Consider the following 487587-nt stretch of genomic DNA (forward strand, 5'->3'; position numbering starts at 1 on the left):
TATTGCTGAAACCTGGCTTGGTGAATTTTAAGCATTATTTTACTAGTGTGTGAGATGAGTGCAATTGTGCATTAGTTTGAACATTCTTTGGCATTGCCTTTCTTTGGGATTGGAATGAAAACTGACCTTTTCCAATCCTGCGGCCCCGGCTGAGTTTTCCAAATTTGCTGGCATATTGAGTGCAACACTTTCACAGCATCGTCTTTTAGGATTTGAAATAGCTCAACTGGAATTCCATCGCCTCCACTAGCTTTGTTCATAGTAATGCTTCATAAGGCCCATTTGACTTTGCATTCCAGGATCTCTGGCTCTAGGTGAGTGACACCATCATGTTTATATGGGTCATTAAGATCTTTTTTGTATAGTTCTTCTGTGTATTGTTGCCACCTCTTAATATCTTCTGCTTCTGTTAGGTCCATACCATTTCTGCCCTTTATTGTGCCCATCTTTGCATGAAATGAAATTAAGGCCTAAAGTAAAGGAAAAAATTGTATTTAAATTATCCAGGAAGATCTTTTGGCAAACTATAAATATTTTATTCCTTTTTAAATTTACTAAATGTTTATTCAGTGGTGTTTGTGGTGATTGTTTCATGTATTGTTGCAATCCAAATGAGACTTCCCTGGTGGTGCAGGGGTAAAGAACTTGCCAGCCAATGCAGGAGATGCAAATTCGATCCCTGGGTCGGTAATATCCCCTGTAAAAGGAAATGGCAACCCACTCTAGTATTCTTGCCTGGGAAATCCCATGGACAGAGAAGCCTGGAGGGCTACAGTCCATGGGGTCACAAAAGAGTCAGACATGACTTAGCAAACTAAATGGCAGCAGCCACATGAGATCTCGTAATTTTGGAGAATCATTAGATTCTTGGCAGTGGCACAGATTCTCCAATTCTTTACTTTCAGGCTTTGATGTAAGAGAGCTAGACCTAGTGTATCCCACAAGGCAAAGGGATGAGAAACTAAGTCATCACTGTGCACAGGTTAGTCCACATAATCCCACCAAGCTGAATTTAAATGCCCTTCAAAAGAGGGATGATTGAGACATAAAAACAAGTGATGTATTGATTGCACCATGTACTAAGTCAGCTTGAGGCCCCTCTTTCTTGAAGAAAATGGGCTGGCAATAGACATGAAAGAAAATTCTCTTTGCCCTCCTGATCTGCTAATGTGTCTACTTACCGCTTTCAGTCAAGCACTCTGATGTGCTATTTGTGCTGAGAAAGAGCTTTGTTATCCCTCAGAGTATAACAGAAATACCAGGTTATAATACCTGAGACATACTGGTCTGACTACAAACATTAATTTCATCTAATTTACACAATAAAATCTTCTTCAGGGAAGGTTGCAAACTTGCCATTCAAGCAACTGCATTTCATATGGAGCCAGAGCAAGTGATATTTCACTTATAGCAGTCACCTCAGGTCCTAATTAGGGCTACAGGCAGCTTAGAGCATCTTGATAGCCATGCAGCTTCATGTTCATAACTTTGGTTATATTTTGTCTCACCTGCCTGAAGTTCCATATTTTGTCCTTTGGGCGTTATCATGAGTTAGTATTTTCTTAGAAGTTTTCTGATCATATCCATTCTCATGAGAGTTAGGTGTGCCTTGTCTGTACTCGCAGAATATCTTGTTAATAATTATACAGTAGAGCTCTAATGGAATTGCTTTTCTTATCAACTTGCCCCACTGTAATTTTAGGGCTGGTTTCTACTCTGTTTTATTCATGTTTGTAACCCTATTGTCTAGCAAAATACCTTGCCCAGTGGGCACTCACTATGTATTTATTGAAAGGATGAAAACAGTTGAAGTTTATCCTTGGGGTTCCCTCATCTCCCTTCCTGTTTCCCCTTTTTTCTTTTGTGTTGCCCCACGCTGCCTCACCCAGTCTCACCATTTTTCCATCTTCAGTCATCCTCTTCTTGACCTGCTAATGGCTCTAATTGCAAGGTCCGTTTTGGGATTGGAAATATGTCATGGGCGGAGGAGCCTGGTAGGCTGCAGTCCATGCGGTCCCTAAGTGTCGGGCATGACTGAGCGACTTCATTTTCACTTTTCACTTTCATGCACTGGAGAAGGAAATGGCAACCCACTTCAGTGTTCTTGCCTGGAGAATCCCAGGGACGAGGGAGCCTGGTGGGCTGCAGTCTATGGGGTCGCACAGAGTCGGACATGACTGACGCGACTTAGCAGCAGCAGCATGTCATAAGCTACAAACCACTAGAGAGTGGGAAAAGTGTTGATCATTCATTCAGGTGTTGGATCATTCAGTAATTAGCACAGTAGTTAGCTTTTCACACATCAGGTATTTACAATTGTATTTTAAAGTGTTTTGTTTTAATCTACATATAAAAGTAATACATATTTGTTGTAGGGAATTTTTTAAAACATAGAATATTATTAATAGTAGAAGTCGTCCATCACCTATAGAAAAATGCCATTAATACTTTGGTACATTGATACATATACCAGTTCTTTCCTATGCATTTATACTCTTTCTTTTTGCAAAATTGAGATCATACTGTTTAGACTCTTTTTGTGCACTTTTTCCATTTACCTTTATATCATGGGCATTTTATCATGGCATTAAATATTCTTTTAAAGTGTCACTTATTTAATACTGTTTCTTATTTCTGGACATTCACATCCATCACTTGTGATGAAAAATGACATTCAAAATTTTCATCACAACAAATTTGTGATGAAAAATCTGTGTATAAATCTATACATTTTGAATTATTTCCTTAAAATAAATACCTAGAAGAATTATTTGATCACTCTCAACATTTTAAGATCTTGCCATACTTTTTATACAAAATTCTAGAAGCGTTATATCACTTTATCATTTATTTGCTTACTTAACAAATATTTATCAAGCCTTTACTAAGTGTTTGACACTGTGTAGGGCCAAGATTATAATGGAGAAAATGTACTCAAGGTCCTTGCTCTGATGCTCCTAGAGGGAGATGGATAACAAACAAGTAAATGAAAAAAGATAAAAGACAAGTTGTTAGTAGTGCTCTGAAGGGATCTCTGATAGAGTGGGGCCCTGCTATGACTTGAGTGGTGAGGGAAGGCTTTTCTTAGAGATTACATTTAATTTGAAAACCTGAAGGATTGAGAAGGCACCAGCCATGGAAGTCGGGGGAAGGGTTTGTTGGGGAGAATAGAATGGCAGGAAATGAAGTTGAGAAAGGTAAGTAGTGGGCGAAGGACCAAACCATGTTTCTCTGTTAGGTGATAGGGAGCTATTAAAACAAACCCATCATGACAGTGAAATTGTGGGTACCTGCAGGTCAATGCTTTAACACTTTTACTGCATTTTAACAAAAGTCTCCCAGAGATAATCTTCTTAACTTAAAAGAATGCTCCCACTGGTGGAATATTGGGCATCATAGTAGGTGAGCATTTCATTGTGTCTCAGATCACACTTTTTATAGGTTGGCCTACATTTCCCGTATCAGAGTTTATTCTCAGGTTATGTTCTCTTCTATCAGTGTTCAGGAATCTGCACAGGTATACTGCCAAACACAGCAGCTATGCATGGCTCATCTCTCCTCTTGAATTCAGGTTAATAAAAGTGATGACTTTCTTGGATACATTGTATATCTCCAGGGCAGTAGAATTAGTTAAGATAAATTTCTGAGTATTTAATTTCAATATATTTGCCAAATTTACAGTTTTGCTGCACATAGATAATGTATATTAGATTTTATGTATAAATATATCAGATAATCTATTATTATACAATAGTTATATATTGCATATAGTTGATGTAGTAAATAGATAACTTATAAGAGATAATGTATATTGGAAAATAAGAGTAATCTTTTGTATAGAGAATTAAGAAGGAATTAATTCTCTAAAAGTTTCATAGTTATATCTGAGATAGAGATTGAGATTCAACAACAGGAGTTGCTTCAAATTCTAAATCCTTGGCTTTAATTAGTTTGTTTTTATATTAGGAGTCAGGCTGTGTATTCAGCTTTCAGATTTAGTTTTAAGTATTATGCATTGATGTTTACTGAACATTTTCAGATTTATACATATTTATAAATGAAAAACTTATTTATTTTGGGGGGTCTGGATTTTATTTATTTATTACTCATCAAAAAGAAAATGATGGTTTATTAGAATTCAGACTTTCTAAAGACCATTCCAAAATCAAACAAGATTACAGTGAGGAAAGCATTCTTTCAGTCCTTTGTCTAAAAAATAGGTCTATACAATACTATTCAGTGTTCAGTTTGACAAAATATATTATTATAAGCAATGAAAACAAAACTGCTTTGCATAAAGTCAGTGAAATCAACAAATATTTGCTGACTCTCTGTAGTGTACCAGGACTTGAGTAGTCACTGTGAGGGCGAGAGAGAAGTATTGTGTGTAATCCTTGCCCCATAGGACCTTAGAGCCTAACAGGGAAACAGAACCCAAGGGTGTGGGGAAAGGACCTAGGACACTGACATGTATGGACCTCCTACTTTGTCCTAGGGTTGGTGCTAGGGGCTTCCATATGAATTACCTCATGACAACTGAGGTCAGTATCATCCCCCCAATTCTTTAGTATTCTCGTTCTTACTCTCCACCTATCATCCAGCCTTCAGGTCATCCTCAGTCCCAACCACCCTGGCTCACCTTGCACATCCAGTCATCTCTAAGGCCTGTTCCTGGACTCTTCCAATGGTCTCCTGACTGGTTTTATTGCCTCTGTTCTCTTCTTGTATTAGTCCACCCTCCTTCCATATTGTGGACACATGTGCTCTAAAATGCAAGTATGATTACATTAGTTATAAATGTTTGAGATGCAAGTAAGGACATGGTAATTGTAACCATGCTGTTGGAAGAGAGGAGAAGCAGTTTCAGAAAAAGGATTACTAGGCAGATAAATCAGGAGATATTTCTTGGAGAGGCTAAGCATTTGAGTTGATTAGAATATATGACGGAATTAGGGGTAAAAAGAAATAAGGTTGTAAGATGATAGTTTGGAGGCAAATTTTCAAAACTCTTTGTGTAAAGCTAAACAGGTTAAACTTTATAGACATTTGTATGTTATTGCAGTTTTTTAAAGGGAATGACATAATGAAGCAGTATTTAGGATGATTCTGGTGGCTCAGGTAGTAAAGAATCTGTTTGCAATGTGGGAGACCCAGGTTAGATCCTTGGGTAGAAAGATTCCCTAGAGAAGGGAATAGCCACTCACTTCAGTATTCCTGCTTGGAGAATTCCGTGGATAGAGGAGCCTAGTGACCGCTAGTCCCTGGGGTCACAAAAAGTTGAACACAACTGAGCAACTAACACTAAAATAAATTTTTCTAAAAAAAATCTAGCAGTAGATTAGGTGGATTAGAATTGGTAGAAACTGGAGCAGAACCCACTTAGGAAGGTGTTGCAGGAGTCAGATAGGATGAAAAGGGCCTTGAAAAGATGTGAATAAGATATTCAAGAAGACACACATTACTTGAACATGGTAGTGAGTTTTTGTGATGTGGAACACAACACCAACAACAAAAAACCCCAGACCACATGTTTCATAGATCATAGGGCTGAATCCGTGTGGTTTTGACAAGGCTATCATGTTTCTGGCAGTTTCAAAATTTCTTTCAAAGGGCCAGGTTTTTCCCCCCATTCCCACCCAAGCCTAACATGTATTGGGAGGATGTTACCAGAAATAGAAATGAAGCTGGGAAAGTCTAAGGGGCTAGTAGTACAGAGATGTAAGGGATAGTGAAAAACAAAAAAAAGATGAATTGTTTTCATTCCAAGGCTGGAATTCCTATAACAAGGAAAAAGAAGCAAGGAACTACCTGGAATGTGTGAGGACAGTGGGTGGCAGAGAAATGCGGGACTTTAAGCAGTGTTGACATGAATTATGAGTTTTTGCCTTGGTATTTGAGCAGTATAAGTAAAGGACTTGTCTTTTTTGAACTCCTTTTAGTTCTTGGATTGTGTTCCCTTGATGATACCATTCTAGGATAGAGTACCTGGGTCACAGTTACATAGGTTTTATATTTATCTAGTGAAACTCTGTGAAAAGAAGGAGAAGGAAAAAGAGAGCCAGAGAGAGAAGACAGTGAGGGTAGAGGAAGGAAGGAATGGAGGGACACTTTATTGTCTGATTTCATAAAGGAGTCCCTGAATATAAGCAAGAGAATTCCAGGAAAATATCTATTTTTGCTTCATTGGCTATGCTAAAGCCTTTGTGTGGGTCACAACAAACTGTGGAAGATTCTTCAAGAGATGGGAATACCAGACCACCTGACCTGCCTCCTGAGAAGTCTGTATGCAGATCAAGAAGCAACAGTTAGAATTGGGCATAGAACAACAGACTGGTTCCAAATAGAGAAAGGAGTATGTCAAAGCTGTATATTGTCACCCTGCTTATTTAATTTATATGCAGAGTACATCATGCAAAATACTGGGCTGGATGAAGCATGGGCTGGATGAAGCATAACCTGGAATCAAGATTGCCGGGAGAAATATCAATAACCTCAGATATGCGTATGACACCACCCTTATAGCAGAAAGCGAAGAGAAACTAAAGAGCCTCATGATGAAAGTGAAAGAGGAGAGTGAAAAACTGACTTAAAAACTTAAACACTGGCTTAAAACTGAACATTCAGAAAACGAAGATCATAGCATCCAGTCCCATCACTTCATGGCAAATAGATGAGAGACTTTATTTTGAGGGGCTCCCAAATCACTGCAGATGGTGACTGCAGCCATGAATTAAAAGACTCTTACTCCTTGGAAGAAAAGCTATGACCAACGTAGACAGCATAATAAAAAGCAGACACGTTACTTTGCCAACAAAGGTCCATCTAGTCAAAGCTATGGTTTTTCCAGTAGTCATGTATAGATGTGAGAGTTGGACCATAAAGAAAGTTGAGCGCCAAAGAATTGATGCTTTTGAACTGTGGTGTTGGAGAAGACTCTTGAGAGTCCCTTGGACTACAAGGAGATCCAACCAGTCCATCCTAAAGGAAATCAGTTCTGAATATTCATTGGAAGGACTGATGTTGAAGCTGAAACTCCAATACTTTGGCCACCTGATGTGAAGAACTGACTTATTTGAAAAGACCCTGATGTTGGGAAAGATTGAAGGTGGGAGGAGAAGGGGATGACAGAGGATGAGATGGTTGGATGGCATCACTGACTTGATGGACATGAGTTTGAGCAAGCTCCTGGAGTTGGTGAAGGACAGGGAAGCCTGGCATGTTGCAGTGCTTGGGGTTGCAAAGAGTTAGACACAACTGAACAATTGAACTGAACTAAATTGATGAGTGTAAACTGTGTACCTTGATTTCCAATTTGAAACCAGTAAACAGTTCATCTGAATTATATATTAATTTCTCTGAAATAAGTGACATTTCCACTCAGATATAAGGATCTGAGTGAGATTCAGTGAGAATTAAAAGCATTAGGAGAAATTTATTTGGCATTAAGAAATTCAACTGATCTTTTATTATAAAGGAAATGAACAATGACCAGTAAATCTCATTAAAGAAAGGAAGCATTTATTGTCTTAAAAATACTTCAGAGACTTCCCTGTTGGTCCAGTGGTTAGGACTCCACACTTCCAGTGTGGGGGCCCCGAGTTTGATCTCTGGTCAGGGAACTAAGACCTATAGGCTGCACTTCGCAGCCCATCACAAAATAAAAAACTCAAGTTTTAGGTTTAAAAATAAGTTTTTTTGTAGTAGAGGCCAAAACTTTTTTCCCACAAGGAGATTTCCTTCTTAAAAGCCAGTATTTTTATATAGGAGCATGATTCTTAGAATCAATAAAACATGTTTTTTCCTCAATGACAGACATAATTAGATATTGAAATTAATGTAATATATTGAGCTATACCCTGAGGAACTTTAAAATGGTCAAGGGTCAGGACTTCCTTGGTGGTCTAAGTTAAGACTTCATGCTTCCCCTGCAGGTGGCAAGGTCAGGGACCTAGGATCCTCCATGCCATGTCATATGGCAAACCTACCCCCTCCCCCCCAAAAAAAGTCAATAAAAATTAAATGAATTTCAGGAATGAATTAGTTTTTAGAAGCATGTATAACTACTACTGTTATGTAATATAGTTCTGAATGAATAAATTATAAGCATGCATGAATAAGCTAGAAGCTTACTGTTTCTTGATTTTCACATTTTAAAAAGTCAGGATATGGATTACAGAGTCATAGAATTTTAAAACAGAAAGGGACATTTGAGATGATCTTGATCAACCCCCTCATTTTCTCCCCCCCCCTCATTTTCTAGATGATTAAAACGTACTATTTAGATAGCAGAAAAGTAAAAAGCCTTTAAAAATTGTTCATTAGGACAACTACTCTGGCCTAACCATTCCTTCACTGGCAGAGAACAAAAGAGACAACATCAATGAATCTCTGGCATTTATAACATCCCTTCCTGCTGAGCTAGCAAAACCTTGAATCAGCAAGGCAGTCGTCTGTTTAAACTGGGTTTGCTTCTATGTTGTAATGGTGAATATAGACACACTAGGTGAGAAGTTGAGATGGCTAGAAAAGAATAATTCTTATCCTCATGAAATATGCCTCAAACACCTATTACCAGGTGGTTCTAGAGGGCCTTTTGTGCAATGTTTTAGTGGAACCATTGCTGTCAAATTAAATTGGGTAAGACTGACAGCAGAACAGGCTGGTGTGTCCCACTGACTCATCTATGCACATAATAAGATATATGCTACTCTCATGAAATTAAATGGGTGAAGACAGACAGTTTCATGAGCAAAGTGGCCTTCAAATATCTGCTAAGGCGTGACTTCCTCTTTCCCTAAGGCTGTCATTGGAATTAGTCAAGCACAATTGCAATTATTCATTTACATGTCTTTTTAGAATACTGAAAATAAATTCCTTGGGAGTAGGCAGATCCCATGGATGGAGGAGCCTGGTAGGCTGCAGTCCATGGGGTCGAGAAGAGTCGGACAAGACTGAGCAACTTCCCTTTCACTTTTCACTTTCATGCATTGAAGAAGGAAATGGCAACCCACTCCAGTGCTCTTGCCTGGAGAATCCCAGGGATGGGGGAGCCTGGTCGGCTGCCGTCTCTGGGCTCGCACAGAGTCAGACACGACTGAAGCGACTTAGCAGCAGCAGCAGCAGCAGGAATAGTCTTATTCGTCTTTGTATATGAAGCACTTAGCATGTGGCAGAATATTACACAAATCTTTTGGAACTGAATATGTTACACTATTATTTTTGGTTTTGTAGAGTCTCAGCATCTACATCTGGATGAGGATATTTGAAGCAAATTTTAAAACAATAATAATAATGACATAAACAATTAACAAGTGCCTTTAATGTCAATGCTTTGAAAGATACAAAGTTGAATATGACATGGATTCTCCTTCAGAGGGTCTCTTAAGATAGGGAAGTATATTAATGTGCTAGAGCTGTCATAGCAAAATCCCACAGACTAGGTGGCTTAAACAACAGAAAATTTATTTCCTTACAGTTCTGTAGGCTAGAAATGCAAGATCAAGGTGTTAGCAGGCCTGGTTTCTTCTGAGACCTCTCTCCTTGCTTGCAGATGGTGACCTTCTTCCTATGTCCTTACATGGTCTTTCTTCTGTGTGTGTTCATCTCTTCATGTGCCCAAATATTCTCTTCATATAAGGACACCAGTCAGATTAGAACCCACCCTAATGTCTTCATTCTAACTTAATCACCCTTTCAAAGTCCTATCTCTAAATACAGTTACATTCTGAGGTACTAGGGGGTTAGAGCTTCAACATATGAATTTGGAGGAGACTCAATTCAGCTCACAATGGGAAGAAAAAGATAACAAATAGTTTTAATATCAATCAGCTCGTATGAGAGAGATCTGGGAAGGCATCCTGAAGGAAGGAGACCCTGACAGGATGTAGACCCTGACAGCAAGTAGAATGTAAGTCAGAGTACCACTGACAAATTAGATAGGACAATCTCCTGTTATTGAATATGAAGTGACTTGGTGAGGGATGAGAAATCTAGTTAATAAATTTGGTCAATCTTTTCTGACCAATTTAATTAACTAATTAACAAATTTAACTAATTAATCTTTTCTGACCAATTTAATTTTCTGTGTTCTTTTGCAAACACAGTTGGTGTTTTAGCAATCTGACCCTAATTCTCCTTAATAAGTTCCATCATCCTTTTTAAGTTGATCATCTGCTTGACAGAGTTGAACTATGATGCTGATGGATCAGGTAGAGTTTTTCCTCCCCCAGTTTCATTGAGATGTTATTGACATATAGCATGTATAAGTAGGCAGAGTTTTTGTATTTAAATCCAAGAAACCTAATAAATCCAGTGGTACCCATTTTTAGAAACAAATCTGGTAAACCGTGTGTTACAAATAAAAGACTCAGAAGAGCATTTCTACCTTTACAGTAGAAATCTGAAGTGGAAGTTTTGAGACTTGAATTGGGAATAATCGAGACATTCTCTTGAAGTTGTTTTAGAAAAATCAATTTGATTTTTGAATATATTATTCAGTTCAGTTCAGTCACTCAGTTGTGTCTGACTTTTTGTGACCCCATGAACCGCAGCACGCCAGACCTCCCTGTCCATCACCAACTCCCAGAGTCTACCCAAACCCATGCCCATTGTGTCAGTGATGCCATCCAACCATCTCACCCTCTGTCGTCCCCTTCTCCTCCTGCCCTCAATCTTTCCCAGCATCAGGGTCCTTTCAAATGAGTCAGCTCTCTGCATCAGGTGGCCAAAGTATTGGAGTTTCAGCTTCAACATCAGTCCCTCCAATGAACACCCAGGACTGATCTTCTTTAGGATGGACTGATTGGCTCTCCTTGCAGTCCAAGGGACTCTCAAGAGTCTTCTCCAACACCACAGTTCAAAAGCACCAATACTTCGGCTCTCAGCTTTCTTTATAGTCCAACTCTCACATCCATACATGACTACTGGAAAAACCGTAGCCTTGACTAGATGGACCGTTGTTGGCAAAGTAATGTCTCTGCTTTTGAATATGCTATCTAGGTTGGTCATAACTTTTCTCCCACAGAGCAAGCGTCTTTTAATTTCATGGCTGCAATCACCATCTGCAGTGATTTTGGAGCCCCCCAAAATAAAGTCAGCTACTGTTTCCACTGTTTCCCCACCTATTTACCATGAAGTGATGGGACCAGATGCCATGATCTTCGTTTTCTGAATGTTGAGCTTTAAGCCAACTTTTCCACTCTCCTCTTTCACTTTCATCAAGAAGCTCTTTAGTTCTTCTTCACTTTCTGCCATAAGAGTAGTGTTATCTGCATATCTGAGGTTATTGATATTTCTCCCACCAATCTTGATTCCAGCTTGTGCTTCATCCAGCCCAACGTTTCTCATGATGTACTCTGCATATAAGTTAAATAAGCAGGGTGACAATATACAGCCTTGATGTACTTGTTTTCCTATTTGGAATATATTATCGGGAAAGCCATTATCTAACTGGGTGTGATGACCTTGCATGAAATACACTGACTTACATCTTTCAAGACAAAATATCCTCCATGAATATACAGGGCGGCAGTTCATTAGCACCAGTTTTGGAAGTAGACTCTCCTGGTTTGAGTCTTGTTTCTGCCAGCTCCTCTCTTCTGTTGTTTATCTTCAAGCAAATGGCTTATTGTTAAGTCTCAGTTTCCTTTGTTTTCTGTAAAATAGTGATTCGTACCTTATCTTTGTGGTCTCTGGCAAGATATTTAACCATTTGACAACTCACTCATCTGTGGAATAGAAATTATAGTAACAACTACTTTATAACATTGAAGATTAAATAGATTAAATAAAGGAATATATGTAAAGCACCTAATATAGTACCTGGCATGTAGTAGGCATTCAGTAGACATTAATCATCATTAGTATGACACTGGGTTAGCTGTGCTTAATAAACATTTGTTAAGTGACTGAATGACACTAATCCCAAGTAATAAAAAATTGATGATATTCTGTAACTATGTATACATCCAAAATTGTATGGTGAAGGACCGGTGGTAGGGAACAGTGACTTCTGCTAATAACGTGCTAGCAAAGGTCTAGTAATAACTTTCTGATGACTTCCTAAAATGTATGCTGTGGAACCCCCTTTTCCAGTAAGCAATGGTTACTTTTTGAGGGGAAAAATTCCTGGAGAAATCCGATAGCTCTGGGAGGTCATAAAACTCTTGCTTGGCACAGAATGAAGGGCCCATACCTTATTCTGAGCTGAAGTAGGTACAATGAAGTTTTTATTTCATATTTCTCTTTTGTCTTTGGTATTATAGAAGGGTCTACTGGTGCCCACCCAACACCCCTTCCCCCTTCTTCCTTGCCAGCTGAGTCCTGAGTTTGTTTTGATATCTACTCCTCACCTTCTTGACACAAGTAAATCCTGATTAGTCTAAGTCAATGATTGCAATTCACTCCCATCTACCCAAACACCCACACCAAGTCTGATTTAGAGAAGGAGCATGAGACATAATTCTGACCAACGAGGAATGATGGAAAACCTGCAATGCAGGCTTCTGGGAAAGATTTTCTTACTCTTAAAGAGGCATACAGAATGAAGCACCCTCTTTTTCTGCTGTATACTACCATTACCATATTGGAATATTTGGAATTATGTCAACCATCTTATAAACTAGCTATCAAAATGTAAACACGTTTTCTCCTTAGAATCAAGGAGATTAATCTATGGCAGATACTTAAGCATAGAAATGAAATGACTTTTTTGTCTTATGTAAAGTTTGTCATTATCTGGTGATTATAGTATAGATTTTTAGATTTTTGGTCCAGTATATTCAAATATGTTGAAAAATTTTAAAGATAAAAATATATAATGCTGCTTATTTTAAATCTATCACTTTATATTCTCATTTCCAGAAATATCCTTATTCAATCTATCTTTTTAAAAAAATAGCTTTATTGAGATGTAATTCACATACTATACAGTTGGCCAGTTTAAACTATAGAATTCAGTGGTTTTTAGTATATTCGCCCAATAATGAGTCCATCATCACAATGAATTTTAAAACATTTCATCACTTCAAAAGAAACCTCATAACCATTAGCAGTCATTCCAAATTTCTATCCAAATCCTGCAAACTTAGGCAACCACTAATTTACTTTCTGTTTCTATGTGTTTATTTAAATATTTAAAACTTCATTCTTTTTTCCTGACTGAGTAGTAATTCACGTATATCTTATTCATCCATGTATCTGTTGATGGCCATTTAGTTTGTTTCTGTTCCTTGGCTACTGTAAATACTACGGCTGTGAACAATGCGGTGCATCTACCTTTTTGAATTAGTGTTTTTGTTTTCTTTGAATGTATACCCAGGAGTGGAATTGCTGAATCATATGATAGTTCTATTTTTAGTTTTTTGAGGAACCTCCATATTGTTTTCCACAGAGGCTGCACCAATTTACACTCCCACCAGCAGTGTACAAGTATTCCCTTTTCTCCATATCCTCGCCAACTTTTGTTATTTGTGGTGTTTTTGATGATCACCATCCTGACGGGTATGAGGTGATTCCTCATGGTAGTTTTAATTTGCATTTATCTGATGATTATTGCTTTAAGATGGTTTATTACTAATACAGAGAAATATAGTTGATTTTTGTATCCTGAAATCTTCTGAATTGTTTTATTGGGTCTAGTAGCTCTTAGTAGATTCATTAGGATTTTCTATGTATGAGATAATATTGTCCTCAAATAGAGATAGTTTTGCTTTTTTACTTTCCAATCTGGATTGTTTTTCATTTACTTGGCTACATGCCATGTGTAGAACCTCCAGGACAATGTTGAATACAACTGGTGAAGGCGAACATATTTGCCTTGCTCTTAATCTTAGGGAAAAGGCATTTTGTTTTTCACTGTAAGTAAGATGTTAGCTGTGAGTTTTTCATAAGTGCCCTTTATCAGGGTGCCCTGATGGCTCAGACAGTAAAGCGTCAGCCTACAATGCAGGAGACCCGGGTCCAATCCCTGGGTCGGGAAGATCTCCTGGGGAAGGAAATGGCAACTCACTCAGGTATTCTTGCCTGGAAAATCCCATGGATGGAGGAACCTGGTAGGCTACAGTCCATGGGGTCACAAAGAGTTGGACATGACTGAGGAACTTTACTTTCTTTCTTTGGAAGAAATGAGACAAGAAGAAAGCAATGGAAAAAAAGATGTTGGTGTGTCTCACATTGAAGGTTTTGGGCCTTGCCTTTTGGACAAACCTGAAAGAGAGGGGATAAAGTGTGTTAGTCTCTCAGTCATGTCCGAACTCTTTGTGACCCCATGGACTGTAGCCTGCTAAGCTCTTCTGTCCATGGAATTCTCTAGGCAAGAATACTGGAGTGAGTAGCCATTCCCTTCTCCAGGAGATCTTCCCAACCCAGAGATTGAACCATTGTCTCCTGCACTGCAGGCAGATTCTTTACTGTCTGAGCTATGAGGTATATACCCATGACTATTTGAGACAGGCAAGAACAGGGCCTGACTGTGCCATGCTGCACACAGGCAGAATTAGGCTTAAAGATAGAAACTAAGTTAAGTTGTAGGAAAATAAAGTTATCTTTCTTGCTTACTGAAATTTTGAACTGACTCATAATCACTTTATTATTATTGATCAAATATATTTTTTATATAGGGTCTTGGAGAAGGAAATGGCAACCCACTCCAGTATTCTTGCCTGGAGAATCCCATGGACAGTGGAGCTGGGCCACAGTCCATGGGGTCGTAAAGAGTCGGACACGACTGAGCGACTTACACACTTTTTCACTCATAGCTAGAAATGAGCATATAAAATAAATACTTTCAAGTAATCTACTTTTTTCAGATGCCTGTCCTGTTCAATATGAATCAGTTGGGCATCTTAGTGAATAAAAATTTAAAATGCCAAAACATTTTTTGGAATTAGCATTGATTTGTTAGGGAGTCTCTTGTGGATTATAGCAGGGTATCTTTAATTGATTTGGAGTCCGAGAATAATACTGTTATGGAAAAGACAATCTCCTTTTACACAGAAATCAATAACATTTTAGTGTGTAAAGGCTGTTGGAATGCTGACTGAAGGTTTAAATTTTGAAACATTCCCTTTTACACATTCAGAGGAAACATGTATTCATCTGTATAAAGTTAAAAATTATACTTTCTTATTTGTAGGACCGTTGTGTAATCAGAAGCAGGATTTCATGCAAAATGTGGACACACATTATAATTTTCCTAGCAAGATAATTACTATACTGCATTTTAATGAAAGGAAAAACCCATCTGAGTTCTAGAATTTGGCACTAGAATTCAAAATAAGAAATACTTGAAATACTCTTTTTTTCCCCTACTTTTTCAAATATTTACTCATTTTAAGAAGCCTATATTATCATATCCACTTGAGTTCTTACTTCATTTCTCCTTCTTGAAAACTTAGAAGAGCACTGATATTATGTATTGCTCTTTACTTCAAACCAGTGGATCTTAATGCCGGATGCACATTAGAGGTCAACTGGGTTTGCTTTGGAAAACAAATATCAACACCTGGGCCTCAGGCATCCCTGTGACTGAAGGTTTGTCACTGGTATTCATTAGAAACTCCCCAGTGATTTTAATGTACAACCTGGGTTGAGACTTGCTTTCGATGATTACTTGAACTGGTGACTTTTATGGTATGCAAAGTATACCACAATAAAATTGTTTAAAATGATCATTACCAGCATGTATCAAGACTTTACCAAAATAAAGTGTCACACCCATATGAACATCAGGTGCCAGCAGTCCCGGTTTACCTAGGACTGAGAGGTTTCCCCACGTGTAGGACTTTTGGTGCTAAACCTGGGAGAATCCTGAGCATACTGGGAGAATTGGTCTCCCTATATTATGGAAGAGATGGCCTCCCTGGATGGAGGAGGGCCTTTTCCCCTCCCTAGTCCAGGTTATTTGAGGAGAGACAGAGACAGTGCTAGTTTCTTGCCCTCTGAGGAGACAGTCATTGTGGCTACTTTTCTATGACACACTCACTATCATCTTGTTTTCTGGCTTCAAACTCCACATCTCACTGACATTAGCCTCTTAAAGATGACAAACGACTTCTTTGTCTCCAAAGCCAACGTCTCATAGCGTCTACTGCTGATCCTTGCCGCCATTCTTCCTTGCTTCCTGAGGCATCGTGTCAGACTGCTCTTCCTGTTTTTCCTCAAACTGTTCCCATTTCCTTTGCTGGCTTCGTTTCTTCTTGTTTGTAACCTAGGTGTAAACATTTTCCCTGGTTCTGTTCCTGGCTCTCTCTCTCTCTTTTTTTAAATTTTGGCTGCGCTAGGTCTGCTTTGTGGCTTGTGGGCTGGGCTTCTCACTGTGGCGTGTAAGCTTAGTTGCCCCGTGGCATGTGGGGGTTTTAATTCCCCAACCAGGGATTGAACCCATGTCCCCTGCATTGGAAGATGGATTCTTAACCACTGGATCACCAAGGAAGTCCCCTTCACTCTCTTTTCTTGATTTCACCTGTTTCTTTCTGCATATATTCTCTGTTCTCAGTAGCTATTATCACAACCCATGATAACACCCATTTCCCCTCAATACCCTTTGCCTTGTTGGAGTAACAGTAGAGGTAGATCTGACTTGTAGAACCTTAGAAAATTTCATCATTTTCATGATGAATCCTGACATTACGGGGGCCAGGGTTGTGACGTGACATCTAAGATAGATTCACAGGAATTAACTTTGGGAAAGGTTAGTGTTTCCTGCTTCAATATACTGCAAACCCCATATTAGCTCTCTATTACAGTGTATCCCTAGCATTTAGCAAAGTGTCTGGCACATAATAGGTGCTAAAAAATAAAGAATAACACATTTCAATATCAACACATTTTCAATTGCTTCTCAGTTCAGCCTCTCACATTGTAAGTCATAAATCATGTGCCAAATGGGGTATAAGGGGATGGGAAGGACATGGTTGCAGATTAAGATGTTTTTCCTGAGTGTTTTCTTGAATTCTCTTGGAATATTATGACATGGCATCTGCCCATGAGCCCTGGAAACGTTCCTGGATGGTTCTAAATACTTTAGAGATGAAGCTATTGTCATTCTATTTCCCATCAAACCTCAAGATTCCATAAATCATAACAATACTATTTAACTGTACCCCAGTTCCCAAGAAAACACCTATGTATTATTCTGAGTAAAAAAGGAATGTAAGGAAGAGTCTGTAAGGTGCCTAGAAGAAAGGGGGTCAAAGGGGAAGAGTTGACAATCATGTTTCTCCCTCTGTCTGAGAAGATGGTGGACAAATCACCAGGGAGAACAATTACTGTTCCGTTCAAATGTCCCTCTGTGGGGTTAGGGAGTGCATGAGACTATCACAGCTATGACCTTGTTCAACTAATTCTCCTAGCCTTGATTCTGTGATGAGTAAGAAGGAGTCAGACACTCTAGCTACCTATGTACACTTTCCTACAGATATTAACTAAATAATGTGAGCCCTACAGTTGAGCTGATAGTGGTTTCTCATTTTAACAGTAAAATTCTGACCTTACATCAGTCCGTTTTTTTTGTTGTTGTTATTTTTAGCATGAGTTAGTTGCCTCAAACTGGAGACACTGACAAAATAGAATTTCTTTTGACCTGCAAAACTAGAGCTCGTACTGGGGAATGCAGCAGCTGAATCAAAAAGATGCTACCAAAAACAAAACAAAACGAAATGAAAAGGTACTACCTTGTGAATAGTAAGCCGACCCTGTACAGCACTTTCTGGTTCTTCTGTTTCTGACTCCAAAATCTCTATTTCACATCTCTAGCTCTAAATTCTCTTGAATTCTGGTCATCTGGGTATTCCATCTGGATATCCCAGCTCCATCTCAAAATTCATTTCTTTTTTTTTTCCTATTACAACACCATGATTTATTAAAGCACAGTATTCTGTACAACAAAGGGCCTTAACAATTGTCTATTCTCAGCCAAATTTCTCTATAAGTTAGTTTCTCTTAATAAAAAACATGTTATACTTTAAATTAGTAATTTAACTGATGAGGAAGTTACCATAATACCTATTTTAACATTGAACAAATCTAACGACCTATTGGACATTAATGTAAAATCCTGACATAGAATTTGATTTAAAACTTCTCAAAATAAATTCATTACAGCAAGTTCCCTGTGAAAATATGTAAGAATGAAAGCTAGCATAATAGCCGGTGCAGTCTTTACATTTTATTAACCATAGAAGATACTTTTTAACGAGTCTAATAGAGACATTAACTGTGCAAAAGCTGATGAGATTTACAGTCTTAAATACAAGCACCAACACAGAAAGGATATTGTGTCAGTTCAGTTCAGACGCTCAATCGTGTCCGACTCTTTGCGACCCCATGAATCGCAGCACGCCAGGCCCCCCTGTCCATCACCAACTCCCAGAGTTCACTCAGACTCACGTCCATCGAGTCAGTGATGCCATCCAGCCATCTCATCCTCTGTCGTCCCCTTCTCCTCCTGCCCCCAATCCCTCCCAGCATCAGAGTCTTTTCCAATGAGTCAACTCTTCACATGAGGTGGCCAAAGTACTGGAGTTTCAGCTTTAGCATCAGTTCTTCAAATGAACACCCAGGACTGATCTCCTTTAGAATGGACTGGTTGTATCTCCTTGCAGTCCAAGGAACTCACTCTCAAGAGTCTTCTCCAACACCATAGCTCAAAAGTATCAATTCTTTGGTGCTCAGCTTTCTTCACAGTCCAACTTTCATATCCATACAGGACTACAGGAAAAACCATAGCCTTGACTAGATGAACCATTTTTGGCAAAGTAATGTCTCTGCTTTTGAATACGCTATCTAGGTTGGTCATAACTTTCCTTCCAAGGAGTAAGCGTCTTTTAATTTCATGGCTGCAGTCATCACTATCTGCAGTGATTTTGGAGCCCCAAAAAATAAAGTCTGACACTGTTTCCCCATCTATTTCCCATGAAGTGATGGGACCAGATGCCATGATCTTAGTTTTCTGAATGGTGAGCTTTAAGCCAACTTTTTCACCCTCCTCTTTCACTTTCATCAAGAGGCTTTTTAGTTCCTCTTCACTTTCTGCCAGAAGGGTGGTGTCATCTGCATATCTAAAAGTCCACTAATTCTACACTTAAGAGGATCATTTCTTTATGTAAGCACAATCTCATTTATGAATTGCACATGATATGTAGTTTAGGATCCATCTACATTAGGCTTATAACTGTGTGCTGCTGCTGCTAAGTCGCTTCAGTTGTGTCCGACTCTGTGCGACCCCATGGACTGCAGCCTACCAGGTTCCTCCATCCATGGGATTTTCCAGGCAAGAGTACTGGAGTGGGGTGCCATTGCCTTCTCGTCAAAATTCATTTCTAAATGCAAATTAATCATCTCAAACTCCCAGTTCCACATTTCTGATTTGAATTTCTTCCTAGGATCTCTCTAGCTTCCATAGTACTTATTTGTTTTATCCACTGTCTGTCTTCCTCCACCAGAATGTGAGCTCCATGAGGGTAGGAACTGCTGTATGATTTGCTCACTGCTGTTTCCCCATTGCCAACAATAGTGCTTCATGTGTGGTAAATATTCAGTGGGTATTTGTTAAAGCAGTCTTTATCCCAAACTTGTTCCTGTCCTGGATTAATGCCATTATTGGTTTTGCCAGTGATGCCCATTAATGCCAGCTATGGTTTTGCAGTTTATCTGAACTCAAATCTTTGTAGTTGTTTTTAATTTTTCCCTATCCTTCTCTGATATCCACTTAAGTAAACAATTTCTCACAATGATGTTTCCAAATATATTTTAGGGTAATGTCATCCTTTCTATTCTCACTGCCACTGTTGTAAGTTAAATACTTGAAAACTCTTAACTGGGACTATAAAATAGAATATACTAAGTATCATGTTGTCTAGGCTTTTGTTACTTTAATCCTACATATCACTACCAGATCAACCTTACTTGGAGCTCAGCTCTCATTATGTCACTCCCATACTTAAAAAGGTTCGGTCCATGGGATTTTCCAGGCAAGAATTCTGGAGTGGATTGCCATTTCCTTCTCCAGGGGATCTTTCCAACCCAGGGATCAAACCTGGGTCTCCCACATTGTAGGCAGACGCTTTACTGTCTGAGCTACCAGGAAAGTCCTAAAAAGGCTCAATACTGTTTAAATACAGAATCCTCAGCCTGGCATTTGGAAGTGCCAAAATATGACCCCAATCTGTCGCTTCAGTTTTATCTCTCACTTTTCCTTTACAGATTCCTTGTGGTGTGAACAAACTGCGACACTTGTTCTTTGACTACTCCTTGAACTTTTTCCTCCTTTGTACTTTTCTCATACAGTATCTTCTTCAGGAATGTTCATTACCAACTATTTCTTGTGGTATTTGCTTTTGTGCTGCTCAGTAATATCCATATAGTACAATCTTTTGATTCATCAGTTTTGAAAACTGACTTACGGTGGTAGATGAGGACTTAGCTCTTTCACAGTCACATTTCACCTCTGTGCCAGCTGCCTCCTGTTTGTCCCTCCGCTTCCACCATCTACATGCTCTGTCCTGGGAATCTCAGCTGTATGGATCACATCTATGGCTGCCATACTCTCTGGCTTCTTGTTGGATTTGGGCAGTGGGGAGCAGATAGGAAGTGTGACAGAGGGAAGTGGGAGAGGCTAGGCTATTTTTTACCCCAACTTTCTCCCAGTGTCCCTCAAACAAAGGTCATTGTTCCTTTCAAAAGGGCCTCAAGACCTTCTTTTGGGTTTTGGCTGTCGTTCCCTTCCTCCCTTCTTTGAGCCTGTGCTGTGCTGCGCTTAGATGCTCAGTCATGTCCAACTGTTTGTGACGTCACAGACTGTAGCCCTCCAGGGTCCTCTGTCCATGGGGATCTTCAGGCAAGAATACTGGAGCCTAGGGGGTCCAATACTGTGATTCTCTTACATACTGCCCACGTCTTTGTAAAGGATCTCTTTGTAATCATACCCTCTTTGTTATCATCTACTCCCTGTTGGGATCTGACTGATAGCTATACTTTCCTTCTGTCCTCCCAATTTAGTTAATATTCAAAGTTTTAGTTAATCCAAAATTTGTTAAAAATAATATATGAAAAATACCATACTGCTTCCTAAGTATATTTTCTTTCTGGAACAGCCTTTTATTTTTTCACAAGTTAGCTAGTATTTCATTTTTCCTATTTCTTAGGCTTTTTAAAAAATTGCTAATTCTTTCTAAGAAGACAATTGACACATCAGATCAGATTAGATCAGTAGCTCAGTCGTGTCCGACTCTTTGCAACCCCATGAATCGCAGCACGCCAGGCCTCCCTGTCCATCACCAACTCCCAGAGTTGACTCAGACTCATGTCCATCAAGTCAGTAATGCCATCCAGCCATCTCATCCTCTGTCGTCCCCTTCTCCTCCTGCTCCCAATCCCTCCCAGCATCAGGGTCTTTTCCAATGAGTCAACTCTTCGCATGAGGTGGCCAAAGTACTGGAGTTTCAGCTTTAACATCAGTCCTTCCAAAGAAATCCCAGGGCTGATCTCCTTCAGAATGGACCGGTTGGATCTCCTTGCAGTCCAAGGGACTTGAAAGAGTCTTCTTCAACACCACAGTTCAAAAGCATCAATTCTTTGGCGCTCAGCCTTCTTCACAGTCCAATTCTCACATCCATACATGACCACAGGAAAAACCATAGCCTTGACTAGATGAACCTTTGTTGGCAAAGTAATGTCTCTGCTTTTGAATATGCTATCTAGGTTGGTCATAACTTTCCTTCCAGGGAGTAAGCATCTTTTAATTTCATGGCTGCACTCACCATCTGTAGTGATTTTGGAGCCCAGAAAAATCAAGTCTGACACTGTTTCCACTGTTTCCCCATCTATTTCCCATGAAGTGGTGGGACCAGATGCCATGATCTTTGTTTTCTGAATGTTGAGCTTTAAGCCAACTTTTTCACTCTCCACTTTCACTTTCATCAAGAGGCTTTTTAGTTCCTCTTCACTTTCTGCCAGAAGGGTGGTGTCATCTGCATAGGTACTATAAATTCTATTTCTTCCTGGATACCTCCTTCTTGGGCCCTACACTCTTTCTATTTAATCATGTTGAGAATTATCTAGTCTGGCTATCAATATCTCTAGAATCCTATGACTTCCATGATTTACTTTTTTGTTTTGCTGAAGCATATACTCTAGTACCTTCCTAAGAAATGGGAAGTGACCTTTTTGAGACTTGAATATCTATAAAAAGTCTTTGATAATTTAGTTGGGTATAGCTGTGTCTGGTCTTTCTATCTTTAAAGTCTATTGTTGCTTTTCTTCTGACAAAAACAGTTCAGGTATTCTGCAAGGAGGTGTTGGAAGATAAAGAGTGATGGCCTAACTGCACAGCTATAAGTGAGAAAATCTAGGGATCTTCAGCTTGTTGTGCAGACTTTCAACAGATTTCTATGTTCTCAGCTCCGTACCTGACTCTTGCCTTCCAGAGTACCTGATGCCACAAAGTCTTGAGTTCTTTCTGGCTCTGCCAGTATAATAAGCTTCTCTGCAGGCTCTTACGAGCAGTGCCTCTGTCCTCCTGGGTCCATTGCGGCTATTCCATCTGCTTTCTATCTTCTAAATGTTGATATCACTGGTCAGTTATTATCATCTCTCCCATTTTCTTTGTCCTTGTGGGCTTATAAATTTTATATTTCCTTTTCACATGAATGAAAGCAGATAAATACGTTTGTTCAGCTAGATTTGTTTAACTAGAAAGATAGCTCACTAAAGTGTTGCATTTAAAAATTGTTGAATTGACTTAAGATTCCTGAATACTTGCAGTTGCAACTTTGTCAGTTAACAGGAACTTATCACTAACTACTGATTTATTTAGTATAGTATTATTGATCTGATTATGTTCTTGGTCCTTAGATATCCATTTTGCTTTTTTCTCTACATCCTTTGTTTTTAAATAAAATTTTTATTTTAGAATAATTTTATATTTACAGAAAAGTTGTGAAGATTGTACAGAATGTTTTCGTATACCCCATATTCACTTTTCCTTTTTACAAATATCATTCCTTAATGTGTTACATTTGTTACAGTTAACAAACCAACATTGATATATCATTATTAGTTAAAGTCTATATTTTGAGTCTTTTAAGTTTTTCTGTTCCAGGATCCTGTCTAGGTTACCACATTAAATTTTTCATCATGTTTCCTTAGGGTCCTCTGGGCTGTGACAGTTTCTCACACTTTCCTTGCTTTTGATGACAATTTTGAGTAGTACTGATAACGTATTTTATAGAATGTTCCTTAACTGTGATTTCTTTGATGTTTTTGCTTAGACGAGGGGTTTTGGCCTCAGAGATAAAGTGCTATTTTCATTGCATTATATCAAGGGTACTACAACTTTGCAACATAGTTCTGATGTTAACCACCTGGAGTTAGCACAGACTCCAGATTAAGGGCACAGTCCCCAATAAGACTACCCGTGCTTCAGACACCAGTTGCAATTTTGAGGTTTCCTTTCCCACCTGCACTTCTGACCAAATGGCTATATAAATTCAAGGATCCCCACAAGCCCTGAAGCTTTGATAATTCACTAGAACAACTCACATGACTCAGGAAAGAGGTATACTTAAGATTACAGCTTTATTAGAAAGGATATGAATCAGGACCAGCCAAGTGAAGAGACACATAGGGTGTAGTTGGGGAGGATCTCAAACACTAAGCTTCCATGCTCTTTCCCCATGGAATCAGGGTGCATCACCCTCTTGGCACATCAATTTGCTCATCAACCAGGAAGCACTTCTGAGCTTTGGTGTCCAGAATTTTTACTGGGGTTTCATTGCATAGGTATGATTGATTGGATCATTGACAGTGTAATTGGATGCATTCTCCAGTATACTTCCCCTCCATGGAGGGGGGTCAGGCTGTGCTGATATCACTTGGCTCACCTGGTTGGTCTCTCTGGCATGGCCAGCTTCCATCCTAAGGTATCTTATTAGCATAAACTCAGGTATAGTTCAAGGGGCTCAGAAATAACAAAGATATTCCGATTACACAGAAAATTCCAAGGATTTAGAGTCTACTGCCCAGGCACCAGGGATAAAGGGCAGTCAGATTATTTATTATAACAGGCACATACCATCAACAATGACCTATCTCTGTTGATGTTGATCCTGATCACCTGACTGAGGTAGTGTTTTTCAAGTTTCTCTAAACTTTCTCTCCTTCCACTCTTTTCATATCTTCCTCTTTTATAGGAGAATAGCATTACTTACATTAAAAAAATCATTTTCTTTTCTTCCTGACTCCTTATTTTTATTTTAATTTTGGAAATATTACTAGTCAGTGCTCATTAGCATTTTGATTTTGGTGGACTACCAAAATCTGAAAACTCTAAATCAGAACCTGCCTATATTCTTGCACAGAAGATAAAAGGACAGAAGATAAAACAGAGCTTTAAGTAAAAATTGCAGTTGCAAAGACTCTGAGTGTTTCTTTTTTCGATAATACTCAGAATCCTTGAAGGGAGGGAATTATCTCATGTGAGATAGGGAAGTGCAGCTCAGGGACCTGTAGGATGAAGCTATAGACAAGAGCAAGAGAAAAATATGATTTTGACATCATATTTTTCTCTCAATTTTTATTTTGGAGATTTAATACTGGAATTCTTTGAAAGGCCTGGGATATCTTTTTCCCCCCTCACCAATGTTTTATTATAAAAAATTTGAACATAGAAAAATTGAAAGAATTTTGCAGTGAAATCTATTCATACCACCTAGATTTACTATTAACTTTTTTTTTTTTTAATCTTTTGAGCATGCTCTGTGGCGTGTGTGATCTTATTCTCCTACGAGGCATTGCAGATTTGAACCTGTGCCCCCTGCATTGGCAGTACAGAGTCTAAACCACTGGGTTGCCAGGGAAGTACCTGCTATTAACTTTTTACTCTGCTTGTTCTGTCACATATCCATCTATTCATCCCTCTATCTAAACCATCTAATTTTTGGATGCATTGTAAAGTTGCTTGCAGATATTAGTATGCTGCTGCTACTGCTGCTAAGTCGCTTCAGTCATGTCCGACTGTGTGCGACCCCATAGACGGAAGCCCACCAGGCTCCCCTGTCCCTGGGATTCTCCAGGCAAGAACACTGGAGTGGGTTGCCATTTCCTTCTCTAGTGCATGAAAGTGAAAAGTGAAAGTGAAGTCGCTCAGTCTTGTCCGACTCTTCTCGACCCCATGGACTGCAGCCTACCAGGCTCCTCCGCCCACGAGATTTTCCAGGCAAGAGGACTGGAGTGGGTTGCCATTGCCTTCTCCGCAGATATTAGTATACTTCTCCCTAAATACTTTGTCCATTATGTGTATTAATAGCTACAGTTCAGAACAATTTTTAAAATGTGAAATTTACTGTAATGAAACGTGCAAATGTTAAGTGTCTGTTCACTGAATTTTACACATATGCATGGGTAGCCCAAACCACTGTGACATATGGAACATTACCATCACTCCAGATGAGAAAGATCCTCATGCCCCTTCCCAAATAACCTCTGCCCTCACCTCCTCTGGAATCACTGTTCTAATTTTTTCTCCACCATGGATTATTTTTGCCTGTTTTAGAGTTTTATATAAACTGAGTCATCCAGTATATGCTCTCACGTGTAAGATTTCTTTCACTGGCATAATGTTTTTTAGATATCTATGTTGTTTCATGTCTGTTCTTTTTCACTACCTGTTATTTACAAATATAAAGCAATTTTAAAATCCATTCTGCTAATTTATGTGGGTTTCCCAGGTGATGCTAGTGGTAAAGAATCTGCCTGTCAATGCAGGAGATGCCAAAGACGTGGGTTTGATCCCTGGGTTGGGAAGATCCACTTGAGGAGGAAATGGCAACCCACTCCGGTAATATTGCTTGGGAGATTGCATGGACGGAGGAGCTTGGTGGGCTACTGTCCATGTAGTTGAAAAGAATCAGACATGACTGAGCACACTGTAGCTAGCTTCTATTTATGTACATCTGGGCTATTTCCAGTTTGGAGCTATTATGAATAAAGCTGTTACAAACACTTGCATTCAAATCTTTGTGGGAAATGTGTTTTCATTTATGCCTAGGAGTGGAATTGCTAAGTCATAGGATAGGTATATATTTAGATCTTCAAATGCCAGACTATTTTACAAAGTGGCGGTGGTTGTTCAGTCACTCAATTGTGTCTGACTCTTTGTGACCTCATGGACTGGCAGCACGCCAGGCTTCACTGTCCTTCACTGTCTCCCGGAGTTTGCTCAAATTCATGTCCAAAGTGGTCATACCATTTTAAATTCCAAGCAATACTGTGAGAAAGTTCCGGTTACCCCACGACCTTGTCAGTGTTTGGTTTTGTCATTCCTTTACATTTTAACCATTCTAGTGGGTGTGTTGTAATTATATACCATTGTAATTTTAATTTGCATTTCTTTGTTAACTAATAACGTTGGCTATCCATGTATCTTCACTTTTATGAAACATATTTTCAAATATTTATTCTATTTCTCAATTGGATTGTCTAGTTATTGTCAGTTGTGGATTTTTTCTTTTCTTTTCTTTTTTTACATTCTAGACCAGTGCTGTCCCATAAAATTTTCTGCATAGTGAAATATATTTATTGTGAAATGCAACTAGTGCAAATGAAGAAGTATATTTTAAATTATATTTAAATTGAAATAGCTACGTCGGCTACATATTGGACAAGTTCTAGATAACAACAGTTCTTATTAGATTCATATTTTGTAAGTATCTTTTCCTAATCTGTGGCTCGTGTATGCGTGCTCAGTTGCCTCCAACACTTTGAGACGCCATGGACTGTAGCCTGCCAGGCTCTTCTGTCCATGCAATTTTCAGGACAAGAATACTGGAGTGGGTTGCCATTTCCTACTTCAGGGACTCCTCCCAACCCAGGGATTGAACCCAAATTTCCTGTACCTCCTTCATTGGCAGGTGAATTCTTTACCACGGCACCGCCTTGGAAGCCCAATCTGTGGCTTGCCTATTCCTTTTCTTAATGGTATCTTTTGATGAACAGAAGTTTAAAATTTTGAACATTGCTTAATTCTTCAATTTTTTCTTTAATAGTTATTGTGTTGTATGACCCATCTAAAAACTTGATTACTCCAAAATCACAATTTTTATGTTTAGGTTTATCATCCACCTTGATGGTGTTTGATGGGAGTCAGGGTTATTTGACTGTCATTGTTGTAAAGACTTTCCTAATTGGATACTTTGGTGCTTTTTGTAAAACAAAAATCTGTGTAAGTGTGGATCTTTTATGTTCTTTCTTCTCTTTCATTACTCTATTTACTGAGTCTTGTGCTCTTAATAGAAGAAGGCAATGGCACTCGACTCCAGTACTCTTGCCTGGAAAATCCCATGGAGGAGCCTGGTAGGCTGCAGTCCATGGGGTCGCGAAGAGTCAGGCACGACTGAGCGACTTCACTTTCCCTTTTCATTTTCCTGCATTGGAGAAGGCAATGGCAACCCACTCCAGTGTTCTTGCCTGGAGAATCCCAGGGATGAGGGAGCCTGGTGGGCTGCCGTCTATGGGGTCGCACAGAGCTGAACACGACTGAAGCGACTTAGCAGCAGCAGCAGCAGTAAATGCCAGGAGACAGGGATCATTTGGGGTATCTTAGTTGGAAAAGAACTGATTAGTTTGACATATGACAATCTACCAAGAGAGATACCCATTAAGAAATCTTGCTCAGGGGAATTCCCTGGAGGTTCAGTGGTTAGTACCACTGCAGGGGGCACAGGTTCAGCCCTGGCTAGGGAACTAAGATCCACATGTCACATGACATGGCCAAAAAAAAGAAGAAATAGTATTCAATTAATTCTATAATCCAGAAGGAATTGATGAGAATGACTTAATAGAATTTTCTAGTTAGCAATACAGTATCACAAGCAAGTAGGTATAAACTACTAAGCACATTATTTTTTCTTCCACTATTCTGCTGTTTATCTACTACTGTCAGCTATGAAATGAGATACCCTACATCAGACCCTGAAAAAATAGTAAAGAGTTGTACTTCATAAAAATGTTAGAGAAAAACAGTCTCACATATATATGAGTTTTATCAACAAATGGTTTATCAGCACATGATATTACTTTTGTTATATCAATAAGCGATATCTACTAAAAATGGCATTCTCAGCAGCACAGGCCAGCATGTGCTTGCATGTGTGAGTGCCAAGTCACTTCAGCTGCGTCCACATCTTTGTGACCCCATGGACTGTAGCCCCCAGGCTTCTCTGTCCATGGGATTCTCCAGGCAAGAATACTGGAGTGAGTTGCTTTACTCTCCTCCAGGGCATCTTCCTGACTCAGGAATCAAACCCACATCTCCTGTATCTCCTGCATTGGCAGGCAGGTTCTTTACCACTTGGCCATCAGGGAAACCCTACCTGCCAACATGTTCCTCCACAGATAAAATAAGGTTAAATAGTAATGCTTGGATATGATTAGAAATGATCAAAAGAGAGTCACTGTGGCATTACTGTAATAAGGTTGTTGACTGAGTAATTGACAAAACTTCATCAGGTAATTAAGAGAGCTCTTTGTATTCTTAACAAGTCAAAACACCAGCTATTAAACAGTTTAGAGCAATTATGCACAAAATGATCATTTTCTGTGTGAAAACATTTTTATCTATTTGAAGACTAACAAAGACTGCAAAAGCCTATGATGGGAGAGATTAGTAATTACCGCTTCAATAGTGTTTGGATTGTTGAGTTATAGTTAGTGGATGGCCTCTAATAGGGTTGAGAATAAGTTCATTAGCCTGAATGGGTAGTCAGGAAAATCCTATTTTGTTTTTATTTTTAAGCTGCAGAAGAAATGCCATGGAAAATGGAAATAGTACTTGTAAGTTTGGTTGGTATGAACTGGAGCACTTCCTGCAGCTTAAGAGTTGTGTGGAAGGCTGAAGACAAAGATAGATACATTTCCTATTTTTAAGTTTGCCAGTTTATTTTAGGGCAAATTGATATTATAACCCTTAATGTTGGTATTTCTGCTCTACTGCTCTAAATCAGACTATAGATGTATTTTGAGAGATTATAGTGATTTGGTAGGAGTTCTTCACTCACATAAAAGGACTGAATAAATTTTGTGCCTGCAGTATTAATGACATATCATGTATAATATCTATGGTTCATAAATCCTAAATAGAAAAGGTCAAGAAATGAATTGACAAGATGGGGTACCACCATGCCAAGTAGACTAAGATATTATGTAAGCCACCTGATCAAAGAAGACATTCTAATATTGTGGTAGCAGCTTCAAACAGACAAACATCTACATGTCTCCTTTTTATTAGCTGAAGTGTAGGTTTGGTATTTTGACAGGGCTCTGCTTTGTCATTGTCCTTGGAATGTTCTCTGAAATACACAGGAAAATTCTCTTCTGAATACAGAGTGAAGTCAGGTTTTAGCCAAGTCTTATAGAAACTTATGTCTTCTCATCTCTAGTATAGAATTGAAGGGCAGGAAGGACTTTGCTGAAAAAATACAGGTTTGATGCTCGGAGCAAATGAAACAAAAAAGCAAAAGACTGAGAATACTAAGGCCTTGGGTGTAGCAAGTATTTGCCTGAGGAGAAAAATACTTTTTCTGAATTCTAATAGTGTGGCTTCTGTTTCAGGGTAGGAGCTTCTTTGAAGGTGTAGCATTAAAAAGAGATCTATTCAGTTATAATGTGAGCCCCTGACCTTTGCCCAAGGATTCAGTTCAATCATATAAATCAGAAATTCAAATGTCAAATCACCCATGATTTACCCAGCTTTGTATACTGGCATTTAGAGACCCACCCTGTCTCATTCTAGAGGTGAAGTTTTAGTCATTTGGAGGCATTATCAGAAGCCTATCCAGTCTAAGAACATACAGGTATTTCCCCCTCTTTTCCAAAGTTTGCTTTATGCCACTTTGTCTATATGAAGGACCTACGATAAGTACGTATTTTCACTAAATGAAATCTGAAGAGGATTTTTACTTTTATGGAAAAAAGGTGAAAAGTGAAAATAGCGTTCAGCATTTGTTTTACAGCGAGTGTCTATAGAGGCAGTGCCTCCTGAGCAGCAAGTTGGCACCTCAAGCTCCTTCCCCAGGAACTATATGCAGCATCTCAGCATCAGGTCACCATTTTTGTGTTGTTTGTTGGAGCCTTTGTTGTAACTCAGTTGCTAAGTTGTGTCCGATTCTTTGCAGCCCCATGGACTGCAGCATGCCAGGCTTCCCTAGCTTTCACTATCTCCCTGAGTTTGTTCAAATTCATGTCCATTGAGTCAGTAATGTTATCTAATCATCTCATCCTCTGCCGTCCCCTTCTCCTCCTGCCCTCAATCTTTCCCAGCATCAGGGTTTTTTCCAGTGACTCTTTATATCAGGTGCCCAAAGTATTGGAACCTCAGCTTCAGCATCAGTCTTTCTAATGAACACTCAGGACTGATCTCCTTTAGGATGGACTGGCTGGATCTCCTTGCTGACCAAGGCACTCTCTAGAGTCTTCTCCAACACCATAGTTCGAAAGCATTAATTCTTTGGCGCTCAGCCTTCTTTATGGTCCAACTCTCATATCTGTATATGACTACTGGAAAAACCATGGCTTTGACTATATGGACATTTGTTGGCAAAGTGATTTCTCTGCTTTTAATACACTGTCTGGGTTTGTCATAGCTTTCCTTCTAAGTCACTGTAGCTTTGAACTATTTCTGTGAGCATCAGTGCTGTATGTCAATTTATTAATATTTTATGCATCTATTAGTAAGATGTACCCTAAGGTGATTGCTTTTTTGCCTTACACCATTTCAGCTTTCATATGGTTTCATAGGAGCACTCTACTTTCAGATAGTGGAGGAAACCCTGTACATATATTGGTTTTGTGCAATTTTTAAACATAAGAATGAGGAGCTTCTTTGACAGAACTTCATGTGAGCTAAGGTACTGAAAGGCCAGCAAAGTCTTTGTTATGGGAAAATCCACAAACTTTGTAGACCAGGTTTCCTACAGAGAGCCTGGCTCACTGGGAAGTTATTCTCCTAAGCAGAATTACTCCATATATTTTAATGTGAACATTTGTATTAGATATAGATAAAAGCCAGTTTCATGCTTAGTCATGAGTAGAGAGATTCAGAAACAAATCACATTATGAGGCAAAGTAGAGTCAGTTAATGGGGCTGTCATTTAGACAAGTCCATAGATGGGGTGTGGAGAAGGCAATGGCACCCCACTCCAGTACTCTTGCCTGGAAAATCCCATAGACGGAGGAGCCTGGTAGGCTGCAGTCCATGGGGTCGCTAGAGTCAGACACGACTGAGCGACTTCACTTTCACTTTTCACTTTCATGCATTGGAGAAGGAAATGGCAACCCACTCCAGTGTGCTTGCCTGGAGAATCCCAGGGACGGGGAAGCGTGGTGGGCTGCCGTCTATGGGGTCGCACAGAGGCAGACATGAATGAAGCGACTTAGCAGTAGCAGCAGCATAGATGGGGTGAGGTTTTCATTTTCGTGAGGCCTTTGAACAGGATGAGAGATTCAGCTGGGGACAGTCACCTTAAACTGAAGGAAGTAGCACTAGTTTGGGGGCTTTATTTAGACTATTCAGCAGAGAATGGAAACAGTCCACAAGACTCTTCTCTTCTTTAGTGAGTTGAGCCAAGTTGTGCAACCCTGAGGAAGTACCTGAGGTTTATGGGCAGGAAATAAGGCAGGCTTCTTATTTGTTTGGGTATCTGAGCTTTCAATGAGTTCTTGGTCACCTAAGGAGGATATATATATATATTTTGAGAGAGAGTAATCTAGCAGGTACAGATACTCCCTTTCTTGAAAACAATACATACTATTACCGTATGCACAGGAGACATTCAAAATAATTCTCTTTGTTTTGATCAGTATTTGTTAAATTTTCTTAGGGTGGTAGAAACTTAATCTTGATAAGTAAGACCCCATCACAGACTCCATATATATAGTTTCTGTATCAGTTCAGTTCAGTTCAGTCACTCAGTCATGTCCAACTCTTTGAGACCCCATGAATCACAGCACGCCAGGCCTCCGTGTCCATCACCAACTCCTGGAGTTTACTCAAACTCATGTCCATTGAGTCAGTGATGCCATCCAGCCATCTCATCCTTTGTTGTCCCTTTCTCCTCCTGCCCCCAGTCCCTCCCAGCATCAGGGTCTTTTCCAATGAATCAACTCTTCACATGAGGTGACCAAAGTATTGGAGTTTCAGCTTTAGCATCAGTCCTTCCAAAGAACACCCAGGACTGATCTCCTTTAGAATGGACTGGTTGGATCTCCTTGCAGTCCAGGGGACTCTCAAGAGTCTTCTCCAACACCACAGTTCAAAAGCATCAGTTCTTTGGTGCTCAGCTTTCTTCACAGTCCAACTCTCACATCCATACATGACCACTGGAAAAACCATAGCCTTGACTAGACGAAACTTTGTTGCAAAGTAATGTCTCTGCTTTTGAATATGCTATCTAGGTTGGTCATAATTTTCCTCTCAAGGAGTAAGTGTCTTTTAATTTCATGGCTGCAATCACCATCTGCAGTGATTTTGGAGCCCCCCAAAATAAAGTCTGCCACTGTTTCCACTGTTTCCCCATCTATTTGCTATAGTGTCCAGACATGGTGATGTGAATGTAATTCTCGTGGTCTTTATCTATCCATACCAGCATCCACTGAAATGCCAGATACTTAACTATGCAGATTATTACCAAGTCTTACTATTTTTCTTTACCTTAAGCTGTCTCTCTCTTTTGTATTTCATTATGATTTTATTTGGGGCTTCCCAGGTAGTAAAGAATCTGCCTACCAATGCAGGAGCTGCAGGAGACATAGCAGAAGATCCCTGGGTCAGAAGTTACCCTGGAGTAGGAAATGGCAACTCACTCCAGTATTCCTGCCTGGGAAATCCAAAGGAAAGAGGACCTGGACAACTAAAGTCCAAGGGGTCGCAAAGAGTCGTCCACATCTGATCATGCATGTGTATTTTATTTTTAAAATATTCACAGAAAACTAGTCAATCTAATCACACTAGGACCACAGCCTTGTCTAACTCAATGAAACTAAGCCATGCCCGTGGGGCAACCCAAGATGGGTGGGTCATGGTGGAGAGATCTGACAGAATGTGGTTCACTGGAGAAGGGAATGGCAAACTACTTCAGTATTCTTGCCTTGAGAACCCCATGAACAGTATGAAAAGGCAAACTGATAGGATACTGAAAGATAAACTCCCCAGGTCAGTAGGTGCCCAATATGCTACTGCAGATCAGTGGAGAAATAACTCCAGAAAGAATGAAGGGATGGAGCCAAACAAAAAGAATACTCAGCTGAGGATGTGACTGGTGATAGAAGCAAGGTCTGATGCTGTAAAGAGCAATATTGCATAGGAACCTGGAATGTCAGGTCCATGAATCAAGGCAAATTGGAAGTGGTCAAACAAGAGATGGCAAGAGTGAATGTCGACATTCTAGGAATCAGCGAACTGAAATGGTCTGGAATGGGTGAATTTAACTCAGATGACCATTATATCTACTACTGCGGACAGGAATCCCTCAGAAGAAATGGAATGGCCATCATGGTCAACAAAAGAGTCCGAAATGCAGTACTTGGAGGCAATCTCAAAAACAACAGAATGATCTCTGTTCGTTTCCAAGGCAAACCGTTCAGTATCACAGTAATCCAAGTCTATGCCCCAACCAGTAACGCTGAAGAAGCTGAAGTTAAACGGTTCTATGAAGACCTACAAAACCTTTTAGAACTAACACCCAAAAAAGATGTCCTTTCCATTATAGGGGACTGGAATGCAAAAGTAGGAAGTCAAGAAACACCTGGAGTAACAGGCAAATTTGGCCTTGGAATATGGAATGAAGCAGGGCAAAGACTAATAGAGTTTTGCTGAGAAAATGCACTGGTCATAACAAGCACCCTCTTCCAACAACACAAGAGAAGACTCTATACATGGACATCACCAGATGGTCAACACCGAAATCAGATTGATTATATTCTTTGCAGCCAAAGATGGAGAAGCTCTATACAGTCAGCAAAAACAAGACCAGGAGCTTACTGGGGCTCAGACCATGGACTCCTTATTGCCAAATTCAGACTTAAATTGAAGAAAGTAGGGAAAACCACTAAACCATTCAGGTATGACCTAAATCAAATCCCTTATGATTATACAGTGGAATTGAGAAATGGATTTAAGAGCCTAGATCTGATAGATAGAGTGCCTGATGATCTATGGAATGAGACTCGTGACATTGTACAGGAGACAGGGATCAAGACCATCCTCATTGAAAAGAAATGCAAAAAAAGCAAAATGGCTGTCTGGGGAGGCCTTACAAATAGCTGTGAAAGGAAGAGAAGTGAAAAGCAAAGGAGAAAAGGAAAGATATAAGCATCTGAATGCAGAGTTCCAAAGAATAGCAAGGAGAGATAAGAAAGCCTTCTTCAGCGGTCAATGCAAAGAAATAGAGGAAGACAACAGAATGGGAAAGACTAGGGATCTCGTCAAGAAAATCAGAGATACCAAGGGAACATTTGATGCAAAGATGGGCTTGATAAAGGACAGAAATGGTATGGACCTAACAGAAGCAGAAGATATTAAGAAGAGATGGCAAGAATACACAGAAGAACTATACAAAAAAGATCTTCACGACCCAGATAATCACGATGGTGTGATCACTGACCTAGAGCCAGACATCCTGGAATGTGAAGTCAAGTGGGCCTTAGAAAGCACACTACAAACATAGCTAGTGGAGGTGATGGAATTCCAGTTGAGCTATTCCAAATCCTAAAGATGATGCTGTGAAAGTGCTGCACTCAATATGCCAGCAAATTTGGAAAACTCAGCAGTGCCACAGGACCACTGGAAAAGGTCCTGTGGAAACTGCTGGAAAAGGTCAGTTTTCATTCCAATCCCAAAGAAAGGCAATGCCAAAGAATGCTCAAACTACCGCACAATTGCACTCATCTCACACGCTAGTAAAGTAATGCTCAAAATTCTCCAAGCCAGACTTCAGCAATATGTGAACCGTGAACTTCCTGATGTTCAAGCTGGATTTAGAAAAGGCAGAGGAACCAGAGATCAAATTGCCAAAATCCGCTGGATCATGGAAAAAGCAAGAGAGTTCCAGAAAAGCATCTGTTTCTGCTTTATTGACTATGCCAAAGCCTTTGACTGTGTGGATCACAATAAACTGTGGAAAATTCTGAAAGTGATGGGAATACCAGACCACCTGACCTGCCTCTTGAGAAATCTGGATGCAGGTCAGGAAGCAACAGTTAGAACTGGACATGGAAAAACAGACTGGTTCCAAATAGGAAAAGGAGTTCGTCAAGGCTGTATATTGTCACCCTGTTTATTTAACTTATATGCAGAGTACATCATGAGAAACACTGGACTGGAGGAAGCACAAGCTGGAATCAAGATTGCCGGGAGAAATATCAATAATCTCAGATATGCAGATGACACCACCCTTATGGCAGAAAGTGAAGAGGAATTCAAAAGCCTCTTGATAAAAGTGAAAGTGGAAAAAGTTGGTTTAAAGCTCAACATTCAGAAAACGAAGATCATGGCATCTGGTCCCACCACTTCATGGGAAATAGATGCGGAAACAGTGGAAACAGTGTCAGACTTGATTTTTCTGGGCTCCAAAATCACTACAGATGGTGAGTGCAGCCATGAAATTAAAAGCCGCTTACTCCTTGGAAGGAAAGTTATGACCAACCTAGATAGCAAATTTAAAAGCAGAGACATTACTTTGCCAACAAAAGTTCATCTAGTCAAGGCTATGGTTTTCCCTGTGGTCATGTATGGATGTGAGAGTTGGACTGTGAAGAAGGCTGAGCACCGAAGATTTGATGCTTTTGGACTGTGGTGTTGAAGAAGACTCTTAAGAGTCCCTTGGACTGCAAGGAGATCCAACCAGTCCATTCTGAAGGAGATCAGCCCTGGGATTTCTTTGGAAGGAATGATGCTAAAGCTGAAACTCCAATACTTTGGCCACCTCATGTGAAGCGTTGACTCATTGGAAAAGACTCTGATGCTGGGAGGGATTGGGGGCAGGAGGAGAAGGGGACGACAGAGGGTGAGATGGTTGGATGGCATCACTGACTCTATGGACGGGAGTCTGAGTGAACTCTGGGAGTTGGTGATGGACAGGGAGGCCTGGCATGCTGCGATTCATGGGGTTGCAAAGAGTTTGACATGACTGAGCGACTGATCTGATCTGATCTGATAGTTGATTTACAACATTGTGTTTAATTCTGTGCAGCAAGCTGACTCTGTTACACACACACACACACACACACATTCTTTTTCATCATCTTTTCCATCATGGTTTGTCACAGGATATTGAATATAGTCCCCTGTGCTATACAGTAGGACCTTTTTGTTCATCCATCCTGTATACAATGGTTGGCATCTGCTAATCCCAAACTCCCAATCCCTCCCTCGTCCCCTCCCCCTTGGTAACCGCACTTCAGTATTTGTGAGTCTGTTTTTCTTTCACAGATATGTTCATTTGGGTCATATTTTAGAGTCCATATGTAAGTGATATAGTGTGATATTAATATTTGTCTTTCTCTTTCTGACTTACTTTGCTTACTATGGTAATCTCTAGGTCCATCCGTGGTGCTGCAAATGTCATTATTTCATTCTTTTTAGTGGCTGAGTAATATTCCTGTGTGCGTGTGTGTGTGTGTGTGTGTGTGTGTGTTTACCACATCTTCTTCCTTTTTTTTTTTTTTTACCACATTTTCTTTATCCTTTCATCTGTCAGTGGACATTTAGGTTATTTCCGTGTCTTGGCTACTGTGAATAGAGCGGCTGTATGTGTTGGCGTGCATGTGTCTTTCTGAATTATGATTTTGTCTGGGCATATGCCCAGGAGTGGGATTGCTGAATTATATGGCAACTCTGATTTTAGTTTTTTGAGGAACTTCCATACTGTTTTTCATAGTGGCTGTACTAGTTTACATTCCCACCAACAGAGCAGGAGGGGTCCCTTTTCTCCACACCCTCTCCAGCATATGTTATTTACAGACTTTTAAATGATGGCCATTCTGACTGATGTGAGGTGGTACCTCATTGCTGTTTTGATTTTCATTTCTCTAATAATTAACTATGATGGGCATCTTTTCATGTGCTTATTGGCCATCTGTATATCTTCTTTAGAGAAATGTCTGTTTAGTTGATCTTTAGGCCTGGAGGGCTACAGTCCATGGGGTCACAAGAGTCAGACATGACTGAGAGATTAAACCACCACCAAGGTCTCTTTACGGATCAGTTTTCTCTCAGCCACTCCTGTGGCTCTTTGTGGGGGCAAATACAACGAGGCTGCCTCAGACTGTTTGCCTAAACACAACACTCAGCCATTTTTATTGTGTAGTCCCTGCCACTACACTGAGTTCTATCTGGGAATGCGGCCATTGATTCTGTTCTTCTCATATCCCTCTAACTGATTTGAGGCTCTCTCTTTCCCCTTCCTCACTGGGGCTCAATCTTAGCTGAATGAGGAGAGGTAGTCAAAGTTTATGGGGTTCTTTCTTAGGGAAGGAAATTATCTGCAATAAGTGCAGATAATTTTAGCTTCAAATAAAAGAAATCCTAACCAACGGTGGTTTAAACAATTGATTATCTCATACAACAGGAGGTCTAGAGACACAGGCCAGGACTGGCATAGCAGCGTCACTGTGTAACCAGGAATTCATCTTCTTGCCATACTTACATTTTGTTACCCTTAGCGGTTAGCTTTTGTAACTGTGTTTGTCACCGTTGTGCTTGGCATGTTCACTCAACAACTGGCACACCTCAAGGTATCATAATACAATGCCATATGGTTTGTCCAAATGCAGAAGGGCTATATGAGCTACAAGAAATTATAGGGGGAAGTCCTCTATAAATATTATAAAATTTATCTCACCATAGTTACAAATCCACAGAAACCCACCCAAAGTAGGCCAAGGCAAGAAGAGAATTTGTTGGAAGATGTAAGTGTATCTTATGGACCTAAGGATAGGAAGTATAGCTGAACTTTACTATGGACTAGAAGCAGGAACCAGAAAACTGTTATGAACCAGTACAGCTGTCCTCCCTTCCTTCTCTGGACACATGATCTCTTATTATCTGCTTTGTTTTTCTTTCTTGGCATTGGCTTTTTCTATTTCTCTGTGTACAAACTAGAAAATGGTCACTTTAGTCATACCAGTTCAAATGCAAACTAAGATTGAGTAGCATCTCCTATGTTTTAAGTCCTCTGGGGAAAGAATATGATTGGTCCAGTTTTGATTGTATGTCAGTCTTTAATCCAATTTGTGACCATGGGGATGGGTCAAATGACTTAGCAGTTCTTAGGAGCTGAGCAAGAATACTCTTTTGAGAAGGGGCCATGGGTGAGTATGTGTCTGTATGGCAGTGGTTATTGAAGAAGAAATAATAGACAGATCTACTACTCTCTCGATATCCGTAATCTGAGGAATGTGTTAGTTATTCAGTCATGTCTGACTTTTTGTGACCCCATGGGCTGTAGCCCACCAGGCTCCTCTGTCCATGGAATTCTCCAGGCAAGAATTCTGGAGTGGGTTGCCATTCCCTTCTCCAGAGGATCTTCTTGACCCAGGGATCAAACCTCGGTCTCCTGCATTGCAGACAGATTCTTTACTGTCTGAGCCACCAGGGAAGCCCAATCTGAGGAAAAGATAAATCAAATTAACCATTCATTCATTCTATAGACATTGGTCTCAGTTTTCTTCCTCTTATGTTTCTTTCAAAGAGTGTCAGTAACATTTATGTAGTTTCCCAAATTAATGAATTCTATACCACCAATAAGCATCACAATAGCTAATATTCATTGAATATTGTACTATGTGATAGGCATTCTATGTACATTATTTTAAGTTCAATCTCAAAACAACTACAAATAAGTATTATCTATTTTGTAGATAAGCAAAGTGAAATTTGGAGATGTGAAGTCAAGCTTTCAACATCTCTTTTGGATTACTGCAGTAATCTGCCATCTCCCTGCCTCTGAACTGGCCTCTCCAATTCTTTTTTTGCCTGGCAGTCACAGTGGTATTTCTAAAACGCAACAGATTTGTTATGTTTGATCATGCTACTTTCCTGCTTAAAATCCTTATAAGATTCCCTCAAGATAAAGTCCAAATTCCTTCACAGGATGTATAAAACCTTTTATGATCTGGGCAGCCTTTACCTTACCAACCTCCAGCCTCATCTCTTTCAGTCCTGTACCTCACAGCCTATCCTCAAGCCACACAGATTATTTTCAGTTCGTAACAATTCATTTCTTTCCTCTGCACAACAACCCTGTAGTCATTATCCCGCAGACTCCTACACATTACCCATAGTCAGGATTCGACTTAGATGTTACGCTATTCAGAAGCCTTTTCTGATTGAATTTGGTACTCCTTCTTTATACTTTTGTATCACTCAGTGATTTTCTCTTATGCTTATCAAACCATGCTGTAATAGTGTGTTAACTTACTCTGTCTCTTGCATTGGATCATAAAGTCCTTGAGTGGAAAGATGCAGTATAGTTTAGTTTTGAAAACCCTAAGATTAGGGTAGTGCTTGGTATGTATTTGTTGCTCAATAAATATTTGTTAAATGAATGAATCTGAGAGAGGTCTGGAAGAACTTACAAAGTTACCTGGAGAGAAACAGATATTCAGCATTTCTTGTTTAGTAAATGGATTATTCTGACAGCTATTTCTCCTTAACTATATACTTTTGGCTTATAATTTATAAAAATTGAGCAGATACAAATTTAAAAATTGAGAAAATTAACCATAAAAACATATCACAAAATAATAAAATAAGAAAGTGATATAAAACAGTAACCTAGGAGTGTTAAACTTAATGTAAGATAAAGAAGACTGAATGAAGTAACAAAGTTTGAGACTGGGGAAGAAAAAGGAAGAATTGAATTTTTTTCAGCGCCTTCTAAATTGAATGGATTTTCCCCCCGGTAATATCTGATTTAATTCTTAGAATAATTCTTTGAGGTTGCTATGCTACAGTTGCATTAAAACTAAAGAAATTAAAGATCAGAGTAAAATAAACTGAATGATTATACAATAAACTTTCTACAGATAGAAAGCAAATGAAACAAAACTCAACCATAGAAAATACGGGGTATATGTGAGGATAAATCACCCTACACCCTAAATGATCCTTTTTTGGGGTCTCTGTATCAGCTTTCCAGCTTTCTTTCCTAAAGTGATTTCCTTCACTCTCATCTGCTTTGAATGTATGGATACATCCTTCCTTTTACCAGGATAAATTCCATCTCCTCTTTCAAGCTTTGTCTCACTCAAGTTGCTTCTTGAGTGAAATTTGTTTCATTAGATCTGGTTTTTGATTTAGCTAAACTTTTCGGAGCCTAGCAAAGCACTGATTTCTCTTTCAGAGAATTATAAGCACACAGCAGGAAAAACCAACACAAAAGAGACTATTACTATCGATCACTCAGGAGAAAAAAAATCCTTAATAGTGGCAGTGTTTAAGTGACTATATTCTGCGCTGTGAGAACACCTGGAGTCATTTTTAACTTCCACCACTCCCTACTTCTTAGTCGGGTCAGTTTTCTAAACTTTCTAAATCTCAGTTTTCTTATCTACGAAAAGAGAATCGTATTGAGTCTCCTACTTACTCCAGAACTTCTGTGAGGAGCAAATTAGAGTATATACGTGAAAATATTTCACAGACGTTTGGTAAAAGGCTACAAAATGTTTGTACCTGGCTACAGATGAGACCACGACAAGTTACGTTCCTGGGCTAAACAAACTCAGAGGCTAATCTCTAGGGAATGGAAGCGGAGCGTTGCTACGGGACGTCATCACCCCGCGCCAGACGCGACGGTTTCCGGATTGGGCTTCAGACAGTATTCCGCGCCATGGGGGTTTGGCGGCGTTTGCTGGTGTTTGGTGGAGTGTCGCTTCGGGGCTGCGGCGGGGTCCGTGTCCCACTTGGGGGAAGCCGACTAGTGATTTGTCGGCGCCAGGTCCGTGTTGCTGCAGGGCAGGTGGAGGCGGGCGGGTCGGAGATGCTGGGGCGCCAGGGCTGCAGGTTCCCTGCAGGTGTTCTGCAATTGCCTCTTGCCAAGAACTCACTTCAGTCCCTCTTGGGCCCCCTCCCCTGCTCAGTGAGACCCCAGTTGTCTGGATGTGCCCACTTTCCAGGCAGGCCCCCAGGAGGACCAGGGCGAGGCATAGAGGGATGTGAAATAGACGGTTAGAACATGGATGTGTGGCTTGCACATGCTTTCTTAGTGTTTATTTAGAAAATAGGTTAAAGAGAAGGAAAACACGTGGGGGATTTAGCTCCGTAAAGAGGGAGATTGTTTACTTGCTATTTTTTAACGCCTGGTAAATAAATTCCAACTTAAACAATGTGTCTCTGCAGTTTTTATCAACACCTATTTGTAAATAACACTAAAGACCTAACTAATGGAGATGAGCAGAATTAAAGTAGAAAAGAAAGCCCTGTTAGTCGCAAATACCTCATTGTTTAACCGCGTAATAATGGAGATAGCTTATTTTAAAACTGTTTTTTCTTCTTCTTCTCAAGTTCTCTGGCGCTGAGAGTGAGACCCTAAAACAAAGAAGATCACAAATCATGTCTCGAGGACTTCCAAAGCAGAAACCGATAGAAGGTGTTAAACAAGTTATAGTTGTGGCTTCTGGAAAGGGTGGAGTTGGAAAGTCTACTACAGCAGGTATTATAGGATATTCTCATTTTGAGTAGAACTTTAGGCCAACTGGCAAGTGCACAATATTAAAGTTGTAGTTTTGTTCTTGAAAAAGTGTTTGTGAAGTTTCTAATAGCTGGTTCCTTAGTATGAGGAGTTGGTAGAGACTGAGGGCTTAGATTTTGGAGTTAGGCAGAACTAGATATGTTGCCAGGTCTTTGACTCCTTGACCGAGGAAAAGGTAGTCAGGTTGCCCATCACATCTGCAGTTTGAAAGTGAAGTCGCTCAGTCGTGTCCGACTCTTTGCGACCCCATAGACTGTAGCCTACTAGGCTCCCCCGTCCATGGGATTTTCCAGGCAAAGTACTGGAGTGGATTGCCATTTCCTCCTCCAGGGGATCTTCCCAACCCGCGGCTCGAACCCCGGTCTCCCGCATGGTAGACACACGCTTTACCGTCTGAGCCACCAGAGAAGTTCTCTGATCTTCAGTTTACTTAACTGTAAAGTGACAATGATGATAATCTTTTTCATAGGGTGGTCATGCAAATTAAACAAGTTAACCACTTAGCCCCCTGTCTCCTACATAGTAAGTACTCAACATTTGATTGTTATTATTTTTAAAACATTTAGTAAGTTTAATATTAAATTTATTTCTGTTTTTTAATACTAAATTTATTTGTTTTATTTGCGTTCTTTTCTAATCTTTTTCAGTGTGCATTGAGCTAAGTAGTTGCAATGAGATTGTTTACATTATTGTGACCTATTTTCATTTAACCATAACAGTTTTCCAGCATTTATAAAGTCAAAATAGATCTAATATTTGAAAATCTTTTAATTATTTAAAACATTTAATCTTTAGATCTTTATATTAATATACTGGAACAGAGGATTTTTTTTTTGGTGGAGTTTTCAAATTGATTATAGATTTCATTGTGACTGAAATGCTGCTTTCGGAACCCATAAAAGAAGTCCCACTAGAAATGTAAGAGGTACCATCCAGGACTAATGAACAGGTATTCCCAATTTTTTTCAAAAGAAACTTTTTATTTCTAAAAAAACTTTCAGTATAATAATGTAAAAAGGTAGCTCCCCTCCTTCCAGTTCAACAGAGGCAACTTGTATTATTAATTTGAAGTCATAAATCTCTCAAGTTTTGTTGCATCACTTAAAATTTTCAGTCATTTTAATAGGAATGGCTTAATTCAGATCTTTTTCCAATCTATCCTTTTTGCAGTTGATTAAAAAAATAACTATCCTTATTGTATTTCATTTTGTTAGTTTTGACATAGTTCCTTACTATTAAGATCTTGTATATATCATGTATTTTTTTTTTCAGCTTTTGACTCATATTTCTGCATTTTTTCAAATTGAAGTGTAGCTGATGTACAGTATTATGTAAATTCCAGGTATACAGCATAGTTCACAATTTTTAAAGGTTATATTCCATTTATGGTTATTAAAAAATACTGGATCTAATCCCTGTGTTGTATAGTATATCCTTATAGCTTATTGATTTTATAATAGTAGTTTGAACCTCTTAATTCCCTACTCCATCTTGCACCTCCTCCCTAAGATCTGTAAAGTTTTTTTTCCTCAGATATTAATCTAAACTCGGGGCATATATGTACCTTAAAATCACTTAATTCCATTGAAACCAATGACATTTTGAAATAAAAAGGGCCAGGTACAGAGTTCTGTGACTTTCACTAGAGATCCTGTGTCTTGACTCAAAGCCATATTTGGTAATTCCTGGATACAGCAGTTCTGTAGTTGTATAACCAGCTATAGATCCAACTATATAGTGTTATTAGCTTAGTTTTTTCCCCCCATTTTGACCTGAATGTATTGTGGAAGAGTTTTTCAGATATTTTGAAGAAATTAAGATTTAACAAGAATTGTAGTTATGATAGATTCCTACTATTACTATTTGATAGATACCATATTATTATTTAAAATGGTTAGTGATTGTTCTTAATGAATTTATGCTGTATCCTACACACTCTTGCTTTCTTTCCTAGGGACGTACAATCTATCTGTTTGATATTTTGTTTGTAAAATTTGGAAGCTCTTAGTTTTCAGTTCTAGAATCCACCTCTACTTGTGTTTTGAAAATTAAGGTTTCAAAAAAAAAAATACCTGTTTTCAGTGGTGTGAATCCTTTTGCAAGCTCTGTGTTTACTTGGTTTGGTTAAAGATGGAAGGCATTTTCATGATAATAGCCATAAGTTCTTTGGGTTTTGTGCAATATAATTTGTCAAATCTGTAGGCTAGCACTTGTTTAAAGCAAATTTATTTATTGTTTTAGGTTCTAAGATCATCTAATGCTATGGGCTGTGGCAGCATTTAGACAGGAAAATATATGAGAAAATGTTGAGTGTGTGACATACGTGTGCTTTAGTAAGCATCCCTTCCTTGTTTTCATCTTTGTTAGCATCATACCATCTATCTCAAATAATTGATCTATACTTTTTCATAACTGCTCTCTCTGCTTTAGAAATAGATTATTTCTATGTAACTCTGTTGGCATTATATTTCTTTCCCTTATACATATTTATTCCAATTCCAAACTGTCTCAAAATATTTCCCATCTGAATATGTGCTAGAAATATTTTGGATTAGAATGAGGACCTTTGATTAATGCAAACATGCTCTTAGATTCTATTGTGTAAATGGAGAAAGACCCTCACATTGAAATGAATTACTCTGCCTCAAAGTTGGATTATGTTTAACCTACAGTATACCTGAAATTCAGAATTATTTTATAATTTATGATTTAATGATTAAATCAAACATTAAACATTAATAATGATTTAATAATGAATTATCAAGTGCCATTCCCTAGTCTGAGGACTTTACACTTAGAATTTGATTTGATTCTCACAACAGTTATGAAATAGGACCTCATTTTATTGAGGAGGAAACATACTTGGGGGTAAAAATACTCAAGATTGTAAAAGACAGAGTGGTGACCCTGGGGTTTGAACCAGGTCTGCCTTGAGAGTTTATGTTCTTAAATACTTCAAAAGAAACAGTATTGGCATCATCTGTAACATTGTCCGGTAAGGAATTATCATCCACAGTATGAGGGTCTGTTTATCAGTTTGGGAATATATTCTTTTTGGACCTCTTTCTCATCTCAGATGTAGCGTATCTCTCTTGCTGGGTTAACAGTGGTTTTGGGGCCTACTGCTTTCCCTGTTTATGTCTGAGATTCACTATTAATAGGCACTTTTGGGAAAATGTTTCATTGTCTTACCTTTTTCCCTTTTTCCCTTCCCTTTCCTCACTGGTCCAAGCTTTCAGTTATGTGGGTATTTGTGAGTTAGAGTGTTTGGAATTCCTGTATTACCTGCATTTATGTTTAAAAAACAGTAGGATCAGCTCCATTTTTATTTATTAAAAAGTAATTTTTCTGCAAAGTATTTTTTGAAAATAATTGAATGATATATACATTAATATGATTAAAACATTTAATGGATTATTTAAACACAGTTGTAACATATGATAAATGGATTATTTAAAGTTTTGAGGCAGGCATCTGTTGCTTATGCTGAAATGTTACTTTCCTTTTTGTCTTTTTTACTTTCTATAGTCTCTCCATGTCCTTGTTTATTTTTTTAATAAAGGATTTATATTAAAATTTTACTTGCTTTGGTTATTACATTGAAAATATTAAAAGGCAAAATAAATTCTGGTAGAAGGAAAGTTACTAAATTTAATTACTTCTTTGTTTCTTACAGTGAACCTTGCACTTGCTCTAGCAGCGAATGATTCGGTAGGTATTTATTAATAGAACTACTAATTTATTAACATTTTTAAGTCAATGATTTAGAGCATACTGATGTTTTTCATTTACTCTTATCAGGGGCTGTATATTGTAGCTCTAGTTATTTGCATGTCTTTAAGGGGCTAAAAAATCTGCCATAAGTACTGGTTACATTTAATAATGGTGATGAAAATGAAAGGGGATTGCTGGTCAAGGAATTCAGGTAGCCTCTAGAAGTTAGAGAAGGCAAGAAATGTTTTTTTGTCCTTAGAGCCTCCCAAAGGTATGTAATCGTGTCAGTACCTGAATTCTAGCTCATTGAAACCCATTTGAATTTCTGTGATAATTTTTTACAGTAAAAGTAGGAAACTGATACAGGAAGTCAGTTTTCTTAAGTCCTTAAATTTCCAAAAGTGTCTTTATTTTACCTTCATATTTGCTAGTTTGACTAGATGTAGAATTCCAGGTTCACGATAATTTGCTCTCTGAACCTTGAAAACAGCTTTCCATTTTCTTCTAGCATGCTAATAAGATGTCTGGTGATAGTTTGATTCATACTGCTTTGTAATAACCTGTGTTTTTCCCCTTGAGGCTTTTATGAGTTTCCTTTATGTCTTTTAAATTTAGAAATATCACAGATATGGTTGTTGGCATTACATTTTTTTTTACCTGTTTGGAAATTGGGCAAGCAGTACAAGGCTTGAGTCTTTTTCAGCTTAGGGAAAATTTCCTCATTGATTACTTTTTGTGATGTGCTTGTTCTTTCTCCAGAAATCTATTAGGTAGATATTGATTGTTTATGCTTGTTAATTTTTCTCTCATATTTTCCATCTCTTTGTCTTTTGCTCTGTGTTTTGGAAGATGTCTTATGCTATTTTTCACACCGCTATATTAGGTTGTGGTTGTTATTTAGCCCTTTTTATTTTTAATTTGGAAATTATATTTTTTCTAGTTTTTCAGCACTGTTTGCCTATTTTGCAGTTGCTTTTCCTGATCACTTAAAAAAATGGTTGTACCATTAGTTTGAGTCTCTCCGAGGATGCTAATTAGAATTAATAAAAAAGCTTCCTTTTAATGATCTCTATTTATTTAGCATGGTGGTTCTTATAATGTGGTCCTCTGACCAGCAGAATGAGCATCAAATACCTGGGAACTTGTTAAACACATAAAATCTTGAGCCCCAGATCTACTGCATCAGAAACCCTCAAGGAGGAATCCTACAGTCTGTGTTTTAACCAGCCCTCTAGGTGATTTTGATGCATGCTAAAGGTTGAGCCACGGAGAAGGCAATGGCACCCCACTCCAGTACTCTTGCCTGGAAAATCCCATGGATGGAGGAGCCTGGAAGGCTGCAGTCCGTGGGGTCGTTGAGGGTTGGACGTGACTGAGCGACTTCACTTTCACTTTTCCCTTTCATGCATTGGAGAAGGAAATGGCAAACCACTCCAGTGTTCTTGCCTGGAGAATCCCAGGGACTGGGGAGCCTGGTGGGCTGCCGTCTATGGGGTCGCATAGAGTCGAACACGGCTGAAGTGACTCAGCAGCAGCAAAGGTTGAGCCATGCATCTAGAATTTTTTAGAACTCTAAATTGCTAATGCATTCTTTTTTGTTTTCTTGTGTGATTATTTTTAATTTAGTTTTAAGCTTTTTTTGTTTGTTTGTTTGGTTTCAATGTGAATTTGGAATAGAAGAGAGATACTCGTGTATGGTTAGGCAACTTTATTGAAATAAAATCCAGTACTACTTTTTAAAGAATACTTTTTATTAAAGCACTTAGTTACCTTGAAGAAAGGACCCCATCTTTCTTAAATTAGGGAGGAAACAGGAAAAGTTCAGTGGATAGGAAGGTAAGTAAATTCATAGGTGTGGGGATCTTTTAATTTGGATATTATTTCAGCCAAAGCTTTGAGTCATAAGATAATGTGAAGTAACCATGTAATAAACGATCTAAGGATGAAAAAAATAGTTAAAAGGGATTGATTCCTTCATGTCAGATGTTGCTAGTTTTTAAAAAAATTTATTATTTATTTTCATTCATTTATTTTGGTTGTGCTGGGTGTTAGTTGCTGCTCACGGGCTTTCTCTAGTTACAGTGAGCACCACTCTTTGTGGTGCACAGGCATCTCGCTGCCTCTAGGCCCACGGGCTTCAGTAGCTGCAGCAGACAGGGTTACCAGTTGCGGCTCGAGGGCCCCAGAGCGTGGCAGGCTTCAGTAGTTGTGGTGCGTGGGCTTAGTTGCCCGACAGCCTGTGAAATTTTCCCAGACCAGGGATCAAAACATGTCCCCTGCATTGGAAAGTGGGTTTTTATCCAGCACACAACCAGAGAAGTCCTAGATGTTGCTAGTTTGGTGAGATGGTAGCTCCGAAATTTCTGTTTTTCTGTTTGCTTCACCCCACCCCCACCCCCACCCCCTCCTTCAGGCATGAGAGCAGCTTCGTCTTTAATGGTCTAGATGTATGACAGGGAAATTGGCCGCAAGAAAGGAAAAGCAATGTTTTTCTCTGGGCCACTTTTTCAGAAAGCATTTTAGTATCCTTAAGTGTCTTTAAAGACGTTGTAGAATCTTCCTTAGGCAGGGCTTCAGTATTCTGTTGAGTTTTTTTTTTTTTTTTTTTTCATTTCTTGATTTTTTTTCTTTAGCAATGTTAGTATAGAACTTAGAGAAAAGAAAGTCAGGAAATTTGAGCAGCGTGCTGTGGAACTCAAAGATAATCAGACATAATGCAGTATTTTATAGTTGGTTACTGTCTTGTCCTAGTTAATTAGTTTGCATGTATTTAAGAAAGATTCATTGTATATAGCTTGATTAACAGTGTTTTTGATTTGGGAGCAACAAGTTTGACTTAAACTGTGATCTGCCGGAGGACTAACTGCATATAGAAAAGAAGATAGATCATATATAAATATATGATTTATATATATCTGGCATAGTCTTATAATCTGTATTCCCCAACTTAAGATTTTAGTAATATTGCGTTTATTTCAAGGACATATTTGGTCTATAGGGAAAACTCAAGATTGCTCCGAGGCCTTCTCATTGCCTGAGCTGATATAGATGGCTTACGTCCAGGGACATTTACTGGGGAATGGTACTAGGGTATGTTGCTTTGGGGCTTAAAATCTCCAGGCGTGATGGTGTCTTTGGAGCTGATCTAGTGGTTCATTCCCATGGAGTCTTAATTCCATGGAGTTTGTGTTGTAAGAGGGGTCTCTGACCCGCTTACCCTTTAAGCCAGCTTTGCCCAAGACCTTGCTAACCGTTTTCTCCTTTCTTCTTTGGGTTGCCCTTTTTCAGCATGGCAGTAGGAAGATCTAATAAGGCTTGTTTGTTGGCTTAGAGGAAACAGGTCCAGGAAGTTATTCATTTTACTTACAATGTTGGTCTTAATAATCTCTAAACAGGGTTATATAAACCCCAGGGGATATGTAAGATAGTCATTGGAATGTGGAATTTTTCTTTATGTTGTATGAATTTTTATCTTTTAAAATTTATGTTTTTTGTATACACTTTATAATTTATAGTAAATTAGTATAGTGGCTCTAATAAAGTCAACAGATGTATTAACATGTATTGAGGTTGTATACCTGAACATTTTTCACCGAGTGGGGTACGTGGTCAAAAAAGTTTGGTTGTCACTGGCCAAGGCAAAAGAAAACTTCTGAGCTGGATCATATGCCAGTTCAAAAGAAGACTACTTTATAGCTGGAAATAAAAGCCTTACAGGAATAGGGTGTGAATTTTCCCTGCCTTTTCTTTGCCTTTTGTACTTTGCTTTGGGGAGGTGGCAGGTAGTGTTACAGGGCAGAATCTGGGATCCTGTCACGTGTACCATGCATTTAAATATTCACTCCTGTGGTATATTGGAGCTGGCTCGTGCTAGTTGTGAGAACTGTTAAATTTTTAAGAATTTTCCAGTTGATATCCTGTTGTTAGCTCAAAATAGGCCATGGTGGGAGTATTTAATTAATGAAAATAGACAAATACTGAAAATTAGACTTCCCAGCTCACCCTGGGCCATTGTTAAACATTTTCTGGCACAACACTGATTATACATATTACCAATCATATATTTTAGTCTTTCTTTTTTCTATCTTCTTAACCACTTTTATTATGGATCTCATTCTTCTACAGGGTAAATTTAGTGAACAGAGAAGCACTGAAACTGGAGAGGGGAAGGTAAAGGTCACCAGAAACCATTGATAAGCTCTGTGATATTCCTAAATCAGTTCACTTCAGTTCATTTTAGTTCAACAGACATTTAGTGAGCACCTCTAACACTCACTGTCAGACACAATGAGTATGGGTATATAAAGAAAAGTAAATATGCCTACTAAGACTGCATTAACAAAACTGTTTTGTGTGTGTATATATAATTACGTAAGTGTATATATGTCTCTTTGTGTATGTGTGTGTGTATTTTGGTGATGGTAATTGTTTCAGTTCAGTAATTGTTTCTTCTGTGAGTGGGACAAAGTGTGCTCAAAGCAACACTTAATAAGGTTTTATCGTAGTTTGTTTCAGAGTAGGCACGCTGTGCACTCTTAAAGGTTTTATAATCTAGTGAAGACAAGAGGAAGATAAATGTCTTAAAATGATGACCTGTGTTCAAGGTCAAATATAGTAGTGTTTCTGTCCAAGACAACTAGCTTTTATTTCAGAGAAAAGCCGTCTTTTTTTCATAGAGCATTTTTGTGAACATAATTATATTTGCCTTTCACAGAAACCTATAATGCAGTACAATTAGTATTTATCAGTTTTACAGTCTTTATTGATTTTGCCCTATCCTTGTCACATTTCATCAGCCAGCAAATGTCCTTGTCTCTGCAATATTTTTCCAGTATGTATCTTTCTCTTTTCATTGTTCCCACTCTAATTAAGCCTCATATTACTTTTTTTTGGCTCATTCATTCATGTATACCTCAAACAGTTACAGAGTGCCTACGCTTCCCCAAGAACTTTGCTACTTTGGAGAATATAGAAATGCATGAAATACAGCCCCTGCCTTTAAGGGCCTCGCAGACTAGGAGACTGCTGCAAGCACGTCTTACCTGCCCAAGCACAAATCCATTCAGTACATAATGCCAGATTATTCTTACTTGAGCACCATTGGAACTCCATTTCACCCTGCTCAGAGTCACTCCTGAATGCCTTTGGTGAGTTTCAAGATCTTCTATAATCTGGCTCCCATCCACCTTTCTGGGTTTATCTTCAGCTCTTCTAAACAGTCCCTGTGCTCTGGCAAATCTGGGTTACTTGCTGTTGCCAGTTTGGGCTTGCCTATATTAGGTTCTTAATAGCTTACAGTGTTTCTTCTATTTTCTACTGGAGTGTCTCTACATTTTCTTCAGCTTAATAGGTCCTCTCCTCCAGGCTGCGATGCATGGCTTGAGCTGGTTATATCGTGGCCCTAGAGTACTTCTCAAGGGCATTGAGTGATGACAGACATCCAGGGTATCCTCCTCTGCATGTGCACCGCAGACTGCATTCTGATGCACACTGAGGCACTGTGTGAGCTAGCCTGCCCTGAGAGGTACTTAGTGACGTGCTCCCTGAGCTCACTCCCAGTGAGGGTCTTTCTTCCATCTTGTGAAATCCAGTAGCACTATTTATTGTTACTATTATGTACCCATGTAACCATTCTGGTAATTTTATATAGCAAATAATAAAAATAACATTTATCGAACATTTGTTATATGTCAAGCACTGTTCCTCATTATATGTTTCTTAATTCATTTATTCTTCATAGCAACCATATGGGAATAGATACTGTTATGATCCCTGTTGTACATAAGAAGCAGAAGCAGCTGGAGGCTAAGTATTTTGCCCAAGCTCACCCAGGAAGTAAACGGCAGAGCCAGGTTTGAAGGCCAGCCTAGATCCTGTGCCCTTAGCCTATTTGTTATACTACTCCTATGATAGCTAGATTCTTATGATTCAGAACTGTGTTGTCTTCATTCTTGGCTATTGACTTAGGAAATAGACAACAAATGTTTGCTACATGGATGAATCAAGTGTATATAGATGGGTTTCATAGTATATAAGTGCAAAGTTTTGTTTTGCATTGTTTTTTGAGGAGTGGTGTGGGATGGGAGGGCTTGTGGCTTAGTGGGCTGCATTCTATTCTTTTCCTGATTCTTAAATGATAGTGTGCTCCGTCATTCTACTTGGCTCTCTTCTCACTTTATACTGTCCAGTAATCTCATTTCTTCCCACTACCCCAGTAACTACCCATGTGCCCTGGATTCTAAATGCATCAGCAGCCTAGATATCTCTCCTGGGTGCCAGACCTGGCTGCCTCACCTACTGTAGATGCCCACTTGAGTGCTTTACAAACATTCAGGCTCAACATGTATAAAACCAAACTCTTCTTTCTTGTAATTGTCTTTGTCCTGTGACAGTCATGTGGTTCCCTCCCACCTCCAAATCAGATACCTGTTCCTGCTGCTTCTACCACTCAAAGCTTTCTGGAGTATGTCTTCTCATTTCATTCCTTAATGCCATATCTTTTTCAGACCTTTATTATGGATCTTTCATGAGGTGATTTCAGCTGTTTATTTTCTCTGCTATGATGCTTTGAGGACAGGACTAGTACTTCCCATATTATTTGAGAGGTCTGTTTCCTTGTTTAATTTCCATGCTAGTTTAGGAACCTTTTTGGGCCAAGGATCTTGGCCTTATTCCCTTTTTTTAAATTCTCAGTCTCTAGTCCAGTGATGGTGTATAGAAGGCTCTTGGTAAATGTTGGTAATGACAATGGAACACGTTAAGTGAAGAGTGGTTGTGAATATATATACTAATATGTTTCACATATGTAGGTTCTAAGTGTTGGATAAGCTATCTATGATTTGTTGAATGCTAAATTATGCCCCTTTCCCCCTGAGCAAATGAAATTGAAATCTAAATGGGATAATGTGAAGTGCTTAGCACTGATACACAGTAAGCTTTAAATTACTTTTTAGTATTGTAGCTAAATAAAATTTTTTTGCAAGTAATGTCTCAAAAATTGATATGCATTTTACTTAATTGACTATTAACAAAATCTTATTTTAAGTTTTTACTTATTTTCCATTGCTACAATGAATCATTAAGTAGAATTTTAATTGGACTGAAAGATGGAAAAGGAAGCAGTATAATCTTCAAAGAGTTTGTGTTTCTTTGGTTATTTTTTTTCCATTGATGTTTATCTCAAAATATTTATTTTTTTCCCATGATTACATAATGTCTTCACACTTACTCTTTGCAGATGTACTTCTCTATTTCACAAAATTATTATGAGAGCCTCTTAAACATAATTAAGATTGTCTTAAGTCTTTGAAGTTCTGTGATTATGTTGGAAAAACTGGGAAGTTTTAGTTTGAGATTTAGGTTTTGGTTTTTGAAAAGTTCATTGATCTTGGAAACAGAACATGATATGTACTGCCACTTAAAACACGATGATTTTCTTCATTAATAGTTATGTGTATAGCAGTTAACAATCCAGCTTTTTGGTGGCAAATAGACCTGGGCTTGATTCTGGCTCTGCCTCTTGCAGCCTGTATAACTTTTGCCTGTACCTACCTCTTAAGGCTGTGAGTATTAAAGGAGATAATACATATATAGCACTCAGCACAGTGTCTGGCACATTGTTGTTGCCATGCAGTCGCCTCTGACTCTTTGCAACCCCATGGTCTGGCATATAGTAAATGCCAATAAGAGCATTAGCTGTTCTAGTATTCTAAATTCCAGCCTGGACACATTAACTATAATATTAGTTATAATGTGAATTTGGATTAAATATGAATGAAACTCTGTTTTTCACAGTTCATAGGAAATCCTGATGTATACTACTTAGCTCATATTGGGAATTATCTTCTCTTTAATGCCAGTCTTGTAAAGAAATTACAGTATATTAAAGCAACCTATTAATTTTTTTTTTAATCATTGCTTGGTAGTATATACAACATACACATTTCTTATAAAAATATTTTGTTTTGTTAATGGTTAGCCATTTTGGAGGAAGGGTGCACTATTCGTGTTCAAAGTATAGATATTTTAAAGCTGGAGAGGAAACTCAGACAAGAGATCTGGAAGGAACAATTGCAAAATCATTTTCCCTCCTTTTTGTTCTTCAATTCAAAAGTAATTCTTGGTAAGAAGAGTGTTTTTTTAAGTGAATTTGAACTCACACATTTTGACATTTACTGAGGAGAGACTCAAGATATATATGTAACTAGAGCAAAAATCTTAATTAAAACTAAGAATTTGTTTTAGGATAAGAAATGGATTTATTTTAGTAGTTATAAATAAATTTATAATGACTTTCTTACAAATATTTGATAATTGTGATCACTACACATATTCATACGTATTACATTCATAGGGGATTATCAGTTTATAATCAATGAAAAGAATGAATAGATTTCCAGTGAAGCACTTTTGTCTTGGACTTCCCTGGTAGCTCAGCTGGTAAAGAATCTACCTGCAATGCGGGATACCTGTTCGATCCCTGGATTGAGAAGATCCACTGGAGGAGGGCATGGCAACCCACTCTAGTATTGATGCCTGGAGAATCCCCATGGACAGAGGAGCCTGGTGGGCTGCACTGCATGGGGTCCCAAAGAGTTGGACACAACTGAGTGACTAAGCACAGCAGAGTACTTTTGTCTTATTCCTTCATATATAGGTTTGTTCATTCATTCTTTTATAAAAACATTTGTTGAGGGCCTGTCATCTCCTAGGTTCTATGCTTGACATGGGAATTCAGAGCTGAAAAAGCCCTACCGCTGTCCTCATCTTAGTTAATTTACAGCCTGAGTGCCTGTTTGGGAGATTGTTATTTCAGTTGGAGCCAGGATCTCTGTGTGACTAGATGATTTTTGACTTGTCTCTGGTCTACTTCTCTTCTCATTTGCCACAAATGCTCTTCCAAATATTTCCCATTTTCAATCTGTCTATCACATTCCACGTTTCTTCACCCTGAAAGGTTGTTGTTGAACCACGCAAAGACGTCAGGATCCTTAGCCTCTGGAGGAGAAGAATTCAATCCAGGGCCAGAGACGAGGCTTGATCGCTCAGAGCTTTTGTGTAATAAAGTTTTATTAAAGTATAAAGGAGATAGAGAAAGATTCTGACATAGACATCAGAAGAGGGTAGAAAGAGTACACACTTCCTAGTGTTAGCAGTGGAGTCACATACTCTCCAGTGAATCCAAAGAATGTCTGCTGCTAAGTCACTTCAGTTGTGTGCGACTCTCTGCGACCCCATAGATGGCAACCCACCAGGCTCCTCCGTCCCTGGGATTCTCCAGCCAAGAACACTGGAGTGGGTTGCCATGTCCTCCTCCAATACATGGAAGTGAAGAGTGAAAGTAAAGTCACTCAGTCATGTCTGACTCTCAGCAACCCCATGGACTGCAGCCCACCAGGCTCCTCTGCCCATGGGATTTTCCTCACCAGACCTGCTCCCATAATTTACATTTTAAGATAACAGAATTAGCCAGAAGGTTTAATCCAGAGACTGTCCTCAGGCAGGATACATTATTGTTAAATGATCTTAAGGAATGTAGAGGAAAAAAAAAGTTTGTCCTTTCTTCCTCCTTGAGAATTCCAGACCCCTCTCTCCTTGGGGACCCCTGGACTTCTTATCAACCTGCGTAGGAAATGACTCTCTCAACCCCTAGCATGTGATCTTGCCTCCTATTCAATTTGAAAAATGGACTTTTCCTTGGTAACTTGTTTACTGTCCTCTCCCTGTATCATTTGTATCTTCCTGTGATCATCATGATTACGTTCCTCTCCTTCCTCAGGGAAAGAGATTTCAGACCCGATACTTCTACCTGGACTCTTGATCCTCCATTTGCTGCCTTTTCTAAAAGGATTTGACTTATACATTCCTTTTGTTATCTTCAGTTTATCTTTACTCATTCTTTCCCCGTGGTCTAGAGAGCTCCTCATCTCACTCATACACATCGAAAAGTATGAATGTGTATTTGTTGGGTGAGTGAATGAATCAGCAGATCTTCGTTAGCCCCTGGGTCCCCTCAAGCTTCTGCCCCCTCCGACTTTCTGGTTACAGCCATACTTGAGAGAGTTGTCTACACTTGCTGTATCAGTTTACCCAATTCTCGTTTGCTTCTCGACTTCTGTAATTTGACTTATTACTATGCTGTTGAATTTCCTCTTGTAGTTATCAACTATCTGCCAAATATATATGCTCTGTCCAAATTGCTTGATTCTACTTGATACCCTGCTATATTTGATACTGCTGACCACAGTGGCTGACGTGTTAGAGAATCTTTATTTGTTTGGCTTTTTTATCACTCTATCTTGATTCTTCTCTTTCTCCAACCCTTTCGGTTTCCTCTCTAACTTTTCATATTGCTCCATTCCTATTTTTTAACATTTTTCTCCCTTATACTTAACATGCCTTCCCTTTGTCTTTATATACTGCTTCTTTGTCATCTGTCTCTTTTTAAAAATCCAGAGCTTTATTTTCAGTAGTTTGTTCAGCATCTCCATTTGGTGTTCTACAGATCTGTCAGATTTTAATCATTGGAATGGAACTCCGTAATTTTCTTCCTCTCCTGAACCTTCTGTTCCTGTATTCTTTGATAAATCACTTATATGCTACCATTACTCATGTCAGTTATCTATTGATGTGTAACAAACCACCCTAAGCTTGGTCATATAAAGCAACAACTATTTTATTTTGCTCACGGTTTCTATGGGACACAAATCTGGCTAAAGCATAGGTGGGATGGCTTGACTTTGTTCTACAACATTTGGGGCTTCACCAGGGAAGATTCAAATGGCTGGGGACAGAAATGATCTGGGACTCTTCATTCATATGCTTGGTCCTTAGACCGGGATGATTTGAAGGCTGAGCTTAGCTGGAATTGTTGATTGGAGTACCTTTACCTGGCTTTTCCATATCACATGGGCTTAATCGCAGCATGGCAGCCTCAGTGCAGTTGGACTTCTTATGTGACTGCTCAGAGCTTTGAGAGTTAATGCCCCACTGAATGAGGAGGAAGATGTATGGCCTTTTGTGATCTAGTCTTGGTCATCAGGCCGGGTTCTGGTTCTGAAGTACTCATGTGCTTCCCGGATTCAAGGGGGAGGAGGCATAGACCTCACTTCATAATGGGAGGGGTACTAGTAAATATGTGGCCATGTTTTAAAAATATCACACCACATCTATTGGTGTCCTAATTTAGAAACCTTGATATTATCTTGTCTTTAGTTTCTTCAATCCCACTCCACTTTTATATATCTGTTACTAAGTGCTGGCCTTTTTAAATTTGGAAGTATCTCCTTTTCTCCATTATCATGAACATATGTAAGACTTTTATTACCTTTCACTTAGGAGTTTTCATAACCTCTTCAGTTCAGTTCAGTTCAGTCACTCAGTTGTGTCCGACTCTTTGCGACCCCATGAATCCCAGTATGCCAGGCCTCCCTGTCCATCACCAACTCCCAGAGTTCACTCAAACTCATGTCCATCAAGTCGGTGATGCCATCCAGCCATCTCATCCTCTGTCGTCCCCTTCTCCTCCTGCCCCCAATCCCTCCCAGCATCAGAGTCTTTTCCAGTGAGTCAACTCTTAACATGAGGTGGCCAAAGTATTGGAGTTTCAGCTTTAGCATCATTCCTTCCAAAGAAATCCCAGGGCTGATCTCCTTCAGAATGGACTGGTTGGATCTCCTTGCAGTCCAGGGGACTCTCAAGAGTCTTCTCCAACACCACAGTTCAAAAGCATCAATTCTTTGGTGCTCAGCTTTCTTCACAGTCCAACTCTCACATCCATACATGACTACTGGAAAAACCATAGGCTTGACTAGACAGACCTTTGTTGGCAAAGTAGTGTTTCTGCTTTTGAATATGCTATCTAGGTTGGTCATAACTTTCCTTCTAAGGAGTAAGCGTCTTTTAATTTCATGGCTGCAGTCACCATCTGCAGTGATTTTGGAGACCCCAAAAATAAAGTCTGACACTGTTTCCACTGTTTCCCCATCTATTTCCCATGAAGTGATGGGACTGGATGCCATGATCTTTGTTTTCTGAATGTTGAGCTTTAAGCCAACTTTTTCACTCTCCTCTTTCACCTTCATCAAGAGGCTTTTGAGTTCCTCTTCACTTTCTGCTATAAGGGTGGTGTCATCTGCATATCTGAGGTTATTGATATTTCTCCCGGCAATCTTGATTCCAGCTTGTGCTTCTTCCAGTCCAGCGTTTCTCATGATGTACTCTGCATATAAGTTAAATAAGCAGGATGACAATATACAGCCTTGACGGACTCCTTTTCCTATTTGGAACCAGTCTGTTGTTCCATGTCCAGTTCTAACTATTGCTTCCTGACCTGCATATAGGTTTCTCAAGAGGCAGATCAGGTGGTCTGGTATTCCCATCTCTTTCACAATTTTCCACAGTTTATTGTGATCCACACAGTCAAAGGCTTTGGCATAGTCAATAAAGCAGAAATAGATGTTTTTCTGGAACTCTTTTGCTTTTTCCATGATCCAGCAGATGTTGGCAATTTGATCTCTGGTTCCTCTGCCTTTTCTAAAATCAGCTTGAACATCTGGAAGTTCACGGTTCATGTATTGCTGAAGCCTGGCTTGGAGGATTTTGAGCATTACTTTACTAGTGTGTGAGATGAGTGCAACTGTGTGGTAGTTTGAGCATTCTTTGGCATTGCCTTTCTTTGGGATTGGAATGAAAACTGACCTTTTCTAGTCCTGTGGCTAGTGCTGAATCTTCCAAATTTGCTGGCATATTGAGTTCAGCACTTTCACAGCATCATCTTTCAGGATTTGAAATAGCTCAACTGGAATTCCATCACCTCCACTGGCTTTGTTCGTAGTGATGCTTTGTAAGGCCCACTTGACTTCACATTCCAGGATGTCTGGCTCTAGGTGAGTGATAACCTCTTAATTAGTCTTTATTATCTCTCCCACTTGAATTAAATAGTGATTCCTTACATTGACTGTAGGATAGTTCTTACTACATACAGGTCTATGTCCAAATTGCTTAATTTAGCTCTTAAAGGTTGGTGGTGATGGTTTAGTCACTAAGTCGTGTCCGACTCTCACGATCCCATGGACTCTAGCCCGCCAGGCTCTCTGTCTGTGGGATTTCCCAGGCAAGAATACTGGAGTGGTTTGCCATTTCCCTCTCCAGGGGATCTTTCTGACCCAGGAATCAAACCCAGGTCTCTTGCACTGCAGGCAGTTTCTTAAAGGTTGTGTCTACCTAAATTTCCACTCTGTGATTGACTTTGCTTCAGCTTCTCCTTTGCATTAGCTGTCTTCTTTGTTTTGTTTGCCCAGTTCCTTTCATTCTTCAAGTCTCATGTTGGCAGTTTTCTTCCTCTTCTAAACCTCCTTCCTCTCTGAAGCCTTTTTAGTGGCTTCACATAATGTCAATATCACTTCTTTCTCATTGGTTCATATGGTTATCTCCTGCCATTAGAATGACCATAACTTTCACAAGGTCAGGGACTATATCTTAAATCATCTGCCATTATTGCCTGTCCTATTATATACTCAGTAAATGCTTGCTAGGCAACTGAAAACAAATTTTGCTTTGGTCAAATTCTCTAAATATTTGAATGAGTTACTGGACTTTCTAAAATGTCTATAAAATTACCAAGGAGTCATTTTTGTCTTGGGAGAGTTATGCTCAGAGAAGCTTTGAAGTTAGGGAGTTTACATTCTGTGTGTCAACATTTTATTTCAGTTAAATCATATACAACAAAACCAAAAACCTTATACTTGCAATATTATCATTGTGTGCCAGAATTTAGGGAAGTGAACAAGGATTAGATTTAAAAGAAGCTTTGATAAGATTAAAGCCTGTGAGAATAAAGTTGAAACCAGAACAGTATTGTTTTCGTTTGAAGCATTTGAAAGTTTCAGTTTTGGCCTTGAAAAAGTTCACGTTACAGATTTTGTTCCAGCCTATTTCTGTTTGGTCGGAAACATGTGATGCTTCGCTTTTGGCAGCTGCGCTGTGTGAAAGGGCTGGGGTCAGCACTGCTGTGCAGAAATGGGTCAATGAGCGTTCAGATGAAAGCGAAAAAAACTTTTAGAGTCTTTATTTATTGTTGGTGTAATAAGACAAAATAATTATAAGCTTGAACCTCTTACTGTCCTTACTTCCTCCTTCATCTCTCAAATGCCTTGCCAAATTAACCACATCAACGAATTTTACAGAAAATGGATTGCTGTTTTAAATAGTTCTTTAGCTATTATTCTTAAGAAGCTTCTTCAGAAAGTCTTTCTCTGTTGTCCTCCAAAAGGACATAAGTCTCCTTTGTATGTCTATAAAAGTCTGAAATGGCCATTTAAGAGAGCAGGCAGCATGTTCTGCTTGAGTGAGTGATAAAGTACAGTAACCACCTGATTTTCAGCTGAGCTGGAAGGAAGAACTCTATCCTGCTATTTCTTTAAAAGATGATTTTATCACTGTCAGGACAGATAACAAGCTAGGATTTTTTAAGAGCAATAAATGACAGGTTGGTTTATCACTTGTGGCTTTTAAACAATGTAACGTTCTTAAATTAAAGAGAGAAAGTACTCAGGTAATCTTGGGAAGCAGTTTCCATGCCCTGCGTGGGAATATGGTTGCTCTGTGTTTAGATTTTTCCTGAATAAGATAAGACACATATGGTTTCTCCAAACCCTGGAACAGCCTTGCTCTCAAATTTGTGCTGGAATGTTATCTGGAATGTGATGGGGCTCTTTGTCAGTCACCATGGAAACTGACCAAAGCTCTATCTAGTCCTATTCTTTGGGCTATTTGGGGTGACTTAAATAAAAGATGACCAGCAAATGTAATCCTATTCCCCACATATATATTTTCTTTAAAAGTTATTAAAGATACAGCTTACTAAGAGAGAAAAGGGTATCTGTATCCTATTTTTATTAGGCTATTTAAAACATTCTGTGCAGCTGAAGACTATTCTGGCCAAGGAACATTAATGAAAACGCTCATTTTGGATGGGCATAATTCCATTGGTTTGTGATTTTGTCTTTTGGCCTCTGTGCTTATATATGCAATAGAATAACAAATGCTGAATTTCCATTTACTGCTTAGTGATGGAGAGGGACTTGTCATAGATTTTAAGTCATGTGTATTATATTATATGGTTGCCAAGTGAAACGTGGTTTATGTTGTACAGAGATGGACGAGTTAAAGGCATCTGTGAGCAATTAAGATAATTAAGTATTCAGGTATTATAGACATCTAATAGTACATCTTCTGAAATGACCAGTTTGTAGCCAAAGTTAGGGAGGACTTTATATTTATGGTAATCCTTAGAAGTCTGAGCTTTGACAGTCTCTTTCCTCAGTGGGAGACTGGTGAGCAGAGGAGTATGATCTGAACAGAGACTATGGGGATTTGCCTGATGCTGACAGAAGAGCCTTTTAAAATTTTTATTTATTTTTTAAATTAATTTTTATTGGCTGTAGTTGCTTTGCAGCATTGTGTTCAAAGTCTTTTTTAAATAGTTAATTTTAGAAATTGAGGTGAAATTTACACTAATAGTGTTATGAGCCACACTGCCTGCATTATTCCATATTCAAAGGTTTATTCCGTTTTCAAGGTCAGACTCAGAAAAGGTAAAAATGGAAACTTGAATTGTTGAGGCTCCTCTTGGTTATTTCAAATAACATGATTTCCTTTAATGTTCAAAACAGTCTATCTATAGGAAATTAAAATACTCAATGCTTCTACAGATAGAGATACTTTGAATCATTCATTCAAGTACTTACTAAGTACTTATGTATTGAGTACTTTTCTGGGTCCTGGAGATATAATGATAAAAAAGTCCACAGTCCTGTTTTAAAGGAGTTTACAGTCTGGTGGAAGAGATACAATAAATAAATATATACTTTTAGGTAGTAGCAAGAGTTATGAAAGATAATAAAACAGTGTAAGGAAACAGAAAGTGATGGGAGGTGCTGTATTAGATTGGGTTGTCAGGAAGGGACTGTCTAAAGATGTCAGAGCAGAGACCTAAGTAAATTGAAAAACTGGGCCTGGGGAAGAGCAGAAGCCCTGACATGGACTCCACTCGGATTGTTTAAAGAATACCAGGAAGGTCAGTGTGTCTAGAGTGGACCAAGGGAGAGGGTGGCAGGGTCACGTCATGCAGCCTTATAAGCCATGGTGGAACTCTGAACTTTTTTTCTGAGTATGATGTCAGTTTTTAAACCAGGGCAGTGACATGATCTTATTTCCTTTTTAGAAGGATGCAGCTGCATTGTAGAGCATAGACTATAGGGGAGTAAGAATGGAAGCAGAGAGACTTGCTAGTAGCAGTTGCAGGAGTTGAGGCTAAAGATGATAGCTTGCACTGTCATCTGCCTTGGTGGTAGCTATGTGCTGTGCTTAGTCATTCAGTCGTGTCCGACTCTTTGCGACCTCACAGACTGCAGCCCGCCAGGCTCCTCTGTCCATGGGGATTCTCCAAGCAAGAATACTGGAGTGGTTTGCTATGCCCTCCTCCAGGGGATCTTCCAACCCAAGGATTGAACCCAGGTCTCCCTCATTGTAGGCTGATTCTTTACCATCTGAGCCACCAGGGAAACCCAAAAATATTGAAGTGGGCAGCCTATCCTTCTTTAGGGGATCTTCCCAACCCAGGAATCGAACCAGGGTCTCCTGAATTGCATGTGAATTCTTTACCAGCTGAGCTACCAGGTAAGCCCTTGGTGGTAGAGGTAGTGTTAATTAAGTACTTGGGTCCGAAACCCATCACTCAAACTATATCATCATCCCGAACTGAAACTTGGGATTTGGGAAAATGGTCTTATATCAAGTAGGACATTTTTAAGATTGTGATAATGGAATGCATGTATTTTAAGACTTATCCAAATTGCTAAAGCCGTAGAGAGTTAAAAAAAAAAGACATTGGTTTTAAATGTTCTAATTGGTATAGCACATTGGTTTTAAGCAGTTGTCTACTTGTTACTTTATTAGCCATTTCCCCATACTTTCTTTGGCTTAACATAGTGGAAAGCTTCGTTCTTTTGGAAGTTCTCTAAGGAATTAAAAAAAAATCATGTCAGGATGAATTGGGTACTGACTAGAATGGTTAATTTCCAAAAGTTACATAACATAGAAATTCTATCATGGTAGGGACAATTTGAAAATTAATAGATGCTGGTGATAATAGGATAGAGGGGGCTTGTTTATGAACAGAGTATTTTAGTGAGCAAATGCCAGCTGTGCATGACTAAAGGTGGCATTCATCCAGGCAAAGGATGTTTTGGGGGAAATTTGTGTACTTTTTTTTTTTTAACAGCAGAGAGACTTTTTTTTAGTTAGACTACTGGTCTCTTTACTTTTACAGAGGATTAAGTTTCAAAGGAAGGATCGGACCACTCTGGTGGGATGAGATGGTGGTGGAGGACATATTTGGAATCAGAGGGATGTTTGCAACAATACTGGGCTAGAATTTCCCTAAATACTATATTTCATAGGCATTTGACCAAATGTTCAAGGGCTAAATCTTCATATTACTTGTTTTCCTCCATTTAATGAGAATGATTGAGCTTAATTAGCTCCCAATTTTGTATTTACAGTGGTCACACCACAGAGCTTGTGAATACTTTGACAAACTTTTTCCCCCACATTATAGTAATAAATAATACCTGTTTTGAGCATCAGATCTTTTCAAAAGTAGTTTGGTAGTAGAAATTGTTCTTGTAATGGAGAAAAAAGGACTAAAGATTGTTATAAGTAGTCAAAAGAAAAAGGGAAATATAAGAGTCTGCAATACGTCTTTTTAAAACTCTTTTGACTGTGCCACACAGAGTCTTGTTAATAGTTCCCTGGCCAGGGATTGAACCCATGCTTCTTGCACTAGAAGTGCAGTCTTAACCACTGGACTGCCAGGGGAGTCCCTGAAATGTTGTCTTTTTACAAAAAGTATTTATTAATTTATTTTTTGGCCACTCCATGTAGCTTGCGGAATTTTAGTTCCCTGACCAGGAATCAAACCTATGGCCTATGCAGTGGAAGCTTGGAGTCCTAACACTGGACCTCCAGGGAATGCCCCTGAAATGTCGTTTTTAAAGGAGGAAATTAAAGTCAGGAAAGAAGAGACCTGCCTGGAAACAAGTCCTGTAATTGGAACTTGAGTAATCCACCTTTGACAGAATCCCCTGCAAAGCTGCTACTTATACGTATGGTCCTTGAATTAGGGCTCTGACATTTTCATATTTGCCATGGAAATGATTGTGATAATAAATGATGCTTTATTTTTATACTTGACTGGATAGAGAATATGGAAGCCAGATGTTGTTTTAAGTGTGTATCTTCTGAGACTGCGGGGACTGTAACATAGGCAATAGTAAACTGAAGGCAGCAGAGTGGGTGTTGCAGAAGCTGGTAGGGCAGGGGTGGGACAGATAACCTCTGGTTTTTCTTGGTAACTCTTGGTTTTGGTTCTGGCTAGGTTGACTGATTACATCACATGGTCTGTGGTTTTATGATTGATGTTGTGAAACTGGAGAACCCAAGGCATTCCTTTAAAGTGTGTTTAACTGTCTGCTTTATGTCAGACTCTATGGTAGGTATTTTGAAAAGAGTGGTGAATAAGACAGTTCAAGTTGTTTATTTACCTCTGTGCTAAGTACTGCAAAGGAGAAATCCTGTTGTTAGGGAAGCATGTAACAGGATGCTGATCCTAATCTGAGGGCTCAGGGAAGACTTCCCTGAGGGAGTAACAGCAGTTATATCTTCTTTCCAACAACCACCATTGCTCTCTTTCCCAGTACTCTGTTCTACTTTATTTTTTCCAGTTTCAGTTCAGTTCAGTTCAGTTCAGTCACTCAGTCATGTCCAACTCTTTGCAACCCCATAAATCGCAGCACACCAGGCCTCCCTGTCCATCACCAACTCCCGGAGTTCACTCAGACTCACGTCCATAGAGTCAGTGATGCCATCCAGCCATCCCATCCTCTGTCGTCCCCTTCTCCTCCTGCCCCCAATCCCTCCCAGCATCAGAGTCTTTTCCAATGAGTCAACTCTTCACATGAGGTGGCCAAAGTACTGCAGTTTCAGCTTTAGCATCATTCCTTCCAAAGAAATCCCAGGGCTGATCTCCTTCAGAATGGACTAGTTGGATCTCCTTGCAGTCCAAGGGATTCTTAAGAGTCTTCTCCAACACCACAGTTCAAAAGCATCAATTCTTCGGCACTCAGCTTTCTTCACAGTCCAACTCTCACATCCATACATGACCACAGAAAAAACCATAGCCTTAACTAGACGGACCTTTGTTGGCAAACTAATGTCTCTGCTTTTCAACATGCTGTCTAGGTTGGTCATAACTTTCCTTCCAAGGAGTAAGCGTCTTTTAATTTCATGGCTGCAATCATCATCTGCAGTGATTTTGGAACCCCAAAAAATAAAGTCTGACACTGTTTCCACTGTTTCCCCATCTATTTCCCATGAAGTGGTGGGACCAGATGCCATGATCTTCGTTTTCTGAATGTTGAGCTTTAAGCCAACTTTTTCACTCTCCACTTTCACCTTCATCAAGAGGCTTTTTAGTTCCTCTTCACTTTCTGCCATCAGGGTGGTGTCATCTGCATATCTGAGGTTATTGATACTTCTCCTGGCAATCTTGATTCCAGCTTGTGTTTCTTCCAGTCCAGTGTTTCTCATGATGTACTCTGCATGTAAGTTAAATAAGCAGGGTGACAATATACAGTCTTGACGTACTCCTTTTCCTATTTGGAACCAGTCTGTTGTTTTCCAGTTTAATAACTGTTATTGCCCCAAAATTCTTACTTTTCTTCTTCCTTCGTGTCTCCTTCTCCAACTCCCCTACCCCATCACCCCCATTAGAATGAAAACTCCTGGAGAGCAAGGACCTTTGTGCCAGAAAACCCTAAATTGAAAGGAACACGGAGAGGTAGACGAATGTAAAAAAGGCCAGTGAGGTGGCAGTCAGTATGAGAGGGAGAATAGCAGCCTTGGAGACCATGTCAAGGATTTTAGAAGTTTAGAATTTATCCTAAGGGCAGTGGGAAGCAATTATGAGCAGGGGATAGAAATGTCCAGATTTGCTTAAACATTCCTTCACTGTTGAATGAAGAATGGTAGAGATGTTAGAATGGGCCCAAGAGACCAATTTAGGCTATTATAGTAACCTAAGTAGCAGAACATGGGTGATGTCTTCGACTCAGATTTTAGCAGTGGAAATGGAAAAGAAAGTAAAATTGGTAGGTCTTGATGATGGATTGGATACAAGAGAGGAGATGAAGAAGTCAGGGGTGACCTCCATCCCAGACTTCTTTATTGTACAGGTGAGTTGATGTCAGATACATTTTCCTGATGCCTTTGAAAAATAACGTGCACATTTTCAAGTTTTATATATAGAAGAATTGTTCCTGATTGTGAAATATTAGCAAATGTGTTGAACTTTTCCAGTCAACTTTTGGTCAAGACAGAAGTGCACCTTTTAGTCTATACTCTTTTACCTACTAGTAAGTAATCTATATCTTTGCTTAAGGCTTGCTAATTGTTACAACTGACTGGGGTCCGAACATTTCTTTTTTTAATGGTTTTATTGAGATAACGATTCACGTACAGTTACATACAGTTAGATTCATATACAAATAGATACAGTTTATCTATTTTAAGTGTACAATTCACTGCCTCTTAATATATTCACAGAGTAGTATATCTATCAATTTTATAACGTTTTCATTACCCCAAAAGAAACCCTGTATGGCTTAGCCATTATTCTTCAATCTCCTGTACTCCGGCCTTAGGCAACCGTTAATTTACTTTCTGTTTCTATTGTTGTTATTCAGTTGCTAAGTTGTGTCTGACTCTTTGTGACCCCATGGACTGCAACAGGCCAGGCTTCCCTGTCCTTCACTATCTCCTAGAATTTGCTCAAATTATGTTCATTGAGTTGCTGATCCCATCCAACCATCTCTTCTTCTGTTGCCCCCTTTTCCTCCTGCCTTCAGTCTTTCCCAGCATCAGGATTTTTTCCAGTGAGTTAGCTCTTTCAGCGAAGAAGGCAATGGCACCCCACTCCAGTACTCTTGCCTGGAAAATCCCATGGACGGAGGAGCCTGGTAGGCTCCAGTCCATGGGGTCGCTAAGAGTCAGGAACGACTGAGTGACTTCACTTCACTTTTCACTTTCATGCGTTGGAGAAGGAAATGGCAACCCACTCCAGTATTCTTGCTTGGAGAATCCCAGGGACAGAGGAGCCTGGTGGGCTGCTGTCTATGGGGTCACACAGAGTCGGACACGACTGAAGCGACTTAGCAGCAGCAGCAGCAGCAGCAGCTCTTCCAGCTCACTTGATTTGTTCTTCTGCTTCAGATATTCTGCTATTGATTCCTTCTAGAGTATTTTTAATTTCAGTAATTGTGTTGTTTGTCTCTGTATGTTTATTCTTTAATTCTTCTGGGTCTTTGTTAATTGATTCTTGCATTTTCTCCATTTTGTTTTCAAGGTCTTTGATCATCTTTTCTATCGTTATTCTGAATTCTTTTTCAGGTAGTTTGCCTATTTCCTTTTCATTTATTTAGACTTCTGTGTTTCTAGTTTGTTCCTTCATTTGTGTAGTATTTCTATGCCTTTTCTTTCTTTCTTTTTTTTTTTTTTAAACTTATTGTGTTTGAGGTCTCCTTTTCCCAGGCTTAAGGGTTGAATTCTTTCTTCCTTTTGGTTTCTCCCCTCCTAAGGTTGATCCAGTGGTTTGTACAAGCTTTGTATAGGGTGAGATTTGTGCTGAGTTTTTGTTTATTTGTTTGTTTTTCATCTGATGGGCAAGGCTGAGTGAGGTAGTAATCCTGTCTGCTGATGATTGGGTTTGTATTTTTATTTTGTTTGTTGTTTAGATGAGATGCCCTGCACAGGGTGCTAGTACTGGTGGTTGGGTGATGCTGGGTCTTGTATTCAAGTGGTTTCCTTTGTGTGAGTTCTCAGTATTTGATACTCCCTAGGGTTAGTTCTGGAGAAGGCAATGGCACCCCACTCCAGTACTCTTACCTGGAAAATCCCATGGATGGAGGAGCCTGGTAGGTTGCAGTCCATGGGGTCGCTAGGAGTCGGACAGGACTGAACGACTTCACATTCACTTTTCACTTTCATGCATTGGAGAAGGAAATGACAACCCACTCCAGTGTTCTTGCCTGGAGAATGCCAGGGACGGGGGAGCCTGGTGGGCTGCCATCTATGGGGTCACACAGAGTCGGACACGACTGAAGCGACTTAGCAGCAGCAGCAGCAGCAGGGTTAGTTCTGTCGTAGTCTAGGGTCTTGGAGTCAATGTTCCTACTCCAAAGGCTCAGGGCTTGATCTCTGTTCAGGAATGAAGATTCCACAAGTGGTTTGTTATGGCATTTAAGTGAGATTAAAACAAATATCCAAAAATAAGAAACAAAAGATGAACCCCCGACAAATGGCAGTTACAAAATCAGGCAAATAATAATTAAAATAATGGACCATACACATATACATATACACCCATGAGCAGAGTCAAAACAGTCCAACAAAAATAAAGTACAATAGATTGACCCAGCGAACAAAGGAAATAAAAAATTATATTTACTGGTTAAGAGCAAAACTAAAGCACAAACTGGAAAACAAAACTAAAGCAAGGTACCAAGTGGGGAATAAAGCAATGAAAATAAAACTAACAAATATGTTGAGTGGAAAGGAAAGAAAAGAAAGAATAGATATGCAAAGTTAAATAGACGTAGATGAAGAAGATTTATATACATTAAAGATTAACTGCAAGGGGAAAAGGACAGTAGTAAAGGCAAGGAAAGGAATAAATGTAGGAAAAATATAATAGGTTAAAAAATTAAAAATTAAATTTAAAAAAAGAAGAAAAGGAAAACTCCACAGAACTGCAAAAGCCCAATGTAGAGGCAGAGGTTTATAACAACAATAAAAAATGTGACTGAGGAAAAAAAAAGCTCAAAAGCTTAATTAGATTTCATAGTGCCAATAAAATCAACAACTATAGCAGAGGGGGAAATAAAAGGAAAAAAAAATCCAAAAGAATCTACAGAACAGGTCAAAACATAATAAATGTTTTTCTTGAGTCACTGCTCTCAGAGTCCTTTCCCTCGCTGGGAGTCACAGTCCACCTCAGCTCTCTAGGAGGCCGTCCAACACTGTGCTGATCTCTGGACCTGCTGTGGAGGCAGCTCAGATTCTAATCTGGTCCTGCTTCTATGTGTTCTTGCTTCCAGTGTCCACAGCTCTCAGAACTAGTGCGTTTTCTTTTGTGGGAGCTCTCAATGACCTTTTATATATTCCATAGACACAGAGTCTGCTTAGTTGATTGTGTGGATTTAATCTGAAGTTTGTACAGCTGGTGGGAAGGTTTTGGGTCTTCTTCCTTAGCCACACTGGCCCTGGGTTTCAATTGTGGTTTTATTTCCACCTCTGCATGTGGTTTGCCCACTGGGATTTCCTCCTGAGGCTGCCCTGGAGGGCTTGGGTTTGCCCCTGTGAGGGCCAGGTGTGGAGGTGGTGCAGCTGCTTGGGTCACAGGGGTTTTGGCAGCTCCAGGTACTCAGGGGAGTTGGTGGCTAGGACAGCCGGAAATATAGTGCTCAAGAAGGCTATGGCAACCAGTATTGGCCAGTATGCTCCAGTATTCTTACCTGGAGAATCCCCCTCCCTGACAGAGAAGCCTGGCAGGCCACAGTCTACAGGGTTGCAGAGTCAGACACTACCAAAGTGACCCTGTGCGCACTGGCGTTAAGACTTTCCCTGTGTCAGCTCTGCCCCAGTGAGAGTTGGGCTGCGCAGCTGCTTGGCTTGCTGGGACCCTAACAGCACCAACTGTGCAGGGACACGGACTGCCTCCACTGTGGGAGTTATGGCCCTGTCAGAGTCTTCTTCCGAGTCTTGTAGCTGGTGATCAGAAGGCCTCTTTGGCCAGTCTTTCTCCGTAGCTCCACCGGTTCAGGCGCTTAGAGGGCTCCCTTGCCTGGGGTCCTTCTCTGTTGTTCGGCGCGTCAGGCACATCTGGGGCACCCTGGGTGGGGTCCTACTCTGTAGTTGGGCACATCAGTCTCTTAAAGGAGTACCCTGAATGGAGTTCTGCTCTTTAGTTCAGTGCATCAGGTGTTTGATGGGCCAGCCTTTCTATTATTTAGCTGCTGATGCTGGTGTGTGGGGAGAGAGAGGCTACGGTTATGGCCCCACCCGCTACGCATGACTCAGCAGTATCACCTTGCTTCCATGGTTACCTGGCTTTCCTCCACAGGCATTTCCCACCACAATCTCCTCTCTCACATCCGTTCGATCCATCTCTCCTCAGTCAACAGCAGCCCTCCCCCAGGATTGCTTCACAATCCCTAAACTTCAGCTCCCAGCTGTTGCACCTTCAAGGAGACTTACGTCTCCCTGTCCAGGGTATGTATGACTGCAGTAAGGACTGTCTGATTCTCATTCCATTTAGGCTGCCACAGATGAGTTGTTTCACTCACAGCCTTAAATGTTTCTCCTCTGACTCAGCTGCTGCTGCTCCTAAGTTGCTTCAGTCATGTCCGACTCTGTGCGACCCCATAGTCGGCAGCCCACCAGGCTCCTCCGTCCACAGGATTCTCTAGGCAAGAATACTATTGTTGGTTGCCGTTTCCTTCTCCGCCTCTGACTCAAACGATTGCCCCAAAATGGGGGTTGGACCCCTGCTTCAGTTCCTCCACCATCCAGTCCTACTAACGCTCCCTGTTTTTCCGTCTAGTTCCTTCACCCTACTGAGTTTTGTGTGGTTCTATATATTCTTTTCCTCTGGTCAGGTACTCCTTTCTGCTCTTAGCTGGAGTTCTGCATGCACTTCTGTGTCTGAAGATGTATTCCTGATGTATCCATGGAGAGAGTTGTACTCCACGTCCACCTACTCCTCTGACATCTTGTTCTCTGAATGTTGAGTTTTAAGCCAGCTTTTTCATTCTCCTCTTTTCATTGTTGTCAAAAGGCTCTTTAGTTCCTCTTCAATTTCTGCCATTAGAGTGGTATCATATCTGTATATCTGAGGTTGTTGATATTTCTCCCAGCAATCTTCATTCCAGCTTATGCTTCATCCAGCCCAGAATTTTACATGATGTACTCTGCATATAAGTTAAATAAACAGGGTGATGGTATACAGCCTTGTCTTACTCCTTTCCCAATTTGGAACTAGGCAGTTGTACCATGTCCAGTTCTAACTGTTGCTTCTTGACCTGCATACAGGTTTCTCAGGAGACAGGTAAGGTGGTCTGGTAAATTTTCCACAGTTTGTTGTGATCCACACAAAGGCTTTAGCATAGTCAATGCAGCAGAAGTAGATGTTTTTCTGGAATTCCCTTGCTTTCCCTATGATGCAACAAATGTTGACAATTTGATTTCTGGTTCTTCTTCCTTTTCTAAAGCCAGCTTGTGCATCTGGAAGTTTTCAGTTTATGTACTGCTGAAGACTAACTTGAAGGATTTTGAGCATTACCTTACTAGCATGCAACTTGAGTGCAGCTGTATGGTAATTTGAACATTCTTTGGCATTGCCCTTTTTTAGAATTGGAATGAAAACTGACCTTTTCCTGTGGCCACAGCTGAGTTTTCCAGATTTGCTGACATATTGAATGCAGCAGTTTAACAGCATCATCTTTTAGGATTTTAAACAGCTCAGCTGGTATTCCATCACCTGCACTAGCTTTGTTTGTAGTAATGTTTCCTAAGGCCCAGTTGACTTAACACTCTAGGATATCTGGCTCTAGGGGAGTGACCACACCATTGTGATTATTCAGGTCACAATGTGATTATATACCTTTTGTGTATAGTTCTTCTGCCTGTTCCTGCCACCTCTTCTTAATCTCTTCTGTTTCAGTTAGGTCCTTGCTGTTTCTGTCATTTATTGTGCCTCTCTTTACACAAAATGTTCCTTTGGTATCTCCAGTTTTCTTAAAGTGATCTCTAGTCTTTCCCATTCTATTGTTTTCCTTTACTTCTTTGCACTGTTCATTGAAGGAGGCCTTATCTCTCCTTGCTATTGTTTGGAACTGTGCATTCAGTTGGTTATATCTTTCCTTTTCTCCCCTGCTTTTCGCTTCTCTTCTTTCCTCAGCTATTGAGGAGTAAAGCTTCCTCAGACAACCATTTTACCTTCTTGCCTTTCTTTTTTTGCAGATGGTTTTGGTCACTACTTCCAGTACAATGATTCGAACCTCCATCCATAGTTCTTCAGACATTCTGTCTACCAGATCTAATCCCTTGAATCTAGTTGTCACTTCCACTGTATAATCATAAGGGATTTGATTTTAGGTCATACCTGAATGGTCTAGTGATTTTCCGTACTTTCTTCAATTTAAGCCTGAATTTTGCAATAAGGAACTGATGATCTGAGCCACAGTCAGTTCCAGGTCTTGTTTTTGCTGGCTGTATAGAGCTTCTCCATCTTTGGCTGCAAAGAACAGATTGATGAATATGATTTTGGTATTGACCATTTGTTGATGTCCCTGTGTAGAGTTGTCTCTTATGTTGTTGGAAAAGGGTATTTGCTATGACCACTGTGTTATCTTGGCAAAACTCTGTTAGCCTTTGCCCTGTTTCATTTTGTACTCCAAGACCAAACTTGCCTTTACTCCAGGTATCTCTTGATTTCCTGTTTTTGCATTCCAGTCACCTGTGATAAAAAGGACACCTTTTTTTGGGGGTGTTAGTTCTACAAGGTGTGGTAGATCTTCATAGAACCAGTCAGCTTCACCTCCTTTGGCATCAGTGTTGGGGAATGAACTTGGATTATGTAATATTGAATGGTTTGCCTTGGAAACCGACCAAGATCATTCTGTCTTTTTTGAGATTGCACTCGAGTACTGTATTTCAGACTCTTTTATTGACTATGAAGACTACTGTCTCATTTTCTGTCTCTATAGGTTTGCCTGTTTTGAACATTGCATTTAAGTAGAATCATTCAATACATGATCTTTTGTGACTGGCGTCTTTCACTTAGTGTAATATTTTCAAGGTTTATCCATGTCATAGCATGTTTCATTTCCTCATTTCTTTTTATTTCTGAATAATAATCCATTGTATGGTTATAACACATTTATCTGTTTTATCCAGTTGATGGATGTTTGGGTTGTTTCCACTCTTTGGCTATTAGGGATAATGCTATTGTGAATATTTGTGTGTAAGTTTTAGTATACACATATATTTTCAGTTCCCTTGAGGGTATACCGAGCAGTGGAATTGCTGGGTATACCATTTTACATTCCTACCAGCAGTATATGAAGGTTCCTGGTTTTCTACATCTTCAACAATGCTTTACTTATTTTCTCTTTTTGATTATAGTCATCCTCGTGGGTATGAAGTGGTTTCTCATAGTAGTTTTGAATTGAGTTTCCCAACAGTGTTTCTATTGGACTAAAATAATAAGATAGAGAAAGGACAGTTTACAGGCTGACATAGAATATGTTAATCATAAGAGAGTAGAAATGAATTGGCATATGCAAGTAAGTATTTTAATCATTTTTTAAGACTTTGCATTATCTTTGTGATTCTTATTTATCAATTGACAATGAAGACATTTTATTTTGTACCTTAAATTGAAAATAGTTTTGAGGTTCCAAAATGCTTTTCACAAATTCCCTGAATATTTTTGTTACAGTTTTTCTTTCCCTTTAAAATATAGTCTTCATCCCTTTTGGCTCCTAAAAGACATAGTTGAGAACATTTACTGATTTTGAACAAGTTCAGTTGAACAATCCAAGGACCATCTTGTACTAGTCACTCTTTTTACTGTGTTTACATGGGGGCTACCTTCACAAATCCTCCAATCTTGTGGGGGAGACAGATACACATTTATTTATATATAAGGAAGAATGTGACAAGTGTAGCAGTTGGTGGGTATAAATACAGTGTGTTACTATCAGAGTTATTAACTAGAAATTAATTCCAGTTTTTAACAGAGGCAGTAACTTGTAGACTAGGTAGAATTTTGGCTGGTAGAAAGCAGAATAGAAGAGAATTTTAGGTTGAAGGAACTATGTAAGCAAAGTCCTAGAAACACTAAGGTGTTTGGAATGAGAAGTAGTCTGTGTGATTATAGTTTCTGCTGTATTGGAACAAGACGGCTCATGGGGGATCCAGCTGAAAATAGCCTGGATGCATATGACATGTAAAGGACTCTGAATTTTGTCCTGTAATCAGTGGGATACTTTAGAGATAGATGGGGAGGCAAGGGAGGCATTTGTAATAAGAAGGGTGAGAACTGACTTATCAACTAAAATTCACTTAAAAGTAGGGGTTTATTATTTCACATGAAAGAAATCTAGAAGTTAAAGAGTTGGTTAAAAGAAACCCAGTTATATCAGGGCTCTAGGATGGCATTGCTGCATATTTCTTGTTTTAATCTTTATGGTCACAAGATGGCTCTCATTCAGTCACAAACAGGAGGTTAAAAGGGTAGGCTGTCTTGTTGTTAGAGAAGAAAACTTTGACTAGGCACTCCTAGCTTGACTGACCAAGATTGGATCTCATGACAGTGACTTAGCTGCAAAAGAAGCTGGGAAATGGGGAATCTGATTTTTTCCATCTTTATAGTAGTACTCTTGCCTGGAAAATCCCATGGATGGAAGAGCCTGGCAGGCTACATACAGCTCATGGGGTTGCTAGAGTTGGATATGACTGAGCAACTTCACTTTCACTTTTCACTTTCATACATTGGAGAAGGAAATGGCAACCCACTCCAGTGTTCTTGCCTGGAGAATCCCAGGGACGGGGGAGCCTGGTGGGCTGCCGTCTACGGGGTCACACAGAGTTGGACACGACTGAAGCGACCTAGCAGTAGCAGCAGCAGTGGGAGGTGAGCTCTGCTGATGAAAAGAACAGGTGAGAGTAGGAGTTCTCAGAGGCTAGAAATTAGTAGTGTTAGGAGATGCTAATACCCTCTAGTTTGTAGTAAAAAGGCAAAAGGACAGATTTAAAAGAAAAGTTAGAAGTAAAGGAGAAATTAAGATTGGCTCCTGGTTTGGTGATGAGTGAAGAGATGATAATGCTATTTACCAAAGTGTAAAATCTAAAATCTAAGATCTAAAATTAAGTTGGGTCCTTAACCTGTTAATACCACTTACAAGGTGATACCGTCCTAGGCCTAGGACCCTATTATTGTACCTTCTAATCACCAAGCTAATGGAACTTGGAGGAGACTGTTGGAGGTAGTTCAGTCTTTTTTTTTTTAATTGGTTTGATTTCTGTCATACATCAACATGAATTAGCCACAGGTATACATATGTCCTCTTCTCATTTTTAAGGACTACTTCTTGGACCAGTGTCAGCTCGCTGCATAAGAATCACCTGGGGAGCTTGTTAAATAAATCAGAATCTTTGGGAATTTGATTATTTTTAGATCTTCGATTTGACCATCAATTTTGTTAACAAGCTCCCCAGGTAATTCTGATGCACAGCTTGGTTTAGGTATATTTGGTAGGAAAAATGTGGTCTTTGGTTTTAGGCAAACCTGAATTTAAATCCCAATTCTTCACTTATTAACTGTGTGAACTTGGCCAAAGCACTTCGCTCACAGAGCTCAGGTCCCTCATCTGTGAAATGTGTAATAACAACAACATCACCAATAATAATAATAATAGCTACTTTACATAGCTTTTTGAAATACACAGTATTTATGTAGTGTGTCTAGCTTAATGACTGCCATATTGTAAGGATTCAGTAACTGGTTATTTTCATGTACCTTAATAAGTACTGGGTGTTTAATTTAGCAAAGAAACACATTTCTGTAAAGCTACAACAAAAAGAAAATAAAAAGCCAAATATAATAAATTGCTTTTCTTGTTACTTGGTATCCACTGTAATCAATAATTGATTTTTTTGGCCCAGCCAAACATATTCTAAGCTTGAGCATATAAGCTCTGTTTATTTTCCTAACTGCATTTTTGGCTGTGTCTGTTCTGTATAATCTATATAAATATATAGCCTAAAAATCAGTCAGTATACAGAATTACTAATCCCATTTCTGTGAAATACATTATTTAATATTCAGTAGAGGCTATTTTTCACAGTAATCTCTTATGAAACCTTAAACTAGGCAGGATTCTTGCTCTTATAAAACAAAAACCAGACAATTCTGATAAAAGTAGTAAGTGCATATTTAGGATCAGTTTGTTATTCTTGGGGCTTATGTAGTTGCCTGGGTTAATAATTGGAATGTTATTGTGATGACTGTCTTGTGATAAATAACTACTCATTGAGAGTGAATGCTCGTTGTTCCTGTTTCAGTGCGTAAGGAGGTCTTGGTGGAAGGGAGAAGATGCTTACATTGGCTATTTACTTTGTGCTAGGGAATTTGACTTAATTTGTCTTATAGGAAAGAGGCAGCCTGCTGTAGTGGGTTGTTCTTGTGGACTCTGAAGGCATGCTGTCTGGGTTCCTTTCTCAGCTCCTGTACTTACAGATGTGACTTTAGGTAAATTACTAATCTTTGTGTGCCTTGACATTATACTGTACACCTACCTCATGAAGTTGTTGTGAGGATTACATAAGCTAACATACCTAGAGTACTTGCGAAGTGCCTGGCTTATAGTTATATATAACTGTTGGCTATTATTAGTTTCACAAATTTCACAAATTTACGCTGTTCTGTGTAAAAATCCTGTAAGGTATGTATCTTCTTAATCTTTTTTTATAGGTAAGAAAACTGAGATTTGATGAGGTTAGTAATTTAGCCACAGTGCCGTCTATTTGGTGATGCAAATCCTAGATAGCTTCTTTCTGCATTCTACTATGCCTTTAATAATTTAGTTATTTTTAAAAAATTATAAAAATAATTAGTTATGTGATTCATATGGTAATAAGTAATATTGATTTCATTTATCAAAAAATATTTTTGCTAATTGGCAATAGAATGGATTAACTATTTTTGAACTTTGAGTAAGCTGTTAATATTTTGAAAAACATTTTTTATTGATCCTCCCTTAAAAATATTGCATCAAGGGATGTGGAGAAAAGGTAACCCTTGCACTTTGTTGGTGGGAATGTAAATTGGTGCAGCCACTATGGAAAACAGTATGGAGTTTCCTCAAAAAACTAAAAATAAAGTTGTCATATGATCCAGCAATTCTACTGCTGGATATATATTTGAAGAAAACAAAAACAATAATTTGAAAAAAAACACATGCACCCCAGTGTTCATAGTAACATTATTTACAAAAGCCAAGATATGGAAGCAACATAAGTATCCATTAATAGATTAATAGGTAGATGAACATACATTTACAACGGAATACTACTCAGCCACAAAAAATAATGAAATTTTGCCATTTGCAACAACATGGATGAATGTGGAGGGTGTTACGCTTAGTGAAATAAGTCATTCAGAGGAAGAAAATACTGTATATTATCCTCTATATGTAGAACCTAAAAAATACAACAAACTAGCAAATGTAACTAAAAAGAAACTGGCTCACAAATATAGAGAACAATTGTGGTTACCAATAGGGGAGAGTTAAGCGGGGAAAGCGATATAGGGGTAGGGAATTAAGTACAACTACTGTGTATGAGTACATCATGAGGAACGCTGGGCTGGAAGAAGCACAAGCTGGAATCAAGATTACTGGGAGAAATATCAATAATCTCAGATATGCAGAAGACACCACCCTTATGGCAGAAAGTGAAGAGGAACTAAAAAGCCTCTTGATGAAAGTGAAAGTGGAGAGTGAAAAAGTTGGCTTAAAGCTCAACATTCAGAAAACGAAGATCATGGCATCCGGTCCCACCACTTCATGGGAAATAGATGGGGAAACAGTGGAAACAGTGTCAGACTTTATTTTTTTGGGCTCCAAAATCACTGCAGATGGTGACTGCAGCCATGAAATTAAAAGACACTTACTCCTTGGAAGGAAAGTTATGACCAACCTAGATAGCATATTCAAAAGCAGAGACATTACTTTGCCAACAAAGGTCCGTCTAGTCAAGGCTATGGTTTTTCCTGTGGTCATGTATGGATGTGAGAGTTGGACTGTGAAGAAGGCTGAGCACCAAAGAATTAATGCTTTTGAACTGTGGTGTTGGAGAAGACTCTTGAGAATCCCTTGGACTGCAAGGAGATCCAACTAGTCCATTCTGAAGGAGATCAGCCCTGGGATTTCTTTGGAAGGAATGATGCTAAAGCTGAAACTCCAGTACTTTGGCCACCTCATGTGAAGAGTTGACTCATTGGAAAAGACTCTGATGCTGGGAGGGATTGGTGGCAGGAGGAGAAGGGGACGACAGAGGATGAGATGGCTGGATGGCATCACTGACTTGATGGACATGAGTCTGAGTGAACTCCGGGAGTTTGTGATGGACAGGGAGGCCTGGCGTGCTGCGATTCATGGGGTCGCAAGGAGTCGGACACGACTGAGCGACTGAACTGAACTGAACTATGTATGAAATAAATACGCTACAAGAATATATTGTGTAGCACAGGGAATATAGCCAGCATTTTTTAATGGCAGTTAATTTTGAGTGAACTCCGGGAGTTGGTGATGGACAGGGAGGCCTGGTGTGCTGCAATTCATGGGGTTGCAAAGAGTCAGACACGACTGAGCGACTGAACTGAAGTGAATGAAGTATAATCTTAAAAAGTTGTGAATCACTGTTATAACCTGAAACTTACATAATATTATAAATCAATTATGCTTCAATAAAAAATTAAATATTGTATCAAGATGTATTGAGATATTTTAAAGTATAGTGTAATTGCAATAGGTATTTAATTGAAATTAATTATATAAATACATCTTACTTGGGTTTAGATAATGATATTTTTATAACATCATTTTATACTTGATGATCATAATATTTCAGTTCAGTTCAGTTGCTCAGTTGTGTCCAACTCTGTGCGACCATAATAGTACCTTGAGGTTTTTGGACTTTATTTTTGTTTGTTTTGTAGTTATATAAATATTTGAATACAATACTGTTATTTACTTCATTTATAATATGGATGCATTTGTGATACATCTAAATCTAAATCCTGAATTATCTAACCCTAAATACATTTTATGGAATATATATACAGTTTTGCCTGCTAATAGATCGCCACTAATGTGTATGAATAATGTTGACTTGAGACCTTTGTGTCTACCTCTCTGTATCTTTTATAAGAATAATTGTGTACTGAATAAGAAACTTAATTTAAAATATTAAAATGAAAGATAGGCTGTGTTTTTTGTTTTTAATTAATTCTGTAACAGAGGGGGAAGTATGTTAAACTAGCCTCTAAAACCAGTCTTGCATTAGAAATGTTTCCTTACTTACTCTTCCTTCTTCTCTGTAAGCACACAGATACATTCACCACACTTACCAAACAATAAAATAAAAATATTGTTTTATAAGGTAATTTTCAGAAGGTAAAAAGCCCCAAACTGCTTTTCCCCTTTATAGTTTTAGGTAGAAAGCGTTGTACACAACTTGCTTTGATATTTCCCATTAGAAGCAATAGCGATTTTGCTTTGAATAGCTCTCAAGAAGCTATGTGTTTCCTCCTCAGCACTGTTTGGCCTACCTTATAAATTTCTTTTGGTAAAGTGCAGCGTGTTGCCAGAAATTTATTTTCTCTCTTTGGAATGGAATGGAAGTTGCTGAATTTGCTTATGGGTTAGAAAGAGAACAGTTACCTAAATTTTACATTCAATATATTTTCCCTTAGTTTCGTTTAGTTTATAACATATTGGTGGCAAAACTGTTCCACATCCTTTGAATTTCACGATCTGATTCTGTACAATAAGAAGTTATCCAGATCTTTATCACAGAACAGTCTTGTCTTTTTTTTCTTAATTATTCTCCCCTTCCTCCCTACCTTGGCTCTCACCGATTCCTTTTTTCTCTCTCATTTTTATTCTTCTCAGTGGTTTGTTTCCCTCATCTCATCTCTTTGAGGAATAAGGAGGGCTCTAAATCCTCGGTAGGGCAGTGTTGAAACAATTGGTGAAAGGAGAGCAGAGGACACATGAAGACGTGGGTTTTAAAACCATGCTTGGCTCCTGTGATTTTGAATCTGGAGGGTGGATCAGGTGCTGTGTTTACATCTGATTCCTGCATTGCTGCATTGCTTTTCTTTGCAAGAGCTGCTATCAGAATTGTAAATGCTCTTCCCTGCATTGCAGTTTAGTTAAGGACATTTTGAAGGAATTGATGTTGGTTTTCAGTGCTTTTGCTGCAGTACCTTATCTGATTTGGGAAAGAAGGTTCTTACTTGGTTAGGTTTGTAGTTCTGTAGGCTTAGATTCTGTCAAAAAAAGGGGCTGGTTGATGTCGCAGATAAGATGACCATTATTTTTAGAGGTTAGTATCTAGAAGTATCTTTTTCTGCATCTGTATTACCATGGTGATAGAAGGCGTCCTAATTTTTCTCTGATTTTGAAGACTCTGCTAAGAGCATCAATACTTTTTTTCTTTAATTATAAAGACCAAAGATGCAAGGTTTTTCTTAATCTTAGTGGTTTTATTCCTAATTTACTTTCTCTGATACTTGCTAGATGAAAAGGTGGAACTTAACGCAATTCCTTTTGTTAAAGATGATGTTGCCTGTCTCCATGGTATGTGTGTGTGTTCTGGAAAGGAACTCATACACACACACACACATACACACACACACACACACACACACTTCTGTGTTTTTTATGTTAAAAAAAAAAAAAGCCTTTTTCTGCTTAAAACCCTGGATTGAACCTAATCTTGATAGTGAACAGGTATAAAAATTGCCTTCTTTTTAATGAGCCCTTTCACACTATATTGTGGGTCTAGTTTTTAAAAATTTAGATAGTGTGCTTTTTTTTTTTTAAAGATAGTATACTCTTATTTTATATATATATATATGTGTGTGTGTGTGTGTGTGTGTGTATTTTACAGCAGCCCACTATAACCAGTCTTTGCACTAGATTTTCTTCTATGAAGTCCCATTTTTCTGGATTTGAGATCAGTAGAAAAATGCAGATAACATTGGATTTTCTTGGGGAAAAGTGGTGGTTAAGAATAGACTGCAAGGAAATGTATGACCCCTCGCCCCTTTTTTTAATACTAGATATTTTAAACTTTACCTACATTAATTAATTTTGAATTTTCTAACTTAAACTGTTAGTGTAGAGGTGTTAGGAGAGGGAATTTCATGAACTCATATAGAGTGTTAGATCTTAAGAGAGACCATAGGGATCATATAGTAACCAATCTTGATACTCTGTAGAGGAACACTGGAGGTTTATTCATTCATTCATCCACCCATTCACTCAATGAATATTTATTTTACTATTGCTATTTTAGGTGCTGGGGATATCCTTAGCATTATGGAGTTCACAATTAATAGATATTAGACATCATAAGTAAGTAAATAGCATATTGGAAAGTGATAAAAGTAGTCTAGGATAAGGGGGAGAGAAAAGTACTTGTGTGGGGGTGGGTTTGGTTTGCACTTCAAAATAGGGCAGGTCCCAATGAAAACATGATATTTGAGCAGAAACTTGAAGATGAGAGTGTAGCCTATGTGACTATCTGTGGGAAGATTGTGTCAGACAAAAGGGATAGCCAATTCAAAGGCTAATACACGGGGCCATGTCTAGCTTACCGTTCACTGAATAGTAAAAACATCACTTTGGCTTCTGGAGTAAAAGTGGACTGAAGTTAACAGGTAAGGAAAGTTGACAGGATTGGAAGGCAAGGATATGAGAAACTGGATAGATTCTGTGGGGTCTGGTGAGTCGTAGGGACTTTGGCTTTTCATGAATGAAATGTAGGAAGGGGTGTCAGTGAAGGTTTTGAGTAGACAGCATCTGACTTATGTTTCAACTCTGAATCATTCTGACTGCCCTGTTGAGAAGAGATGCTGGGGTAGGGTTACTGGATTTAGAAAATAAAAATATGCTCACTAAATTAAATTTGAATTTTAGATAAACAGTATTTTTTTTATCTACATTTGCCCCAAGCCTTGTGACTGTTTACCCATGTGGCAGAACGTAAACTCCTATTTTATAGTTAAAAAAAGAAAAAAAACGCTCTTCATTGTTACTGTCGTTTACTGTCGATGACTGTTACCCTGATCCTGCTGATCCCAAGGCATGGGCCCTTAGAGCAAATTTTCCTCTTTGCCTTTCCATACTATCCAAATTACTGTTTTTCACATTTTGGTCATCTTATCCCCGAGAGTGTTACAAATGCAGTTTGTTGGACTCCGCCCAGACCTACTGAATCACAGTTTCTTGAGATAGCACAGAGTAAATCCATGACTGCCTACTGTTCTAGATTCTATTTACAGTAGTGAATAAAACATACAAAATTCTTTGCCCGAATGAAATTGGTATTCTAGTGGGTGAGACAAATAAGATAAATAAGTAAATATATAGTAAGTTAAATATTTATATAGGTGCTAAGAAGAAAGAAAAAGCACGACGAGGAAAGGACATATGTTATGTAATGATGAGGGAGCTGTAGTTTTAAACAGCTTATGCCCAGTGAAGACCTCACCATATAGTGATGTTTGAATCGAGACTTGAAGAAAGTGACAGAACAAGGTAGATCCCTGGAGGTATGCATTCTTCACTGAAGAAATAACAACTACAAAAGTCCCGCTGCTGCTGCTGCTGCTAAGTCGCTTCAGTCATGTCCGACTCTGTGCAGCCCCTTAGACGGCAGCCCACCAGGCTTCCCCGCCCCTGGGCTTCTCCAGGCAAGAACACTGGAGTGGGTTGCCATTTTCTTCAGGCAGGTGCAAATCTGGTGTGTTAAATACACTGCCGGGGGCTGTGTGTCTGGAGTGGAGTGAAAGGGGAAAAATAGTAGGGGAAGAGATGAGAGGAAAAAAGAAGAAAGAGGAGTGGTTAGTGAGTGTTAGTAATTAGGCTTTATGGTATGTTGGAAAGAGACTTGGAAGCTAGACCCAGCTACGACATTATCTCTGGACCAGTTTCTTCTTTGCTAAAAAGCAGTCAGAAGATTAAGATGATCTCTTTTGGTGTTGTTTTTGTTTGTTTGTTTTGTTTTTAATCCTAAATAATCTTTAATTTGATACTCTTCCATTTCTAGCTTGTTTACAAACAGTTTATCATTTGAGATTCTTTTGTCCTTTTCATGAGCTCATCTCTACCCTCTGTCTAGCCATGTGAACGTTTTCCTTTATGTTGCCCTTGTTCCTCTTTCTTTCTTGATTGAACTTGAAGATTTAGACAGTCCTTTGATAAATATAGTAGGAAATTGTTCTCTTATCACTTTGTCCAACCATTACTACTTCTGACATTCAAAGTTATTTAATGTTAGCTAAGAATTAAAGGCGTGCTGCGATTCATGGGGTCGCAAAGAGTTGGACATGACTGAGTGACTGAACTGAACTGAACTGAAAGAATTAGGAACCTCTTCATGGATCACAGCCTTGTTGTGGGGAAGGGACTTGCGTAACTCAGTGAAGCTATGAGTAATGCCATGCAGGGCTACCAAAGGCAGGCAGTCATGGTGGAGAGTTCTAATAAAACGTGGTCCACTGGAAGAGGGAATGGCAAACCACTCCAGTATTCTTGCCTGGAGAAGCTCATGAACAGTATAAAAAGGCAAAAAGCTATGACACTGAAAGATGAGCACGCCCCCCCGCCCAAGTCAGAAGTATCCAATATGCTACTGGGGAAGGGTGAAGGGCAATTACTTATAGCTCCAGAAAGAATGAAGCAGCTTGGCCAAAGGGGGAATGACACTTAGTTGTGGATGTGTCTGGTGGTGAATGTAAAATCTGATACTGTACAGAAAGATATCGCATAAGAACCTGGAATATCAGGTCCATGAATCCAGGTAAGTTGGACTTGGTTGGTCAAGCAAGAGAAGGCAAGATTAAACATTGACGTCTTAGGGATCAGTGAACTAAAGTGGATGATAATGGGCGAATTTAATTCAGATGACCATTGTATCTACTTCTGTGGGCAAGAATTCCTTAGAAGAAATGGAGTAGCCCTCATAGTCAACAAAAGAGTCTGAAATGCAGCACTTGGGTGCAACCTCAAAAACAACAGCATGATCTCAGTTTGTTTCCAAGGCAAACCATTCAACATAACAGTAATCCATGTCTGTGCCCTAACCGCTAATGTCAAAGAAGCTGAAGTTGACCATTTCTATGAAGACCACCAACACCTTCTAGAAGTAACACTCAAAAAAGATGTCCTTTTCATCATAGGGTATTGCAGTACAAAAATAGAAAGTCAAGAGATACCTGGAGTAACAGACAAGTTTGGCCTTGGAGTACAAAATGAAGCAGGGCAAAGGCTAACAGAGTTTTGCCAAGAGAATGCACTGATCATGGCAAACTCTTTTCCAGCAACACAAGAGACTACTCTACACATGGACATCAACAAATGGTCAATACTAAAATCAGATTGATTATGTTCTTTGCAGCCAAAGATGGAGAAGCTCTATACAGTCAGCAAAAGCAAGACCTAGAGCTGACTGTGGCTCAGATCATCAGTTCCTTATTGCAAAATTCAGGCTTAAATTGAAAAAAGCAGGGAAAACCATTAGACAATTCAGATATGATCTAAATCAAATCCCTTATGATTATACAGTGGAAATGACAACTAGATTCAAGGGATTAGATCTGGTAGACAGAGTGCCTGAATAACTGTGGATGGAAGTTCGAATCATTGTACAGGAGGCAGTGACCAAAACCCTCCCCCCAAAAAGAAAGGCAAGAAGGTGAAATTGTTGTCTGAGGAGGTTTTACTCCTCAATAGCTGGGGAAAGAAGAGAAGTGGAAGGCAGGGGAGAAAGGGAAAGGTTACATTCAACTGAATGCAGAGTTCCAGAGAATAGCAAGGAGAGATAAGAAGGCCTTCTTCAATGAACAGTGCAAAGAAGTAGAGGAAAACAACAGAATGGGAAAGACTAGAGATCTCTTCAAGAAAATTGGAACAAGGGAACATTTCAAGGGAACATTTCGTCCAAGAATGGGCATGATAAAGTACAGAAACGGTAAGGAGCTAACAGAGGTAGAAGAGATTAAGAAGTGGCAAGAACATACAGAACTGTATACAAAAGGTCTTAATGACCTGGATAACCATGATGGTGTAGTCACTAACCTAGAGCCAGATATCCCAGAATGTGAAGTCAAGTGGGCCTTAGGGAGCATTACTACAAATAAAGCCAGGTGATGGAATTCCAGCTGAGCTATTTAAAATCCTAAAAGTCAATGTTGTTAAACTGCTGCACTCAATACGCCAGCAAATCTGGAAAATTTAGCAGTGGCCACAGGACTGGAAAAGATCAGTTTTCATTCCAATCCCAAGGAAGGGCAATGTCAAAGACTGTTCAAACTACCATACAGTTGCACTCATTTCCCATGCTAGTAAGGTTATACTCAAAATCCTTCAAGCTCGGCTTTAGCAGTACAGGAACTGAAAAATTCCGGATGTACAATCTGGGTTTAGGAAAGGCATAAGAACCAGAGATCAAATTGTCAGCATTTGTTGGATCATAGAGAAAGCAAGGGAATTCCAGAAAAACATCTACCTCTGCTTCATTGACTATGCTAAAGCTTTTGACTGTGTGGATCACAACAAACTGTGGAAAATTCTTCAAGTGTGGGAATACCAGACCGCCTTACCTGTCTCCTGAGAAACCCGTATGCAGGACAAGAAACAGCAGTTAGAATTGGACATGGACCAATTGACTGGTTCCAGATTGGGAAAGGAGTACATCAAAGCTGTATATTGTCACTGTATATTATTTAACTTCTATGCGGAATACTTCATATGAAGTGCTGGGCTGGATGAATCACAGGCTGGAATCAAGATTGCTGGAGAAATGTCAGCAACCTCAGGTATGCAGATATGATACCACTCTAATGGCAGAAAGGAAAGAGGAACTAAAGAGCCTTTTGATGAGGGTGAAAGAGAAGAGTGAAAAAGCTTTTGAAACTCAACATGAAAAATCCTAAGATCATGGCATCCATCGCTTCATGGCTTATAGATGGGAAAAAGTAGAAGCAGTGACAGATTTTGTTTTCTTCGGCTCCAACATCCCTGCAGTTGGTGACTGCAGCCATGAAATTAAAAGACACTTGCTCCTTGGAAGGAATGCTATGACAAACCTAGACAGCATATTAAAAAGCAGAGACATCGCTTTGCCAGCAAAGGTCCGTTTAGTCAAATCTGTGGTTTTTCCAGTAGTCATATATGGATGTGAGAGTTGAACCATAAAGAAGGCTGAGTGCTGAAGAATTGAAACTTTCAAATTGTGGTGCTGGAGAAGACTCTTGAGAATCCCTTAGACTGCAAGGAGATGACACCAGTCAATCCTAATGGAAAACAATTCTGAATATTCATTTGAAGGACTGCTGCTGAAGCTGAAGCTCCAGTATGTTGACTACCTAATGTGAAGAGTCAACTCATTAGAAGAGGCCCTGATGCTGGGAAGGATTGAAGGCAGAAAGAGAAGAGGGCGGCAGAGGATGAGATGACTAGATAGCATCACTGACTCAATGGACATGAATTTGAGCAGACTGTAGGAAATGGCAGAGGTCAGAGGAGCCTGGCATGCTGAAGTCTGTGGGGTCGCAAAGAGTTGGACATGACAGTGACTGAACAACAACAAGAACAAGATAAGAAGCATTTTTCTCTACTAAGAGATTTAAATTCTTTGAATGACAGCTTGACTTAAAGCTTAACAGAGAGAGGAAAAAGAGGCTTGACTAAGCTTCAAATTGAATAAATCCCCAATTCCAGTCCAAGGTTAAATGTAATATAATGTGTAGATAATCATGGGATTCTTAACTGGATATCTCTGTGGAAAGGACACTTTTGAGTAGGTCTTAATCTTAAATGACTGTTTACTTACAAATAATTGGGTAGACCACTCTAAGATGTTGTTTTGATGGGTTCTATTAGCAGATGTCATGGATAAAAAGATCATCATGAAGCTTTGCAATCTTCTTTAGTAATAATTCTGTTGGAAGAACAAAGCACTATCAAATTTATTGCTGGAGGCTTTGAAATCCAACACACAGAAAAAACAGGACTTGTAGGCGCTCAAATTGCAGCTTTCATGCAACGGTAATGAAACATTATAATCACTCTGAATAATTCTGCCGCCTTGTCTAGCTCTCACAGGGTATTGTGAATTATAAAGAAACAAATCCAAAAATCTAAGTAGTATCTTGGGGTTTGATGTGTTATGTTTTTGTTGTCTGCTAGAGTGAGAGTACTGCAGGAGAGTCACAGAAGGGGTATAATACTAGGTACCAACGTATTAGGTTAAGTTTATCATGGCAGTTCTACTTTACAATAGTTGTTGTTTAGCCACTAAGTCGTGTTCAATTCTTTTGTGACCCCATGGGCTGTCGTCCATCAGGCTCCTCTGTCCATTAGGTTTCCCAGGCAAGAATGCTGGAGTGAGTTGCCATTTCCTTCTCCAGGGGATCTTCCTGAACTAGGGAGCGAGCTCACGTCTCCTGCTTGGCAGGCAGATTCTTTACCGCTGAACCACCTGGAAAGCCCACCTTACAACAGTGCATTTACAGGTGGTTTTTTTTTTTTTTGCTAATAATCATTTTCTTTGTTGTGTATTTGATGAGGCTTTTGTAGTGATTATTCTTTTGGGCCTGGCTGTAATGAAAGAAACTTTAATTGGACCTTTCTTGACTAAATATAATTATTTTAGAAGGAGTGAGGTGGAAAGGCATTATAAAACTTAGTTGAACAATCAGTTGCATATATTTATTTGTAACCTTTACCTTGCTCATTTATTTTCCTACAGTGTGAAACTGTTGAAAGTTTAAATTGAAACTGTTCGTACACTTAAAATAGGAGCCTATTGAAAAATAATGGTGTAAATTTTGAAAAACAAAGTTTATTTTGCATCTTTTGAACATTATTGAATTCTAGACTTGAAGTTATGTTTCAGCTGATTTTTGTAGCTATGGTAATTTTATCAGGTTGGTAGCTGTGCCACAATCAAAGTACAATATACTTTAATTAATACAGGCTTTGGAGTTTCTATTTAATGGGCACTAATTTATTTGCATTTTATAAAATCAAAACAAGACATACTAAGTTCCAGTGAAACAGCCTAATACATGTGCTCCTTATTATTTTTAAAAACTATCCAATTAAAGATGAGGAAGTAAATCTTTACTGAGGTAGCTCCTCTGACACCGTAAGAGATGACTGTGTCCTGCCTGCTCTTGGCTTCACCAAAATTAGGTTGTTGGGCAGCTGAATAACTTTGTCATGAAAAAGTTTATTTTTAAAATCACTGTTGGCAAACTATGACCTGTGGACTAAATCCTGTCTGTTTTTGTAAATGAAGTTTTATAGTACACAGCCATGCTCATTTGTGTTCACATGTTGTCTGTAGTTGCTTTGCTGCTACAGTGGCAATGATCAGTACTGTCAGATCAAATGGTTCACAAGGCTTAAAATATTTTCTGTTATTTGGCCCTCTCGGGAGAATCTTGCTGACTCCTGTTTTTTAATCTAAGTCTTCTGTAGATAGGTCGTGTTCAAGTTACGGTGGAGTTTTATGTGGTTGGTATTTTTGTGTTTAATTTTCCATTCTGTTTCATTCTAAGGAAGAGTAGTGAAAAAAAAATCATTTGGAGTGTTAGTTTCTAGCTTCCTCATCAAAAGTAGGTATAAAACCACTTCACACGGTTGCTATGAGGAGTCAAGGAGAACTGTAAATAAAAGCCTTAAAGTGCCTGGCACCCAGCAGGAATTTAGGAGGTAGGGAGATATAATCAGGGAAAGTCTAGGTGTTTCTTTGGGTGATTTAGGATGGCATGTTTTTAGAGATTCTGATTTGTCCACAGAGCTGGCTGTGGAAGCCTAGTTTATACAGGTTCTTAATACAACACTGTTGATTAACTTTCCTCCATCCTTTCCTTCCTGCTTCCCTGTGCCCCTCTTTCTCTTTCCTCTCCTTCTACTAACCATTGTATATTGCAGGAAAAATGGGGTATGAGAGGATGGTCATGTACCAGGTCTTGACTGAGTACCTGGGATGGGCTGCCAAGTGAGGGTCCTTGGCCTTGTGCAGGAAAGAGTTCAAGAGCTAGCCATAGTAAAATGAAAGCAGGTTTATTTAGAGAGACACACTCTTTTGAGGGGCTTCTCTGGTGGCTCAGATGGCAAAGAATCTGCCTGCAATGCAGGAGATCCAGGTTCAATCCCTGGGTTGGGAAGATCCCCTGGAGAAGGGAATGGCTACCTACTCCCATGGAGAGTCCCATGGACAGAGGAGCCTGGTGGGCTACTGTCCATGGGATCGCAAAGAGTCTGACATGACTTATCTACTAATACACACACATACACACACTCACACTCTCTTTAGAAGGTAAGAGGTGACCCCAGGGCATGGAGTCTTTTTGAAAAGTGAGAGCAGAGCTTGGCTGTGGCAGGTGGTTAGTGGTTTGCATAATTTAGTTTTTATGGGTTTCTATGGTGGCTCAGAGTTAGAGAATCCGTCTGCCAATGCAGGAGACAGGGGTTTGATCCCTGGCTCAGGAAGGTCCCCTGGAGAAGGAAATGGCAACCCACTCCAGTATTCTTGCATGGAAAATCCCACTGACAGAGGAGCCTCATGGGCTGTAGTCCCTGTGGTTGCAAAGAGTTGGAGAGAATTTAGCAACTAAACAACAAAGAAGGAGTAGCAGGAATAGTCTAACCATCTTAGAGAAGGATTGGGGATTTTCAGGAGATGGGGCACCACCCTCTTTGGGGCCTTTTATAATTGGCTTCCAAACTGTCATGGCACCTGTGGGTGTATATTTAGCATATGAAAATGTATTACAGCGAGCATATAGTGTGGCTGAAGGTCTACTGGAAGCTGAATCTTCTTCCACCTTGAGCCTAGTAGGTTCTAACCCGTTTTGGTCTTGTCCTCTTGTTTTTCATGGTTGTGTCATTCTTTTAACGGTTATGTCCTGCCGTCTTCCTTCCTGTCTCAATACCTTGGCTTCTCTGTTTCCTTTTTGATACATGTAAGCATTAGTACTAAATTTAGTACTAAATTTAAATTAGTACTAAATTTAGTCAGTCAGTAGAGACTTGTAGAGGATTTTCTATTATTATTCTTAGTTCCATCATCTTGGAAGCAGAGGAAATTAACTTCTTGTGATCTCCCTCCCTACCCTCTTTATTCTTATGTGATAATGTGTACCAGCAGCTATCTAGGTGTGTATATATATATGCAAAATCCACTCCTACCACAGCAAATTTTAGAGCAGGTTTTCAGTTTTGTTTTAACCCATGATGCCAAGGGCTCACTTGTAGACAAGCATAGTTTTCTTCTAGAAGACAGGACAGATAGATGATAAATAGATTCTCCCTAACATTTTGAAGGAAACTTAATGATCTAGTGATGATAAAATTGAGCTTGCAATCTTCTATTGCAAGCACCCACTTCATTGTTTTCTTGTTTCTTGAAAACATAAACTTAGAAAACTAAGTTATTTTACTTGACAGGTATTTTTAGAAGATTAATTTGAAACCTGGGACCTAACCCTTTCAAGTTACTTTAAAACCAATCTTAATATAAATGAGAGCAAGGACAAAGAATCTTAGAATGTTTTTTGTTTTAATTGCCATTATTATTATTTTATGGTAGCATTTAGTTTTGTAGGTGTCATGGAAAAGATATGGAAAAGAGGTGATAGTTATAATATTAGCAGACCCATAGATAATAGTTAACAGTTATCTAGATTTGTTAGGTTTGAAAATCTTTTTATCCATAGTGAATTTACTCCTATTTTCAATTTAACTGGATTCTTTTGTTTGTGGTTTAAAAAGGAGTTAAATTGGGTCAGAATTTCTCATTGAATGTTCTACCTTTTTAAAGCTACTGACTGACCTGAATTTAGTACCAGTGCTTCAGTTCAGTTCAGTCGCTCAGTCGTGTCCAACTCTTTGCGACCCCATGAATCGCAGCGTGCCAGGCCTCCCTGTCCATCACCAACTCCTGGAGTTCACTCAGACTCATGTCCGTCGAGTCGGTGATGACATCCAGCCAGTGCTGACATACATCAAAAAGGTAACAGAGGAGAGAAAGGTATGAAGACCAGTAGGAAGAGAGGAAAGTGAGAGAGGGACAGAGGGAAGGAGGGAGGAGAGGGAAGGACGGAAGAAGGTTAATCAGAAATGTTACATTTGCCTTATGACCCAGCAATCCCACTGCTGGGCATACACACTGAGGAAACCAGAAGGGAAAGAGACACATGTACCCCAATGTTCATCGCAGCACTGTTTATAATAGCCAGGACATGGAAGCAACCTAGATGTCCATCAGCAGATGAATGGATAAGAAAGCTGTGGTACATATACACAATGGAGTATTACTCAGCCATGAAAAAGAATACATTTGAATCAGTTCTAATGAGGCGGATGAAACTGGAGCCTATTATACAGAGTGAAGTAAGCCAGAAAGAAAAACACCAATACAGTATACTAACGCATATATATGGAATTTAGAAAGATGGTAACAATAACCCTGTGTACGGGACAGCAAAAGAGACACTGATGTATAGAACAGTCTTATGGACTCTGTGGGAGAGGGAGAGGGTGGGAAGATTTGGGAGAATGGCATTGAAACATGTAAAATATCATGTATGAAACGAGATGCCAGTCCAGGTTCGATGCACGATACTGGATGCTTGGGGCTGGTGCACTGGGATGACCCAGAGGGATGGTATGGGGAGGGAGGAGGGAGGAGGGTTCAGGATGGGGAACACATGTATACCTGTGGTGGATTCATTTTGATATTTGGCAAAACTAATACAATTATGTAAAGTTTAAAAAAAAAAAAAAAAAGAACCTGGATAAACTAGGCTTCCACAGCCAGCTCTGTGGAGAAATCAGAATCTCTAAACACATGCCATCCTAAATCACCCAAAGAAACATCTAGACTTTTCCTGATTATATCTCTGTACCACTTGAATTCCTTCTGGGTCCTGGCACTCTGCTAAGGATTTTATTTACAGTTTTCACTGACTCCTCATAGTAACCGTATAAGGTGGTCTTCGGAGAAGGCAGTGGCACCCCACTCCAGTACTCTTGCCTGGAAAATCCCATGGACGGAGGAGCCTGGTAGGCTGCAGTCCACAGGGTCGCTAAGAGTCGGACACGACTGAGCAACTTCACTTTCACTTTTCACTTTCACGCATTGGAGAAGGAAATGGCAACCCACTACAGTGTTCTTGCCTGGAGAATCCCAGGGACAGGGGAGCCTGGTGGGCTGCCGTCTATGGGGTCGCACAGAGTCGGACACGACTGAAGTGACTTAGCAGCAGCAGCAGCAAGGTGGTCTTACACCTACTTTTGATGAGAAAGCTAGAAACTAACATTCAAAATGATTTTTTTAAGTATTAAACCTAGTTTTTATATATCACTATTCTATTAAAGGTAATGTATTCTTCCTCCTTTTTCATTTATTTTATGGCAAACTGAGAGATAGATAGTAATCTCGAGTCCCTTAGCTTCTGTGAGTCACAGAGGGATATTAAATAATTTCCTTACAACTGCCATTTTAGTCAAAGTTAGGGGCATAAATTTGAGTGTACCTTATTTTGTCAATTTATGGGAACCAGACAGGTTTAAAAAGTAATTTTGTGTCTGGAAATAGGTAGATAACAGAAAATGAGAGATTGTTTAGTGTTAAAAAGTTTTGAGAGTTTAAGGAATTTTATCTTGCCAGCATATAGGGAGAGAACTGAGTGAGTTGTATGTCCTGGGGAAACAGAACTCAAAAGCACGTGTTAGTATTAGCATTCTGTTTGCTTGTATATGAGAAAAACCAGTAACAAATTGATTTAATCTGTGAAAGGAGAAAGAGCAGGGAGGTGGTAGGGGGAGAAGAAAAAAAGACCTATTTAGAGATAGTGAATTTTGTTTGTCTTTCTTTGTTAATCTGCTGATTAACTGTCAGCTAGTGAAGAGACCAATTAGATATTCTGCTCTTGGGCAACTGCATAAATCATCAAAGAAAATGGTTTTGGTTGTTTATGAATTCTCTGGAAGACTTTGGGTGTTCTACTGTGACTTGCACATAAGAGGTTGCCTCTGTATTATGTCTGCCACTATCCTCATTAGCATTTCCATGCCAGATTTGCATCAGAATTCCTCACTTGCTTTAATTATGGTCTTGTTTCCATGATTTTCTCCCCTCATTTTGTATTCTTTGGTGTGTTAGATAGTCTTTCCAAAAGTTAATGCTCCATCTTCCTGGGGTTATGTTTGCTGTTGTAAACCATTATTTTAACATTGTGTGCATGTAATTTGTTAGTTCTCAGATAAAAAAATCTTAGTCTGTTTGTGACTGTATGGGAGATCTGAACCACAATGTTTAAAGTATGTGCAGTGGATTTCTTTGGTCAGTTATCTGAAAGAGATTAGTAAACCAACAAAAAATATTTACACCTAGGAGTTTATGTTCTTTTACCTTACTGTTGCTTTAAAAGTTTAGGTTGTGATTTTGAAATACTTTACAAATTAGCTTCTCTGTAGTTAGACTTACTGTTGCTGTGCACTTTCTCTTTGATGAAGAGTGGGGGAATCTTATGGTAAATTCTGTTTTCTTACAGTCAAAGGCTGTTGGTTTGTTAGATGTGGATGTGTATGGCCCTTCAATTCCAAAGATGATGAATCTGAAAGGCAATCCAGAATTATCACAGAGTAAGTAAAGAAGAGATAAAGAGTATGACAATATAGTTACACTTTTATTTAGTACCTGTGGGGTGTCAGGCATTGTGCCATATACCATGTATACCTTACACGCACTGCAATATAAGGTATGGAGCCAGACTGTCTGGGTTTGAATTCTGGCTCTGTCACTGATTAACAGTGTAGCTTTGAATGACTTGTTCAACCTCTTTGTGCCTCAGTGCCCCCATGTCTAAAATAGGGTTAAACAATTGTACTTACTGGATAGAATTGCTATATTTAATTGCTTAACTACAAAATTGCTGTAAGTGTAGTGCATATGAAGCCCAGTGCTTGGCACACTGTACATGGTCAAATTTAGCTCATCATCGTCTTCGTATATAAAATGTGTGGATGTATGGGGGTGTTTGAATAGAAAGTATCTAATATATTTGTTAGAAGAGCTGAAAATTATTTTCTCTAATCAGATTTTTGTTATATTTATTTTAAATTGTTTTTGAAAAAATTAATTTCTCTCCCGAGCCTTCACTGCCATCAATAATAGGACAGAGTAATTTTTTGAATAAATCTTTAATATTTATAGCTGTTGTTATTACATTTTCTTACAAAACTATTAAATATAAAGCTTTAAGAACAAGGAAATTCTATGCTCAAAAAGAGAAAAATTGAAACAACTGGTAACTTTCCTTGAAAAATAGTTTTGCATGAAGACACTTTATTAAAATTTATTTGTAACTATATTCTGAAAGAGATGGGAATACCAGACCACCTTACCTGCCTCTTGAGAAATCTGTATGCAGGTCAGGAAGCAACAGGTAGAACTGGACATGGAACAACAGACTGGTTCCAAACAGGAAAAGGAGTATGTCAAGGCTGTATATTGTCACCCTGCTTATTTAACTTATATACAGAGTACATCATGAGAAACACTGGACTGGAAGAAGCACAAGCTGGAATCAAGATTGCCGGGAGAAATATCAATAACCTCAGATATGCAGATGACACCACCCTTATGGCAGAAAGTGAAGACGAACTAAAAAGCCTCTTGATGAAGGTGAAAGAGGAGAGTGAGAAAGTTGGCTTAAAGCTCAACATTCAGAAAACGAAGATCATGGCATCTGGTCCCATCACTTCATGGGAAATAGATGGGGAAACAGTGGAAACAGTGTCAGACTTTATTTTTGGGGGCTCCAAAATCACTGCAGATGGTGACTGCCGCCATGAAATTAAAAGACGCTTACTCCTTGGAAGGAAAGTTATGACCAACCCAGATAGCATATTCAAAAGCAGAGACATTACTTTGCCAACAAAGGTTCGTCTAGTCAAGGCTATGGTTTTTCCTGTGGTCATGTATGGATGTGAGTGTTGGACTGTGAAGAAGGCTGAGTGCCAAAGAATTGATGCTTTTGAACTGTGGTGTTGGAGAAGAGTCTTGAGAGTCCCTTGGACTGCAAGGAGATCCAACCAGTCCATTCTGAAGGAGATCAGCCCTGGGATTTCTTTGAAAGGAATGATGCTAAAGCTGAAATTCCAGTACTTTGGCCACCTCATGCAAAGAGTTGACTCATTGGAAAAGACTCTGATGCTGGGAGGGATTGGTGGCAGGAGGAGAAGGGGACGACAGAGGATGAGATGGCTGGATGGCATCACTGACTCGATGGACATGAGTCTGGGTGAACTCCGGGAGTTGGTGATGGACAGGGAGGCCTGGCGTGCTGCGATTCATGGGGTTGCAAAGAGTCGGACACGACTGAGTGACTGAACTGAACTGAACTGATAGTAAGCGTATGAAATTGAATAATTTCTTTTATTTCTTATTGGACCTTTCATTTTCCATGAATCTAGGACAAAATGCCTGTATTTACTGAAGGGTTTTTATTGAATTTTCTGTGTACATAACAGAAGGTGTTATTTTTGTCATTGTGATTAAATGTTAGTAAGACATTATCTGCTATTTAAGGTGCCTTTGTTTGTGCTGATATGGGCTTCCCTCACGGAGAAGGCAATGGCACCCCACTCCAGTACTCTTGCCTGGAAAATCCCATGGACGGAGGAGCCTGGTAGGCTGGAGTCCATGGGGTTGCGAAGAGTCGGACACGACTGACCGACTTCACTTTCACTTTTCACTTTCATGCACTGGAGAAGGAAATGGCAACCCATTCCAGTGTTCTTGCCTGGAGAATCCCAGGGACAGCGGAGCCTGGTGGTCTGCTGTCTATGGGGTCGCACAGAGTTGGACACGACTGAAGTGACTTAGCAATAGCAGCAGCAGCGCTTCCCTCATACCTCAGTCGTTAGAGAATCTGCCTGCAATGCTGGAGACCCAGGTTCGATTCCTGGGTCAGAAAGGTCCCCTGGAGAAGGAAATGGCAACCCACTCCAATATTCTTGCCTGGAGAATCCCATGGACAGAGGAGCCTGGCGGGCTGCAGTCCATGGGGATCAAAAGTTGGACACAATTTAGCGACTAAACCACCACCAAGGTGGTTTTGTTCGTGCTGTAGTTGTTGAAATCAGTTACAGCGTTAAGTTCTGAATAACCGCTTATCAGATAATAAGGATTCTTCCTATTATTTTGAAGGAATTTAAGGCTCTAGTGATGATAAAAGGGACCCTAGCCGTCCTACATTTCAAGCACCCACTTAAGTTGTTTTCTTGTTTTGTGAAAATATAAACTTAAAAGAAAGCTAATTTATTCTAGTTTCTTTGTTCTTTGCCCTTTTAGTGGAATGCGTACTTAGTTTACAAATATGTGCCATGAGCCAAAATGTCAAACTTACACAAAGAAGTAATGGATTTGTGTACTTTAAATGATAGACTCTTTATGTCTGTCTCTTGATTAAAGTAGCATGAAAACTAGTGCGTGTAGCACATGAGTGATGGCAAAATGGAGCCCTTGGTGTCAGTTTTTCTTAGTCTGTTCAGTCTATGCCAGTATAAATACTTGAAGTGAACTTTAATTTCTTTTTTCTTGTTTTTCTGAAGCTGTACTCTTAAATTTGATGTTTGCAAATTGGCTGCCATTAAATAGACTTTCTGGTAAAAATGAGCTACTGGAAATCTTGGAAAGCCTAAAAAGAATATGTGTTGACAAGCAGATCTCAAGTCCCATAAGAAATAAACCAAACGATTGAGGCATTCACTTAGAAGAGTGTGGATTCTTGAAAGCCCATCTTATAAATTGGTTTTTGAATCTTAGATAAACCTGCTACCATTGTACTAATTGGCATCATTTTGACTTTTCTAAGTTTTTGTCATTTTAATTTATCCTGTATTACTGTTTATTAAAGAAAGCACAGTGCAGCATGAAATTATCTTATTAACGGTAAGAAAAAAGATTTGTTTTCCGTGGTTCAGATTTTGGGGAGATAGAACTGTGAGCAGAATCTTAGCTTTATAAACGTTTCCCCTGTTCTTGGACTTAGCTACACAACCATAGAGGGAGTGGGACTTCAGGATTGTATTTTTCTGTTCATTATTTAAGCAGACATATGGTAATGTAGTTTTGATCAATTTGTTAATTTTAAAACTCCATGTTAAAGTTGGCAGATTTATTCTCTTATATTTTTTATTTTTGAGGAGATTATAGAAAAACCATACTTTTTATACTTATGATATTTTAGTCTTGATCACCAAGGGAAATTTTACATTTGTTTCTAGAGAAGTGAGTTCAGTAATTGAGGAAAAATTTGTTTATAATAGTTTTGGATTTCTTAGGCTGAAAATGTTTCTATCAGCTTAAAATGACAATAGTGATTTTCTATGTTGGTTTGAAGTATGCAAAATTATGGTAATGGAAAGTCTAGCTGGTTTGTAGAGAGAGTATTGTACAAAAAACCTCACCAGGTTGACATTATAATGGCTGCAAATGACCAGTTGCTTTGGGAACCTAATGGAATTTAGAATAAAATCCATGTGTAGTTTGAGAAATTATCATCTTACCATGAGTTAACCTTTTTTTTAGTCTAAAGAACAAATACTAGTCATTTTTCTCTTTTTTAAGTTTGTAAATAACATAATATGCAGATTTCATATTAGAGTATAGCCAAACTATACTCCTAGAAATTATTGACTAGGAAGGTTTTCACTTGAAATTGTAAGAAAATATTACATGGTAGTTGCACACAGAAATGTGTTGTTAATTCACTGATGTAATACTCTTTTTTGTTGAGGATTTTCACTAAGCTTTCTCAACTAACTTTTATTGGTAGACATCTGCTTTCTTTCACAGTTTTATGATGATGAATTCACACTTTATCACAGTTGTGAATTTATCACTACTTAGTTTTACTAAAGAATGTCTTATAGTATATTTAGCTAATAAAGTAGGAAAATTTTTAAGGCCTGTGGAGAGAGGTTACTAAAATTGAAATGTCAAGTAATTTTATTGAGGATGACACAGTTCTTATTAATAATGATTAACTATGAGACTTTTTTTAAAAGTAGGATTCACTTTTTTTTGTTGGGGGATAGATTTTCTACTCATGTCACAATATTCTGCTCTCTCTGTCTTAATAAGCATTTTCCAAGTTTATGAAATGAATGTGTGTACAGAAGAGACAGAGAAAATGTGGAAAATCAGCTTGGCAAATGACTTTTTATAATAGCAGTCATCTCCAGTAAGAGCTATCAAGAAGTGACTAAATTTTCTTAAGGTAATTTAAGTGCATAAAGAATGAGAGTGAATCCTACTTATTTCTGAAATTACCTTTTTTCTTCCAAGGCAGAGAGTTAGGGGTGTTACTGAAGTTACTGACTTGAGTAATTAAATTTGGATGCAGTAGTTACAGTGAAAGTTTCTCATTTATAATTTACTTCTTCTGGTCATTGTCTTGTGGACTCTCGGGTTTAATCTGATGCTAGAGTTCCTCTGATTATCTTTGGAAAGGGTTCTGGGATGTATTGCATAATCAAGGTGTTATAGAAATGACTTTTTTCTTGCTGACTTCCTGGATTTTGTTTACAATCTGTTTTATACCTACAATATTAAATTGTTGTTGTTGTTTACTCACTGAATTGTGTCCAACTCTTTTGCAACCCCATGGGCTGTGTAGCCTACTAGGCTCCTCTGTCCTTGGGATTTCCCAGGCAAGAATACTGAAGCAAATTGCCATTTTCTTCTCCAAGGGATCTTCCCTACCCCGGGATGGAACCCACATCTCCTGCATTAGCAGGTGAATTCTTTACTGCTGAGCTACCAGGAAAGCCCAGAATATTAAGGCAAAGTGTAAATCAGGAGTTGAAGGAATCTTGAAATCTTATTAACTTAATCATGTTTATCTGTAAATCTTGTTTTGATTTACTCTGGCTTTCAGTTCAGTTCAGTTCAGTCGCTCAGTCCTGTCTGACTCTTTGTGACCCATGAATTGCAGCACGCCCGGCCTCCCTGTCCATCACCAACTCCCAGAGTTCACTGAGACTCACGTCCATCGAGTCAGTGATGCCATCCAGCCATCTCATCCTCTGTCGTCCCCTTCTCCTCCTGCCCCCAATCCCTCCCAGCATCAGGGTCTTTTCCAATGAGTCAACTGTTCGCATGAGGTAGCCAAAGTACTGGAGTTTCAGCTTTAGCATCATTCCTTCCAAAGAAATCCCAGGGCTGATCTCCTTCAGAATGGACTGGTTGGATCTTCTTGCAGTCCAAGGGACTCTCAAGACTCTTCTCCAACACCACAGTTCAAAAGCATCCATTCTTCGGTGCTCAGCTTTCTTCACAGTCCAACTCTCACATCCATACATGACCACTGGAAAAACCATAGCCTGGACTAGATGGACGTTTGTTGGCAAAGTAATGTCTCTGCTTTTCAATATACTATCTAGGTTGGTCATAACTTTCCTTCCAAGGAGTAAGCGTCTTTTAATTTCATGGCTGCAGTCACCATCTGCAGTGAGTTTGGAGCCCCCCCAAAAAAAGTCTGACATCGTTTCCACTGTTTCCCCATCTATTTCCCATGAAGTGATGGGACCAGATGCCATGATCTTCGTTTTCTGAATGTTGAGCTTTAAGCCAACTTTTTCACTCTCCTCTTTCACTTTCATCAAGAGGCTTTTGAGTTCCTCTTCACTTTCTGCCATAAGGGTGGTGTCATCTGCATATCTGAGGTTATTGATATTTCTCCCGGCAATCTTGATTCCAGCTTGTGCTTCTTCCAGCCCAGCGTTTCTCATGATGTACTCTGCATAGAAGTTAAATAAGCAGGGTGACAATATACAGCCTTGACGTACTCCTTTTCCTGTTTGGAACCAGTCTGTTGTTCCATGTCCAGTTCTACCTGTTGCTTCCTGACCTGCATACAGATTTCTCAAGAGGCAGGTCAGGTGGTCTGGTATTCCCATCTCTTTCAGAATTTCCCACAGTTTATTGTGATCCACACAGTCAAAGGCTTTGGCATAGTCAATAAAGCAGACATAGATGTTTTTCTGTAACTCTCTTGCTTTTTCCATGATCCAGTGGATGTTGGCAATTTGATCTCTGGTTCCTCTGCCTTTTCTAAAACCAGCTTGAACATCTGGAAGTTCACGGTTCATGTATTGCTGAAGCCTGGCTTGGAGAATTTTGAGCATTACTTTAGTAGCATGTGAGACGAGTTCAATTGTGTGGTAGTTTGAGCATTCTCTGGCATTGCCTTTCTTTGGGATTGGAATGAAAACTGACCTTTTCCAGTCCTGTGGCCACTGCTGAGTTTTCCAAATTTGCTGGCATATTGAGTTCAGCACTTTCACAGCATCATCTTTCAGGATTTGAAAGAGCTCCACTGGAATTCCATCACCTCCTCTAGCATTGTTCGTAGTGATGCTTTGTAAGGCCCACTTGACTTCACATTCCAGGATGTCTGGCTCTAGGTGAGTGATCACACCATCGTGATTATCTTGGTCGTGAAGGTCTTTTTTGTACAGTTGTTCTTTGTATTCTTGCCACCTCTTCTTAGTATCTTCTGCTTCTGTGAGGTCCATACCATTTCTGTCCTTTATCGAGCCCATCTTTGCATGAAATGTTCCCTTGGTATCTCTAATGTTCTTGAAGAGATCTCTAGTCTTTCCCATTCTATTGTTTACCTCTATTTCTTTGCATTGATCACTGAGGAAGGCTTTCTTATCTCTTCTTGCTATTCTTTGGAACTCTGCATTCAGATGTTTATATCTTTCCTTTTCTCCTTTGCTTTTCACTTCTCTTCACAGCTATTTGTAAGGCCTCCCCAGACAGCCATTTTGCTTTTTTGCATTTCTTTTCCATGGGGATGGTCTTGATCCCTGTCTCCTGTACAGTGTCAGGAACCTCAGATAAAGATATTTATCTTTAAAATATCTCAGAGATAAGATTTGTGTTCTTTAAAGAATCCTGTCACCTTACTTTATCAAGACAAAAGTCCACCCTTCACTTGGCTTATTGTTTCTTACACAGGTCATTGAATAGTCTGAACTAAATACTTTTTTTAGTATGGTAAAACCCTTTTCCTTTTTTCTTTGCCAGTTCTGAGCTGGAGAATAGGCAGCCTCTTTTTTGGAGTTCTACTTGTTCTGCTGCAAACCATCTTAGCCAAAGGCTGTAGCACATAAAGTCCATGAAGAATGCTTTATTTATCTAAAGAACAAACAAGTGTGTTTTAGTAGCTGTGTGTGCGCAGTCAGGCACTTGTTCATATCTGACTTTTTGTGATACTGTGGACTGTAGCCCTCCAGGTTCCTCTCTCCATGGATTTCTCCAGGCAAGAATACTGGTGGTGGTTTAGTAGCTAAGTTGTGTCTGACTCTTGTGACCCCTTGGACTGTAACGCTCTAGGCTCCTCTGTCCATGGGATTCTCCAGGCAAGAATACTGGAGTGTGTTGCAATTTCCCTTCTCTATGGTATCTTCCTGATCCAGAATCGATGCTGAGGCCACAGGCAGTTAAGGCAACTGGGAAGCCCCCATTGAGGCATGTGCACTCCTAAATAATATGATTCTTAGACTTCCCCAGTGGCTCAGACGGTAAAGCGTCTGCCTACAACATGGGAGAACTGGGTTCGATCCCTGGGTTGGGAAGATCTCCTGGAGAAGGAAATGGCAACCCACTCCAGTATTCTTGCCTGGAAAATCCCATGGACAGAGGAACCTGGTGGGCTACAATCCATGGGGTCGCAAAGATCGACACAACTGAGTGACATTTACTTTACTTTACTTACTCGTATCTATTTCACTGTGGAGAAGAGTGGTGCTCAGAAAGAATTAGGGCTGAAGTCAGGGGACTTGAAGGTATGGTTTTTCCAGTGGTCACGTATGGATGTGAGAGTTGGACTATAAAGAAAACTGAGTGCTGAAGAATTGATGCTTTTGAACTGTGGTGTTGGAGAAGACTCTTGAGAGTCCCTTGGGCTGCAAGGAGATCTAACCAGTCCATCCTAAATTAAATCAGTCCTGAATATTCATTGGAAGGACTGATGTTGAAGCTGAAACTCCAATACTTTGTCTACCTGATACGAAGAACTGAGTCATTTGAAAAGACCCTGATGCTGGGAAAGATTGAAGGCCGGAGGAGAAGGGGATGACAGAGGATGAGATGGTTGGATGGCATCACCAACTCAATGGACATGAGTTTGAGTAAACTACAGGAGTTGGTGATGGACAGGGAGGCCTGGCGTGCTGCAGTCCATGGGGTCCCAAAGAGTCAGACAGGACTGAGCGACTGAACTGAACTCAATATGAAAGAGAAGTTAATTACTACCCTTCCCTGGATCTGACTGCTGATAATTTATCAGACTAAAGACACATTCTGTGAATTCAGGACAATGGAGTGGGATGTTTACTGAAAACAGGACTGAGGTCTCAGAGTTCTGCACTGGCTCCCTAGTAATTTCTACCTCAGTTCATATTCTCTTTTCTAGTCTAACCCCAGATAGACTAGATGTTTTGTTTTTTGTTTTTCCCCTTATTTCCTAATCTTTGATCATTTTTAGTATTTCTCAACATTATCAGGACATTTTCAGTATCTTCTCTGAAATGAGAAAAATTAAAAGAAACTTACTATTATTAGGTATTGTGGAGGGATAGCTTGCAATTTTGTTTGTAATACTCTAGTTTTTATGTATGTTTTCTCTGAATTTTTGCTTTTTAGAACAGAACACATTATTCCTGATTCATAGTTACTTTAATAATTCAGTGAGTACTTTAGAAACCTTTAAGGAATATTTTAACAAAACATATGCTCCCCCCTCCTCCTTTTTTTTTCTTTTTGAGCTAACAGAAAGTAAAGCATTTAAGACGGAAAAAGAGTTTGGTGAAAGCAGAACGTAAAATGAGTTTTGAAGTGGAAGATAAGGGAAATAATTCATCCATGAATTGGGGATTCTAGGGCAGAAGGCAAGAGGCCATTAATAATGAAATTATACTAAGAGGCATGAAAAGTTTTGATGGTCTGGATTTGGAGGCTAGCAAGAGAGAAGAGAAATTAGACATGCTATCCCTGGTGGCTCAGCTGGTTAAGAATTCGTCTGCAATGTGGGAGACCTGGGTTTGATCCCTGGGTTGGGAAGATCCCTTGGAGAAGGGACTCACTTTAGTATTCTGGCCTGGAGAATTCCATGCACTGTGTAATTCATAGGGTTGCAAAAGCGTCGGACACGACAGACCGACTTTCACACACACACAAAAATAATGAAATGAGGCATCTTTTTCATTTTCTTTCTGCACTTCCACCCAGGATTTTGTCTATGTGGCATGCATCTATATAGGGTAATGCATTGAAATGCCATCTTGTTCTTTAAGATTGGATAGATTTTGTATACCCATGTTCATAGCGTATCCACAGTAGATAAAATGCAGAAGCTACCCACGTGTCCATCAGTGAATGAATTTAAATGTGGTATATACATACAATGTAGTATTAGTCAGCCTTAAAGAGATAATTCTGACATAACCTGAAACATGGATGAATCATGAGGATGTTATACTAAATGAAGTAAAACCAGTCATAAAAAGAGAAATAGTATATGATTCCCCTTACGTAAGGTACTTAGAGTAGTCAGTTTTATAAGCACAGAAAGTAGAATGGTAGTTGCCAGGAGCTGGGGGGAAAGGGAAATGGGGAATTATTGTTTGGTAGGTATAGAGTTTCAGTTTTTTAAGATGAAAAGAATTATGGAGAGGGATGGTAGTGATGGTTGGACAACATTATATTTAATATCACTCTTTTGTATACTTAATGATGGTAAATTTTATGTTATGAATGTTTTACCACCATTACAAAAGGGAAAAAACTGGGTATATTTTTTGACAGTATTAACTGTACTAGGCTTAACAGTATAGGGTTTCTTCAGTATGTCTATGGTCTCAACCCAGCGAATCAACTTGCTCTGTAAAAGAGCAATCATTACAGAACTGGGAGAAAATAGAATAGTGAGGTTTATTTGGGAGACTTTGTAAGCTTAGCTGTAAACTTTCTCTGTTGTTCAGTTTGGAAACTTCATTAGTATACAAGTTATGAATTATAGCCAAAAATTACATTTTTCTGTCACAAAAAGTGACAGAGCTTACTGTATTTTAAATTCTTACTGTTATGGCTACCTGTATTACCATTTGTAACATTATCAATGTTATAAACACCTCTGTGATTTGGTCCCTGCCTTCTTTTTACTTCTACTGCCTCAGTTCCAATAACCTTGTTCTGTTATTCAGCAAATACCAGTCTCAGTGGCCTGTGTTTCTCAAAAATGCCAGCACAGAAGTGCTGAGGACCCTCACATAGTATATTCTCTCTCCCTGAGACACCTTACATTTCTAGTGTCTTCCACCCCGCCTCCACAACTAATTTCTACTATCAAGTCTCAATTTTAATGATTCTTCTTCTATGACTCCTTCTCTCACTCCTTACTCTCCTTACTGCAATTGCAAGGGTAAGTTATCTGCTTAATTTTTTCAATCTCCTCTACCGGACAGTAGAATATCCACAAAGCTGAGGCTTTCTGGTTCAGTTTCACTTACACTTGGTTATATAATAGACGCTCAGTCAATCTTAGTTGAATAAAAGAAGTTTTCTGTTAGATTTCTTGTACATTAGATGCATACTTTATTTTCTACTTTGGGTATGTGAGTAACTTAATTTGCAATCATAATATATATATATATAATTTTTTTAATGAATAATGTAGACTGTTTTAAGGTATTTTCTTAGCCATTAGTCTTTGTGGTAGATGAATGATTCTTACACCACTTTTTTCCATTTTTCGGAAAAGAGAAAGGACCTATATGGTTAGTAATTTGACATTTGAGAATTATGTTACATGGAGTGAAATGGCCGTTCACATTGTTTCAGTGTGTAGGACACTGCCACTCTTGCCTCATGTTTTAACTTAAATGTTGAGTATGGCTCTGGTTAGCTATAAGAGGTGGAGGATTGTGGGGCCTGAATTTGGGCCATGATGAAAAGGACAGAGTTCACAGTCCCTGCTCTGAGACAGAACAGCCTGGGAAAAGAAGAGGAACTGGAACCTCAGCATGCATCATCTTACTTTTCCTCAGACTGCCTTCATTGCCAGGCTAAAATAGTGCATGGACAACGATTATTATGTGAATGTATTAGTATAAAGATGTTATTTGAGACTGTTTATTCTGGAACTTGTTATTTGTAATAGGTTTGGAGACATGGTGAGTGAGGAAGCAGTGACAGTAAGTTTTGATTTTATTCTGCTGTCACTGAGGTATATCAATTAAGGAAAGGAAAGCAGAAATAGCAGCTTGCAGTTTGATGGGCTTTGGGATCTCCCTTGCAATATTACAAACCACAGACTTTTCTTGGAAAAACTGGGTTCCCCAGAAAGCAGAGCCCTGCACACTAATAATTTATTAGAGAGTAAAACTGGACTGAGGAAGGAGAAAAGGAGGGAGAGCCAATATGAAAATGTGCTGTCAAAAATGACTAGAGATGTTTTTGATTGTCGTAACTGGGGGGAAATGTAGTGGGTAGACACCAGAGATGCTGCTAGATATCCTGCAATGCACATATCCTGTAATGCACAAAGCACAATAATAATAAATTATTGGTGGTGGTTTAGTCACTAAGTGTGTATGACTCTTGTGACCCCATGGACTATAGCCCACCAGGCTCTTCTGTCCATGGAATTCTCCAGGCAAGAATTACTGGAGTGGGTTGCCATTTCCTTCTCCAGGGGATGGGATTGAATCTGGGTCTCCTGCATTGCAGGCAAATTCTTTATCAACTGAGCCACTAGGGAAGTCAATAAATTATTATCTGGTCCGAAATGTCACTTCTGCTGGAGTTGAGAATTCCTGATTTAGATAATGTAACCCAAAAGAATTTCAGAGAGATTGCAGTACTGTATAGGGCTGAGAATAGAATTTTGGGGAAATAACCTAAGGTGATCAGAGAAAGACTGACAAGGAGTGACCAGAGAACCAAGAAGAAGGCAGGAAGAAATGGCATCCTGGAAGCCAAGGGGGAGCCTTAGGATGAAGTGGTCAACATTTTTTGGCTTCCCTGGTGGCTCAGAAGGTAAAGCATCTGCCTGCAATGTGGGAGACCTAGTTTCAATCCCTGGTCAGGAAGATCCCCCGGAGAAGGAAATGGCAACCCACTCCAGTACTTTTGCCTTGACAATCCCATGGACGGAGGAGCCTGGTAGGCTGCAGTCCATGGGTTGCAAGTCCATGGGGTTGCATGGGGTCAGCATTTTTAGAGAGGCTAATTTAGATAAGTATTAAAAATTATGTATTTTAAATTTGATAATATTTCTGTTTTCAGTTTATGAAACTACTGTTTTATAAATGTGCACAACTTGTGTTGTGCTTCTTGAAGAAATGTATTTTATAAAATATTTACATTTGGCCTCTGGGAAATCAATCATTTGGAAACTGAGCATGACTAAAATGGTACTATGCTGTGCTCCAGGGGAAAAAGATGAGTAAGATGTAAACTCTATTCTTGAGGCGCTTACAGTGGGAGAGACGGGAAATGTCAACATGCAATGTAACATATGAAGAGGTATGATCAGAGAACCATGGAGAGGACCTTCTAATCTTCCTGTGATGTAGTACATACAGCCAGCCCTGGATCCTGAGAAGGCTTGAAAGAGCAAAAGACTTGGGCATATTGAAAACAAATAATGGAAAGATTATGTTTATTTTTTAATTTCAGTGTTAAAAATGGCCATTGGGAGGATGGGTGATATGTTTTGCCATGAGCAGTATGTATGGGATGTTTCACTTATAAATCGCAATGTAGACACCACCTTCTGTCTCCACCCCAACACAGCCCTTTGTTTAGAATGTGCCTGAGGCTTGTCTCATTTCTGTGCCGTTTCTCTTTCCTCTCTACCCACTTCTGTTTCTTTGTAATTCCAAGCAGAGATAGGAAATGGTAGTTATAACTGAGGGCTGTGGGGAGTTGGGAATTTTTCTGGAGAATCTATAAGTTTATCCTAGAGTTGGCTTTTCCTCTTGTCTATCCGTTTCCTCCAAAATAAATGATAGTCATCTCCTTACATCCTAACCCTGGGTGTGACCAGAAGTGAAGTGAGATTTTTTCCTCACAAATTTGTGTTTTTTAATTTTTAATATTTAGATTATAAACTGTTTACTTATCTTCATATTCTTCTGAGTGTTGGTCACAAAGAGTGGGACATGACTGAGCGACTGAGCACAACGCACAGCACACACTATAGTAGTTCTCAAACCTTCTGGTCTGTGGGGCCTTTTATGCTCTTAAAAATGATTGAGGATCCCACACAGCTTTTGCTAATGTGTGTGCTCTGCTTAGTCGCTCAGTCACGTCTGATTCTTTGCAACCCCATGGCCTGTAGCCTGCCATGCTCTTCTGTCCATGGGGATTCTCCAGGCAAAAACATTCAAGTGGGTTGCCATGCCCTCCTCCAGGGGAATCTTCCCAACCCCCAGGGATCGAATCCAGGTCCCCTGCATTGCAGGCAGATTCTTTACCATCCGAGCCACCAGGGAAGCCCAAGAATACTGGAGTGGGTAGCCTATCCCTTCTCCAGGGTATCTTCCTGACCCAGCAATTAAACTGGGGTTTCCTGCATTGCAGGTAGATTCTTTACCAGCTGAGCTACACAGGAGGTTGTATTTACTGATACTTATCAAGTTAGAGTTAAGACTGAGAAATTAAAAAGAAAACTTTATTAATTCATTAAAAATAACATCAAGCTCATACTTATTAACATAAATAACATTTTAATGAAAAGTATTTTCTGAAATAAAACATCAGTGAGAAAAGTAGCATTGTTTTATACTTTTGTAAATCATTTATATGTCTGACCTGATAGAAAACTGCTTGACTTCCATAACTCGTTTTTCGTTCTGTCTGTTGCAATAGTTTGGCTGAAATATATGAGGAAATTCCAGTCTCACACAGACATGTAGTTAGAAAAAGAGAATGATATTTTAGTAGTTATTTCAAATAAGTGTCGGTTTTCTTTGATGCTACACCAAAATTTGACAAGTAATAGTTTCATTTTAAAGTTTATGTTATTGAAGTATAGTTGATTTATAATGTTGTGTTTCTACTGTACATCAAAGTGATTCAGATATATTTGTGTGTGTGTGTTGTGTGTATACATATACACTTTCCATTAGGGCTTCTCACAGGATATTGAATAGAGTTCCTTGTGCTCGACAGTGGGACCTTGCTGTTTATCAGTTCTATGTATGATAGTTTGTTAATCCCAAATTTCCATTCCTTCCCTCCCTACCCTTCTCCCCCTTGGCAACCACAGGTTTGTCATCTATGTGGTCTTTAAGTTTGTCTTTCAGGTAAAAATGGTGGTCCATGAAAAATATGGCCAGTTAGCTTACAGCTCAAACAAATATACAAGTGCTTTCCCTTGGCAATTGTAATTGTGTGCTGCAGAGATGCTTTATATGTATTTTCTGTGTTGTCACACAGAATTTTAAAAAGATGTGTACTCAAGGGTCAAGATTTAATAAGTAAATTTCACTACTTCACCCAGGGCTGGCCTTTATTTTTACTGCAGTCCATGGTGGGGGAGAGTCTGATGACTGCTAGTACATTTGGTGCAATTGCCTTGATTTGTGCTAAGGCATCATTAGTTTCTAGTACCCGTCATCGCTTTTGGACCATCAGTGCAAAAGTTGACTGAGTGGAAGGCCAAATGATATCTTAGTACTTTTATGAAAATAGTCTTCCCCTCGTGGATCATCTGAAAGGTTTTCTGGGATCTCTAGAGGACCAGAGAGTGTGCTTGGAGACCTACTTGTTTAGTAAGACATTCTTCAACCCGACGTCAGAATTCTTGGTTTCTGGTTTAGTAATGCTTGTTATGGATTTCAGGAAATTATTGACCTCATTTTTTTCTTCCTTTTTTAAAGTAATGTGGAAATGAGTGCTTTGCAAATGAATTAGTTTGTGTCAGAAGTCTGGAAATATTATTTAAATGTGGCTCTTTATAAAGAAGTCCTGTAGATTTGCACTGGGACTTTTCTCTCCATTTATTTTGTTTATACCTGGACTTGATAACCTATTTTTTAAAAATTTCTAATTAATTTTTCAAAAATATAATACTTGAATATGATCTTTATCAATGCAGACACTGCAGTCATGTTAGAATATAGGCTATAAGATACAAAAGATGTCCTCAAAGCTGCTTATAATCTGATTAATATACACTCAGAAATAGCAGTATAATATATTTTATGCTATTACATGATTGCTTTGGAGAATATAGGAGACTAGAGAGGGCAAGGAGAAGTAGAAAATGTCTTTGTGAATTTGATAGAATTAAACTGGACCTTAATGGAAACGGAAATGATAATGAGCCAAGAAGCCCAGAGAATACATCATACTTCACAGTGAAGCTTTTCCCCTCCCAAATAGCCATTCAGTTTCCCCTTGCATTCCTTCTTCCCTTTCTGTGGTTTGGGACACAGTTTTTCTTACACTTCTCAATTTTGGACCACTCTGAGGCCTATGATTTGTGCTGCTGTTAAGACAGTGTGCTGTGGTGGAAAGATATTAGGCTTTGGGATCTCACTAATGCAACCCCCATTTCTGATGTCACCATTTACTGCCCATGGGCAAGGTCTACAACTTTGAAGCCTGTATAAAAAATAAGTAAGAAAATAAATTTAAAGGTTCCTAGTAAATGCTCACTGCCTTTCACTGTTATTACAAGTAGTTGATAGTGACAGAGGATGCATCAATTAAGATGATAGCATCAATTGGTAAAGAATCTGCCTGCAATGCGGAAGATCCTGGTTCGATTCCTGGGTCAGGAAGACTTGCTGGAAAAGGGATAGGCTACTCACTGCAGTATTCTTGGGCTTCCCTGGTGGCTCAGCTGGTAAAGAATCTACCTGCAATGCGGGAGACTTGGGCTTGATCCCTGGGTTGGGAAGATCTCCTGGAGAAGGGAATGGCTACCCACTCCAGTATTCTGGCCAGGAGAATTCCATGCACTGTATGGTCCATGGGATTGCAAAGAGCCGGACACAACTGAGCAACTTTCATGCTGTGATGAAATTTATCTGTTAGACTGGGATAGCAAAAGGCTTATTACAAGGGAGGTAGTAATACAGAATTGTTACCGTGGATTTCACAGTCTGAGAGACTTGGAGTCAGATCTTGACTGCAGGCTATGCTATTACCTTCATTTACTTTGAGCAAGTTGACTTATATTCTCCAAGCCTTAGTTTATTTATATAATAAATGGGAATGGTTTTAGGAAAATAGTCAGCTTCGATTGTCATGGATATCTTGACATACATTGCCCAGTTCAAGAGGTCTAACCATGTAAAAGAGACTAAAATATTTACTGTCTGGTTCTTTACAAAAAAAGTTTGCCAGTTCCTGTTATATATAATTAAGTTATTTGGAATCAGTTTGATTCTTTGAGGATAACTTTTAAACTTAGAGTGGGTCCAGAACAGACTTCAGTCCAGGGCTAATTTACCCCAATACTACTGTGATGACTTCCAGAGGACTCTACCGTGTATTGGTAAATCTTTCCTCTCTGGCTGGTGGGAACATAGCAAATGTTCCCAGCCATATGTGATCTTGGGAAATTGTACAGTTTGCGGCTTCCTGCTGATTCTTTCCTTGGTCCCGGGGAATTTCCTCTTACTCATGTGCAGATGAATACTCAACAGCGACTCCTCGGGTCCCCTGTGCAGTTCTCTGCAGTGCTCTGTGTTGCTTCCTCCTCTCTGATATTCTGCCCCATAAATACTTGCTGCCTTTGCTTCACTTAACTCTTGATTATTTTTTTCTCTATTCACCATGTTACTGGGCTTTGTTTGAATTCCCCCTTTCTGTGCCACAGTCTGGAAAGTCCTTCAAGGGCACTGAACTGGGGCAGTCGTAGCCCTCATCTTCTGCTTTCCCTTCTTTCAAGGATTGTGGGCTTCCTTCCTGTTGTCCTGTGTCTGAAAATGTGTGGTTTTTCCATGTGTGTGTGTGTTGGTGGGGCGGGGTGCTGAGGCTGGGGGTATTTATAGGGTAAATACTGCTGTTAGTTTTTATTGCCAGAAGCAAAGATATGTTCATAGCTTTTCTTTTTCCTTCCTGTGTACTCTTCAGGAAGTCAGATGAGTCCACAATTTTACAATCAGCTTTTTTTTTTTTTTTTTTGTAGCAGTTAAGTTCCATAGCCATTTGTATTAATCTGGATTCTTTAGAGAAACAGAGCCAATAGGAGATACAGATAGATAGATGGATAATAGGGAATTGACTTATGTGGTTAAGAAGGCCAAGAAGTCCCAAGATGTGCAGTCAGCAAGCTGGAGACCCAGAAGAGCTGATGGTATAGTTTCAGTCCAAATCCACACATTTGAGAACTAGGAGAGCTGATGATGTGAATTCCAGTCTGAGTCTGGAGGCAGGAGAAGACTGATGTTCCAGCTTGAGGACTGGCAGAGAGAAGATATTCTCCCTAACTCTGCGTTTTTATTCTATTGAGGCCTTCAGTGGATTGGATGAGGCCCACCTACATTGCCCTCAGGGGCTTCCCTGATAGCTCAGCTGGTAAAGAATCTGCCTGCAGTGCAGGAGACCCCAGTTCGATTCCTGGGTTGGGAAAATCTGCTGGAGAAGGGATAGGCTACCCACTCCAATATTTTTGGGCTTCCCTTGTGGCTCAGCTAGTAAAGAATCCAGCTGCAATGCAGGAGACCTGGGTTTGATCCCTCGATCCCTGGGTTGGGAAGATCCCCCAGAGAAGGGAAAGGCTACCATCCAATATGCTGGCCTAGAGAATCCCACAGACTGTATGTATAGTGCATGGGGTTGCAAAGAGTTGGACACGACTAAACAACTTTCACTTCACTTCACCTAAACTGGGGAGGGTAATCTGCTTTATTCAGTCTGTTGATTCAAATATTAATCCCACCCAGAAGCACCCTCACAGGCACACCCAGAATAATGTTAAACCAAATATCTGTGTACCCTGCGATTCTGGCTAATTGCCATAAAATTATATATCACACCACAGTATCTCCCAGTTTGCCCTTCGTCTGATTTGTATAATCATTAATCTTTATAACATTAAATGCATTACCTTTGGCCCCATTTTCTCTCACTGTGGAGATTATTCCTGAGTTTCTAGAGTAATCTCAATCTCATTTCAAAGAAAAGCTGTGATAAACTTAGTGTATTAAGAAGCAGAGACAACACTTTGCAGACAAAGGTCCATATAGTCAAAGCTATGGTTTTTCCAGTAGTCATGTACAGATGTGAGAGCTGGACCATAAAGAAGGCTGAGAGCTGAAGAGTCAATACTTTCAATCTCTGGTGCTAAAGAATATTCTTGAGAGTCCCTTGGACAGCAGGGAGATCAAACCAATCAATCCTAAAGGAAATCAACCATGAATATTTATTGGAAGGACTGATGCAGAAGCTGAAGCTCCAATACTTTGGCCACCTGATGCGAAGAGCCAACTAATAATTGGAAAAGACCCTGATGCTGAGAAAGATTGGCAGGAGGAAAAGGGGGCGACAGAGGATGAGATGGATGGATGGCATCACTGACTCAATGGACATGAGTTTGAGCAAACTCCAGAAGAAAATGAAGGACAGGGAAGCCTGGCATGCTACAATCCATGGGATTGCAAAGAGTCAGACATGACTGAATGACTGAACAACAGCAAAATCAACATTTCAAGCAGCTGTTCCCTGGGATCACTTTTCACCAAAAACACAGAAGTGTGCTTTTCAAATTATTTGAAAGGGACTGTTTGTAAATCTGTAGAAGTGGTGTGGGAGGGAAAACCACAATAGGTAGGATAATAACTGTTGATAACAGTGGAAGTAGTAACTGTTGATAGTGGCTACTACTTCTAGGCCTGAAGAGGTTAGAGGAGGGAGCATGTTGAGCCTGGAAGGAGACTGTTCTTGTAGAGATGGCTGCTTTGGGAGAAGCATTGGCACTCGGTAGAGGTACCCAGCGGAGAAGGCAATGGCACCCCACTCCAGTACTCTTGCCTGGAAAATCCCATTGGCAGAGGAACCTGGTAGGCTGCAGTCCATGGGGGTCGAGAAGAGTCGTACACAACTGAGCGACTTCACTTTCACTTTTCACTTTCATGCATTGGAGAAGGAAATGGCAACCCACTCCAGTGTTCTTGCCTGGAGAATCCCAGGGACGGGGGAGCCTGGTGGGCTGCTGTCTATGGGGTCGCATAGAGTCGGACGTGACTGAAGCGACTTAGCAGCAGCAGCAGCAGCAGCAGCAGAGGTACCCAGCCAGCTTAAGATCATCCTACAGAGGGAAAGTCAGGAAATGAAATGCCATAACCACTCCCCGCTTCCTCTTTCTGCTCTGCTTTTGATGTGGTCTATGGAAAAACAAAGAAAAGCAATGCCAAAGAATGCTCAAACTACCACACAATTGCACTCATCTCACACGCTAGTAAAGTAATGCTCAAAATTCTCCAAGCCAGGCTTCAGCAATATGTGAACCATGAACTTTCAGATGTTCAAGCTGGTTTTAGAAAAGGCAGAGGAACCAGAGATCACATTGCCAACATCTGCTGTATCATTGAAAAAGCAGGAGAGTTCCAGAAAAATGTCTATTTCTGCTTTATTGACTATGCCAAAGCCTTTGACTGTGTGGATCACAATAAACTGTGGAAAATTCTGAAAGAGTCGGGAATACCAGACCACCTGACCTGCCTCTTGAGAAATCTGTATGCAGGTCAGGAAGCAACAGTTAGAACTGGATATGGAACAACAGACTGGTTCCAAATAGGAAAAGGAGTACGTCAAGGCTGTATATTGTCACCCAGTTTATTTAAGTTATATGCAGAGTACATCATGAGAAACACTGGGCTGGAAGAAGCACAAGCTGGAATCAAGATTGCCGGGAGAAATGTCAATAACCTCAGATATGCAGATGACACCACCCTTATGGCAGAAAGTGAAGAAGAACTAAAGAGCCTGTTGATGAGGGTGAAAAAGAGGAGAGTGAGTAAGCTGGCTTAAAATTCAACATTCAAAAAACTAAGATCAGGGAAGCTGATCCTATCACTTCATGGGAAATAGATGGGGAAACAGTAGGGAAACAGTGGAAACAGTGGCTGACTTTATTTTCTTGGGTGCCAAAATAACTGCAGATGGTGACTTCAGCCATGAAATTAAAAGACACTTGCTCCTTGGAAGAGAAGCTATGACCAACCTGAGACTGTGTTAAAAAGCAGAGACTTTACTTTGCCGACAAAGGTCCATTGAGTGAAGGCTATGGTTTTTCCAGTAGTCATGTATGGATGTGAGAGTTGGACTATAAAGAAAGCTGAGCACCAAAAAATTGATGCTTTTGAACTATGGTGTTGGAGAAGACTCTTGAGAGTCCCTTGGACTGCAAGGAGATCCAACCAGTCTATGCTAAAGGAAATCAGTCCTGAATAGTCATTGGAAGGACTGATGCTGAAGCTGAAGCTCCAATACTTTGGCTACCTGATGCAAAGAAGCAACTCATTGGAAAAGACTCGGATGCTGGGAAAGATTGAAGGCGGGACGACAGAGGATGAGATGGTTGGATGGCATCACTGACTTGATGGACATGAGTTTTAGCAAGCTCTGTAAGTTGGTGATGGGCAGGGAGGCCTGGCATGCTGCAGTCCATGGGGTTGCAAAGAGTCAGACAGGACTGAGTGACTGAAGTGAACTGAACTTTATGGTAAATAAGACTGTATAAGTAGCCAGCTGTGGAAATCAAGTAATCAATAATGGTAGACATGTAAGCTTCTATTTTAAAGAGTTGATTTCTGTCATAATTTTTGATTATCATTTGTAAAAGCAACAGCAATAAATTAAAATTTCTCTGTTGTGTTTCTCCTGCCAATAAAATGAATGTAGCATTGTGGCATTGAGCCAGATGAGAAAGATGAGGAAAGAAGGCAGAATCCAATCAGTCACTAATGATATTGGTTGAATCTGAGTATAGTATACAGACTGTTGTTGTTTGGTCACTAGGTCGTGTTGAACTCTTGCAACCCAGTGGACTATAACCCACCAGGTTCCTCTGTCCGTGGAATTCTCCAGGCGAGAATACTGGAGTGGGTTGCCATTCCGTTCTCCAAGGGATCTTCCCATGAGACACTATTGAACTTGTGTCTCCTGCATTGGCGGGTGGGTTCTTTACCAGCACACCACCATACAGACTGTTACCAAATCAAACAGGCAACTAAGTGATGTGTTGGGAGGTTGCTTAAAAAAATTGAAGAAGCATGATATATTGAGGTGTAAGAAAAACCATTGGCCTGAAAAGCCCTAGAACTATTAAAACAACAAAAACAACACGACAAAACTTAGCGTGCTTGCCAAGCAGAACTCTCCTGGAAGAAGACCCTAGGTTCTGTGACCCTGTTTGATGCTGACTGATAAACTGTACTCCTAAACCGTATCGTGGTAAATGTGCTGTCTTATGGAACAAATCACATCTATTAGTATTAACATTTTTGTGTTGTTTAAGAAAAAGTTTTAGAATCATTGTGGTACTATATATGTGTATTTGTTTTTAAAGGTGTTGGAAGCATTTAAGAGAATTAAACATATTAGAGAATCTCATGTTAGCTTTGTAATTTTAATTTGAAATGTTTCATTGATATTAAACATATGTTATGTATTAATTAGTATTTTTTTTGATCGTGGGTGAAAGGAAACACAACACAATGTTGGCTTAAACAAGGTAGTTTATTTCTCTTTCACATAAGAATTTGGATGCATCCATACAGGCCTGATAAGACAGTTTTATTCCACAAGGTGTTCAGGAACCAGGGTTTTGTTTTTTTTCCCCCCAGTTTGCTGCTACAGTACATTTAGGAAGATTTTAACTTGAAAGTATTAAAATAATTTGGTTAAGTTTCTAAAGTGTTAGAGCATTCAAGATACTTGGATTTGTTTCATTTATTATTTCTGTTTATTAAATTTACAAGAGTTACTTGGGTATTTAGAGTGATTTTGGTAGTTGGTAAGGCTACCCTGTCAGGCATTTGTAAGATTTGAGAGTGTCAGGTTTATTTGATTTCTAAATATAGTTTTAAATATTTTAGACAACTTAATTTACCTAACTGTATAATTGGAGATAATGAGGAGATAACATGCTGTGCACCTGGAGTTGAGACTGCTGACATTAGTTCTTTAAATGCTTTTGAGTGTACATTTTATATTGTCAAGGGGGAGTAAATAATTGCTTTAATATTTGCATATCTTTCATGAGACTGACAAGCTTAGCTCTTTGCTGTTAGGAGACTCAGTCAGTTGTGTCCAACTCTTTTGTGACTCATTGGACTATAGCCTGCCATGCTCCTCTGTCCGTGGGATTTCCCAGGCAGGTATACTGGAATGTGTTGCCATTTCCTTCTCCAGAGGATCTTCCCAACCCAGGGGTTGAACCCATGTCTCCTGCATTGGCAAGTGGATTCTTTACCACTGAGCAACTAGGGAAGGCCCTTGGTATATGGTAGATGCTCACTAATATGTTGAATGAGAGAGTGAATGGAAAGAAATCTCTTTAAGTGGTGAGTGTTCATTGATACCTTAAAATAAAACTCATTTTTACAGAAATGTAATTTATATTTAGTCTTTTGTGGGGTTGCAACTTTTATATAAGTTAATTGCCTGTAATTTTAAGTGGTAGAGAATGGAATTTTTAAGTGTTACTATTTTATAAATGCTTTAATGGTAGCCCATATCCAAAATAAAAAGCTATCTAACATTACAAAGTTTCATTACCTTTTTGAATAGTTTTCAGATTACTGTGGGGTCACAGACATTAGTGACTCTGCTTCCTATTAATTCTTTTTTTTTTTTTTTCTGTTTTCTTATCTATATACTCTGATATATGGACCGTTCATATAAGTTCCCAGATATCTAGTATAACTTAATGGGTAATGGTAAGGCTTTTATTGTATATGCAAAATGCTTATTGAAAGGAGTTGGCCTCTGAGTATTTGTAAATGTATTATTTCTTTTATTTCCTAGTTGTTAATGTTTTTATTGTAATTTATGTTTATTTACATTTCTTAGCTATACCTTTGGGCTTTCTTGGTGGCTCAAATGGTAAAGAATGCAAGGCAGGAGACCCTGGTTTGATCCCTGGGTTGGGAAGATCCCCTGTAGTAGGGAATGGCTACCCATTCCAGTATTCTTGCCTGGAGAATTCCATGGACAGAGGAGTTTGTCAGACTGTAGTCTATGGGATCTCAAAGAATCGAACACAACTGAAAGACTAACATTTTTAGCTTTATCTTTATTATGGCTTTTTTTTGTTGCTGTCATGTTAGGTCTGTTTTTTTTTTTTCCCCCCCGGTAGTCTTCTTAAGATGGTTTTTTCATTTTTATGCCTTGTATCTTTTCCTTTCCTCTTAACTTGAGTTTAATGTATTGTTTTAACCACACTGATGTAAAGAGTGTGCTGTAACCAGAGTGTTGTCTTTGGCTGTACATCTATTTATTTTCTCTATTGTATTTTGTATTCTTGTGTTTTTTAAATGTTGGCAGTCATAATTTTGTCTAACTTTTTTATGTTTTGTTGCTTCAAGTATACACATTAATATGTATTTTAGTTACTGTATGAAGCTCAGTTTTGTGTTAAGCCCTTGTCATATGGCTAAGATAGCATTTGTCCCAGTATGTCACTCCTGTTTTGCTAATTTGCTGCTAAATTCTCTTATTTTGCCTTGTGGGCATGTATTGCTAGTATGTTTCAAATTCCAGCTCCTGAATCCCCTGTACTTGGAGCTTGCTGTAGCTGCTCAAAAATGAATTTGAGATTTTTAAAAGCTTGGTGGGTTAATAAAACCAGTTTTATATGTCATATAAATTTGATAAGAAGGCTGGAAATGTCACCATATAAACAGAAAGATAGGGATTACAGAAATTTATATAAAAGATATATCAAAATAACCCAAAATAGTCAATTATAATTTTACAGCCATAACCCCAGTTAAGACTTTTCTGTTGGCTTAAAAGATGATACACATTAAGTAGAGAATAACTTGGTCTTTCAGAGTTAAATCATTTCAGGAAACTTGTTTGGACATCATCAAGCGATAGAAAGAAAACATGCTCCTATATTTGCTGCTCTTTAAACTGTGTGTTGTCTTCTGATCTCATGTATGTTGGCATGACCTTAATTAAACCTTCTGCTTCTTTGGAGATGTATGTGGTAAGAATATGAGACTTAGTATGAAACAAGCCTAGACTCAAATCCTTACTCGTTTTGTTGCTAGCTGTTTAACTTTGGGCAATTTAGTTTTCTGATGTTCGACTATGTTATAAGAAGTATGACATATAAATACTTCATGTGTCATATGAAGGCAACTTTTCAAGGCCACAGCTAGAAGTGGTTAATTTCTTATAATAAATTAGCTTTCCTGGGGCCTTCCCTAGTGGTCCAGTGGCTGGGACTCTATGGTCTCAAAGCAGGGGGCCTGGATTCAACCCCTGGTTGGGGGAACTAGATACCACATGCCACAGTGAAGTGTTTGCATGCTACAACTTATAAAGAAAATATTAATAATAAAAAAGTGATAATAATAATATTTTACTGTACTGAAAATGCCTGAGTGACGAAATATAGGGCGTGCAGGTTTACTTTACATCTGTTTACTTTTGACTGTTTACCTATTTACAGAAGTGTTTTGGCCATTATGTTAACATGTAGTTTTGAGTACCAGCTATACTGAGCAAGAAGAATATGGTATTGGTTGGAGAGGCAAGAAAGAGGCATGAAAAAGATAAATAATCATACAGGGTAACATTTAAAAAGAAATAAATTTATTTACTTGTAAGTGAAGGAAAATTGCTTCACAATATTGTGTTGTTGCTGCTGCTGCTAAGTCACCTCAGTCGTGTCCGACTCTGTGCGACCCCATAGACGGCAGCCCACCAGGCTCCCCGTCCCTGGTTGTGTTGGTTTCTGCCTAATGTTAACATGAATCAGCCGTAGGTATACCTATGTCCTCTTCTTGAACATCCCTCCCACCTCCCACCCCATCCCAGCCCTCTAGGTTGTTATAGAGCCCTGGTTTGAGTTCACTGAGTCATACAGCAAATTCCCACTGGCTATTTATTTTCCATATGGTAATGTATGTTTCCATGTTACTATCTCCATGCATCCCACCCATTTGTTAAGTGTTTGATGCTGGAGGAGATTAGAAGAGGGGATGGCTATGGAGAGCTGGTTTCGAGGCTGCCATGCAAGAAAGGCATTAGAGACTGGGGACAGCCTTCAACTTTCCTCAACTGTAAAATGGAAATAGTACTGCCTCATAGGATTGTTATAAGGAGTCAGTGAAATATGGTAAATATCTGTAAAGTATCTATACGGTGCTGTATGACACATAACTGCTATTTTTGTTATTCTTCTACACTGAATGTAAGTGGTTCCTTCTGTCATCTTAAAAAATTTTTCCTTCACAGATGCCTGACTACTCCATTAACTTGGAGATAACACATAGTTTTCAACTTAAATACTAACTTCTTATCTGGAACATAATGTTGAAAAAATTCTTATCCGTATCTGGTTGCAGCAATAAAAAATGTGGTCAGTTAGTGATCAGTTAGTGCTCAGTTAGTGATGCCAAAGCAGGTGTAAAGTAGGCTGGAGCTCAGGAATTGTGGTGTATGGGTTGTTGGAGTATGTGAAGCAAGTATTTATCATCCTTACCTGTAGTCCTGTTATCACCTGTTTTTTTCTAGTCCTCCTTTCACTTCTTCTTGTTAAACTCTGCAGTATAAATTGACAAGATTCAAATGTAGGATGCCAAGTTTGTCCCTGTATTTCTAGTTACTCAGTAAATATTTGCTAAGTAGTTAGGTGGTGCAGTGGTAAAGAATCTGCCTGCCAGTGCAGGAGATGCAAGAGACGTGGTTTCGATCCCTGGATTGGGAAGATCCCCTGGAGAAGGAAATGGCAACCTGCTCCAGTATTCTTGCCTGGAAAATGCCATGGACAGAGGAGCCTGATGGGCTGCAGTCCATGGGGAAGCAAGAGTTGGACACAACTGAGTGAGTGAGCATACACATACACACACGCACACACACACACACACTAAATGAAGAAAATCAGAAAATCATAGCTCTAGATTGGTAAGAATTTGAGATAGTAATCCTTCCTCCAAAATATCTCTTTATATATTATCTTATTTATATTATTCTAGAGAGCAGCTTCTATTTAAAATATATATATATATCCTCTATAAAACTTAAGTTCTCAAAGTGGTTTACTCATAGCAGATTCTTTTCCTAAGGGAAGCCACCCACATGAGAAAAGGAGAGTTTTAAATTGAGGGAAGGAATGGGTTGGAAAAGAAAGAGGCAGTGTTTTAATTGGGAAAAGGGTTAGATTTTGAGAAAGATTTGCTTGAATGGCTTTCAGTTCTTAGATGAGTGGATTCCTGGGATGGTATAGTAAGGCTCTAAGGTGGTACAAAAATGAAAAGTACTCTGGAGATAAGTGAAATTGTCATGTTGATTGATAGGTGTATTAGGTGCTCAGTGTGTCCCACCCTTTGCGACCCCATGGACTGTAGCCCACCAGGCTCCTCTGTCCATGGGATTTCCCAGGCAGGAACACTGGAGTGGATTGCCGTTTCCTTCTCCATGATTAATAGATATACAATAAAAGCACTGAAGAATTGTCTTTGTGTTCATACTTTTTGCTCCCTTCTCTGAATTCTAGATGTCTTTCCTTTCCACTTCTATTAATATTTACCGTGTTACTACTTTTGGGCTATCCAGGTTTTCACGTGAATTTTGACCCATTTTATTCTCACCTTTACTCATCTTCTCTCTAAATTCTTTTCTTTTAGGTAAGCTGGTAGGGTATTCAAAACCTTTCCTAGGTACTATTAATTGGTGGAACTACTTTGTCTCCCCAAACCACTTGAAGTTCTCCTGAAAGAACAATAGTGGATACAACTCCTTGCATCTTATTTCTCCTAAGAAAGGTTCTTTGTTTTAGAAAGAAAAGAAGGAATATGAAAGTGGATGGTGAGAAAGTGAAATTGTAAAATTTGCCTGTCAGTCCTTTCTTACTTTTTGAAGGTTCTTATACCTTTGAGTGTCTTCTCATTAATTTGTGGGTAAAGGCTTGTTTTTATAAAACTTTTATTATTTACTTGATTCTATGTTTAAATACTTCTTAAAATTCATAAGATGAGGTTCTATATTCTTGGCTGCATTCTGCATTTTAAAAATGAATTTAATACCTTTAATTATATGATATCAAGGTATAATTTTTTTCAAGACATATATTCCTGACCTTGGTGTTCAACTGTGTTTAAAATACTTTCTTTATTTTCAGAGCTAAGGGACAGAGTAGAAGGTACAGAGATTTTTCAGGCTTATTGCTAATACCAAGTAAATGGGAATGTCTACTATTTAGCTGATTTGCGAACAGTGGGATTGCTACAGAAAAAGATTTGATTCTAGATCAGAGTTATCCTTGGAACATTTAATGATGTCAACTTTAATAGAAAGGTTTAAAACAGCCCTTGTTATGCCCATTTCCTTTTACCTAGTTTTTAATCTTGACGTGGTCACAGTGTCTATTCTAGCTTGACAATTAGTTTATAATATAAAAGTAGTCTCTAAATCTGTTTGAAATCCACTGGTGACATATAATCCATTAATTAAATTCGCACCTGTTAGAAATGATGGGACTGTGTTGTAATAGAATGAGGAGGATACGACAGTGTGTCATTCATTCTGTGAGTGACATTGTGGCGATTGAGATAGTTTGACTTACAGTAAGACTCTTTTGTGCTTAAATGCATGAGCTCTTGTGAAGATATGAGCAAGTGGGAAATAATGATCTGTGTCATGGTATGTTCTGCTAATGATGGTCTCTTCAAAATGCTATTATTCACAGGACAGTGGATTCCAAAGTATCTATGCAAGCTTACAGTAGTACTGTGTTAGTTTTCCTATGAGGTTTATGTGGAGGAATGGCTGTACACATTTTCTTTAAATAAAAGTGTAGGGCGAAGAAACTAATTTGTACATGTAATCATGAGTTATTTTTCAGTCTTTCTCTGTTAATTTAAATGTATGGCTTCAGCCTATGCTGGCAATATATTTTGGTAGTTTTATTAATTAGACTAAAATGCTTTTAGGCAGCATCAGTTTTGTTTACTCCAGTTTACATGGGAGAAGATAGTGAAGGATGTGCCTTCTTCTTTAATGTATATGCAATCCATGTTTCTGTTTCAGTGTACATTTTTTACAGTTAAATTTTGAAAAAAACATTTAACATGGTGCTGAATCTGCTCACATTGCTGAGCTTTTGGTTTATAATTGATTATTCACTAAAGTACAAGAGATATTGAAAGTATACATTTTCACTGGACTAGGAACTAACATGCTAATACAGTAGATTAAAGATTGTTCCTTTATGGTGTTGCTGTTCAGTCACTCAGTCGTGTCTGACTCTGCGACCCCATGGACTGCAGCACCCCAGGCTTCCCGGTGTCCTTCACCATCTCCCAGAGCTTGCTCAAACTCTTGTTCATTGAGTTTACAGTGTTAGACATTTTAATTTTCAGTTTTGTGAAAAGATTTTGATTGACCCAATGTCTTAGTCTTCAGGTTACTGTTACAAAAATACCATATATTCGGTGGCTTAAATCACAGACATTTATTTCTGTCATCAAAGTACTAGCTAGGCCCCACCCTGCTTAGCTTCCAAGATCAGACGAGATCAGGCGTGTTCAGGGTAGTATGGCTGTAGACAGACATTTATTTCTCACAGTTCTTGAGTCTGGGAAGTCCACAAGCAAAGTGCCAACAGATTTGGGTCTGGTGAGGACCTGCCTCCTGACTCACAGATAACCATCTTTTCATTGTGTTCTCTCATGGTAGAAAGGGCAAGAGAACTCTATGGGGTCTCTTTTAGGTCACTCATCCCATTCATGAGAACTCCACTCTCATGACCTGATCACCTCACAGGACCTACCTCCTAGTACCATCAGATTGGGGGTTAGGTTTGCAACATAAATTTTGATGGTGGAGCGGGGGTCGGAAATCACAGACATTTATTTATTTTTTTACTTTACAATATTGTATTGGTTTTGACATACATGAACATGCATCTGCCACGAGTGTACACATGTTCCCCATCCTGAACCCCCTCCCACCTCCCTCCCCATACCATCCCTCTGGGTCATCCCAGTGCACCAGCCCCAAGCTTCCTGTATCCTGCATCGAACCTAGACTGGCGTTTCGTTTCTTATATGATATTATACATGTTTCAGTGCCATTCTCGCAAATCATCCCACCCTCTACCTCTCCCACAGAGTCCAAAAGACTGTTCTGTACATCTGTGTCTCTTTTGCTGTCTCGCATACAGGGTTGTTGTTACCATCTTTCTAAATTTCATATATATGCGTTAGTATACTGTATTGGTGTTTTTCTTTCTGGCTTACTTCACTCTGTATAATAGGCTCCAGTTTCATCCACCTCATTAGAACTGATTCAAATGTATTCTTTTTAACGGCTGAGTAATACTCCATTGTGTATATGTACCACAGCTTTCTTATCCATTCATCTGCTAATGGACACCTAGGTTGCTTCCATGTCCTGGTTATTATAAACAGTGCTGCGATGAACATTGGGGTACACGTGTCTCTTTCAATTCTGGTTTCCTCGGTGTGTATGCCCAGCAGTGGGATTGCTGGGTCGTATGGCAGTTCTATTTCCAGTTTTTTAAGGAATCTCCACACTGTTCTCCATAGTGGCTGTACTAGTTTGCATTCCCACCAACAGTGTAAGAGGGTTCCCTTTTCTCCACATCCTCTCCAGCATTTATTGCTTGTAGACTTTTGGATCGCAGCCATTCTGACTGGCGTGAAATGGTACCTCATTGTGGTTTTGATTTGCATTTCTCTGATAATGAGTGATGTTGAGCATCTTTTCATGTGTTTGTTTGCCATCTGTATGTCTTCTTTGGAGAAATGTCTATTTAGTTCTTTGGCCCATTTTTTGATTGGGTCATTTATTTTTCTGGAATTGAGCTGCAGGAGTTGCTTGTATATTTTTGAGATTAGTTGTTTGTCAGATGCTTCATTTGCTATTATTTTCTCCCATTCTGAAGGCTGTCTTTTCACCTTGCTTATAGTTTCTTTTGTTTTGCGGAAGCTTTTAAGTTTAATTCGATCCCATTTGTTTATTTTTGCTTTTATTTCCAATATTCTGGGAGGTGGGTCATAGAGGATCCTGCTGTGATGTAAATATGTCGGAGAGTGCTTTCCCTATTATCTCCTCTAAGAGTTTTATAGTTTCTGGTCTTATGCTTAGATCTTTAATCCATTTTGAGTTTATTTTTGTGTATGGTGTTAGAAAGACATTCAGTCCTGAACACCTAGTTTGAATTTCTAATTCCAGTTTGAACTTCACACCTATGTTTTGAGCAGAGTCAAACTACTCAATGGCACCCCACTCCAGTACTCTTGCCTGGAAAATCCCATGGATGGAGGAGCCTGGTAGGCTGCAGTCCATGGGGTCGCTAAGAGTCGGACACGACTGAATGACTTCACTTTCACTTTTCACTTTCATGCATTGGAGAAGGAAACGGCAACCCACTCCAGTGTTCTTGCCTGGAGAATCCCAGGGACGGGGGAGCCTGGTAGGCTGCCGTCTATGGGGTCACACAGAGTCAGACACAACTGAAGTGACTTAGCAGCAGCAGCAGCAGCAGCAAACTACTCAAACCATCTGTATTTCAAATGGAGGAGTAAAGGAATAGATGATACTCATATTCTCTTAATTTACTTTGGTATAATCTTTTTCCTATGAGATGAGACTGTTATTACTATTGCAGGTTTTAGCCAATGCACTAAAACAAGAAAAGGAAGTAAGTATTATTAATAGTGGAAAGGAAAAGATAGAATTGACATGGATTTGATGTAATATGTCTACCTTGAAAATTCAAAGATATGAATAGAAAACTATTTGAAAAATAGAGTTCTGCAAGATATTTTGGGGGGATATAAGATCATTAAATAAAAATCAGCAGCTTTCCACTTTTAGTTCTGTCAGGTAGGCAGACAGTGTTTAGAAAAACTCTTCCTGAAACATGTATATTATCATATATGAAACAGATTGCCAGTCCAGGTTCGATGCATGAGACAGGGTGCTCAGGGCTGGTGCACTGGGATGATCCAGAGGGATGGGATGGGGAAGGAGGTGGGTGGGGTGTTCAGGATGGGGAACACATGTAAACCCATGGCTGATTCATATCAATGTATGGCAAAAACCACTACAATATTGTAAAGTAATTAGCCTCCAACTAAAATAAATAAATAAACTTATCAAATTGCATGCTTAAAAAAAATAAAAAAAAATAAAATATGGAGGGTTCGAGAAAAAAAAAGAAAAAGAAAAACTCTTCCTGTAATGGCATACCTTAAAATATTATGTGGAATTTTAACAAAAAGTACTTTTCAATGCATACCTGAGGTAGTAGGAAAGGAAGAGAGTTTCTGAGAACTTAGAAATAATAAGAAAGTGTGAGCTAATTAGTATTGGTTAGCACTGGAAATGATGTCTACCCAGGTATTACCTGCTGATCCTTGGTAGCTTAGGACCTATATTTTTATAGATCTGTGTATGAGAGAATGGAGATGAAGTTTGGCACCTTAGGTGGTGGGGAGGGAAAGAAGTTTCAGTGGAGAATCACCAGGTATAAAGCTGGGATGTCTGAAGGATGACATCCTTAATGAATGACCAGTGAAAGAGCTCTTCCTTACACTGGTGGTTATAGGGATGTATACTGAACTTGTCTTTGGCTCTGGGTAGAATGCAAACCAAAGGAAGCGGGCAGTGGGGTGGGGGTGGGGGCGGGGCGTGGGCGAGTGGTTGGGGGAGACAGATAAAACAAAAGATTAGACACAACTAAAGAGGAAGTCAGTTAACTAGAATATAGATGAAAAGAAAATACTCAGAATGTAACCTATAGAGAAGACTGGGGGGGAAAAAAGAAATTTGAAGGGCATGGAACATAGCATGAAAAGGTCTGTCATAGGTCTAATAAGACCTTCTAGAAGGAGGTAATGGAGAAAATGTGACTGAGGCATTCTTTAAAGAGATAGATAATGTTTGAGAGGTTTCCAGATAGAACTAAAATTTAGGAAAACAATAGCGTATAATTTGGCCTGGGAGAGAGAGTCATTAGATTTTAAACATTCAGATGGGAAAAGGTAGCAGTATTGATTAACTTTATACTTTAAATATTTGTGTACATTACTGGATCATCATTTTAAGAACAGAACTGGACCGTGTGATTTCTATTTTAGAAGGGGGAAATGAGGGAAAGAATCACAATAAAAAAATAAGGCTACTCCTCAAAAAACTTAGGCAAAGAGAAAGTACAATACAGAATAGTTGATATGAATTCAAATGTACCAATAATATTAATATTATGCAACTCTCCAGTTGCAAGATTAATATTGTAAGACAGGATAAAACAAAACCTAAAACCATAATTACAACAAGAGTAAAATCTGGATAGGTTAAAGCTGTTTAGAAGAGTTGTTCCTTAAAACATAAAATTGTATATAGGCTAAAAGTTAAAGGATCGAAAATGATAAATCAGGCAAAATGAAAGTGGGTATAATATTAATAGACAAAATAGACTTTGAAGACTTTTAAAGCCAAAGTATTACTGAAAGTGAGGAATTGCTGCCTGTAAACAAGCTTCCTCTAATGGCTATCTATGGACTCTTCTTTTTGAATATAAGTGGAACATTTGGAAAAATTGACTGTGTGCTGGCCACTGAAACAAGTTTGAGTGAATTTCAAAGATTATACATTCAGACCACATTCTCTAATTGTCACACAATTAATTTAGAAGTTTATAACAAAATAGTAACTAAAAACATCTACACATTTGGAAATTAAGTTGATTAAGAACTTATGGTTGAAAGAAGAAATAATGAAAATGAAAACATGGGACAGTGCTAAAATAATATTTAGAGGTAAATAAATAGTCATGTTATATTTAAAAAGAAGAAATTGAAAATAAATCTGGTAACTCTTTAACTGAAGAAATTAGAATAATGCAGTCAACCCAAAGATAGTAGAAGGAATAAAGTGATTAAGAACAGAAATTAATGAACTTGAAAGCAAAGATACAGTGGAGAGGACCAACAGAACTGAAAAAAAATTAATAACTTAGACAAATTTCTGGTAATGTAGAATTAAAAAATAGATGTATAAAAAATTGGAAATAAAGAAGGGAATTGACAGATACAACCATTAGTTTTAATTATGAGAAAGTGTTTTAAACATTTTCTGAAATAGAAAATTCCTGAAAAAATATGTATCACCAAAACAGGTTAAGAAATAAATAGAATATCTAGATCATTCTATACTTATTTAAAAAAATGGAATCAGTAGTTAAAAATCTTATTGTGATGAAAATAGCAAGCCAACACTCAAAAAACTGGTAATTCCAATCTTTTTTTTTTTCATTTTTTTATTAATTTATTTTTTAATTGAAGGATAATTGCTTTACAGAATTTTGTTGTTTTCCAATCTTACACAAACTCACTCATGGAATAGAAAAGTATACAATACTTTACAACTTATGAGGCTTAACTGTGAGGCTAGTTAAACCTTAGAAGCTGGGATGAAAAGAGAAAAATTATGGAACAGTCTCCCTAATTAATGTATGTAAAAAGACTGAAGCAAATGTTAGCAAAACAAATTCAACATTATACAAAACAACTATATTTTGATTAAATTTGATTTAATACACAAAAGCACATTTGATTCAGTATTAGTAAAACTTTGTTAATGTAGCTTACTATTTTAGCAGATTAAAGCAGAAAAAGTATAATTCAGAAAGATGCTGAAAAAGCATTTTACAAAACCCAGAAACCATTTATGATCAAAACTCTTCTCGAACAAGGAATAAAATTATCGGAACTTTCTTTAACCTGATACAGTGTATCTCTTAAAAATATCTCTTGATTCAGTATTAGTAAAACTTTGTTAATGTAGCTTACTATTTTAGCAGATTAAAGCAGAAAAAGTATAATTCAGAAAGATGCTGAAAAAGCATTTTACAAAACCCAGAAACCATTTATGATCAAAACTCTTCTCGAACAAGGAATAAAATTATCAGAACTTTCTTTAACCTGATACAGTGTATCTCTTAAAAATACAGTGTATCTCTTAAAAAATATCTCTTAAAAATCATACTTACTGGTGAACTATTAAAAGCATTCCATTTAAAATTATGAGTAAGAGAAAGACGCTGGTATCACAGCTTTATTTAACATTATATAGGCACTCCTAACCTGCAAAATAAGTTCCAACACATACTAACGCAGGTGAATAGGGAATTAAATAAAAGAAGCAAACTGTCATTATTTGCAGAAAATATAATTAAGTAGAAATAAATTTAAATCTATAGAAAAATTATTAAAATGGACACAGAAATTTAGTAGGGTGATTAGATATAAGATTAATATATGAGAAAATTAAACTTCTATTTAGTACCAATAAAAAATTAGAAAGTTCAGTTTCAAAAAAGATACAAATAGCTTCAGAAATACAGGGTACCTGGGAACAAATCTAGCAAATATACAAATTTCATGTGGAAAATTTTTTTAAGTTTTATTGAAATAGAAAAATGGTAACAATGACCCTATATGCAGGACAGCAAGAGACACAGATGTAAAGAACAGACTTTTGGACTCTGTGGGAGAAGGCAAGGGTGGGATGATTTGAGAGAAAAGCATGAAACATGTATATTACCATATGTGAAATAGATGACCAGTCCAAGTTCAATGCATGGAACAGGGCAATCACAGCCAATTCATTGGGACAACCCAGAGGGATGGGATGGGGAGGGAGGTGGGAGGTGGGGCTTGGGACAGGGGGACACATGTACACCCATGGGTGATTCATGTCAATGTATGGCAAAAACTACCACAATATTGTAAAGTAATTAGCCTCCAATTAAAATAAATAATTTTTTTTAAATGTCAATAAATGGAAAACAAATGATGTTCATGGATAGGAAGACTAAATTTTATAAAAATCTCAGTCTTCCTAATAGTCTTGCAAATTCAGTCAAAACTCCACTTGTCAAAAGTGATGACCAAGTTGAATTTACGTATTATAAAGATGAGCAAAGGGTCTATGAACAGATAAGAGAGAATAATATGTGGCTTGCTGTGCCAGATAAGAGGACTTATTATAAAGCTGCACTATATGCCCTATTTGAGGATAGACAGACCTAAGGATAGACAGATAAACAACTAGAACTGAATAGATAGTCCAGAAACAGAATATACATATTTGGAAACCTGATTTATGACAAGGCTAGCATTGCAGATTATTGATGATGGGACAATTTATTATCCACACAAAAATAAAAAAGTGAATCCTCACACTACACACACAAATTAATTTTAGATGGTTTAATGACTTAGATGGCTCAGATGGTAAAGCATCTGCCTGCAGTGTGGGAGACCTGGGCTCAACCCTGGGTTGGGAAGGTTCCCCGGAGAAGGCAATGGCAATCCACTCCAGTACTCTTGCCTGGAAAATCCCATGGACGGAGGAGCCTGGTGGGATACAGTCCATGGGGTCGCAAAGCATCAGACACAGCTGAGCGACTTCACTTTAATTAATGACTTAGATGTGAAATTCAAAGCCATGGAGGTTTAGAAGATAATATGAGACTGTCTCAATGACTGTATTACTAAAGGCTTTCCTAAAGAAAACCCAAAAAGGTTAGAATATAAATGAAAAAAATCGATTAGTTTGATTACCTAAAAAGTAAGAACTTCTGCTATTCAGGAGACATTATAAAGGATTCAACAGAGCCTTGTTCAAGATGATGAACTCAAATACCTAGTGCATTTGATTAATGAATTTGATACTTGAGCAACTGGAAAATGGGAACAAACAGCTAATAAATACATAGAAAATGAAGGAAACGCATACACACGTTCCGCACAAAGATCTTATCAGTTCAGAGAGACAAAGGAAAAATAGTATTGTGTGCTATATTGCTCATCTGTTACTAACATTTACATGACTATGTAATAAAAATTGTGTGATATAATTGTGTTGGGAAGATGGGTGCATGAAAAGTGTGTCAGTGTTTGTGGAAAAGAGCTAAATAATAATGTCATAACTAAAAACTGTCAGACTTTTGGTTTGGTGGATTAGCTAATTGTATAGTATCAACATTAATTTTATAGTTGTGACTAATTGTACTATGGTTATATAAAATATTAACATTAGGGAAAGCTAGGTGAAGGGCATATGAGGACTTTGGCTATATTTGCGACTGTCTGTAAGTGTAGTATTAATTCATTATAAGAAGTTTAAAAAGTCAGTTAATTAGCCATCTGTATGTCTTCGGAGAAATGTCTGTTTAGGTGGGTGGGGTGAATTGAGAAAGTAGCACTGAAACAAATTCAGTTCAGTTCAGTTCAGTCGCTGTCATGTCCGACACTTTGCGACCCCATGAATTGCAGCACTCCAGGTCTACCTGTCAATCACCAATTCCTGGAGTTTACCCAAACTCATGTCCATCCAGTCGGTGACGTCATCCAACCATCTCTTCCTCCATCGTCCCCTTTTCCTCCTGCCCCCAATCCCTCCCAGCATCAGGGTCTTTTCCAATGAGTCAGCTCTTCGCATGAGGTGGCCAAAGTATTGGAGTTTCAGCTTCAGCATCCGTCCTTCCAATGAACACCCAGGACCGATCTCCTTTAGAATGGACTGGTTTGATCTCCTTGCAGTCCAAGGGACTCTCAAGAGTCTTCTCCAACACTACAGTTCAAAAGCATCAATTCTTTGGCACTCAGCCTTCTTCACAGGTGAACTCTCACATCCATACATAACCACTGGAAAAACCATAGCCTTAACTAGACGGACCTTTGTTGACAAAGTAATGTCTCTGCTTTTGAATATGCTATCTAGGTTGGTCATAACTTTCCTTCCAAGGAGTAAGCATCTTTTAATTTCATGGCTGCAATCACCATCTGCAGTGGTTTTGGAGCCCTCCAAAATAAAATCTGACACTGTTTCTCCATCTATTTCCCATGAAGTGATGGGACCAGATGCCATGATCTTAGTTTTCTAAATGATGAGCTTTAAGCCAACTTTTTCACTCTCCTCTTTCACATTCATCAAGAGGCTTTTTAGTTCCTCTTCACTTTCTGCCATAAGGGTGGTGTCATCTGCATATCTGAAGTTATTGATATTTCTCCCGGCAATCTTGATTCCAGCTTGTGCTTCTTCCAGTCCAGCGTTTTTCATGATGTACTCTGGATAGAAGTTAAATAAGCAGGGTGACAATATACAGCCTTGACATACTCCTTTTCCTATTTGGAACCAGTCTTTTGTTCCATGTCCAGTTCTGACTGTTGCTTCCTGACCCGCATATAGATTTCTCAAGAGGCAGGTCAGGTGGTCTGGTATTCCCATCTCTTTCAGAATTTTCCACAGTTTCTTGTGATCCACACAGTCAAAGGCTTTGGCATAGTCAATAAAGCAGACATAGATGTTTTTCTGGAAGTGTCCTGCTTTTTCGATGATCCAGTGGATGTTGGCAATTTGATCTCTGGTTCCTCTGCCTTTTCTAAAACCAGCTTGAACATCAGGAAGTTCATGGTTCATGTATTGCTGAAGCCTGGCTTGGAGAATTTTGAGCATTACTTTACTAGCGTGTGAGATGAGTGCAATTGTGCGGTAGTTTGAGCATTCTTTGGCATTACCTTTCTTTGGGATTGGAATGAAAACTGACCTTTTCCAGTCCTGTGGCCACTGCTAAGTTTTCCAAATTTGCTGGCATATTGAGTGCAGCACTTTCACATCATCATCTTTCAGGATTTGAAATAGCTCCACTGGAATTCCATCACGTCCACTAGATTTGTTCGTAGTGATGCTTTCTAAGGCCCACTTGACTTCACATTCCAGGATGTCTGGCTCTAGGTGAGTGATCACACCATCGTGATTACCTGGGTCATGAAGATCTTTTTTGTACAGATCTTCAAATCTGTACCATTTCTGTCCTTTATCAAGCTCATCTTTGCATGAAATGTTCCCTTGGTATCTCTAATGTTCTTGAAGAGATCTCTAGTGTTTCCCATTCTGTTGTTTTCCTCTATTTCTTTGCACTGATGGCTGAGGAAGGCTTTCTTATCTCTCCTTGCTATTCTTTGGAACTCTGCATTCAGATGCTTATTTCTTTCCTTTTCTCCTTTGCTTTTCGCTTCTCTTCTTTTCACAGCTATTTGTAAGGCCTCCCCAGACAGCCATTTTGCTTTTTTGCATTTCTTTTCCATAGGGATGGTCTTGCTCCCTGTCTTCTGTACAATGTCACTAACCTCAGTCCATAGTTCAGCAGGCAGTCTATCAGATCTAGTGCCTTAAATCTAATTCTCACTTCCACTGTATAATCATAAGGGATTTGATTTAGGTCATTCCTGAATGGTTTAGTGGTTTTCCCTACTTTCTTCAGTTTAAGTCTGAATTTGGCAATAAGGAGTTCATGATCTGAGCCATAGTCAGCTCCTGGTCTTGTGTTTGCTGACTGTATAGAGCTTCTCCATCTTTGGCTGCAAAGAATATAATCAATCTGATTTCGGTGTTGACCGTCTGGTAATGTCCATGTGTAGAGTCTTCTCTTGTGTTTTTGGAAGAGGGTGTTTGCTATGACCAGTGCGTTCTCTTGACAAAACTCTATTAGCCTTTGCCCTGCTTCATTCCATACTCCAAGGCCAAATTTGCCTGTTACTCCAGGTATTTCTTGACTTCCTACTCTTGCATTCCAATCCCCTGTAATGAAAAGGACATCTTTTTGGGGTGTTACTTCTAAAAGGTCTTGTAGGTCTTCATAGAACCATTCAACTTCAGCTTCTTCAACGTTACTGGTTGGGGCATAGGCTTGGATTACCATGATATTGAATGGTTTGCCTTGGAAACGAACAGAGATCATTCTGTCGTTTTGGGGATTGCTTCCAAGTACTGCATTTCGGACTCTTTTTGACTATGATGGCTACTCTGTTTCTTCCAAGGGATTCCTGTCCACAGAGGTAGATATAATGGTCATCTGAGTTAAATTCACCCATTCCAGTCCATCTTAGTTTGCTGATTCCTAGAATGTCAATGTTCACTCTTGCCATCTCCAGTTTGACCACTTCCAATTTGCCTTGATTCATGGACCTACCATTCCAGATTCCTATGCAATATTGCTCTTTACAGCATCGGACCTTGCTTCTATCACCAGTCACATCCATAGCTGGGTATTGTTTTTGCTTTGGCTCCATCCCTTCATTCTTTCTGGAGTTATTTCTCCACTGACCTCCAGTAGCATATTGGACCCTTACCGACCTGGGGAGTTCCTCTTTCAGTATCCTATCATTTTGCCTTTTCATACTATTCATGGGGTTCTCAAGGCAAGAATACTGAAGTGGTTTGCCATTCCCTTCTGCAGTAGACCACATTCTGTCAGACTTCTCCAGCATGACCCGTCCGTTTTGGGTGGCCTTACATGGCATGGCTTTGTTTCATTGAGTTGGACAAGGCTGTGGTCCATGTGATCAGATTGGCTAATTTTGTGTGATTATGGTTTCAGTGTGTCTGCCCTCTGATGCCCTCTTGCAACACCTACCATGTTATGTGGGTTTTTCTTACCTTAGACATGGGGTATCTCTTCACGGCTCCTCCAGCAAAGAGCAGCCGCTGTCAGTGGATGTTCAGTGTATGATGCAGAGAGTTCATACCTGGTGCTCTGTGACAGCCTAGAGCGGGTGGGGTGGGTTGGGAGATGGAAGGGAGGTTCAAGAGGGAGGGGACATACGGATACCTATGGCTGATTCATGCTGATATACGGCAGAAACCAACACATGTTGTAAAGCAATTAGCCTCCAATTAAAAATAAATAAATTAGAAAATAAGAAACAGCAACAACAAAAAAGTCAGTTAAGAGTTATTGGCTCTGGAGAGTAATAAAATAGGACAGGGTTGGGGATTATTGACATTTAGTAATAATTTTAATTATACTACTTGACTTTTTAATCATTATGCATATGTTATTGAAGAAAATAGAAAGTAGAACGAAGTCCAAAGCAGAATGAAGGAAAGTTGTTACTCTGAAATTTAACTTGGATGCTTTGGAAAGAACTGATGAAGTTATGTGGGAAAGAGTCGTATTACCAAATTAGCTATGAGGAAGATTGAGCTTGTTAGTTTAGTCAGAAGTTATAGAGGGAAACCATAAAGAAATATATGCATTCTTAAACATTTTAGTTTGGAACAGTAAAAAGCATTCTTATTCACCAGTCTTTTAATGAAGCGTCATAGTTTTTTCTTTGTGTGAAGTGAAAGTCTCTCAGTCGTGTCCAACTCCTTGCGACCCCATGGACTATACAGTTCATGGAATTCTCCAGGTCAGAATACTGGAGTGGATAGCCTTTCCCTTCTCCCGGGGATCTTCACAACCCAGAGATCGAACCCAGGTCTCCCATATTGCAGGCGGATTCTTTACCAGCTGAGCTGTCAGGGAAGCCCTTTTCTTATGTAGGTATCCAATGAATAGAGTTGAGTTCAGTAATGGATTTCTTGTATAAATCATGCCTATATGCTTTATACATTATTTTAAATTTAAACTTCTTTAAAGAGGAGAAAGAACTGAAGAATATATGATAAAATCTGAATGTGTAATCTTGCTAGATTTTTATGATTTTGTCCTAAACTTTTAGCCCTGTACTTGTCTAAGTTATCTAAGATAAGAGGGCTTTTTATATACTTTGTTATGGTGAAAATGTAGGATATGGTAGCGAAAATGACTGGAGGCATGACTGCACAGATAGTTTGATAAAAGAAACTATATTTTATAATAGTCTTTTGCCCCATGAAGTGTATTTTCTTTGTTTTGTCGTGAGCATAAGTAGTACATTGGTTTTTATCTTAAGATTAATACAATTTCTTGTCTCAGATTAGAGAGTCAAGTTGTTTTTTTTTTCTTTCTTTTATTGTGGTAAAAACCACATAACTTAAAGTTTACCCTGTTAACCATTTTTAAGTGTACGTTGTTCAGTCACTCAGTCGTGTCCGACTCTTTGTGATCCGATGGACTGTAGCACGCCAGGCTTCCCTGTCTGTCTTCATGTCCTGGAGCTTGCTCAAACTCATGTCCATTGAGTCGGTGATGCCATCTAGCCATCTCGTCCTCTGTCGTCCCCTTCTCCTCCTGCCTTCAGTCTTTTCTAGCATCAGGGTCTTTTCCAATGAGTCAGCTCCTTGCATCAAGTGGCCAAAGTATTGGAGCTTTAGCTTCAGCATCCGTCCTTCTAATAAATATTCAGGACTGATTTCCTTTAGGATGGACTGGTTGGATCTCCTTGCAGTCCAAGGGACTCTGAAGAGTCTTCTCCAACACCACAGTTAAGTGATATTTAATACATTTATAATATTGTTCAGCCATCAGCACCGACTATCTCCATAGTTCTTTTCATCTTGGAAAACTGAAACACTCTGCCCATTAAACAGTAGCTCTTTATTGCTACTTCCCCATGCTTTTGTCAACCATCATTCTACTTTCTGTCATTTTGACTTTCAGTATCTCATTTAAGAGGAATCATAGAGTAGTTCTCTTTTTTTTTTTTTTTTTGGTGGGTAACTTACTTTACTCAGCATAATGTTCTCATGGTTCATCCTTGTTGTAGCATATGTCAGAATTTTCTTCCTTTTTTGAGGCTGAATAATATTCCATTGTATAGCTATACCACATTTAGCTTATCCATTCATTCATTAATGGGCACTTGGTTTGTTTCCACATTTTAACTATTGTGAATACTGTTGCTATGAACACGAGTGTACAAAAATCTCTTCAGGACACTGAGGCCATGCTTTCAGTCCTTTTTGGGTATATAGTAAGAAGTAGAGTTGCTGGATTGTATGATAATTCTATTTTAGTTTTTTGAAGAAGTCATTATTTTCTGTAGTATTTCCGTTTTACATTCCTGTGAATAGTGTACAAGGATTCCCATTTGTCTATATTCTTGCCAATTTTTATTGCTTGTAGGTTTTTATTTTTTACATTTTTTTAAAATTTTATTTTATTTTTAAACTTTACAAATTATATTAGTTTTGCCAAATATCACAATGAATCCACTACAGGTATACCTGTGTTCTCCATCCTGAACCCTCCTCCCTCCTCCCTCCCCATACCCTCCCTCTGGGTCGTCCCAGTGCATCAGCCCCAAGCATCCAGTATCGTGCATTGAACCTGGACTGCCGACTTGTTTCATACATGATATTATACATGTTTCAATGCCATTCTCCCAAATCTCCCCATCCTCTCCCTCTCCCACAGAGTCCATAAGACTGATCTATACAGTCTATATATCTTTCTAAATTCCATATATATGCGTTAGTATACTGTATATAATAGCCAGGACATGGAAGCAACCTAGATGCTCATCAGCAGATGAATGGATAAGAAAGCTGTGGTACATATATACAATGGAGTATTACTCAGCCATTAAAAAGAATACATTTGAATCAGTTCTAATGAGATGGATGAAACTGGAGCCTATTATACAGAGTGAAGTAAGCCAGAAAGAAAAACACCAATACAGTATACTAACGCATATATATTTTTTACATTTCGATGGCAGCTATCCTAATACTGTGAGGTGATCTCTCATTGTAATTTTGATTCACATTTTAATAGCAATCAGGATGTTGAACATTTTTTCTTGTGCTTATTGGCCATTTATATATCTTCCTTGAAGAAATGTCTATTCACTTCCTTTGCCCATTTTTGAATTTTGTTGTTTTATTGAGTTTTAAGAATTTTCTCTATATTCTGAGTGTTAATCTCTATAGAATAAATGATTTACAAATATTTTCTCCCATTTTGTGGATTGCCTTTTCACCCTGTTGATATTGTCTCCTGATGCACAACATTTACAAACTTTCATGAACTCCAGTTTGTCTGTTGTTTCTTTTGTCGCTCTTGTTTGGTGTTGTATCCAAGAAAGACTCACCAAATCCAGTGGCATGAATCTCTTGCCCTGTGTGTTCTAAGAGATTTATAATTAATAGCTCTTCCATTTAGGGCTTTGATCCATTTTTTAGTTAATTTTTTATGTTAGGTAAAGGTCCAACTTCATTCTTTTGTGTTTGGATATCCAATTTTCCCAGCTTTCCCCCCATTGAATGATTTTGGCCTCTTTGTGAAAAAATCATTTGACTGTATAAGTGAGAGTATATTTCTGGGGTCTCTATTCTATTCCATTGGTTTATATGTCTGCATTTCTGCCAGTACCCCACTGGGTTTTGATTGCTGTAGCTGTGTAGTAAATTTTGAAATAAGGAAGTAAGAGTCTTCAAGCTGTGTTCTTCTTTTTCAAGATTGATTTTCATATTGGGGATCCCTTGAGATTCCATATGAATATTAGGATGGATTTATTTCTGCAAAAAATGTTAACAGCATTTTGATAAGGATTGCATTGAATCTGTAGGTGACTTTGGGTAGTATTGCCATCTTAATGTTAAGTCTTTCAGCTGATGAACATGGGATGTGTTTTTATTTTTGTCTTCTTTAAATTCTTTCAGCAATATTTTATAGTTTTAATTTTACAAGTCTTTTATCTCCTTGATTAATTCCAAAGTATTTATTCTTTTTGATGCTGTTATAAATAGGATTTTCATTATTTCCTTTTAAGATTGTTCATGTGTATAAGAAATAAACTGATTTTTTAATTTTAACTTTGTATCTTCTACTAGGTTTACTTATTAGCTCCAATAGTTTTCTTTCTGGAATCTTTAGGGTCTTATATATAAGATCATAATATCTGTGAAACGAGGAAACTTTACTTCCTCCTTTGCAGTTTGGATGCTATTTATTTCTTTGTCTTGCTTCATTGCTCTGGCTATAACTTTCAGTATTATGTTGAGTAGAAGTGGCAAAAGTGGGCCTCCTTGTCTTACTCCTGATCCTAGAGGAGAAACATTCAGTCTTTTATTATTGAGTACTATGTTGCTTTTGGTTTTTCACATTTGGCTTGTATTATGTTGAGATTTGAAGTAAGAAATTGAAAGACAAATTACTTATTGAGACTATTTTTTAGAACACTTGAAAATTATAGATGTGTTTCTGAAACTATATCCCACCTGTTTTTAGATGTTGAATCTATTGCATATGTTAGTTATATACTTGGTATGATGTTTTAACTGTTTCAAATTGAGATGTATTAATTTAAGAGTAGCAATATGAGTAGCTTTGTTATTTTTCAGTTGCTAAGTCTGTCTGACTCTTTGGGACCCCACGGACTGCAGCACACCAGGCTTCCCTGTCCTTCACTCTCTCTCAGAGTTTGCTCAGATTTATGTCCATTGAGTCAGTGATGCCATCCAACTATCTCATCCTGTCACCTCATTCTTCTGCCCTCAACGTTTCCCAACATCAGGGTATTTTCTAATGAGTCAGCTCTTCACATCAAGTGGCCAAAGTATTTATTGGTGCTTCATCTTCAGCATCAGTCCTTCCAGTGAATATTCAGAGTTGATTTCCTTTAAGATTGACTGGTTTGATCTTGCAGTCCAAAGGAGCCTCAAGAATCTTCTCCAGCACCACAGTTGAAAGTATCAATTCTTTGGTGCTCAGCGTTCTTTATGGTCCAACTCTTACATCCATTCATGACTACTGGAAAAACCATAGCTTTGACTATACGGACCTTTGTTGGCAAAGTGATGTCTCTGCTTTTTAATACACTGTCTAGGTTTGTCATAGCTTTTTTTCCAATACCTTAGTTAGATTTTTAATTTGACACTGCTTGATGATTATGTTTATGTATAGTGACTTTCTCTTCTAAAAAATGTTTTTTTCTCTTTCAGGCAACTTAATGCGGCCTCTTTTGAATTATGGTATTGCTTGGTGAGCATATTTTTTTTTTACTTTATGTTAGTTTTCAGAGTAATATTGATTACCCTATGTAATTTAGTTGTATTTTTGGTTTCCTTCTGCAGTATGTCCATGGGCTTCCTGGTTGAAGAGACTGCCCCCCTTGTTTGGAGAGGTCTTATGGTAATGTCTGCCATTGAGAAACTATTGAGGCAGGTAATAAAATTGCTTTAAGTAGAATTTTATTATGGGTACACTGTGGTAAATATTTGCTGGTGAAGGGTCATTAAGGTTTCCAGTCATGTTTGAGATGTTTTGCAAAAGAATCCAGTTGACAGACTGAATTTATAATGAGTTATGTGGCGCCAAGACCAAATTCCACCATCATGTGATTGAAACTTTCCCATTGCTTTTCAGTACTAATGTCTAATGCCTTATTTTATATTGTTCTGTTTCCCTTTTCAGACTCTGTTGAGTCTGTAGTACAATGAGGATATCTATTTTATAAGTAATCTGCCTTCTTTAGATTTATGGTTAATTTCATTGTGGCCAATATTGAGTTATAAGGGCATTGTAGAAATTCCTCAAATGTAGAAAAAAATATTTAAACCACCGTGTTTATGATTTAAAATTGCTTCAGAGGAAAATGAAATTTTATTTTACTCTGAGTACATATGGCTATATATTTATATATATAGTGTCTGTCCAATCAACTTTAATTTATCCTTAAGGAAGAGAACATTTGATTTGATAATCTAAAAATATCAGATGGGCTGTATGTTATTTATAGAAATAAATTTTATTTTTTTCTTAGTTGCTGTACATTTATAGTTAATTATTTTCTAGGTTATAAGTACTTCACATTTTCTCACTGACTCACAACAGTTACCCCTTATTTATTCACGTTTTACTTTAGGTCAGGCACCATGCCATAGGTTGACAGTTCTAATCATAGGTACTCCTATATTCATTTCCAGTTGTTAAAGTAAGTAGATATTTCTTGAACTCTGAAACTCTTCTTTTTCCCCTGTAACATCTTGTCTTATTTTTCTGCTGCTTGAGTTCTGATAAATTTGCTTTTTGATCTTTGTTCCCAGGATCTTTCTGTTTTCCCAGCACATTTAAGTCTCTTGGCTACATTTCTTTCTCTTTTACACTCAGATCCCATAGTTAGTTATTTCAGTTATACTCCTAACAACATTCTGTCCATCCCGTGATCTTGACCTTTATTTTCGTGGATTAAACCAGCCTTTTTTTTCTTTAAGGAAATTTTAAAACAATCTTTATTCAGTTTATAATTAGAGTCAATGAAAATTTGGAAACACAGAAGGAGGATTCTGATTTTAATATTGTTGACTGAAAAAAAAGTACAACCTATAAGTTGAAAATTATGTTTTGTTTGGTGGACAAACCGAGGACTTAATCCTTGGATGCAGTCTCTCGGATAACTCTAAGGGACTGCTTCAAAGTGGTTAAGGGAGGAACCAGGATATATGAATTTTTGCAGCAAAGTTTTCCAGGTAGTCAGAACATCAAAAGATTACTGTTAATTTGGGGAGAATGGATACATGTATTCATATGGCTTAGTTCCTTTGGTGTCCACCTGAAACTCTCACAACATTGTTAACTGGCTATACTCCAGTATAAAATACAAAAATTAAAAAAAAATTACTGTTACTAAAGAAAACCACATATCTCAAGGTAAGGAATTTAGTGCTTGTTTATGTACAGGAAGATGCAAGAGCTTGGGCTCACTGAAATCATTCCTCAGTTATCTGGGGCCTCAGCTATCTGGGACCAGTATCCTGTGCTTTCTCCTTCTAAGCTTGCTCTCAGGGTGCACCATCGGGGTGGCTGCAGCAGCTGACAGACCGCTAGATGACAGACATCCTGTTTCTATCCTAAGTTCCCTCAGGGCTAACTGTCAGGGAGGCTACAGGGCAGTGGCTTGATGGCTGCAAGTCCTTTGTTTACTAATATGGCAGGCAACATTTTTTCATCCTCATTATTGGTTTTCCCCCTCCTGTGTTAGGGTTAGAATTATCAACAGGAAATGATTCAGAATTCCTCCTAAGGCTTTGTGGATGGCCACAAGAAGGTGGAAATTCTTCCACTTTCCACAGTAATCAGACACTTAGAGATTCAAGTCAGTGAGAAGAGACACAGAAATACAGGCCAAAGGTTGGTGTTCTGAGGAGCATGCTCTGTGAAAGTATAATAGCTGGTTAGATGCTCTGTGGGCTTCCCCTGATGGCTCAGCAGGTGAAGAACCTGCGTGCAATCCAGGAGACACAGGACACGCAGGTTCGATCGCTGGTTGGAAAGATCCTCTCGAAAAGGAAATGGCAAACCACTCCAGCATTCTTACCTGAAAAATCCCATGGACAGAAGAGCCTGGAGGGCTACAGTCAGCAACAAATTTCCTTCGTTTCTGGATGTTCTATATAGCAGTGGATTGTGGAGGATACCTAGTTCATTGGCCAATTAAAAAAAAATTGAATATAACACATGTACAGAATATAACACGTATACATGATCTGATCTGATACATGTACATAAGGGTCCAGATAGATGGATTATCCCAAAGAGAAAATACCTTTGTACTCATCACCTAGGACAAAACAAGCAGAATACCAGTGTTTCAGATGCTCTTCTATCTCATCCCAGATACTAATTTGTGGGGAGATGATAAGTACTTGTGGTCAGTCTGCCATCTTAAGCTAAAATCTGTTTTTAAAGTTGTTTTTCCTTTCTTTCAATGTTTTACTGGGTTAAACTTACAGATATAGTAGGATGCACATATCTTATATATGGAGTTCAATGATTTTTGATAAACATATATAACTATGTAACCACACCCCAGTCAAGATAGAGAACATTTTTATCCCCCTCTAGAAAGTTTCCTTGGGCTCCCTTGCTGCTGCTGCTACGTCACTTCAGTTGTGTCTGACCCTGTGCGACCCCATAGACAGCAGCCCACCAGGCTCCCCCATCCCTGGGATTCTCCAGGCAAGAATACTGGAGTGGGTTGCCATTTCCTTCTCCAGTGCATGAAAGTGAAAAGTGTAAGTGAAGTCGCTCAGTCGTGTCCGACTCTTAGTGTCCCCATGGACTGCAGCCTACCAGGCCCCTCCATCCTTGGGATTTTCCAGGCAAGAGTACTGGAGTGGGGTGCCATTGCCTTCTCCGCTTAGGCCATCACTATTGTGACTTCTGTCACTCTAAGTGAGTTTTGTGTGTTCTTATATATTTCATATAAAGGGAACCTTGTAGTATAATTCCCTTTTGCATCTCATTTGTTTTTCTTAGCCTAATGCTTTTAAAATCATCCTTGTTGCATGTATCAGTAGCTGAGTCCTTTTTATTGCTGAGTAGTAATTCCTTTGCATGAATATAACCCAATTTATAACTTCTGATGATAGACAATTGTGTAGTCTCCAGTTTGGGGCTATTATGAATGATGCTGCTGTAAATACTTGTACAGGTATTCATAACGGTTCCAACTGTTTCACATCCTTTTTTTGTGTGTGTTATCATTCTCTTCACTGGTGGCTGTAAAAATGATGTCTTCCGATGGTTTCGGTTTGTGCTTCCCTGATGGTCAGTGATGTTAAGCCCCTTTTCATGTGCATGTTAGATATTGCTGTGTCTTCTTTCGTAAGTGTTATGTTCAAGTCCTTCACTTTTTTTTGGCTCATTTCTCTTCTTGTAATTGAGTATTCTGGCTATGAGTCCATTATCCGATACATATATTGGGAATATTTCTCCCAGTCTGTGGCTTGCCTTTTGATGAGCTGAAGTTGTAAATTTTCATGAAATCCAGTTTATCAAAAAATTATGTTTAATGCTTAGTGCTCTCTGTGTCCTCTGTAGGAAATCTTTGCCTGTCTACCCCAAGGTTGTAAAGATATTCCTGTATATTTCTTTTATCTTAAAACTTATGGGTCTGGCTTGTATATATTGAATTAATTTTCGTGTGTGAAGTGAGATAATGATCGAGGTTTATATTTTTCGTTGTTGTGTGATAACAGGAAATACATTTATTCTTTGTCCTTTGGTCCTGACACAAAGCTCCCCAAACCCTTGGAATTTCCTGAGTAGTAGATTTGTCCTTTGTCATTCATAAGGAGCCCCTTTTTCAGCACACTGGCTGGTTCATGCTAGGGAGATGACTTAGGGTGGAATCTCAAGATAGCCTCAGATGGGACTGGTCACCAGAAGACCAAGTATTTAGAGAGTTAGAATTTTCCACCTCACCTGCCTACCTCTGGGAAGGGGATATGGGGTGGACTGCAGATTAAACGCTATAAAACTCTTGAATAAGATTTGATGAGCTTCTGGGTTGTAAAACACATCCATGTGCTGGGTAGGTTGTGTACCCTAGCTCCATGGGGACAGAAGCTCCTGTGCTCAGAGCCCTTTTGAACCTTGCCCTGTGTACTTACCACGTCTTCATCTGCCCTTTCATCTGTATCCTATACCCTTTGTAATAAACTGGGAAATGTAAGTAAACATTTCTGTGAGCTCTGTGAGCTGCTCAAGTACAATATAGGCACACCTAAGGTATTTTAAGTTTGGTTCCAGACCAGTACAATGAAGAGAGTATCACAATAAAGCCATTACACAAACTTTTTGGTTTCCCAGTGCACAGAGTTTTGTTTCACTGTACTTTAGTCTGTTAAGTATACAGTAGCATTATGTCTAAAAGAAACATTGTACATACCTTAATTAAGAAACACTTTATTGCTGGAAAGCATTAACCATCATCTAAGTCTTCAGCAGTCCCTTGGACTGCAAGGAGATCCAACCAGTCCATTCTGAAGGAGATCAGCCCTGGGATTTCTTTGGAAGGAATGACGCTAAAGCTGAAACTCCAGTACTTTGGCCACCTCATGCGAAGAGTTGACTCATTGGAAAAGACTCTGATGCTGGGGGGGATTGGGGGCAGGAGGAGAAGGGGACGACAGAGGATGAGATGGCTGGATGGCATCACTGACTTGATGGATGTGAGTCTGAGTGAACTCCGGGAGTTGGTGATGGATGGGGAGGCCTGGTGTGCTGCGATTCATGGGGTTGCGAAGAGTCGGACACGACTGAGCAACTGAACTGAACTGAACTGAAGTCTTCAGCAAGTCATAATCTTTTTGCAATAGTGACATCAAAGGTCAGTGATCACAGATCACAGTGACAAATACAGTAATAATTAACAAGTTTGAAATATTGTAACGATTACCAAAATGTGATGCAGAGACACAAAGTGAGTAAATGCTCATGTGGAAAAATGGTCCTGAAAGACTTGCTTGATGCAGGTTTGCCACAAACCTTCAATTTGTAAAAAATGCAGTATCTGTGAAGCATGATAAAATGAGATATGTTTGTAATTGAACTTAAGGAGAGGGATCTTGAGAACCTCTGATTAATAGCCAGTTAGCCCCAAAGCACATGTAACAGCCTGGATTTGTGATTGGCATCTGAATTGGGTGCAGTCTTGTGGGACTAAGCCCTTAATATGGAATCTGATGCTATCTCCAGGTAGAGAGTGTCAGAGTTAATTGCTTGGTCATATTGGAAAATACACATTATCTAATTTTTCTAGCATTATTTGTTGAGAAGACTTCCCTTTCCCCATTGAATTGACTTGATACATTAGACAAAAATCAATTAAGCTTATGTATAGGGTCTATCTCTGGACACTGCTGTATTCCAGTAATAGTTGAATCCTTACAGTAAAACCATATTGTCTTAATGATTGTAGCTCTTTAGATGGCTTATTAATATCAGAAAGTTAGAGTCCTCCAACTTTGTTCTTTCTTAAGATTACTTTGACTACTTTAGGTTTTTTCACATTTCTATATAATTTTCATATTCAGCTTATCAATTTGTAAAGCATATTACTGTTTTCATTAGGATTTGTTGTTCTTCAGCTGCTAAGTCGTATCCAACTCTTTGTGACCCAGTGGACTGCAGCACACCAGGCTCCTCTGTCCTCCATTATCCCCTGGAGTTTGCTCAAATTTATGTCCATTGAGTCGATGATGCTGTCTAACTGAGTCGGTGATGCTGTCTAACCCTTTCATCCTCTGCCACCCCCTTTTGCCTTTAATCTTTCCCAGCATCAAGGTCTTTTTCAGTGACTCAGCTCTTCCTAATCAGGTGGCCAAAGTGTTGGAGCTTCAGCTTTAGCATCATCTTTCTAATGAGTATTCAGGGTTGATTTCCTTTAAGATTGACTGGTTTGATCACCTTGCAGTCCACAGTACTCCAAAAGCATCAGTTCTTTGGTGCCCACCCTTCTTTATGGTTCAATCTCACATCCATACGTGACTACTAGAAAAACCAGAGCTTTGATTATATGGACCTTTGTTGGCAAAGTGATGTATCTGATTTTTAATATGCTATCTAGGTTTGTCATAGCTTTCCTTCCAAGGAGCAAGTGTCTTTTAATTTCATGGCTGCAGTCAACATCCACAGTGCTTTTGGAGCCCAAGAAAACAAAATCTGTCACTGCTTCCACTTTTTCCACTTCTATTTGCTGTGAAGTGGTGGGACCAGATGCCATATCTTAAGTTTTTTGAATGTTGAGTTTTAAGCCAGCTTTTTCACTCTCTTCTTTCACCCTCATTAAGAAGCTCTTTACTTCCTCTTCAGTTTCTGCCTTTAGAGTGGTATCATCTGCATATCTGAGGTTGTTGATATTTCTTCTGGCAATGTTGATTTCAACTTGTGATTTATCCCACCTGGCATTTCACATGATATACTCTGCATGTAAGTTAAATAAGCAGGATGACAATATACAGCCTTGTGGTACTCCTTTCTCAATTTTGAACCCGTCCATTGTTCCATGTCCAGTTCTAGCTGTTGCTTCTTGACCCATACAGGTTTCTCAGGATATAGGTGAGATGGTCTGGTACTCCCATCTCTTTAAGAATTTTAGTCAGTGAAATAGAAGTAGATATATTTTCTTGAATTCTCTTGCTTTCTTGATGATCCAACACATGTTGGCAATTTTTATCTCTGGTTCCTCTGCCTTTTCTAAACCTGGCTTGTACATCTGGAAGTTCTTGGTTCATGTACTACTGAAGCCTAGCTTGAAGGATTTTGAGCATAGCCTTGTTAACATGTGAAATGAGCGCAATTGTACAGTAGTTTGAATATTCTTTGGCATTGCCCTTCTTTGGGATTGGTATGAGAACTGACCTTTTCCAATCCTATGGCCACTGCTGAGTTTTCCAAATTTGCTGACATATTGAGCACAGCACTTTAACAGCATCACCTTTTAAAATTTTAAATAGCTCAGCTGGAATTCCATCACCTCCACTAGCTTTGTTTGTGGTAATGCTTCTCAAGTAATGCTCCAGGATTTCTGGCTCTAGGTGAATGACCACACCATCATGGTTATCCAGATCATTAAGACTTTTTTTGTATAATTCTTCTGTGTATTCTTGCCACTTCTTCTTAATCGCCTCTGCTTGTTTTAGTTCCTTACTGTTTTTGTCCTTTTTTGTGCCCATCCTTGCATGAAATATTCCCTTGACATATCCAATTTTCTTGAATAGATCTCTAGTCTTTCTCATTCTATTGTTTTCCTCTATTTCTATGCATTGTTCTCTTAAGAAGGCTTTCTTATCTCTCCTTGCTATTCTCTGGAACTCTACCTTAAGTTGGGTATATCTTTCCCTTTCTCCCTTGGGTTTTGCTTCTCCTCTTTCCTCCATTATATGTAAAGCCTCCTTAGACAACCACTTTGCCTTTTTCTATTTCTTTTTCTTTTGGATGGTTTTGGTCACGGCCTCCTGTACAACATTACAAACCTCTGTCCATAGTTCTTCAGGCACTCTACCAGATCTAATTCCTTAAATCTATTTGTCACCTCCACTGTATAATCATAAGGGATTTGGTTTAGGTCACCTGAATGGCCTAGTGTTTTCCCCTATTTTCTTCAATTTAAGCCTGAATTTTGCAATTAGGAGTGTATAGAGCTTCTCCATCTTTAACTCCTAAGAATATAATCAGTTTGATTTCCATATTGACCATCTGGTGCTGTTCCATTGTCTTCTGCTTCTCATTATTTCCAATAAGCAATATGCCCTAATTTGTCTAATTGATGTCCATAGCTCAGTAGCTAAGGGCATGGACTGTGGAGCCACAATTGCCTGAGTCCAATACTTACTACACATGTAATAGCTGTATATCCTTGGGCAGAAAGCTCTCTGGGCTTTAGTCTCCTAACCAGTATAATGGGGTTAATAGTATCTACCACATTATAAAAATTAAATGAGTTTATAATATTCTTAGAAAGCATAGTAATTTTATATAAGTGTGCCATGTTATTACTGTATTTTATCAACCTTAATACAAATTAGATTCTCTCCAAATTTTAACATTTTCTAATCAGAATGCATCTTATGAGTGATAACTTCTCAGAATTCCTTTATCTGTGGCTTGAATTCTGGTTCTTCCAGAGATATTTTGTGTTGTTTCTTCATTCATCTGGGGTGTTTTCAACCGGAGGCAACTTTATTTATTTTTAAAATTTAGTTTTAATTGGCGGATAATTGCTTTATAATGTTGTGTTCATTTCTGCCGTTCATCAACATGAATCAGCCATAGGTATACACACATCCTCTCCCTCTTGAACCTCCCTCCCACCTCCCACCCCTTGAGGCAACTTTAAATAGAATTCGTTTTTGGGACCAGTCTGGTGGTCAGAATTCAGATGGAAAGCTCCATGGGTACCAATTTTGGTTCATTGTCTTTAGGAGGTGTTTTTCTGCCTTCTGCCATGGCCTGGAGAGGTGCATATTTCCTTGAAATTTATTTCTCACTTGAGGATTTATGTTTTATTTACCTTTAGAAGAAGAGAGTTTAGTCTTTTAGGACCCCAACTTTACGAAAGTTTCTTCTATTAGATTCTTTCTCATCTTAGGTGTTTGCTCTATTTTCTTCTGACATAAAATAATGATACATCTTATAATAAGTAGGGTATTAGATTTCTTGATATTAGGTGTCATTATTATTGTCATAATCACCACCATCCTCCCTGAGACATCTGATTTCATGACTTCAGCTATATTAATTATAGTAGCAGACTTCTCTTTGGTTAATATTCTGATTTGAGGTGGTGATTTTGTGAGGAAAAGGAATTAGTCAAGAAGAAGAGAAGTAGTTCAAGTAGGAAAAGAACTAAGAATGCTAATATCATAAAGTGTTTGCAGCCATGGTTTTTCAACATATCTGCATAGTAGAGTCATTTGGGAATTTTAAAAAAATTTCAAATTTCAGGTCACACCCCAGACAGAGTAAATCATAAACTCTTGGGGTGTTAACTAGGCATCAGTGTTTTTGGAACTTTGCATCTGATTCCACTGTGTAGATAAGTTTGGGAACCACTAGTTTCAAGAAGGATAGGTCAGTGAGAGTGAGGATTGAAAAAGGGCAAGAAATAATAGATGGTAGGTAACCATTTATGATCCTTTAGTAGTATAGGGAATGAAAAATGTCAGATGATAGGTGTTTAAGAATGAATTTATAGCATGACCTTGGAAGTAGAGTTGTATAAAGCCCATAATATAAAATAGGCCATTCAGCGGTGATGGGGAAAAGGAAAGAAAAACAGGGTGGAAACTTAAGGAGGAATGGTATCAAATGAAAACCCTTTTCATTTGTTTTCCGAGTAGGGCAGGCATACCTTTTCCAAAGCACAGAATATAGTGTAGAAGGACTGAAGAATAGAAAATGAGAGGATTATTGAAAGAGGAATATTATGAAAGAGGCAAAAGGGAAGGGGATTAAAAAGTTATGAATTATTTATAGAAAATAAGTTTTCAGTCCAATTTTGGTGAGTACAATGAAAAGAAGATGAGGGAACCCCATCATAACTGACACTAAAAAGAGGTTAACCAAAATTCGTATTTCCTAGATCTTCTCAGTGGAAGGAAAAAGATAGTGAGTTTACTCAGTTGAGCAAATTTGGTTCACAAATTTCTGTATTCATAAAAATTGTCTAGGGAGCTAGTTGAAAATTCATATTTATAGCCTTCCCATTCCACTCCCCCACTTGAACATTTTCCTCAGTAAGTTCAAAGGAGGGCCAAGAAGTTTACATTTTTAATAGATTATCCCAGGTGAGTCGTCTTAATGCTGGTGGTTCTGAAATCAAGATTGGTTATACCTTGGGCTAGAGGCAGTGCTTTTGAACTGCTTTCAGAGGAATAAAAAAAAGATGAGAGAAATGAGCCCTGTGCAACAGCCAAGGCCCACTGGATGCTAAATGTGATTTTTTTAGGTTTGATGAGTTTTTGTGACTGTCTTTAGCAACTCTCCAAAGCCTGAAAGCTGACATAGGTGAAATCTGTTGTTGGATCCAGGATCGGCATGGCAGAAAATCCAGACGGGAAACACATCCAGGGCATTAATGAAGGAAATATTGAATTCACGGTCTGGTTTCCTGGAAGACAGGCAGTCAGGAGGGATCAGGAGGCTGAGTGTAAAATCGAAGGCATCACATAATTGAGAATCATTCTTTATGGGGAAGAAGTGGTTCAGTAGCTTGGTAGGAACAAGTGTAGAAAGTTTCAGATAAATTGATTTTGTTAGGGAAGGGAGGGGCATTAGAAAGTTTGGGCCTTCCTTCCTTATTTGAAAATTTGGTGTTGTTGAAGAAAGGCACATTTCTCTCAAAGTGAGAAAATTGTCAAGGATCAAGTTATCTCATTGTGGGATGGTAATAGGGTTGCTAGATAAAATGCAAGATATACTTAGTTAAGTTTGAGGTCAGATACGCAGGGAATAAGTTTTCAGTATGGACATGTCCCAAATATTGCTTGGGTCATGCTCACACTAAGAAAGTATTCATTGTATATCTGATATTCATATTTAACTGAGAGGCCCATGGATGGAGGAGCCTGGTGGGCTGCAGTCCATGGGGTCGCGAAGAGTTGGACACGACTGAGCGACTTCACTTTCACTTTTCACTTTCATGTATTGGAGAAGGAAATGGCAACCCACTCCAGTGTTCTTGCCTGGAGAATCCCAGGGACAGGGGAGCCTGGTGGGCTGCCGTCTATGGGGTCACAGAGTCGGACACAACTGAAGTGACTTGGCAGCAGTTTCCTCTGTTTCTTTTTTTTTTTTTTTTACTAAGTCTGGCAACCTTTGGTAGAAATGATGTTTCATAAGATATAGATAAGAGCCAGGCTGGGAGAAGGTTGTCACGGTGGTGGAGTGGAACTGAGTTGTTTGAGAATAGAAAGTATGAAGTAGTATCAGGGGAATATTATTTAGCCAAGAGTGTCAGGTATAAATAATCAAAATAAGATGACCATTAGAGTGGGAGATGAGACAAAGAATTATTGTGTATTAAAGTAGGGGAGCTCTGCCAGGATCATTCTTTGTAATTTTGTAAAGAAAGATGGTTTGTCAATTTATTTTACCAACATCTGCACCTTCTTCTGAAGCATAACTTATTTTTCTGGATACAGAAGCAGTTGTATAGGGAGTCTCTCATGGTTTCAGTTGCCAGTGTCTAGTTAATTTATCTGCATAATATCACCCCACCTCCTTTCAACTTCATCTACTAAAAGGATGGGAAGAGATTGATGAATAAATGTTGTGTGTTCATGAATGCATTTTGTGATGAGTTGCAGGAAAGCATGCCAGCCCATAAAAATAGAAGTTAAACTTTATGATCAATTAGGAAAACTAGGCAGATAAATGCTAGAATGTCATTTTGAATAGTAGATTTATCTTTGTGTTTTTCTTTTTATTCTCCTGATTTTGGAAACAATTTCCTTTTATTTTCCATCTTGACTTTAAATAATTAAAGGCACAAACATTTAGTATCATTTCACTCAATGAATAACTGATAGTTTAAAATTTTTCTATTATTCGTTGATTCTGGAGTAATATTTTTTTTCCTCTTAAGTGGTGCTCAACATGATATAATTAGTTTAACTCAAACAAGGAAATCTTGTCTTAGAATCTTTGACTTTAAAAATGTGGGATATTGGAAAAATAACTTTAGTTAGTAGAAGAACAGCATGGGAAGGAAAACTTCAAAGGCTAGTCTGGTGTCAGCACCTGCTGCGGTCACAGTGTAAACCCTGAAGACCAGGGATTTTGGCAGCAGTCTCAGTGCTTTTAGTTCATTCTCCAGTATCCCCAAATGTGAAGCAGATGCCAGTTTCTTCTCTAGGGCTCTGATAATGGCATATAATGAGTTGGTTGTTTCCTAGCAACTAAAGAAGCAGTTTCACTTTAGCTGATCCTGCAATAGGAATGAGACATTTTCCCTTGATAGCTGGTATTAGTGATTTCCCTGACAATGGAATTTCACTTCTGAATAAGGAATGTTCTCAGCCTTTGGTTTCCTAAAGAATTTTGCTTTTGAGTGTGGGCTAAGCTCTGCTTAATCCTGTATAAAATGAAAAAAATTTCTTGAGCCCCCTAAGTACCTCTCATGGGAAGAGCCAAAGGAGTTTGATACATCATTTCTCAAATGGCAAGTCATTATACAAGAAGCTATAATGGGTGTATTTTTCCCAGTGTTTAACAGGATAATTAACAGCCAGATTCTTTTCTGTATTTAATGTTTGAGGCAACCAAGGTTTATTAAGTATTGGCCAATGTATGGTAGAAAATATATATATGAAACTTTATTACCATTTCAATATACAGTGTAATAAAAATATCTTCTAATCTATAACCTACTTTATTTCAAACAATATTCTATACATAAAGTTACTATTATACCAGTTATTACAATAGTTCATTTTATACTAAACTGTTGAACAATTTAATGTTTAACTTTAAATAATTGCTAATATTTAGTTGTACTTAATTGTGGCATATCTAAATCCTTATTTGGCAGTGGTAATAGATCAGAGGTCTTCTGATTATTAAGATACATGGAAGCATGAAAGTATTACTTTAAATGATTTTCTTTTAGTCATTCATAGTTTAAACAATTCCTAAGGAAATTATCTGTTTTTCTTCCTTTGATATTATATAACTAATAATCATTAAGAATTATAATATGATATATTAAATTTCAGAAGTTCCTACTTAGTCAAAGAAATAAAATGTTAAATGATGTTCTTAAGATAATTAAGTTAACCATGTCTAAATATACTAAAGAAATTTATTGCCTTGCATGGAAAAGTTTCTCAGACTATGCATTAAATGTAGATCAAGTTATTGAATGTTTTCCTTGTCACTTTTGGGCATCTGACCTTATTCATTTCTATGATTTTTGCATCATCAGATAGTTAGCAAGTCTCATATTTAAAAACACTTTATTAGGCTTCCATGAAGCATTAAAGAACAAAGAACATTAATGAATTCAGTTGGACAGGACAGTAGTCTTTCAGGCACCTAAAGACCTGATTTTTCCTTAAAAAATCTTTAAACATGAGGCACAGTTTCTGTGTAATATCTCAGTTACTACTCTTAGATTTCTTTGGGACTTCTGAGGTGACAGAATCAAGCATGTTAAGCATTGTTTTTAATTATCCTTTCCCTTTTAAAACTATAGATTAGTCAACAAGGAAATAGAGATACAATATAACTAAAGTCTAGTTCTTTGAAATACTTTTCTGAGGCAGTATTAGCTAAGAAATAGCTCAATTTGATTAACCTGGCAGGCGTTTCTTTTGATCACTGCATTTATTCATTCATTTCGCAATCAGATACTTGTACAGTATCAGATACTTGTACTTCTACAAATACAGTACAATTCTGTACTTTTAAAATGTCATCAGACTTTTTGTCATTGTCAGCAGCACATATTTAAGTGGCTCCTGCAAAGGTTTGTCTAGTCAAGGCTATGGTTTTTCCTGTGGTCATGTATGGATGTGAGAGTTGGACTGTGAAGAAGGCTAAGCGCCGAAGAATTGATGCCTTTGAACTGTGGTGTTGGAGAAGAGTCTTGAGAGTCCCTTGGACTTCAAGGAGATCCAAGCAGTCCATTCTGAAGGAGATCAGCCCTGGGATTTCTTTGGAAGGAATGATGCTGAAGCTGAAACTCTAGTACTTTGGCCACCTCATGCGAAGAGTTGACTCACTGGAAAAGACTCTGATGCCGGGAGGGATTGGGGGCAGGAGGAGAAGGGGACGACAGAGGATGAGATGGCTGGATGGCATCACTGACTCGATGGACGTGAGTCTGGGTGAACTCCGGGAGTTTGTGATGGACAGGGAGGCCTGGTGTACTGCGATTCATGGGGTCACAAAGAGTAGGACACGACTGAGCGACTGAACTGAACTGACTGTGTTTGGGGGGGCATTGTTTAGATGCTGAGGACACAAGGATTATGTAAGATGTAGTTCCACCTTTGAAAATGTCAAAGCTTTTAGTTGCAGACCTACTTTTGAGTTTTGGTCATAAGCAAGATGTTTTGAACATTAGACATTTTGATAATGATACTGTTTTACAGTGTTTTGTTTAAGGCAGTCAAGGCTGGTACTTAGAGGACAAAGCTGAATATTATATAGTATTGACCATTCAAGTTGGTGATATTGTCATGAGACCAGGTTTAACCAATTCATTTCGGTTCCATGTCATAGAAGGAACCATGCAGTCACATTGAAAGGGAATGAGTTCTCAGGAATTGAAAATGGCTTATGAATATAAATGCTGGTTATTTCCTCCAACTTAAAGTACCCTTTTTAAAAATACCAGTTGTCAGAGATGACTTACATGAGTTCCTCCAACTCACCATGGTGACTATTCTTATATATGCAGCTTTGAATACAAGCTTTTACAGTGTTCTAGGCTGGCACTGACTTCCCTAATCCCCCACCCCAAGCCATTTCTGGTAAATTTCTCAAGCATCAGAGTGGATCTAACACGTCATTACTTCACCAGTTTACTCATGTGTGCTGATCCCTGTTAACACAGGCGTAGACATACGTTTTCACCTGATAGAACTACTTAATGACCAGAATGTTTAAATGGGTATTTTTATGAAGAAAACAATAGAAGTAAAGCAACCAAAGTATATTTATAAAAAGAAGGGTTCTTGTTGTCCAGTGTCAGCCACTGATATTCTCTGTGTAGCACTGATATTCTTCTGTGTAGTTTTGGGTTGGAGCAATTTCTAAGTTTGGGAGGACCCTGCTTCTCAGAGCTTCTTTTCTAACCTGACACCCACAGAAGGCCTCCTGCTGCAGCCCTCTGACCATATATACCTGAGTCAGAGTATTCTCTGCTGTCTTTTCTCTGCTGATCAGCCCTACTCCTGGTACCATTGGAAGATGAATTTTCCTATTTGTGGTCATGAATTCCTTTCTCGCGTTTTAGGTGTTTCAGTCATATCTTGCTCTGGTCTAGATGCAGGAACCAGCATGTCATCTCCTATCCCTTCTCATGTGGTACCTCATTAGCTATTTCTTCACATGGCTCACCCCTTTGGCAAGGATAGGCTTTGTCACCTGTCTAGTTAAATGTCCTTCTTCCCTAGAACTTTTCAGTAGTGTATTCGGTTTCTCATTTCTGGTCTTCCCTTTTCTTCTCAGCTCAAAGCCCTTGTTTACTTTGGATAGCTCTTTTTGCCTGAGTGAAAAACACGTTCTCAGCCTATCTGTAGGCTCACCCACCCTCTAGGAGTGATAGAAGCTGTGGACTCAGATTACCAGTTTTGAGTCCCTGGCAGTGGTTCTAGTGCTTCCCAATGAGACAGATGGGGCCTTCCTGATTTTGTCCCATCATATTAATTTTTCATTCTCAGTAGTGAACATAGAGAATCAGGATTCATTTTTAGGACATAGAATGGGAAGGGAGGCACAGTGTGACTATTCAGTCCCAATGAAATACAACAGCAGATTTCATTTATGACTTTTTGACACCTAAATCGGGAAGTAAGGACAAATAAAGAAAAACAGAGCATCTGGCTTGACTCCAGGCCTTGCATCTGGAAGGAAAGCAGGAAAGGAAGTAACAAGGAAGAAAGGACAGAAAGGTACTAGGAAATTGAAGTAATTTTTGTGGTTTAAACTTGATCAGTGTTTCATTGACCATGCAAAGATGCTCTAGTATTGTTTTGCGTCTAACAGCACAGGAAGCTTTCCCCATTTCCTTCTTTGTGTAACTACCTGGGGGAAGTAATAGGGGTCCTTGGACAGTCATTTCATATTAAAGATGGCTCTCACTGTAGCTCTGACATAGTAGGAAGCATACAGAATCCTGTCGTGTTTTTAAGAGAATTGACAAAATGGACTCTCTCAATTAAGTTGAAGTCAGCAATCAAAATTAGTGCAAAAGGAATCACTACTAGAAAATTGTGCCAAGCCAGTGAAATACATTAATCAAAGGGCAATGGAATGATGTCAAATATAAATCATTAGCAGCAAAAACCAACGAGGCTAAAATAATTGCCTTAGGAAATGAATAAAATAAAAGTAGACTAATTACCCAAACCTTACAATTTCCCATTTCTACCTTGAACACTTCAGAATTCCTAACTTTCTATAACTTTCTAATTCTTTTATATTGTTGATCAAGACTTTTAAGAATAAGCTACAATAATTTGAACTGAGTCTAGGATAGAGGGTAATTATAAAAGGTAGGACCTTGTCTTCTGCAGTTATAATTAAGAAGCCTTAATAAAGATCAAGATTAATAAAGTAAGATTACTTACTGGGCCCTTAGGAGAGCTTCTTAGAGCTGTGGCCCCTTTGGATGGACAGGGCTTTTTCTATTTCCTTAGGTCCAGAGGGAGAATCATGGGTGAGAATCATATCTTAGAAGCCTACTGCTGCTGCTGCTAAGTTGCTTCAGTCGTGTCCGACTCTGTGCGACCCCATAGACTACAGCCCACCAGGCTCCACTGTCCCTGGAATTCTCCAGGCAAGAACACTGGAGTGGGTTGCCATTTCCTTCTCCAATGCATGAAAGTGAAAAGTGAAAGTAAAGTCGCTCAGTCGTGCCTGACTCTTAGCGACCCCATAGACTATAGCCTACCAGGCTCCTCCGTCCATGGGATTTTCCAGGCAAGAGTACTGGAGTGGGTTGCCATTGCCTTCTCTGAGAAGCCTACTAGAGCTGTTCAAATTCCAAAAAGATTTGAATAGATCCCAAGCAGGCTATAAAGAGAGTTGTGGTTGTTACTGGGGACTTTATAGGATTTTGACCACTTTTTATTATTTAAATAGATACTGTACCTAATTGATTTTAAGATAGATATTTTTTCAAATTTCAGTATCTCTGAAATTGGAGTATATTTTATAATCATTAAATCTTGACATCACATTTTTTTAATTATTAACTTTTTAATCTTTTTTGGTATATAAAATAATGGTATATCGTACAATCTATGATGTCTTCTGTATGGAAAATATTATTTTAACTGTGACTGCTTTGGTGCTGATTGAATTATATTCTCATCTTTTTCACAGTCACTGCAGAATGATTCTATGTCATTCATTTTGGTCAGGTATTTTTATTGTTGAAAGACTGTTTTAAACTGCTGGTGACAGCTTTGGCAACCTGTTCATCCTCTTTCATCTCCTCATCACTAACTTAATTTTCCTTCTTATTGCTTAGCCAGAACCTGCCAGATTATTCTTCCCAGTGTCTGATTTTGGGGATGTCAGTCATTGAGTCTCCCTATTACTTTTTACAGCAACCTATCCTCTGACATTTTTCATTTGTTCAGTGGTTAGATTTAGAGAAATTGTAGATAAGAACGGCATGAAACTTGATGGCATAGATTCTTTTTGTTTCTGTGAACCTTTACTTAATTTTTATTTGATGTTGATAAAAAGTGCACTGAAAGAAATGACTCATGGTGAATGAAAACATCCTTTTTAAAGAAAATTTCTTTTTGTATTTATGCCAAGCCTATATATATATGTATGTATGTCCATAGCAACAAATTTGTCAGATCCTCAATGTAGAAAGCATCAGATTAAATAGATTGAATTAATGTATTATCACTGGATAATTTTAAACTACTAAAAATAGCTAATATTGAGTTTTTACTATATACTGAGCCTTATGCTGTTTGCCTTTATTAGCTCATTTAATGTTCACAATTCTGTGTAATAGATACTGTTATTCTTATTTTACATATGAGGAAACTGAGGCATAAAGACATTAAATAACTTCAGCAGGATCCTACAAGTAATCTTTCTGATTCCCTAGGCTGAGCTTTTAACTAAACTGTACAACTGAAATCTCAAAGGTTTAAATTTTCACCTAAAAGAATGAAAACACGCCTTTTGCTATCATCTCTGAAATACTAATAGGTATTAATATATTGAGACTTTTCCTTTGTCATTTGACTATATATTTTGTATTTTATGCTTTGTACCATATAAGGCATATCTGAGAGAATGTCTTGATAAATCTCTTTACAATAACATTCATTAGTTAAATACTGTTTTTCATTCCACTTCAATTGCATTTTTAAAAATTTAGGCAATATGTTATTTTGGTACAGTTTTTATATGAAGGTAAGTTATAAAGTCTTTACCAGTATTTGATAATGGGAAATTTGACAAACCATTTATAAAGTGTAGTAGTTATAGAATGCCTTTTTAAAAAATTAAAATAGTTTTATAAGGATTCATTATTTGGGTTTGATCACACTTCACTGAGGTACTATGGCGTTTCCCAGTTACCTAGAATAAGCTGCAATTCAGTAGAGGGAAATGACTTTCTGTCTTAGTGATATAGTGAGTATCTATTATGTCTAGATGAAACCTCAACACTGCTTTTCTTAGTGGTTATTTGTTGAGACTTCTTCACAGTTCAGAGGAATTTATGGGAGCAAAGAGTCATCGATAGCAGAATAGACTAGTTACTATTCAGTGACAAATTTCAGCTAACCTCATATATTGAGTTCTTTTCAAATCATTTTTTTGCCAAACATTTTGATTTAGAGAGAACAGATGTAGTTTAGACCAAATATAAATTTAGAGGGGTCCCACGACTGCCCTCACTCTGACACTAGTTACAAATTCAGGGATTCCCAAGACCATCCTTAGATTCAGTAATTTGCTAAAAGAACTCGCAGAACTCACTGAGTACAACTGCACTCATGGGTATGGTTTGTTACCGGAAAAAGAGATTAAAATCAGCCAAAGGAAGAAGTGCCTAACGCAGTATCCGAGGAATTGTTACGCAGTATGGAGCTTCCATTGTCTTCTCCCGGTGGCGCCAGGGCACACTACTCCCCTGGCATTGATGTGTGACGCTGGGCATGCAGTATTGCCAACCAAGGAAGCTCACCTGAGCTTTGGTATTCTCAGAAGTTTTGCTGGGACTGTGTGACATGGTCATTGTTGACTGTCCGAGGCTGGTCTCAGTCTTTAGTCTCCAGCTCCTCTGAGACTGACCGAAAAGAGAAAGCCCCCATTCTAAATCACATTGTTACTACCTGGCTACACCATCGCCCCAGGAAAACAGAGACCTTAGAGATTACCTCCCACAAGCTGAAGTCAAAGGTCAGTGTTTAGGGGTCTTTTTGAGCAAAGTTAGATTATTCACTATAAATGTGAATAAAACTGACTTCCAGAATGAATGTATGCCTGAGCTAAACTTGGGTGTTCACCTAGTACGCTAAAAACATTGTTGCTGAGTTTCTAGGTATTGTTACTCAATATGGGAATTCCTTGAAAGTACAGTTTTTCTCAGTTGTAGAAAGGCTGCTGAGAGTGTTTTGGAAATCTTGAGTCTACTAATTCCGTTACACCCCATATACCTGCCATTTTGGTAATTACCCCAATATAATCCTCTCTGGTCGTTACAAAATTTTTCTCATCTTTATATGTGCTTGGAACTTCTTCTCTCCTAAACCTGAGTTTACTTTCCTCTTCCCAAAGCTTTGTTTCGAGGATCTCTGGTGCCCCAACTTACATTAGATGTATTCTCCTTAATGTCATTAACTGAGAACTCCTCTCTGTCTCTTTGCCTTTACTGAAAATTGCAATTCCTTGTAGACAGCACTTTTCATGAAGTCTTCTTAAGTGGATGCACCTCTTTCACTTACTGTGTACCCATGGGTTTAGGGTAAGGTCTGACACATTGTTGTTCCCTAGAGCAGCTTCTGCTCTGGTACTCCTCCATACTTACATTCTCTTCTGATAGTCATGGTTACAAAAAGTACAGCCGACTTCTCCTGTCCTTCTTTGGTCATTCTTTTTTTTTTTTTTTTTATAATTATGTAAGTAAATAATAAGTAAATAAACTTATTTGACTGTGCTGGGTCTTAGTTATAGAAAGCAAGATCTTCAGTCTTCCTTGCAGCAAGGTGGGATCTTCCGTTGTGGCATGTGGGATCTAATTACCTGACCAGGGACCGAACCTGTGTCCCCTGCATTGGAAGCTTGGAGTCTTAGCCACTGGACCCCCAGAGAAGTCCTGTCATTCTTTTTTAGTTGCTAAAGATATTGCCATTTCCTTTTACTCCTGTTCTAGCCACCGTCTTGGATAACTTCAGAGTCCATATGGACAATCCAGTTAATATCCTGGTCTTTCAGTTTCTTTGCCTTTTTTTTTTTTTAACAGAGCTTAAAACAATTTTTTTAAATTTCAGTATAACTCACATACTATAAAACATACTATTTAACCATATTAATTGTACAATTCAGTGGCACCAAGTACAGTCACATTGTTATGCAGCTCTTACTATCATCCATCTCTCAAATTTTTCACCTTCCTAAACTGAAACTCTGTCCCCATTAAATATTGACTCTCCATTCCCCCTCCCCACACCATCCCCAGCCCCTGGCATCTACCATTGTACTTTCTGACCCTATAAATGTGGCTGTTGTGGGTTCCTTGTAAAAGCAGAATCAAACAGTATTTGTCTGCACCCACTGCATATGCCTAGTCGCTCAATTGTGTCAGACTCTGTCCGGCCCTATGGACTGTAGCCCACCAGGCTCCTCTGTCCATGGGATTTTCCCAGCAAGAATGCTGGAGTGCATCACCATTTCCTTCTCCAGGGGATCTTTCCGACCCAGGAACTGAACCTGCGTCTCCTGCTTTGGCAGGTGGATTCTCTACCACTGAGCCACCTGGGGAGCACCTATTATATATTGCAGTGCATTTTAAGGTTAACTGAATATATGTCTGTAAGCAGGTTGTACCTCCCCACCCCGCCCAGTGCTGTACAGTAAGTTCTCATTAGTTATCTGTGTTATACATAGTAGTGTAGACATGTCAGTCCCAGTTTCTCTGTTCATCCCACCTACCCCTTTCCCTCCTTGGTGTCCACATGTTTGTTCTCTATGTCTGTGTCATATTACAGTTTTAACACAAGCCTCAGTACATTCCCTGGGGGCTCTGGAGATGGAGTGACTTCTTGGGGATCACCCCCTTCGCCAGGCCTTTATCCTCCATCATGGGCTTATCCCCAGGTGGGATGCACAGTCTTAGGCATGGGATGCCTTTGTGATGCTTGGATGGAGACTTAGCTGAGTGACATCCTCTGCCAACACTCCCAGCAGTTGGAAGAAAGAGTGACTCAGTTCTGAAGGGGGCCCAAGTGGCACACATTAACATCCAGCTGAAGCTCAGGGATGAGAGGAAACTGGTCTTATGTGTGTGTTCTTTCCATCATGTTTTGCATGACTTCTGACAGCTGTTTGCTGTTGTTCAGTAGCTCAGTTGTGTCGGACTCTTTAGGACACAAAAGAGTGGCGTGGACTGTAGCCTGCCAGGTTCCTCTGTCCATGGGATTTCCCAGGCAAAAATACTGGAGTGGGTTGCCATTTCCTTCTCCAGGTCTTCGCCTTCTTAATGTGAGTGCCTTTAACCTCCATTCTATGTCAGCCACCCATTCTCATGGTATACCCTCAATCTTGTCCCCTGGAAGTGCTCATCTTACTCATCTTGCCAGTATAATTTTTATTCTCTGCTGCAGGCAAGCTTCTTGAAGGAATTTTCCAAATCTGTCTCACTCCTTCATTTATCATCTACTTCTGGCACCTTCACCCTACTTTAGCCAGGATCACCAGAAATGTCTATTAAAAAAATCCTTTGTAAACTTTTCTCATTTTAATTCATCTGTTCTTAATTGATCTATTCTTAATTTTGAATACCCTTTTCCATTGGTTTTCATAATACTACATTTCCTATGATATCTACTTTTTAATCTTCTTTTTCTCTTTCTCCTTTATAGTTTCTTCTCTATATTCGTTTAAAAAATATTAGTCCTTCAGTTCAGTTCAGTTCATTTTAGTTGCTCAGTCGTGTCCGACTCTTTGCGACCCCATGAATTGCAGCACAGGTGTAATTATCCCAACTCACAGGCTTGGAGACTAAGTGACCCTACTTAGTAAATGGTGTGGCCAACATTTGAACTGAGTCTAAAGACTTTACAGTTCATCTCTTAGAATCCTGTCTGATCTCGTGCTTTCCCTGGGCAATAGCAGCCAGCCCTGAAGCCCAGACACTATATTCACCCCATCTGTCTCTTCTGAGTGGTAAAAACACCCATCCCATGGGCAGCTGCCTGCTGGCTAGCTGGATATCTCAAAGTCATGGAGTCCAGATGAGAGCTCGTCATTGTCTCCCACACCTGAACTCCTCCTTCTGTGCTGGTGACAGAGATTCAGTGATTGACACTACCATACCTGTACCTGTTCTGGCCAAAATCCTGGCTGTCATCTTTGATTCGTCCTTCTCCCCTCTAGCCCCCATATTCCTTGTGTCCTAGTCTCCCATCTCTGTGGCTGCCCCTCCCACACTCCCCCTTCTCTCTCTCCTGGGAAAGCTATAACAGACTTCTACATCTATATCCCTCTGTAATCTGAGATAGTCTGACTAATCTTTTTAAAATGCAGATCTCATCATGTACTTTCCTGATTTAGACTCTTTAGTGACAATTTGTTATTTTCTGGACAAAAGTGCAAAAATCCAAGTTGGGAAATAAAGACCTTCTTGATCTGATCACAGCTCATTCCCCTACTCCCACTCTCTGCTTCAGCTGCCCTAAACTATTTGCTATTCCTGGATTCATTTTGCTCTCTTGCCTCCAGGACTTCCCTCATGCTCTTACTTCTTGGCAAAATGCTCTCTTCTGTTACTCCATCTAGTCCTTGAAGTCTTGGCTTAGGCGTTACCTCCTTGGGAAAGCCTTCTGTGGTGCTTGCAGTGCCTTGAAAGGAGCACACACTCTCTCGTCTCAGGGCCTTTGTACTTGCTGCCTCCTCTGCCTTCTGTCTCGTCCCTGCCTCTATCGTCTTGCTGTTCATTACAGATAATGGTCTGTGGTGAGCCTACATTCCCCACTCCCCATTACAGTTAAGAAATCCTTCTCTTCACTTTGTGAAATCTGAAACAATTCTATGACATTTTTATATATTAGGAATGTAGAATTTTGAACCATTTGCTTCTAATTTGCATCTCCTTCTCCCTTAATCCAGACCTTCAAAACAAAAAAACCTAAGCCTGTTCTTTAGCTTTATGCTTCTCCAAGCAAGCTGACATTGCCTAACTTGAGAATCGATTATGTGCCAGAAGTCAGCTGATGCTGTTTGTTTAAAAAAAAAAAAAAAATGGCATTTACAGCTTTCAGCTCTAGTCACTGAACCTGACAAGTTCCGACATCTCTTCTCTTGGCTGCCTCTCACTTCTTTTTCTGTTTCCATGGAAATGGACATCAGATCACAGAAACATAGTAAGATACTGGTGGCTAATTGCTGTTGCAGATTTCTGGATTCTCTTTGCCTGTGGAGTGATTATTTTAGTGACTCCTGCCCACTGTGTAGTACATGGTAGTCAGCTAAAGCATCTGAGGCTCTTTCTGGGTTTGGAAGCTAGCTGATGTTTCCCGGTTGTCACTAACTAGTATTGTAAAAGCTTATTCCCTGTTTCAACTCGGAGGGAAAATATGTTTTAATTTTAGAACTGTAATCTTGTCGAATTTCAAGCCAGGGTACCTGGCCTTGGGCCCAGGTCTGTTACTGTCTCACTTTCATCAGATTTATTGGATGAGCCCATTGCTACCACCTAGCCCTGAGGCTTATGTCCAAATGTCCCAGAGAAAAGCCTGCTTCTCTACAAGTGTGTTTTCATAGAAAACATAGAAATAAGATACACAACTAATTTTAGTTAAGGAGACCAAACCAGGTTTCTAAACATCTGAAATAGAAAAATGCTTTTAATTCTAGCCCTTTACTTTCTTTTCCTATAAAATTATGAGAATAAGATGGCATGTGGCTAGAAATATTAGGTTAAGATTCCCTTTTTAATGTACATGTGGTTTCCCAAGGCAAAAAAAAAACCTATCATATGGCAGAGTGATTAACATTATAGTTGAAAAAAATCTATTCATTTCCTAGTTAGTGAAGGAGGAGTTATTACATTGCTTATCTAATTGTGTTTTATTCACATCCAAAATGTATTAGGATTTGTCATAGCCATATGCCTCTCTGGTAGGCTTATCTATACTAGATTAGGATTTCCTTGTAAATCTAAATGTAGGGCTTGGAAAGCTAGGTTTTTGCTAAATGCAAAAAGGACTGAATGTACCTATAAAAGAAATTAGTATTTGCTGAACCACTTCTTGAGCATACAGTGTCTGCTGTATATCAAGTGAGCCTGAGTAATTGAAATTCAGTATGAACAGAATAAATCTTTTTTTTTTGCATGACTACACAGAATAAAAGATAGGTTTGTAGCAAATTCCCACTTGTAGTCGCAAGTATATAGACATAAACTATACATGATAAGACATTATAAATAAATTTAATGGGGAAGAATCCATTTTATACTTTGTGGTAAATTTTTCAAATTGAAAAAAACTGCTTTATTCAATGTGTCATGAATTTAGTCTCCCATAACAAACCTGCAGTAGACTTTGGGGAACGGTCACGTCATATTCCCTCTGTCAATAAATGGGAAGGATGTAGAGAAAAGGGAACCCTCTTACACTATTGGTGGGAATATAAATTGATACAGCCACTGTGAAGAGCAGTATGGAGGAGGGTCCTTAAAAAACTAAAAATAGAGCTACCATACTACCCAGCAATCCCACTATTGGGCATATACCTAGAGAAAAACCGTAATTCAAAAAGTTACTTGCACACCAGTGTTCATTGCAGCAGTGTTTACAATAGTCAGGACATGGAAGCAACCTACATGCCCATCAACAGAGAAATGGATAAAGACGATGTGATGCATATATATTATACAGTGGAATATTACTCAGCTATAAAGAAGAACAGAATTGGGTCATTTGCAGAGATGTGTATGGACCTAGAGACTGTCATACAAAGTGAAGTAAGTCAGAAAGAGAAAAACAGTTATTGTATATTAATGCATATATGTCGGAGAAGGCAATGGCACCCCACTCCAGTACTCTTGCCTGGAAAATCCCATGGATGGAGGAGCCTGGTGGGCTGCAGTCCATGGGGTCGCTAAGAGTCAGACACGACTGAGTGACTTCCATTTCACTTTTCAGTTTCATGCATTGGAGAAGGAAATGGCAACCCACTCCAGTGTTCTTGCCTGGAGAATCCCAGGGACAGGGGAGCCTGGTGGGCTGCCGTCTGTGGGGTCACACAGAGTTGGACATGACTGAAGTGACTTAGCAGTAGCAGTTAGCAATGCATATATGTGGATTCTAGACAAATGGTAAAGATGATCTTATCTACAAAGCAGAAATAGAGACACAGACATAGCGGACAAACGTATGGATACCAAGGGGAAAGGAGGCGGTGGGATGAATTGGGAGATTGGGATCGACACATACATACTACTATGTATACAATCGATAACTAATGAGGACCTACTGTATAGTACAGGGAACTATACTCAGTGTTCTGTGGTGACCTAAATGGGAAGGAAATTAAAAAGAAAGGATATATTGCACATATGGTTGATTTGCTTTTCTGTACAGCAGAAACTGACACAGCGTTGTAAAGTAAATCCCCTCTGTTTGTGACACAGTTGCACACTTCAGTAGGTTTACCACAGATGCCAGTGCTGTAAGTACGGTGCATGTGTGCTTAGGCGCTCAGTTGTGTCCAACTCTTTGCAACCCCATGGACTGCAGCCCCGTGGGCTCCTCTGTCCATGGGATTCTTCAGGCAAGAATACTGGAATGGGCTGCCATTTCCTCCTTGAGCAGACCTTCCTGACACAGGGATAGAACCCATCTCTCTTGTATCTCCTGCACTGGCAGGTGGATTGTTTACCACTGAGCCACTGCACCCATAAAGTACAGTGCTTTAGACCAAAAGTTTATTTTTAAAGAAAATATATTCTGTAGTTGTTGGAATAAGACAATAAGAAAAAAAATGGTCAAGAAAGAAGTTGTAATGGCCCATTACCTCACTATCAAAGTAAGCTACTATTCACTTTGGGCATATTCCCTCAATTAAAAAAAATCCTACCAATATACAGAACAAAATTGGGGTCGTGCTGTATATGGTGCTTTGTAGTCTACTTGTTTCATTTATTATGTCATGATATTTTACCCTGGTATTATATATTCTTTAAAAATAATTTTAGTAATTATACTATCTCAATTACAAAATTTATTTAAATTTTAAGATATTAATGGATATTTAGATTGTTTCTGACAAACAACTGTAAGCAAGAGCCTTTAAATTTTCTTTATCCCTTCGGTCAATGTAGGAAGTAACTAAATTATCTGGTTTTCCAAGCTGATACCCCAGCTGCTTTCACTTTGATTTCCTTCTTGTCTGCCACATCTCAGTTTCCTAAATCTCACTTATTTTATCTCCAAAATGTCTCTTGAATTTGTTTCTTCATCTTTGTTCTCCCTGTGATTGTGGTCATCAGAATCACTGAAACTACTTTGAGAACTGCAGTAGTTTGATCCATAGCTAAAGCCACCACTCTGGTCTCCTCTTTCTTTCAATGTATGGCTCCTCTTATGGTCTAATTGTCTTTCTAAGGTGTGGATATGGTCATATGCATATGTTCCCTGACTCTGAAGTCTTTAATGTTTTCCGCTATCTGGTGCATAAAGTTTAACTCTTTAGCTTGATATTCACAGGTGTCATATTTTGGCTCTATCTAGCCCTCTAACCTCATTTCTTTTTCCCACATTTTACATATCCCAGGCAGCCTTCCCTAAACATGTTAGGAAATCCTTCTCACAGGCCTTTGTCTCATCTGTGCCCTTATTTCCTGGGAATGGGACTGTGCTGTCCCCTACCCCCATCAGTTCCTTACTCCCTTCTTTCAAGATTTCAGCTCAGTATTACCTATTCTGTAAAGCCCTGCTGCTATTCAGTAAAGTAACCACTAGTTACTACCACTAGTTAATACCTGTGGCTATTAAAATTAAAATGAATTAAAATTAAAAATTCCATTTCACAGTTACATTAGCCACATGTGGTTAGTGGCTGTTGCATTGGACAATGCATATTAAAGAACATTTTCATTCTTGCAGAAAGGTCCATTGGAGAACATTTCTATAAAGCTGTTCCTAAAATAATTGATTCCTTCCACAGAGCTTCCATAACCCTTAAGATGAGCTATTTTTAAAAACCTTTGCATTCCTTTAAGGGTAGATGAGAGACCAAGCCTTATCCTTTTTATCTCTAGCACCTAGAATAATAGGTGGCATGCACTTGAATTTCAGGATGTGTTGGCTTGAACAAATGAGTGAAAAAATGACATGATTTTGGGGGAGTCATATGAATAATGACAATGTTAGGGGTTTTTCAAGTCTAGAGAAATGCTGATTCCATCTTGTAAAGTGCATGGTTATCAGTTTCTCTTCATTAATGACTCACAAAACCTTGGACAAATTGCTTGGTTTTTGATGCTTTTAACGTCTATACACTGTGTAATTAGGTATGTTTCCCCTATATAATGTAATATAAGGTCAATATTTACTAAATCTGTGCCAGATATTGTGGACATTACACAAAAGCATAAAGCACTGCCAAATTCCATACTTCTGCTTGAGCTTATATTCCATGAGCTGTGAGAGCAGACATTAGTGTCTTTGTGTGTGCCTGAAATCTCACCTCCTTTATTTTATTTCATTTTTATAATATCTTTATGAGGTAATTTTTGTTGTTGTTGTTCTGTTTTGCAGTTAAGGAAACAGAAGCATAGGGAAGCTAAGTAGCTTGCATGAGGTCATATGTAGCTGGGAAGGGACTCTTTACTATTATACCATAGCTGCCTCGCCTATAACCTCATTTGAATTGTTAATATAATCAGTGCCTCTGGCTAGGTTTGGTGATTCATATACTTTATAATTGTTCATGGCTGGAGTATGTCTTGGGTTTTGGTTTTAAGAAAAGTCAACAGCCTGAAAAAATAGTAAAGAAGAAAATGATAATGCCCCCACTGTTAACGTTTTGTTATTGACTGCTATGGCCTGGTACTGTGCGTAGACTAATGGGATATACAGATCAAGTTAAAGGAAAAACCAGAAAGTCTGGAACTAGTAGAATTCCAGAAGTCTTTTGGAGGTATTTAATTACTTTGTGAATTGCAACTATCATCCTATGCCAGTGGCTTTCTAGCTAGTTTTCAAAAACTTGTCAACACCCAAAATCAACATGTAAAAAATTACACAGTACAATGCCTGGCACAAAGTTAGTGTTTAGAGGTAGTTTGTTTAATGAATGTATGAAAAATAACAGAAATACTGGTATTGGTAGTAATAATAGTGGTTATTATTGTTGTTAACACTGTTTGAATGTTTTCTGTTTCCCAAACGGTTGTGCTAAGCTCTTTATTTGCATTATTTCATGGATTAACTATTAAGCACCTACAATGTGCTAGGCACTATGCTTAGTACTGGAGATACAGTGGTGAGCCACATGAAGACCCTGTTCTTATGGGTTAGTTAATATTTTTTGGTAGGAGAGACAGAAATAAACAAATAAATAAAAACAATATGATAGAGGTTACTGATCAGTGCTGTTGGAAATAAGTAGAGGAAACTAGGGAAAGCTTATATGAGCAGGTGACATTTAAAGCAGACTTGAATGGAAGGAAGGAGATTGAGCCATCCAGGCATCTAGGGGAAGAACATTCATAGTGGCGGGTATAAGTGAGCAAGGAAGCCAAGGATTGGACCATTTAGGGTTTTACAGACTCTGGTAAGGATTTTGGACTTTGTTCCAAAAATGACACAAAGTACTGAAGGTTTTTGTACAGTGGGATCATGTAATAGGATTTTTGTTTTAAACTTTGGCTGCTTGTGTACAGAACAGAAGTAGGTGGAATGGGAAGGAACGGATGAGAATGGTGGAAGTAGCGAGACCCATTCAGGACCTGTTATAGTATTCCAAAAGCCCTGTGAGGTAGGTTTTATTGTTTTCTTCATTTTTAGGTTAGAGCACAGAAGCCCAAAGAGATTAAGAGGTTATTCAGTATTTCATACCCAGTCTGTCACTAATCTCTGCCATTATATTATCCTGTCTGATTTCCATGAATGAGCTTTAAGAATTTTTGACATTGTATATTATTTCAGTATAGGTAATAGTGTATAGATTTCAATTGAATGTTATCTTTCTTAATTAGATTGTTTTCTTAAGGTATAGCAACTTGTGAAATCATGTATTACATAGAATTTGTTAATCAAGCAGAATTCAATGTATAATAGGGAGAATTGTATAGGTAGAGTGAAATTTATGTATATTCTTATTAAAAGGCACTTAATGTTATAATGCTTTTATATTAGAGCAAGTTTCTTGTTTATGCAAGCATAAAGTACTCTGAGATTTAGCTTCATTGAAAGACTGGTTAATGGAAATAATGAAAACTCAGTGATTGAATTAAAATGTGAACGCAAGCACCATTTTTAGATAACATGGTATAGTGAAAAGAACATGGGCTTAGGAAAGGCATATGATCTCGAAAAATTGCTTGAATCTTTCTTTTTATTTTTAATGAAAGGAATGTTTATTGCTGTGTAACTGACTTGTTCTAATCCTTTTCCCAGACACCTTTTTTTTGTTGTTGAATTTATTTTTAATTGAAGATAATTGCTTTAAAATATTGGTTTGATTTCTACCATACATCAACATGAATTAGCTACAGGTGTACATATGTCCCCTCCCTCTTGAACCTCCCTCCCACTCCCCACCCTTTCCAACCCGTCTAGGTTGTTACAGAACCCCAGTTTGAGTTCCCTGAGTCATACAGCAAATTCCCATTGACGATCTGTTTTACATATGGTAGTGTATTTGCTTCCATGCTGCTCTCTCCATTCATCTCACCCTCTCATTCCTCCCCTTCCACCCTTGTCCGTAAGTCTGTTCTCTGTGTTTGTGTCTTCACTGCTGCCTTGCAAATAGGTTCATCAGCTCCATCCTTCTTGATTCCATATATTTTCATTAATGTGTGATACTTGTTTTTCTCTTTCTGACTTACTTCACTCTGTATAATAGGCTCTAGGTTCATTCACCTCATTAGAGCTAACTCAAATGTGTTCCTTTTTATGATTGAGTAGTATTCCATTGTGTATATGTACCACAGTTTCTTTCCTTTTATCTTCCTGAGCATGAATTCTTCATGTCTTAAGTGAAGATAAAATTATGTTCTTCACTGGATTGTTGTGATAGTTAAATATGATGATGCATATAAAATGTCAAGTATATTGTACATGGAGGTAGTAAATATATTCTTTCTTTTTAAAAACAGTTTTGTGGGTTTGAGAAGGATAGCTCAAGAAAATTTATCAATTACTAATTAGTAGCCAAAATTCTTGCAAAATCTTAGTGATTTTATTCATTTCCATTCAGTCTTAAGGATCATGTCTTAGGAAGAACTGTCAGAGGTAGTAGAGGAGTTGTTTTAGCCTCTGGGAGACAAAATTCAGAGATGTATGAGAGCTGTCTTTAAATGTGTAAAGGGCTGTCATGTGGAACAGACATTTGTTCTTTATGACTCAGGAGAGCAGAACTATGATCAGAGGGTGAAAACTACAGGGAAGGTTATTTTGGCTTATTAAAATGAAGACACTTCCAAAAATTGAATGAGTGCTCTATCATTGGGAACTGTGTGCATAGCTACATCAGTTATCCAGAATGTATCAGCAATGGAAGGTTTTTTAAATTTAGTTTGAATATTTCTTCAACCTGGAAGCATTGGAACATAAGCTAGATGAAAGCAGATTTCTTGTCTTAGCACCGTGATATCCTCAATGCCTAGTACTGTGTCAGACTGTGATCTGATCGTAGTACTATCATATGTTGAATGAGTGAGTCAGTTGCGTACTTCAAGTATGATTATCTGCGTTCTTCACTCCTCTTCACTCTCCTTAATTAAGTTTAGTTACTGATTTTTGGTTGATATTTTTATATGTTTGTTTCAGTTAAAAATAAGTGAAACTGTGAATTGCCATTTGGTAAGAAAACAAATGAGTGGAATTAAAATTCCACTAAAACAAATTAGTGGAACGTTTCTCAACAGCAGCACTATTGACGCTTTGGGCCAGGAAGAGGTTATCTTGTACATTGTAAAATTTTTAGCAGCCTCGCTAGCTGTTGGATACTCATCAGATATCCATAGCATCACCTCCTGTACAGTGTTACAAGCCTCCATCCATAGTTCTTCAGGCACTCTGCCTACCAGATCTAGTCCCTTGAATCTATTTATTACCTTCACTGTATAATCATAAGGGATTTGATTTAGGTCATATCTGAATGGCCTAATGGTCTTCCCTGCTTTCTTCAATTTAAGCCTGAATTGTGCAAAAAGGAGCTGATGATCTGAGCCACAGTCAGCTCCAGGTCTTATTTTTTCTAACTGTGTAGAGCTTCTCCATCTTTGTCTGCAAAGAGTATAATCAATCTGATTTTGGTACTGACCATCTAGTGATGTCCATGCATAGCGTTGTCTTGTGTTATTGGAAGAGTTTGCTATGACCAGTGCCTTCTCTTGGCAAAACTCTATTAGCCTTTGTTCTGCTTCATTTTGTACTCCAAGGCCAAAATTGCTTGTTATTCCAGGTATCTCTTGACTTCCAACTTTTGCATTGCAGTCCCCTAAGATGAAAAGGACATCTTTTTTTGATGTTAGTTATAGAAGGTCTTGTAGGTCATCACAGAACTGTTCAGCTTCTTTGGCATTAGTGATTGGGGCATAGACTTGGATTACTGTGATGTTAAATGGTTTGTCTTGGAAAGGAACCTAGATCTTTCTGTCATTTTTGAGATCACAACCAAGTACCTCATTTCAAACTCTTTTGTTGACTGTTAGGGCTACTCCAGTCCTTCTAAGGGATTCTTGCCCACAGTAGTAGATAAAATGGTCATCTGAATTAAATTTGCACATTCCAGTCCATTTTAGTTCACTGAGTCCTAAAATATCGATGTTCACTCTTGGCATGTCCTGTTTGACCACATCTAATTTACCTTGACTGATGGACCTAATATTCCAGGTTCCTATGCAGTATTGTTCTTCACAGCGTTGGATTTTACTTTGACGACCAGATACAACCAAAGAATGTTCAAATTACCACACAATTGCACTCATTTCACATGCTAGCAAAATTATGCTCAAAATCCTTCAAGCTAGGCTTCAGCAGTATGTGAACCATGAACTTGCAGATTTACAAGCTGGATTTAGAAAAGCAGAGAGGAACCAACATCTGCTGGATCATAGAAAAAGCAAGATAATTCCAGAAAAACATGTGCTTTATTGACTACGCTAAAGCCTTTGACTTTGTGGATAAAAACAAATTATGGAATATTCTTAATGAGATTAGAATACCAGACCACATTACCTGCCTCCTGAGAAATCTGTATGCAGGACAAGAAGCAACAGTTAGAATTTGACATGGAACAACAGACTGTTTTAAAATCAGGAAAGGAGTACGTCAAGGCTGTAAATTGTCACCCTGATTATTTAACTTATATACAGAGTACATCATACGAAATGCTGGGCTGGATGAATCACAAACTGGAATCAAGATTGCCAGGAGGAATATCAACAGCCTCAAATATGCAGATAATACCACTTTAATGGCAAAAAGCAAAGAGGAACTAAAGAGCCTCTTGATGAAGGTGAAAAAGGAGAGTGAAAAAGTTGGCTTAAAACTCAACATTCAGAAAATGAAGATCATGGCCTCCAGTCCCATAATTGCATGGCAAATAGATGGGGAAAATGTAGAAACAGTGTCAGATTTCATTTTGGGGGGCTCCAAAATCAATGCAGACGGTGACTGCAGCCACAAAATCAAAAGTCAGTTGCTCCTTAGAAGAAAAGCTATGACAAACCTAAGCAGCTGTTAAAAGCAGACTTTGTCACTTTTATATCACTTTGTCAACAAAGGTCCATATAGTCAAAGCTATGTTTTTTTTTCTCCCAGTAGTCATGTATAAATGTGAGAGTTGAACCATAAAGAAGTCTGAGCACTGAAGAATTGATGCTTTCAAAGTGTGATGTTGGAGAAGACTCTTGACTTGGACTGCACAGAGATGAAACCAGTCAATCCTAAGGGAGATCAGCCCTTTATATTCATTGAAGGACTGCTGCTGAAGCTGAAGCTTCAATACTTTGGCCACATGATGCAAAAAACTGATTCACTGAAAAAGACCCTGATGCTGGGAAAGGTTGAAGGCAAGAGGAGAAGGGGACGACAGTGGAGGAGATGGTTGGATGGCATCACTGACTCACTGGAACATGAGTTTGAGCAAATTCTCGGAGACAGTGAAAGACAGGGAAGTCTGGTGTGCTGCAGTTCATGGGGCTCCAAAGAGTCAAACCTGATGTAGTGACTGAAAAACAATAAACCAGTAGCATCCCTCTCCTCACTCATTACAATGAAAAATGTCTCTAGACTTTGCCACATATCCTTTGGGGAACAAATTGTCACTTGTTGAGAACCGCTGAGTCAGTGAATAACTCAGTAGGACACACCAATGCAAGTAGACAAATATAGTATTTTCATTAGATGAAAATAGAGAAAATGGTATCCCTTAGAAAACTCTTTGTAAATTATTTGTTTTAAGATGAACTATGTGCTAGTATCATGAAATGTATGTTGTTATCTGCATACAGCTTTATAATGAAGTTGTCTGTGTAATGCTTCTGGCTTTCTACTTTGCTTTGAAACATGAAGTTGATTCTTTAGTTTTAGCTTCTTAGTAAGTGAAGGTTTACCATATTTCTTTGGTAGTGGTAGAATTGCTTATTCTGGGTCTTTGGATCCAAATTGCTTTGAAAGAAAAAACTGAAAGAGTTAGTCTGTCCGTTGAGTCTGACTCTTTGCGACCTCAGGGGCTGTAGCCCTCCAGGCTCCTCTGTCCATGGAATTCCTCCAGGCAAGAATATTGGAGTGAGTTGCCATTTCCTTCTCCAGGGGATCTTCCTAACCTAGGGATCGAACCCCGGTCTCTTGCATTGCTGGCAGATTCTTTATCATATAAGCCACGAGGGAATTGCTTTGACTGCCATTATCTATTGTAGTATAGGTATGGAGGGTTCAAAACAAGGTTACTGGAGATGGTGGCTTATAACTGTCAAAAACAAAGACAGCATGAGGTATAATGGCAGGAAATGTTGCAACAGCAGAGTGCTGATCACAGATTCTAGAAGAAGGAATACTGAGGGTTTTTTTGTTTTTTAAACTTATATCTGTGTTCTAAGTTTATACTTTGGTCTTAGTCCAGGGATATGATCATCTCAAAAACAGATATGATTTTGTAAGTAACTATGGTATACACTGGTCACATTAGAACTAAACTATCTTAGACTGTATGGGTTTCCCTGGTGGCTCAGATGGTTTAGAGTCTGCCTGCAGTGCAGAAGACCTGGGTTGATCCCTGGGTTGGAAAGATCCCCTGGAGAAGGAAATGGCAACCCACTGCAGTATTATTGGCATGGAAAATCCCATAGATGGAGGAGCCTAGCAGGCTACAGTCCATGCGGTTGCAAAGAGTTGGAGATGACTGAGCATCTTCACTTCATTTTAGACTGTGCTGAGTTTGTACTTCTCTGACTTGTATTACTAGTATTTATGTTGATATTTTCTCTTGTTTCAATCTTCTAAATAGTTAAGTTCTAAGAAGTCCTTGTTTGAATTATATTTTAACTTCATATAAATTCTTGTCACATCACACTTTCTTTATAACGTGTTCTACAGAAGTTTTCATGGTTTTGATTTAATTATAAGCTAGGCATTGTTGCATTTTAATATACAACACTTGCATGCATATTGTGATGTAGTCATTTGTAAAATATAGTCTCACCAGGCATTATTATAGAGAAGCATCTGTCAGCATTTCCATTATAAGCCCTAATGTAGTTTTAAGGAGTTTCTGACTTATCTATTTCTAAATTGCTTTGCACTGAAACTAGTATAGAAATTGTCAGATGAAATCCAAGTTTTGTTGTATTATAGAGGGAAAAATTGACACTAGTATTTTCTACTACTTTGTGTCACAGCATTTAAAACCCTCATATTTTTAGCAGATTCAGATGCTTTTTACTTGATGTTTAATTCCCGTGAACCCAAGTGAGGAAACTGACAGCCTCTTAAATGGGCTTGTTTCTTTTCCTGTGTTTTGTTATAACATTTCTGATAGATTTATTTGAAAAGTATTTACTGAGTAGATGCATTAAGTATTTTGTTAGAACCACCTTAGAATATGAAAGTGTCTTTACAAAGCCCATAGGAAGTCAGATCTAGGTTTACGGTGAATAGAGAAACTTATAAAAGCATCAACTATGATGACATTCTGGAACCAGTTCTGTAGTTGAGAAAGTGAATAACTGTTTAGTGATCAAGTTTTGGGATTCTTATTCTCCTTGTCTCTCCTCAAATTGTATTACTTTGCAATCATTATTAACCTGGCTGATTCCTCCCTCGCCCTCTTCTTTGTGAGATGTCATTGTTGCTATCAGTAGATGCTTCTATGGGAATTCTCAAGTTGCTTTTATCTTATATATATTATAAATATAAAATATAAAAATTTAAAGAGAGATTCCTTTAAAAAAAAGAGCAAAACAACTGTGGTCCACAGGCACACCTCAGAGATACTGCAGGTTCAGTTCCAGACCAACACAATCAAGTGGACATGGCAGGAAGTGAGTCATACAAACATTTTGGTTTTCTAGTGTAAGTTACATTTACACTCTACTGTAGTCTGTTATGCAATAGCATTATTTCTAGAAATGTACAAATCTTTTTCAATAAATACTTTATTGCTAAAAATTTCAGACCATCATCTAATAATGCAGGGTTGCCACAAACCTTCAAGCTGTAAAAAATGCAATATCTGCAAAGTACAAAATAAGCTGAAGCACAGTAAAATGAGGTATGCCTGTACAAGGGAACACCCATAATACTATCAGCTGATTTCTCTATAGAAACTTTTCAGACCAGAAGGGAAAAGCATGCTATTTTAAAAGTATTGAAAGGAAAAAGAAACAGCTTTCAATCAAGAATATTCTGCCCGGCAAGATTATTGTTCAGACTTGAAGGAGGAATAAAGAGCTTTCTAGAGAAACAAATGCAAGAGAAGTTTATCCCTACTAGCTGGCCTTACAAAAGATGTTAAAAAGGAAAATCTTTAAGCTAAAAAGAAGTTACTAATTAGTAACAATAAAACAGACAAAAAACCTCACCAATAAAGATAAATTTATACTAATGGTATTGGATTAAAAACTTGTGAAACTAGTGTGAAAGTTGAAAGGCAAAAATAATATATTTACCATAACTGTAACTACAATAATTAGTTAAGGAATACACTTAAAAAAAGATGTAAAATATGACATCAGAAAACTTGAAACATTGGACAGGGAGCAAAAATGTAGAGTGTTAGAATGACTTCGAACTTAACTTGTTACTGTAGGTATGTATGTGTGTGTGTCCCAGGCGGCACTAGTGGTAAACAATCTGCCTGCCAATGTAGGTTAGACGTAAGAGATACAGGTTCAATCCCTGCATTGGGAAGATTCCCTGGAGGAGGGCATGGCAACTCATTCCATTATTCTCGCCTGGAGAATCCCATGGACAAAGGATCCTGGCAGGCTGCAGTCCATAGGGTTGCACAGAGTCGGACACAACTGAAGTGACATAGTGCATACACAGACACACACACACACACACACACACACACACACACACGGTTTCCCAGGTAGCGCTAGTGGTGAAGAACCTGCCTTCCAGTGAAGGAGACTTAATAGACATGAGTACAAAAATAAGGCCCACATATTTGTTGATAATAAAAGACTCATATACAGTGAAAGGATGGTAAAAGATGTTTCATGCATATGGAAACAAAAAGAAATCTACCCAAATCTACGAGATGCAGCAAACATCATTCTAAGAGGGAAGTAGTTCTAGGTGGGAAGTCTATAATGATAAATGCCTACCTTATGAAAAAAGAAAAATCTTCAATAAACAGTCAATTTATACCTAAAGAAGACAGATAAGAACAACACATGAAATCAAAATTAGTAGAAGGGAGGAAAGATCAAAGTGGAAATCAATGAAATAGAGGCTAAAAATACAATAGAAAAGATCAATGAAACTAAGAACTTGTTCTTTGAAAAGATATAATTGATAAATCTTTAGACAAACTCACTAGGAAAAACAGAGATGGAGTTCAAATAAATAAAATTAGAAATGAAAGAAGAGAACTTAAAACCAGCACTTCAGAGATACAAAGGATTATGAGACTACTTTGAACCACTATCTGTGTCAACAAATTGGACAACCTAGAAGAAATGGATGAATACTAGATACATACAGTCTTTCAAGACTGAGTCAGGAAGAAATAAAAAACATGAATATACCAATTACTAGTAAGGAGATTGAATCAGTAATCAAAAAACTCTAAACAAAGTCCAGGAGCAGAGAGCTTCACTGGTAGATTCTACCAAAACATTTAATACCTGTTCTTTTAAACTCTTCCAAAAATTTGAGGAGAAATTGCTTCCAAACTCATTTTACAAGGCTGACAACATCTTGATACCAAAACCACACAAGAATAAAAAGAAAATTATATGCCAGTGTCCCTTTGAGCATAGATGCAAAAATTCTTAACAAAGTATTTACAAACCAAATTCAACAATACATTCAAAGGATCATACACCAAGAACAAGTGAGGTTTAACCAAAGGATGCAAAGATGGTTCAATTAATATGACACACCACATTAACAAAATAAAAGATAAAAATTATATTATCTTCTCAATAGATACAGACAGAACATTTGACAAAATTCAACACCCAGTTATGATAAAAAAAATAAAAAAAAAAACACCTCTCTCAGCAAAGTGGTATCAGTTCAGTTTCTCAGTCGTGTCCGACTCTGCGACCCCATGAACCGCAGCACACCAGGCCTCCCTGTCCATCACCAACACCTGGAGTTTACTCAAACTCATGTCCATTGAGTCGGGATGCCATCCAATCATCTCATCCTCTGTCATCCCCTTCTCCTCCTGCCCTCAATCTTTCCCAGCATCAGGGTCTTTTCAAATGAGTCAACTCTTTGCATGAGGCGGCCAAAGGATTGGAGTTTTCAGCTTCAACATCAGTCCTACCAATGAACACCGAGGACTGATCTGCTTTAGGATAGACTGGTTGGATCTCCTTGCAGTCCAAGGGACTCTCAAGTCTTCTCCAGCACCACAGTTCAAAAGCATCAATTCTTTGGCGCTCAGCTTTCTTTATAGTCCAACTCTCTATCAACATAATAAAGGCCTTATGACAAGCCCACAGCTAACATCATACTCAGTGGAAAAAGCTAAAATCTTTTCTTTTAAGATGAGAAACAATACAAGAATGTTCACTCTCTCCATTTTTACTCTATAGTATTCAATTTTCTCCACTTTTATTTTATTCACTCTGTCCACTTTTATTGTTAGTGAAAATCCTAGCCAGACCAATTACGCAGGAAAAAGGCATTCAACTCAGAAAGGAGGAGGTAAAATTATTATTTGCAGATGACGTAAGTTTATATGTAGAAAACCCTAAAGACACCACCGAAAGAAACAGCCTATGAGAACTAATAAACACATTCAGTAAATTTGCAGGATACAAAATCAGTATCCAAAATCTGTCTTTTTTATACACTAACAACAAGCTATAAGAGAAATTAAGAAAACAGTCCTGTTTGCAGTTGCATTTAAAAAATACTGAGGAATAAATAAAGTCAAAGCCACAATGAAATAGTGCCTCACACCTGTCAGAATGACTGTTCCAAAAAAAGACGAGAAATAAGAAGCATTGGCGAGTATGTGGACAACAGGGAACTCCTGTGCAGTGTTGTTGGAGATGTAAAATGGTGCAGTCACCATGGAAAACAGTATGAGGATTCTTTTAAAAATTCAGAATAGAACTCTCATACAATCTAGCAATTCCACTTTGGGATATTTATCTTAAGAAAATGAAAACAAATTTTCCACATTGAAGGAACTCTTCAAAACCGTTGGACCAAATGCCTTTTGGGTTATAAGTTGATCGTTGACTATTTTCTTGTGTTATTTATTCATTCATATTTTCTATTTATTCTTGTGTCAGTTTTTAAATTTGTAATTTCTTAAGAAATGATCCATTTAATCTAGTTTTAAGTTTATTAGTATGATATTGTATTTAGTAATCTCTTATAATATCAAATCTCTTCTTATTCCTAATGAGACTTGTCAAAGTGTTGTCTTATTTTATTGATCTTTTTTGAGGAAAAAAGCTTTCGGTTTTGCTGATTGAGTTTATTGGTTATTTTTGTTTTATTGAAGTATAACTTACATATAATAAGATACAAGGATGATAGGTGAACATTTTGGTGAGATTTTGATATTGGATACACCCATGCTCTGTCCGATATACAAAACAAAATAAAGAGCATTCTCATGACAACAGAAACTTCCCTTGTGCCCCTTTTCAGTCATCTCCTCTCCCCATCCCCCACAGGAAGCCACTTTATGAATTTTTACAATCATAGAATAGTTTTGCCTTTGTTCAGCATAAAGTTTTTGAGATTATCAATGTTGCATGTATTAGTAATTTGTTCTTTTTTGCTGAATAATATTTAATCATATGAATGTGCCACAGTTTATGTACTTTATGTTGAGGGACAGTTGGTTTGTCTCTGTTTTTTCAATGTGTTTCATTGAAAAATGAATGTGTTTCATTGTGTTTCAATGTGTTGATACTTAGGAGTAGAATTGCTGAGTTATAGATTAGGTATCGGAGAAGGCAATGGCACCCCACTCCAGTACTCTTGCCTGGAAAATCCCATGGATGGAGGAGCCTGGTGGGCTGCAGTCCATGGGGTCGCTGAGGGTCAGACACGACTGAGCGACGTCACTTTCACTTTTCACTTTCATGGATTGGAGAAGGAAATGGCAACCCACTCCAGCGTTCTTGCCTGGAGAATCCCAGGGACGGTGGAGCCTGGTGGGCTGCCGTCTATGGGGTTGCCCAGAGTCGGACACGACTGAGGTGACTTAGCAGCAGCAGCAGCAGCAGCAGCAGATTAGATATACATTTAACTTTATGAGAAACTACCAAAGAGTTCTCCAAAGTGATTTTATACTGCCACCAGTGGTGTATGAGAATACCATTTGCCATGTATTGTTGCCCACATTTGGGGCTGTCATTCTTTTTGACTTAGCCATTCTGCTTAGAGTGTAGTGATACCTTACTGTGTTTTACGTTTGCATTTCTCTGATGACCAAAAAGTGTGAGAACCTTTTCATATTGTTATTAGCTGCTGGAATATCTTCTTTTGTGAAGAGTCTGTTCAGTCTTTTGCTCATTTTTAAATGGTTGTTTTCTGTTGATTTGTAATATTTTGATTAACAGTCACATAAAATTAAATGTGATTTCATCGATCTATTTAGAGCTAGCAAGATAGAGTGTGTATGTGCACATGTGACAGAGGAGAGGTAAAGAGAAAGAAAGAAAAATATTTTCTCACGTTTGTCAGTCATTTTTAAATGGTGTTTTTTGATGGACAGATTCTTTTTTAATTTTGGTTGTCTTTTGTATTTAGACGTGTGCTTCATCTCAAATAATTTTTTGTGTATAGTGTGAGAAAGAAGTTAAACTTCATTTTTTAATACATGTTTCCAGTTTTCTAGCACTAAATTTAAGAAGACACTCTGCTCCATTTAACTAACTTGAAGCCTTGGTTGAAAGAAAAATACATATATGTATAGAAAGGTAGATAGATATTATTTGTGTATGTGTGTAGGGAGTCTGTTTTTAGATTATGTATTCTATTATCTGCCTCATGCCAATACGACTTAGTCTAATAGCTGTAGGATAAGGCTTCTGGATTTGTTTTCTTTTTAAAGAATTGTTTTGGGAATTTTAGATTGTGTGCTAGTTCCATGGAAATTTTGGAATCAGCTTGTAAGTTTCTTCAAAATGATTGCTGGACTTTTGCTGGGGGGTTTGTGAAATTGATACCTCAATTTGGAGAGAATTGCTGACATAGCAATATTGAGTCTTCTGATGCATGGACATGATTTATCTTGCCATTTATTTAGGTCTTTTGAAATTTCTTACAGTAGCATTTTGTAGTGTAATAAACTTGTACATCTTTGTTAGGCTTATTTTTAGATACCTTTTTGTTTCTTTTTTAACTTCATTTGGAACTGTGTATTGCTAGTATATGGAAATGCAGTTGAGTTTTGTATATTGATCTTATATCTTCCTCTATTCCTAAAATCATTTATTATTGTGATTTTTGTAGAGCCCATTGAGTTTTCTGCATACCATGCAGTCATATTATCTAGGAATAAAGAAGCTTTCCGTTTTCAATATTTATGTCTTTTATTTCTTTGCCTTGGCTTACTGCACTGACCAGCTTTTTCAGTATAATGTAGCAGCAGTAAGAATGGATTTCTTCATCTTTTTCCTGACTTTTTGAAAAGCATTTACTGTTTCATCATTAAGTAAATATGTTATGTAACCTTAGTTTTTTTTACAGATCTCATCTCTTAGCTTCAGATACTTCCTTCCTACTTTGCTAAATGTTAATATTATGAATGGGGATTGAATCTTGTTTAATGCTTTTTCTATATATGTTGAGATGATTGTACAGTTTTTGTCTTTTATTCTACTAATGTAATAAATTACATGAGTTTTTATTAATTAGATCTACCATGTATTCATGACGTTAAATCCCTTTGTCATGATGTTTTATTATTTTTATATTTTGATAAATTTGTTTTTTCTAATTTAGAGGTTTTAAAAATCTGTGTTCATAAAGGATGTTGGGTTATAATTCTCTTCTCTTAGAATATCTTTGTAGTGATTTATTGTCAAGGTTGTCTTCAGCTTTTTGGTATTCTATAGCATAAATTTCTTCAGTTTTAAATTGCTTTTCTCTTCTTTTTCTCAAGGTTTATTATTATTTTTCTATTTTTTAATTGAATCTTATTTTGAACCATAGATGTAAGTATAGTCTATAAATGTTTCCCTGAGTATTGCTTTGGCTACCTCATTTTAAATAGATGTTGCATGTTATTTTAGTCTAATATATTAAATGTTGCAACAGGAATACTGTATACCTCGTCACAAATAAGGTTTCAGTAAATGGTTTAGTACATACTCACGTTTCTGCTGAGGAAGAACAGAAGCAAAAGGCAAAGGAGAAAAGGAAAGATAGACCCATCTGAATTCAGAGTTCCAAAGAATAGCAAGGAGAGATAAAAAAGCCTTCCTCAGTGATCAGTGCAAAGAAATAGAGGAAAACAATAGAATGGGAAAGATCAGAGATCTCTTCAAGAAAATTAGAGATATCATGACGACATTTCATGCAGAGATGGGCTCAATAAAGGACAGAAACAGTGTGGACCTAACAGAAGCAGAAGATATTAAGAAAAGGTGACAAGAATACACAGAAGAACTGTACAAAAAAGATCTTAATGACTCAGATAACCACGACAGTGTGATCACTCACCTAGAGCCAGGCGTCCTGGAATGTGAAGTCAAGTGGGCCTTAGGAAGCATCACTATGAACAAAGCTAGTGGAAGTGATGGAATGCCAGCTGAGCTCTTTCAAATCCTCAAAGATGATACTGTGAACGTGCTGCACTCAATAAACCAGCAGATTTGGAAAACTCAGCAGTGGCCACAGGACTGAAAAAGGTCAGTTTTCATTCCAGTCCCAAAAAAAGGCAATGCCAAAGAATGTCTAAATTACTGCACAATTGCATTCATCTCGCACACTAGCAAAATAATGCTCAAAATTCTCCAAGCTGGGCTTCAACAGTACATGAACCAAGAACTTCCAGATGTTCAAGCTGGTTTTAGAAAAGGCAGAGGAACTGGAGATCACATTGCCAACATCCACTGGATCTTTGAAAAAGCAAGAGAGTTCCAGAAAAACATCTACTTCTGCTTTATTGACTATGCCAAAAGTGAAGAAGAACTAAAGAGCCTCTTGATGAAAGTGAAAGAGGAGAGTGAAAAAGTTGGCTTAAAGCTCAACATTCAGAAAACTAAGATCATGGCATCTGGTCCCATAACTTCATGGCAGGTAGATGGGGAAAAAGTGGAAACAGTGGCTGACTTTATTTTTCTGGGTTCTAAAATCACTGCAGATGGTGATTGCAGCCATGAAATTAAAAGACGCTTACTCCTTGGAAGGAAAGTTATGACCAGCCTAGACAGCATATTAAAAAGCAGAGACATTACTTTGCCAACAAAGGTCCATCTAGTCAAGGCTATGGTTTTTCCAGTGGTCATGTATCGATGTGAGAGTTGGACTATAAAGAAAGCTGAGCACCAAAGAATTGATGCTTTTGAACTGTGGTGTTTGAGAAGACTCTTTGAGAGTCCCTTGGACTGGAAAGAGATCAAACCAGTCCCTCCTAAGGAAGATGAGTCCTGGGTGTTCATTGGAAGGACTGATGTTGAAGCTGAAACTCCAATACTTTGGCCACATGATGCAAAGAGCTGACTCATTTGAAAAGACCCTGATGCTGGGAAAGATTGAGGGCAAGAGGAAAAGGGGATGACAGAGGATGAGATGATTGGGTGGCATCATCGACTCTATGGACATGGCTTTGGGTAGACTCCGGGAGTTGGTGATGGACAGGGAAGCCTGGCGTGCTGCAGTTCATGGGGTCACAGACTCGGACACGACTGGGCGACTGAACTGAACTGAACAAAGCCTTTGACTGTGTGGATCACAACAAACTGTGGAAAATTCTTCAAGAGATGGGAATACCAGACCACCTGACCTGCCTCTTGAGAAATCTGTATGCAGGTCAAGAAGTAACAGAACTGGACATGGAACAACAGACTGGTTCCAAATAGGAAAAGGAGTACGTCAAGGCTGTATATCGTCACCCTGCTTATATAACTTATATGCAGAGTACATCATGAGAAATGCTGGGCTGAATGAAGCACAGGTTGGAATCAAGTTTGCCAGAAGAAATATCAATAACCTCAGATATGCAGATGACACCACCATTATGGCAGAAAGTGAAGAGGAACTAAAGAATCTCTTGATGAAGGTGAAAGAGGAGTGAGAAAAAGCTGACTTAAAACTCAACATTCGGAAAACTAAGATCATGGCATCTGGTCCCATCAGTTCATGGCAAATAGATGGGGAAACAATGGAAACAGTGACAGACTTATTTTGGGGGGCTGGCTCCAAAATCACTGTAGATGGTGACTGCAGCCATGAAATTAAAAGACGCTTGCTCCTTGAAAGAAACACTATGACCAACCTAGACAGCATATTAAAAAGCAGAGACATTACTTTGCCAACAAAGGTCCATCTAGTCAAAACTATGGGTTTTCCAGTAGTCATGTATGGATATGAGAATTGGACCATAAAGAAGGCTGAGTATCGAAGAATTGATGATTTTGAACTGTGATGTTGGATAAGACTCTTGAGAATCCCTTGGATTGCAAGGAGATCAAACCAGTCAATCCTAAAGGAAATCAGTCCTGAATATTCATTGGAAGGACTGCTGCTGAAACTGAAGCTTCAGTATGTTGGCCACCTGATGTGAAGAGCTGACTCATTAGAAAAGACCCTGATGCTGGGAAAGATTGAAGGCAGGAGGAGAAGGGGATGAGATGATATGGTGGCATCACCAACTCAATGGACATGAGTTTGAGTAAGCTGCAGAAGATGGTGAAAGACAGGGAAGCCTGGCATGCTGCAGTTCGTGGGATCACAAAGAGTTGGACATGACTGAATGACTGAGTAGCAACCACCTGTCTTCTATGAATGCTGTTTAGTCTCTGTGGATCTGGGCTTTTTGGCCCCAGATTTTAGCCAAAGAGATAAATCACAGTTTTTCTGAGACATGAAATGTTATAGTCTTCATATGGCAGCTCTAGGTGTGGGCTGGGTAATGTCTTTGTTGGCTGGGAAGGCGGGCTGTCTTGTGCCCTGGAAGATATTTAGCATATCTGGCTTTTATCCACTGGTGCCCATAGCAGCTCCACTTGTGACAATTCACATTTTCTCTAGACCTTGGTAATGTTCTGGTTTGAGGATGAGGTCAGAGTTGTACCTAGTTGAGACATATCACTCTAGGCTAGTATCTTTGTGTCATTTTTGTTATTCCTGTAGATATAGTAAATTTCCATGCAAAATGGATATATATTAAATTGCTTTTTTCAATTGATAGCAAACCAGGAAGAATGTGGCAAAAACAACTATTAGCTGCTTCCAACAGTAGGAAAATTATAGACTACCTTGTTTGGTTACACAACTGATATCTGGATCAGGGACTACAGACATTTGAATGTATGGTTCAAATAGTAGAATAGTCTGGGGAACAGTAGCTCTCTCTTCTGTGTCTGTTGCTTAGATGTGTCCCACTAGTCTTTTTGCTGAGAAGCAGAACTGCTTCCCTGGTTTCAAAAATCAGAGTAGATATGCATTCATAATCTTGGACAGTGAGAAAGGCACATTTCTTGTTTATATTTCATTTGTGTGATAAATATCTGAAGCATGCTTCACAAACTACTGCAGTGGCACATAAAATCTTCTCTCAATAAAGATAGCTCCTGACAAAGGCTATACACTTCAGAGTGAGTAGATATAACTCAGTCTTCCCAAGTTTTCCCCATTGTTAGAAATTCAGTGTTTTTGTTTCCCTCCCATTATAAATATTTGTATGAAAAATATCTTATCTGCATTTCAAAGAGTTTATATTATAAAGCTAGATTGCTTCCTGAGGGTCTGGGCAGCCATTTGTGATGTTACTTTTAACTTTAGATTTTTCTTGACTTTTTTTGCCTTTTTGTCTACCACTCTAACTTTAAAAATACTTTCAAAAGTATTTAACAGTGAAGTACAATGCACCAATCTTAATATATTATACACTCCTGCATAATTGCTACCCAGACCAAGATCTAGAATGTTTTTAATACCTGGAGGTTCCCTCATATTTCTTCCCACTCAGTGCTCACTTTCAAAGGTAATCAGTATATGACTGATATTGATACTGATCGATTGATATTTATTTATACATGTATATATGTTTTTATTTTTCAGCTACATTGAGGTATATTGAGAAATAATATTAAAATATGTTTCAACTGTATAACATGATTTGAAAGGATTCCCACGATTAGCACTTTCATCACCTCACATATTTTGGGTTTTTTTGGTTTTTTTTTTTTGCTTTTAACACTTAAGTTCCATTCTGTTAACAAATTCTGATTAGGTTACCAACAGTAGTCATCATGTTATACATAAGGTGTGTGTGTTAGTCTCTCAGTTGTGTCTGAATGTGACCCCATGGACTGACAGGCTCCTCTGTCCATGGGATTCTCCAGGAAAGAATACTGGAGTGGGTTGCTGTGCCTTTCTCCAGTATATATTAGATACTCAGACCTTATTAATCTTGTAACTGAAAGTTTATACCTTTTTCACCAGACTCTCCCTTTTTCTTCTACCCCCTTAATCCCTGGCAGCCACTATTCTGCTTTGTTCATGAGTTCAACTTCTTTTTTAGATTCCACATATAAGTGGTACCATACAGTATTTGTCTGTCTCTGTCTGGCTTATTTCACTTAGAGCATAACACCCTCCATGTTCATCCATGTTGTTGCAAATGGCAGGGTTTCCATCCATTTTAAGACTGAATAATATTCCATTGTGTATATACATCACATCTTTGGGGCTTCCCGTGTGGTTTGTGGTTCAGTGTTAAAGAATCCCCCTGCCAGTACAGGAGATGCAGGAGACGTGGGTTGGATCCCTGGGTTGGGAAGATCCCCTGGAGTAGTAAATGGCAACCCACTCCAGTGTTCTTGCCTAGAAAATTCCATGGAAAGAGGAGCCTCTTGGGCTGCAGTCCATGAGGTCATGAAGAGTCAGACATGACTGAGTGACTGAGGACACATGCACATCTTCATTCATGTATTCATCTGTGGCACTTAGGTTGTTTCTGTACCTCGGCTGTTGTGAGTAGCGCTGCAGTGAATATGGGAGTACAAATATGTCTTTGAGGCAGTGATTTTGTTTCCTTTGGATGTTTACCTAGAGGTGGGATTTCTGGATCATACGGTAGTTCTGTTTTTCATTTCTTGAGGAACTTTCATACTATTTTCCATCATGGCTGTCCCAATTTATATTCCCCCCAGTAGTCTGCAAGTTTTCCCTTTTTACTACATTCTTGCCACCATTTATCTCTTATCTTTTTGATAATAACCATTCTAACAAGTATAAATGACACCTCATTATAATTTTGATTTGCATTTGCATGGTGATTAGTGGTGCTGAGAACCTAATCTTGTACCTATTGGCCTTTTTAATATGTCTTCTTTGGAAGAGTGTCTATTCAAGAACTTTGCCTATATTTTAATTGTTTTTTTTAATTGAATTATATTAATTCCTTATATATTTTGGATGTGTTCAGTTGCTAAGCTGTGACCCACTCTCTGTGACTCCATGGATTGTAGCATGCCAGGCTCCTCTGCCCTCCACTATCTCCTGGAGTTTGCTCAAATTTTAAAGTTTTCATTGTACAGATCTTACAGCTTCTTGGTTAAATTTATTCCAAAGTATTTTATAGAGAGAAAATATTTTTGAGGAGATTTTTGTGTGAGGGTTCATATAGAAAAGAAAGAGGAAGTTTTCCTGAAAATAGAAAGTGTTGTTTTTGTCACATTATTTAACAAATGATAGAACTCAAACTTTGCAGATGCCTCAGTGATGCTGTTCCTCAGGGTGTGCAGAACTTCAGGAGTTTGAATGGCAGAAAATTCCTAGCTTTCCCTACCCACTTCAACACTTGCCTGCATATCTGCAGTAGTTCTCAATTCCTGGTTCCTTTCCCTATTCAGAGCTCTATTTTTGTGTACTTTCATCATTTCCTTTCTTCCTGATTTCTCCAATATCTTCTAGTGTTGATAACTTTCCTTCACTGCTATGACATTAAGAAACGGAAAAAGGTATAAGAAAGAAAAGCAAGAAGAGTCATTGTCTTAAGTTTAATAAGACTTCATTCTTTAAGTGAGAATTGCTGTATCCAGAATGCTTCTCTTCCTCAAATCTAATTTGCACATTCATTATTGATTACAGTAATATCTTTATAAGTGTCATCAAGAAATTGTTACTTAAGTATAATTGATATAATTTAAGGTCTATATTTAGAAATCATAAGCTATTGTGAAAATTTCTGAATAAAGTAAAAACCAAAGGTATTCGTACCTTGTGACAGGAGATTTGGCAAGTAAAATTTTCAGTGATTCTTAGAGTGGCCTGTGTCCTCAATAGTTGTTAGTTGGTGAATGTGTTACATGACTCTTAAAAGCCACAGTAACTCTAAATACTGTTTATTACAAGTTATGGTGGTATTCTCTATAAGGCACCTTCTTTGTTTCAATTTTGAATTTCCTATCTAATTTAAGATTCTAAATATTTCTGATGAGGAAGTATCCTGTTTTGTTGTGAATCTGAATCCGTCTGGTTTACTTGATGAAACCGAATCTGTCTGGTTTGCTTGGAAAACAAACACCTCATGGTGGTACTGCCTTTTCATCCTGGTGCTAATCAACCTAAAACAAGAGAACAGTTTTCCCTCAGGATCAGATAATCTTTGAAATTCTGGATCTGCATCTCTACTCATTTAAAGTAATTATAGGATGACATTCTAACCAACTCCTCAGGAACTATGTTGCACTATTTCTTTATAATTGAGGATAAGACTAAGCAGAGTCCTTTTGAGAGGAAATCAAAGAAATAGCCTGGTGGCTCAGATGGTAAAGTGTCTGTCTGCAATGTGGGAGATCTGGGTTCCATCACTGGGTTGGGAAGATCCCCTGGAGAAGTAAATGGAAATCCACTCCAGTACTCTCGCCTGGAAAATCCCATGGACGGAGGAGCCTGGTAGGCTACAGTCCAGGGGGTCGCAAAGAGTCGGACATAACTAAGTGACTTCACTATACTTCTTCAAAGAAATAGTAATCAGAAAGGTTAAAGGGATGAAAATATATGGCTTGCTTCTTTTCAAGCTAGCCCATGACCTTGTTTCTCACTTTACCCAGATTAAGGATAATGTATTAGCCAGGCTTCAGCAATACGTGAACCGTGAACTTCCAGATGTTCAAGCTGGTTTTAGAAAAGGCAGAGGAACCAGAGATCAAATTGCCAACATCCGCTGGATCATTGAAAAAGCAAGAGAGTTCCAGAAAAACATCTATTTCTGCTTTATTGACTATGCCAAAGCCTTTGACTGTGTGGATCACAATAAACTGTGGGAAATTCTGAAAGAGATGGGAATACCAGACCACCTGACCTGCCTCTTGAGAAATCTGTATGCAGGTCAGGAAGCAACAGTTAGAACTGGACATGGAACAGCAGACTGGTTCCAAATAGGAAAAGGAGTTCGTCAAGGCTGTATATTGTCACCCTGCTTATTTAACTTATATGCAGAGTACATCATGAGAAATGCTGGGCTAGAAGAAGCACAAGCTGGAATCAAGATTGCCAGGAGAAATATCAATAACATCACAGATGCAGATGACACCACCCTTATGGCAGAAAGTGAAGAGGAACTAAAAAGCCTCTTGATGAAAGTAAAAGTGAAGAGTGAAAAAGTTGGCTTAAAGCTCAACATTCAGAAAATGAAGATCATGGCATCTGGTCCCATCACTTCATGGGAAATAGATGGGGAAAGAGTGGAAACAGTGTCAGACTTTATTTTGGGAGGGCTCCAAAATCACTGTAGATGGTGAGTGCAGCCATGAAATTAAAAGACGTTTACTCCTTGGAAGAAAAGTTATGACCAACCTAGATAGCATATTCAAAAGCAGAGACATTAATTTGTCAACAAAGGTGTGTCTAGTCAAGGCTATGGTTTGTCCAGTGGTCATGTATGGATTTGAGAGTTGGACTATGAAGAAACCTGAGTGCCGAAGAATTGATGCTTTTGAACTGTGGTGTTGGGGAAGACTCTTGAGAGTCCCTTGGACTGCAAGGAGATCCAACCAGTCCATTCTGAAGGAGATCAGCCCTGGGATTTCTTTGGAAGGAATGATGCTAAAGCTGAAACTCCAGTACTTTGGCCACTTCATGGGAAGAGTTGACTCATTGGAAAAGACCCTGATGCTGGGAGAGATTGGGGGCAGGAGGAAAAGGGGACGACAGAGGATGAGATGGCTGGATGACATCACTGACTCGATGGACATGAGTTTGAGTGAACTCTGGGAGTTGGTGATGGACAGGGAAGCCTGGCGTGCTGCAATTCATGGGGTGGCAAACAGTTGGACACAACTGAGCAACTGAACTGAACTGAACTGATTAGAAAGTTAATGAAGAAACACACTGTCAGTTATTTACATTGGGGAAGTCTTAGCATCTAGATAAGGAGAATGAAAAAAAAAATAGGGAAAATTTTACCAAGAAGGAGCCAGTAGGAATGAAACAGATATGAGGAAAAATGTGATCTTTTACATGGAGAAGGTAGAGTAGTAAAGAAATTTGAGACTAAGTTACTTAGTCTTATATCACATACATAAATAAAAGGACCTATTTTGTATTACAGATAATGAATAGATACATTGTCTGAAATTTGTGCATTCTATATTTAAACAAGCTGTTTAGAAATCTTCTGACTATGCATTTTTGAATAATTTATATTCAAAATACAATTTATCATTTATAAAGCTGTTGATGGAACTGACTTGCATTAAAACATTCATCATGATTCTGAATAAGAAGAATACACAGGATCAAAGAGCACTTAATTATGTTTCTTTAAAAATAAGTGTCAAGAAAAGCATTTAAAAGTAAAATAAAATGTAGTACCTAAGGGACAATTTTATTTCATAATTCAAAGTATTTTATAGCTGTGCATGGGTTAATAGAATTATTTTATGTATTTTAATGTATACATTGGGCTTCCCTTGTGGCTCAGCTGGTAAAGAATTTGCCTGCAATGTGGGAGACCTGGGTTCGATCCCTGGGTTGGGAAGATGCCCTGGAGAAGGGAAAGGCTACCCACTCCAGTATTCTGACCTGGAGAATTCCATGAACTGTATAGTCCATGGGGTCGCGAAGAGTTAGACACAACTGAGCCACTTTCACTCTCAATGTGTTCATTATGTTGAAGGCTTTTTATTATTGATTTTAATGGCTTTGCTTTTCTAAATGAACTCAGACTCCTTTCTTCTTTTCTTGTCTAAAGTATGATAACACATTTATAGGAGACTTGGAAAATACCGAACAAGGTTAGGTACAGTTTCAGTATATATTGAAATTATTTTTTAAAAAAAGATAAAGATTTCTAGTTGGAGTTTCAATATCAAACTCTCAAAAATTAATAGAATGAATAGACAGAAAAGTAGAAGGATATAGTAGACTAAAAAGCACTATGAACCAATTCAACATAATTAAGATTTATATAGTTTTCACACAATAGCAGGATACAAATTCTCTTCAAGTTCCCCTGGACTATAAACCAGGAGACATTGGAACATATCTAGGGATATAAAACAGGTGCAAAAATGTTATGGGCAGACTTCTTTCATCAATTCCCTTTAGGTCCAGGATATCTCTCTTTCTAATTAAGAGATGCTTGATCCACATTGGTAATTTTTGGAATTATATTTGTGCTTATCCTATTTCTATCTTTATACTTTGATTTTTAGCTGAAAAAAACTTTCTCTTACTTTTTCTGAGTAGTCCAGTGGAGCCCAATTAACAAGACACTGTTGAGGCTGGAAACTATAACCCAGAGCTATTATTTGCATATTAAAAAGAAAGACATTCTAGTCTGGAACCCAGTTCCTATTAAATAAGATATATTTACACGTAGTTATAAGACCTAATGGAGATCAAAAGCGTTGGTAAACTATTATCCAGAAATACAATGTGTATATGAATAATGCATTATGAAAGGAGTGATTTGTTAACTCACTAGGTAATCAGATATTTTGTAGATGTGTATTATCAACATGGAATAACATTCTAAAAGTTCTATATATAGAAGTAGTTTGTGACACATCTGATATTCCTTTCCTGTATGAAAATTTAGATAATATATCTTTAGAAATCTTGTCATTTAGAAGGTAATTTTAATTATTTTTGTTGTTATTGATGATATGTTAAGGTTAGACTCTTTTCTTTCTCTTCTCTCTTAAACATTCCACATCTTCCTTTGTAGAACGAGGCAAGGGAAAATAGCAGGGCAATTTGAATTATTATTACTCACATAGGAATGGGAGTTTGGAAAATTAGCTTCTAAAAAGTGAAGTATTCCCCCAAGATTAATTTCATTAATACTTATTAAATGGTAATGTTTTTAATCTGTTTCTCCTGTTTTCTGTATCCAGACTCTTTGTATATCCCTTATTTGTGGTGACCTATTAGGTGATATGGGCTTCCCAGATGGCCTTGGTGGTAAAGAATCTGCCTGCCAATGCAGGAGACTGAAGAGACATGGTTTTTATCCCTGGGTCAGGGAGATCTCCTGGGGGAGGGCATGGAAACCCTGCCCTCTGTTCTTGTCCGGAGAGTCCCATGGACAGAGGAGCCAGGCAGGCTACGGTACATGGGGTTGCCAAGAGTTGGACAGGACTGAAACAACTTAGAACTACATAGCATACACATTAGAAAATATAAAAGATTGATAATACATGTGGGTTAAAATATTTAATACTATTCTTTGACATTTTTAACCCAGTGTATTCTTTGTTAATATATGCATGAAGGGATATGGTGAGAAAATGAATTCTCTAAGAAAGAAAGTTGGAATTTGTATTATTTTTGAGCAGAAATATTATTTATAGAAAACAACAAATAACAGTATTTTATTTCTCTGTCCTGAAAATTTTAGTTATCTTCAGCTAGGATAAGGAAAAAAAAAAATAATAAGTTGGGTAAATATTGACTTAATTTCATCCATATCATTACCTAGATGACTTTGATTCCTAAATTTGTGCCTCCCTTAGGGTTTCCCGTAACAAGTTGTTCAGGCCAAACATCTAGGACTCATTCTTAATTTCTTTCATTCCCTTACCTTATATATACAACTTACCAGCAACTTCTATAGATTTTACATTCCAGATAGATCTTAAATCTGTCTACTCCTCTCATCTTCTCCACCAACCTAGTATAACCTATCATCATTTGTTCAGAATAGTGCAGGAGCCTCCTAGGTGACATCTCTGCTTTCACTTTCTTGTATTTCACTTTGTTCTCCAAATGATATTCAGAATGATCTTTAAAACCTTCCCTGCTTAAAATCATCCATATACTAGGCAACCATCTTATTATTTGGAAAACTTGAATATAAAGAAAATCAAGTATTTATTTTATTTTTCCTGTACTATTAACCATAAAATTGATGAAGAAAATTTTTTACAGAAGTATTTCAGCTGATAAAGAAGGAATGATAGAATTATAGTTATCAACATTTTACAACTCTTAATGAAATATTATAATAGATCTAAGTAATTAACACTGGTTGCATATATATATTTTATAGACTTCCCTGGTAGCTTAGCTGGTAAAGAATCCACCTGCAATGCAGGAGATTCTGGTTCAATTCTGGGTTGGGAAGATCCCCTGGAGAAGGGATAGGCTACCCACTCCAGTATTCTTGGGCTTCCCTGGTGTCTCAGATGGTAAAGAATCCTCCTGCCTTGTGGGAGACCTGGATTCAATCCCTGGGTTGAGAAGATCCCCTGGAGGAGGGCATGGCAACCCACTCCAGTATTCTTGCCTGGAGAATACCCATGGACAGAGGAGCCTGGTGGGCTACAGTCCATGGGGTTGCAAAGAGTTGGACACGACTGAGTGACTGAACACAGAACAGCATATATATATATATATATATATATATATATATATATATATAAAGAGAGAGACAGAGAGAGTATACTATATGTTTATCTGCCTCCTGTTTAGAGTACGTAGCATAAGCTATGAAGCAATCTTGTTTGAAATTCTAACCTGAATCTGATTAAACTACCAGTTTATAGGAAATACAGGAGACAGAAGAACATGTTAAGTGACACAGGGAGGTGCAGTCAGGAAGTCCAGAATTGGAAAATCTTGTAGGACTCAGTTTTTTCAACAAATAAATTACAGGGGAAAACAGTAAAGGAACAATGATTTATAGATTTAAAGGGTCAGGAAACGGTTAATTGCAATATCTGGGCCTTATTTTGATTCTGATTTGAACCAGTAAGCTTTTTCAGAAAATGATACACAGGGAAATTTGAACACTATCTACATAGTTGACAATTGTAATAAATTATTATTGAAAATAATGTATAATGGTGATAATATTGATTGTGGTTATACTTATAAGAGTCCTTATCTTTTAGAGATACATACTAAAATGAAATGATGTCTAAGGAGTAGGTAGGGAATAAGTAAAATACAGATTAAGCAAGACCAGCTATAAATTAATAATTGTTGAAACTGGATAATAAAGATATCAGACTCCATTTTGCTTTTCTCATATGTGTCTTAACTTTCTTTAATAAAATTGGAAGCAAAACAAAAAGTCACTGTGCCTATAGTCAAAAATATTTATCTTGGCAGGTTCTACCTAATATGACCTCTACTTAGGTCATCTCCGCCTTGTTTACCTTTGTTCAGAGTACAGTTCTCCCTTTTTCTTAGGTACCGCAAGTTCATTCCCATTTTAGGGCCCTTGAAATTGCTGTTCTCTCTATCTGCAACCCTCTTTTCCTGGACCTTTAGTGTCTGTTCCCTCTTAAAATTCAGGTTTCATTTTAATTTTTTTTCAGGTCTCATTTTAGTGTCATCCCAGAAGAGCTGGCTGTGATAATCATTTAATCTTATTTTATTTGTCACAACACTTACCGTGATTTGACATTTTCTTTTATATTTATTTATTGACAGTTTCCACCATTAAAATGTAAGCTGCATAGTGGTGGTGATAAGATCTTGACTAGCATGTTCGCTTTTAAATTCCCAGCACTTCAGGTGAATACCTGGCAGATGCAGCTGGCAGTTAATAAATATTTGGAATGAATCAATGAAATCTTTGTTAAGCTGGTGAATTATTAATCTTTTACATTTGGAATATTAACAGTATATACTGTTGTTGCCTAATGAAAGTATTTAATATTCAGCTGGCATTTTCATTTTTAATGTTTTCAAAGGCTCATGTGTGGAAGAATTAACGTGTAGCAAAGCTTCAGAAAGATTTTTTAAAATTCACAAAATGTCACATTTTCTCTTAGCATTTATTTAAAAATATTTGTATTTTGGGTAATTAATGTCACATCGTGTCTAAAAGCTGTTTTCCATATCTGGATAAGTAGAGGTTAAGTTTTGTGATATGTGTTTATATGTGATATAAAAATTTGGCAAACATTCCTTGGCTCATGTGAATAATAGACACTTACAATTATATCTTCCATCAAGAGGGAACTGAGAAATAATTTATAGGTAAATGCATAGAGGGAATGAGACTGTAAAAATATGTACAAATAAAAATATGTACATACATATATGAGGTGTCATTCAAAATAATTACTTAAGGAAATTGTTCATTATGGTTGTTGAATAAAATGATAAGTTTCCTTGGTAAAATAATTTTTATCCTAATATTTATAAGTAGAAACATAAATGACTGGTAGATTTTCTCCTCCTTGTGTCCTTAGGATGCTTCCGCTCTGCAGCACATTCTGGGCTCCAGAGTTGGGCTTGTTTGCTATGGCCAGGGTGGTCCTCTCACCATCCTCCAGTTTGGCACACAGGTGTCACAAAGGTGATCATGGCCTTTCCACTGGAAACATGATGCTGTATGCTTCTCGCCTTCAGTATCTCCTGTTAGGGATATAGTGGAACTTCTTCAGACTTGACTCTTGGTCAAGACATATTTTATTCTAAGTGGGCTTGTTTGTTTGCTCCTTTGCTCATTTCCCCATTTATTTCTTTATTTAATGCAAGTTTATTGTGGTTTGTCATGTAGAAAGCACTAGCTTTGAGATTGTAGAGAATAAGATAGAAATGAACATGGCATGATACACTTACCCCAAGGATGTTGCCTTGGATAACTGCACTTTGTGGAACATCTCTTCTGGAATTGCCTTTAGAATGAGTTTTTGTTACCTATGTGCTCATTCATTTATAGTCCTATCTTAGGTTTAGGAGGAGTCAGAGAAAATGAGCCTTTCCTGTCTCCCTGGGAGAGGGCTATAAAGACAGAATTTCATCAGGCTCTGGGGTCTCATAGGGCCTAGTTCTCCACAAAAGAAAATGTGGATTTCCCTTGTCTTGGTCCTGGCCTTGCTCCCAAGCTCATCCTCCAGTGTTTAGAAGTCATTCAGTTCCCAAAACCCCCTTCCTTTAGTTCTCTAGCATTTTTACTCAGGGAAGAAGGCTGCTTACCTGTGACAGGGTCCTGGGGGAGTTGTCATCCTACAGGATGGTGAGCAGAGACCTCCCTAGTACCTTATTTTCCATCCATTGCGCTTAGAACCTGAAGATTGGAGAGTCTTGGGGTCTCTCAAGGCTGGCCATAGGGGTTTTGGTGAGTTGTTCTGTTTCTTCCTGTCCAGAAGGAAGCGCAGTCTGGCTTCAAGATGATGTCTGGTCCTCAAGGGATTACCGATGCCCACAGGCAATTCCAGTTCAGATGAGGGTGCCTCTGGATTCAGTTTGGGGGCTTCAGTCTCACATAGTTCACTGAACTGTTTCACCAGTGAGTTTGCGAGGTGGTCTGTCCTGCTGGAGTGCATGGGTATCCATGCAGTGTAAAGGGTAGGAGTGCAGGCACTGGAGTCCTGGGACTGATTAAGGCCCTGCCACCACTCCTCTGTGGGTCATTTGGGGTGTGGGGTCTACACTTGAACAGGAGTGTACAGGAGGCCTTCAGTAGGTGAATAGGGATCTGCCAGTAGAGCAACATATGGAAAACTCAGCAGTGGCCACAGGACTGGAAAAGGTCAGTTTTCATTCCAACGCCAAAGAAAGGCAATGCCAAAGAATGCTCAAACTACCACACAACTGCCCTCATCTCACATGCTAGTAAAGTAATGCTTAAAATTCTCCAAGCCAGACTTCAGCAATATGTGAACCATGAACTTCCAGATGTTCAAGCTGGTTTTAGAAAAGGCAGAGGAACCAGAGATCAAATTGCCAACATCCACTGGATCGTTGAAAAAGCAAGAGAGTTCCAGGAAAACATCTATTTCTGCTTTATTAACTATGCTAAAGCTTTTGACTGTAAGGATCACAATAAACTGGAAAATTCTGAAAGAGATGGGAATACTAGACCACCTGACCCACTCCTGAGAAATCTGTATGTAGGTCAAGAAACAACAGCTAGAACTGAACATGGAACAACAGACTGGTTCCAAATTGGGAAGAGAAATTGAGATAGAAGGGATGGGGGTAGCTGTTATTGAAAAACAGTATGTTATATGGAAAGAATGTGGGCTGTGATGACGAAGGTTAGTGGCTTTGGTGGTGGGAGGTTGTGGAAGATTTCTTTTGATTGTCTCTGTTTTTCAACAGAATGAGACTTTTCATTGGGCATGTATGTACCTTGCCTGGAGAAGGAAATGGCAACCCACTCCAGTGTTCTTGCCTGGAGAATCCCAGGAACGGGGGAGCCTGGTGGGCTGTCATCTCTGGGGTTGTACAGAGTTGGACACTACTAAAGCGACTTGGCAGCAGCTGCAGCAGCAGCATGTACCTGGCCTGAAGATACAAAGGTGAATGAGACTTGTCTTCTGCCCTTTAGAGAGAGATTTACTATTTAAACAGGATAGCAGCTTGGTTCTACTGTTAATACACATTTCTTCCAGTTATATTGGTTTGTGCTCAAGTTTTAGCCTTAGTTTTCTCACTGTTGGTCTTTCTTCTCTCGTTTTTATTTTTTAATAGGTCATTGATTGAGGAATTCAGAGAGAGAGGGGAGATACCAACAGATTGATTCAGGCCATAAAATTAACTTACATTTTATGTTGGCAATCCACATATATTTGTTTACTCTGACTTATTGTCCTATATGTTAATATTTCAGAATTACTAAGACTATACCTGATTCACGGAATTAATTTCTTACACCCAGATATCCTTGCTTTCTGATGCTAAAGTAGCTTGGTCAGAACTTCAAACCTTAATTTGTTCCTCCATAACTACTTTGCTGTTGTTTTTAAAATGGGGACCATTTTTAAGGTCTTCATTGAGTAGCTGTTACAGTATTGCTTCTGTTTTTTGGCTGCAAGGCATGTGAGCCTTTAGTTCTTTAACTAGGGATCAGCCTCACACCTTCTGCATTGGAAAGCAAAGTCTTAACCACTGGAATGCCAGAGAAGTCCCTAAATGCAAGAAGTCAAACTGTTTTAAATGCAAGAAATCAAACTTCATATTATATGCCTGCTGTTGCTGCTTCTAAGTCGCTTCAGTCATGTCCGACTCTGTGCGACCCCATAGACGGCAGCCCACCAGGCTTCCCCGTCCCTGGGATTCTCCAGGCAAGAACACTGGAGTGGGTTGACATCTCCTTCTCCAATGCATGAAAGTGAAAAGTGAAAGTGAAGTCGCTCAGTCGTGTCTGACTCTTAGCGACCCCATGGACTGCAGCCTACCAGGCTCCTCTGTCCATGGGATTTTCTAGGCAAAAGTACTGGAGTGGGGTGCCATTGCCTTCTCTGACTATATGCCTATCCTGATGCAATTTGAAAAAGTATGTGTTCATCATACTAAATAAAATTATTAATATTATTTTTCAACTGAAAGAGAAAAAAGAATTCTCATGTCAAATGTGCCTTGAAATTCATTATCTGAAAACAGTAGTCTAGTTGATAACAAAGATTTTTAAACAGACAGCCATGATATTTAAATTGAAAATGACTTCTCTGGGCAATAGTACTGAAACTAAGAGAAAATATTTTCCAGAATAGCAATATATGTCATGATTATCTTATTTGAGAAACCATAGCTTACTAACTAGAGTTAGTTGTGGCTCAGATGGTAAAGAATCTCCCTGTAATGCAGAAGACCAGGGTTCAGTCCCTAGGTCGGGACTGAAAAGGGAATGGCTGTCCACTCTAGTCTTGTCTGGAGAATTCCACGGACAGAAGAGCCTGGTGGGTTAAAGTCCATGGGGTCACAAAGAGTACGACACAACTGAGCAACTAACACTTGTATTGAGCCTCACCATTATCCAATTATTTTTCTTCTGTTTCATGGCATGGCTTACACTTCCTACTCTGGACTGGATTCTGTTATGTGTCTACCACTGGAGGCAAGGATCGATTAGGGAAAATTGTAGTGCAAGTTCTATTGATTACAGGTTTTTGGTGTAGTTTTTGTTTGAGAAGAGTCTAGTGATACTTAGTAATATTAATTTCCAGTTTTATAGACAACAAACTGAGGTCTCAAAAGATGACTTTCATCAAGATTACAAGTGATATACCAGATTTGGTTTGTTTTTTGTCCTTCTGTCCCCATTTCAGGGACACAGGAGCTTCAGTTAGTTTGTTCATTGCTGTTTTCTCAGTGTCTAGAACAACACTTGGCACATGAAGATGTTGGAATTAATTTCTTAGTTAGGGTTAAACTCCATAATGGTGATTCTGTGTACCCTCTTATATTCTGGCGCTGGGCATGTGTATTAATGTGTGATCTGCAATATTAAGATAAATAAGAAAACACTAGATACCTGTTTTGGAAAGAACAATTTCTAGATACATTACCACATTCACTTGCTCATTAGGGGACAGGATTATTGTGAACAAGTCTGGATATAATGACCAGTGTTCATAAATGAGAATGAAGGAACAGCTGTTCATTTAATGGTCTTTTAATGAGATGCATAAAATTCAGTCCGTTTTTCTATTTCTTTGCAATTTGGTTGTTTCAGGTTTCCTAGATGTCTTTTGGGTACTTCTAAAGTAATTATGTAGTTTAGGAAGTTGGGAAATTCAGAAGTTGATGAGATGGGAAGTAGATTGTTTTATGTGTTTTCCCCTCTCTGTCCACAAACCTACTTCCAATCTATATCTGTATCATCTTCATCTCTGTTCTTTCTCCATCCTTAATCTTTCTCAAAATCCTTTGTTAAATATAGCTTGGTCTTTTGTATTAGCTGCTACATTTTTAGTTTTCGCTAGGAAAAATCACTTATGACAGTACATTTATTGTTTTTTCTTCAGATATGTAGGTGACAGGTCTACTTAACAGGAACAGGATACAGGTCACCAAAATGTAGAAATTTAATTAATATATTCAAAGAACAGATGTGACTTCTTTTCTGCTCTTTTCTTAGCCTTTATTTTTAGTCATTTACATAATTTTAAATTGTACTTTGACACAATGGTTTCATGCTTAATTTTACTGGTGAGAAAATTTCCTTATTTAATTTGCAAAAAGGCATTTAAATCAGCTTATCCCATCACTTCATGGGAAATAGATGGGGAAACAGTGGAAACAGTGTCAGGCTTTATTTTGGGGGGCTCCAAAATCACTGCAGGTGGTGATTGCAGCCATAAAATGAAAAGACGCTTACTCCTTGGAAGGAAAGTTATGACCGACCTATTTAGCATATTCAAAAGCAGAGACCTTTGCCAACAGAGGTCCGTTCTAGTCAAGGCTATGGTTTTTCCAGTGGTCACATATGGATGTGAGAGTTGGACTGTGAAGCAAGCTGAGCGCTGAAGAATTGATGGTTTTGAACTGTGTTGTTGGAGAAGACTCTTGAGAGTCCCTTGGACTGCAAGGAGATACAACCAGTCCATCCTAAAGGAGACCAGTCCTGGGTGTTCATTGGAAGGACTGATGCTGAAGCTGAAACTCCAGTACTTTGGCCACCTCATGCGAAGAGTTGACTCATTGGAAAAGACCCTGATGCTGGGAGGGATTGGGGGTAGGAGGAAAAGGGGATGACAGAGGATGAGATGGCTGGATGGCACCACTGACTCAATGCACATGAGTTTGGGTGAACTCCGGGAGTTGGTGATGGACAGGGAGGCCTGGCATACTGGGATTCATGGGTTGCAAAGAGTTGGACACGACTGAGCGACTGAACTGAACTGAACTGATGACATCTAAACATATGGAAAATATATTTTTAAATTACATTTTCAGGTCTTTTTGGAATGTGGTGACCTCAGAAATCGACACATATTTTCTTAGCCCTTGATGAGAAGAATAGACATGATATGCTCATTGAGAGAAATTTTAGTGCTGACTTGCACTATATGACAAATTGCTCTTTAAAGTAACTTTTTTCAATATGATACTATTTAATTATTTAATGCTTTTTACAAAATTAGTGATCTCATTTCTGCTTCAGAAAAAAGCCTCTGTATATCAGACAAAGGTATTTTTATTATCCCTATTTTACAGGGTAAGTTTTAGGCAAATCATCTGATTTCTCACTTTCAGTTTTTTTATCTGGAATGTTAGGTCCATGAATCATGGTAAACTGGAAGTGGTCAACAGGACATTTTTTAAGACTCAGTGAACTAAAATGGACTGGAATGGTCAAATTTAACTCAGGTGACCATTATATCTACTACTGTGGGCAAGAATCACTTAGAAGGAATGGAGTAGCTCTCATAGTCAACAAGAGTCCGAAATACAGTACTTGAGTGCAGTCTCAAAAATGACAGAATGATCTCTGTTCATTTCCAAGGCAAACAACTCAGTATAACAGTAATCCAAGTCTGTGATCCAACCACTAATGACAAAGAAGCTGAAGTTGAATGGTTCTTTGTAGACCTATAAGATCTTTTAGAACTAGCATCAAAAAAAGATGTCCTTTTCATCATCAGATCAGATCAGATCAGATCAGTAACTCAGTTGTGTCAAACTCTTTGCAACCCCATGAATCTCAGCACACCAGGCCTCCCTGTCCATCACCAACTCCCGGAGTTCACTCAGACTCACGTCCATCAAGTCAGTGATGCCATCCAGCCATCTCATCCTCTGTCGTCCCCTTCTCCTCCTGCCCCCAATCCCTCCCAGCATCAGAGTCTTTTCCAATGAGTCAACTCTTCCCATGAGGTGGCCAAAGTACTGGAGTTTCAGCTTTAGCATCATTCCTTCCAAAGAAATCCCAGGGCTGATCTCCTTCAGAATGGACTGGTTGGATCTCCTTGCAGTCCAAGGGACTCTCAAGAGTCTTCTCCAACACCACAGTTCAAAAGCATCAATTCTTCGGCGCTCAGCCTTCTTCACAATCCAACTCTCACACCCATACATGACCACAGGAAAAACCATAGCCTTGACTAGACGAACCTTTGTTGGCAAAGTAGTGTCTCTACTTTTGAATATGCTATCTAGGTTGGTCATAACTTTCCTTCCAAGGAGTAAGCGTCTTTTAATTTCCTGGCTGCAGTCACCATCTGTAGTGATTTTGGAGCCCAGAAAAATAAAGTCTGACACTGTTTCCACTGTTTCCCCATCTATTTCCCATGAAGTGGTGGGACCGGATGCCATGATCTTTGTTTTCTGAATGTTGAACTTTAAGCCAACTTTTTCACTCTTCACTTTCACTGTCACCAAGAGGCTTTTTAGTTCCTCTTCACTTTCTAAGGGTGGTATCATCTGCATATCTGAGGTTATTGAGATTTCTCCCGGCAATCTTGATTCCAGCTTGTGTTTCTTCCAGGCCAGCGTTTCTCATGATGTACTCTGCATATAAGTTACATAAACAGGGTGACAGTATACAGCCTTGACGAACTCCTTTTCCTGTTTGGAATCAGTCTGTTGTTCCATGTCCAGTTCTAACTGTTGCTTCCTGACCTGCATACCAATTTCTCAAGAGGCAGATCAGGTTGTCTGGTATTCCCATCTTTTTCAGAATTTTCCACAGTTTATTGTGATCCACACAGTCAAAGGCTTTGACATAGTCAATAAAGCAGAAATAGATGTTTTTCTGGAACTCTCTTGCTTTTTCTATGATCCAGCGGATGTTGGCAATTTGATCTCTGGTTCCTCTGCCTTTTCTAAAACCAGCTTGAACATCAGGAAGTTCACGGTTCACATATTGCTGAAGCCTGGCTTGGAGAATTTTGAGCATTACTTTAATAGCGTGTGAGATGAGTGCAGTTGTGCGGTAGTTTGAGCATTCTTTGGCATTGCCTTTCTTTGGGATTGGAATGAAAACTGACCTTTTCCAGTCCTGTGGCCACTGCTGAGTTTTCCAAATTTGCTGGCATATTGAGTTCAGCACTTTCACAGCATCATCTCAGGATTTGGAATAGTTCAACTGGAATTCCATCACCTCCACTAGCTTTGTTTGTAGTAATGCTTTCTAAGGCCCATTGACTTCACATTCCAGGATGTCTGGCTCTAGGTCAGTGATCACACCATCATGATTATCTGGGTCATGAAGATCTTTTTTGTACAGTTCTTCTGTGTATTCTTGCCACCTCCTCTTAATATCTTCTGCTTCTGTTAGGTCCATACCATTTCTGTCCTTTATCGAGCTCATCTTTGCATGAAATGTTCCTTTGGTATCTCTGATTTTCTTGAAGAGATCCCTAGTCTTTCCCATTCTGTTGTTTTCTTCTGTTTCTTTGCATTGATCGCTGAAGAAGGCTTTCTTATCTCTTCTTGCTATTCTTTGGAACTCTGCTTTCAGATGTTTAAATCTTTCCTTTTCTCCTTTGCTTTTTGCTTCTCTTCTTTTCACAGCTATTTGTAAGGCCTCCCCAGAAAGCCATTTTGCTTTTTTGCATTTCTTTCTATCGGAATGGTCTGGATCCCTGTCTCCTGTACAATGTCACGAACCTCATTCCATAGTTCATCAGGCACTCTATCTATCAGATCTAGGCCCTTAAATCTATTTCTCACTTCCACTGTATAATCATAAGGGATTTGATTTAGGTCATACCTGAATGGTTTAGTGGTTTTCCCTACTTTCTTCAATTTAAGTCTGAATTTGGCAATACGGAGTTCATGATTCGAGCCACAGTCAGCTCCTGGTCTTGTTTTTGCTGACTGTATAGAGCTTCTCCATCTTTGGCTGCAAAGAATATAATCAATCTGATTTTGGTGTTGACCATCTGGTGATGTCCATGTATAGAGTCTTCTCTTGTGTTGTTGGAAGAGGGTGTTTGCTATGACCAGTGCATTTTCTTGGCAAAACTCTATTAGTCTTTGCCCTGCTTCATTCCGTATTCCAAGGCCAAATTTGCCTGTTACTCCAGGTGTTTCTTGACTTCCTACTTTTGCATTCCAGTCCCCTATAATGAAAAGGACATCTTTTTTGGGTGTTAGTTCTAGAAGGTCTTGTAGGTCTTCATAGAACCATTTAACTTCAGCTTCTTCAGCGTTACTGGTTGGGGCATAGACTTGGATTACTGTGATATTGAATGGTTTGCCTTGGAAACAAACAGAGATCATTCTGTCGTTTTTGAGATTGCATCCAAGTACTGCATTTCAGACTCTTTTGTTGACCATCATAGGGGACTGGAGTGAAAAGTGGGAAGTCAAGAGATACCTGGAGTAACAGGCAAGTTTGGCCTTGGAGTACAAAATGAAGCAGGGCAAAGGCTAACAGAGTTTTGCCAAGAAAATGCACTGGTCATAGCAAACACCCTCTTCCAACAACACAGGAGATGATTCTACACATGGACATCACCAGATGGTCTATACTGAAATCAGATTGATTATATTCTTTACAGCTGAAGATGGAGAAGTTCTATACAGTCAGCAAAAACAAGACCTGGAGCTGACTGTGGCTCAGATCATGAACTACTTATTGTCAAAGTCAGACATAAATTGATGAGAGTAGGGAAAACGACTAGTCCACTCAGATATGACCTAAATCAAATCCGTTGCAATTATAAAGTGGAAGTGACATATGGATCCAAGGGATCAGATCTGATAGACAGAGTGCCTGAAGAACTGGGGACGGGGTTCATGACACTATACAAGAGGCAGTGATCAAGTCCATCCCCAAGAAAAAGAAGTGCAAAAAGGTTGTCTGTTAAGCTACAAATAGCTGAGAAAAGAAGAGAAGCGAAAGGCAAAGGAAAAAAAGGAAAGATATACCCATCTGAATGCAGAGTTCCAAAGAATAGCAAGGAGAGATAAGAAAACCTTCCTCAGTGATCAGTGCAAAGAAATAGAGGAAAACAATAGAATGAGAAAAACTAGAGATCTCTTCACGGAGAAGGCAATGGCACCCCACTCCAGTACTCTTGCCTGGAAAATCCCATGGACGGAGGAGCCTGGTAGGCGGCAGTCCATGGCATCGCAAAGAGTCAGACACGACTAAGTGACTTCACTTTCACTTTTCACTTTCATGCATTGGAGAAGGATATGGCAACCCACTCCAGTGTTCTTGCCTGGAGAATCCCAGGGACAGGGAAACCTGGTGGGCTGCTGTCTATGGGGTCACACAGAGTCGGACACGACTGAAGTGACTTAGCAGCAGCAGCAGCAGCAGAGATCTCTTCAAGAAAATTAGAGATACCAAGGGAATGTTTCATGCAAAGATGGGCACAATTAAGGATAGAAATGGTATGCTAACAATATGTTGCTGCTAAACATATTAATATCTTCTGCTTCTGCTGCTAACAGAAGCAGAAGATATTAAGAAGAGATGGCAAGAATACACAGAAGAACTATACAAAAAAGATCTTAATGGCACAGATAACCACGATGGTGTGATCACTCACCTAGAGCCAGACATCCTGGAGTGTGAAGTCAAGTGGGCCTTAGGAAGCATCACTACGAACAAAGGTAGTGGAGGTGATGGAGTTCCACTTGAGCTATTTTAAATCCTGAAAGATGATTCTGTGAAAGTGCTGCACTCAATATGCCAGCAAATTTGGAAAACTCAGCAGTGGCCACAGTCAGGTTCCGTTCTAGTCACAAAGAAAGGCAATGCCAAAGAGTGTTTAAACTATCACACAGTTGCACTCTTCTCACACGCTAGCAAAGTAATGCTAAAAATTCTCCAAGCGAGGCTTCAACAGTATGTAAACCAAGAAATTCCAGATGATCAAGCTGAATTTAGAAAAGGCAAAGAAACCAGAGATCAAATTGCCAACATCTGTTGGATCATAGAAAAAGCAAGAGAGTTCCAGAAAAGCATGTACTTCTGTTTATTGACTACGCTAAAGCCTTTGACGGTATGGATCAAAACAAAATGTGGAAAATTCCTAAAGATACAGGAATACCAAAGCACTGTACTTGCCTCCTGAGAAACCTGTATGCAGGTCAAAAAGCAACAGAACAGGACATGGAACAACAGACTGCTTCCAAATTGGGAAAGGAGTTCTTCAAGGCAGTATACTATCATCCTGCTTATTCAACTTATATGCAGAGTACGTCGTGCGAAATGCCAGGTTGGATGAAACACAAGCTGAAATCAAAATTTCTGGGAGAAATATCAATAACCTCAGATATGCAGATGACACCACTCTTATGGCAGAAAGTGAAGAGGAACTAAAGAATCTCTTGATGAAAGTGAAAGGGGAGAGTGATTTTTACTGGCTTAAAACTGAACATGCAAAAAACTAAGATCATGGCATCCGGTCTCATCACTTCATGGCAAATAGATGGGAAAGCAGTGGAAACAGTGACGGACTTTATTTTCTTTGGCTCCAAAATTACTGCAGATGGTGACTGCCATGAAATTAAGTCACTTACTCCTTGGAAAAAAAGCTATGACCAACCTAGACAGCATATTAAAAAGCAGAGATATTACTTTGCTGTCAAAGGTCCTCTAGTCAAACCTTTTGTTTTTCCAGTAGTCATGTATGGATATGAGAGTGATCATAAAGAAAGCTGAGTGCTGAAGAATTGATGCTTTTGAACTGTGGTGTTGGAGAAGACTCTTGAGGGTCCCTTGGACTGCAAGGAGATCCAACTAGTCCATCTTGAAGGAAGTCAGTCATGAACTTTCATTGGAAGGACTGATGCTAAAGCTCAAGCTCCAGTACTTTCGCCACCTGATGCGAAAAACTGACTCATTGCAAAAGACCCTAATGCTGGGAAAGATTGAAGGCAGAAGGGGACGAGAGAGGAGGAGATGGTTGGATGGCATCACCGACCCAATGGACATGAGTTTGAGCAAGCTCCGGAAGCTGGTGATGGACAGGGAGGCCTGGTGTGCTGCAGTCCATGGAGTTGCAAACAGTCAGACACGACTCAGCGATTTAGCTGATCTGTAAAAAGGACTTTGTACAAGATAACCTCCAGAGTCCCTGCTATCTCTGAAATTCTCTGTTGAAAACCATTTCAAGATGAGGATACAGAGGCACCAAAGAGTTAAGCAGCTTGATTAAATTCAGAGAATCAATCAGTAATAAAACCTTAATATCTGACTTTCTGACTAAGCTGTTTTTTGACACTTTCACACAACCCTTACACCTGAAACTGCTGATATCTTCCCTTTACTGAAAACACATCAGTTTACAAAAATTATTCTACACATTTAATCCTTTTTATTTTTCTAAAAGCCCAAGTATATGTCTGTAGTCTCAAGTTAAATCCTTATAATTTAGTAGGTGCTTATTCATATTTTTAAAAGGAGGAGGTCTTTATAAATAGAGGTTCCCGTAGCAAACAAAGGGCTTCCCTGGTAGCTCAGTCGGTAAAGAAGCTGCCTGTAGTGCAGGAGACCTGGGTTCCATTCCTGAGTTGGCAAGATCCCCTGGAGAAGGAAATGGCAACCCACTCCAATATTCTAACCTGGAAAATCCTATGGACAAAGGAGCCTGGCAGGTTCTGTAGTCCATGGGGTTGCAAGAGTAGGACACGACTTAGCAACTAAACCACCATACCAACAAAGGAAAATCAGAAAACAAAGCATATTTTAAGCTGTGTTGTAGGAGAAATAAAGTAAGTTAAAGTAAACTGATCTTATATATAGCAAAAGAAAAAAATAGAAAAAATTCTTAAGTGACAACTTTTGTCCATCCTTTTTGTGTAAATTATTCCACGATTTGTATTTGAGTGTGATATGCATTGGAATGATTTGAACTTTCTGTTGTTGGCTAAGTATATCTCCGTCATGAATGTTTATGGACGGAAGTTTTGTATTAGTGGGAAAACTGGGTTAGGTCCTCCCCCTTTAAGAGTCTGTGATTGAATCCCCTCCCCACTCCTTACCTCAGTGGTAGTTCCCCATACAGCTTTTCAGGAAGAATCTATTTTGTAAATTATGACATTTTATAGAGATATAACATATTAATTCCTAGATGAGCCAGAATGAGGTATTTTAGGATGGTAGTCAGGACTGATCAAAACAAATTTATATTTCTTTGTAAAATTCAGCTAATTTTTCCATAAGAAATATGATCATTCCATGAAATAAATTTGTTAAATATACCAGTTTGCTTTTACCTTTCTTGTTTTTATATAAAGTACTCCCATTAAAAAAATTAGAAAAAAAGCTTGTGTTGTCATTTTGGTGCTTTTGGATAAGAATACTTTCTATTCACTTTTTTCTCTAAGCAAATCTCTCACAAATGTTTTTCAGCTTACACAAACAAGTCATCATCACATTTTCTTTTTTTAAGTTATTTTAAGGAATCTTACTGATTATCTAATTTAAACACTTGATTTTAGCAGAAGAGAATAGTTAGGGCCACAGAGGTTAATTAGTTGACCCATGGTAATACAGTTAATTAGAGACAAAAGTGATTAGAACTTAGGTATACGAGTTTCCCAGACTAGAACTCTTCTTTTTGATGAAGAGCTATCTGGATTTCTTATCTATATCCAGCTAGATTCATAGTCTTGATTTTTGCTGAGCTCCTTCTTTCCAGTGCCGTTTTTTTTTAAATCATAGTAATTAATGTCTGAATCAGAATTTGAAATCTAAAAGCTGCATTATAATAGCTCATACTTGAAATATAGCTGCATATGGAGCTATAAATTCCTCACAGTTGGTTTTCTATTTGATGTTAGATCTTTAAATTTTTGGATTAAAACCTAGTGGGCCAGTTTAAGAAACATTGTGTTCAAAATTGTAGGTATTTAAAAACATATTTATTTTGTGTCTTAGTCTTTAGAAGATATTTACTTTGTTTCAGACCGTTGTTCCACATAATTTTTTGTGTGTAGATGGTTGGTAGAATGATGATTCTATGATTTATGATTCATTAATGATTTATTGATTGAGAACAAAACCAAAATTTAGTGGTGGGTTATTATTATTACTATTAATATTCTTTACTAACACATAGTTAACATTTCCATGGTTATAAGAGCCTTTAATCTGTTGTTGTTGAGTCACTCAGTCATGACTGACTCTTTGTGACTGCATATACTGCAGCAGGCCAGGCCTCCCTGTCTTTCACTGTCTCCCAGAATTTGCTCAAACTCATGTTCACTGAGTCAGTGATGACATCCAACCATCTCATGCCATCCAGCATGAGATGCTGGATGTGGTCCCCTTCTCCTCCTGCCATCTATCTGTCCCATCATCAGGGTCTTTTCCAATGAGTTGGCTCTTTGCATCAGATGGCCATAGTATTGGAGCTTTAGCTTCAGCATCAGTCCTTCCAATGAATATTCAGAGTTGAGGGTTGATTTCCTTTAGGATTGACTGGTTGATCTTGCTTTAATATGTAAAAGACTCTTAAAGGATTATGTAAGGAAAGAATACTATGACATACCATAAAAAATACTCAGAAATAGAGGAAACATCATTCTAATTAACCAGTAAAGGGGAAAAAATAAGGAAACAAATGATTCTTCTATTTCTTACTTATATTATGTAAGTAAATAATTTTCTGTGAGTCTATAGTGTCTACTTTTTTATTATCATACTCTGAAAAAGTGGTGTAGTAAAGCTCATTTGTTCTTGGGGTTGTGCGAATAGAACAAGGCCTCGGAGAATGGGCTTGGAATAGTCATGCTGCTCCTAAGTCTCTGGGAGACTTGGAAACATAACTTGAGCCACACAGACCAGAATTTGTATCCCAACTCTATCACTCACCATCAGCCTTACCTTGGGCAACTTTCTTAACTTCTCTAATCCTCAATATTCTTATCTCTATAAGAAAGAAATTATAATGCCCATTTTGCAGTGTTACATAAATGTATCTGCCTTAGACTCTCAAAAAGACTCATTTCCATTTGCTCTCCTTTACCTGTTACCTGCAAACCCTTCCCCCCACCTCTTCCCTGTTCACTAACCCAGTTCCTCCTGATGCACCATAAGGCTCAAGTGTAGGATTCTAGATGGCAGGTAACTGGAGCTCAAGAAATCATCTGGAACAGTTAGTCAGATCACCCCTAGCATTCAGTACTGTTAATACATTGGGTAGATTGCTTTCCAGGAGCAGAAAGTCCCTCAAGTTCTGTAACATCTTTAAGAACCTCCTTCAGGACCTTGGATCCTCACAAATACAGTATTTTTTCTAAGGAGTTTTTAAAAAGAGTATTATAGTTTTTAATTTTCTTAAAGAGAGTCCTACACATCTAAATATATTTTATAAACTGTTCCAAATTAGGTTGGGTTTCCCTGGTGGCTCAAATGGTACAGAATCCACCTGCACTGCAGGAGAACTGGATTTGATCCCCGGGTTGAAAAGATCCCCTAGAGAAGGGAATGGCTACCCACTCCAGTCTTCTTGCCTGGAAAATCCCATGGACAGAGGAACCTGGCAGGCTATGGTCTATGGGGTCGTGAAGAGTCAGACATCAGTGGGTGACTAAGCATGCAAATTAGGTTAGTAAGGTGGTTTGTTATTCCTACTTAAAAAAAATTCTGAAGCTTCAGCGTTTAGGTGTATAATAAAAAACAAAGCAGAGTTTTTATTTTTTAAATATCTTTTAGTAATTTTAACATTTATTTTTAAATGAAGGATAATTGCTTTACAGTAGTGTGTTAGTTTCTACCAAACATCAACACGAATCAGACATACGTTTTTACCCATGTTCCCTCCCACTTTAACGTCCCTCCCACCACCCTCCCCATAGTATTTTTTAAAAATAAAAACATCTTGATTTTCAGGCAAGTTTGTAATATTTTAGGCCTTTTCGGTAGCAGTCCTATCCTTTACTAACATCATCTTCCTAGGTTATGAACATCTATATGTATAAGCAGTTGGTCTAAAGCAGGAGTCTGGAGAACTTAGATGTTCTCATAATTAACTGATATATTCTTACTTTTGTGGTAACATTATTATTTTTATACCATGAAGTTTTACTGTTTGAGTTGTACTGTGGATTTACCTGGGTGTCTGTGGATTTACCTGTGTGTCTGTGGGCTGGACTGGGAATTGGATAATCTTTAAATATTGCTTCAGAAACTGGGTAGCGTTACCAAAGATTGGCCCATCTATCAACTTTTGGGTAAGAAGTCATCTGTGAATTGATGCTGTCCGTGTTGTCAGCTTCAGTCTGCTCTGTATATCTGCTAGGACAGTTAATGAAATGGAAGATGATGTTAAAGAGAAGGATAAAATGAAATGAAATATGATGTTAAAGGGAAGGATAAAGAATAAAGTTTCTCTTCTTTCTCTCTCAGAACATTACTGCTGTCATTTGGGTTGGTAGTATCTGGAGGGATTTATTCAAGGCATTTTCCACCCCACCTTCTTTTCCTATGGCAAGGAAGAAATTAAAAAATGGACTAGAGAATTTTCATCTGAAATAAATGAAAATATTAAAGAAGTTTTAGATCATTGTTATAACTCGAATAATGTGTTTTCACCACATAACTGGATTGCTGCTGCTGCTGCTAAGTTGCTTCAGTTGTGTCCGACTCTATGCTACCCCATAGACGGCAGCCCACCAGGCTCCCCCGTCCCTGGGATTCTCCAGGCAAGAACACTGGAGTGGGTTGCCATTTCCTTCTCCAATGCATGAAAGTGAAAAACGAAAGTGAAGTCGCTCAGTCGTGCCCGACTCTTCGCGACCCCATGGACTGTAGCCTACCAGGCTCCTCCATCCATGGGATTTTCCAGGCAAGAGTACTGGAGTGGGGTGCCATTGCCTTCTCCTGTAACTGGGTTAGCTCTTATCAAAATAGTCTCAAGGATAAGTTCATTAAATTTTGTTGTGTCATTTATTTCTACAAGTTAGTAGGTCATCAACTCAAGTGGAATTTTTTTTTGTTATTCAAGTTTTTATTACATTATTTGTTATTTAAATAATTTCGTCTTTGTAGCAATTTTCTTCTTGCAACCAAAATAAAATGTTATATGATTTTATGAATAAGCCACTGGGCAGAGCAAAAACCATGGTTCAGACTTAATCCTAATTTGTGTTCTATTTTAGATCTATATTTTATGTAAAAGGTACTTCATATGGCAAAAAAAAAAAATTAGTTTTAATAGTGTAATAAATTGACTCAGAATTACTCTCAGTGGATATGGATTGAACACTGAACACTGGTTCATTATGGAGGGAATTAGTTGTGGAGAGTTCAGAGATGCATAAAGAATGGACTCATGTCAGGGAACTTACACTGAAGTTGAGAAGATAATTTTATATAAAAATAATTACCTAGAATTCTTGGAGCTGAAGACCTATTCAAACCTTGGAAGTTAGTTGAAGCAAAAATCCTAGTAGCTTGGTGATTTGCCTGACAAGTTTGTCCATGGGTCTGGGACAAGGTTAGCTGCATCTCCTGTGCCAGAGGTAGCATGGTTTCATGTCTGGGATTCTGAACAAAGTATAAGTACTGTTCTATTTGCTGTTAGGGTTAAATCATGCAGTTGGAGAACCAGGAAATCAGGGAGAGATGGCAGGATTTCGGTACGGGATAGAAGGAGCAACAGATGGATAGCCAGAGTCAGATGTCAGGACACGACATTAAGATCTACTCATGCCTCAAGTGGGCATAAGGGTCAACCAACTATTCAAGGACTGATTAAGAGCAGACAGGAAGGAAAGAGGCAATGTCTGACTTAGCCAGCTTCCTTTAGAATTTGCTCTGTTACCGATGGACTTATTTTAAGCATTGTATGAATAGGTTTTCGAGATAAAGTCCACTTTTAAATTATTCAATCTAGATTTTTCTCCCATTTCTCCTGCTTCGTGATTTGTCTTTTTGTTCTTAAGTCACACCTTTTTTTTGTCCTCAGGAGTGTAATTCTTCTTGGCCACTACTTTGGCTCCAGCAGATCATAACTCTAGCTCTTCTTTCTTGGCAGTGATGTTCCTCCCTGAATCCACAGGGATCCAGGGCCCACCCTGGCTGATGTTGTTTTCATCTGGCTCCCATTGACCTTTCTCACAAACCTAGGAAAGCTGGGACACTCTGCCTTCCAAAGCTTTGCTTTGGAAAAGCTCGTCTTGACCCTGTGGTAGTAGCATGGCCTGTGTAGTGCTCATGATGGAAACCACTGGAGGCTGACTGTGGTACACTGCCCCAGCCAGCTGAGAAGCTAAAAATGGAATGCATCCATGGGCCGTTTCTTTTTAACACTTACAACTCAGACACTTTGCACTTGTACTCCCAGCATCCTCTGCTTCGAGGCTTGATAGGTGCTGCTTTGGTCAGCTTCTTAAGAGAAATATCTGTGGAAGGAAGTGGTCCATCTTCTTTACCCATTCATGGCAACATACTCTTCATAACTGATGTCCTGCTGTCTTCATAACCTTATCTGTCCAAATATAAGACACACTTTTATCTCCCAGTCATTCCTCAGTAAAGAAGGAATTACCTTTATTTGAGCTTTTGGGTTTCTCTCTGATTATCAGGCATTATTTTGAATACAAAACACAAATATTGTTTGGGGAAGACATATTAGCCTTAGTTCATCAGGCACTCTATATATCAGATCTAGTCCCTTAAATCTATTTCTCACTTTCACCATATTAAGGGACTTGATTTAGGTCATACCTGAATGGTCTAGTGGTTTTCCCTACTTTCTTCAATTTCACCCACTCCAGTGTTCTTGCCTGGAGAATCCCAGGGATGGAGCCTGGTGGGCTGCCGTCTATGGGGTCGCACAGAGTCGGACACAACTGAAGCGACTTAGCAGCAGCAGCAGCAGCAGCAGCCCCTAGATGAAAAGGACATCTTTTTTGGGTGTTAGTTCTAAAAGGTCTTGTAGGTCTTCATAGAACCATTCAACTTCAGCTTCTTCAGCGTTACTGGTTGGGGCATAGACTTGGATTACTGTGATATTGAATAGTTTGCCTTGGAAACGAACAGAGATCATTCTGTCGTTTTTAAGATTGCATCTAAGTACTGCATTTTGAACTCTTTTGTTGACCATGATGGCTACTCCATTTCTTCTGAGGGATTCCTGCCTGCAGTAGTAGATATAACGGTCATCTGAGAATGGGAAAGACTAGAGATCGCTTCAAGTAAATTAGAGATACCAAGGGAACATTTTATGCAAAGATGGGCTCAATAAAGGACAGAAATGGTATGGACCTAACAGAAGCAGAAGATATTAAGAGGAGGTGGCAAGAATACACAGAAGAACTGTACAAAAAAGATCTTCACGACCCAGATAATTGCGATGATGTGATCACTCACCTAGAGCCAGATATCCTGGAATGTGAAGTCAAGTGGGCCTTAGAAAGCACCACTACAATCAAAGCTAGAGGAGGTGATGGAATTCCAGTTGAGCTGTTTCAAATCCTGAAAGATGATGCTGTGAAAGTGCTGCACTCAATATGCCAGCAAATTTGGAAAACTCAGCAGTGGCCACAGGACTGGAAAAGGTCAGTTTTCATTCCAATCCCAAAGAAAGGCAATGCCAAAGAATGCTCAAACTACCACACAGTTGCACTCATCTCACATGCTAGTAAAGTAATGCTCAAAATTCTCCAAGCCAGGCTTCAGCAGTACGTGAACCGTGAACTTCCTGATGTTCAAGCTGGTTTTAGATAAGGCAGAGGAACCAGAGACCAAATTGCCAACATCCTCTGGATCATGGAAAAAGCAAGAGAGTTCCAGAAAAACATCCATGTCTGCTTTATTGACTATGTCAAAGCCTTTGACTGTGTGGATCACAATAAACTGTGGAAAATTCTGAAAGAGATGGGAATACCAGACCACCTGACCTGCCTCTTGATAAATTGGTATGCAGGTCAGGAAGCAACAGTTAGAACTGGACATGGAACAACAGACTGGTTCCAAACAGGAAAAGGAGTTTGTCAAGGCTGTATATTGTCACCCTGCTTATTTAACTTCTATGCAGAGTACATCATGAGAAACGCTGGACTGGAAGAAGCACAAGCTGGAATCAAGATCGCTGGGAGAAATCTCAATAACCTCAGATATGCAGATGACACCACCCTTATGGCAGAAAGTGAAGAGGAACTAAAAAGCCTCTTGAGAAAATGAAAGAGGAGAGTGAAAAAGTTGGCTTAAAGCTCAACATTCAGAAAACGAAGATCATGGCATCCGGTCCCATCACTTCATGGAAAATAGATGGGGAAGCAGTGAAAACAGTTTCAGACTTTATTTTTTTGGGCTCCAAAATCACTACAGATGGTGAGTGCAGCCATGAAATTAAAAGACGCTTACTCCTCAGAAGAAAAGCTATGACCAACCTAGATAGCATATTGTAAAGCAGAGACATTACTTTGCCAACAAAGGTTCGTCTAGTCAAGGCTATGGTTTTTCCAGCGGTCATGTATGGATGTGAGAGTTGGACTGTGAAGAAGGCTGAGCACTGAAGAATTGATGCTTTTAAACCGTGGTATTGGAGAAGACTCTTGAGAGTCCCTAGGACTGCAAGGAGATCCAACCAGTCCATTCTGAAGGAGATCAGCCCTGGGATTTCTTTGGAAGGAATGATGCTAAAGCTGAAACTCCAGTACTTTAGCCACCTCATGCGAAGAGTTGAGTCATTGGAAAAGGCTCTGATGCTGGGAGGGATTGGGGGTAGGAGAAGAAGGGGACGACAGAGGATGAGATGGCTGGATGGCATCACTGACTCAATGGACATGAGTCTGGGTGAACTCCGGGATTTGGTGATGGACAGGGAGGCCTGGTGTGCTGCAATTCATGGGGTCACAAAGAGTCGGACACGACTGAGCGACTGAACCAAACTGAACCCCAGTTGGTGCTAACTGAAATATTTTCCTTGAATAAGGTTGACAAAAAAGATAAATAGTAAGATGAGGACAAAAAATAAAAGTAATTTAGCAGAGATCTATTAATTATTTCTGATGGCATACCCTTCAAGTGTTGGTTGTCTTAATAACAGAGAAAGAGCAATTTAAAAAAGCAATACCATAAGATGTGCTGTTTTAGCAAATACAAATGCATATTTATAAGACAGGAAAAAACAGCTGTTCTAATGTTATTTGAAGGACTTTGGACAAAGCTCAGTGACTGATTTGATTCCAAAAGTCCTGTATCTCAAACACTTTAGAGGAAATTAAAAGTTACATATAACTATGTAAAAGAGACATCTTGCACAGAGCTTCTGTTGGCAGACTGAGGTCTGAACTGTTGCTCCTAATCTGTACCACATCCCATCCTTCTCAATTGCCCTGAACACTGGATTTTTTTTTTTTTTTTAATCTCCTATTATGCTGTTTATGTGCCCCTTCAGATACGATGCACCTATTTGACTCCCTAACTGCATTGCTGGGTTCTCTGCTGCAGCACTGCCTCTTTATCCATAGGGCATCTCTGAACCACCTTGGTAACTCCACTTCTAGACTGACTCAGTCTGTCCCACTGGGATCTTTTAAGTCTAGAGCCTGAGAGGCAGCTGAGAAGGTTTTACCAGAGGTGGAGTTACCTTGAAGGTAATGAAGCTTAAGTTCAGGATTCCACACAGTCTTGGGTTGTAGAATGTTCTCAGTGGACAGCGGAAGCCGGTTGCAGTCAGGGACAATTTCTGTGTAAGCATTTCTGGTGTTCAGGAGGTCTCGGAGAAAGGAACTCTAAGGTGCTAGCATGTTATGATGATTTCTTTTACATTCTAAATAAATATTCACTTTTGTATCTAGTTTTGCATTCCTGACTTTGCATTCTTATTCTTAGAGAAGACCACCGAAGTTGTATGTGCTCCATGACACAAAGTCCGGGTGTTCTGCTGTGCTGTGTGCTCTGTTACTAAGTCATGTCTGACTCTTTGATACCCCATGGACTATAGCCCACCAGGCTCCTCTGTCAATGAGATTTTTCAGGCAAAAATACTGGAGTGGGTTGCCATCCCCTTCTCCAGGGGATCTTCCCGACCCAGGGATTAAATCTGCGTCTCCTGCATCGTCAGGCAGATTCTTTACCATAAAGTCTCCTGGGAAGCCAGGATCTGCTGCTGGGTTTTACTAAATTAGATGCCTGGGTGTTTTGCTAGTACTTATTTCCCTGCATTTAGTAATGAATAATTTATGTGAGTAAATCCACACTGAATAGAATGTAAAGAATCCCCAAATCATTCTAAAATCGATGCTTTGGTAGTTCTTTTACAAGAGAACTGGAACTTTCTGGCAGACAGTATATTTTAATATATTAATATTGTATTCCTTGAGAGCTTCCCTGGTGGCTCAGTTGGTAAATAATCTGTCTGCACTGCAGGAGACCTGTGTTCGATCCCTGGGTTAGGAAGATCCCCTGGAGAAGGAAATGGCAACCCACTCCAGTATTCTTGTCTGGGAAATCCCGACAGAGTAGACTGGTGAGCCCCAGTCCATGGGGTTGCAAAGAGTTGGATATTACTGAACAACTAACATTTCATTTCAATATTATAATAATTTGTTAATTGGGGTCACAAAAAGTCAGACATGACTTAGTGACTGAACAACAATAATGTGTTAATTATGTTTATTTTATATTATTATATATTCATCAATAGCCATATATTGATATATTAGTGAATGCCATAAAACTAGAAATCAGATACTGAGTTCAGTTCAAGTCTACAAGCCTTGGTGAAATGCCTACTATGTGTGATGAAGGTTCTGGGCCAGGTTTTTTATTTTTCCCATAGAGTTTGAATTCAGTTTAAGAGTCATTTGAAATTCATTGCCTTAACAGTGTAGTATTTTTAGTTCCTTGGAAATATAATAGGAATTCTCTTTAAAGATGTAAGAAATTGGAGCCAATGTGATAAATATGATTAAATGCCAAGGAACAACAATTATAAATTGTTGGCGCTAGTCATTTGATGTCCTCTGAAACAAAGAGGCTTGTCAGTTTGCCAGTACTAGGAGTTTCAGTGTAGAGGGTGTAAAATGAAAAGTATCCTTTATCTTTCTTGTAAATAGTTTCATAGATGATGGCCATGGGTAACTTAGGGATAACTGTTTTCAAACCAAGAAACCCCATATTGAAAGTGAACTACTTCATGTTCATCATTTCATCATTCTCTTAAAATGTGTCATGTAATCAGTATCAAATACTTGTGATTGAGAAATATCATAGAATTCCTAAAAGACATGTCAGTATATAATGTCAGATATTGATAAATGTTTTCAAGAAAAACACATTCAGAGAAGGAAAGAGACTGATGGTTGGAGGAGTGCTGTTTTAGAAAGGCTGTGCTGCCTTCCTAGCTATTCCGTGAATGTACCAAGCGTATCCCCATCTCAGGGTCTTTCCACTTGCCACTGCTTCTGCCTAGAATGCTTTCTAAGAATTGCATGCTATTTTTCTCACTTCAGACTCTGACCACCCTGTCGAAGGTAGTCCCTTACACCACATTCTATTCCTTTTCTCTCTTCTTCATGTGTTCCTCACTATCTGACCCTGGGAACTAAAGAGACTGAAAGAACTCCTTTGATAAATTCTTAGCTGTCTGAACTCTTACTGCCCGCTCTCTGAAACTCAGAAATTGAAGACTTTTAAAATGTTTCTTGCTGTTTGATCTGGATATATCCAAATCAGGAACCAAGTAATTCTGCATAGAAAGGGATGCTTATTTTCTTTGTAGTACTTTTTACTCTTTGTCTTTCTGTTTATCTACCTGTCTCCCTCACTAAAACTATAGTTGCTTAGTGGCTGAGACTTTGTTTTTTTCATTGCTGTCTATTCACCACCTGGAACAGTGCCTGGAATCACTTCTCAGTAAATATATGTTGAAAAAATGTGTTAAAACATAAATGAATCCATCAGACCCAATATCATATTTTAAGAATATCTGATTTTGTGGAAAAGGCTTATTTCACATTATTAAGTTTTAAGAAGCAGGATACACAGTATAATTTCCATTTCCTTTTTAAAAAATGTTAAGTATTTGCATGTGTGTATTTATTCATCCATTCCTTGAAAGAAAACTTGAGCGTCTCCTATGTGTCCATTCTATGTTAGATATTCTAAGTCATCTACAGTTTCATGAGAAGATAGATACTGAAAAGATAGTAAACGAATGCCATCTTTCCTCTTGCACTGCTCTTCAGCTATGTTGATCTTTCAATTCTCTCACTAACCTTTTTTGCACAGGTTATATCATTTTGTGTTGAATATTTCTCTCCCTCTGTACTGTAAATTCTGTGAGACTAGGGACCATGATATTATTCAATTATTAATTACCTTGCTCAATGCCTGATATAGAGTAGATACTCAGTAAACATTTGTTGGTTGAATGAATGAACAAATGATTAGAAGAATTGTTCCTACATAATAGGAACAGCATATCTAATCTTTAATGAAATTTATGGGAAGTGATTTTCAAGCTGCAGCCTCAAGAATGAGGAGGAATTAGCAAGTAAAGAAGACCAGGTAGAAGTTCTAAAGCTTAAGCTCAGCCTTTATTCTAAAAGCAATGGAGGAGTTTTAAACAAACAAACAAAAAAACACTGCACTATCAAATCATTTTTGTCTGTGGTATTAAGAATAGACTGTATGGGCAATGCTGATACAAGGAAATTGGTTGGGAGATTTTGGTGATAAATGACTGTGGTTCATGTTGGGTTCTTGGCCATGCAGAAGGAGAAGTGAATACATTTCATAGATTTTTTAGAAAGTTTAATATAAATGGTGAGGGAAAGGGAACAAGTTAAGTATGATCCCAAGTCTTTGTATTAGACAACTGAGAGGACCTTACAGCCATTTGCTGAAACTGGGGATTCATAAGGAAGAACCATTTAAGGAGAAAAGAGCTTGAAGTACCCTTGGTGGTGGTGGTGGTTTAGTCGCTAAGTTGTGTCTGACTCTTGGGACCCCATGGACTGTTGCCTGCCATGCTCCTCTGTCCATGGGATTTCCCAGGCAAGAATACTGGATTGTGTTGCCATTTCCTTCTCCAGGGGACCTTTCTGAGCCAAGGATCGAACCCAGGTCTCCTGCATTGCAGACAGATTCTTTAAAAACCAACTGAACCACTAGGAAAGCCCCAAAGTATCCTTGATACCTATTTAATTGAGGCTGAACATTTTTCTAGGTATAGATACTTAGAAAAGTGACTGAAAAGAAATAATCAAATGCTAATAGTTTGGAAATCTAGTTATATTTATAAAATTTTCTTATCAAGTTTCAGTTTTCATTATTAGTGTGTTATATGAAGAAAAAATAATAAACATTAAAAATTTTAGTAGGATCTGATACAGGAAACAAAGTGCTCTTTCTACCCCCTTCTGGGGTGCTCTTTCTACCCTCTTCTGATGTCTATGTCAGAAGCTTTCTCTATCTCCTTTATACTTTAACAAAACTTTATTACACAAAAGCTCCAAGCTATCAAGCCTCATCTCTGGCCCCAGATTGAATTCTTCTCCTCCAGAGGCCAAGAATCCCGGTGTCTTTGAGTGATTCAGCAACAACCTTTCATCTTGGGGGCTCGTCCAGGATTCTTCAGGACATGATACTGGGGCAACTTACTCCGTGCTTATTGAAGCCCCTGGCCACTTTCTTCCCGATCCACTTCCATAATGGGACTGTCTGGACGAGCCAAAAGATGGGCCTGATAATCTATGTGAGCCTACTTCTGCTGACTCCAAAAATCCTGAGTCTGCCGTTTGATCCTCAAGACAATTCCTTCCTATCCTGGGTTCACTCCTACGCAGCATTTCACAATCAGTCTAACTGCTGGGTCTGTGGGGTGCTCCCCTCTTCATCAGTGGAAGGCTTCCTGTGGTGGACATCTCCACTTCAAGGAAAAGACTTTCTCCAAGTCTGCAAACACCTTCAACAACAATCGCATGTGATGCCTCTTCTTAAACTGATGACATCTAACAACCTTAAGATGGACTGACGTATCTATGGACATAATGTGACTTTTCATTTTGATTTTAACTTGGTTTAATGACTGTTTTGCCTTATGTCTGTAACTGTATAATGGGGTTTTCTAACCGTCTAAAAGCTTTTAATTTACAAGTGGTTGTCCAAGCTCCTACGAGTGCCATAGGCTCCTCCAACTATTACTTGGGGCCGCTGCATCAGAGACCCTCAATATGAGGGTTAGGAGAATATGTTGCCTCAACAATTTAGGGACCACACCCCTAAGCAGCAGGAAGTAGTTATGGAATGAAAATGACACCCCTTTCCCTTGGCAACACAATTCTCCTAAAAGAAAAGGGGGGAATGAAAGAGTCATTTCCTAGGCAGGTTGATAAGAAGTCTAGGGGTCCCCAAGGAGAGAGGGGTCTGAAATGCTTGAGGCAGGAGAAAGGACAAACTTTTTTTCCCTCTACATTCCTTAGGATTATGTATCCTGCCTGAGGACAATCTCTGGATTAAACCTTCTGGCTAATCCTGTTATCTTAAAATGTAAATTATGGGAGTAGGTTTGGTGAGGTCTTTACAACCTCCAGACATTTCTTTTAATTCACTGGAGAGTATATAACTCCATTGCTAACACTAGCAAGTGGGTGCTCTTTCTACCCACTTCTGATGCCTATGTCAGAAGCTTTGTCTATCTCCTTTATACTTTAATAAAACTTTATTACACACACACACACAAAAAAAAAACTTGAAGGACAAAAAGCTAAGACCTCCTTAGGTAAAATTAGGGCTGTTCTCAGTGAAAATAGATTATTGGTCCCGAAGTCCATTGTGCAATGATATCATCATTATGGTATTGTGTGTGTTTTGTGGGATCATCTGAAAACTTAACCTTATTGGTCAGAGAAGCTCTGCTAGAAGCAAAGATGGTTTCTTATACGTCCATATCAGCCCTTAGCATAGTCCCTGGCACTTAGTAATCTTATTTTAGATTTGTTATTATTTCATTATTCTAGAAAGTGAAAGCTATCTATTATTTTAGATTTGTCATGAATTCATTTTTTTGTTTACATCACTATTCACCACATTTGTTTTTATAGTGATATTATTTGTGTCATCTTGGCTTTTAGGTAGATTGGGGTCAACTGGATTATCTGGTTGTTGACATGCCACCAGGAACTGGAGACGTGCAGTTATCAGTCTCACAGAATATTCCCATTTCAGGTAACTCTTACAGTTAAATGGAATTTGTGTTATCCTTGATGTTTTGTTATTGTCATACAGTAAAACAAACTCTATGACAGGCAAACATTTTTGTGTCTTAAAAACATTATCATTTATAAATTTACCTTTAGAAATCAGATTCATGAACAAAAGTTGCAAAGAACTGCCAAACAAAAATATAAAGAAAGACACTTTGAAAAGGTAGTTATGTTAGTCTGTGTTTTAGAAAAGAAGTAATGCTTAAGTATTATTTAGTTAAAACCTGGCTTTTTGGTTCACAGTTGTTCAGCACTTACAGCATAGTGCCTGATATGTGGCAGGCACTCAGTAATATTTATTGAATGAATATTGAATAAGAATAAATACTGGGAAAATTTGGCTTTTTAATAAATACAACTATGGGAAAATTTTATATCCTGCCAATTAGTTAATGTTAAAGTTGAGAGCAATAAACATGTTTGTTTACATCAAATACAAAATATATAACACTTCAGTATGGTAGTGGATATCTTTTTATGCAATGGAATTTAAATATTAGTATTAGCTTTTATATTGAACCTGTTTCTAAGGATTTTCCTGGATTCCAATGCAAAAATAGTTGTAAATCTCTCTGTAAATCTCTCTTATATACATATAAGACTTTGAGGAAAATAATGGAATTTTAAAATGTCTTTTCAAATCTGTTATTTGTTGGTAATAAATAACCAGGAGCTATCATGGACAGTCACCAAAAAGTTTAGAAACTAGGTATTTGATAATATATATACATTCTTCCTGTGGTCATGAATGGATGTGAGAGTTGGACTGTGAAGAAGGCCAAGCGCCAAAGAATTGATGTTTCTGAACTGTGGTGTTGGAGAAGACTCTTGAGAGTCCCTTGGACTGCAAGGAGATCCAACCAGTCCATTCTGAAGGAGATCAGCCCTGGGATTTCTTTGGAAGGAATGATGCTGAAGCTGAAACTCCAGTACTTTGGCCACCTCATGCGAAGAGTTGACTCATTGGAAAAGACCCTGATTCTGGGAGGGATTGGGGGCAGGAGGAGAAGGGGATGACAGAGGATGAGATGGCTGGATGGCATCACTGACTCGATGGACGTGAGTCTGGGTGAACTCCGGGAGTTGGTAATGGACCGGGAGGCCTGGCGTGCTGAGATTCATGGGGTCGCAAAGAGTCGGACACGACTGAGCGACTGATCTGATCTGATCTGATCTGATATATTCTTTGAAAATATCATTATGATATTACTAATAATTATGACTGCTTTTGATATTTTAATTAGATTTATAACCTTTCTGGAGCCTGAGGCTTTTACTTTGTTGGGGCAAATTATAATGCATGAGATGGGAGTAAAGTGCAGTAAAACAGGAAAGTAATTTGTCCTTTCTGTAGTCAGAGTTCTAAATAGTCTGTATTTTTTTCTTTTTAAAGTAGTTTTGGGACTTTTATTTTTTAAATACCAAGAGTAATCGCTAAATGTTTATTGAATAAGTTGTACTCCTTGAACTTTGAAATGCCTGTTGCAAGATTCCAAAACTCTTATTTATGTGGATAATATTGATAAAGTTGAGCTAAATTATTATTTATTCCCTGAGTTGTGAATTGGTACCTTGAAAAAGTTTAATTTACTTCACACAGATAAATGGATGTCCCTAAGCAATTTTCCTTTGTTTATTCAGATAATAGCCCCTCTATCTGGATAGGATTTATGATTATATCACCCTGTTTAATTTGTGCTTATACTCTAAAACAAATAATGTGTAGATTGAGGTTAAGATTTACTTCTCCTTTGAGGATTTCTTTATAATATCCTAAAATTTAACTAGTATCTCTATTTCTTACCTTTGATGAAGAGTCTACCCTGTAATAGGTAATTAATGTTCAGTTCAGTTCAGTCACTCAGTCGTGTCCGACTCTTTGCGACCCCATGAATCACAGCACGCCAGGCCTCCCTGTCCATCACCAACTCCCAGAGTTCACTCAGACTCAATGTCCATCGAGTCAGTGATACCATCCAGCCATCTCATCCTCTGTCGTCCCCTTCTCCTCTGCCCCCAATCCCTCCCAGCATCAGAGTCTTTTCCAATGAGTCAACTCTTCGCATGAGGTGGTCAAAGTACTAGAGTTTCAGCTTCAGCATCATTCCTTCCAAAGAAATCCCAGGGCTGATCTCCTTCAGAATGGACTGGTTGGATCTCCTTGCAGTCCAGGGGACTCTTAAGAGTCTTATCGCACACCACAGTTCAAAAGCATCAATTCTTCGGCTCTCAGCCTTCTTCACAGTCCAACTCTCACATCCATACATGACCACAGGAAAAACCATAGCCTTGACTAGACGGACCTTTGTTGGCAAAGTAATGTCTCTGCTTTTCAGTATGTTAGATGAATAAAAAGCAATGTTTTTAGAATTTTGGTCAAATGTGCATGACGGTTCAGTAGCATTGTGTACATTCACATTGTGCAGCCATCACCACCATCCATCTCCAGAGCTTTCTCATCTTCCCAAACTGCAGCTCTTTACCCATTAAACAGTAACTCTGAATTCCCTCCTACCCCTAGCCCCTGGTAAGCACCATTCAGAAACAGTATTTTTTACAATAAGATGAGAGAATGATTCTAGAATGAGGAAAACATATTTATAAGATTGCATTAAACATAAACCTAACATTGATTTTATGATTTAATAATAAACTTTAATTATTTTTTAAAATGAAGAAACAGTGTTTCCTTCTTAATTTTGTTGTCATTCTTAAAATCTGCCTTTGGGAAAAACTCATCAACTCAGTTTGTGCTGTACTCCATAGTAGGTAGCTGCTGCTGCTGTTGCTACTGCTGCTTCTTCTTCAAGTTTTTGTTTTCATTTATCTTTTGTCCCTTTTTATTTTTTATTGAAGTATAGTTGAGGTTGCAAAGCAACAAATACTATCCATATGAAGGTAGGTACTTAGCACTGTACAGAATCCATGGATGGTTAAATCAAGTCTTTCCCATAATAGACAAGTGTTCCAAACCTTTTTTTGATTCGTGGACCTTTTTTTGATAATTTGATGTATAAATGGAAATGTATTTGTACCTACAGAAACACAATTTTTATGTATAATTTCAGAAGGTTCACTGTCCTCAGGTTAAAAGTCCCATCTGAATCCTTGTACACTGTTGATGGGAATGTAAATTGGTACAGCCACTGGGGAAGACGGTAGGGAGGTTTCTCAAAAAACTGAAAATAGAACTACCATATAACTCAGCAGTTCCACTCCTGGATACATATCTGAGAGAAATGGAAACACTAATTCAAAAAGACAAACACACCCCAGTGTTCATAGCAACATTATTTTCAATTGCCAAGATATGGAAGCAACCTAAATGCTATCAATAGATGAATGGATAAAGAAGATGTGGTGAGTATGTATATATATCTATGTATACATATGTGTGCACACATACACACAATGGAATACTACTCAGCTGTAAAAAACAACAACAAAAAAAACCAATGAAAACTTGCCATTTCCAACAACATGGATGGGCTTGGAGAGTATTGTGCTAAGTGAAAGAAGTCAGACAGAGAAAGACAAATACTGTACAATATCAGTTTTATGTGGAATCCCAAAAATACAACAAACTAGTGTATATAACAAAAAAGAAACAGACTTACAGATATAGAGAACAAACTAGTAGTTACTAGTTGAGGGAGGGAAGTGGAGAGAGGCAGCATAAGGGTAGGGAATAAGATATACAAAACATTATGTATAATATAAGCTACAAGGATATTATATTTTATAATACCTATAAATGGAACATAAAGTTTAAAAATTGTGACTCACTATATTACACACCTGTATATATTATTTTATATCACTTATACTTGAAAACTAGAAGTCCCAGTCTTAGGAGATAGAGCAAAGAGAAGGGCAAGGAGAGGGAGTGGCGGGTAAGAAAAGAAACATGGATAGCTATAATATGGAGTACGAAGAAGTAATCTGAGAGATATAAACCCCATGGTATGGAGGAATGGCAGCCCACTCCAGTTCTCTTGCCTGCAGAATCCCATGGACAAAGGAGCCTGGTAGGCTACAATCCATGGGGTCGCAAAGCGTCGGACACAACTGAGTGAATAACACACACACACACACACACACACACACACACACGGAGGATCAAAGGAAGAAGAGATTATAGGTTTGAAGGGATTTGTAGAACACTTCATGGAGATGAGGTTTAAAGAATAAACAGTGCATTGGGGAGCATTTTAAGATCGTGCCACACCTAGTTTGTCTTGTCTTGTCTCAGGAAAGAGATCTGAAAATGAAAATTCTAGTGTTCCATAATTCTGTTATGGAAAATTAATGTATATTTCACTTCCCGATTCTGATCCATTAAAAAAACAATCGGACCAGGTAGTAAAGATGCTTTCAAAAATACAGAAACTTAGCTATATCTGGACTATAACACTAAAATTCTCGTTTATCAGTATTTTCTAAATTTTCTTTAACAAATGTGCATATTTTTATAATTTAAAAAAAGTAGGTCGAAAGCACTCATTCTTTTTTCTTTTTTTTAGAATTGAAGTATAGATGGTTTACAATGTTGTATTAGTTTCTGCTGTACAGCAGAGTGATTCACTTATACACATACATATGTTCTTTTTCATATTCTTTTCTGTTGTGGTTTACCACAGAATATTGAATGTAGTTTCCTGTGCTGTACAGTAGGATCTTGTTGATCTACATATAGTCGTTTGCATCTGCTAACCCCAAACTCCCCTACTCCATCCCTTCCACATCCCGCTTTCCCCTTGGCAACCACCAGCTATTCTCTATGTCTGTGAGTCTGTTTTTCTTTTGTAAATATGTTTGTTTGTGTTGTGTTTTAGACTCCACATATGGGTGATATCATATGGTATTTGTCTTTCTTTTTCTGATTTACTTTGCTTAGTATGATAATCTCAAGGTCCATCCATGTAGCTTCAAATGGCATTATTTCATTCTTTTTTATGGCTGAGTAATACTCATATATATATATATATATATATATATACACACACATGTTAAGTTGCTTCAGTCACGTCTGACTGACTGTGACCTCATGGACTGTAGCCTCCCAGGCTTCTCTGACCATGGGATTTTCAAGACAAGAATACTGGAGTGGATTGCCATTTCTTCCACCAGGGAATCTTTCAGACTCAGGGATTGACCCACCTCTTCTGTGTCTCCTACACTGGTAGGCAGATTCTCTACCACTGAGCCACCCAGGAACCCCTATATGTGTGTGTGTGTGTGTGTGTGTGTGTGTATGTGTATGTAGGAGAAAGAAATGACAACCCACTCCAGTATTCTTGCTGGAAAAATATCATGGACAGAGGAGCCTGGCATACATGACTAAAACCACTGAGTGTATATATCTGTGTGTGTGTGTATAGCCAGCACAGCAGGTAGGGATCGAAAGTGGTTGACGCAGTTTGGGAAAAAGAAACTAGAGACAGAGTTAAGTCGCCAGTCCAGGTTCGATGCACGATACTGGATGCTTGGGGCTGGTGCACTGGGATGACCCAGAGGGATGGTATGGGGAGGGAGGAGGGAGGAGGGTTGAGGATGGGGAACACATGTATACCTGTGGTGGATTCATTTTGATATTTGGCAAAAGCAATACAATATTGTAAAGTTTAAAAATAAAATAAAATTTAAAAAAAAGAGAGACAGAGTTAAAGGTTTAAAGATGGGACCGGTGGACTCAAGACCTCTTAGATCAAGAGCCCTGTTCCTTGGAGCCACATCACTTTTATTTAGTGTCTTGGCAAGCAGAAAGTATCTGTTGTGTTGCAATGAAGTCAGCCTCCTGTGTTCCCAGTCACGTCTCCCATTTTATTGATTACTTTAAACTATCTTTGTTATTTTTTGTACAAGGGGTATCACCTAGCTGGAGGTCATAGACCCGCATATGCCTTGGGAAAACATCTTAGTGTGTGCACAGGCAGCGTTCTGGACTTGCTCTGACCCAGTGTTCCAAGGTCCACACTATGTTTTTCCTTAGCTTAGCAGGGCATGACAACCCCAACTGATCAACCCAATGTACTTTTATTTGGGTTATGCTGTATTGCTGTATTTTGCTTTTATTCTTTTCCCATGGTGATTTTCTCATGGCTTAGCCAGAGCAACAGGTGGCTGACTATTAACTCCTGCATATATATATAATATATAATATATATATATATATCTCACATCTTCTTAATCCGTTCATCTGTTGATGGACATTTAGGCTGTTTCCATGTCTTGACTATTGTAAATAGTGCTGTTGTGAACATAGCGCATATATCTTTGAACTATAGTTTCTTCTGGATATAGGCCTGAGTAGGATTGCTGGATCATATGGCAACTTTATTTTTAGCTTTTTGAGAAACCTCCATACTGGTTTTAATAGTGGCTTCACCAACTCACGTTCCCACCAACAGTATAAGAGGGTGCCCTTTTTTCTCCACATCCTCTCCAGCATTTGTTATTGGTAGATTTTTCAATAATGGACCTTCTGACTGGTGTGAGGTGGTATCTCATTGTAATTTTGATTTGCATTTCTCTAATAATTAGCAGTTTGAGCATCCTTTCCATGCCCCTGTTGGCCATCTGTTTGTTTTCTTTGGAAAAATGTCTGTTTAGGTCTTTTGCCCATTTTTAAATAGGGTTATTTGGTTTTTTGTTGTTGAGTTGTATAAGCTGTTTATACGTTTTGACAGTTAAGCTCTTGTCAGTTGTATCAGTTGCAAATATTGTCTCCCAATCCATAGATTGTCTTTTCATTTGGTTTATGGTTTCCTTTTCTGAGAAAACACTCATTCTTTAAAGACAATACATTTCTGTGTAAACAGATACCAGGATGATTGGCTGTTATTAACAAACTGCCACTTAATGACAGTTTTCCATGTGTTAGTTTTTTATTTGAGGATCACAGGTGTTATATTATGTCTATTTTCTTAAATTTTTGAAGGGTTAAGTAACTTTCTCAAGACCACACAGTTACAATGAGTCATAGCAGAGGTTTGTATTAGTTCTGATTGACTTTAAAGCTTATACTGTCAAGCTCTACATCATGCTGCCCTAGTAGAAAACCCAGCAATATTTGACTGATGGATTTACTAAGTTTAGTTCTAGTCCATTTAACCCATTTAGGCTGTAAATATTCTAATCTAGGTTATCTCTAATAAAAATAAACTTGTCTGTGAATATGCCTAAACCCGTGCACCCTATGTGGTGAGTATCCAACCAGTGGTCTAGATTGGTGTCTCCTGCATTCAAGGCTTTTGCTTGTTTGTTTCTGACTCCTGAAAGATTGCTTTGGGCCTCTTTATACATCCTAGGGAAGACCTGAAGGCAGTCTAGAAGCAGTCTCCTTTGGGCTTTAGGAAAGTAGTATTAGTCGCTCAGTTATGTCCAACCCTTTGCAACCCCATGAACTGCAGCCTGCCAAGCTCCTCTGTTCGTGGGATTTCCTAGGCAAGCAAAATGGAGTGGGTAGCCATTTCCTTCTCTAGGGGATCTTCCTGACCCAGGGATGGAACCCAGGTCTCCCACGTTGCAGGCAGACTCTTTACCGTCTGAGTCACCAGGGAAGCCCTAGGAGACCTCCAAATCATTCTTGGGCAGACTAGTGTTGTCTTTGGGGCTGGTCATACTGGTCATGGGCCTTTGGCTGGTTTCCAGGCACACTGGCTCTCAGTATAGAATTGCAGCTGTTGGTGTTAATACAATAATGGTTTATTATGTCAATGTTAAAGTTAATAGCAGTGAGAAGACTAGATTTTCTATAGTGAACATGTCTTAATTTTATAATGAGAAAAACAGAGCAAGCAGGACATATCAGAAACACACCAGAAAGGATATGAGGGGATGTTGAGGGGACACGTGCATTGGTGATTGTCTCTGTATATGTATATTTCTTACAGGCTTAGGTCCCGAAGTGTAGTTTTATTCAGGCCACGGTCATTTCACAGCTAACATTTCTAAGTAAATACTAAAATTGAGCCAGTTCCCAGGATTTAGAGGGAAGGGCACCAACCAAAGACTTACTGGCCTGGCTTGAATCATGGCTTTCATCACTTCATATAATCTGGAACAGCCTGACAGAATCATGTCTGCCCTTCTAGACCTACCTGAATTATCTGTCTCTAATTATGAACCTCATTTTCCTTTTTTCTTATCATTGACTTTAGAACTCTTTTAGGATACTCTGTGTTCTACTTTTTCTTATGTCCCATATCCCACAAACCACAGAAGCTTTTACAACTCTCATTTGAGCCCCGCTATGATTCGACTTCCTTTTCTTTCCCACTAAACTCCTTCGTATAACCTGGGATACTCCCCCTAAACCTTACATACCCATTGCCCTTCTTTCCTACCTTTACTTTCTCTAATATAAGACACAGTTGACCCTCACTTAGAATGTCTTCCTTTCCCATTCACTGGGTACCCTGGTCCTGCTTACTTTTTATTCTAATGGCTACTACTTGCCATTTTCCCCCAGTCTCCCAGTTAGGAACCCTTTATCCCTCTTTGGAATTCACATAGCATTTTATTTGAACGATTTCTATAGCACTTCTTATGTTCTCTGTTCAAAACTTACATAACTGTGTTATCTTCTCTACCAGACTGTTACACTCTGGAGAGTAAAGCCTCTGCTTCATTCATCTTTGTGTTTCTTGCAGGGCCGAACTCAGTGCCTTCCTGTAATCACTCAGGAAATGTTGATCAGTGAATGAGTGTTTTATCTGTGTTGGTATTATCTTACCAACTAGGCGGTAAGCTGCTTGAATGCAATGATTTTTTCCCCACTTATTATAGTATTTCTTAGAGTACCTTGGGCAATGGCTTATGCAATTAATATTGATCGAATAAATGACAAAGTTAGTTGACTAGTTGTCACTGTTTATGTGTCCCCTTATCTAACTCATTCCTGCGATCTCTCCTAACCCAGCTGCTTTTACCTGGGAGCTCTTTTCTGTGTATCAGTTAAAGCATTACCTTTAAAAACATCAGTCAGTTCAGCTGTTCAGTCGTGTCCGACTCTTTGTGATCCCATGGACTGCAGCACACCAGGCTTCCCTGTCTATCACCAACTCCTAGAGCTTGTGCAAACTTATGTCCATTGAGTTGGTGATGCCATCCAACCATCTCATCCTCTGTTGTCCCCTTCTTCTCCTGCTTCAGTCTTTCCCAGCATCAGGGTCTTTTCCAATGAGTCAGTTCTTTGCATCAGGTGGCCAAAATATTGAAGTTTCAGCTTCAGAATCAGCCCCTCCAATGAATATTCAGGACTGATTTCCTTTAGGATGGACTGGTTTGATCTCTTGGCAGTCTAAGCGATTCCCAAGAATCTTCTCCAATATCACAGTTCAAAAGCAACATAGATTTTATTTAATTCTTCCTTTGAGGGAAAAACAATTTCATTTTAGGGATTTCTTTATGCTATCTTTTTTCTTGTGTTATGTATAACATACTTGTGGTTAGTTGATATCTTTTGATACTAACTTTTCTTTGGTGTCTGGGATAATAGTATACATATGGGCACTTGTTATTTGGTTACATGCAGGCTCTGTATTATGGGCTTCCCAAGTGGCTCAGGGGTAAAGAATCAGGTAAACCTGTAATGCAGGAGATGCAGGTTCGATTCCTGGGTCAGGAAGATCTCCTGGAGAAGGAAATAGCAACCCACTCCAGTATTCTTGCTTGGGAAATCCAACAGACAAGGGGTTGCAAAAGAGTAGATCAACTTAGTGACTAAACAGCGATAACAACAACAGGCTCTGTATAAAATTACTGATGAGAGTCACTAGTGCTGCTCCATTGTAAGGTAATAAGAAATTCTTTTATTTACTTGCAGGGACATTTGGCAAGGGACTAACTATGTGATTATCTTTATGTGTGGAATACCTGCCTACCCCATAGACTTAGAAGGAGCAAATGAGATAATGAACATAAAAGCTCTATATAAATGTATAGTCATTTTTAGAAACTACTTGAATACTTTAGAAGAGTTTTTTTTGGGGGTGTGTGAAATGTTGTGAATTAGGAATCTTTATATGAACTTTGCATTTCTCCAACCCCTGTTGAGAATGAAATTGTTTTATGCTTGTAAAGAGACATCATTTTGCAAAATTTATGGAGACAGACCTGTACAAGTAAAAGATCTTCTTTCCGAGTGCTAATTAGCAAGTCTTATTATGTGTTCCATTTTGTTCCATAGGATAGATGACAAGCTCATTATAAGAGGAAACTTTAAAGAAAAAAATCCTCCTCTTATTTGTTAAGAGTGTTGTGTAGCAAAAATAGTGATAAATGTGTTGGCAGCAGTATTAGTAGCTAATGATTTAAATTTGAGCTTCCGTGGACTACTGAATCATTATATACTGCAAATATCTAGTAGCTGTAGTAATTTCTAGAGGGAAAGGGGACAGAATAGAGGGTGAGAAATAATCAATTATAGTCCTTGCATTTGCTCTTGTCTTGTTGAACCTGTCAAAAGGAGAAGCCAGAGTTATCAGTGACAATTTTGTTGTGTTATTTTTCTTATTTTTTTTTGTTGCACAGTTTGCTGAGTTTTTGCTTGCTGTTTGTCTTGTTGTAAATTAGTTGGTGCCATATATTGAGTTGGGTATATTCCAGTGTTGACTTGTAGTGTTGTTGTTTTTGTTTTAATCCATAGTGATGTACTCTTGGGAATTATCGAACACTTAACTGCTCTCCATAATGGAAGAGGATTAATATTTCTTTGAGAAACATTATAAGTTCCTTGAAAGTCTGAAAATATAGGCACCATGTTACTATTTGAATTCTAATAGATGTTGCCTAAAATATTTTTCTTGCTTTGTTAGATGACTGACTCTTGGAATTAAGTGAAGAATTTATGCCTCTCATGAAATCTGTGAAGCATATTTTTGTTTTTTGAGAGACTAGAGAGTTTTAGTGACTCATATTAAGGTGCTGTATTAGTCAGGGTCCTAGCTGGAAAGAGGTGACACACTTTAAAAAGAATTAACAGAGTGAGTTTAATGAAGGGATTAGTTACCGAGGTGTGGGCAACAATCAGGAAACCAACAAGGGATGGAGAAATACCCAGAGGCTGGTGACAGTCAGGAATTTTTACTGACTGTCTGCCTGAAGGAACAGAGGGTGAAGCCTGTTAGTGAGACCTGGCGACTGCTGAAGTCATGGTAGAGGGGCTGTTTGTTGGGAGCTCTGACCACAGAGGAATGCAAGCAAGGGCAGAACTTCTGCAAGACAGAGAGGAAGCAGTGTGTGTGGTACTTACAGTGGTCCCACCTTTTTCTCCTCTCACAGCTTTGTGCCCTGCGTACCTGCTATGGCAGATCCCTATTGAAAGCCAGAAGATAAGGAAATTCAGGCGCTAGAATTCACACAGGTCAGCTACCTGGGTTGATCAGCACAGAGAATGAAGCAGAGCTTGGGAAAGAGGGAGAGGAAGGAAGTGGAGCATAGCAAGTGGAAAATAATCAAAACAGCTTTTTTTTTTCTTCATGGTTGTCATTATAACTGTGAATTAGTGACTTGTGATTGATGAAGTACAAAGATTCCTGCCTTCTGAAAGTTTGAAGCTAATACAGATTTCAGTACAGTCAAATTAGTGAAAATTCATGCTATCAGATGTCAAAATTTTACTATCGTCAAATTAATGAACAGAATATTTATATTGGAGATAAACTGTGATGTTAAGTATATTTTGTTGCAGTGGGGAGTAATGGATAGAAGGGCTTATTTTGATAGGATAGAGTTATGAAAAAAAAGTTCTCCTTCACTTTATTAAATAAAAATAGATGCAGGAATAAAACTTCTGGAAATGATTCTTAAAATAGAAGGGACAAAGACTGAACACTCGTGAGGGCGGTTCATGATCCCTTCTTGGTCTTCTTTCTTTTACTTCCAAGGAAGGGCATAGAAAGCAGCCAGGTGGTCCTCATGTGGGTGCTGTCTTCATTACTTTCCCACAAGGAGGGAGAAGCTACTGCGTGTGGCAGAGTAGGCAGCTAGACAATATGCTGAATATCCACGGACTCAAGCTGCACTAGCAGACTGGCATGGCATTATGGAAATGAGGTTATGCCCTTTCTTCCTGTCTGGAGCCCTTCCTTTCTGGATGCTACAGATAGAAGGAAAGCCTGAGGCCTTTCTGCCTCTTATTCGCTTAAATGAGATGAGATGGGAATTTTAAATTGGGCCACCTTAATATTTCAGTCATCATTTAAAGTGAAGGGCATTTATTGCTTATGAAAGGCAGTGGGCCTTTTGCCACATTAACTGAACTCCTATTCACTCATCGTAGATGCCAGTCCAAGCCCACACTTGTATTTTTCCCACCACCAGCTTGGACTATTCAGTTATCTCTTTTACAGTAATACTCTTTGACTGCCAATTTTGACAGTAGTGTGTGTGTGTGTGTGTGTGTGTAAAATTTTATTTTGTCTTTGTTTGTGGCTGTCCTGTGTCTTTGTTGCCTTGCAGGCTCTTCTCTAGTTGTGGCAAGCGGAGTCTGTTCTCTAGTTGTGACGTGCAGGTTTCTCAGTGCGGTGGCTTCTCTCATTGCAGAGCATGGGCTCTAGGGCAAGCAAGGGGCTTCAGTAGTTGGACTCCTGGATTCTAGAACGCAGGCTCGACAGCTGTGGCCCATGGGTTTTGTTGTTTCACAGCCTGTGGGATCTTCCTGGATCAGGGATTGTACCTGTGTCTCCTGTATTGGCAAGGGAATTCTTTATCACTGAGTCACTGGAGAAGCCCAACAGTAGTTTTTATTACATGAACAGATCAGAAACATATTGTTGCCTTCATTAAGTAAATTTCCATGGGCCATATTTGGCTGCTTTGGATTTTAGTGCTGTTTTCTCCCTACATTGTACAATTTGTAATTACCTCAAATTGTAAAGCTTAAAGCATGCTTATACCTGATAGGTGGCAGACTTAGGTCATAGATTTCCCTAGTATTCAGAGATAGTAAATCTTCTTATGTTTTTGGTTTGTAGTGTGAAACTAAAGGAGACAGTCAGTTTTGGATTTCTCCCCTGGTGTATTTCCATAAAAATGTTGGGCAGGGTTATAATTAATGGATATTTGGCAAATAATCACATGATGAAGAAGAGAATTACTGTTTTATCCATCAAATTATAAAAATTCTTTCCAAAATATTTTTTTGTTATTGTTTGTTAGGCAAATTGTAGCCAAGGATTAAAGACCAGGAATTGTATTCCAGTATTTTATCTTTAAGGACTCTCCTGGTATTCAGTCTGAAACTTCAGTCTTTGTTAGTTTGGGAATCAAATTATAAAGCAAATATAATGCTATTGGTTAATGAACAATAATGTTTCCAATTAAATTTAAGAAGCAGGGCCCCTGTATTTGTGTCAACATATATTATAGGTAGAAATTATAATGTGTCAGTTAACAGTTCAAGGAAATAGCCTAAGAATTAACAACTTTTAAACTATGACATGGAAAGACCCAGGATTTGAAAAACTTCCCCAAATGATTCTTATGTAGATATCAAAATCATTCTGTCTAGAACAGCTTATCTGATAATTCCTTGATTTATCCAGCCTGTGTTTTGATGGGACCCTTCTGATATCATTCATTCAGTTTTATCCTTGAAGAATTTCTAGGCACTTTGTTCATCATATGCCTGACAGCTAAAATTCCTTAATATCTTAAAGTTCAATGAATAGTTAATGGCCAAGGGATAGTCAGATTCATATTAAAAACTACTTTTAAATCTATTAAACATTTATATGTAGAAAAAGGATGAGACTCACAATCTATCATTTAAAAATTTTTGCACTTTGTCTTAGATGTTAAAGATTTGATCAGAGTGCTGTGTAGCTCTGAAGAATGTCTTCATATCTTAAGTATGATTTGAAACTGGAGCAAAGCTTTTCCATGAAAAATCTCAGTCTTTCTTTTGTGAAATACACCTGGTTAAATAAGTTAAGGTAATCAGGGTATAGCGGTTCTCTTCTTTGGGGTTCGTGTTAGAGAAACAATGTGTTCAGAAAGGAATGTGTATTATTATGAATAAAACAGCCTTTGGTGGTGGCTCACTGAGAGCATGGTCAGCTTGAGCTTTATGTGCATGCTGCACTCAATATGCCAGCAAATTTGGAAAACTCAGCAGTGGCCATAGGACTGGAAAAGGTCAGTTTTCATTCCAATCCCAAAGAAAGGCAATGCCAAAGAATGCTCAAACTACCGCACAACTGCACTCATCTCACACACAAGTAAAGTAATGCTCAAAATTCTTCAAGCCAGGCTTCAGCAATATGTGAACCGTGAACTTCCTGATGTTCAAGCTGGTTTAGAAAAGGCAGAGGAACCAGAGATCAAATTGCCAACATCCTCTGGATCATGGAAAAAGCAAGAGAGTTCCAGAAAAGCATCTGTTTCTGCTTTATTGACTATGCCAAAGCCTTTGACTGTGTGGATCACAATAAACTGTGGGAAATTCTGAAAGAGACTGGAATACCAGACCACCTGACCTGCCTCTTGAGAAATCTGTATGCAGGTCAGGAAGCAACAGTTAGAACTGGACATAGAACAACAGACTGGTTCCAAATAGGAAAAGGAGTTCGTCAAGGCTGTATATTGTCACCCTGTTTATTTAACTTATATACAGAGTACATCATGAGAAACGCTGGACTGGAAGAAACACAAGCTGGAATCAAGATTGCCGGGAGAAATATCAATAACCTCAGATATGCAGATGACACCACCCTTATGGCAGAAAGTGAAGAGGAACTCAAAAGCCTCTTGATGAAAGTGAAAGTGGAGAGTGAAAAAGTTGGCTTAAAGCTCAACATTCAGAAAACGAAGATCATGGCATCCGGTCCCATCACTTCATGGGAAATAGATGGAAAAACAGTGGAAATAGTGTCAGACTTTATTTTTCTGGGCTCCAAAATCACTGCAGATGGTGACTGCAGCCATGAAATTAAAAGACGCTTACTCCTTGGAAGGAAAGTTATGACCAACCTAGAAAGCATATTGAAAAGCAGAGACATTACTTTGCCAACAAAGGTCCGTCTAGTCAAGGCTATGGTTTTTCCTGTGGTCATGTATGGATGTGAGAGTTGGACTGTGAAGAAGGCTGAGCGCCGAAGAATTGATGCTTTTGAACTGTGGTGTTGGAGAAGAGTCTTGAGAGTCCCTTGGACTGCAAGGAGATCCAACCAGTCCATTCTGAAGGAGATCAGCCCTGGGATTTCTTTGGAAGGAATGATGCTAAAGCTGAAAATCCAATACTTTGACCACCTCATGCGAAGAATTGACTCATTGGAAAAGACCCTGATGCTGGGAGGGATTGGGGGCAGGAGGAGAAGGGGACGACAGAGGATGAGATGGCTGGATGGCATCACTGACTCAATGGACGTGAGTCTGGGTGAACTCTGGGAGTTGGTGATGGACAGGGAGGCCTGGCGTGCTGCGATTCATGGGGTCGCAAAGAGTCGGACAGGACTGAGCGACTGATCTGATTGAACAGAGTTTGAAATCCAAAATATTAAATCTTAAGAGTCCAGCATGAACAGATGCTTATAGAAGAAGATTGCAGAGACATTTGTGTAAAACAAGTAGGCTTCTCTAGGTGTTTACTGATCAACATAAAGATGGACTCAAGACTTGAGGATTTAATCTTTACTGATAGTATCAGAACTGAGGGAAAGAATGAGAATGAGAGAGAGAGCGAGCATGTGAATAGAATATGAGAGAACTGGATGGTTCTAGCCCAAGCTCTTTAGAATCTCCAGAAACTTCTCTTGTCCTCAGTGGTTCACAGTGAACGCAGTCTGAATCCCTAGTGAGTTCATTAAGGTAGGTGATTGGAAGCCTGTTGCCTTTGACTCCATTATTGAAGAGCTAATCTCTCTTTCTAAATAGCAGATGTGTGTCCAGATTCCTTTAACAAACTTGAATTCTTAATTAAAAGTGCACATGCTCTCTCTCACCAATGACTTTGAAATTCTGTGATTTCCACTAATTATTGTGTTTTATAATGCTTTTTGGCAGCAATTGGCATAATTTTCTGTGACAAAATTCATTTCTAAAGTGAGCAACGTAATGATTGATCTTTAAATTAGTAAAACCTATACCCTTTGTGACTATACCAATTCTCTCCTCTGTTGGAATGGAGTATAGAATCCAAAACAGTGACTCATGAAAGAATTATTTATATTCCCTGTTGAAACACAGTCTGGGGGTACATTTAAGGTGAATTTGCCTTTTTAATTTTGTTTTACTTAATCTGCTGCTAATGTTAGTGGACATTTATTGATATTACAGGGAATAATGTTTATAATTCAGGAAGTTTGGGAGTTATAGAGAAGAATGGCAAGGGAGAGCTAAAAAATACTGAAGCAAATCTCCTTTATAGTCAATAAACAATTATGTAAACATAATTCTGCTAAGCTAGCAGAAAATGATTATTTTGCTGTAAGTATCTTTAAATAAATCAAGGAGCATCAGCAGCATTAAATATTAGAGCACTGTGAACATTAAGAATAGCAGTTAATTTCTTCTTTTAAGTGTTGGTTGACTTTACATTGATGTGCTAAAGGATTATATAGAATTACTCATCCAGGTATACTTAAGGGCAGTTTTTGTTGTATATTTTTATTAGGTTCCAACACTGAAGTTCTCAATCAAGCTTGGGTATTAGATACAATTTATGCCTTGGAGACTTAGAATGCCATAGTTCAGTAATTCCACACTGGTATAATTATGATCAGTGTAACATCTGGAATGATTAGTTTTAAATGCTTCAGTTCAGTTCAGTCACTCAGTTGTGTCTGACTCTTTGCAACCCTATGGACTGCAGCATGCCAGGCTTCCCTGTCCATCACCAACTCCTGGAGCTTACTCAAACTCATGTCCATCAAGTCGGTGATGCCATCCAACCATCTCATCCTCTGTCATCCCCTTCTCCTTCCACCTTCAATCTTTCCCAGCATCACGTTCTTTGCATCAGGTGGCCAAAGTATTGGAGTTTCAGCTTCAGCATCAGTCCTTCCAATGAATATTCAGGACTGATTTCCTTTAGGATGGACTGGTTGGATCTCCTTGCAGTCCAAGGGACTCTCAAGAGTCTTCTCCAACACCACAGTTCAAAAGCATCAATTCTTCAGCACTCAGCTTTCTTTATAGTCACTCTCACATCCGTACATGACCACTGGAACTAACTGCTCTGAACTTGGATCCAAATCTAGATATGCAGTTATAGATGCAGTTTCCTGTCAATACTCAAGAGAATTAGCAGTTAAGACAATACTCTAAATAATTATTTTTCAAGATGTTTATATATTTTCCAGAATCTGATAGACAACTAACCTCTTATAGTAAATCCCAGAGGGTAAAATGCCTTTTACATAGATTACAACTTGGAAAATAACATTTAAACAATATTATTTATTTAGACTTAGACATTTACCCTAGAAAATGAATAGAAAATTCTTCATGGAGTTCTTGAGATGGTACTTTATGGTACTCTGTTTTTACCCTTTGAAAATTATTATCCTTATTGCAAAGTAAACATTCTCTTTGTTGCTATTAGTATTCCTTGTGGTCAGTAGAGGGAGCACAAGTTTCCTAACCATCACAAAACTGAAGTGACATCATCAGTGATGGTATAGAGGGGAACAATCTAGGCTAGTTCATATTGGTTCCTGTTCCAGAGTCTGTGAGAAAAATGGAAATTTATTAAGTAGAAAGTCAAGAATTGTAGAGATAAACTGTAATATCAGATTTAGAGATCATATTTTAAGTTAAGAGATTAGTAACAAAAACCAACATAATTCCTTTAAAATTGAAAAATATGCATTGTGATGCACAGATTGGTTAATGACTAATTTTACTGGAGATTTTGTTTCTCTTTTGTTTACTTTATTTCTTTGTAATTTGTAGAGGTCACTCTCGGGTGTCTGGAATAGTACACGTGCGACGCAGTGAAATTTGGTACAGCAAAAGAGGTGTAGTGATTTCTCTATGGGTCAGTTACGTTTTTGTATTGTTTAACAAGGGCTAGACATTTTTTTCTCAAAATTGCTTCCTGAAGACTGATTGCATTGCAATTAGTCAATAGTTAAGAACATATATTTAAGGGGAAGAAAATCTTACACCAAAAACTCTTATGAATGTAGCTGGTAATTCCAGAGGAATGTTTACATGTTTTATGAGCATTTTATGGAACATGGAAGATGATCGTCTGTCCTTGTCAGCAGTTTATTATGATGGATGAGTGGTACTGTTTAAATTGCAAACAAGCTCAGCCATCATGGATGCTTATTTGTGAGACCATGTTAGTGTGAAGTACAAGAAAACCAAGACACTTTAATCCCTCTTTCTAGGGTCTTACAGCTATCACTAAGCATTTTTGTAACAGTTTTGTTATTTTTTAAAAAGTGAAATAGCTCTTTAAATAAGACCAGTGGAAATAGGTTCATTTTATAGAGAAGTTAATTGAGATGTATTGAGATTTAGTGAGCTATCCAAGATTATATAATACATTAGCAGAGTCAACAAAACCAGAATTCAGAGCTTTTGCTTCCTGGTTCAAGGAGTTACAAAGAGTTCTTAGAGCTGTAGTCTAGGATAATTCGAAAACATAGGACAATTATTTAAATCCCTGATCCTTTGTTAAGTGCCTGTTTTGTGTACAGCATAGTTATTTTGTTTGATTAAAAATTGAGAAAAATAACCATCCATGAAACTATATTGTCTACTAGTAATATAAACAGTGAATGAAGTGTGTTTCAACGAAAAAATGTTTATATTATCTTAAAGCTAAAGGTACTTTTTAGGACTAATAGAAAACCCCTCTATACTGATTTATCGTTATGAGAGAATTTGGAGGAAATAGCCGAGGGGTTGGAGAAGGCAATGGCACCCCACTCCAGTACTCTTGCCTGGAATATCCCAGGGATGGAGGAGCCTGGTGGGCTGTTGTCTATGGGGTCGCACAGAGTTGGACACGACTGAAGTGACTTAGCAGCAGCAGCAGCAGCAGGGGTGGGGGGCATTGTTTACAGGTGAAGAGAATGGCTCTGAGATTGAGGGACTATAATTCTTAGAGGAGGTGGTATTTCACATATGCTTAAATAGGATTACTGAGGCAGTCAGGTTGAACTGAAAACTATAGTTAAGAGGGAATGCAAAATCGTGTGATCAGAGAGCTGGCTGAGACCTTGAAGACTATCTGCCCTTGCATTAATTTTACGGCTAAGGAAACTGAGACCTGGAGTGATTCTGAGTTATTTGCCCAAGGTTAGTCACACAGGTAGATGGGGGCAGAACTGGAATTAATTTTCCTCCAAATGCCTGGATATGATAACAGAACCGGGAAGGTGGCAAATTATGGAAATACACTGGATGTGCAGAGTTGAGTATATTTTTGCACAACAGTTATTTCCATCAGTCTTTAAAAAAGGAAAAAGAGAAATGTTGGTTTGTTTTGGGTTTCTTGGGAAGAATAAATCCAAATAGAAGAATGTAGTGATCCATGGAACAGTTCAAAAAGTAGGATGAGCTGCCTGATGGCAAATATGAAAATGACCTTGCCAACAACTTCTAGAACATTTTTACTAATAATAGTAATAAAGATAATAAAAATATAACCAACAGCAACAGCTACCATTTATGGATTGTTTACCTATGGCATCATGTCGAGTATCGTATGTACATTACTTCATTAAATTATTGCATCCTGTGACCTAAGAATTACTATGCCATTTTGTAAATTAGAAACTAAATCTCAAAGAGATTAAGTTAGTCCCCTTGTCACACTGGTAGTCAGCTATGGAATAAAAATTTGAATTCTCATTCTGTTTGAATTCCAAGCCAGTGTTTCTGAAGCTTGACTAATGAATAAACCCTTCTTCTAAAGGAAAATAATCTGCTCATGCCCCAAATAGACTTATTTTTGTTAGTAGGCTACTTATCTAAGCATAAACACAAATCCTTAAGCTTATAGCTCTTATATAATTTTTAAAAACTACAAAACTTACAAATTACATTCAAGCAAATGTGTAAGATCAGTAAAATTCAAACTAATGACATTGATTTAGTATGAAAGATAAAGTTTTTGCTGAAATGAAAGTACCAATTGCAAGATGAATTTGTAGCTAACTGCTGCTGCACAGTTGCTCTGAGTTTAGTGTGCCAGTGCTGCCACATGCTTTGTGAGGACTTGATGCTGCTGCTGCTTTTCTCTGTTCTGTCTTCTTCAAATTGTCCCTTCAGACTCTGTAGCGCTCTGTAATAGTACCATCTGCCCTTCATTTGATGCATCAGTTATTTATTGTTAATCCTACTTCTGTTCTCATTGGCTGTGCCAAAGTACTACTGCCAGTTTGGTGGTCTGGAATGCCGAAATGTCACGGCAGTAAATATTTCATTATAAGATTGTGGTCATCAGGTGACCTAAAATATGTTCATTTTTTCAGTCTATCATCTAGAAGAAACCCCCAAATTTAAGAAATTCCATACTGTCTACAAATCATAACCAGGTCTCTGGTGTTTCTACTTGCAGGAAAAAATTGCACTGCACTTTCCCTCAAATCTCAAAACCATCTGGTTACTATGGGGTAATAGTGGAGACCCAGGAAAGCCTCCATCTCTATCTACTTTCAGTGCTGCCTTAGTTCAGACTGCCCCTGTTTTGCATCCGAGTTTCTGCCACAAGCCCTAGTTTTATCCCCACCAAAGTATTCTCTACAGTATAAACCACAGTAGCGAGTTTTCTGGAATACAGATTTAGAGCTCAGCTGGGTATCGCTTCTTTCTGGAAACTTTCCCTGTTGTTTCTTCTTATCACTTGTTTCCTCACCCTATTCACGACCACCTTAACCATCCTCTTCTCTTGTTCTTCCTTTATAACTCCATAACACCCTAGGTCTACCTTTATTATAACCCTTATTAGCATATTGTGTTGAATCCTTAATTTGGGGGTTTCCCCAAGTAGGCTGTTAGGTTCTTGAAAGTAAAGCACACCTTGTGCATCTTCTAGGTAGCACGTTGTGTGTGTGTGAAAGAGAAGAAGATCCTGATGATACAGCTGTGATCATGAGTCACAGGTCAGTTTTAATTTTAGGAGTGAGGAGTCAAAAATTGGCAAGAACAAAACAGATATTGCCTTATCTTTCCTATTCATGTATGTGAAATTTATGCAGATTACCTAAACGGTTAATATAATAGACTCTTTTAGTGTGTAGTCAACATAATTTTGGAAGTAATCTTTCCATACGGAATTAAATAATAGCATCATTTTGCTGTGGTTTCTGTTTCCACTTGGTTAGGTGCTGTCATTGTCTCCACGCCTCAGGACATTGCATTGATGGATGCACACAAGGGAGCTGAGATGTTTCGAAAAGTCCACGTGCCCGTAAGTATTTACACCTTCACTGTTGGAAAAGTAAGAAATGCTTCTAACTGAAAAAAGCAGATCATTGAGAAATACAATCCAAAATTTAATTTAGTCCTGGGTGGAAATCTGTGTGAACACCCTACTTCATTTTTTGTTGTTGTTTAGTTGCTAAGTCATGTCCAACTCTTATGCGACTCCATGGGTTGTAGCTGCCAGGCTCCTCTGTCCGTAGGCTTTCCCAGGCAAGAATACTGGAGTGAGTTGCCATTTCCTTCTCCAGGGGATTTTCCTGGCTCAAGGATTGAACCCACATCTCCTGCATTGGCAGGCAGATTCTTTACCACTGAGACCGGGGTAGCCCATTCTTCATTTTAATTGTTACTTTAAAAATACACATATAGGTGGAAACAGGAATGCACATTATATTAATCAAAGAAAAATCTGAAATATCCTTCAAGTATGAGTTTTCTGAACAATTATTCCCTGTCTCAACTATCTGTAGCTGTCACTATCTAAAAAAAAAATAATGAGAATTTTGAGAAATTATTTAGGTAGATGACTTTTTTCCTTCTGTCTTCTACAGTTGTAACTCATTTATAGCTCACCATCTTCTTGAAAGTAAGAATTTGCTATACAAAGTGGCAAAAAATAAAAATATAAAAAGGAGCGAGAAGACAAAATCAGATGGACTCAGAGTGAAGTCTGTAAACAACTTGCATGCTATTAAGGGACTTAGGTGTGTGCTGGAAGTATGCCATGTATTTTCAAGCAGTCACAGGGAAAGAAACATAGGCTATTATAAGACTGTCCATTTCTGTGGGGTTAAATAAAAGAGCTTGAAGCACTACTTATAATAGCCAGGACATGGAAACAGCCTAAATGTTCACCGACAGATGAAAGGATAAAGAAGATGAACTATTACTCAGCCATCAGAAAAGAATGAAATAGTGCCATTTGCAGTAACATGGATGGACCTAGAGATTATCATACTAAACAAAGTAACTCAGAAAGAGAAAGATAAATGCCGTATGATATTACTCATATGTGGAATCTAAAGTGCTATACAAATCAATTTATTGATAAAACAGAAACAGACTCACAGACATAAAGAAGACTTGTGGTTGCCACGGGGATGGTGGAATAGGGAAGGAAAGGAACAGGAGTTTGGGATTAGTAGGTAACATATATATACATATATATAACTGAGTCACTTTGTTGTGCAGAAGAAATTAACACAACATTGTAAGTCAACTGTACTTCAGTAAATTTTTTAAAAAAGAGCTTGATGCTCAAAAGAAGCAGAACTGAGAGGAGAGGCATTACTCTTTCCTAGATCCTCAAGAATATTAATAAAAGAAACCCTGTAGGTAATGAACACATTTTCATCACCTTTGTAACCATAAATAGAGGGTTCTTCCTCCTAGCGTGCCTCATCAAAAGCAAGTGGATTTGTGCCAAAGTGTGGTTTAGAACAAGTGTTTCAGTATGAAGCCAAAATGATACTTCCATCTCTGTGGCTCCCAATGGCTTTGTTTAATTCTTGGTTAGATTTTAGAGCTTATAAAGCGGAACTTTTTGTTTTTGTTTTCCTATATGGCTTATTGCAGAGTCTTTCATATACTTCCCTGGGCTGCACAGTAGGACCTTGTAGTTTATCCATTCTATATATAATAGTTTGCGTCTACTAATCCTAGACTCCCAATCCAACTCCCTGACCCCAGCAACCACAAGTCTGTTCTGTTTGTGAATCTGTTTCTTTTTCACAGGTAAATTTATTTGTGTCACATTTTAGAGTCCACGTATGAGTGACATTATATGGCATTCATCTCTCTTTCTGGCTTACTTTGCTTAGTGTGATAATCTCTAAGTCCATCCCTGTAGCTATAAATGGCATTATTTCGTTCCTTTTGATAGCTGAGTAACATTCCGTTGTATATGTACGTACACACACCGCATCTTTATCCATCCATCTGTTGGTGGACTGGACATTTAGGTTGTTTCCATGCCTTAGCTATTGTAAATAATGCTTCTGTGAACATCGGAGTGCGTGTTTCTTTTTTATTTAGTTTTGTCTGGATATATGGCCAGGAGTAGGATTGCTGGATTATACAGTAGCTCTATTTTTTGGTTTCTGAAGAACCTTCTTACTGTTCTCCACAGTGACTGCACCAATTTACATTCCCACCAACAGTGCAGGAGAGTTCCCTTTTCTCCATGCTCTCGCCAGCATTTGCTGTTTGTAGGTTTTTTAGTAATGGCCTTTCTCTTTGCAGTTTTGATTTGCATTTCTCTAATTAGTGATTTGAGTATCATTTGTATGTCTTCTTTAGAGAAATGTCTATTTAGGTCTTCTGCCCATTTTTTTATTGGGTTGTTTTGTTGTTTTGTTTTTTAGTTATTGAGTTGTATGAGCTGTTTGTGTATTTTGGGAATTAAGCCCTTATCAGTTGCATCATATGCAAATATTTTCTCCCAGTCCATAGGTTGTCTTTTCATTTTGTTATGGTTTTGTTTGCTATGCAAAAGCTTATAAATTTGAAGTTTAGCTTGGACAAATTTTAAAGCAAGTTGACTCATTGGAAAAGACTCTGATGCTGGGAGGGTTTGGGGGCAGGAGGAGAAGGGGACGACAAAGGATGAGATGCTGGATGACATCACTGACTTGATGGATGTGAGTCTGAGTGAACTCCGGGAGTTGGTGATGGACAGGGAGGCCTGGTGTGCTGTGATTCATGGGGTCGCGAAGAGTTGGACACGACTGAGCGACTGAACTGAACTGAACCAAATACCTGCTTCAGATAGAAAACTGTCTTGATAAAGCACTTAGTTGAACAATTTTATTTCCTATTATGCCTTCCGAGATAAACTAGATGCAAGTAATGTGCCTACGCAGATAACTAATAAGACTACTTATATGAGATTTTAAAGTATAAATCAGCAAAAAGTTAGATAGTTACCCACCCAAAATTATGTGAACAAGTAATTCATAATCCGTCTTTCTGGCAGGAATTAGATAACTGAGCCAATGATCTGTTACTGCCACTTCAAGGTCATGATAATAACCATTCTATCAGCATATAAGTGAATGCTAAACTTCTAGTTCTGTAAGATGAGTGCAGAGGCAAGTGTCCAGCTCACTCAAAAGGAGCATGAAATCCTTGAGAGAAAAGTTTTTAAAAGAGAGGAAGCCAGAATTTTGTTAGGTGGGTGTCACTAACGGATAAAAGTTGAGCTGTCAACCAGAAAGTATTGTGAGGAAGTATTAGGCAGCATAAGGCTTGTGGGACTAGGGCAGGATTAGTTATGGAAAAAAGGAACTATTCGTGAAGTGAAAGTGAATGTTGGAATATAAATTTGCAGAGTCAGAGCAGTCCTGGGTCATGACAAGGTACAGGATATGGTTGGTCATGGATGTGTGGGACTGAAGAGGAGTGGAAATGAAAGTCATTGGAAATGCATAATTCCTCCATTATTTTTTTGACATTGTCTGTTGTCTTTATTATAGCCCTCATTCTTCACTGATTTTAATTATTTGCCTTCTAAACCGCAGAAAATTTGAAAAAGCGGTAGAATGTTTTAGTCAGCTCTTAACCTGCAAAACAAGACAGGTGTTCGGTAATCTTTGCAAGTAAATGAATGAGAACTTCCCAGCAGAGAGCTCTGTAAACTGCTGGAGGACAGCCATGGTGTAGGTGCCTTGTGAAGGGAATCCTGGCTTTGAGCAAGATGTGGATTTGATGACCTCTGAGATCCTTCTGGCACTTAAGAGCCTTGCAGTCTGAGTAATGGTAAAGCATTTGAAATTAGAAAGTGTTCCATAAATGCAAAGGAGAAATGTTATGCTTTGTTTGTACCACTTTATTTCATTTTTTTCCTGGTTTTTAGTCTTGTTCTCTTTTTTTCCCCTTTTGAAGTGCATTAGTTACCATGGAAACACTGATGTCATTGGAATTCATTGGTATGGTCAGAGTTTATTAATGTCTACAAAAACGTTTTGAAATTAATTTAAATAATTTCTTAAAATTCAAGGCTCCTTAGGGGAAGGAGAAGAGCTATTAAATTCTCTGTTCTCTGCCTGAAATGATATTGACTTTGCCAAATTCTTGATTATGTCAGTATTTGTAGATAGACAGTTTTAAAAAAAAATAATAATTTTTCAATCTTACACATTTTTAATGATGACTATATACTATGTCCAGAGAAGGCAATGGCACCCCACTCCAGTACTCTTGCCTGGAAAATCCCATGGATGGAGGAGCCTGGTAGGCTGCAGTCCATGGGGTCGCTGAGAGTCGGACATGACTGAGCGACTTCACTTTCACTTTTCACTTTCACGCATTGGAGAAGGAAATGGCAACCCACTCCAGTGTTCTTGCCTGGAGAATCCCAGGGACGGGGGAGCCTGGTGGGCTTCCGTCTATGGGGTTGCACAGAGTCGGACACGACTGAAGTGACTTAGCAGCATATACTATGTCATTCTCATCCATTTTTGTTGACTTTTATAAGAAAGCCCTTATATGTGTTAAAAAGCAAAAACATTACTTTGCCAACAAAGGTCCGTCTAGTCAAGGCTATGATTTTTCCAGTAGTCATGTATGGATGTGAGAATTGGACTGTAAAGAAAGCTGAGTGGTGAAGAATTAATGCTTTTGAACTATGATGTTGGAGAAGACTCTTCAAAGTCCCTTGGACAGCAAGGAGATCCAACCAGTCCATCCGAAAGGAAATCAGTCCTGAATGTTCATTGGAAGGACTGATATTGAAGCTGAAACTCCAATACTTTGGCCACCTGATGTGAAGAACTGACTCACTGGAAAAGACCCTGATGCTGGGATTGAAGGCAGGAGGAGAAGGGGACAACAGAGGATGAGATGATTGGATGGCATCACCGATTCAATGGACATGAGTTTGAGTAAACTCCAGGAGTTGGTGATGGACAGAGAGGCCTGGTGTGCTGCAGTCCATGGAGTCGTAAAGAGTCGGTCACGACTGAACTGACTGATAAGGAAGGCCCAGACACCTCAATTTAGAGCCCTTCCTCTTCTGTTTGAACTGTAAAGTCACAGGTATTTCACTACCCAGCCCTTTCTTCTTAGGTAATCTCCTTTTCAGAAGCTGAAAAGTATATTAAAGTATGTCATTGTTTAGTCGCTAAGTCATGTCTGACTCTGTGCAATCCTATGGGCTGGAGCCTGCCAGGCTCCTCTGTCCATGGAATTCTCCAGGCAAGAATAGTGAAGTGGGTTGCCATAACCTTCCCCAGGGGATCTTCCTGACCCAGGGATTGAACCCGTGTCTCTCCTGCACTGGCAGGTGGATTCTTCACCCCTGAGCCACTAGGGAACCACATAGTAAAGTATTTTTCCTCTCTTATTCTTTCTGTATATAAAGGGTCAGTTAGTAATTTTAATTCAACAAATACTTATGTTTATTTATTCTACAAATATATATTTACTTACATTGAGTGCCTTCTATAAGCAAAGTACTGTGGTAAGCTCAATTGATGATTTAAAATAAAAAAGTGAGAATGAAGCCTTTTCTTCAAGTACCTTATCATTTTGTAGACTAACTTCATTGTGGTGCAGGGGCCCTGAATTCTGAGGGACATGAGAACTCTTTCTTCTCTGGGCTATCAAGGAAAGTTTTCATGGCAAAGCCATATTTGGCTTTTTTTTTTTTTTTTTTTAATGTTCCTGTAATTTTGTACATGCTGGTCTCTGGCCTAAAAAGCCATTTCCAGTTCATATTCATTTTTCAAATTCCTGCTCAGGCATGACATCCTCTAGGAAGCTTTTCCCAACCTACCAGAAAAGGTTAATACTTCTTTCTCTGAACTACTTGAACATATATCTAGTTTGTCTCTTATTCCACTACAAGTTTACCTATCAGTCCCAACAGAAGAATCTGAGTTCTTAGAGGGCAAGAAACATATCTTAAATATCCTCATATGTTCCTTCCTACACTGACATTTGACCTGTGATATAATGCCATCCACAATCTGCTGTTCCCAGCTCAAGGCCACTCTGATTGGCATTCTCTCTGCCCCAGGCAAACGGGTTGTCTTTCGCTTCTTTGAGATTTCCATAGTTTCTCTTCTCTTGGTCCTCAGCATGCTGTTTTCATATTTCAGAACCCTTACCCTCACTTCTCACTTGGTAGATCCTTTTTATCCTTTGGTGCTTAGATTAATGGCTTTTCCTCTGGGAGACTGGCTCTGACCCTATTAATGAGGTAAGCTTTTTCTAGTGTATGACTCAGTAATGCTCTGCTTCCCCTTTTGTAACTGTTTTCACATTTCGTCAGTATTTTCACACTGTACTGCCATACTGTTAACTCTGTGAGTACAGGGACCACTGACCTCCTACTGTGTCCACCATGTATGAAAGTGAAAACAAAGTGAAAATCACTAAGTCGTGTCTGACTGCGACCCCATGGACTGTAGCCTGCCAGGCTCTGTCCATGTAATTCTCCAGGCCAGAGTCCTGGAGTGGGTAGCCATTCCCTTCTCCAGGGGATCTTCCCAACCCAGGGATCAAACCCAGGTCTCCCACATTGCAGGCAGATTCTTTACCAGCACAGCTGCTCACTAAATTTATATTGAATGAATGAGTGGAGGAGGATTGTTATTAGTTTATCATGAGACTAGGGAAGGGACAGAATTCAGTCTGAAAAAAATGAGGAAATAACTAGTGTTCAGGGTTATTCAGTTTGCTATAGTTGACATAATACATTTGTATGTGTCTTTGCTAGCTAGGCTCTGGTTCGGTCAAACCTTAAATATTAGGTTAAAGAATTTGGAAATTCTTCTTGAAATGTTTAGAGGCATTCATAATGAATGCTGGGTAGGAAAAAGACAAAATTAGAATGGAACTTAAAAAGAAATTAATCTTGCGGAGATAAGTAGAATAGCAGCCAGGAGTGTGGAGGCAATAAGAAAGCATTAGCAATGGTCAGAGTCATTCACTCTCTAGGTTGTGACCCACCAGTGAGTCAGGAAATCAATACAGTGAGAGATATAACCAAAGTTTTAAAACAGTATCAGGGTAAATTGCTCTTAGGAAGAGAAAGTGTTATTTCGTAGGGATATGGTCTCAGTCATAAACACATATACATGTGTTTTTGTATTAGATCAAGATGTCAAATATTTCTCTTATAAGACAGTTTTAGAAAGTTGCAAAAACACTAGTGTAGGTGATAGGTTCAGTTCAGTTCAGTCTCTCAGTCATGTCCGACTCTCTGCGATCCCAGAGAGTAACCTTACATGGTCATCTGAGTTAAATTCACCCATTCCAGTCCATTTGAGTTTGCTGATTCCTAGAATGTCGACATTCACTCTTGCCATCTCTTGTTTGACCACTTCCAATTTGCCTTGATTCATGGACCTGACATTCCAGGTTCCTATGCAATATTGCTCTTTACAGCATCGGACCTTGCTTCTATCACCAGTCACATCCACAGCTCGGTATTGTTTTTGCTTTGGCTCCATCCCTTCATTCTTTCTGGAGTTATTTCTCCACTGATCTCCAGTAGCATATTGGGCACCTACCGACCTGAGGAGTTCCTCTTTCAGTATCCTATCATTTTGCCTTTTCATACTGTTCATGGGGTTCTCAGGCAAGAATACTGAAGTAGTTTGCCATTCCCTTCTCCAGTGGACCACATTCTGTCAGACCTCTCCACCATGACCCGCCCATCTTGGGTGGCCCCACAGGCATGGCTTAGTTTCATTGAGTTAGACAAGGCTGTGGTCCTAGTGTGATTAGATTGACTAGTTTTATGTGATTATGGTTTCAGTGTGTCTTCCCTCTGATGCCCTCTTGCAACACCTACTGTCTTACTTGGGTTTCTCTTACCTTGGACGAGGAGTATCTCCTCACTGCCGCCCTTCCTGACCTTCAACGTGGGATAGCTCCTCTAGGCCCTCCTGGGCCCATGCAGCCACCACTCCTTGGACACAGGGTTGGTCCTCCCGGCTGCTGCCCCTGGCCATTATATCTACTATGGCTCCCATGTAGCCATCATGGTCAACAAAAGAGTCCATAATGCAGTACTTGGATGCAATCTCAAAAACAACAGAATGATCTCTGTTCGTTTCCAAGGCAAACCATTCAATATCACAGTAATTCAAGTCTATGCCCCAACCAGTGACGCTGAAGAAGCTGAAGTTAAACGGTTCTATTAAGACCTACAAGACCTTTTAGAACTAACACCCAAAAAAGATGTCCTTTTCATTATAGGGGACTGGAATGCAAAAGTAGGAAGTCAAGAAACACCTGGAGTAACAGGCAAATTTGGCATTGGATGCACTGATCATAGCAAACACCCTCTTCCAACAACACAAGAGAAGACTCTACACATGGACATCACCAGATGGTCAACACAGAAATCAGATTGATTATGTTCTTTGCAGTCAAAGATAGAGAAGCTCTATACAGTCAACAAAAACAAGACCAGGAGCTGACTGTGGCTCAGATCATGAACTCCTTATTACCAAATTCAGACTTAAATTGAAGAAAGTAGGGAAAACCACTAGACCATTCAGGTATGACCTAAATCAAATCCCTTATGATTATACAGTGGAAGTGAGAAATAGATTTAAGGGCCTAGATCTGATAGCTAGAGTGCCTGATGAACTATGGAATGAGGTTCGTGACATTGTACAGGAGACAGGGATCAAGACCATCCCCATGGAAAAGAAATGCAGAAAAGCAAAATGGCTTTCTGGGGAGGCCTTACAAGTAGCTGTGAAAAGAAGAGAAGCGAAAAGCAAAGGAGAAAAGGAAAGATATAAGCATCTGAATGCAGAGTTCCAAAGAAGCAAAAAGAGATAACAAAGCCTTCCTCAGCCATCAATGCAAAGAAATAGAGGAAAACAACAAAATGGGAAAGACTAGAGATCTCTTAAAGAAAATTAGAGATACCAAGGGAACATTTCATACAAAGATATGCTCGATAAAGGACAGAAATGGTATGGACCTTACAGAAGCAGAAGATATTAAGAGGAGGTGGCAAGAATACACAGAAGAACTGTACAAAAAAGATCTTTACGACCCAGATAATCACAGTGATGTGATCACTGACCTAGAGCCAGACATTCTGGAATGTGAAGTCAAGTGGGCCTTAGAAAGCATCACTACAAACAGAGCTAGTGGAGGTGATGGAATTCCAGTTGAGCTATTTCAAATCCTGAAAGATGATGCTGTGAAAGTGCTGCACTCAATATGCCAGCAAATTTGGAAAAGTCAGCAGTGGCCACAGGACTGGAAAAGGGCACTTTTCATTCCAATCCCAAAGAAAGGCAATGCCAAAGAATGCTTAAACTACCGCACAATTGTACTCATCTCACATACTAGTAAAGTAATGCTCAAAATTCTCCAAGCCAGGCTTCAGCAATACATGAACCGTGAACTTCCTGATATTCAAGCTGGTTTTAGAAAAGGCAGAGGAACCAGAGATCAAATTGCCAACATCCACTGGATCATAGAAAAAGCAAGAGAGTTCCAGAAAAACATCTATTTCTGCTTTATTGACTATGCCAAAGCCTTTGACTGTGTGGATCACAATAAACTGTGGAAAATTCTGAAAGAGATGGGAATACCAGACCACCTGACCTGCCTCTTGAGAAATCTGTATGCAGGTCAGGAAGCAACAGTTAGAACTGGACGTGGACAACAGACTGGTTCCAAATAGGAAACGGAGTACGTCAAGGCTGTATATTGTCACCCTGCTTATTTAACTTATATGCAGAGTACATCATGAGAAACGCTGGACTGGAAGAAGCACAAGCTGGAATCAAGATTGCCGGGAGAAATATCAATAACCTCAGATATGCAGATGACACCACCCTTATGGCAGAAAGTGAAGAGGAACTAAAAAGCCTCTTGATGAAAGTGAAAGAGGAGAGTGAAAAAATTGGCTTAAAGCTCAACATTCAGAAAATGAATATCATAGCATCAGGTCCCATCACGTCATGGGAAATAGATGGGGAAAGAGTGGAAATAGTGTCAGACTTTATTTTTTGGGGTTCCAAAATCACTGCAGATGGTGACTGCAGCCATGAAATTAAAAGACGCTTACTCCTTGGAAGAAAAGTTATGACCAACCTAGATAGCATATTCAAAAGCAGAGACATTACTTTGCCAAAAAAGGTCCATCTAGTCAAGGCTATGGTTTTTCCTGTGGTCATGTATGGATGTGAGAGTTGGACTGTGAAGAAGGCTGAGCGCCAAAGAATTGATGCTTTTGAACTGTGGTGTTGGAGAAGACTCTTGAGAGTCCCTTGGACTGCAAGGAGATCCAACCAGTCCATTCTGAAGGAGATCATCCCTGCGATTTCTTTGGAAGGAATGATGCTGAAGCTGAAACTCCAGTACGTTGGCCACCTCATGGGAAGAGTTTACTCATTGGAAAAGACTCTGATGCTGAGAGGGATTGGGGGCAGGAGGAGAAGGGGACGACAGAGGATGAGATGGCTGGATGGCATCACTGACTCAATGGACATGAGTCTGAGTGAACTCCGGGAGTTGGTGATGGACAGGGAGGCCTGGCGTGCTGCGATTCATGGAGTCGAAAAGAGTTAGACAGGACTGAGCGACTGAACTGAACTGAACCTTACATGAAGATAGAGACAAGTGACACATTTATTCTCTTCATTCTTGAGCATAGTTTTTCCTCTGTGATCATCAAGTTGTCTCATTTGTTTCTCTGTAAAGTTTAATACGCTTGATGTACTTAGTCTTTCATCATTGGCTTTCAAGGCCTTGGAAGGTGCTATTAGAATTCGTTCTTGGAACTCTACTAGTTTGCACATGATGTATCACATGTGGCTTCCTTCTTCACAACTGAACAAGTTTTCCATTTTCAAAAATGACTTTTCTTTAGTCACAACCTTTGTAAGACTGAGTAGATAGCATTCTGCATCTCAGCCATAGTTTATCTTAGAGACTGAAGCTGTTTGCTCCTTTTTGTCTTCCTCCAGCATCTCTCAGTGGTCCATGTATGCTTTAAGTGGAAATGCAGTTCTATGTGATTTACATGAATTACCGAATCTAACCCTCACAATAACCCTGTGAGGTAATAACATTATTTTCCCCATTTTTCTTACATGGAAACTGTAGTACAGAGATTAAACATTTCACATAAGGCTGTGTATCTGTTTAGTGGGTCTCTGGGATCCTATTCTAAATGGTCTACTTTCCAGAGTCCCCATTCTGTAAAAAAAAATATTAAGACTTTTATTAATTGAACCAAAACCCAAGATATCGGGGTTAATCCAACTCTTAGGAAGAATAAAAAAGACATTCCCTGGTGGCTTAGCTGATAAAGAATCCACCTGCAGTGCAGGATACTTGGGTTCGATCCCTGAGTTGGGAAGATCCCCCGGAGATGAGAGTGGCTACTCGCTCCAGTATTCTGGCCTGGAGAATTCCATGGGCTGGATAGTCCATGGGGTCACAAAGAGTCAGACACGACTGAGTGACTTTCATTAACTCAATCAGGTTATAGGCCCTAAAAGACAACAGCAGTAACTACACCAAATATTAATAAGACTAAGAGGCTTTTTGGAAATGGACAATTTTCTGAAATGCTTGCTGAACTCTTTGTTAAACACAGTGTATATTACTGGTTTTATGAGGGAGTTTAGATAGCCTTGCCAAGTGAAAAAAGTCAAAAGGGCTGGGTCGGCCCAGCGGGAGCCCTGGCAGATAAGGAAGGCTGAAGATTCAGCAAAGAAGGGCAGCCAGCAGATGATAGAGGTCCCCCGGATGCTTCCCCAGGTTTTTTGTGGCTTTCCTCTCTCAGGCAGCAGAAATCCTCTTGTGCTCCAGAACACTATCCACAGGCTTGATTTTCATATGGTTGAAAATGAGAGGGGAACCGGTCAAATAAGAATGCCGCTCATGAAGGCTGGCGTTGAGCAAGCAGAGTGAGGACCCCACAGAGTCTTTGATGAGATGGGCTGTTGGTGAAGCACTTCCCATAAAGTGATAGTGGATTCAGGATATGGTTCCAGGTGGCCTTGGAGATTTGTCCATAGAGGATAATGAGCAATACAGGCGGGACGTAGAAGGCCCCACAGATGGAATAGATAATGTAAGAGATCAGAGAAGTACTCACCAGGCAAGCTGATATTTCTTCTTGAGCTTTTAGCCTGCTGCCACAAGAATGAAGGGATGGAAATGTGGATGAAAATGGCCCAGATGATGGCAAGCATGGCACCGCATGGCCCACTGTCTGCTGTTTACTGTATTCCAGGGTGTCAGTGATGGCCCAGTACCAGGATGGAGGCTATGCAGCATGTGATGTCAGAAGATGACCAGATGTCACACAGGAGTTGGCCAAAGCTCCAGGGGTGGGTGGTTGTATATGTGATGCTGATGAACATGACCAAAATAGAAACTAAGAAGTCAGTCGTGGCCAAGGAGCCAATGAAATAGTTGGCAGGGATGTAGAACTTCCTGGTCTTGGAGATGGTAGTGAGTACAAAGGCATTGGTAAAGAAGACAGCCAGAGAAATCTTAGGGTCCCTCTTCCCTAAGTCCCTGGAGTTTCTGTGGCATTTGGGGATCTCTTGGGAGCCGCCTGCAGAATGCCTCCACTGACTGGTTTGAGGGGCCATTCTAGGAGACTCTCTCTTTCCACAGACTTTCACACATACAGCTTCTTATTTCATAGTTGTCCAGCTCACAAAATAAAGTCATCCTTCTGTTTCACACTGGAGGCAGTCAGCCATCAGAACAGACCAAGTGAAAAGACCTCAAAACTCAAATATTTAAGAAACACTAAGGTGATTGCCAACCAGATTCTGCATTCTTAATTGTTATTTCTGTGAATTATCTAGAGTTGAGGTTTAGTAATGTGGATATCATCAAATATCACAGGGTTAAGGAGATTAAGAAATAATTTAGCTTAAGTGTTTTGTGACCCATCTCATAGGTTGTTGTGGCAGTTAAATAAGATTACACGTGTACTTCTTAGCATAGATCTTACCTCATGACATTGTAAAGGGTAGCTCTGAATGTTATTGTTATAGTGGTAGATTTTAGAAATCATTACAACCTCTCATTTTAGAATTCAAGGCTTGGAGAAGTTAAGTCGTACCACATGGATCCAGAAGTAGTTGGTCCCTGAGAGAAGAATGAATGCAGGCCTTCCCCACTCATTGCTCTGTCTATTGCCAGACTAATTTTGAAAGAGAAAACAAGAACGCCAGTCTCATTTTTTAAGATTATAATGTCTGTACACATGCTTTAAAATATACCAGAACCTGGTTCAAGGCTAAATGGAGAACTGAAAAGCACTTGTGAATCTAATCAATTTTAGTTATTATTATTCATTCTCTGTTTAATGGTGAGTTTTTCCTCTTCATTTTTTCTTAAACCATAGCTCTTTATCCTTGTGACAGGTTCCAGCCGGCAAGAATTTAACCTGATTGTAACCTTGAGAAATTGGATTATATAGTAGCCTGAAAATCTTGCTTGTTACTTACTTGAGTCCAGGTTTAAAATGCCAAAAAGAAATTAAAACTGGAGTCTTCTGAGTCTGCTTAATTCAATACATTTAGACACAAAAATCCAGTATTTAAGGGCAATGTTGATATTTCAAGAGAGTCAATTTTTTAAAAGTTAATAAAAGAAGTGCCCTTCTGAGCCAGTGATGGATTAGAATCATGTAAGAATAGCGTGCTAAAGGTTTGTGGTGGCTGGTGCTAGGCAGGCATGTAGCATTTACTTTCTTTCAGTGAAACCAGCTGAGGTAAAAAGAAAAAAGGATCTTATACTTTGATGAGACATTAAAAAATGGTTGAGCATGCTCACAGCTGCGTCTCAGTGGTTTTATGTAAATTAAGCTGTGGCAAAGCGTCTGTTTTCTAATGTTTCTATGATCAAAGGATACACAAAATAGCTCTACAGTAAACACAAACAGCTTAACAACATATAAAGTATTCACACAGTATAAAGCTTTTTTGGGGGTGAGGGGAGGGAGTGATCATGTGGATATGTATTCCTTCCTATTTAAAGAATTTTTATGAACAGCATTGTAATATGGTTATTATAATTTTCTGTTTTATTACATTAGCTACCCCTGTTCAAAAATCATTAATTATAGAAGACTGCTCTTAAATGACTAAGGCAGTGTTTTCTAATCTTTTTAATATTGAAAGCTCTCTTAAATTTTCTCCCACCCAATCCCATTTTTTGAAAAAGTTGTTCAGCCACATAGTCTGTGTATCTTAGGAAGTAATTTGTTTTCTCTTTTCTAGTTAAATAATATGTGTGTGTATCACTGTTGTATAAACTTCTGAACAGAAAGAGATAACCACACATGAATGTTACCACACCCAGTTGATACAATTTCAACTAAAAGCAAAGAAACCTGACAGTTTATCTGTCCTAAATAGTCTTAAAGGTAAATGTTTCATTTCTCCTCAATTTTTAAAAAATATTCATAAATTACAGGCCCTGATAACCTTTTTTTTTTTTTTTTTTGCATTTTTGGGACCTTAGAATAACATTTGATAGGAGAACTATCAAATAAGTTCTACACTTTGACTTTAGTGGTCAACAGCAGCATTGTCCAATAGAAATATAATTCAAACCACAAATGTAATTTTAAAGGTTTTAGTAGCCATATTTTTTAAAATGGAAAAAAACAGGTGAAGTATTTATCCTTTAAATTTTTATTGGAGTGTAGTTGATTTACAGTGTTGTGTTAGTTTCAGGGAACAGCAAAGTGAATCAGTTAAACATACACATACGTATATGTATATATACACACTCTTTTTTAAAAAATTTATTTTTAATTGAAAGATAATTGCTTTACAGTGTTGTATACACTCTTTTTTTAAGGCTCTTTTCCCGTATAGTCTGTTACAGACTGTTAAGTAGAGTTCCCTGTTCTACACAGTAGGTTCTAATTATTAGTTATCTATTTCATATGTGCTGGTATGTATATGTCAATCTCTATCTCCCAGTTTATCCCTCCCCCTCTTATCCCCTGATAACCATAAGTTTGTTTTTGACTTCAGTGACTCTATTTCTGCTTTGTAAATAAGTTCATTTTTACACTTATTCCGCATATAATCAATACCATACGATCTTTGTTTTTCTTTGTCTGACTTCACTTAGTATGACAATCTCTAGGTCTGTCCATGTTGCTGCAGATGGCACGATTTTGTTCTTTTTTATGACTAAGTAATATTCCGTTGTCTGTGTGTACCACATTTTCTTTACCTTTCCTTTGGTGATAGACATTTAAGTTGCTTCCATGTCCTGGCTATTATAAATAGCACTGTATTGAACATTGAGGTGCTTGTATCTTTTCAAATTATGGTTTTTTTCTTGGGATATGCCTTAGAGTGGGATTGCTGGTTCTATTTTTAGTTTTTAAAGGCTCCTCTATATTGTTTTTCATGGGGTTTTACCAGTTTACATTCCCACCAACAGTGTAGGTAGGTTCCTTTTTCTCCATACCTTCTCCAGCATTTGTTATTTGTAAATTTTTTGATGGTGGCCATTCTGTTGTGCTGCAGTCCATGGGGTTGCAAAAGTCTATGGGGTTGCAAAGATTAGGACATGACTTAGTGACTGAACAACAACATTCTGACCAATGTGAGGTGATACTTAATTGTAGTTTTGATTTGCATTTCTCTAATAACTAGTGTTGTGAGCATCTCTTCATGTGCTTTTTGGCCATCTATAATGTCTTCTTCGGATAAATGTCTATTTCAATCTTCTGCTTACTTTTTGGATTGAATTGTTTGTTTTTTTAATATTGAGCTGCATGAACTGTTTGTATATTTTGAGATTAATCCCTTGTCAGTTGGAAGTTATTTTTAAAATTATAGTTAACTCAGTATATTGAAAATCCTGTCAACATGAAGTCAATATAAAACTTGAGAATCGAGCAAAAAGGGATTCCATTAAACATACTAGGAACTCTGGCAATTCAATAAGAAAAAACCCACATAATCAATGGAAAAAATAGAGAAGAGACCTGAGCAGTACAGAGCAGAATATACAAATGACCAATAACCATGTAAAAATATACTTAACTTCGTTAGTAATTTTGACAACACAAAACCACAGCACAAAGGAGAGCTGGGCACAGCATCAGAAAGAATAAGAACAGACTAGAATGCAGTTTGCACCTCTGCAAGTTTCTGTCCCCACCTCTGACCACAGGGAACCTTTAGAGGGTAAGGTTTCCAAATGTCATGCCACTTTACTTTTGGTGAAATTTAATCAGGAGCCATACAAGGAAGGAATTCTGGGAAATACAGTTCCCAGTACAAACAGCTTGACAATGGAACAATCCAACACAACCAGATACTGCTGCTGCTGCTGCTAAGTCGTTTCAGTCGTGTCCGACTCTGTGCAACCCCATAGACGGCAGCCCACCAGGCTCCCCCATCCCTGGGATTCTCCAGGCAAGAACACTGGAGTGGGTTGCCATTTCCTTCTCCAATGCGTGAAAGTGAAGTCGCTCAGTCGTGTCCGACTCTCAGCGACCCCATGGACTGCAGCCCACCAGGCTTCTCCATCCATGGGATTTTCCAGGCAAGAGTACTGGAGTGGGGTGCCATTGCCTTCTCCGAACGAGATACTAGTGTATACTTACTCTACCTGCCCAAATGAAAGAAGCCTGTTGATATCAAACGTTGGTGAAGCTGTGGCACGCAACTGGTACTGTGTGAAAATGTAAATTGGTTCACTGCTGGTGGGAGTATAAATTGGTAGAACTTTATTGGAAAACTGGCTTTTTTTTAAGTTAAATATGCATAACCTAATACCCAGCAAAAAAAAAAAAAAAAGTATTAAAACATTAGTAGAAGCACTGTCTAATAATAGCCAAAATCTGGAAACAGCACAGATGATCCAATGAGAAAATGAATAACTGTGATATAGTCATCATGGAATCTTAGGACTCCATGCAAATGAACTGCAGATGTATGTGATTTAGCTGCATGCATCATACAGACACAAAGGAATGTATTGCATGATTACATTCATATCAAGTTCAAAACTAGACAAAATTTATGGTGTTAGAAATCAGGCTTTTAGTTTATACCTTTGGCAACTTGTTTTGGAGAGTATAGAGGGAGACTTCTAGGGTGCTGGCTAGACTTTATTAACAGCGTCATGGTAACATGGGCCTACTTTATGATAAGTCCAGTCATGCACTTATGATTTGTGTGCTTTCTGTGTGTATTCATGATATACTTCAATGAAAAAAGGTTAAAGAATAACTTGTAAACTTTAGAACATTATTAACATATTTTACATTCTTTTACTTGTACTAAGTCTTTGGTTTCCAGCGTGTGTTTTATACTTACAGCACATCCCGAATCAGACTAGCCACATTTCAAGCGCTTAGCAGCCACATGTGGACTAGTGGCTACCCTATGAGACATTAAGGGTCTAGAACCCCACCATTCCAGAGCTTCTCTGGGTTTAGATTTTTCTTTCAGTTCTTTCTTTGGAATGTCATGTGGAAAGAATAAGGGATTATTCTTCCTGAAGACCTCATATTAATTTTACTGCTACCTCTCTCTTTATGGAATATTTTCTATTTAAAACAGATGGTTGGTTTTGTGTGCAGGTTCACAAGATGACCAGTAAACCATCATTTTGGATATTTGTTCTTACTGCTTTCTTGGCTGCTCTTCACATGACCACCTTTTTTTTAAAAGTAGGCGTTTTATTGATGTCTGATATACATATGAAAAGGACATGTATTGTAGGTATATATTGCTCAGTGCATTTTTGCAGAGTGAACACACCCATTGTTTGTGTTCAAGAAACAGAACATCACCCATACTCCAGAAGCTTCTGCCTTGTGCCACCTCCTGATCACTGCCCTCAAAGCAGAACCCAAATTATAACACCATTGGTTAGTTTTACGTGTCTTTGAACTTTATATAAAGGGAATAATAAGTATATACTTTCATGTGGCTTCTTTTGCTTCCAGTTCTGTTTGAGAGAGTCACTTACGCTGTGGACTGTGGCTGAAGTTCGTTCTTTCTCATTGCCGTGTAGCATTCCATTGTATGTTAGTCACTCAGTCGTGTCTGATTCTTTTCGATCCCATGGACTGTAGTCTGCCAGGCTCCTCTGTCCATGGGATTTCCCAGGCAAGAATACTAGAGTGGGTTGCCATTTCCTTCTCCAGGGGTTATTCCCGACCCAAGGATTGAACCTGGGTCTCCCACATTGCAGGCAGATTCTGTATCATCTGAGCCACCGGGGAAGCCCTTTCCATTATATGAATATACCACAATTTATTTCTCCATTTTATTGTTAATGGACATTTAGGTAGCTTTTCATTCTTGGATAATTAGTTATGAACACTTTTATGCATGTCTTTTGGTGACTGTTATGTTCACATTTTTAACATATAACAGAGTGGAAATACTGCGCCACAGTATAGGCATACATCAGTTTAAGTAGATAACTACCAGTTCCTCACAATGGTGCACCACTTTGCACTCAGCTGAAGCTACGAGTTTCAGTTATCGTATGTCATCATCAACATTTGATATTTGGCTTTTTAACTTTTTATAGGCAAGGGGGTTGTTGTAGTCATAAGGACCTTTTTCTGTTCTAATCAGGTCTTAAGCATAAATGCATGGTATTGTGATTCTAATTTGCATTTCCCTGATGATGATTAAGATTGAATACTTTTCCTTGTGTTCGTTTGTTTTTGATTATCTTTTTTTTATGAAGTGCCTTTTAAGTCTCTTGCTTATTTCTCTATTGTATTTTCTTATTTTTTCTTATTGATTTGCAGGAGTTCTTTATATATTCTAGATAAAAGTCCTTTGTTATATATGTATATTATAGCTGCTATCTCTTGCTCTATAGGTGGCCTTTTTACTCTAATTATATCTTCTGATAAGTTATTAATTGTAATGTAGTCCAGTTTAACAAAACATTTTCATTTATGTTTAGGGCTTCTTTGTGTCCTGCTAAAAAAATCTTTCCCTGCATCCAAGGTTTTAAGTATATTCTGCTGTCTTCTTCCAAATATGTTATTGTTTTATCTTTCATATTAGCTCTACAGTCCATCTGGAATTACTTTTTGTGCATGGTATGAGATAGAGGGTTAAGATTTCTTGGATGTTATATGGATGTCCGATTAACATTGCAGCACTGTGTCATCTCCATTATAAATTAGTGACTTTAATTTATGAGTCTGCTCTTGGCTGTCTGTTCTATTCCATTACTATACAGCTTTTTTTTTTTTAAGAAATGTGGTATCTGTGTGGAAAGTTTTTAATTGAGGAAATTCTAGAGTTAAGAGGAATTACTTTGTTCAAAATAACTTAGGAAGCAGTATTAGGCATTAGTCCTTTAACTAGATGAAGAATATCAGTAATAGAACCAAGCTTAGGTATCACAATCTTTTACATAAAGGGTTATCTCTAAATTGTTTTGATGGTACGTCTTTATGAATAAGTGATGTTTGAAAGTATATATAATTATATATATACACATATATGGAGGTAGATTCTGTTATATATACTACATAGAGATATAAATTATATAAATATGTTATATGTACCTATATATAGATTCTATAAGGTATGCTATATATAGGCAACATTCTAAATTCTATATATTATTTCCATTGTAACACACAAAAAAGTTGGGATTAAAAGGAAATCATAAGGAAGAAATAGAAACTCTAGTAGTTTCTTCTAACACCTTTCTGTCAGCCAATATGGGCTGGATTATGTGTACTAACACGGAGAAGGCAATGGCACCCCACTCCAGTACTTTGCCTGGAAAATCCCATGGACAGAGGAGCCTGGTAGGCTGCAGTCCATGGGGTCACTAAGAGTCGGACACGACTGAGTGACTTCACTTTCACTTTTCACTTTCATGCATCCGAGAAGGAAATGGCAACCCACTCCAGTGTTCTTGCCTGGAGAATCCAAGGGACGGGGGAGCCTGGTGGCTGCCGTGTATGGGGTCACACAGAGTCGGACACGACTGAAGGGACTTAGCAGCAGCATGTATACTAACAACTGTCAAATTTCAGTGGCTTAAAACAACATGAGTTTATTTTTCTCATGCTACAAGTCCATTACAGTTTGGCTTTAACACTCGTCTGCATTTTTCTTACTCTGGCACCCAGACAGATTGAGCAGCCACTTTATGGAAGCTTGCTTGTCCCAGGAACAGAGGGAAACATAATGGGGAATTAGCAATTAAAGCCTCTGCCTAGATGTGACACATGTCACTTCAGTTCACATTTCATTGCCAGAACAAGATACATGTCCTCACCTAATTCAAAGAAGAAAAATGCTAACTTTGTGCCCAGGAGAAAAATCCTGTGAAGAAAAGAACTGTGCAGGGGAAAAACTAGAGTATTTTCAGATCAGTTCAGTCGCTCAGGCTTATGCGACTCTTTTCGACCCCATGAACTGCAGCACGCCAGGCCTCCCTGTCCATCACCAACTCCTGGACTTTACTCAGACTCATGTCCATTAAGTCGGTGATGCCATCCAACCATCTCATCCTCTGTCATGCCCTTCTCCTCCTGCCTTCAATCTTTCCCAGCATCAGGGTCTTTTCAAATGAGTCAGTTCTTCGCATCAGGTGGCCAAAGTATTGGAGTTTCAGCTTCAGCATCAGTCCTTCCAATGAATAGTCAGGACTGATTTCTTTTAGGATGGACTGGTTGAGTCTCCTTGAAGTCCAAGGGACTCTCAAGAGTCTTCTCCAACACCACAGTTCAAAAGCATCAATTCTTCAGTGCTAAGCTTTCTTTATAGTCCAACTCTCACATCCATACATGACTACTGGAAAAACCATGGCTTTGACTAGACAGGCCTTTGTTGGCAAAGCAACGTCTCTGCTTTTTAATATGCTATCTAGGTTGGTCGTAAGTTTTCTTACAAGGAGCAAGCGTCTTTTAATTTCATGGCTGCAATCACCATCTACAGTGACTTTCGGTTCAGTTCAGTTCAGTCGCTCAGTCATGACCGACTCTTTGTGACCCCATGAATTGCAGCACGCCAGGCCTCCCTGTCCATCACCAACTCCTGGAGTTCACTCAAACTTACATCCATCGAGTCGGTGATGCCATCCAGCCATCTCATCCTCTGTCGTCCCCTCTTTCTCCTGCCCTCAATCCCTACCAGCATCAGAGTCTTTTCCAATGAATCAACTCTTGGCATGAAGTGGCCAAAGTACTGGAGTTTCAGCTTTAGCATCATTCCTTCCAAAAAACACCCAGGACTGATCTCCTTCAGAATGGACTGGATGGATCTCCTTGCAGTCCAAAGGACTCTCAAGAGTCTTCTCCAACACCACAGTTCAAAATCATCAATTCTTCAGCGCTCAGCTTTCTTCACAGTCCAACTCTCACATCCATACATGACCACTGGAAAAACCATAGCCTTGACTAGATGGATCTTTGTTGGCAAAGTAATGTCTCTGCTTTTGAATATGCTATCTAGGTTGGTCATAACTTTCCTTCCAAGGAGTAAGCATCTTTTAATTTCATGGCTGCAATCACCATCTGAAGTGATTTTGGAGCCCCCAAAAATAAAGTCTGACACTGTTTCCCCATCTATTTTCCATGAAGTGATGGGACCAGATGCCATGATCTTAGTTTTCTGAATGTTGAGTGTTAAGCCAACTTTTTCTCTCTCCTCTTTTACTGTCATCGAGAGGCTCTTTAGTTCTTCTTCACTTTCTGCCATAAGGGTGGTGTCATCTGCACATCTGAAGTTATTGGTATTTTTTCTGGCAATCTTGATTCCAGCTGGTGCTTCATCCAGCCCAACATTTCCCATGACGTACTCTGCATATAAGTTAAATAAGCAGGGTGACAATATACAGCCTTGACGTACTCCTTTCCAAATTTGGAACCAGTCTTTTGTTCCATGTTCAGTTCTAACTGTTGCTTCTAGGTGGTCTGATATTCCCATACTTTCAGAATTTTCCACAATTTGTGGTGACCCACACAGTCAAAGGCTTTAACATAGTCAATAAAGTAGAAGTAGATGTTTTTCTGGAACTCTTTTGCTTTTGCATTGATCCAACAGATATTGGCACTTTGATCTCTGCTTCTTCTGCTTTTTCTAAATCCAGCTTGAACATCTGGAAGTTCATAGTTCACCTACTGTTGAAGCCCAGCTTGGAGAATTTTGAGCATTACTTTACTAGTGTGTGAGATGAGTGCAATTGTGCAGTCATTTGAACATTCTTTGGCATTGCCTTTCTTTGGAATTGGAATGAAAACTGACCATTTCCCCTCCTGTGGCCACTGAGTTTTCCTAATTTGCTGGCATATTGAGTGCAACACTTTCACAGCATCATCTTTCAGGATTTAAAATAGCTCAACTGGAATTCCATCACCTCCACTAGCTTTGTTCGTAGTGATGCTTCCTAAGACCCACTTGACTTCACATTCCAGAATATCTGGCTCTAGGTGAGTGATCGCACCATTGTGATTATCTGGGTCATGAAGATCTTTTTTGTATAGTTCTGTGTATTCTTACCACTTCTTAATATCTTCTGCTTCTTTTAGGTTCATACCATGTTCTGTCCTTTATTGTGCTCATCTTTGCATGAAAAGTTCCCTTGGTATCTCTGATTTTCTTGAAGAGATCTCTAGTCTTCCCCATTCTATTGTTTTCCTCTATTTCTTTGCATTGATCACTGAGGAAGGCATTCTTATCTCTCCTTGCTATTCTTTGGAACTTTGCATTCAGATGCTTATATCTTTCCTTTTCTCCTTGGCCTTTCACTAAAAACTGTCACCTCTGAAATGACAGATTTCAGAGCATACATTTACTGGATTTGTGTTTGTCAAAGAAATAAACAAACAAAGAAAAATCCTTTTAGTTTTTCTATTCCATGTCATTTTTAAAACCCTTCAGTCTTGAGAAATGAGTCTCCTGCAGTTATAAGCATAGCAGTCTCTCTTGCTTAAACTCTTCAGTGGCATCTCTGCACTCATACAGCCTACATACCTAACATGGCCTGCAGCCCCTACCTTTCAAGCCTCATCTCCCACCACTCATCCCATACCTCAGCCGTACTGCCTTTCAGTTCCTTGAAGTAGACATGCTTCTACTTCTTTTTTGAGTGTATTTCCTCACTTTTCCTTGTTTTTAACCTGCTTACTCTTTAACTGTTGGATCAATGTATCAAACATTTCCCCCCCATCGCTTCTCGGCCTTTTGGCTAAGATCAAGCGTAGTATCAAACATTTCCCCACACTGTGACTCCTGTAGTAGAGTCCTCTCTTCTCTACAGTCTTCTAATACTCTGTACTTTGCTTCTAGAGAAACTGTTCTAGTTTTTAAAATCAATTTTTGCACTAATTATTCAATCTGTTTCTCCAGTTAGCGTACAAGCTTCAAGTCTGTTTTGCTCACTACTGTGTGCTGCTTCTTGTGTTTAGCCTCGTTATTGGCATATAATAGCATAACATTAAATCCTGAGTTAGATTACAGTTTTATGTCTGTGACATTTATGTAGTCTATACAGGGAATGTCTGAGACATTTATACAGTCCATAGCAAACGATTTTCTAATAAGTTAATCACAGACAAACTGCAAATATACTCTTGCTCCATGTCTCTATATCTTGGAAAGCCTAAGAGGTTCCAGAGAAGGAATACATTTCACATTCTCTCCGAATTAGAATATACCCTTCTTTAAATTTTCATGATGCAATTTTCTTTCTTCTCCTTCTTGAGTGATAATTTTATTTATATTATTTTTATAAATATATATAATTTTATTTATATAAAATTTCATTTTATAAAAGTATGTAACTTTATTTATATTTATGAAAACCTTACAGTTAGGGGATATATACATTCAACATAAATGATATAAGACAGCTCAAGTAGTGAGTGTATTATGTAGACATAGTGAATAAAATAAGCTGTGTGATATTTAGCTGGGTTTTCCTTAGCTTTCTGAAGATGGCACTGAATTACCAAAACATGGTATGATTTATTTTTTGTGACACTTTCCATCAGCAAAAGGGCATGTAATGCATGGAAAATGCTTACCTGCAAATTTATATCCCTCACTATTTGTCTTCATTTACATATGTCGTAGGAAACTTTACTCTTTCCTGTTTCTCTTTTCAGAAAGAATAACACATTTGATCACCTTCTTGTTGATATATTTAATTGTGGACTATCAGCGCTATTCTTCATTTAAAATGCAAATGTTCTAATAGAGATATCTCCCATAATGATGAGTGTATTGGCAGGATTGGTGGGATGATATGGACATTGTTACCTATAAGCCTCTGATAGTTGTTTTCTGCATTTTTACTCTAGAAGACAACCAGGCTTTCTATAAATGAGGAGTAAGATTAAAAGGATCATAAATAGATCCTGTCTGTTTATTCAGCTAATGTTTATGAAATATCTCTTTTGAAGCTGGGGAAACTCAGAAAGAAATGAATACTTTGTATATAGCTTTAAGTTTTTGTTTTAAATAATAACATTTTGATAAGAGCTGAGTTTCAGTCTTTTGCTAATTGTGTCAGTTTTCTCACCTATGGAAAGGATATGCTAACAACCCATCTCATAAAGTTCTATAAAGAGACAGTAAGATAGTGCATATATAGCCCTTGGTCCTGGCTTCCCTGGTGGCTCAGACGGTAAAGCATCTGCCCACAATGGGGGAGACCCGGGTTCGATTCCTGGGTCGGGAAGATCCCCTGGAGAAGGAAATGGCACCCCACTCTAGTACTCTTGCCTGGAAAATCCCATAGATGGGGGATCCTGATAGGCTACAGTCTGTGGGGTCACAAAGAGTCAGACACGACTGAGCGACTTCACCTCACTTCATACAGCCCTTATCCCAGGGCCTGACCTAGAATAAGTACTCAGTATATGTTGCCGGGAATGATTGAAGGCAGAAGGAGAAGAGGGCATCAGAGGCTGAGATGGCTAGATGACATCACTGATACAATGAACATGAACTTGGGCAAACTTTGGGAGATGGTGAGGGACAGGAAGGCCTGGCATGCTGCAGTCCATGGGGTCACAAAAAGTTGGACACGATCAGGAGACTGAACAACAACATTTCTTAGCTGTTTTCTACTGTGAGGCTTTGTCCACAGTTAGCCTCTTAACTGTGTCTTTTCTTTTGTTGCTTCCTGCTTATTTTTTCCATGTTGACCTCAAAGTAAAATTCTGAAACAGATCTGACTGTGTATCACTGCCTCTTCAGTGCCATCTCTGTTGTTTCAAAAATGAAATCTCAAATACATGGATAGCATTTGTCACCTTAGCATCTGACCTCGACCTTTCTACCAAACTAACTTCTGCCTTTTCCCCTTTACTGGACTGCAGCCAAAATAGGCCCTACAAATCAAAATTCACTGCCTTGGCTTCTGCCCTTTTCTTCTGCCTAGAATTCCTGCTGTAGGCCTCAACCCCTCTTCTTACACTCAACCTGAAGAACCAGTTCTCTGTGGGAAACCCAGAGATCCATCCCTCTTATTCTTCCAAAACAGAATTTTTGATCCCCATCATTTATAATTTTTTAGCACTTATCTCATTATTTGAGTTAATGGCATCTGTCTTGCCCTCCCACTAGCTTGAGTTGCTTGAGAGCAGAGACCATTATTTATTCATCATAGTATCTCTGAAACCTAGTAGGCACGCAGTAGAAGCTTGTTGAAATAACGGATTGAAATTCAGTTTAATTTTGTTTTGATTTCAATGTGTCTTTATTATTCTAGGTTCTGGGCCTTGTCCAAAATATGAGTGTTTTCCAGTGTCCAAAGTGTAAACACAAAACTCATATTTTTGGTGCTGATGGTGCAAGGAGACTAGCACGGACCCTTGATCTTGATATTCTAGGTAAGACCACCGGATATTCATTTGCAAAGGAAATAGCATGGTGATGAAGATCATCTCAGAATGGTGAAATGCTTTTGGCTTTGTGTTTTGAATTAAGTTAGTATAGCGCACTTCTCTGTGTTAACCTTTTTTTGGCTTTTTATGATACTTCACTAGTGGAACACATTTTGAATAGGAGGTTTGTTCTGCCAATTATAACTCTTGCTATAGATGAAAACTGCCCATAACCTGAATTTGCAAAGAAAGTTTTGTGGTTTGAGTACTCTGATTTGAAGTCCACATTTTAAATAATGGTCATCAGTTTGTTTGCTAAGTTGGGAAGACATCTCTTAGTATAAGCAGAAAGTGAAGGTGAAAGTCGCTCAGTGTCTGACTCTTTGTGACCCCATGGACTATATACAGCCCATGGAATTCTCTAGGCCAGAATCCTTGAGCAAGTAGCTGTTCCCTTCTCCAGGGGATTTTCCCAACCCAGGGATCAAACCCAGGTCTCCTGCATTGCAGGTGGACTCTTGTGGACTGAGCCACAAGGGGAGCCCAAGAATACCGGAGTGGGTAGCCTATCCCTTCTCTAGTGGATTTTCCCGACCCAAAATTGAAACAGGGTCGCCTGCATTGTAGGCAGATTCTTTACCAACTGAGCAGACGTATACAGAAATACCTATTTCATATGTTGTGGCAATCTTTGGAAGTGTCAGTTCTTGATGTGCGTGAAGAAATGCCTTCCTCATCAGTTCTGAATGTATAAGTCCTCTGCTCTAGAAAAAATGCTATTTACTGTTTTCTGTAATCTTTTTATGCTGTGTCTATGAAGTATGGCTCCTGAAACTCACCTTGTCTATACTGTTCATGTTACTGAACTGAAGAATTAATTAGTAATTGAAGGAGAAGTAAAATCATATGTTAAAGGAGCAAAACACAGATTTTATTTTTTATTTTTTAATTTTTATTTATTTATTTATTATTATTATTCTTTTTTACTTTACATTATTGTATTGTAGAACATTTCATCCCAAAACAATGAATTTCAACTTTTTCTCAAGCACACATGGAACCTTCTCCAGGATAGATGTGGGGAAAACACAGATTTTAGATAAAATATTTTTTTTTTTAAATCCACAAGCAACTTAATGGACTTTTTAGGGAACATGTTTTGATATTCTGCATATGAGTTTCTATTCTGGGTAAAGGCAGATGTTAGCTGCTAAATAATGCAGTCATAGAGTGAATTATCAGTTTTAGGTAATTAGCAATTAATATTCCTTAGAGATCAAGGAATTAAAAACATTCTTTATTATAATTAGTTTTCTAAAAGTTGATGTTAAATGTATTATTGTTTTTATGCATTTGTACTATAGCAGCTACCACAGTACCAGGTGAATACTAATGATATATTTTGATACATTTTTATAATTAAAGATACTAATTTTATTCTGCAACTGTTTCTCATTTAACTAACCTAGGAAGTTCAGTTTCCCAAATCTGCATAATAACAGCAGATTGACATTCACTTATATGTAAAGTAAATGTGTAATTACAATGGCATTATTGAATTATGCTGACAGTATTATAATTCCCTAATTTATGAATGGGTGGTATGATTTTCTAAGTCACTTATTTAGAATTTGAAACACATCTCCTAGAGAAACCTACATATGGAAGTTACATTTTAACCAACAGCTCACAAATGTATGCATGCATGCTGAGTCTCCTCAGTCAAGTCTGACTCTTTGTGCCCCTATGAACTGTAGCCCACCTATGGACTGTAGCCTGCCAGGCTCCTGTCCATGGGATTCCCCAGGTAAGAATATTGGAGTTGCCATGTTGCCAATGGCAACTGCAGTATTGGAGCTGCCAATATTGGAGGGTTGCCATGCCCACTTCCAGGGGATCTTCCCGACCCAGGGATCGAACCTGCATCTCATGTCTCCCTCATTGACAGATGGGTTCTTTACTACTTGAACCACCTGGGAAGCCCTGCAAATCAAATGTATAGTTACCCTAAAAATGTATCAGAAACACTGATTACTGATCAGAGAAACTCGGCTAGTGCGATAGACTGTTGTATCTCAAACTCTTTCGGGAAAACTAATTTAGAGTTCTAATGTAGAGCACATCTGCTCCCTTTAATGTGATCATGGGGCCCAGAGGGCTCTCGCATGAACTGAAACAGGGGTTCTGATGATGAAGAGGTTGGAATTGGGAACAAGGAACTGAAATCAGGAACTCTCACAGCTGTGACCTCCTGGGTGGGTGACACCCCCAGGACTCTTATTTGTCCTTTACTGACTCTCTTGCTGCCTCTTATTTTCATCTAGGGAGCTGTGTTTCAAATGGTTATTTGGTAAAATGGCTCTTCAGAATTTTATCCACATTCAGCTTGTGGTGGTGGTTGTTAGTCACTCAGTCATGTCTGACTCTTTGCGACCCTATAGCCTTCCAGGCTCCTCTGTCCATGGGATTTCCCAGGCAAGAATACTAGAGTGGATTGTTATTTCATTCTTCAGGGGATCTTGGCAACCCAGGGATCGAGCCTACTTGGGAGGTGGATTCTTTTTCTTTTTTTAAATTATTTATTTTAATTGGAGGATAATTAATTTACAATATTGTGATGGTTTTTGCCATACATCAACATGATTGGGCCACAGTTGTACATATCTCCCCCTAATCCTGAACTCCCCTCCCAACCTCCCTCCCCACCCTATCCCTCTGGGCAGGTGGATTCTTTACCACCGAGCCACCTGGAAAGCCTGTATTCAGCTATAGGGACAGTTTATACATAGTAATTCGGAGAAGGCAGTGGCAACCCACTTCACCACTCTTGCCTGGAGAATCCCATGGATGGAGGAGCCTGGTAGGCTGCAGTCCATGGGGTCACTAAGAGTTAGACACGACTGAGCGACTTCACTTTCACTTTTCAGTTTCATGCATTGGAGAAAGAAATGGCAACCCACTCCAGTGTTCTTGCCTGGAGAATCCCAGGGACAGAGGAGCCTGTTGGGCTGCCTTCTATGGGGTCGAACAGAGTTGGACACGACTGAGCGACTTAGCAGCAGCAGCAGCATACATAGTAATTAAGGTCTCAGATCATGTCACAGAAACCTCTTTAACTTATGTCTCTGAAATGTGCTTCCTTCAGCCCTAGCCCTTCAAAAATACTTTTCAAGGCCAGACTGAACCTCAGCAACTCTCACTACGTTCACCCCATTTAAATTTTCTCTGTGCACAGCTGTTAGTCCACTGCTGCTCTCACTGTGCCATCTACTTTCTCACAAGGTTTTCCTCATCTTATTCTCCTCTTCTGCGGATTGTGAGTCTCTGGAGGGCAGAAATGATGTCACTAGCTGACTCATTGGAAAAGACTCTGATGCTGGGAAAGATTGGGGAGGAAAAGGGGGTGACAGAATGAGATGGCTGGATGGCATCACCAACGCAATGGACTTGCATTTGAACAAACTCTGGGAGATAGTGAAGGATAGGGAAACCTGGCGTGCTGCAGTTCATAGGGTCATAAAGAGTCAGACACGACAAGCACTGAACAACAACAATGAACAAGCTGGCTATATAATGGAGACGATTTTACTGTTTTGTTCTGACACTGTGGTGGGAATGAAAGCATTCAAGATTCTTTACTATATACTGGCAGTTCATAAATCAAGAGAGAAAACTTTTTGGGTTTCTAAATATTTTCTGTAACATATCTTCCCCTGCTTCCCACATGACAGCTTCCTATAGTCCAAAGTTGATCTATAGAATAGACATCAAATGTACTGAAAAACTAGCCTTTACGTGGTTATTGAAATATTCATGCATTTTTGTCTATTGAACACTTAGAAAAGAGAGTTGGCTAAGATCTCAAAATATGCTGATAAGAGGCACATGACATATCTGTTACTCCGTACTTCATAATATAAATTGTGGTAGCTTTGTAACTTTGTAACACATTCTTCTTCTGCATTGTTTACACTGAATGACATGGTACTGAATGAATATTTTATGTAAAACACACATACATACATGTTTCGATAACCTTTGCATGGACTTTAAAGTGGTTCTAAGAATGCTGAGCAGCATGAAAGTCAACTCTTCTACTGCATTTACTGCATTTTAAATCTCAGCTTTACTTGTGATGGTGTGGTAGAAAGAATCAATTGGATGATGGATCAGAGCATTTTTCCTCCGAATTCTACTACCTAATATATCCTCAGGAAAGACACACATATACAAGTCTGTGTATTGGAGGTTCTTATTATTTCCTGAGAGCTCAAGTTCACAAGTTATGTATACTGCTATATAGATTGATATGTAATAAAATAAAAATAATTCTATCTGATAAAGAGGCAGGTAGTTGAACTAACAAGTCTGCCCTGCTTTTCAACAGTTCTCTTTGCTCACCCATCTGCCACTATCAGGAAGATTATTCTGTTGTGCTTTTTAAAAACTTCTTTCCCTCTTCATCTTTCCTTTTCAGTTTCCTGTTATTATGTGGCAAGATATGTCTATATCATATTATTATGTCTATATCAGTTATTACAGGGGGAAAAATTTACAAATATCTTCCAGGTCATTTTTGCTGGAAGACCTCCAGCAAAGAATAAATCAGAGATCTTATTCCTTGATTGACTGCCACACTGCTTTCAAATGTAATCATGGTATTACCCTCAAAAGGACTATTTTGTCCCTAAGTTTCATTTGAAACTTGTTTTTCAGAAATTTAGCAATTTGAGGATAGTCATAACTCAGGTTGATTTGAATCAATTTGTTTCTGCAGTTCAAAGAGTAAAATTTCAAATGCCTGTATAAGCTTTTGTGGTACTAATGGATATCTGGTGGACTCTTTTAGGAGACATCCCCTTACATCTTAACATAAGGGAAGCCTCAGATACAGGCCAGCCGATTGTGTTTTCACAGCCTGAAAGTGATGAGGTAAGTTATATTTATAAATATGTTTTTTATTTTCACAGGATATATACTTTTTGATATATAGAAAGAAGGTTGGGGAGATCAAGTTTGTCTATTGGGAATGAATGTATTAACCAAATATTAGTTAACTTAATCAAAGCTTCTTTAAGTTACTATAAGGTAGACATACCATTGCTGATTCTGAATTATCAACTGAACAGGCCCAACTACAAAGAATCATCACCCAACCAGTTTTCTCATGAACAATGAACAATGGAAATTTGAACATGAACAATGGAAATTTGTAAAATTCTTTTCTTGCTAGTTAGCAATATCTAACTGCCTCAAGTTATTTTATTTCAGTGTTAGAAGTTCGGCTGATTGTTGAGAGAAGGAAACCAAATACAAGAAAAAATTGAGTTGAATGTAGGGAAACTGTATAAACCTTTAGAGATTGAATTTTCACTGCGTTTATTTTAATAAATATGATTGAGGAGGTAAGGTGGGAAAATTAATAGTGTTTCATTATCTAATATAATTTGTGGTACAGATAGATTTTTCAAAGACTGCTGAAGCTCACTGCCTTTAAGTGTCAACTCTTTTGTTGTTCAGTCTCTGAGTTGTGACCAACTCTTTGTGATCCCCTGGACTGCAGTACACCAGGCTTCCTTGTCCTTCACTATCTCTCAGAGTTTGCTCAAGTTCATGTCACCAAGTCAGTGATGCTATCTAACCATCTCATACACTGCCACACTCTTCTCCTTTCACCGTCAATCTTTCCCAGCATCAGAGTCTTTTCCAGTGAGTTGGCTCTTTGCATCAGGTGGCCAAAGTATGAGTTTCAGCATCAGTCCTTCCAGTGAATAATCAAGGTTGATTTCCTTTAGGATTGACTGGTTTGATCTCCCTGCAGTTCAAGGGGCTCGCAAGAGTCTTCTCCAACACCACAGTTCAAAAGCATTGATTCTTTGGTGCTCTATGGTCCAACTCTCACATCCATACATGATTACTAGAAAACCCATAGCTTTGACTATGTGGATCTTTGTCAGCAAAGTGATGTCTCTGCTTTTTAATATGCTGTCTAGGTTTGTCATGGCTCTTTTATTTTACTCTTTTTAAAATAGAAATAAAATCATAAGTGTATGATTTTATTATATATAATACTTTTATTATATACGTAATATATATAATCATATATAATAAAGTCATATATATCTCTTCTTTCCTAAGTAGCAGTTGCTGTTTATGTTAGAAAGTGAGCCATCATCTGGTGTATCAGTTTTAATGTAATTCTTATGCTCCTTTGCCAAACAGCCTCAATCAGTCCTCTTAGCTTTTCTTTTTTTCCCATACCAAATAAATGTAGCTTTAGAGTACCGTTATTTTGTCCACCCATAACTATTCCCCCTTTCATTCTAGTTTGCTTCCTCTAATCCTGTATGAACCGAAAGACAAAGGAGCCAGACTTTGTTAGAACTGTGAATACAATAAGGGCAAAGCTGACAACCAGGAGTCTGAGATTGGTCAAGTAGATTCATTTTGAACTCTCTCTTTCAGGACCCAGAGCTCCTTTCTCTTTCTTAAGGGTCGACAGTTATGGTACAGGCGATTGAGTTGCTGGGATATGATGTCTGAGTAAACTTACTATTGTATATATCCTTGTTTTTCCTTTCTCTGCCTCTTATGTAGTAATAAATGTTAAATTTCCTTTTCAGTCTTTTCTTTGAAATCTTTCAGATAAGCAAAAAACATAACCTTTTATTGCTTTCACAACTGAAGCATGGCAATCTCATCTACTGTAAGTGTACTTTATGCAGTGAATGAAAAGTTGTATGAAAATTGAGGGTTTTTAAAGTCAAATACTTTTAAATGCCTCCTGAGAGCAGCCTATTTAAAGATATGTAGTGGTGAATCCTTTTCAATAAGAATAATTGTCTAGTAGTTTATTTCAATTATGAATTTAGGTTTTAAAATATTTTCCCTCCTGTCCATTATTTTTTTTCTTTGAGATTCTCCAAAAGCAAAAACATTTCAGAAAGTTAAAGGAATGTAACATAACAGAGAATATATAGCAGCCATCAAAAAGCAATATGATTTAAAGCTCTAAACAACAGTGTTTGTAGAGTTTTTTGGTTACATGTTTTTTTAAATCTCATTTACACTTACGTAAAATTAGATCTATTATTTTACTGTTGCTGGCTGACATTTATGGTAATGTGAGCAAGCTACCCCTTTGTGGTTTAGGCTAGACTTAATCTGGTGAAGTCTCAGCTAAAACTAGTGAGAATTTCACACACCACATTGTCAGCCTTACATATGAAGACTTCTGAGCAGTTTTTTAAGATTCAGACATGTCCATAAAAAGAGATTTAGAAAATGGAGCTTTGTATTTATTTTGTTTCCATGGAAGTTATTGTTTCCTACTCTTAGATTGCAGACATTCATTGTTATTAACCATCTTTCTAACAATAATAGCAGTTAGAGTATGTTAGACACTGTTAGGCATCTATATACTTTCAATGCTCACGACAACTTAATACAATGTATAAATAGTTCCCATTTTTCAGTTGAGAAAACTGAGACTCATAGAAGCTAAATAATTTTCCAAGGTCACAGAACTGATAGATGCCAAGATGTGATTAAAAAGCAATTCTCTTCCTTCTAAATGTTGTCCTCTTTTCATTGTGTCATCTCTGGTGGTTTAGCCGCTCAGTCATGTCCGACTTTTGCGACCCCATGGACTGTAGCCCGCCAGGTTCCTCTGTCCGTGGGATTTTCCCGGCAAGAATACTGGAGTGGATTGCCTTTTCCTTCTCTACTCACCTTCTGAGTCCTCTACTAATAGCTATGATTTCTTCAGTTCCTTCTAAGAAATGAGCACAGTACTTGAGTGCATTAAATACAACATACTCTCTTAATTTGATTCTCATAACACATTTGTGAGGTATGTTTGATAATCTCCATTTTTCAAATGAAGAAGTAGAGATTCATTCGCAGTAAGGAATTTGTCCAAGATAGTACCCGAGGCTATTTCCATACTCAGCTCTGAAACTGTAGGCTTGCATCCTCTTCCCAAGGCAGTATCTGCTTCCCTTCTCAATTAATTGCAAGCTTGCTTCAGTGTCTGTCTATTGTGTATATTTAGGCTGGCTTTCAGTTCACCTCCTTTTCATATTACAGAGATCTAGATAAGAGGGGTGGTCCCATTGGTGTGCACAGTGGCAGCCATAATACAGAATATCTTAACCTGGGTTTGAGAATTCCTCTGAAGTTATATCCAGAATGTATGAATGTGCATTTTTCTGGGAAATTGAACAAGAGAGTTACTAGATTCTCAAAAGGTCTCTGCATGAAAAGCAAAGCATTAATCAGTATTAGCCTGGGATTTCATTACCAAGAATGCTACTTCCTAAGTGTGACCTTAGATAAGTTCCCTCATGTCTCTGAACCTTTCTCTCTGTCTGTAAATTATATCATAATGAGAGGGATTAAATGAGATGATAATGTGAAAATATTTTGAAAAATGCCAAGTAGAATACAGCTATGAGTATTTATGTCTTCTGAAATGTCCTGTGAAAGTTGTCATGGTGCTAATTGTCTTTCTTCCACCCTTCATCAAAGGGTTGAGCCCATTTATGCCCTTCCCCTTACATAGCTTCAGGTAAATGTCACTCTTTGGTGACATCTAAAAATCAGCAGAATTTGAATCATAAGATGGAGGATAGAGTTCTCAGCCTCAGCATTAAAGATTTTACTAGGACATCAGGAATTCCTAGACATTAGGAAACTGTTGTTGAGTCCTGGATTAGGATCCTTCTGATGACTTTTATGGTGAATCTTACCTTCTAATAATCCCCTTCCCTTTTCGCCTGTGAACTTAAATGGAAATCTGCTCTCAGAAGCTGGTTTCAGCCATCTCAACAGATTCTGCCATATGCATGGAAGCTTAGTGCCCATTCTACCTGAATGTCTTCATTTAAAGAATGAAAGAAGTGTTTACTTGCAAACGTGATACACTTCTATAAAAATTAATGGGATGGAATATGTCAAATTATTTGTTAATTCTTAGCCCTTTAGACAGAGAAGGCAATGGCACCCCACTCCAGTACTCTTGCTTGGAAAATCCCATGGATGGAGGAGCCTGTTAGGCTGCAATCCGTGGGGTCGCTAAGAGTCGGACACGACTGAGCGACTTCACTTTCACTTTTCACTTTCATGCACTGGAAAAGGAAATGGCAACCCACTCCAGTACTCTTGCCTGGAGAATCCCAGGGACGGGGGAGCCTGGTGGGCTGCCATCTATGGGGTTGCACAAAGTCAGACACGACTGAAGTGACTTAGCATAGCATAGCCCTTTAGATTGACACTTTTCATTGTTAGCTTTTAGGGGTTTGCTACAGGCAAATTTATTAATAAATAAAAGTTTCATCTTTAGCTTTTTGTCTTCTTACTAATTCCTCCTTCTTTTGTCTATCTTTAATTAATCCCTCCTCTCAGCACCAGGTTCCAGGGCTCTCATTCTCTGTCCATAAAATCTTCTAAAATTAGGCATTAGGAATTTAACTTTTCCAGTAATATTTAAAAACATAGTGATTAATTGAAAGGTGTGGAATGTGTTGAATTTGAGGCATCATTGGAAAAGTTGGGAGGGGCTAGAGTACCAGTTAAAAAGCTCCAAGTGGCTACTACCTACTCAACCAAAAGTCAAAACCATCTGCATATGTGCACCACGGGCTTCCCTGGTGCCTCAGATGGTAAAGCGTCTGCCTGCAATGTGGGAGACCCGGGTTCCATCCCTGGGTTGGGAAGATACCCTGGAGAAGTAAATGGCAACCCACTTCAGTACTCTTGCCTGGAAAATCCCATGGACAGAGGAGCCCGATAGGCTATAGTCCATGGGGTCACATGACTGAGCAACTTCACTTTTTCACTATGTGTACAACTGAGGAAATGAGAGTAATTGAAGCTATAAATATAAGTAGTGTAAAATAGCCAGAGAAAGCAATAGAGGAAGGGAGAGAGAGTGGACACTTAGGATTCAGAACTCTTAAGTTCAATAGTATTTCCTCTGGTGTGTGTAATTATAATTGTTCATTCAACTATTTCTACCTTTTGCCTTTGGTTGAGTCCAGGACACAATGATGAACCTATGATAGACGGTTAATCTTATGGTTTCATTCTGTTTGTCAAGTAAAAGTCTTAATATTGGATGTTAAAAGCTATGCTGTAAGATATACCTGGTGAAGGCTTTAAAAGGTAAGTAGAAGCCTTATTGTCTTATAATTTCTACATTATAATCTCATAATATGCAGATGACACCACCCTTATGGCAGAAAGGAAGAGGAACTAAAAAGCCTCTTGATGAAAGTGAAAGAGGAGAGTGAAAAAGTTGGCTTAAAACTCAACATTTAGAAAACGAAGATCATGGTATCTGGTCCCATCACTTCATGGGAAATAGATGGGGAAACAGTGGAAACAGTGCAGACTTTATTTCTTTGGGCTCCAAAATCACTGCAGGTGGTGACTGCAGCCATGAAATTAAAAGACGCTTGCTCCTTGAAAGGAAAGTTATGACCAACCTAGATAGCATATTGAAAAGCAGAGACATTACTTTGCCAACAAAGGTCCGTCTAGTCAAGGCTATGGTTTTTCCAGTGGTCATGTATGGATGTGAGAGTTGGACTGTGAAGAAAGCTGAGCACCAAAGAATTGATGCTTTTCAACTGTGGTGTTGGAGAAGACTCTTGAGAGTCCCTTGGACTGCAAGGAGATCCAACCAGTCCATTCTAAAGGAGATCAGGCCTGGGTGTTCTTTGGAAGGAATGATGCTAAAGCTGAAACTCCAGTACTTTGGCCACCTCATGCGAAGAGTTGACTCACTGGAAAAGACTCTGATGCTGGGAGGGATTAGGGGCAGGAGGAGAAAGAGATGACAGAGGATGAGATGGCTGGATGGCATCACCAACTGGATGGACGTGAGTTTGAGTGAACTCTGGGAGTTGGTGATGGACAGGGAGGCCTGGTGTGCTGCGATTCATGGGGTCGCAAAGAGTCGGACATGACTGAGCAACTGAACTGAACTGAATCCTAATATGAAATGACTGTGTATGGAAAACTAGAACTTCACATCTTTAAAAACAAAGACAAAGGGGAAAAGCTCACCATAAAGCTTGTGTACTTTGGTTGTCATACAGTGCCTTTACTTGGTAATGATAGATAAAACAAAAGGAAGGGATTTAATTTACTTAGTCCTCAGGCAGGAAAATTGTCCAAAAGGATATGTTAATATGAACTCTTCAATGGGATTGTAAATTACTTGAGGTCATAATAGTAATAATAGTAGACATTCATTCATTATTTACTTTTTGTATTACAGTACTTCACATACTTTATTCTTACCTAATATGCCCCCAAGCCCTTTGAGGTAGATACTATTATTATAACTGTTTTACAGATAATGGAACCAAGCCTGGAAGGGTTAATTCACTTGCCCAAGGCCAGTGCTAATAAGTAATGGAACTAGGATTTTAAAGCTTACTTGTCTGACCTTAAGGCCCCAACTCTTTACCAGAGAGTGCTTCTGCCTCCCTTTTTTTTTTAATCATTGCATCCCACAGATTTCCCTAAACTATGCCTTGCATTAAGAACCGAGTCAGACACGACAAAGCGACTGAACTGAAGTGAACTGAAGAACCAAAAAGTATTTGTTGAATGAATCTTCATTGGCTGAAAAAATTCGATCTCAACAATTTTGTGGAAATTGAAACTGTTAAACTAAGCACTTTCAGTGATTTCTCAGCAAATGACAATCTAACTGTTACTTTCAGTGTGATATATTGAAAGTTTAAGCTTGGGGATAGTCCATTAAAAAGCAAAGGTTAAATGTAGCAAATTTGATTATTATGGAATCTTTATTTTGTATAGTGAGATAGGTTTATATCTCTAATTTAATGTAAGTAAGAACTAAGAAATTATAAAATGATGGCCTTAGCTTGCTTTAGTGTGCTTTTATTTACACAGTAAAATATTAGACTTAAATACCTAGAAAAGCTACTAGGAGATAAAAGGTGTTAATATTTATAAAAATGCGTGGGTGAAAATAAGCACTTTGGCAGGGGGGAGCCACACTGTGCAGCGTGTGGAAACTTAGTTCCCCAACCAGGGATGGAACCTGTGCTGCCTGCAGTGGAAGCACAGAATCTTAACCACTGGACTTCCAGGAAAGTCCTGAAAATCACACTTTCATTTTAAAAGAAATATTTCTTTATGAAGTATATGTTATTTCCATTTTAAAGCAAAATCTGTTGTTTCTGGTGACTACAGCAGAGATTGAAACCCTTTTTAGACAGTACATTTTGATTGGAATTACTTGTATTTTGAATTTACTGTTTAATGTGTGATGTGGCTTCCCTGGTGGCTCAGTCAGTAGAGTCTGTCTGCAGTGTGGGAGTCCCGGGTTCAATCCCTGGATTGGGAAGATCCCCCAGAAAAGGAAATGGCAACCCACTCCTGTATTCTTGCCTGGACAATTCCGTGGACAGAGAAGCCCGTTGGGCTACAATCCATGGGGTCGCAAAGAGTGGGACACGACTGAGTGACCAACACTTTCACTTTCTTTGTGATGTGGTGGGTTTTCCAGGTGGCTCAGTGGTAAAGAATCTACCTGCCAATGCAGGAATTGCAGGTTCAATCCCTGGGTCAGGAAGATCCCCTGGAGGAGGAAATGGCAACCCACTCCAGTATTCTTGCTTGGAGAATTCCCTGGACAGAGGAGCCTGGTGGGAGTCCATGGGATTACAAAGAGTCAGACACAACTGAGAGACTGAGCACACAGCCTACACGTGATATGCTAGAAGGAGCTGGGCTTTGGAGTCAGGCAGATCCAGTTGTGAATGTTCTTCATCCTGCTAACTTTGTGACCAAGCAGACAAGCTCAGTTTCTTCATCCATGTTGAGCCAATGGTGTTTATTTTATATCCATTGGATTGTGTGATTACTTATACTAGTACTTAGTACAGTATGTACTCAGTAAAAACATATAAGGTCTTATTCATGCTTTGAGAGCTATTCTTTTATTTAAAAGAAGAATGTAAATGAAATTTTAACACTTTCTTGGTAAAATAAAATATAATTCACCTATTAGGGAACAAACATAGTTTTTTCTTTTTTTTCGGGGGGTCTTACAGTATTCTGCTTATTGACATGGGTGTTGAGTTACAGAAGTGTGTTCAGTTGGTACACTTGCATTGCTGTGTGCACTTAGGATCCATGCATGTATTTTTAAAGAAATCTAAATACATATCACCAGTGAAAAAGTAGCGTGTGAAAGTACATTTACATGTGATCTTCCTACATAGTCAAGGTAGATCTTTAAAATATTAAATAAAATTACTCTGTAATTCGTTTTTTTTTTAATTACACTGTTGTTTCTAGATCAAAAACTGACAAATACCAAGTATATAACTTCTAAAGAAAAGGAGTCAAGTGTTTATTTATTTTTAAAAGTTAGTAGAAAAGAAGTTAATATAGGTTGAATACGAAATTAAATCAGGTCTTTTGAGGAGACCACAAAAACTTGATAAATACAAACCCAAATATATCAATTATTAATATTAACATAAATAACCAATTACTCCTTTTAAAGTCAAACATTTCTGATTATAATCATTGGATCTTTTTCAAGAAGTAGAGCCAAAATGTAAGGTGTAAAGTAGTAATGTGAAACATATATTTTATGTAATCATATATGATATGTTTCAACAATGAAACAAGTAGGCTGGCAATATATATATAGACAATATACACTTAAATGTGTGTCATTGTTGTAATTAGCATAATTTAAAATTTCCTTAATGAACAGTTTTCCAGCATGTTGATTGAGAGATAACAGACATGACTGACTTTTTTCATTCCCAACTCCCAGGGGGAAATGCAAGTAAATTTTTTATTTTAACATATACACATACCTATTCTTATTCAAATTCTTTCCCCATTTAGGTTATTACAGAAATTGAGCAGCGTTTCGTGTGCCATGTAGTAGGCCCTTTTTTTAATGTATATGTATATATAATACCTATGTATCCACAGATACATACACATACACATATACACACACATAAAGGTAGCTATATGTGTGTATACATATTCTTCTTCTTTCTGGTATAATATGTGACAAATATTAAATTTATGATGTGAGTTACGAACATGGGTTTCTTTTTGTGGCACAAAATTATAATATATATATGTGTATATGTATATAATTATATGAAAAAGTGAAAATGTTAGTTACTCAGTCGTGTCTAACTCTTTGCAACCTCACAGACTGTAGCCCGCCAGGATCCTTTGTCAATGGAATTCTCCAGACAAGAATACTGGAGTGGGTAGTCATTCCCTTCTCCAGGGGATCTTCCTGACCCAGGGATCGAACCTGGGTCTCCTGCATTGCAGGCAGATTCTTTACTGTCTGAGCCACCAGGAAAACCCAACATAATTATATATATCAAAATAATTCTTTTCCTTTTCAAAATGCTGATTGCTAATTATGTTGTATCAACTTCATAATGTAAATACACAGGGGTCTATATTAAACTATTTCCCCAAATGGAGAAAATATTTACTTTTGAGTATAGTTTTTTAAAAATAATCAAGATGTATGAAACATGGTTAAACATCAAGTCAGGGTAGTTCAGTTAAATTCAGTTAGCAGTTCAGTCTCTCAGTTGTGTCTGACTCTTTGTGACCCCATGGACTGCAGCATGCCAGGCTTCTTGTCCATCACCAACTCTCAGAGCTTGCTATCCATTGAGTCGGTGATGCCATCCAACCATCTTATCCTTTGTTGTCCTTTTCTCCTCCTGCCTTCAATCTTTCCCAGCATCAGGGTCTTTTCCAATGAGTCAGTTCTTTGTATCAAGTGGCCAAAGTATTGGAGTTTTAGCTTCAGCATCAGTCCTTCCAATGAATATTCAGAACTGATTTCCTTTAGGATTGATAGTCAGAGTAAAGAAGCCTCAAACAGTTCTTTTACCATCCAGAGTCAAGGAACTGGTCTGCCTGTGTTCAAAGCCCAGCTCATCTCACACTAGCTGTGATGCTGTGGACAATACTCTTCATCTTTCTGAGTCTTGGTTTTCTTGTTTATAGAGTGGGAATAATGACAGAATTTACCCCTTACAATAACTGTGAGGATAAAGTGAAATAGTACTTGACTGTTATTAAGTACTCAAGTAAATTTTAACTGTTACCATTACATCAAGTGGTGCTGGTTGTAGGGGTAGTAGAATTAGTATCTACACAACTCTTAAGTATATAAATGTATAAATTAACAGTTTTAGAAAATCTTACTATTGTCTTACAGTTACTCTTTATAGATAAGGTAGAAGAAGTAAGTAGTATTTGCATTTTAATTGTTTAAAACTTTGAAATACAAATGCCAGGACCATTGTTCTAACTGGACTGTGCAGGCTTTAGGTCAGTTGTGGCCCACTTGATGCTTGGGAGCTGCTTTTTGTGTTATGTTGTACTGGGGTCGTAGAGATGGACAATGTGACAACTGATTCTAGGAATTCTTGCATGGTGCTTAAATCTCACTGGATGGAGGAGCCTGTAGGTGCTTGGTGCTGGTATCAGACACCATTCCCAAAGAGAATGATGAAAATGCTTTCTGAAGATCAACCTAGGATGGTATAGATAGTCTTTTCAAAAATGACTAACAACTCTTAGTGCCAAAGAAGTATGGCAGTATCCCACTCAGGATATCAACTTTTCAGAAGAGGAAGGTGTAATTTTTCTGCAGCTGGACTGGGTTGCTAGTTTGCTGAAACAGGAAATAGAGTTTGAAAAACAGTAATTGCTGCTACTAAATATTGATTTTTTTTTTTCTTCAGAAAGTTACCCTCCAAATAACCTAAAATCCTTTCTCCTCTGCCCTGCCCGCAATGTTCACAGCAGTATCTTCTCACTATTGAATTTCATCACATTCTGTTCAACTCAGCAGACAGCGACGGCAGTTTGTGAGTCACTTGATGTGTACTGGGGAGAAATATACAGCAAATAAATCTATTCTTTTCCAGGCCAAAGCCTACCTAAGGATTGCTACTGAAGTGGTAAGAAGATTACCACCACCTCCAGAGTCATTCCCCAAGTGTCTTGGAAATTTGCCTGGTCTTTGACAGTTAAGGCCTTTGGAAGTCAGCAGTGTGGTGGTGAAACCTACAGAAACAATAGCAATCATAATTATTTTCTTGTATTTCTAAAGAAATAATGTCCAGTCTTCAGATTTGATTTGCTAAACAATGACTCACAAATAAAAATTTTACATACCAATGCTTAAATTTAAAAAAAAGTTTTTTTTAATGCTTAGGAATATTTTTGAAAGCTATTGTGTGCCAGCATCCCGGAACTGCATTTTATTTTATTGAACTATCCCAAGGCAAGGAATCATGAGTTAATATTACAAGCCCAACCTTCAATTCAGGAGAGAACCTTGCTCTTTCTGCAGGACTATAGCGTTAAAGGATTTACTGAGTATGAGTATGGACCTGAGTATGACAACTTTCCATCAGGCATTGTGGTCTGGGTCTGAATCCTACATCTAGTACTATCTTGGACCCTTTCTTAATACAGATGAACTTCTACTTCTTCATCTAGAATAGACTCTCCCCCTAGACTTTATGAATCTGGGTCTGGGCATGTATATTTTTAACAAAATTATAAATATTTTGATTGTTTTGATTATGATGGCAATAATAATGATAGCTAACATTTATTAAGGGTTTTCTTGTGTCCTTATAGTTAATCTTTCATTGATTTGAGTGGAGTACTGTTGTTATCTCTGCTTTATAGATGGGGAAGTTGAGATGTGGGAAAGTTAAGTGTTGTACTGAGTGTTACTGTTCTAGCAAGTAGAGGTTTGAACTTGGGCAGTTGGATACTGGATCCTTCCTTTTGTACACCAAAGGGCATTTGTTTATTTCAAAAGAGGAATGTGAATATAGTGTTCAAAATTTCTTCAACTTATTTGACCATTAACTTTCCCACCTCCCCTTCCCCTTTAGGAGCATTTCATGAAGTTCATATTTCAAAGAACACACCTTGAAAAACATCTTGTCTGGTTGAGGCTCAGAGAGAGAGAGAGAGTCAAGGGCTTCCCAAGGTTATAAAGCTGTAAGTACTGATAAGAGTTTAGTAGTTAATCCTCACTTTAAGGAGATGGTCTGTGACCTTTGGCAGATGCGTGAGTTTCTTTGCTCTGTCGTTAAGCAGCCAGAAAATTAGGTAAAGAGTTATATCTCATTATAAACATGTTTTTGCACACTTATGTTCACATAAAAAAAAAAACTATGCATAAATGTTTTTGCATAGTTTAGCAGCTTTATTTGTAATAGCCAAAACAACCCAAAGTTTTTCACTGGGTAAATGGTTCGACAACCAGTAGTATATCCATACTATAGAATACTACTCATTGATGAAAAAGAACAAAGTATGGATACATGCAATGACCTGGATAAACTCCAGATAATTATGCTGAATGAAAAAGTAATCCCAAAAAGTTGTGTACCATATGATTCAACTTAACATTCTTGAAATGACAGAATTATAGAAATGGAGAACAGATGAGTGGTTTCCAGGGGTTAAGGAGGAGATTGGTGATGGGGGAGGGAATTGTGTTTGTGGCTGTACAAGGGCAATATGAGAGATCCTTTGGAGGATGTAAGTGTTCTGTATCATAACTATATCAATGTCAGTATCTTGGTTGTGAAATTGTGCAATAGCTTTGCAAGATGTTAACACTGGAGGAAACTGGTAAAGGGCACAATGAAATTTCTCTGTATTATTCCTTATAAGCTGCATGTGAATCTACAAATACCTCAAAATAAAAATAAAAGTATAATTTAAAAAAACAAACTTGTGCTGCTATATCTGAACTGAAGTCTTCTGGACCAAATTATCCATGCTAATTAAAATCATGAATAAAAGTATTTGTGGACACACAGTAATCATCATTCATCACTCTGAAAAAGAAGAAATGACTTTAGGTGGTAGATATGTAATTGTATTTTATTCTCTTTTTGGAAGAAGGCCGATGTGGATAATCATTGAGTACTTCAAAATACCAAAAAAGCAAGTAGTTGAACCAAGCTTAACCCTTCCTGGAAAAGGAATAATTTAAATAAGCTTCCAGAAGTGCCTAAAGTTGTGTACCAGAATTTAATACATCTGATGGAAAAATGAGAAAGAGTTTACTCATAAATATGTGACTTAGAGAAGATTCACATATGTAATAATGTGCTCCCTTCTCCCTCACCTATAAGTCTCTGCACATGCTTCCAGGTAAGTCACTGAAAAATACCTGTGGTTGGAGTTTATACCCAGGTTCAAAAATGAAGGAAGGGAAAGTAGCTCTGGGAGCAATAATGAAGCTTATTCCAGAATTTTGCCCCTGGTAGCCTTTGCTAAGCTTCAGGGAGCTGACTTCAAATAGACTATCAAGCACAGCTAGTCTGCCTCTTGCTAGAAGTAATAGTTATTTCTCATCCTTCACATTTCCATAGAATGTAGAAAATTTCCATTCACCAGTCCAGGAGGGAAAGACAAACTCTTGATAGCTTACAGTGAGCTATGTCAGATTCCTGATCTCCGAAGAAGATTTATCTTCGGGACCAGGAACCAGGCTTGATCACTCCAGAGCTTTTGTGTAGCAGAGTTTTATTAAAGTGAAAGAGGACAGAGAAAGCTTCTGACATAGACATCAGAAGAGGGACAGAGAGCGCCCTCACTCACTAGTCTTATCAAGGCCTTTAATACTTTTACCAGACCCACTCTGACAGCATACATCTTAAATTAACAAGATTAGAACTCTCAGGCCAGTGTATGCTCTTCGGTTCTGTCTCGTCACAACAAAGATTTGGAATGACGGACATTAAAGCCTTCAGCGCATCACAGCTCTCGGGTCTTGGACAAACTGTGTTATAGCTCTTAGATAAATCAGTGTTACACCTCTATTTTATTTAGAAGATAGCAGGAGAATCCATCCTCAAAGCGTGAGGGCATGCCAACCCGAAGACGGGAAGAGGAGAGTGGAGGAGCGCGCCAGCACACAGGAGAGAGAGAGAGCCCTTTGGCTCCTCTTTTTATATGTTTTTCCCTCCCCCTGGGCCTGCCCTATGCAAATTGGGCTAGCCAGGAGTGCCGTTTGTTCTACCTGATGTCCTCACTCTGGTCCTAGGACCTTCCTTTGACCTTCCTTTGTTCTGTTTTCATGGGCTTTTCCCTTCCTTGTCTTTTAGCCACTGCCATTTTGGACTCTGCTTCCTATTCTACCTACCTAACAGAACTGACAATAGAAAGGTCTCATCAGACCCACTCCCACATTATATGTCTTAAGATAACAGGATTAGTCAGAAGGGTCTTGTTAAGGAGAAACATGTCCTCCAGCAAGATACATTGTTATATAGACTAAGCCAAAGCAATGTAGAAATAACGTTTATCCTTTTCTCCTCCTTGAGAGCCTAGACCCCTTTCTCCTCAGGGACCCCGGACTTCTTATCAACCTGCCTCTACCTAGGAATTGACTCTCTCACTCCCCCAGTTGCTCCATCCCAGGAAAAGAGGAGTGACTCACGGGCAGATTGCTTCCTATCTCTGTCTCTGATTTCAGCCAAATCCTGAGCTTTCCAAGGTAGGCTACTGGGAAGCCCAAAGCTGTCCACCTCTACCTTGGACACGGGTGAGCAAGTCCATCTAATTTAGGGGTAGGGTATTTGGTAACCCATTGTGGTCACATGTACTTTAATCCAGCTACTGGTTTTTTGGGTTGTTTTAAAACTTTTATCTGAATTCTGTTTCTCTGCGTTCCAAACAGGGGAAGAATCCCCCTAAACAGACTCCTTGGAAACACTGAATACCTTTCTAGAATCCTATAAAGTTAAAACTGAAGAATATATAGAGATATATATCAAATAAGTCCACCACTGTATTTGAAGCACCTCTTGGTAAAAATTAAGTTCATTAACAGCTGGAAGTTTTTTTTAAGGGGAGAAGGGGAGTAGAGTTTTCAGAAATAGACATATATAGATATGATATCTTGATTTTCAACAAAAGTACAAAGGTGATTCAATGAGGAATAGATCATCTTTTCAGCAGTTGTACTCAGTCGAGCATCTTTTTGCCAAGAAATGAACCTTGGCTTATACATTATGCATTTACAAAAATTAAGTCAAAATGGATCATATACCTAAATTCAAAATCCAAAACTATGAATCTTCTAAAAGGAAAAGATGTGAGAAAAATCTTCATCATCTTGAGTTAAACTTGTTTAAATATGGCACAGAAAATTGCTATAAAACTGTAAAAGAAAAAGTCAAAAATTGTACTTCATAAAAATTGAAACAGCTATTTGAAATTAAAACAGTAGTTAAGGAAATTAAAAGGAAATTTACAGATTGGGAGAAAATATTTATACAAAATATCTGACAAAGAATTTGTATCTAAACTATATAAAGAACTCTTATAACCTAATAATAAGAAGACAGAAAACCCAGTTTTAATACACAATGGAGTATTACTCAGCCATTAAAAAGAATACATTTGAATCAGTTCTAATGAGGTGGATGAAACTGGAGCCTATTATACAGAGTGAAGTAAGCCAGAAAGAAAAACACCAATACAGTATACTAACGCATATATATGGAATTTAGAAAGATGGTAACAATAACCCTGTATGTGAGACAGCAAAAGAGACACAGATGTATAGAACAGTCTTTTGGACTCTGTGGGAGAGGGAGAGGGTGGGATGGTTTGGGAGAATGGCACTGAAACATGTGTAATATCATATAAGAAACAAATCGGCAGTCCAGGTTCGATAACAGGATGCAAGACGCTTGGGGCTGGTGCACTGGGATGACCCAGAGGGATGGTACGGGGAGGGAGGTGGGCGGGGGGTCCAGGATGGGGAACACATGTACACCTGTGGTGGATTCATGTTGATGTATGGCAAAACCAATACAATATTGTAAAGTAATTAGCCTCCAATTAAAATAAATAAATTTATATTAAAAAATAAAAATAATTTCCTTTAAAATGAGTAAATAATGGGACTAGAGACTTCACCAAAAGAGATACCATTGGAAAGTAGTGTGAAAAATACACAACACCTTTTGTCATCAGGGAAATGCAAACAAAGCAAAACAAAAAACTCAAAATGAGAGGTTACTCTACAGCTATGAAAATGGATACAATGAAAAAGACTGACCACATCAAGTGTTGATGTGATACTCTGTGGATCCTCTGGAACTTTCATACCCTGTTGTGGGGAACATAAAATAGTACATTTACATTTGGAAGACAGTCTGGCACATTTTTAAAAAGTGAAAGATGCACTTACTGAACAATCTAACTATTCTGCTCCTAGTTATTTACCAAGAGAAGCAAGTATATATTCATATGAAGATTTATACACAAACATTCCTAGCAAATGTGGTCCACTGGAGAGGGGAATGGCAAACCAGTCTTCTTGCCTTGAGAACCCCATGAACAGTTTGAAAAGGCAAAGATAGGACACTGAAAGATGAACTCCCCAGGTCGGTAGGTGCCCAAAATGCAACTGGAGATCAGTGGAGAAATAACGAAGAGACGGAGCCAAAGCAAAAACAACACCCAGCTGTGGATGTGACTGGTGACGGAAGCAAGGTCCAAAGCTATAAAGAGCAATATTTCATAGGAAGCTGGAATGTTAGGTCCATGAACCAAGGCAAATTGGAAGTGGTCAAATAGGAGATGGCAAAAGTGAATGTCAACATTTCAGGAATCAGCGAATTAAAATGGGCTGGAATGGGTGAATTTAACTCCGATGACCATTATATCCACTACTGTGGGCAGGAATCCCTTAGAAGAAATGGAGTAGCCATCATAGTCAACAAGAGTCCAAAATGCAGTACTTGGATGCAGTCTTAAAAACGACAGAATGATCTCTTTTCATTTCCAAGGCAAGCCATTCAATACACAGTAAAGCAAGTCTATGCCCCGATCAGTAATGCTGAAGAAGCTGAAGTGGTTCTTTGAAACCTACAAGACCTTCTAGAACTAACACCCCAAAAAGATGTTCTTTTCATTATAGGGGACTGGAATGCAAAAGTAGGAGGTCAACAAACACCTGGAGTAACAGGCAAATTTGGCCTTGGAATACAGAATAAAGCAGGGCAAAGGCTAATAGAGTTTTGCCAAGAAAATGCACTGGTCATAACAAACACCCTCTTCCAACAACACAAGAGAAGACTCTATACATGGACATCACCAAATGGTCAACACTGAAATCAGATTGATTATATTCTTTGCTGCCAAAGATGGAGAAGCTCTATACAGTCAGCAAACACAAAACCAGGAGCTGACTGTGGCTCAGACCATAAACTCCTTATTGCCAAATTCAGACATAAACTGAAGAAAGTAGGAAAAACCACTAGACCATTCAGGTATGACCTAAATCAGATCCCTAACGATTATACAGTGGAAGTGAGAAATAGATTTAAGGACTCTGATAGAGTGCCTTCTGAACTATGGACGGAGGTTCGTGACATTGTACAGGAGAGAGGGAGCTAGACCATCCCCAAGAAAAAGAAATGCAAAAAACCAAAATGGCTGTCTGAGAAGGCCTTACAAATAGCTGTGAAAAGAAGAGAAGCCAAAAGCAAAAGAGAAAAGGAAAGATATACACATCTGAATGCAGAGTTCCAAAGAATAGCAAGGAGAGATAAGAAAGCCTTCCTCAGTGATCAATGCAAAGAAATAGAGGAAAACAATAGAAACGGAAAAACTAGCGATCTCTTCAAGAAAATTAGAGATACCAAGGGAACATTTCATGCAAAGATGGGCTCGATAAAGGACAGAAATGGTATGGACTTAATAGAAGCAGAAGATATTAAGAAGAGGTGGCAAGAATACACAGAAGAACTGTACAAAAAAGATCTTCATGACCCAGATAATCATCATAGTGTGATCACTGACCTAGAGCCAGACATCCTGGAATATGAAGTCAAGTGGGACTTAGGAAGCATCACTACGAACAAAGCTAGTGGAGGTGATGGAATTCCAGTTGAGCTTTTTCAAATCCTAAAAGATGATGCTGTGAAAGTGCTGCACTCAATATGCCAGCAAATTTGGAAAACTCAGCAGTGGCCACAGGACTGGAAAAGGTCAGTTTTCATTCCCATCTGTAAGAAAGGCAATGCCAAAGAATGCTCAAACTATTGAAGAGTTGCACTCATCTCACATGCTAGCAAAGTAATACTTAAAATTCTCCGAGCCAGGCTTCAACAGTAAGTGAACTGTGAACTTCCACTTGTTCAAGCTGGATTTAGAAAAGGCAGAGGAACTAGAGATCAAATTGCCAATATCTGCTGGATCATCAAAAACGCAAGAGAGTTCCCGAAAATCATCTATTTCTGCTTTATTGACTATGCTAAAGCCTTTGATTGGGTGGATCACAATAAACTGGGAAATTCTGAAAGAGACTGAAATACCAGACCACCTGACCTACTTCCTGAGACATCTGTATGAAGGTCAAGAAGCAACAGTTAGAACTGAACAGGGAACCACAGACTGGTTCCAAATAGGAAAAGGAGTATGTCAAGGCTGTATATTCTCACCATGCTTATTTAACTTATATGCAGAGTACATCATGAGAAATGCTGGGCTGGATGAAGCACAAGCTGGAATCAAGATTGCTGGGAGAAATATCAATAACCTCAGATATGCAGATGATACCACCCTTATGGCAGAAAGTGAAGAAGAACTAAAGAGCCTCTTGATGAAAGTGAAAGAGGAGAGTGAAAAAGTTGGCTTAAAGCTCAACATTCAGAGAATAAAGATCATGGCATCAGGTCCCATCACTTCATGGCAAATAGATGGGGAAACAGTAGAAACAGTGTCAGACTTTATTTTTGGGGGCTCCAAAATCACTGCAGATGGTGATTGCAGCCATGAAATTAAAAGACACTTACTTCTTGGAAGAAAAGTTATGACTAACCTAGACAGCATATTAAAAAACAGATACATTACTTTGCCAACAAAGGTCTGTCTAGTCAAAGCTATGATTTTTCCAGTAGTCATGTATGGATGTGAGAGTTGGATTATAAAGAAAGCTGAGCACCGAAGAATTGATGCTTTTGAACTATGTTGTTGGAGAACACTCTTGAGAGTCCCTTGGGCTTCGAGGAGATCAAACTAGTCTATCCTAAAGGAAATCAGTCCTGAATATTCATTGGAAGGACTGATGTTGAAGCGGAAACTCCAATCCTTTGGCCACCTTATGTGAAGAGCTGACACATTTGAAAAGACCCTGATGCTGGGAAAGATTGAAGACGGGAGGAGAAGGGGACGACAGAGGATGAGATGGTTGGATGGTGTCACTGACTCAATGGATGTGAGTTTGAGTAAACTCCAGAGTTGGTGATGGACAGGGAGGCCTGGCGTACTGCAAGTCCATGGAGTCGCAAGGAGTCGGACACAACTGAATGACTGAACTGAACTGATTCCTAGCATCTTTATTTATAATATCCAAATGCTGAACAGAACTCAGATTTCCACCAAAAGGTGAATGGATAAACCAGATTGACTGTGACTTGAACAGAGGATTCTGGTTGGCTGTAGTCCATGGGGTCACAAAGAGTCAGATGTGATTTACTGCTAAACCACCAACCACCACTCTGTAATAGAATACTTATTAGCAATAAAGTGGAATGAATTATTAAATCTTGAATTATTAAAATAAATTCTTAAATTATTAAATCTTAAAATAATGGTGCTAAATGAAAGAGTCAGGGAAAAAAAAGGCTACAACCTGTGTAATTTTATGTACATACTGTTCTAGGAAATGCATACCAACTAGACATGGTAGATCAGTGATTGCCTGGAGATGGGCCCTGGGAGAGAACGGGTATGGAGAGAGGAATAGATATAAAAGTAAATGAAGAAGCTTTGGAAAGTGATGGAATGTTCATTAAGTTGATTGTGGTGTATACCTAGGTCAAAACTCATCAAGTTGTACACTTTAAATATGTTCAGTTTATTATGCATCAGTTATACTTCAAGAAGGTTATTAAGAAAAATGATGCATTCATGAGTTGCTTTCTGCTACTGGATTATACTTTCTAGAATAGTGTTTTTATAAGAAAATAACCCTTTTAAATGACTGAAATGTCACAGTTTCCATGCATAGTTATTTTCAAATCCCTTTTTCAAAGTCTCTCTTTTTTTTTTTTTTTTAACTAAAGAGACCTTATTGAACAACTGCATGAGCATTCTCTCTTCCTTGTGCTAGTCTGAGTGACTGCTGATGTTTGGAGTTCAGATTGAAACTTGTAGGGTAATCAATTCAATTATTTGCTTTCTTTTCTTACTTCTGCCATTTCTGCTTGTGTTACCTGAAGCAGCAAATTGTTTTCACATTTAAAACTATTTACTTTGATTTAAACTCTACATAGAGTATAGTATAGAACTTGGTCACAGACCACTTTTCTAATAAACTATAATTTAAGTAACTTTTACACCTTCAGTTTAAAATGTAACAATGCTTTGGAAACCTTGTTAAACTCTAAAACTGGATGACCTATATAAATATTGATGTGCCATATTTTCAACTTACTGGAAAAGTAGCTGACTTTTACTCCTGGGAATGTCAGGTTTATAACAACAGATAACTCGATTACTACATAAAGGATGTTTAGTACAAAAACTATCGTTTAATTTAAAAAGACAAAAAATGGTTATGTTTTTGAAGGTTTTTTCAAATTACTTTCCTACTCTTTATTATTTTTAATCTTTTGTAGGTATTTTCAAGTATGACAGTTGTGAGTTCTTGTTTATCTCATCTATACCCTGTGCCTTTGGTAATTTTAATACTGTAGGTTAGTTTGGACCTTTACAGTAACATCAGTTATCTTTTACAAATTGAATGTATCAAGCAATAATGATTTTTTTTTACTATTTAAATTGAAAAGTAAAATAGGAACAATAAATTATCTTCAACTGTATCTGTTTCAAGCATTTAAAAAACATTGTAGAATATGGGTGTTGGAGCTGTTGAACTGTTGTTTAAACATTACTTCTCACACTGTGCCTAATGGATTTAATTATGGTTCACACACTTGTTCCTGTATCATCTCTTCAGATGGAGAACTATACAGATAATTGAAAACCACTATGAGAATGTGTTATTAGGCTGTCTTGGCTGATGAGGGTATTTTCTAATTATGTCGTAAAGGTTCCTGGCAAATAAATTCTATTAAATACTGGCTTTCTCTTATAGTTCACTAATCTAGTTACTCACCTAGATCAAGTACAAAAGAAAGCCAACATATTGAAACTAAAGGGCCTTGTTGTTACTGGAAGCAAACATCAACAATAGTGTTTAGTCTAAAATCCATTTAACATTGAGAAGAACTGATCAAAAATATTTCTTCAACTCTTTTCCAGCCCATACTTGATCACAAGGAGCTTCTACTTTACTTGAGGACACTAAACTATGACAAAGTATATGTTTAAATGAATAAGAGCAAAACTCCCAAGTATATTAACAGTTTGAGGGAAATGGCCTGGAGAAAGAAGATCTGAAATCAGGTTTGTCGAGTAACAAGATGCAGAACGTGAGAGTCACGGGTTAGGTTTTATTGGGGCAAAGTGAAGACTGCAGCCCCGGAGACAGCACCTCAGATAGCTCTGAGAGACTGCTCCAAGGAGGTAGTGGGGGAAGGTCAATATGTACGATTTTGGTGAAGGGGGAGTTCAGTGCAAATCAGGCGCTTACTTTACAAAAAGTTTTCTGCTAGTCACTATGAGCTGGTGCCCCCATGAAGAGATTTAGTGCTCTTCTACACATGAAGAGATGCAAGGATTGGGATCATGAAATCAGTTTCTGAAAAATATTCTAACTAAAGACCTGTTCCACAGTTGCCCTGAAGTACAAAGTGCCTTACTTTCCACCCTGAATTCCTCTCACGGGATTTGAAGGTTGGCAGCTGCAACAACACAGGGTTCAATCTCTGCAGAGGCAGGTGGCAAATGCTCTTGGCAAGTGCCAATTTGTAGGCACTTGACAGGTTTGAAGATTAGAGGGTTAAATAGGAGGAAATAATATGAGTAAAGAAATGGGTGTCAGTGGGTGGAAGGAATATGGTGTATATTGGCAATCTGTAGGAAAACTAACCCACTTGGAAATATAGTTTCATATTTGGATGTAATGGGAAATAGGATAATAGGATGGAAAAAACTGATCCTATTACAGAGGGCCTTGAGTGACATGAAGTGCAGTGTGACCTTGATACAACAAGTAGTCATAAGACTTAAAAAAAAATTTTTTTTATCTATAATGCATGCTTTCCAGAAAAATTTAAAAGGTACAAAAAAGCATTCCATGAAAAATAATTCCCCCTTTTCATAGAGCGTAACAAACTGATTTCAAAATTTATGTGAAGAGAAAGATCAAAGAATAGCAAAGAAACTCCTGGAGTAGAAAAATCAGCAGGACGAGGAGGAGGGCAACTTGCCTTACCAGATATCAAAACTCACTATAAATTTATAGTAATTAAGACAGTTTGGAGTTAACATAGGGATAGAAAAATTGACAGCCTAGAAACAGTTTATGCATATTTAAATACTTGATTTATGACAAAATGAGTATTGCAATCACTGGAGAAATATTGCTGAGACAGAAAAATAATTGGATCCCTACCTCATGCCATATAAAAATCAATTTTAAAAGTAAAACTTATAAAATTTTGAAGAAAATACATGACTGTGATCCTAGGAGTGAAGAATCTCTTAAACAATAACCTTTCATTCAAAAGGTATTCATTATAAAATAAAAGATTGATAAATTTGGCATTACGTTAAAATTTAAAATGTCTGTTCGGTAAAGGACATCATGTAGAAATTGAGATAAATCGTCAGCTGAGAACATTGCAGCACCTATAATTAGTTATTCATAAGAATTCAAGAATTCCTACAGATCAGTAAGAAAATAAAAAAGAAAAAATAGCTTAATTGAAAACTCGGCAATAGAAACAAAACAGGCATTTCACAGAAGAGAAAACATGAATGGCCCATTTGTAAAGTTTAAAAATAAAATTTAAAAAAAAATCGTAGAGCACAATATCAACACAGTTTAAAGCTAGGGAATTAGGTTGAATTGTTGTATTTAACTTACATTAATAAATATCTTAAAAGAAGCAAAAAGAAAAAAACAAAAACATGAGACACAACTCAGTCCCAGTAGTAATCAGAAAAATGCAAATCAAAATCAATGAGAGGTCATTTATACTTACCGGATTGTAAAAAGTAGTTAAGTCTTATAGACCAAGTGTCAGAAGGGACGTATCTTAGACCCTAGTGGTAAAATGGTAAGCAGACATTTGCAGAACACTTTGTTGTGATACTGCAGTCACATAAGCTATGACTCTGTTCTTGGTATTTCTGTGAGGTTTCTTACACATGTGCACCAAAAGACATATAAGAATGTTCATAGCAGCACTGCTCAGGGTAGCAAAAATCTGCAAATAACCCAAATGTCTGGCAGCAGAAGAGTGGATAAATTCATTGCAGTATGGTCACACAGTAGACTATCCTGCAGCAGTGATAATGAATGAACTGCAGCTCCTTTTTAAAAATGGATGAATCTTAGAAATGTAATGTGCAAAAGGGGCAAGTTACAAAGACTGTTTACAATATGGAGATCCTATTTCAGCAATGTCTTTGCAAAGACTATTTATAGCAATGCTATCTTACAGAGCTCAAAAGTAAGCAAAACCAACTAATTTATGATTTAGCCATATAAACAAATATGATAAAATTTTCTTTAAAACCTATAGGAGTCATAAACATTAAAATCAGGTAAAACGTACTTCTAGGGTGAGAGACGGGTGAGAGATGAACACAAAAGTAAATACATTGTTGGTAAACTTTTTTTTTTTTTAGTTTGGGAGGATGGTCATGGATATTGTCTTGTTACTTAACTCACTTGTGTGTATTCTTTTGTGTGTATGAAATGTGACCTTAAAAATATCATTTGGAGAAAAAATACATTTCCTCCTACTCAGTCAACCACCCATTTCCCTTCCACAGAGACTTGTTAAATAAGTCGTGGAACATCCATATAGTGGAGTATAATGCAGCCATTGAAAGAGAATAAAGCACCTCCATATGTCTGAAATGCAGTGATCCCCAGGTTTGGGGTCTTAAAGAAAAAAGTGTATGTGGAGCTACACTCTGCATTAAAACATACACACATACATATGTATATGCCAGTTATCTCAGTAAGATTACTAAGAAACTGGCTCTCATAAGTTCCTGACTCTTGAACTAACTTAAATGGAACCCATATTTTTTAAAAGTTGATTCAGCCATATGTCGGAAATGAGGCGATTGTGGAAAAATAGGGAGACCAGCTGGAAAACCATCACAGTAGTACCACCCTGAGGGAACCAAGGCTGCAAAAGGATGATGGAAGAGCATGGGGAAGTGAAACGTGTATCTTGGTGCTGTGGATGATTTAGCATGGCATCCTGCCGAGTTGCTGTTGCCAAAACCCAGCAGTCTAAAAAGTCACGTGAAACTACATTTTTAATCTGTTGAATTCAGTTTGTTTTATTATCCTGTTTATGACCTGTTGAATCCAAGATGTGGTCGTGGAATGCCACAGCCCAAATAGATGGTCTTCAGGTTTTGTGGAATCTCCTTTTTGCATTAAAGCCACAAAGGAAGAAATCACTACAGAATATGAAATTCTTCCTGATTTACTGTAAATAAAACATTTTGATCTCTCATCCTGAGAAGGACTTAATTGACAAGTCTATGGTGAGATTATACAAATGTGTGCTTACTAATGTGCCCTATATAGCAATGGCAAAAATACCCTCCTAACTGGATATACTTCCCTGGTGGCTCAGAGCGTTAAGCGTCTGCTTGCATTGCAGGAGACCTGGGTTTGATCCCTGGGTGGGGAAGATCCCCTGGAGAAGGAAATGGAAACCCACTCCAGTATTCTTGCCTGGAAAATCCCATGGACGGAGAAGCCTGGTAGGCTACAGTCCATGGGGTCGCAAAGAGTCGGACACGACTGAGCAACTTCACTTCACTTCACTTCAACTGGATATTCTAAGAAGTGCTTTGAAGGCAGAATGTACTCTTAATACTTATGGTTAAATTCAATGAAAGTGTTATAAATATTTCAGCTGGTTTTCTTCTACCCAGCTGCATTATGATACGAATTTCTTCATATGTATCCACAGTTATGAATTGTTGATTTTACTTAAATGTCTCATCAATCATTGGCATGCCCGTATTTTTACTCATTCCCAGGAGAATCTGCTGGCAAGCTAAAATAAAATAGTCCTATACACTTTTTCTCCGTTTCTTCTCATGCTGCTTTTCTTCTGCTCTTACCATCATCACTCTTCCCACGGTTGCTCTTTTAGTCAAAATGAAGCTGGGAGTTCGTTGTGTGCAGTGATGGCATACTGATGGCAGTGTTGTGTGTGTGATTCTCTGCTCTCCGTGTTTCCTGAACCTCAGATGGAGTCATCACTTTCAGTAGTACAAATCAGTTACTACTTGTTGAAGTACCTGAGTCTTTGAACATCTGTTGTCCTTTACATCATCAATGGGACTCAAAAGACATTCACTTGAAGGTTTTTCTCTCATACCACAGGGATTTTCTAAAACTCATGTTATTTCCTGTGGCCCAGAGATTGTTTCATTTTCCTGCAAGAGGAGGAAAAAAGGGATCTAAGTGCTTCCTGTGATTGCATAAAGTTTATTTTCGGAGCAAAATTCTGTGTTTGTTTTTTTTTAATTACATCCAGTTTTACTTGCTGGAGAATTTATAGGGAACATTGGGTGATGTTTGCTCCTTTTTTTTGCACCAAGGAAGTGTTTCTTTTTACTGATTAGAAAGTTTTAAAATAAATATCCTGTGACTCTCTAGCTCAAATGTTTTGTGGTAGGAAAAAACATTGCCCTGACAAAACATCTATCTCCTTATTCTTTGGTTAGTGTTCAGACTATTGCTTGAAACAGTCAACAGTATTTAGTCTCCCTCTGCACTAACCAATTTTTATAAATAGTATACATAAAATCACTAATAAACAAAAATGTCAAAACCTTTTATTAGTTTACATCTTTTTATGGTGAGGGGAGAATTTTTACTGTTTTGAATTAGCAAGTAATTGTTTTCTGTAGAATCAGGGAGATTTCTTATCCTTTCTAGAGAGGAATTTTCATATAAACAAGTTTTTTATATTTATATAAAACTTCCAATTAATTACATTTTACAGTAAATATTTAAAAAATGAAGATTCATAATAATCACTTCCTATTAGTAAAGAATCAGTTACTACTTGTTGTAACAGGAGCTATTTAGTCAAGTTGCTTTTTTATAAATGAGACATTGAAAAGAGTAGGAAAATATGCCATCTAAGTGTTTAGGCTGGAACCTGTATAACCCACTTTTATTTCTGAATGATGGTTTTATTGCCATGCTTTTTAGAACACCACTTTAGTGTTCTGATTTTTTAGAAACAAGTGTGTATGTGACTTGCTTGCACATTTTCTGAGACCATATTTTCCAAATGCACAATAGGTACTACCACCTCTGTTTTGGTTTCACTTCACAACCCTGTTAATAAAAATCCTTGTTACAAGCTAATTTCCCTTGACAATTCCAAGCAGCCCTAGCATGTTACGAATGACAGTGGTATCAGTTCCCATGTAAATAAGAACATTAGTCACCATCTCTAAAACTGGTTTGAGGAAGAGGGAGAAGGTAGATTTCCTAATGAAATGAGAGACAAAATTGTCAGTTTATCCGTATGGGAAAGTACCTTACAAATATGAATTTCTTTCCCTCTATTTTTCCGTATATTTAGTAAGCCTGTAAGGTACCCATTTTCTTGGGTAGAAGAAATAGGTTTGGAAAGTTCAGTGAATTTGTCTAGGTAAGACTGTTAGAGAAAAATATACCCAAAGAATCTCAGGAATCGTGATAGGCATTTATTAGCTGGAACAGTCCATGATATTAAGTGGATATCAACTGATGGGGATAAGATTCTACTCACATTACCTTATATTAGAATTTCTTTGCTTTACTCTCCGGAGTACTGGATGTGAACTTGAAGGGAAATTGTAATTCAAACAGCTGTACCAGATAGAATAACCATAAGTGGCGTTCTTGTTGAATGAAATATTAATCAAGAATGTAATTTTGATTCATTTCTTTTATTCATTTACTATTTGACTCGTATGAAAGAGTTTTATAGCTTTAAAGAAATATTTGCTTTCTTCCAACTCCATTGCTCTGTTGTTGTTGTTGTTTTTAAGTAAATACTGGGAGAAGCCTTCAAGAGAGGCTGGCATCTGGGAGGAATAAGGAGTTTGCTTCTTGATGTGCCCACTGTGGAGGGTAGTGGGAGGAGGTGTGGAGTGTCTCAAGTGCTTTAGTTTGCTAGGCCATCTGGTCATCAGGAAAATGCTGTGTTTTCAATTTCACAGTGAATGAGGAGTTTATTAAAGAGGAGAGCTTTTAGTTAAAGTAAGGAATCATATTTTGTGTCTGCCACTAAGAGCTTCAGCTTGCTTAATTGTGAAAAGAAGGGTCACATGTGGACAATTCTGCCCATCAATATGACTCTGTAATGATACTTTTGTTTCTATTACTGGTGAGAACTTGAAGGCAGTGGTTTGAAAAGATGAGCAAATGTGCAAGGGTTTAGAGTTATTATAACCTGGAATAGAGTTATTCCAGTCCCATAAGGTCTCTCCCCACCTCCATACACTCTTTATGAAGAGAAGAAAATGAGCCAAAGGGATGAGTTTTTCTTAGGCCAAAGAAAGAAATCAGAGCTTAAAGTTTACTGCCAAAGTGTCTGATCTAGGTATCAGTTGGAAAGCTATGAATCAAGTTTAATTGATCAACATCCATCCACTCTTCTACTTATTGAACTACTTTATGCTTTAAAAGTTAAAACCAGGCTCATGTTTTATTTACCACTTTTTAAATAAAGCATTAAGTTCAAGAGAGGCTGTAGGGGGAAAATCAAGTATAGGAAAAGAAATCGATGCAGAAAGCATGTCTTTGCACTAAACATTGAGATTGAAAATCTGGCAATGGGCAGTGGCCCACAGAAAATGAAGAGCCTTGGAGGTGAGTCCACCTGTTGCCACCTGTTGTCATCTTTACAAGTAATTAATACAATTCTCTGAAGCTACCTGAATTAAACCTTGAAAGCTCAAATCCCGGGATGCTATTTAGATTGAGCAGCCTTAAAGTTTTTAAAGGATTTGTAGAACCTGCAGTCCCATAGGAAAGTGCAGTTTGTTTCATTCAAGGTACAGCTAATCACTGTGAATAGGAAGAAATTTTCCTGACCTTTGAAAGAGACTATTGCCCAGAGGGTCTTTGGTTTATTAGGAGTGTCTGTCGAGATGAGAATTCTTTTTGGCTTCATTTGAAGGTGCCAGTATGGAAAGAAGGTGAGGAAAGTAAGGAATGGATTGCCCTTCCAAGAAGGGCAAGAAGAATGAAATGTGCAAAGGTTTGAAGGTTGAGAATTTAGTCGGGATCCACATTACAGATTAGAAGGTCAATGTGGCTGAGGCTGGGCTGGGCTGGGGCTGAGCATTGGTGAGCTAGGAAGGGGCGAAGGGCCAGGTTGTTAAGGGCTTCCTTCCACTTGAAGGAACTGGACTTGCCCTACCTGAGATACTGCTCCTGCTGCTAAGTCGCTTCAGTCGTGTCCGACTCTGTGCGACCCCATAGACGGCAGCCCACTAGGCTCCACCATCCCTGGGATTCTCCAGGCAAGAACACTGGAGTGGATTGCCATTTCCTTCTCCAATGCATGAAAGTGAAAAGTGAAAGTGAAGTCGCTCAGTTGTGTCCGACTCTTTGTGACCCCATGGACTGTGGCCCACCAGGCTCCTCCATCCATGGGATTTTCCAGGCAAGAGTACTGGAGTGGAGTGCCATCGCCTTCTCTGCTACTGGAGATAAGGAGCCATTAAATGGGGCTGTCAGGTCTGCTGGCATGCTAGCTCACCATCTTCTCTCCAGTCTCCCACCCACACGCAGTGTCCTGCTTCAGTGTGCATGTGCAGACAGCCTGACAAGCACCTCAACCTCAAAACCTTTCTCAGTTTTCACATTCTCTGCCCCCACTCCTCCGACTTTATTCTCCTTCCGTCTGCTCTGCATCTGAAATCTGAAACTCCCCTAATGTGAGTTTAGTTGTTTACCATTCTTCCTGTTCCCACACTCTGTTACCTTTAGTGAACTTTGCAGAACTTCTGATGGTTTGATGTCCCTTCACCCAGTCCTTCCCCTCTGTCCAGATTTATCTTTTGTATTAGTCAGGGTTCCCCAGAAAAGCAGAAGTAATAGGGCAGCAACCAATATATAGGATAATTGAATAGCAACATTCTCTCTCTCGATATGTAGAGAGAGGGGTTTTGAGGAATTGGCTCAAGTGATGGTGGAGCTTGGCAAGTGCAAAATCTGCAGGGTGGGCTAGTAGGCTGGAGACACCTGGAGAACTGATGCTGCAGTTCAGAGGCTGTCTGTCGGCAGAATTCCTTCTTGCTTGGGGGAAGTCAGTCTTTTGTGCTATTAAGGCCTTCAGTTGATTGAATAAGGTCCACCCACCCACGTTATGGAGGGCAATCTGCTTTACTCAAAGTTTACTGATTTAAATGTTAGTCTCATCTGAGAACACCCTCACCGAAACATGCAGAATAATGTTTGACCAAATATTTGGGCACCAAGGCTCAGCCAAGGTGAAACAGAAACATCATCACATCTTCCTTTCTTCTCCAATCTAGACTCACACAGTAAACGGCTCATTTGCTTCTCCCTCACTCCCTTATTTTGTATAATCACTATATGCTACTTTGTTCTTGCCAGCGCTCTTATGACTTCTGCTGTTGGCTTCTTCTCCTCCTGAAACTGCTCAGCAACACTGTAGAAAACCACACACTCAAGTGTAAGACTGCTACAACAAACATGTGGTTTCCAGCTTTAATGGGGTCCTCTGGCTCCTGGGTGCTGCTTGTATGTCCCTGGTCAACACCCTTTCCATTCCCATAGAGGTTATTTCAGATGTCTGCAGTTCCGGGGGGTCTCTTACTCATCCCAGTCTCTCTTCCTCATTAGAGGAGCTTACCTGTTACAACGCAGTGGAATCATGTGTGTTGAGCATGAACCACCTCCACTTGCTGCTCTGCTCCGAATCATTTGAACAATCTTGGCTTTCCCACATTAAGAGATTACTGAGAGCAGACAAAAAGCCCAGCAGGCATTCACACTTTGCCTTCAGAATTCATCCAGAGCAACTCTGTCTCTTCTCACTTTTGACTTTGCTGGCACCTTGATTCCTTTCCCCATACCTCCATTCTCTAACTCCCATTTTCCACTTTGTCTCTTTGTTGCTGTTCAGTCGCTCAGTTGTCTCCAACTCTTTGCGACCCTAGAGACTGCAGTATTCCAGGCTTCCCTGTCCTCTGTCTGCCCGAGTTTACTCAAACTCATGTCCGTTGAGTCAGTGATGCCATCCAACCATCTCATCCTCAGTCGTCCATTTCTCCTGCCCTCAATCTTTCCCAGCATCAGGGTCTTTTCCAGTGAATCGTCTTTTTGCATCAGGTGGCCAAAGTATTGGAGCTTCAGCTTCAGCATCCATCCTTCCAATGAATATTCAGGGTTGATTTCCGTTAGGATTGACTTATTTGATTAACAAGTGGCTTAGTTTGAATTCAACTTGCCGGCTTTGACCTTCATGCTTCTCAAGGTCACATGCTCTGGGGACTGCTCTACTCAGGGAGGAGAGAAGTGGCAGTGGCAAGAGAGACCTACATTCAGTTCCTGTACCTGTGGCTCAGCCAGAAAACATGTTACTCGAAACTGCAGAGTTCCTCCGGATTTTGATGGCTCCACATTCAACATGACACCCTGTAGTTCTCACTGTGAGTCTCTCTGCAGCCAGCCAATGCTTGCTGCAATTATCAATACCCAAGGGGACTTCCTGACATCTTCTGGTTTATCAGTATACCAAGAAGCTGTTGGAAAAAAAGCATTTCAGTAAGTTCTGGTCTCTGTGGAGAGGACATCTAGTTTGGCTGTCCTTCAGACTCACATATTCCACCCATATAGGCCAGAAATAGCTCACTACTAGGAGGACTCTTTGAAGGACAGAGATCATTGCCACCTCCTCCTGACTTCCCTTGCCTCCTCCACGGTGGTCCACTCCATTTTTCAACTTGCTTTGCCTGCTAAATGTCCACCTCAACTCCTGCATCTGATCTAGTAACTCAGGGTGATCAATCAAATGGAATTTAGAAATGGTAGGACATGGTGTCTGGATGTGGTTGGGCAGATGGTACCAGTAGAAATGAGGAGCAGGGTGTTTTAGGAGGAGGATGATAACTGGCTTTGACCATGTTAAATTTCAGATGCCTATGGAAAATGTGATCATTGTGACATCTTGACAGGTTTTTATTAGGCCTTGATCATACAGCCTGACTTACACCCTTCCCTTGAGGCCATGTGAGTTCACGTTTCATCTTATAGTTGCTGAAACAAAAGAAACAATACTGATCACCTAGTCCCCATCATTTAATCAAGGAGGGATTTATTATGTGTAACTGAAAAGACCCCGTTAAAACAGGAATTACATACACACAGCAGAGACAGGTCCCGGCTTGTGGCAGTGCCAGCCACCCCTCAGTCTCTGTCCTAGTTTCTCATCATCTTTGCCCAGCTGTTGGTGGTCTGAGCTTCATCCCTGAGGAAAAGATTCAGATGCTGGTGAGCCAGTAGTGAAGTACTGGAATGCATGTTTTTAAAAAGTATTAATTGGAACATGATTGCTTTACAATGTTGTGTTAGTTTCTTCTGTACAGCAGTGTGAATCAGCTACATGTATATACATATCCCCTCCCTTGCAAGCCTCCCTCCCATCCCCCTACCCCACCTGCCCGGAATATACCTTTATAGTTACTGACCACTCATTTTATTCTTTGGGTCAAGTGCAGAGTTTCTGCAGAACTATTAAGTAAGGTTTCTTAAAAGACCTCTGTTTCTTCATCAGTTAATCTGAGCAAATAATAAAATTGCTCCTTCAGATGCTGGCCAGCAAAGTGGAGAACAGCAGTGGGGCAGCGCCTGATCCTACAGGCATCTGGAAGGATCAGAATTGTCATCTGCTATTTGCAGTATTGGTTGGCATCAGAAACAGGCATGGAAGAAAACGTGCTGGTACGTCTCCCGAGTCTATCTCTAGACCGGGAAACTGGCTCATTTCCCATATAAAGGCCTCCTGTTGAAAGGCCACTTATGAATCCATGATGAAGTGTGCCATGTGTGTGTGTGTGTGTGTGTGTGTGTGTGTGTGTGTGTGTGTGAGGACCTTGCAGATCTCCTTACCATTAGAATGATGGTGACAGGAAGGCAGCTCTGTGTCCAGTCTGTAGCTCAGAAAGGTAGCTGGGCTTCAGATAGATTTGGGAATCATTACACGCTGGTGGAGGTTGGAGCATTTTTTTTTTTTCAGGTAACTATTTTATTCAACTCCCAAATTCCTTAATTTCAATATTAGAAATTTATATTCTCCTTAACTGTGCAGAGATTCAGTAGGCATGTGACACTGTAAGGAGTATTGAGGTATTTTTTCCATTATTACAGTTGTGAATAACCACTGCTGTCAGGTATGTGTGTGTTGATAATTCGGTTGTGTCAAACTCTTTGCAGTCCCATGGACTGTAGCCCACCAAGCTCCTCTGTCCGTGGAATTCTGTAGGCAAGGATACTGGAGTGGGTTGCCATCATTCCCTTCTCCAGAGGATCTTCCCAACCTAGGGATCAAACCCAGATCTCTTGCATTGAGGAGGATTCTTTACCGTCTGAGCTACTACAGAGCTGTAGGGTATAAATAAGTATAAATAACCTTTTTAAGTGGAAAAATAAATGGATGGAACACTGAAATTTTTAGAGAAAATTTTAAAACTATTTGTTAATTTCACAAAGATTAGTGAGGTTTCTGAATGTTTTATAACAAGGAAATCCTTGAAGAGTTTGTAGTCACCAAAAACAGAGTCAATAGAATACATAGAAAAATGGACAAGCCCATTGTCCTACTTTCTAAGTACGAAAGTAAATCTAAAGGTGCAACCAAGGACAGAATTACAGAGAATGAACAAATGGATGGAGAAAGTATGAATCAGTATCACCTTAAGGGTAAGTTAAACTCTTTGGGATGTTCCTTATCTTTCTCAGCCTACTTAGAAATCAATGGATGATGATGCTTTAGTGCCCCAGAGTCTTTCATTACTTCTAATCCCAAAGTAAAAGATGATAGTTCCAATATGACTATTAATTCCTCAGTTAACTTGCATTATTTTGTCAAGTGCCACCAAGGAATTGCTGTCAGTCCCCCAGTTTTCTTTTTTCCTTTCCTCTGATGTACAGAGCTGCTCTAGGTAATATATGCTTCTCATCAGATTATACTGATCTGCAAAAGAACTGGTGTCCTGGGGCCAGGAGACCAGACTTTTCAAGGTTGGTGGCAGTGGATCTTACATTGGTAAAACCAAATGTGTTTTGCTGGAATATTGATAAAACCATTCATTTTTACTGAGGGCTATTCACATTGATAGATGGTCAAGTACAAGAAGCAAAATAAATATGGATGATCCTGGCATTACTGCCTCTGACACTTTTTTTATTACTTTAATATTTTTCTATATAGTCTGTAGGTGTGGATAGATGCCAGGCTGACAATTTTCCTATGCCTCCCAGAATTACATTTATTAGTTTTATGTATTAATTCTTAAAGGAAAAGATATTTTTCGGTATGAAGATGTGGTGCTTCAACTTGATGATGTGACTGCTGCTTTCTATATACAGTAGTTTAGCATATGCAGATGATACCACTCTAGTGGCAGAAAGCAAAGAGGACTTAAAGAACTTCTTAATGAGAGTGAAAGAGGAAAGTGGAAAAGCTGGCTTAAAACTCAGCATTCGAAAAACTAAGATCATGGCATCCGGTCCCATTACTTCATGGCAAACGGAAGAGGAAAAAATGGAAACAGTGACAGATTTTATTTTCTTGGACTCCAAAATCACTGCAGACGGCAACTGCAGCCACGGAATTAAAAGGCGCTTACTTCTTGGAAGGAAAGCCATGACAAATCTAGACAGCATATTAAAAAGCAGAGACATCACTTTGCCAACAAAGGTCTGTATAATCAAAGGTATGGTTTTTCCAGTAGTCATGTATGGTTGTGAAAGTTGGACCATAAAGAAGGTTGAGCCCTGAAGAACTGATGTTTTCAAATTGTGATGCTGGAGAAAACTCTTGAGAATCCCTTGGACAGCAAGGGGATCAAACCAGTCAATCTTAAAGGAAATCAACCCTGAATATTCACTGGAAGGACTGATTCTGAAGCTGAAGCTCCAATACTTTGGCCACCTAATGAGACCAGCTGACTCATTAGAAAAGACCCTGATGCTGGAAAAGATTGAGGGCAGGAGGCGAAGGGGCAACAGAAGATGAGATGATTAGATGGCATCCCCGACTCAATGGACATGAGTTTGAGCAAACTCCAGAGATAGTGATAGGGCTTCCCTGGTGGCTCAGAGGATAAAGCTTCTGCCTGCAATGTAGGAGACCCGGGTTCAATCCCTGGGTTGGGAAGATCCCCTGGAGAAGGAAATGGCAACCCACTCCAGTATTCTTGCCTGGAGAATCCCATGGAGAGAGGAGCCTGGCAGGCTACAGTCCACGGGGTCGCAAAGAGTCGGACACGACTGAGCGACTTCACTCACTCACTCCAGAGATAGTGAAGGACAGAGAAGCCTAGTGTGCTGTAGTCCATAGGATTGCAAAGAGTTGGACATGACTTAGAAACTGAAAAAGAAAGCAAAATATGCAGGAAATTTGCAATTATTGAAATCTTCTTAAAATTTGTATAATTCTCTGCCTTAATAAACTATATTCAGTATAGCCCTTTTATCTTCTATATTTTATCTTGCTTCAGGACATAAAGGATCATTTATACTTCTATTATAGAGCTATACATATGTATATATGCATACATGGAGGGAGAAAGTCATTTACGTCTCTATCTTCAGGTTCTAGCCCCAGAAATGCGTTTGAAACAGTAGCTAAAATCCTTTTTTGTCAAGTGTTTTCTTCTGGTTGTCTCTTAATCCAAGGACTCCCTGAGCACTGCCCCAAATTCAGTTTCACTGGAAATTTAGTTATTTGAGGTTTTAAAATCGATGTTGATCCTTTTTTTCCAATTTCAACTGGAAACCATACATTTTAATAAGATATGTTTATGTTGCTGACTAAGCCAAGCAAATAACTATCTCCTGAGTTCTACAAAGCAAGCATTTTTAAGCAAAATCCTAAGTTAGATTATTTGAGATTTGAATTGCGGGTTGAATGCTATGATCATCTCCATCTTTCTCCTAAGTCTTCATTCATTGTTCAGGCAATGAATATTTATTGAGTGTCTACAACCTGTTAGACAGCATGTGAGATGCTGGGGAACACATGGATAACAATCCACAATCTTGCTTTCAGTGTACTTATAATGCTAGTGGGATTTCAGGCAGGGATTCTCCTTCAGCATCACTGGCTGATAAAATCAAGACTGGATTTCAAGTTCATTGTTCTCTCAGTCAATTGAAAAAAAAGCAAAATTTTAGCAGCCTTCCTGAAAAATTCAAGCTCTCTGGCTGTGAAAGTTTGTAGGAGACTTTAACAGTTGATGGTATGAGATGAGTGGTTTTCAAATTCTAGCATGCCTAGAATTACTGGTTCAGTTCAGTTCACTTCAGTCGCTCAGTCATGTCCGACTCTTTGCAACCCCATGAACTGCAGCACGCCAGGCCTCCCTGTCCATCACCAACTTCCGGAGTCCACCCAAACCCATGTCCATTGAGTTGGTGGTGCTTGCTGGGCCCCACCCCCAAGATTCTGGTGCAGTAGGTCTGGAGTTGGAGGGAGTGGGTTGGTTTGCATTTCTAAGAAGTTCCCAGGTGATGCAGATGATGCTGGTTTGGGGGCTACACTTTGAGAACCACTGGTCTAAAGTATTTTCTTCCTTAACAGGCTGTCCTTCTGGTGATAATAATGACATTAATAGTAATAAACATAGAATAGCTCACACCTAGTGAGTTCTTGTCGATTATCAGGTATTCTGCCCTTTACATCTATCATTACATTCATTCCTCACACAACTTAATGAAATAGTTGTGATTACTATGCTCATTCTGTAGGTGAGGAAACAAACATTTGGAAAGGTTAAATAATTTGCCCAGAGTTAGTAAGTGACCAAGGCCAGGATCTGAACTTAGTCTTTCTGACACATATCTATGCCCCAGCCACCACACTATTCTGCCTTCCTATGATGGCCAGCACACCTGGGCAATGACAGTACAATCATGATCTCCTTGGGGGACACCAAAGAGATATCTGTCGGGCCTGTCTTCACATGTGTCTGCACCTAGGGGTGTTCTGAGTAGATAGCCCTGTAGCCATTCATCAGTTCAGTCAGTTCGGTCGCTCAGTCGTGTCCGACTCTGCAACCCCACGGACTGCATGCAGCATGCCAGGCTTCCCTGTCCATCACCAGCTCCCAGAGCTTGCTCAAACTCCTGTCCACTGAGTCGGTGATGCCATTCAGTCGTCTCGTCCTCTGTCGTCCCCTTCTCCTCCTGTCTTCAATCTTTCCCAGCATCAGGGTCTTTTCCTAATGTGAGTCAGTTCCAAATTATTGGAGTTTCAGCTTCAGCATCAGTCCTTCCAATGATATTCAAGACTGATTTTGTTTAGGATGGACTGGTTTGATCTTCTTGCAGTCCAAGGGACTCTCAAAAGAGTCTTCTCCAACACCATAGTTCAAAAGCATCAATTCTTCAGCACTCAGCTTTCTTTATAGTTTAACTCTTGCATTCATGGGAAAGAGCAGAACTTCCTTTAGTCATTTATTCTAGTGACTAAGAAGCTTTTTGCAATGGAAAATTTTCTTTTTAATTGGATGAAATGCCTCCATTTTACATATTTTAAAAGACTTTAAATCACCAAGAATTAGATAACCATAGCAAAGCACACCCAGTTGAATTGATCACAGAGCTAGATTGAACAAGATTTGACAGTGAGGGCTAGAACAAGGTTTGCTTTTTCCCAAAGGTCTGCAGGGGAATTCCTTCCACCTCCTAACCTGGCATCCGGCTCTTCTCCTGCCTACCAACTGTAGAGAGCCCTTTCAGGTGGACTATTATTATAATAATATGACTTTATTATTATAGAACAGAGATGCAGAAAACAACATAGAGTGATAGCATGATATAATTATTCTGAGGTGAGCGTACTTTTCAAGTCAATAAATAGAACTTTGTCACCCACTATGATGGCTAATTGTATGTGTCAGCTTGACTGGGCAAAGGAATGTCCTTATGTTAATGCTGCCCTAATCTTCTAGGTTGTTCAAAAGTCATGCTCAGGAAAGGGTCCTAGGAATGGGATTTACTTGACTGGTAAAACATGCTGTATTTCTGAGGGTGTCTGTGAGGATTCCTCTGAAAGAAATTAGTTTTTGAATCAGTAGACTGCGTGAAGAAGATTGCCCTTCGCTTATTTAAAAATTTTGATGTCTTTAAGTCTCTTTTAACTTAAAGATTCCCTTTCTTTTCCTTAAAATTTATGTAGAGGATCCGGGCCATTTGACCTTTAGAGCTACCCCAAATCTGGCATCATCCCGTCCAGTCAGAGCCTGAACAGAACAGGAAGGCAGAGGAAGTCTGGTTTGCTCTCTGCTTAAGCTGAGACAACCATCTTCCCCTGCCCTTGGGTGCTGCACTCCTGATTCTCAGGCTGTGAGACTCAGACCAGGACATACACCCTTGGTCCCCTGATTCTCAGGCCTTCAGACTCGGGCTGGATCACACCTCTGGCTTTCCTGTTCTCTAGCTTGCATGTGGTAGATCGTGGTACTTCTCGGCCCCCACAATCACGTGAGTCCATTCCTGTAATAAATCTATATGTGTGTATTTTTATGTATCTATAAATATCCTGTTAATTCTGTTTCTCTGAAGAATGCCGACTAATACACCCACTTGAAGTCCCACCTTCCCCACAAAAGTAACCATATCCTGACTTTACTGTAATCATTTAGCTGCATTTTTTTATCATTCTGTATATGTGCCTCCCTTAGCACTGTGGTTTAGTTCTTGCTCATTTAAAAAATTTGAGGTGTCTTTAAGTCTCTTTTAACTTACAGATTCCCTCTCTTTTCCTTAAAATCTATATAGAGGAGTCCAGGCCACTGGACCTTTAGCATTTCCCCGAATCTGGATTGTGCTGATTGTAGTCTCTTGGTGCAGTACAGCATGTTCCCCTGGCCTCTGTATTTCCTGAAAATTGGCAACTAGGTCCAGACACTGGATCAGACTCACTTTGGCAAAATTGTGGGTGGTATTTGGCAAGATCATATGAGGTACGTGTTATCTGATTGTCTCTCTTTTAGTGATAGGAACAACTTTGATGCTCTAATGTGTACATCTTTTAACTCATTAGAGTTGCACAGTGATGCTATCTTAATTCTATCCTTTCTTTCTATTAGTTAGAATACATTTATAGAGAGATTCTTCATTACTATTGATAATCAGTGGTATAGTTTACATAGGGAAAGAAGGATAAATGCTTGATTCTTGCCTTTTATTTACTAATTCTCATGAATTAGTACCCTGTCATACCTCAAAGGTGACCAGTTCCTTTTTTGAAAGATTATTTAAACATATTTATAGGTTTAAAAACGTTGCATGTATTATCGTTATTGAAACTCAAATGATCACATCTATATAAAATTACTACATTGCACCTGAAATCTTCCATTATTCTAATGAGCCCCAGGTTATTTTCAAGAGAAATTATTTTTAAAGCCATATCTAGTGCTGCTGGATCAGTCTGTTTCTAGGCCTTTTCAGTGGACACAGCTAGGAAAGATATGTATCTGTAGATACATGTATCAGATCAGATCAGAGTTCAGATCAGTCTCTCAGTCGTGTCTGACTCTTTGTGACCCCATGAATTGCAGCAGGCCAGGCCTCCCTGTCCATCACCAACTCCCGGAGTTCACTCAGACTCACGTCCATCGAGTCAGTGATGCCATCCAGCCATCTCATCCTCTGTCGTCCCCTTCTCCTCCTGCCCCCAATCCCTCCCAGCATCAGAGTCTTTTCTAATGAGTCAACTCTTTGCATGAGGTAGCCAAAGTACTGGAGTTTCAGCTTTAGCATCATTCCTTCCAAAGAAATTCCAGGGCTGATCTCCTTCAGAATGGACTGGCTGGATCTCCTTGCAGTCCAAGGGACTCTCAAGAGTCTTCTCCAACACTACAGTTCAAAAGCATAAATTCTTCGGCGCTCAGGCTTCTTCACAGTCCAACTCTCACATCCATACATGGCCACAGGAAAAACCAAAGCCTTGACTAGACGAACCTTTGTTGACAAAGTAATGTCTCTGCTTTTGAATATGCTATCTAGGTTGGTCATAACTTTCCTTCCAGGGAGTAAGTGTCTTTTAATTTCATGGCTGTAGTCACCATCTGTAGTGATTTTGGAGCCCAGAAAAATAAAGTCTGACACTGTTTCCGCTGTTTCCCCATCTACTTCCCATGAAGTGAAGGGACCGGATGCCATGATCTTCATTTTCTGAATGTTGAGCTTTAAGCCAACTTTTTCACTCTCCACTTTCACTTTCATCAAGAGGCTTTTGAGTTCCTCTTCACTTTCTGCCATAAGGGTGGTGTCATCTGCATATCTGAGGTTATTGAGATTTCTCCTGGCAATCCTGATTCCAGCTTGTGTTTCTTCCAGTCCAGCATTTCTCATGATGTACTCTGCATATAAGTTAAATAAACAGGGTGACAATATACAGCCTTGACGAACTCCTTTTCCTATTTGGAACCAGTCTGTTGTTCCATGTCCAGTTCTAACTGTTGCTTCCTGACCTGCATCCAGATTTCTCAAGAGGCAGGTCAGGTGGTCTGGTATTCCCATCTCTTTCAGAATTTTCCACAGTTTATTGTGATCCACACAGTCAAAGGCTTTGGCATAGTCAATAAAGCAGAAATAGATGTTTTTCTGGAACTCTCTTGCTTTTTCCATGATCCAGCAGATGTTGGCAATTTGATCTCTGGTTCCTCTGCCTTTTCTAAAACCAGCTTGAACATCAGGAAGTTCATGGTTCATGTATTGCTGAAGCCTGGCTTGGAGAATTTTGAGCATTACTTTACTAGCATGTGGGATGAGTGCAACTGGGTGGTAGTTTGAGCATTCTTTGGCATTGCCTTTCTTTGGGATTGGAATGAAAACTGAGCTTTTCCAGTCCTGTGACCACTGCTGAGTTTTCCAAATTTGTTGGCATATTGAGTGCAACACCTTCACAGCATCATCTTTCAGGATTTGAAAGAGCTCCACTGGAATTCCATCACCTCCACTAGCTTTGTTCGTAGTGATGCTTTCTAAGGCCTACCTGACTTCACATTCCAGAATGTCTGGCTCTAGGTCAGTGATCACACCATCATGATTATCTGGGTCATGAAGATCTTTTTTGTACAGTTCTTCTGTGTATTCTTGCCATCTCTTCTTAATATCTTCTGCTTCTGTTAGGTCCATACCATTTCTGTCCTTTATCGAGCCCATCTTTGCATGAAATGTTCCTCTGGTATCTCTGATTTTCTTGAAGAGATCTCTAGGCTTTCCCATTCTGTTGTTTTCCTCTATTTCTTTGCATTGATCGCTGAAGAAGGCTTTCTTATCTCTTCTTGCTATTCTTTGGAACTCTGCATTCAGATGCTTATATCTTTCCTTTTCTCCTTTGCTTTTCACTTCTCTTCTTTTCACAGCTATTTGTAAGTCCTCCCCAGACAGCCATTTTGCTTTTTTGCATTTCTTTTCCATGGGGATGGTCTTGATCCCTGTCTCCTGTACAATGTTACAAACCTCATTCCATAGTTCATCAGGCACTCTATCTATCAGATCTAGGCCCTTAAATCTATTTCTCACTTCCACTGTATAATCATAAGGGATTTGATTTAGGTCATACCTGAATGGTCTAGTGGTTTTCCCTACTTTCTTCAATTTAAGTCTGAATTTGGCAATAAGGAGTTCATGGTCTTAGCCACAGTCAGCTCCTGGTCTTGTTTTTGCTGACTGTATAGAGCTTCTCCATCTTTGGCTGCAAAGAATATAATCAATCTGATTTCGGTGTTGACCATCTGGTGATGTCCATATATAGAGTCTTCTCTTGTGTTGTTGGAAGAGGGTGTTTGTTATGACCAGTGCATTTTCTTGGCAAAACTCTATTAGTCTTTGCCCTGCTTCATTCCGTATTCCAAGGTCAAATTTGACCTCCTACTTTTGCATTCCAGTCCCCTATAATGAAAAGGACATCTTTTTGGGGGTGTTAGTTCTAAAAGGTCTTGTAGATCTTCATAGAACCATTCAACTTCAGCTTCTTCAGCGTTACTGGTTGGGGCATAGACTTGGATTACTATGATATTGAATGGTTTGCCTTGGAAACGAACAGAGATCATTCTGTCGTTTTTGAGATTGCATCCAAGTACTGCATTTTGGACTCTTTTGTTGACCATGATGGCCACTCCATGTCTTCTGAGGGATTCCTGTCTGCAGTAGTAGATATAATGGTCATCTGAGTTAAATTCACCCATTCCAGTCCATTTCAGTTCGCTGATTCCTAGAATGTTGACATTTACTCTTGCCATCTCTTGTTTGACCACTTCCAATTTGCCTTGATTCATGGACCTGACATTCCAGGTTCCTATGCAATATTGCTCTTTACAGCATCGGACCATGCTTCTATCACCAGTCACATCCACAGCTGGGTATTCTTTTTACTTTGGCTCCATCCCTTCATTCTTTCTGGAGTTATTTCTCCACTGATCTCCAGTAGCATTTGGGCACCTACTGACCTGGGGAGTTTCTCTTCCAATATCCTATCATTTTGCCTTTTCATACTGTTCATGGGGTTCACATCTGGTCTTTCCCCTATTTTTTTACTAGTTGCACTTTTTCCACAGTGTGTCTTAGCCCTCCCATAGTCTCCATTCCACATGTAAAATATACCATATGTAATGTCCACCATCGGTCCTTATGTCAATGTCACCCTAGCCATCTCGGTTGTCTGAAGCCCATTCTCAGGAAAGGGTCTTAGGAATAGTATTGCCTAAGTCCTTGCATGTTGCAGAGTTTGTCTGTGCCCTTTATACTTGAAAATAACTTCTGCTGGGTATTACATCCTTGATTCATACTTTCTTTCTTCAACTATCTTAAATATGTTACCCCATTTCCTTCTGACAAAAAGCATTGCTCTGGGGAAAACCAAGTGGCAGTTTCATTTTCTTTCTCTTATAATTCATCTGTTCTTTTTTCTGGGTCCCTTCCTGTCTCTTCCTTCCCTTTCCAGATATAGCCTCATATTGGTCATTTGGGGTTGATATTCTCAGGTACATACTGTGCTTTTTTTCAATATGGATTTCAAATATATGTGTATATGTGTATCAGTTCAGTTCAGTTCAGTTCAGTCGCTCAGTCGTGTCCAACTCTTTGGGACCCCGTGAATCACAGCACGCCAGGCCTCCCTTTCCATCACCAGCTCCCGGAGTTCACTCAAACTTACATCCATCGAGTCGGTGATGTCATCCAGCCATCTCATCCTCTGTCGTCCCCTTCTCCTCCTGCCTCCAATCCCTCCCAGCATCAGGGTCTTTTCCAGTGAGTCAACTCTTCACACGAGGTGGCCAAAGTACTGGAGTTTCAGCTTTAGCATCATTCCTTCCAAAGAACACCCAGGGCTGATCTCCTTTAGAATGGACTGGTTGGGTCTCCTTGCAGTCCAAGGGACTCTCAAGAGTCTTCTCCAACACCACAGTTCTATATTTAAATTTTTATTTAATTTGTCTGTGCTCTGCAGCATGTGGGACTTTAGTTCCTTAAGTAGGAATCAAACCTGCACCTCCTGCATTGAAGCATGGAGTCTTCACACTGGACCTCCAGGGAAGTCACTATATTTTTCACTGTAGAAGATTTTTTCTTGAGTTACAGTTTTTAGTATTTGTTCTTTGACTTTGACTTTTCTGCAGGGACTCTTCCCTATACATTCAAGCTCCCTTGTTTATCTTTAATATTCCTCATTTTCTCTTGATCTCTTTTTAATTCTTTTCTTCATTTCTTTTTGGTTTTTAAAATGTTTCTCTTTTTTATATTTTCTTTCTCTTGGGACATTATTGTGTATATTTATTCTATATTCCTTCTAGTTTACTTTTCATTTCTGAAATGTTTTTCTTTTATTTCTAATTTGTATTAGTTCTGTCACCTCATTTCTGAGCTCTTCTAATTTTGATTGTTGTTTTCAAGTCTTCTATTATTTCCTTAATGCCTTTGAACTCATTTTAAAGTAATTAGGTTACAATTTTGTACTGTATCGTGTATTTCTGGCTTGCTTTCCTTGCCTATGGGATGCTTCTGAGTTCCCTATTTTCCTTTTTCTTATCATTATCTGTATGGTATGTACCTTGATACTTTCCTATCACTCATTCTTAGTGAAATTAGTTTTTCTCAACTTTAGAATGAGGCGGGGGTTAAACAAAGTGTTTCTTCCTCACAAAGCACCTCTCTTGTTGATTTTGTGCCCATGTTCAAACATACAGTAGCCTGCTCGCTCAGCTTTCTTGGCTCCGTTTCCCGCCTGTCCTTTGGCCTGAGCTTTCTCTTTCCTTCCTCTCTGTTGTCCCTGTTCTGCTCATCTCTGACTGCACTCCCAGCAGCTCCTCCCTGGTGCGGGCCCCATTCTAGGAGGGAGCCCTGATCCCACAGGGGCCCCTATGTCCTGCTCACCTCAGGCCCCTTGCACTCAGTTTGTATTGGTGAGGGTAAAAGCTCCTGGTTTTAGCTTCTGTCCTCAAATTGGCCTTCCCTATTTTCCAGTGAAAGCCGTAGGCTGTGCTGTGGTTTTCCTGTTCTTGGGTCCATAAGTCAGAGCCCCGCGGCTTCCCTCTTCTTCCTCCTGCACAGATGGGCTACCATGCAGGCCTTGTGAGTGTTGGTTTGTCTCCACCCATTTATATTTTGGGGTGCATGGGGATACCTCATTGTCCAGTTTTGTTTTAAATGTTGTCCATAGCTTTCTGCTTCTGCAGTTTTCCAGAATCCTGCCTACAAAGGAGCTCTTGATCGATGTTTGCCCAGTTTCCTTCTCCTTGGGAGCAGGGAGAAGCATTTTAACCTCCCTGCTCAAGACATTTAAAAGTGCCTCTGATGGAGGACTCTCTCTTCTCCTCAGCCTGCTTAAGCCTTTTTTCCTCTCCCTGGGCGCATTTGAGCAGGATGGAAGGAAAAACAGGTATGCATTAGAGCCTCACAGTGTGGCAGAAGCCTTGGACCGTTTTCCTGTCTTGCTGTCCATGGGATCAAACTGAAAGGTGACTGAGCAAGCAGAATGTTTCAGAGATGAAAGTTGATTCTGTTCCAGATGAAGCTTGAGTGACTCATTCTTAATAGGCGAGACTCACTTAAAATACAGTTTTTCTAGGGCTGATACTATGCTTCCAGGCAGCACCAGGCACCACTAGGGGAAACCAACACTGTGACCAGAGAAGCATTTTTAACGCTTGTATTCACATGGTGAAAATCGGAGAGGTCTACAATTTTAACCCTATTCTAAAGGCCAGTTTCCTGAGTATAAAATCTCAGCAACCCACCCAAGGTGGCTTTCCTCACTCTTGCTTCTGGAAGAAGGCAGTGGCATGGCTATGTCAGCTCTCCTTCCTCCCTGCCTGGCAGGTCGTGTGCCCTCCCTGGGTCAGTGAAGGACCGTCTACTCGCCAGGCTCTGCAGTTTCTCTGTGCAGGTGCTGGACATCCTTGGAAATCCAAGTGCTGTCCTGCTTGGGGCCATTGCTGACAGCTGGGGCTCCTTGTGAGTTTCAGACCAGGCTGAGGCCCCCTGTGACTGGCATTTCTTTTATTAGCCAGGAGCCTACAAACAATCAGACCTTCTACCACAAGCCAGCATTCGGTGTTTGGCTGGAAAGTGTCTCTTGGTGACCTTTATTTGCATTGGCCTGCAGATAATAAGTTTCCTTAGTGAGCCGGAGGTGGGAGGAGGTAAAGGGCATATGTGAAGCCTAAGTATTAGCTGTGAGGACTTAAGTATAGGATGTGCGGCCCGCGCTGGCAACCTCAGTTCCGCTGCCCTTTAGGAAGGGAACGGTGACTGTATCATTAGCCACCCTGGCCAAGCACCACCCCGGGGGTCCTTACAAGTTGAAAGAATTTAGCGATTGTACAGCCAGTGTCCTTCAACGGTCCCTAAAGCAGGAGACCACACCTGGTAACCATGAAAGAGATGAAGCTTTGCCATATTGTAGGCAGCCAGTTGGCAGCCCGCAGATGAGTTTTGTTTGGACTTAAGAAAATTTTTTAAAAATTTTAAATTTCCTGTCATCATTGAAATATCAAGAGACTCATGTTTCTTTTTTTTTTTTTTTTTAATGTCAATCTCTGGCTTCTCTTAGAGAAACCACAGATGTGGCAACAATCAGCTGGCATTGAGTGGCAGCTGCCTCCTAACCTAGGGGCCTGTGAGTGTCCTGTTGCCATAGTCCCCCCTCTCCTGCCATCGTTTTTGCTCCTTCTTATGGATTATTCTCATCAGCATACAAACCTAATGTTATCTCTCTGTTAAAAGCAGTCAACCTTTTCTTGACCCCACTTCCCCTGCCAGTGCTCCTTCACATTTCTCTTCCCCTCTTTGCAGCAAAAACTCCTCAAAATGTATTCACGCTCACACTGTCCATCTGCCTGCTCCCATCCTCTCTGCCATGCTCCATGGTCAAGCCCTGGTCTCCCTGTCTCCACCACAACACAGCAGAGTCACCAAGGACGCTGTGTCGCAGGTTTCCTCCAAGTCAGCCCAAGAGCTGCCTGTGATGCTGGCCCTCGGTGCTTCTCACGCTCCATTGCTCAGTCTTTGCTCAGCTGCCCTCCAGGTTCTACAGCTCTTAAGCTTTCCTTTCTCTCAGGTCTCTTTGCTAGGAAAGACTTAGGTCTCTGCCGTTGATACTCATCTCTGTCCATACTCACCTCATTATTGCCTTCAGTCTCATGGCTTTAAAAAGCATCTATGTGCTTTTTTTTAAAGCATCTATGATGCTTTAAAAAGCATCAGTGTGTGTATCCAGCTCAGGCCCGAACAGCAGTCATAAGTGCCCTGCCTCCCTGACTTCTCCTCTTGATGTCTCACATTGGCACATCCACACTAAGCTCTGGTCTTTCGTCCTTTGCTAGCCATCTTCCATGTACCTTGCCACATTCACTCTTCACCTTCCCCCACACTCCTGCTCTCTGCCCTGCAAGAGTGACTTGGCATGGCTACTCCATTCTAGTTGGTTCTACCAAGGTAAGCACATCAGGAGATCAAGGGAAAGAGTTGAGTGATGTCAAGGTGTTTATTCCTCAGGGTCCTTCCCTGTAGAGTCACCTAAGGCTGGCTGCATCCCTCTATCACAAGCAAGTCAGCACACTAATTCCAAGAGATACATGCACTGTGTATCATTGCATCATTATTTACAACATCCAAGATACAGAAGCAACCAAGATGCCCATAGACAGATGAATGGATAAAAAAGGTGTTATACATAAAATGGAATGCTACTCAGCCATAAAAAAATAATGAAATCTTGCTATTTGTGACAAGATGAATGGTCCTGGAGGTTATTGTGCTTAGTGTAATAAGTCAGACAGAGAAAGACGTGTTCACTGTATGTGTAATCTAAAAAACAAAACAAATGAAAAAAATAAAACACAAACAGACTCACAGATGAGTAGCAGTTAGCAGAGGAGAGAGGGTTGGAGGGAGGACAAAACAGGTGAAGGGACTAACAAACTACCAGTTACAAAATCATTGTCACAGAGCTGTAATGTACAGCACAGGAAATACAGTCAGTATTTTATAATAACTTCGTATGGTGTGGAATCTACAAAAATACTGAATCAATGTTTATATTCCTGCAACTAATATAATATCCTATTATAATGTTGTACATTAACTATTTTGTTGTTTACTCTCTAAGTTGCACCTGACTCTTTTGTGACTTTTTGGACTGTAGCCTGCCAAGTTCCTCTGTCCATGGGATTTCCCAGGCAAGAATACTGAAGTGGGTTGCCATTTCCTTCCCCAGAGGATCTTCCCAACCCAGGGATCAAGCCCTCATCTCCTGCTTGGCAAGCGGATTCTTTACTGCTGAGCCACCAGGGAAGCCCAAGTTAACTATAATTCAATTTTTTAAAAGTAAGTCAGCACAGATATTTCTGCGTGATTCTGTGCTTTTTGTGTCCGGTAACTAACCCCTTCAGGCCTAGGGCCGGTCACTGCCCTGCTGCTTACTAGACTTAGAGTGCCACCCTGACACCTGTTTTCCCTACGCCTTGCCCACGCCTTTGTAAATAGTCCCTCCATTAAGCCATCCATGAATTACCCTAATTTGAGTATGTCGTGTTTCCTGCTGGGATCTTGATTGTACCTCCTATTGTTGCCCTTTTTGTTTGAAGAGGATGTTACTGAGAGTGACCATCCTTTGTGTGAAGACAGAAAGGCAGATCTGTGTCCATTGTTTTAATGTTACACTTTGTCATAGCCTGAGGGAAAAGGCAGAGCGACACTGTCATTCTAATAAATATCTGTAGCTAGACCTTCAGGATGATAGGTAACAATTCAGAAGTAAATGCAAATAAGGTAAAGGAGCATTTACCTCAGATGATGACTGCTGCATGCTCCAAGCCAGTTGCAGACTTACGTGGTCCCCTCCAGCTGTGGGAATAGATAACTGTGATTCATGGAAGCCTTCCAGGGAGGCTGCAACCTGCATTCCTACACATATCCAAACATTTTGCCAAGATATCATGTAGTGTAGAAATATTGCATCTCCTTGACCTGAAGAATGGGCATTGATTTAGCTGCTGGAGACAGAGGTAGCTAGAATCATTATTAATTTATCTACAGGCGCTGACCAAAGCCATTCAATAAACAAGAGTCCCATGCAAGGATTATGTTTCATTGGTAGTACCATTGTTTACTCTTCTTGTCAGTGCCATCTGTATACTCAGCTAAAACCCAATTAAGCAAGATCCTAGCTTGTTAACACTTCATGTTCTTTTTGCATCTGTTTATGTATAAAAGGAAGAACTTCAGTAGCTCATCTTCTGGTAATGCTTGGGACAACAGGAGAAGAGGAGACTTTCTCTGATGTGGAATTCTGAGGTGGGGCACGGTCTTGTCTCTAATCTCACATCCACCGTCTGTCCCTTTCCTCCTCACAGAACTCCTTTTGCTTCTAACTCACAGTGTAAATATCACCCTGTGGGCTTCCCTGGTGGCTCAGACGGTAAAGCGTCTGCCTGCAATGCGGGAGACCCGGGTTCAGTCCCTGGGTCGGAAAGATCTCCTGGAGAAGGCAATGGCACCCCACTCCAGTATTCTTGCCTGGAAAATCCCATGGACGGAGGAGCCTGGTAGGCTACAGTCCATGGGGTTGCAAAGAGTCGGACACGACTGAGCGACTTCCCTTTCACTTTTCACTTTCATGCATTGGAGAAGGAAATGGCAACCCACTCCAGTGTTGTTGCCTGGAGAATCCCAGGGACGGAGGAGCCTGGTAGCTACAGTCTGTGGGGTCACAAAGAATTGAATACGACTGAGCGAACTCACTTTCACTTTGTGTTTTCTTTCTGCAAATAAAACAATTTAATAAATATATTAACGTGCGATATTCAGAGAAAAGATCTGTGAACTTTTCCAAGCACGTTTTTATTTTTAAAACTACAGGAAAAAGATAATAAATAGCAAAGGTAAAACATAGTTCAAGATGAAATAAGTATCAGTTATTGTATCATTTGTTGGAACAAAAACTATTTTTAAGGGCCTGGGTAAAGGAAAGTGAGAGCAGAAAGGGCAAATAATCAGAAAGGCAAAGATATACATACAAAAGGTTGATTCTCCAATTATTTATTCTGGTGGAAACAAAAATGTGTTACAGTAAAGAATGTTTGAAGTGTGATATATCCATAATAGTTAAATAAGTTGTTACATGCCAATAAGCACCCATCAAATATCATCTTTTCAAAGTATATTTGAATACTAGGAAGCTATTTAAGATGAAATGTTAGGTGAAAAAAGAAACTGTATGTTTAGTATTGTTCCTGATTTGATTATATGTGTGTGTGTATTTTATATATGTATATATGGGCTTCCCTGGTGGCTCAGTGGTAAAGAGTCTGCCTGCCAATTCAGGCAGTATTCTTGCCTGGGAAATCCCATGGTCAGAGGAGCCTGGTGGGCTATAGTCCATGGGGTCGCAAAAGAGTCAGACACAACTTCGCAACTAAACAACAAAAAAACCCAATATGTGTGTGTGTGTGTATATATATATATATATATATTTACACACACACGCACACAACACACATTCCTATATTAATAGAAGGATTAGGGCATATGCCAAAATGCTTGCAATGGTTATCTCAGATGATAGGATTATAGATTATCAGTATTTAGTTCTTTATAAGTTCTATATTTTATAGATTTTTTGCAATAAACATATAAACATGTTCATCATATAATTAGAAGTGGGAAAGTTACTCTTTAAAGGAGAGGATGTTGATTTCTAGAAAGGAATGGTGGAATTTCAGACAGCAAGGAATGGGCATTTTAGTGTGTGTGAGAGACTTCTGTTACATCACACTTAACAGACAACAGTAATTAACAACAAATTTCACAGAATAATAATGATGAACTTTTATTGTGTATTTACCATTTTCCAAGCACTCTGCATTAGCATACTTTATATTCATTGCTTCTCTTTTATCCTCTTAACAGCACTATGAAGGTAGGTACTAGAATTATCCTAAAGAGATACGTGAGGCTTAGCAAGGTTAAGTATATTGGTTAGAGTAAATCAAACTGCTATAACATCAACCTGAAACCTCATTGGATTAACAAAAAGGAAATGGATCCTTTAATCATGTAAAGGCTATTTCTGGATCATGTAAAATCTCACTGTCAGCATCAGTTGAGGGTGGGCTGGTTTCCACTCCATCTGTGGCTCCCAAGCCTGCCCTGGAAATTCATATCAGGCCAGCAGCCAGGATGACTGAGGTCAGGAAGGACTCTGCAGTTTCTGTGGGCCAGAATCTCCACCTACGTTTCAGTGGCCAGAACTCAATCGTGTGGTCACCCCGTCCTGCAGGGGAGGCTAGGAAATTGAGTCTACCTATATTCCCAGGAGGAAGGGGAGAGTGTTGTGGAGAATGGCTCACTAATTTCTGCCATGTTATGTGTATGACTGGAGATCTCATGCCAAGTAAGTGCCAGAGCAGGATTTGAATACAGTCAGTCCTATTCCAAAGCTGACATCTGAACCACAGAGCCAGACATTCACACTGCAGAGGACTTGAATTTTAAAAGCAGACTCCCCATAGGCATTGGCTTCATAGAGCAGTAGAATGAGATATTCAACTTTATTTTTTTACTTACTTTAGGAGATCTTATTCTGTTTTTTAAAAGTTAGACTCAAAATGAAAAGAGAGGTTGAGGTATAGCTAGTGCTAAATACCCAAGAATGGGACAAACATTCAAAAATTGTAGATACAATGACCTGAGATATTTGAAAATACTTTCAGTGGCACTAAGGTAGATTTTAAATAAGTGTAATGCAAGGAGAACAGATTGTTATAAACTGATGACAAAGGAAATGAAAATTTGCTTAATGCATATTCTATCAAGAACAGTCTTTATGTTAGAAAGAGCAGGACAAACATAATTAAGAGGGAATTGGGACTGATATGCAAAACAGCAATGACCATGCAGTTTGTTCTATAAAATAAGTTCCAAGACATCTGTTTCATGGAGATGAACAAGGTGCAAACATTTGCCTTCCATTACTCCCAAGACCAACCAAAATGAAAGCATAGAACTACCAAAAGAATAAACCCACAGCAGAGAGGGGAATAGAACTTGGGTTCACAACAGAATGAGAAACCTGAACACATTTCTAGAAGGTTGAGAGTGAGCTGACGGGTGAGAGGTAGGGAAAGATAACAGACAGCCTAGCACCAGTTGCAGGGGCCAAGGAAGCTGTTGGCCTAGCAGAGGAGGCCTTGCATTGAGAGTCAACAGGGGCTTTGGAAGCAGCGGTGAGCAGCTGGGGGTTGGGGAAGAGGAGGTGGTCTATCAATTGAAGGCTTATTTTTTGAAGAATCTAGTCATGTAAAGTTAAAAATATACCTGACACAAGGTAGAATGTGGAAGGGAATAGGGAATTCAAGACAAGATATAAAGTTTTACATAAAAAGAAACAGAAGTGTGAATATTATTTAATGTTACAGTGATTATTATTAAACTGAAAAAAATTTGAAACATTGAAAAGAGAGGCGAAAAATGGGATAGTATAAAAATCCTTATCTTTGTATCATAGTCAGTAAAATTGTTTTAGTTGAGAAATTAAGAAATAGAAGTAATTCTTAATTTTATCCAACATATTAGCCAGAAGAGATAAGTAACTTCCAAAAGAAAAAATATTAAGAAAGTTTGCTCTTTGGATAGTGCCACTGGAAGGTAGAGAAGGGGATAGTAGGTTTTGAGGTCTTCTGCATTATTTGACTTATTCACATATTATCTTCATGGAAAGTAAAAATCAGTTCAACTTTCTAAATTCCCTTGCTTTCTCATACATAATACTTCCCCGGAGAGCCTATTAGAATGTGGATTTCTGCTCTGTTTCCAGATATTCTCATTTAACAGAGAGGTTCTGATACAGGAAGTCCATGAGTCGTAGATTAGGAGCTGTGGCTCTAGGCTGTAAGAAATTATGTCCAGTGTTTGTGCCAACATCACAGGTATGAGAGCTGAGCCAGCATTCTCTGCTCTCCCTTTCCCCACACATCTTATGAAATGTGGTGTTTACACCTAGCTGCTCACTTCCTGGAGATGAAAGTGTTTTCAGGGAGCGGTCTGCTAATCTGTGCCCACAGATGAGGCTGGGAAGATGGCACCACTTCCATGACTTCCCTTTGACCCGTGCCAGTGCTAAGTCCCAAAACACTTGCCTGTGCCCCCCAGAGAGTCATGCCACTGCACATGACCACAGAGACACGGTAGTCATTTACAATGAGAAGGTGACTGCCACTCAGGCTAGATATCAAGACACTTCTCTTACGGAAAAACCATCTACAGAACTAGAGTAAATCTTGAAAGTGGCTTGGTAGATGTAGAATCAGAGTTTATGGGGTAAGTAGAATGTTTAATAGAATACAACTCTCATGGCTCATCCTCTTTCTCCACAGCATGGCCCGCCTAGTAGACTGGTACTTACCAACCCTGGCTGTACATTACATTCATGGCAGGAGCTTCCCAGAAGCACCAGCACAGGCTCCACCATAGATCAGTGAGTCAGAATCTCTGAAGGTGGGGCCCAGGCACTGATGCTTTTGTGAAGCTCCGCAGGAGGCCGTAACTACTGCCAAGAGTTGAGAATCACAAGGCGCTAGGGTCACAGAGCATTCCTGCCAAGTTGCCTTAGAACTCCCTTCCCCCAGTCCACAGGGGAGACATTAATGTGTCCCAGGGAAACGCTTAGATGCCTGGAGCTCCACTTTGGTGTTTTCCCTTTAGTCCATGACTAGCACCTTAGTATAAAACGTCCAGAAACTCAATGTTGTCTGCAATGCAAGGAAAACCTTGCTTTATGCATATTAATTCATGTGATCATTGCAGCAACCCTCTAAGGTAGGTACTGTTATCTGCATTTCACAGATGTGAAGGCTGAGAAAACAGAGGTGAAGTTACTTGCCTAAGGTTATAAATTTGTTAGATGGGAGAGCTGGGATGTGAACCCTGGTGGCCTGGCCCACAGTCTAGATTCAGTGATTCTGTTATGTGTGTGTGGGAAAACCAAAGCAATCAGAAAAGGCCTTCCACTTGCTTCCATGCCCACATTTGCCAGCCAACTGCATACGCGACTAGCAGCACCATCTGTGCACTGGGTCCCATCTCCTGTTGCCAACTCAAGGACATGGTTCCAGCACTTAAGCCACTGTCTACTCACTATCAGTTATCTCCTAGTTTGATCTTCCTCACTGGCTGTACACATATTAGCTGTTCCCATGTACTATTATATCTTTCATTGGAAAAAAATACCTTCCTTGGTCACATAGTTCCTTCCAGCTGCCACCCTATTTTTCTCCTCTCATTTATAGCACAGTCTTTCAGAAGGGTGACCTGTATTTGTCTTCACTTTTTCTGTTCTGCTCCAATTAGACTTTAGGGCTTTCCCTACCCCCAACATACACACATACTCTTAAGAATAGTGCTTATCTTGTGTTTTCTACACAGCCAACTCCGGTGCTCCATGCTGGGTCTCATCCTTCTCTGCTTAACAGCAGTATATGTCAGCATTAATAGCCTCACTTAGAAACTTCCAGGCCCCCACTCTGTCTCGGTTAGGTCTTCTCCACGTTACTGACCATCTACTCTTTTTCAGTCTCTTTTGCTGATTCTCCTCATCCCTCTGTTTTCTAAAGCATTGATGTGCCCCGGGCGTGTGTGTGAGATTTCTCCTCTTCCTGTAATCACTCCATTGGTAGCTTTATCCAGTACATTGATGATCCTCAAATTTATATTCTTAAAAAAAAATTATTTTATTTATTTTAATTGGAAGATAATTACTTTGCAATATTGTGATGATTTTTGCCATACATCAACATGAATTGCTATAGGTATATGTGTCCCCCTTCCTGCCCTCTCCCACCTCTCTCCCCACCCCATCCTTCTGGGTTGTCCCAGAGCACTGGCTTTGGGTACCCTGCTTCATGCATCAAACTTGCACTGGTCATCTGTTTTACATATGGTAATGTATATGTTTCAATGCTGTTCTCTCAAATTATCCCACCCTTGCCTTCTTCCACTGAGTCCAAAAGTCTGTTCTTTATATCTGGGTCTCCTTTGCTGACCTGCATATAGGATCATCAGTTCCATCTTTCTAAATTTCATATACATGTGTTAATATATAGCATTTGTCTTTCTCTTTCTGACTTACTTCACCCTGTATGATAGGCTCCAGGTTCATCCACCTCAGTAGAACTGACTCAAATGCATTCCTTTTTACAGCTGAGTTACTATTCCATTTTGTTTATGTACTGCAACTTCTTCTGGAGAAGGGCATGGCAACCCACTCCAGTATCCTTGCCTGGAAAATCCCCATGGACAGAGGAGCCTGGTGGGTTACAGTCAATGGGGTCACCAAGAGTCAGACATGACTGAGTGACTAAGCACTGCAACTTCCTAATCCTTTCATCTGCCGATGGACATCTAGGTTACTTCCATGTCCCAGCTATTGTAAATAGTGCTGCAATGAGGATTGGGGTACATGTGTCTCTTTCAGTTCTGGTTTCCTCAGGGTGTATGCCCAGCAGTGGGATTGCTGGATTGTATGGCAGTTCTATTTCCAGTTTTTTAAGGAATCTCTACACTGTTCTCCATAGTGGCTGTACCATTTTGCATTCCCACCAACAGTGTAAAAAGGTTCCCTTTTTCTCCACACCGTCTCCAGAATTTATTGCTTGTAGACTTTCAAATTTATATTTCTAAACATCTTCATAACCATGGAGTATGGAAAAATTCTTAAACAGAGTATAAAATGTGCCAACCAAAACAGAAAAGTGGATAAGTCAAACTGTATTAAAATTTACACTGTAAACCAAAAGACTATTCAGAGAGGGAAAAAGTAAGCCACAGAGTGGGAGATAGTTATACTGCATGTATCTGACAAAGGCCCTGTATCTATATTATGCAGATAACTACTACAAATAATAACAAAAAGATAGAGTAATAGAAAAATGAGCAAAGGCTTGAGCAGCCAAGATGTCTTCCCTAAACTCCAGGCTTGAAAATACAACTGCATATTCATGATATCCGTTAACCGGGCATCTTAAATTTAACCCATCCAAAACACTTCCTGCTTCCTCCTCTCCCTCTCAACTGAGTAGTGTATGTGTGCTCGGTTGTGTCCGACTCTTTGCTACCCCAGCAGGCTCCTCTGTCCATGGGATTTTCCAGGCAAGAATACTGGAGTGGGTTGCCATTTCCTCCTCCAGGGGATCTTCCCAACCCAAGGATCAAAACTGCATCTTCTGTAGCTCCTACCTTGCAGGTGGATTCTTTACCAATGAGCCACCGGGAAAACCCCCAAACCCTTGGAGTCATCCTCAGTTATGCTCTCTCTTCCTTCCCATCTCCAATCTGTATTAGTTCTGTATTGATTTGCAACAAGTTATACCTAATTTCTGCTTGCTGGGAAACTGGACACAGCTTAGCTGGGTCTCCAGGATCAAAGTCTCTTATGAAGCTATAGTCATGGTCCTGGCCAGAACTGAAGTCATCTCAAGGCTTGACTGTGGAAGACCACTTCCAAATTCACTCATGTGGCTGTTGGCAAGCCTCAGGTCCCTACTGGCTGTTAGCTAGAGATGACAGTTTCTTGACGTATGGGCCTCTCCAAAGGAAGTTTGCAGCATAGTATCTGGTTTTCCCCACAGTTAGCCAGAGAAAGAGCCAGAGAGGGCAGCTAGACAGAAGTCACCTTTAATAAGCTAGTCTTGAAACTGACATACCATCACCTTTGCTATATTCTTTTCATTAAAAGTTAGTCACTAGGTCCAGCCCACACTCAAAGAGAAGGAAGAATCACTGGGGGTCATTATAGAGGCTGCCAACTACACAATCCAGTTCTCCCATTCTTTTACCAAACGTGTAGAATCCAAGTATTTCTCACCACCTCCATTGCTAGCACCCTGGTCCGCCTGGCTTATTGTAGTAGCTTCTTATATGGTATCTTTCCTTTCTAAGGCTTGCTATGCACAAACTATTTGACACTCAGAAGTGAGAGTGACTCAGTACAGTCAGTAAAAGCAAGACCTGGAGCTGACTGTCACTCAGATCCTGAGCCTTCTTAAATGAACAATGTAAAGAAACCAAGGAAAACAATAGAATGGGGAAAAACTAGAAATCTCTTCAAGAAAATTGAAGATAGCAAGGGAACATTTCATGCAAGGATGGGCACAATAAAGGACAGAAACATTAAGGACCTAACAGAAGCAGAAAAGATTAAGAAGAGGTGGCAAGAATACACAGAACTATGCAAGAAAGATCTTAAGGACCTGAATAACCATGATGGTGTAATCACTCACTTAGAGCCAGACACCATGGAGTGTGAAGTCAGGTGGGCCTTAGGAAGTATTACTACAAACAAAACTAGTGGAGGTGACAGAATTCCAGCTAAGCTATTTAAAATCCTAAAAGACAACGCTTAAAAGTGCTGCACTCAATATGTCAGCAAATTTGGAACACTCAGCAGTGGCCACAGGACTAGAAAAGGTCAACTTTCATTCCAATCCCAAAAAAGGACAATTCCAAGGAATGTTCAAACTACCATACAATTACAGTTATTTCACATGCTAGCAAGGTTATGCTCAAAATCCTTCAAGATAGGCTTCAGCAGTATGTGAACCAAGAACTTCCAGATGTACAAGCTGGGTTTCCAAGAGGCAGAGGAACCAGAGATCAAATTGCCAACATTAGTTGGATCATAGAGAAAGCAAGGGAATTCCAGAAAAAACATCCACTTCTGCTTCATTGACTATGCTGAAGCCTTTAACTGTGTGGATCACAACAAATTGTGGAAAATTCGTAAAGAGCTGGGAGTACCAGACCACCCTCTCTGTCTCCCGAGAAACCTGTATGTGGATCAAGAAGCAGCAGTTAGAACCGTGAGTGGTTCAAAACTGGGAAAGGAGTATGACAAGGCTGCATATTATCATTCTGCTTATTTAACTTCTATGCAGAGTACATCATAGGAAATGCCGGGCTGGATGAAAGACAAGCTGAAATCAAGATTGCCAGGAGAAATATCAACAACCTCAGATATGCAAATAATGCCACCCTAATGGCAGAAAGCAAATAGAAACTACTTTAGTTCTTTAGCCTCTTGAGGGTGAAAGAGAGTGAAAAAGCTGGCTTAAAACTCAGTATTCTAAAAACTAAGATCATGGCATCCTGTCCCATCACTTCATGGCAAATAGAATGGGAAAAAGTGGAAGCAGTGAGAGATTTTATTTTCTTGGACTCCAAAGCACTGTGGACAGTGACTGCAGCCATGAAATTAAGACACTTGCTCCTTGGAAGGAAAGCTATGACAAACCTAGACAACATATTAAAAAACAGAGACATCACTTTGCCGACAAAGGTCTGTGTAGTCAAAATTATGGTTTTTCCAGTAGTCAAGTACAGATGTGAGAGTTCGACCATAAAGAAGGCTGAGCACCGAAGAATTTATGCTTTCAAATTGTGGTGCTGGAGAAGACTCTTGAGAGTCCCTTGGACTGCAAGGAGATCCAACCAGTCAATCCTGAAGGAAATCAGCTCTGAATACTCAAGGACAGATGCTGAAGCTCCAATATTTTGGCCACGTGATGTGAACAACCAATGCATTGGAAAAGACCCTGATGCTGGGAAAGATTGAAGGCAACAGGAGAAGGGGGTGGATGAGGATGAGATGGTTAGGTAGCATTACTGGCTCAATGGACATGAACTTAAGCAAACTCTGAAAGAGAGTGGAGGACAGAGGAGCCTGGCATGCTACAGTCCATGAGGTCACTAAGAGTTGGACATGATTGAGTGACTGAACAACAACAGTGAGTGTGAGCCCTTGAAATATGAGTGAGATCATGTTAATCCTCTGCTTAAAAAAAAAAAAACAACAACTCTGATGTTCTATAAGCACGCTCTGTTCCTGCCCCAGCCTTTTCTTCTACTATTCCCTGTTTTGTTCCCTCTGCTCCAGCCACTCAGGTCTCCTTCATGTTCCTTGAACATGTTAAGCATGTACCACCTTAGATCCTTTGCATGTATGTGCCTTCTCTAAGATATTTGCAAGACTGTGTAAGGATGTCATCTTTCAGTGAGTCCTTCCCCAAATGCCCTGTATAAAATAGCAATACATATACCTCTTCACTCCTTTACTGCCTGTACCCCTTAACCAACTTTTATTCTATTCCATAGCACTTACCATCAGCGTTGTTTTATTTCATTATTTTCTGTCTCTCCAGTGGAACTTATTGGTGTACTAGGCACTCAACAAATATTCAATACCTACGTTCATACACGCCTACCTTTGGTCAGGTTATACAAGTTCTTGCTCTTCCTGTGGCTGTGAACAAGCTTGAACAATTTTGTGTGCGTGTGGCACCATTTGACCATTGACCTCATTGGACTTGTGTTGAATTCATCAATTAACTTTATTACAAGTGGAAGGGGTGAGTAGGGATGGGTAGGAGGGTAGGTGGAGAGATTGCTTGCTACACTCTTAGCCGTCCACACTACATCCCTGACCAGCCCACTGATTCTTCATCCTTCTATCAAAATCTTTCTCTCCTGAGCCTCATGGAACCTTCTTGTTGTCATTTCTAGATCCTGAGTCCATCCAAGATCTTAGCCCAGCACCCTCCAACCAGAACCATGGCTCTTGCTGTGCCTTTGAAATCCTAAACTCTGGAATACCAATGTTTGACCCCAACTTCTACCCTTTCAGTTTAGCCTCCTTCTATTTGTCCTTGAAACACACGGAGACCTCCACCCTATACTCCTCCAATTTTAGCCAAACAACTGTCCCCTTTTGGCCTATGTCTTCTATCTAGCCTGAACATTTGATTCATCACCATATTCTGTACAAAGAAGATGGGGTGTAGTGGTGGAAAGCACAGGCTCTGGAGATACAAATACAGGTTCAAAGCCTGGCTTCACAACTGGCTAAATCTTGTGATGTTGGGCTAATTAATTAGTATGTCTAAAACTTACTTTCCTTAAATGAGAATAATGGCTTCCTTATAGGGAGGTTGTGAGGATCATAAGAGTTTTAAAGAAATGCTTTGCTCACAGGACAATAAATGGAAACAGTGACTATTGAGGTCATTTTTAAATGAGTTAATATTTAGAAATCTTTAAAAGAGTGCCTGGTACACCGTAATTAACTATTTAATGTTTGTTAAATAAATTAATATTAATTTATTTCTGTTTCTTTCCAATATCATTCCTTACCTTTTCCTCATGCTCAAAACCTAGTATCTGTTGCTCCATTGTGAGTCCTGTTCAGTCCCATCACACACCTGGCAAACTGAAGGCAGAAGGAGAGTCCTGGGCTCCAGCCTCAGCCGCAGCTCAGGGCAGCTCCTCAGTCCTTTTACTGTCCATCAACAGCGCCCTCTCTCCTTTGCTTAGCAGTTACCTTGGCTCTTTTCACTCAGATCTAGGGCTTTCCCTCACCACGTGGTTTTGCGTGCAATCCTGTTCACAGAATCCTCAGCTGTGGATCCCAGTGCTGCTGCTGTGACCCTGGACAGGTTACTTAAGCTCACCCGTGTTCAGTTTCTTCCTCTGGGAAGCATGGAGATTAATGTGCCTCTCACATGGGGTGGTTAAAAGGATTGTGTGAATTAACACATGTGAAACACTTAGAGCAGCGCTTGGCATATAGCAGCTTCACAGTAATTGTATGCTATTCTAAGTCATTCCAGTCTTAAAAAGCACATGAAACACTCGTATTTATGTCTTCCCCTAGCAACTGTCTCTTTTTCTCTTATATTGAAGTTTCTTGAAAAAAAAAAAATAGCCTTTGATATTTTCTCCCTTGTTCTAGTGCTTACTTCTCCCCCTCTATTAAAATGCATTGCCCCACTCTCCCATTAAAACACTTTTGCTTAGGTTTTGCAAAAAACTCTATGTGTGTCTGCGCATGCACAAGAGTGTGTATATGTTTGTGTGTGTGCATGTGTGTGTGTGTGTGTGTGTACATGCACTCTGGGACATCTGATACTGCACTACTCTCTTCTTCACATCTCTCTCTTGGCCCTCCAAGACACCATTTTCTTTGTGTTCTCTTTTCTCTCTGGTCCTGTCTTCCTCTTTTTCCATTCTTACCTTATAAATGCTTGTTGTCCCTGGTTCTCTATCATCGGCCCTACCCCCTTTTCAGGTTATACATTCTCTTCAATCCTTCTACCCCAGTCTTTAGCATTCACTTACATGGAAGGACTCCCAAACTGAACTCTGAATTACAAACTCATCTATCCCAAGGCCTGCTTATAATTTTGCTTAGTTGTCTATGGGCTTCTTCAGTGTATCATATCCAAACTTGAACTCTTCATCTTCCCCACCAAACACACTCCCCTGCCATTCCAAATGGCAGCATCATCCACCCGTTGGCAAAGCCAGAAAATGGAGTGTCACCCTCAACAGCACCTTCTTAATCACATCCACCTTATACCTAGATGATCACAGTCTTAGAAATTCTGATTCCTATTCACTTCTAAAATCTGTCCCCACCATTCTGCTCCAACTGCCTCTTAGCTGTTCTCTCAATGTTCAATATTTCTTGCCAGGATGATTGCAGTTCCCTCCTGCTGAAGTCTCTCCACTTTCCTCTCTAGTTGTGCCAGTCTACACTTCACAATTCTGCAAGGATGTCTTTTTAACATTTAATACTGCTTATATTATTCCTTTGCTTACAGTTTCCAATAACTTCCCATGAATAAAACTCAGACTGCTTAGGCTCCCAAGAGGCTGTCATGAATGTGCCTCTGCCTGCCCTTCTGTCTTTACCTCCTAGCTTTCCCCTGTGTGAATCCTATGCAGTTCTCTGGACACATCATTCTCTCTCTTACTTACCTTCCCAGCTTTGCCTGGAATGTCTTTTCTGGTTCTTTATTTGACTTAATTATACTCAGCCTTTAAGAGTCATCCAAGCTTTATCTTCTCCTGGCAGCCTTCCCTGACCACCTCCAGCCTACCTTAATTTCTTTGATTCAATTAGGAATTAGTTGTAGCTAACGCGACCGAACTGAACTGAACTGAACAATCTATTCAGCTAGCTTTAAAAAAGAGAGAAAGGAGGAACAGGTGCTCGTAAAGTTATCATAGGGTTGAAGGAGCAGGTTCTAAGCTGAGTTTCCAGGGGTGACTCCGAAATTATCACTGCAGAACTGGCCAACCAAGGGTTCACTGCCTCTGCCAAGAGCCATGTCAGCTGGAAACTGGCACCCCGCGGGAAGCTGGGGGCTGCCCCGTAAAAAAGCCTCCACACCCTTGTTTGTTAGGATAAATGATGCCAGCAGTCACAGGTAACCACTACATCATGGCATCTATACTTATGTTCCAAGTCTTTCAGTCTTTGCTTTTGGTTGGCAGAGACTAAGTCCATGTGGGGAAACAGTTGCAAGGTAAAGTAGTCCTTAGCTTTCCATTCCCTGATGCACAGTAGGTGTGATGGAAGGAGAGTGGAATAGAGCAGAAGGGGCCAGCATACCCCTTTATGCTCTCATACCCTCATGTACACTTTCTGTAGACACACTTACCACTCATGCTCTGCTTAACTGCCTATCTGTCTGTCTCACCTGAATAGGCTGCCGTTTTCTTTTCTAAAAAATTTTAATTAATTAATTGGCTGTGCTGGGTCTTCATTGCTGCACCCAGGCTTTCTCTAGTTGCGGCGAGCGGGGGCAACTCTAGTTGCAGTGTCTGGGCTTCTCTTGTGGAGCACAGCTCTCGGGCACACGGGCTTCAGTAGTTGTGGCACATAGGTTCAGTTGCTCCACATGTGGGATCTTCCTGGACCAGGGATCGAACTGGTATCACTTGTGCTGCAAGGCAGATTCTTTTTTTTTTTTTTTTTTCAAGGTGTATTCCTAACCACTGGACCACCAGGGAAGCCCCAGGCTGTCACTTTCTTGAAGGCAGAAACTATTTTGTTCATCTCTGAATTGTGCCCAGCACATAGTAGGTTCTCAATGAGTGCTTGTTAACTGAATTAATGAATAAGAAGTTTTAGCATTATCTTGGAATTCTCCTTTAATCAACCAGCCAACAACTGGTACCAGTTTCGTCTCCAAAATGTCCTTCCAACAAGCGCTCATCTCACCACTGCAACAACCTCAGTATTAATTTCCACCACTTTGTTCCATTCTGTGGGGTGAACTCCTTATCACCACTGAACTTAACCTTTATGAAACACAGACCTTCTCATGTCACTCCCCAGTCTAAAAGCTTCCAATGGCTTTTCCTTTAGGAAAAGTACAGATTCCTCAGCTTAGCATTCAAAGCCTTCCTCCCTCTGTCCAGCCTGCTTTTTGACTTTGGTTCAGGACATTCCCTCACACACTCTCCGTGCTAATCACTCCCTCAGCGCAGCCAGAATGCCGAGCGAGCTTCCTTTGCTTAACTCTGTTCAGCCATCACTGTCTGGCTCAGATGCCACTTATTCTAGGGATGTTTCCCATTACCTGCTCTTTATACCTTCACCTTCCAGCACTCCACATCTGATCAGATTGCCTTCTTTTAAGTTCTAGAGCTGTGGTGTTTACACTGTGCTGCACAGGGCCCTGGGACTCTATGGGGTAGGGGTGTTTCTAGGGCCTCTGAAGGGAGCAGAGGGAGGCTGAGCCCCCATCTTACTCCACCCAGAGCAGCTCTGCTCAGTCAACCCATGTACTGTGTTCCATATAGACTTTGTTGAAAAAAGGTTTACATTGTTATGGATAAAAACTTTAAAAGGCACTTTCTAAAGGACTTTATGGGTATAGCAGTCATCCTAATGAATTGTTTAATCACATGTGCCTGGCACTGCATCTTGCTCGTTGAATCCTCTGTGTTCTTAGCCTGATAGAGGCAGCCAGTTGGACTAAAGGGATAAGGCCTAGAGAAGACATTATGGTGAACACAGACTCCATGCAGAGCTGGAAGGAAGATGAGGGCTAGTCTTACGCTACTTCCTCAGAAAAACAAAAAGGGAGAAACAAAGGGAGTATTAAACAGGTGGAAGTTTTAGATCGGTATGAGCAATTTGCCAGGGCTTCCTCGGTGGCGCTAGTGGTAAAGAACCCACCTGCCAATACAGGAAACAACAGAACCATGGGTCTGATTCCTGGGTTGGCAAGATCCCCTGGCAGGGGACATGGCAACCCACTACAGGATTCTTGTCTGGAGAATCCCATGGACAGAGGAGCCTAGAGGACTAGAGTCCATAGGGTCACACAGAGTCGGACATGACTGAAGTGATTTAGCACACATGCATAAGCAATTGCCCGTTTGACCTGAGCAGCCATGGGCCACCCTGCAAAAGCCCCTCTGCTGGGAGTGGCATAGAGGTGATCTCCGTGTGAGGCCAGCCACCCCACCAGAAGGCCTCCCAGGCCCCTGGACTTCTGTGCCTCTACCCTCTTCTGTTTTGAGTTCCCACTGTGAATCCAGATGGTTCAGTGTCTGGATTTTTTGAGACTGTAACATCAGCAGTATTTTTTTTTCTTAGCTGTAAATGGATTGATTTGACACTTTTATATTATCAAATTGATTGCTGTCTGTTTCTGACTAAAGAAAGGCCCCCCAAAAGGCAGGCCCGGAACTGAAGTGGGGGAGTCGGTCAGGTGAGGGAGCCAACACTGTGGCTGAAGCAAAGCTGTTGGCATCTTCTGATCACAGATTTGCTGGGGAAGCACATTTAGAGGGACATTTATAGCGTCTGCTCCTTAGTAGTAAATGGGAATTTACTTGACTGAGGTAATGGATTGTGGGGGATTCTGTAATTGTCTCTGTGGGTGGTCAGCAGCCTGTTTGTTAGCCACACTAGAAGTCAAGGGTTTACTTTGCTGCCTATTTAACGTTATACTTCTATGGCAGTTTGATTGAGTTTCCCCACTTAGAGGTTGGGTAATGGTACATTTTATTCCCAGAACAACTAACTTTTTACTAGAAAACAAGAGAGTTACTTATTATTTCCATGCCTTGAGATCTTTTGTGTGGTGTGTTTAGGAACATGTTGGGAAGCAAGATGAACAAAGACCCCAGGACTGCCTCTGTTCTCAGGGAATTTTAACACAGTATCCTTAGAAATGTTGAATTTGTTTGCTTACTTAACTGGACCAAGTACCTGTCTTTTCTTGGAGTGTTTTATAAGATGGAAAAGTGCTAGATGCAGCTTGATAATTCTGTTTCATTAATATTATTCTAATTAATTCTTGAAGCCCTGGCTAATATCCTCGGGGAAGAATAGTTAGCACAATTAATTAATTGTGCTTCTTTTTACTTTTCTGTTTCCAGAGATGCTTGTTTAATTACAGGCTTATGGTGTAATTTTTTCTTTAAGAAGGAGAAACATTTGATTTCATAAATCTCATAAGGAAAAACTCAACAAATAAGCTTTGAAGAACATATCTTCATATCAAGACAGGATATCCTCCTTGATCAGTTATTCTTGTGAACAGGAGATTAAACAGAAGTAAAATTTGTAAATTATGTTATAGATGTCAGCTGACATTGATATTAATATTAAACAAGGGCTGGCTTACAGTGCAGAACAATTTGTGATCATTACATTTCTTCTACAGCTTAATTGATCCTATATCCTTTAGCCTCTTGCACGTATGTGCTCACATTCCATACCTGCTTCCTGATTCTGTTGTCATTAGGTTACCTCCAGTGGATAATGGGACAAAGGAGAAATGACAGTATTTGAAATGCTAGCTGCTGGCATGCATGTTCTTTCATATCAAACCATTGTCCTATAGCTAAAGATTCCTTTGAAATTCTGGCAAATTCATAAGGTGTTCTGTTTTCTTAAACCTGATGCTACATTAGCTAGATAGTTTAGCTATTTGTTATTTTCAACATGGTAAATAAGAAGGGAATTTATGTAATTGTCCATGACTGAAACAGGATTAAAAATCCAGATAGTTAAGTGTTACAAGCATATGGCCTGTTTTTATGACTAATCACTTGAGATATGTAAATAGTGTCACCATAGAAGCAGTAGAAGAAATATAAAAATATGTGATATAATTTTGTTTCAGAGGAGGAATAACCAATTACATTACATAGGATTTGCACTAAAAGAACCAAGAAATTTCTTGTATATGGCTTAGGACCAAACAGTGCTGTATTTTATGGGCTGGAACATAAGAAACCAAAGTCCAGGATTAAAAGGACTGTCGTAAGAGATGCAAAATGCTTAGCACAGACCATCTTTGATGCAAATGCCACAGTTGTAAAAATCGCCTGGTAGTGCTGGGCAGCCCTTGAAATTTGGTTCGTATGTCAAGCTTGTCAATGCATTACCCATTCTGCCAGAGGCTTAAAATTGGTTCTTTTCTTGGTTCACTTGGGGTAGGGGGAGGGAATGCAAAATTTGTTGCTTATTCATTATACATACAAGGCAACATCTGTTCCCTGCTCCTTCTTCATCTGCACTTCTGCCTACAGAGTATATTAAATAACCATAGAAATGAACTTTGTGGTTAGAACTTGCTGGCCCAAAGGTGAAAATAGATAGGTAGGCATGTTACCCAACAAGTATTCAGCTGGAATGCACCAGCTGTTGAAACACTAAACCCTCCAGTATAGGTTGGTCAATAGCTACAGTCCTGACACCCCATCCCACCAACTGCTTTCTGCCCTGGCTGCCGCAACCCCTCCTCTGGAACTTTCTAGGCTTTTCCATAATCCAGCAACTAAAGGGATAATGCCTGGTTCAGCAGGACCCTGCTAGAGCACCATGTTAAATGTTTGAATAGCGTCTCTGCACATTACCTAACAATAACAAATATTACTTAACTCTTTGAAAAGCAGATTTTCAATACGAGACTAGAATGTTATCTCCCCCTGCTTATATTGAGTGGTATATCATTAGAGTCCATTGTACAGTTAACAAGAAGGAGATGGCACACCAAATTAAAACAATTTGTTTAGAGTTTACTTATAAGGGAGTTATCTGCAGAGATGTGGGTGTGTGTTGGAGCAGGGCACAGAGGTCCAGCAGGAACCCAGGACTAAGAGCAGGAAAACTGCCCTCACCCTGGCCCCTGATGGATGGCAGAGGGGTGGCCGTAATATAGAGAAAGCAGTGACCTTAAGTCAAGGACACAGTAAACCTGAAAGGGGTCCTGAAGACATAACTTTTTTTCTTAAAGGATTCTTAGTTTTGGCTTTTTCGTTTGTTTGTTTTTAACTTCTGGCCACACTAGGTCTTCATTGCAGCACTTGGGCTTCCTCCAGTTTCCCCAAGCGGGGGCTACTCCAGTGTGGTACACAGACTTCTCATTGCAGTGCATGGGCTCTTGAGCACGGGCTCAGTCCTCATGGCATGTAGAATCTTCCCGGACCAGGGGTCAAACCTGTGTCCCCTCCATTGGCAGGAGGATTCTTAACTGCTGGACAACCAGGGAAGTCCCAAGACAGAAATTCTGATTTGCCAGTGACAGTTTGAACAGTGGCCCCACCTCCTGTGAGCTCCCCATTGGCAGAAGCTGACAGGAAGCCGGGAAGCACAAGAGCCCGGTGACATGGTCTACAGGCTGAAATTCCTGGAGCAGCCCTCAAGAGAGGGTGGTGAGTGGATGTGGAGGGACCAAGGGAAGACAACCCAGCCCACTGTCAATCACTGTTCTTCTGTGGAATTTTTCAAAATAGTTCCCATCCACAGAAAGTGCTCTTTACATGGAGAAGATGTGAAAGATTAGCTTGTTTCTTTAAATTTATTACACCAGGAAATGTATCTCTTTTTGTTGTTTACTGACTTCACGCTCCAGTTATGCTTGGTGTCACACCAAAGCCACATCTCTCTGGTGGCTCTTTCACAATCAGGTTTATACAAAATTTCAATATTAGAATGATAAAAAAGCAAATAGGTATGCAGTTGTTCAGCAGAGATGCCTGAAAATAGAGGGACAGAAACTCTAACAGATGTAGTTGCTCCTGAGCGAGGGCCATGCAATTGCTTATTCTTGGTAAGATTCAGTTGAGTCCCTGTGACGTCTGCACATGTGCAAATGCAACTCTCTTAGCCGCTCTGTGAGTGAAGTCTGCCTTAGAGAGGTCACAGTTAATCTCTGACCAAACTAACTCATGTTCTTTCACCATGTAAAAACAGATGCATATTATTGTATTATCAGTTCAGTTCAGTTGCTCGGTTGTGTCTGACTCTTTGCGACCCCATGAATTGCAGCACACCAGGCCTCCCTGTCCATCACCAACTCCCGGAGTTCACTCAGACTCACGTCCATCGAGTTGGTGATGCCATCCAGCTATCTCATCCTCTGGCGTCCCCTTCTCCTCCTGCCCCCAAGCCCTCCCAGCATCAGAGTCTTTTCCAATGAGTCAACTCTTCACATGAGGTGGCCAAAGTACTGAAGTTTCAGCTTTAGCATCATTCCTTCCAAAGAACACCCAGGACTGATCTCCTTCAGAATGGACTGGTTGGATCTCCTTGCAGTCCAAGGGACTCTCAAGAGTCTTCTCCAACACTACAGTTCAAAAGCATCAATTCTAAAGCGCTCAGCTTTCTTCACAGTCCAACTCTCACATCCATACATGACTACTGGAAAAACCATAGCCTTGACTAGATGGACCTTTGTTGGCAAAGTAATATCTGCTTTTTAATATGCTATCTAGGTTGGTCATCAAAAGATAGATTATAGGACAAAGAGAGGCTGGACTTCTTTTTTTTTTGGCCTTTGTTCCTTTCCAGTTTCACCTCCAAAATGTTAACTACACTGTGGTCTTGGTAAGAGTTGGATTTGCACTGCCTGAGGTCCAGGGTCTCAGTTATTGCCACATCTACCTGCTTGGTACTTGCAGACCTGAGGGAGCATTGAGGTGGTGGAGCACATGAATGATTAGCCAGTGGTGGCAGAAGTAGCTGTCAAAGGGTAAGATAGCCAAAATCCTACTGCCCTGATGGAGTAGTCAACCAGGAAGTGTTCCCACTGCCTCTTCTGTGTGGGACCCCTGGCCACACTGGGATGCCTGGACCAGTTACTCCCAGGAATAACATCCTGATCCCCACAATTGGTGACACAGAATAGCTGAGTTCTAGATTCCCAGTAGGGAAATTGCTTGCCCTCTTGCATGATGGGGATCATGTATGACTTCAGGGGATGTTTATGTAGACGTTCAGCACCGTAGTGGTCTGCCCTGGCCGGAAGAACCACTTTTCTTCCAGTCAACATCCTAAACAGCCATTTCTGTTCCTTGTGGTTCTATTTCCAGAGCCACAAGGTAGAGCATCGGAGGTTGTTTATAGCTTAGTAACTAGCACAATGGCCATTCCCAGAGTAAAGCCCAGTGCATGACAAGAAAGAAGGCAGACATCCTAGAAGCTAAAGATTTCCTAACACTTTAGCAGGTCATCAGTCACCTTTCAGTCTTATTTTCATAGTTACTAGTGAATCCTATTTGCTGTCTTTGTGACTTAATTCACATTTTACCTTAATGTCTTAGGACTTCGCTTTTAATCTGACACCTTCCACCCCACATCTATTATCCTGCATACCATGGAACCTGAGGGAGAATGTTGGAGTTAGAAGGTGGGCAGTGCTGTCTTGGGCCTGCAGCCTCATGCCCATCTTCTCAGGCATCTTAGATCATCTGAAACAATCATGCTTCCTTTAGTCCCTTCACTAATGTCTCTGTAAGTACTTTGTTTAGGGCCTTTTGAGCTTCCCTGGTGGCTCAGACGGTAAAGAATCTGCCTGCAATGCAGGAGATTGGGTTGGGAAGCTCCCCTAGAGAAGGGAATGGCCACCTACTCCAGAATCCTTGCCTGGAAATTCCATGGACAGAGGGGCCTGGCAGGCTACAGTCTGTGGGGTCGCCAAGAGTTGGACACGACTAAGCAACTAACACTTTCACTTCACTTTCATACTCATTTATAGAATTGGAATCAGGAGTCCCAATCACATGGATTATGAGCGTTGATTTTGTACTGCTGGTGTTTTTCTCCAATGGATTTCTGTGTGTCAGTCCTGCCTCACCCACTAGATGAGTCTTCTTGAGGGCAGATCTATGTGTCAGGTGCCCCTGGATTGGAGTCAACTGGCTTAAGTGCAGATCCCAGCTCTGACACTTATTAAGTAATTGAAGCAAGTGACTTCATCTCTCCCAGCCTGAGCTGCCTCATCTTCAACATAGACGAGAGTATCTATTCTTACGGGCTTGTGATGGTGAAACAAAATGATACCATCACACAGACCCTGGTACTTGATAGATGTTTAATAACTTTTAATAACTTAGTTCATTTCTCCACCCTTTATTTCATAACCTCTTAGTATATGTCATTATGCTGGAATGCAGTAACATCAGTGACCTGACTTACCAAAATAGAGAGGTTGTGGAATCCTTTCAAGGAGAGAATCTGAAATATCTTTACACAATTTCCCTCCTCGCCAGGCATCTAGAACATTGAGTATCCCAGTAACAATTAAATATATATATAATGGCTGGAAGTTATTTCTAGAGAGGAAGGTCATCTTCAGTGTGTGTGGATGTGAGCGGCCGGATACAGTGTCAAGAACAATAGCTATTCATTGTTCGGTTTCAAAGCTGGCACCGGCAAGCTAGTATTCTAGTGTTATTCCCACACAAATAAATCTTGAGCAAAATTTCCATGACCCAATAGATTGGTATAAACAGCTCGTTGCAAGAGCTTTTTACCTGCATCCCATGTCACTCATTTACACACTCAGTGCTTTTCAGGGAGTCTTGTAAGGGCAACTTATGAATCAATGGTTGGTTGTTTTTTTTTTTAAACAAATGTTCATCAACCCCTACCCTCAAGATTGTTTTGTTGCCAAGTACACATGGCAAACAATTCGGTTCCTTCCACCAGAGCTGTTGATGGGAGATTCAGTCATCAGATAACCCAGCTGAAGGAAAAGTCCTTTAAAGAGATTCCGGAGCGATAACAGGCTGGTGGAGCCCTGCGGGCGGCCAGAGGTCCTGACTCCTGGGCCAAAGAATAATGATATGCTTTTTATTTTTAAGTATTGGTTAGTGTTTAATAGCACTTATTATTTGCAGTGACCTTTACAGCTACTGTTATTAGTTATTCCATCTAGCAGCTCTGCGCTAAATGACAAAACTATTTTTACTCAAATCCACCAACCCCCTCTCTTCCCACTCCAGTCGCAAGGCTTGTGCAGTTCTCAGCACATTGTACAGACTTTCATTTAGGCATCAGCTCTGTTTCCTCAGGCGCAGCCATCTCAGTGGTAAAGAACATTTTAAAGTCAAAACAACATAAAATGCGGTGCATCTTAATGTACTCATGTAAGTTGGATCATGTCAGTTCTCTGCTTTCAGTCCCACTGCAGTTCCTCATCTCACCTAGAATTAAAGCCAAAGTCTTGACAATGGCCTGGAAGACCCGTCACCCCTGCCCTGCTCTTTGGGCCTCCCCTCTTCCCCTTTGCTGTCGCCCTAACCCTGCTCAGTCCCAAGGGGCCTTTTTGCTGTTCTTCCAACCAGGCAGGCTCTTTGCATTGGTTATATCCTCTGCTTCTAATGTTTCTCCTTCAGAGACCTACGTGACTGACTCTCTTGCCTCCTTCAAGTTGTTGCTTAGATGTCAAAGAGGTCTTCCCTGCCAGCCTAATTTAAAACTACAACTGTGATCAAGTACTTAAAGCCTTCTAATATACTATATAATTTGCTCAGCTATAATGTTTACTGTTTATTTTCCCTCCCCCAACAAGACTGTAAAATCCACAAAGCAGGGACCTTTGACTGTTTAGTTCATTGCTATATACCAAGCACCTAGAACCATACCAAAGTCATATAATAAATATATGTTGAATGAACAAATACCATGCCCCTGAAGGCTGTTGTAATGCAATTTGACCTACAGACTTAGAATGCATCTCAACATGTGGTTTATCTTTTTATTCCTTAGCAGTAGTTCCTATGCTTATTTTCCACTCATAACAAACAATTCATTTTGATAGCAGTTCTGCAGGGATAAATGAAACACACAGATCTTAAGGTTGCAAGGAAGTGTAAAATCTCAGTGTTGTAGCCTAAGAAAGGACTTTATGGGTATTCTAGCCCAAACATGCATCTGATCTAATGCCATCAGCTCTGGTGCCACTCTGTATGCACTCTCCTTCCATCTTTATAAAGATACAGTGGTTAAAAGTGGTTAAAAGGATAATCTCTGTGATTGGGTCTCTGTCATCTAACTCTTATTCCATCTTTGTCTTCTGTGTGACTGTGAACAAGGTATTTTAGCCTCTCCCACCCTCAGTTTCCTCATCTGTAAATGGTGATAAAAAGTAGTGTCCATCTCATGGGGTTTTGTGAGGATTAATGAGCTAAGGCATGTAAAAATTTTGGTGTATATTAAGCACTAAATAAATATTAGCTATTATTATTATTATTAGAAAGTCCTTAGCATTGAGCTTAATCAAGCCTTGTTAAACAGATACAACTGAGTTAACCTATTTTACTGCTGCTGCTGCTAAGTTGCTTCAGTCGTGTCCAACTCTGTGACCCCATAGACGGCAGCACACCAGGCTCCCCTGTCCCTGGGATTCACCAGGAAAGAACACTGGAGTGGGTTGCCATTTCCTTCTTCAATGCATGAAAGTGAAAAGTGAAAGTGAAGCCGCTCAGTCATGTCTGACTCTTAGCGACCCCATGGACTGCAGCGTACCAGGCTCCTCCGTCCATGGGATTTTCCAGGCAAGAGTACTGAAGTGGGGTGCCATTGCCTTCTCTGGACCACTTAATGACTCTTCCCTGAACCAGGAAAATCTGTGTCTACTTTGGCAGAAAAGTAACTGACGTTACCTAGCCAACAAATTTCAAGTTGCACCCTACCAAACCTAGACAGCATATTAAAAAGCGGAGACATTACTTCGCCAACAAAGATCTATCTAGTCAAAGCTATGGTTTTTCCAGTACTCATGTATGGATGTTAGAGTTGGACCATAAAGAAAGCTGAGTGCCAAAGAATTAATGCTTTTGAACTGTGGTGTTGGAAAAGACTCTTGAGAGTCCCTTGGATTGCAAGGAGATCCAGCCAATCAGTCCTAAAGGAAATCAACCCTAAATATCCATTGGAAGGACTGATGCTGAAGTTGAAACTCTTAATACTTTGGCCACCTGATGTGAAGAACTGACTCATTGGAAAAGACCCTGATGCTGGGAAAGATTGAAGACAGGAGGAGAAGGGGACAACAGAGGATGAGATGGTTTGATGGCATCACTGACTTGATGGACATGAGTTTGAGTAAGCTCAAAGTTGATGATGGAGTTGATGATGGACAGGGAAGCCTGGCGTGCTGCAGTCGTTGGGGTTGCAAAGAGCTGGACATGACTGAATGACTGAACTGAGCTGAACTGAAACACCCTGTTACGCTTATGTTCAGTGGCTCTGGTTCTACTTCTTAAAGTCAGTACAAGCCTCCCCATCCTTCTCTATCCACAGACCTTTACCTCCTAGAAAGTAACTCGGATTCTTTACTTCTCCACTGGTTCCCCAACTCACAGGGTGATTTTAAGCATGTTTTCTCAACAATGCTAAATACTGTGCAAAGTGCTCTGATGTATTAAATAATTCAACCTCCAAATAGTCCCTTAAGATAGGTGTCATACCCCCTGTTTTGTAGATGAGGAAATTGAGACTTGGGAAGGCTGAGTAGCATGCCCAAGGTCACAGAGCTGCTTAGGATTTGAATCTAGGCTTTCTGACTCCAGAGTCCATAAGAATGCCAATGCTGTTTCCTTAACTCAATTTCATAGAACTGTAGTTCTACAAAACAAAGGTAATACTTATCTCAGATATCATGGTAATGATCAGATGTGATAAAGTATGAAAAAATGTTTAGTGCAGTGGCTCCATTATTGCTCAAAAAAATGTTCATTTGCCACCTTTTTCCTCTGGTCAAATTGAGCATATCATACTGTAACTACTTCACGTTTTTCAAGTACCTGACACAGAGTGGGTCCTCAGGGGCAGTCACTGCTCCTTATTCCCACGTGTGTGGTTTGAAGCCCTCTCTCTACCCTGATGGTTCTCCTCCAGCTCATTTAGATCTTAGAATGTGGCACCCAGAACATTCACCAGGTGGGCTTGGATAAAGCAGAGTGCAATGGGCAGTCACCACCCACAGAGAGTGAGCTCCCGATCAGGCAGTCCCTAAATTATGTCCTATTACCTGCCGTGATGATTTTTTGGTTAGTCATTTACGCTGTCAACAGGTACTGAAATTGCTGTCAGTCAAATCCTCAAGGTCTCTTTGCTTAGGCAGTTACTGATCCATACCTCACGTGGCCTGTCCCTGAATAATTGATTTTTTCTTTTCCAAAAATGTCCTCTTTTTTTCTGATATTTTAAATACTACATGTTTGTTGGGAAAAATGCAGAAAGTCACAAAGTAGAAAATTAAAATCACCATGAATAGCATGATCCAGAGATAACCACTCTTCTTTCCTGCATATACATCTTCCCAGCATATATGCATGTGTGTATTTCTTTTTTTACAAAATTAGGGTCATACTATTCAAAATGTATTCTGAGTCTGCCGTTTCTCACCATTTCCTCCCAGCTTAAGCCATCATCATCTTTTTCTTAAAATACTGCAGAACTGTGAAATTACTATTGCCCAAAATATGTTTCCCTACTTCCTTTCTTACTCCCCTATAGCCTGTGATCCAAAAAGTAGCCAGTGCAATCCTTTAAAATCTTAACTCTCTCCTGCTTACAATCTCCTGTGGATTCCCATGTCACAGAAAAAACCCTAGCGCTTCCCTGGCTGGAGGGATCCTGCCTGGCAAGGCCTCTCCAACCCCACTTCCGTCTCCTCTACACCTGGCACACAGCGCTCCAGTCTTGTGTGCTTCCTTCAAATCCAGGCCCTTTCCTGTGTTAGGGCCTCTGCTGTTCCCAGCACTGCGCAGCTCGACTCACTTCAGTCCCTGGTCATGACCATCCCTCAAAGACCATCCTCCCCAAAGAGCACCTCTGCCTCCATCGCCACCTCTCCCTAACCCTGACCCATTTTCTTCATTGCTTTACTTCTTCTTCCGTAACATGATGTTGGTGGCTGTCATATTCCATCATACATGTGTACGATCAACCCCATATTGTTCAACTTGTAGGCTGTTTCCCTTATTTGGTATTAGAATTTATTTTAAGTATTTTATAGCTTTCATTTTATAAGATTCCATAATTTCAGCCAGACAAGATGGTTTGGGCTCTCAATAACTTCCCTAATCAGGTACTTTTCTAAATGCTTTAATACACAGTGATGGAAACTATGTCATCCAGCGAGGTCGAAGCAAAAAAGTTCCCATTTTCCAGAGGGAGGAAATGGAGTCAGAATCTAAATAACTCTGTCAACATCACACGGCTATCATGGGGTGGAGCTAGGATCCAGACACAGGCTCTCAGCTTCCTCGGCTGCTCTCTGAACCCCTCCTGCACCCCACCCACTGCCTCCTGATCTTTCTCCCAGCAGATGTCAGCATACCTCCTTCGTTCTACAAGCCAGACCCCTGTCTGTATGTGTCCAGAGGCACTGGAAGCCAAGTCGTGTGCCATTAAAATCCCTTTACAGATGGTTGCTAGCCTATTTTCTCTAGTCCTCTTTGGGGATTATAGTTGAGCTACGCTGAGTTCTCTTACTTGTACTATCAAGGAGTCTCTACTTTTCTTCCTGGTTCACAAAAAGATTGTGCAGCCTTGTTTGTTACCATTTCCAAACAAGGATGTCTGTGGAACAAATTAACATTGGAGGAACCCTCTGAGAGGGATGAAGTTGGTGTAAATTTTGCTAACAGTCTCTGCTACTAAACTTGAAGCATTTGCCCCTCTGCAAGTCTCTGGAAATTCTTCCATGCTTCATAAACGTATACATTATCATAGTGCCATTTTTCATATATTGTAATGATGAATTCATGTTCTTTGAGGGTCCTGGGGCTGTTTGTCCTGCACCTCTGTTGCAGTGAGTATTTGGGAGCCCTTACAAATGCTGCCGAGATGGAATTCATCGGAGCCCGGAGACTTAAACGCAGCAGCAGGTGCCCTCCTCCTCTCCCCTCGCTATCTCAGACTTTAATTTCCTCTCGGCCATGTTTTTGTTCTCCTTTCTGGCTCACAGACATTCTTCTTGATAGGGAAGATGGAAACAAACTCGGAATTGAGTAAATTCTGTGTTCACTATATCATGCCAAAGTTAACAGTGTCGTCTGCCCCAAGCAGTAGGCCAACAACCTCTCTTGTTCTTTTTCTTGTTCTAAGTGTAACTGTTCTGTTTGCACGCATCCCAGGCCCCAGCCTTCCACTTCCCTGGCTTGATTCTTTCACTTTATGCCCTTCCTTTGTGTCTGCTCTTGGCTGCAGGTTCCTCCTTCCTGCCTTTGTAAGTGTCTTTGTAAATACAAACTCATTGGAGACAGAGTGATTTCTTCAGATAACTCCCTCGCTCCTTCCTTTCTGGAATTAGGTATGAATAGATCATCAGAATTATATTATGTGGAACCTGCAGTCTTTCTAGAATCAAGCTCTATATGATTACAATCTCTGACCATGGGATCAAAGAGCACCTAGCCTAGCGCCTCGCGCTTCGGAAGCCTACAAGACTGGGAACAGCAACAGTAACAGCCAGCCTTTGAGTGTTTACCATGGGTCAGGCACTATGCGGTATGTACCTTATCTCATTTAATTCCCACAATTGACATACAAGGTAGGTCTTATTCTTCACGATTATAGTGCGAAACCTGCGCTCTGGGGAGGTGACATTTGCACAGCTGTGAGGGCGGAGCTGCAGGCCTGACTCAGGTCTGTACAGCTTCCTGCGTGTGCACTTTAACCTCCACATTATGCTGCCCTCCGAGTTTAAGTCCATTGACCCACACTTTATTTTTGCTGGACTTGTGTAGTTCCTCTTTCCTACAGGCTCAGGAACATTAGCTGCTCATGTTCCTTCTTTGCTCTTATAAATCATATGATGACAAGTCCCCTTTGTCTCCAAGGGCCAGTCAGCTCCATCCTGCCATCCATCTAGTTCTACCCCACTGGCCAACAATAGGTCCAAGCAGCAGCTCTCGTCACCGTAACCTTGTCTTTCTGTGACATGAGATTGTCAGCAAAGCAAGGCTCGAGTGATACTAAGCGCTCGACTTCTGGCAGAGTGGGGCTCCTCACAGACCTCTGGGTGGTTCTTCCATCACTCCTCAGCCTGGAGAGAGCAGGACTGACTAGGGAATGACAGGTGTGCCTGGCCAGGTGGGCCTAAGGGGAACCGACCCAGCATCTTGCCGCCTCCTCTTCATGCTGTGGGAATATTACATTGCTTTGATGGATTTTTCTTCAACTATGATTTACACGCTACCTACTCGGAAAAAAGAATGTGAAGTGGTATACAATAAAACATGTCTGAAACAGGAGAGCTAAAACACATTTTTAAAAACAGAGGCAGTCAGAGAGAGGTCAGAAATCACTTGGTCTGAATCCCTGACAAGAAGTTTTATGGCACATGAATATATTTGATTAATTCCCATCACAACTGTCTGGGTGTCTGGAGGGGTGGGGTGAGAAAAGAACTCTGCAGATGGGGAAAGCTAGAACCTCAAGGGCCTATTCTGTACACAGAGTTGAAATTGCACGGCATTATGCCTAGTGACATCCATGGAAATACCACCTCGTCTAGGAAGCCTCAGGGGAAGGCAGCAGGGGAGCAATTGCCTGGGTTAATCCTAAATTTAGAGTAGCTGATCTGCCCAGGGGTCATAGGCAGGATAATTTATCATTGTCATTGACCAAGGACCACAATAAATTTGTCTTTAAATTTTAACACCTAATTTACACGTTATACAGATAGAACTCACAGTATCAATGTATCTCTCTGTTGTTATTTAAAGCACAGAATTGGTGTGAATCACAATGGAACCTTTTACAATTGCCACACTTCTTCAAGGGAAGCTTATGCTATGGCTTAACCACTGAACCAGGTTTCTACTAAGGAATGGATGACAGAGGAATGAATGAATAAATGAATGAATGAGTGCCCACATGGTCCCACAACACCATGAATCAGTCTCATACCGGCTGTGCCACAAAGAGTTCATTCTTTAAGGCTGGGCGTGTGTCCTGGCAGTGCTTCCCATCAGAACAGAGGCTGGCACTAGGAGAGCTTGTGAGTCAAACTGGTGGCCATCAGCATGACCCAGGACATCTCGGGGCAGGGCTCGGAGCACAAATACCTTGCTGACCCCATCCAGACACACACCTTCAACCACCTTGATAATTTTACTGTGACCAAGATTATTCTACCACCAGAGGAAAACATAGAGAAAGATCATTGGCAGAGGAGGGTACGCTTCTGAATTTCTATGCCATTAGAGGTGTAATAGCACTCAAAATGACCAAATCAACCTGAGATCGCTGGTGGGTCTTTTCCTGATCCCCTACAATTCTTTGGGGGCATTTCTAAACTTTACCAAATGGAATCAGTATGCCAAGGCAACCTTTGCGGCCAAAGATGGAGAAGCTCTATACAGTCAGCAAAAACAAGACCAGGAACTGACTGTGGTTCAGATCATGAACTCCTTATTGCCAAGTTCAGACTTAAATTGAAGAAAGTAGAAAAAACCACTAGACCATTCAGGGAATATTTCATGCAAAGATGGTCTCAATAAAGGACTGAAATGGTATGGACCTAAAGAAGCAAAAGATATTAAGAAGAGATGGCAAGTATACACAGAAGAACTGTACAAAAAAGATCTTCATGATGTGGATAATCACAATGGTGTGATCACTCACCTAGAGCCAGATACCCTGGAATGTGAAGTCAAGTGGGCCTTAGGAAGCATCACTATGAACAAAGCTAGTGGAGGTGATGGAATTCCAGTTGAGCTATTTCAAATCCTAAAAGATGATGCAGTGAAAAGATGATGCTCTATTGAGTGCAACAAATTTGGAAAACTCAGCAGTGGCCACAGGACTGGAAAAGGTCAGTTTTCATTCCAATCCCAAAGAAAGACAATGCCAAAGAATGCTCGAACTACCTCACAATTGCACTCATCTCAAATGGCAACCCACTCCAGTGTTCTTGCCTGGAGAATCCCAGGGACGGGGGAGCCTTCTGGGCTGCCGTCTTATGGGGTCGCACAGAGTTGGACACGACTGAAGCGACTTAGCAGCAGCAGCAGCACACGCTAGTAAAGTAATGCTCAAAATTTTCCAAGCCAGGTTTCAACAATACATGAACCATGAACTTCCAGATGTTCAAGCTGGTTTTAGAAAAGGCAGAGGAACCAGAGATCAAATTGCCAACATCTGCTGGATCATCAAAAAAACAAGAGAGTTCCAGAAAAACATCTACTTCTGCTTTATTGACTATGCCAAAGCCTTTGACTGTGTGGATCACAATAAACTGTGGAAAATACTGAAAGAGATGGGAATACCAGACCACCTGACCTGCCTCTTGAGAAACCTATATGCGGGTCAGGAAGCAACAGTTAGAACTGAACATGGAACAACAGACTGGTTCCAAATAGGAAAAGGAGTACGTCAAGGCTTATTTAACTTATATGCGGAGTACATCATGAGAAACGCTGGGCTGGAGGAAGCACAAACTGGAATCAAGATTGCGAGGAGAAATCTCAATAACCTCAGATATGCAGATGACACCACCCTTATGGCAGAAAGTGAAGAAGAACTAAAGAGCCTCTTGATGAAAGTGAAAGAGGAGAGTGAAAAAGTTGGCTTGAAGCTCAACATTCAGAAAACTAAGATCATGGCATCTGGTCCCATTACTTCATGGCAAATAGATGGAGAAACAGTGGAAGCAGTGTCAGACTTTATTTTGGGGGGTCTTCAGAATCACTGCAGATGGTGACTGCAGTCATGATATGAAAAGACGTTTGTTCCTTGGAAGAAAAGTTATGACCAACCTAGATAGCATATTAAAAAACAGAGACATTATTTTGTCAACAAAGGTCTGTCTAGTCAAGGCTATGGTTTTTCCAGTAGTCATGTATGGATGTGAGAGTTGGACTATAAAGAAAGCTGAGAGCCAAAGAGTTGATGCTTTTGAACTGTGGTGTTGGAGAAGACTCTTGAGCATCCCTGGGGCTGCAAGGAGATCTGACCAGTCCATCCTAAAGGAAATCAGTCCTGAATGTTCTTTAGAAGGACTGATGTTGAAGCTGAAACTCCAATCCTTTGGCCACCTGATGCAGAGACCTGACACAATTGAAAAGACCCTGATGCTGGGAAAGATTGAAGGTGGGAGGAGAAGGGGACAACAGGGGGTGAGATGGTTGGATGGCATCACCGACTCAATGGACATGAGTTTGAGTAAATTCCGGGAGTTGGTGATGGACAGGGAGGCCTGGCGTGCTGCAGTCCACGGGGTCGCAAAGAGTCAGACACGCCTGAGCGACTGAACTGAACTGAACTGAAGACAACCTAGAAACTAAGTACTGGCCAGGTTCGGTTAAAAAGAAACAAAAACAGGCTGAACAAAGAAATATCAGGCAACAGATCTAACTAAAACTATTCTTTTAGTTCTTTCTGTTTCCCTAATGTAAAGGAACTAAGTACACAGTTATTTACAGGAGAGGCAGTAGTTATTTTTGTAGGCAAATACTAATATTCCCTCGAGTATAGCAAGGGACAGGGGAAATGGTATTGATAAGTCTGGGTGTGGCTATTTCTTGTCAGCTTGATGGAATTTGGTGAGTAATAATTGTTAAAAACATCTTGTAAGGCTGGATGAAAACATGTAAAAACCTTTCGAGTATGGCAGCAAAAACAATCTCCACAAGTAATTGTGTCAATTTATTTAATTGGCCTAGAGTTGGTTGACTACCAAGTTGTTCATCCACTCATCCATCTATCCTTCCACCATTCACTCTTTCAGCACTTACTAAGCAATGTAATGGATTGATTTGTGCCCTCCTAAATTTATTGGGGTTTTTCTGGTGGCTCAAACAGTAAAAGAATCTGCCTGCAATGCAGGAGACTCAGGTTCAATCCCTGGGTCAGGAAGATCCACTGGAGGAAGGAATGACTACCCACTCCAGTATTCTTGCCTGGAGAATCCTGTGGATAGAGTAGCCTGGTGGGCTGCAGTCCATGGAGTCACAAAGAGTCAGGCAAGACTGAGCATCTGAGCACAGCAACCTTAAACTTATATGTTGAAGACCTAACTTCCAGTATCTCAGAATGTGACTGTATTTGGAGATATGGTCTTTAAAGAGGTAATTAAGTTAAAACGAGATTATTATAGTGGACTCCAGTCCAATATGACCAGTGTCTTTTTAAAAAGAGGAAATTTGAACAGTGATGTATAAAGAGAAGATCATGTGAAAACACAAGGAGAAGATGTTCCTCTGCAGGCAAAGGAAAGAGGCCTCAGGAGAAACCAGTTCTGCCAAAGACACCTTGATCTCAGGACTTCTGACCTCCAAAATTGAGGAAACACATCCCTGCTGTTCAAATCACGGATTTCAGTTGTTTAAGTACCGGTTTGCTGTACTCGGTGGTGGTGGTGATGGTGGCCCTAGCAAACCATAGGGCATAGTTTGGCCTTTCGTAGATAATAATACAAGCATCTATAAAATACCAGGGCCCTGTACCCAGTAGGAACAAGATACATTCTCTGCCTTCAAAGAGCTCCCAGCCTGCTAGGTGCAAAATTCTGCCAACTGTTGGGGAAGCTATAAGGTTACAGAAGTGAATCAAATACCTAGTTTTGTGAGATGTTAATATTCTATAAACCAAAGCTCTTGCCCCCATTGGTCTGATTATTGAGGCCATTAATGGCATATGCCCTCATTTTATTTTGAATTCTGACCAAAAAAATTTCAGGGTGAGGGGGTCATTTGGGAGTTAAGTGAGATTTTTATCACCTACAGTAACTAAATACCTGCAGAAGCCTGGGAGGTTGTGTGATATTTTTTGTTTCTCTAATTCATGTGAGATCATTTAAACATAAATGTCTTCAGAGCATTTTTGCTTCTTTAAACATATCAGAAAACTCATTTTCACAGTAAAATAATATCTTCATAGCAGATCCATTTACTCCCAGCTCACACAGCTTTAGCTGATCTCCACAGTAAGCAGAGGGTACGGCAGTGACAGCTGGCACCCTGGTTCACTCAGATTCTGTTTGTGCAATCACTGTTTATATGGAGACTCTAGCTCAGGGAACAAATCATGACTTGAACCAACATGGAGGTCATAGAGCAGGGCCCTGTGCCTTTTGAAATAGAACACAATCACACATGAACCAAACTGTAGAAACAGCATGAACCAAACTGTAGAAACATGGAGGTTTTACAGCTCTAAGGGCTTTGGATGCTGTCCAGTCTTTAAAAAAAAAAAATAAATCCCTCATTTTGTAGAGTTGGAGGGAGAAATACATGTTAAGTGACTTACCTATGGTAAAAAACAAAACAAAACAAAAAACTGGCCAGTAGCAAAAATAGGAAGAAGACCCTTGTCTCTTGCTCTAAGCACAGGCGTCTTTTCTGCTACTGTAGGTTGCTGCTGCTGCTGCTGCTAAGTCACTTCAGTCGTGTCTGACTCTGTGCGACCCCATAGACGGCAGCCCACTAGGCTCCGCCGTCCCTGGGATTCTCCAGGCAAGAACGCTGGAGTGGGTTGCCATTTCCTTCTCCAGTGCATGAAAGTTAAGGCTTGGGAAATGATGCTCCAGAGCGAATCCCCTCACAGACACTGTGTCTGTGCTTCAGGTGCATTGTCGCCAAACAGAAAGTGTTAGTTGCTCCGTCGTGTCCGACTCTTCGTGACCTGGTGGACTGTAGCCCGCCAGGCTCCTCTGTCCATGGGATTCTCCAGGCAAGAACACTGGAGTGGGTAGTCATTCCCTTCTTCAGGGGATCTTCCTGACTAGGGATTGAACCCAGGTCTCCTGCATTGCCAGCAGATTTTTTTACCATCTGAGCCACCAGGTGCCAGAGAGGGCTATCTATTCCTTGGTTTTGATCTGAGCAGCTTGAGTCCTATTGGTTGGTGTGGGAAATGACGTCAGGCAAGGATCACCATCTTTTCCATTCAAAAATAGAGCTGCTTATTAATGTAACAAGTGTGGAAGAAACGGAAGAAGAAACAAAGGCTTATCAGGCACCAACTACGTGGCCACACTTTACAGCAATGCCAGAGTCAGGTACAATTATTCACATACCAGTGGACTGGTTTGTCCTGTTCCACAGCCTGTGATTCTCCCACTATTCTACATTGCTTTCCTCAGCATGATGAATAAATGTTATATTATAAGGCTGGGGCTTCCCTGGTGGCTTAGATGGTAAAGAATCTACCTGCAATGCAGGAGACCCAGGTTCAAGCCCTGGGTCAGGAAGATCCCCTGGAGAAGGGAAAGGCTACCCATTCCAGTATTCTTGCCTGGAGATTTCCACGGACAGAGGAGCCTGGTGGGCTATATAGTCTTTGGGGTTGCAAAAAGTCAGACGTGACTGAGCTACTAACACTTCTTCTTTTCATTATAAGGCTAAACTAAAGTATATTAAGATGTAAAGACACACAAACATAGAATAATATCTTAATTGCTAAACTTCAGCTTTTTTCAGTTAGTCACTCTGACTGCATCACTGGTTTCAACTCTAGGCTAAAATAGAACACTGTTGAAGCTCATTTTGAAACTCCTTTGGCCAGATGTTTGCCCAGAGTTATATAACTTTGGGGCAGTTTTGCATCAAGAGCCATTGCATCTTTTTTTTACCATCTGAGATGGCTCAGATGGTTCACTTAACCCTTGTAAGGGAGGAGATTCACGTCTCTCTGGGGCCTCTTCTCTTGCTTATCAGGTCTGGCTTCTTTCTCAGTTGAGATGCAGATCCCTTCTATGAACATGATTTTTTAACCCAAAAACGTTCTTGAGTACCATGTCCAGCTCCACAGTCAGAAATCTGAGTGCTTAAGTCTCCTGCATTTTATTTTATTTTTTCATGGACTGATGGGAGAAAGGCCACAGTGATATCTGGTGAGTGTGTCGGTCTGGCTCACTGAGATTCTATTTGTGTAGAGAATGCTATGGCACCCCACTCCATGACTCTTGCCTGGAAAATCCCATGGACAGAGGAGCCTTGTAGGCTGCAGACCATGGGGTCGCTAAGAGTTGGAAGCGACTGAGTGACTTCACTTTCACTTTTCACTTCCATGCATTGGAGAAGGAAATGGCAACCTGCTCCAGTGTTCTTGCCTGGAGAATCCCAGGGACGGAGGAGCCTGGTGGGCTGCCGTGTATGGGGTCGCACAGAGTCGGACACAACTGAAGCGACTTAGCAGCAGCAGCAGCAGAGAATCCTGACCTCTCAGGAACCATGTGGTGTCCCAGGCACCGTAATAAGTCTTTTCTGTAGATGGTTTCCCCTAAGACTCAGATAACCTCATGTTGCACTGACATATTTTGCAGAGGTGTAAACTCACTTAGGAAGATCAAACAACCCAGCCAGGTTCACACCGCCATCAAGAAGCAGAGCTGAGCTTCAGACCCAAGCTGGCTGAGCAAAACCCTGAACTTTCCAACCACTGTGCCTGCTACGTCCTGACTCTCTTGTTTCTTTGTACATTTCTCTAGCCAGGAGATTTTCTCCACCTGACCATTTATTTTCCATAATTCTTGCTCTTGTAACAGATAATTTTCAAGGTCCTTTTGAGTATTGAAATTCCATGACTGATTAAATTTTATAATTTATGCAGTTTGATTCATTTGCACTAACGCCTGAGTTCATTTATTGCATTAATTCCTTTGCTGAAGGTTCCAACAGCTTTTCGGTTTACTTACGGATCTCCTGATGCTGTAGATCTCATGCTGCTTTTCCCAGAATAACGTTTAAACCCTGAATTTTAAAAATGTAAGGTTTAAAAGCATATCTGAAAGGATTTTATCATGCACGTAACATATCAATTTTCCACATGGACCAAAATAGTCATTTTAAGCCCTGCTCTCTCGGTTGTCTTTCCCTAGTCTCACAGATGCAGTGCTAATTGCTTGCAGCTTTGGGCTCTCTTTAACATGAGGTAACAATTTGAACGTCTTGGGCTTGAGTGCTGCATTTGTTAGAACATGCCCGGCCTGGAATTGGCCTTGGCTCCTCAGGATGCTGAATCTGCAGAGATCAACTTCCCTGAATGCTGAGAAGCTTCCTGGAGAACCTTCTGTTGTGCTTCTCTTGGACAGCCCGTGGTGTCACTGGTTCTGTAACCAGTGCCTCTCTTATTTGGACCTGGCACCACTGGGTGATGGCCCTTTTGACCAGCTTGGGATCTGAGTCTTTCTAGTGAAGCTGTGCTGGTAGAAGGATGCTTCTGGAAGGGGGCGTTTATTAATAGACCTACTGGCTTGATTTGCTCCAGTGTCTGAGTGGCTCTTTGTAGGCAAAGGCACACCCCACTTGAGACCTATCTAAAATATATTCTGACTGGATCAGGAAGGCAAGGAAGATGCAAAAGAAAGGAAGTGACAGGATTCTGTAATCACATCTGTAATTAGGGGGCTTTGGGGCATAACTGGGGCATAATTTGGGAGAATTTTTCTATGTTGTCTTGCTTGCATCTTATCTCTAGTTCCGGTCATTGGAATCAGAGAAGCCCGGGTTCCAACAAGTTCTTCTATTGATGGCTGTGCAATAATGAGGACATCATTTGACTCCCAAACCTCAGTTTTCTCATCTGTTAATTGGGATGAGGGTCCCTCCCTCATGGGTGTGAGGTGAGGATAACAGGTGATGATGCTGCTGAAGCCCCAGGCACCCTGTGCTTGACTCTGCAGCCAGTGCACGGGCAGGAGCCACATGACACTGTTCTTACTCCCCTGCTTGCCCTGCTCTACACAGGACACATGCTAGAAAAATAAGGTTTATGCCAACTAGCATTTTAGGAGCACTTGTAGGTCGTCCCTGATGACTCAGATGGTAAAGAATCTGCCTGCAGTGCAGGAGACTCGGGTTCAATCCCTGGGTCAGGAAGATCCCCTGGAGAAGCGAATGGCTACCCACTCCAGTATTCCTATCTGGAGAATCCATGGACAGAAGAGCTATAGGGCTACATCCATGGGGTCCCAAAGAGTCAGACTTGACTAAGCGACTTTCACTTTACCACAGGTATGTGCTATGCAGTGCACATGTGTTTGATAAGGTTTCATATTTTCAATATACTTGAGTAATTGCTACCTCAGAGCAGGCTGCTTTCAATTCGGTTCAATTCAGTCACTCAGTCGTGTCCAACTCTTTGCAACCCCAAGGACTGCAGCATGCCAGGCTTCCCTGTCCATCACCAGCTCCCGGAGCTTGCTCAAACTCGTGTCCATTGAGTCAGTGATGCCATCGAACCATCTCATCCTTGTACCCTTCTCCTCCTGCCTTCAATCTTTCCCAGCATCAGGGTCTTTTCCAATGAGTCAGTTCTTCGCATCAGGTGGCCAAAGTGTTGGAGCTTCAGCATCAGTCCTTCCAATGGGTATTCAGGATTGATTTCCTTTAGGATTGACTGGTTTGTTCTCTTTGCAGTCCAAGGGACTCTTTAAGAGTCTTCTCTAACACCACAGCTCAAAAGCATCAATTCTTCAGCACTCAGCTTTCTTTATGATCCAGCTCTCACATCCATACATGACTACTGGAAAAACCGTAGCTGACTAGATGGACCTTTGTCAACAAAATAATGTCTCTGCTTTTTAATATGCTGTCTAGGTTTCTCATAGCTTTTCTTCCAAGGAACAAGCATCTTTTAATTTCATGGCTGTAGTCACCATCTGTAATAATTTTGGAGCCCAAGAAAATTAAGTCTGTCACTGTTTCCATTGTTTCCCCATCTATTTGCCATGAAGTGATGGGACCAGATGCCATGATCTTTGTTTTTTGAATGTTGAGTTTTAAGCCAACTTTTCCACTCTCCTCTTTCACTTTCATCAAGAGGCTCTTAGTTCCTCTTCACTTTCTGCCATAAGGGTGGTGTCATCTGCATATCTGAAGTTATTGATATTTTTCCTGGCAATCTTGATTCCAGCTTGTGCTTCATCCAGTCTGGTATTTTGCATGATGTACTCTGAATGTAAGTTAAATAAGCAGGGTAACAGTATACAGCCTTGACATGCTCCTTTCCCAATTTGGAACCAGTCTGTTGTTCCACGTCTGATTCTAACTGTTGCTTCTTGACCTGCATACAGATTTCTCAGGAGGCAGGTCAGGTGGTCTTAGATTCTCATCTCTTAAAGAATTTTCCATAGTTTGTTGTGATCTACATAGGCTGCTTTAGAAAGACAATAATAACTTTATGAATTAACTTACGCTTTTTACATATTTTTACCAAATTAGACCTCCACCCACCACACCTTACAGCTCCCTAGAGGAACAAAAGCAATGAGCAAAAACAGTGCTTGCCTCCTGGAGACTCACAGTCCCTTCTTCTGGAGTTTTCTTCTAAAGAACACCCCACTGAATGCAGCCGTCAGGGGCTTACTGCTCTTTCCTTGTGGTGAGGAGAAGTAGGCCCGGGTCCTAGGCTGGCTGAGACTTGAACAAGAATGTTGAAGAGTCAAGACATGTCTGTTCTGGGACTTCCCTGGTGGTCCAGTGGCTAAGATGCTGTGCCTCTGCAGGGGACATGGGTTCCATCCCAGGTTGGGGAACCAAGATCCCACATGGTGCATGAGATGGCAAATTTTTAAAAAGAGACATGTCTATGTTGGAGGCTTAGCAGAGGGCAAGGGACTGTACTGCAGAGAGCTGGCTGAGGCCACCTGACCAAGGATGGTCCTTGCCCTCCCCACAGACCCACGTGAAGCATTAGAACTATAACCGGCACAAAGTGATATTTATTAACCACCATTATTATCACCAGTATTATTACTACAGCACTTGTTGGGAGACTCTCTGGGATTGGGCTTTGGTTGTCTTTCCAAAATGATCTTCTGTCATAACAGAATCTAGGGGTGGATTTTGAAACCAATAATTCCACAGTGAAGGAACAATTTGACAACCTTGGGATTGATTGTACAAATCATCTGAGGCCCTCTTCCTTATTCTCTCTGAATAGCCAGGACAAGCTGAGCCCTGGCTAGGTTATCCCAATTTATCTGTACTATTGCTGTCTCCCGAGCCAGCAGGAAGTGATGATTACCTCACTGTGTATTCACCCCATGGGCTGGTGGAAATGGGATGCAGACTGCTAAGTCCACACTGTCGTGCATTTAGGCCTCAGAAATCTGATTCCAAGAATGTATATCTTGCATCACAATCTGGATTTCCAGAGGAAAGTTTTGGACAAAATAACCCAGACCCAGGTCTGGGTAATTTAAAGCCTGGTGAAATGGGGCAGAAAGAGCCCAGAATATACAGGTCTGAATCTTGGCTGGAGAGATGTGGAAGATTTGAGGCGCCAGACGATTGGCTTCTCTCCAAATGTTTACCACCCTGGTGCCATGAGGTAGTGGATGGGCCACGTGCTCATTCTCCTCCCTTCTCTCTCTGCCTTTCTCTCCCCTTCTCCTCGGATTTTCCATAGTCTGGAGAAATTCAGGAACCTGCTGACCAAGAGGGAGAGTGATGAGAAAAATGAAATGACAGATTCAGACCAACCCTGCCCTGGCTGAGGACACCATGAAGTGTGAGTGCTGGCCCTGGACTTGGAACCCCAGCTCTCACTCACATCTGCCTGGGCGTGACCTTTGTCCCTGGAAGACTTGGTTCTCTGGAGAGAGGATGACATGAGGCCTGGGGCCACATCTCCAGGAAATAGGAAGGTGGTGGCGGCTGCTGATGCAGAGAGTCCAGGAGAGCAAGGGCTGCTGTTTCTTCCTGCCCGGTGCCTCCCCGCCCCCGCCCCGCTCCACCCTGTGGCACCCAGGCTGCCTGTACTGCTCGAATGCCACAGACCTTGCTGGGGGCCTCCAAAGAGACCTCAGAGGCTTGCAGCTGGCAAGGCCTTTAGTTGGCATGTCTCTGAGTTCACCTCCCAAAGAAGAAAGCATATGCTGCTGCAGCCAGTGACACTCCTCACTGATGTGCCTGCTGCCCAGGCAGTAACTGTTCAGTCTGGCATTGCTTTCTCTTCTTCCTAAAGCCTAATATCACAAGGAGTCCTGAGCCCTGAACCCAGTCCAGCCTCTGGGACAGAAGAAGCTGTGCTTTTATAAACCCACACTACTGCAGGTTCTATACAGGCAAGTGGTTCTCCAATTCCTCCCCTTCCCCAGCAACTATGTATCAAGCCAGAGGACTCATCTCACTGGTAAAAGGTGTTTTGCAACGGTCACTGCTCCACTTTGGGCTGCCAGCAGTCTGTGGATGGGGGGGCACCAGAGGCCAAGAAGGTGGCGAGCTGCAGACATGGACACTGATCACATGTGTGTGTTAATCACTCAGTTGTGTCCGACTCTTAGCGATCCCGTGGACTGTAGCTCACCAGGCTCCCCTGTCCGTGGAATTCTCCAGGTAAGAATACTGAAGTGGATTGCCACTCCCTTTTCCAGGGGATCTTTCCTTAGCCGGGGACTGAACTCAGGTCTCCCACATTGCAGGCAGATTCTTTACCATCTGAGCCACCAGGGAAGAGGGGGATGGGAAAGTGCTGGCTGGCACTGCCTGGGCACACCCTCAGAACCCTGATTTCTCTCCTGTGTCCCCCAACCCACCTCAGCAGTCTGGTGCCAGGCTCTCCGTTGCTGGCTGACCCCCATCACCCAGCTGCCCCTGGCCGCATTTATAAAGGGCGTCTCTCCAGGAGTCCCCTCAGAAAGGGGGTGCATAGCAAAGGGAGGCCTTTCATCCAGAATTCTCACACTCACCAAAGGCTTCAAATTTGGATTTTAAAAGTTTTATCTTCAAAGATATGCTAATAGGGCTAAAAGAAGGAAACGATCATCGGCTTTAAATTTCTGCCAGACTTTGGTACCATGCCCGTAAATTTCAAAAATAAATCCTTCTATTATATTGTGAATAGATGATCACACTGTTTTGTGTTTTAAATTTTACATGTGGCACAAGCCTTCATTTATTAAATTTTTAAAATATGTCACAATTTTTGAAACCCTATTTGGACATGCCTTTGTTTTCACATCACATCTACTTCTGCTTTATTGACTACGCCAAAGCCTTTGACTATGTGGATCACAACAAACTGGAAAATTCTTCAAGGGATGGGAATACAAGACCACCTTACCTGCCTCCTGAGAAATCTGTATACAGGTCAAGAAGCCACAGTTAGAACTGGACATGGAACAACAGACTGGTTCCAAATTGGGAAAGGAGTATGTCAAGGCTGTATATTGTCACTCTGCTTATTTAACTTATATGCAGAGTACATCATGAGAAATGCTGGGCTGGATGAAGCACAAGCTGGAATGAAGATTGCCAGGAGAGATATCAATAATCTCAGATATGTAGATGACACCACCCTTATGGAAGAAAGTGGAGAGGAACTAGACTAAAGAGTTATGAAGACTCTTTAGAGCCTCTTGATGAGAGTGAAGGAGGAGAAAAAGCTGGCTTAAAACTCAACATTCCAAAAACAAAGATCATAGTATCTGGTTCTATCACTTCTTAGCAAATAGATGGGGAAACATTGAAAACAGTGATAGACTTCATTTTCTTGGGCCCCAAAATCACTATAGGTGGTGACTGCAGCCATGATAAAAGACACATGTTCCTTGGAAGAAAAGCTATGAGAAACGTAGACAGCATATTAAAAAGCAGAGGCATTACTTTGCCAACAAAGGTCCATTTAGTCAAAGCTATGGTTTTTCCAGTGGTCATGTATGGATATGAGAGTTGGACCAAAAAGAAAGCTGAGTGTCAAAGAATTGATGCTTTGGAACTGTGGTTTTGGAGAAGACTCTTGAGAGTCCCTTGGGCTGCAAGGAGATCCAATCAGTCCATCCTAAAGGAAATCAGTCCTGAATAGTCATTGGAAGGACTGATGCTGAAACTAAAACTCCAATACTTTGGCTACCTGATGTAAAGAAGTGACTCATTTGAAAAGACCCTGATTCTGGGAAAGATTGAAGGTGGGAGGAGAAGGGGACGACAGAGGCTGAGATGGTTGGATGGTGTCACTGACTCGGTGAACATGAGTTTGAGCAAGCTTCGGGAATTGGTGATGGACATGGAAGCCTGGTGTGCTGTAGTCCATGGGGTTGCAAAGAGTAAGACACAACTGAGCGACTGAACTGAACTGAACTTGTTTCCACATGCCCAGAGCCTCAGAGGATGAAAGTGTCCCAGGCCTCTCTTGACCATCAGCTGCTTTCCTCTTGGTGGACAGTAGGAAAAGCTGTTCCCTTTCCATATTGCTGTTTCAACCTTAGAAAATCTAAGGTGTATCTCCCCGTTTCGTTACAGCACTGACCTATGATGGAAGAGGCCTTCAAGGTTTAGGGATGTACAGTTCTGGATAGTGCCTGATCCCTTGCGTTTCTAACAAGTTCCCAGGTGAAGTGATGTAGGTGGTTCAAGGGCCACATTTTGAAAACCACTGTCCCATGGACAGAGGAGCCTGGTAGGCTGCAGTCCATGGGGTCGCTAAGAGTCGGACACGACTGAGTGACTTCACTTTTCACTTTCATGCATTGGAGGAGGAAATGGCAACCCACTCCAGTGTTCTTGCCTGGAGAATCCCAGGGACGGGGGAGCGTGGTGGGCTGCCGTGTATGGGGTCGCACAGAGTCGGACACGACTGAAGTGACTTAGCAGTAGCAGCAGCAGTCCCAGGGAGATGGGCTGGGAGGGAAATGTGAGTGAATACTCAAAGATCTAGTTCTTTCTTTTTATAATTTTTTAATTGGAGGAAAATTACAATGTTGCATTGATTTCTGCCTTACAACAACGCGAATCAGCGCTAATTATACATATATCTCCTCCCTTTTGAGCTTCCCTCCCCTCTCCCCATCTGACCCCTCTAGGTCATCACAGAGCACCAGGCTGGGCTCCTGTGTTATATAGCAACTTGTTCCCTAATAGCTCATTTAGTAAAGAATCCACCTGCAATGCAGGAGACCCCGGTTTGATTCCTGGGTCGAGAAGACTGCCTGGAGAAGGGATAGGCTACCCACTCCAGTATTCTTGAGCTTCCTTTGTGACTTGGCTGGTAAAGAATCGGAGACCTGGGTTCAATCCCTGGGTTGGGAAGATCCCCTGGAGAAGAGAAAGGCTACCCACTCCAGTATTCTGGCCTAGAGAATTCCATGGACTGTATAGTTCATAGGGTCGCAGAGAGTCAGACATGACTGAGCAAGTTTCACTTTCTTACCAGCTATCTGTTTTACATGATAGTGTATATATGTCGATACTACTTTCTCCATTTGTCTAGTTCTTTCTTATTCTCAAACTTTGCTGTTGGCTTCAGAGGCGGGGAACCCTAAGCACCATAACTGCCGCTGCACAGAAAACCCAGGTGGGGTTGATCTGAGTCCGGAAAGCCAGAGTCTCAGGCATGGACCTACAGCAGAGGAGCTAGAGGTCTGATCAGCTGTGTCCAATGAGAATATAATGCAAGCAACAAATGCAAATCATATATATTATTTCATGTTTTCTATATATATTAAAAATTAAAGCTTAATTTTAACCATATATATATATTTAACCTAATTATCCAAAATGTTATCTTTTTGATATGTCATCGACATAATTATTAATGAGACGTTTTACATACTTTTTTTCACACCAAGTCTTGGGACCTGTTCTGTGTTTTCCGGGAGCACGTGTGGAGAATGCACGTCTACATTCACCACGTACTGGGGTCACCTGCCTCTGAAGAAGAAGGCCTAGGGCACGGAGGTCAGCAGGCAGGTCCCTCCTTCCTGTCCTTCCTAGAGCCTCTAGAATCTGTTCTCCACATCTGAGAATCTTTCCTGTGTTCCTCGTCATCGCTGCTTCTGGAGAGCACGAGCAGGCGAGTGGGCCAGATCAACTCTGCAGGGCTCCTTTCCTCGCGTCTATGTGTCTGAAGTCAGAATCCAAGAGAATCACGCCTCCCCGCCACTTTCCAGACTGAACCATTGACACATATGAGCAGAGCCCCTGGGTGTTGATGGGGAGAAGATGAAGCTTTGGTTGGGGAGAAATGGATATCTGAAATCGATTGAGACAGAGAGCAAAGGAAGAGCTGTGGTTGGCCTGAACAGTCTTGAGTGTTGTTCAAATGTTGCCAGCGGGTGTGAGCTGACACTTCTAGGAATTCCACTGGCCGAGGATCCCAGAGCACAGTGGGTATTTTTTGTTTTGTTTTGTTTACAACATTGAGTCCACAGCCATTGTGCTCTGCCCATGGCATGGTGCCTTTTCTCCAGTTGCAGTCATGAAACAGGCAGGTATTGAGTGCCCACTGCATGTGCCAGTATACGGGGGAGGCAGTTGATTATAATTATTTGGATCACGTGTTTTAGAGCCAGTCAGGCCTGAGTGCATATCTCCACTTTTGCAGTGTGATCTTAGGAAGTGTTTTAATCTCTAAGCCATGGTTTCTTTGTTTGCAAAATGGGGATAATAACACCTATACCACAGAAGTCCCGTGAGAATGAAGTGAGGTGATATATGTCACTTCTGACCTCAGAGCCTGGCTCACAGGCATTCAGTGAACGGCAGCAGCTGGGACTGGATGAGGTGAGCGAGGTGTACCGTGTGGAGCTCTCACCACCATCACCACTGTTGCTCTTAAGTTATTATTGCCATAGTAGGTGCCCTGGGAATTACCAAGCTGCATGAGGCATGATCCTTCCTCTCCAGGAGCAGGGGGTCCCTGAGGGGAGAGAAGATGTACACACAAGTGAGCCAGGGATGAGCTAGGTGTGATGATTGGGAGAGGAAGGAGAGATTGCTTCCATCCAGGAATTCAGAGACTGTGTACATGAGGAATGGATGAGAGGGCTGCTGGCAGAGATTGAGGAGAAGGACAGTTTCTGGAGAGAAAGGCTCGATCAAGGCCACAGAGGTGAAGAACTGTGCTCAGGGAGAATTGAATGGCTGTGATCCTGGCACATGGAGACAGCTCAATGAGACTGGTCAGAGGCTGGTTGCAGCCCATTTGTACAGGTCTTACATGCCAAGCAATGGCGTCCAGACTGTGTTTGGTAAAAAATAGAAAACCATAGACAGCATCCCAGGAGGGAATGACAAGAGTAATGATAAATACTTTTTTTTCCTTTTGAAACAGGGAAGTTTTGAGAGTCAGAATTTACTGACATTGCCTGGTCAAAACTGAACACGAATCTTCATGCCTTGAGATGCAGGTAACTTGTAAATCATGTCATCTGTTACCACCCATTTGCAGTCCTACTGCCCCAAAGGAACCCTGTTAGCAGTGGGGTAGGCAACCTTCCAGACTTTCCTCTGTACAAAGACAACACACAGAGAGGAAAAGGCTTTAACCAAAATTGGAGCATACCAAACTCACTGTTCTGTCATTTACCTTTTTATTGTAACTGACTCCCCAGTCCCCCTCCTCCAGCCTTTAGTAACCACCACTCTACTTCCTATTTTTATGACCTTAACTAATTCAGGAACCTAGTATAGATGGGGATCATTAGGTATCTGTCCTTTTGTGATTGGTTTATCTCATTTAGCATAATGTCTTCTAGGTTTAACTATGTTATAGAATGTCAGAATTTCCTTCCTTTTTAAGGCTGAATAATATCTCGTTCTTATATATATTACTGTTTTTTTTTTGGCCCATCATCCCCTGATGAACACTTGCTTTCATCGTTTGACTCTTGTCTGTTATGTACTTTAAACTTATATTGTGGGCATGTTTCCATGTGAGTTCCTACAGAACCAGCTCATTCTTCTTCATACTGCCTACTGTTCCATTGTATGGAAGTGACCAATTGAGAATCCCACAACCAGCTAGTGGTATGATGAGGATTTGAACCCAGTTCTTTCTGGCTCCAAAGGCTGAGTGCTTTTCTGTGCTCCAGGAGACGTGAGGGATGTGTACATTTTGAGCCACTATGTGGCCAGAATGGTGTTAGGCACATATAAAATAATGGGATACAACTTGACTGGGTTCTGAAAGGATTTTGAAAAATTAAGTGATGGGAGTGTGTTGAGGCCAGATCTAGTCCTGATTTAGGAAACTTCCCACGACCTAGTGATGGCCAGTGACACTCAGATTGATTTTTCCATTGCTGAAAGGAAGTAGAAGTGATCAGAGAACATAAATAACCTAGTAAAGCCAGGCAAGACTGTGTCTTCCCATGACACAGTTATGGCCAATTCTTGGTCAACACTGACCTGTGCCCCTCTCAGTATGGCTCTGCTGCTGCTGCTAAGTTACTTCAGTCGTGTCCGACTCTGTGTGACCCCATAGACGGCAGCCCACCAGGCTCCCCCGTCCCTGGGATTCTCCAGGCAAGAACACTGGAGTGGGTTGCCATTTCCTTCTCCAATGCATGAAAGTGAAAAGTGAATGTGAAGTTGCTCGGTCGTGTCCAACCCTCAGCGACCCCATGGACTGCAGCCTGCCAGGCTCCTCCATCCATGGGATTTTCCAAGCAAGAGTACTGGAGTGAGGTGCCATTGCCTTCTCCACAGTATGGCTCTAGAATAGGAATAAACAGTAGCATCTTTAGGCCTTGTCGCTCATCTGGCCCAACCCTTTGTTTTAGGCGAGGAGGGAACTGGAGCCTGAGAGAAGGCCCCATTCCCTGCTGGCACCTCGAGGGTGTGGCTGCTGGCTACTTAAGGTGTTAAGGTACTCCATATTGTTTCCCATCCCAGTTTTACTGACTCGTAGTCACTCTGTTGATGGTGGAAACTTGTGCATTATTTTTGTTCTTCATTTTTCCTGTACACGTACATTCTTTCAGCCACCTGCCTGGCTTTATTAAAAGTTATTTATGGTCTCTTAATACCTCTACTTCCTTCTTTTTCTTCCAGCAATGGAAAATCAATCTGAGTGTCATTAAGAGGATATCCCCTGAAGATGGCTGGAAACGGTGGATTTGTCACCCAACTTTCTTCCCTTCACTGATCAATTGGAATTTCTTCCACGGGCCTGAGCCCCAGTGTTATCTCACTGTCTGAATCCAGGCAGGCCTTGCACTGACTTGCCAAGTTTCCATCACTTTGTCTTCCTGTCATTGGCTGATCTGATCTCTGCACTGATTAATTAGTTTCAAATCCCTTCCTATTGATCTAGTAAAATTGACTTCTTGAATTCGTGATGGGAAATTCTGAGAGTGTTTCATTTAGACTCTGAGGGGCATCTTTTTTTAATGTCCTGTCAGAGACTTCCCCTGGGATCGAGTCGTTGTCCACTGTGCAGTCTCCTGAACCACACAGAACAAATGCGGAACTGGCGGAGGTCCTCTCCCTGCTGCTGAGTCTGGGTGCTTTTACAGCAAGCACTTCTGCCTATTCATGGGGCAGGTTTCTGTATCCTCTCACCAAAGGCACCTTGGACCACTGTCTTTCTACCTCTCGAGATTCTCTGAGCTGCATCTAAGCATCACAGCTTAGCCTTTCAGGGTGGGGCCTGCTTGCCATCCACCCATGTCATCTGGGGCCAGAACAGAGCCGCTTCCCCCGCCCCAGTGGTACGCTGCTTGATTTATACGTATCTTCTTTTTCTTTCTACTGGCTGTGATCCCCCCTCTCCGTGCAGGAAGGGCTGGAGTAAAAGTCCGAAAGTTGAATATTCTCTGTTCTGTCACAAAGAGAAATGAGCAGAAACACATGGCCTTAAAGGTTAGGAGAGAATTCCGTTGAGAGCCAGTCCCAACCTGGATGCAGGACTGATTCATGGCACTCAGCAAGATGCCTTTCGGGGTGTGGTCACTCACTGGCTGGAATTAAATCCTAATACCTGCTTTCCCAGTCAGCAGCCACCACGATGCAGGGAGCTTGTTTATTTAACGTGATCAGACCACTGTGTCCAGCTAATCTCCACTTGCCTATCTCCTCTAAGATAGCTTTCCCCAAAAAATGTGTAAACACATTCTTTGAATCTTCTTAGAAGTCCCTTAAAGCCCCCTGCGAGGCCTGCCCCCACTGGGCAGGCAGTGGTGAGTCACCCCGAGGTGGGAGGGTTCTCATACATCTCCGTCAGGCACGGCAAGAGCAGCAGCCCAGCCAGGAATGAGCTTCTCCCTCCCAGCAGCCTCCCTGCAAGGCAGGGCCCTGGAGAGCCGCTGTGCAAGCTGCAGCATTTGGCTCATTCATTTGTCTTCATTAACGTTGCTTATAGCGAGCCCTTTGTCACATATATGATTATGGGAGATTCAATTCTCCTGAATGTGTAAACACAGAGCTCCAGTGTGAGGCTCCAAGCAGGCAGCAGCCTGAAGAGGAGCTTTTCTGCTGTTGGGGGGATGACATATACTTTCAGCCCCTGAGGATGGGGCTGCACTGGGGGGACTGGGTCTTAAATGTTGGAGACTGGTTCTTGCTTCTCAGTCCTTCCCCCCGGGGCTGAGTCCTTGCCCACCAGTCACTTCACATGACTCCATGTCCTTGTCCGTTCCTCCCTCCCCTCAGCTCCACAGTCACCAAGTCCACTCATACTCAGCATTCCTGCCTTAACCTCGCTTAACTACATCCCTTCCTCATTCCTCCTCCAGGGCCCTGTCCTCATATAAGGCCACCATCATCTCATGGCTGGATTCTTGGACAGCCTCTTCATCATACTCCCTACCACCAATCTTGTCCCACTCTCCTCCGTTCTCACCCTGCTGCTATCTTCATCTTTCTGAAATCCCTATCAGTCTGGGCCACCCTCCTTCCTAGGAAAAGCCTGAACTGCTTCACTTGGTCTGCAAGGCTCTTCAGAACTAGGTCCCTGGAACTTCTAGGCTTTGACCCCATCAGCATGATTGTTTCCTTCCTGCATCCCCTTTTTGGGTTATACTTTGTCACAGGGTTCCAGAACAATTCTATCTTGTGCCTAATATCTTAGGGCTTTTAAAAAGATGGGCTTCCCTGATAATTCAGTTGGTAAAGAATCCACCTGCAATGCAGGAGACCTCGGTTCAATTACTAGGCTGGGAAGATCTGCTGGAGAAGGGATAGGCTACCCACTCCAGTATTCTAGGACTTCCCTTATGGCTCAGCTGGTAAAGAATCCGCCTGCCATGCAGGAGACCTGGGTTTGATCCCTGGGTTGGGAAGATCCCCTGGAGAAGAGAAAGGCTACCCACTCTAGTATTCTGGCCTAGAGAAGTCCATGGACTGTATAGTCCATGGGGTGGCAAAGAGTCACACACAACTGAGCGACTTTCACTTTCACTGTCCTTAAAAAGCTAAATCAATCGTTTAATTACTTAAAAAATATTTTTATTGAGGTATAATTGACATATAACATTATATTAATTTCAGATGTGTGTGCAACTCAGTTGCTCAGTCATGTCCAACTCTTTGTGACCCCATGGACTGTAGTCTGCCAGGGATTATGCATGGGATTTCCCAGGCAAGAAGGGTTGCCATATCCTTCTCCAATTTCAGGTGTACAAGCTAACAAATCAATATTTGTATACACTGTGCAATAATCACCACAGTGAGTCAGTTACCATCTGTCACCATACAAAGTTGCAAAACATTTTTTCTTGTGGTGAGAACTTTGAAGATTTACTCTTAGCAAGCTTCAAACATGCAATACAATATTATTGACTATAATCACCATTCTGTGTATTACCTCACTATGAATTCCTTTTTTAGTTTCTAATTTGCTTACTCTGCTATTTCTCATATTAGCACAGAACATGGGGAGCTGGACTAAATAAAATACCCATGTCACTGTTTCCTTAGTATCATTCTCCAGGGGCTGATGTTTCTATTCTGAGCTGTTATACTCAGGCCACTTTAGGTGCAAGAAGGAGAACAATCAAGTTACCAGAGGGAAAACGTGGGTATTTATTAAAGAATATGCATGAGGGAGGCTTCTCTGGTGGCTCAGTGGTAAAGAATCTGCCTGAAGTGCAGGAGCTACAGGAGACACAAATTCAATCCGTGTTTGGAAGATTCCCTGGTGGAGGAAATGGCGACCGACTCCAGTATTCTTGCCTGGAGAGGATCCCCATGGACAGAGGAGCCTGATGGGCTGCAGCCCATGGGGTCACAACTGAATCAAGTTAGCAAGCATACACACATGCTTGAGGGACCAGAACAAAATCTGGCTCAGGTAAGGGCAGAAACAAGACAGCCACTGGGCCCGGCCAGTCTCTCTTTCTCTCTGTGACTTTCTGTCTTTCAGTCTTTCTCATTTGCTTCTCTTCTCTCCATTCTCTTAACTCCTTCTTGGCCAGCTTCTCCTCTTTGTTGTTATTTTTCAGTTGCTCAGTCATGTCAGACTCTTTGCAACCCCATGGACGGCAGCCCACCAAGCTTTCCTGTCCTTCACTATCTCCTGGAGTTTGCCCAAACTCATTCCTCTCCTTATTCATCTTATATACCACCCAGAATGGCAGCCATAGTCCAGGGCCTATGTGGGCTTCCAACTTTAGCACCCACCACTCACTACAGCTTCCTGTCACTGGAGAGAGGTTGGGCGGGTGCTGAGTCCTCGCTCTGAAACAGGCTGCAGCAGTCCTGCATCCTGGTAAGTCTTGGGTCTGGTTGCCCTTCACTCAGAACTCTTTCCCACATTCTTCCCCATAGCTTTGATCCAAGAGGGGCAGGTTACAAGGGTATCCCGTTTTCTCTGTCAGAGGCTGGGAGCAGAGGCAGCTTATCAATGGGAGGTCATATTAACTTATTACATTAATTGTATTAGTAACAAAGTACCATAAGAAAGTAACAAAGGAGGCTGTATTAGTAACCAAGTACCACAAACTAGGTGGCTTAAACAATAGAAATCTGTTGTCTCAGTGTTGGAGGCTAGAAATCTGAGATCAGGGAGTTGGTTGTGTAGATTTCCTTCTGAGGGCCATGAGGTAAGGATGTGTTCCATGCCATTCTCCTAGCTTCTGGTAGCCTCGAGCATCCCTGGCTTGTATGTGGCATTCTCCCTGTGTCTTTGCATCATCTGCCTTCTGTATGTGTCTGTCTCTGTATCTGTCTTCCCTTTTATAAGGACTCCAGTCATATTGGATTGGACCCCACTCTAATAACCTTGTCTTATTTTGATCTTTCTACAAAGACCCCATTTCCAAATAAGATCACGTTCACAGGTACTGGGGATTAGGACTTCACCATCTTTTGGGGTGTGCAGTTCGATCCATGACAGAGGCTAAGGGCAGGGCTGAAGATATCTCTGCAGTTCCTCTCCTTGGCCCCCTTAGGAGCTTCATTGTGAGCCCACTTTGGCAGTCCTCCAGACATGACTAGACACTGGAGTAAAAAGAGACCATTAGGTGTAATTGAGGCCCCCACTGCAGACAGGAAAAACCTTGTAAACCTCAAATAAATACCTTCTACAGGTAAACAGTGCCCCACTGCACCCTGTCCAGGAATGTAGCCTTGTGGCTTTGTAAGACCTGTAGGGAAAGGTTATTTATAACATGGATAGGTTGGTAGCTCTGATGACAACTATTAACGTGGTCAATAATAACTACACCAGTAATGCTAATACTGCAAAAGGTCAGTTTTCATTCCAATCCCAAAGAAAGGCAATACCAAAGAGTGTTCAAACTGCCACACAATTGCACTCATTTCACACACTAGCAAAGTAATGCTCAAAATTCTCCAAGCCAGGCTTCAACAGTACGTGAACCATGAACTTCCAGATGTTCAAGCTGGATTTAGAAAAGGCAGAGGAATCAGAGATTAAAATGCCAACATCCATTGGATCATTAAAAAAGCAAGAGAGTTCCAGAAAAACATCTACTTCTGCTTTATTGACTACGCCAAAGCCTTTGACTGTGTGGATCCCAATAAACTGTGGGAAATTTTGAAAGAGATGGGAATACAAGACCACCTGACCTGCCTCCTGAGAAATCTGTATGCAGGTCAAGAAGCAACAGTTAGAACTGAACATGGAACAACAGACTGGTCCCAAATTGGGAAAGGAGTACGTCAAGACTGTATATTGTCACCATGCTTATTTAACTTATATGCAGGGTACATCATGCAAAATGCCAGACTGGATGAAGCACAAGCTGGAATCAAGATTGCCAGGAGAAATAATAACCTCAGTTATGCAGATGACACCACCCTTATGGCAGAAAGTGAAGAAGAACTAAAAAGCCTCTTGATGAAAGTGAAAGAGGAGAGTGAAAAAGTTGGCTTAAAGGTCAACACTCAGAAAACTAAGATCATGGCATCTGGTCCCATCACTTCATGGCAAATAGATGGGGAAACAGTGGAAAGAGTGACAGACTTTATTTTCTTGGGCTCCAAAATCACTACAGCTGGTGACTGCAGCCATGAAATTAAAAGATGCTTGCTCCTTTTAAGAAAAGCTAGGACCAACTTAGATAGTCTATTAAAAAGCAGAGGCATTACTTTGCCAACAAGCGTCCATCTAGTCAAAGCTATGGTTTTCTAGTAGTCACGTATGGATGTGAGAGTTGGAGCATAAAGAAAGCTGAGTGCCAAACAATTGATGCTTTTGAACTGTTTGGAGAAGACTCTTGAGAGTCCCTTGGACAGTAAGGAGATCCAACTGATCCTAAAGGAAATCAGTCCTGACTATTCATTGGAAGGACTGATACTGAAGCTGAAATTCCAATACTTTGGCTACCTGATGTGAAGAACTGACTCATTTGAAAAGACCCTGATGCTGGGAAAGATTGAAGGCGGGAGGGGAAGGGGACAACAGAGGATGAGATGGTTGGATGTTGTCACTGACTTGATGGACATGAGTTTGAGCAAGCTCTGGGCATTGGGGATGGACAAGGAAGCCTGGTGTGCTGTAGTCCATGGGGTCACAAAGAGTCAGAGATGACTGAGCGACTGAACTGAATTGATACCACATGTGCCTTAAAATTGTCTTCATATCCATTATTTTATTTGATCCTCATGACAACTATGAGAAATAGGAAAAGATTTTATTTTGTTTCATTTTGTTTTACTTATTTACTGAGGAATAATTGACATAGAGTAGTATATTAGTTTCAGGTGTACAACATGATTTGCTCTTTGTATATATTGCGAAATGATCACCATAATGGGTCAGTCTTATCACCATGCTGCTGTGCTGTGCCTAGTCACTCAGTCATTTCTGACTCTTTGGGACCCCATGGACTGCAGCCCACCAGGCTCCTCTGTCCATGGGATTCTCCAGGCAAGAACACTGGAGTGGGTTGCCATGCCCTCCTCCAGGGGAATCTTCCCAACCCAGGGATTGAACCCAGGTCTTCCACATTGCAGGTGGATTCTTTACTGTCTGAGCCACCCAGGAAGCCCACTTATCACCATACTTAGTTACAAAACTTTTTTTCTTGTTTTGAGAACCTGTAAGATCTATTCTCTTAGCAACTTTCAGATAGGCAATACAGTATTATTAACTATGGTCTCCATGCTGTACATCTCATCCCCATGAATTATTTATTATTTAACTGTAAATTTGTACCTTTTGACTCCCTTCATGGATATTTCCCCAACACCCACCCTGTGCCTCTGGCAACCATCCATCTATTCTCTGTATCTGAGAGCTTCTTTTTTTCTTGCAGAACATATGGTATTTATGTTTCTCTGAATTCTTTAACATAGCATACTGCCCCCAAAGTTCATGCATGTTGTTGCAAATGGCAAGATTTTTTATGACTGAATAATATGCCATTGTGTGTGTATCACATTGTATCTATCCGCTCATCCATCACTGGACACTTAGGTTGTTCCCACATCCTGGCTATTGTAAACAATGCTTCATTGAACATGAGGGTGTGTATAGCTTTTTGAGTCGATGTTTTCATTCTCTTCAGGTAAGTACTCAGAAGTAGAATTGCTGGATCATATGGTGGTTCAATTTTTAATTTTTTGAGGAACCTCCATACTGTTTTCCATAGTGGCAGTGCCAGTTTACATTCCCACCATGAGTGCACAAGAGTTCCCTTTCCTCCACGTCCTTGCGGGCGCTTGTTACCTCTTGTCTTTGTGGTGATAGCCATTCTGACAGGTGTGAGGTAATCGCTTCTCGTGGTGGTGATTAGCATTTTCCTGATGATCAGTGACAGTATCTTTTCTGTGTACCTGTGCAGATTTTTGTCATATTACTTCTTTGTGCCTCAGTTTCCTCATCTGGGAAATGAAGATAGCAGTAGCTGCTCAAAGGGTTGTTGTATGAGTTAAATACATTAATAAATTTTAGCTCTGATACCCTGTAAGCATGATGAAATGAATGCTGTTTTCATTCACTGTCATTTATATTACAGATAGAGAAAACAGACTGGGAGGTTAAGAGTCTCAGCTAAGACTCTCAAACCCACTGCCAAGCAGGGGCCCTCACAGTTCAGGGGCAAGAGGATCAAAGGGTGTCTCTGTAAATCCAGAGAGAAGATGACACTCCATCCCCATCACCTCTTCCTGTCATATCTTAGAGTTATTAATACTTTGCTCGAGGCTCATAACGTCTTTTCTTTAAACTGTGTTTTCATTTATTTCCTGTCAAAGCTGTTTTCTTGTTCCCCAAATTAAGAATATATAAAGAAAATATATTTTAGGATGAAATAACATGCAACTCTTTAGTTATGCCTGCTATCTCTGAAAGGTATGAAATACAGTTGTTTGCCAGAGAGAGAAAAGGAAAATCATACACCACATGTACACATACATATTAGAAGACATACGGGACCTGGAAGAGGGCACATAATTTTTCTTTCGTTTCAGTCTAAAAACCATCTAGCCCATTCTGTCAAGCTCTTCTCTCTCATCTCCCTCCACATCTCTGATTCCCACCTGTTGGAGACTTGTTTGTTTTTTTTCTCTCTCTCTCCCCTCTCTGCATCCTCTTGGCTTCATTCTAGGATGTCATAGGTGGGGCTCCTCAGAGGCTGCTGCTAAGATAAGGGGTCATGTGAAAATGACGTACTAGGAAGCATTTCCAGGAAAAATTGGTGGGAAGGTAGGATCAGGAAGGGAGGTCTAGGAAAGCATCAGGCAAAGTCCCATGGAGTTGCTCTTGGAGACAGACGAGTTCAGCCTTCAGAGTTGTCCTCATCAGGAAGGGATGGACAAGGAGCTGGAGGAGTTCCCACCTGTGATCAAGGGCTGTCCTGCCCCCCTCCCTCACTAGGACAGAAATGCCCCCGTCACTTCCAGCTGTCTGAGTGCAGGCCTGAGAAGTGGGAAGCAGGTGCTGGCTTTGAAAATGAAGGCACAGCTGGAGCTGGTGTGTATGAAGATAGTAGATCTGAGGAAAGACTCCATCCTGTAAGAGGCCGCGTGAAGCCCCTGCTGCGCAGGGCTAAGGAGGCCTTAAATTCTTCTGAGTGGAAAGTCTGCAAAACAAACACACCTTTCTGTTGTTCGTGTGCATGGTCTCTGGACAAAGTTTTGACATGTCATGCTACTCAGGGTCTGTTTTTTCATTTGTTTTAATAAATTCAGAGAAGGGAAAGAAATGACATGGATGAAGTGGGGAGAAACCCTCATCAGTTCTCAAACATATTTTAGTTTCATGTTATTGGTTTTTAAACAAAATTCAGAGACACCATGGGGTCTCGGCGGACCTTTGAAGGATTCTTGATTCAGTGTCAGGTGCCCCTATAATCCCAGGCTCATCCTACATCTTTATTGTTTACTTCATCTGCCTTACTCTTCCCCTTTCTGTACAAAATTGGCCTTGGTTTATTTCCTTCTCCTTTTTTCTCCTTTGAATGCTATGGCTTCAACAGTAAGGGGAAGATGCTGAGAAAGGTGGGTTGAATACACAGTCTGGATCCTTTTGGAGATCAGTGCTGTATTTGAGGTGATAAGAGAGTTGGGGGCTAGCCCCCAGTGGCAGGAATGAAAGGGGCACAGGGAGGGATGGAGAGAGCATGCTTTCTGGACTCTACATGTCACAAGGTGATTTCAGAAACAACGTTCTTCCTAATGAGGGAAGATGGGTTTCTGGCCTGCAGGTGGAGGGGCCAGTGCTTGGTGGGGGCAGGGTGCTGGCAGCTTGCACCTGTGGCAGGGAACTGGGCCACTCACCTTCACTGTCTCTTGGCAGAAAGGCAAGGTGCTTCCTAATGGAGACTGATGAAGCCGGAACGCAGATAATGAACTGAAACAGGATTCCTCACTGAAATGAAAGTCAGGGCTGGCGATAATGAACGCAGTTGTCTCTATTGAGCCCAGAAGCTCCACTCTACGTGGAACTTTGTGAAATGAGGTCTTCCTTGTAAAACAACAGGTTGTGAGGAGTGGAATCTATGTTTAAATTGCTGTTAAACTGAGCTAAGCAAAGTCAAGAAATAGCCTTCCAACTCAAGAGATTAATCCTGCAAGCAAGGTGCTCAAAAATGTCCAAGAGGCTTGAAGTCCTTCTTGAATCTTTCGGCAACCTGTGAAAGGAAAATGTTGTAAAATTTCTCCTGCCAAGAAGGAGCTTAAGCATCTCAAGGGCAACCTGAAGCTATTGTCCAAGGTTGTTTCTCTGAATGGACAGTCTCAAGTCAGGAACTTGTGATATTGTGAGTGAACAAAAGAAGATAAGAATACTCAGATTCAAGCATTTTGAAACTCTGGAGAAATGTTTCCCTGGGCTGGGGAGTATCACCAAAATATCCCAGATTTTGGGACACAGTAAAGAAGGAACTGAAGGAATGTTTATTCCATAATAAGGTCGGATAATAAGTTTACTGATCCTGTACTCCCAGTATGAATCTCAACATCGCTAGCTTTTCTGCTGTGCTGGATGAAAAGAGTGGGGTCTGGATCGAAGAGATGTGCTCTTTGAGGTAGGATAATTATTGATTTTCAAACTTCTGGTTATCTGTATAGCATTTGATATTTGCATTGTTGTTCACCAAAGTTTTAACTCATGTGCTCCATGATTGCCAATGGTATACCGAGTCTGTACTTCAGGAAATTTTGGGTAGGTTGGATTTTTTAAATCAGCATAACTTTTATGATTGAAGGCAGTAATAACACCAGTCATCTATAAATCACTTCCACAGTTTATAGAGCATTTTAGTATTACAGGCTTAGTCACTCAGTGTTTGACTCTTTGTGACCCCATGGACTATAGCCTACGAGGTTCCTCAGTCCATGAAGTCTTCCAGGCAAGAATACTGGAGTGGGTTACCATGCCCTCCTCCAGGGGACCTTGCCAACCCAGGTACTGAACCCACGTCTCTTGTGTCTCTGGCATTGGCACGTAGAGTCTTTACCACTGCGCTACCTGGTTTCAATTGCCACAACATCTTTTGAGGAAGTATTGTCATCTCCATTTTCCAGACACAGGAACTGGGACTCAAGAGGGTTCAGGGGCACACTCAACCTTCCACTGCTTCTTGGCTTGTGTTCATAAGTCAGTTCTCCCTACTGCAAATCGTATTCTTTTTTAAAATTCAGCACTCACTAATTAAATCAATTCCCCTGTAGAATTAACCTGGCTTATTATGCCATGGTTATTAATTTTTCTTTTTAATGTGTATGGTGTCAACAAACATTTCTTTGTATTTATCAAATTACTGTAAAGTGGGATATACCTGCAGTGGGTCAACATTGAATGAGTGTCAACTAAGACAGAAAGAAGGATTATTTTCCCCATGTTGTGGGTAAGGAAATGAAACAACAATAAGGTTAAGTGAATTTCCTAAAGTCTTGGTGAAATGGTAGTATCAGTGCTGAGTATTTTAAGCTTCCTGGTTAGCCCATAAAACACCCCTATATTTTCTATTCTTGCTTTGATAGACCAGCTATTGGCAATACCCATAAGAACACTTCCAGTAGAAGCAAATTGTGTGACCTTACACAATACCCAAGACAGATCCATAGGTCTGTGCTTTGAAGTGTGCATGGTTTGGCAGTACAGTTTTAAGAAAAAGAACACAAAATTAGTAAGAGGCTCTGAAGATTAAGCTTCATGAACTTCATAGTAAATCCACCTCTGCCAATAGCTGGCAGGAATGCTCCAGACTCTCACCACACTTCAGGTCCCAGAGTTACACTGGATTTTTGTCTTCCTTCGTTAGTGAGCACGCAGCCTGGAAAGGTGAAGTGAAGCCCAAGTTGAGGACAAAGATATTGAGAGAAGCTCGGCATTTGAAAAGCATTCAGGTCTCCAAGAGCTTCCCAGGTGGTACTAGTGGTAAAGAACCCATCTGCTAATGCAGGACATTTAAGAGACATAGGTTTGATCCCTGGATCAGAAAGATCCCCTGGAGAAAGAGACAGCAACCCACTCCAATATTCTTGCCTGGAGAATCCCCATGAACAGAGGAGCCTGGCAGAATAAAGTCCATGGCGTCACACAGAGTTGGACACGACTGAAGTGACTTAGCACTGCAGCACAGGTTTCCAAGGCCAGATAAATTACTTTCCAGGGAACCAAAATAATTGCAGGTAGGATCAAGGAACAACTTTTTAATAGTTTCTGCACAAGTTATGAAGAAATGACTAGCCACAAGTCAGAGGGGCAAATTGGACCCCAAATTTCAGAGGTGGACTCTGCAAACTACAGGCTGGTAATCTCAACGTTAGCCACCAGCAAATTTCTCAAATGGGTTATCTAACAAATAGTTTGTTAAAATATAGAAAGGGGAGACATGGTTACCAGGTTCTAAGATGGATTCAGTAAAAAAAAATAACAAATCAAGTTCATTTCCACTTTTTTTAAGTGAAATGTTAAGCCTAAAGATCAGGGGAATATGTTTGGATTTCAGAAGGCTATTTGATGGGCTCTTTCATGAAACCTTTTCAAGCAAGTTGGAGAAATGTGGCTCGAACCATGGAATAGTTAAATAGTTTGGTTTGGTTGACTGATAGAGTGAGATGAATTAGTGCCGAAGTGAAAGAATTGCCCATTTCTTTTCAGCTCTTGTTCAGTAAGGATACAAAGATGAATAAGACAGGGCTCCTGCCTTCAAGACTTCAGCAGAGAAAAATGATATATAAGGAACTAGCTATGATCATTCTGGAGAGGGCTGTACCAGGGTTATAGCCAGGAAATGGAATGACTGAGTAGAATCACTGGGGTGGGGTGTTGGGAAAGAGAACTTGATTGCAGTTAGCAATGTCAGCTGATACAGAGGCCGTCTTACAAAGTAGTGAGGATTTCAACTAGAGAGGAGATAACTTGGGGAAGGACACTGAACCAAATAAGTTTCAGGTTCCTTTCAAAGGCTAAGGTTCCGAGTTTGTTCATGGTTAAATCACAATGGCTGGTTTCAACACAGCCAAGCTTGGCTACTGCTCTGAGCCTGCATCTCCACAGCCAGACCATGGGGCAGGGAAAGCAGAACTGCTGAGAAGGGTACCAGAGTCAGCCTGGAAACCACAACCGCGCTAGGAGCACAAGACGGGGAAGGAAAGCTTGTTAGCTTGTTCAAATTACTGGGAACCTCATGAATGAGAATGTCTTTGGCTATTTGAAAAAAACTACAAGCTAGAGGGTCAGGGAATTAAAGGAGCCTTGTGGTCTAGCAAATGAAAGCTGGCGATTTGGGTGTGAGACCCTCTACTCAGAGACATTGAATTTATGTCTCAGGAGTGCTGAGAACCTCCACATTCTTCTCATTTCAAAGCTTTTTCATGTCATTAAAAAGACTGATTCTGCTTTTCTAGAGAATAATGTGGGTTGTTTATTAATGTTCATAGGAAATATTTCTACAATGCCACCTCAGGGTCTGAAACCAACCTGACTGGATGAGGCACATCTAAAGTCTAAAAATCCTAATGTCAGCTGTGTTTCCTGTGCAGAGCACGCTTTAAAATGAAATATTAAGTCACTGAGTCATCTAAGTACCTGGAAACGATTCACATCAGACTGGGAAGAATTTATTAGAAAAACACATCACAGTTCCCCAGCACAAGAGCCACTGCTCGCCGTACACAGCTGTCGGCAGCAAAGTTCTCTTAGGTTCTCTCGCAGGCAGGTGTCCTGCCCTAAATCTAAATTCTGACCGGGAATCTCCTCTGTAACTCAAAGTCACTGTAACAAGATAGCCACCCCGCCTCAAAATCCTTTATACTGTCTCTCCCGTGGGGCTCACCCTTTCTCAGATTGGCACCCTCCTCCGAGGACAAAAACTGGGCATGTGGTGTGAGCGGAGCCCTTTTCACCAGGCAGCCCCTAATTACGCACGGCCTTTCTCCAGCGCGCTCAGCGGCAAAGACCAGCCAGACAATGAACCCATGTTCAAGGCTCTGGATAATGCCGGCCATTTAATGTGGTTGAATATCGCAGCCAGGGCCTTCCTGTTTCCAAACCAGTCAATAGAGGTGTGGGGCCCTGACTGTGTTTCCCAGCCTTTTGCCATCCCGTGGAAGACAAAGAGGAGTTTGATGTCTGTGCCCTGAATACTTAGCATGAGAGGCTGAGGTCCAGCCATCTCCCTGTAAGGTAGTAGAAGGCTGTGGTGCTTGGACAGATTGGGTAGAGTCCAGTTTTCTAGGCAGCACCGCTCGCTCTGTTCACAGGTCCACAGAGAGAAGGGTCTCAGTGTGACTGGAAGGATCTTCTGTCACAAAATAGTACCTATTTTCCCACATAAGCACACAAACATCCTACCTGATTTCTTTCAGCATCAAAAATATTAGTTGACTATAACCATCCGTTTTCGTACCCTGGCACTCCGTGTTTTATTTGTAGAACCGCTTGTGCTCTTTGAAAATTTAATGAAACAATATTAAATAAATAATCCAGAAGTAGCATAATCAAATGCCAGTACATCCAGGCTGGGACCCTGTTCTGAGAAATTGGCTATGTGTAAAGCTCACCTTTTCCTGTTCAAGGAACTACCCTGCTAGTCTGAACATGTGAAAATCTAGCTGGGATGGACCCTCACCCTTTGACTCTCAGCAATAGAAAGAGAATGCAGATCTGTACATAGCAGTCTCTTCATTTTATCCATAATAGCTTCACAGTCAGATTATCCCTACATTTTGGATGAAAAAGGAATGCTATGAATAGCAATAAACTGAGGGGAACCAGTGGGCTGGAGTGTTATGTAAGAGAGAGGGATCCTTCCCTCTCCCATCCGCCTTCCTCCCCACCCTCCGTTTGTAAGAAATACTATCCCAAACATCTCAGACAGCTGAGAATGAAAAGCTACTATGAAATATATACTCTCTTGCTCCTCCCCAGACCATATCTGGCAAGCACACAGGACTTGTGTGTTCTTGGCTAAGAATATATAGATGGATGGATAGATCAATAGATACAGACAGATAATTATATTATCATTTAATCACTAGTGATAGCATAGAGGCTGTTCAAGTAAATAAGAGAAAACCCATTTCTAGAAACAATCAGGCTACATTAAACTTTTCAGTTCTTTTAAAATTCTTCTTTCATTATTCTTTCATATTCTTCTCTCATTCTCCCTAGTACCCATTACCAGCTAACTCAAGGTCTTACTTTAAGAAACAGCAACCCTGGGGAGCTTTCCATGGTCTCCTGAGACTGGGTTGGTTGCCCTCATTCTTAGCATACTCTTTGTTCTCTATCAGAGCATCATCATGCCAGCCTGTGTGGTAACTGTGCATTTAACTATGCTTCCCTGTCGTCTATTAATTCCGCATCTTTCTTACCTTGTAGTCTCCAGTGATCATGACACTGCGGTCATGAAACATAGTAGGTATTCAGTGGGCATTTGTCAAATGAATGGCCTCACTATAATTCAAGGTCACCCTACTTTGTAGAGCCAGCCAGTTTGAATTGGGACCCTTTTATATGTGAACACCATGCTCTGTCCTGGTTCTCCTGAGGTCACTGAAGGATATGAGCAGTGGCCCTGCTCCCAGATCCCTTGCAGACGAGCTAGACAAATGAGACAATCAGAAACTCATCAAGAGCCATGTCGAGCTGCTGATTTCAGCTGAAACTTGGAAGAATGAGAGAGCACAGAGGCCGAGGAAGTCCTGTAAGGCAAGGAGTGAAGGGGACTGCAGCTGGGCTGGAAGGAGGGGGAGAGTTTGATTAGGTGGAGAGGGTGAGGAGGGTGTGGAAAGGAGGAATAAGAGCTGCAGGTAGGGATGAGCCTGGCCTGAACAGGGAACAGGGAGGTGGAGGCTTAACTGGAGCAGAAAGTCCAGATTCTCCACGAGCTGGAGAAGCTAGAGCTGGGTTATGAGGATCTGGAAGGCTAGGGGGAGGGGTCTGGGCTCCAGACACTGCGTGATAGGTTAACAGTGTAAAACTAGGAGTAAGGGAATTTCATGATTTTTTTTTTAAGTCATTAAAGAAGAAAGTCCTAAAATAAGAAAGTCTATGGTCATGGCAAGGAAGACCTGAGAGCTGGGTTGAGAAGGCTGCACTGTAGCCATTGCAGTTATCCAAGAATGAGATGACATGGCCTGGGTTAGGGTGACACAGGAATGAAGAGGGGGAAAAGAGGAACTGGTAAAACATTTTGGAGAAAGAAACAGCAGGCTGGCCTTAGCTGGAGACACTGATGCTTTTCACAAGCCTGAGGTCTTATTTTTCTGAAGGTACAAGTGGGCCCCAGTGGCCAGGGACCAGATGGCCAGCGAGGAGGAAGGAGATGGCTTTGGAGTCTTCATGCTGTCCTGATGCCCCTTATATAGATTGCAGGTCAACCTTCCCTTCCCCAGGGTGTCCCCCTGTATAACTTTTGCTCACTCCTCCTGCCAAACTCTGCAGGGTAACCTCCTCCTGTTGGCACCATGGTTCTGTCTTCCAGGTGGTTCCAGGGCAGCTGCCTTGTGGGGCTTCAGTTCCCTCCCCAGTGAAGCACCCAGGCCATGCTGGGGCCTCAGCAGAGGGCAGGACCATACCAGGGGTGGCTGAGAAAAAGTTTGGTTTTTAAAATATTCCAGCCTTTGACTGCCTTCTCATAAGTCCCTAGGGTTCTGCATTCATACTTTCCTCTAATGGCTTTCATCATGGTCTTGACAGCCATCTTGTGAACATTTTACTTGAAAAGAAACAGTGCTGTGTTTCCAGAGTGTGCTCAGGAGGAACAGCCGGGAGCCTTGTACCCCCACTGCCGGCAAATCTCCTGGTCTGGAGAGAACTCAGGGCCTGGTGGCCATGATTTATCATTCTAGTGTCTTTCCCAGACAGCCCGCCTGCTCCCCTGGTTCAGCTTTTCATCATCGTTTCGGGGCTGTTTGCTCAGCCTTCACTACAGTTGTTGCAATTGTGTTTTGGACCTGACCTCCTGGCGAGCCGTGGGCTTGGCTAAGGGAGCTGGCAGAGGCTGAGCCCAGGGGAGGAGAGCACCCGGGCTCCTGAGGGCAGGAGGAGGCTGAGACACAGGCGTGCATGTTCTGAGCCAAGAAGCGGATTCATTGAGCAGCCAGCTTCAGTGCCCTTGGGGAGCGTTCCCCAGTGACCGGGGTCCTGGCTGTGCCATGGTTCCCTGCTCTGTCTCTCCTTAATTCCCACCTCCCCTTCAGACTGTTATACTCTGTCACCTCCCAAAAAAGGGTGATGAGAATTCTCTCCAAACGGTCCATGGTTTGAAATGACCTCAAACACAGCCCTGAGGGCAGGGTGCAGCTGCATGCTTCTGTTCCCTGGGAGCCAGTCCACTCGGCCTTCTCCCTGCCACCGTCTTCACCCCTAGCCTGCAGGCCAGTGAGACAGCAAGAGATAGAGAAGAGGAAGGGGCTTTGGCCTGGACGTCCGGACATCCAGGAGTCCAGAATTGTCTCTAAGCGACTTCTTCCATGTTGCCTACTTTATAAGAACAAAGCCACCAGCCTCTGTCTTGACCTAGGAGGGATGGGTTTAGCTTTACTGATCATGTATTGTGTGTCAAGCTAGTTATATACCCTGTGAATTCTCAGGACAGCCCTTAAGAAGTAAATGTTGTTCAGTCACTAAGTTGTGTCTGACTCTGCGACCTCAAGGACTGCAGCACATCAGGCTGCCCTGTCCTTCACTATCTCCTGGGGTTTGCTCCAATTCATGTCCATTGAGTCAGTGATGCTATCTAACCATTTCATCCTCTGCCTCCCCCTTCTCTTCCTGCCCTCAGTCTTTACCAGCATCAGGGTCTTTTCAGATGGCCAAAGTATTGGAGTTTCAGCTTCAGGATCAGTCTTTCCAGTGAACATTGCGGGTTGATTTCCTTTAGGATTGAGTTGTACCCTAAATTTATAGTTGTTCAGAGAGTGAAAGTAACCACGCAAGGCTGCACAGCTAGTAAGTGCTAAAGCTGAAATTGAAGTCTTCCTAACTTTTCTTTTTCCACACTGCTTCTGAGAATGGGTGGGCCAGCCCATACACTGGCTCTTCTGATCTGTAGTCAAACATGTATATTAGAAAGATGTTACTGACATAAAGATATGTTTATTGAGTTCCTTCAGTGTAAAGCAGGAAAATACTTCTAGATTCTCAGAGGAAAAGTGCCATAGAAAAACTCAAATTCAGTTCATAGTGGTTCCTGACCACTTCTCTTCAGGGCTGTTTTGATGAGGGCATCGTGGTTTCCACTGTCAGCCCAGACAAGTCTTGAACAAGAAGAGCGTGAAGGCTGATCCCAGCTGTCTCCTATGTGTCAGAGAACTCGTCATGCAGTCTGTCTGGGTTCCCGTTCCTCCACCTCAAAAGAGAAACTGAGATCCCATGCCCTTACAGAGCTTGGCTGAAAATAGATGCAGACATTTCAGGTTTACAAAGGAGCTGCTGACAAGCAAAAAGCTATACTCAGGTCATTTTGTGTTATCCCCTTCTGGGAAGACAAGAGAAGAGAAATTTTTCCTTTACCAGTTTCCCTTCACTTTTTTTTTTCATTTAACATTGTATTGATTTTTAAAAATATTTGTTTATTTGGCAGCACTGGGTCTTAGCTGAGACATGCAGGATCTAGTTCCCTGATCAGGGATCAAACCCAGGACCCCTGAACTGGAAGGTTGGAGTCAGCCAACCTTCAGTTGGTGGAGTCAGCCACCAGGGAAGTCCCTTCCCTTCACTTGTGAAACAAATCTGTCCCTCCTTGTCCTCCTGTCACCCCTAACATGGGGGCAGAAGCAGTTTGCTCCATCAAATTGTACACCACTAGCATTTTCTGCACAGGCAGCAGATTTTGGGGTTCAAGCAGCTTATAGCTCAAGCATGTCTTCCAGGCAGACTCAGTTATTCTGTACCTGGCCCTGGCACAGAATTAACGCTGTTTCCTTCCTCTTTCAGTGAACTGCCTGCTCTTCTGGACTCAGGCTTTGGGGTAACAGACTTTGCCAGGTGACCCGACTTGTTAGCTTAGCCCCTTGGGGCTCTTGGAAAACTAGGCCATTTTCTGTCTTTGTCTCAGATCCAGCCCCAGGGCGTTCCTTGAGTTAGGCCAAGACTTCTGCATGAACCCCACAACCTCCGTAGAAGGCTTGAGCCAGACCACAGATCTCAGCCGTCTGTCGGGGCTCCTCCCAGTCCCCCTTCTTGTCTTCCTTAGATGACCTCACACTCTTTCACCACCCTGTCCTTCCTACACTCCAGCTCAGCCGTGACTAATGGCTTATATTAGGTCTATCAACACCAACCACCCAGTAATGACCACATGAAATACAGTGTTGACAAGGATTCTAAAGTTAAGCCTCAGTTTGGTGGGAAAGAATAGCCTAAACTTGATTAGCGGTGTCTGTCATGGGCTCGGGAGGAAGGGGGTAGACACACATGTGTGGTACTCGCTGTCTCTGCACCAGCATTTTAAGAGCTTGTTTCCCTGGCCTTACATCAATTGTTTGGTTTTGTTTTTTAAATCTTCATTCAGCTCACATATTTTCCTCTTGGATGTGCAGTGCCATTTTTCCCCCTGAAAGAGTAGCACATTTAAAAGCACACATTTATATTTTATCATAATTGCCCTCCTCAGTGCAGTGAGTCTTGGAGAAGGGGTATTCTTTGCCACTGAGTTCTGTGGAAAGTTTTGCTCCTTTGTATTTCCCTCCTATTTCCTTGAGAAGTTGGAAAAAAAAAAAAGAGAGCATATATTTTATGGAGTCAGGTACTAGAAATTCACTTACTCACTAAATAAGTCTTTATTGAGTGGTTGTTATGTGCCAGAACTTCTAGGCACTGGGATACAAAAATGAAAATGACACCAACTGTCTGCGAGAAGCTCACATTCTGGCTTAGGAAAGCCACGTTAACAGTTGCCTGTAAATGTGACACAGAGCCTCGCCACCTCTTCTAAGGGAAGCCACCATGATGTTCCCGGAACTGGAGATTTGTCCTCACCAACTTTCATTTTCAAAATAGGCTAAGCTGTTGAAGGAAGAACTGACCTCCTCTAGAATGTTATCTGCCAGTGAGTCTCAGTTCCCAGTGTCAGAGTTCCCATGGTACCTTTAAAATGCTCTCAGGCAAGAACTGCTGCTGCACTGGGCTAAGAAATCTGACTGAGGTAGCAACAAGCTATTTGGCAATAGTCCTCAGAACTACCTTTTCAGCCTGCACAGACTCCTGTGTTCTGGAGTTAGCTGCCCACCCTGGATCCTGAATCAGCTCTGCCTTGGGCTTCAGATCTTTGGGCTATCCCCACTTCTCCCAGCGTAATCTCAAACCCTGGGGCTTCAGATTCCAGGCTGCATCCTAAAGTAGGTCTTGGTGCTTCTGCATGTGAAGTCGCTTGGCTGACACCACTGCCCATCTTCAGTGCTGCCTTTTCAGACTAAGCCCAACCCCCCATCACTGACCTAGCATGCCCCATTTCCGCTAACAGTCATTGCACCAGAATGGGTCGCCTCCGTTGCTGCTAAATGGTGCTAGAGCATGGGGAAAGGCCTGTGTTAGTTTGGCGATGTCCAGGTATTTCACATTTGCTCTCATTGTGATTCTGGGCTGAATTTCAGTGCTCATCAGCATGTTTGGCAATCCAGAGACTCAGCCTTGGCCTGGAGAAGGCTAAAGCCATCTGTTCTTTTAAGTGATAGAAAGGATGAGGCTGGATTAGTTAGAACCAGGATAACACAGGGGATGCTTTCTGAAGAACGTGACCTGGGTGGACATTTTGCTTTGTGTGCTTAAGCAGAAATCCATAAAACTGGAATGCAATTGTCAGAAAACTGTTGTCACAGACAGAAACTGGGTCAGTAGTTGCCAGGGGGTGAGGGATAGAGGCTAGGGAAGAATGGTTAACAGATACAGAGTTTTGGAGAGAGGTAGTGAAAAATGTTCTCAAATTAGGTAGTGGTAATAGTTGTAGAACTCTGTGAATACACTGAAACTCATTGAGTTGTATACTTTAAAACAGCGAGTTTCGTGGTTTGTGAAGTGTATCTCAATAAAACTGTTATTAAAAGAAATCTATGACCTATAGCTGGAGAAGGCAATGGCACCCCACTCCAGTACTCTTGCCTGGAAAATCTCATGGGCGGAGGAGCCTGGTAGGCTTCAGTCCATGGGGTCTCGAAGGGTTGGACACGACTGAGCGAATTCACTTTCACTTTTCACTTTCATGCATTGGAGAAGGAAATGGCAACCCACTCCAGTGTTCTTACCTGGAGAATCCCAGGGACGGAGGAGCCTGGTGGGCTGCTGTCTATGGGGTCGCACAGAGTCGGACACAACTGAAGCGACTTAGCAGCAGCAGCAGCATGACTTATAGCAAAAACAACAACAACTTGGTATACATTTAACAAACACTTGTTTACTATCTACTATATGCATCAAGCTTTATCTGAAGCATGAGAAGCATTTGCAAGTGTGACAAACAAGGGGTTTGTAGCTATAAGCATCCCATAGGTGCAACTGGAACTCCTCCTTGCCCACATCCAGGACTCACCTGGATACTGTTGGCTTACAGCCAGGTGTAAACACCCACCCAGCCATAGTGGTCACCTTTGAACTTTCTACCAAGGAAAGACTACTTGTCTTGGCAACCCTGAAGCCTCTCATCTCCAGGGAGTGTTTCACTGATGAACCAGCTTATCTCACTCGTTTGTTAGTAATCACAGGAACAGAACAGTTTGTAATGCATCTTTATCTTCCCCTATGCTTGTGAGAGTCATCCAGGCCTTTCTATCAGGCTCCATAATCAGGCTCCCCAGAGCTAATACAGGAAAGAGAATGCTAATACAAGACACCCTCCTAACTGCGTGTACCCCTGCAAGGTGGGGTTGCCTGGCAGCTTCCTTAGTAGGCCATCATACCCAATTTTCATCCTCAGTTGGAGAGGTTAAGTCCATGGCGTGGCAGTCGTGCTCCTGGACACAGGTGAGACCCGTAGCTCTACTTCCTCTCTGGGAGACTGTCTCTGCCTTGGCAGGAGTAGTATGTCATTTATGTGATATCATTCTCGGCCATGTACCCAAGCTCACCTCCATCTACAATCAAAATAAGCTTGGAAGCAGTCTTCCTATCCTTCCCAGCTTACATTTTCTAACTTCCAGGAGGGCCCAGCATTTGGCCCTCAATCTTACCTCCAAACCACAGCAGGGCCAGGCCTTAACTGTCTCCCACCATAAATACAACTCACCATCTGACACCCACCTCTCTCCTGTGGAGCCAACCCAATTGTAATGAGATGAGAATCTCCATTTGTGCCGAATGAGTCCCCAGACAGGAGAGGAGAGGGACAACACTCATTCAGTATGGAGACAGGCAGGAGTTCACATCCTGCGAGCCACTGTCTGTGAGCTGAGCCTAGACTCCTGCTCTGAGGTACATGTGCTCGTCCCTTGGGGAGGGAAAGCGGTGCAGACAAGCACAGCCCGAGTAGTGTATTTGGAAACTCTAGGAACAGTGAAGAGGGGGCCTGTGAGAGAACAGAAGAACTCAGGGTGTCTAGAAACTAGACACTTCCAGTTTAGAGGCTGTCTAGGGAGTTGGGTGGGGCTCACTACTTCTGTAAGGACCTGGGCTACGTGGGGAAGCTTCCTTGGTAGAGGCAATAGAAACAGAACAATTCATTTTTACTCTTGATGAAGTGAAACCTCAGCTTAAAAAAATTCTGTTGCGACCGGAGCCCTTCTCAGAGATAAACAAAGAAAAGCAATATTGGCTCTTGCCATCTCCCCTCAGGAATTGTGCCTTCAAAACATGCCAAGTCTCAGTTGGAAGGTCATGAACAGGTCCCATCCAGCTGTCTCATAGGAGAAGAAAATAGGAGACCAGAAGGGGAAGAGTTTAAAATAACAAGGGGGCTCTTTAAATAGAGCTGTGAAACTGGGTGGCAAACCTAGTCCAAGGGTTAGAAACAAGCTTTTCCTCCCAAGTTTCTATGGCAACTAGATAAAATCTACAGCAAGAGTGTAGCTAATGAAATATTTCTTCTAGACCAACATGTAGCGATAACTAATGAAGGCCCACTTTGTGCAGGGATCCAACACAGGTACATTTTTAGCTCCTTCTGTGTTTTTCCTCCAAGAACTGGGCATGGAGTTTGGTGTGACGCCGTTTACTATACGTCCTGATCTCTCATAGCACGGAGTCTAGAAAGCGGGGGCAGATTTGCTGGTGTGGCTCCAAATCCCTTGGACTGCAGAGAAGCCTTCTCCCTTCCTCCTTCCCCACCCCCACCAACAGTTTTGGCTTCGTTCGACACACATTCCCAGTGTTAATTTGGACATTTAGCGTAAATGCTCGTGACTGACTAATTTTATCTGTACACAAAGAATAAACACAAGCTGGTGAGGTTAGTTGGGGGCTACTTGTATTGTACATGATTAAGAAACGAGGAGAATGCTTGGACTTGGAGGCCTTGAAATGCTATTTTAACCTGGTCGCTTATTAGCAGTGGGGCTTTGGGCAAAGTATTTACCCTGTGTCTCAGTCTCCCCAAAAATGGACCTGAAGAAAGTGCCCACCCAAAACCGGGTTTGAGCCTTAAAAGAGATTAAAATGTATAGATGTGCCTAGCTGCTGCTGCTGCTAAGTCGCTTCAGTTGTGTCTGACTCTGTGCGACCCCATAGACGGCAGCCCACCAGGCTCCCCCGTCCCTGGGATTCTCCAGGCAAGAACACTGGAGTAGGTTGCCATTTCCTTCTCCAATGCATGAAAGTGAAAAGGGAAAGTGAAGCCGCTCAGTCGTGTCCGACTCTTAGCAACCCTAAGGACTGCAGCCTACCAGGCTCCTCCGTCCATGGGATTTTCCAGGCAAGAGTACTGGAGTGGGGTGCCATTGCCTTCTCCTGTAGCAGTAACTGCTATAGAGTAGGTTTTCAATAAGAGCTTATTGAATCTAATTAAATTGCTTGGACTACAAATCACTTTCAGATTCCAGAGAGCTCTGCTCTTCTTACCAAGAAGAGTGAGTCCCAAAGCCTTTCTATTAAGATGGCTTCTTAGAGAATAATTTTAAGATAAAAGATTATTCTAAACACAGAACACATAATTGGATAATAATACAAGTGGCTAACACTACTGACGCTTGTTTTGTGCCAGGCATGGTTCAAAGCATCATATGTACATTTGCTTGTAATCGTCACAGAATTCTTACTTGGTGCATGCATGCTGAGTTGCTTCAGTCGTGTCTGACTCTTTGCAGGCCACCAGACTCCTCTGCCCGTGGCAATTCTCCAGGCAAGAATACTAGAGTGGGTTGCCATGCCCTCCTCTAGAGGATCTTCCCTACCCAGGGATTGAACCCAGGGCTCTTATGTCTCCTGCATTGGCAGATGGATTCTTTACCACTAGCGCCACTTGGGACGCCCTCTTATGTGGTAGCCAATAGTATTATCTGCTTAATAGATGAGGCAATTGAGGCACAGAGAAGTTAAAATTCTGGTTAAAGTTCTGGATTAAGTTACCACCATTACCACCATCATGAGTCTGCCATTGTGCTAAACGTTTCATTACATCCTCATAACTTGATGTGAGGATGAGGACAATAAGCCTTGTTATAGTAAGCGGTTAGCCCAAGATCACAAGGCTATTAAGAGTATGTGGTGTAATCAACATTCAACATAAGTAATCATGCCATCTGTAAATAAAGACAGCTTAATTTTTTTCTTTTCACATCTTTATTCTTTCCATTTCTTTTTCTTGCTTTATTACACTGCTTATGCCATCTTTGTCCAATGATGACTAGAAATGGTAGAAGTGGAGGCTTTACCTTGTTTCCATCTTAGGGGGAAAGCAGCCAATACTTAACTGCTAAGTATCTTTACTGTAGGTTTTTATAGATGCTTTTTATCACACTCTGGAAAATTCCCTTCTAGTTCTCATATATTGAGAATTTTACCACAAATGAATATGGAATTTTAAATGCTTTTACTACTCTTTTAAGATGGTGATGTGGCTTTTCTCTTTTATTCTGTTAAAATGATGAATTTCTATGATTGATTTTCAAGTATTGTACTAACTTTCAATCTGGAATAAACCCCATGTGGTCATGATATATAATCCTTTTTATATTGCTGAATTTGATTTGCTAACATTTTTATTACGAATTTTTGTGTCTATAATTTATGAGCTATATTAGTCTGCAATTTTCTTTTCCTGTATGTTATTGTCAAGTATTGGTATCAAGATTCTTCTAGCCTCAAAGAAGAGTTGAAGACATATCTGTTAGGGTTCCACTGTATACATATACATGTGTGTATATGTATATATATATATATATACATATATACATATATGTATTTGTATATACATATCTATGTATGTGTGTATGTGAAGATAGAAAAAAAAGAAAGGAAGAAACATGGCTATATTGCAAGTATTTGTAGGACAGGTCATCAAGGAGGACAGGTTGGAAACATTTGGGCAGGAGTTGAAGCTTCAGTAGAATTTTTTTTCTTGAGGGAAACCTCAAGTTCTGCTCTTCAGGCCTTTTTATGTGATTGGATCAGGCCCACTCCTGTTGGTGAGGATAATCTCTTTAAAATCAGCTAATTGTGGATGTTAATCACATCTAGAAAATGCCTTCATAGCAGCACCTAGACTAGTATTTTCATAGTTGGGGACTATTGCCTAGTAAAGCTGGCATAAAACAGACCATCACAGCCTATCTCTTATTGATTTGACACTCATATACATTTCCTTAAACTGTTCTTAACTTTCAAATAAAGGCTGCAACAAAGCCCATTAACAAAACTCTACTTTTACTTAACATGGTGCAACTATCGTGTATACAATCAGAAATGCACTGACTCTTTCCCCAAAAGAGGATGCAAAAGTCTTGGGTGAGGTTCCCTCTTCTCCCTGATATCCTATAACTTAGATATTCTTATATAAAGTTAACTATTAATATATCTTATGTTAGATGATATGGGGATAAGAGAGGGAAAAAACAAACATATGCATATATATATATATAAACATATTTAACAAAAGAAGCAAGAAATACTCATAACAATTAAAGTCTTCATTTCTATAACATGGTCACATGGTCATAGCTGGTATTTATATCTACCTTCTTACACTACCATTTCCATATTCCTTTAGATTGCAGCAAGAAGCTTAGCTGATTTTGGTTCTTTGCCTTGTAGTGTGATCCAAACTTTTATTCCTGAAGGGTCTGTCTGGACCATTAGCAGTCCTACTTGAATTGGATTGTTGTCATTTTCCAGTGCTGTCAATCATGTGGCGGTAGTACTAAGAGACACCCTAAGCGATTCCTACATTCCAGACATACTCTTCCATATATCCATTGTGTAGTACCAGCCCAGTTTCCCCTTGATAAGCAGGATCAATAAGTCTGGCCAGTAAAGTAACCCTCTTATTTGCCTGTTGACTCAGATGGCATAGTAACTTGGTGGCCCCTAGTAAGACCAGTGTGATATCTTCTGGAAGGGAAGGGTGATCAGGGTACTGTAGACTAAATTATGACACAGGACTGGAGAGTTGCTCTATCCTTGAGGCAGAACAGTGAAGGTGTATTGCTGGCTTTGCCAGCTGAAAGCAAACTGCTTCTGGTGGTCTTTATTAATAGGCTTTGAGAAATGGGTATTTCCAGAGCAATAGCTACGTATCAGGTGGCAGGGGAAATGTTACGTTTGCTCAAACAATGAAACTGCTTCCGAAACAGCAGCCGCATTTGAAGTCAGCACTTGGTTCAGTTTACAATAGTCAACTGTCATTCTCTAAGATCCATTGGCTTTCTGCACAGACCAGACAGACAAGTTCAGTGTAGATGTGATGGGAATCACCACCTCTGTATCTTTCAAGTCCTTGATTGTGGTAATACTCTTCCCTAAGTGTTTAAGAGAATTCATTATAAAAACTGTCTGGGCCTGGAGTTTTCTTTGTGGGGAAGGTTTTAATTATGAGTTTAATTATTTTGATAGACATAGAGCTAGTCAGATTTTCTCCTCTTGTTTTTGTTTTGGCAGTTTGAGTTTTTCAAGGAGTTTTTCCAGTACTTCTAAATTGTGAAATTTATTAGCATGAATATTTCATAATATTGCCTTATTATCCTTTTAATGTCTGTAGGATGTCTATAGTAGCATCCTCTTTTTCATTCTTGGTGTGAGTAATTTGTACTGTCTCTTTTCTTGATCAATTATGCTAGAGTATTGTAAATGAAAATAGAGTATTTCTTTGATTATGCTTTTTTGTGTCTTTGTTTCAACTGACTTTGGGGTTAATTTGCTCTTCTTTTTCTAGCTTTATAAGGTGAGAATGAGATCTTTGAATTCAGATCATTCTTCTTTTCTAGTATAAGCATTTAAAGCTGTAAATTTCTTGGGACTTCCCTGGTAGTCCAGTCGTTGAGATGCTGAGCTTCCACTACAAGGGTATGGGTTCAGTTCCTGTTTGGGGAACTCCTGCAGAGTACATGCTGCTGCTGCTGCTGCTGCTGCTGCTGCTGCTAAGTCGCTTCAGTCGTGTCCGACTCCGTGCGACCCCATAGACGGCAGCCCACCAGGCTCCCCGTCCCTGGGATTCTCCAGGCAGCAGAGTACATGAGTTGTGGCCAAAAAAATAAAAAAACTTTCTGAGTTTCTAAGATATTCTTCCTTAAAAGAAAATGAATTTTTTAAAAAACTATAAATTTCCTTCCAAGCAGACTGCTTTAACTGCATCACATGAGATTTGATATGTTGATATCATTATCACTAAATTTGAAAATTTTCCAGTTCTCCTTGTGCTTTCTTCTACACATGGGTTATTTAGGCTATGTTGTTTCACCTAAAAATATTTGGATTTTTCCTGATATCCTTATTTTATAGATTTCTAATTTAAATGTACTATAGTCACAGATCATGTTGTATAATATTTCAACACGATGGACATATTTCATTATGTAAATATATTCCATGAAGAGACTGGATTCTTAACTGTATGGTGTTTTCTAAATGGCAACTTGATCCAGTTGATAATTTTGTTTAAAATCTTCCTTGTCTACTCTGATTGTCTAATTGTTCTATCAGTTGCTGAGAGAAGGGTGTTAAAATCTCCAGCATGATTTCTATTTCTCCCTTTAGTTCTGCCAGTTCTTTCTCACATATTTTGAAGGTCTGTAATTAGATAAGTATATGTTTTGAATTTTTATATCTTGCTGATTTCTCCTTAAGAAATATCATTTTTCATCTGTGATAATACTCTTTACTTTGTCTGATATTAATAAATCACAGCGTTTTTTTATGTTTACTGTGTGCATATATTTTTATATCCTTTCACTTTAAGCTATCTTTGTATTTATATTTTAATTGGCTCTCTTTTAGACAGTATTTAGTTGGGTCTCACTCTTTAATCTCTCCTTTTTAAATGGAATATTTAGTCCATTTATAAGTAGGATGATTATTAGTTTTAAGTCTGTCATCTCTTTTTTTCTAGTTGCCGTATGTTTTTTTTCCTCCTTTCCTGATTTCTTTTGGGTTAATGGATTGCTTTTTAAAAAAATTATTTATTTTTAATTGGAGAATAGTTGCTTTACAATATCGTGTTGGTTTCTGCCATATATCAACATGAATCAGCCATAGGTATACATATGCCCCCTCCCTTTTGAACCTCCCTCCCACCTCCCACCCCTCTAGGTTGTCACAGAGCCCCAGATTTGAGTCCCTTGTGTCATACAGCAAACTCGTGCTAGCTATCTAATTTTACATACGGTGATGTATATGTTTCAGTGCTACTGTCTCAATTCGTCCCACCATCTCCTTCCCCTCCTGTGGCCACAAGTCTGTTCTCTATCTCTATATGGTCATTGCTGCCCTACAGATAGGTTCATCAGTACTATCTTTCTAGATTCCATATATGTGTTAATAAATGATATTTGTCTTTCTCTTCCTGACTTACTTTCCTCTGTATAGTAGGCTATAGGTTCATCCACCCCATTAGAACTGAGTCAAATGTGTTCCTTTTTATGGCTGACTAATATTCCATTGTGTATGTATACCACAACTTCTTTATCCATTCATCTGTCAATGGACATCTAAGTTGCTTCCATGTCCTAGCTATTGTAAATAGTGCTGCAATGAACATTGGGGCACATGTGTCTTTTTCAATTATGGTTTCCTCAGTGTATATGCCAAGAAGTGGGGTTGCTGGGTTATACGGTAGTTTTTTAAGGAATTCCTAGTTTTTTAAGGAATCTCCATATTGTTCTCCACAGTGGCTATATCAATTTGCATTCCCATCAACAATACAGGAAGGTTCCCTTTTCTCCAAACCCTTTATAGTGTTTATTGTCTGTAGATTTCTTGATGATGGCCATTCTAACCAGTGTGAGGTGATAGCTCATTGTAGTTTTGATTTGCATTTCTCTAATAATGAGCAATGTTGAGCATCTTTTAGTTTGTTTACTAGCCACTGTATGTCTTCTTTGGAGAAATGGCTGTTTAGATCTTCTGCCCACTTTTTGATTGGGTTGTTTGCTTTTTTGGTATTGAGCTGAATGAACTTCTTGTATGTTTTGGAAATTAATCCTTTGTCAGTTGTTTCATTTGCTGTTATTTTCTACCATCCCGAGTGTTGTCTTTTCACCTTGTTTATAGTTTCCTTCACCGTGCAAAAGCTTTTAAGTTTAATTAGGTCCCATGTTTATTTTTATTTCCCTTACTCTGCAAGGTGGGTCATTGAGAATCTTGCTGTGATTTATGTCAAAGAGTGTTCTGCTATGTTTTCCTCTAAGACTATAATAGTTTCTGGTCTTCCCTTTAGGTCTTTAATCCATTTTGAGTGTATCTTTGTGTATGGTGTTAGGAAGTGCTCTAATTTCATTGTTTTAAACACAGCTGTCCAGTTTTCCCAGAACCATTTACTAAAGAGACTATCTTTTCTCCACTGTATATTCTTGCCTCCTTTGTCAATGATAAGGTGCCCATAGGTACATAGGTTATCTTTAGGCTTTCTATCTTGTTCCATTGGTCTGATTTCTGTTTTTGTGCCAGTACATACTGTCTTGAGGACTGTAGCTTTGTAGTATAGTCTGAAGTCAAGGAGTCTGATTCCTCTAGCTCCACTCTTCTCTCCCAAGAATGCTTTGCCTGTTGGGGGTCTTTTGTGTTTCCATACAAATTGTGAACTTTTTTGTTCTAGTTCTTTGAAAAATATTATTGGTAATTTGATAGGGATTGCATTGAATCTGTAGATTGCTTTGGGTAGTATAGTCATTTTCACAATATTGATTCTTCTAATCCAGAAGCATGATATATCTTTCCATCTGTTTATGACATCTTTGATTTCTTTCATCACTGAATTATAGTTTTCTGCAAACAGGTTTTTAGTCTCTCTAGGTAGGTTTATTCCTAGGTATTTTATTCCTTCTGTTTCAGTGGTGAATGGGATTGTTTCCTTAATTTCTCTTTCTAATTTTTCATTGTTAGTGTATAAGAATACAAGAGATTTCTGTGTATTAATTTTATCACTTTATTATATTCATTGATTAGCTCTAGAGAAGGCAATGGCACCCTACTCCAGTACTCTTGCCTGGGAAATCCCATGGACAGAGGAGCCTGGTGGGCTGTAGTCCGTGGGATCACTAAAGAGTCAGACACAACTGAGTGACTTCACTTTCACTTTTCACTTTCACGTAATGGAGAAGGCAATGGCAACCCACTCCAGTGTTCTTGCCTGGAGAATCCCAGGGACGGGGGAGCCTGGTGGGCTACTGTCTATGGAGTCGCACAGTGTCGGACACGACTGAAGCAACTTAGCAGTAGCAGTAGTGGCACCTTTAAGGTTTTCTATGTATAGCATCATGTAATCTGCAAACAGTGAGAGTTTTACTTCTTCTTTTCCAATCTGCATTCCTCTTACTTCTGTTTTCTTCTGATTTCTGTGGCTAGAACTTCCAAAACTGTTGAGTAATAGTGTTGAGGGTGGGCACTCTTGCCTTATTCCTGATCTTAAAGGAAATGCTTTCAGTTTTTCACCATTGAGAAAAATGTTTGCTGTGGGTTTGTCATATATGACTTTTATTATGTTGAGGTATTTCCTTCTATGCCTACTTTCTGGAGAGCTTTTATCATAGATGGATGTTAAATTTTGTCAAAAGTTTTCTCTGTATCTATTGAGATGATCATCTGATTTTTATCTTTCAGTTTGTTAATATGGTGTTTGACATTGATTGATTCTACATTGAAGAATCCTTGCATCTCTGGGATAAAGCCCACTTGATCATGATATATGATCCTTTTAATGTGTTGTTGGATTCTGTTTGCTAGAATTTTGTTGAGGATTTTTGTATCTGTGTTCATGAGTGATACTGGCCTGCAATTTTCTTTTTTGTGGCATCTTTGTCTGATTTTGGTATCAGGGTGATGGTGGCTTTGTAGAATGAGTTGGAGTTTTCTTCCCTCTGCAATTTTCTGGAAGAGTTTGCGCAGGAAAGGTGTTAGCTCTTCTCTAAATTTTTGGTAGAATTCTCCTGTCAAGCCATCTGGTCCTGGACTGTTGTTTGTTGGAAGATTTTTTATTACAGTTTGATTTCCATGCTTGTAATTGATCTGTTCTTTTTTTCTGTTTCTTCCTGGTTCAGTTTTGGAAGGTTATACTTTTCTAAGAATTTGTCTGTTTCTTCCAGGTTGTCCATTTCATTGGCATATGGTTGCTTGTAGAAATCTCTTATGATCCTTTGTATTTCTGTGTTGTCGTAACTTCTCCTTTTTCATTTCTAATTTTATTGATATGGGTCTTCTCTTTTTCCTGAAGAGTCTGGCTAATGTTTGTTTATCTTCTCAAAGAACCAGTTAGTTTTACTGACCTTTGCTATTGTCTCTTTCATTTCTTTTTCAGTTATTTCTGCTCTGATTTTTATGATTTCTTTCCTTCTACTAACTTTGGGGTTTTTTTGTTTGGTTGGTTTTTTTTTGCTCTTTTTCTAGTTGCTTTAGGTGTAAGGTTAGATTGTTTATTCAATGTTTTTCTTGATTCTTGAGGTAGGCTTATATTGCTATAAAATTCCCTCTTAACACTGCCTTTACTGCATCCCATAGATTTTGAATTGTTGTGTTTTCATTGTCATTTGTTTCTAGGTATATTTTGATTTCCTTTTTGATTTCTTCAGTGATCCGTTGGTTATTCAGAAGCATAGGTATTTGTGTTTTTTGTAGTTTTGTTTTGTTTTTTCCTGTACTTGATATCTAATCTTACAGTGTTGTTGTGGAAAAGATGAAGTGATTTCAGTTTTTTAAAATTTACCAAGGCTTGATTTGTGGTAGAAGATGTGATCTCTTTTGGAGAAAGTTCCACGTGCACTTGAGAAAAAAGTGAAATCCACTGCTTTTGGATGAAATGCCCTGTAGATATCGATTAAGTCCAGCTGGTCCAGTGTATCATTTAAACTTTGTGTTTCCTTATTAATTTTTTGTCTAGATGATCTGTCTGTTGGTGTGAGCAGGGAATTTAAAAAGTCCCCCACTATTATCGTGTTACTATTGATTTGCCCTTTAATAGTTGTTAGCATTTGCCTTATGTATTGAGGTGCTCCTATGTTGGATGCATATATATTTATAATTATTATATCTTCTTTTTGGATTGATCCCTTGAACATTATGTAGTGCCCTCCCTTGTCTCTTATAGTGTTTGTCATTCAGTCGTGTGTGACTCTTTGCAACCCCATGGACTGCAGCCCACCAGGTTCCTCTGTCCATGGGATTCTCCAGGCAAGAATACTGGAATGGGTTGCCATTTCCTCCTCCAGGGGATCTTCCTGACCCAGAGATTGAACCCAGGTCTTCTGTATTGCAGGCAGATTGTCCACAGTCTGAACCACCAGGGAAGCCCTTGTCTCTTGTAATGGTCTTTATTTTCAAGTTTATTTTATCTGACATGAGTATTGCTACTCCAAAAGTATTGCTTTCTTTTGATTTCTGTTTGCGTGGAGTATCTTTTTCTAGCCCCTCACTTTCAGTCTGTGTGTGTCCCTAGGTCTGAGGTGGGTCTCTTGAAGACGGCATATATAGGGGTCTGTCTGTCTTAATCAACTGCCAGCACTGATGTGTGGGGAGAGAGAGGCACTACAGTGATGGCTCCACCCCCTGTGCATGACTCAGCAGTATCACCCTGTCTCCATCGCTGCCTGGCTTTCCTCCAAGGGCATTCCCTGCCATGATCTCCCCACTCGGTCCTCTCGGGCCATCTCCCCACAGTCAACAGCGGTCCTCACCCTGGGATTACTCTCCAATCCCTATGTCCCTGCTCCTAGCCACTACACTTACTAGAGGACCTGTGTCCCTGTTTGCTACAGATTGTGTGGTTCTCACTCTATTCAGACCATCACAGGTCAGCTGCTTCACTCTCCAACAGCCTCAGATGCCTACGCTTTGTCCCAAACTCTTGCTTTGCTGTGGGGATCTCACCCTGCTTCAGTTCCTCCACCCCCAGGTGAAGGTCCAGTCCCACTCACTCTCTTCTTTTTCCATTCCTTCCTCCATCCTAACGAGCTTTGCATGGATCTATATATTCCTTTCCAGTAGTCAGGGACTCCTGGCCACTCTCAGCTGGTGAGATTCTCAGCTCTGTGAGATTCTCTTCATCTGAAGATGTGTTTCTGATGCATCCCTGGAGAGAGAAGTACTCCAGGTCCATCTACTCCTCTGCCATCTTGTTGTCACACTGGAATACTTTTTATTATGTTAAACCACATGATTGTCCCATAGATCACTCAAGTTGTTCATTTTTTTAAACCTATCTCTTATCTCCAGAATGGATAATATCTATCTCTCTTCAACTTTAGTAATAATTTTCATTTTATATATTGTACTTTTCAGTTTTAGAATTGCCATTTTATTCTTTTCTATAGTTTCCTTTTCTCTGCTGAGATTTCTCATCTCTGCACTCATTTTGACCATATTTTAAGTCCTTTAACATATGTGTAGTAGCTCTCTTTAAGTATTTGTTTAATAATTTCAACATCTGGAACGGCTTGTTTTTTTTTTTTTTCTTGTTTTTTATTTCTTTGTATCATTTTGTCTTTTTATTTGTGTGCTTGGTAAATTTTTGTTGTAGCCTGGACATTATGAATAATACATTATAGAGACTCTGGATTATGTGTTGAGTGTAAAGAGTGTTGAATTGTTCTTATGGCTGGTTAAGTCACTGGTGGATCCTTTTTGGCTCTGTCAAACTCAGTTTTGTTTTGTTTTGTTTTGTTTTGTTTTGTTTTGTTTTGTTTTAGGGGATGTCTGTTTTGGTTTTGAAGTTAGTCCTTAGTCTATGATATGGTCCTTACTCTTAAAGTTCTTACTTCTCAAGTCCTAAAACAAAGTCTTTCTGAGGTTTCAACTGAATTCTAGACTAGAACTCCAGTACCTGCCAGTGCTATACAACCTTTGGTGTTACCACTGGTACTGCCATGCAACTGTCAGCCCTACACAAGTCGATCCTTGCTGAACCCAAGAGTCTCACCTGGTGATGTGCAGCCCTGTCTGTGCCAAGGATCCATGGTGAGTCTCCACAGACTTTTGGGACCTCTTTTTGCATGGATTCTACTCTAGCATCTGATCTCACAAATATTAACTGTTTCAGCAGCTTGGAACTATAATCTCTGACTTATCTTCTCACTCTACATTGTCCTCATCTCCCTATATTATGGCAGAACTATACCCAGAGCACAAAACTGGGGTAATTGTGGGGTTAATGTCATGCTTCCCTTCTCTTGAGAACTGCAGAATTACAAAAACCACAGTCCTATGCTGCCTGTCATTCTTTGCCTAAAAACAGTTACCTCAGGTGTTTTGTTCATCGTTAAAGTTTATTGCAGTAGGAAGACAAGCCAGGTATCAGTTACTCTGTCATTGTGGAACACTGAAGTCTCTGAGCACATCATCTTAAAACCATTTTGAAGAAACATAGACCACTTGTAAGTGATGTTTGCCAATGGGAAGATCACACGTCTATGAAGAAAAATATGGCTATCTTCTATGAAGAAAAATATGGCTATCTTCTATGAAGAAAAATATGGCTATCTTCTATCTTTTTAAAATGAGTATTTAAAAGCTATTGCAATTGAAAATGTCATACCATTAATTCTCTTATCAAATGGCTAAGAGATATTTACATTTTTTACTTGCTATATACCAAAAGAGAATAAAGTTGGTTCAACCAAATTTTTTGATAACCCACATACAAGGCCCTGAGAGGTAGGAAGAAAAAAAAAATTTGAAAAGAGCCCTAATGTCGAGAAACTTACTGTACTAGGAAAGACAAGTTAAATATGAAGACAAGGCTGAACACAATGATATACTAACACTTGTCAGAACAAACAGGCTAGACAAGCCTGACTTTACTTCCCTTCTAGCTGCAGGAGCACCTCTGCATCACATGTGATCCCTCACCGGAACTCACGTCACAGGAGCTAGACCAGGATTGGGCACCTGACCCAAACGCTATCAGTCTAGAGATAGGGCTTTGCCGGTGATATTTCCCTCTAAGGATTTGAATTAAGGGACCCAGAGGCTGCAGTCAGATGGTGCTCTGTGAAGCTCTGTGAAATAAGGGTTACTTTCAGTCCATCCTGGCTGATCCTTACGTGTTTGTTTTGTGCCTCTAAGCTGTAGAATCATCTAGCGTAGCCTTAGCACTCAATGAGAGAACACTAGGTTTTAATCCCAGCTTAGCTAATTCCCTTGTAGCCTCCCAGCTCCTTGCCTTGCTCTCCTGTCCATAAACAGCACGAGCACTGAAGGTCTGGGTCCTTGTTTCATATCAGAATATCATTCTAAGAATTAATGAGATCATGTCCATAAGAGGATTTAATATCTTTAGTGCGGTAAACTCTCACAGATTGCAAACCTACCCAGCAATCGTTGCCATAATAATTATAATAAGCAATAGAGAATCTTAACAGAAAAATGATTTTCTACATTTTTCTGTAGTTATGAGGAAGAGTGGGAAGTGAGTAGGAGGGGGTAGAGAAATAAAAGCTAGCCTCACTTTGGCTCAGATGGCATCTGACTCTCCATTGGAGGTATAGACATAAGAAGAGTCTCAGAAGGACTAATTTCCTTATCCTTTACTCTGCCTCCCCACAGCCTTCTCACTGTCCTCTTTGAGAGAGCACCAGTGAAAACAGCTCTGTCCTTAACTAAAGTTTTCCTATTTGTTGGGATGAATGGTGACATTTGGTGTAATGGTAGTGCCGGTCAGGTTGAATAATTGCTTTGCTGTAAAGGCAGAGCTGTAAGAAACACAAGACAGGAACAGTATTAAATTTGCAATGGCCAACGAAATGAGGTTTCATTTTGCATGTTTTGGATGATTCGTGTTAATGTACAGGCAGCATTCTGACATGCATTGGCAGAAGTATCAGGCAAGCCTGCATGAGCGATAACGTTCCCCATGAAGGAAAAACTAGGGCCAGAAGGCAACCAACTATCATAAAAATAATTAATTGTTTTACTTTATAATGGCCTGGCAAGATTGCCATTAAAAAAAATGAATCATGCAAATGGAACCATGATGTCAGACAGGCTGTCCATTGAGACATAAGAGACTAGTTCCTGCTATAAATTATGATAATGAATTAGTTTTAAGCATATTTTATGAGATTAAGAAGTGCAATGTCAAATTATTTGTCTTCAACATCTCATTGCTTTGAATGCCTTTCAGAATACAGAGGGTAACACTTCCTTTCAAAAATTCCTTCCGAGTTTACTGGCTGTTGCTTCACCAATCAGGTCTTTCTCCTAGGATGGTTTTAGTGCATGATTTTCATGACTCAGCTTAAACTGAACAAGACCCCATTGTTGGCTTTCTTGTTTTTGCACAAGCATTATTGACAAGATCTGCATAACTCTTGGGAAAAGGTCTGTTGTCTAACCAAGCTACTATGGAAACCTGATCCAGGCCATTAGAAGCCCAATGCCTTTTCCACTTGAATTTGTGAAGAATTTTGAGACTGGTCAAACTTCACTCAGAAAATATTCATCAGGGCAGAGGGGTACAGCTTGTTCCTTACACTTTGCTTTTCATCTTAAATCAGCTTTGCAAATAGACTCACTGGCCCAGAGTGAGGGGCAGGCAGCACTGCCCAATGGGTAAAAAAGGGTATAGCTTTCACTTACTTTACTCCTTACATTCTGACTGGGCAGAAGCAGAGAGAAGCAAGGGCTTGGCTTTTTTTTTTTTTTTCTTAAAGCACACCTATAAAATTGATAGGTGAAAAAAAAAGGTAGGTGCCTATTTTATAGCAATAAATAGTTGTATGTGTAAGAAAAAAAGTTAAAACTTTACATCTCCAGGTTCTAAAGAGGAACCCAGAAGTATAGTATATTGTGCTGTCTTAGGAGCACTTTGCTCTTCCCACCCCCTTTCTCTAGATAACAACCTGAGAAGTGAAAGAACACGCGGGAAGCCTACGCCAGGAGTGCCCCAGCTCTGGCTGGTCAAGGACTTCCCTCAATAAATTCTTCAGGCAGTTTCCTTTCCCTGTTTATTGCTGAGTATCCTGAGGCCCTAAAAGGGTGGAGGAAGGATTTACTTTCAGTTTCTTTAGGTATAAATCTCATCTCTGTGAAACAAGCCTTGCAAAATTTATAATGTGGTTATTCGTCATTATTTATGATTCACGTACACTTAAACTTTATGACGGCTCTGACCACAGTCATCTCTGCTGGAACATGGGCCAGAGGGAGAGGGCTGTGAGGACGTTTCCTGTGAACACTGGTAGGATTCCTTACGACGTGACAGCCGGGAACCAGGTGTCTATAAGCAACAGTCTCCCTCTTGGGATGAGAGATGCTGGATGTGCCCGTGCTGTGCTGGGCAGGGTACAGAACAGGGTACAGTGTACAGAGGAGAAGGGAGCCGTTTCATATTTTCCTTTCATCCTCCTCAGAGGTGTTGATATAATCGCACCATTATCTGAGATAATTGGGATAACTCAATACACAGATTCTACCCCTAATTTTTGCCAAAGTTTAAGCTCTTTTTCCTGCCAGATCTTTTATACAGGCTAGAAATTCAGTGCTATTGAGGTTTGTGTCTTCCTCACCCTTTTGCTGAAGTTCTGCAGATCTTGCCAATAATGCTGGTGCAAAAACAAAGCAAGGGAAAGGGAAAAAACAGGAATTTGAATAGTCCAGTGCTGGATGATCTGCCTTCAGTAAGGTCATTCCTGACCCAGGGGGTACAGCTGGAGTTGGGGTGTAGTTTGGGCCTCCGCAGACTCCCCTGGGGAGAGTTTCTCTAGGCTTCCTTTATAGAATCTAAAATACTGGCACGGAGACTTCCAGGGGGTGGTCAGCTTCCTGGCAGATCCAGTGAGAGGTAAATTCTGAGATGGGGGAAAGGCTATTGGATTATAAAACACTAGATTAATTGGTTCAATCAACAAATTTTATTGAGAACCTACTATGGGCTGGCTACTGTTCCAGATCCTTGGAATGCTTTGCTGGACAAAGAACCCTCAGAATTCTGCCCTCGTGGAGCTTACATTCTAGTGGAAATAAAACCAGTAAAAATAGATGGGATGACTAAATCCTTAATAGTAAAGCTAAGGGGGATTGGGAATGCTGAAGGGTGCAAATCTGGTTTTAAACAGAATTAATTCATCAGAGTGGCCAGGATAGAGCTCACTGAGAAGTGACGTTTGAGGAGATTTGAAGGCAGGAAAGGAGTACTCCATGGGGCTGTCAGAAGGAAGAGCATTCAGACAGAAGTTACAGATGGGAGGATGGCCCTCAGGCAGGAACTGATTGGTGCCTTTGGGACAGCAAATTGCCTTGCGACTGGAACAGAGTGGGCAAAAGGGGAGAAGAGGAGAGGCAGTCAAGAGCAATGGGTGGAACAGAGCAAGCCGTGATTTTTAAGCCATTGGAAGGACTTTGGCTTTTACTTTGCATGGGACAAGCAGCCCGGACAGTTGAGCAGAGGAGTGACATAATCTGACCTTGTGCAAGGGTTACCCTCGTTACTGTACTAAGAACAGGCTACAGGAGGACAAAGGAGGAAACAGACACTGTTGAAATCACCGAGGTGAGAGATGATGGGTGGCTCAGCCCAGAACTCTAGGAATGGCAGAGGAAAGAGAGAGAGAGAAAAGGGGAGGGTTCTGGATATATTTGCCTGTAAAGGTAAAGCCCAAAAGATCTCCTAATGGTAGAGAGTGAAGGAGTGGCTTCTAATTCCAGGAATAAGTACTCTGATAAACCCGAGCAGAAGAGAAATCTCAGTGCCCAGTGAGAGCCCCCTGCCCAGGCTTGGTTGACCCCAGCAGCAGGGGCAGCATTGGTAGGAATAGCAACAGCTCAGTTGGTCTGGCTTTGCTCCGTCCTGACCCCTCTTGGACTTTTGGCTTGTCTTTTCCATTTCTTTCATTGGCTACTTGGCCCCAGACACCTCTGGGGTAATATGCCAAATTAATATTAAATGTCCACTCTGCTGTTTATTCATGCATTTATCCTGCAATACATATCTGTCACCTGTTCTGTGCCAATCACCATCCCGGATGCTGAGGATAAGAGACTCACAGTCATCCCTTGGTTTACTCAGTGGAGCTGGGCTCTCTGCTCATCCACTTCCTCCAGAAGACCACTGGGGATAGGACTGTTTTTGTCTCTATTTTACAGATGAGGAAAGTGGAGCTTAAAAAGTTTAGGTAACTTTTTAAGGCCACAAAGCTAATTAGTGGTGAGCTATGATTTGACATAGTTATGTCTGACTTAGATGGTTACTTTTAACTTCTATGTTCTAAAACAGAATTTGGAAAATTGATTCTGTAAAGAGCCAGAAAACAAATATTTTAGGCTTTGTGTCTTTGTCACAACTGCTCTGCCCTTGTAGTGGGAAAGCAGCCATAGGCAATATGTAACAACTGAACATGGCTGTGTTCGATAAAGCTTTTACTCATGGAAACTGAAATCTGAATTTCATATTGTTTTCATATCATGAAATATTCTTCTTCTGTTGACGTTTTTCACCATTTAAAAATGTAAACCCCATCCTTAGTTCACAGGTTATTTAAAAAAAAAAAAAGGCAGGCAGCAAGCCCCATGGGCCATAGTTGTCAGCTCCTACTCTGAAAAATAAAGTCTCTTTCCTGATCATTTAAACTGGAGGATTTTTCACACACAGTGTGTCCATTCAATTTTGATCCTCATAATTCTAAGGTTCAGAGCTGAAGAAACTGAGGGTGACTGCCCCTGGGTCCGCTGAATGCATTCGGTGGCTTCTGTAAGGGTCACCACCCCATTGCTTATGGCTGCCTGCTTTCTGTAGAATGCTGACGGCAACAGTCTCCCTGGAACATCATCAGGGTCCATGCAGGCTTCAGTTTACTTAGCTGAAGGTTCTCAATAGTAAAATCTTGAGACCAGAAAGTAACACAAATCCTGGGTTTGACAAGAGACCTAAAGAGTGCGTAGGAGAGATTAATTACACACCTTTCAAGAGCTTAGCCTCTAGCATCTGAGCCAAACAAAATAATTGTCTCCTGCCAGTCCCTTATTGGAGAAGGAAATGGCAACTCACTCCAGTGTTCTTGCCTGGAGAATCCCAGGGACGGGGGAGCCTGGTGGGCTACTGTCTGTGGGGTCGCACAGAGTCAGACACGACTGAAGCAACTTAGCAGCAGCAGCAGCAGCCAGTCCCTTTGCTGTGAATTTAGCTGTCTCAGAATGTTCCCTCTCCCCAAATCTCCTAACTCATGAGAAGAAGCCCCAGTAGATGTGGCATTTCTGGTCAACTGTGTATATGAGAACATTCTCTGCCCAGGAATGATGTGGGACTGCCACACCATCTGACCTTTTTAGATCTAGAATCTGCCATGATGCCCATGACCAAAAAAATGCTTGTATGACTTTTGATTCCACATGAACTGTAAAGTCTTTAAACTAACACATGTCATGATATTTAAGACATCTGGGGGACAAAACCAACTGATTAAAAGTCTACCAAGCAAACAAAAAAGGTGCAGTGAACTCCCTACTGCCTTTAAAGGGGAATGTAGGAAATCAAGGGGCTTTCCTGGTGGCTCAGCAGTAAAGAGCCCACCTGCCAATGTAGGAAACGTAAGAGATGCAGGCTTGATCCCTGGGTTGGGAAGATCCCCTGGAGAAGGGAATGGCAACCCACTCCAGTACTCTTGTCTGGAAATCCCATGGACAGGGGACCTTGGTGGGCTATAGTCCACAGGGTCGCGAAGAGTCAGACACGACTGAGCAACTGAGTGCAGTGTGAGCACAGGAGATAAAAGAGCATTCTTGGAGGAGGAGGAGGAGGATAGTATTTGGGAGATCAATATCCTGATCCTTCTAGAAGTTGCCCCTTGGGCGATTTCTACTGAATGAGGATCAGATCACCTGATACTGCTTCACATCATAGGTGAGTGGTTCCAGGGAGGACACTGGCTTAACCAGTTGAGAAGCCAGCAACTTAGGCACTGTTGACCTGGGTTGAAAAGGTGACCTGAGATCATCAGACTCCTCCATGGAAAGATTGTGACTGAGAGAGCTGATGGAGTGGGGCAGTAAATGTACAGCCAGAGCTATCACGTGGGGTGGTACCAGCTGAAGTGAGAAGGAAATCAGTAGTCTCCAGGGAGAGGAGACTCCACGTGCGGTCATGATGGAGTGCCGGAGTTAATCTTTTCAACCCTTCCACTGAGGTCCGGCCACTTTTTCCAGTTCCTGCCTCCAGGACACCCATCCCAACCCCACCATGGAACCTATCATCATTGCTATCCTTGGGTTTCTGGAAGATTCCTTCCTTTTAAGGCAAATCCCCTTTACTTGATATTGCTTGAGTGAGTATCTGTTCATATCAACGCGAGGAATGATAACCAAAACACATGTTCATCCATTTGCTCACTCAATCAGTATTTATTTTTAAGCTCTGGGGATCCAGCAATGAACAAGGCAAAGCTGATGCTCCTATGGGCTTGTGTTCTAGTCAGGGGGAGTAGATAAAGAGGCTAAACAGATGAACAAGTGAATATATATTATATCAGATGCTGGTAAGCACAATGGAAGAATGTGGAGAAAAGGACAGAAGTCCTCATTGATAAGATGTCATTTGAGTAGAGACCTTAGGAGGTGGGAGAGCCGGTCCCACAAATAAATGTGAGAAGCTGTCCAGGTCAGTAGGACAGTGAATGCAAAGGAGGTTTGTGTTCGGTGTGTCTGAGTCTCTGCCAGGGGACCCAGTGGCCGGGCTGAGTGAGGGTGAAGGCAGCAGATGCATCAGAAAGACCGCAAGAGTTTCTGACTATTACTATTCATTCAATAATCTTCAGAACTTTACTATGTGCCAGGTCTCTTAAAAGTTCTGGAATCAGGAGTTAGGATACAAATGTCTTCTGTCTTCAGAGGCTCCAAGTTTCACTCTGACCATCTGACACTAAAATAATCTGCAGCTTGTATTTTCTGTACTCAAAAATGAAACAAATATCATAAAGCAGTGAGTAGTCTGCTTACTTACTGGGGCCAGTATATCACATGGAAAAAGATACGGAATGGCAGGACTGGAACAAGGCTTTAAGGTTTTATTCATCTCCTTCTAGCTTCTGCCTTCATAGTGGAAGCGTGCTTTCTGAGTTGCCCCAGAAATGTAGCTACCCTCTCCTGAGCTCTGAGGACTGTCTTTGGAAATGCCTTCTACAAACCCAACACTGAAATTGTGCGATGCTGCATGAAGACATAAAAGCTTTCCCCACAATGTACTGCTACTACTAAAACTGTCACCGGGTGACCTGATTCCTTCATTCAAATGTTATTTTTAGTGAATGTCAGATAAAGGAAGAGTATCATGATGAAGTCGAGAACAAATCCCCTGCGCATGCCCCTCTTTTCATCTGTGCCACCCATCAAGGACGAGAGTGACACCTGGCCAGCTTCTCTCTCTTTCAAGATGGGATCTAAGAAGATCCCCAAACAGTCATGCTTCAGCCGAAAGATGAGTCTGCCTTTGCTCTTCCAAAAAAAAATCAAAACTGTCCCCCATTTCAGTTCCTAAATGCATAATAACTCTACTAAGTAATGGACTTGAATGTAATTTATCATTCTCCCAGAGACAGAAATAACATTAATAACTATCATTTGGATACATCTGCTCCTCACATTGACAGTCAATCTAACAGACTGTTTATTTGTTTCCATGTCTTCTATGACTTGTGCTCCCTTAAAGAAAATGCATGAAAATGAAGTATTGCTAAATCTCCCATCGGGCTATCATTATGGACAAATAATTATTGCTCTTGTCTCTGCTGTTCTGCTGGTGGTGGCTCTGTGTGTATGTGTGCATGTACGTATGTATTTTGTGTGCATTTGTGTGTCTTTGTGTTGGGGTATGTGCATGTGTGTGTGTGGATGTGTGATGGTGTATGTTGTAGGGTTTGGAGAATCTACATTAGAAATCTGCCTCTCTTTGTCCCAGTGAATTTCCATTTTCTATTCCTTTCTTCTTGTAAGCCAAGAAAGGCAAAAAAGAAAGTTTGTTCAATTGTCAGAAACACAGATTCTTGCCATCTGTTTAATAGGATACAAAAACAGAAATTGCTCGAGATAACACTTAGGATTTGATGAGGGCAGTTGGTTTCTTTGGATAAAGTGCAGTGCTAATGTGACCAGGGCATAGGTTCAGTCGCTTATGGGTCACCTCAAGTCACACACAGAGGAGACCTGGCTTTATAGTCTGTGTTTCTAAAAGCTGAACCTCAACCAGCTGTCCTTTCGGCGTTCAATCTTGGCCGCAAATAGGAAACCACATGCAGTGAGTATGGTTCTGTGAAAATTACTACAAAGGAAACAGTTCAGAGATCTGGCCGTGCCAATGGGAAATACCATCTATATGACATAATGACTAAATGACAGAATGTTGCCAACACTGGGTACTGTGTAAATATAAAGAACTCCACATCTGTACACTAATGTCTGTTTTTTCAGTATGATTAGTTTCTTTACATACCCAGTAGAGCCTAATGGTTAGGATCTTGAGCTCCAGAGAATATTTTCTCTTGCATTTATATTGGAGTATAGTTGATTTACAATGTTGTGTTGGTTTCAGGTGTACAGTGGAATGATTCAGTTATCCATTTATCCATTCTTTTTCAGATCCTTTTCCCATATAGGTTAGTACAGAATATTGAGTAGAATTCCCTGTGCTACACAGGAGGTCTTTGTTGATTATCTATTTTATAGATAGCTCGTGTATATGTTAATCCCAAACTCCTAATTTTTCCCTCCCCGCAAGCTTTCCCCACTGGTAACCATAAGTTTATTTTTGAAGTCTATGAGTAAGTTTCTGTTTTATAAATAAGTTTATTTATACCATTTTTTAAATTTCACATATAAGCGATGTCTGTATACTTATCTTTGTCTGACTTCACTTAGTATGATAATCTCTAGGTCCGTCCATGTTGCTGCACATGGCATTTTTAATTCAAAATCCCCCTTAGCTTCTTACTAGCCGTCTCATCTTCGACAAATTAATGAACCTCTCTAAGCCTCAATTTCCTATCTGTTAAATAGAGGCTTAATAGTACCCAACTCATGATTAAAAGGATTATATGAGATGATGCATGTAATGCATTTGGCCTCCTTTCCCCCACAATCAGCATTCAGTAATGTTTTGCTTATTGTTCAGTCACTAAGTCCTGTCTGACTCTTTGCAACCCCATGGACTGCAACACGCTAGGCTTCCCCATCCTTCACTGTGTCCCGGAGTTTGTTCAAACTCATGTCCATTGAGTCAGTGATGTCATCCAACCATCTCATCCTCTTTTGCCCTCTTGTCTTCCTGCCCTTAAACTTTCCCAGTATCAGGGCCTTTTCCAATGAGTTGGCTCTTCGCATAAGGTGGCCAAATTATTGGAGCTTCAGCATCAGTTCTTCCAATGAATATTCAGGACTGATGTCCTTTAGGATTGACTGGTTTGATCTCCTTGCTGTCCAAGGGACTCTTGAGAGTCTTCTCCAACACCACAGTTCTAAAGCATCAATTCTTCAGCGCTCAGCCTTCTTTATGGACCTTCTTTATGGTCCAACTCTCACATCCATACATGACTATTGGAAAAACCTTAGCTTTAACTATATGGACCTTTGTCAGCAAAGTAATAACTCTGCTTTTTAATATGCTGTCTGGGTTTGTGATAGTTTTACTTCCAAGGAGCAAACGTCTTTTTATTTCATGGTTGCAGTCACTGTCCACAGTGATTTTGGAGCCCAAGAAAATAAAATCTGCCACTGTTTCCATTTTTTTCCCCAACTGTTTGCCATGAAATGATGGCACCAGATGCCCTGATCTTAGTTTATTGAATGTTGAGTTTTAAGCCAGCTTTTTCACTCTCCTCTTTCACTTTAATCAAGAAGCTTTTTAGTTATTCCTTGCTTTCTGCCAGGGTAGTGTCATCTGCATATCTGATATTGTTGATATTCCTCCTGGCAGTCTTGATTCCAGTTTGTGATTCACCCAGCCCAGTATTTTGCATGATGTACTCTGCATCTAAGTTAAATAAGCAGAGTGACAACATACAGCTTCAGTAACTCTTATTGTTATTCAGTAGTATTTGCTTCTACAGATAATAATAGTGCCTACTTCATCAAGCTGTTGCAAGCATTAAATGAGATAATCCAGATAAAGAGCTTAGCACAATGCCTAACTCATAGTAAGGACTCAATAAATTCTGGCCTCCATAATGGTGATGATGATGAAATGACCAGAGAGGTGAAGTAGCTATCTCCGGTTTACACAGCTGGCTCGTGGGTGGGTGGGAAATAGAAAATGAGTGCAGTGTCACTTCTGTACTCTGCCTCTATATTAAAATATGAGCTAAGAACTGGTAATGAGATATTTTCCTTCCAAATTTTAATTTCTGTCACTTCAGTAAGGTAAGGTAAGGTGAAGTTGCTCAGCCGTGTCCGACTCTTTGCGACCCCACACACTGTAGCTTAAACAGGCTCCTCCATCCATGGGATTTTCCAGGCAAGAGTACTGGAGTGGATTGCCATTTCCTTCTCCAGGGGATCTTCCCGACCCAGGGTTCGAACCCAGGTCTCCCGCATTGTAGGCAGACTCTTTATCGTCTGAGCCACAGGGAAGTCCCAGTGTACAATTTCTTAATATTTGAAAAGGTTGTTTCTCTTTATTTTGGGGAATCCATGTTTTCCTAGAACCACATTTCAAGCATAAGTCTATTTCTTGTCCCATCTTTTACATCATAAATTAACCACTTTTTCAATTTTCAAGAAATTTCAGTGGCCATTTTTTTTGTAGAGAAAGAGAACCCCTTCTGGAGAGCAGTAGAGAACAACAAATGAGGCTAAGTGAGACTCAAAATGACAAATTCCTATGTATCATAGAAATCCAGAGGCAGTTACATATAGCAGACATGCAGAGTGTAAACGTGCCATGTGGAACCCTCAGATGCCAAGGGTCTACCCTCCTGGTTTGTTTCCCAGGATATTGTTCTAAGAAAACTCCTTGGAGGATTTGGAGAAAAGCCTAAGATAATTTCAAAGAACATTAACCTCAAACTGTCTCTTGGTATGCAAGTTTCCTGCAAGTTCAGAATTAATCACACTCATTTTTTAAAATTTAAATAAAGAGATATGATAAAGAACACCTATTATCATAGTCAGTAGTAGAGAAAGTTACTGTTTTAATCTCACTAATCCATCATGATGGTTGAGATGAGATGGGGAAGGCACCTTTCTTCAGTGGCCTGAAAGACTTTTTTTTTTTCTTCAACAAATCTCATTTGAAATTTAAGATTGCATCATAATTTCTTATACTTAATTATTTATTATTAGTTTAAAGTGGAAGTGTAAAGGAAAGTGAGTCACTTAGTCGTGTCCAACTCTTTGCAACCCCATGGACTATATAGTCCAGGGAATTCTCTAGGCCAGAATACTGGAATGGGTGGCCTTTCCCTTCTCCAGTGGATCTTCCCAACTCAGGGATCAAACCAGGGTCTCCTGCATTGTAGGCAGATTCTTTATCAGCTGAGCTACCAGGGAAGCCTCTTCAGATTCACACCAATTAATTATTACTTCAGATTCAAGATTACAAGCATTTTTCAAATGCTTTTCTACCTATATTCTAAGCTGAGCCTTATAAAGGCAAGAATAGATTTCATGGGTGGTAATCCTCATGGGAATAAACATATTTCTCATTTTGTTCTCAGCAGAAACTTTCTATTTCATGATAGTGAAAATGTTTTAAGGCATTAAAAAAAATGGGAAAGGAGGATAATGGGAAGGATTGAATGCAAAAACAAGGACTTGAGTGGTGTCATATACAATGAAGTTCGTAGCCCAGTGGTCATGTCTTACCATGATTAGATGTCACAGGAGACCAAAATGAGTCCCATCCCTCTTGGGTGGGCTGCACCCCACACTATGCAAGTTTGCCTGGGATTTGAGTAGAGGAGAAGCAACAACCCCTGCTGGTGATTCCCGCTTCCAGTGGAGTAGTTTCTAGGTCCTCTGAGCATCATTGTGGATATTCCTTACTCCTGTGGTACTTTCCCATACAGAAAATTCAGCACCTTTCACTGCTTAGCAAGTAAAACAACAAAAAGTCTTCACTTGAAACCTTTGTGTGTGTAGCAGTTTTACATAAAATAAACATGAGGAGATGAGGGATTTTATAATTCAAGCATAGCTTAAATTTGAATTTAATACACTGCTGAACTTAAATATCTCTGAGCCTACCTCCTGAAATGTTCTGTTCTCTCTTTCCCTTTCTCTTCCCTCTTAAGAGGGAATTTCTTCCATTTTCTTATGTATAGCCATTTAGCTTTTCCTTTGTTCTGGCCCTTCCAGATGCTGTATTTAGTCTGTCTAAATGGCCCATTAAAGGTTTTTATGCATTCATTTTTTCCAATAAATTTTTATCGAGCTCCTATTTTGTGCCCCTCACTGAGCTTGGCATTGGGTATTCAAAGAAGAGAAAGGAGATATAGTCCTTATCCTTATGGAACTTAGCAGTCAGTTCTCTTCACAAAAGGAATTCTGGTAGCAACAGTTCTGATAGCAATTCTTTTTAAATCTCACTACATGATAAATTGGCATCTGAACTTCCTAATTTATCATGGCATCCAATAGTCTGTCATCATGATAATAATTTTCAAATGTGCTAAAACTTCATGGGACTATGGCACCGAGCTATTCATGTCCTAAAGTCAGTTGTTTTTCTTGAAAGTCAACAAAAGAAGGACCAGGTCCGGAGAGATGCTGAATCCAAGGGAGATTATGCCTGGACACAGTCACGGCTGACCTCAGAGCCATCATGAAAAAGAAGAGGAGAGAGAGCCGTGTCATCAGTGCCTGCCTTCTTTGGGGGAAAAAAAAAATACAAGGGAAGTACCCAGCATGTTCCTAGGAGTATGGATCAAAATAAACAGTGCATTGTGGACGCATGAAAACAGCATTCTTCCAACATGTTTAGGCCTCAAATTAGAGTAGAGATCTTGGGGACAGACAAGAGTGGAACAAGTGTGAGGGCCAGGAGTTTGAATTAGCTCAAAGGGAGCCCTTTTTCTTTGCTCACAAGTGCCACGCAGGTGCGACTGAAAGCATTCAATGGGGGACAGCTAGGGACATGCAAAATCAGAGTCTAAGCCAGGAGACTCTGGTACTCGGGGCTGGAAAGGAGGGCAGCAGTCAATGGGCAAATTGTGCTGCCTTCTTATCAGGCCTCACAAGCTAAATAGTGCAAGACTTGTCCAATATGCAGATGGGGAAAGAGCAGATTCTTGTTTTCTACTAATGGCCTCGTAACTACCATCCAGTGAGAAGCAATCATGACAGGCAGACAGTGGGGATTTATTTGGAGCAAGAGGGGTGGAATGGCTCATTTGGGCCCAGGCATCACGCAGCAAGTCCACACAGCAGCGTGCCTGGGGCAGCCCTGCCCAACAGAAGCCAGCTGCAGGCCAGCCTCGGGACACCGGTGTGGTGGGTACTTCTGTTAGATACAGCAGGATGGGTTTTTCAGATGTTTCTGCTCAGGGATCCCACCTGCCAGAGTGTGGACATGCAATCCCTGGAAGCCTGGGATTTAGTAGAAGACTCATGGAAGTTGGAAGAGTTGGTTTCACTCTCCTCTTTTAGGTTAAAATATATATTTGAAATTATGCTATTCCTAATATGTTGCTTTTTAAACATAAAACTATTTAAATTACTAGTTAAGTTGCTTTACATGTCCCAACCCCCAAATCTTTCATGCAAAATTTGTATTCTAGGAAGATGGATTTGTTAATCCCCGGGCTACCAGTGCCCAGCACATGGCTACATATTCCTTGGGAGGAGGAAGCTGAAAATTCTGGTTTGAGAAACAAAGCATAGGGGAAATGAGTAGCATTGCTGCAGATGCTGGCAGAGGGGTGAACTGCTACATAAGTCATCATTCTGCTCTGCCACCACCACCCCTGTTCCTCCTTCCCATCCCATGCCCTCATGTTGGTGTCATTTGAATGTCAGTTCCTGCCCATTCTCAGTTGTTTAAGTATGATAAACAACCCCACAGCCACCGCCTTGATAGATTGAAAAGCTATGAATTATTTAAACCCACTTGTCTCAGTCTTCCCAGGCAGAATCAACACAGCCTCTGTCCTCTCTGGATAGACCTATAAGAAATGTTCTGAGACAGAGACAAGCGAACATGTTTGGACATTAACTTCTTCCTTTTTTACCTGAAGTGGAAATAATGGGCATAAAAGAAGATGTGCAGTTTCCATCTTTACTAAAACTGGATAGAAACTGAGATGGAAGTAAAGTCAAATCAGATCCCTTTTCAACTTCGTAATGCAGCTGCTTTGGCACAGGGAATCCACATTGAGAGCATTGAGAGATTCCAGTTCTACCTAAAAAATCCAGGTCTCCAAAGTAAAACAGAAAGTGAAGATAGGTATACAGGTAAAATTCTAGCCTGTTCCTAAATTAACCGAGATTCAGACACAAGATTTGGCCTAAACGGCCGATAGCAATTCAGACAGTGAGAGCTTGCCCCAAAACAAAATGTGAATACAGCTGCTTGAGACATACCAAGGCCAAAAGAGTAAGTAGCCAATTCCTTGAAAACCTTGGTTGCAGAAGAAAAGAATCATGACTGTGTTTCCCATTCCATTCCTCTTCGCCTCTCTAGTTGGAAATGTCACTTGATCCACCCAGCGAATTCTGGGAGGCATTCCACCAGGAGAGAGAGTACATTTTCATGGGGTAAACGTCCCCAGAAAGTCAGAATATCTGCTTAAGCTGACAAAAAATGGTTGTTCTTTAACCTAGGAATTTGTTTGCAGCTGAGTGCTAGGCTCTTTTGCTTTTTTAAAAACGAAGCAAGAGATCTCATGGCTCAAGATGGGATGATTTCAGTTTGAAATGTGTCCCACCAAAGGGTGGGGCTAGCAGATGAGAATAGTGTCACAAACAGCTGGCTTGCCAAAATCCACAGAAAATGAGAACTGGGCAATCAAAATTTGAAATCGCTTCTGAAATTCCAGCCTTCAAATCCAGAAGAGAAAGTTCATACCCTGTGTTTTGGAAGTTGCCAGTGGGACACTGTATTGTCAGGAGTTGGAGAGTAAAGGAAGCTCTAGCTCACGCAGCCTGTTTGGGACAGCGTGGGTGGGGGACCTGGTAACACTTAACTTTGCAAAGGCAACTCCACCAACCTCACCCAAAATGGAGCTGGGCAGGTATCAACTTCCCTTTTTCCCTTTTAAAACCAAGGTTTTACTTTCAGAGAGAATTTCCAAGGTAACCAAAGAGATTCTATTCACCTGATTTGACATTATATCCAGGAAATCCCTGGGCTGAAAACCTTTGGCTACAGATCAAGATGGTGAGGGGTCCATTCTGAAAGCAGTGCTGTTCTATGTGTGCAAGAGGTGTACCAGCTCAGCAGGCCAGTGATGTAAGACTAGTTATGGAGTCTTAAAAACCATTGGCAAACCCTGTATGATATTGCTCATATGTAGAATCTTTTTTAAAAAAGATACAAGTGAACGTATACAAAACAGAAATAGACCTACAGAAGTAGAAAAAAAACTTAGGGTTCCCAAGGAGGGAAGGGGAGGGTGTTCTTTCCCCAGATTAGGAGTTTGGGATTAACATATACACATTGCACATGTGAAATAAATAACCAGCAAGGACAGGTGTGTAGCACTGGAAACTTTACTCAATATTTTGTAATAACTCATAAGGGAAAAGAATCTGAAAAAGAATATATATATATATATATATATATAATTGAATCACTTTGCTATACATCTGAAACTAATACAACATTGTAAATCAACTATGTGTGTGTGTTAGTTGCTCAGTGACTCTGCAACCCCATGGACCATAGACCACCAGGCTCCTCTGTCCATGGAGTTCTCCAGGCAAGAACACTGGAGTGAGTAGCCATTCCCTTCTCCATGGGATCTTCCTGACCCAGGGAGCAAACCCAGGTCTTGCACATTACAGGCAGATTCTTTACCATTTGAGCCATTGAGCCACCAGGGAAGCCACGTAAATCAACTGTACTTCAGTTAAAACAAACAAACCAAAAACAAAACCAACCCTGGCTGGACCAAGAAGAGAAGACTTGCCTGCTCTGTCCCTGTACACAGCACCAGCTCTCGTCCTCTTGGACAGGGCTTGAGCAGCATTGTGAATGAAGAACTCCCACTGCCCCGGAGCCCCACTTCCAGAGGGAGTCACATGATGAACAGATTCCCACCGATTTGCTTATAATTCAGTGTGTGATTTGTTGTCTTCTCTCAGGAGACAAAGACAAGGAATCTCTAATGATAGAATCTCACAGATGCTCTTGAGTTGGGAGGGTGTGCTGGCTGGGGAGGTGGCCTTTTGCTCTCTCCTCAGTCCCCACCCCCTTCTCTGACTAGGAGAAGCTCAGCCCACACTCTCAGCTCCAACCTTCTGTTCTGACACGGGGCTGGCTGTCCACTTGCCTGACCCTAGGGGAAACCAGTCTTGCCTGCTGGGTGTCTGTCCCATATGATACAAGAAGGAATGTAGTTTCTTTTCTGTAGCCATCTGCACATCCTGGGAGATTAGGAAGGCTTTGCAAAGGTAAACAGTTACGTAAGGAAAGATAGACTTACTTTAGTCCTAGATCTTATTGAGTGGAGCCTGCAGGACCACGTGGGGTATTAAAAAATAATGTGGGGATTCGAGCCGTCTCTTCCCTGTTTGTTCTTCTGAGTCATGCTCTAGTTTAAGCAGCAAGAGAAATGATGACCTTTTCTCTTCACTCTAACTTAAAGAGCAGCTGATGCCTAATGGAAAATTTTGAGAAAGTTGTCATTATGAACCAATTCAATGGCCAGAGCATTTCCTGCAAGGCTTTTTTTTTTTTTTGATAAAGAGAATTTCAGGATGAAATGCCTGGTGTGGTGGGAAGATATATCAGGCTATTGAGGGAAGTGTTAGAACCACAGGGAGACCAACAACAAGCCCTCCTTCGTGGCTGTGGCTCTCGGAAATTCTTTGGGATTTTTCTGGACTTTTATCTTGAAGACATGAAGGATACTTTGGACTGTGGGCAGGGAAAGAAAATTCAAGTGCAAACACTGGAGGTTTTTCCTAGCTGTACTGAAAACCTGCTGGGGAAAGGCACATTCCAGTTTCTTCCCTCACATGGAGGTGATAATTCATGCTCTATATGAATTTCATAAAAATATTTGGAAGAGCATGTGGTTAATTAATCTTTGGGTGATAATCCAGACTAAATACTAAGGAAATGTACAGATAATTCTCAATCTGAAATTGTTTTATTGTGATCCTTTTGCCTGTGGCAGGTTCGTGATGCTGTGCACGAGGATGTGTTAGGAAAAGTTAGCAGAAGTAGGTCTCATTATCTATTTAGTGATTATTCAAAGCCTTCCTGGGTAGGAGAGGGTGGAGATGGCTAATGAATAATCTAAGAGTAAAGAGTATCACGGAGAAGGCAGTGGCAACCCGCACCAGTACTCTTGCCTGGAAAATCCCATGGATGGAGGAGCCTGGTAGGCTGCAGTCCATGGGGTCGCTAAGAGTTGGACGCGACTGAGCGACTTCACTTTCACTTTCATGCATTGGAGAAGGCAATGGCAACCCACTCCAGTGTTGTTGCCTGGAGAATCCCAGAGACAGGGGAGCCTGGTGGGCTGCCGTCTCTGGGGTCTCACAGAGTCAGACACAGCTGAAGTGACTTAGCAGCAGCAGCAGCAGCAGCAAAGAGTATCAAGGAACGTACTGTACAGAACATAGGGGCTAATTAATCTCTGTTGATGCTGGATAGAGAGGAAAAAGGAAACTTGTATTAAAGCAAGAGAGATATAGATTAGACGTAATGAAGAACTTGCTGCTAATGAGCATTTTAAGTTGCTGAGCAGGGCAAGTAAAACTATCATCTTGACCTTGGCCAGCTCAGAAAGCAATGAGGGGAGTTCCTTGGTGGTCCAGTGGTTAGGACTCGGCGCTTTCACTGCCAAGGGCCGGGGCTCAGTCCCTGATTGGGGAACCAAGATTCCATAAGCCTCAAAGCACAGCCAAAAGAAGAGAAAGGCAGTGAAGCAGGCTAGATTTCCTGCAAGGACCTAAACAAGTTAGGTCTGCTTTCTGGTATAGCAGGCTTCATTTCCCCACAAGCAGCACTCCAACCTGTGAGCTTGGCAATTTTTTAGGGTCTCTAGCTAGAAAGGTGCCTTTTGGAAACAAGAGCCTGTCTCATTGCTGTGAAAGTGAACTTACAGTTTTAGGAAGATGGTAGATTTCTTAACTGGGAGAGTCTTTTTCCACCCTCCCCCCCTCTCTTTCTTGCTATTTAAAACCTTCTTATTCAGTCTGTTATACCACCGCAGACACAGATTCTTCCCCGGGGGCTCTTCTGCCTCCCACTTAGGGAAACTACCAGGTCGTAGCACTTGTTTTCCATGAACTCTCAGAAGCTTTTTCCAATTTTCCAAGAGCTCTCAGAAGCTGCTATTAGGCCATTAACTGCTTTACTCAATGCCCGCTCTCCCGTCTTCCTCCTCTTCCCTCCAGTCTGGCTACTTCACTGCTCTTCCTTCCTCTCACGTTCTCCACTGCCCTCCCTGCTTCCCTACATCTTCCTTTGTACCTCTCTCTCTTCTCCAGAGAGCTCCTCCCTCCTTCCTTCCTTCTCCTCTTTCTTTGGTTTTCTTCCTCCCTTCTTCCTTTTCCTTCTTTCCCCTTCTGAACCATGCTTGCTGTACCTTCCCCAGAGCCATGAATGGAAAAAATAGATTGCTTCTTGACTCTACAATAGAAAGCGTGGCTGAAAAGCCTGTGAAGTGCGGGAAAGCCACAACATGCATTCACATTTGTTTATTCATTCAACAGATATTTGTTGAGTAGCTACTATGTGCCATGTCCCTGAGATTAAAGCTCTTGTCAATCTTTAAACTGAGAGAGAGGTAGTCTTGCTCATCTGACACATAGGCTTAAATCGAAGATTAGAAGCTGGACTAAAAGACCTTGTGTTATTCTCCAGCTCTGTGTTCATAATCAGTGATTATTGCTACAGAAAAGTACAGCCAGAGCCTTTTACAAATGTTGCAAACATCCCAATGGCTATACTAGTTTGCCTTGGAATGTCACTAGGATTAAGTGTGGTAATTAGTTTCCTTTTTCCCAGCCAAAGACGCCTTCAGCATGGCAGTATCTGGCCCTTTCAAATTCTTTGAGCACCCGGTTTCTAGACCATTGTAATCAATTGTTTCCTATGGGCAAACCCTTCTAGATAATGAGTTCATCCTCCTATCAGGGGAAAATACAGCAGCACAATTAATATTTAGGGATGAAAATGGATTACTGTTTTCTGAGTAATGAGCCCTGAGTCATGGTTCAGAGCTGAATATACAGTGCAAGAACAAAATTTAATTCTTTTCATGAGAACCGACAGACTTTACTTCAAACCAACTACACTTCATTAAAACTCTGATAAGAGTCTGCAAAGCAGCCTAGAAATCTTGCAGCTGTGGGTTCTCAGAGAGAAGCAAAGAATCCTTATATTGTTCAAGTATGACACAATGAGTTTGCAATGGAGTCACCCCATCCCAGATATGTTCAGAGTTCAGAGTCAATGCATTAATTCTCCTCGCCTGCCACCCGGGTTCCCTTAATGGTGAAAGGGAGGCAGCATCAATTCTCTTACTTGCTTTAGACTGTGAGGGATTCAACAGCCAAGCTGGGGAGGTGGGGAGGTGCAGAAGCCCAAGAAGGATCAACTTCCTCTGAATCTGAGTCTGGTACCAGGAACAGTGGTTTGAGCCAGTCACATCCAGTCAAGATATGGAGGAAGGAAAAATGAGTAGAGACTGGACAGGCCCCTACTGCATTAGTGAGCCTGCCTCTGGCCTAGGGCTTGGAGGGGTCTGAGGCTCCTCAGAGAACATCTCCTCCAGGAAGCCTTCTGTAATTCCTCAGGCTAAGTTAGGTGACTTCTCTGTGCTCGCCAGGTATTTTGTACATATTCCTTTATAGTTCTTACCATCTACTGAAATTGTCTACTTGCTCATGGTGGTGGCACCATGGGCTTTGGAGAAAAGCTTTTTGGCTCTTTCATGAATAAGCTGTGTGATGTTGGGCAAGTCACTTAACCTCTCTGATGCGTGACTTCTGTTTATTAAAGGAATATTAGAGGTAGTAACAGGGACTTCCCCTGTGGCTCAGCAATGCAGGAGATGTAGGAGCTGGGGGTTTGATCCCTGGAGAAGGAAATGGCAACCCACTCCAGTATTCTTGCCTGAAAAATTCCAGGGACAGAGGAGCCTGGCGGGCTACAGTCCATGGAGTTGAAAATAGTTGGATGACTGAGCATGCAAGCACAGCACAGAGGTAATAACACTTCATAGGGTTGAGGTAGTAAGTTAGTGAAGGACCTGGCATATACTATCTATTATCACCATTATCATTATAATATAAACTTTCTCACTTTATGATAAGTTTTGTGTTCAGGGTTTCTATACTAAGAGCTTAGCACAGAGGACATTTCCAGTAAAAATCTGTTCAATGAATTTCATAGCAAACTGCCATGAGAGGCTAGATGAACCTCTCATGGGATGACCTGGGTCAATGGTGACACCCAGGGGGTCACCTACTCTTCTGCATCTTTGCAGTGGTCAATGAGAAGTGACAGAAATGGCCTTTGCAGTGAGGGTTAGGATAGGAAGGATTTCGTGCTGAGGAGGTAGTATGCTGTTAATAAATCCAGAGAATCTTGCACCAGATACAAACTCCCTGTAATACCTCAGGTGTGTCTATTTATTTATTTATTTTTAAGCTGTTTTCTTTAAATTGAAGTATAATTGCTTTATAATGTTAGTTTCTGCTGTGCAACAAAGTAAATCAGCTATATGTATACACATATCCCTTCCCTTAGAAGAGGGTGACTGCTGGGGCATGTCTCCCAGGGAAAGCTCCCTGATAAAGAGCCCAGCTTCGTGTGTGTAGGAAATGGAGCTGTGGGTAACTTTGTCCCTCTCTGCACCTGCACTGCCTTTTAGGGGCCGCCAGCAGCAGTGGGCGGAGAAGGCAATGGCACCCCACTCCAGTACTCTTGCCTGGAAAATCCCATGAACAGAGGAGCCTGGAAGGCTGCAGTCCATGGGGTCGCTGAGGGTTGGACACGACTGAGTGACTTCACCTTCACTTTTCACTTGCATACATTGGAGAAGGAAATGGCAACCCATTCCTGTGTTGTTGCCTGGAGAATCCCAGGGACAGGGAAGCCTGGTGGGCTGCCGTCTATGGGGTCGCACAGAGTTGGACACGACTGAAGTGACTTAGCGGCAGCAGCAGCAGCAGTGGGAGGTCCTCTGGTCCCGTGCTGCCCACACTGTGCCCGTGTGTGGGGTGTACTCATGCATGGTTTGCTCTTAGTCAGAGTTATTAGAAAATGAAGGGCACTTCCAAGGGAGGAGTCCTCTGCACAAACAGTCAGATTTTCTTACATCTAGGATGTAGAGGTGTGGCCGTGTCTAAGGGGGACAAATTGAATAACTTCTCCGGCTGCTTTGCAACCCTTTGAGTACAGGAAATAATCAGTGTGTGTGTAAGGGAGAGGAAGAGAAATAAACACACAGGGAGATAAGAGAGTACGAGGCAGAGAAGAGAAAATCATAGCATTTCTAACTAAATTGTTTCTCCTGTGTTTCCTCTCTTAAAGTTAGCATAGCCACTGAAATAAGGAGGTACTGCTGAATTTGAGATATTTCAGACAGCAGTCTGAAATATTTCCACCAATATTTCCACCAATTGATCAGAGATGTCATTAAGAAAGAGAAGGACTAAAATCTGGGGGGGTAATTGCTACTTTCAGCAGCCTTTCTCCAAGAGTGAGACTGGCTCACCTCTGAAACAGGGGACTTCAAAATTGAAGGAGAAATGTTTGCATGCCATGGTCCCAAAAGTACAGCTGAGGAGAAGGCGTCATAACTGAGCAGGGACTAGAGGGAGCAAACGTCTAGTGTGAGTTAGGACATCTGAGTCCCAGTCCAGAATCTGCTCCAAACTAAGGCGTGACCTTGGGCAAGTTACCACATTTCCTCAGACTTCGGTTTTTACATCTGGTGGGTCTCCTCCGGCTCTAACATTCTGACTTCTTACAGCACAAGAGTGTGTACATAGGAAATAGCAGACAAGACAGAGCTCTCCTCTTTATGTATTCTTTCACATTGGGATTCTGATGCTACATTGGTCCATGTTTATCGATGTCTAGACACATATTCAAATGGGTTATATATTGATTCTTTTTCAAAGTTTCTTAAAGTGAGAACTGCTGTATCATTTAAAAAAAATGTAGAGCTTACCAGCTCATGGCATTTATTTCAAGTATTTCTTTCTACATGTAATTCTTTTTTCGTGCAATTATTTAATAAGCATTTTTAACACCAACTGTGTGCCTGATGCTGTCCAATGGAAGATGCCAACAAGATTCCTGCACTCAGGAAGGCACCACGAAATGACAGCCCAGTAAAACAGTAGCAGCGTCTTGGAATATGCCTCAGGATCTGCTGTGCACACACGAGTATTTCAGCTGAAAGCAGTTAATCCAGGATGTGCCTACCTGCAGCACAGTACTGTGTCTGCCAGGTTTGAATTGACTGACTTGAATCGTGGCTGGCATACTTTGCCACTTCCTTTGTCCAAGCAACAATGGAAACAGAAAGGGGAAGTTCCCACCCAAAGTCTGAGAAGACAGGGTCAGGAGTCCTGATAACTTCCCAGGGGATGCTGGGCTTTCCCTCATGTTGGGATCACTGAGATCCAGCTCCTGAGATGTGATGACTGGGGTCCTGGCATGGAGGGTGTCCACTGCACGTTTTCCTGGCAGCATTTCTCTGCTTCTCTGAGGCTATCATCAAGTCTCACTGTCTCTGTATATGGAAAAAGCTCTAAGATTTTAACTCAAGGGGTACCAAAACCAAGAAGGAAGTGACCATCAAAGGGAGTATAATAGGAGAGATGCTCTGTAGGTACAAGCTTTGTAAACATTTAAGAGGAGGCTTTGTTATGACTTCCAAATTATATTTTAAATCACTAACCTGATTGTGTGTGTGTGTATAAGAGATGTTTTCTCTGTTCTCCTTTCCCAAGCATTTGAGAACCCTTAGGGATGGAGAAGGCAATGGCACCCCACTCCGGTACTCTTGCCTGGAAAATCCCGTGGACAGAGGAGCCTGGTAGGCTGCAGTCCATGGGGTTGCTAGGAGTTGGACATGACTGAGCGACTTCACTTTGACTTTTCACTTTCATGCATTGGAGAAGGCAATGGCAACCCACTCCAGTGTTCTTGCCTGGAGAATCCCAGGGACAGGGGAGCCTGGTGGGCTGCCGTCTATGGGGCCGCACAGAGTCGGACACGACTGACGCGACTTAGCAGCAGTAGCAGCAGGGATGGGCCAGAGCTGAGAGTCAGATATGACTAGTGGGAGGAAATGGGCAAACAGCACCTCCCAGCTCTCAGTTGTCCTGGTTTACAAGAATCTTCAGGAACCTCCTAGACAAAGAATTTGAATTGAGTCCTCTAGCAAACTGGAGGAAAGGGATTTGGAAGAAAAAGATGTATCAAATACTAAATTGTAAGAGCTGTACAGTCCCTGGGAGGAAACTTATCCTTAGGGGAAAAAAATTCTGGCACAGCAAGCCGGATTTAGCAAAAGGACTTAAGGATCAAAAGGAGTAATGACTCTCAGTTCAGCACAGAGTCTCTGTTATTTGAAGACACCCTGGTCCAATTATCTCAGTGTCATACGCCAGCACTAGAGAGAAGAATAAATAAAACTGGAGGAGCGGTGTCACCAAAGTGTAACACCACAGGTTACCAAAGTGTAACAGCCCAGACAACTGTGCTGCAGGATGAGGCATCTCCCACCACAGGGCATGACACAAGCAGAAATACCTTCTCCTTTCAGTGTGGCCAAGGCACTTGGCCAAGTTCTGCCTCCCGAGTAGAACAGCAGCATTGGCAGGGCCTGCAGGGGCAGTCTGGTTGCTGGCAAAGTTGGAACAGGATCATGGCACTGAACACAGGCCCGGATGGAGTCTCAGACACGTTTGACACATTCCTCGGATTCCCAAGAACACCTTCGGGGTAAGGGGTGGTGAAGAGGGAATAAGGCAGATGGAGTCCAAAGCCGGGAAACTCCATATTAACGATAAAATTGCTTAGTTAATTCCTATAGCCTGGAGACACAGTTCTTTGGAAATGTGCTTGGAGGAGTGCAAACATGTATGTTCTACTTCAGTTATTCTCAGCCTCACCTGCTTGTTCCAGCTGCTTCAGAAGTGGGCAGCTCTGCATGGACGTCAGTGGGCTTCACACAGGTGCTTCACACGGGGTTCATAGACAGTGCCACCTGAGACTGCCTCAGGACTGCTCTGCAAGCCCTTCACCTTCCTGGTGCTTCCCTACTGACACAGAGGCATGGGACCACCCTCCACCTTCAGATGCCCAGGTGTGAGCACCAACCTAGAAATGCAAGAGAGTTACTGGTCCCAGTTTAAACCTTTGACTAGTGGGAAATGGGAGTTCTCTACCAATCGTAGAGAAATTCTTTTTCTCCCATCCCAGTACAGCACGCCATCTTTGAGATGCAGTTTATGCACTTTCTTAGAGGATGGTCCCATCAGATGGAGCAAGAAGGTCTGGAGAAGAGACACACAGTTTGGGCATAAAGTGTGCAGATGTTTGTGTTTCACATCAGTGATCACCAAAGAGCATCCAGCGCAGGGAGGATTTCAGCAACCAGTGGGACAGATGATTGATCCTGTGGGTACAAGCCAGTGTCTCTCCTCAGCTCCCCAGTGCTTGTCCTGTGATCCCATCAACAGTGTGGCCAAAGTAGCAAGGAGTCTATGTGTGGGTCCAACGTATGGGCCCACCTTTGAGGGTCCACCTATGAACCTTCTTACCAAGGCTGCTCAAGGCTTCTTGGCAGAACCAGAGACCTGTGTTGATTCCTTGATATGACACCATTCTTCAGTGACGCATCTGGCTACTTCATAGCAGGGCTGGAGAAGGCAATGGCACCCCACTCCAATATTCTTGCCTGGCAAATCCCATGGACGGAGGAGCCTGGTAGGCTGCAGTCCATGGGGTCGCTAAGAGTCGGAGACGACTGAGCGACTTCCCTTTCACTTTTCACTTTCATGCATTGAAGAAGGAAATGGCAACCCACTCCAGTGTTCTTGCCTGGAGAATCCCAGGGACAGGGGAGCCTGGTTGGCTGCTGTCTATGGGGTCGCACAGAGTTGGACACTACTGAAGCGACTTAGCAGCAGCAGCAGCAACCCTGATGGGCAGCCTTCATCTTTACTGTTGGTAAATTAGTTGATACCTACTCTGCATATGGGTTTGTTTTGTCTCCAAGTAATGCCTCCACCTATATAACCACCAAAGGTCTTTCAGAACACCTGGTATATTGATGTAGTCACCCTTACAATGATATGTGAGACCAAGAGACCCATTTTATAGTACTGGCAGAAGAGAGGTGACAATAGGCACATAACTGCAGGATGTACCATGTACCTTGTCATCCAGAAGCAGCCAGTCTAATATCAATCAGTTCAGTTCAGTCCCTAAGTCATGTTCAACTCTTTGTGACCCCATGGACTGCAGCACACCAAGCTTCCCTGTCCTTCACCATCTCCTGGAGTTCACTCAAACTCATGTCCATTGAATCAGTGATGCCATCCAACCGTCTCATCCTCTAATGTCCCCTTCTCCTCCTGCCTTCAATCTTTCCCAGCATCAGAGTCTTTTCCAATGAGTCGACTCTTTGCACCAGGTGGCCAAAGCATGTCAACAGAGTGGTGGAAGAGGCTACTAAAGACTCAACTAAGTCGTCACCTTGGGGGAAACACCTTGCAGAGTTGGAGCAATCTTCTGTGGGCTTGCACTATATATGTTGGATGGTCAGCCAATGTGGGCTTCCCTGGTGGCTCAGTGGTAAAGAATCCACCTGCCAATGCAGGACACACAGGTTCACTCCCTGGGTCAGGAAGATCCCTTTGAAAAGGAAATGCAACACACTCCAGTATTCTTTCCTGGGAAATGCCATGGACAAAGGAGCCTGGCAGGCTACAGTCCATGGGGTCACAGAGAGTCAGACACGACTGGGTGACCAAAAAACAACAATCAGGCAATATACCATGGTGGCTCAGACAGTAAAGCATCTGCCTGCAATGCAGGAGACCCGGGTTCAATTCCTGGGTCAGGAAGATCCCCTGGAGAAGGAAATGGTAATCCACTCCAGCACTCTTGCCTGGAAAATCCCATGGACAGAGGAGCCTGATAGGCTACAGTCCATGGGGTCACAAAGAGTTGGACACGACTGAGCGACTTCACTTCACTTCACTTCACTTCACTTCATGTTCCCACTAGTTAGAGCACATGGGTCTGGGAAGGAGACATGGCCTGTCTTATCATCAGTTCCAGAAACCTTCTCAGGGAAGGTTTTACATTCCTACAAACAGAATTTTCCAAGTTTAGAGGCCCTGATATTCAGAGGTCCAAAGGTTTCCTTTGAACTTGAATTGTATCCACCTCCTGCTCACTTTGGGCTCCTTATACTGGAGGATCAGCAAGCAAAGAAAGAGGAGCTATGGTGGTTCTGCACAATGTGAGCAGGGAAGAGTACTTCTGAAATCCACAGGATTCACAAAGATGTATATATTTTGTTGCATCCAGGGAAAGTGGGTAATTATAGCAATCACAGCCCAAGGGCAAAGCAGTAAAGACCTCACATCCCTTGGGAGTGTAGATCTTGATTATACTACTAGGCTAGCACTGCACATCAGTGGCAAAGTGCTGGCCAAGGTGATAGAAATCTGAAACAGGAGGTGGAAGAGGGGGAGGGTGAATGTCAATTAAGGCCTTAGAACCAGCTGGCACTACATCTTATTTCATTAACCCTCTTGCTCTGAAATTTTTTTTGGAAACTTCAACTGCCACCACCTTGAGGGAAATTCTGTGACTGATTAGACTTAGACCTCCCCTTCAGGGAAAAAGTAAGCGCACCCTCCTCTTAGGAAAATCGAGATTCTAGAGTAAACCAAGTGAGCCAGATGACAGAGGGAACAGCAGGCTGCTTGGTACAGGGTGGGATGTATCAGCTGCTGCTTATCCACCGCTTGAGATCTTTTCCACTTGTCTCTTGCTCCAGCTGACCAGCAACTTCACAAAGGCACAGCCTGACAGCTCTTTGCCTCACACCCATGCTGTGCACGACTTGCCTGTTACTCTGGGATTTCTTCTATTCCAAGACATTGACGTAGATGTTCACAGCAACCCTCGAAGGTGTACACCTGGGTGTCCAGTGGGGGTTTATTCTATAGAGTGAAACTTGTGACCAGTGGGCTCTGGAAGCAGAGAATACATTCTTCCCCTGTCTTTCCCTACAGGGGCATTGCTGAGACATTGTTTACATGGCTCCATGGAAAATAGTCCTTTGATATCAAACAGTCAGTTGTGCTCAGTGGTAGCCAGCACAATATGCTTCCTTATCTGGTTTCTATCTCCTGCTTCACTTCCTTTGTTCTTCACTCCCGATCCTTGGTGTACCCTTCCTAACAGTACCTGAACCTTTGCCTCGGGCTCTAGAAACCAGGCTAAGAAAGGGTACCTAATGATAGAAAAAGCAGATAAATATACAAAGATGAAATTATTCTCCTTCACAGAGGAAAGGTAAGTCAACATTTCAACCTAATCGTAGATGAACAGTCTGTTGTACCCAGTGTCCTCAGTGGACCTGATATTTGGGTTTGAGTCCTTGGTATCAAGTAGCAAGAGCTATAGGAGGGAAGTTTATAAGCCTTTTTAGATTGCCACAGGAGACTTCCATTGGAGTTTCAGAAATTTTTAGTTTCATGTTTTTATATAGAATTCAAGAACATCAAACATTTATACAGATTTGAGTTGGCCCAGGGTTACTTTGTAAGAAAGTGAAGTTGTTACATCTTTATATCTGATCTGTAGATATATTTTCAGCATCTTGCACTCATCCTCTAAAATCTTCAGTACTTCTGTTTTCTTTTCTGTCTCCTTTATCTCAACATCTTTAGCTACATATTATTTGGAAGTGGACAGTTAAGGTTTGAAGTTAAGTGTTGATAACTAATAGAGTTTAATTTGGTAGTCCTCCAAGAACCCCAGGAGGTTTTTATAGAATAACCCCTAAATTCAGAAGACCATGTTTCTAATGGTAGAACTTCTGGCATCTACAATTGGCTGGTAAAGACAGATTTGAGGTTTTGTTTTAAAAAAATAACATATACAATTTTTATTTTTCAGTATGTCTAGCACTTAATCCTGGAGAAGGAAATGGCAACCCACTCCAGTGTTCTTGCCTGGAGAATCCCAGGGACGGCAGAGCCTGGTGGGCTGCCATCTATTGGGTCGCACAGAGTCAGACACAACTGAAGCGACTTAGCAGCAGCAGTAGCAGCAGCAGCACTTAATCCAAGCTATTTTCTTTCTGTGTCCTTTCAGATAATGATCTTTAACTATTAGAAGAAAGGGCAAGAAAATTTAAAAAGCAAAACAAAACCCTGACTCAGTTTACCATCATAAACTGTTTAATAATTAAGTTGAAAGTTAAAAATTTTTTACATGAGTATGCTTAATATTTTACTATACTTACATTATGAAATATCTACATATCCATCCCTCTATCCAACCCAGTAGCCCAGTTTGTTTTTTGATGCATTTCAAAATAAATTGCAGCCACTTTCCCCCCTAAATACTTCTCTGGCTTGATTTCCTTCTTAAATAGTCTGCATGTCAGGACAAAGCAAAGAATTCAGCAACTGCTGCTTAAATCTCATTCATTGCTTTGGGAATCCAGGCAAAGTGATATACATGGATGGAATGAATTCAGTTTCTCCTCCTATTGTCTCTCTAGCAAGGAGGTGACTAAAGCCATGAATGTTCCATTTCCTGGAAACTGAAGTCCTGACTTGTAAGAAAGAGCCACCTTTGTAGTAAGACAGAACCATCAAACAGTTCTTACATAGCCTCATGCCACAGTAAAACCAGCTCTCAACTGTTTAAAGACTCAAATCATTTTGCAGTGTCTTTGTGTTTATAGGTAAAAGTGTTTGAAGCTATAAATCAGACCTTGAACTAAGTACAAAGTTTGAGTCAGACCAACATAAGTTGTCTGATTGCATTCCTGACCCACACAGATGCCCTCTGTGGATAAAAGAAGTTGCCCCATCTCAGTCCTGTCTAAATTCATCATTTCCCTGACATGGCACCAGCCACTGGGCTGGCGGCTTCTCCACAAAGTGTCCCTTGACAGCTTCAGCCCCAGGGCTCTCCCTTGCCCACCTGGCACGGCTCTACTTACTACCACACAGTCGAGCACTTAACTGTTTAACCATCTTATGTAGAACGATCGGGCCTTCCTTCCTGTGTCTAAGTTCTTGGAAGATAAGAAACCTGTCTTCTGAATCTTCTACATACCTAGGGGGCTTGGCATAGTGCTAGGCACACACCTGAGACTACAGATCTTAAACCTTCACTTGTGTGTGTATGTATGTGTGCATATATGTTTTCTCATTTAAAGCTCATTGTATAATAGACTGCTTGGCCTACTTGCTTTTAAAAACCTGGTTCTGGGTACTTTTAAAGCGTTTCTTTGCGGATATGTGATCGTGGCAGTTAATATCAGCCAGAATACTTTTCAACAAGTCTGCAGGCAGTCGTCATGAGCAGGGACTTAGAGACAGGGTTTTTCTGTGTTGGAGCCAGAATTCAGAAATGCTCTGCTTTTCTTGGTTAAAAGAGACCCAGGGTTTTTCTTTTCAACACCCATTTGCACTGACCTCTTTTTCTGGCTTCTCAGTAAAAGGATTAAGGACTCAGGAAGCACTGGGGGAAAATGGCTTGTTTAGCTGGAGAAGGGACTTAGGCATGTCTAACAGTGTGGAGTGGAAAAGCCACGAAGCTTCCTCTTCGGGCAGCTCTACAAATCCAGGTCCCTGTCCAGCTCTTGGTCATCCCCCAGTGATGTGCATGGCAGTATCTGTTTGTGTGTGTGTGTGGGTGTGGGTGTGTGTGTTTAGTCACTCAGTCATGTGGAATTCTCCAGGCAAGAATACTGGAGTGGGTATATTGCATGAAACTATTCCCTCAGGTCAGCACATCCTGGGAGTTAGCAGGATAGCATAGGGTGCTAAGCACTGGGGCTATTCATTAACCCACACCTAAACGACCATTTATGTTGTCTTCCAGAGGGTTCAGTCTCTTCTGAGAATGTAATCCAACGCAACGTGTTGATCCTTACTGGAACATCTTGTGGGTTTAGCTAAAACATAAATACCCTGATATGCTTAAAAAGTGAAAACAGATTCAAGCAATAGATGAATGTGCCTTTCTTTCTTCCAAATTTCCCCAGAGAAACTGCCTTCTCATTCTGACTTTTATGTGACAGAAAAATCACCTACAAATGCACTGGAAATGTTGAAAATAATTTCACTGAGGCCTTGTAGTAGGTCACAGCAACTGGGTCTTATGGCTTGCTCCTAACCTGAGCTGGATTTAATTCCAGAACCCAGGTGGGCTATAAAGCAACACCCTCTTTTCATTATCCTTTTTTTTTTTTTAACTGTGATTCTACAGTAGTTTCAGCAATAAACAGGCTGAAAGAAATCCTTGGAGGCTTATCATCAAAGTTGGATATAGAAAAAGAGATATCAGGCACCCAGCAAGAAACTGTCTAGACAAGAGTCCCAGAGCTTCTACTTTTGTATTTCTTCCTTCCTCTGTCATTCAACAACATCATTGTCTTCAGTGTTTTTCATAATGGTCTACCCTGGAGTGGTCTGGAAAGCAAAGAGTAGAGAATAGACTTTGCCAGAAGAAACATAACTGCACTGAGGGAGTGGAGGTAGGGCAGTTTTATAGTGATCTTGGCAAAAAAGCACCATGTGAAATTCAGAGGTCACTCAGTTCTGCTCTTCACATCATGCATGTGGTGGCCTTGGATTACCATCAGAGCCTAGAGATTGCAGAGACCCCCTACGCCACCTCAGACACAGCCTGTGAGTTGCCAGATTGGAACCCCTGCAACTTACTGGCTTCCCTGGTAGCTCAGCTGGTAAAGAACCTGCCTGTAATGCAGGAGACCCCGATTCGGTTCCTGGGTAGGGAAGATCTACTCGAGAAGGGATAGGCTACCCTCTCCAGTATTCTTGGACTTCCCTGGTGGCTCAAATGGTAAAGTATCCACCTGCATTGTGGGAGACCTGGGTTTGACCCCTGGGTTGGAAAGATCCCCTGGAGAAGAGAACAGCTGCTTACTCCAGTATTCTGGCCTGAGGAATTCCATGGACTGTATATGACTGTATGCAGTGGCTAGCCCTGCAGGAACCAGGGGGGGTCTGCCTATTTTATAGCTAGATCTTGCTCAGATGAAGGAGGGTGAAGGATTAATAACTCCCGTTCCCCATTAAACCCTAGTTCCCTCACAGGAGGCTGTTATCAAACCCACAGCCTATTTAAGAGAGTTCCCAGAGAGGATTAAAGGAAGTCAGCCTCAGACTGTTAGGAGGGAACATCCTAAAAGATTTCCCCCAGAGGAGGAAACAATATGTGGTGAACAAAGCCAAAAGTACAGCTGGAGGCAGAGATGATAGGGATTAAACCCTGGATTAATACTGACAGTGTTAGATGGAATTGTTCAGTAGATAGTAACAGAAAATCCACTATTAGAATGTCTATTGTTTACTTAAGAAAACCTTGAGTTAAACAGTCCCAGGTTTGTGTCAGCATCTTCAGAACTCAAGGGTTCTGAGTCAAAAGTCTTTGCAATTTTCTTCCCCTCATGATGACAGAATGGTTGCCATAACTCCAGGCATTGTGACCTCACAGAGCCATTTTCAAAGGCAGCTAGCAGAAATGTTCTTTGTGTGTCCTCTCTCTTTCATTAATTATAATCATAACTAACATTTTTGAACATTTGCTAATCTTTCAGGGACTATCCTAAGTACTTTACATGTGTTAACTCCTTTAATTCTACAGCAGATAGGAAAAATCAAAGCACAGAGAGTGCAGTTACCTTTATCAGGGTCACAGAGACAAGATGTTGTAAAGCTGGACTCAAGCTTTTGGCAGTTCAGCTCTAGAGCCCTTACAGTGTTAAACCACCTCTCCATTAGGGAAGAAGAGATTTGCCAGAAGACCCTTGGCAACTTCACCTTATGCTTCATTGTTTAGACCTGGGTCACATGACCACCCTGGCTGCAAAGGAGGCTGGGAATACAAATATCTGCCTATTTCAACCTATAGGAAGATGGAGGCTGTGATGGTCAGTTAAATAGCCAACCAAAAGTATCTGCCATGGTTGTAAAAGAAACAATGGCTCTTGTCATAACTGAAAGGTCCTAGTGCTCTAAGGGTTTAGGTGAAAGTCTCAGGTCACAGGGCTATTTGGCTTACTGGGGAAGAAAAACAAGCTTCTGCTCAAGACCAGCCAGGAATAACAAAAATGCCAGCAGCCTGGTAGTCATATCTTTCAACCAGTCACTAGAGTGTCTGTGCATGAGCAGCTCTTATTAAATTATTCATCCTGATTTAATGGGGAGGAAATCAAATGCAACAGGTGTGGTTCTTCCTGCTTGTTGAATGGCTTTAAAATAAGCTTTCAGATACAGGTTGCCTTGGGGCAAAGCAGCAGGAGGACAAAGCAGCTTATTTTAAGCTAATTACCAAAATGCTACATTAGTACCTAGCAAAGACGGACATTTGTTCCTGTGTCAGTGGTCATAGGATAAAAATATGGAAAGAAAAAGAGAATATTACATAAGCAATTTGCTTACATGTACTTCAAAAAAAGCCTCTTGAATACAGAATACGGTCACATCTCAAGTGTTATTGTACCTGCTTGTAAACTTGAGTAGAATCTCATTTTAATAAGCTTGAAGAGACTTCCGAATTGCTACATTAGATCCAAATCTCATTAAACTTGAAGCCTATTGCTATAATATACTAAATATACTCTATTGTTTCCTGGGCTTAAAATTCACTTGCACAAAGCCAGCATTAGGTATGCATTTTCAAAGATGTTGGGGGGTAGGGAGGAAGAGATAGGCACTAAAGGACATGCTTGCCTTGTGCCAACCCATTAGGGCCAGAGAAGGTAAATGGTGCTACATCTTTCTGCACTAGTGTAACTGAACACAACACAATATCTTAATGAAATGCAACATGTTTTTCAAATCTTAGGTGGTTTTGTTTCATGGTTTTATAAATTATATGGTTGTTTGGTTTTACCCCTATTTTTCTTTCTTTTTTTTTGGTCATGAGCTCATTATATTAGTACTAACAGCTAAAATAGGGTATAAAATGAGCAGGGTTTTGAATTGCCATTATCTACTCAGAAAATTGGAGAGGGCAATGGCACCCCACTCCAGTACTTTTGCCTGAAAATCCCATGGATGGAGGAGCCTGGTGGGCTACAGTCCATGGGGTCACTAAGAGTGGGACAGGACTGAGCAACTTCACTTTCACTTTTCACTTTCATGCATTGGAGAAGGAAATGGCAACCCACTCCAGTGTTCTTGCCTGGAGAATCCCAGAGACGGGGGAGCCTGGTGGGCTGCCGTCTATGGGGTCGCACAGAATCGGACAGGACTGAAACGACTTAGCAGCAGCAGCAGCAGCAGCAGCATTCAGAAAGTAATCAAAGGTTCACTAAAGACAATCTGTAACTGGAAAATGCTGAGCACTCACAAAGCAAACCTACCCAGATCCACTCTTTTTCCTCCCTGGCCCTACAGATAACCATCACCTCCACTATCCCTCATCTCCCTGAGCCTCAGTTTTCTCATCTGCAAAATAGGGAACTGGACTCCATGATTTCTTGGGCTTTGAAGACCTGAGACTCTGAAGTTCTGTGATTCTGTACACCCTAGGTCAATATTTAACAGAGACGCCAAATTCAATAAATATCGTGAAGCCACAACTGACATGCTTTTGTATATGCTGCTAAAAATATTTAACAGAGTGATAAGGGATATAGTCAACCATATTGTAATGATTTTGTATGGTGAGAGATGGTTACTGGACCTGTGGTGGTGATGATTTTGTAATGTATTTGATTGTCAGATCACAATGCTATACACCTGAAACTAACATAATGTTGTATATCAACTATACTTTAATAAAAAGAATATTTAATAATGCAAACAAAACTCTATATGAAAAGGAAATATCTTCATTCAGAAAGCAGATGATTAAGAGGGTAAATATTTCTAAATGCTTTGTTGCACTGGGATTTTTGTTCCCCAATACTATTTCCTGTGTGCACCCTGACAAATAATGTTAAGATGTAAAGCACTCTTAAGGGCATGGAAATAGCCTTGTTCAGTTGGATGTTAAAATGACATTCTACTTACATTATGCTTTATGAATGGAAGGTTAATGGAATTGTGCATGTTTCAGTTTTCACTCTGCAGGTTATTTTATAATAAGGATGAGACTGTCCTACCTTTAATCTGGTGTTTTATTAAATTAAATGCATTGCAAAGAAGGGCCATTTTATTCTGCTGTTCTATCTTATATTCAAAAGCAAGAGGGCCTGCCAAATGCTTCTCTTGTTGATTCTTTTAGGAGTCTCCTATTTCCAGTGAATGTGATATAAGCCCATACTTAGTACATGGAAGAAAAATATTATTAATTTCTTTAAATCTAAGGTCTTTAAACAAAGGCAGGAACTTCCTTTTGGGTTTTTATGATTTGCTATTATCTCACCTAAAAAAATAAAGACTTAAGCATATGAGTGGGTAACTCAAGGGTTCTCAACTAAGGGCTTACCATATCCCTTAACTCAGTAGTTCTTACCCGGGAGGTTATTGGCATTGGTAGAATGATATTCAATATTTGGTTTGCATGACTGACCATGCATTGCAAAGTATTTGGCATTCCTGTCTCCCACCCACTAAACACCAGAAGCATGCTCTGACCATTGTGACAACCATACTTGCTCTATACACATTACCAAATGCCAGCGCCTCTGAAAGAGTCCTCTGCAGAAAGGAGGTCTGGTCATAAGAGATTAGTTTTCAAAAACCCAAAGAGGATCTGTGTCCACATGTGGAGAATGTGACATTTCATCGTTCCAGTCCTCATCTCCAGTGGATGTACCTTGGTGACTTCATTGCTCCCTGGATGATGACACATATTAAGAGGAAAAACCATATACTTTCTCCTAGATCTTGAATAAGCATCAAAGCTTGCAGCATGTAACTTTTTAGAAAACATACATTTGTTTCTTTTTTGTACTTTATGAAATAGACTACATGTGTCCATGGTAAAATAACTCTTGAGAAGTAAAGATCTTGTGTAAGGAGAAACACAACAAGAGAATGAGTGGATTTTATTTCCTTGTTCCAGATTCTTCTGTGGTGCCAGGATTTTGAATTCCAATGAAGTTGAGCATTTTTGGGTGTTGGGTGCTAAATGAGACAGATGCTGTCTTGGGCCCGTGAAAGATGAATCAGACATGTTCTCTGCTTTTGAGGCTCACAGCTGTGCCTGGGAGGCTGACTGCTGGAAAACCAGAGTGTAAAGTAATAAATACCACCATGGAGGTATGTTTACATGCGATGGGAATCAGGGAAACGGGTAGCTGATTTCACCCAGGCATCCGGGAGTGGTGGTGGTGGGAGGAGGCAGAGCTGGCAGATCCAGGGAAGGCTTCAAAGAAAAGGGATCAGATGAGTGGGCCTTAAAGAATAGTACATGGGCCTTTGCCAGGTGGTGATGGGATAGGGAACAGAATTCTAGTAGCAGCATATACATGGTCACAAAGGTGTGAAAAAGAATGGAGAAAATCCAGTGCAGTGAGGCATTAGTGAAAGGGTGCTGGAGCTGATGGTAAAAGATAAGTCAGGGTAGCAGCATTTAGAGGTCCTGATATACCAGGCTAAGAAGTTGGAACTTAATTCATAGATAGAAAGGAAGCAATTTAGATTTTAAGCAGGAAAGTAAAATAATCAGATTTACATAGGGACAGAACTCTGATGGCAGTATAGAAGATGGATAAATGTAGACAGTTTCAACCAGGGATACCAGGTAAGTGAATTAACTGAATACTTCACTTTTAAGCATTCCTTCTTAAGACTTGAGAAACCAAGTTAATTCATAGCAAATTACAGGCAGGCAATAAATTTGAACTAAAGAGCCTCTTGATGAAGGTGAAAGAGGAGAGTGAAAAAGCTGGTTTAATCTGGTCCCATCACTTCATGGCAAGTAGATGGGGGAAAATGAAGACAGTGGCAGATTTTATTTTCTCAGTCTTCAAAATGTCTACAGACAGTGACTGCAGCCCCAAATAAAAGACGTTTGCTTCTTGGAAGAAAAGCTATGACAAACCTAGACAGCATATTGAAAATCAGAGACATCACTTTGTATAGTCTGTATAGTCAAAGCTATGGTTTTTCCATAGTCATGTATGGATGTGAGAGTTGGACCATAAAGAAGGCTGAGTGCCAAAGAACTGATACTTTTGAACTGTGGTGCTGGAGAATACTCTTGAGAGTCCCTTGGACAGCAAGGAGATCAAACCAGTCAATCTTAAAGGAAATCAACCCTGAATATTCATTGGAAGGTCTGATGCTGAAGCTGAAGCTCTAATACTTTGGCCACCTGATGTGAAGAGCCTATTCACTGGAAAAGACCCTGATGCTGGGAAAGATTGAGGGCAGGAGAAGGGGGCAACAGTGGATGAGATGGTTGAATGGCATCATCAACTCAGTGGACAAAAGTTTGAGCAAACCCCGGGAGACAGTGAAGGACATGGAAGCCTGGCGTGCTGCAGTCCGTGGGGTCACAAAGACTCAGACATGACTGAGTGAACAACAACATCTGAGGGGCAGAACTGGGATCTGGATTCAGGTCCTAGGCTCTAGAACTGGCATTCTTTTTTAAGATTTTTTTTTTTTTTTTAAGTGGACCATTTTTAAAGTCTTATAGAGTTTGCTCCAGTATTACTTCTGTTTTATGTTTTGTGTTTTGGCCACAAGGTATGTGGGATCTTAGCTCCCCGACTAAGGATCAAACCCACACCCCCTGCATTGGAAGGTGAAGTCTTAACCACTGAAATACCAGGGAAGTCCCTAGAATTGGCATTCTTGACAATTGTACCTTTGTAGCAGAGACGGTGGGCTGCTTTCCCCAGTTTATACTTCACCACTGCATTTACCAACCTCCTTGTTCTAGGGGGAGCCACGTGACTAGTTCTTGCCAGTGGAATATAAACTTTGGTATTGAGTGTCAGCTGTGGGCAGAGAGCCTTCTCCATACTCTCGTCTTCTGCCAGCTGAATACAGATGATGAGAATGAGGCTCCAGGGAACAACAAAGCCATGGTGTGGAAGAGCCCATGTCCCTAAGGCGTAACATGGAAGAAAACTGCTGAACCAAAACCCTTGTATTGTATCATTACATAAGCAGGAAATAAACTGAGATTTGGGGGGTCTGTCCACAGTGCAATACAGCGGTGCTGCCTCCCTTTCTTGCCTGAGGGTCAAGAGCAGAACAGTAAGCTTAAAGCTTGAACCTTTGGTGTCCTAGTAGGTTACCCAACATTGCTAAAGGATTGTGGTAATGACCTCAGATTGCATGGTTTTCCCACACCAAGAGTGGCTCCCTCTTTTCATTCAGCATAACAGAACAACCAGAAGGTGTTAAAAACACAGAGTATGTTTGTAAACACATTGTTCTCGTGTCTTCTCAAAATCCTTGAAAACTCAGGAAGAGGAAAACAACAGAGCTTTGAGCCTAGTAGCACCTCTCATCTGTGAGAGGCCTCCATTCTAGTCCAACTTACATTTAGACGTCACTCCCTCTTTTACACCCCTGCCTGCCAGATCGCAGCCACCTTTGGTGTGAAACCTGGCACATGTTTAATGGGCTCACAAGAGACGATACAGCTGCTTCCAATAGTAAGCAAAAGAGTAAAACACCTTGGGAAAGGCACGTGAGTGGAAAGGAGAAAAGCTAGCAATGTGGAGAGTTCGCATACATTCCTACCCAGCTGTGAACTATGTCACCGCTTTGGGCGCCTGGGGTCCATCCCAGAGGGACCCTCAAGGGAGACATACAGACTGCACTGCGTTATCTGCCTGGGAGTAGAAAGGGAAAGCACTTACCCAAGAGAGACCATCCCCCATTGGTCAAAGGTTGCCCAGTGGGGTGTTAAGCCCTGAACCCCGCAGGTTGCACATTCCTAGGGGCCAATTCCAACAGGTACTCAACGCTCAGATGTCAAAGAGGCCCCCGTTAGAGAAGAGAGGCTGTGAGGTGGAGCACCAGCGGTGTCTGATACATGCCTCAATGTTAGACAATGCAGGTGGGATTTGAATCCAATACCTTCTAATCCCAGAGAACAATGTCACGGCTCACACACTGGGGAGAGAACAACAGGCTTGGGACTTGGAACTTTTGCTTCTAGTTCTGGAATTGCTACTTCTTTCTACTTGATTTAGGCAAATTCTTTAATACCTGGATCTCAGTTGCCTTACCTCTAAATAGGGATACTGAACTAATTCCTTATTCCCCAAAGTGTGTTCAGTTTTACAATAGTGTTGCAAAATATTGATTAGCAGGTATAGTTGAGAAGAGGGAGTTTTGTGGCTAAGTAATACTGGTAAATGCAGCAGTTATGCAGATTTCTTAACTGAAGAAATAAAAATTATGCAGATTTCTTCACTGAAGGATATCTCAGAGTCTTTTTTTTTTTTTTTCATTTGTTTATTTAGCTGCACTGAGTCCTAGTCGCTACATCAAGTCGCAAGATCTTGTTTATTTGTAGCATATGCAATCTAGTTCCCTGACTGGAAATCAAACCCTGGGCTCCCCTCTTGGGAGCACAGAGTCTTAGCCACTGGGCCAGGAAGCCCCATATCTCAGAGTCTTTATAATATATATTACACAAGCTACTTTATTCAAAAAACATTTCAAAGAACTAATTTGGTTGATACTTATTGAGCACTTACTATTTGCCAGGAATCATGTCAAGATCTTCTCTTACATTGTCTCAGTCATTCATTTCTTCAGAACAATATTTGTCAAGCTTCCTGCTACGTGACCACACTGTTCCTGGCACTGGAGATACCTCTGGGTACAAGATAAAGTCCCTAGTTTTTACCTGGGAATGAGGTAAGGACAGACAAGAAATAGGTAAGCATGAACAAAGAAATTGGCATGCCTCATCTCATTGTATTCTCAATTACTGCGACAAGGACTAGCTTTATCATGCCTATTTTATAAATACTGAGACTAAGGACTAGAGCGGGTAACATTTGAAATCACAGAGGTGGACGTGCTAGAACTAGGACTGTGTGTGCATTAAAGTCTAATTTAAAAGTGTTGTTGGCATCAGGTGAACAGCATTGGGTTCATCAGTATCCTGGGTCCAGCGCATACCTTGTCATCAATCCACACACAGCTCATGCCCATGGCTATTAAGGTGACCACCACTCTGCTCTGTTGTCTTGTCCACCATTCTGAAGGTCAGTGTTCTGCAAAACACCGGTTTGAGAAACAATGCAGATAGTCTAGGAGGAGGACCTCTGGCCATAATGAGACAAGCAGCAGCAAAAGATTTTGCTCATACCCAAGTGGAGATTTGGAACTCAAATGAATGAGAGGTGACAGTTTTGCAAAGTATTGCATAGTGTCTCATTAGTTATGCCTCTCAACAATTCTGAATAAACTATTTTTCTCTTCTTACTGTAACATTTACATTTTTTTCTCTATAAAAAGTAAATGGTGGTGTGGAAGTTTTTGCACCTTTAATAACCTAAGGAGTGACTTGTCAGTGATAAGCTGATTTTTACAGCATATACTTTTCCTTGACACATTCCTTTGAAGAAAATTAAAAATCCAGGACCTGATTTTAATGATCCTTTGGTCTGTGATATTACTCTCAGAAAAAATAATGTAGGGAAAAGAGAATTATATTTTCTGTATATGACCTACTGAAATAATCAGGATTGTTGCATGTTAGTTATAATGAACTATCCTTTGAAGATATAGGCTATTTGTATATAGATAACACTTCCTTAAATGCTTTGCTATTTTTGCCATTGAGAGACCCCTCATAAAGCTCAATCTAGATCTAATCTGACTTTAAAATTCCCAGATGAAAGGAGCTTGAAGGAGTTACAATTTGTAAAATCCCCACAGTTAATGGAAACATCACTCACATACACTATTGTGTTTAAATAATTATGTGACCACATTTGAAAAATGAAAAAAAAAAAAGAAATACTGTTCTTTGTGGAGATTTGCATAAGTAAAGAGTCACAAATAATAACAACAACACAAGATAGTTTGAGGATGATGAGACCTCAGTCATTTGAGGCCTTTAGGACCACATCTCCCATTGAAACTGGAATCTCTAGCCATATAGTTCCCTCTGCTTCTGCTGGTTGGCATGCAGCTGGGCCATGTTCTTCCAGTGTGCATTAGGGAAAAGAACAGGAACTGGAAAATGTATGAGAGTAAATGTAGTGCTATTCACCATAGACCATGTGGTTTTTAAAAAATATATATATCATTTTGCTTAACAGGACTAAGGCAGAGATCACAGAGCTGACACAGTAAAGGTGAGTTAGAATGTGTTAGAGGCTACTCCAGGAGAATGTCCAGCACTCTTATGACTTGCCGCTAACCATAAGCCAAACCTCAAAACCTCGTTCTCTGCTTTTCTATGAGAAAATATGATCCACCGTGTCCAACCTTTTTAGAATAACCAAGGTTTCACAAAATGTGAAGTATAATTATATAATATTTAACTAGATGGTCAAGGGAAGTGCATCCGCTATTCTAAACAGGTCGTGGCGGAAAACTAATTACAGATGACTGCAGAGAGAAAAGGGCAGTGTGTAGATAGTGAGATGGAAAAACACATTACAAAGCAAAGGCCGTCTCACTTGATCTTTGAAATTATTGATTCAGGATTCCTGAGTCTTGGTTAAGAGGAAGTAAATGTTAAAGCTGTAATTCTCATCTTACACAGAGGAGTGTAAGAACTCTCTACAAGAACTCTTTGGATGCTCATGCAAAAGTAGAAAGAAGAGGACAACCCTTGCAAAGGAAATGTTTGCCTGTTTTACTAGAATAAAATCAGAATTAGAACCGTTTTCCAGAATGGCTGAGATAGCAAAGTTCTCTGTTTAAAAGGGGATTTAGTCCAAATAGTCCCCCTGTGCTTTGATCTTTTCTACATCATTGTTCCCAGGCTTAGACCTCCTGTGGGTCAGAAACCTACCTGTGGCCTGACACAGCCTACATTTTTATGAGGATGACACAAACAAAACACTACCTACTTGAGAAGTCCAAAAGAGGTGACTAAAAGGAAATACGCATGATAGGTATGGATGGCTAATTTTTTTACCTTCAATAATTCATCAGACACATACTGAGCAATTTCTATGTCTCTACCAGGTCTTGGAAACACCAGAGTAAATGACATCTTGTTTGTGGAGAGCTTTCTGTTTTTCCTTTTGTGTAATAAAAAGGATAGATAAGTCATAGGAAGCCACGCTGTGGTAGCTAACAGGGGAGATACATGGTCTGGGAGCACAGAGAAGAGGTGTTTAAGAAAATCTTGGAAATCAGTGAAACCTTCTACAAGTTGCCAAACAATAACCATGAAAAGGAGATTTGGAACACTGACTTTCCTTATGCATGATCTTTCCTTTATTCATGATCTCCTCTTGGTATCCAAGCACATAGAAGCTATCATTTTTTTTTATTTTATTGTGATTGATTTACAGTGTTGTGTTTAGTTTCTACTGTACAGCACAGTGACTCCATTATACGTACATATATTCTTTTCCATGATGGTTCATCACAGAATACTGAATACCGTTGTCTGTCTGTACTGTCGTACCTTGTCTATCCATCCTATGGATACTAGTTTATATCTGCTAATCCCAACCTCCCAATCCTGCCCTTCTCTTCCCTGCCCCTGACAACCATGAGTCTGTTCTCTATATTTGTGAGCCTGTTTTTGTTTCATATTTTCACTTACATCGTATTCTAGATTCCACGTATAAGTGATGTGATATGGTATTTGTCTTTTTTCTCTCTGACTTCCTTCACTTAGTATGATAAGTTCTAGGTCCATCCGTGTTGCTGCAAATGGCATTATTTCTTTCTTACGAAATAATGGCATTTTTCATTATTTCATATGGTTGTATATATGTACCACATCTTCTTTATTCATTCATCTATCAAGGGACATTTAGGTTGATTTCATGTCTTGGCTGTTGTAAATAGCGCTGCTTTGAACATAGGGGTGCATTTATCTTTTCAAAGTATAGTTTTGTCTGGGTATATGCCCGGAAGTGGTTTGCTAGATAATATGGTAACTCTATTTCTAGTTTTTTGATGAACTTCCATACTGTTTTCCATAGTGACTGCACCAATTTACATTCCCACCAAGAGTGTAAGAGGGTTCACTTTTCTCCACAGCCTCTCCAGCATTTATTATTTGTAGGCCTTTTAATCATGGCCATTCTGACTGATGTGAGGTAGTATCTCATTGTTTTGATTTGCATTTTTCTATTAGTGATCATGAGCATGTTTTCATGTGCCTCTTGACCATCTGTATGACGTCTTTAGAGAAATATCTGTTTAGGTTTTCTGCCATTTTTTGATTGGGTTGCTTGTTTTTTAATTATTGAATTGTAGGAGCTGTTTGTATATTTTGGAAAATAAGCCCTTGTCGGTTGCATCATTTGCAAATGTTTTCTCCCAGTTCATAGGTTGTCTTTCCATTTTGTTTATAGTTTCTTTTGCTGTGAAAAAGCTTATAAGTTTGATTTGGTCCCATTTATTTTTGCTTTTATTTTATTGCCTTGGGAGATGAAACCCCTTTCAGAAGTCTACTCTATTTGTTTTCCCTGCATACTGTCACCCTATGCTGTGGTGAGTGGAAGAGCTCTGCCTCTGAGGACCTATTCACAGTCTGCTAATAGAATGAATGTTTGTGTCCCCTCAGAATTTATATGTTGAAGCTGTAGCCCATATTGTGATGGTCCTGGGAGGTGGAATCTTCGGAAGGTGATTAAGATTAGATGAGGTCCTAAGGATGGAGCCTTCATGAATGAGATTAACATGCTTAGAAGAATCACAGGAGAGATTGCTTTGTCTGCTCTCTGCCATGCAGGATACCATGAGAAAGCAGCTGTCTGCAACAAGGGAGAGAAACCTCACAAGAAAGCATGCCTACACCCTGATCCTAGACTTGCAGTTTCCAGAGCAGTGAGAAGTACATTTCTGTTGTGTATAAGCCCCCGCCACTCTATGTTATTTTGTTATAGCAGTCTGAGCTGACTATGACATGGCCCCTTGCTTACCTTCACTTAGTCTTACGGGTCACATTGGTCTCATGCTGTCTGAATCCTTTACCAGACTTGGTACAAAGGCAGTGCTGGGCACAGGTCCAGTTAAAGAGCTTGGCCTTCATCACTGTCTTTTAACCAAAGCACAATGTCAGCTTTGTCTCTTTTATTATGCTGATACCTGCACTAATCAAATTTAACATTTCTGTCCTTCTATTCATTTTCTATAGCTATCATTCCTTTAATATTTTATTACCTACTTTTTTAGAGGAAATGGTTTTTTGTCCAATGTGGCGAGGGTATGGTAGAGAAGAAGATGATTGCAAAGGATTTATCTAAATAGGGATTCACATAAAATCAGTTACTATCAGTTCAATAAAAAATTGTGTCTATTATGGGCCAAGTGTAGGCAACTTAAATTTGGGGTATGTAACTCGGTGTACCGGAGAAGGCAATGGCAACCCACTCCAGTACTCTTGCCTGGAAAATCCCATGGACAGAGAAGCCTGGTAGGCTGCAGTCCGTGGGGTCGCTAAGAGTCAGACATGACTTCACTTTCACTTTTCACTTTCATGCATTGGAGAAGGAAATGGCAACCCACTTCAGTGTTCTTGCCTGGAGAATCCCAGGGACGGGGGAGCCTGGTGGGCTGCCGTCTATGGGGTCGCACAGAGTCGAACACAACTGAAGCGACTTAGCAGCAGCAGCAGCAACTTGATCTACATGCAAATAAATGGGTAGATGGATGGATGAATAGATGGATGGAGGTGGCTGGAAGAATAGTCAAACAGATAAGGCAGGTGTCTCTGCCCTCCGTAACGTCACCAAAAGGAAAACAGTTCACATTCCTAGTGGGTTATATGCCATAACTACAGTTGCCATGTTGTCTAAACCAAGACTGCCAAGTACTGGCATCCTTGTGTAGATAAGCTGACAGAATATTTGAAACTGAGATTGCCGAAGAGCTAGGACTTAAGTTCACTCTACCTGTAACACAAGACAAAAATAAAACATTAAAAGAAAAAATCAGTTCTGAACAGAAAAAGAGGGATGTTTACACGAAGGAGTTGATACGTGGGTTGGTTGTTGAGGGGCAAGCAGGCTCATGCCATTAGGCAACCAGGAAGGGCAGAGCATCGAGGTGGAGAACATACTGTGTCAACGGCACAGGGCTGGGTTAGCTGCTACCCAGCAGGCCAGGAGGATTGGGGTTCTACCCTGAGGTGCTGGGAGATGCTTGAGAGACGAACTAGGGTTGCTGGTGAAGAAGTTTTTTGCTCCATAAGAAATGAGGAGACAGAGATGAAGTGACACTTTAAACCTGAAACGAGGAGGACCAGGGAGACTGACAACCCAGCTTGAGCTCCAGAAGGGCACAAACCATGTCTCCTAGTTCAACAGAATTCCACCAGTAAACATTAGAGCTTAAAGGAAGATTAGAAGAGCTCTACTTCCTAGTCTCCCAGTCCTCATCTCCAAATGGGAAAACCCAATGACTTGAATGACTCACTGCCTGCTCAAATGACTCAGTTATTACTTGATGATAAAATCAAATTTATGCTTTGCCACTTACTATCTCTGACTTCGGGCAAATTACTTAACTTTCCTCACCCATAAATTCATGGTTGGTGTGATGATTCAGTGATAATATATGTAAAGTGCTTCGTAACATGCCTGATATGTAGGAAGAACATAAATTAACATAAATTAAACTAAACATAAATTTATGTTAAATTAACATAAATTTTATGAACAACAAAAATAGTAACTGTAATGTTATTGAAGTTCCTTGATTTTGTCCAATGCTCTTTTATATATATCAGTAAGGCCCAATTCTGGCTGATCCTCTTAATCACCTGGGATGTTTTAGACAGTTACAAATTTCCTGGCCTACCCCAAGCCTACTGAATATGAATCTTGAGATGGTTGGGGAACCTGAGCTTTCAAAAATTTCTGCCAGTACGAACTAGGATTAGAAACAACTGTCCATATTTACTGCTGTTCAAACTTTATTTTTTTAGTCTTTGGTTAAGAAATAGGAATTAGGTATAGGATCAGGCGGTTGGGAAAGGGCTATTGCACATAATACTCCAGTACTCTTGCCTGGAAAATCCCATGGACGGAGGAGCCTGGAGGGCTGCAGTCCATGGGATCGCTAAGAGTCGGACACGACTGAGCGACTTCACTTTCGCTTTTTACTTTCATGCATTGGAGAAGGAAATGGCAACCCACTCCAGTGTTCTTGCCTGGAGAATCCCAGGGACGGGGGAGCCTGGTGGGCTGCCGTCTATGGGGTCGCACAGAGTTGGACATGACTGAAGCGACTTAGCAGCAGCAGCAGCAGCAGCAACTGTGTCCCCAGCAGGTTAAAAACACACATCTGTGCTCCCAAGAAAGGCGGGATTGGACCACAAGATTGGAAATGGGATATTTCTCACTGGTGGAAATGATTAATTATGACCAGTTTTGCACATACATTTGCATGCCTCCTAATATCACATATGCAAACACAACTTTAATAACATGACTTGTTTGCCAATGTTGAATGCTAACTGTAAATAATTTCTATTTTTTGTAGTGTTTAGGAAACTTCAATATGGTACTTGCTGGCAGACAGTTGCTGTCTCCTGGATTTAGCAACATATTAAGTAATCACTACAGAAACATTTTTTCACTTACTGCTAACAAAAGAAGTCTAGACAACAATTTGTGGTTGTCTATGGAAACAGAAGATAGGTAAAGCAGAAATAATTTAAATTTAAGAAAACAAATTTAAATATGGCCTATAGTTTCCTTTTTTTTCTTACTAAGATTTTACTAGTACAGAAAAAAATAGGTGATTAGAAGTTTCACCCCTTCTTTTAGGATCCTAGTTAGCCTCTCTGATGTCATCGACAACCAACATAAGGTGGGCAATAGAATAAAGGACAGAAAATAAGCAGGCACCCTGATAAGCCAGTAGCTGGAAATATTAATCCCTGAACAACTACCTGTTAATGTCCTCCTCTCCCTGCCTTTCCTCCACTCCACCTCACCCCTACCATCCCCCAACACCCAGTCCATTGTTCTTAGTCTATATAGGAATCAAAGAAACTTCTGTTTGACCTGCAGATTCCTGGGACTCCACTTTCAGAGTTTTTGATACAGTATGTCTAGGGGGTGGGAAATCTGCAATAAGAACAGTACCCTCCCTCCCTAACTAACCAACCCTGTGGTTTTGATGTAGATGGTCATCAGGACATACTTTGATAAACACTGCCTTGGGTAATGTAGAGACTTCAGATTCAGTGGTTCCTGGTCCAGTTGCATCAATATCACCTGAGTTCATCAGACATGCAGAATGTCTGGATCCAATCCAGGTCTGCTCAAACAGAATCTGCATTTTAACAAGATCCCGGGCGTGATTCCTAGGCACATTCAGGTTTAAAAAGCTTTGGTATTTCACAGACCAAAGAGAAGAAGTACCTTCTCCCCTTTTTGCATGTATGAACCTATTTGGTTTTTTTGTTCTGTTTTTCTGACAGTCTTCCTCTCCTCAGTTACCTGGGATTGCTGAATTCCTAAGGTGGGTCCCCAGACCTCCTGAGTCAGAAACTCTGTGTCTTGGATTCTTTTTCTCTGCCTTTCTCCCTGTCTCTCTGTCTCTTCCTCTGTCTGTATCTCTTCATCACATTCTATGTCCTTCTGTCTCTGACCCTCCCCACCTTCCCATCTCAATCCCTTTAATGAAAAAAATTGAGCACACCTCCCAGGGGATTGTGGGAGGTGGAGGGGACTTCAATATGGGCAACAGTAAAGAGACTGCCAATAGGTTTTTGTTGGTACTGTTGATTACTTTTCTGACGTTGGAGAGCTGCATTTTATCCTGCTATCTCTGCTCCCTTTTTTTTTTTTTTAATTTGCAAGTGTTTGCTATAGATTATTATCATGCTATTTCTCCATGAGACGTGAATAGTAGTTTATCAAAATGTCAGCATAAAGACCAAAAGTCAAGCAAATTTGCTGCAATAAGGAGAGGCTGTAAATTTGCTGTCAGTTAAGAAATCCTCTCAATTCAAAGTGCAAATCTAACCAAAAGCAGTTTTTAATAATTGAGACTGAATGAGTATGAGGTTAACCCAGTGTACATGCACTTTGATCTTGTGCCTTGTTGAATTTCTCAATTTTAATAATAGGCGCTATTATTTATGCTGTAATTCTAGGAGCTATGCTATCAGAGAATGCCTAAAATATAAATCAGGTTCATTTTGCTAATTTCATTTGTTGAAACTCATATCTACACCTCTTTTATTCTTTTTGAATGTTAATAATGATATATCCAGGAATAACTTTCTTCTTCAAATCTTAATTACAGTTTGGGTGAAATACTGAACCATTTTAACATTGCAAATATTTGGCAAATAAGCCTGATAAGAGAAATTTTTATAAAGGTTTTCATTGTGTCTTGGATAAAAGCACAAAGAAATGAAACATGTGGAGAAAGACCTTTACCTCCTTGGAATTTTAAGTCTTTCTGCAATAAACACAACAGTGGAGTCATAGAAGACCAAAAAAAAAAAAAAGACTTCCTCAAATCTAATTATCAAAAAGCAATTCATCTTGCTTGAGTATTTCAATCAACACATCCCTGAAGCCACTTTCTCAATTTGCCCTCCTGTCTGATGTATGGAATTGTGTGTGTGTGTGTGTGTGTGTGTGTGTGTGTGTGTTATCATTTGGAGAAACCTCTTAGCATATGGTGGAAAAAAGGCTGTTTTGTTACTTTTATGTTTTATTTCTTAATGGCCTACTTTGCAGCAGCTTTAGTGGAATGGTTTAAGCTCAATCTGACTTTTTTGAGTCTTTTACTCTGTGACAGTGACTCAGCTGGGTTAGAGCCAAGATGTTTACCTGATTGAGGCTGGGGGTTGAGGGGGGGGGGGGGCGCTGTGCCTCGGCCTCAGCTTTTCCCACTTTTGCAGAGAGCTTACAAATTGTAGGCACTCAGAATAAATGGCATCATTAGTGGGCGTAAAATACCCTAAGGGCATGGGAATGATTTAGAATTCTAGGATTCGGTAAAGACAGTGCATGCTAGGGGCTCAGGTGTCTGAGAGAAATGGATCCAGTAGTAGTGCTGAAATGTGACCTTGGTTATATCAGTTGACCTTAATTCTTTACTTTTAAGGTGAATGTGGACATTTTCTCTTTATTGAAATGCTGCTGGCTATCAGGGCAGTATTTGTCAAGCACAAGGAAATCTTTTTGCTTTAAGACAATTCTTTTAGGTAATGTTTTGCGCAAGATTACTTAACATGGGCAGCTTCAATCTAAGATTCTGTGAAAATTGCATATGTCACAGAGGACATCAGCTCATAACTAGAGAGGTCATTGGCAAAATAAGCTATTTCATTTCCCTGAATAGGGAGAGATGAGCTGGGCTCTTTGGAAATTTGGTGTTTTGAAATGAAAATTGAAATTGTATAAATAACTTAATCAACCAGTATTTTGTAGCCAAGGTCAAACAATCATGCCTACATTAGTATTCCCATCAAATGTGAATGCCCTTGGCAAATCAATAAAACATAAGTGCTCAACTGAATTCGTCCTGTGTAATCACTGTGTTAAGTACTGCTGGGTTTCCAGAACCTTAGCTATAGTCCTTGCCCTCCAGAGGTCTACATTCCAGACCTGTGCTATTTAACAGAACTTTCTATGATGATAGAAATACTCTTTACCTTATTGGATGGCCATTTTAATCAAAGACAAAATTAGTGTTCATAAAATCATTAGTGACCACCCATAAGGAGCTTAATAAAGAAATGTTGTCTTGGACCAAGGGTAATTTGAGCTAAGCCTTGTTAGCTAGGATAAGACAAGTGGAAAAGAGAAGAGTAGATGTTCTGGACAAAAAAGGTAGTAGACAGGAAGAGCTTGGTGCTATTGCTGAATAGTTAGGTGATCACCTTGATGGGAGCTGAAGGAAGGTTCCTGCTAGAGCTGAAGAGGAAAGAAGACTGGCAGGGGTGGGAAGGAGGGCCCAGAGAGAACTCCTATTATATACTAAGTGCCTCACATGTATAATATAATTTAATCCTCACAACCAACTGAATAGTTGCTGCTATTATCTTTATGTATGCTCAGGGAAAAGATTCAGGGGAGTTAAATAATTTCCCCGGAGATCACCCACTAGAGTAGTGAGCCAAGGTTTAGAACCCAGGCAGCTTTCCTCCAGATTCCATACTTTTTAAAAAAATAATCATTTTATTTATTTTTGACCGTGTGCGGACTTTTTTCTAGTTGTGCTGAGTGGGGTTGCTGCTCTCTAGTTGCGATGCACAGGCTTCTCATTGCGGTGGCTTCTTTTCTTGCAGAGCAAGGCTCTAAGGCACGCAGGCTTCCGTAATTGCAGCACATGGCTTTCATAGTTGCGGCTCCCAGGCTCTAGAGGGCAGGCTCAATAGTCGTGGGCTTAGTTGCTCTGCATCATGTAGGATCTTCCCAGATCATGGAAAACCCATGTATCTAGCATTGGCAGGCCAACTCTTCAACACTGAACCACCAAGGAAACCCCAGATGTCATACTTTTTAATCACCTCACTCCACTGCAGTGGTTGAGAATTTGAGCTCTGGGATCATCACACTTCCATCTCTATTAGCTTGTGACAATAGGCATCCGTAAATTGAGGACAGAAAAAGCACATTATTTGAGGTTATTGTACTAGGATTACCTAAGATATTTCATGTAGAGCACCTAGTAGTTCCTGGCACATAATAAGGGCTCAATAAATCTTTGTCTAATCTCATGTTAGAAATAGAGGCAGCAAAGAAATTAGGGCTAGCTTGAGTAGGCATTAGGCAATCATTACATCTTCTTAAACTGAGTTTTGATGTATTGAAACTATTGTAAAGGACAGAATGGAAGAAAGAAGGGAATACTGGGATGAAGAAGACCTCCAAGAGGCAGGCAACCTCACATTCAACAGATGAAAGAAATGTAATTTTATTTTCCCCTGGAAATAAAAGTAATATATATTGACTGGAGATAATTTAAAAATGTTAGAGGATAAGAAAGAAATTAAAATCACACTTAATACATCAAAGAGATGATTGCCATCAGTATTTTGGCATATATCCTTCCAGGTTTTATGTGTGTATGTATTAATGCATTTTTAAAGTTTACCATATTCACCTCCAGTAAAATTCACATTTTTTGTGTACTGTGGAGTTTTGATAAGTGCACACTGTCCTGTTAGCACCAGCACAATCGAGTTACAGAACAGTTCTATCAACCTCAAAAAAATTCCTTTCATTGCCCTTATAGTCAGCCTCTCCTCTTACTCTCATCCCCAGCCCCGGGTGACCACTGATCTGTTTTCTCTTTCTCTAATTTTGCCTTCTCTGGAATGTCATATAAGCAGACTTGTGCAAGATGTAATCTTTTGAGTCTGGCTTTTTTCTCTTAGCATAAGGCATTTCAGATTCATCCATGTTGTTATGTGTATGAACAGTTCATTTTTTTTTTTATGACTAAGATTTCACTGTATAAATAGATGTACCACAACTTGTTTCCGTTCACTCTAAGTACATTTTGAGTTGTCTCCAGTTTTTGGCGATTTGAATAAAGCCACTGGGAAATAATTTTCATTTCTCTTTGGTGAATATCTAGGAATGGAATTGCTAGATTATTTGTTAGGTAAAGGTTTAACTTTATAAGAAAATACTGAACAATTTTCCGGGCTGACTATATAACATTTGCATTTCCAGTAGCAACTATAAGGGTTCCATCACTCCACATCCTAACAAGCACTTAGTATAATTATTTTTTAATGTCACTGTAACAGGTATATGGAGAACGCAATGGCACCCCACTCCAGTACTCTTGCCTGGAAAACCCCATGGATGGAGGAGCCTGGTAGGCTGCAGTCCATGAGGTTGCTGGCAGTCAGACACGACTGAGCGACTTCACTTTCACTTTTCACTTTCATGCATTGGAGAAGGAAATGGCAACCCACTCCAGTGTTCTTGCCTGGAGAATCCCAGGGACGGGGGAGCTTGGTGGGCTGCCGTCTGTGGGGTCGCACAGAGTCGGACATGACTGAAGAGACTTAGCAACAGGTATATGGTAGTGTATAATGGTGGTTTTAATTCACATTTAGCTAATAACTAATGTTGTTTAGATGTGTTTTTTTTAATCTTCAAATAGAGAAAATTTATTTCTTTTCTGAACAATGTGCCTGTTCCTCTTGCCTTATTGCACTGGCCAGCATCTTCAGAGTGATGTTTAGTAGCCCTGATGAGAGCAGACAGCCTTACTTTGCTCCTGTTCTAAGTATGATGTTAGCTGTAGGTTTTTTGTAGATGCCTTGAATTAGGCTGCACAACTTCCCTTCACTTCCTAACTTGTGAAGAGTATCATGAGTAAATATAGAATTCTTTCAAATGCTTTTGTGTGAATATTGAGATGGTCATGTGATTTTTCTTCTTTAGTCTATTGATATGATGAATTACATTGATTGATTTTTTTAGTGTTGAACCAGCCTTGCATTCCCACTTAGTCATGATATATTAATCTTTCTATATGCTGTTGTATTTTATTTGCTGGTATATGTGTTTGTGTATATGTGAGTTGAGAAGGTCACCTGGAGAAGGGAATAGCTACCCAGTCTAGTATTCTTGTCTGGAGAATTCCATGGACAGAGGAGCCTAGTGGGCTTTAGCCATGGGGTTGCAAAGAGTCAGACAGGACTGAGTGACTTTAACACATACACACACATTTATTTAAAACAACACCAGGATTATACTGTATAGACTGGCTTGTAATCTCTTTTTGAAAACACATTTTCTTTAATCTACAAGAAATACATGTTTGCAAAAATACATTCTTTCTGGTTACTCTGGCAGGTTAATTTATCTTTCCTACATTTTCTCTTGGTAGAGGAGTTATGTGTGTTTTAAGTTTACTAAAATAAAAACTGGGCTGAGGAATTTCCAACCCACACAAATTAACTCTTCTAATTAGCTGATAAACTTTGAGAAGAACTATCTGCATCTTTGATGAAATATGAAGGGAAAACTGCTCTAAGTTTTCAAAGCCATTATAAATGCTGAGAGCAAAGGAATGATTGTTGATTCCTGAAACCCAGGTACTCCTCAGGAACCTGGAAAGTTGAAAATCTCTATCTTATGATAGTAACCTTAAACAACTTTAGCATACAACAGAGATCTCTGATGTTTGTAAAGAAAGTTCTCTTCCATTAAAAAATACTTGTGTAGATGGCTACAGATGCAGATTTACATTCTGCTGCTGCTGCTAAGTTGCTTCAGTCGTGTCCGACTTTGTACGACCCCATAGACGGCAGCCCACCAGGCTCCCTCGTCCCTGGGATTCTCCAGGCAAGAACACTGGAGTGGGTTGCCATTTCCTTCTCCAATGCGTGAAAGTGAAAAGTGAAAGGGAAGTTGCTCGGTCACGTCCGATTCTTAGTGACCCTATGGACTGCGGCCCACCAGGCTCCTCCGTCCATGGGATTTTCCAGGCAAGAGTACTGGAGTGGGGTGCCATTGCCTTCTCCGGCAGATTTACATATACATATGCAAATACATAAAACACTGAAAGGAGAGCATCAACAACCTTTTGATAAATTATATTCTGAAGCATTTTTTTATTTTGAGATTTTCTTCCCCCTGGATAAGCAAGTTTTTTTCATTTAAAAAAAAAAAAAAAATCAGAAATGTGAATGTTTTCAACTAGAAACATACATCCAAGACTGATACTTACTAAGTACCCACTTTAGGCTTATTTTTAGAATTCCAAGAATCTGCTTTTTTTCCCCAAGTTTTATTTTAGAAAAAGCAATCTAGTTACTCTTCAGATGCTCATAAAGAAAATGGAATTGCTGTATTTTATATGTGAGTCAGAGCTCAAGATAATGGTGAATCTTGCCGAAGGCCTCAGGGATACTAAGCATGAAGTTTGGGAGGAGTTAGGTTTTCATTGGTGTCCTTCTTTCCCAGGCTGGAGTTCAAATGAGTCTGAGTCTCTCAAAATGTTTGCACGAGAGGATGAACTTCAATGTTTGCATCATTTCCCCTGTTTTACACTCTCCTCGCATAGACCACAGCTGAGAGTTTTAGAGAAAAGGCGCTTTCGGCAAGTGCAAAGTGGTATTGTCATGTTGCTACTGGAGCTGTCTGTGAGAGCCAAGAAAATAGGACAGAATAAAAAGGAAGTAAAATAAGTCATAGTGAAACCCTCTCTCTCAGAGGAAGGAGAGCAAACATTGAAATATTGCTTTTTCCTGGCTGCTTATTAAAGGGGAAATTTGCCTACTGTGCTGGAAGAGTCTTTTATCCATCATTCAGTTGATGTGAAGCTTCCAACTTGAGGTTTGTTTTTGTATGCACAACCCATTCTATTTTTAAGGTGAACTCCACTGACAGTGAGTATTGAACAGATTCAGCATTTCTCTGATTATAAAAGATGTTGATTTGTTTTCATCCTTCAATAATTTAAACTAGTCCAATTGTCTGAAACAGATCAATTTAAACTGTTGCAAAGTCCCTTCAAATTTCTGAAGTATATGAAGTCATTATTTATAGGAGAATGGAAGTCTTATTTTTAATATGGATCTGTTTCTTTGAAATAAATGTTATTTGGTTATCTTGTAGAACTCACATAATTTTGTCATTTTCAGAAATGTTTAGGTACAGGGTATTATAAATCAATTAGCTAATATAAAAACCTGGAGTTTATAGATACAGAATTGTAGTGCCACATTATGCAATTAAATATCCCACATTCTGTTTTCATAAGTCCAAGGTCATTGGTCTAAATTACAATTATATAATGTCTGTTATGATTGTTGGTGATTGGTATAATTCGACTAATTATTGTCTAAACAATGAAAGTTGGCTGGGACTCAAAGTGCAACAAATGCTTTTTTATATGAGAAGAGTAAAGAAACTGAATGCTTTTTCCTTGTGTCATTTATTACGTTAGGCTGCAATTAATCATAATACTGTGCTGAGGGTGTGTAGAAAGCTGTCCTTATTTTCCAGGATCATCTTTCTTGAATGGGATGGAAGGTAACCCTCAGAGAAAAATAAATGATCATGTTTAGAGAAACATCACATTGACTGGCTAATTGGAAGGACAGTGGAAAAATCCCACAGGAAATGGTCTGAAGCTTGTGACTTTTACAGTCAATGCTCTTCTTAGACAGAGCAAACATTCCATTTAATGGCATAAAAATCTGTTTAAATTGAAAGTACCATCTGCCCAGCCTTCTTATCTGACCACGGGTTCAAAAATAACCAATGCCAGATAAAGAAATAAAATGTTTAAATAATAAAATGTCATGAAATACGGAATGAATTTGGATATAAAATAGTAAGAGTGTGATTACAAATTAGGAGACTGCCTTTTGAAAACGCACTAGTACTTCAGGGAAACAATATATTTTAAATTTACTAAAACACCTTCTTATCCTTTCCAACCTTTTCTAGTTATTTCTTTGTCTGTTTTGACCAGAAACTTTGAATGAATTGATGAAGAGAATTTGGTCATTGTCACTTCGTAAAGGCATGGAGATTTCTTTGAGTACAGATAACACAGAAACCACCGCCCATGCCCCCCCTGCCCCCGCTGCCCCACCAAGTAAGAATAGAAGAGGTAGGGAAGAAAATAGTATACACTATTTAGCTGTGCACACAAACGTGTTAGGAACTGCACAGGCTTCTTGGAATTTCTTAGCTTCTCTCCTGGAGCTGAGGAGCCCCCTGGTCCCTAGAGGTGAGGTCCCTAGAGTTTTTATAAACTCTATAAAAGTCCATTGCTCACAAGGTTCTGGGGGGACATCCCAGGGGCCCAGAGTTGGCAACAAGTTTCTTCCATGAACCTCAAAGCAATGAGATTTTCTCAGTCAATTCCATTTGTCTTACGGTCACTTCCCTCAAATTCTACATAGTTACCCCTTTTTCCCCATCCTTTTGCAAAGAACTTTTTAACTTGGAATATGTTTACAGAGGCTGTATCCCTAAACATTGTATCCTTGGTGTCAGAAAATTCCTATTGAAAAAAATGCTAGATTAGATAGCTTCCATGCTAATCTGACATTCCAAAATTAATGGTATGGTTCTGAAGTACTGAATGATATAAATTGCCTTACATACAGCACAATGTAGCATAAATAAAAACACAAGTTCCTTATTTAACTCTCATTCGAACATTTTATGCTGCTCACCTTAAGGATTGTCTCCTTTCCTTGGCAACTAACAACAGGTAAGCAGAGACAGGCTGACCGTTGTGGAGTTGGACTTCCTGGAAGCAAACGAGGCCTTCTGGAAGGCCATATAGCACATCTTTTAAACATGTCAGATATGCAACCCAGTTGCCTGGGTTAAATTCGCATTCTTCCATTACCAGCTCTGAATCCTTAAGCCAGTTGCTTAACTTCCATAGATCTCCATTTCCTCATTTGTAAAATGGAATATATAATTATATGTACCTCAGAGGATCACTGTGAGAATTAACCAAAATCATTCATATCAAACACTTGATAAATTTTAGCTGCCATTATTATTAATTCATTTCATCTACCTTGATATTCCTCCATCTGGCATTTCAGACACAAGGATTATTCACAATTACTATTGAGAATGATTTAGCCTACCCAAATTCTGAATGCCTAAACAACAATTCTAGAAAAAGTTATGTATCCTTTAGATATAATACAGACACATTACAACAAAGTCCTGCTCTCTGGGTTTCCCCTCAGCACTGATAGAGCATCCTTAGACCACAATTATACCCAAAGTTTTTTAAGTGGACACAAAACCTCTAAAAAATTAGGTAAATGCACAATTTGCCGGCCAAGTAGCATCCCAATGATTTTGAACATCATGATAACAGAAGTTTCTGATCCACTGGGACATACTCTTCTTATTTTTCTAAGTAGAGAGAGCTGTAGCTAAGTAGAGAGAGGGCTGTAGTTCCACCAGCCCCTTTTTGGCTCATAGAACTATTTCTTCAGTTTTGAAGATGCAGTACAATGTGAAGGGAGAAGATGCTTGAGCACCTATATAGCCTGCTGCCCACGTGGTCTTTGATGGTTTGTCAGGGGTTTGGTTCTGGAGTTCATATTTTGGGTTATTGGTAGATTAGAGGTTATTGGCTAGAATTTTTTCTAAGCCATAAAAAATAGTTACTTTGGTTTTTTAGGGCATAGCATTCATGAATGTTATTAAAGATTAGTATGGAGTATAAAAATTTGTTTTTCTTAGAATTCTTGACCTAAAAAAGTAACCTTTTCATTTTAACTTGTGAGCTTACCTTGCAGTACAAATAAATAGACTGTAGCAATATTACATTGCTTAGCTGCAGCAGCAAACATTTTATCTTTCTTGGATACTGCAAAATCATAAACTGAAGAAGTCGAAGTCAATTTATGAACTCTCTAAGATCTGGCTTAGGAAATAGTTAGAAAATAGATTGAAAACATATATTTATCCTTATGATACATGCAAAATAATCTTAGTACACTTCCCTAAGTGCCTCTACTATGCTACACTGGCTATGTAAGATTATGAATGCATTGAGTTTACTTAATATGATGCTTTTGGGAATGTGTATAATTGAAAGCTTCAGAGATAAAACTAGCATCAATTGAGTTGAAAAGTTCCTTTTTTAAATAAGAGCTGTTAAATTATACTGCAAAATGCTGGAGAAAATATTGCACACTATCTAAATGTGAAATTAATGTCTCCCTCAACATTGCTGTAAGTAGTGCGTTTCAACTTAGTTCATAATTGAGTGAATTGTTTCTTTTGTTTTTGACGATTCAGATTTCCCACGTAATAATACATGGTATCGTTTCTTCATTTCTCTCTGTAACCAAAGTTGCTGCTAGACTAAGCTGTTTGAACAAGAAAATTAGTGCCTTCAGTTCAGTTCAGTTAGTCGCTCAGTCGTGTCCCACTCTTTGCGACCCCATGAATCACAGCACGCCAGGCCTCCCTGTCCATCACCAACTCCCGGAGTTCACTGAGACTCACGTCCATCGAGTCAGTGATGCCATCCAGCCATCTCATCTTCTGCCGTCCCCTTCTCCTCTTGCCCCCAATCCCTCCCAGCATCAGAGTCTTTTCCAATGAGTCAACTCTTCGCATGAGGTGGCCAAAGTATTGGAGTTTCAGCTTTAGCATCATTCCTTCCAAAGAAATCCCAGGGCTGATCTCCTTCAGAATGGACTGGTTGGATCTCCTTGCAGTCCAAGGGACTCTCAAGAGTCTTCTCCAACACCACAGTTCAAAAGCATCAATTCTTCGGCGCTCAGCCTTCTTCACAGTCCAACTCTCACATCCATATATGACCACTGGAAAAACCATAGCCTTGACTAGACGAACCTTTGTTGGCAAAGTAACGTCTCTGCTTTTGAATATGCTATCTAGTTTGGTCATAACTTTCCTTCCAAGGAGCAAGCGTCTTTTAATTTCATGGCTGCAGTCACCATCTGCAGTGATTTTGGAGCCCAGAAAAATAAAGTCTGACACTGTTTCCACTGTTTCCCCATCTATTTCCCATGAAGTGATGGGACCGGATGCCATGATCCTCATTTTCTGAATGTTGAGCTTTAAGCCAACTTTTTCACTCTCCACTTTCACTTTAATCAAGAGGCTTTTGAGTTCCTCTTCACTTTCTGCCATAAGGGTGGTGTCATCTGCATATCTGAGGTTATCAATATTTCTCCCGGCAATCTTAAGGTGTTAATCAGTCACAGAGCTGAGAGGAATATTTCAAGGTAAATAAACACAATTTTCTGAAAGCGAGCAAGTTTGCTTCCTGATTTTCCTCAAACCATAGGTCTCTCACCACGGTCTTCCTTATCTTTTGTAACTTGTGGCTTCACTCATATAACTTATTTCACTTCTTAGGTTTATCTCCATGGACACTAACCATCCAATAAATCATACTTTGGGCATTTAAAAACAAGATAAAAATCAGCAATTCTCAACCTGTGTTTTGAATATCCAAGGGTGTGTTAATGTAAATCAAGGGGTGTCTTTAGTTCTTTAAAAGCTAACTCAAAATTGCATTGGACTGCAAGTACTCTGCCTGGAAAATCCATGGACGGAGGAGTCTGGTAGGCTGCAGTCCATGAGGTCACTGAGAGTCGGACACGATTGAGTGACTTCACTTTCATGTTTTACTTTCATGCATTGGAGAAGGAAATAGCAACCTACTCCAGTATTCTTGCCTGGAGAATCCCAGGGACAGGGAAGCCTTGTGGGCTGCCGTCTATGGGGTCGCATGGAGTCAGACACGACTGAAGCGACTTAGCAGCAGCAGCAGCAGCAGCAAGATGCTGCTGAAAACTAGAATGAATGATTTGCAAAAACCTGCCTTTTAAGATTTGAAATACAGTTGCCCTCAAACAGCATGGGGATTTAAGGCCCCATTTTCTATTCAGTGGAAAGTCCTCTGGTAACTTTAAAGTTGACCCTCTGTGTCTATGGATCTGTATCCACAGATTCAACTGAGGGTCATTTAGTATTACAGTATTTACTATTTTAAAAAATCCACATGTAAGTGGACCAGCACAGTTCTAACTTGTATCATTCAAGAGTCTACTGTATGTATACAAAAAGTATTCTTAGGATGGCTATAACTACTTGATTGTGTGGGTGTGCTCAGGCATGTCTGACTCTTTGCAACCCTTTGGACTGTAGCCTGCCAGGATCCTCTGTCCATGGGCTTTCTCAGGCAAGAATACTGGAATGGGTTGCCATTTCTTCCTCCAGGGAATCTTCCCCAGCCAGGAATCAAACCTGCATCTCCTTCATTGCAGGCAGATCCCTTACCTGCTGAGCCATCAGGAAATTGAAGAAATCAGTTGCTAAGCAAACAACTGAATGGTTTTAAAATGTAACTTGCACTTCCTTCTGGTTTTGGATTCCCATTCCCTTTCCCCAGATCCATGATATTGAGAGGCACTGTGTTGATATTATAAAACTTATAGAGAAAACAGACTCTGCTTATCAGATTTCACCATTGAAATGTTTAGGCTCTAGAGACCATTTTCATTTTAAAAATTGGCTTTCTTTAGCCAAATAAAATCATAGATGTGTGATTTTAGAAACTCTTCATTTGTAAAGAAGCAAAGGCCCCCAGCAATTCAAAAGAATTATTTGAGTTTACCCAACCAGTTAGCAACAGAGTTCTACCAAGTATTTGGGTGCCTTCCCACCAGTATTGTATTTTTTCCCCAAAACACCAAACTATAATCTCATTGGCATGTATCCATCATACATGTTAGAAAAAAGTGAGTGACAAAGCAAGGGAATAGGAAATTGAGAATTAGAAATTTCAGGTAGGGTCAATGACATTGTGTCTTAAAGTATAATCTGATGATCACTTATATTAATTACTTGGATGTTTAAATCTAGATTCCTGGACCTGGGGTCTAGATAGTAAACCCCAGACCTACTGAATTTCAGTCTTCCAGTGATAGAACCCAGTAATACTCAATTTAAACAAGCTCTGTAAGTGATTTTTCCATACCCTAATGATATTCTACATGTTTCACTAGAATGTTATTTAAAATGTTTTAAACTATCAATATAATAGATTCCCACTTGAGAACTGTATCAAATATTGCAATAGATTCTGAGGGGTCATGGAGAGGAGACTTGGGGCGAAAGGGAAGGGCCTTGAGTTTAGGTTCCAGTCCAGGCTCTTCCACTTTGCTATGTGAGTCTGGGCAAGACACTTAACTCTCTGAGTCCCCAGTTTTTTCTTTTCTAAGATAAGAATACTGCCACCCTTGTAGAATTGCTAAGAGATAATGGATATAAAATACCTGGCAGGCACTGGGCCTAGCATAGTCGAGGCATGTAACTATTAATTACTGTCATTACCTAAGCTAGTATAACTATTATTTCCCATGCTTCTTCCTTTATCATGTAAAGTAGAAATACACTGAATTCTACATTGTTTCAGACCTAGCTACCATCCGTGGATCATTTCTGTCCTTCACTCCTCCTCCTATCGTCTGTGGCTTCCTGCCTACCTCTTGGCCATTTCACTGTCTATTAGTTACCTCCACCAGGAGGAAGGGAAAACAAGAGATTCAATTCAAAACACCTATTTTCTTCATTTGTTGTTACTTTTACCAAAAAGTTTGGTTTGAGAGAAAGAGGCTGAATCACTGGCCAAATAACATTTTTTGGTTTTTTGAGAATTGAGTTCCTCTATTTTGTAGATAATTTCTGTTCCTGCTCTTGAGATGGATAAGTAGTAGTCATCTACTTGACATGCTCTCATTTGAAGAGTTTAGTCAACATCGCATGATAAAGGGATATTTCTAAATGAATCATTTGAATCTTGTTTCCTTCCTTACATTTTAGGGAAACTGGGAAGATTTGGTTTAGTGAAACTCATTAAGATCCCACAGAGCAGGAACCCGAGTATGAAGTAGGTCAAATTCAATCTCCTGGTCATGCCCTTCAGGCACTACTGATGCGAGCGTCTAGCGTGGCACAAGTGGATTGCATGTGGACGGAATCCTAGATCGCAGAGCTGCTCAGTACAGCTCGTACCTGACGAGAAGGTGCTTGCACACAGCCCTGCAGCCAGGAGTCTAGTTTTCATGTAAAATGCCCTTGGTTCCTACAAATCTTCAAGTTTTTCCTCATGAAAAGCTCTTAGTGTTAGGTGCCTGCTGGTTGGAAAGGAGAGCCGCCTCTTAGCTACATGAACTGTGAGCTTCCAGAGGTGACAAAAGCCAAAACATCATACAAAGGTGAGTGTAGCGGTGGGGGCGGGGCAGGGGGGCGTTGGTGAGGGGATTTTCTCTTAACCATGCTGATGTATAGTCAGTCTGGCAGGAGGGTAAGGGTGAGGCGTGGCTATCTGGAGGCCTGGTCTTTTCTCCTCCCTGCTCTGTACCTATTGCCAGTCCTGTGTCCTGACAGGGTATCCGATCCTGGCCGTAGATGGATGGATAATGTGGGTGAGAGGTGTGGTGTGAGTGGTCCACTAGAATAGCATCTTCTTAAGGGTAGATATTTGGGGGGGTTGGGGAGGGGCTTGGGTTTTTGGAGGTTTTTTCCTTTCTCTTTTTGGCTGCACTGGCTCTTCACTGCTGTGTGTGGGCTTTCTCTAGATGCAGTGCCAAGGCTTCCCATTGCGGTGGCTTCTCCTGTTGCAGAGCATGGGCTCTAGGGCTCCCGGACTTCAGCAGTTGCAGTGCATTGACTCAGTAGTTGTGGTGTGTGGGCTTAGTTGCTCTGTGGCATGTGGAATCTTCCCAGACCAGGGGTGGAACCCGTGTTGCCTGCTTTGGCAAGTGGATTCTTTACCACCTGACCACCAGGGAAGTCCCTTGTTTTTTGTTTTTAGTTTCTTTTAAAAAATTGTATTGGAACAGTGTTGTGCTAGTTTCAGATGTACAGCAAGTTGACTCAGTTATACACATACATATATTCATTCTTTTTTAGATTCTTTTCTCGTATAGGTTATCACAGAATATTGAATAGAGTGTACAGTAGTTCCATGTTAGTTATCTATCTTATATATAGTAGTGTGTGTGTGTTCATGCCAAGCTCCTGACTTATCCCTGAAGGTAGATATTTTTTTAATTTATTTTATTGCTTTTATTTAAATTTATTTTATTGGTGTAGTTGATTTATAACATTGTGTTAATTTTTGCTCTACAGCAAAGTAGTTCAGTTGAGTTGGCCAAAAAGTTCATTTATAACATCTTACAGAAAATTTGAATGAGTTTTTGCCCAGCCAATGCATTCTTTGTCATATTCTTTTACATTTTGGTTTATCACAGGCTATTGAATATGGTCCCCTGTGCTATACAATAGGACTTTGTTGTTTATCTGTCTTATATAATAGTTTGCATCTGTTAATCCCTAACTCTCAGTCCACCGCTCCTGTACCCACTTTTCCTTCTGGCAGCCACAACTGTGTCCTCTATGTTTATGAGACTGTTGTATTTCGTAGATAAGCTTCTTTGTGTCATATTGTAGATTCCACGTATAAGTGATATGAAATAATATTTGTCTTTCTCTTTCTGACTTACTTCACTTAATATGTTCATCCCTAGTTCCATCCTTGTTGCTGCAAATGGCATTATTTCATTCTTTTTTATGAGTAAGTAGGTGGCTCAGTGGTAAAGAATCTAGCTGCCAATAGAGACACAGAAGACATGGGTTCAATCCCTGGGTTGGGAAGATCCCCTGAAGGAGGAAATGTCAACCCTCTCCAGTATTCTTGCCTGGGAAATCCCGTGGACAGAGGAGCCAGAAGTATAGGGGAGCGGGGAAATGAAGAAGGAAATTATGAAATGATGATTGGCTTGTTTGAGTCAATCTCATAATCTAGAGTATCCTCAGAAAAAAAAGAAGATGCTTCTTTGGTCAAAGGCATATGAGATTCATGCTATGCTAGACCCTCCAAAGTTTTAGGGTCTACCCCTGATACTATTAATGTTGATGATTGGTTGGATTGGAAAAATAGTAATGATAATAATAAAGAATAACAGCAATAGCAGCAACTAACGTTGATATAGCACTTATACCATGTGGATTATCGTTCCCAATCCATTTGTAAACTTAATGAATGATAATAAAACTATAATGGCACTTTGCTATAGCAGTGTGAAAGCTTAGTTTAATATGGAATCAAGGCCATTTAGTCACAGGAATGCAACATTACAAAGGGTAGCAGCTAGCCTGGTTTCTCTAAAACGACACTGTGTATGTGTTTGTGTGTGTGTGTGTGCGCATATATATACATCTAAATACACAAAGCCTACTCAAAATTGTTTTAGTAATAACCTTGATTCTGGAAGTTAGGTTGCTAGGCAAAGCTACATATAGATTTTACCTTAATACCATGTCCTTTTATTCAGAGCATGGTTTTCTGGGAAGTTTCCAAAACCACAAATGCAAATTATACATGCATCTCTAGAAATTTCCCTTTTAGGTGAATGGCAGTATGCCCACAAATGTGATGTAAAGAGCATACTTTTAAATGAAGCCCCTTACTAGGTCTTATTTTATAGATCTGCTCTGTGATCTTTATTTTGTCATCTTTGCTGCTTTAACACTTTGGCTTTCAAAGGTACTTTATTTAAATTCACTGAAGGCCAACTAGAATGAATGGAACCATTGAACAGATTGTAATGTCCTTGAGTGTGTCCTCTGTGAAAGGCCATAAGCTTTGAAGGAAGATAGGCTTGAGTGGTTTGAATTATAGCTCCACTAGTGGTCATCTGTATGATCTTAGATAACTTTCTTAATAATAGGAAATCTCCACAAAATAGAAAAAGAAATAAGTTCCTAGGGTTATTATGAGGATCAAGTGAATAATACATGTAAAAATGCTTAACACAATAACATGACATGTAAGGTGTGTCCATGGGGGCTTCCCAGGTAGCTCAGTGCTAAAAAATCCTCCTGCCAATGCAGGAGACACAGGTTCAATTCCTGGGTCGGAAAGATCCCTAGAGGAAGAAATGGCAACCCATTCCAGTATTCTTGCCTGAAAAAATCACATGGACAGAGGAGCCTGGCGGGCTATAGTCCATTGGTTCACAAAGAGTTGTACACAGCTGAGCATACACACAAGCTATACACATACTTAACCCCTCTCAGCATGCTGCACAAGATAGGCTGCTTAGATACCTAGACATCCACAGAACTAGAGTAAATTAAGGAAAAAAATGAACAGTATTTCCTCTTGTGTGTTTTGCCTTTATGTTCACATAGAACACTTCACTTCTGACACTTCTGGTCACCAAATGCATGGAGTGTTTTTCCCCACAACAAGCAATTCTCTGTGACACCAGCTGTGCAACATGCAATTTAACTCGACTCTGACACTATCTACTTGGAGATAGTATCAGATCCTGAAGGTTGAGGGTTCAGTCCCACAAGACAGCTCTCACCTCATTTCAGACGGCAATCACAAATAATTAGCTGGTCCCCAACTTCTGTCTGGCTCGGCTGTGAATCAGAGGTTCCCACCACCCCTATCTTGGGCTTGATTAATTTGCTAGAGAGGCTCAAAGAACTCAGGAAAACACTTACCAGTTTATTAAAGGATACAGGTGAACAGCCAGATGAGGAGATACATAGGGGGAAGTCAGGGAGGGTCCCAAGTGCAGGAGCTCCTGTCCCTGTGGAGTTGGGGTGCATCACCCTCCCAGTGTGGATGTGTTCACTAACCCAGAAGCTCTCTGAATCCCATGCTATTGGGATTTTATGGAAGCTTCCTCATGTACGCCTGATCGAGTTCTACTTACTCCATTTCTAGTCCCTCTCCTCTTTCTAGAGAAGTCGAGGTGGGGGCAGGGCCAAAATTTCTAGTCATGGTTTGGTCTTTCTGTTGACCGGCCTCCATCCAGGAGCCTACCCAGAGTCACCACACTAGATCAAAAGATGTTTCTAGTGTTCTTATCACTTAGAAATTTATAAAGTTTTAGGAGCCCTGTGTCAGGGACTAGGAATGAAAACCAAACATGTATTCCTTATTATAAATCACATTATCACACATAGCCTCAGGATAGCCCCTTCCTTCTCTCATAGACTGTTGCAGTTAAACTTAGACATAGTGCTTTCAGCCCACTCTCTTCATTGCCACAGGCATTATCTTACACACACATGCACACAACCTTTTATTCCATTTTCTTAATTTTCTGCTATTTTCAGGATAAAGCCTAAGTTCCTTGTTGAAACATGCAAACCTTCCTCATCTAGCTTTAGGCCTGTTGGCTCATTTCTTGAAGGCCCTGAACTGTTTCTTCAATCTTGCCCTGTTCTTTTACACCTCTGTTCCTTTATATACATGTGTGTGTGTATACACACACAATTAAAATTTTATTTTTTACTCAGCCTAAAATACCCGTCCACCCACTGTGTATCTACTATCTCTTCTTTCAAGGTAAAGCTCAAATATTATCTCCTCTAAAAAGGCTCTCTGGACTGCCTGGAGCCAAGTTGGTCACTCCCTTTTATACCTTTCTGGCTCCCACAGTTCTTTGGTTGTCTTTACTTTAGCAGTGTCATACAGTAATTAAAATTCAAACACATTTAGCAATGCTACTTTCTGGATATGTGACTGTCATTAGCTTTGTTTTCATTTGCAAAATGGAGACAATATTACTACCTATCAGACAGAGTTATTGTAAGTATTAAATGAGATAACCCATCTAAAGCACATAATACGCTGCTTGTGTGTACATGCTAATTGTCTTCAGTCATGTCCGACTCTCTGTGAGTCTGTGGACTGTAGCTCACCAGGCTCCTCTGTCCCTGGGATTCTCCAGGCAAGAATACTGGAGTGGGTTGCCACATCCTTCTCCAGGGGATCCTCCTGACCCAGGGATTGAACCCACGTCTCTTATGTCTCCTGCATTGGCAGGTGCTTCTTTACCACTGGCGCCACCTTGGAAGCCCAATACAGTGCCTAGAACATGGTATTTACAGGGCCTCACAAGAAGGCAATGGCACCCCACTCCAGTACTCTTGCCTGGAAAATCCCATGGACGGAGGAGCCTGGTAGGCTGCGGTCCATGGGGTCGAGAAGAGTCGGACACGACTGAGCGACTTCACTTTCACTTTTCACTTTCATGATTGGAGAAGGAAATGGCAACCCACTCCAGTGTTTTTGCCTGGAGAATCCCAGGGACGGGGGAGCCTGGTGGGCTGCCGTCTCTGGGGTCGCACAGAGTCGGATATGACTGAAGCGACTTAGCAGCAGCAGTAGCAGCAACAAGATCCCTGTTAGACTGTGCATTACTTCATTTTTGTATCCCCAGTACCTAGCACAAAGTCTGGATCACAGTAAGTATTTAATATATGTTGGAAGGTAAGGAGGAAGCAAACAAGCTACTTTTCATCTCTATTAACAAAGAGAACAGAAAGTGTTAAACTGAGGAAGGCTCATTAGTTGACCTTTCTTTCAACCTTCAGTTAATACTTGGATCTTCAGTTTTACTAGCTATAAAATGCCTGCTTCCTCCTCTCCTCCTAAAAGCTTAAGTTTTCTAGATATGTCTTGGTTATAGAAACTGGTCCAATACTGTCCTTCAAAAAGAGAAGAAAAATTAAGAATGCATTTAAACTGTGAAATTAAGGAAACTTGGTAAGATGGAGGTCAGATAAACCATTCAATGTTATTTCTAGAGTACTCTATTTTCTGTATATAGTATCAATACTTTTATTTTCAGAAGAATTCACTCTCCCAATTGTCAAATTTTTAAAAATTAATTGTTAATAGAATGATAATGTTATCTTATACTTAAAATTGAAACTCAGTTGTGTAAAACATTTGCCAAGTTTCACTGTTGAACCATAGCAGCCCATTTCTTTCTAACTAAAAGTGAGCTTTGGCAGTGGGTGGCAAGATTTTTGGTTTCTAGTTCAGGGGCAGGTATTAACAAGTGAGTTAATGAAGCCAAGTTTATAATTTAGCATATTAACAGCACTGCTGTTGATCTCTTAGATGCTTTGAGATCTTTAACATTATTTCATTTTTCTGAAATTCAATTTCCTCATTTGCAAAAAGAAAGTAAAAATACCTGCAGGAAGGTAGGAAGGTTAAATATGAAGGTTAAAGGAATAATGCAGATAAACATCTAACATGGTGCTTTGCATGTAGTAGATGCCCAGTAAATGTTATTTTCTTTTTCATCAGGATTTTATTACAGCATCATGTTTTGTTCGGTCTAACCTGCTTACCTCACTATACTGTAAACTCATTCATGGCAGAAATTATGTCATACTCATCTTTGGATTCCTAACACCTAGCACACTGCTTAATACATAAGAGGTGTTGAATATGTAATTATGGAAGCCATGAAGAAAGGATGGGAGGAAAAAAAGAAGGAAGAAAGTTAGGAGAAGGTGAGGAATAAATAGAACTAAATACTAACTAGGTAGAGTTGAGTACCATGGAACAAAAACCCCTATATAATTATTCAAATTATTATTTTTTAAATATTTATATTTTATCATGTTAATTCTAATAAGTGTAAGGAATTACCAGCATTATAAAAATACTAGAATACAACTTTATACTTCTGAAATAAAAATAAATATATATCTCCTTTTGTTTTATGCCAATGTACATGAACAAGCATTACTGAATGACAATTGCTTGTCAAAAGTGTAACAAATGTGAGATGGGCTGTGGTTTTGATGGCATGTGTCACTTATGCCAGCAAAATAAGAAAAGTGTCACTACATTTCAGGGCTCTTATGTGGTACTTAGAAAACTCGACAGCCTGCTGTCTACTCATTCTGTGACCTAGTCAAGGTGATTTATCACAGGTGAAAAGCATATGTTTTGTGCCTTTATAGTGATGTGCTTGACACATTACAAAATGATACAATCTATATAGTATAAAGTTGCAGTGCATACTAATCAGAGATGTTATGCTTTGAGGTTACATAATTCACTGTTTGAAAATACCTTATCTGAAAAGAAAACCCCAAAATCTGCTACTGAGATTGTTTTCAGTCTTCTCGAACAGACTTTGGTACGCCTTCTCTAGTGTGTGCTATGACCTCTAACTTTATTTTAGGTTTTTTGTTGCTGTTACTGTTCTTTACCCTTGTTGACAACTGATGTATACCATTTGCTTTTTACTTTTTAAGAGAGTTTTAATCATAAAATGTAAACAACATTAAAGTATAAGAAGTAACAAATTCCTCTTTATTGTATCCTTACCCTGCCTCCCTTGCAACCCATCCACTTTCTTCCACAGGTACACATCTTTCCTTACCATACATTAAATGTATAGATATATGTACATATATGTACACATATATTTTTCACATAAATGGAATGTAGTTTTATGTATAGATACAGACATATATATATATATATAATTAAGTGACATGCTTTTTTCATTTAATATCTTAGAGATCTTTTCATGCTGCTGCTGCTGCTAAGTCGCTTCAGTCGTGTCCGACTCTGTGCGACCCCATAGACGGCAGCCCACCAGGCTCCCTTGTCCCTGGGATTCTCCAGGCAAGAACACTGGAGTGGGTTGCCATTTCCTTCTCCAATGCATAAAAGTGAGAAGTAAAAGTGAAGTTGCTCAGTCGTGTCCGACTCAGCGATCCTATGGACTGAAGCCTACCACGCTCCTCTGTCCATGGGATTTTCCAGGCAAGAGTACTGGAGTGGAGTGCCATTGCCTTCTCCTCTTTTCATGCTAGTACATATAAATACATCTCATTCTAATGGTTGCATAGCATCCCATATTATGGTTCTAATGTAGTTGATTTATCTATCTTCTTTTAATCAAAATAGATTTGTTTTCCCTCTTTTACAATACAAATAGTACATCAGTTGACATTCTTGCCTATCTTTCCATGAGTCAGAGTCCTAGAAGAACTGCTGTGTTAAAGGGCACACCATTTTTTTGAGTGTCACGTAGAATAGTCTTTTGCAACATTTAGTAATCATTGCTATTTGGTTTTTCTTCCCTGTTTTATACAAGGTTATGAATCTACTCTGGTTTAACTAACCCTTCAGACACATTGAAATGTCAGTATAAAGAAGCTTCAGCTTCTTAACCGAAAGGGGAATGGAAAGATTGTGCCTCTTATGTTAATTTAATCGGGAAGCTTTAATGATGTCTCAATGTTTGGGTCTTCACCATAACAAAGTTTCTCTTAAAGTTGAGTTCAGTTTGTTTTATCTTATTGATTTATCTTATGCCGCATCCAAGAGTAGTTTAATCACTTATATAGGTGCGTGCTTAGTCGCTCAGTTGTGATCCTTTGGACTGTAGCCCACCAGGCTCCTCTATCCATGGAATTTTTCAGGAAGAATACTGGAGTGGGTTGCAATTTTCCTCCTCCAAAGTACTTTCCTGACCCAGGAGTCAAACCCACATTTCCTGTGTCTCCTGCATTGCAGGTGGATTCTTTGCAGGCTGGAAGTCCCTTAAAAAAAAATTACTCCCCTCCCCACAGCATGGATTTGAAGCGGGGCACACAAATATGGAGTTAAGTGCTTCTCATTAGATTATTCAATTGCAGTCCAGTTCTACTGAAGCCCTATAGAATTACTGCTGCTAAATTTAGTGTAAATTTTCTGTTTTTGTTTTAGTTTGGGACAGAACAAATGTTTTCATTATCTCTTTCATATTGTAGAAAGGGAAGAATCTAAGAACTCTGAAATTTTAAGTGTTGAAAATAAGAAACGTAGGCTACAATTTTACAGGTCATGTTTTGAGCTATCTTTTTAAAAGGTCACAGAGATTTCTAAGAATGGGGATATATCACAGCCCCTCAAATGGAAAATTATGAATGATGCTCATAGAGGATTGAGGAATTAGGGCCATAGAGATTTGGGGAGATTATTTGATGATGGTGTTTGAGGACTGTTTGGTCATGCATCCTAGACTCTCTCCTACATTCTCCTGACTGCTATGGTCACATGTGGAATGATTTTCTTTATCATTTTATTGCTAAGTTTGTACCACAGCTTCAAAATCAAAAAATTGTAAAGTGGAAAAGGAGTCCTTGGAGAGCATGGACTTCTTTCTCTTGCCCTGAAGCAATAAAACTGAGCTGCATTCTAGGGTAATCACAGGTCACCTGTCTTTCCAAATGATTCCTACTGAATTTCACTTTTTTAGTTTTTTTAAAAACTAGTTTAGCTTTACTCTTGTTCACTGTTGCAGCTCCTCTTCCTGATTCAGACTCTGGTTGTTTATCATCTCCTTGGTGATGGAAGCCTTCTTTGGTACACCCTCCTTCCCAGTGGAGAGCATTCTTCTAACATACTTATCACTATAATCCAGTATTGTTCTCCCATTTCTCTCCTGTTAAACAGTGAGAATAGATTTATCTTTATCTTCATGTCTCTAGCACCAAGCACAAAATCCAGCACTTTGTATATGTTGGTTAAATGAATGGACAAATGAACAATTGACTGAATAAACCAGTTGGACAAACAGTCCTTAGATGTCATAAATATATTTCAATCTAGAGGAAGATATAGTCATTTGACTTAGATGCTTTAAAATGTTTTTTGTAGGGATGATAATCACTTACTTTGGAAAATGACTAGTGCATGATTTGGTGTTTGTTTTCCTGGTAGCTCAGCTGGTAAAGAATCTGCCTGCAATGCAGGAGACCCTGGTTTGATTCCTGGGTTGAGAAGATCCACTGGAGAAAGCATAGGCTACCCATTCCAGTATTCTTGGGCTTCCCTTATGGCTCAGCTGGTAAAGAATTCGTTTGCAATGCGGGAAACCTGGGTTCAATCCTTGGCCTGGGAAGATCCCATGGAGAAGGGAAAGGGTACCCACTCCATTATTCTGACCTGGAGAATTCCGTGGACTGTATAATCCATGGGGTCACAAAGAGTCAGACTCGACTGACTGACTTTCAGCGTGCCTAAAGGCATCACAGGAGAAGGCAATGGCACCCCACTCCAGTACTCTTACCTGGAAAATCCCATGGATGGAGGAGCCTGGTGGGCTGCAGTCCGTGGGGTCGCTGGGAGTCGGACACGACTGAGCGACTTCCCTTTCACTTTTCACTTTCATGCATTGGAGAAGGAAATGGCAACCCACTCCAGTGTTCTTGCCTGGAGAATCCCAGGGACAGGGGAGCCTGGTGGGCTGCCATCCATGGGGTCGCACAGAGTCGGACATGACTAAAGCGACTTAGCAGCAGCAGCAGCAGCAGCAAAGGCCTCACAATAGCTGTTGTTCATCCATCATTTGGTAATTTGCTGGATTCTTACTTAGCCCGTGGAAATGATTTGAGAGCTTTCTTGTAGAGACCTCTGATCATTTGGACTGGGACAAACTAATCTAGAAAACTTTGAAATTTTCAGGGGCATTTGCACCAAGAAACATTCCAAACTTTGTGTAGGATTGTGTTTAGATTGCCTTTTTAAAAATTTGTCAGATGAGGGCAAAAATGACAAGACCTGTATCAAAACAGAACACACTGTGAAAAACAGTGGCATTTGGGAAACATGGTAAAGAGTGTAGGCTTTTGAAAATGTGATTAAAGTGAAACAGGATTAGCAAAAATTTAGGGTTCAAGATTAGCATAGAAATTAATTTCTGAACAAGCAGGTTGTCTTGTTTCATTTAATTACTTCCTGTGTGATTATGTAAAGCTGAAATTAATTTCTGAACTGTGTTTTAGCCATGAAACTGTGCTGGCATTTCTCAATATTTTATTTGTGTCTGTGGCTAGATGCCTATTTTGTGTCCTCCCATCATGCAGTGGCTAGTCAAGGACCTACCATATGTACCCTTGTGAGCTTCTGATCAGTTGCTTCCGATCCTATCTCATGCAGCACTTTGCAGTTTGTATCTGAACCATTCCATAATCAGTATATTTTTGAGGAAGATCTTTTTCTCGCCAAGCAACCTTGGAAAGCTTCATGAAGATGCTGCTGAGCAGCATAGAATTTGCAAGTGCTTAATCAGGGTGCAGAGCTTGCTCAAGGTGGGAGAATTAGTTCCCATGAATACATCTATACGCATTCAGCAGAATTTCAGAACAGGGCTCAACCCCTGATAGGAGCCTGCAGTGTGGCCCAGCCACCTACTTGATTCAGGGCTGAGAAGGATGAAAAGAAGAAAGAGTTGTGACAAAAGTCTCAAAGCCTCACTCCCTGGCTCTATAGAAGTTTTCTGGGTTTAACATCCTTCTGTTTTAGGCTCTATTTTTCTCCTTTTCACTGCTAACTAAATCGCTGAAACTTTATCATGCTTATCTTGACATGACTCCTTAGATTTTACTCAATATAATTTTTTATACCTGGGTGAAATGTAAGCATTCTAAATCCTCTTCAAACTGGCATTGGTTTGTTCTGGACAGTAGTTCTGTTGCTCTAAATTAAAAGCTATTCTTCCCAGTACGTTAGGTATTCAGTTCCTCTGGAAACATTGGCTATCCCAAGTTATTGGAGTAGATATCTATTTATTTCTAGGCTCCCAGTATTTTAAAATATTTCCTATAATTAGGCTTTGAAATGATGGAACAGTTATGAATAAAAGTTATTCCTGTGACTATCTAAAATATCTACTAATAATTCAAAATGATTAAGAGGAATTTTGTGCTTGGCATTTAAATATCTATCATGTGTTTGTGTATAAAGTCATACTAATTTTGTATATATACTCACTTTAGGAAAAATATGGTCAGAAGAGTAAAGTAAATGCTAACGATAATGCTCAAATCATATTATTGAAGAAAAGTAAACATTATACAGAACTATAAACATTAAAATTAAAATGTGATTTGATATTTTAAAATTTAAAAGTATAATCATTTGCTGAAATTTACTAAGAACAGCATTTATTACTTTTCACTAATTCATTCACTCTCAAAATTTTCCTTAAATACTATTTACATTAACAATATTAACGTTAAATATTTTCAGGTATACTTTACTTCAACATTTAAAAAGCATACACAAACCCTGATACAGTAGCTTTACAGTCTTTGAATCAATTACAATCAAACAGTACAAACTAGAAAAAACTGAGTTAATAGTCATCAGCAATTAGGATAGTGATAATTTTGGGGAAAATAATCTCCTACAGTGATTATTTCAATAACTTACTCATTACTGTGAAAAGAACATGAATAGATACTTTTAGCATTCTTTGCAGAACTTATCTTCTAATGACAACTCTGTTTAAAACTATGTCACTGACTTACTATGTAACTCTTTGGACAGACTTCAGTGTTTCCGTCTCTAATATATGGATAAATATGTTTAAACCTAATTTTTAAGATTGTCTGACTAAATGAAATATAAAAAATAAAGCAATGTCTGAGAAGTAGGCATGCTTTATATTTGTAATGGGTTTACTAAATGTAAGTGTTTGAGAATATTGAGAAATTCTTGATAAGAACAACTTCCCAGCATGAAAAGCCATATTAATATTGCCATACATTGACATTTACAGCCACATATGACATTTAAATCCAGTTGCATATGGTTGCTAAATAAAGAATCTGATATAATCAAAGACGTTTTAAAGCTCAAAGGATTCTTAAAGAGCTGCTAGTCCAGCCTCCTTATTTTATAGATTAGAAAGTTAGGTTCAGAAAGAAAGACATCTGGTCATGTTTTCAAGGAGTGACTACAGATCCAGATCTCCTTAGCTCCAGTTGTTATTTTCCTCTGAGGGCTGACTTTTCTTGGGCCCTTTGAATGTGCATACCAAACAGTGTCTGGAAACTTAACATACAGTGTCCCATAGGTACAATTTTTCAAACGTACATAAATGCCATGGGGATTAACAAGATACATTCATTTTAAATAATAAGAAAATTCATGACAGCTTTTTGCTGTTGTCATTTTGTATTTGTCTCATCAACAGATTCTTAAAACACAAACTATCACGTGGAAGCCATTGAAAAATTTTGAAGTGACTATGAAAAGTTTCGGAGAAGGCAATGGCACCTCACTCCAGTACTCTTGCCTGGAAAATCCCATGGATGGAGGAGCCTGGTAGGCTGCAGTCCATGGGGTCGCTAGGAGCCGGATACGACTGAGCGACTTCACTTTCACTTTTCACTTTCATGTATTGGAGAAGGCAATGGCAACCCACTCCAGTGTTCTTGCCTGGAGAATCCCAGGGACAGGGGAGCCTGGTGGGCTGCCGTCTATGGGGTCGCACAGAGTCGGACACGACTGAAGTGACTTAGCAGCAGCATGAAAAATTTGGGAACCATGACATAGTGTCCTTTTTCCTACCTATTAAAATTTTGAAGGAAAGGATAATGATTTATTCATTTGTGATGATGACGATGATAATGATGATAATCTGGGAGAACAGACGCCCAGATATACTGATGCAAAGATGAGTCTGAGACTCAGGGTTCAGCTACGGATGCTGATATTGGTATGTGGCCTGTGTCACTGGAGCGTTATTTACCATGCATTCACACCAAGTGAAAGGCAGCCTTCTTATTTTATAAGCATGTTAAGACACATAGAACATTTGATTTTAATGGTATTTTTCACTTTACCTGAGTAGCATCATAGGAACATCCACTTAGTCCTTTATCCTGACTTACCAGCAGCACTTATGACTCTGGTTTTCAAATATCTCCAGTGAAAGAAAGTGAAAGTCGCTCCATCCTGTCCAACTCTTTGCAACCCCATGAACTGTAGTCCATGGAATTTTCCAGGCTAGAATACTGGAGTGGGTAGCCTTTCCCTTCTCCAGGGGGTCTTCCCAGTCCAGGGATTGAACCCAGGTCTCCGCATTGCAGGCAGATTCTTGACCAGCTGAGCCACAAGGGAAGCCCAAGAATACTGGAATGGGTACCCTATCCCTTCTCCAGCTGATCCTCCCGACCCAGGAATCCAACTGGGGTCTCCTGCACTGCAGGCAGATCAGAGAAGTCCGAAAAACCCTAAGATGTCTAACACTGTCAGGTCTTCCTTCTTTTCAGCCTTATGGCTGTATAAGCTCATTTCCTTTTGTTCACTCACCACTGCATCATTTATATGCTTAAAAATAGTTTTCCTTTTCTCAAGCAAAAGAATCCAAGTTACTTAAAGCTCTTACAGAGCATATTTTCCATAAATTTTAGCACACTCAGAAGTACTTGTATTAAATTGTGCTCTGTTGAGGAGAAGAGTGAAGAGCACATCACTAAGAGTGAAACGCTCTGTCGTGAGTCTGCAAAAAGCCAGGCTTCAGGAAAACGTGCTGAGGCTTTCCCAGGAGAAATGAGGACCTGGAACGCAACCCCTATTACAATTCCACAAACCAACTGTGCCTTCGGTTAGAACATTCTTAGAGTCTCCTCTGTCACATTCTCAGTCTCCTCTGTTACATTCTCTGGGTTCCATGTTTGTCCTGACTTATGCGCCTCATCCCCATTAAGTTGAATGAGTTTTACTCGTTATCAACAGACCATCCCTTGTATATGGGGAGCTACCATATTCTATATTTCTCAGGAAACAAGATGCCACGGGAGTAATCTTACACGGGAAGATAACCACAGTCTTCCATAAGGCCTCCTATTATTGTAGCATAATCTATTCCCGTTTCTCTTTGCATTTAAGTGCCCAGAGTCCGAGTAAACTTTTGCATGTAAAAGAAGAACTAAGATTTTTAGGCTACAATTTTGGCAATCCAGAAAAACCTAGTTTTTTTATAGACAATTTGAGAAATAAACACACATTGCTAAAGATTTGTGACTATTATTTGTGTTGAATCAACTAAAACATACAAACTATATTTTTGGATTTTCAAAATTTATTTTAAAGTGTTAAGTGTTTAATTATATTTATTATTTTTCTGTACTACTACTATTACTACTACTTTGCTGCTACTGCTATTAATATTACCGAGAGGACTTGCTGAGTAAGAATTCTGTTTTGCTTGTCTTAAAACACATCCCTTTATCACTTTTCTTGGAATGTCCTGCTAAAAGTTTAGTTACATTGAAGAAAATGGAAACGGTATACGAAGGAGGGATGGCTTTTACGAAATGGAATTTGTGGAATGCCCTCATTTTGGATGAGTTGCAGACTTCCAAATTCCACAGAAACCCAAATAAAAACAGTTATATGCCAGTTAAAACAAGACTTCATTTGGTCTTGGAATGGCCTCTTTGTCATTTAGTGGTATGGCACTAACCTAAAAATTGCAAAACACAAAACCATGAGATTACAACTTTGACAATAGAAGAGAAAAAAGTGAGTTAGAGTACCTCTAACGATCAGAATCTGAAAAATACCTTAATTACAAAAGTAATTTGAGCAAGTTAGTTGTTTAGTTAGACTAAGGAGAAATTATTGTCTATTCAACCTCGTCATTCTACAGAAAATTTTATCTGTCTATGCTTGGCATGTTTAAAAGGAGAAATTATAGATAATGAAACTATTAGAGAATAATAGAAATTGAAAGACTTATTTGCTCTTCACTAAAACATGTAATCTATGGACCTAGTTCTCAGTTAATATCCAATCCTAGAACATGAAAATGAGCTCACTGCAAGCAGAAATCATGCCTTTCACATTTGTATTTTTGATTTGAGCACAGTCTTTGGTACATAGTGGGTACAAAGTGATAGTTGTTGAATGAGAGAGTATATCAAAAAAATATTCCAAAGAGATGGTCTACTTAGGTTTCAGAATTCTTGTTGATTGTATTCTATCTGCCAGACAGTATAATTTTAAGGAATGTTGTGAACAAGAAGATATGATTAGTATGTGCAGTGTTAAAAAAAAATCCTCTTTTTTTTTATCCAATAAATCCAATAAAATATATGGACAAATAAAAAGTATATAAGATGAATATGCAAGAAAGTATATATGATAAATGTGTTTTTTAGAAAATTACCCAGAGATAGCCACTGTTAATATTTTTATCTATTTTCTGCCAGGCTATTTAAGTATTTACATGTTTGTTCATATGTTTGAACAAATTTGGAATCATACTGAATTTCTAAAATATATCAAACTCCGAGTATATCTCATATGTGAAATAATCCAGAGTAAACTTAAAATAATTACCCTATAACCAGCTTATACTCAATATATCACTTTCAAACAGAGTAAACTTAAAATAATTACCCTATAACCAGCTTACACTCAATAATATCACTTTCAAACAACAAGCGTTCTCAACATGATTAAACTAAAAGCAAAAACCTAAATAAGATTTGGACCAATGTAACAGGACTAGGGAGACTAAGATTTCCAATTGTCAGCATTCCTAGAGTGTCCCACTTTGTATGAAGACTTTCCATTTTCAAATGAGGACATTTCATTTTAGCAACTTAGACAGTATTTCATTTTAGCAACTTAAAGAGTATTTATATGATGGTATTATCAATGCAGTGGACATGCACTTGGGCAAACTTTGGGAGATAATGAGGGACAGAGAGACATGGCGTGCTGCAGTCCATGGGGTCGCAAAGTGTCAGACATAACTGGGCAACTGAACAACAAGAGTATTTATTCTCAATGTTTTAGGAGAGTTTAATAGGCAAGCCGTCTTTGTAAGCTGCAGGTGTACAAAGTGGCATCTGATTTCTGAAGATATCTTAACAAACACCTATTATTGTGATGATTTAGCTAAAAATACTTATCAGAATGGTGGGCTGTGGTAGCCAATTACAACAAGTTAACTGATGAGATGTTTGGAGAGGGTGAAGAGTTTTACCCTCAGGTAAAGTCAAAGAATTGTCAGCAGCTTGTTCCAATACAAGGTGAACATACAGAATGCTGTCAAAGCCAGAGCTCTTTTATTAGAATTATTATGCCACTTGGGATGCATACCACAGAAACACAAACCTACAGGCCACTCTGCAGATGTATACATAGTAAATCGGAAAACAGTATCCAAACTTCAGTAGCCTCTCTTTTTTTCTAATCCCTAAATCACTGTGGAACATGATTTCTTTGAGGCCAAGAAGCTGCCTTCCACTGCAAAACCCTAAAAGGCATGGCAGTATTTTGAGGTATCAAATGAAAAGATCACTTTGAAGTGCTCTAAAATTGTATTCCCTTGGCTTAAAAGAGTTAACTCACTTTCAAAAACTCTTACTAACTGAAAATGAATTAGGCACCAAGGAGAAGAAGGTTAGCTGTAGTAACTCACTTTTGGTTGAAATCCCTCAAAAATTCTGCTCAAGCCTTGTGCTATTGAGATAGAGATCCCAGTTGTCATGAATCAGGGAGCATGTGGCTCACTGTTTAACAGTCCTTCACTCAGATTTTCTGATAGAATGAGTGTACTGTTTCTACAATAAAATCAAATAGGATAACTGGTATGAAGCCATCCCATTTAGACAATGAGGAAAAGAAAAGAAAGTCTAAACAACTATGTATTGCCAGTTAAATAAACTGATTGTAAGAATACCCTGGAAGAGAAAATATTTTACTCAATATTTTAGCTTTTACAACCTTATGCAAGTTGGAAAAAAATATCACAAACATGCAAGGAAGTATTGGGAAATATGAAAATAAAGTCATTGTTGCATTAAGAAAAAGTCTTCAGGATTTTTGGAGAGCAAATTTCAATAGAAGAATTTAAGATCCAATGAGACCCAGAATTATAAGACTAACAACCCAATTTTAAAATAGGCAAAAGATTTTTATAGAAATCTTATCAGAGAAGAGATACCAGTGGCTAAAAAGCACATAAATAGATGTTCAACAGAATTTGTCATTAGGAAAATGTGAATTCAAGGTACTTATAAGATAGTACTTCTTACCCATTGGAACAGCTATAATAAAAAGATAGACAATAAGAAATATTGACCGGATTGTAGAGAAACTAGAACCCTCATACACTGCTGATTGAAATATAAAATGATAGAATCACTTTGGAAAATATGTGGCATTTTCTTATAATATTAAAAATAAATTTACTATATGACCCATAATTTTCACCTGTAAGTATCTACCCAAGAGAAATGAAAACATATATACATGCAAACATTTTTGTATTCATAGCAGCATTATCCATGGTAGCTAAAAAAGTGCAAACAATCAAATGTCAACTAACTGGTGAACAGATAAACAAAATGTGGTAAATACATCCAATAGAATACTACTCAGCAATGGAAAGGAAGCAATTCCTGATGCATCTGAAAATACGAATGAACCTCAAAAATAGTGTAAGTCAAAGAAGCCAGACACATGAGACCACATATTGTATTATTCCATTTATATTAAATGTCCAGAATAGGCAAGTCCTTAACGATGGAAAGAAGATTAGTTGTTGTCTGGGGTGATGGTAGAAATAGGACTGACCGTAAGTGGCATGGGTGAGACCATGAGCACCTGAATACTATTAATAAATAGGATTGTGAAGACCCAGAATTGGCTACTGGATGCCGGGGGCTATATTGCTGATTGGGGGGTGGGGTGGGGGAAGAATGATGAATAAATTGTGGGAGTATAAAGGACTGTAAGCTTAGAAACTACAAAGCAATCTTTTGTCAAAGAATGTTCAGAGAAGCTGCCCTTATAACAGGGATATGACTGGCTTGTTCTAGGAATAGATTTTAGAGATGGGTTTTGGAGGAATGCAATTAATTTAGTTTCATCAGGATGAATTTTTTTTTTTCCTTTTCCTTTGTAGGGAGGGATGAGGTACAGGCCTCAGACAAAACTTACAGAGAAGCTAAGAGTAACAGCTTTGTCCTGGGTGTGATGGTGAGTGTGGGTGGGTGTTAAATTAAGTGTGAAACAGGAAGGAGTGAAGCCTGGTCTGTGGGCTAACCTTGCAAAATAAATTCAAATTCCATAGTGTTAAAGTGGCAAAGGGACCATTTAGGGACACGGAAACTTCAGAGATATTCCTTGACTTCTGAAGGTCACACAGTAAGCAGAATCTGAGATAACAAATTCAAGTCCCCTGATCCCCAGTTTGGTGGTCTTTCTACTACACTAATTTGTGCTCCAGCATGCCTTTGTATTGTAGTAAGAGCATCTTCACCTTTCTTTAAATTGGTAATTGATTGTGCTGTGCTGACGATATAGCCAAGGAGGAGTTCTACAAGATAAATTTCTGACTTAGAAAAGCAACCCTTTGTTGCTTTGGGGTGATAGGAAGTCAAAGGTAACCTGTGTGCGGTGCTGTGTGTGCTTAGTCACTTAGCCATGTCTGACTCTTTGCGACCCCATGGACTGCAGCCCGCCAGGCTCCTCTGTCACTGGGGAGTCTCCACACAAGAATACCGGAATGGGTTGCCATGCCTTCCTCCAAGGGATCTTCCTAGCCGAGGGATCAAGCCCAGGTCTCCTGCATTGCAGGTGAATTCTTTATTGACTGAGCCACCAGGGAAGTTAAGTATCAGCAAATCCACATGGGAAACCTTCCAAATGGAACACATTTTATCATAAACCTTGTAGTACAAAGGGAAATACCAGAGCATGTGGAAAGATCAGCTCAGTTTTATCAATATTAGACAAACTATCTATTGTCTATATCTGAAAATTTTTGTGCAGAGTTTTAGTGTGGAAAAAGAGCTTAAAAATAGAATCTGTGCCATGAAATCATCAACAGTAGAGGCAATGCTATTGGCAGATTTACATAATTTAAAATAAGTCAATTAAAACGTATGTTCTTTGCTTGATTTGCTTTGGTCTGTAAGAACATTTAAAAAGTCATCAAAGACAATACAATCTAGTGGTGGAAATAATAGGTTTGCCTAGACCATTTCATTCCATTACATCAGAGGCTCCCGCAGACAGACAGTACCCAAGGTGGCCTGTAAAATGCCCAAGAGAAAATTAAGAGAGAAGGACAAGAAGATGGAGAATCAAAAACTAAAAAGGAAGAAGGAAGAAACAGCTAAAGTAGGAGTAAGGGGATAAACAGTGAAGAGAAGAAAAGGCAAGAATAAAAAAGGAAATTAGTAGATGTATATAGAGACAGTTCAATTGCTTCAAGACAGTTTACCTTATTCTGCTTTTTACATTGCCTTTCTTTTTCAATTTTCAACCAGTATAATTCCAATTTTTATTGCAAAAAATTTAGGAAAAATTTTAATTGCAGAAAAAGCAAAAAGAATAAAGTAAACACTTGCTATAATATCACCATGTATATGAAATCTCTTGTTCAGTCACTAAGTCATGTCTGGCTTGGACTGCAGCACACCAGGCTCCCCCTTCACTATCTCCCGGAGTGTACTCAAACTAGTGTCCATTTAGCTGGTGATGCCATCCAACCATCTCACCCTGTCTTCCCTGCTTCTCCTCCTGCCCTCACTCTTTCCCAGCATCAGGGCCTTTTCCAGTGAGTCAGCTCTTCACATCAGGTGGCCAAAATATTGGAGTCTCAGCTTCAGCATCAGCCTCAGTTCTTCCAATGAATGTTCAGGGTTAATTCCCTTTAGGATTGACTGGTTTGATCTCCTTGCTGTCCAAGGGACTCTTAAGAGTCTTCTGCAGCACCACAGTTCAAAAGCATCAATTATTCAGTGCTCAGCTTTCCTTATGGTCCAACTTTCACATCTGTACATGACTACTGGAAAAACCATAGCTTTGACTATACAGACTTTTGTTGGCGGAGTGACATCTCTGCATTTTAATACAACGTCTAGGTTTGTCATGGTTTTTCTTTCAAGAAGCAAGCATGTTTGAATTTCATTTCTGCAGTCACTGTGTGCAGTGATTTTGGAGCCCAAGAAAATAAAATCTGCAACCGTTTCCATTTTTTCCTCATCTATCTGCCATGAAGTGATGGGACCAGATCTTAGTTTTTTGAATGCTGAATTTTAAGCCAGATTTTTCACTCTCCTTTTTCACCTTCATCAAGTGGCTCTTTAGTTCCTCTTCACTTTCTCTCATTAGAGTGGTATCATCTGTATATCTGAGGTTGTTGATATTTCTTCTGGAAATTTCGATTAAATCTCTAGTAACATGTTAGTTAATAATACTGTCATCTTGTTTTCAAAACATTTTCTTTTTATAAAAATAGAATTGTACTTCCTTCATTGCTTTGTAGTCTAATTTTTTTCACAGAAATTATGAATATCTGTCTACCTCCATAAATATATACTTTTAAAATATTTAAAATTTATTTTTAATTTAATCTATTTTTAATTAAATCCACTTTATTTAATTTTAAAGAATCTGATTTATAGGACACAGAGCTTTTATGAACTTTTGTCATTTTTACTTTGTTATCATGTTTGTAAAATCTCAGAATTTTTAATGTAAATACTCTGGGGGGAAAGAATAGAAGAGTTGTTTAATGTCTACACCTAAGAGAACCAAAGCTAGAAATAAATGCAGTATATGCCAGAGCCCTGTGCTGGGCTGTGCTGAAGAGAGATGGGAAGCCTATTTGGGGAAAGATGAGTGTTATTTTCTTCACTATGTAATAGGTATGCTTGAAAGAACCAGTGCATTCATCAGAAAAAAAAATCACATTGTTATTTGTGACGCTTTTTGAAGAAAATGCTGAAGCATGGATTGGCAAGACATTCATCATCTACTGCAATTTATAATAATAGGTGGAAATAACAAAGCCTTAATTGTGAAGAGATTAGACGCCTTATTATTGATTTCAGAAACTGTTAGTTGCACCAGTTCTTTAGAATATTCCTTGACACTTTAGACCCATGGTTACTTGTCACTGGTAACTCACAATTACCTACCAGGGAGATGTAATATGGAGAAATATAGGTGGTACTTGGGGAAGGACATCTAACTCAACTTTCACAAGCTAATTCAGCAATTTGTCTAAATGATTTGTATTTTCCGAAGTGATTATCTCAGCTGGTATTTCAAAATAAATCCAAAGTCTTCTGTTAGTAATAAATCCATAGAAATCCATAAAACCTAGAGTGTTTCATATTATTATTACCAAATGTTTACTGAACTTTCTACTAATCAAATTCTAGTTATTGAACAGGGCCAAACATTCATCTGTGATGCCTACCTTGAGGGGCTTACAATCTAGAAAGTGGGAATACAGATATTCACAAAAATTATGTGTATAGTTAAATAGTCAAGCAATACAGGTTCCTGTTTCCCACTGTAATGATTTAAAATTACAGTGGTAACAATCTCAAAGAGAATTCTTAGGAACCTTTGCAGTTAGTTTTTAGCTTTATGGGGTTAAACTTATTGGGGTTGATTAAATTCAAGCTGTGATCTTTCATAAAAACTCAATGGAGGGTCCAGATGGTTCAACAATACCTCCTTTTGTGAGAGGAAATAACTTGAAGATTTTTGTCTAATTAAAGTATTTGTGCTGGTGGGACCTGAATGAATTGTTATTACTTTAAAAGGAGTCTGCATTACAAATAACTTTATAAAATACTAATTATTCAAAAACATAATTTTAATTTTACTCTTTCAGTTATGTCCGAGGACCAGAGCGGCATGAATGTAACATTTTGAAGTTAGACTCTGATACCATCCTTGGGATTTCAGTCTGAAAATACAATTCTGAAAAATTAACAGAACAAGGTTTTGTGGGACAAAATGCCAATAAGGTCATTGCATTTCTTTCCTACTGTTCCAGTCCCATGCTCACAATTACCTTAACTCTTGTCAAAATATTTTCTACTGTAATAGCCAAAACATAATTAACACCTTTTCTTCATGCTGAAAATATCATTGGTAGCCATAAAACAAATTTGGAGAAAGCTTTTTAGCACCTTAACTCAGCAAATGGCTACTGTGGTTGTACTGTGGTTATTGGTTATTGGTATTGCCTGCTCATGGGAGTAACACCCCATAATACCCTGCTTTCTCTCCTCCCAATAGCTCTAACTATACGGGATATGGAGAAAGAGAAAGGTTGAGGGAGGAGGTAGGGGTTAGGTGGGGTATGGAAACAAGTCGTGAAATTCTGTGGGAAATTAGACATGAAATAACGTTTCTGTTATTGTTATTTGCCTCTGTTATTCTCCAACTTTTTCATGTATTTTTCCTGTAATCAGGGTGATATTCTGAGATAGTATGTTTTCCAAAAGCCTGTCTTAATGTCAGACAGGCAAAAAGTATGGGTTAATTTTGTCATGAATGGAAAGGCCCTTTATGGCTTTTCCTGTATTTTTGGTTCAGGGTACAAAAGCCAAAGTAGTTATAATCAGAGATTTCCAGCAGGGGGTGTACCCACTTCTATAGGGTAAGTTCTTTTGAAACCAAATCACATCAAACATCTGAATATTATATGTAGTGCTACTGCTGATGGTAAAAGCTGGAATGTTGATAACATTTTTTATGGCTATCATCTCTTTTGATCCTAAAAAGACTGTGCATATGAATACTTTGTTAGGATGTGTTAAAGAAATAGAAATTTGTGGAGGGTATTTAAATTAAAAACCTAAAATGCCTGACTGAAATCTTACTCTGCTAATTTTTTCAAAGTAAATGAAGAACAAAGCTTTGGGTGATTTCAATTATCCAGTGGAGAACAAGTGCTTAAATTTTTTCCTTTTTAGATAAGAAGAGTAGTTGATCTGAGAGGGACTGGTGATATTTACTCTATCTCTCCAGAGTGTTTCTGTGTGTATGTAAAATGATAAGTTGCTTATTTTCTCAAAGTTTTTTTGGTTTTGTTTTGGGTGGGGAGGGTTGGTGTTTAAAGCTGTTTCCCTGAAGGCATGGTTCCTGATCAATTTTAAAATATGCCATATTATCCTTGAGTTTTATTTTCTGCTCTTTATAGCCTTTAATTGATATATCTAAGTATTTTTAACCATAGAACTTTGACTCCCTTTTTCCATTTTCAGATTTTTATTTATGCCGAAAACTGTAGGCTTTCTTTTTCGAGAGGAGCAGATACAAAAATTAAAATGATATAAAAATTTGTTAGTTATTTGTACTGGTAAGCAGCTCACCAGTGTATTAGTATTAATAAGGAGCAAAGTTGTAAAGTTCAGACTCCTTAATTCAAGATGGATGATAT

At 39.9% G+C, this 487587-nt stretch overlaps 1 protein-coding gene and 2 pseudogenes across 6 annotated transcripts; 2 read left to right on the forward strand and 1 right to left on the reverse strand.

Annotated features, from left to right (window-relative positions):
* The first annotated feature begins 40848 nt into the window (after positions 1-40848).
* On the forward strand, positions 40849-487015 carry NUBPL (NUBP iron-sulfur cluster assembly factor, mitochondrial). 6 transcript variants are annotated; one of them, XM_024981927.2, is made up of 15 exons: positions 40849-40985; positions 41552-41699; positions 45415-45449; positions 92995-93085; positions 138405-138444; positions 138537-138627; positions 220860-220953; positions 242279-242364; positions 268077-268197; positions 273041-273123; positions 364798-365334; positions 366282-366357; positions 377154-377883; positions 438232-444217; positions 486031-487015. In XM_024981927.2, the coding sequence occupies exons 1-11, from the start codon at positions 40878-40880 to the stop codon at positions 364969-364971; spliced, it is 1071 nt and encodes a 356-aa protein (XP_024837695.1). In that variant the 5' UTR covers positions 40849-40877; the 3' UTR covers positions 364972-365334; positions 366282-366357; positions 377154-377883; positions 438232-444217; positions 486031-487015. The 6 variants fall into 6 exon arrangements, with proteins under 6 accessions (XP_024837695.1, XP_024837696.1, XP_010815466.1 ...); XM_059879161.1 differs by lacking the exon at positions 40849-40985 and adding an exon at positions 42208-42260 and having other exon boundaries at positions 41615-41699; XM_024981928.2 differs by lacking the exons at positions 377154-377883; positions 438232-444217; positions 486031-487015 and adding an exon at positions 368003-370361.
* LOC132343403 (5-hydroxytryptamine receptor 1D-like) lies at positions 253896-260374 on the reverse strand (annotated as a pseudogene).
* On the forward strand, positions 265528-265701 carry LOC112443346 (uncharacterized; annotated as a pseudogene).
* Positions 487016-487587: the final 572 nt, after the last annotated feature.

The sequence above is a fragment of the Bos taurus genome, chromosome 21 (assembly GCF_002263795.3).
Source record: "Bos taurus isolate L1 Dominette 01449 registration number 42190680 breed Hereford chromosome 21, ARS-UCD2.0, whole genome shotgun sequence".
NCBI lineage: Eukaryota > Metazoa > Chordata > Mammalia > Artiodactyla > Bovidae > Bos > Bos taurus.

Coding starts and splice junctions, on each gene's coding strand:
- NUBPL (XM_024981927.2), top strand. CDS start 40,878: ATGGGGGTTTGGCGGCGTTTGCTGGTGTTTGGTGGAGTGTCGCTTCGG. Junction 138,445..138,536: donor TTGAATTATGGTATTGCTTG/GTGAGCATATTT, acceptor TTCCTTCTGCAG/TATGTCCATGGGCTTCCTGG. Junction 268,198..273,040: donor CCTTGATCTTGATATTCTAG/GTAAGACCACCG, acceptor GGACTCTTTTAG/GAGACATCCCCTTACATCTT.